General features: G+C 37.7%; 8 protein-coding genes and 1 long non-coding RNA gene across 36 annotated transcripts; 5 read left to right on the plus strand and 4 right to left on the minus strand.

Moving 5' to 3' along the window:
• The first annotated feature begins 227 nt into the window (after positions 1 to 227).
• ATP12A (ATPase H+/K+ transporting non-gastric alpha2 subunit) lies at positions 228 to 25,871 on the plus strand. The gene is made up of 23 exons (XM_041767435.1): positions 228 to 425; positions 849 to 1,004; positions 3,259 to 3,318; positions 6,256 to 6,459; positions 7,228 to 7,341; positions 8,304 to 8,438; positions 8,575 to 8,692; positions 8,931 to 9,199; positions 10,219 to 10,417; positions 10,576 to 10,685; positions 12,218 to 12,352; positions 15,479 to 15,671; positions 17,560 to 17,735; positions 18,397 to 18,533; positions 21,174 to 21,324; positions 22,177 to 22,345; positions 22,433 to 22,587; positions 23,866 to 23,989; positions 24,180 to 24,325; positions 24,803 to 24,936; positions 25,085 to 25,186; positions 25,606 to 25,697; positions 25,784 to 25,871. The coding sequence occupies exons 1-23, from the start codon at positions 228 to 230 to the stop codon at positions 25,810 to 25,812; spliced, it is 3,306 nt and encodes a 1,101-aa protein (XP_041623369.1). The 3' UTR covers positions 25,813 to 25,871.
• Positions 25,872 to 56,224: 30,353 nt separating this feature from the next.
• On the plus strand, positions 56,225 to 173,312 carry RNF17 (ring finger protein 17). Of its 2 annotated transcripts, none has more exons than XM_041767209.1 (35): positions 56,225 to 56,354; positions 59,095 to 59,189; positions 63,748 to 63,839; positions 72,371 to 72,482; positions 73,501 to 73,581; positions 75,295 to 75,395; positions 86,912 to 87,083; positions 88,435 to 88,511; positions 88,825 to 88,899; positions 93,649 to 93,956; positions 96,017 to 96,175; positions 98,296 to 98,485; positions 99,355 to 99,529; positions 101,918 to 102,108; positions 102,970 to 103,111; positions 111,892 to 112,045; positions 114,220 to 114,335; positions 115,285 to 115,405; positions 118,724 to 118,844; positions 126,626 to 126,853; positions 127,528 to 127,678; positions 127,834 to 127,952; positions 134,550 to 134,652; positions 135,785 to 135,900; positions 137,036 to 137,316; positions 139,214 to 139,377; positions 149,667 to 149,786; positions 150,697 to 150,777; positions 152,381 to 152,506; positions 153,991 to 154,047; positions 157,644 to 157,760; positions 164,209 to 164,377; positions 167,917 to 168,052; positions 170,275 to 170,464; positions 173,214 to 173,312. In XM_041767209.1, exons 1-35 carry the CDS (start codon positions 56,225 to 56,227, stop codon positions 173,310 to 173,312), a joined length of 4,869 nt encoding a protein of 1,622 aa, XP_041623143.1. The 2 variants fall into 2 exon arrangements, with proteins under 2 accessions (XP_041623143.1, XP_041623144.1); XM_041767210.1 differs by having other exon boundaries at positions 134,550 to 134,640.
• A 2,576-nt stretch (positions 173,313 to 175,888) lies between these two features.
• Positions 175,889 to 237,871, minus strand: CENPJ (centromere protein J). Of its 7 annotated transcripts, none has more exons than XM_041765440.1 (17): positions 237,768 to 237,871; positions 221,690 to 222,199; positions 221,023 to 221,146; positions 214,140 to 214,439; positions 211,971 to 212,082; positions 211,034 to 211,136; positions 209,274 to 210,906; positions 206,226 to 206,358; positions 201,956 to 202,121; positions 195,278 to 195,520; positions 191,323 to 191,407; positions 182,683 to 182,747; positions 181,903 to 182,022; positions 178,718 to 178,858; positions 178,554 to 178,638; positions 178,354 to 178,474; positions 175,889 to 176,139 (listed from the first exon to the last, which is right to left on the minus strand). In XM_041765440.1, the coding sequence occupies exons 2-17, from the start codon at positions 222,131 to 222,133 to the stop codon at positions 175,947 to 175,949; spliced, it is 4,068 nt and encodes a 1,355-aa protein (XP_041621374.1). In that variant the 5' UTR covers positions 222,134 to 222,199; positions 237,768 to 237,871; the 3' UTR covers positions 175,889 to 175,946. The 7 variants fall into 7 exon arrangements, 5 of the variants coding, with proteins under 5 accessions (XP_041621374.1, XP_041621371.1, XP_041621373.1 ...); XM_041765437.1 differs by lacking the exon at positions 237,768 to 237,871 and adding an exon at positions 227,452 to 227,557; XM_041765439.1 differs by lacking the exon at positions 237,768 to 237,871 and adding an exon at positions 227,209 to 227,325.
• Positions 237,872 to 238,023: 152 nt separating this feature from the next.
• PARP4 (poly(ADP-ribose) polymerase family member 4) lies at positions 238,024 to 344,295 on the plus strand. The gene is made up of 34 exons (XM_041765436.1): positions 238,024 to 238,263; positions 244,299 to 244,431; positions 246,634 to 246,835; positions 248,285 to 248,351; positions 249,694 to 249,766; positions 250,915 to 251,028; positions 251,501 to 251,647; positions 252,398 to 252,535; positions 253,623 to 253,796; positions 257,448 to 257,608; positions 263,709 to 263,846; positions 266,448 to 266,543; positions 270,069 to 270,252; positions 270,443 to 270,599; positions 271,856 to 271,980; positions 276,096 to 276,227; positions 277,094 to 277,180; positions 281,099 to 281,263; positions 282,149 to 282,195; positions 282,336 to 282,414; positions 286,070 to 286,207; positions 301,295 to 301,490; positions 302,479 to 302,546; positions 303,133 to 303,320; positions 306,055 to 306,154; positions 307,709 to 307,879; positions 308,150 to 308,230; positions 309,950 to 310,030; positions 311,077 to 311,172; positions 311,808 to 311,930; positions 322,288 to 323,295; positions 325,439 to 325,538; positions 339,757 to 339,889; positions 343,910 to 344,295. Exons 2-34 carry the CDS (start codon positions 244,300 to 244,302, stop codon positions 344,070 to 344,072), a joined length of 5,064 nt encoding a protein of 1,687 aa, XP_041621370.1. The 5' UTR covers positions 238,024 to 238,263; position 244,299; the 3' UTR covers positions 344,073 to 344,295.
• A 4,813-nt stretch (positions 344,296 to 349,108) lies between these two features.
• MPHOSPH8 (M-phase phosphoprotein 8) lies at positions 349,109 to 400,260 on the plus strand. 2 transcript variants are annotated; one of them, XM_041765667.1, is made up of 14 exons: positions 349,109 to 349,503; positions 365,731 to 365,886; positions 371,712 to 372,548; positions 373,779 to 373,878; positions 375,403 to 375,660; positions 382,787 to 382,912; positions 382,995 to 383,083; positions 385,990 to 386,130; positions 386,790 to 386,876; positions 390,516 to 390,670; positions 393,820 to 393,974; positions 397,555 to 397,682; positions 398,517 to 398,600; positions 399,098 to 400,260. In XM_041765667.1, exons 1-14 carry the CDS (start codon positions 349,279 to 349,281, stop codon positions 399,137 to 399,139), a joined length of 2,583 nt encoding a protein of 860 aa, XP_041621601.1. In that variant the 5' UTR covers positions 349,109 to 349,278; the 3' UTR covers positions 399,140 to 400,260. The 2 variants fall into 2 exon arrangements, with proteins under 2 accessions (XP_041621601.1, XP_041621602.1); XM_041765668.1 differs by lacking the exon at positions 375,403 to 375,660.
• Positions 400,261 to 401,105: 845 nt separating this feature from the next.
• Positions 401,106 to 411,713, minus strand: LOC121496880. Its single transcript, XR_005989365.1, has 4 exons — positions 408,441 to 411,713; positions 405,969 to 406,067; positions 405,138 to 405,300; positions 401,106 to 403,787 (listed from the first exon to the last, which is right to left on the minus strand). It is a non-coding gene; the product is annotated as an uncharacterized LOC121496880 (long non-coding RNA).
• A 19,642-nt stretch (positions 411,714 to 431,355) lies between these two features.
• On the minus strand, positions 431,356 to 500,962 carry PSPC1 (paraspeckle component 1). The gene is made up of 9 exons (XM_041765688.1): positions 500,422 to 500,962; positions 493,173 to 493,474; positions 475,566 to 475,661; positions 470,560 to 470,756; positions 463,613 to 463,697; positions 455,300 to 455,405; positions 437,692 to 437,749; positions 434,293 to 434,462; positions 431,356 to 432,226 (listed from the first exon to the last, which is right to left on the minus strand). Exons 1-9 carry the CDS (start codon positions 500,785 to 500,787, stop codon positions 432,041 to 432,043), a joined length of 1,566 nt encoding a protein of 521 aa, XP_041621622.1. The 5' UTR covers positions 500,788 to 500,962; the 3' UTR covers positions 431,356 to 432,040.
• A 2,598-nt stretch (positions 500,963 to 503,560) lies between these two features.
• On the minus strand, positions 503,561 to 564,949 carry ZMYM5 (zinc finger MYM-type containing 5). Of its 20 annotated transcripts, none has more exons than XM_041765677.1 (9): positions 564,518 to 564,687; positions 563,762 to 563,820; positions 555,172 to 555,670; positions 554,839 to 554,932; positions 539,701 to 539,986; positions 538,992 to 539,151; positions 537,617 to 537,829; positions 526,249 to 526,558; positions 503,561 to 503,786 (listed from the first exon to the last, which is right to left on the minus strand). In XM_041765677.1, the coding sequence occupies exons 3-9, from the start codon at positions 555,658 to 555,660 to the stop codon at positions 503,707 to 503,709; spliced, it is 1,632 nt and encodes a 543-aa protein (XP_041621611.1). In that variant the 5' UTR covers positions 555,661 to 555,670; positions 563,762 to 563,820; positions 564,518 to 564,687; the 3' UTR covers positions 503,561 to 503,706. The 20 variants fall into 20 exon arrangements, 17 of the variants coding, with proteins under 17 accessions (XP_041621611.1, XP_041621612.1, XP_041621608.1 ...); XM_041765678.1 differs by lacking the exon at positions 503,561 to 503,786 and adding an exon at positions 505,165 to 506,140; XM_041765674.1 differs by lacking the exon at positions 503,561 to 503,786 and having other exon boundaries at positions 522,157 to 526,558; positions 555,328 to 555,670.
• A 7,141-nt stretch (positions 564,950 to 572,090) lies between these two features.
• On the plus strand, positions 572,091 to 572,910 carry LOC121497320 (transcription factor BTF3). Its single transcript, XM_041766800.1, has one exon. The coding sequence runs from the start codon at positions 572,181 to 572,183 to the stop codon at positions 572,667 to 572,669; it is 489 nt and encodes a 162-aa protein (XP_041622734.1). The 5' UTR covers positions 572,091 to 572,180; the 3' UTR covers positions 572,670 to 572,910.
• The last annotated feature ends 3,806 nt before the right edge of the window (positions 572,911 to 576,716 follow it).

The raw sequence follows: 576,716 nt of genomic DNA on the forward strand, positions 1-576,716 counted from the left end.
AGGATCGGGGGCGGGGCGGGCGGCATTTAAGGCGGGTACCGCCTCCCGGGGCAGCGGCTGGCGCTCGGCCGCGGGAGGTGCGCCTGGGCTCGAGCCGCCGCCGCCGCCGCCGCCGGGACGCCCGCCCTGCCTGCCCGCCCTGCCCTGCCCTGCCCTGCCCTGCGCGCCCCCGGAGCCGCGGAGCCCCGGAGCCCCGGAGCCCGCCCGCCGCCGCCGGCAGCCTCGCCATGGGCAAGGTGCGTGCGGCCCTCCGCCTGCCGGGGACGTGCGGACGGGGGCGCCGGGGGCGCCGGGGGCAAGAGGAAGGCCTGGCGGTCTTTATTCTGCGCTCCCTCTGCCTCCTGCTTGGCTCCCGGCCCGCCCCGGGGCTGGCCGGGGTGAAGACCCAAATCCGGGGGTCCAAGGCCGGCTCCGATCCGGCGAGGGTTACCGGCTGCATGAGGATCGGTGAAGCCCGCTCTGCCGGAGACTGAGGCTCGCCGAGCGCAGGGGGGCACGCCCCATCCAAGAAGGGGCGCACAGCCGGCGTGCGCTGTGGGTAGCGAGGTCCCAGGGAGACCCGGGGGCTCCCGGAGCGGGGGCTTGTCTCCAGCTGGAGGAGGTCACTGCCCACCTTCCCTGGAGGAGAGGCCCGCAGGGCTGTGGTGAAGAAAGGAGAGGGCTTGGGTGCTGCTATTTGGAAATGGGGAGAACCTCTCCACAGTCCACAATCCCGAGCGGAGAGAACGCAAGCACCGAGGGGACTCCCTTCCCCCTAGGCCCTGACTCACAGACAGAAGCACTCCACACCTTTTCAGAAAACCCATCTTGGGCCAATATTGCTATTGCACCTCTGCTTTTCCTTTCAGAAAACATTGGAAATTTACTCTGTGGAGCTCAGTGGAACAAAAGACGTTGAGCAAACAGACAAGGAGGATGGCAAGGAGAGGTACAGAGGCCTGAAGAACTGCTTCCACTCCAAAAAGGATCACCATACGGAGAAGCTGAAGAAAGAACTGGATCTGGTCAGTTGATGTGGTCTTTTAGCCAAATGGATGCGCTGAGTACTGCCCTTTCCCCTGGAGAACTTGCCCCTATAACCTACCTCTTAACAAAAGTAAGATCAGTCTCAAGGATTTGAAAATCGCCGGAGATTTGTTTCCTTGTTTAAAATAAATGGTGTGATAATATCTGCCCAGGGGTCAGGCCTTCTGTGGGATTCCTGCATTCTGGTTGTAGGCACTCCCAGCTGGAACTCTAAGGAAAGAGCCTCTGATTCCAGTCTCCACAGGCACAGCCCAGACCTTTCTCCTTTCCTGGCTGCTTTGTGAAGATACCAGTAGCCAACTGCCAGTTTTTAGCTGATAAGGTAAAACTATTGGAGCTGGAACCATGCGGCAGGAAAACCAAAACCACTAAACCTTGCTAGGTGTGTGGCTATGTATGCCCTGTGAGAAAGAATCCTTTCACTAGTAAGAATACTGGGCTTGGATTCACAGGACCATAGGCTCAATTAAGTTCCGCTTCAGGGGTTGGTAACTAGGAGCAAACTACCAGCTTCAGTTCCTTGATGTAAGCTCCATTTTTTTTATGTAAAGTGGGAAATAAACAGTTTGCATGGGTGAGGGAGAAAAGTGAGGAAAGAGTAAGAATATTTTGTAATTTGTGCATTTTGTGATTTAAGTTATAATTTATAATTCATAATTTTGTAATTTATGGAAGCCTGATATTATTAAGGAAGAACTGTTAAGGAAGAACTTTGGAGTTATTAAAGCTGGTTACAGGTTACAGGTTCAGTTCTGCCTCAGAACTGAAATGTGACAGGTTATGTTTTAGGAATGTCAGGGGAAAACTTCTACACTGAGCTCAAAGTCTTACTAGATTGTCCCTGCAGTTCATTGCAGACTTTTGAAACTCTGTTATTGTTGGAGCAGATAGTAGTAATATGGATTCATGGGAGCTAAGAGAGCCAATTGTTAAATATCCAGGAATTTGGCAAGTTGATTGACATTGGGTTAGCAGATTGGAATTTGGCTATGGTGAGAAATCAGTAAATGCTACAGATCAGAGCTTTTCATTTATTTTCCCTGAAGAGCTTGTTAAACGTTTAGCAGCACAACACTGGGCATTTGCCCGTGTATGTTCTGAGAAACATCTAAGAACACAGCCCTGAAATTGGACAGACCTGAAATCCAGTTTTATTGACATTCATTTCCAATTTCGAAAAATAGGAATTAAAAGTGGTGCCTACTTGTTGGAGTTGTTAAGAGGGTTAAATGACATAAAGCAGGAGAAATAGCACCGGATAATAGATAGTCGTTCTTATTTCCTACGTATCTCTATCATTTAGGATTGAAGGCATATTTAGTCTTCCTTGAAATTGCCACTTATAACATGAACATATATCCATTCTATCATATGCCTATTTATTATGAGGAGACTCTCCCTTCTTTGAGCATTTTGTGAAGATGTATAATATAGACAAATAAATTTCATAGTGTTAGCCAGTGTTACCTTGCTTCTGTGCTGAGGGAGGAACATCTGTCATTCTTTCCCAACATTTGCACAAGAATCCTGTAATTTAATTTGTGACAGCAAACTGGGATGCCCTCTGGCACATTCGAACCTCGAGGAGAACTAAAGTGTCCCTGGCTGCAGAATGACCATGACTATGCCTGGCCACAGGGTGATACCTTGAGCTATTGTACCGCTGGCCAGCAGAGTGCGCCACAGGCCCCCACCACACCCACCAGCCTCTCCCCCATGCTCTCATCCCCAAAGATAGGGCTAACGGAGGAGGACCCTCTGCCTCTCAGTACAGGCCCCTTCAAGTCTGAGCCCCTGTTTGGTATTGCTCATCACCCTCAACTAACCCCCGAACTCAGATCTGAACTAAGTATCCAGATCACTAGTAGCTGGAGAGCAGACAGGTGTGCTAGAACTTGCCTGTGTTGGAGATCAGTTTGAGATGAAATGCATTGCTTTGTTTGTAAAAACTAAAGACAGCTAATATGTGGTAAATGGCAAATTAAGTCTGAACTCAAGGGATGGCCAGGAAATCCCCTGGCTGGTGAATCAGAAGAGCAAGCCTCTTCTGTAGCAAGGCTCTCTCTTCCCTCACTGCAATAACCACCTGGCACAGAAAGTTTTCTCTTTCCCTTACTCTCTGGCCCCCTCCTATCCTTAGTGCTACTCTCAGTTTTCATGGGTTGGTCAAAGCTTAGAGTTCAGTGTTTTGGAGTTATTAATGCACTCTCTTCTTCCTTTCATGGACTCTAGGATGACCACAAACTCAGCATTAAGGAACTGGAAAAGAAATATGGTACAAACATCATTACAGTAAGTCATCAGGGGCCTGGGGATTGGGAGGAGAAGCCCTGGGACTATACCAAGGGCTGTACAAAGCCATGTGCTTAGGGTGTATGGACAAGTAGATATCATCTTTAGGATGAAGCAACACTTTGAGAATGCCAGTCACCCACACACCCAGCATGTGAGAGATGGTTGTTAGTCTCAAGAGCTGGCGTGTGTGAACCAAGGCCCAGAGTCAAGCCCCTCTGCTGAGCTGGACACCTGGCTATAAACATTTCTTTTGATTGTAACTTCAGGAAAGCTGTGGTTTCCCCAGAAAGGCTCAGAAACTTCCTTATGGTCATGGTCAGAGGTTACTTTTAATCCCTGTGTCCAGGAAGTATAATGATCTTATCAAAGAATGGGGAAAACCAGTGTTAAAAAGTGAGTATCCAGAGTCACAGTCTAGAACCCTGCTTGTCCACCTCTTCCTCTGAGAAGGAACAATGACTCTGGGGCATACTGTTGTGTTCTCAGGCATCTAGCAAATTCCCCTACCACAGGAAGACTGCTTCCTTATGTGAATTTAAACTCAAATTAAATTTCACAAGTTTTGGTGTCTTGACATCAGGAGATTTGGATACATCTGTTCAACTCAGCAAAAAAGACATCCCATGTGCAACGCACAAGACTAGCAGTGAGGGCCAAAGAGGGACAGGTGATCCCTGGTCTTAAGGAGTAAGCAGTTCAGCAGGGGAGGCAGGTGTATAAGGGAGTATTATAACATCCAGTCTGTTCAACTTATATGGCAAAGAGAGGTTTAAATGGTGTGCTGAGTGAGTGATAGATTCTGACCAGAGGAACCAGAACAGGCTCTCTGGATGGTGCAGCATTTGAATCAGGACATAGAAGGAGGATTTGGACTTTACGTGAGCAGAGTGCCCAGGCGACAAGAGAGGACAGAGTACATTTGGAGAGCAGTATGGGATTTCTGGGAGCTAATGTGTGTGGAAAGGGCAGAGAAGGGGGAGAAAAGGAGATTGGGGAGAGGTAGTTTGGGTGAAACCATCAAGCGCTTCCATATCAGACTAAGGAATAAGGACTACATTAGTTATATACAATTTCTAAACAGGGGAGTGATTTTAAATAAGATTGGCTTTCAAAAGGTAAGATATACAGATATAAGTAGGTAGGTATATGCAGGTATTGGTAGGTAGAAGAGATAGATATAGGTAGGCAGGTAGGTAGGTGGATAGATTTTTTTTTTAACCTAAGGTAGAAGATGGAAGGGTCTAGAAGAATGAGACAATAACCTGGGAATATAAAATGAGGAACTAAAATAGGATAGCAGCAGTAAGATAGGAAGGGAAAGGGACAGATTCAAGAGACATTTCAGTGAAATAACTGATAGGACTTTGTTTCACTGGGTTTTGTTTTGTTTTGTTTTGTTTTTTAACAAATCCCTGATCCCAGTTACAAAGGCAGAGAAGCAAAAGGAGGAGGAGATTTGGTCAGGTGGTCAAGAGGGCCATGGCAGGGCATGGGACTGAGAGTTTAGAGAAAAAAGTGGAAAGGAGAAGATGATGAATTTTATTTTGACTATAAGTTAGTGACTTCAAATCCAGTTATTCAGCCAATATTTGAGCCTCTAACAGAACAAGCAGTACACCCTATAAAGGACACAAAAATCAACAAGGATAGAGTTCTTTTGTGTTAAAGATTTATTTTACTTATTTTAGACAGAGAGCACATGTGCATGAGTGGGGAGAGGGGCAGTGGGAGAGGATCTCAAACAGACTTTTCTGAGTGTGGAACCCAAGGCAGGGCTCGATCTCATGACGCTGAGATCATGACCTGAGTCAAGATCAAGAGTAAGATGCTTAACCAATGGAGCCACCCAGGTATCCCAAGGATATAAGCTGTCCTTTAAGTAGTTAACAATATGACAAGGAAGAAAAAGTAATGACAAGACTTTCTCCATAAAGGATAGTTTTGGAGGAAAAAAAACCCTTATGAATCACAATACAGGATTTCAAGGCAGGTGGAGGGGCCTCTGTACACCTGTGCAGGCATGCTTACAAGCGAGGGCTTCTAGCAAAAAATGACTGCTCGTGTGGGTCTCAGAGGTTGGTAGAATTTAAGACTCTGGAGATGAGTAAGAACTTAGAACTTGCAAAAAAAAAAAAAAAGAACTTAGAACTTGGGGTGGAAAAAAACAAAAAGAACTTGGGATGGATATAGAGAAAAGCAGAAAGACACAAAACTTAAGGATGAAAAATTAGCCCATACAATATGTAGAAGTTCTAGAATAGAGAATATTTTCTGGATAGTTACCACATTGCCCTTAACTGTAGCAATTAGCTTTTTTTTTTTTAAGATTTTATTTATTTATTCATGAGAAACACAGAGAGAGAGAGAGAGAGAGGCAGAGACATAGATAGAGGGAGAACCAGGCTTCCTTTGGGGACCCAATGTGGGACTTGATCCCAGGACCCTGGGATCATGACCTGAGTCAAAGGCAGGTGCTTAACCACTAAGCCACCCAGGTGACCCGGTGATTAGCTTTTATATTTCAAATTCTCCTTAGCCAAGTTACTCCTATATCTGGATAAATCTCCAAGAAATTAAAATGCCTTAGCAGAGTATAATATAGTGGCTCTGGAGCCAGGTTGCCTGGTACCATTTATTAGCTGGATGATTTAACCTCCCTGTGCCTCAAATTCCACATCTGTAAAATGAGGCTAATAATAGCACCTTCTTCAGAGGGTTATTTTGAAGAGTAAATAGCAAATTGATGGAGTACATTGCCTAGCTGATATTAAGCATTGATATTAAATATTCTTTTTAAAAAGGTGAGAGTTGAGGGAGGTGGGGCATCATCCACTTTTCCCAGGCCCTCCTACCCTCAACCTGCAGAAAAATGAATGTCCAATCTGAGGGAAGAGAAATGTCTAATTTCTATGTGTTTTTGTCTGGCTTTCTCAGGGTCTCTCCAGCACCCAAGCTGCTGAGCTCCTGGCTCAGAATGGGCCCAATGCCCTCACTCCTCCCAAGGAAACACCAGAGATCATCAAGTTCCTCAAGCAGATGGTGGGGGGCTTCTCTATCCTTCTGTGGATAGGAGCCATCCTGTGCTGGATTGCGTATGGGATCCAATACTCCATGAATAAGTCCTCATCCCTAGATGATGTAAGGGGGTCTTCTTCCAGGGTTTGCTAAACTAGTAATGGGAAATAACCATTAAGGCTGTTAGTGGGCAGAGTGGTGGGCTGTAATCAGGAGTCTACACTGACCAATCCCTGTGCAGGTTTGGGAAAATCAATAATTTTACCAGCTGTAAAATAGAAATTATAGCTGACTTTTGATGTCTCAGAGGCAGCATAAGCATGAATTTTAAAGAGAGAGAGAGACAAACTATAAGTTCCTAAGGGGAAAAAAGGATCTATATCCATGTGAAATATTTTGGGGTTCTCTCTTCTCGAAGCTACTTGTGTCCCTTTAACATGAGCATCTGTGACTACTGATAACTTAGTACCAAAACAAAAAAACTGAACTGACCAACATGATGCCAAGAAAAAGAAGCCAGATGCAAAAGGCCACATACTTTATGATTCTTTTGGTCTGAAATGTCCAGAACAGGCACACCCTAGAGACCAAAGGCAGGTCAGAGGTTGCCAGCACTGGTGGGAGTGGGGAATAATTGCCACTGGGCAGTAGTGGTCTTATTAGGATGATGGAAATGTTCTAAAACTGGATTGTGGTGATTGTTGCAAAATTATATGAATTCATAAAAAATAATTGACTTACATACTTTAAAATCGGTAAATTTTGTGGCCTGTAAATGACACCAGCATACCACTGCCATGTCTCTCCTTACCATGGAGAGCTCTAGCCCAAGGACCTGGCCCATTCCTCATGCCTAATGTTTTTCTGATTGATGCTCTCTTCCTTACCCAGGTATACTTGGGCTGTGTGCTTGCCTTGGTCGTTATTTTAACAGGAATCTTTGCTTACTACCAAGAGGCAAAAAGCACCAACATCATGTCCACCTTCAACAAGATGATCCCCCAGGTGAGTGGCAGCCATCCCTCTCTGGTCTCCATATCACTTCAAATGAAGAAGCATCAGATAAGGAGGAGAGTGGGGCCTCTGAGGCAGAAGGTCTGTGCTCCACCCCCCTATGCTATCTGAGAAGTCTTAGACCATCCTTTTGAAGCCCTATTTCTGCATAGAGTTTTGAGATGATCAGAGAAATAAGATACAGGAAAATGCTTAGTCGAGCAAAATAGGATAAACATCAGTCACTGCACAATATTTTCTATTACTGCTCTTGAGCTTTGGTGAACTATTCAAACAAAAGTAATTCAGGTGCTTCCAAGAGTGACCTGTAGAAGTTTGGGAATATTCCCTGGTAGCCAAGGAGGTCAACTTGCAATTTGTTATCTGTGACCATTTTTGCACCCATTTTGGAGCGTCTTGGCATGTTGCCTCAAATTACAGTGAGGGACGCCCACTGCTCTTGTCTTCCTGCCAGACCCCATGAAGGAGGCCTCTAGGGAGATCTTGCACCACTGTCAGCACAGTGCAAACACCATACTGCCCTGGCCCATAGAGCTGCCTGCTGGAGAGTGTTCTGGATGGAATCATCCATGCTAAGAAGTGGGAGATCAGCCTCCTACACCACGAAAGTTTTCCTGACCCGAGCAAGAGTATTAAACCCTTTGGCTCAGCCATCAGGGTTCTTCCTCAACATCCCATCCAAGATCACTCATGCTTAATTGTCTGTCTGTCATGCTCAGGACTGTCAATTTGCTGTATCGGCCCACAGAGTTTTCTGGTTTGAAGAATATCTCCAAGAGTTCTTCCTCAAAAAGGAGATAGTACTTAGTGTCTTCTGTCCCCAAGTAAAAGTTTTTTGTCACATTGTTGCCATTCTGACAGCTGTGGCTTCCATCCCTGAGATGTGGGGGTGTGTGGAGGAGGGTTGGGGTCATTCCAGGATCTGAGGCCACCGTCACTGTTTTCTTTTGCAGCAAGCTTTTGTCATTCGAGATTCGGAGAAGAAGACAATCCCTGCAGAGCAACTGGTGGTGGGGGACATAGTGGAGATTAAGGGGGGAGACCGGGTCCCTGCAGACATCAGGTTGTTGTCTGCTCAGGGGTGTAAGGTAAGCATCATCATGGGGTGCCCCAAAGAGCATGCTGATAACTAGCTGACGTTCTGTTGTCCTTTTAGATCTCAGTGTAACTGGGACAGGGAACAAGATGCCAGATCTGGAGCTTTTTTTTCAAAATTTCTTCTAGGTAGATAACTCATCTCTCACTGGAGAATCTGAGCCCCAGGCCCGCTCCTCTGAGTTTACCCATGATAGTCTCCTGGAAACAAAGAACATTGCCTTCTATTCTACAACCTGTCTTGAAGGTAAGTCCAGCTGGTTCTCAGGACCGTATGCCCCACCCATATCACTTCTGCCCCCCACAGGCTCTTGTCTCTTTACCATCTCTTGCTATAAAGATTTGCAAGGACAAAACGTGGAACTAAAGAGTCCAGAGAACTTTGTAATGTGTACTAATTGATCATGTAAACCAGCAAAGAGAGGACTGGAAGCAGATCCTCATAGCTGAGGATCCCCGGAATAAAATGTCTACTTTACCTGTAGGCACAGCAACTGGCATGGTCATCAACACAGGCGACCGCACCATCATTGGTCAGATCGCCTCACTGGCTTCAGGAGTTGGAAATGAGAAGACACCCATTGCCATTGAGATCGAGCACTTTGTCCATATTGTGGCAGGAGTGGCTGTCTCCATCGGCATCCTTTTCTTCATCATCGCAGTGTCCCTGAAGTATCAGGTTCTGGACGCCATCATCTTCCTCATTGGCATCATTGTGGCCAATGTGCCTGAGGGTCTCCTGGCCACTGTCACTGTGAGTCCATGATTCCAGGTGGCCTGTCCCTTGACCCTAGGAACATGTGGCATTCTGCTGTGCTGGGTAGCACTCACCCATACCCTTCAAATCTCCTCCATCTTCAAAGGGACAGTCCCTCACTGTCATGGGACACAATGGGATATCCTGAATAGATTGTTCCTTAGAGAGACAAAAGACATTGTGATATTGCTAACATTTTTAACTCTGTCCTAGAAAACTTTATATTTTCATTTTTAAGGGCTCCATCGGCAAATTGCATGTTATCTTTCTCATTAGGAGCTAGAAAAGACAAAAAAAAAAAAAAAGGAACTATATAAGACAGACCACCACTTACAGATTTTCAGGAAGCCTGACACCTTCTCTACATTTTCACATTCTTTTTTTTTTTTTTTTAAGATTTATTTATTTATTAATGAGAGAGAGAGGCAGAGATATAGGCAGAGAGAGAAGCAGGCTCCTCGCAGGGAGCCCGATGTGGGACTCGATCCCCAGATCCCGGGATCATGCCCTGAGCCAAAGGCAGACGCTCGACCGCTGAGCCACCCAGGGGTCCCAAATTCTCACATTCCTTAAAAAGAAAAAAGAATCCTTGGCCATTTATACAACGGAGGAACTTGGGCGCATTGTTTACCTCCTACATTTTTTTAAAGATTTTATTTATTTATTCACAAGAGACACACAGAGAGAGGCAGAGACATAGGGAGAGGGAGAAGCAGGCTCCATGCAGGAAGCCTGATACGGGGCTCAATCCTGGAACTCCAGGATCACGCCCTGAGCCAAAGGCAGACGCTCAACCACTGAGCCACCCACGCATCCCAGCCTCCTACATTTAATAAAAGGATTACGACATATGGATAGGGCTTTATGTGGTTTATCAGCCACTGGGTGAGCTTCACTGCATCTGTAACTATACCTTTGTCCTGAAACTAGTTTGGCTTCTGCTGCTTCTTTGTTATGGAGCCTGAGTTCAAAATGTTGATTTTTCTCAAAGCTTCGTCCTCTCCCTCTCTCTCTAGGTGACTCTGTCCCTGACAGCTAAACGGATGGCCAAGAAGAACTGCCTGGTGAAGAACCTGGAAGCGGTGGAGACCCTTGGCTCCACTTCTATCATCTGCTCAGACAAAACTGGGACTCTGACCCAGAATAGGATGACCGTGGCCCATCTGTGGTTTGACAACCAGATCTTCATAGCTGACACCAGTGAAGACCATTCAAGTAAGTCTTCTGGAACATTCAGTGTGGCCTGAAGCTGTGGACTCGAGCAGAGGGGGCCAAGGAGAACATGGCAGCTTTAGTCTGCAATCCCAGAGAATTGTTTGAATAGTATAGATATTAGGCCCAGCATCCACAGCATCCACTGTTCTGTTTTCCAGACCAAGTCTTTGATCAAAGCTCTGGGACCTGGGCCTCCTTATCAAAGATAATAACATTGTGTAACAGAGCTGAGTTCAAACCAGGACAAGAAAGTGTCCCCATCATGAAGGTAAAGCTTCAGTATCACTCGGTCTTAAATCACAGCCAGTTTGAAATTACTTTCTTTGTTCTGATTTGATGCTTGATTGAAATCTCTCCAACTGAGTAAAGTGTGTTCTAGTAAGAGCAAGTCTGACTCACAAGCCTTGCAGAAAATTTTCTTCACTCTGCCCAGCTTTGAGAAATCACAGAGATGTCTACAAGTCCTCAGAACATTGATTGAGGTCTATTGAAAATTTTGTCTCACTCCTGAAAATGAATGTACCTTTAAGTTACTTTCCTTTACAAGCTAAGGAGATATAATCAAAGTTTCTCTATTACATAAATGCCATTCACTGAAGTTTAAAATATAACTGGAAGGAAATAGAAGGATTGACCTTAGAATATATTCCTCTTGGCAGCAGATGCAGTTCTAAGGGGCCCTGGAATGTTAGAATATACAAAAACAAACTTTTCTTCCTTCTCTCCTTCCCTCCTCCCCTTCCTCTCTCCTCTCCTCCCCTCCTTCTCCCTCTGAGTCACTGAATCTATCTTCTCCTAGCTTTTCTATATGCCATCTGTTTCCTTCATTGACTTTTACTCTTTCTTATACTTTTTGTTTGGTTGGTTTTCTTTCTTTGTCTGACAGCTCATCAATTCTCTTCTTGGCCCATCACTTCTCTGTCCATATCGTTTAAATCCTTCTCTCTAGTCCTGATTTTTCACCCAAACTCCTTGGATCTCCAATTAGCTGTGTGTTCCCACTTGAAAGTTTCGCCAGCTTAGACTCTCAAATCATATTTGACACCTTCCACCTGTACGCAACCTGGCTCTAAATCACTATCTTGTCCCTTTTCTATTTTCCTATGACATAACCACTTTATGGTCATCCCAGCCAAAACTTTTGGGAGTAATCTTTAACTTTCTTCATTCCTAATATCTAGTGAATCACCGAGTCCTTTTATTCTTGCTTCAAATAACTATATAATTTTACTTTTCTGTTATTGCCAGTACCTTATATCTAACTAATTATACCAACCTCTTGATTGGCCTCTATGATTCTAGTCTTTCTTGCATACCAGTAATTTTCCTTAAATACTTTATTAGAGGAACTGCTTCACCTAACTTTGCTCAAAAACTTTCCATGCATCTGTTTTATGCTTCTCGAGTTTTAGACCTTACCTGACTTTCAGAGCATCCCCCAAGTCCACCCATATGTCCAGCACTTACAGTGGAACACTTCCACTTCATGCCTTCATTCATAGCATTCTAATTTCCAGAAGGCTTTCTTCTGTTCCTTTGTCTGTCTTATTCATCTTTTAAGACTAATTCATAGCTAGTGTTTTCATGCAACCCTCCAGGTCTCATAGAGCTCTATGTGTTTTGAATTTCCTTAATGCCAATAGGCAGCACCATTCAGTTTAACACCTCCACCATGGTTCAGTCAGTGGCTAATTGTGGTGTGGTTGCTTTTTGAGTTTAGGCTACATGCTGGCTCATTGAAAATAATTACAAAAGAACAGATTATATTGCTACAAATATTTGTTATCTCTTGATTCTCAGAGAATTGTGGTTGGAGATGCCTCAGAAACTGCTCTTCTGAAGTTCTCAGAGGTCATTCTGGGTGATGTGATGGAAATTAGAAAAAGAAACCACAAAGTAGCTGAAATTCCTTTTAACTCGACCAACAAATTTCAGGTGAGTTTTCCCTCACAACCAAATCTTTGTTATCAAAGAATGGCGTTTCTACCTCTAAGTGTTCTTTTAGTATGTATTTTGAATGATATTTGACTCCAAAAATACAGGAATACAGGGCCTGGGCATCTGGTATGCCCAGAACAAGTTTCCCTTGCTGGCCTCTTTCCTTTGCCAGAAGTAGGTAAAGAAAAACGAGAAGTGAAGACCTTGTCAGGGCCTGGCTATTCCTATAAATGATTGATTTATATTACACCCTCCAAACACACACACACACACACACACACACACACACACACATGCCACCTCCACCCCCACAGGTAACTTTTGCACAGGTGAGGGGCAAAAGCCACATCCCAAAGGATAAATGAAAAGTAAGAGAATGGGGAGAACTAACATTTACTGCTTCCTTAGTCTGTATCCAGCACTTTACATACATTCTCTTTTAATCCTCATGATAAGCCTGAGGTAGGACTAATTAATATCAATTTCTAGGTGAGGAAACAGGCCCTTAGGAAATGTTGATGTGACCAGAGTTATCCAAGCATCTAAGTGGCACAACCAATTTTCACATTATCTCTTCAACTCCCAAGGCCATGCTTTCTCTACCACAACACAGAAGCAGAACAGTTTAGCTTGGGCCTTGTGAGTAAACATTGCCCTTTGTGAAGACCAATGAATAGGTGACTGTTACCAGCCACATTGCTTTCTAGTTCTTCCCCATGTAGTTGACAGGGACCTCCTTTCTACCCATTGCTCAGAGGGAAAATGGCCATCATTGCCTAGCTGTCTTCCCTCATTCCAGGCTGGCCAACAGTCAAATAGCTCCATCCTCCTCTCATTTGTCCATGATGGGACAAATGAGAGCTTGTAGCCCAGTTTATTGCTGCAGGTAAGACTTCCCAAAGACTCCAAAGCTAAGAGCAGGATGTTGTGACTTGGTCTTTGCATAACAGGAAAGTATATAAATAAGGTAACCATGCTTGTGTAAAACTTTCCTGTGTTTACTGACACATTTTGTTTGGATGGCATTTAGGATTGGGAAATAACTGTGTTGCAAACATCTTTGTGGATAACAAGCCAATGAAGAATTATAGTTAGCCAAATAGACAACTAAAAAACGTATGAAGTCAAATATTAAAGCCAGTAAATCAGAAGTCTTATTCAAAACAGAAGTGAAAATAGATTGAGTAACGATCCTAAAATAACAACAGTAATGTTAGTTATTATATGCTAATTTCCACATGTAATCCATCACTCAATTCTCTCAACTCTACAAGGTAGGGAATGAGGAACTGACGTACAGAGCATTATCACACAGCTAGTAAGGGCCAGAGCCAGGATTCAAACAGACCCAGGGAGTCTGTGCTCTTAAGAGGTAGATTGAATGGTCTTCTAATCAAGACTAAGATTCAGAATCCTGCTAGGGTTCCATCTACTCTAGTAGAGACTTTCCTCATCATGTGAGAATGAGAAAAAAGCAGGTTCCATGAGGCCTCATGTACTAAATGTTGAGGGAGAAAGTAGGCTACCCAGATTTGGGACTAGATAGAAGGATCTGTGTGGGTTACTACAGAAGAGGTCAAAGAGCCTCTTTGGAGGCTGTCAGTGCCATTTTATATCTACATATGAGCAACATTCAAAAAAGAGTCTTAGAGGTCATGGCCTTGGAAGGTCCCTAGGGTATCATTCAACCAAAGGAAACAAAATAGAAAGAGGAATAGCAATTCCCCAAACTGAGACCGGCCCATAGAAATATTTCCAATAGTGTGTGATAAACTGGAAAATTAGGACAGTATTTTATAAAGTTTTATGTAAGGATGAATGTATTTAATTTAAAAGATTATCCTTTATATGCTACCAGATTAAGGCAGGGACTCTGGAACCTACTAGCCTAAATTCAAATCCCAGCTCAGCCACCTATTATGGCATAACCTTGCACATGCCAGTTAACCTCTCTGCACCTCAGTTTCCTTCCTTGTAAAAGGTGATAATAATAATACCCACAGCCTTAGGGTAGTTTTGAGAATTAAATGAGTCATATGTGAAGCACTTAAAAGAATATGCACTATAAAAATGTTTATTATTCTTACTTTTTAAGTGTTCAAATATTCTATCTTTGAGAAAATGATAGTGATAATAGATGGAAAGTTTTGGTTTGATTTTAGTTAGTTGGGGTTTTTTAATGTGCTTACATGGCCATAAAAAAAAAAAACAAGCTATGTTTGCCCTCTACTTTTTAATTTTTTATTGTGCTCCTCTCTGGTATCCAGAAGGCTGAGAACTACTGATTTAGAATCAATTGATAGACCTAAAATGGTAGTGTTGTTTCTGGTTTTTGTTTTTTTGTTCAGTAACTGAGTTACTAAAACTCAGTTTCTCTTTTAAACACTCCAGCTTCCCGAAATTCCTTTTGAAGGCTTAGAAGAGCACCTGGTATATGAAAATGGTTTCCATAAGACTCATCCATTTTATATGTTTTTTGTTTTGTTTTGTTTTGTTTTTTTCAGATTTTTTCTCATTACCTTATTAGGATGATTCTGGAAGTAGAATCAGTAGGTGAGAGGATATTGATGTTAAAATTGTGTTATTTACTTTGTAACTGTCCTGAAAGCCTGTGAGAGTATCCACTTCCTACCCTCTGTCTGCCTGAGCTCAAAATAGCCTGGGACTGAAAGGGTGCTATCCATGACAGGGAGGTGGAGAAAAGAAGTGAGATGAGGTGCCTCACAGTCCCCTGACCCCCACAGGCATCCTCAGGAGATTTGGTTCAATACACATGACTTCACAGGGTGACAACCATATCTGGCCTCCCCAAAAGCAATGAGTTTCTGTTTGAGAGATGAGATTTACTTACTTTGGATTCAAATTCAGAGTGCCTCTCTGAGCTGGACCGAGTCTAGATCTCTGCATATTACTTGACCTCAAAACAAAAAGGATAGAATACGCCTATAGTGAATTCTCCTCTTCATGTCAAGGATAAGTAGCCGCATGAGAGAAAGGATGTCTTTAAGCTTCTTGTAATATTGCTAATTAAGAGGTCTGTCTGGTTCAGGCCCCTGTAAGTAAGGATGGCGTCATTATCTGATGGCAGGGAGTACCTAACACGCTCAATTCCTTCCCTCTCAGCTCTCCATACACAAAACGGATGACCCCAACGACAAGCGCTTCCTCATGGTGATGAAAGGGGCCCCTGAGAGGATCTTAGAGAAGTGCAGCACCATCATGGTCAATGGCCAGGAGCAGCCTCTAGACAAGAGCACAGCCGAGGCCTTCCACACAGCATACATGGAGCTGGGAGGCCTAGGGGAGCGTGTGCTGGGTGAGCTCTTGGTTGCAGAACCCTTATCTGTTACCTTGGGTGTAAGGCTCTAGAGCCTTATGCCAGGTCAGGGCACAAGAGGAGACAGGCTTGTTATCTAGTGGAGTGGCTACGGCATCCATGTGAATCATAGGAAGAAGAATATCACAAACAAACATATGAGGATAAACTGGGCCTTGCACGATAATTCTTGAAGGGAGGTGAGGGAAAATATTGGCATAGAGGGAACAGCATAAGCCAAAGCACAGAGTTAGAAGTGGATGGGATGTGTGCACACATTATAAGTGGGGCAGTCTGTTGAGTTTTACAGGTAGATGAGATGGCATAGTCCCAGGAAATGGGCAGGAAAGAGATTGGAGGGCATGTATGATAAGGAGTGCCTTGTGTGGGTGAGGAACTGGGGTTCCAACCCATAGTCAGAGAGAGCCACTAAAGGCTTTGTGGTGAGTGGACCAGTCAGAATTACAGTGTTTTCTAAAAGATAATTCTTGGCAGCAGGAAGGAGAGGAGAGGCATGGGTCTCAGGAGGAGGTGGTTGCCCTCATTCAGGTAAAAGAGGGTGGGAATCTGATCCAAGGCACTAGGAATGTGAAGGAGGGGGTCAGACACAACAGACTTCGTGGAAGCAGAACTGGTAAGATTTAGCCACTAGTCAGAGGAGAAAAATAAGTTTAAAATAATATGGAAGTTTCTCACTTGCTTAGTAGGGACACTACTACCAGTAATAGAGACAGATGTTGTCAGAGGTGGAAGGAACCACAGAAATGCTGCCATGGTGGTAGGAGCCTAATTGTGGTAACTTTAGTGATCTCAGAGGGTATGTTCTGTCATGAAAACTCAATCCTGGGTTGACAAAATGGGACCTGTGAACTACAGAATATGAATTCTAGGTAACAGAAGTTCACAGTTGATGATAAGGCTCATTAAACATCATAAAGGTTCTTGCCAATAGAGATGGAATCTGTGGAATGTGTTTCTAAAGGATATTTCAGCTTGTAGGGCAAATGAAATAATTAAATGAGGTGATAATACTTTAAGCATGCCTTAAATAACCCACAGCACCAGCTCGTGTTTTCAATGCAGGATTGATACCCATCTGACAAGAATTGCTCTAGGAACCTGGTGTTTGACCTCTCAGACTCTGCCCTGTGCTTTACTGAAGTGTGTAAGGCAGTGGGACATGCTGATAATAAATTTGATATAAAAGCTGATGAAAAAGTCATGTGATCTTGGGAGTCCCACCAGACAGAGGAATCCCATCCACCTTAACCTGTTTGAAGCAGATCCCTTCTGAATTACAAAAAGTTCTCCATTGCAAATGGCCTTTCTCTCATACTTACCTTGATTAAGGACAGCTTCACACCATCCCCCTGGTACCCTGGATTCTTTCCCTAGTTTTTGCAGTAGCACATGCTGTTTTCTGTGCCTCAAATGGCCTTCCCATCCCCAACCCTCCCTCCCTTCTCCCTAGAAAATGTCTAACTCCTCTCTCAAGAGTCTACTCATACGTTACCTCCTTGCAGAAGTCTTTCTTGATTACCCAGGTGGCTCTACTCTGTGACACTCACTGTGCTTTTTTATGCTTTACTTCTTTATGTCTTTGTTGTCACACTAAACTGAGACATCTTCAGAAGCAAAGGCTATCCCTTCTTGGTCTCTATATCCCCAGAACATAACAGAGAATCCAGTGGACACACAGTAAATTACTTTTGGATGAAATATGTCCTTCCTAATTATAGCATGCATTATGGAATTGAAAGAATTAAACAATTCTGGAATACTCTCAAGTATTAGTAAAATAGTAAAGGAGTATGTGAAAATGTTTTTCCTTTTCTTTTGTTATTTCTTATCCTAACTTCACTGACTCTCAAATTCACATGCATTCCAGGTTTTTGTCATCTCTACCTGCCAGCAGATGAGTTTCCAGAAACTTACACATTTGATGTAGATGCCATAAACTTTCCCACATCTAACCTCTGTTTTGTGGGGCTCTTATCAATGATTGATCCCCCTCGGTCCACTGTACCTGATGCAGTCACCAAATGTCGGAGTGCGGGGATCAAGGTGGGAGTTATTTTCCTCTCTTAAGAAGTCCTCCATCTATGTTGTATCCTTCTCTAAAAATATCATAGGAGATAGTCAGTATTTAAGTCTCAGGTAAATATCATAATCCCCCACCCCCTTTTTATCTCTACTTTCACTATACTAACATTCTACTAACTGACCAATAAAGGCAAAATGTGTTTATGTGGAACAAACCACAATAGTAACTGCAGTGAAAATGCCATGAGTTGACTTTATCTTGCCCTAGATATGATAGATAATAAAAGGTTTTATTACTTAATCTCAAGGTTCAGCCTTCAAAATCCATTTGTCTTCATAATACCAAAGCCAAAATATTGATTCCAGTCCATGTTAATATGAAGACTGTTGAAGCAATATGAGGCTGTCTCAAGTATACATCCACTAGCCCTTTCACAGGGAAAGGGCCTCCTCTAATGTCAGAGGAAGAGATATAAGCAGCTCGGAAGTAAGGATAGATCCAATGAGGTACTTCTGTCTTTGATCTAAAGATCAAGAACTGCCCATAAGGGCAAACCACAATGATTCACCAATCACATTCTACCAGGTCACAATAGAGTAGGTGATACTGAACTATCCCTGCTCTGTCTGGCCAGCCGAGTTTCTCATTGTCCACATGTCTTTCTCATTGCTTGTGTTCTAGGTTATTATGGTTACAGGTGATCATCCAATCACAGCCAAAGCTATTGCCAAGAGTGTGGGTATCATTTCAGCCAACAGTGAGACAGTGGAAGACATTGCAAAACGCCTCCACATTGCTGTGGAGCAAGTTAACAAACGGTAAGCACAGAACCAATGTAGCAGAAACTAAAGTCTTACCCAAGTCCTTATCCTTGTTGGCCCTAAAGAGCTGTGCTGTTTGGAGCAAATCCCCTTTTTGCCAGGCACTCTCTCAGGGTAACGCTAAACTGTATTTGTACCATGAAAGTTACCCATGATGTATTCTGTATAGAAATTTAAAAACCCAATGGAGTAGATCTGAAAACTTCAGCACCAAATTTAGAGTGAGAAAAACTGAAACAAAATTTATATGAAATTACTTGCCATTGATCCAGTTGTATAATCAGAAATATTAAAAACCCTCTGTGTTTGGTGCACTTCCCTAGTGCACTCAAAATATTATTTATTCAGTTGCTTCATGATGTATAGCTATGTGAACATGCACTTCTCTTTTTTTATTTTGTAGTAAATAGAATGAAAGCTTCCTGAGGAGAGATTCAGTTTTTCCTTTTGTCTCCTGATTCTTGTAATCATGTCCACCCTTTAGTCCATTCATCCATTCATTCACTCATGTATTAATTCTTTCAACAATTAATTATTTTTTTTTGTTGTTTTAAAGAGTTTATGTATTTGAAAGAAAGAGAGAGAGCACAAGCAGGGGGAGCTGCAGAGGGAGAGAGAGAGAGAGAAACAGGGATCTTGACCTGAGCCGAAGGCAGATATTTAACTGACTGAGCCCCCTGCCCCCGTGCCCCTCAACAATTACTTGTTGGGTGCCAACAATATGCCAGGCACTGTCCTGGACACTGGAACTATAGTAGCAAACAGACCAGACACAATCCCTGCTCTTTGGGAGCTTTCCATCTAGGCAAAGGAAAAGAAAAAATAAAAACTAATTGTGATGTGATAAGTACAGTGAAATACAATGAAGGACACACAGAGAACAAGGGTTCAAGCAGTCAGAGGAGTCCAGAGTCACCTGGACTCTTGACAATATAAATGATAAAGACTCCAAAATCTCAGTGTAAAAATAAATGTCATTGGCATTATTATAATTTCTTGAATGCAGGGAAAAAAGGAGAGACCATTGAACCTCTTGTAGTTTACCCCAAGCATTTATGCCTTTTAGAATACGGAGCTGTCAGTCAATAAGTTATTAGCAGGACAGCAAATTACCAGTTAAGACAACCAAACAGAGTTATATGATAGCCTCTGAAAACAACAACATCTGAAGTCTAAGAGTATTCCAACACTCCTTTGTGTAAACAACACTCCTCAACAAAAACTTTTTGGAACTTTTAAAATTCGTTTTGTTTTTAAAAATAATAGGGTAATACATTTTTGTGCAACTCACTTAACTGAACAAGAGATGGCATAGATTCTTTTGTGAATATTTTCAGTTATCTACTTTATCAACTGTAGCTTCGTGATCATACAATAACTATACTTTTTGCCACTGTGGGGAGAAAGGACACACCCTTTTCTTCTCATCTTACTTTATAATTTTTTTACCAGAACACAGAGATACCTATAGTTTGAGTCAAGTGCTAGGATTCTGGTTTTTAGCACCAACAGGAAAACACATACCTAAAAAAGCTTAAGACAAACAAATGTAAAGAAAAAGTCAAAAACAAAAACAAAAAAAAAGAAAGAAAGAAAAAGTCATGCAGTGTTTTTTAAGTATAGTCTATAAGTTAAGATTTGAAAGCTGAGGGATCCCTGGGTGGCGCAGCAGTTTGGCGCCTGCCTTTGGCCCAGGGCGCGATCCTGGAGACCCGGGATCGAATCCCACGTCGGGCTCCCGGTGCATGGAGCCTGCTTCTCCCTCTGCCTATGTCTCTGCCTCTCTCTCTCTCTCACTGTGTGCCTATCATAAATAAATAAAATTAAAAAAAAAATTTAAAAAAAAGATTTGAAAGCTGAAATGTAGAGTGTTAGTCAGGGGAGGTAAGGTGAGATATGCCCATTCCTGGCAAAGGTGGAAGACCTATGAAGACCTGAGGGCAATGGAGGGCATGAAGGGCTGCCGGGGAGAACCAAAGAGGAGGTGAAGCCCAGCACCACCAGCTGCACCTGGCCTTGCAGACCAAGTTAGGAACTCTGGGGTCTGCTCCAAGTACAACGGAAAACCTCTGAAATGTTCTAGCAGGGAACGACACAATCAGATCTGCATTATCAGTACTTTCTAGAACCTTACTTTTATCAGCAGCAGACAGTAGTTCTCATCAAAGAGGACCTCAGTAATAAGTTGTTCTCCCTACACAGCATATTGTGCAATAGACACTATTAATCTGAAATAAGCAACATCAAAGACTTGTTTACCCATGTGTGTTGGCAGAAGCTGATTCTAAGACCCAAAACATGAACAGGAAGGTTTTTTTACCTTCCTTTTACTCCTTGAGTAAAATATTGCCCCAGGAATGTTTCCACCCATTCCTGCAAGCAAAAGGCTACTTGGCTTATTCCTATCATACAATATCAGGAAATGGCCTTACTGTTTAGCTTCAGTGTTCTGTGTCTTGAAATGGAGGCCAGTGTCCCCAGAACTCACAACCCCTATTATCCCACTAGAGTATTAGGTGTCAAGGACTGTGGGTGCCAGGTAAAGTCAAAGAGGCTTCAGCCCACTTCCTGCCCAGAACAGTGTTTTAGCCTAAGATCCAACATTTGGCCTCACTCAGTCCCTTCTGGCCCTTCTAGGGATGCTAAAGCTGCTGTGGTGACTGGCGCAGAGCTGAAGGACATGAGCCCAGAGCAGCTGGATGAGCTCCTAACCAACTACTCAGAGATTGTCTTTGCCCGGACATCCCCCCAGCAGAAGCTGATCATCGTAGAGGGGTGTCAAAGGCAGGTAGGTGGACAGCAGTGCCCAGAGAACCTTCCAGGTCTGTCACTATCCTATGGGGGAAATGCAGGGCTGAGATCTGGATCCCAGATCAGGGCTAAATCACTTTTTAAACCTCTCATGAGGGGCACCTGGATGGCTCAGTGGTTGAGCATCTGCCTTTGGCTCAGGACATGGTCCCAGGATCCTGGGATAAAGTCCTACATCAGACTCCCTGCAGGGAGTCTGCTTCTGCCTCTGCCTATATCTCTGCCTTTCTCTGTGTCTCTCATAAATAAATAAATAAAATCTTTAAAAAAAAAAACCACCTCAAGACAATTCTTTGCCTGTCTTCATCACCTTATGTTTTTACCCTCTCAGGGGGCTGACCCTTTACTCTCCTTTGAGAGAGCCCCTCCTGCATGCAGGGCTTTCTGACAGTGAAACTTTTGGTACTATGGTAGGTGTGGGTATAGAAAGATCTGAAAATGTAAGATACAGAAAAAAAATTGTAAAGTCATACAAGATATAAGAGATCCACTTTACTTTTTTTTCCTGGTTAGAAAGCCTCTTTCAACTAGCATCTTCTTTGTTTTGTTTTGTTTTGTTTTTTAATTTAAATTCAATTTGCCAACATATAGTCTGACACCCAGTGCTCCACTTTAGCCTGCTATACACAATGGTTTTAATGGAGCACATCTTTGGAGTTCATTGTACTTATTTCTGGGATTTCCCGGCTTTATCTTTTCCCCCAAACAGGCCCTCGTTTCAGTTCCAGTTTTCCCTACATCCTCCAGAGGGAAGGGAGACTGTGTTGATCTTGCACTACCTGTGACCCCTTGGACCTGCTGACTCCTAGTGTCTCATGTGTCCCCACAGAATGCAGTTGTCGCCGTGACAGGGGATGGAGTTAATGACTCTCCAGCCCTAAAGAAGGCAGATATTGGGATCGCCATGGGGATAGCAGGCTCTGATGCAGCCAAAAATGCAGCTGATATGGTCTTGCTGGATGACAACTTCGCATCCATAGTCACAGGGGTGGAGGAAGGTGAGTGAGGTCTCTAGGGGTCTAACCAAGACAGGGATCACCTGAGAGACCAAAAGCAAGTCCTATGGCAGCAACATTTTTGCCTAGGTCGTCTGATCTTCGACAACCTGAAGAAGACTATCGCTTACACCCTGACCAAGAACATTGCCGAGCTGTGCCCTTTTCTGATCTACATCATTGTTGGGCTTCCCCTGCCCATTGGCACCATTACTATCTTGTTCATCGACTTGGGCACAGACATAGTAAGTAGCTCTAAAGGGAACAGGACCTGATAACTGTCCCAGGTGATGTAAACTTCCAGGGCATTACCTTCAAGGGCAAGGAGTTAGACGAAATTAGTGCTCCTCAAACTTTGACATGATAGGCCCAGAAGTCCTGCATTTCTAACACACTTTTAAGTGATGCCAATTCTGCTGGTCCACCAGCCACACATCAAAGTAAAGGACTAGAGAGATCTGTCAAATGTTTGGAAGTTAAAACCACTTCACTTAGTGTAAGAGCTTTTCAAGACAAGAGTTCTTTGCCCTCCCCGCAAAATGTGCTGTTGGTCAGTTTCAGCTTCCGTGCCTCCCTCCCCTTTGAGAACATAGAACTATCCATGAATAGCCCCTGTAATGCTGGGGCCCAGTGGCCAATGTGATAACCTACAACTGCCCCCTTGTCAAGTAGAAGAATCTGTGACCTGAAAGCCCCTCACCAAAATGCAGTTAGAAGTAGCAGTTATTCAGACCTGATCAGGCCTCACACTGATGTACAATAATGTCACCTAAGCCCTCCCTCTTCTGGTATGTATCCATTTAGGAAACTATCCACATGGCAAAGGGGAAAAAGGCAACAGGGACGGAACTGAATTCACAATGAGAATGCTGCAAATGGCCGCCTCCTACTCTCTTGTTTTGTATAATACCCAGGCCACCAACACATTGCAGAGAGGCCAAAGATATTCTTATTTAGAGGGGAACTGCGGTCCTCGTGGTTTACAGTCAAATCATTTTCGGGCTCTTTCAAGTCACTTCTTTTTCTCCACAGCAGTGCTTCTTGCAGTGTGGTCCAGGCATCACCTGGGAACTTGTTACAAATGCAGATTCTCCGAGCCCAGCCCAGACCTTGGGAAAGACTGGAGGTGGGGGGTGGGGCCCAGCCATCTGTCCTTTAACAAGCCTTCCAGGCAGGAGGATCTGTGCAGGAACTGGTATGATCCAGTGGCATGCCTAAGAAAACATCTGCCCCAGAACGGAAAAGTGTTTTATAGCTAGCATCTTTAAAACTGCCAGCACATGGTGATAATAAAAAAGCAGATTGATTTTTAAAGCCAACTGTTTTTAAATTCTTTAGAAGCAATGCACCCTTATTGCATACACCCTAGATAGACCAGTTCCATAACCTGCCCCACCCCTCACCACAATCCACCAGCCTCACTGCCCAACCTGAGGCCTCCTGGCTATGCCACTGTCGTTATCACTCTGCTGATACAACACAGTGTTCCAGGGCTAAGTCTCATGGACTGTCTCCTCCTCTAGATCCCCTCCATTGCCTTGGCCTATGAGAAAGCTGAAAGTGACATTATGAACAGGAAGCCTCGCCACAAGAAAAAAGATAGACTGGTGAACGAGCAACTTGCCATATACTCTTACCTGCACATCGGTACGATGAGAGCATCTCTGACCTATCAGACAAGGGACCACCCCAAGAATTCATTCCAGTCCATCAGAAACTGTGTTTCTCCTCGTGGGGCAGGGCTGGAGATGGGAGGAGGGACTGAGAGGAGAGTGAGCACAGGGGCAATTCCAAAGTCCTGATAGAACCTCTGCCTTTATCTTTCTTGTTCTTTTAGGCCTCATACAAGCCGTGGGAGGTTTTGTTGTGTATTTCACTGTGTATGCACAAGAGGGGTTTAAACCCAGTATTCTCATTAACCTCCGGGTGGAATGGGAAGACAGCAACGTGAATGACTTGGAAGACAGCTATGGACAACAGTGGGTAAGAGAAGGAGACTCTGCCTTCAGCATCCCCCATTTCTGCCCTACTCTCACTGCTTTGCCCAGACTGATACAGAACTTTCATGCCCTGGACAGCCTTAATGAGAGAGGATGTGAAAGTTTTCTCAGTTAATAGGGCTGTGTGCCCCTTTGTTACGTAGGTTTGGCCTTTGCCAGGACTCAGTCTCTGCTTTCAAATTTGATGCCTTGAGCTCATTTTCTTACATTGGCTTTGCAGTTGTGTGGAAGAGTAACCAGTCCAACAACACCCACAGTAGGGCCAGATCAATTAAGTTAGCACCTTTCCTGCCTGACTCAACTGAGTAAAGAAAAAAAAAATTTCTTTTCAGACACTAGAAGGTGAACTTTTGTCAATCTTGGTGAGGTGGGGAGAGAGTAAAACTTTACAGAACTACATTGAAATCTTCCTGCAGTTTTCCCTTTGGGGTCTCATGGTCTCCTTTTTGTCTGTTGACAGACATGGTACCAGAGGAAATACTTAGAATGGACGGGCTATACGGCTTTCTTTGTTGGCATCATGGTCCAGCAAATAGCAGATCTAATCATCAGGAAAACCAGGAGGAACTCCATCTTCCAGCAGGGTCTCTTCAGGTACTGCTCACATCTAATCTCCTGGGTTGAATCCTGGGCCTTCCGCAGGAATGGTTGGGTATATAATACACAAGGCTTTGACTACACTGGGTGTGTGGTCCTGTGACTGTGTGAGTTCAGAATCTATTTGCTTTTATGTTTCTTGTAGAAATAAAGTCATCTGGGTGGGAATTGCCTCGCAGATCATCATTGCATTAATCCTGTCCTATGGACTTGGAAGTATCACAGCCCTGAATTTCACAATGCTCCGGTGAGTTCTCCTTCAACAATGAATAGGAAAGAGCCCTGTTGTGAGCTGTCACAGCTTAAATAAACATCAGGATTCCAGGGGGTCTTTTCCTCTCCAGACTTTCAAAAGAGGTAAAACCAAATCAGTTCTAGTTTAGTCAGATTTTGACCCGCTAGTTTTGTCAGAAAAGGGAATGGGTTTTCCAAACCTCACCGTCCCATCTCTATCTTCATCCACTAGGCGGCTTTAAAGGCAGATGTTGCTTCTACCAGTCCCAGTCCAGTTTAAATAGAAGCTTTCCAATTTTATGTGACCCAAGGGATGTACTTTTCTTTCCAATAGAGCAGAGAAAATGAACAAGAAGCCCTCTGCCCGTTGGCAGGGGGCTCGGCCCTTTCTTTGGATCCATTCAGACTTACCGTCCTCCCTTCTGCTTCCAGGCCTCAGTATTGGTTTGTGGCTGTGCCATATGCCATTCTGATTTGGGTGTATGATGAGGTGCGAAAACTTTTCATCAGACTCTACCCTGGAAGTAAGTAGTAATAGGACTTTTTGAGACTCTGTTTATCTACTTCAACAGACTCCTGATTTCTCATTGACTTTTTTCTACCTCTACAGGTTGGTGGGAAAAGAACATGTATTATTAAGACCACCTTACTTCCCAGGCCTCCCAGTTGCACATTGGGAATGTCTTTCATCTTCTGGCTGCATCTGAGAGACTGCTGCAGTAGAGACATATCAAAATGCAGAAAGAGAAAGCAGAGAATAGTATGAAAGATACTCACTGAGCTTTTGTACTTTCAAACAAATTCAATTGTTGATATATGATTTGCATCTCTCTATTCATCTCCTTGTTTAAAAATATGTGAATTTCACAGGAAGAATGACATATTTATATGTATATAAAGTTCACTCACATTAAAGAGTTTTGGGTAATCCAGCCACCTGCTCAGACCTCCCTGCTAGATAAGATTGCTCAAACCTCCTTTCCATACCCTATTAAAAGTCCAGTAACCTTCCTAGATTTCTGTGAATTCCCAGAGAGCTTATAATTTCATGGTCACCTTGCTTATACAAGGTGAATTCAATGGAAGGTTTGCAGGAGGTGGAAGTGATGGCAGGTTTACATCACAGCAACACGGATGACCTGTTCTGACTCTCAGACATCTTTCTTAATGGTCCTCCCCATTGGGAGGGTCCACCCAGTTCCACCCCTACCCATCCACCCCTCACCACCTTGTCAGTCCCTTGGTGCCCTCTCTCCTCCCAGCTAGACACCTCCCTCCCTCCCTCCACCCCTGCCACCAACTCCAAAACTGAGCCCCACGTCCATTTTGCACATCCCAGCTCCAAATGCTCTCCCAACCCAAAGGGGTTTTCATATACCAGGATTCAAGCTCAGTAGGGATGCACTGGGGTTTAAAAGAGTAATATTTATTAGTGTAAAATGGTTGCAAAGCACTCTTCACCAATTTTATGTCAGTTATGTTTCATGCTTTAACTTCGCTTTATTCACAGGTGACACATCCATGTTAATAGTCCCCAGGAGGCCTCATTTTTAAGTAAAAGATGTTTTATAAAACCTAGTCTGATTGTGGTATTTTAATCAGTTTTTCTAGAATGCAGAGCATAGGCCACAAAAAATGAGACATGATTTCAATTTTGTTGTTGTTGTTGCTTCTTGCAGCCATTTTCTGTGGAAGGTCTAAAAATATAGGATTTACCTTCTGGACACCCCTCTCCAACATCCCCACTATGTGTCCTAAGTCTGATGTGCCCACATTGTTAAGTCAGGATTTCTGGGGGAAGATACACCTCTCAGCAGCAGCACTGGGGAAAGCAGTCAACACAACAGTTGACTTGACAGAATCTGAAAGTTGCATTTGGTTTAACTTTTCCGTTCGTTCCCTGGCCTACTCCATCACCTCTCCTCCATTACACCTTTAGGCCAGGTCGGTCTGCTGCTGGTGGCTCTAGGCTGGCATCTCTGGGACAGGAAGAGGGGAACACAGAGCCACAGTTCTCTGCCATTTTCTCAGGGGTCACACTGAGAAGCATCAAAGAGGTCAGGGGCCACTACTGTAACTTTATGTGAATAGATGATAATGTACAATGTGTGTTGTAAGCGAAAATCGTATTGGTGTATCCTCAAGGTCTTTCATCTCTATTTTCAGCCACAATTATCACAGGGCTAATCTCACATCAGTAGTAGCAGTGAACTGGGAACCCCTTCCAGGCAGCGACATCATAGCCTTCTCATTCCAGTCCTGACAAAGCATCTAATGTGTTCTAAACTTCAACTAGGAATAATTTGTCCTCACCCTGTTTCCTGCCAGGCTGTCTGAGTGTTCCTGGCTGTGACGGTTGGCAGCTCTTGGTCCTGCCAGAGCCAGCCAGGGGAGGCTATGAATATACCGCAAAGCTCTGAGGGGCTGAAAAGAGTAACATTTGAAATGGAATTTTCTTTACAGAAGGAATCTTGTCTGTAGTAACTTTCATATTGTATATACCTACTCTTGCAAGAAATTGACACTCAAACATTTATAAAAATGAACACATAACTAATTTAAAGAATCTCAGAAATGAGACTCCATCCCAGGACCCTAGGATCATGACCTGATCTGAAGGCAGATGCTTAAGCCACTGAGTGCCCTGAGGCTTTATTTTTTTAAAATAATCTATGTTTTATTCTGATCATAAAACTGCAGCTGGTTTTAGAAAATTTGGAATATGCAAGAGTAAAAAGAAAATTTAAATCACCCTAAATTTCACTACCTAGTAATATAACTAAACAAACGAATAGCTATTTCCCTGGGGCTTTTCTAAACATTTATTTCTTTTTAGGCAAAATTGAAATAAAAAGTTTTCCATTCTGCCTTTTTACTTACCACTGAATATGTGATTAACGAATGCACAGTATTCCACATTGAAATCATTTTAACCATATCCCCATTGTCAGGTGGTTTGTTTATTTCTGACTATTCATCTTTTTATTTAAAAAAAAGCTACATTTTGTCATTAAACCTTACACTACATCTCTGATTATTTTATATTGACTCCTCAAAATGGGAAGGAAGGTTAAGAGCATTTTTAAGGCTCTTGATACACATTACCAACTTTATTTTCAGATAAGCTGTATCAATTTACATTCCTATCAGCAATAATAAAATAAATATTTATTTTGCCTGTCATAAAGATATGAAAGATCCAGCAACTAGAGATTTTTATTCATTCAACAAAGATGTACAGAGTGACTGCTGTGTAGTCTGAACACCCAGAGGGGGACGAGACAGAACCATGGATCTGATATTCTAATGAAGGGGCAGAAAAACAATGTAAATGGTAAAAAGGCCTTAAAAGACATAATGAGGCTTAGATAGTAAGCTAGAAGGTGGGCAGGTGCGGTGAGCCTACTTTAAGTGGAGTGGTCAGGAAAGTCCTTTTTGAAGAGATGAGTGAGAAGGAGCAGCCATTGTCACAAGCAGAGAGAAAAGAATTCTAGGAGAGGGGGCACAGTGAGGTGTGCAGGGACACAGAGGACACAGACAACAGGTTCATTGCACAGCTGGAGAAATAGGCAAGAATCTTATCAGATAGGGTCTCATAGTTCCTGTGAAAGAGGTTGAATTTCATTACAAATACAATGTCACATTATTGAAAATTATTTTTTTGAAAATTATTAATAAGGGCAGTGGCTCACTCTAGTTTACATGTTATAATCACTTTGGCTTCTGCATAGAGGACGAGGAGAGGAAGCCAGGCAAGAATGGATGCAAGGAGATGAGATAGGCAAGAAAAGCTATGGTTTAGACTAGGCAGGTGGCAACAGGTAGGAGGACAGTGTGTGAAGCACCTGGCTCTTGTGAATATGTGTACATACCTTCAACTAGAAAAATAGACTTCGGGATTCCTGGGTGGCGCAGCGGTTTGGCGCCTGCCTTTGGCCCAGGGCGCGATCCTGGAGACCCGGGATCGAATCCCACATCGGGCTCCCGGTGCATGGAGCCTGCTTCTTCCTCCGCCTGTGTCTCTGCCTCTCTCTCTCTCTCTCTCTGTGACTATCATAAATAAATAAAAATTTTTAAAAAATTAAAAAAAAATAGACTTCCACGGAAGAATTTTCTAAGGGAGGTTACTTGTAGATGATCCAAATCAGGCCACTAGAAAGGCCATCAACTCCCCTGATTGACTCTGTGATTATCAAGATGAGGGAAAGGAAAGATTTTGAGGCAAGGACCTTCCTCCCAGGAGACTTCTTAAATAGAACAAGATATACACCTAAATGCACATATGCTAGTTACTCCTGACTCTACATTTATAAAGAGTATATAAGGTTTCTACATTCCTTCATTCTGCCATCATCATTCTACTTGTGGAGTTTAATGTCTCTCAACAGGAAAGTAACAACAGCTGATATTTATTAAATACCTACTATGTTTGGGCACAGTGATAGCCTCCTAAAAGCATTATTTCATTAATGCTCACAACGACCAGACCAGTGAATAGTGTCAACCTCACATTACAAATAAAGGCACTGAGACTCAGGGTAACTTGCCCAGCACTGTGGATTTCTTCTGCTTTACTGAACAGCTCAATTTTAGGATCTGTGAAGTGATGTAGGAAGAATTTGTGCTTCCATAGCAAACAGCCTTCAGTGGTTATATAAGGTTACCAAGAACCAACAGTAATTCAAAATATTCCTTGTCTATAGGTATGTAAATGAACTCCATCCCATGAGGTACAGTCCTGCTTCCCCTGAAAAAGCCCGGTTTATTCCTTTTGCACAATCTTCTGACATTCCAGGTGTGATTTTTTTTTTGTCCTCTGAACCAATTCTAACAAGTTCCCGCATCTAAATAATGAGCCAATAAAATCTTTAACACTAAGATGGCAGAAGAGTAGGGTCCCCAAGTCACCTGTCCCCACCAACTTACCTGGATAACTTCCAAATCATCCCGAATACCTACGAATTCGACCTGAGATTTAAAGAGAAAACAGCCAGAACGCTACAGAGAGAAGGGTTTTTGCTTCTAGCAAGGTAGAAAGGTGGGGAAAAAATAAAATAAAAAAGAATCAAATGGGGGTGGGGCCCTGCGGGGAGCCAGGCTAAGGCTGGATGGCAAAAGCCTCTGGGACAGGAGAGCCCCGCCCCGGAGAAGCGGGAACTTTAAAAAATCCGCCCCAGATTCTTGGAGTTCCTGGGTTCCCCAGGGACACTAATAGAGAGAGCGCGCCCCGAGGAGAGTGCCCCAAACACCGCGGGCTGAGCACGGCAAAGGGCTGGAGCTCACAGCTCAGGCGGCTGCTCCGCGGAGGGGGCTGCGCCCTGCTGCCTTCGGGATCCCCGGCCTGGGAGCGCGATTCCAGAGCCCAGGGTGCCAGGGACACAGCCCAGGATCCTGCACTCCCCCCGGGACAGGCGGAGGCGGGGAGGGCACAGGACAGCGAGGACGCTCCTGCTGCCGGGCGCCCCCGAACTGTGCAGATGAACGCACCCCGCCCCGGGAGCCCAGGCCAGTGAGGACTGGGAGCTGCTACGGTAGTTACTGCGGGAGCTGATTCTAGGGCTGGAGCGCTGGCCACCGCCAGTGGTGTTGTTCCTCCTGCTGTCACCCTGTGCCTGGGAGGGTCGGGGTTGCCAGGGAACAGGGACCTCCTGGGATAAACAGCTCCCACTGAACCCGGCACCTAGCGGGGGGCAGGGCAGCTCCCCTAGGTGCACACACCTGGGAATCAGCACAGCAGGCCCCTCCCCCAGAAGACCAGGGGAAGAGAACATTCTTGACCAAGCAGCGCTGGAAAGCTCCAGGGAAAGTCGAGAGATTTAGGGTATATAAAATTAGAGGGTCCTCCTCCCTCTTCCCCCCCTTTTTCCAGTACAACTCGTTTTTACATCAGACTAAAAATTTCCAATATTTTTTCTCTTTTCCCACCTTAACTATGATATTTTACCAGTCCCTTTAGACTTACATATTTCTACAATTACATGTCTTAGATATATTTTCCACTTCTAGATTCCCTTCAACATACTCAGTTTAATTTTGGGAGATACACGAGATATATTTTTTTGTTTTGTGTCTTTGTTTTCTCTGCCTCATTTTGTTCTACAATGGTGTAAGTTAATACCTTCTAAAACATGACCAGCATGCACCCAGAACCAAGTGGTATACCCTGCTGGTTCATTCTGTGAGATTATATTCTCTCTTCCTTCCCATTCTTCCCCTCTCTTTTATCTTGTTTATGTTGTGGTGGTCAGTGTTGAGGCTCTCTACAAGTATTGCTGGTTTATATAAATTTGGGACTGAGCATCTTCTAACATACAGAAATTAATACACTCAGAATCAAGAGGATCACCCTCTAGGACCCCTCAGGTAGACTACATTCTCCCTTGGCTACAACTTCTTCACTACCACCATTTCCCAGTCCCCCCTCCCCTTTTTTCTTCTCTCTCTTTTTTTTTCTTTTCTCTTTTTTTCCTCTTTACTTTTGCTTTTTTATCTTCTTTTTGGGGGGATTCTTGGCCTTTTATTATTTACTACTTTGTTTTAAAATTTGTTTTTCACTAAATTAGTGGTCCTTTTGTTTTATTTTGTTCTGATCTTTGTTTTCATTTTCTGGTTTCTGACCTCATCAGAATAATCTCGGGTGAAATTTACTTAGCTCATGGTTGATATTCTTGACTCAGCCCACTCATACAGTCACTCTGCACTGAGCAAAATGACTAGAAGGAAGAAGTCGCCACAAAAGAAAGAATCAGAAACAGTACTCTCTGCCACAGAGTTACAGAATATGGATTACAATTCAATGTCAGAAAGCCAATTCAGAAGCACAATTATAAAGCTACTGGTGGCTCTGGAAAAAAGCACAAAAGATTCAAGAGACTTCATGACTACAGAATTTAGATCTAATCAGGCCTAATTAAAAATCAACTAAATGAAATGCAATCCAAACTGGAGGTCCTAACAATGAGGGTTAATGAGGTGGAAGAAAGAGTGAACGACATAGAAGACAAGTTGATGGGCAAGGAAGGAAGCTGAGGAAAAAAGAGAAAAACAATTAAAAGACCATGAGGAAAGGTTAAGGGAAATAAATGACAGCCTCAAAAGGAAAAATCTACATTTAATTGGGGTTCCAGAAAACACGGAGAGGGTAGAGGCCCAGAAAGCATATTTGAACAAATCATAGCTGAGAACTCCCTAATTTAGGGAGGGAAACAGGCATTCAGATCCAGGAGATAGAGAGGTCCCTCCCCCCAAAATCAATAAAAACCATTCGACACCTCAACATTTAATAATGAAACTTGCAAATTCCAAGATAAAGAGAAAATCCTTAAAGCAGCACTGAGACAGGAGATTCTTAACTTATATGGGGAGAAATATTAGATTAACAGCAGACCTGTCCACAGAGACCTGGCAGGCCAGAAAGGGCTGGCAGGATATATTCAGGGTACTAAATCAGAAGAACATGCAGACAAGAATACTTTATCCAGCAAGGCTCTCATTCAGAATAGAAGGAGAGATAAAGAGATTCCAAGATAGGCAGAAACTGAAAGAATGTGTGACCGCCAAACCATTTCTACAAGAAATATTAAGGGGAACCCTGTAAAAGAAATAGGAAGCCCAAAGAAATAACCCACAAAAATAGGGACTGAATAGGTATTATGATGACACTAAATTAATACCTTTCAATAGTAGCTCTGAACGTGAATGGGCTAAATGATCCCATCAAAAGACACAGGGTTTCAGACTGGATAAAAAAGCAAGACCCATCTATTTGCTGTCTACAAGAGACTCATTTTAGACCTAATGATGCCTCCAGCCTGAAAATGAAAAGTTGGAGAACAATTTACCATGCAAATGGTCCTCAAAAGAAAGCTAAGGTAGCAATCCTCGTAACAGATAAATTAAAATTTATCCCAAAGACTGTAGAAAGAGATGAAGAGGGACACTATATCATACTTCAATGATCTATCCAACAAGAAGACCTAACCATCATGAATATTTATGCCCCTAATGTGGGCGCTGCCTAGTATACCAATCAATTAATAACCAAAGTGAAGACATACTTAGAAAATAATACACTAATAGTAAGAGACTTCAACACAGCACTTTCTCCAAATGACAGATTTCCTACGCATAACATCACCAAAGAAACAAGGGTCTTAAATGATACACTAGACCAGATGGATTTCACATACAGAACTTTCCATCCAAATGCAATTGAATACACATTCTTCTCAAGTGCACGTGAAACTTTCTCCAGAATAGACCAGGTACTGGATCACAAATCAGGCCTCAACCAATACCAAAAGATTGGGATTGTCCCTGGCATATTTTTAGACCACAATGCTTTGAAACTAGAACTCAGTCACAAGAAGAGATTTGGAAGGATTTCAAACACATGGAGGCTAAGGACCATCCTGCTAAAAGATGAAAGGGTCAACCAGGAAATTAGGGAAGAATTAAAAAGATTCATGGAAACGAATGAGAATGAAGATACAACTGTTCAAAATCTTTGGGATACAGCAAAAGCAGTCCTGAGGGGGAAATACATCGCAATACAAGCATCCATCCAAAAACTGGAGAGATCTCAAATACAAAAGCTAACCTTGCACCTAAAGGAGCTGGAGAAAAAAACAGCAAATAGATCCTACACCGAGCAGAAGAAGAGAGTTAATAAAGATTCGAGCAGAACTCAATGAATTAGAGACCAGAGGAACTGTTGAACAGATTAACAAAACCAGGAGTTGGTTCTTTGAAAGAATTAATAAGATAGATAAACCATTAGCCAGCCTTATTAAAAATAAGAGAGAAAAGACTCAAATTAATAAAATCATGAATGAGAAAGGAGAGATCACCGCCAACACCAAGGAAATACAAATGATTTTAAAAACTTATTATGAGCAGCTATATGCCAATAAATTAGGTAATCTAGAAGACTTGGATGCATTTCTGGAAAACCACAAATTACCAAAACTGGAACAGGAAGAAATAGAAAACCTGAACAGGCCGATAACCAGGGAGGAAATTGAAGCAGTCATCAAAAACCTCTCAAGACACAAACGTCCAGGGCTAGATGGCTACCCAGAGGAATTCTATCAAATGTTTAAAGAAGAAACCATCCCTATTCTACTAAAGCTGTTCGGAAAGATAGAAAGAGATGGAATACTTCCAAACTCATTCTATGAGGCCAGCATCACCTTAATTCCAAAACCAGAAAAAGACCCCACCAAAAAGGAGAATTATAGACCAATATCGCTGATGAACACAGATGCAAATATTCTCAACAAGATACTAGCCAATAGGACCCAACAGTACATTAAGAAGATTATTCACCATGACCAAGTGGGATTTATCCCCGGGATGCAAGGCTGGTTCAACACTCATAAAGCAATCAATGTGATTGATCATATCAGCAAGAGAAAAATCAAGAACCATATGATCCTCTCAATAGATGCAGAGAAAACATTTGACAAAATACAGCATCCATTCCTGATCAAAACTCTTGAGTGTGTAGGGATAGAGGGAACATTCCTCGGCATCTTAAAAGCCATCTACGAAAAGCCCACAGAAAATATCATTCTCAATGGGGAAACACTGGGAGCCTTTCCCCTAAGATCAGGAACAAGACAAGGATGTCCACTCTCACCACTGCTATTCAAAGTAGTACTAGAAGTCCTAGCCTCAGCAATCAGGCAACAAAAAGAAATAAAAGGCATTCAAATTGGCAAAGAAGAAGTCAAACTCTCCCTCTTTGCAGATGACATGATACTGTACATAGAAAACCCAAAGGACTCCACCCCAAGATTGCTAGAACTCATACAGCAATTTGGCAGTGTGGCAGGATACAAAATCAATGCCCAGAAATCAGTGGCATTTGTATACACTAACAATGAGACTGAAGAAAGAGAAACTAAGGAGTCAATCCCATTCACAATTGCACCCCAAAGCATAAGATACCTAGGAATAAACCTAACCAAAGAGGTAAAGGATCTATACCCTAAAAACTACAGAACACTTCTGAAAGAAATTGAGGAAGACACAAAGAGATGGAAAAATATTCCATGCTCATGGATTGGCAGAATTAATATTGTGAAAATCTCCATGCTACCCAGGACAATTTACACGTTTACTGCAATCTCTATCAAAATGCCATGGACTTTTTTCAGAGAGTTGGAACAAACCATCTTAAGATTTGTGTGGAATCAGAAAAGACCCCCGAATAGCCAGGGGAATATTAAAAAAGAAAACCATAGCTGGGGGCATCACAATGCCAGATTCAGGTTGTACTACAAAGCTGTGGTCATCAAGACAGTGTGGTACTGGCACAAAAACAGACACATAGATCAATGGAACAGAATAGAGAATCCAGAAGTGGATCCTCAACTGTATGGTCAACAAATAATCAACAAAGCAGTAAAGACTATCCACTGGAAAAAAAAAGACAGTCTTTTCAATAAATGGTGCGGGGAAAATTGGACATCCACATGGCAGAAGAATGAAACTGGACCATTCTCTTACACCATACACAAAGATAAACTCAAAATGGATGAAAGATCTAAATGTGAGACAAGAATCCATCAAAATCCTAGAGGAGAAGAAAGGTAACACCCTGTTTGAACTTGGCCACAGCAACTTCTTGCAAGATATATCCATGAAGGCAAGAGAAACAAAAGCAAAAATGAATTATTGGGACTTCATCAAGATAAGAAGCTTTTGCACAGCAAAAGAAACAGTCAACAAAACTAAAAGACAACCTACAGAATGGGAGACGATATTTGCAAATGACCTATTAGATAAAGGGCTAGTATCCAAGATCTTTAAAGAACTTATTAAACTCAACACCCAAGAGACAAACAATCCAATCATGAAATGGGCAAAAGACAGGAACAGAAATTTCACAGAGGAAGACATAGACATGGCCAACAAGCACATGAGGAAATGCTCCGCATCACTGGCCATCAGGGAATTACAAATCAAAATCACAATGAGATACCGCCTCCCACCAGTGAGAATGGGGAAAATCAACAAGACCGGAAACAACAAATGTTGGAGAGGATGTGGAGAAAGGGGAACCCTTTTGCACTGTTGGTGGAATGTGAACTGGTACAGCCACTCTGAAAAACTGTGTGGAGGTTCCTCAAAGAGTTAAAAATAGACCTGCCCTATGACCCAGCAGTTGCACTGCTGGGGATTTACCCCAAAGATATGGATGCAGTGAACCGCTGGGACACCCGCACCCCAATGTTTATAGCAGCAATGTTCACAATAGCCAAAATGTGGAAGGGGCCTCGTTGTCCATTGAAAGATGAATGGATAAAGAAGATGTGGTCTAGGGCAGCCTGGGTGGCTCAGTGGTTTAGTGCCCCCTTCAGCCCAGGGTGTGATCCTGGAGACCTAGGATCAAGTCCCATGTCAGGCTCCCTGCATGGAGCCTGCTTCTCCCTCTGCCTCTCTCTCTGTTTCTCATGAATAAATAAATAAAATCTTAAAAAAAAAGATATGGTCTATATATACAACAGAATATTACTCAGCCATTAGAAATGACGAATACCCACCATTTGCTTCTACATGGATGGAACTGGAGGGTATTATGCTGAGTGAAGTAAGTCAATCAGAGAAGGACAATCATTATATGGTTTCACTCATACAGGGAATATAAAAAAAAGGTGAAAGGGATATAGGGGAAAGGAGAGAAAATAAGTGGGAAAAATCAGAGAGGGCAACAGAACATGAGAGACTCCTAACTCTGGGAAACGAACAAGGGGTGGTCGAAAGGGAGGTGGGCAGGGATTGGGGTGACTGGGTGACGGGCGCTGAGGGGGGCACTTGACGGGTTGAGCACTGGGTGTTATAGTATATGTCGGCAAATTGAACTCCAATAAAAAATATACAAAAACAAATAAATGCATATATAGAAAAAAGAAAAAATCTTTAACAGTTGTTCATTCTATAGCTGTAGGCAAGCCATGATTTTACCTTTTCTTTGAAAAATATCCTTTCACAGTGAAAAGAGTGGAAGAAAACCGCCATTTGCTCCTTCCAGGGGCTCTTAGCCTTGGTGCAGTTCAACAACTTCGGACTCCAGGTGTGCTAATCTCACCCAGCTAGCTACCCAAACAAGCTCCAGGACCTGTCTTCCACTTTTGTCTCATTGGTGCTGTTTTCTCCGCTTCAGACCAGATCTCTGGGCAGACTCCTTCCTCCCCTCTGACATACCAGAACCCAACTCAGGGAATTTTATCTTCTTGGTCCAGAGGCTCTAAGATAAAGTTTAATGGAAATTTAAGAGGAAAGCCTGATTCACCTTAAAGGGATCAAAGCTCCCCTCTACAAGGTTGTAAAGATAAATTGAGATAGTGTGGAGAAAAGCACATGGTAAGCCTGAAAGTACCGACATTAGGTTTTTTTTTTTCTTTCCTTTTTTGCATTTTATAGTTATAACATGGAATTTCTTCCTCTTGCTTTCATTTTTCAACAAAATCAAGCACCTGCTAGGTAGACAGCACCACGCTAAACCCTGGGAGGAAACTAGGATTGATCAGTGTGGTGCTAGCATCAGAGGAGCAAAGAATACAACAGGAAAGGCATGTCTGTAAACAACCAGTGGCTCAAGGGCAGGGTTTGAGGCAGGCAGCAGAGGCACATGGTGTCGGTGTCATAAGTATTCAGGAGACCACCCTCGGCAGGCTCACTGAGGCTTCAGGAGGTAGGATTTCAATGACAGAGGTGAGGGAGAGATCACAGGTGGGGAAAGGAAGGAGCAGGGCTGAGAGGTGGGTCCCAGTGGGTCCCAGTGGGGGGTCCTGGAAGCCAGCTCCCTATGAGGTAGATTTCAAGCTACCTGGGTGTAGTAACTAGAGGATAGAGAGACACATGTCTCCTGGCCCCTGTGAGCCTGAGTCTAGTATTTTGCCTGTTAGCACCTCTAGGGCCTGCAGTATCTGTGACCAAATCCCCACGAGACAGAAAAAAGATTGCCTACGAGAGTAAAACTCAAACGAACACATCCAGGGCCAAAGCAGAGATGATAGAATTACCTTAAGAAAACCCATGCTAAAGCCTGACAGTCAGAAAGCAGCTGTCCACAACAGAGACAAAGAAAAGGAACATTGAGGCCTGGTTGCTATGTGCTCTCATGCCTGTTGGGAGGAAGGGGCCTGGTTCCACTGAGCCAGGCAATGGCATCCCTGGCAAGTCTCGTCCTAACATGGGGACAGGCATGTCAGGCCCACATTGCGTCACAAAGCCACTTCTGCTTCCTCTAATTCCATGCTCACCTATCGACTTTCTGACTTCTGATGCAACCAGAGGAAGAAGGCCTGGCTGGGGAATATGGAGACCTCATGCCCCCAGCAGTTATTTCATAATGTAAGTTCATTAAATCAGCACCTGGTTTATGTACTTGAGCCTCTAGGACAACAGTCATGCTGGAATGAGACTCTGAAGCTGTCAACTCCCAGGTAAGATTAAGGGGGCATTTGCCCCTGACTGATCCCTGATCATTCCCTTTAATGTCTAGGGTGGGAAAGCAGAGACTGGTCCCAGAGGGGAGTAGAAGGTGAGTCAGGTAGGCAGACATTGGAGCCCTTGAGTGCCTACCTCTGGAGTCAGGACTTCATTCCATAGGCAATGAAGGATGAAGAAGGCCAAACTCTTAGGGATCATAAGGATTAAATAAGCCCACGTGTGTAAGTGCCTGGAAGAGTTCCAAGCACCTACTAGCAGATCAAAAGCTATTGGTTGACCCCATTAGAACTTCACAAGTCCTTATTGGCCTACAAGGCCCTATGCAATGTACCTTTACCTCTATACTGAGATCTGTTCACCTGTTGATCTGGCTCCTTCAGGATGCCAAGTGGTCGCCAAAGGCAGGCCCTTGAGCTAGCTGCTCCCTCTCCTGGAAATGCCTTCTCCTAAACACCCTAGACTTCTTTCCCCCCCATCCTTCCCAGATCTGCCTGATGACTATAAACACCCCACACAACCTTACCCAAACACTCCCTTCCCCTTTCCATGCTTCATCTTTCTCCATAGCAATTTTCAGCATCTGTCATGCTCCATGTTTCACATGCTGATCTGTTTGATTACTTATGTCCCATGGACAAGCCCTGGGATGTAAGCTCCTGGTCTCCTTGGTTCATTGCTAAGGCCTAGAAGAGTGCCTGGCAAATAGTACATGCTTAATAAATATTTGAGGAATTAATGAATGGAGGAGCTTGCAATCAACAAGGGAATGAGTCAAGAAAACAGGCTTAGAAACAGAGCATGAGAAGGCCTATATTCAGAAGATAGGAGAAAAGGGGAGGGATTCAGAAGGTAGGGAGAAAAGGAGATTGTTCACACTGGAACAGCATCCTGGGCTATGGCATCAGATAGAGCTAGAGTAGATGTTCCCTGCCATTTGTTACATTACATGGCATTCTTTGAGTCTTCATTTGTCATCTCTAGAATAGGGATAATGATAAGTGCCTCGTGGGGCAGCTGAGGGAATTACCTGTGAAACACAATACCTGTGAGGCCCTCAATATCTTTCAGTTGCTACTCCTCCTTTTTTCACTTTACAGTCACCAGATTTGATCTATTTTTTCATTAACACTCACATACATATATAATTTAAATAAATGGGGTCATATTATGCCTTGCATATTATACTTTTTATATGTAATCTTTTTTCTCATTTTAACCATTAAGCATAGCTGGCACACAATGTTACATAGTTTCAGGTGCAACTTAGTGATTTGACAAGCTTATTCATCATGCTATGTTCACTGTAAGTATAAGCTACCCTCTGTCCCATTACATGATTATTACATCATTGACTGTATTCTTTATACTCTGCTTTTTATTCCCGTGACTTATTCATTCCATAACTGGAGACCTGTATCTCCCTCTTTCCTTTACTCATTTTGCCCAATCTCCTTCCCCACCCATCCCTCTGGGAACCATCATTTTGTTCTTTGTATTTATAGTTCTGATTCTGCTTTTTTGTTTATTCATTTTTTAGACTCCATTTATGTGTGGACACATAGTATTTGTCTTTCTCAGTTTGACTTATTTCACTTAGCATAGTACCCTCCGGGTCCATCCATGTTGTCTCATATGGCAAGATCTCATCCTTTTTATGGCTATGTAATATACCGTTGTAAATTTATACCATTTTCCTTATCCATTTGTTTGTTGATAGACACTTAGGTTGCTTCCATGTCTTGGCTATTGTAAATAATGCCACAGTAAACATAGGGGTGCATTTACCTTTTTGAATTCGTGTTTTCATTTTCCCTGGGTATCTAGTAGTAGAATTAATGGATCATATGGTATTTCTATCTTTTCAGTATCTCCATACTATTTTCCACAGTGGCTACACCAATTCTCATTCCTACCAACAGTGCACAAGAGTTCCTTTTTTCCCCACATCCTCACCAGTACTTATTGTTTCATGTGTTTTTTATTCTAACCATTCTAACAGGCATGAAGTGATATCTCATTGTGGTTTTGATTTGCATTTCCCTGATAGTGATGTTGAGCATCCTTTCATGTGTCTGTTGGTCATCTATATGTCTTCTTTGGGAAAATGTCTATTCAGGCCCTCTGCCCTTTTTTAAACCAGATTGTTCAGGCGTTTTTGGATTGAATTGCATAGTTCTTTATATATTTTATATATTAACCCCTTATCAGATATATCATTTGCAAATATTTTATCCCATTCAGTAGGTTGTCTTTTTGTTTTGTTGATGGTTTCCTTTGCTGTGTGAAAGCTTTTAATTTTTATGGCATCCCAAAAGTTTATCTTTGCTTTCATTCCCCTTGCCTTAGTAGACATGTCTAAAAAAATGTTGCTTTGGCTGATGTCAGAGAAATTACTACTTGGGTTCTCTTCTAGGATTTTTATAGTTTCAGGTCTCACATTTAGGTCTTCCAACCATTTGAGTCTATTTTTGTGTATGTTGTGCAATCTTTTTTTCTTTTTTTCTTGCTTCTCCTTTACCTGCACTCCAGGTGACCTATATTATCAAAATGGTATGGAGTCTTTCTCACTTTTCTCCATGCTTATATAACCATAAAGAAATAAAAGTAGTAATAACATAGTATTAACTTGAAAGTACTCAGAATGGAGTAAAAGTAAACTTTACAAATATGTAGAAAGTAGCAAATATAGGTAATGCCCTAATTTCTGCATTCATTTGACTTCTTGGCCTTTGAGAAAATCTTCCTGTAGGCTATCCCAGGGGTAGCAATCTGCACATGCTTTCCTTTAAGAGAATAGAAGATTTCTCTAACTATTCATAGCCATAGACATGTCCTCTAGTCCTTTTTGGGGGGTGGGGAGAGAGGTAGTATTTTAATTCCAGTGTAATTAACGTACAGTGTTCTATTAGTGTCAGTTGTATGTCCTCTAGTTCTTTTACATTCCTCATGGAGCTTATTCTATTTTTAGACAAATAACAGGATCTCAATACTTACCAAATAGTGAACAAATCAGAAAAGAAACTGGCTGAGCCCAGGAGTGTGTTAATTGATTGATGAATAGCTAGTAGTCATTAATGGCCATTATAATTTGTAATTTGAGCAGAGAAATTATCTCTCTCCTCCTCATTCTCAAACTTTGTAAAAAGCAGTCTCCCCTAGAAGAATATAGACTTCAAAATTTTACTTCCAGGTATGACCCCCATTTTTCCCCTGCAAAGAAAGTATTTGTAATGTGTCCTTTCATTTATAATTTTATGAAAGTTTCCATTGAACATGTAAAGAAAGTGAAAAAAAATCTAAGGTGCCATAAATGTTTGGTATTTTTCTCACTCTGTTAAAATACACCTTTTCTCTAACATATTCCAATAAAAGAATGGGAGGCTGTCTTGGGTCAGTCTTCATAAAATACTTGTGAATTTTCATTATTTGAGTACACTCTGCTTATATTTTCACACTATTTCAGCCAGCTTCCTTTGTTAAAAGGCAGCTGTCTTGCATTTCATTATGCTTATACCTTCTGGAAATGGACACTTGCACGTTTTATCTTGTTTTACCAATGGATCTACAAAAGGATCCTTTGTTTAGGCTGGTTTGTTTGTTTTATATACTGTTTTATTTTTCAGCTTTCTGAAAAGAGGAAAATACTCAAAAATAAAATGACAGTGATTAAAAAAAAATCTCTCACTGCTTCTGCTTGCCCTATCCTAAGTTCCTTGAGGTCTGACTTTTTTCTCCACTGGAACAGCTCTCATCAGGTCTGGTGACCCCTTCTCAGTCCTCATTGTACTCAGTCCAGCATTTCATACCATATTCTAGAAATTCCTTTCTTTTTTATTTCCCTGGCTCTGTGTTCTTCCCTGAGCAGGTTGGAAAGGGGACATATGGATGTGATATCACCAAACAATTGTGACATAAAATTGGAAGTCAAAAAGCATTTAAAAAGGCAGTTTGTAATAGTGCTAATAGATATAGGCCCTGGAGTCAGCCTACTTGGGCATCATCAAACCCACCAACTAGAGAGCACCAGGAACATGCTTGCAGTCAAACAAGCAGGGTTAAGTTAACTTGCTGCTTCAAAAGAAAGAGCATACGAAGAAAATCATGGGGCTCTCAGTGAAGTAGAACTTGGAGGGTCTCATTTTAGGACCTGGTTCATCCTGGGAGAGTCTAAGGAGTGTCTGGGGGAGCAAAAGTCAGTTTTGATTGGATGCCTTCAAGAAGCAAGGGCAAATTGGTATTTAGGTATCTTGATAATTTTTATCTAGGAGAAGGGAGAATTAAAGGGGACTAAAGCCATCATGGATAAAGAAACTCATGTTAGCTGGAAGAGAGGGATATTTAGTTATTTGTAGTTGCAGAGCATCCTTGTCTCTTTCTAGGATCACACATGAACCAAGTAGTTTATTACCTTCCTGTTCCACCCTAGGCACAGAGTGGATGCATCTGAGTCTTGGTTAGAGTCTATGAAAATTGTTCATGTTCAGTTGGGAACATTGTGGCCTGGTTGTCAGTTGCCAGAGCTGTTTCCTTACCTACTCAGTTTGAATTGATTTAGCTTTCTCTCTCTGTACTTCAGTTTCCTCCTCTATAAAATGGTAATAATATTATCTCACCTAATATTATTTTTTTAAAGATCAGAAGAGTTAATACACATACAGTGATAAGTATTGTTCATCGCACATAGTAAGCACTGAATAATTCATAACTACTATTATCAATGTCATTCTCATGGTGATTATTATCACAACTTTCCACTAGCTTAGAGATGACTTTTCTGAAGGAAAATATTTCCAAGCTGGAATGATAACTCATGTGAGCATGCACATACACACACACGATGACCAGAGCAGGATTTTTCTGATTCAGCTCTCTCAAGAAGCTGCTAAAAAGGCAATGTTGGTTTAGATCTGTTAAATAAGAAAGTTATTCAACAACCTTGACAAGAGTTACATTACTCATAAAGTTCAACCCTGAAGCAAGGGGAAGAAGGCCAAGGAGTCATTTTGGGCCCTGAAATCCTCTAACCATCTTGGCAAAGTACCAGTCTCCCCAAATCAACATGATATGAATCTAATAAGAACAATAATAAGCACTGGTGCAAATTGCTGCAGACTGTTAGTCATCTAAATATATGCCAGGATCTTCTGTATTAGGAGGTAATCATATAATTTATCACTCAGACTGGGGCACTTATGAAAATAAAATGAAGTACTATTAATAATTGTGCTGAGATAAGAGGCATAAACTAGGATGTTCTCAACTAACTGTGATACATGGTCACCCTATGCATCAGGTGGTATGACCTGGCAGAAAAAGCACAGGTCTGGGGCCCAGGACTCTCCATCCAAACATATTCATGGACAACTCATTTAACCACTCTATACTGCAATTCCTTCAAATGTAAGAGAGCTATGATGATGATCCCTCTTCCCAGAAGGATGACTTGATGATACCTCATTAAGTGTGTGATAACACATTTTTAATGTTATTAAACATTTTATATAGGAATTCTAAGAATCTGGCCTCTTAATAAATTCCTGAAAAAATGACTTATTCTCAGAACCAGCAACCTTGCCATCCTTAGCAGTTGGGATCAAATAAGGACAGAATGTAGGGCTTTCTCAGGAGAAAGGCACCTCCTCTATCCACCAACTTTTCAAACAGCTCCCATGGGGGCCAGTCTAGAAAGCTGCTCCAATCTTCAGATACTAAACCAAATACTCAGACTATCCCCAGAATGGTTAGATTCTCAATATGTGTTCTGTTTTTATCACCTAAAAGTGACAGATTTGGGGCAACAGGGCAAATTTGTACTGTTTATTCCTTAAAAAAAAAAAAAAAAAAAAAAACAAGATTTATTTATGAGAGAGAGAGAACATGTACAAGCAGGGAGAAGAGCATAGGGAGAAAGAAAGGCAGATTCCAAGCTGAGTGTGAGCCTAATGTAAGGCTTCATCTCACAACCCTGAGATCAGGACCTGAGAAGAAATCAAGAGTAGGCTGCCCAACCAACTGAGCCACCAAGGTGCCCCTGTCTTGCCCTTTTAATTAATCTAAATTCTCCAGAAGGTAGCAGCTCTTCTACCTATATATTATTCATTTAGCTCTTTCATAAGTAATAATTGTCTATTTCACAGTGCATGATTAGAGAAAAGGTGTTGCAGCCACTCTGATTATTAAACAGAATGGACCCAACCCAAAATTTGCGATGTAAAAACTGTTGATTCTATACACACACCAAGAGGGTATGTAAGGGTTTATTACTCATGTAATGAGACTTCTGGTCCCAAGCAAGTCCAAAAATAGCTTTTGAGAGCAGAGAAAGGATAGCAGCTTGGGCTTGTACTGTGGTAGGGGTGGGGATAAGTCAAGGGTTCCAAAAGAGAGAACAGTCAAGCTTTCTTATTATTTTTTCAAAATCTGGGACAGAAAGAAAAGATATGAGTGAAGCTTAAAAGTTGTAAGCAAACATCAAAAGGAGTCTGACTCCTTACTACATTGTCTGAGTCAAGTCAGCTCAGTGGAACAAGGAAAACAAGCATAAAGAAACAACAGGGACACTTCTGATCAAGGACTCTTATCCAAGCAAACAAAGAACTCTTAAATTCAACAATAAGAAAATAATCCAATTAAAAAGTGGGCCAAAGATCTTAACAGACACCTCACCAAAGATACATGGATGGCAAATAAACACATGAAAAGTTGCTCCATGTAACACGTCATCAGGGAAACGCAAATTAAAATAATAAGAACCACTATATACCTATTAGAATGGCTAAATTCTAAAACACTGACACCAGTGAAGATGTGAGCAATCAGAACTCTCATTCGTTGCTGTACCATACTGGAAGACTGTTTGTCAGTTTTTCGAAAATTAAACATACCGTTACTATGTGATTCAGCAATTACGCTTTTTGGTATTTACCCAAAGGAGTTGAAGATTTATGTCCACACGAAAACCTGCACATAGCTGCTTGCAGCAGCTTTATTCATAATTGCCAAAACTTGGAAACAACCAAGATGTCCTTCAGTAGATGAATGGATAAACTGTGGTACCTCCAGACAATTGAATATATTATTCAGTGCTAATAAGAAATGAGCTATCAATCAATGAAAAGATAGAAATTTAAGTACATATTATTAAATGAAATAAGCCAATCTGAGATTACATATTGTATGATTCCAACCACCTAACATTCTGGAAAAGGCAAAACTATGGAGACAGTAAAATGATCTGTGGTTGCTATTGAATGAGGATGGGGAAGAGACAAATACGCAAAGCACAGAGGAATTTTATGGACAGTGAACATATTCTATGATATAATGATAGATGTATATCATTATACATTTGTCCAAACCGATTGAATATGTAACACCAAGAGTGAATCCTATGGTTAACTATGGATGATAATAATGTGTCAATGTAGGTTCAATCTTGGTTGAAAAGAAAAAATGTGCCATTTGATGAATGATGTTGATAATGAAGGAAGTTATGTGTAGGGGAGGAGGTGGTATATGGGGAACCTTTCTCTTTCTCTCAATTTTATTGTAAACTTAAGACTACTTTCAAAAAAGAAAAAAAAAGAAGCAGTATTGCAGACAACACAATTCTAGAAGCTCTATATGGTGCTGAAAACTGTGCTAGGCACTGACAACAGGATTTTCTTTAGTGTTTATTATTTGCCAGACACTGTTCTAAACACTTTTATATACCTTGTGAGGGAGATACTATTATTATCATCCCATTTTGTAGATGGGAAAACTGAGGCAGAGAGGGTAAGCATATTGCCCAGGTACACATAAGTAGCAGAGACAGGAATCAGACCCAACCAGTCTGGCTCCACAGTCTGTGCTCTTAACTACTGTGTGATACTCTCATAAATGAGGGATCAGTCAACACCTATGAAATACAAAGATATTTATTCCAATTTCTTCTACTTGAAGAGAACACACTTTCCAAGAATACTTTCCATAGTGACTTTTATATATTAACCTAAAAACCTCAAAAATATGTGAATAGGCTTATATAATTTTTACAATTCCATTCAGTTTTGTAGCATCAGTGGGAATTAAATGGGGGGTGGAGTATGTTTACTACTACATTTCTACTTTGTAGGAAGGAAAACCATGGCTCTAAGAAGTTAGGTCTGGACTACATACAAAGCACTGCAGCCAGACCTCTCCAGAACCTCTCATGCTTCACCTGGACCAACCTCTGAAAGGTAATTTCAGGTTCAATCAAAGAGCAGAGCTGGCAAAATTGTGAATGGATGGAGAGCTCATTTGCTATATCTTACTCGTGTAATGTGAATGCTAACACAGTCTGGCCAAGGGATTTTAGGAAGCAAAGTATAATGAGAAGGCTACTGTAGTTTCCAACACGCATTCATCTTTACAAATGCTTACATGCTTACAAATGCTGCCCTTGGCTACAGCCCCAGATTCTTTCCACTCAGTAACATCCCCAGGAACATGGGAGGTCAAGTGTTATTTAAGAACAGCATTAATATCTGACACTTGTTAACAGTCGACTGTTAACAAAGTCCTTTCTCACTTAATTCTCATCATAAACCTGAGAAATGATCTGGGTATTTTAGAGATGAGGGGAATGAATCTCAAATAGATTCCCTTGCCTAATGTTACACAGCCTTCTGGTATAAAATATTTTTCATTACCCCAGTGAATTCCTCATTCAAAATTCTTTTTTTTTAAGATTTTATTTATTCATTCATGAGAGAGGCAGAGACATAGGCAGAGAGAGGAGTAGGCTCCATGCAGGGAGCCCAATGTGGGACTCAATCCCAGGACTCAGGATCATGCCCTGAGCTAAAGGCAGACCTTCAACCGCTGAGCCACCCAGGTGTCCTCTCATTCAAAATTCTTGAAAGATGGAGAGACTAAAACAGAAACTTTGGGAGTCAATGAGAGCCCATCTTAATTCATGTGCCCTCTGGATCCCTCTGTGTGTCAGGCATTGTGGGAGCCGTCTGCATGCATTATTTCAGTGAACCCTGTAAGTAGCTCTGCAAGGTAGGGACTATTATCATGCTCATTTTCAGATGAGGAAAAAGAACTTGAAAAAGTAACATAACTTCCTCCAAGGTCACATGGGCAGTAAGTGTCCACAGAGCCCTTTGGCCAACCTAAGCCTTTCTACTATCCCTCTCTGCTTATGTGGTGTACAGACCCATATCCTTGGTAAATAATATCCTGGATAGGAGAATCTCCAGGCTATGAGGACAATAGCTCCTTATTCGGGAGCTAAAATCAACAACTGAAGCTCTTCTACCCATTGCTACCAACTCCTCCCCAAAACGTAAAAGAGAGAGAAAGCAGTTATATCATTTCTCTGATTAATAAAATTCAACGTTTTAGCATAGCCTACAATGCTGTGAATGATCTGCCTTTGCCCACCTCTCCGGCTTCCTTTTGTACCATCTTCCTCACCACTAATAGGAAGGGTGTCAACACACGTTTCAGGGGGTAATACGGGAGCCATCTTTAGGAAAATGCAGTCTGCCTCAAAAAAGGAAGACTAGGGGCACCTGGGTGGCTCAGTCGGTTAAGCATCTGCCTTTGGTTCAGGTCATGATCCCAGTGTCCTGGGATAGAGCCCCAGGTCAGGCTCCCTGCTCAGTGGGGTGTCTGCTTGTCCTTCTCTCTGAGTTTCCCCCCACCCCCGCTTGTGCACACTCTCTCAAATAAATAAAACCATTTTTAAAAAGCAAGACTAATTCATGTGAAACAATTAAAGACCAATAAAAAAGAGAGCAGAAACAGACATTTCTTCATCCAGATGGCCAATAGACACGTGAAAAAAGTGTTTAACATCACTCATCATCAGGGAAATTCAAATCAAAACTACAATGTGATTATCACCTCATACCTGTCAGAATGGCTAAAATCAACAACACAAGAAACAAGTGTTGGTGATGATGTGGAGAAAAAGCAACGCTCTTGCACTGTCCCTGGAAATGCAAACTGGTGCAGCCACTCTGCAAAACAGTATGGAAGTTCCTCAAAAGGTTAAAAATAGAACTACCCTATAATCCAGTAATTGCACTACTAGGTACTTACCCCCCAAAAAATAAAAACACTAATTCAAAGGGATACATGCACCCTGATGTTCATAGCAGCATTACTTACAATAGCCAAATTATGGAAGCAGCCCAACTGTTCATCGATTGATGAATGGATAAAGGTGTGGTATACATGTAAACAATGTAATATTACTCAGCCATAAAAAAGAATGAAATCTTGCCATTTGTAACAACATAGATGGAGCTAGAGAGTATAATGCTAAGCAAAATAAGTCAGTCAGAGATGGACAAATAACATATGATATCACTCATGTAGAATTTAAGAAACAAATGAGCAAAAGAAAAAAGAGAGAAAGGCAAGAGACAGACTCTTAACTATAGAAGACAAACTGTTGGTTACTAGAGAGGAGGTGGGGGGGGGTGCATTAAATAGGTTATAAGGATTAAGGAATACACGGGGGTTTTTTTCTTTTTTAAAAAAAATTTATTTATTCATGAGAGACACAGAGACAGAGGCAGAGACAGGCAGAGGGAGAAGCAAGTTCCTCACAGGGAGCCAGAATGCAAGACTCGATCCTAGGACCTGGGATCATGCCCTGAGCCAAAGGCAGACGCTCAACTACTGAACCATCCATGCGTTCCAAGGAGTACACTTATGATGAACACTGGGTGATGTATGGAAGTGTTGAATCATTATATTGTACACCTGTAACTAATATAATAACACTGTATGTTAACTATACTGGAATTAAAATAAAATAAAAGAGAGCATAATTGAGTGTTAAAATGGATGGTTCAGACAACTACAGAGATCTTGGTGTTGGTGGGAAACTGGATTCAGCCCTGGTGGGGAATGTTTGAAGGAAGTACTGAGGTTTTGAGAGCAACTTTATATAAAAATACAAGGATGAATTGACATTTAATATACTGTTTTCACTAAAATGAGATAGGGCAGTGAATATAGGAATGAGTACGTTGGTTTCTAAAAACTTTGGGATGCCTGGGTGGCTCAGCGGTTGGGCACCTGCCTTCAACTCAGGTCGTGATCCCAGGATCCAGGATCAACTCTCGCATCGGGCTCCCTGCATGGAGCCTGCTTCTCCCTCTGCCTATGTCTCTGCCTTTCTCTCTCAGTCTGTATGTCTCATGAATAAATAAATAAATCTTAAAAAACAAAACAAAAAAAGTTCCATCAATTCTGATGTGAATTTTATTTGCCCTTAAGATGAAAGGTGAGGGGTAAAAGATAAGATAAAAAGAGGACCCCTGAAAGGAAACAGGAGAATTAAATTTCCTGATGAGAAAAGGGTGATAAGTGTGACCATATTTTGACTCAGGCTACACTAACACAGCCTCCACTGCCATTCTTCCATAGTTTCCAAATATTCCTTTATCACAGTGAGCTTAAACGTCCCTTCATTTGTTTATCTGTCCTCTGAAGTAATAATTGAAACTGATGTCATGTGTTAGAATCATACCCAGTGTTGTGAATTGCATCAAAGACATATCTGACTCGAGTATGGAGAGGATGGATGGCATTTAGAACACAGAATGGCATCCATAAAATACCATAATGAGACAACATGAAACTAGAGAAGAGTCACTGCTTCTTGAGCTTTGTATGAAATATAAATATTTCATATTTTATTGTATTGTATATTTACATATTTCATATTGTAAAATTCTTTTTTTTTTTTTTTGTAAAATTCTTTTACAATATCTGAGAGGAGGGATAGAGAGCCTTCTATCCATGAGAAATGACCAGGTACAGGTTTGGAAGAGCAGAGGCTACAGACATGTGCCTATCTACCCCTCTGGCCAGGGCTCCTGAGGAAAGGCTCAAGGGGCAAGACTGTCTTAGAGCTAATAGTATAGTGTCCACAATCAGCAACTATTAGAGTCTGAAACACCAGGTCCTATTTTTCTATTTAAAGTCATCCGCAAATGCAGTTCCCTTAAAAAAAAAATGCAGTTCCCTTCATCTGCTTCACCACAGAGTAGACACAGATCTGAGCTTGGACTGACTGCCCCTTGGAGATTTTCTAATCGTAACAACATCCATCAATGCAAACAAAACCACTATAAACATGGGTGTTGCTTCTCCCTCAGTGTCTATAGCTTTATGTTTCCAAAAGAAAAGTACAGATGCATATAGCAGGAAATGTAGGTCTTGGAGTGGAAGGAACTAGGGAAATATACATAAATCACTAAGTCGTAAGTAGTGTCAGCTATGTAAGGCAATCTATCTCTTTGTGAGTTTCACTTTGACCTCCTATCAGAACTTCTAGGGCTTGCGCCTCTGCATTCCCCTAACCTCTCCAAGGGATTCTTAAGCACACTTAAGTCTGAGAATTACCAGATAACCTCTGCTGGCTAAATTTGGGCTAGTGGTGTCTAACCCAAACAAACTCAGTCAGAAAAGTAGCCACTTACCTTGACAAATGCAGATGGAGAATTCTCCCAATTAATGAGTAGAGTCCTGAACAGAGCATAGGAGGAAGGAAGAAACCAAATTGCAAATTCTGTTTGTTATGGGCTTAGTGCCATCTAGTGCATTTTGAGACTATGTCAAGCTGGTTATTGCTACGTTGGTGTGTTCTCCTATTGCCAGCTTGTGTTCTGACATGCCATGTGAGCATTTACTACTATATTTCTACTGAGCACATACTGTGTATGGGGCTCTGTGAATGTTGTATAATAAATTATTTTAATGAAAATCTGATATTTTCAGAGAGTCTAGAAGAAAAATGTTAAATCCAATGTTTTATTGAAACAAAAGTCGAATCAAAGTTAAAATATACTTGATAGTTTAAAAAATTATAAAAATAAATTTAAAAATAATAAAATGTAGAATATCTATCTCTGTATCTGTGTTCTGAGATGGCACTATACCAGTGGTGTATACATAGAGATAAACAGGTAATGAGTAAATCAAGGTTCATGATCCTATTCATCCAAATTACTGGGATCTCATGTTTTCTTTGCACCTCACTTTCTCCCATTCCTATGCGATTAACAACAACAACAAAGCTGAATTTTAAAATAGAAGAGAAGGTAATAAAGGTTATGGAAAATAATGAATAAAATAAAAATTTAGCTTGAGGAAAGATTTTTAAACAATACTCAAAAATTGCAAGTCTTAATGAAAATTCCATAGCAAAATAAAATGCTTTGGGACAATAAGAGATATCATAAACAAAGTAAAAACAAAACAACAACAACAAAAAGTCATAGCCTAGAAAAGGATATTTGCAATGGAATCTAGAATAAAGAATTGCTATAAATCAATTAAGAAACAACCCAAAGTGCAAAAAAAGAAAGTCCAAATGACAGATAAATATGAAAATTCATTAGTCATTAGAGAAATACAAATTAAGGCCACAAGAAGATAACTGGTACAGCCACTGAATTAGCAAAAAAATAAAACAGCTGCTAATCCAAGCATTTGCATAGGACATTCATACACTGATGGTGGGAGTGAATAGGTAGGCTAAGAGACAAAGAATTCTGTTTATCTTGTATACCTTTGGGTGGAGAAAATATCTCCCCAGGTTACCCAGAGTACATATGTGCTTTCAGGTAGGCATGGGATTAAAAATGTACTATCGAAGTAGTCTAGGAAGCCAAGACATTAAATTAAAGTGGTCCTAGATCATCATGACTTGGGGTACCCAAAGGAAGCAAAAATGAAATCTGAAGAAATGTATCCTAATACAGGCCTCACAAAATTCCCATAGATAAACACTTTCCAACATGAGCTTAAACATCCAAAATTACAAAACACGTGAGGAAACATATCACCATGAATAAGAATCAGTAAAAATTTTAAAACTGCATATTTATATCTTTCAAGAATATCAGAGAAACGAATTTTGGGGTTACATAACAGAATAATTGTGCTTAAAATATTCAAATAATAAAAGATGGAATAAAAACATGAGAAAGGAACATAATACTATCCAAAAAGATCAGGCAATTTTTGAAATAAAATATATATATATAATTGGATAAAACAGGTATTGAGAACTTAAAACTCAGCAGTCATGTAAAATAGCAGATTAGATCCAGTTGAAGAGAGAATTGATTAATGGGGATAGATATTTGAAGAGAGTTCCCAGAATGCAGCAGAGAGATAAGGAAATGGAAAATATGAAAAAAAAAGTTAAGAAAGGTATAGAATGAAAAGGCCTTATTTACTATCTAATACAAGTTCCAGAAAAAAAAATAAGGAAGATATAATACACAAAGAGATAAACAACCAAAAATTTTCCAGACCAGTAAGATAATACTCAGATTGAGGAATTACAATCAATCCCAAACAATAAATATATATCTACACTTTGATATTATAATAAATATATAGAATGCCAGGGGCACCCGACGAGCTCAGTCAGTTGAGCATCCAATGCTTCATTTTGACTCAGGACATGATCACAGAGTCATGGGACTGAGCCCCTTCTCAGGCTCCATGCTTGGCAGGTGTCTGTTTGAGATTCTTTCCCTCTGCACACCCCCTCCCAGATTGCATGCTCTCTCTCTCTTCCTCTAAAAGAAAGGAATATATCTTTTAAAAAACAAAAGTAAAAATATATAGAATGCCCCTAAAAAAACCAACTTACCCATAAAAAATCTTAATTGGATTTACAGAAAACTTCTCAATAACAATACAAGTCAGAAATCAGCATGTTATCTTCATAGTCTGAGAAAAAAAAACTGTCAATTTAGGATTTTATGTTACTAAATGATCATTCAAGAATGAAAATGAAATAAAAATACATTTTAAACCAAATAAAACCTGAAAGCATTTGCCACTAATATATGTCCTCTAAAGACATTTCTTCAGGGTGTCCTTAAAGAAGAAAAATCCTAGAAGGAAGTATGAGGAGGAATAATCAAGGAATTGCCCAATATGTGAATAAGTGGCCAAAATAACATAGTAAAACTAGATTATCCAGATTAAATTAGATTGTTTGTTAAATTAGTTGAAGGATACATGGACATTCATAATTTACTCTTTATTACTTTTTTGGGACTAAAATATTGTATAACAATTTTTTTAATAGTGAAAGGAAGAGAGTTCCAGGCAGAGGTCCTGAGAGTAGAAATAGTCTAATCTACTTATAGAACTGAAAAAGGCCTGTGTATCTGGGACATGATGAGAAGTGGTACAACATGAAGCTAGAGAGGTAAGCAAAAGCCAAATCACAAAGGCCTCAAAGGCTATGTTAAGGATTTGTCAGAGCCAACAGGAAGCCATTAAAGGAATCCAAACAAAGGATTTAGGGATCCCTGGGTGGCGCAGCGGTTTAGCGCCTGTCTTTGGCCCAGGGCGCGATCCTGGAGACCAGGGATCGAATCCCACGTCGGGCTCCCGGTGCATGGAGCCTGCTTCTCCCTCTGCCTGTGTCTCTGCCTCTCTCTCTCACTGTGTGCCTATCATAAATAAATAAAAAATTTAAAAAAAAAAAGGATTTAAACAACCTAAATTGTTAAAAAGATAATTCTGCCTGCTGTATTTGAGAGGTCATGGTAAGTATTAAGTAAGCATGTATCACTGTATTTTTCAGTGGTCCTGAATTATCCAAAATTTATTCAACTTCTGAGATTATCAAAGGCAAAATTCTCTCCAGCATATCTGGTAACATTCAGAGATGACTCCTCTGTACTGCATCACATTAGACTCATAGTGTGACCCACTAAGAACCCCTATGCAATGAGGTTATTATTCAAATTACAGTATTGTTAGTGGAAAAGAAGATTGTCACTACGTAGTAGAACAGTATTGAATGCAGGGAGAAATGTAAAGGTTTCAAGGAAGAGCAGCTGGTTTTGAGGATGATTCATGGAAGATAAAACTGTAAGTTAACAAAAAGGCAGGAGTGGGTATTCTAGACGAGACTATAAAACATTATTCACAAAACTGTGTAAGAATCAGCATGTTCCAGGGCAACTTGTGCCTCCATTGGTTGAACACCTCTTGATTTCCACTCAGGTCATGATCTCCAGGTTGTGGGATCCAGCCCAGTCACTGGCTCCAGGCTCAGTGGGGAGTCTACTTGAGATCCTCTCCATCTCCCTGTGCCCCTCCTTCAGGCTTGAGTGCACACACACTCTCTCCAATAAATAAATAAATCTTAAAAAAAAAAAAAAAAGAATCAGTATGTTCCATGGGAATTTTGGCTTGATCAGTACTTTAAATTCCATTATGGATTAGTAGTAGAAACCACTGGATGAATAGTATGGGGATAGATTAAGAAACTAATACTTTCTCCTGAGGGCAACAAAGCACAAACATTTCTGAGCAGTGATGAACTTTTGAACATAATATTTCTATTTTTCTAAATGTATACGGTAAAGAGGGGCTGTATGCAACCTTTCTCTCTTCTCCGCTTAAGGCAGCCTGTCATCTCCAGGTGCCTCCTCTACAATATATCTGCCACACTTGCTACCAGACAACTTCACCCGCAGTCTACTGCTTAAAGGGTACAATCCAAACTCCTTAATACAGCGTCCAAGAAATGTTTCACCCTAATATTGACCCCCAAATACCTCTCTGTAAAGTTCACTTTAAGGAAATTAAGAATCTGAGAGCGCGAGAGAGCCCAGCAGGGTTGGGGGCATGGAGAAGGGACCTCTAGGGTCATGACCTGACACAGAGGCAGACCCCTAGCCACTGAGCTACCCAGGTACCCCACTTTAAGGACATTAACGCTCTGACCAACTGGCCAACACATTACATTTTGAAGAGGCTACTGCATCTCCCACGTACTCTCCTTGGTTTATGCCATCCTTTCTCCCCAGAATGCCCGATTTTCTGTTTTACTCCTTAGTCCTGCCCAGGTTTTAAGGTCTAGGGAGGCTTTTTCTAGCATGGTAGGTCATACTGATATCTCTCAGACTGAAGAAATCTTGCCGTCTCCATCCCTCCTCTGCAGGAACAGAGACCTCTGCACCCCTCAAGCAGGAGCTGTCAGTGAGCACATTCTCAGCACCCCCACTGCTCCCAGCTGTGCCTTGTAGACCATCATGCTCAACAATGTCAAGGACAACCAGACCTTAGTCTGACATTATGAATAGGCTCTCAGCAACGGTAGGTACTGATGAGCTACCCTCCCCCCACCTCCCACCCGCCCGGAGGTCAGTTACTGAGCCCTCTCACACACCGCTCTAGGCTTCAGGCCCAGATACACCCACAAGACGGATTTACTTCAATATAAAGGATTGTTTGCTACCTGTAAACCCAACAACAGTGTAAACAATAATATGCGAAATCTTAATCTGTATGCAAAGGGCTGAGGTGGTGGGCTTTCGGAAAACGGTAAAGTAAAAAGTTTCCCCACCCCGCGGCGTCCTTTCTGAACCTGCGCAGTGCGAGGCAAACCGCAAATACCCAGCCCCGCCCCCGGAGGGCACGAGGGCAGCCTGCAGTGGAGGCGGGGCTCACCTCTGATTGGCTACTGGGAGCCGCCAGCCTCTGATGATTGGTGGCTGCCATGAAGGATGCCGGGACTGGCACGTGGTACTGGCCCTCGGAGCCTAAAGGGGCAGACATGGCCGCAGAAGGTTCCACGGCTTGGTTCACCCTGTCTTCCTATCGGCAGATGGGGAAGAAGAGTCGGCCCTGGGGTGCTGCTGAGATTCAGTGCACTCAGTGTGGAAGAAGGGTGTCCAGAGTTTCCGGTGAGGACGTTGAGGGTGAGCCCCTCGGGCCCTGCCCCGCTTTGGCCACCTGCCCTTCACCAGCTCCATCCCCGTCAGGCTGCTGGGTGTGGAGAGTGAGCGAGGCCTACCTAAGGACTGAGAGCCGAGGGAGCTGCAGTGTCCGGGGCTGTTCGGTTGTAGCAAGATTGGACGGGAACAACTATCTCATCTCTCAGGGCTACCCTCAGGGCAGCAGAGACACCCACTGCGGTCGGTTGAGTGGGCTTCGTGCCTCCCCAAAGCTCTCTCTGCTTTGCACCTGCTTCTCTCTTTTCATTGATTCTTTTAGGGGATGGTGTATGAGCTCTCTTGAGCACTATTTCGAAAGGTTCAGGGGTTTGTGAAAGAGTAGATTAAAAATGTAGCACATTGTCTTGTGATCCAGAAGTAATAGAATTTGATTTTCTTGTGTAGTTTTTGTTGTGAGAGTAACAAGCAGACGACTTTAAAATCTGGATTAAAAACAGATGTTTGGGATTGGGAGGGAGGCATTATTGCTCAGTTTGGCTTAAGACCTAATTTGAGAAACAATTCGTTCCTTCTGTGCGTCATGTGTTTTTCTTTGTAGTCAAGGGGGAAAATCCACTGAAGTCCTATTGATCTAATTTAGAATCTACTCAAGTGAAAGCACATTCAAGTTACTTTAATTTAAAATGCCTTAGAGTGCTGAGTCTCCGACCAAGAGTTGTTGAATTTCTAACTGCAGCTGCTGAAGTCCTATTACTACCCCTGCAACTGGTTAATGTTTATACTTTCGAAGTGAAAGTTGTTAATTTCCTCAGTCCCTCCAAGAGACATGAACCTTTGTAGAGAAAGTTAATTGGTTGTGTTTTAGGGTGGAGAGCCAAGTTTCTCCTATCTTTTTCTTAAATCACTGCTGTTATATAGAAAATCTCTATTGTTTGAATGAAGTAAGTTGTTTACAACAGAATTTTTTTTTTAGAACAGGATTTTTAAAAACCACTCTGATTTTTCCATATATTTGTATTACCATGTTCAGAAATACTCTAGATTGGTGCTAATGCATATAAAATTGTGAAAGTGCTTTGTAAGCTATTCACCACAAATTAGATTTGAACAGTATCAGAAATCTTATAAAGATAAAACAGCTAGATAATTTTTATTTCTTTGGTAATATCTCTGGAATTTAAGTAGAACTTTATTTTTTTTAAGATTTATTTATTTATTCATTCTTGATAGAGAGGCAGAGACACAGGCAGAGGGAGAAACAGGCTCCATGCAGGGATCCCGATGCGGGACTTGATCCGGGACTCCAGGATTGCGCCCTGGGCCAAAGGCAGGCGCCAAACTGCTGAGCCACCCAGGGATCCCCAAAGTAGAACTTTAAAATTTAGCTTGGTCATAAGCAAGTCAGATATTTCACTGGCTTGAAAACTAAAGCTTTTTGATCAAAATAATGTATTTCTTACAGATCAGCAAGAACACTAATTTTTTTGCCAATAAAAGATGACATTTAATAGTTTTCCTTTTTTCTTGCAAAGTGTTTTAAAGTGACAATTTTTTAAGTTACATACTTAAATATGTTCATTACAATAAACTTCAAATTCTACTTAGAGCATTAAAATCTTGATACTAGGTTTTCATTCAAGATTATGATATTTCTCCTCATAAATGCTAGGTTTGTGACAGTGATCTTTATATGGGTCATTGTGTATGTGTGACAGTAGTAGCGTCTGACTTTTCTCCTTGCCAGAGAAGGGTCTTGCCAGTGTCTCATATCTTCCCTTCTTACTGTCTTCACAGGATTGGAAATATAAATTAGTAGAGGCAATAGGATCAAGTAGAAAGAATTTGGGACTTGGAAAGAGAACTGAGGAGATCCTTGGGTGGCTCAGTGGTTTAATGCCTGCCTTCGGCCCAGGGTGTGATCCTGGAGTCCCGGGATAGAGTCTCACATCAGGCTCCCTGCCTGGAGCCTGCTTCTCCCTCTACTTATGCTTCTGCCTCTCTCTCTCTCTCTCTCTCTCATGAATAAATAAAACCTTTAAAAATAATTTAAAAAAATAAAATTTAAAAAGGAAAGGAAAGAAAAAAAAAAAAATAAAAAGGAAAGGAAAGAGAACTAGGCTGGAGTCTGGATTATACCATTTACTTACCCATATCACCAAAATGTTTATTCATTTCTAAGCTGAATATAACCTTCCCAAGCTTACTTAGCTGAGATATTTACAAACATCAAGTGAAGTATGTCAGAGCATTTTGTATGATTATAAGATATGGCAAATTCAAAGTTTTATAGGCACCAAATGCCAAGTTAATGCAAACAATATTACATAGTACTGCCTGGTTTTTGATATTTTTTTTTCCTTCTCACTTAACATAGTTTCTCCTGACTTTTGTTTAATAATTCCTACATTTCTTTGGGGTATTTTTAAAGATTTTATTTATTTATTTATTTATTTATTTGAGAGCACGAGCACGAGCAGGGGGAAAGGCAGAGGGAGAGAAAGAAAGGGAGAAGCAGACTCTGCACTGAGCAGGGAGCCTGATATGGGACTTGATTCCAGGCCTGTAGGAGCATGACCTGAGCTGAAGGCAGCTGATTAACCAGGCGCTCCTAATTCCTACATTTCTAATGAAACTTGACATCTTTTCCCATACTTGAGAGTCCTCTTAAACTTTCCTCTCTGATTAGTGCTTCACATTCAGTGCTAACAAAATGTTAAAAGTTTAATTCACAACAGAATTTCATCAATAGGTCACCACCATGAACTTCAGTGTGGACATGCTTTTTGTGAACTGTGCTTGTTAATAACTGAAGAATACAGCACAATTATATGCCCTGATTGTGAGGTAAGTTTTATCATCTTTCATCTTCAATACATTACAACCTAATGTTAAAGGTAAAAATGTTAGAAAACATACTTCTAGTTAGAACCTAAAAACTTTCATTTTTGTTGCTCTTAAAGCAAAAAAGCTTAACAAGAGATAAAGCTTTTCTGATTTATTGTGTAATTGCTCAGAATGATCAAGAAGAGTACTGAGTTGAAGTTCTATACTAATCAGCCTACATATTTTTTGACTCTTTAGAGACTTCTGTGGAAAATTGCCTCTTTTTTATTTTTAATGAAGTATATTCCTTTTAAATCCACACACTTCTTTACCACACCAATACCATGCAAAGAAATTTCGAACTCCCCTGACCCTCAATCTTTGTGTGTCATCAAATCTACATTTGTAGGGATGCCGTAGTTTAAAAAGAGAAGGAAAACAGTGGCCTAAAGTTAGCTTCAGAGGCACTAAAAAAATACAGTTGCTCTATAGACCCATAATAATGAGAACAGATCAAAGATTTAAAGTAAAATTTAATGAACATCCTTTGCATTTGCTACAAATACAAATGTAGTTCAATTTCTATAGCATGTCCCTGAAAAATTATCTTAATCTCTAAATTTTTAATATTCCACTTGAGATATCAGATGATGAGGATTTGTATGTATCCATTGTCTGCTGTGTCAGTGAGAAACAGTACAGGGGCAGAAGACCTGGAATGCCATCCTTGTTCTGTCACACTAAGCCTGAATTCTCTCATTTGTGAGAAGGAAACAATACCCGCTTTTCTTATAGGATTTGAGTCAAATTTGAATTATTTAGAAGTTCTTCTACAGGCTTCAGGACCATTAAAATGAGTATTATAATTGACCCATGATTATTTAGGTGTGGATTAATTGGTTTGTAGGTTAAACATGGTAAAAATACATATGCACACATATGAATTTGTTAAGGTTTTATTATAGCAGAAGCATTTATATATTAAAAGATGTCTGTTTTGGAATTACATACTTTACAAATAGTGTCCTTTATTATGGAAGATTCCCTTCTCTTGTATTTTTTTTTCTTTTTTTTGTTCCGTGGATTCCTCAGATGTGGCTTGACTACATAGTTAAAACAAAGGGGGGGGGGCCTAGTCTCCTGTGGTTGTAATGGAAGATCCCTGACCAATCAGGACTTGTGGTGGGTAGAGAATAAGGAAAGGGGAATAAGCAGGAAGGTAGAACTGTCTCTGTACCTATCCTGTTCTAATACCCCAAAAAACAGACAAATTTATTACAATAGTAACTTTTACCATTTTTGGCAAATGATTTCATGTTCAGTGGTCTTAAATCATCATACTTGTATTATTTTTGAAAACATCCATACAAATGCCTATGGTATGTATACAAATACTGGTTTTGATTTAGAGTTGTGATACATCTTTTGTATCATTTTGACTAGGTCTGACTCTTTGGGAGATCTGTGACTTGTCTTATCCTTCCCTCCTCTCTCCCTATTAGCCCAGGGAATTGACAAGGGACTCTAATTGGATACTTTAGATACACTAAAGCTGTTCACTATTTTTTTTAAAAGATTTATTTGAGAAAGAGAGAGATCGGGAGGGCACATGAGTGGGGATTGGGGGAGTGGGAGACTTAGGCTCCCCCATGAGCAGGGAGCCAATGTGGGGCTCAGTCCCAGGCCCCAGAGATCATGACCTGAACCAAAGGCAGACATTTAACTGACTGAGCTATCTAGGCACCTCTGCTGATCACTGTTTAAGGGAGTCCCTTCAAGAAACCTTACTAAAGTTGTTACCACTCTTTTATTTTTAAAATTTAGGATTTTTGCTGTTATGTAATATTTATTTGAAATAAGAGCAAATAGAATAGTCTAAATTACAATGAATTTATAGAATATTTCAGTAATGTAGTTTATTATTTTTATATTATGTGCTCCTTTCTAAAAAGATTTAATACCTATATTCACACTAGACTTATGTTTGTAATTATCTTTAATGTTGAGGACGTACATAATGTTGTTTATTTCAAATTTAAGCATAAATGATTCCATTCAGAATTAATGGATATACTTTGTTCTTCTCAGGTTGGGTGAATATGGATTTATCTGTCAGTCTTTATCTTTTGTAGTTGTAGGGTCTTTGAGAACATCTGTGCTTTTGATTGATATTGTTACTAAATAATAGCCATTCTGCATTTTGCATAGCAAAATGGCAGATTTTGTTCAGAGGATCATACTTAGATATTATTCCAGAAATACTGATACTGATTTTTTGGACCTGAGTCCAAAATATACCATGCGAAGAGGGAATCTAAACAATAGGTAATATATATTAAAATCCCATGTGGATTGAAAATGTTTTAAACATGTGAATTAAAATGTAAACTAGAGTATACTTGTATAATCTTGGATGAGGAAGCCTTACTAAACATATCTGTCTAAACTTGACCACATTTTTTCATTAGCAGTTAACAAAAACAAGCAGAAAAACCACCAGGAAAAACTTAGATGACAAGCTGTGAGGGTTGGGGAGAGAACCTTAATTTTGTATACAACATGTTAAGAATCTTTTAAGTCCATTGTATTTAATATTTTCTTAAATTTTTTGGAAGAGATGTTCTATATTAAATCTGTTGTTGGTAACATTAATCTCTTACTGTGAAATGCCAAAACAAAGGGGGATAAATGAATAGGCATATAGAAATTAAGGTTTTAGCCCCCAATTTTTGGGGGGCATTCTTAAAAATAGCATTTGGTCCAATGTGATTGGTTAAAAGTAACACTTTCCCCCTAATTAATAATGCATGACCATCTTTGGTATGTTATACTTAAAACCTTGACAGAATATCCTCTCCTTCACCAAAAAAGTATATTTAAATGGGAGGCTGTAACATTTAGTAGTCTGCTTTATTTTTCTTAGCAACATTAACGTTAACGTATTTTCCTGAGTCTTCTAGAGTTGCTTTTTTTAAAAGTTTCGTATGTGCAATTTTAAATTAGATCAGTTGATAGTACTACACAGAAGAAAAAAGATGCATTTTTAACTCAAAATTGAGTTCACATTAAATAACAAATAATTAATATGCCTAATGTATATTAGGTGAACTTAGCTGACTTTTAAACATTGGCTAGTATCCTACAATTACTTTTTCTTACAATTTAATGTCTACATAATAAACATTGTACATTAAAAAAATAAACATTGTACATAAGTGCTCTAATTCTTAACTGATCCCTTAACTAAAAACATTTGATGGTTTTCAAAATTTTTTGCTATATCTTTATATAATCCTCAAAACCACTCCGATGAAAAAAATTTTGTGAGCAAGTTCTGTTAATTTCTAACTCTAAAATGAAATCCATGTTTGAATTTGTCATATTTATTTTTATGTTTGGCAATTTGATGGGCAAGAAGTAGGAATCTCCTTGCTTGAAACTGCAATTCCCTGATTACTAGTGAAATTGAGCACTTTCACATGTTGTCTTATCAGCTTCCTTATCTTTAGTAGATCTCTTCAAATCCTTTGCGCATTTTCCTTTTGAATTGTCTTTTACCTAATTTGTAAGAATACTTCATGTGGTAGGGATATTCATACTTTGTCCTGTATATCTTAACTATTCTAGTCTTTCACTTTTAATTTTAGCCATTCAGAATATTTTTTTTAGTTATTTTCCCCCTTTCTTCATGTTTTCTAGGCTTTCTTTGATTAGGCAGACCTTCCCATCTCAGTTATGTATTATTTTCCATATTTGTATCATGTTAAAGATATATATATATATATTTAATCATATTGTAATCTATTTTCTATGATGTCAGGTGGGTGTGTAACTTTATTCTTTAGAATGATTAGTTGCCTTTCTCATACTGTATTGAATAACCCTTCCTCTGTTTTAGTTGAAATACCCTTTGTCTTCTGTATTAAGTTCCCATATATATGTGGCTCTATTCTACTCATTTATTGTCCCAGTACCCTAGTATTTTAACTATATTAGCTTCATTATCAGATGGGATAAATCTCTACTGAATGGTATGTTAAAATTTTTATAATTTTTCCATAGTATACTTTCATATGAACTGTAGAATTGCATTAAAATTTTTGTATTTTATATTAGATGTATTTTAGGATATTAAATCTTTGTCCCTAGGAACTTGATATGATTCTCCATTTATTCTCTTTTTGTTATGTGGTCCCAATAAATTATTTGGTTTTCTTTTCTTAGAACTTCTATTTTTCTTATTAAATTTATTCCTAAGTTTTGAACATAATTTAAGATGTCATTGTGAACATTTTTAAACATAACTTGAGATGTCATTGTGAAAATTTTATAGATTTTTAAAGTATTATTACAAGTATTTCCTTGAGAATGGTGGTAGAATGTTTTAATTAATGTTCTATTTAATAGTTGCCAAATTAGATTTCTTCAAAAATTAAAATAGGGTAAGAGCATCATACATGTACAGTTTTTCTTTGATTTAAAAAGAATTAACTTTATCTCTGAATGGCACATTAGTTGTTTGAATCCTGGGTAAACAATTCATTGAATGACTTTGTTTTTATTCTTATTTTGTCCTAAGGTTGCTACAACTATAAATATGAGACAAGGATACTACCCAACAGATGGATGTATTAAAGAAGATTCTTTTATGGAAAAACTGCAGCCAAAAAAGTATGTTCTGTGTGTACTTTATTTTAGTATTTGAAGCTCACTGTATTCTGAAAGGATAATTTTAGCACCATTGATAAGATGTTATTCAGAGATCAATGTTTCTAGCCCATTGTTTATAGAATGCTCTTTATTTTATAAATTTTAAGTGTAGTTTACATTATTTTCAGGTATACACCATAGTGATTCATCTTCTCTGTATGTTATGCTGTGCTCACCACAAGTGTAGCTACCATCTTTCACCATACACTATTACAATATTGTTGATTATATTCCCTAATCTGTACTTCTTATTCCAGTGACTTATTATTCTGGAAGCCTATATCTTCTATTATAGAGTGCTCTTTTATAATTTATCTGTTAATGAAATGGAGAATCCAGCTCCTAAAGAAGCATTAGTTTGTCCTTAATTTAAATGAGGGAAAATGCAAGATAAAGCTGAGAAGGTCATTCCAGCATAAGTTATTGGTGCTGGCTAAGAGTAAGGTGTAGCTTAAGAAAGGTATTGATTCTGGGATCCCTGGGTGGTGCAGCAGTTTGGCGCCTGCCTTTGGCCCAGGGCGCAATCCTGGAGACCCTGGAGACCCAGGATCAAATCCCACGTCGGGCTCCCAGTGCATGGAGCCTGCTTCTCCCTCTGCCTGTGTCTCTCTGCCTCTCTCTCTCTCTCTCTCTCTGTGTGACTATCATAAATAATAAATAAAAATTAAAAAAAAAAGGTATTGATTCTCAAGAGTATCATGAGCATGATGCAGTAGAGTACTTTGGAAAGAGGTGGTTTGTGAGGTGACTGGATTGATAAAAAGAAAAGTGATAATTTTGGGATTCTTTTATTCATTTTTCCTTTCTTTAATAGGACTTTGTATATGTATATATTAATAAAGCTCTTTTTGAATTAGTAATGCAGACTTTTTTTTTAAACTATCACAGCTAGAAACCAGCATCTGTGTTATATTTTATTGCACTTATTTATTTATATATGTCTCCTTCTGCTAGTCTGTAAGCAAGCCCCTGTAAGGGCATAGACCACATTTTACTGCTTTCTACATTTCTGGTGTTAGACACAATAAATATGTAATAAGCGCTTGTTAGATGAATTACTATGATGTTTTGACATTTGCTATGGTTTTTCTGAAATCGTGTTTCAGTCCTAGGTAAATTTAAATTTAGAGTTGGCTATGGGATGGATGGATAATAGTAAAAAAATATATAGTTTTACTTTGCAACTTTATAAGAGTTAAAGAAACTTTTGATTAATTCATTGAGGCCCTACTCAGAAGACAATTATATTTTTGTGTAGCCTTAACTTTTTAAAGCATATTTAATATAGTAATAAATTATGTGGGAGATATGGGAGACTTTCAAGGAACAATCTCATTTGAAACCTTTCAGTTTTGTTAATGGCTCTGAGCATCTGTAAATCACCCCATTTCCTCATATCTCCTTTAATTTGCGTGCTGCATGCAGACTATAATTTCCACAATATCTTCCATATCCATAATTTATCTTCCATTTCTCCTACCCCATTAATTTATTCCTTTTGACTACCTCCTTAGCACTTCCCTACTCCCTGCTCCATGCTTCTTCATTGCCTACCTAAATTCCAAAAAATTTTTAGATTAAAATTCAGTGGCTTTTCACATTACTGCTACAGCTTCTCTTTCCACACTTAAAATGGATGCTTAGAAACTGAAAGAATAGTTACAGTTCTCTTTAGGTAATAAGCCACTTAGCTAAAGTCTGGCAACTGGTTATTGACAGAACCAGTGGAACTCAGACTTAATTGAATGATAATCCCTATATTTGTATTACACCAGACATTTCCTCCATAAGCTCTGTATTAAATGATTAGAATAAATCTTTAGAAATCTCTTTGGCTCCATGTAAGTCAGTCAACAGATTTGAGTACCTACAGGAGTCCAGCAGATGACTTACTGGATAAGGTACAGTTTAAACAATGAGTGGTATGAATTGTGGCAGATGAAAGAAGGTTCACCCTCTCCAAAGGAGGTGGCTCCTTTTCAGCTCCAGCCAGTTATTGCTGTGTATTAAGACCAACCCAGTGTTGCCAATCTTATTCTTGTTTTTATTCCCCCAAGAGAATCTAGAGGTCTGCACTTGTATGTGCAATTTTCTGCTTATTTAAGCCTTACACAACTTAAACCTGATTGTGTTCTTGTCTAAATATATATAATATCTAGTGTGGTTATAAAGTGAGATTTCACTTTCATAAGTAGATGAATCCATCTGAAATACCCATTATTTTCCAAATTACTCGTTTTTAAAATTTTTTCCATGTCAAGTATACTTATGTTAGAAGCTCCTGTTCCCTAATTTCAATAGAGTTTGGTTTAAAATAGTTGTTTAGGAGGTGGGGCAAGATGGCAGAAGAGTAAGGTCCCCAAGTCACCTGTCCCCACCACCTTACCTAGATAACTTTCAAATCATCCTGAAAACCTATGAATTCAGTCTGAGATTTAAAGAGACAACAGCTGGAATGCTACAGTGAGAAAAGTTTGCACTTCTATCAAGTACAACTTGTTTTTGGTCACTCTGCACTGAGCAAAATGACTAGAAGGAAAAACCCACCACAAAAAAATCAGAAACAGTCTCTCTCCCACAGAGTTAGAAAATTTGGATTACAATTCAGTGTCAGAAAGCCAATTCAGAAGCACAATTATAAAGCTACTGGTGGCTCTAGAAAAAAGCATAAAGAATTCAAGAGACTTCATGACTGTAGAATTTAGATCTAATCAGGCTGAAATTAAAAATCAATTAAATGAGATGCAATCCAAACTGAAGGTCCTAACAAGGGTTAACGAGGTAGAAGAAAGAGTGAGTGACATAGAAGACAAGTTGATGGCAAGGAAGGAAACTGAGGAAAAAAAGAAAAAAGATCATGAGGATAGGTTAAGGGAAATAAATGACACCCTCAGAAGGAAAAATCTACGTCTAATTGGGGTTCCCGAGGGCGCCGAAAGAGACAGAGGTCCAGAAACTGTATTTGAACAAATAAAGCTGAGAACTTCCCTAACTTGGGAAGGGAAACAGACATTCAGACCCAGGAGATAGAAAGATACACCCCTAAATCAAAAACTGCTCAACACCTCGACATTTAATAGTGAAACTTGCAAATTCCAAAGATAAAGAGAAGATCCTTAAAGCAGCAAGAGACAAGAATTCTTCTTATGGGGAGAAGCATTAGAATAACAGCAGACCTCTCCACAGAGACCTGGCAGGCCAGAAAGGGCTGGCAAGATATATTCAGGGTCCTAAATGAGAAGAACATGCAGCCAAGAATACTTCATCCAGCAAGGCTCTCATTCAGAATAGAAGGAGAGTTAAAGAGCTTCCAAGATAGTCAGAAACTGAAAGAATATGTGATCACCAAACCAGCTCTACAAGAAATATTAAGGGGGACCCTGTAAAAGAAAGAGGAAGTCCAAGGAAACAATCCACAGAAACAGGGACTGAATAGGTATCATGATGACACTAAATTCATATCTTTCAATAGTAGCTCTGAACGTGAATGGGCTTAATGACCCCATCAAAAGGTGCAGGGTTTCAGACTGGATAAAAAAGCAAGACTCATCTATTTGCTGTTTACAAGAGACCCATTTTAGACATAAGGACACCTACAGCCTGAATATAAAAGGTTGGAGAACTATTTACCATTCAAATGGTCCTCAAAAGAAAGCAGGGATAGCCATCTTTATATCAGATAAATTAAAGTTTATCCCAAAGACTATATATGATAAGAGATGAAGAAGGACACTATATCATACTTAAAGGATCTATCCAACAAGAGGACCTAACAATCATGAATATTTATGCCCTGAATGTGGGAGCTGCCAACTATATCAATCAAATAATAACCAAAGTTAAGACATGCTTAGATAATAAAACACTTATACTTGGTGACTTGAATATAGAGCTTTCTACAATTGTCAGGTCTCCTAAGCACAACATCTCCAAGGAAACAAGAGCTTTAAATGATACACTGGACCAGATGGATTTCACAGATATTTATATGACTTTACATCCAAACACAACTGAATACACATTCTTCTTAAGTGCACATGGAACTTTCTCCAAATAGACCGCATACTGGGTCACAAATCAGGTCTTAACTGATACCAAAAGATTGGGATCATCCCCTGCATATTTTCAGACCATAATGCTTTGAAACTAGAACTAAATAACAAGAAGAAGTTTGGAAGGATTTCAAAAACATGGAGGTTAAGGACCATCCTGCTAAAAGATGAAAGGGTCAACCAGGAAATTAGGGAAGAATTAAAAAGATTCATAGAAATGAATGAGAATGAAGATACAACTGTTCAAAATCTTTGGGATACAGCAAAAGCAGTCCTGAGGGGGAAATACATCGCAATACAAGCATCCATCCAAAAACTGGAGAGATCTCAAATACAAAAGCTAACCTTGCACCTAAAGGAGCTGGAGAAAAAAACAGCAAATAGATCCTACACCGAGCAGAAGAAGAGAGTTAATAAAGATTCGAGCAGAACTCAATGAATTAGAGACCAGAGGAACTGTTGAACAGATTAACAAAACCAGGAGTTGGTTCTTTGAAAGAATTAATAAGATAGATAAACCATTAGCCAGCCTTATTAAAAATAAGAGAGAAAAGACTCAAATTAATAAAATCATGAATGAGAAAGGAGAGATCACCGCCAACACCAAGGAAATACAAATGATTTTAAAAACTTATTATGAGCAGCTATATGCCAATAAATTAGGTAATCTAGAAGACTTGGATGCATTTCTGGAAAACCACAAATTACCAAAACTGGAACAGGAAGAAATAGAAAACCTGAACAGGCCGATAACCAGGGAGGAAATTGAAGCAGTCATCAAAAACCTCTCAAGACACAAACGTCCAGGGCTAGATGGCTACCCAGAGGAATTCTATCAAATGTTTAAAGAAGAAACCATCCCTATTCTACTAAAGCTGTTCGGAAAGATAGAAAGAGATGGAATACTTCCAAACTCATTCTATGAGGCCAGCATCACCTTAATTCCAAAACCAGAAAAAGACCCCACCAAAAAGGAGAATTATAGACCAATATCGCTGATGAACACAGATGCAAATATTCTCAACAAGATACTAGCCAATAGGACCCAACAGTACATTAAGAAGATTATTCACCATGACCAAGTGGGATTTATCCCCGGGATGCAAGGCTGGTTCAACACTCATAAAGCAATCAATGTGATTGATCATATCAGCAAGAGAAAAACCAAGAACCATATGATCCTCTCAATAGATGCAGAGAAAACATTTGACAAAATACAGCATCCATTCCTGATCAAAACTCTTGAGTGTGTAGGGATAGAGGGAACATTCCTCGGCATCTTAAAAGCCATCTACGAAAAGCCCACAGAAAATATCATTCTCAATGGGGAAACACTGGGAGCCTTTCCCCTAAGATCAGGAACAAGACAAGGATGTCCACTCTCACCACTGCTATTCAAAGTAGTACTAGAAGTCCTAGCCTCAGCAATCAGGCAACAAAAAGAAATAAAAGGCATTCAAATTGGCAAAGAAGAAGTCAAACTCTCCCTCTTTGCAGATGACATGATACTGTACATAGAAAACCCAAAGGACTCCACCCCAAGATTGCTAGAACTCATACAGCAATTTGGCAGTGTGGCAGGATACAAAATCAATGCCCAGAAATCAGTGGCATTTGTATACACTAACAATGAGACTGAAGAAAGAGAAACTAAGGAGTCAATCCCATTCACAATTGCACCCCAAAGCATAAGATACCTAGGAATAAACCTAACCAAAGAGGTAAAGGATCTATACCCTAAAAACTACAGAACACTTCTGAAAGAAATTGAGGAAGACACAAAGAGATGGAAAAATATTCCATGCTCATGGATTGGCAGAATTAATATTGTGAAAATGTCCATGCTACCCAGGGCAATTTACACGTTTACTGCAATCTCTATCAAAATGCCATGGACTTTTTTCAGAGAGTTGGAACAAACCATCTTAAGATTTGTGTGGAATCAGAAAAGACCCCCGAATAGCCAGGGGAATATTAAAAAAGAAAACCATAGCTGGGGGCATCACAATGCCAGATTTCAGGTTGTACTACAAAGCTGTGGTCATCAAGACAGTGTGGTACTGGCACAAAAACAGACACATAGATCAATGGAACAGAATAGAGAATCCAGAAGTGGATCCTCAACTGTATGGTCAACAAATAATCAACAAAGCAGTAAAGACTATCCACTGGAAAAAAAAGACAGTCTTTTCAATAAATGGTGCGGGGAAAATTGGACATCCACATGGCAGAAGAATGAAACTGGACCATTCTCTTACACCATACACAAAGATAAACTCAAAATGGATGAAAGATCTAAATGTGAGACAAGAATCCATCAAAATCCTAGAGGAGAAGAAAGGTAACACCCTGTTTGAACTTGGCCACAGCAACTTCTTGCAAGATATATCCATGAAGGCAAGAGAAACAAAAGCAAAAATGAATTATTGGGACTTCATCAAGATAAGAAGCTTTTGCACAGCAAAAGAAACAGTCAACAAAACTAAAAGACAACCTACAGAATGGGAGACGATATTTGCAAATGACCTATTAGATAAAGGGCTAGTATCCGAGATCTTTAAAGAACTTATTAAACTCAACACCCAAGAGACAAACAATCCAATCATGAAATGGGCAAAAGACAGGAACAGAAATCTCACAGAGGAAGACATAGACATGGCCAACAAGCACATGAGGAAATGCTCCGCATCACTGGCCATCAGGGAATTACAAATCAAAATCACAATGAGATACCGCCTCCCACCAGTGAGAATGGGGAAAATCAACAAGACCGGAAACAACAAATGTTGGAGAGGATGTGGAGAAAGGGGAACCCTTTTGCACTGTTGGTGGAATGTGAACTGGTACAGCCACTCTGAAAAACTGTGTGGAGGTTCCTCAAAGTTAAAAATAGACCTGCCCTACGACCCAGCAGTTGCACTGCTGGGGATTTACCCCAAAGATATGGATGCAGTGAACCGCTGGGACACCTGCACCCCAATGTTTATAGCAGCAATGTCCACAATAGCCAAACTGTGGAAGGGGCCTTGGTGTCCATCGAAAGATGAATGGATAAAGAAGATGTGGTATGTGTATGCAATGGATTATTACTCAGCCATTAGAAACAACAAATACCCACTATCTGCTTCAACGTGGAGGGTCCGGGAGGGTATTATGCTGAGTGAAATAAGTCAGTCGGAAAAGGACAAACATTATATGATCTCATTCATTTGGGGAATTTAAAAATTAGTGAAAGGGAATGAAGGGAAAAGAGAAAAAAATGAGTGAAAATATTAGTGAGGGTGACAAAACATGAAAGACACCTAACTCTAGAAAATGAACAAGGGGTGGCGGCGGGGGAGTGGGCAGGGGTGTTGGGGTGACTGGGTGATGGACAATGAGGAAGGCTCTTGGCGGGATGAGCACTGGGTGTTATGCTCTATGTTGGCAAATTGAACTCCAATAAAAAAAATTTTAAATAGTTGTTTATGTGTCAAGGGATAAGTCTGTTTTAAAATAATATATTTTCTTCCTGATTTAATATTTGGAATAGGAATTGAATAATGGACTCCTAAGGGCTTATGCATTCACATGTTTTCAAGAACACGAATATTCATGTTCCAAAGGAATTGAACATTTAAAAATTTAACTTGTCAGTTTTCTTTTTCTCTATAAAGGTAACATTGGGACCTGAGTGGCTCAGTGGTTGAGTGTCTGCCTTTGGCTCAGGGCATGATCCGGGGTTCTGGGATTGAGTCGCACATCGGGCTTCCCATAGGGAGCCTACTTCTCCCCCTGCCTATGTCTCTGCCTCTCTCCATGTGTCTCTCATGAATAAATAAAACCTTTAAAAAACAAAAAGGTAGCATTCAAACATCATAGTTTCTTTTATAAACTCTTACAGGCTTATGATTAACTTATTCAGCAAACACTTATTAAGAGCTTACTGTCTGTTAGCCAATATGGGGATATAAAAATAGGCAAAAACTCTAGCAGGGGTAGGTAAGAAATAAAACTAATTTTTTTCTTTGCAAGTTAACTTACCTAGTAAGTTCATTACCTTTTTGTAAATTATCCAGGTCTTGGAGCACATTTTTTAAAATAGCTGGCATTTGTGTGTAAGTAATTGAGCTTAAAGACAGTTCGGTGACTGTCAACATCTCTACCAAAAAATATCGGGTAAGCAGAGGTAATGAGATTAAAGACAATTTATACTGTGGGATAAATTTTTATTTATTTTTAGGGATTTGCTAAGAAGCTGAATTCGTGGTAAAATAAATTTATATGGCAGCATATTTAGCCACAGTTTCCCTCTCGTTGCTTTCATAGATGACTGAGAACCCACTGTACATGTTACTATATGTCATCACAAGAATTATTTTTGATAGAGTAAAAATCAGAATAGAAGGTTAAAACTTATATTAATGTGGTATTTAAAATAATGTACTTGACACTTTTTAGGACAAAGAATTGCTCTCAGGACTTTAAAAAGACTTCTGATCAGCTAACTATTGGTTTAGAACATGCAACATCCACACACAGGACTATTTTGAACTCATCATCTATAATGGCGGTATGAAAAATGTTATTCATGAAGTAAGATGAAACCAAACATTTTTACTTGTGTCTTGTAGCTTAACTCTTCTCTCCTCTCCTCTCCTCTCCTCTCACGGTCCCTATAACTGTAGTTTTTTTTGTTTTTTTTTTGTTGTTGTTGTGTTTTTTTTTTTTTTTTTTTGAAGCATAAAGGTAAGAGGTAGACCTACACTCTTTATTTGAATCTCTTGTTTTCTAAATATGCGAATAATCCTCATTTCTTCCTAAGGCAGCCCATTTTCCCTTTGACCAACTGTGTTAGTGTTCTTAACATTTAATCATATGTAGCTTCTTCCCTTTAGGAAGGGAAACTTCCTTAGGAAGGGAAACTTAGGAAACTTCCCTGAACCTAGTTATTGAATCTAGATTATGTGAAACTTGTGTGAAGTACAAGTTTCTAAATTCTGAATGCAATTTTCCCATTTTAATCGCAGGCAAAAGGCCTAATGACGTTCACTGTGAGGATGATGATGTTATTGTTGGAAGATTGAATTTTACCTTTTACTATAACTTTAAATAATGTAGTATTTTAAGATTAGAAATAGAACAAATTCCAAAATGCTGTTATTAAAGAGACTTTTAGTGAGCTAAGGGGGAAGGGAGAAAGTGCTTAATCTTGCTTTTACTTCAAATTTAAATTTTAACATAGCCAAATTATAATCTTCTTTTAAAACTTAAATTTTACATGTATGTGCATTTACTCCCATGATAAATTTTTCAAGATAGTTTTAAGTTGGAAAATGGTTACACAGAACATTCTATTTTTTCTAAAAGACCTCTTAAAAAATCTGGAATACTATCTATAATCAAAACTCTAAAGTGTTAATGGTTTTTAATTTCTTGATAAATAGAACTAAGTGTCATTTTTGTTTTCTGACTTCTGTGGTGGTCTGTGTTACTTTTGTAGTCAATTGTAGCTTGATATTTTTGCAACTGATGTATGTAAGCATTTATTTTTATGTTTTATATTTGTATGTGGACTCTCTTCCCCTTAGGAAACTAAAACTGCAGAAGAAATTGATGAAGCGTTGAAGATAGCAGGCTATAATTTTGAACAATTAAGTGTTGCTGTAAAAGTAAGCATTTTAAATGACTCAATTCTATAGTAAATTAAGGCATGTTCTTTTTAAATGTGCATATTTAGATGTATATCACTGAAGTTAGAGCTTAGCACTAAGTTATTGAGCATGATAATCCAATGACAGAGAAACATACAAAAGAATGGAAAACTCCTATAGCCTGCTAGGATTGGTCTTGCAGCATTGTTTTGCTAGCAGCCTACTGAAATTGGAGCACTAGTAAAGAACCATGATTTTTTTCTTTCTGTGAGCTGAATTTTGTTTGGAAGTATTGCAGATCATCTTTCTAACGGTGCTCATTATTTGGCTGTATACCCTTACACAAAGAATCTTATTCTCTTTCTTCCTTTAGCTCATCTCCCAAAAGAGAGACTCATTTAGTGACAAAGAACAACCTCCTACGTACCCAGCAACAACAAATTTACAACAAAGGCAATCAAAAGATTATAGCTGACATAGGAGTTAAGACCCCAACATATGAATTTGGGAGGGGGGTGGACAAAATACAACCCATAACAGTCTGTTCTCTAACCCTTCCCCCACCCCCGCCAGATTCATGTCCTCTTTTTTTTATTGTGTTTATTTATTTATTTATTTTTTATTGGAGTTCAATTTGCCAACATATAGCATAACACCCAGTGCTCATCCCATCAAGTACCCCCCTCAGTGCCCTCCACCCAGTCACCCCTACCCCCTGCCCACCTCCCCTTCCATCACCCCTTGTTCGTTTCCAAGAGTTAGGAGTCTTTCATGTTCTGTCTCCCTTTCTGATATTTCCCACTCATTTTTCCCCCTCCCCTTTATTCCCTTTCACTATTTTTCATATTCCCCAAATGAATGAGACCATACAATGCCTGTCCTTCTCCGATTGACTTATTTCACTCAGCATAATACCCTCCAGTTCCATCCACGTTGAAGCAAATGGTGGGTATTTGTCATTTCTAATGGCTGAGTAGTATTCCATTGTATACATATGCCACATCTGCTTTATCCATTCATGTCCTTTTTATATGCAAAATACATTCACCCCATCCCAACCTAGTCTTAAATCTATTCCAGCATCAACTGTAAGTCCAAAAATCTCATCTAAGTATCTTCTGTATATCAGGGATGGCTGAGACTCAGGGTATGATCTATTTTGGGACAAAATTCCTCTCCAGCCCTGAACCTGTGAAACTAGATAATCTGTTTCTAAAATACATTGATTGGATAGGTATAGGATAGACATTCCTATTCTAAAAGGGAGAAGATGGAAGGAAAAAAGGGGTCACAGATCTCAAGCAACAATTCTTTGTCAAAAAATGCAAAGATGTGGAATAGTTAACATTTTAATTCAAGTATGTTTAATATTACATATTAAGGTTTTTTTTTTTCAATTAAGGAATCCAGCCAGAGAGAAATTCAGCTCTCCAGAATGACTCTTCTTATAATGATAAAAAGAGATAAGAAGTTTAGAAGACTTAGTGGACTTTCTAGGCCTTTTCGCCAGTTTATCAGTGCACAGTGCCAACAAAGATGTGATCTTGCTGACAAATACTGTGATTTAATGTTGAACCTTGTAACTTTATTCCATTTTTATCACCTAATCTCCTTTTGTATGGTTACTTTGAAAATTCCAAAAAGTACCTTTTACTTTTAAAATCATTTGGACAGTACAATTTCTATAAAATAAAAATACCAAATTAGATCTTTGTATTATGTTCTTTCCAGATGCTCGAACACATACACAACCAAACAAAAGAGGAAACGGTCAGTCTTATAGAGGTTCTGGAGAAACAATTTGATCAGCTTTTTACTTCTCTTGATTCCAGGTAATAAAAATACAGACTCAGTGAAACTGAAGTTTTTAACATAAACTTGTCACTTTGTTTCTTTGTGTAGATTGAGTACTAAGTAGCTTTTAAATAAGTTTGGAAAGTAATGGGTGATCCCCACAGACTGATGTCTACAACTTGAAATTGAAGAACAATTTGTACATTTTCAAAAAATTTTGGCTATTTGCCATCTGGTCCTATAGCTAACTGTTATTTAAGCTTCTTTCCTAAACAGCACAGAAAAATTATATTCAAAATCTGCATGTTGTAGAATTTTGCTTACTTGGGAAAATGCAAGTGCTTTTTCTTACACATCATTCCATCATTTTTTCATGTGTTTAATTTGCATCAAAGCAAATAATACTCTAATACTTTCTAACACTCATTTCTAAACAAATACCACATAATTGCATATATATCACCTTAAAAATTATTTGATATATTTGATCTTTAATAATTTTTTATTGTATTTTCAATTCAAGAAACATCATAAAAGTTTTGACATGACAAAAGCGATAAATTTAGTAGTGGTAACTTGTCCATTTGACTCTTAGTTCTTTTTCTTTTAATCCCATTAGGATTCTGCCAGTGAATTGGTTGATACTCTTTATCTTCCATATTGGTACCATCTCACATATGGTCTTTAATTATAGCACTTAAGTTAAAAGTTACATGCATGCATTTTAAACATTTTTTATAGCGGTAGAATATGCATAACAAAAATTACCCTTTTAATCATTTTTTAAGTGTCCAGTGTAGTGGCATATGATAATTTTATGTTTAACTTTTTGAGGGAACACCAAAGTTTTCTACTGTAGCTCTACATTTTACATTCTCACCAGTAGTGCATGCATATCAATTTATTCATATCCTTACCAACGTTTCCTGGAGTTTTTATATAATCCTGTCCTAATGGGTATGATAGAATCTTGTGATTTTGATTTGCGTTTTCTTTTATGTTGAGTATTTTTTCATGTGCTTATTTATTGCTTATTTACATATCCTCTTTGAAGAAAAGTTTTTTCAACTCCTTTCTTTGGATTGAATTATTTATTTTATTCTGGGATTGGAGTTCTTTATATATTAATGGATATTAATCCTTTATCAAATGTGTCATTTTCAGATATTTTCTCCCTTTCTGTGGGTTGCCTTTTCACACTTTTGATAGCATTCTTTGATCCATAAGTTATTGATAAAGCTCTGTTTATTTTTTCTTTTGTTGCCTGTGCTTTTGGTATCCTTGTCAAGCAATCATTACTGAATTTAATATTATGAAGCTTTCCCCCCCTATTTTTTCTTCTAAGAGTTTTACAGTTTTAGCACTTACACTTAGGTCTTTGATTAATTTTGAGTTAATTTTTGTATGTTATGAGAGAAGGGTCCAATTTCATTCTTTCCCATAGTGATGTCCAATTTTCTCAGTACCGTTTGATGAAAAGATGGTCTTTTCTCAATGGAAAGGTCTTGGTATGATTGTCCTTACTCAGTTAACCACCTAAGTGAAGGTTTATCTCTGGGATCTCTATTGTATTCTGTTGATCTATAGATCTGTTTCCTTAAAGTTTTAAACATATATGATCATGTCATCTGCAAAAATAGATAATATTACTTCTTTTCAATTTGGATGTCATTTATTTCTTTTTCTTTCCTAATTACTCTGGCTAGAACTTAGAATTGTATGTTAAATAGCAATGGCAAAAGCACACATCCTGATCTTGTCTCTGGTCTTAGTGAAGATCTAACAGCTTTTCCTCTACCTAGTGTACTGTTAGCTGTGGGTTTTTCACATGTGGCCTTTGTGTTGATATAGTTTCCCTAAATTCCTAGTACATTGAGTGTTTTTTATAATGAAAGGGTATTAAAATATGTCAGATCTTTTTTTCTGCGTTGATGGCATCATGTAGGGACTTTTACTTCTTTCTGCTGTGGTATATAACATTAATTGATTTTAATGTGATGAATCATCCTTGCATTCTAGGAATAAATCCCACTTTTGATCATTATGTATTATCCTTTTAATATGCTGCTGAATTTGATTTGCTAATCTTCTGTTGAGGATTTTGTATTGATACTCATAAGAGATACTTATTTGTAGTGTCTTCATATGGCTTTGGTAATGCTGGCTTCATAGAATGAGTTAGGAAGTGTTCCCAACCTTCAGTTTTTTAAAAAGATTTCAGGAAAGTCACCGTTAACTCTTCATTAAAGTTTTGGTAGAATTAATGAGTGAAGCCATCTGGTCTAGGGCTTTTCTTTTTTGGGAGGTTTTTGATTGCTGATTCAATCTCCTCATTATTGATCTGTTCAGATTTTCTATGTCTTCCTTACTCAGTCTTGGTAGGTAGTGTGTTTCTATGAATTTGTCCATTTCATCTAGGTTATCCAATTTCTTGGCATACAATTGTCCATAGTACTCTCTTCTAATCCTCTTCACTTCTGTAAAGTCGATCATCATGTGCCTACTTTCTTCCTGGTTTTAAGGAAGAAAGTCATTTCTTCTCTTTTTGTTAGTATAAATAATTCTTAGTTTTGATTAATTCAAAGAACTAACCTTTTAGAAGCCAACTATAAGAAAAAAATTGGAAAGGCTACAAATACATGGCGATTAAACAACATGCTATTAAACAACCAGGAAATCAAAGAGGAAATAAAACAATATATGGAAACAAATGAAAATTAATACACAGTGCTCTAAAACCTTTGGACTGTAGCAAAAGCAAGTCCTCAGAGGGAAGTATATAGTAATACAGGCCTACCTCAAGAAGTAAAAAAAATCTCGGGGTGCCCAGCTGGCTCAGTCATTGGAGCATGCAACTCTTGATCTTGAGGTTCTAAGTTCAAACCTCACATTGGGTATAGAGATTACATAAAAATAATATCTTTTTAAAAAACAAGAATTTAAGAACTGAGAAAAATCTCAAACTAACCTTTTTATTCTAAAAGTAATTTATTTAAAAGATTTATTATTTTATTTATTATGTACTGTTGGATCCTGTTAGCTAATACCTTGGTGAGAATTTTTGCATCCATGTTCATCAGGGATATTGATCTATGATTCTCCTTTTTGTTGGAGTCTTTGTCTGGTATTGGGATCAAGGTAATGCTGGCCTCATAGAATGATTTTGGAAAATTTCCTTCCATTTCTATTTTTTGATACAGTTTCATAAGAAAAAAAGTCTCATAAGAGACTAAAAATAGTATTCTTTAAATTTTTGGTAGAATTCTACGGGGAAGCCATTTGACCTTGGACTCTTGTAATTGGGAGATTTTTGATAACTGCTTCAATTTCTTTGCTGGTTATGGATCTGTTTAGGTTTTCTCTTTCTTCCTGTTTCAGTTTTGGTAGTTGAAGTGGTTCTAGGAATGTATTCATTTCTTCCAGATTGCCTAACTTGTTAGCATATAACTGCTCATAATACTCTTACAATTTTATTTCTGTGGTGTTCATTGAGATCTTTCCTCTTTCATTTGTGATTTTATTTATTTGAGTCCTTTCTCTTTTTGTTGAGTCTGGCTAGGGGTTTATTGATCTTAATTCTTTCAAAGAACCAGCTCCTAGGTGGTTTATCTGTTTTACTGTTTTTGTTTGTTTGTTTGTTTGTTTCTTTTTCATTGATTTCTGCTCTAATCTCTATTATTTCCCTTCTGCTGGATTTAGGCTTTATTTACTATTCCTTTTACAGCTTTTTTAGGTGTAATACTAGGTTGTGTATTTGAGACTTTTCTTGTTTCTTGAGAAAGGCCTGTATTGCAATAGACTTCCCTCTTAGGATCTCCTTTGCTGCATCCCAAAGGTTCTGAACTATCCATGTTTTCATTTGCATTTGCTTCCATGTATTTTTTAAATTCTTGATTAATTTCCTGCTTGACCCATTCATTCTTTAGTAAGATGCTCTTTAACCTCCATGTGTTTGTGGTCCTTCCAAATTTTTTCTTGTAGTTGAAATCAAGTTTTAAAGCATTATGGTCTTAAAATATGCATGATATAATCTAAGTCTTTCTGTACTGGTTAAGACCTGATTTATGACCCAGTAAATGATCTCTTATGGAGAATGTTCTGTGTATGCTTGAGAAGAATGTATATTGTGATGCTGTAGGATGAAATGCTCTGAATATACCTGTGAAGACCATCTAGTTCAGTGTGTCACTCAAAAGCCTTGTTTCCTTCTGGATCTTCTGCTTAGATGATCTGTTCGTTCCTATGAGTGGGGTGTTAAAGTCCCCTACTATTAGTGTATTATTGTCAATTAGTTTGTTTAATTTTGTTATTAATTGGTTTATATATTTGGCCGTTCCCAGGTTAGGAGCATAAATATTTACAATTATTAGATCTTCTTGTTGGATAAACCCTTTATTATGATATAGTGTCTTTCATCTCTTGTTACAGTCTTCTGTTTAAAATCTAGTTTGTGGGATCCCTGGGTGGCGCAGCGGTTTGGCGCCTGCCTTTGGCCCAGGGCGCGATCCTGGAGACCCGGGATCGAATCCCATATCAGGCTCCCGGTGCATGGAGCCTGCTTCTCCCTCCGCCTGTGTCTCTGCCTCTCTCTCTCTCTCTCTCTCTGTGACTATCATAAATAATAAAAAAAATAAAAATAAAAATAAAAATAAATAAAATCTAGTTTGTCTGACAAGGATGGCTATGCCAGCTTTCTTTTAATGTCCATTGGCATGATAAATGGTTCTCTACCCCCTCACTTTCAATCTAGAGGTGTCTTTGGGTCTAAAATGAGTCTCTTGTAAATGCCCCATATTGCTGGGTCTTGTTTTTTTAGTCCATTCTGATACCTTCTATCATTTGGTAGGAGCATTTAGTCCATTTACATTCCAAGTAATTACTGAAGGATGAATTTAGTGCCATTTGATCAGCAACCTGTAAAGTTGCTGTTCCTGTATATTGTCTCTGTTCCTTTTTGGTCTTTGTTACTTTTGGGCTCTCTCTTCACTCAAAGGATCACCTTTAATATTTCTTGCAGGGCTGGTTTAGTGTTCAGAAATTCCTTTTAATCTTTGTTTGTCTGGAACTTTTTATCTCTCCTCTATAGTCTGAGTGACAGCATTGCTGAATAAAGTATTTTTGGCTGCATATTTTCCCATTTATCATATTGAATATATCATGCCAGTCCTTTCTGGCCTGCTAGGTGTCTGTGAGCAGATCTGCTGATAGTCTTATGTGTCTACCATTATAGGTTAAGGATCTCTTGTCCCGAGCCGCTTTCAGGATTTTCTCTTTATCTGTGAAATTTGCAAGCTTCATTAATTCTGTGTTGAGGTGTTGACCTATTTTTATTGGTTTGAGGAGGGTCTGTGCCTCCTGGACTTGAATGCCTGTTTCCTTCCCTAGATTAGGGAAGTTCTCAGCTATAATTTGTTCAAATAAACCTCTTTTCCCTGTCCCTCTCTTCATCTTCTGGAACCCCCATTATCCAGCTATTTTATATTATGAAATTGCTGAGTTCAGTAAGTCACCATTCATAATCCAGTAGTTTTCTTTCTCTCTTCTTTTCAGCTTCTTTATTTTCCATAATTTTATACTCTGTATCATTGACTCTCTTCTGCCTCTTTTTTCCTTGTTTTTAGAGCTTCTGTTTGGGACTACGTCTTGGTAATACCATTTTAAATTTCAGCCTGATTTTTGTTCTTTTATTTCTATAATAAGGAACTCTCTAGTGTGTTCTATGCTTTTTTTCAAGGCTACTAGTATCTTTATAATCATTGTTTTAAGTCCTGGTTCAGATGTCTTACTTACATCCATATTGATTAAATCCCTGGAAGTGAATACTGCATCCTATTCTTTGTTTTGGGATGAATTTCTCCATGTCATCATTTTGTCCAGAGAAGAATAGAAGAAAGAAAAGATGACAATAAAAAAAAAAAAAAAAAACGGAACCAAACCAACAAACAAAAAAAACTAGATTCTGGATGTGTTTTGTTGGATCCTGCTTGTTAAATGAAAATAAGAAAATAAGAGAGAAAAACTATTTTTTAAACGTGTGTGTATGTATATATAATAAAATACAATGGAAATATATATATGCTATGGCATATATTTATAGCATATATATAACAATTTTTAAGTAGTAAGAGAAATTGAAAAAACAACTCAAAAAATAATAATGAAAAACTTAATAAAAAAAAATACCATGAATGCTATATACTTCCCCAGAGCTGAAGTTTTACAGCCCTCTATGATCAGTAAACTTAGTGCGAGCCAGTTGTTCCTGCTGGTATTCTGGAGGGACCTATGCACTGATTCTCAGGTGCCCTCACCCTGGTGGAAATGCTCCTCCCTTGCCAGGGGGCCTGGCTTAGTGTATGTAAGTGGCTCCGGATTCCCCTGAGTAATGCTGTTTCATTCCCTGAAGGCTTTCTGCACTGATGGGAGGGACAAAAATGGCAGCTCCCCAATCTCTAGCCCTGGAGCTGAACATTCATGCCCTTCACTCTTCAGTGAGCCGTCATTGAAAAGCACTCAGTTACTCTTGCCTCCCTGGTTTCCATCAGATCTCTGTGTTCACCCAGACTATGAGCATTTTTATCTCAGGCACTTGAGTTTCAAAACTCAAATTTTACAGACACCTGTGCCACAGACTCATGGTGTTCCTCCTGGTGAGGTAAAGGAGGGTTCCTGCCACGCTTCTGCCTTTTGCTGGACCCCTGCCGGGAAACTGGTTACAAGACTGTGCAGTAGTTTGCAGTTTATGGTAACACAGAACAGAAAGCCAGCACCTAGACTCACTGTTTTCTTTTTTTTTTATTTTATTTTTTTTATTTATTTATGATAGTCACAGAGAGAGAGAGAGAGAGCGAGGCAGAGACACAGGCAGAGGGAGAAGCAGGCTCCATGCACCGGGAGCCCGATGTGGGATTCGATCCCGGGTCTCCAGGATTGCGCCCTGGGCCGAAGGCAGGCGCCAAACTGCTGCGCCACCCAGGGATCCCTGACTCACTGTTTTCAACCAGCTTTCATGCTCCTATGCCTGCGAATTCTGTGCACTCAGACACCCCAGTTCTTTTTGTAACCCAGGGGATCCTGAGACAATGCTGTTCCACCTGGGATTCTGTCTCACCTGAGCACTTTTAAGCCAGCAATGTACATAGCAGACTTCTGAAAGTTACATTTTGTGCTCTGCTGCTTTTAATACTTTGCAGTAGCCTCCTTAAGCATGCTCCCTCCCCTCTGCCATATCCTCCAGTATAACACCCCATATTCAAGTCTCTGCACCTCTTACCTTCCAAAAAGTGGTTGCTTTTCTTTTTTCTCTTTGTAGAATTGCAGCATTTCTTTTCTCAGATCTCTGATTTCATGGGTATTCAGAAGGATTTGATAACTGTCTAGCTGTGTTTGAGAGAGTAGAGATACTTAGGGTCCCCTACTCCTCCACCGTCTTAAGTCCTCTCCCATGTCAATTTTTTAAATTTTTGCTTTTCATTTGTTTCAATATATTTTCCTAGTGATTTTTTTTTGTTTGACCCACCCATTTGTGTTTAGGAGTATGTTATTTAATTTCTACATATTTGTGAATTTTCCAGTTTCCTTCTGTTAATGTTTTCTAGTTTGTTTCCATTGTGATCAGAAAAGATATTTTATAAGCTTTCAGTTTTTTAAAATTTAGGTTTTAAAAGACGTGGTTTTTGACATATGATCTAAGCTGGTGAGTGCTCCTTATATGCTTGAGGAAAATGTGTATTCTCAGTTGTTGGGTGGATTTTTCTCTTTATATCTGTTAGGTACAATTGATCTGTAATGTTGTTTAGTCTGTTTTTTTATTGATATTCTATATGGCTTTTCTATCTGTTATTGGAAGTAGGAAGTAGGATATTGAAGTCTCCACCTACTATTGTAGTGCGTTTCTCCCTTTAATTGTATATTTTTGGTGTTCTCTCAATAGGTAAATTTTTTTTCTCTTGTAACAGTTTTTGACTTAGTGTATTTCATCTAATATTAGTATAGTTCTCTTTGGATTATGGTTGGCACAGGATGTATTTTTCCATCTTTTCACTTTCATTCTATATATATCTGTATATCTAATGTATCTTATAAACCCTAAATATATGTTGTCATTTTTTGAACTCTAGTCCTCGACTCTGTGCCTTTTGATTCTGAAGTTTAATCCATTTAGTTTTAAAGTAATTGTCAATAACGAAGGACTTTTGTCATATTGTTTTCACTATGTTATAGGACTTTTTTATCATTCAGTTCCTCTATTACTACCTTCTGTTCACTTTTTTGTAGTGACATCTTTTAACTCCCTTCTGATTTCTTTTTTTGCATATTCTGTAGTTTCTTTCTTTATGATTATCATGGGTGGATTTTTAGGGGGATTACATATATTAAGTTATACCAGTCTATTTTGAATTGATACCAACTTAACTGAATTGCATGTAAAAAGTCCTTTATATCTCCTCCTCTGTTTTGTTTTCACAATTACATCTTTATGTATCATGTACCCATTAACATAGTTTTTTTATTTATTTTTTTTTATGATAGTCACAGAGAGAGAGAGAGAGAGAGAGAGAGAGAGAGAGAGAGAGAGGCAGAAACATAGGCAGCGGGAGAAGCAGGCTCCATGCGCCGGGAGCCCGACGTGGGACTCGATCCCGGGTCTCCAGGATCACGCCCTGGGCCAAAGGCAGGCGCCAAACCGCTGCGCCACCCAGGGATCCCCCATTAACATAGATTTAAAGTCATTTTATGTATTTGTCTTCTAAATCCTGTAGAAAATAAAAAGTGGAATTATAAACCAAAATTACAATAATACTAGATTTTATATTTGCCCGTGTATTTACCTTTACCAAGTACAAGTTACTTTTTCTCCTTTCATTTAACCTGAAGGACTTTGTTTAGCATTTCTTAAAGGACAGATATATTGATTATGAACTCCCTCAGCTTTTCTTTAAGTTTTCCCTTATTGTTTGATGGACAGTTTTGGTAATTTTAAAAGTCTCAGTTGGCAGGTTTTTCCCTTTCAGCACTTTATTTTTTTTCCTACCCCCCCTTTCCCCCCCCCCAGCACTTTATATTTTAATTTCTTTAGAGAGAGAGTGATCAGGGAAGGGGAAGAGAGGGAGAGAGAGAGAGAGAAAGAGAGAGAAAAAGGGACAATCCTAAGCAGGCTCCACACCTAGTGCAGGGCCCAACATGGGGCTTGATCTCATGACCCTGAGCCAAAATCGAGAGTCAGACACTGAACTGACTGAGCCGTCCAAGCACCCATTAATATTTTAAGTATGTCATCCTGTTGCCTTCTGGCCCCCAAGGTTTCTGCTGAGAAATTAACTGATAATCTTACTAAGGATTCCTTGTGAGTGACAAATTGCATTTCTCATACTGCTTTCAAGATTCTCTATTTGTCTTCCAAGAGTTTGATTATATTATTTCTCTATGAGGGTCTCAAGTTCATTCTACTTAAATTTCTTTGAGTTCTTACACTTGTCAGTTTATGTATTTTATCTAATTTTGGAAGTTTTTAGCTATTGGGTCTTCAAATAATTTCTGTGTACCTTTCTTTCTCTCCTGTTTTAAGAACCTTCCATAATATATACGTTGTTTTTCTTGAGGGAACCCCTCAAGTATCTTAGGCTCTGTTCTATTCATTATTTTTTCTTTCTGTTCCTCAGTCTCTGTAATTTCAGTTGTCCTAGCTTCAGATTTACTAATTCTTTTTTATTCCTATTCAGATCTGCAGGTGAATCTCTCTAGCGAATTTTTCATTTTAGTTATCGTTCTTTTGAATACCAGAATTTGTTTCATTTTTATAATTTCTGTGTCTGTTGATATTCACATTTTGGTCCTTCATTGTTTTCCTAATTTCCTCTAGGTTCTTTTGCATGTTTTCCTTTAGTTCTTTGAGCATACTTTAAGCTGTTGTTTTAAAGTCTTTAAGGCCTATATCCCTGCTTCTTCAGGGATGGTTTCTGCTACTCTGTTTTTTTTTTTTTCCTTTGAATGGATCATGTTTTCCCATGTCTTTGAATGCCTTTGGTGTTTTGTTGAAAATTGGGCATTTGAAAACACAGCCACCTCTCAAGTCATTGCCAACTGGCTCTCTCCAGGAGCAGTCTTTCATTGAGTGAGCATGCTCTGGAGCCTTAGAATCAGCCTCAGGTGAAGACTTAAGGTGTTCTTGGATCTTTTCTGAACATGCATCTTCCCTGGGCTTGAGTATGGTTTTCTTGAGTATGTTTTTTTTTTTTAATTCTCTTACATACACAGCTACTTTTAAATTTATTCATTTCCGAAAGAGTCTCACCCAAGCTTTTGGAAGCCTTGGATATTCTACAATATGTCTTTATGATCTCTTACCCAGGGATCTATTGCTTTTAGTCTTCTACAACCTTCCCAAGTACCGCATGTTGCTTTTTGCTGCCAGAGCTCCAAGTTAGGTGAAACAGAGCAGTTCCTCAGACATCCCAGAGACAAGTGAGAACACTGCAGATAAAGTCTGCTATGCTCCCTCTGGTTTGACAGAAGGAATTAGACCAAGATTACAGCATGCTAAGGAGAGGGCTGGGCAAGAACAAAATACTATGGAATTTCCTACTGTTTTGAATGTGGCTTTTTCTTGATTTTGCATTTGCTTGGTTGTATGCCTTTGTTTATTGTCCAGAGTTTCTATAAGATTATTTTAACCAATTTTTGCTTTTTTTTTTTTTGACATCTCCACTGGGTAACAAGGGCTTAGAGTTACCTAGTTTTGCCATTCTGCTGACTTCAATCCGTAAGCATAAGTTTTTAGAAACCATACTAGAACTTAACAAAATAACCATTTTCTCACCTAAAGAATGCTTTCAGATTATTTACACAGTTACGAAAATGGTTTTTGGAATATCTCTTTGCCTTTAGAGCCTATGTCACATTCTTGTTACTCTTCAATATGGCAGGCAAACACTCCTATTTTTTTTTTTTTTGAGACAAGATTGGATTTTAAGGAAATAATAAAGTCATTTGTTTGATAATGAAATGAGTAAGTTACACACTGAAATTTTTGGTACAAATTTTTTTAGTTGCCATAATAAGGTAATTCCATCAGAGGCCCAGAGAAGATTTTGAGGAATGAGGTACAAGTAATGAAGGAGTTGCTAATTGCCTAAGTGATTACTTTAAAGATTATAGGTAATTGATACTTATGTTCTGGTTTGGTGAAATCTTATTTTAAAATCTCATGTTTATGTAATTTGTATCCGTTGATAGAATTTTAAAATGTTGAAGGCACATCTTTATGGGAAATGAATACAAATTGTCTTTGAAATGGCATAAGTGATTATAAGATAGGATTTCTCTTTTAGGTGGAATCGTCTAGGATCTGTCTGCTGTAATCTATGACAGCTTAATCTGTGACAAACTTATATCCTTGTGCTTTTTCTCTAGTTATCATTGACTTGAATGACTTTTTAAACCATGTTTATAAGCTAGTGAAATTACTCTTTTGATATCACTCAGTTGCTATAAACTCACTTTCATATGAGTATTTATGAAATTCTGTAAAATAATTTTGGGATCTTATATGAAGGAAAAAGAACCTGTGTGAAGAAGTAGTAAGAAATACAGATGATTATCTATCAAGTGTAATAATGGCTAAAAGCTACATTGAAGAGAAAAAAAATGATTTGGCTGCAGCTATGAAGATAGCAAGAGAGTTAAAATCAGCTCCTTCTTTAAGGACTTATTGTGACCTGAATCAGGTAATTTTGATCATAATGCGAATTATTTCTGAAGTCTGTTATTTTACATGGCTTTGGAATATGATGTTTTAAGACATAAAATTTTTTTAAGATTTATTTATTTATTCATCAGAGAGACACACACACAGAGAGAGAGAGGCAGAGACACAGGCAGAGGGAGAAGCAGGCCCCATGCAGGGAGCCCAATGTGGGACTCGACCCCAGGTCTCCAGGATCAGGCTCTGGGCCGAAGGTGGTGCTAAACGGTTGAGCCACGCAGGCTGCCCAAGATATAAGAATGTGTTTTCAGATTATCCTAATTTATCTTGGCCTCAATTTAGAGTTGTTTGAATTCTAAAACAAACATTAATAAATTTGTTTAGCCTTTTATTATTTACCAGTTAGGGAAATGGCACAGTAATAAGGTCTTTATAACAGATGATCTGAGAGCAAGTAGGATGACATTGAGTTGGAATTTGATGTTCCTAGGGCATTTGAATAAAACTAAATGGAATTCTCTTTTTATAAACAATTATATATGTCTCATTTAAGATTTAATGCAAGGTTTTTTTTTTTCTCTTCCCGCTTCTCCAAATGTGCAGGTCAAGAGATAGAGTGCTTCCCCTATGTTCTATCATCTAATCATGTGCCTAGGGAGCACATATGGGAAAAATAAAAACACGTTTCTGATGAGACCATTTGGCATGACAGTGTTAACCATCAATCTTTTTTGTTGATTTCTACCTTGCTCCCTTGGGTTATAGATCCTACTCTATTGTCTTTAAGTCTTCATGGCCTTTTTCCATAGATAATCAGGTGTTTGGGCTGAACTGAAGTATAAAATAGAAGCCATTGGTATATCTACTTCCAAAGTCTCCAAGTAAAGAGAGAAGATTTGGCCACCATCTTACTTGGTCAGACTTCTCTCCAACCATAGTTCTAAAAACAATTGTCATTTCCTGTGTATTACATATGAGACATTAGGAGGTGTAAGAAAGTAATAAGATTTGGTATTCACCCTAGTTAGGTTTACTAAGATGAAGCAAAAAGATGATGGAGGATAGCAATGCAGGTACAGAGTGAATCTGATCAGAATTTTCTCCTATTACATAAATATATCCCATTTATTAACTAGACAACAGTCTATTAATTTTGTTATCTATTAATTTTTATCTCTAAAAGATTTTAAATTTCTTTGGGGGGAAAATCATAACTTACTTGCATCCCTTCCTTTGGGTGCCTAAAATTAAACCTTAAACACATTAATTAGTGAGACACTTAAAGGCTGTAGTTTCCTTCTTAAATTTTATTTTGTTTCAACGTTTATTTTTTAAAAATTCCTATCTGAGTAATGCGTCTCTTTTGATTCTAGATTATCCGTACTTTGAAATTAACATTTGAGAGTGAATTGTTACAAGTTAACTCTCTAAAACTAAGGAACTCTCCCAGGTAAGTAAATTGTAATTCAGGAGAACCTAACAATTAAGTATAAAAGTGTATTAGAGGCTAGATTTATTAAATAATAAGCAATTATAAATTGAAAATTTATGTCACAAATGTGTCCCAAATTAGCAACCATGTAAAGTAAGAATAATTTATGATAAATTAGAAAAGTATGTTGTCAGCTGACTTTTAGAGAAAGTAATAAACTTCTATTAGAGCACTTAAAAATATTCTTTTAGAGTTTTTAATGTTAGCAACTTTTATTTAGAAAAAGTAATAAAGTGATATTAGAACATTGACTTATATGCTCGTGTTTTAGGTTGAATATGAATTGTAGTGAGATCATCTGTATGTTCAACAATATGGGAAAGATTGAATTTGAGCGCTTAACAAAGTAAGTATAAGTATGGCAGAATGGGTGGGGGGCACCCAGGTGCACAGTCAATTAAGCATCCAGCTCTTAGTTTTTACTCAGGTCCTGATCTCAGGGTTTTGGGATCAAGCCCCAAACAGAGCTCTGCATTCAGCTTGGAGTCTGCTTAAGACTCTGCCCTTCCTCCCTGCATGCACACTCTTGCTCTCTTAAATAAATAAATCTTAAAAAAGGCAACATGCCATTAATTTCTGACAAGGTCTGAGAGAAAAATTACCTAAGAGACAGGAAAATTGATGTGTAGTATAGTATGTATGATTCAAAAACTGAAATAACAAAAAGGGCAAAGTTTTCTTTCATTTAAGTTTGTGTAAAATATTTAAGAATGAGAATATCTAGAAAGAATCAGTATTAACAAATACATATGTGAAAGTTATCTTTGAGATTCATTCATTCAGCCAGTGTTGAACACTGATTTTGTGATCGGCACCAATAACCTTAACGTTGTGATGTGTGTCAGAGAAGTTGTGATTTGTAGAGGATGATACATGTAAACAGTAAGATGCATAATTGCTAGGATAATTTATGCAGAATTTAGTGGAGGTATAAAGGAAGGGATTAGACAGTTCTTTTGGGGGTAATAGGAGACTTGGAGAAAGGAGAATTTTATTTTATCTATGAAAAATGAGTAACAATTGGAAAGGAGGCCAAAAGGGAGGTAGGCATCATAGCAGAAAGAAAGGTATGGGAAGTGAGATAACATGCTACATTCAGTGAACTGCATTTATAATTCCACTTGGCAGAGGATGCATATAGGTTAATCCTAAAGATTTTGTGTGCTGTGCAGCAGCCTTTGAACATTTATTTTCTAGATCATGTTATCCAGTGTGGTAGCCAGTAACCACATGTACCCATTTAAATTTAAGCATCAATCAATTAAAACAAAATTAAAAGGAAAAATTGGAGGGGTGCCTGGCTCAATTAGTTGGTAGAGTGTGTGACTCTTGATCTCAGGGTCATGAGTTCAAGCCCCATGTTGGGCATAGAGATTACTTTTAAAAAAAGGAAAAAATCAGATTCTTTGGTTGCTCTAGCTACATTCCAAGTGCTCAGTAGCCACATGTGGTTAGTAGCTATCATATTAGTGCCCCACATTTTCACTATTGGACAGCACAGCTGTACACAGTAGAAACCACTAAATGACTTTCAACATGAAAATAATAATAATTAGGTTACATTTTAAAAAGATAACTCTGGTGACCTTTTAGAGGATTGTTTGGAAGAGTATGATGCTAGAGGCTGAAGGATCAGTTGGGCTTTTGTATCAATAGTCTTAGCAAATGATGAGAAACCAAACATAGGTAGTAGCACTAGAGAGTAACAGATACAACAAATGCTAAATAGGGAAAACTGATAAAGCTTATTAGTTGTTTGAGCATGATGAATGAGGAAAAGGAAAGTATCCTCAATGATTTGCAGGTCTGGCTTTGGTGATTAAGTTGATGGATTGTGTTATTATTCACTAAGATTGAGAATACAAGAAAAAATTTAGGAGTGGAGGAATAGTGGACCTGTTGGTTTATTGTTGTTTACCACGTATCTGGGGAAAAATGTACAGAGAGCAGTTAGCTGTATGTACTAAAGCTGAAGAAGAGGTCTTGAACTTGATTCTGGGCTTAGGAGTATACTGTCAGAATATAGATGCTTTAGAAACCCTCAAAAAGAAAGTAAATTCATTCACTTGTAGGTGGTATGTCTCTAGGGGAAATCATCCCTCAAGAAGCATCCACATTCATTTCCTTAGGTGACTAACTAACCTGAGTTTGGCCCAGTGTCTTAAAAGGTCAAGAATAGACATGAGCAGATGTACTCTTAGCCAGGTAAACTATAAGGCAAGTTTACAAAACTGCCAGAATTCCAGTTTAGTCAGAATGCCAGGCCATTAATAGACAAATGTAATTGCTGTATGGACTGGAATTCTTGTGTTGGCATTCTTTTCCAGTATCCAAACAGGCCTAAGAAGCCAAATTATAAGAAATTGCTTTGTTGGGCAGCCCTGGTGGCGTGGCGGTTTAGTGCCGCCTGCAGCCCAGGGTGTGATCCTGGAGACCTGGGATCGAGCCGTGTCGGGTTCCCTGCGTGGAGCCTGCTTCTCCCTCTGTCTGTCTCTCTCTCTGTCTCTATGAATAAATAAATAAATATTAAAAGAAAAAAAAGAAATTGCTTTGTTTGCAGTGTTGTTTGCAATACAGGGAATAAGATTAGTCAAATAGCTTAGTAGCATTAGGCCTAGATAGTACATTCCAAATATGTTTCTTACCTCCAGAGGACTAGAGTACCAGTCCTTTGGCTCAAGTCCTTTTCCCCTAAATATGGAGCCCTGTACCATATTCATCTTTGTGACTTGGCTTTTGTGCTTCCATGGATAATCATGAGCCTTCCCAATGAGTATATCCTTTTAGATATTTTGATAACTTGAATATGATTACTATCAAATATTTTTATTTTATTTTATTTTTTAATTTTTTTTCAAATATTTTTAATATCAAAAGCTATTCTCTTTTAGACTGCATTGATCTTGTCTTGATTTTAAGGTTAATTTATAGTAGTCTTAAGTTTTTTCCTAGTTTTAAGGGAATGTATCACTCCAATCTACTTCTACTTATTATATGTGGTACTTAAACAACAGATTTGCCCAGTAGGAGCAGGTATTGACATATGTCAAGGAGAGTACCCTGGAGAAATACTAAATTTTAAGATTGAGAAAGGGTAACCTGCAAAACAAAACTGAGAATGGAGTAGGCAAAGGTTGAAAAACAAACAGAAAAAAGTGGTGTTCTAGAAGTCAAAGGAGGAGTTTATGAGACTAGAGTCAGTTGATAGTGTTAAATGTCCCAAATCTTGGGCAGCCCGGGTCGCTCAGTGGTTTGGTGCCGCCTTCAGCCCAGGGCATGATCCTGGAGACCTGGGATTGAGTCCCATGTCAGGCTCCCTGCATGGAGCCTGCTTTTCCCTCTCTCTCTCTCTCTCTCTCTCTCTCTCTCTCTGGCTTTCTCATGAATAAATAAATGAAATCTTTTTTTAAAAAATGTCCCAAATCAAGTAAGAACTGTTATGAAAAGAAATGTTTAGTTTGCAAAGTTGGGTACATATATGTATCCTCAGAAAGTGTTTGGATTCAACGTGTATTTTACTTATATTCAAAGCATACCTTTTCTTGGAAGAGAGAGAATATGTATCATTGCTAAATATAATTGACTTTGTTGGCTATTTCTAAAACACTTCTTAAATGATCTATGATGGGGCAGCCCTGGTGGTACAGCGGTTTAGCACTGCCTGCAGCCCAGGGCGTGACCCTGGAGACCCGGGATCAAGTCCCACGTCGGGCTTCCTGCACGGAACTTGCTGTGTCTTTTCCGCCCCCTCTCTCTCTGTGTGTGTTTCTCTATGAATAAATAAATAAATAAATCTTAAAAAAAAAAAAAAAAGATCTGTGACGAAGCTAAATCCAAAATGGGTTAAAAAAGACAAGCTTTTTGAGATTCAGTCTCATATCTTTGGTAGAATTTCTGTACTTGTAGATTGATAGCCTAAATCTGTGTTGATATGTGAAGAAGGTAAAAAAATATGGAGAAAACTTCATAAATAATCAACTATGGGTTAGTGGCTACTGAATAATACCCAAAGGATTGACTAATGGTGATTTTTAGGTGAGGCAGAGATTTTAACGATTTGCTCAGGACTACCCTTCACTGTTTTCTATACTTTATTTTTAAGCCAGTGAATTAAAAAAAAATAAAATAATTTAAAGTGAGATAGCTGAGCCAAATCAAAGTGCTTTTGAAAATCTGTAGTCACTGTTCTTTAGGACTAGAAGACTGTGACATGATTGTATCTTTCTTCAGCTTCATTGATTATACCTCTTGTTGACCTTTTAGAACTCTTGGCTTGCTTAGGGCTGGGAATGGGCAACAGTTTCTTTCTGGGTAGTGGAAATGTTCTAAAATTAGATTGTAGTGATGGCTGCACAACTGTAAATTCAGTCAAAATTAATGAATTTTATGCTGTGTAAATTATACATCAATAAAGCTATTTAGGGTACCTGGGTGGTACAGTCAGTTGAGCGTCCGACTCTTGGTTTTGGCCGAGGTCATGATCTCAAGGCCCTGAGACTGAGTCTAGCATGGAGTCTGCTTGAGATTCTTTCTCTTTCTCTCTCTCTCTCTCTGCCCCTCCTGCTCATACTCTCTCAAAATCTTTAAAAACAATAAAGCTATTTGGGATGCCTGGGTAGCTAAGTGGTTGAGTGTCTGCCTTCGGCTCAGGGCATAGTTCTCAGTCCGGGGATCGAGTCCCACATCGGGCTCCCTGTGAGGAACCTGCTTCTCCCTCTACCTATGTCTCTGCCTCTCTCTCTCTCTCTCTCTCTCTCGAATAAATAAAATCTTTTAAAAAGTAATAAAGCTATTTTAAAAATACATCTGAGGCACCTATACAATAATTTTACCTCTTTATATGTGTCACAGTATTAACTATCATGTGGGAAGAAAATGGCTTGAAGGTAGATATTAAAAATTGATGAAACAACTTAAAGTAGCCATATGCCTGTCTGTTTTTTTTTTTTTCTTGCAAATTTTTGTTTAAATGTCAGTTAGTTAACCTGCAGTGTAATATTGGTTTCTGGTGTAGAATTTAGTGATTCATCACTTACGTACTATACCCAGTACTCATCACAAGTGCCCTCCTTAATCCCATCTATTTTTTAAACAGATGTGATCCCAAAAAAAATGAAGTGGGACAGAATGTTCAAAAGAAATATAATCATAAAAAGGAATTTTCTTGTCATGATACATACCCATTGCAAGAAAAGAAAAAGGTTGACATGTCTGTTCTAAGTAATGAAGCCTCAACACCTTCTTTGCAATGGGAAGCCAGTGATGTGCATTTAGAAGCAGAAGACTTCCAGCCACAGAAAGAGGTTGTTGCAGCACCATCCCCTAAAACCATTGCTGTTCTGCCTCAAATGGAATCTACCCCTGATGTGATAATTGAAGAAATTATTGAAGAAAACCTGGAAAGTGAGTGAAAATACAAAAGCAAGGAAACAATATGTCTGTAATTAGAAACTAAATTAGTCCCTGTACTTAACAGAAACCTACTGCTGTTATCTTATACCTCATTATGAGTTAACACCTATTGGTTCCTTGCCCCTACTTTCATATTTTCCAAAATTAGGATAATTTTATTTTGGGTGCAGTAATCTAACCTCTGAGATGTAAATTTAGTATTTAGTTTAATTGAGGTATTTGATTTTTTGGTGTTCCACACATAAGCCTTGTAGAAAAAAAAAAAGACAAAAATACAAATAAGAGAGATATTTGTAGAGCAATCTCATGGCTTTGTCCTTAAATTTAAGAACAGATTCTCCTAAATCTTCATTTTGAGATATGATCTGTTATAAAATGAGTTAACATGAATATAAGAGCATCTGTTTTGTAACATTTCAATGTATTCCTAGCAGTTGATTAACGAACAATGCCAGTATTCTCCCCATTAACTACTGCTGTGTAGTTAGTTAGTGTACTGCCAACCTTAAGACCATGTTCAAGTTCTGTTTTAGGATTCTTCCACCCACTTCCCAACCTGTTTCAATGGTTGATTCTCCAGAATGACCTTTTGAATGCAAAAAAAAGGACATGTTTTCAGTTGTTTCCATTGTATTATTATTGCTGATATTTCAGTGAGTTAAAAAAAGTCTGTCATATCTACTGATAAAAGGAGTCTTACCATTCCAGTGTTTTGTCAACTCAAGTACAGCTTTTTAAACAATAGTGTGCCATTGTCAACCTAATAAAACTAGTACATTTGCCTTTATTTCCTGTTTTGATGAAGCATGCTTCACACATTATCTTGTGGAAACACCTAGAGATCCAAAAAAGCCTTTTTCAGAAAAAATAGTCTTTCCCTTTTGGATCAAAAGCAGGTACTTTAACAACTCTGAACTTGATGTTGTGGAGTTTGCTGTATGTAAATAACTGTCATGTGTGAAGGCAGTGAGTAAAATGAACTTTACTGCTAACTAAAACTTCTTCCTTTTTAATGTTAAAAGTTTTAGCTGTTACTGGCAAAAATATTTCTGAAATCTGTAACACTTCTTTCAGCTGTCTCCCCACTTACACATATTTATCTCTTCATCCTCAATATGGGTATTTTTCTTTGTGATCTGTATTGGATAGTTAAAATGATCCATTTGTTCAGTTTTTATCATCTGTTTTTACTTGATTGTCTCCAGTTCCACTCCTCCTATTCTTTGTGTTTTAAACATTTTTACTAAATAAAACATCTACATCATTCAAAAATTACATATTAAAATACTGTGAATTCTTCCCTGACCTGTCCAATTTCAGTCTCTCCCTCCCTTCCACAGTTTCTTTATGCTTATACAAATATATACATCATTTTTCTGTTTCTGTACACAAAACATAGCATACCATATATATTGTTTTGTTCTTTTAATTACCTTTTAAACATTGCATTCTGGACATCTTTTCAGTAGCTACATTTGGCTTCATTACTGCTATATACAAAACATTTTTCTGTTTTATTTGACCCACACACACCAAAACACACACATCTTTCTCTAGGTGGTGCTCAATATATTGGCTTTGCCTAGACATTTTTTCACACTTCTCTAGCCAGGTAAGATTTATGTTTCCGAGTGTCTATGAGCTAATTATTGGTTCTTTGGATATAGTATAAGCAGGATTTTTGGGATATGCAAGAGACCTACTTATTATCAATAGAGCTCTGAGTTCCAAAATGTTCATAAATAAACTCTGATGTTTTGTTATAATATGATAAAGTTACAGCATATCTTGACTGCTACTCCATGTAACATACTGGGAAGTAAAATATTTGTAGTTCAATTTGCTAAAGAGTTTAATGTTGAAAGTGGGATCTATTTGTTTTATTGGTCTGGTTATTATTTTGAGTTTGGACTCTTGTGAGACTTAAGTATTCTAGAATTTTCAATGCCACAGGACACTTAGTATTCTTTTTCCAGGATTTTGTATTCAGTTTTCATGAATTCTTTCCTAACTTAAAATATTATTAATGTGGTTTAAATATTCTCATCTAGGTTCTCCAGAGCTAGTTTTTGTAAGCCATGTAATACATCCTTGCCACTTTTACATCCGGAAGTATTCACAAATTAAAGATGCAACAGTATTGGAAAAGAAGGTGAATCAGTTTTGCAATAAGAGTTTACACCTTGATCCTTCAGACATTTTGGAGCTAGGTAATGAAATATTACTCCAAGCTACAATATCAAGTTTATTTAAGTATTACAGTATTTGGCCAACCCACATAGACCTTTTATAATACAGATTTGTATTCCAAGCATAAAAGTTTTAAAATTATATAACATAATTTTATTTAGGTAATTTAGCTAAATATTGACTGCTGAGTGAGGTATATACAAAAACTCCCATAATGGAGTGAAAGGAGTTATTTTTAAATTACAAAATCCTTCACAGGTTATGTAGTTTGTTTCTTCATCTCCAGGGAAAATTGACCTGTAAGATGGTTCCTTGTAGAGTGACTACAGTCCCCTGCTATCCACATGTGAATACTGAAGATGTCATTAAGCACTTAGATGCAGGAGGACAGTGGCGTCTGTTTCCTAGGGCCACTCAGAAGGTAGTTGGTAAACTTAATTAGTCCACCCTAATTCTTAGGGTATGCCCAATTTGCCATAATTTAGGCTTTTATTGCAAATGCTTTCCTTATAACACATTGAATAAATTCAGTTATACTCTATAATAAGATAAAGCTATGATGTGTTTGATTTATTAATGGAGTGAGAAAACTGCTAGGTTTTTTTTAAAGATTTTATTTATTCATGAGAAAAAGAGAGAGGCAGAGACATAGGCAGAGGGAGAAGCAGACTTCCTGCAGGGAGTCCAATACAGGACTCAATTCTAAGACCTCAGGATCACTCCCTGAGCCCAAGGCAGACATTCAACCACTGAGCCATCCAGGTGTCCTGAGAAGTGTAGTAGTAAACTTTTATGGCTACAAATATTTCTCTTAAAATTTAATACATGCCCAAGAGAGTTCAGCCTAGATTCAGAAAATGTTATAAAAAGCCAAAAAGTCATCCTTTGTTAAATTAAGAATAATTATTATTTCAAGGTAAATGACTTAAATACTCATTTATATTTTGAAAAAAATGATAAGGGAAGAAATGTGATGTGATGCTTTAGGAGGATATCCTCTTGTTCCCTTTTCATACCTATGCTCTTCATTATAAAGAACAGCAAATGTTTTCCATAGGCCTTTCTCTTACCTATTGCAAAAAAGAATGGTTTAATAGCATGTAGTTTAAAGCTCAGAGTATTGCTTATGTGGTATATCAACATAAGAGAAAAGTTGATGACAATCTTTAGACCACATAAACATTTTCACAGAACTAAAAATTAAAAGGCTGCCCTAATGCACCTCTCTCAGCAATCCTGTTTTTATTAGCATATACAGAGGGGATTTATACAACATCCCTCTGTATATAATCAGTGGTCAGGTCTACCAATTTATTTCTGATAGGTAGCTTAGTTATTAAGCTACCTTAATGTCTCAGAGACATTAAGACAGCCTGGATTCTCTTCCTGCCTCTTTGCCTACCTGCATGATGGAAGCCCTATCTCCATAGTGTTGTTGTAGGGAGTAAGTAAATTCAAACATAAAATACTGAGAACATCACTGAGCTCATAGTAAGCATTCAATTCAGGCCTCTTTCTTCCTTGACCTTTTTTTTCCTGATTATTAATTTTTAACTCATCTAATATGTCCTCTGCTGCTAGGTCCTTGGTTCATCTTCATCTTCTCTGAATATTAATTCTCTGTATATTAATGTAATTTTGGCATGTCATATACTGCCTCTCATTATTTCTTTACTTTGATTCCTCTTTATCAAGAGAAAGTAATTGAAAGTAATTGTTTCTTCCTTTATGCTACTAAAGTATGTACAAATTTCAGCATGTATATATCTGTATGCATATATGTGTATATGAATGGGATAGAAAGTCTTTATTGTAAGTACAGTCATTTACTTGCCTCTCTTCCTTTCTTGAGCTTCCTTTATGGCAAGGTGGTCTCATTCATCTTTGTTATAGTTCATAAAATATAGGTCCTCAATAAGAGACTGCTAACTTTGTTTTTACCTCCCTGTTTACCTATATAACAGGAACTGCCACAATATCCTACCTTTATATTTTTCATACCACTTGATATGTACTGTGTCATCAGTAAATAGATGAATTAAAACTTCTTAGTGATGTAACTAATATACATGTTCATAGATTAGAGCTTATTAGATACTTTTCTCCATAAATACGGATAATGATTTGTCTTCCTCATTAGGTGCAAGAATATTTGTCAACAGTATTAAAAATGGAATGTGGTGCCGCGGAACTATCACTGAATTAATTCCGATAGAAAGTGAAAATATTAGAAAACTTTGTAGTTCAACCAGATTCTCAGTCCATGAAGTTGCACTAATACAGATATTCATGGTAGATTTTGGAAATTCTGAAGTCCTAATTGTTGCAGGGTATGATATTTTATTGTTATTACATTTTCCTGGCCTGTTTGGAAATATTTGTTATCAGAGGAGTGGGATACTAAAGAATAAAGGAAATTGGGAAGGGGTAGAAAGGAGTAATTTATCATTCTTCTAAGGTATATAGCTCTATTTTTTATTTTGCTCTAGTATTTATTTTACTAATTACTAAATTAGTAAAGTATTATCATTTATCAATATTACTACAGAGGAGCTTGGAAAAGTAGTGGGTCTTTGGAGGTTTTTTTGGAAAAGAAGCTTTTTGATATGCCCAAACTCAAGTACTTTTCTATGTTCCTTCAAAACTAGGAATGATGCACAAAAATATTCTTTTAAATAAAGTTTACAGTTAGCTGCAGTATGATTGAGTAGAATTTTAAATCAGATTTCTGTAATTTCATTAGTGCATATTAAAGTGGGATAATTTCTAACCCTAGGTACTCAAAAATATTTCTATCAGTCTTCTAGGAATATAAAACAAAAATCATAAATAATAAAAATAAAAATATTTCTGCAATAAGGACCAGGATTAACTATAGAATGGTCACTAACTAATGGGCATAGCTTTATAAATAGATTTCTGTTTGGGGCCATCATTATCCCCCTTAAGTGTAGACTTGAGTAGATACATAAAAGACAATTCAGATAAAGTCGATTGAGATTTAATTCTATAGATAAAATAGGGTCTGTGCTTATAAAATATGGATTAAATCTATGTAATAGGAAAGTATGAATTAGAATACAACTTTCTAGAAGATTTAGCTTAAGGAGAGTATCCTTAGAAATGCATACCTTTTATGGGGAAAGCAAGTTTGGGTTTCAAGTATTATTTTCAATAAATATTACTTGAATTCTTCTAGAGTTGGTGATCAGAACACCTATGCAAGATCAGAACACATTGCTGAGCAGCATATAGTACTAAATGACTTATGCTTAGTTCTAAGGAAGTCTGAACCATATATTGAAAGGCTGCTGAAAGACATCCACCCATTAGCACTGCCATGCTCATTGAAAGACATTGTTCCACAGAATTCAGTAAGTGAGACTTAAATTATTTCTTCTTTGGGGGCTAAATGTCCCGATTTTAGCTATGTATTGCCAGTCAGATTGCAAAGTGTAGGTTTAAGGCACCAATTGTTTTTGCATAATAAATAATCCATGCCAGTAAAAAAGGAAATTCAGTTTTCATAATTGGAAACATTCTTAATGAGAAATTGAGTCGAGTAAACATATGAATGAATGAATGATAGATGAAATATCGAAGTAAACCACTAAATTGAGTCACATGGAGAGAAAAATAAATTTTACAAAATGGTGTGGTGTGTGTGTTTCTATACATTTCTTCACTTTTTTTGTTTCACTTTGTTCATTAGTTGTAGCCCATATTGCATTCTGCTTTATATTATTTATGAATACTTAATCCCCAGTGAGACAAAAACTCTATAAGACGGGAATTGTATTTAAGAGTATATGTTAAATTATATTAGCTGTTATATTATGAAATCTGAATGCAGGAATCTGTGTCTTTGCCCATCATTGTATTCCCAGTGCTTAGCAGATTACCTCACACATAGTTGGCATTTAATAGATGTTTGAAAGAATGAGTAAATGAATAAAAAATGTAAAAGGAAGCATAAATATTAGCGCTGTTGTTTTCCTCAAAATGGTAAAATTGGCTTAATTTTTATCTTTTATACCTTTTTGCATTTTCTGAGTAAACTTTATAAAAGAGGTTTTATTTTTTGTTTTTAAGAAACTGTAGCTTTTGGGATGCCTGGGTGGCTCAATGGTTGAGTCTGCCTTCGGCTCAGGGCATGATCCCGGGATCCTGAGATGGAGCCCCACATTGGCCTCCTTCCAGGGAGCCTGCTTCTCCCGCTGCTTAAGTCTCTGCCTCTCTCTGTGTGTCTCTAATGAATAAATAAATGAAATCTTTTTTTAAAAAAACACCCAAACTTGTAGCTTTTAAAAAATTTGAATATAGTTGGGACACGCTATTAAATTAGTTTCAGGTATACAACATAGTGATTCACTAACTCTGCTGGATGTATCACAGTTCCAGATTTCAAAATATACTACAAAGCCAAAGTAACCAAAATGGTATGATACTGGCACAAAAATAGACTCCTAGATCAATGGAACAGGATAAAGAGCCCAGATAAACCCATGCTTATATGTTCAATTAATCTATGACACTGGAGTTTTGGTCTTTTTCCCTATTGTATATCCTTATCTTTAGTAAATGGTGCTGGGGAAACTGGACAGCTGCATGCAGAAGAATGTAACTGGACCACTTTCTTATACTATACACAAAAAAAGACAAATTTCTAAATGTGAGACCTGAAACTATAGAAGTCCTAGATAAAACATAGGTAGTAACCTCTTTGACATCAGCTTTGGCAATATTTTCTAGATATGTCTCTTCAAGCGAAGGAAACAAAAGCAAAAATAAGGTATGTGAGACTACACTAAAATAAAAAAAGTTTTGCATAATGAAGGATATCATCAACAAAACAAAAAGGCAACCTGCTGAATGGAAGAAGATAGTTACAAATGATATATCTGATGAGGGGTTCATATTCAAAATATATAAAGAACGTAACACCAGAAATATGTAGTTTTAACCCTTGAAATTTAGTTATAGGATCTTAAAGGTTCAAAGATCAATTAAAAGTTTTTTAATGGGTGAATATTTTTCTTTATTGTTTAAGTAGCATATGCCTCATATATTCCTAGTTAAAGGAAACTAAGTTAACTGATGAATATAAATATCTTGATTGCATTACATGGCTTCCATTATGCTTTCTAAATTACCTTTTTTTAATTTGAGAGAGAGAAAGCACAAGCAGCGTGGAAGGGCAGCGGGAGAGGGAGAAGCAGACTCCCACCTAGTAGGGAGCCCAATGTGGGACTCAATCCCAGGACCTTGGAATCATGATCTGAGCCAAAGGCAGACGTTTCACCAACTGAGCCACCCAGGTGCCCCAAAATTATCTTTTGAATGTGTGTCATTAAAATGGAAAAATAGTATGTTTTATTTTAGAATATTTGTAATCTTCATATTAATATTCAGAAGTGAAACTAAATTCTAAAATACAACAGCTTATGGACAACTTGAGACTGTTCATAAAATCAAAGATCTAAAGGTACCTGGCTGGCTCAGTTGATAAAGCATGTGACTCTTGTTCTTGGGGTCATGAGTTCAAACCCACATTGGGCATAGAATTCACTAAAATCCGTATATTGTAAATATATAAACACTGATCTTGGGTTTCTGGCCCTAGTTGTTTAGTATCTGTGGTTGAGTACCTTTCCTCAAGTTTGCAGACTGGTTGTATTTTGGATTTATAAAACAAAAGCTAAATCCAGAGCATTGTACCGTTAGTTATTACTAAATACATTGGAATTTTACTTTTTCCACAGGATGAAGGCTGGGGAGAAGAAGCTAAAGTAGAATTTTTGAAAATGGTAAATAACAAGGCTGTTTTAATGAAAGTTTTTAGAGAAGAAGATGGTGTGCTAATTGTAGATCTGCAGAAACCACCAACAAATAAAATAAGCAGTGATATGCCTGTATCTCTTAGAGATGCATTAGTTTTTATGGAGTTAGCAAGGTAGGTAACTTATTAAAACAAATACTTTTGAGATTATAGTTATAAACTGGAATAGCAAATTTTAACTTTAAAAATTATGTACTGACTCTAAAGTGAACGTAATCCAAGAGGTTAAAAATATTGCTATCAGAGTTTTCTAAGTACAGTTTGAAAACTGCATTCAGATAATTTAAGTAGAAAAATTAAGGTAGCTCAAAATAGAAACTATTTATAGATACTGAGTATTTTTTAGACTTTTGATAACTTCACAAACAGCTCCACTAGGGTTTTAAGAATTATTAGTTTAACAGTTCCTGATTTAAATTTTCTAACCTTTGGAGTAAGTTCATGATCACCACTCTATTTAATGTATGAATCTAGAATAGATGAAGTTTCTTCCTATACCCCCATCACTGATGAACAAAGTAAGCTGACTAACCATGGACATAGTGAAAGATACTTTTTGTCCTGAGTGATGAGATGACTCTGGAAGTGACTCCAGTAGGTCTCATTGTGGAAAAATAAAAGTAGTCATAGAGATGGAGGGGATCACAGAGATCCCTCAGGTGGTCTTACTGAGTGCCACCATAGTCTGTGGTTGTCAGTTCCTGAAAGAGAAAAGACTAAGTAGAAGATACAAGCCTGGCTTAGAAATGTCCTGAAACAAATTCAAAGGTCAATTATTGATTTTTGAGAGTTGACTTTTAACCCGGCTTGATAATTGGAGACAATACCAAGAAATGTATCAGAAAAGAAATTGAAAAGGGAATACTCTTGGTAGATAAATCAGTATATGTGTAAGTCCTTTCTTCAGACCAAGTTGCTGAAAAAGACTTTTTAAGAAAATGGGTTGCTTATGGTTTTGATTGTGCTTTTAATCAGGTTTAGGTCACAATCACCAAGAAGCCTCTCTGAAAAAAATATGACTCTACACTATCACCCACCTATTTTGCCTAACGAAATGACAGATGTTTCAGTTATGGTTTGTCATATAAATAGTCCTACTGATTTCTATCTTCAGTTGGTGAGTATTTAATATTCCTTTGAGACAAGTATTTTTTCAAATTTTAGTAGAAATGTATAATGGAAATGAGTACCCAGTGTGAATTTTAGAGCAAACCACTGTCAACCTTCTCTAAATTTAAGTTACTTAGCTGCAACTTTAAATGAGAAAATCACATGATTTATAGTAAATTGAAGGAACTCTTCATCATGCTAGTTAGTGAAATATGGAGGGAAAGGACAGTGAATGATGCTTAATAAATGTGTTTCTTGCTACCTTATGAAATCTGGGGAATAGGAAATCACATAGACCTGACATCAGAGTACTATGAGAAAACCTGTTTCTGACAGTGGACATCTGAGAATTTTTACTAGGTAATTTCCTGAATTTAAATACCAAAATAAATTCAGATCAAAGGCATTTCATACTAAATTTTGAATGTGGACTGATGGGTTTGTTTAGATAGCTACTAACAAAGAGTTCATCCTTACCAGTCTCTCTGTGTCCGTGTTTCATATGAGTTAACTCATTCTACGGGCCATAATGAATGAATAATCTGTTAATCTTCACAACAATCCTGTAAGAAAGATACTAGTATTTTCATTTATATATGGAGACTCTAACCAAAGGGATGAAGCAACTTGCCTGAGGTCACACAGATCAGAAGGGATGAGCCAGGATTGAACTGGGCAGTGTAACTGCATTCAGAGCCTGCCATCTCAAGCACTGCAGCACACGATAAGGGCTCCCCAGATGAGTTGTAGAAGTCTGCTTATTTGGTACTAAGCTAGGACTTACATATATTTCGTACACTGAATATTTTATATTGTCTTTTATTAAAATTGAAGTAAAACATAAATATACCATTTTAGCCATTAAATGTACAGTTCAGTGCCATTAAATGTCTTGTGCAACCATTACCATTATTCATTTCCAGACCTGTTTGATCATCCCAAACAGCTCTGTAATCATTAAACAGTAACTCTCCATTTTTCCTTCCCCCAGCTTCTGATAACCTGTACTACTATATTTTTTATGAATGTATTTATTCTAGGTACCTCTTAAGTGGAAACAATATTTTTCCTTTGTGTCTGCCTTATTTCACTTAGCATAGTGTTTACCAGTTGTAGCATGTATCAGAATTTCATTCTTTTTCATGACTAATATTTCATTGTATGTATATACTACATTTTGTTTATCTATTCATCTGTTGATGGACACTTGGATTGTTTCAACATTTTGGCTATTGTGAATAATGCTGCTATAAGCATGGAGGTACAAGTTCTGTTTGGGTCTCTGCTTTCAGTTCTTTTAAGTATATACCTAGCTCTGGAATTGCTGGATAATATTAAAGTTCTGTTTAACTTTTTGAAGAACTACCAAACTATTTTCCACAGTGCCACACTATTTTGTATTTCTATTAGCAATGCATAAAGGTTGCAGTATTTCTAACTATCACCAACACTCATTAAAAAAAAAAAAAGCCAGGCAGCCTGAGTGGCTTCAGCCAGGGAGTGATCCTGGAGACCGGGGATCAAGTCCCACATCGGGCTCCATGCATGGAGCCTCCTTCTCCCTCTGCCTGTGTCTCTGCCTCTCTTTTTCTCTCTGCATCTCTCATGAATAAATAAATAAAACATTTTTAAAAAAAATAAATAAAAAGCCATTTTAAGGGCATGAAGTTACATCTCATTATGGATTTAATTTGCATTTCCCATATGGCTAGTATTGTTGAATACATTTTTTCATGTGTGTATTTATTGGTCATTTATATATTTTCTCTGGAGAAATACCTATTTCAGTCCTTTGACCATTTTTGAAATCAGGATGTGTCAGCACTCCAACTTTGTCCTTTTTAAGATTGTTTTGTCAATTTGAGGTCCCTTGAGATTACATATGACTTTTAGAATGAGTTTTTCTATTCTGTCTGAACCATCTGAAAATTTGCTAGTGATACCATTGAATTGTAGATTGCTTTGGAAAATATTGTCAGTAATACTAGATCTTCCAGGCCATGAATGTGGAGTGCCTTTCCTCTTATTTTTGTCACCTTTCATTTCTTTTAGCAGTCTGGTATGGTGTATAAGTATACAAGTCTCTTCCTTCCTTGTTTAAGTTTATTCCTAAGTGTATTCTTTTTCTTAATGATATTATAGAAGGAATTATTACTTTCCTTTTTAGATTGTTCATTACTGCTTTATATAACTGGTTTTTCTCTCTGGATTTTAGGTCCTGTAACTTCACTAACAGGTTTTTTTGGTGAGCTCTTTACAGTTTTATATGTTATGAAATTATGTCAGCTGCAAAGAGATAATTTTATTTCTGACAATTGGAATGCCTTTTGTTTCTTGTTTAATGGCTCTGGTTAGAAATTCCAATTTCTTGTTGAATACAAATAAAAAAAGCAGACATCTTTTTCTTCTGAGGAGAAAAAGCATTTGTCTTTTACCATTGACTGTGGTATCTGGGTTTTTCCATATGGCCTTTATCATGTTGTCCTTCCATTGTGCTTAGGAAAGATACTTTGTATGTTTTCAGTCTTTTAAAACTTATTAAGGCTTGTTTTGTAGCCTAACATATTGTCTATCCTGAGAATGTTTCATGTATACTTGAAGAAAAATGTGCATTCTGCTCTTGGCTTGAATGTTCTGTATATGTCTGTTAGGTGTAGCTGGTTTGTACTGTTCAAGTAATTTGTTTTCTTCTTGACATTCTTTGTAGTTCCGTTTTTGAAAGTGGAGCATTGAAGTCTCCTTTTATTGAAGGTCTGTCTCCTTTCAATTCTGTCAATGTTTGCATCATATATTTTGGGGCTCTGATATAATTATTACATCTTATTGGTGAATTGACCCTTTTATCAATGTATAATGTCATTCTTTGTATCTTGTAATATTATCTGACTTAAAGTCTGTTTTCTCTGATAGTAGCATAGCCACCCCAGCTCTCTTTTAGCTACTGTTTGCATGGAATACATTTTCTAATTTTTAACTTTCAACCTATGTATGTTTTTGGATTTAAAGCAAGTATCTTATAGATAGAATATAGTTGGGCCATTTTTTAAAACCATTCTGCAAATCTTTGCCTTTTAGTTAGGTAGTTTAATCCATTTAAAATACCTATTAGTAGGAAAAACTCCCACCAGTTTACTATTTTCTGTATATATTATACCTTTTTTGTCTCTCATTTCCTCTATTATTTTCCTCTTTTGTGTTTAGTTGTTTTCTTGCAATTTCATTTTTTAATATTTTTGAAAAACATTCTCATAAAAAAACAGAATTTACCATATAACCATATTTAAGTGTACAGTTCAGTAGTGTTAACTATACTCTCACATTATTGTGAAACAGATCTCTAGAACTGTTTCATCTTGCAGAACTGAACTCTACACTTCCTAAACAATCACTGTCCATTTTCCCCCATCCCTAACCACTTAAAACCACAATTCTATGAATTTCATTATTTTGATGCTTCGTGTAAGTGGAATTATAGTGTTTGTCTTTTGGTAGCTGGCTTCACTTAATCTAATTCTCTTAAGTTTCATTCATACTGTTGTGTGAGATTTTCTTCTTTAAGGCTAATATTCTTTTTTTTTTTAAGGCTAATATTCCATTGTATGTATATATATCACATTTTATTAATCTATTAATCCATCAGTGGACATTGGGTTTGCTTCTACCTCTTGGCTCTTGTGAATAATGCTGCAGGGAACATGGGTGTGCAAATATTGTAGTTTCATGTTTTGATTACCTTATTTCCTTTAGTATATATCTGTATTCTTTTATCATTACCATGGGGATTACATATAATATCCTAAAGTAACAATTAATATAGGTTTATACCAACTTTAATTGCACAAAAACCTTACTCCTGTGCAGCTCCATTCCCCTTTTATATTATTGATGTCACAAATTAATCTTGTATGCTCAATAACACAAATTTATAATTTTATGCATTTATCTTTTAAGTTCTATAGAAATAAAGAAATAAAAATGGAGTTGCAAACCAAGATTAAAATAATACTGGCTTTCATATTTGTCCTTGTACTTAACCTGAACCACAGATCTTCATATCTTCATGTGACTCTGAGTTACACTCTAGCATCCGTTTATTTCTACCTAGAGGATTCCCTTTAATGGCAGCAAACTCCCTCACCTCTTGTTTCTCTGTGAATGGCTTAATTTCTCCCTCATTTTGTGAAGGGTAGTTTTGCTGGATATGTAATTCTCAGTTGATAGGGTTTTTTGCCCAGCACTTTAAATATATCTCCCTATTCTCATCTGTCCCCACAGGTTTCTTAGGAGAAATCAACCAGTAATCTTGTTGATGACCCCTAATACATAACAACTTGCTTCTCTTGATGCTTTCAAGATTCTATTGTGTATTAGCTTTGTAGGGCCATTGTAACAAAGTACCCTGAATTGGATAGCTTAAACAACAAAACTTTATGGTCTTACAGTGATGGACTCTGGAAGTCTAAAATCAAGATGTTGACAGGATTCATTCTTTCTGAGGTCTTAGAGGTAAGATCTATTCCATGTCTGTCCCCTAGATTTTGGTGGTATGCTGACAGTCTTTACCACTCATTGGCTTCTGCTTCCTCTTCCTAGTCTCATCCTCTTTCTTGACATGGCATTTTCTCTGTGCTTGTCCATCTCAATTTTTCAGTAAGGATACCAGTCGTATTGAATTAGTTCCCACCTAAGAATTTATTTTACTTTGATAACCTCTGTAAAACCCTATCTTCAAGTAAGGTTACATTATGAGGTACTGAGGGATTATAACTCCAAAATATTTATTTTGGGGGGTGAGGGCACAGTTCCCAAAGCAGTCTGCTTTCTACTCCATCAGAAATTCATGTACTTTCCACATGCAAAATACATTCATCCCATCCCAATCATTACAGCATCAATGGTAAGTCTAAAATCTTCTATATAAATTTCATCAACCAAAGTCTCAAATCTTAATATCTAATTCAAGTAGAGGTTAAGACAGGTATTGTTCAAGCTGGAGCAAAAATCTCCATGTCTGAATATGTGAGACCAGACAAATCTAAAACCTAGCAGGGAAAATTCTATTAGATTCTTAGGACTTGAGAATAACCTTCATGGGCTGGTTGCTCTACCCTCTAGTCACACTAGGGTGGTGGCCTTGCCACCTTAGCCCTGGGAGCAGCCTCACCTGTTAGAATTGAGAGGTTTTCCTCATGCTCTGGAACCCAGGAGGCATCCTGGAACAGAGAATGAGATAGATGTTCCTGCCTCTCAGACACCTGCCCACTGGGCTCCTGGTGACAGTGGCAGACATGCCAGCCTCTGAATCACCTTCAGAGTCATTATTTTTCTTGAAAGATAACACATGTTCAGGGACACCTGGGTGGCTCAGTGGTTGAGCATCTGCCTTTGGCTCAGGGTGTGATCCCAGGATCACACGGTGTGAGTGCTGCATCAAGCTCCTTGTAAGGAGCCTGCCTCTCCCTCTGCCTATCTCTCTGCCTCTCTGTGTCTTTCATGAATAAATAAATAAAATCTTAAAAAAAAAGATAACACATGTTCAGGGTTGAATAGCCCTGTCAGCTCACTTCCTGCCTGTAGAATCCCAACAGCCTTTCTTCCTTCTTCCCATCTCCGTCTGCATAAATTCAAGCAGGCAGTGTTTCTGCTGAGATGATTGATTAGATCTACATTTCACATGCCCATAATCTCTTTAGCAGTATCCAGCCACACCTTTGGTGTCCTCTCTAAGCACATAATGTCATTGTTTACAATATGGATAGAACTGAGAATATGCTAAATTCTTCAAGTTTTGGTTTCTTTATGTTTGACAATTCCTAATCTCTGTCTTCTCCTGTTTTATTATGAGCAAAGAGAAACCAATCTGCATTTAATGTTTGTGCTTAGAGATCTCCTCAGCTAAATATTAAAGTTCTATTTTCTGTCTCACAGAACACAATTCAGCTAAGTTCTCTACCACTTTATGTCAAGGATTGCCTTTCTTCCAGTTTCCAATAATATGTTCTTCATTTCTGTCTGAGATCTCACCAGAAGCACCTTTAACATTCCTATTTCTACCAAAATTCTTTCCAAGGCAATCTGGACTTCTTCATTCAAGCACTTCAGAAGTTCTCCTCCTCAATCCATTACCTAATTCCAAAGTCACACCCACATTTTAGGTATTTGTTACTGCAATACCCTACTTCTCAAAACCAAAACCTGTATTCATTTCCTAGGGCTGCAACAACAAAGTTACATAAATTAAGTGGATTAAAGAACATAAATTTATTGTATCATAGTTCTGGAGTCTCAAAGTATGAGATCAGGGTATCAGTAGGGTCGGTTCTTTCTTAGGGCTGTAAGTGATAATGTATTGCATTCCTTTCTCCTAGTTTCTGGTGATTAGCTGGAACTTTTGGTTGTCTCTGATTTCTACATCACCCTGATCGTTGCCATAATCTTCACAAGCCTTCTCCTGTATTTGTCTCTGTACTAAATTTTCCCCTTTTAATAACACCAATCATATTAGATTAAGGCCTACCATAATGACCTCATTTTAACTTGATTATCACTGTTAAGACTGTCTCTAAATAAAGTCACATTCTCATGTTATGACTTGAATATATCTTTCTTGGAGATATAAATAACCTTCTTAGATTTGTAGATTCATGTATGTCATCAAATTTGGGAAGTTTTCAGCCATTATATCCTCAAATAATCTTTCTACTTCTTTCTTTCTCCTTCTGAGACTCCCATAATGTGTATATTAATATGCCTTATGGTGCCCTTGGTCTCTCTTCAAGTCCCTTAGTTTCTGTTCCCTTCACTCTTTTTTTTTCTTTTCTCACCACTTAATGATTTCAGTTGTCCTATCTTCAAGTTCACTGATCCTTTCTTATGATTGTTCAAATATGCTGTTGAATCCCTCTGGTGTATTTTTCACTTTAGTTATTGTACTTTTCAACTCCAGAATTTGATTCCTTTTTATAATTTCTCTTTGTTGGCATTTTCATTTTGGTCCTTTATTGTTTTCCTGGTTTCCTTTAATTCTTTATCCATGTGTTCCTTTATTCTTTGAACATATTTAAGGCAGTTGTTTTAAAGTCTTTGTCGAGTAAGTCCTTTATCTGGGCTCCTTTGTGAGTGGTTTCTATTTTGTTCCTATGAATGAGCCATGTTTTTCTTTTTCTTTGTATTCTAATATTTTTGTTGAAAACTGGGCATTTGAAACTCTGAAAATCAGAGTCTCATTTCCTTTAGCTTGTGTTCAGAAAATGTTTCGGCAGATTTCATTGAATGTCAGGAGTCTGGGTGTTTGCTTGGTTGTTGTAAACCTTTGACTTTTCCATAGTTTGACAAAGTTTGTATGATGTCTCTCTCTGTCTCTCTGCCTCTCTGTCTCTCTTCCTTGTTTTTTGTTTTGTTTCTGTGGGAGAATGAGAACTTGGAACTTCCTAGTCTCCTATTTTGCTGATGTCATTTCTCTGTTGAATTTTTTACTACCCACTATGGATAACCTGTTAATGAAAGAATATGAATAATACTTACTTAGAAATAAAAGTTTAGAAAATGTAAAGTTTTTAAAGTAATATAAATGGAATAACAAGAAAACACAGATTCACAAAATTTCCACTTACATTATAATACTTAAGAGAAAAATTTCATTTTTTGCCATTTGAAGTGAATTTTAAAATATTTTTTTTAACCTTAAGAATTAGTATTTGGAGAGATAATAAGGCATTTCTTTGTGTTTTGGAATTTAGGGGGGGTACTATGTTTTAGGTATTATAGGAACTTTAAGAACTAAAGTAACCAAATAATGTTAAATATTATTTAATAAGAGAAATCTCTAGTTTACTCAATGCAGTTATTTCATAAACCTTACTGAAATTACTGATTTAAAGAATTATCAATTCACTTTAAAACCATAAGATGGAAGTTTGATGGGAAACTGGAAGTTCATATAATGTCAAAGTATTTGTATACATGAGTATATAATGTCAAAGTACATGAATTACGTGGTGGATCCAATGGTAAAAACATAACTGTACAGTAGAGGGATCATCACCCTAAGCTGTAGGTGAATCTTAGCATGTTAATATTGAGTCAATAATGTTATATCTTTTGATATATTGCAACTTGAGTACACTTAAGATGTATTCTGGCCACAAAAGGTTTGAATCCACCAAACCTATACACACAACTTCGAGGTTTGGGGAAATTTCAGGAGACAGACCCCACTTAATGGAGAAACAAGCTAATTGATAGCATGAGGGTATAACCTTGTAAATCCATAAGATGGAGCATTCTGCAGAAAAATAGCAGGCTCTTTTCAGCAAGACCTAAAAAGAGGACTACACTAGATTCTACATGATTTATTGAAATAACTAGTTTTACGTGTCTTGAATTTGATACTGGTTTGGGTCAGTTAGGGATATCTAAACGTGGTCTAGAAGTACTGATAGAAATAGAAAAGTGAAAATTGATGGAAAATACAAATAAACTGTAATCAAATTGCATGTCAGAGATCATCTCATTTTTGTTTTAAAAAATATGGAAAGTTTGTGTATAAGGGATCTGGGAGGATAGACACTTAAGATACCTGGAGAAACATGATTTCTAAAAATTTTTGTTATGTCCATATTTTCTAATTTTATATACTGCTTCTGTAATAAAATATTTCAAGTATAAATTATGTAATAATTTGTGTAATTCCAACATTTCATAATTTTATAGCCAGTGCTTATAATACATTCACATTTAAATTTTGCTTCTTTGAAACTACAGTGTTTTAATACCTTTATTTCTCAGATAGAGAGCCTGGATTTTTTATTTTTACTAAAGACAATTGAGGAATTCTATAAAAGTGAAGATGGAGAAAATCTGGAAATCCTCTGTCCAGTTCAAGGTCAAGCCTGTGTAGCTAAATTTGAAGATGGAGTTTGGTACCGAGCAAAAGTCATTGGTAGGAAATTACAGAGTTTCCACAGGGAAATGTTATGCTTAAAATTGACATAATTTGAGTTGGTACAAATTAAATCATGGAAGTGGTATTATTTGCTCAATTATCTATCTTTAAAAAGCTAGTGGTAATGTTTGGAGGTGAATCTCTCAGCCCTTAAATTTTGATTTGACTGGGACTTAACTGGTTTTTTTTGTTTTCTAATGTCTGCCTTATTTAAAAATTTAAATGGTAATAAACAACTTATACTCCATTCCTCAAAGGCAAATATTTTAGGGTTGCCTGGCTGACTCACTTGGAAAAGCATGCAACTCTTGATCTCAGGGTCATGAGTTTGAGCTTTATGTAGAGTGTAGAGATTATTTTTAAAAATACCTTAAATTCTTTCAGCTGTTACTTTTGATTTTTGTGTTATGTATTCTAAACATATAATACTTTGTTGATAGTTTTAGGTATTATCTATTCTTATTATGGTAGATAGCAGTTTTAGATTTCTTGTAGCTCTCTTGTGCTCTCCGAGCCCACCCCTATAATTGTATCACAATTTTTAGTTAACCCATATTTTATATAAATATTTTCACTAAGTCATAAAGAATACTTTATTTCTATTTCAACTTAATGCATCAAATTTTCACTTTGTTTCCTTTAAACTTATGGCTACATTTTCCTAATAGTTCAGAAACAGTTTTCCACATGTTAAGCTTTTCAGGTAATGTTAGTTTAATTTTTTCTCTAATGGTGAAAACATCCTTCTATCTCCCCAGTTAGACTACTAGTCTTCAAAGCTTATTACACTTTTGTTATTCAGAGAATTTATTTCACTTGGCAATATACTTCTTGGTTTTCCTGTATGGGATCTCTCATTTTATAAATCCCATGTTTACCTCTTCAGTTTACTCCTCCTTTTTTTTTTTTTTTTTTTTTTGAGGATTTCCTAATTGTTTCCTCAGAATAAATGGAGGTAAATTTTGAGATCTTTCATGTCTCCTGACTCTACTCTCATACATGATTGATAATTTGAATAAAAAATGTTCTTTAAATTTTATCTCCTGTCCATTTGTTTGTGTTGTCTAAAACTACATCTCCATTTGGAGACTTAAGGAATCTAATAGCATTGGTACAGTTGAGAATATCCTTCTAGTGAGAGGATTCCTGCAGAAGTATGGAGGGATTCTCTCACCTTCTTACACTTATGGTAACATGTGTCTTTTCAATTACTGTGGATGCAAATTACCATAGGGCCTAAGTAGTTTGAAGTTTCCTCTCCAGTACCAGTGTTGTTCCATATGCTTCCACTTCTACTAAGGAGCAGAGAATGCTTATACTTTTTCCATTTTTGAAATTATATATACTGTACTACCCTTTAAATTTGGAAATGATGGCAACCAATTTATAGAACTATACATAGGTGTGTTAAGAGAAGCTAAAGTCGACCATATATTTTGAGTATTTTCAAAAAGGTCAGTGTATGATAGGTTTTTATTCAAACTTGCATGTGTTTGAACTTTTTAGGGGCTTCATTGGTATCCTGTAAAATATAGATTGACATGGAGGTCTGTCTCTGCTTATTTCTTACACTATCTCCCCAAATATTTTTTTTAAATTTCAGTTAGGAAAAAAGAATTTCAGTTAGGTATCATTATATGAATGAATCTTTAGTTTGATTATTAAATCTTTTGCCTTAATCACCTGTGTTGACTAACAATAAACATTTACTAAATGCTTACTTTGATGCTTTGCTAATTATTTTAAATAGATGAATCCCAAAAAAAGTCTTATGAGGTTGGATTCTGTTGGTATATCCATTTTACAATGAAATAATGAGGCTTAGAAAAAGGAACTTGCTCAAAGTCATGTGGAATTTGACTGGATTCTAACCCAGTCAGTTTTAACATCTAATTTTTAACCTAGCATCTGATAGCTATGTTGTTATCCTGATTTTGATTGTCCTTTAGATATCTTAAAATTGTTAATTTCTTTTCACCAAGTCTGAAGACTATGCATTATGGTTGGTTTTTTTTACGTTCACATATTAGAAATATTTTTATATTTAAAAAGTATGTTTATGTATTAATCATAAAAGTATTCTAAGATAGTTGACTGTAGATTAACCTAAATTTTGCTAGATAATTCTGTTTTCTTTGCAAGTTTGATTTCTAATTTCATAATTTTTGAAGGATTGCCTGGACATCGTGAAGTTGAAGTTAAATATGTGGACTTTGGCAATACTGCAAAAATAACACTTAAAGAAATGCGTAAAATAAAGGATGAGTTTCTAAATCCCCCAGAGAAGGTAATCTACTTATTGTGAGTCATAGGTGCTGGTAACAATTTATCTTTTATTTGGAAACATCATTCTGACCTGCAGCTACCAGCTGCTATTGTATAGAAATCATTTTTATCATAGAAATGTTCTGTTAACTGACGTTTTTGTCCATAAATAATTTGATACATGGAATATAGAAAAGAGTTGCTGTCATTACTGTAATTTCCTATGTAGCAACTTTAAATTGTTTAAATGTATATCTTAGCAAATAAGAACTAATTATAAGTGTATATGTGTTTGTGTCTAAGTATTTACTGTCTACAGCTTTTAATATTATTTTAAAATATCTGTATAATGTAGTAGGAAGATGTATTTTATGAAAAAAACTCATCATAGAAGTATTTTTACTGCAATTACAGTTATGTGTAAGTATATATAACCTGTGCAAGAAAAAGAAAGATGTCTGGAAAAATAAATTATCCTTTTCTTGGAATCCTACTCCCCAGAGATAGGGAAGGTTAATGGGGCTTATTGTTAAACAATATTTTTCATTTTAAAAATGGGTAAAATATTGTAGGAAAAACTTGAAAATATAGATAAAAAGAATCATTCAGAACTATTGATTATTTTTGATAAATATAATTCTAAGATGCATCTTTATCATTTTTAACAATTATAGGATTAAGCAAATAGTCCTATAACCCACATTTTTCATTTAACAGCATATCATTAATATCTGTAATTCTTTCAGTAGATGCTTGTTATATCGGCGTCTAAATGTGCAGTAACTCATTCAACCAAATGTTCTATTGATTCCAATTATTGGTATTTATAAATTATTTTATAGATAGCTTTTGCGCATTTATTTTCTAAATATATATTCAATTCAAACAGTGTTTTGTATGCAAAATTTTAATCTAGAATAACTAGAAATTACATTTACTTTTTCTTAATGGTGCAATTTTATTTGACACAGGCAATCAAATGTAGGCTGGCCTATATTGAACCATGTATAAGGACAAAGCAGTGGCCCAAAAAAGCTAAGGAAAATTTTGAAGAAAAGACTCAAGATAAATTTATGACATGTTCAGTCGTTAGTAAGCTGTTTCCATTTTTATTTGTTGATATGTAATTGTATATGATTTTGAATAACATTATAATACAACATTTATCAGATCTAAGAACAAATTCAATGTGTCATCAGTAAGAGTAGTGAGAGAGAACATTTGTTGAGAATTAGGTATAGTGGATATAGAGGCAGGCTCTAGAGTCTAAAATCAGTACAGGGATCCCTGGGTGGCACAGCGGTTTGGCGCCTGCCTTTGGCCCAGGGCGTGATCCTGGAGACCCGGGATCGAATCCCATGTCGGGCTCCCAGTGCATGGAGCCTGCTTCTCCCTCTGCCTGTGTCTCTGCCTCTCTCTCTCTCTCTCTGTGTTACTATCATAAATAGTAAATAAAAAAAAAAGAAAAAAATTAAAAAAAAAATAAAATAAAATCAGTACAAAGCAAAAATTATCATTAAAGATCAAGTTATCCCAAGGGTGCCTGGCTGACTTAGTTGGTGGAGTGTATGACAGTTAATCTTGGGGATGTTGGTTCAAGCCCCATGTTGAAGGTAGAGATTACTTAAAATCTTAAAAAAAAAAAAAAAAAAAGGGCATCCCCAGTGGTGCAGCGGTTTAGCGCCACCTGCAGCCCAGGGCGTGATCCTGGAGACCTGGGATCGAGTCCCTCATTGGGCTCCCTGCATAGAGCCTGCTTCTCCCTCTGCCTGTGTCTCTGCCTCTCTCTCTCTCTCTCTGTCTCTATGAATAAATAAACAAAATAAAATAAAATAATAGTATAAAAAATCCAGTCATCCTGGACATGGCCTCTTGAAAGCCCTAAAGCCAGGAATTAACTTCTTGTATTTTAGTTTGCATTTTTGCAAGGGCACTATCCTGATTTTGATGTGATGGATGCTAAAGTTTAACGTGCAGGGAAGTGAGGGGAGGTGAGACATAACTGGTAAATAGTTTTCTTTTTTTTTTTTTTTTCATTTCATTTGACTTAAGTAAATTCAACTGTAGGCTCTCCATATTTTGAAAAAAATCACTTCTTTTTTGGAGTGGTCGGGTCCAGGATACAGGCTGACCACTAACTCACAATTTTGTAACCCAGCATGTTCTGAAAAGGAAGTGTTGAGTAGCAAAACCTGACCTGAATTGACATGAAGTACATATAGTCTTTATTTCCTATATAGCAAATATTCATATATTCCATTCCAGGATAGTAATGTATGCTTGTGGGCTGCTGCCTCAGAATCTGCTGGGGATATATTACAAAATATGTAATATATGTTTTATGTAGCTTTTCTTAATTTGAAGTTCTGAAACTTATCTGGCTGGAGGGGGTTTGGATGCAGGGGTGGGAGGAGGTGAGAGTCTTATTTATTTAGCTGTGTTGGTCTTAATAAGTACTAGTGCAGGACACACAAGATCATATTTACTTAGGGTTGATTTATAGGAATTTCCAGGGTAATTTTTACTATATCTGTTCGTTCACATTTATCATACTCTCATTAAGTGAATCCAACCACCAGAAGAGGAGACTGAGGCTTACCAATCAATTATATAATCTGGAACTGAGGGCAGCCCTGGTGGCACAGTGGTTTAGCGCTGCCTGCAGCCCAGGGTGTGATCCTGGAGACCCTGGATCGAGTCCCATGTCAGGCTCTCTGCCTCTCTCTCTCTCTCTCTCTCTGTGTCTCAATAAATAAATAAAATCTTTAAAATAATAATAATAATCTGGAACTGATGGCATATCGGTGATAATTTATCCACAACATTGTTGATATGAGAAATTGTTCTGAAGAAATAGTTTCTTTGGGGAGGAATGTGGTTATATATATTGCATCCTCAGTCAATAACATTTTTGTACCTGGCTTCCCTGATGTGAGCAGTAAGGACTAAGAAGCCCTTAATTTACTGCTCACATCAGAGAAGCCAGATATTTAATATAGAATAGTCCTCCCTCTTGTGGACTACCCATCAAGACCTGACTTTCTTTCTTGACTCCTTCTTTTTCTTATTCACTTAATTACTTGTTAGACATATAACATCCAACACCAGTCACAACATAGTTATTAGGCTAGATCATTCATTTGAGCAGGGCCTCCTGGCACTCCTTAAATCTAAAAGATCTCACCCCATTAATCTGCACAATGATGAGATTGAGAGTTTAAGACATTAATAGTAAAATGAACTACCATAGATGAGAAGGGGAGTCTTCCATTAATATGCATTGTTCCCTTATAAAGCAAGGGATATTTAAATCTTAATTAGCAGAGCAGGGAAGGTGGTATAGGTACAGAACATGGAAAGTTGGCCCTGTTGGAATAAATAAAGGACCTCATGTATGGGAAATATGAAGTCAAAGAACTAAAGGGAGCACAAGAGATGGAAAAGTAAGGAGATAAAAATTTATTGAGACTCAGCATTGCTTAGCTTTTTATTTTTAGATATGTCTGGCCCATTGAAAAGTAGGAATTATTTTTAGGATCTTGACAGAAGTTTACTAAAATGTATTTTTATGACTAGATAATAAATACAGGGTACTGGTAACAATTTATCTTTTATTTGGAAACATCATTCTGACCTGCAGCTACCAGCTGCTATTGTATAGAAGGTGGTGTAAGCATAAACTACAATGAAGTATATGTTTCCTAAAGAAATTCCTTAGTTGTTTATTCAGATACATATTAGGCAAGTTCTCTGTGCTATGTACCATAAGTAAGTAAACAGACATATGAGAGAGAAATTTTACCCATAGGTAGACTGTCAGTTTGGTTTAAGAAATAGATCTAAATAGTCTATTGAAGTAACCAACATATTTCCTAAAAGAAATTAAAAGTTAAATGGTTTGTCCTAAAAATACAGGGATGGGGGAAAAAAATCCAGGTTCCAATCTGTAGTTGAGGAATCTATATTGAGTTTTTGTTGTTTTAAACCTTATGCCATTCTTACAAAAGCTGTAAAGGTTTGCAAAAGCTGTAAACGTTTGCAGATAATCATTGACCTAAATTTCATTCTTATGTCCTCTGGAACTTGGTTGAATTGAATAAAATGGTTTAAAAATGCATCAGAACACCTCTCCAGTGAATATATGTCAATTTATATTTTTCTGAATTTAAAATCTTTAAATTGTTTTTTGACTTGTCATAGAACAGTACACAACCATCTAAAATGAAAATTTTGTCAATTTGCATATGCTACAGATAACATGGACACTTGTTTTATGTTTGCAAAATGCTACTTTTATCCCTAAAACTACACATCTGCAAAATGAAATTGTTTCTAGTTTTTTTAATTGCCTCATATAGTATGTTTTATGATGTATTTATTTTTCTCCAAACTCCTCTTAATATTTTACAGAAATTCTGGAAGATAATGTGCTCTTAGTTGAGCTTTTTGATTCTCTTGGTGCTCCAGGAATGACTCCTACTAGTGTAAATGACCAGCTTGTCAAAGAGGGCCTAGCATCTTATGAAGTAGGGTAAGTAAGCCTGTAAACCTTTGTTAGTTCATATATAACAGTTTATTTGCAAGAAGGGAAACTGGGATAGCATTCCCTTTAGGATATCTGCTTAGCTTTGGGAGTATTCCCCTGCTCTTGGGTTAGGAAAAATAATTGTAGTCATTAATCTAATGGAAAGTAGAATGCCTTTTCCCTCCCTCCTTAAGGGACCCCAAAACCAAGATTTGCTCCTAGGGATTGAAGGTACTTCTAAGAAAAGACGAATGGCATCTTATTTCTCGGTGGAACATCTGCTTTGGCAGCCCTTTGTGCTTTTTTGAGAAGGGAATTAGGTGGAGAAATGGCACAATAGGGTAGTTAGTGGTAGAATTAGCCCACATTCCCATTTGGAGAAATGTAAATTTTTCCTGGGTTCAAGTGAATACTTTGAATAAAAACAAGAGTTGAGTCATTGTGCCTAGTACTCAAAGACAGACTAGTGGTTGAAGCAACCCTGAAGCAAAACGGCAGAATGGTGGTGAGGATGGGTGGGAGGGTTTGGAGTTAAGACAAAACAGTTCTTTCACAATACAGACTTGTGCAGTAAGGGTGTCCCTGGAAGGACCTTCTGATGAATTCCCACATACCCCTCTCAAGAAAGCAAATATTTGATAGCACTCACACATAAGGTCTGTCAGGGTAAGCCAGAGAAGCAGAAACCTGTAGGTACATGCTGAGCATGTGGTCCTGCTGTCCCTCCCCGCCCTAACACTGGAGGAGCTGTAAGCTAGAGAGGGCCTGTCGTTTTCCCACTGTAGGCCCTAAGTAAGGGAAGAGAAAGAGATGAGAGGAAACATTTAAATATATTGGACTGAGGGATGCCTGGGTGGCTCCTTGGTGAAGTGTCTGACTCCTGATTTCAGCTCAGGTCATGATCTCAGTTGTGAGATTGAACCCCACATCAGACTTCATGCTCCATGCTAGGTATGGAGCCTGCTGAAGATTCTCTCTCCCTTTGCTCTCTGTATCTCTCTCCCTCTGCCCCCTGCCACCCTGCCTTCTCTTTCTCCCTCTCTTTACAAAAAAAAAAAAATATATGTATGCATATATATATATATTTGTATATATTTATATATAGATATATGTAGAGAGAAAGATATATATATATATATAGAGAGAGAGAGAGAGAGAGTTGGGGAGTTCTTTTTTTAGAAGTCAGGGTTATTGAGGTGAATACAATAAAATTCACCTTTTAACATATACAGTCATTTAACCATTAACACAGTCAAAATACAGAATATTTCTGTCACCACAAAAAGCTCCTTGGGCGTCTTTGTAGTTATTTTTCTTCCTCCACACCCAGATCTTGGCAATTATGATATAATTTGTATTTCTATAATTTTTACTTTTCCACCACTTCTTATAGATTCGTAATGTATTTTGCCTTTCGTGTATGGCGTGTTTCATTTAGCTTTAATGCTTTTGAGATGCATCCATGTTGCACGCATCAGTAGTTTTTATTGCTCACTACTGTCCTGTTGTCTGCGTATACCACAATATTATACATTCCCTACTGGTGAAATGTTTTACATTCCCAGTGTTAGACACTGGTGAAATCTTACACATCCCTAATTTGAGCTATTTCCAGTTGGAGAGATTTAATGAATAAAGGTGTTGTAAAGGACCTGCATACAAGTCCTTGTATGTAGACATATGTATGTATTTTCTCTTGAGTATATATATATATACCTAGGAGCGATTGCAGCTTGTAAGGTAAGTGGGTTATTTTTTCTATATTTAATTTAATGCCCCACCTACATTATCGCCTTCATAATTTTGGCACAAATCTGACACCATATAACTTTATCCATTTAATATTTTGATATGTATACCTAAAAGAAAAAGATTTTTTTAAATTACATTCATATTTTATTGTTTTTTTAAAAGATTTTATTTATTCATGAGAGAGAGGCAGAAACAGGTAGAGGGAGAAGCAGGCTTCATGCAGGGAGCCTGACGTGGGACTTGATCCCGGATCTCCAGGATCACGCCCTGGGCTGAAGGCGGCGCTAAACCGCTAAGCCACCTGGGCTGCCCAGAAAAAAATTTTTTTAAAAAAAGAATGTTTTTTTTAACTTTATAAGAAACTGCCACATGTTTTCTAAATTGGCTGTATCATTTTGGGTTTCCACCAGCAATTTTGAGAGTTCTGTTTGTTCTGTAGCCTTGCCAGCACTTGATTTAATCATTTTGTGTTTACATCGGCCCTTCTAAAAGAAATATAGTGGTTTTTCATAGTGGTTTGATTTTAATGACACTAAGGATCTTTTTCATATGCTTATTTGCCATCTATGTCTCTTCTTTGATGAGGTTTCTTTTCAAATGTTTTATGTTTTTGTAAAATCATGTTGCTTGTTCTTGAAATGTGAAAGTTCTTTAATACATATTCCAGATACAAATTCTTCATCAGATCTTTTTGCTTTGCAAATATTTTTTTCCAATCTGTGGCTTCTTAACAGTGTCTTTCAAAGAGAAGTTTCTGGCTTTGAAATCAACTTTGGCAATTTTTCCTTTCATAATTCAAGCACTTCGCACTGTAAGATCTCTTTACCCAACTCAAGGTCATAAAGATTTTCTCGTATGTATTCTTCCAAAGTTTTATAGTTTTAGATTTCATATGTAAGTCTGTCATCTTTTTATTTTGTTAAGTAAACTTTATTTTTTAGAACAGTTTTAGGTTCTCAACACTGAGCAGAAAGCACAGGGATTTCTCACTTCCTGGCACCCCCAATGGGCACAATCTCCCCACAGCCCCAAAATGGTACATTTATTAATATCAGTGAAACTATATTCACATATCATAATCCAAAATCCGTAATTTACTCACTGTATATTCTGTGGACTTTGACTAAATGTATGATGACATGATCCCCCATTATAACATCAGAGTATTTTCACTGACCTAAAAATCCCTTGTGTTTTGTCTTTTCATCCTTCCCTCCCCTCTAATTCCTGAGAACCACTGATTTTTTTTTTTACTGCCTCTATCATTTTGCCTTTTCCAGAACATCATATAATTGGAGTCATATAGTATATAGCCTCAGACTGGCTTATTATTTCACTTAGTAGTAGGCATTCAAATTTCCCCCTATCTTTTCATGGTTTTGATAACTCATTTCTTTCTAGCACTGCATAATAATCCATTGTCTGGATGTACCACAGTTTGTTTATCCATTCACCTACTAAAGGACATCTTGTTTGCTAACAGATTTTGGTAATTTTGAATACAGCTGCTATAAACATCCACGTGCAGGTTTTTATGTAGACAGAATCTTTGGATCAATACCAAGGAATGTGATTGCTGGGTTGTGTGGTACAGTGTATTTAGTTGTGTAAGAAACTGCCAAACTGTCTTCCAAAGCAGTTGTACCATTTTGCATTCACACAAGCAATGAGTGAGTATTCCTGTTGCCTCAAATCCTCACCAGCACTTGGTGGTGTAAGCATTTTAGATTTTGGTTATTCGATTATATGTGTAGTGATAGTATTTCATTTTTGTTTTAATTTGTGTTTCCATGATGACATATGATGTGGAGCATCTTTTTACATGCTTATTTGCTATCTTTATATCTTCTTTGGTGAGGTTCCTCTCAATGTTTTGGAGCCATTTTTTAAGTGAGTAACTTTCTTATTGAATTTTAAGTGTTCTTTGTATATTTTGGATAATAGTACTTTATGATGTATATCTTTTGCAGATATTTTCTCCAAGTATGTGGTTTTCTTCTCATCCTCTTGATAGTGTCTTTCAAAGAGTAGATATTTTTAATTTCAGTGAAATTCAACTTCTCAGCTCATTCTTTTATGAGTCATGGAATAAAGCTATTTTTAAACTTTAAATTTTTCCCCTTTGTTTTAGGCAGCTTTAGGGAATAAGGCATTTATTAGATGAATAATCCAAGAAAACATCATAGGATCAGAGGAAAACAGCAAGCACCCATCACCTCACTTTGATATGCCATTGTTATAGGGGAGCACTAAAGCTAAAGCAAAACTCTCTTCCACAGTAAGCAAAATAAATTTTGGAAAGAAGAGTTCTTTGTGACAGTGTAGCAGCTTTCCTGGAGGAGTAGCATTCTATAAAATACATCAGGAGCTCTCTAGCTTTTAAAATAAAATTTCCATGCCTTTTGCACCTCTCCATATATATTCATTCTCCTTACATGTAAATTCAAATATTGAGAATTTTCTAGTTACAAATTATACATTTAGTTACTAAATTGACTAAAGATAGTAGTAATAATATTCATTGACTTGAGAAGCTTCCCATTCCTCCAGTTTGTTTTAATTAAAATCATGAAATATTTTCTTACCTCTCATTTATCCAAACTGTTTTTTAAAAAAATCAAAGTCATACAGTTTTAACTAAGTTTTTTTCCAGTGCACATTAATTTAATAAGCCACCAGATTTGGGCATATAATCAATTATGGATGTTTAGCTTTTGTAACCAAAAAAGTATTAAATACATGTATATGTATTGTTTCTCTGGAAAGAGTCATAAAATTCAAATTTTTAAATTTTAGACCTTATATATAATACATTCTCAAAAATTAATATTTATCTTTTAAAAGCCTATTAATGTACCACTGTACACACAGACCAAAATGACTGTAAAAAAAGAAAAAAAGAAAAAAATAACATGTATTGGTGAGAATATAGAGAAGTTTGACCCTTGCACATTGTTGGGAATATAAATGGTGAAGCAAGTGTGGAAAACAGCTTGAAGATTCCTCAAAAACTTAAATATAGAATTACCACATTACCTAGAAATTCCATTCCTGGATATATATACCCAAAAGAATTGAAAACAGATATTCAAACAAACACATGTACATATATATTCATAGCAGCCAGAAGGTGGAACCACCCTGTATGTCTATCAGCAGTGAAATAAACAAATTGTGGTAGATAGCCATACAATGGAATATTATCCAGCCTTTAAAAAGGAATTAAATTTTGGGGTAGCTGGGTGGCTCAGTAAGTTAAGCATCCTATTCTTGATTTTGACTCAGCTCATGATCTCAGGATTGTGCAATTGAGCCCTGCATTGGACTCCATACTGAGTGTAGAACCTGTGTAAGATTCTTTCTCTCCTTGTCCTTTTGCCCCTCGCCCCTAAATGAATGAATGAATGAATTTTTAATTAATTAAATTTTGATATGTCATAATATTGATACACCTGGAAAATTTTATGCTAAGTGAAATAAGCCAAATACAAAAGGTGGCATACTGTATGATTCCCTTTATATGAAATATACAAAATAGTTAAATCCATGGAGACAGAACATAGAGTGGTGGTCAACAGGGGTAGAGGGGAGAGGATTATGGGTAGCAACTGCTTTAGGGAGATTTTGTTTTGGAGTGATAGAAATGCTTTGGAACTAGAGGTGTAATGGTTGTGCAACATTGTGAATGTACTAAATGCTACTAGATTGCTCACTTCAAAATACTTTTATGTGAATTTCATCTCACTTTTTAAAATGTTTTTAAGTCTATTAGCTATAGATTCCGTTCAAACTAGGGACACCTGGGTGGCTCAGCAGTTGAACGTCTGTCTGCCTTTGACACAGGGCATGTTCATGGGTCTAGGGATCGAGTCCTGCATCGGGCTTCCTGCATGGACCCTGCTTCTCTGCCTATGTCTCTGCCTCTCTGTGTGTCTCTCATGAATAAATAAATAAAATCTTAAAAAAAAAAAAAAGTTCAACTCAAGCTATGTGAAAATTCCAGCAGACCTTTTTTAGAAATTGACAAGATTTCAAATTTTGTATGTAAATGCAAAATGCATAAAATAAACAATTTTGAAAACAAAGTTGAAGGACTTCCACTTGCCAGTTTCAGAATTTAATATAAAGAAAGCTATGACTACCAAGAGAAGTGTGATACCAACATAGACATCTATAGATGAATGAATAGAATTGACTGTTGAGAAATAAATCCTTTATTTATAATTAATTGACTTTTTAAACAAAGGCACAAAGGCAATTCATTAGAAAAAAGATAAGTGTTTTCAACAAATGATGCTATGGCAATTGGATATCCAGCAGCAAAAACAGATGAACATAGCCCTTATCTCACACCATGCACAAAGTTCACTCAAAATGAATTATACTCTTAAGAGCTAAAACAAAACTTCTAGGAGGAAATCTTTAGGAATGTAAATTGGGTAAAGATTTCTTAGTTATGACACCAGAAGCACAATTCATCAAAATTCAAAGCTAGTGTACTTTGAAAGACAGTATTAAGGGAAAGACAGTGACAGAGTGAGAGAAAATATTTGCCAAACATGGCCCATAAAGGACTTAAGAACCTCCTACAACTTTAGAAGACAAATAATTCAACCCTCTAATAAATGGGCACAAGATATAAGCAGATATTTACCAAAGATGGTATATAATTGGCTATTAAGTACATGAAAAGATGCATAACAATTTTAATCATTAGGGAAATGCAAATTAAAACCACCATGAGATATCCTTTCTCACCCACTAGAGTAGCTATTACTTATAAGACAATTATAGATGTTGGTGAAGATGTGTAGTAACCCTCAGAACTGTCAGGGATGTAAAAGGTATATATAGGGATGTATAGCTTCTTTGGAAAATGGTTTACAAGTTTCTCAAAAAGCTATACATAAAATTACCACACAACCCACCAATTCCACTCCTCGTTACCTATCCAGGAAAAATGACAACATATGTTTATATACAAATGTATAAGCAAATGTTCATAGCAGCATCATTCAGAATAGCCAAATACTGGAAATTATGTAAATATCCAGGGAGTGGTGAATAGACAAAATACTATATATTCATACAATGGAATACTATTTGGCCATTAAAAGGAATAAACTACCGACGCATCTACATCATAGATAAACTTCAAATTTTAAGCTAGGTAAAAAGTCAGATACAAGAGATTGTATATTGTATGATTCCATCTATATGGTATGCCCAGAAAAGACAAGTTTATACACATAAAAAGTTTATTAGGGGATGCCTTGGCCTAGGGGTGAGAGATTTCACTGTAAATGGAAATGAAGGATCTTTCTGGAGAGGTGAGAATCTTGTAAAACTACATATAATTATGGTTACACCATTTGATAAAGTTAACTAAAAATCGTTGAACCATACAATTTAAATGGGTGAACTTTTTTTTTTGCGTGGAAAATATACCTCAGTGAAGTTTTTTTTTAAAAGCCTATTAGTGAGTTTTCTCTTTCTGTTATTTGGTTATATAAACAAGAGATGTTTATATGCCTACTTGTTGCATTGTAGCAAATGCTATACCTAGTGATGAATAAGGGTTGTTTGTGCCCTCAGGGAGCTGAGTATGTAGTAGGAAGGTCAGATGGTCAAGCTTACCATTTCCGTGTGATAAGGACTCTGCTAAGGGTAGTTACACTATTGCGGGATTTCTAGAAGGTTTACCACTGGAGATTTTACCTAAACTGAATTCTGTAGTACAACTGGGAGTAAAAGTCTATACACGAGTTCATCAGCAAACTTGGCATTTTAAACTGTTTTGAAAATAGAAGTTTGGTTTTTAGGGGTGTGTGTGTGTGTGTGTGTACTTTGGTAGTGTTTAACCCTTTTTTTATTTTTTTTGTTTAACCCTTTTTTAAAGAAAGAAGCTAAAACTATTAATATCAAAACTGGGAAACTGAATCATAGCTAAAATTTGTTCATCTCTAGATCTAAGTAAATACAAATATTTTGCAAACTACTCTTTTTTGCTAATGGGTTTGTTTTTTATTTTTTAGATACACCGTCAAAGATAATTCCAGAAAGCATATTGAAGTATGGGATCCTTCTCCAGAAGAAATTATTTCAAATGAAGTAAACAGCTTAGATCCTGTGTCTGTAAAATCTCTACCCAATGAGAATCTCCAATCACTTTATAATAAGGAACTGCCTGTACATATCTGTAATGTGATATCTCCTGAGAAGATTTATGTTCAGTGGTTATTAACAGAAAACTTACTTAATAGGTATGACATATAAGGAAACTATGTATTACCCATGGGCTCTTTTCTATATTTTGTTTCAAAGATCTAAAAATTATAAATGTAGAATTTTAAAAGTAAAATTATTTCAGCTAAACAGTCATTTAAAAACTAGTTAAAAGTATACATAGTATCTTTACTGGTTATTTTCACTATATTGGAATTAGTCGTTCGACAAATACTTATTGAGCACCTATTATTTGACAACCAGTACTCTAGGTCTTGGGGATATAGTGGTAAAAACATTTCAAGTCTTTGCTATCATGAAGCTTAAGTTCTAGTAGAGGGAGGGACAATGGACAAATAAAAAATATATATTACATATATACTGTAGATGATGACAAAGACAATAGAGAACAAGCAGTTGAGGAGGAAGTCAATTTGGATAATCAGGGAAGACCTCAAGAAGACAGTGACATTTGAAATAAATCCTGATGGAAGGGAGGGAATAAGCCATGAGGATATCTGGAGGAAGATCATCTCACATAGAGGGAAGAGCTAGTTAAAGACCTTGCGGTGGAAATATACTTGGGTATTCAAGCAAGAACAGGGTACCCAATTTGGCTGGAGTAGAATGGGTAAGGAGTGACAGTAGAAAATAACTTGGTCAGAGAATTATATAAGAAAAAATTTGAAAGTTAATTTTTTTCTTTATATAGTTTAGAAGAGAAGATGGTAGCTGCATATGAAAACTCAAAATGGGAACCTATTAAATGGGAAAATGATATGCACTGTGCTGTTAAGATCCCAGATAAAAATCAGTGGCGAAGAGGCCAGATCATCAGAATGGTTACAGACACATTGGTAGAGGTAAATGAAGAGTTAAAAATAGTAATCGTGAAGGTGAATGCATTCAGTGTTTTTATCCTGAAATTTTTTAAATTGAATTTTGATTCTGCTATTCAGTTTGCAAAATATATTTTGAATATTGTTTTTCCACAGACTCAACGTTCTTGCTTTCATAGGTCTTACTGTATGACGTGGGTGTTGAACTAGTCGTGAATATTACATGTTTACGAGAACTTCAAGAAAACTTAAGGACAATAGGAAGATTATCTTTGGAATGCGCTCTTGTTGATATAAGGTAGTTACTTGCTGAATAAATTTTCTCACTGTTGAATAATTATAAATCTTTTTCTTTTTGGATGGGTTCTTGTCAATTTTCATTTTACTAACATTCTGAAATTTCATAAATCTAATTAATTTTGAGGTCTTAAGAGAGATAAAAGTTCAGAAGCACATAAATTTTAGTGGTACTAAAAAATAGAGATAAGTCAGTATGATTGGTATTTAGGTAGAATTCAGTGTTAAAAAAAAAAACTTGAAGAACATAGGCAGATAGAAATAATATGTATTTCACAAGCATAGCATTGCATGGAAAGCTAAAAATGCATAAATTACCAAAAAAGTTAATTAGAGAGGATTCTGGGAAAGTGGCATGAAATAGTTTTTGAGGGATCCCTGGGTGGCACAGCGGTTTAGCGCCTGCCTTTGGCCCAGGGCATGATCCTGGAGTCCTGGGATTGAGTCCCACATTGGGCTCCCTGCATGTTTCTCTCTCTGCCTATGTCTCTGCCTCTCTGTGTGTGTGTTTTTCATGAAAAAATAAATTAAAATCTTTAAATAAAAATAAAATATTCGAAGAAAATGGCAAGGTATGGGTTTTATATCCCCTCACACTGACCTTCTGTATAAAGACTACAGACAGAGTAGGAACCACTCCTGAGAAAGCTGTAAAAGAACAAGCTTTAATTAATCAACAGTGAGAGGATTTGATGTAAGAACTGGTGGTGAGTGTTACATTATTTTACCTAAAGAACAAAGATAAAAAGATCATTGTAAGGAAGCAGTATGGTTTGGAAGGTAGATATGGCACAATTTTTAAAAATGTACCAAGAAAGGAAAGTATGAAAAGAGGAATAAGCCTGCCTTTTGCCTTATTGTTATTAGCTAGGAGTAAGTACTTCCAATAAGATACTGGGGAGAAGAGGCTGCTAACAATATTGATTTTAACATGGGAAATATGTTAATATTTTATATGAACAAATTAGTAAAGCTAGTGAGGAAAGTGAAATTATAGTCTCTCAGAGATACTTCTTCAAATGACCCTTTTTTTTTTTTTTTTTTTTAAATGGAGGGAGAGAGATGGTGGTTTCCAAATACCATTTCCCAATAAAAGAGATTAGAGCTCTTTGGGAAACTGATTCTAGATCTTGGACAGGAAATGTACAGTATGAACCTAGAATATCTTGTCATAGCAAAAAACAAGAACACTATAAAAAACTGAGGTTATAAGGGATCCCTGGGTGGTGCAGCGGTTTGGCGCCTGCCTTTGGCCCAGGGCGCGATCCTGGAGACCCGGGATCGAATCCCACGTCGGGCTCCCGGTGCATGGAGCCTGCTTCTCCCTCTGCCTGTGTCTCTGCCTCTCTATCTCTCTGTGACTATCATAAATAAATAAAAAAAAAAATTAAAAAAAAAAAGCTGAGGTTATGGGCAGCCCGGGTGGCTCAGCGGTTTAGTACTGCCTTCACCCCAGGGCCTGATCCTGGAGACCTGGGACCGAGTCCCGCATCGGGCTCCCTGCATGGATCCTGCTTCTCCCTCTGCCTGTGTCTCTGCCTCTCTTGCTCTCACTCTCTCTGTGTATCTCTCATGGATAAAATTAAAAATTAAAAAAAAAACAGGTTATGACAAAAAGACTCCATAGCCAATCTGAATAAACTTCCACTGACCAAATATGGGACAACTTTAGCATCAGTAGGATAATTGTAATAAAGCATTTGGTATATTTAAATCCCTAAATTCATAACGCAGTTTAAAAAATCTTATTGGTGGGATCCCTGGGTGGCGCAGCGGTTTGGCGCCTGCCTTTGGCCCAGGGCGTGATCCTGGAGACCCGGGATCGAGTCCCACACCAGGCTCCCGGTGCATGGAGCCTGCTTCTTCCTCCGCCTGTGTCTCTGCCTCTCTCTCTCTCTCTCTCTCTCTGTGACTATCATAAATTAAAAAAAAAAAATCTTATTGGTCACCTTCATAGGATTCTAGGGAACTGCCTCATTATTCTGAAACTGGTCAATAAGGAAAATGAAAATTTGTCTTTTCCTATATTATCTGTATCTCAGGATAATCAAATAGTTGATAAGGGGAAGTTGTTCTTTGTAAGTATTCCAGCTTACAAAGGAAGAATTAAATCATTATAATTTTACCGTTTTACAACCTTAATAAACTAATGAGTCTAGACAGTGATTGTCCATGGCTGCTAACACCACAAAAAGAGAATTGGGCATTATGTGCTTCCTGATAGAGGTACACAAACAAAGCCTATGAATAGTATTGCTGAAAAAGAAAAATAGAAACCTGAATCTGATCAATACTGCAGACCTACCTATGAATCTAAAGGAAATTCAAGGGTCGGAGGAACATATTAAACACCATGGAAATGCTATCAGTTAAACCCAGTCATGGAACCTGTAGAACGAATGACTCAGTTTCTTTATTTTTGTAATATTTTATTTATTTATTCATGAGAGAGAGAGAGAGGCAGAGACATATGCAGAAGGAGAAGCAGGCTCCCTGTAAGGACCCCAGTGTGGGACTCAATCCAGGGATTCTGGGATCACACCCTGAACCAAAGGCAGATGCTCAACTGCTGAGCCACCCAGGCATCCCATACTCAGTTTCTTTAACAAAAAATCATTAAGGGAAAGAATTCAAATTAATGGTTTGAAACATCTGAAAATGTGAACACCATTTAAATTATTGATATTAAGGAATTTTTTTAGGTAGATTAATGGTACCGTGGTTCTGTTTGTTTTAAAGGACTTATTGAAGTGTTATTGGTGTACAATATTAAATTCATTTCAGGTATGCCATATAGGTGATTCAATATTTATATACATTATAAAATCACCACAGTAAGTCTACTTACCATTTATTACCATACAAAGTTGTTACAACCTCTGTCTTATTTATTTTTATAACTGTAAAATTGTTCCTCTTAATCCCCTTCACCTATTTCATACATTTCCCCACATCTCTCACCTCTGGCAGCCACCAGTTTGTTCTGTGTATCTATGAGTCTGTATATATTTTTATTTTTTAGAGTCCATATATAAGTGGAATCATATGGGATTTGTCTTTCACTGTCTGACTTATTTCACTGAGCATAATACCCTCTAGGTCTGCCCATGTTGTTGCAGATTCTTTTTTATGGCTGGGTAATTTTCCATTGTACGTATACATCTCATTTTTATCCATCAGTCAGTATATCCCTAGGGTATTTCCACATTTTAACTATTATAAACAATGTTGCCATAAACATAGGGGCACATATATCTTTTTAAATTAGTGTTTTTGGATTCCTTGGGTAACTAATAGTGGAATTACTGTACCATATGGTAATTCTATTTTTAACTTGTTAAGGAACCTCTGTACTGTTGTCCACATTAGCTGTATCAGTTTGCATTCCTACCATCAGTGTGGAAGGTTTCCTTTTTCTCCACATCCTCACCAACACGTTATTTCTTGTGGGGTTTTTTTTTGTATGTTTTTTAGGCTTTTTTTTTAAGTTTTTGTTCAAATCCTAGTTAGTTAACATACAGTGTAATATTACTTTCAGGTGTACAGTATAGTGATTCAGCACCTGGTGCTCATCACAAGTGCTTGTATTTTTGTAGCCAGTCTGACAGGAGTGAGGTGATATCTCATTGTGATTTTGATTTTCATTTCTCTAATGATTAGTGATGTTGCCCATCTTTTCATGGCTGTTCACCATCTGGATGTTGTCTTTGAAAGTCTCCCTGCATGGAGCCTGCTTCTCCCTCTGCCTGTGTCTCTGCCTCTCTCTCTGTCTCTGTATCTCTCGTAAATAAATAAAAATAAAAATCTTCAAAGAAAAAAAAAAGAAATAGCTTGAGGGTATTTTCCTTTCCTTTCCTTAAATTTTTGGTAGAATTCACTTGTGAGGCCATCTGGTCCTGGACTTCTGTTCGTTGGGAATTGTTTTTTGTTTTTTGTTTTTTTTTAATTATTGCTTCACTTTCATTACTACCAATTGTCTATTCAAATTATCTCTTTCTGATTATGTCTTGGAAGATCTTGTGTTTATGAGAATTATGTGTTCTATCCATTTGTCTCATTTGTTGATGTATAACTGTTCATAATACATTCTTATGAGACTTAATATGGATATATATTATCCTTGGATTTCTGTTTGAAAAATATAGAAGTGGCAATTTCTTGCTTCTAGGGGACCTTTTTTCATTGGTAAATCCATGGAAATCTAATTCTTCATAACAAGAATTATAGAATTTTATAGACAGTATTAGGAGATACAAACTTCCCATTATAAAATAAAGTCATGAGCTGAAAGTTGTCAGCATATCATAACAATAATGTTATCATAATGTTGTATGGTGACAAACTTACCCTGGTGAGCACTGAGTAATGTATGGAATTCTTGAATCAATATATTGTACAATTGAAACTAGTATAACATTGTGTGTTAATTATACATTATTAAAAATAAAAGAATTAAAGAATCTTAGACTTAGAACTCAAAGATATTAGAGGCATCATGACAGTAATTTTTTGTATACCAGCCCTAATAAATGAGCATTCAAGGTCTGCTGAATTCACTGCTGTGGAGCATCTCTCTCAGTGGAGGTTGTTTCTTTTTCAGGCAGCTTCAGTCACCAGTATTTCCTTACATGGCATTAAAATTGGTCTCCCCCAAAAATACCTTGTTCTCATGACCCCTTTCCATTCTAATTGCTGGAGACCATTTATTTTATGTCCTTGAAGAGCTTATCCATAATCCACCTGTTTGCACAGATCATTTCTCTAATCTTACAGGTGCCTCTCCCACTGTCTGTGATTACCAGTAGTGACTGCGAGACCATATTTACAAGTTTGTACTATAAATTGAAAGAATTTCATGCCCTGGAATGGAAATCTCAGGCTGACATACTATATAAATCTTATCCTAGTTTTTATTTCTCCCTTGTTCAGTCAGAACAATTGAACAGAAGTGTATCGGTCCTTTAATTGTATCCAATAATGTAGAGAATGTGTTCCTGTCCACACCTTGGATTATATCTTTTAGACTCTAATGGAATACCATTATTTCAAGAATTTAATAATAGCTAACCTTAACCACTTCTGAACCCTGTATTAATTCCCTTACAGGCATTACTTTAGTCCTCACAATAAATCTTAAAGCAATAGATAAAGTATTATTTATAGATAAGGAAATTGAGTCTTCAAGAGGTTAAGTAATTATCCAGAGTAATACATCCATTAACTTTTGAGCTAGGATTATAAACAAGGTCTGAATTCAGAATCGGAGCTCTAATCACTATGTTTTATCACCCTTTTGAGAAATCTTTGTCTTATTTTAGGAAGATATACCTACCATATAATTTGCTATTTTTAGTGTACACTTTAGTGGTATTAAATGCATTCAGAATGTTTTGCAACATTTACCACTATCCATTTCCAGAACTTTTTCATCTTTCGCAACTAAAACATACAGTTTTATGAATACAAACCAAAAAATTTTTAAATGTTGTAAATACTTCCAGATGTTTAAAAATTGATGTTTGCAAAAGATATTCATAATCTAGTAAAATCTTAATGCTGACACTGATTTTTATCTGAATGCCATCATAATAAAAACCCATAACTAATTCTAGGAGTCATTGACAATTTGAGTTTCTTAACTCATAAGAACAGTATCTAGGTTTCTTGATAAATAGTATAGCATATACACTAACTCTTTCTTGGTCAAACTAAATGCACAGTTGATTTTATTAGTTTACTCATATAAACTATTTAACATGAAAAGATTGTCCAGATTAGTTACTCAGTGGGTCAGCTCCAGTGGAACTCCAGATCTAGAAACCATGTCTGGAGAGCCTTCAGAGCTTGCATTATGATACTTGTAATCTCTTGAGTAATATTAGTTCTTATTCTTTGGAGGTAAATGTGATGGTTAGAAGGTCAGGTCACTCAGTTTCAGTTCAAACTAAAATAGATGATGAAGTTGGATATTCTGATTTTCGTTGATCTGTCAGTATTTATTGAGCATTTTTACCATGAATATAGAAAGTAAATTTCCTATAAATTAGGCTTTTATTCATGGGTAGCAATTCATATTAGATTTAAATTCCAGAAAGAAACTTCCAAAAGTGTTTGGGCAGTGGAATCATCATTGCAAAGGAACTGTTCTTTTTAAATTTCCATTAAATAATTGTGAAGTGCCTACTGTGTGCCAGATACTATCCTAGCCATTAGGGATATGATAATAGACATAATACATAATACATTATCCCTGCTCTCTCAGAGTTTATAGTTTAGTCAGCATGCGTGAATGTTCATCATAGGTAAAAAATACTTAAAATGTACCTTTTTAAGTTTTCTCAAGTATAGTTCAGAACAGTTATACATAAGTTAGCATATGATATGGTCCAGAAGTAGAAGAAAGGAATAAACAAAAGGCTATGAAAACGGGGAAGAAAATTGTGAAAATAACACAAAGTCCTGTTAACACAAAGTTAAATTGATTTCTTACTATGTATGTAGTTTGTTTATATATATATATATATATATATATATATAGTGAATATATTCACTTTTATGCTTTTGTAATGCTGCTTGTTATTGTTTTTTTTTGTTTTAGACCAACTGGTGGGAGTGACAAGTGGACAGCTACAGCTTGTGACTGTCTTTCATTGTACCTGACTGGAGCTGTAGCAACTATAATCTTACAGGTGTGTAGTGAGGTAAACAGTTATAATAGATATATATAAGGAATAGTTCATTCATGTTTTCTATAATTTATTGAGAAAATAACAGCAAACTTTTTGGCAGCCCTTTTTTGTCAAGTTATAACACCTATTTGATAATAGATGTCCCATAATGATTATATGAATTAAAACATTTCTAAAGTATCATTCTTGAATTGATAATTTGCATGTTAAAAAACAATGTATGTATGCTATAATGCACTGTGGAAGCCTTTTGCTCTTTACAAATTGGGGAGTTAGGCTTCTGGTTATTAATTGTATATAATAAAATGTGTAGGAATATGGGTTTGAGAAAAGGGGATATATTTTTTCAGAACACTTAAAAATATTCCCTTTTATTCTAATTTGATACTTCTATTGCATTTAAAACTAGAATTTTCTTAAATGAGAAAATTTCTTAGAATTTCTTAATTTTTTTCCATGTTACTTTTTGTGTGTGTACATTCTCCATTTTCATAATTCCGTTTGAATATAGGTCTTGCAGTTCTTTATTTTCACACACATACACTACACACATGAGACACACCTGGGAAAATACATTTCAGTTTTGTAATTTACAAAAAGTTTAGGAAAATAGAGAAATTTGTAAGTGATGTTTCCCCAGCCTATTATGGGCTGAAAAAAAAAGTTTTTGGTCTGCCTCTCCCTACACACACCCACTTTTTTGGTAAATTTCACCTTGACAGTGAGATCTTCCTGACACATTTCACAAACCATCTGTCTGTCCGCCTTGACTCTGTCTCCTGTTATTTTCTCTGATAGGGTGAGATATCAAAATAACTTTACTTGGCTGGAGATTTATTTTTCTGGCTTGGATAAATGTGGAAGAAATGCCTATAAGAAGTATGTTGTTGGGCAGCCTGGGTGGCTCAGCAGTTTAGTGGCGCCTTCAGCCCAGAGTGTGATTCTGGAGTCCTAGGATCGAGTCCCACGTCAGGCTCCCTGCATGGAGCCTGCTTCTCCCTCTGCCTGTGTCTCTGCCTCTCTCTCTCTCTCCCTCCTCTCTGTCTCTCATTAATAAATAAAATTCTTTAAGAAAAAAAAAGTATGTTTATAACAAGGTTTCCTTTTAGTGTTTCATATTTACTCTGCTCTTAAATCACTGCAGGAAAACAATACAACATGGCCATTACCTGTGAAAATTTTCTGCAGAGATGAAAAAGGAGAGCGTGTTGATGTTTCTAAATATTTGATCAAAAAGGGTTTGGCTTTGAGAGAAAGGAGGTATAGACTTTTTTAACATTAGTTTGTAATGAAAGTGTCTTATTTGCCTATGTATGTCTTCATATCTGTGCTTTCAAACCTGAATTTCATCTTGTTTGCTCCTAATGATTTATAAACTAACCTTGAGGAACCAGTTCAGAAATAAATTTATTCAGGATTACTAATTACTTTATTCAGGCTCATTAGCTCTTGCATATTTAAAGCCCTACTGACATTTCTGCTTTTATATTTTCCCTTTTGCTTTGCCATTTACACTCTAAACCAAAGGAAAAGAAAATTACATAGTGGTGACCAGATCTGAGCCCTTTGACATCATTTGCTTAATGACAAATCTTTAAGCTTTATGTTGGAAATGTGGTAGACATATACCAAACTGTGTTTATGTGAAACAGAAATGGATAGACGAAAAGTAATTGAATACTACTTACATTTAAAGACCGTTCAGACTAAGTCTATGGTTTAAGGTGGTGCCACTGGTCAAAGGGGCAAAGGTTTAGGATTTTGTTATAGCCCTAGCTTCCTCTTCTTACTTCTTTCCTTCTAGTTGTAATGTATACTGGAATTGCAAACACATGTTCCAAGTAGCCACTTTGTACCATATATGGCCAGATTTCTTTTTTTATCTTGCATTATTATATCTTACCTTATTTGGACCAGGACCCCAGTCCTGATGGACTGGAAGGAGAATGAGAAATCAGAAATCAGAAATAAAATATGACATGAAGTAGTTAATGAGGCATGGTGGTATGCTGGCTTAACTGCCTAGGTATTGACATACAGCTAGGCTCTGTGTAGAGATGCCCTGTATGTGTCTTTTTTTAGGCTCACTGGCTTTAGGTTAAAGCAGTTACTTGATAAATGTTGAAGTGAAAAGTGCTAGGCAAGTTAAAACAGTTGACATTCGCCACTGTGATATTTTTTACTGCTTTTACAGCACTAAAACTACTAGCTATCTCAAGGCTGAGGACCACGTGGGAACAATCTTAGTTGAAGAATTATGCAGCTATTTCATAAAGGCTTATCATTTGAAAGAAAATAGAATAATTTAAAATAATTTTTATTATAACTTAAATTATACTCATTTTATGTAACAGATTTGCTCATGTGTAGATATATTATTTTTTGGATGTTACAGAATTAAAAAATTAAGTAACAGTCAGTCATCATCTGAGAAGTCTCTGGAAATCTCCCTGGAACAAGAAGATTCAGTGGTTACTAAGATTAACTTTGACCCTGACAAAAAAGCTGCTGATGTTATTAGTGAACACAAGGTGTCTGAATTTCAGCAGAAAATTCCAAAACCAAGAACTACTGGATGCTATAAACCACCAGCTATTCCTAACATGAAAGTATTTGAGGCAATTGTCAGCTGCATTGGTGATGATGGAACTATATTTGTAGTACCGAAATTGTCAGGTAATATCTTTTATGTTATGTAGGACTAATCAGTAAAAGTAGTAGCAGCTCCAGTTCTCTCTAGTAAGATATAGATTGAAATACCTAGGGCAAGATTTAACCTCATTTTCACAGGTTTGCTGTAAGGTTAAGTGAAATAACTCATGCATGGTGCTTTTCACATTTAGATCATTTATGGAAATGTTGGGAATAGACACGGGCCAAAATAAGCATGGGGGTGGTTCCCAGTTTGTGAGACCTGGCACTTGCACAGCTTTGGAGGCTTTCTAAGAAAAAAGATACAGAATATATTCATTTAGAATGAGGAAAGATACCATAGTAAATGAGTGGAGATTTGGGGCCTTTCGAGAATACTCAGATCCTTCCTGAGATCTCCTAAGTCACCAGTCTCCTTACTACAACCTGGGTGCATCCAGAACACTTGATAACTGATAGTATCTCTAGCACTCATGGGTCTTTAAGCAACTTTAACTCCATAGTAAGTCCACTTATGAGTAGGTGGCTGTGAATTTGTTGAAGTTTGTTGATCTCTTGAATACTATTTTTTAATTCAAAAATAAAATCTGTGCAATTCGCTATTCTAGATGTGAGCAGTGTTTGAGACCTCTAGTAGTAGTACTTAATCCAGAAACTTTGCTTGATCTTTATATATAGTCTTTGCTAAAACTGGCTGACTGTTATGCTGTCAAGTGGTGTGCTGGATGTTTTTACATTTAGTCCCCTGTATTGGAGGTATTGATAATGGAGGTAAGTTCTCTTATCCCGGGTTTGTAGAATAAACCGAAGCTTATGGAACTGAAGGAACAACCAGAATCAACAATGGTAGAACGGATGTGAGAGCTGACCCCACACCTGCCTTCAGTGATATCTGTTATAGGGATATGTATTCACTGTGGTAATGATGATCTCAGGCTCCTGAGGTCAAGCCCCATGTTGGGCTGTGCTCAGCAGGGAGCCTGCCACACCCCATCCTGCTCCCTCTGCTGCTCCCCCTGCTTGTGCACTCGTGCTCACTCGCTTGCTCTCTGTTGAATAAATAAAATCTTTAAAAAAATAAAATAAATGATCCAATTATCAGTAAGTAGCAACATTAGAATTTTAATTTTGGGGATCCCTGGGTGGCGCAGCAGTTTGGCGCCTGCCTTTGGCTCAGGGCGCGATCCTGGAGACCCGGGATCGAATCCCACATCGGGCTCCCGGTGCATGGAGCCTGCTTCTCCCTCTGCCTATGTCTCTGCCTCTCTCTCTCTCTCTCTCTATCATAAATAAATAAAAATTTAAAAAAAAAAAGAATTTTAATTTTGTATCCCAGCATTATGCTGTATCTGTCGAAGCATCAAGAAATACCTGGCTTGTGTTCTATTTTATTTAGATACGCTGGCAAAATGGCATTATCTTAAAGTGGTAGTTCTTTTATATTAGACTATCTGGTGTGTGTTCAGAGCTTTTAATGATGCTTTATTCCCAAATAATGCTTGCATTTGTAACCAGAGATCAGAATAATTGTTTACATGTTACCAGTTAATAGTATGTTTTGAAACATATAGAAACTACCCACTGAATTAGAATTTTTTTAAGATTTATTTATTTTACAAAGGAGAGAGTTCACACTTGAGTTGGTGGGGGAGGGGCAGAGGGAGAGAAAGAGAATCTCAAGGAGACTCCATGCTGAGCATAACCTCATGGCCCATGAGATCATGACTTGAGCCACAACCAAGAGTCAGATGCTTAACTTAGCCACCCAGGTGCCCTGACAGAATTAGATTTTTATTAAAGCTCTATTAATTCCTTATACTGTTGTATAGGTGGTGAAATTATTAAAGGTTATTGATGATTTCATATTGAAAATAGTAGTAAATTCTTCCTAAATGCTTTCTGTTTTTAATAATTTCTTCAGAATTCGAGCTAATAAAAATGATGAATGAAATTCAAAGTAATTTAAAATGCCTTGGTCTTTTGGAGCCTTATTTCTGGAAAAAGGGAGAAGCCTGTGCAGTAAGAGGATCAGATACTATGTGGTATCGAGGCAAGGTAATGGAAGTTGTTGGCGGCACTATTAAGGTGAGTCCAATACTCTTGTGACTAAGGCTAGATACTGTATTGTAAGTGGTCTTTAGAGACTAAATATATGAAAGTTTGATTAGAACATGTATTAATGAGATCAGTCTTGTAGGAAGCTTGGTCAGATACATTACACATTTATTTGTAATAATTTTTATTTTGGGGGCACCCTGGCTGGCTCAGTTTAAGTAGAGTGTGCATCTCTTAATCTTAGATTTGAGCCCTACATTGGGTATAGAGATTACTTAAAAATAAATAAATATATAATTTTGGGGGCACCTGGATGGCTCAGTTAGTTAAGTGTCTGGCTCAGGTCATGATCTCAGGGTCCTGAGATGAAGCCTCATGTCAGGCTCTATGTTCAGCAGGGAATCTGCTTCTCCTTCTCCTCCCTCACTCCCTGTACTCATGAACACATACACACACATGTGCTTTCTCTCTCTCAAATAAAATCTTTTTAAAAATGCAATGTTTAATAAGTAAATAAGATTTTTTTAACTTCAAGTATATTTGTTAACTTGAATAACCAAAAAACATTTCCAGGTAGGGATTTGAGCTCTGGTACTTTAATGGTACCACTTATCTGTATGCATAGTATTAAATAAAGCAACTTGTTTTCAATATATTTTATGTTTCCTTAGCAAATTTGGTTACAGCCCAGTTTACCCTTTCACAATAATGGTTAATTTACCTTTCCAGGGTCCTGAGATAATACTTGAGTTTCCTATAAGATCTTCAGAAAGAATTATGTATTTTGAAAAGCTGTATATAAAAGTATAGATGAAAATACCTCCATTTGCAGTGAATTAAATAATGAAATTGATAAAGTACTTCATAAGACATTCAGCACTTGAGACTTTTAGGAGAGGAGGAAAAATTTAAAAAAGTTTTCTGTTTCTACTTGCACAAGAATTTAATTACCTACTTGATGATGATACCTAACAATTACATAGCACTTTAAGTTTTTAAGCTTCTTTCACATGTGTGCATTCATAATTTATAATTTGTTTCCAACTATCATAGAAGTAGATTATTCCCATTTTACTGATAAGAAAATTAACATTTAGATCCAATGACATGCCCAAGGTCACTGTATCAGTGGGTGGTGATGCTGGAATTCATATCCGTGTATCTGATTCCTAAACCTCCTGTCTAAGTCATGTTCTTTTCCTGCTGGATTACAAACTTTAACTGATTTTGATAGAAGCCAAATGGTTTCAAATTTTCAATATATAAGCATATGGATACTTAAAGATTCATGGGTTACAAATGAGTCTGGTTTCACATACATTTGATTGTTCAGGTAACCAACCAATTTTAATATAAAAGTAAACTAAAATCCAATTTTTATCAAGTTATAATCCATGAACTTTACCTATATGGGATCCACTTAGATAAGATGGTTGATGAGCTTTATTTTTTCTCATACTAATATCTGTTTTAAAATTTTATTTAAAGTACTTTGATATTTTAATAAAAGTTTATCCTATGATCTGCATTAAGAAATACTACATTAGGGGCACCTGGCCATCTCAGCCAGTGAAGCATGCAACTCTTGATCTCAGTGTTGTGAGTCTGAGCCCCATGTTGGGTGTAGAGATTATTTAAAAGTAAAATCTTTAAAAAAAATAAAAGAAATATTACATTAAGTTGTACTCTAACTACCTGGGATGTACTCAGATACCTTTCATTCACTTCTGTTTCATTTCTTAAAATGTGGATTGTCAAGCCAACCCAATTAAACAGTGATATATGTTAAATTCATTACACTGGAGCAAAAGAAATAACTTACTGACATTCCTTATTACTAAATTTAGAAGTTGAATTATCATAAATAAAGCATTTCAAAAATGGGCTGTTGAGGACTCCTGGGTTCTGGTTGCATTTATAAGGAGCTTGGAAGTTGCCACATCATTCTAACAAGTAAAAAGCTGAATGAACTGAAAAATCAACAACTCTTATTGGATCCATAACAGAGAGAGTATACAGGGTAAGCCACTGCGCCAAAATTAGAGTCAGGCAAATATAGGGAATTACACCTTATAGGAGCAGAAACTCAAAACTGGAAGTGAAATTGATGTATTCAGTGTGGACCACTCTGTAAGTTAAAAACTTAAGTGTGACCCAGTCATAGGAAGGCTTCCTACAATTCTGTGGCATTTACCTTCAGGTATTCAGCCTGATTCTCACAATAAACATTCGAGAAAAATCCCCTCATATTTCTATCATCAAGATCTTTTGAAATATGCCAGAGCATTGTTTTTTTGTTTTTTTGTTTTTTGTTTTTTTGTAATTTGGCCTGCCCCTGGAAAACTAGTTTGCTAGCTAGAATATTATCAGCCTAACTGACCTAGGAGAAAGGAAAGTACCCAATTCCAGTTATCTCTGGCCTTTCACATGGAATAAAGGATATACCCAAATTCAGCTCACTTTATCCATCCTCTCCCATGCCTAAAAGAGAAGAACAAAAATGAGACACACTTATGAAATTTATAGACTAGAGTCATAGGCCCACTAAGGGACTAAGATCTATTTATAGGGCTACAGAACACCTCTCCTTCCTTTACACTTTACTACCACATTACTAAAAGCCTATTTATGGCAATTTTTTTTTTACACAGTCCATCATATCCAACTTCCAAGGAAAAAATTACAGTCAAAAGAGTATGGTATTAACATAAAAACAGACACATAGATCAGTGGAACAGAATAGAAAGTTCAGAAATAAACCCATGCATAAATGGTCAATTTATGACTAAGGAGCAAAGAATATACACTGGGGAAAGGACAGTCACTTCAATAAATGGTATTAGGAAAACCAGACGGTCACATGCAAAAGAATGAAATTAGATTATATCTTATACTGTACACAAAAATTAAAGTGGATCAAAGATTTGAATGTAAGACCTAAAATCATAAAACTCCTGGAAGAAAACACAAGCAATAACTCCTTGTAGCCAAAGCAAAAATAAACAACTGAGACTACATCAAATGAAAAAGAGTCTCCACACCAAAGAAACCATCAATAAAATGAAAGACAACTTACCAAATGGGAGAAAATATTTGCAAATCACATATCTGATATGGTGCTAATATTCAAAATATATAGAAACCCGTACAATACAATAGCAAAAAACAATCCAATTAAAAAATGGATAGGGGATCTGAATGGACATTTTTGCAAAGAAGACATACAGATGACCAGCACATGCATGAAAATGTGCTCAAAATCACTGATCTTTAGGGAAGTGCAAATCAAAACCATGATACCTCATATCTGTTAGAATGACTTATCAAAAAGTAAGCAATAAAAGTTAGAACATGGAGAAAAGGGAACCCTTGTGCACTGTTGTTGGCATGTGAATTGGTACAGCCACGATGGAAAACACTACGGAATTTCCTCAAAAAAATAAAATGGAACTATCATATCCAGAAATTCCACTTCTGGGTATTTAGCTGAAAGAAATGAAAACACTAACTGAAAAAGATATATGCAACCCCATGTTCATCGTAGCATTATTTTTAATAGCTATAATATAGAAGGAACCTAAGTGTCTATTGATGAATGAATAAGGAAAATGGAATATGCATACAATGGGAAATTATTCAGTCATTAAAAAATCTTGCCATTTGCAATAGCACAAATGGACCTATAGGGCATTATGCTAAGTGAAATAAGTCAGACAAATACGTATGATTTCATTTATTTGTGGAATATAAAAAAATACGATCAATAAAAAAGAATACAGGTAATAGATCAGTGGTTGCCAGAAGTGGAGGGTTGTGGGCATGCAAAATGAGTGAAAGGATCAACTAGGTCAAACTTCTAGCTATAAAATAAATCATGAGGATCTAATGAACAGCATGGTGACTATAGTTAATGATATATATTTGAAAGCTGCTAAGACTAAATCTTAGTTTTCCTCACACAAAAATAATTATGTATTGCAATGGATGTTAACTAGATTTATTGTGGTGATCATTTCACAGTATATACAAATATCAAGTCATGTTGCATACCTAAAACTAATGTCAATTAAATTTTTAAAAAGGAAAAAATCACAACTGGAAGAGACAGAGATACATCAGAACAAAACATGACAGGGATGATGGAATTATCGGAATGAGAATTTAAGATAACTATGATTAATATGCTAAGACTTCTCATAGATACAGAAGACCATGTGCAAGACAATGGGCAGTGTAAGCAAAGACATAAAAATGCTAAGAAAAAAAGTAGAGATCAAAAATAAAAAACGCATTTGATGGTATTAATTACTAGGAGACTGGACACAGATGACATGTATCAATAGAGACTTCTAAAATTGAAAAAAAGAACAAAGACTGAAAAAGCATAACCAAATACCCGAGGATTGTGAGACAACTACAAAAGGATATGGGATATTTATAGTGGGAATACCAGTAGGAGAAGAATGAAGGGATTGAAAGAAGTATTTTAAACAACTATGACTAAGAATTTCCCCCAAATTAATGTCAGACACAACCAGAGATCCAGGAGCTAAGAGCATACCAACCAGGATAAATGCAAAAACAAAAACAAATTAAAAAAACTACACCTGGGCATATCGTTTCAAACTAAAGAAAATGGGGAAACTACAGAAAAAAAAAATTCTGAAATAAGCCAGAGGGAAAAAGCACCTCACCTATAGAGGAACAAAGATAAGAATTACATTCAACTTCTCCTCAGACACCATACAAAGAAGAATGTAGATTGGAATATTTAAAATCTTGAGAAAAACACCCCATCCCACCAACCTAGAATACTGTGCCCTGTAAAAGTATCCTTCAAACTGAATGAGAAACACAAATTGAACTTGCGGCTAGTAGACCTGGCTTTCAAGAAATACTAAAAGAAATCTTTGGGGTGCCTTGGTGGTTCAGTCTATTAAATGCCTGCCTTCAACCTGCCCTACGACCCAGAAATTGCACTGTTGGGGATTTACCCCAAAGATACAGATGCAATGAAACGCCGGGACACCTGCACCCCGATGTTTATAGCAGCAATGTCCACAATAGCCAAACTGTGGAAGGAGCCTCGGTGTCCATCGAAAGATGAATGGATAAAGAAGCTGTGGTCTATGTAGACAATGGAATATTACTCAGCCACTAGAAAGGATGAATACCCACCATTTGCTTCAAAGTGGAGGGACCTGGAGGGTATTATGCTGAGTGAAATAAGTCAATCGGAGAAGGACAAACATATGTTCTCATTCATTTGGGGAATATAAATAATAGTGAAAGGGAATATAAGGGAAGGGAGAAGAAATGTGTGGGAAATATCAGAAAGGGAGACAGAACATAGACTCCTTACTCTGGGAAACGAACTAGGGGTGGTGGAAGGGGAGGAGGGCGGGGGGTGGGGGTGACTGGGTGACGGGCACTGAGGGGGGCACTTGAGGGGATGAACACTGGGTGTTATTCTGTATGTTGGCAAAGTGAACACCAATAAAAAATTTATTATCAAAAATTAAATAAATGCCTGCCTTCAGCTCAGATTATAATCCCAGGGTCCTGAGATCGAGCCCTGCATCAGGATCCCTGCTCAGTGGAGAGCCTGCTTCACCTTCTCCCTTTGCCCCTCCACCCTAATCGTGCTTGCTCTCTCTCACTCTATCTCAAATCTTAAGAAAAAAAAAAGTATTTAAAAAGAAGGAAGATAATAAAGTAGGTCTGAGTTTCTGAAGAAGGAATAATAAAGATAAAACTTATAGTGGGGCCCCTGGGTGGCTCAGTAGGTTAAGTGCCTGACTCTTGATTTTCAGTTCAGGTCATAATCTCAAGGTCATGAGATTGAGCCTCATGTCAGGCTCCACACTGAGTGTGCAACCTCCTTAAAGTTCTCTCTCCTCCCTCTGCCCCTCCCTGCATATGCTCTCTAAAAAGATAAATAAAACTTGTAGTTTTCTTATTCTTAATAGATGTAGCATAATAGCTCAAAGAAACAGCAACAGTGTATTCAACTACATATGAATATGCCATATACATAAACCATATGCACACTTAAGTATAAGTGAAATGAATGACCATGGTACAAGGAATGGAAGAGGAATTTGGGTTGTTTTCTTATTTTATGCCACAATACCTGTAAAGTGGTATGATGTTATGTGAAAGTAGACTTGGATTCAGTGTAAATGTTTAATAATAATAATTCAGTATTATAGTAAATGGCAACCACTAAAAAATGCTTTTTAAAAAGTATAATTGACACACTAGGAAACAAAAGCAATCATATAAGATGCTCAGTTTATAAGAGACAAAAAAATGAAAAAAATAACAAAAGCAACAAATAGAAAACAGTAGCAAATATATTGGATATTAATCCAGCCATATCAGTAATTGCTTTGAAGATCAGTGCTTTAAATGCACCAATTTACTATATGTTGTCTATAAAAAACTCACTTGAAATATATATAGATTAAAAATAAATGGATAGAGGAAAATATTTTATGTCAACACTAATCAAAAGAGTGCAGAGTAGCTATAATAATTTCAGAGTAGATTTCAAAGCAGGAAAGACATCAGGGATAAAGAAGGGCATTACTTAAAGGGGTCAGTTCTCTATGTGCCTCACAACAGAGTCAACCTACATCAGGCAAAAACTAATAGAATTACAAGAAGAAATAGATGTACCCACTATCATATTTGTGGGCTTCAACACCCCTCTATCAGAAATGGGAAAGTCTAGCAAGCAGAAAATCAGCAAGGACATAGTTGAACTCAAAACACCATCAATCAACTAGATAGAATTGGCATCCTTGGACTAATTCATCAAACAACAGCAGAATACGTATTCTCAAGCTCATATGGAACATTTACCAAGATATACCACATTCTGAGCCATAAAACACACCGTAAGTTTAAAAGGGTAGAAATCAAATGCTTTCAGTCCACAATGTAATCAAACTAGAAATCAGTAACAGATGGATAACCGGAAAATCCCAAAATACATAAGATATTTAATAACAAACTTCTAAATAACACATGAGTCAAGGAAGAAATCTCGAGAAATTTAAAGATATTTTGAACTAAAAAATGAAGACACAATTATCAAAACTTATGAGGGGCACCTGGGTGGCTCAGTCATTTAAGTGTCTGACTCTTGATTTCAGCTCAGGTCATGATCTCAGGGTCCTGAGGTCAAGCCCTGCATCAGGCTCTGCACTGAACATGGAGCCTGCTTAACATTCTGTCTCTGCCTTTCTCCCTTACACTCTCTCCTTTTTTCTCAAATAAAATGCCAAAACTTATTAGATGCAGTAAAAGCAGTGCTTAGAGGGAAATTAATAGCACTGAGTGCATAGATCAGAAAAGAACAAAGATTAAAATCAATTTTTCAGGGACACCTGAGTGGCTCAGTAGTTGAGCGTCTGCCTTTGGCTCAAGTCGTTATCCCAGGGTCCTGGGATTGAGTTCTGCATTGTGCTCCCCATAGGGAGCCTGCCTCTCCCTCTGCCTATGTCTCTGCCTCTCTGTGTTTGTCATGAATAAATAAAATCTTTAAAAAGATAAAATCAATTTTCCAAGTTTTCACCTTAGAAAACTACAAAAAGACATCCAAAGTAAGCTGAAAAAAATAAGAATTTGAGCAGAAATCAATGAAATTGAAAACAAAAGAAAATCTTTGAGATTAAAAGTGGTTTCACTTTCCAAAAAAAAAAAGTGGTTTCACTGAAAACATCAGTGCAGTCAATAAGCCTCCAGCCAGGCTAAGAAAAAAGAGGACGCAAATTACTAATATCAGAAATGAAAGAGGAGATACTAATAGATTCTAAGCACATCAAAAGATAATGAAGGAATACTATGAATAGCTTTGTGCTCACAAATTTGATAAGCTAGATGAACAAATTCCTTAAATGACACAATCTGCCAAAATTCACACAAGAAGAAGTAGGAAGACTGAATAGTCCTATATCTAATAAAGAAATTGAATTTCGAAGGTAATTGATAACCTTCCCCAAAAAACTCACCTGGCCCACATGGATTAATTGGTGAATTCTTCCAAATATTTAAGGATGATATTTTACCTCTCTACAGTCTCTTCAGGGAATAGAAACAGAGGAAAGACTTCCTGATTCATTCTGTGAGGCCAGCATTACCATAATACAAAAACCAGACAATGACATTAAAAGAAAAGAAAGCTGCAGACCAGTATTTCTCAGGAACATATGCAAAAATCCTCAACAAAATATTAGCAGATCAAATCCACAATGTATAAAAATAATTATGTATATATCATGACCAAATGGGAGTTATCCCAGGTATTTAAGGCTGAATCAACATTTGAATATCAGGTAATGTAACCTATCACATTAACAGGCTAAAAAAGAAAAATCACACCATCATATCAGTTAGATGCCAAAGAAGCATTTGAGAGGATCTACACTCTTTCATGCTAAAAACTCTGTAATAGGAATAGAGGGGAACTTTCTCCCCTGATAAAGGCTAACTACAAAAAACCTACAGCTGATATCATACTTAAAGAGAACCTCAAGACTTTCCCACTAGAATGAGGAGCAAGGCAAAGATGTTCCCTCTTAAAACTCCTTTTCAACATTATACTAGAAGTACTAGCTAATGCAATAAGATCAAAGAAAAGATAGACTGGGAAGGAAGAAATAACACTTTGTTCACAAATGACATGTTTATCTGTATAAAAAATGCAAAAGAATCGTCAAGAAAATTCCTGGAACTATAAGCAATTATAACAAAGTTGCAGGATATAGGGTTAACATACAAAAGTCAATCACTTTCCTGTAGACCAGCAATGAACAAGTAGAATTTGAAATTAAGAACACAATACCATTTACATTAGCAACCCCCAAAACAAAATACTTAGGTACAACTGTAACAGAGTATGTCGATCTATATGAGGAAATTGCAAAACTCTGTTGAATAAAATCAAAATAAGCAGAGGGTTATTCCATGTTCATGAATAGGAGGACTCAATATCAAAATGTCAGTTCTTCCCAACTTGATCTATATAGTCAATGCAGTCTCAACCAAAATTCCAGCAGGTTATTTTGTGGATATCAAAAAAATTGATTAAAGAGCTTATATGGAGAGGCAAAAGACCCAGAGGCACCAACAAAATATTAAAGAAGAAGAAAAAACACTGATGCTATCTGACCTCAAGACTTACTATAAGGTAAAAAAAAAAAAAAAAAAAAGACTTACTATAAGGTTATAGTTATTGAGACATTGTGGTATTAGCAAAATAATAAATGGATCAATGGAATAGAATAAAGAGCTTAGAAATAGACCCATGTAAATGTCAACTGATACTTGACGAAGGAGTAAAGGCAATACAACTAAGCAAGATTATTTTTGCAACAAATGCTGCTGGAACAAGGTGACATCCACATGCAAAAACTGGATCTAGACTTTTACACCCATTTATACCCTTCACAAAAATTAATTCAAAATAGATCACAGATCTAAATGTAAAACACAAAACTATAAAACTCCTAGAAAATAGCGGAGAAAATCTCAGTGATCTTGAGTATGGTAATGACTTCTTAGATACAGCACCAAAGGCATGACCCACAAAAGAAATAAGGAATAAGCTGGGGGTGCCTGGGTGGCTCAGTTAAGTGTCTGCCTTCAGCTCACGTCATGATCCAGGGTTCTGGGATTGATCCCCGCATAGAGTTCCCTGGTCAGCGGGGAGTCTGCTTCTCCTTTCTTTGCCTCTTCCCTGGCTTAATGCGTGCTTGCCCCGGCGCTCTCTCAGTCACTCTCAAGTAAAAAAAAAAAAAAAAAAAAAAAAAAAAATTGAAGAATAAGTTGGACTTCATTTAAATTAAAAGCTTCCCCTCTGTGAAAGCCAGTATGAAAAGAATGAGAAGACTTGAGAAGATAAGTCACACACTGGAAGAAAATATTTGCAAAAGACATATCTGATAAAGACTGTTTTCCAAAATGTACAAAGAAATCTTAAAATTCAACAAGAAAACCAATATATTTATTTATTAAATGTAAATCAGTGCTCCTAAAATACTTAGAAAAACTAAGTTGTCTTTAAAAATAATCAAGGAATTTGTAAATCTAATAAGACTGGTTTTTAAAAAAAACACTGGTTTGTGGATAAAGAAACTTGACAATTAAATTTAATACACTGGGATGAAGGAATAGGGTTTCTTTTTTCTAGAAATTTTTCAGATTCAGATATAGAAATTTTTCTAGGATGTCTTTGTTTTATACACCAAAGAGTCCCTTCTGGCCCCTAGTTTTTAATAGTAAATTTAAATTATAAATTTGTCCTATTTCAGGTACAATATTTAGATCATGGATTCACCGAGAAGATTCCACAGTGTCATCTTTACCCTATTTTACTATATCCTGATACACCCCAGTTTTGTATTCCATGTCAGCTCTGTAATACCAAACCTGTGAGTAAATTGCAGTTTGTGGGATGATTAATTTTAAATATTGTCCTTTTTATTAACAGTATTTTCTAAAAATTAGAATGTAAGATGAAATCCCTTTTAGTTGCAGCAAAAATAATAAAATACTTAGAAGTAAGTTGAATAAGACAGCTAAAAGGCCTTTATGAAGAGCACTACTGTGTTTCATAAAGGCCACAGATCAACTGAAGGACATAAAAAAATCATCTGAATAAGTGAAGAGACCTATTATCTTCATAGATGAGAAAGTGTAAGATTGTTAAAATTAGTAATTTCTTCACATAAAATCATAACCGATTTAAAGCTGGAAATTAGATAAAGGAATGGTATTTTATCTTTTGCTACATAACAAATTAAGCTAAAACTTAGTGGTATAAATTAACAAATTTTCTTTCCCTCATTCAGTTTCTGTGGGTCAGGGATTGGGAGCAGTTTAGCTGGGTGATTCTGGCTCAGGGTCCCTACTAATGCTGCAATGAATGTCATCTGAAGGATTCACTAAGATAGAGGAGGCCCCAATTCTTTGCTATGTGAACCTCTTAACATAAAAACACAATCACAGCTCCTTAATAAATATATACTATAGGCATTAGACAAGCAGCACATTGTCATATTGATGTTTTAAGAAAAAGTTTTGTGATGCTTTGTTTTTAATGTAGGTTTATATTTTTAAAACATAAAATGTTTCAAGAGAACTATGGGGGAAGCTCAGGTAAATTATTAGTTCCTTCAGATCATTTTTATCATATACTCATGATATTCTCTTAAAACTGCTTGTATATTTTATACTACTGTCTACTGTTATCTGTTTATGCCTACTTTTATATTTCTTCATTTGCCTTCTGTCATATTTTTTGAAAGTGTGAAAGAATCTGAGTTTATTAATCCCAAATAGGTTGGGAATGTCTGGCAACCAGATGCAGTAGAACTCCTTCAGGAACTGCTTTCAAAGAGAGAGGTGGAAATTCACATTATGGTAATTTATATTTAAAGCATATATTGTTGATTTAAATTATTTGCTATAAAGTGTTGTAGATAACATAATTTGAGGGATATTTTTATGACAAGCCATGTTCCTTGTGAATATACTTATTAACACAGAAAAGTCACTACTTTGGTTTCTAGGATTGTTTTAAATAAACCTAAATTTGAGCAAGTTCCTAAGAACTTCTGTAAGCACTAAAGTCAGTAGCTGATTCTTTATTAACAACTCACCAGGAAGCATTATCAAAGATTTGGAGATGTTTTTAAATACATGTAGTAGTTTTCAGGATATTACCATGTATGTAGCACTGTGTTGGGTGCAGGTAATCCCTGTCCTCAATTTACCTTGTTAGTGAAACAACTAGATACAAGTTATAAACCTAAAAATTTCACACTACAAAGTAACATGCCAAGAGCCAAGGCAGGGGCATGCCCAGAGTGTGGAGTGTTCAAGGACTGGCAGAGAAGCCACTGGGGCTGGAGCAGAAGGAGCAAGACAGAACAGTTGGAGATGGGAGAAGATTTGTGAAAGTTTCAGCTGTCAAGCGGACACAGGCAGCCACTTGAGGACTTGAGCAAAGGCGTGACATGACTTACCCTTATATTCCAGTATTTTCACTCTGCTATGCTGAGAAAAACTGGAGAATAGAAAAGATAGGAGCAAGGATATCTACTGGAAAGCAATTACAGTAACTCACTAGAGACAATAGGACTAAGGTAGTACCAAGTGTAGTCAAAGAGAAATGATCAGCGTGTCAGCTGTGTACATGTTCATTACCTAATAACTGTTAACGGGGACTTAAGAATTTTATTTTATTTTTTATTTTTTTAAAGATTTATTTATTTATTTATTTATTTATTTATTTATTTATTTATTTATTTATTTATTTATTTATTTATTTATTTATTTATGATAGAGAGAGAGAGGCAGAGACACAGGAGGAGGGAGAAGCAGGCTCCATGCCGGGAGCCCGATGCGGGATTCGATCCCGGGTCTCCAGGATCGCACCCTGGGCCAAAGGCAGGCGCTAAACCGCTGAGCCACCCAGATACCCCCGACTTAAGAATTTTAAAGCTAGGGATGTCTGGGTGGCTCAGAAGATGACCATCTGCCTTTGGCTTAGGGCATGATCATGGATCCGGGGATCGAGTCCCGCATCGGGGTCCCTGTGAGGAGCCCACTTCTCCCTCTGCCTGTGTCTCTGCCCCTCTCTCTGTCTCTCTCATAAATAAATAAATAAAATCTTTTAAAAAAATAATTTTAAAGCCATTACCATAACTCCTTCTAGACTGTCATTAATTTCTTTGGATTCTTGCCAATTCTGGATTTTTAACAAAACTTCATTTCTTTACCTCTGAATTTATCTTTTCAAACTTATCCTTCTGCTTAGTATAAGATGATGTAATTTTTTAGCAAATAACCAGAAAATTCCCTACCTTGTGGATATGTAGGTATACTTTACAGAAACCATGACAGTAGTATTACTGGTAAACTATGATCATCAGAAATCTAATTTCATATCTCCCTACTCTAAAATTTTAATCTTCAAACAGACTTTTTTATAGTAATAATCTTGTTTATTGAATTTAAATAGGAATTACCTGAAAACCCATGGGAGAAAGTATCTATTCATCTCTATTTTGATGGAATGTCACTTTCTTATTTTATGGCATACCATAAATATTGTACTTTTGAGCATTCTGAAGAAATACTGAAAGAAGTAAGTGAGCAATTTTTCTATAAAAATCTAAAGTGTAAAAAAAATCTAAACTGTAGAAAACAATCTGGATAAAACGTCATGCTTTGCCTTACACTTCAAGTCTTCAGTATGATTCTGGGTGTCTGATATGTTGAGTAAAGAGAATTGTAAATTATTTGTTGAGAAAGCAATATACTGTTTAATGCTTTGTAAATGTCCTGAGAAAGACTTTAATTGCACTAAGATTCAGTTAATGTTTATGTGTCTCCAAACCTAGTGGAAAGGCCATATGGTGTCGAATGTTGTTTAAATATAGAAATGTAAATTTAAAAATGTTAATAAGATTCACAGTCAGAAAAGGATTCTCTCAGCAGATAAAATGTTTTTTCCTTTTATTTGACATTGTAACATTTCCTCTATTTTGCCTTCCTACAGGAAACTCAGAGCTGGATTTTAAGCTTAGCTTCAATAAAAAGCCCTTTCCATTTTCCCAGTGCTTCTCTTTTTTAATATTTTAAAAAACATAATTAGCATGTTATAGATATGTTTTTCACATTGCAAGATGCCATAAATACTTAATGGAAATAGAGAATCATCATAAGCAATAGCATTAATGTTTTATAAAGCAAGATATTTTTATTTCTAGATTTACAGTTATTAGATTTTTAAATATTCATTTTCCCAACAGTACACAATCATTAATGTTCAGTTATATATAGAAAACTACTTTCTTCTCTCACATAGAAATAATATTTTGTAATAATATTTTGATAATATTTTGTACACATAATTCTCACTGCTAGTTTTTTATAAGCAGAGGGATATGTGTGTGGGGATGGGTGTGCATGTGTATGTATACCCATGTATTTGTATAAAAGATATACCATTTGTTAAACTGGTTTTATAAAGATTACTAAGTCCCTCGCTTCCAGCTGTACTCTTCAGTGTGAACCTTTAAAAGAAAAGGTAAGAACTCCTACTCTCTCTTAATAAATTGCAGTGGTCCTTAAATAGCTCAGGTTTGAACGGCTTGGGTCCACTTACGTGTGAATTTTTTTTACAGTACTGTGAAGGTATATTCTCTTCCTTATGATTTTTCTTAATAACATTTTCTTTTCTCCAGCTTACTTTAAGAATACAGTATATAATACATATAACTTACAAAATATGTGTTAACTGTTTTTGTTATTAGTAATTAAGTTTTTAGGAAGTCAAAAATTATATGTGGATTTTCACCTGTGCAGGAGTGTTGGTACACCTAACTCTCATGTTGTTCAAGGGTTAACTGTAATTACCATTGACATGTGTTTAACATAATTTTGAAGCTTCTTATTGCAGTATTAAGATTACTCTCAAAACATTAGATTTTCCCATAGTTAAAACAACCAAATGAATGCCAGCAAGGACATGCACTCAGTTTTTGTGGGGACGAAATATGAAAGTGCCTTAAAAAATACTATATAGTTGAAAATGGTTTATTTATTAACAATACTATATTATTTCAGAAACTAACAGAATACAATAAAAAGTACGAGGATGAACGATGGGAAATAAGATTTGAGGTAAGTTTCGTTCCAAATATTTTGGCATCTTTGGACACTTCCTCAATACAAAGGATCTAATATAAGATCAGGAAGTAAGCATTTTCTTTTATAATGGATTTATTGAGATATAATTTAAATACTATAAAATTTACCTTTTTAAAGTGTATAAATTCATTGGTTTTTAGTATATTCAGAGTTGTGCGATCATCACAGCTATTTAATTCCACAACACTTCATCATCCCAAATAGAAGCCCCATACCAACAGGAGTCACTTCCCATTTTTCCCTTTCCCAGTGTCCTGGAAACCACTAATTTTGGATTTCTGGATTTTCCTGTCTTTCTTGATTTTCCTATTTTGGACATTTATATAAAGAGAATCATATAATACATAGCCCTTTGTAACCAGCTTCTTTCACTGAATAACATTTTCAAGTTTCATTCATGTTATAGTCATGTATCCTTTTTATTGCTGAATAATATCCCATTGTATAGATGTACCACATTTTATCCATTCATCTGTTGGTGGACAGTTGGGTTTCTACCTTTATGCAATTGTGAATAAAGCTTTGAACATTTGCATACAAGTTTTTATAAAGACATCTGTTTTCCCCTCTCTTTTGGTACGGACCTAATTCTTACTAGTGGAATTGCTACGTCATATGGTGACTCTGTTTACCAGTTTGAGGAAATACAAGACTGTTTTCCAAAAGAGATGCACCATTTTACTTTTATACTAGGAATGTGCAAGGTTCTATTTTTCCCCATATCCTTATCAACACTTATTATCTGACTTTTTTTTCTGATATCCTTATCAACACTTGTTTTCTGACTTTTTTCCCAGCCATCCTAGGATAGGTATGAAGTGGTATCTCATTGTGGTTATGATTTGCTTTTCTCTTGTGACTGGTAATTACGAACATCTTTTCATGTGCTCTTTGGCCATTTATATATATAATATATATATAGAGAGAGAATATATATACATTTGTATATATATATATATATATATATATTTTTTTTTTTTTTAAGAAATCTCTGCTTAAATACTTTGCCCAGGATTTGACACCAAAAGCAAAGCCAGCAGAAACAAAATTTAACAAGTGGGACTACCTCAAACCAAGAAGCTTTTGCACAGCAGAGGAAACCATCAACAAAATAAAAAGACAGCCTACAGATGGGAGGAGATATTTGTAAATCATATATCTGATAAGGCATTAATATCCAAAACATATAAAGAAATTATACAACTCAATAGTAAAAAAAAATAAGCCATCTAATTAAAAAGTGGGCAGAGGAACTGAATAGACATTTTTTTCAAAGAAGACATACAAATAACAAAGAGGTACATGTAAAGGTGCTCAGCATCCTTAATTATCAGGAAAATGCAAATTAAAACCACAATGCGGTATCACTCTACACATGGTAGAATGGCCATCATCAAAAAGACAAGAGATAAGAAGTGCTGGCAAGAACATGGAGAAAAGAGAACCATCTGCGCCATTAGTGGGAATGTAAACTGGTACAACCATTGTGGAAGACAGTATGGAAGTTCCTTAAAAAATTAAAAATAGGATTATTATTCTAAATTTCACTTCTAGGTATATATCCAAAGGATACAAAATCACTATCTCAAAGAAACATCTGTACCTCTATGTCCATTGCAGCATTATTTTCAATAGACATGGAAACAACCTAAGTGTCCGTCAGTGGATGAATGGATAAAGATGTGGGGTGTGTGTGTATGTGTAATCACACATATATATCTTTACATGGTGAAATTGTGTTCTATTCACACATAAAAAGAAAATCTTGCCATTTGTGACAACATGGATGGACCTTGAAGGCATTTTGCAAAGTGAAATAAATCAAATACTGTATGATCTCACTAATATGTGGAATCTAAAAAACTGAACTCATACAGAGAAGAGATCGGTGTTTGCCAGGGAAGGGGAAAGGGGAATGGGTGAGGGCAATCAAAAGATACGGATTTCCAGTTATACATAAGTCCTGGGATGGAATGTACAACATGATTACTATACTTAACACTACTGTATATTTCAAAGTTGCTAAGAGAACAGATCTTAAATATTTTCATCAGAAAAAAAAGTTCTGTAACTATTATGATATGATTATTATTATATTTCTATTATATTATTATTATGTCTATATTTAATATATTAAACTTGTGATGATCATTTCACAGTATAAACATATACTAAATTATGCTGTATACCTTGCATTAATACAATGTTCTATGTCAATTATATCTCAATAAAACCAGAAAAAATAGAAAATAAAAATAGAAAAGAATGGAAAAAATCCTCTTCCCATTTTTAGTTGAGTTGATTTTGTTAAATTCTAAGAGTTCTTTATATACTCTGTATCCAAGTTCGTTATCAGATACATGATTTGCAGATATTTTCTCCCATTCTGTGAGTGGTCTTTTTACTTTCTTAATGGTGTCCTTTAAAGCGCCAAACTTTCTGGGTTGTTTTTTTTTTTTTTTTAGGGTTGTATTTATTTATTTGAAAGAGAGAAAGAGAGAGCATGAGTAGGGTAGAGGGAGAGGGAGAGGGAGAGGCAGACTCCCTGCTGAGCAGGGGCTCCATCTAGGACCCTGAGATATGACCTGAGCTGAAGGCAGATGCTTCACCGACTGAACCACCCAGATGCCCCTAAAAGCACCAATGTTTTAAATCTTTGGTTTTGATTTTTGTTTTTGTCATTTGTGCTTTTTGGTGCAGGAAGTGAGAGTTTTAATGAAAGCTTCAGTTACTTATAAGTAGAGTTTTATTCCTGTGATTATAAAAATAACAAATGTGTTATAAAGTGCTTTGTAACAAATCAGCAAAATTTAGCAGTTGTAGTCACTTTTTGCTGAATTTTATTAAGTGGTTCAGACAGGTTTTGTTCTATTTTGCAACCAGTTTGGAAATGCTAAATAGTAATAAAGTAATCTAATTTGAATGTGATTATTTTTGTCTTTTATGCTAATTACCATATTTAAGAATCTTTTAAAACTTAAACACCACCCACATTATTATAATATTTTTGCTTTGACAACTGCTGACTGCCAGAATCCTCTTGGGAATCACATAATTTTTTATTATTGTATTTTTGGGAGCTTAGAGGGAGCACACTTTTTTTTTTTTTGATGATTTTTAACTTAAATCTTCTTTGGTATTTCATATATTATTTTCATTTTTACTATAAAATATGTACTTATTCTAAAAATAAATGAAATACTAAATAAATATAAATAGAAAAAAGCCCCCCTTTCTGTACCTCAAATAACTCAGTCCCACTAAGCAGTGGCAATTACTATTAACTGTTCGTTAGCCATTCTTCTAGAGTTTTATGTGTATATGTAAATACGTATACATAAATAAATGACTGTTTTAACACAAATTTTTTTTAATTGGGGAAACAAAAGAATATTAAAGATCTTTACTCACATTTTGGACCTACTAAAACAAAACCATTTTGTGGTATTCATTTTCTAAGATAGCTTGCTTTCTGCTAATTGAAAATAAATTGGCAGTGTAATGAATTTTAATGTATTGGATTTCTGTAATAGTCATTCTGAAATTTGAATTTATTTGTGGTGCTTTAGGAATTACTTTTGTCTGAAACAGAGACTCCTATTTTACCACCATATTTGCCTTCATCTCTGCCTCCTCCAGAAGAACTCTACGCTGTTCAAGTTAAACATGTTGTCTCACCTAATGAAGTATGTAATCTAAATTATTAGTTGTTGGTTAAAAATATAACAGGAAATATTGATCTTAAACTTTAGGATTGACTCTTCACACTTCCATCTTCCATTTTTTTTTCAAATTTTATTTAAATTCTAATTAGTTGTCCGCCTCCGCCCCAGCCAGCCTGGGGCGGGTGGGGGCGCTAAAAAACAATAAATAAAAAATTTAAAAAAATTAAAAATATTCTAATTAGTTAACATACAGTGTAGTATTGGTTTTAGGAGTAGAATTTTAGTGATTCATCATAGAATTTTAGTGCTCATCATTTTAGTGCAAGTGCCCTCCTTAATGCCCATCACCCATTTAACACATCCACCACCCACCTCCCTTCATCAACCATCATTTTGTTCTCTATAGTTATGAGTCTATTATGGTTTACCTACCTCCTTCACTTATTTTTTTTTCCTCTTCCCTTATGTTCATCTGTTTGGTTTCTTAAATTCCACATGTGAGTGAAATCATATGGTATTTGTCTTTCTCTGACTGATTTATTTCACTTCACACACTCTGGCTCTATCCACGTCATTGCAAATGGCGATAGTTCACTCTTTTTGATGGCTAAGTAATATTCCATTGTATATATGTATCACATCTTCTTTATCCATTCATCAGTCAGTGGACATTTGGTCTCTCTTCATAGTTTGGCTATTGTTGATAATGCTGCTATAAACATCAAAGTGCATGTACCCCTTCAAGTCAGCATTTTTATATTCTTTGGGTAAATACCTAGTAGTGCAATTGCTAGATCACCTTTCTTAACATCTTTGCCAACATCTGTTATTTCCTATGCAGTTAATTTTAGCTGTTCTGACAGGTGTGAGGTAATATCTCATTGGGATTTTGATTTGTATTTCGCTGATGATGAGTCATGTTTAGCCTCTTTTTATGTGTCAGTTAGTCATCTGTATGTGTTCTTTGGAAAAATACCTATTCATGTCTCTGCCCATTTCTTACCTGGACTATTTGGTTTTTTGGGTGTTGAGTTTGATGAAGTTCTTTATGAATTTTGCATACTAAACCTTTTATTAGATGTCATTTGCAAATATATTCTCCCATTCTGTAGGTTGCCTTTTAGGTTTGTTGATCATTTTTTTCACTGTGCAGAGATTTTATCTTGATGAAGCCCCAGTAGTTCAGTTTTGCTTTTGTTCTCTTGCCTCCAGAGATGTATGTAATAAGGAGTTGCCACAGCCGAGGTCAGAGAGGTTGTTGCCTGTGTTCTCATCTAGGATTTTTATGGTTTCCTGTCTCACATTGAGGTGTTTCATCCATTTTGAATTTATTTTTGTGTGTTGTGTAAGAGAATGGTCCAGTTTCATTCTTCTGCATCTTGCTATCCAGTTTCCCCAACACCGTTTGTTGAAGAGATTGTTTTCATTCCATAGAACATTCTTTCCTGCTTTGTCAAAGATTAACTGACCATACAGTTGTGGATCCATTTCTGGATTTTCTGTTCTGTTCCATTGATCTATGTGTCTGTTTTTATGCCAGAACCATACTATCTTGATCACAGCTTTGTAATACAGCTTGAACTCCAGAATCATGATGCCCAAGGCTTTGCTTTTCTTTTTTACCCTTTTTTTTGTTTTAATATTTTTATATAAGAGAGAGAGACATAGAGTAGAGCAAGACATGAGTAGGGGGAGAGAGGCAGAAGGAGAGGGAGAAGTAGGCTCCCTGCTCAGGACCCTAGGAGCCAAAGGCAGACGCTTAACCAACTGAGCCACCCAGGTACCCTACGCTTTGCTTTTTCAGGATTGCTTTGGTTATTTGAGGTCTTTGGTCTTGGTTCCATTCAAATTTTAGGATTGTTTGTTCTAGCTTTGTGAAAAATGATGATAGGGATTACATTGAATGTGTAGATTGCTTTGGGTAGTATAGACATTTTAACAATGTTCTTTTAATACATGAGCATGGAATGTTTTTCCTTTTTTGTGTGTGTCATCTTCAATTACTTCATAAGTGTTCTATAGTTTTCAAAGTACAGATCTTTTACTTCTTTGGCTAGGTTTATTCCTCGGTATCTTATGGGTTTAGGTACAGTTGTAAATGGGATCAGTTCCTTGAGTTCTTTTTCTGCTCCTTCATTATTGGTGTATAGAAATGCAACAGATTTCTGTGCATTGATTTAATATACTAAAACTTTGCTGAAGGCATATAAGTTCTAACAATGTTTTGGTGTGTAGTCTTTTAGGTTTTCTACAAGGAGTATTATGTTGCCTGCAAATGGTGAAAGTTTCATTTCTTTGCCAATTTGGATGCCTTTTATTACTTTTTGTTGTTTGATTGCTGAGGCAAAAACTTCCAGTACTATGTTAAATAGCAGTGGTGAGAGTGGACATCTCCTTTTGTTCCTGACAGTGGAAGAAAAGCTCTCAGTTTTTCCCCATTGAGGATGATATTAGCTGTAGGTCTTTTGTATGTGGCCTTTATGATATTGAGGTATGTTGCACCTAACCTTACTTTGTTGAGGATTTTTAGCAAGAAAGGATCCTATATTTTGTCAAATGCTTTTTCTACATCTATTGAGAGGATCATATGATTCTTATTCTTTCTTTTATGTGGTGTATCATGTTGTTTCATTTGCATATATTGAACCATCCCTGTAGCCCAAGAATAAATCCCACTTAATTGTGGTGAATAGTTCTTTTAATAAACTGTTGGGTTCAGTTTGCTAGTATCTTGTTGGTAATTTTTCCTTCCATGTTCATCAGGGATATTGGGGTATGATTCTCCTGTTTAGTAGCATCTTTGCCTGGTTTTGGAATCAGGGTAATGCTGGCCTCATAGAGCTTTGGAAGTTTCCCTTCCATTTCTGTTTTTTGAAACACTTTTAAAAGAATAGGTATTAATTCTTCTTTAAATGTCTGGTAGAATTCTGCTGGGAATTCTGGTCCTGGACTTTGGTTTGTTAGGATGTTTTTTATTACTGATTTAATTTCTTTGCTAGTATGGGTCTGTTCAAATTTTCTATTTCTTCCTGTTTCAGTTTTGGTAGTTCATATGTTTCTGGGAATTTATTTCCTAGAAAGAGATTGCCCAGTTATTGGCATGTAATTTTTCATAATATTCTCTTATAATTTAAAAAAATATTGTATTTATTTATTCATGAGAGACACAGAGAGAGAGGCAGAGACATAGGCAGAGGGAGAAGTGGGCTCCTCACAGGGATCCTGATGCGGGACCCAATCCCCAGACCCGGGACCAGGCCCTGAGCCAAAGATAGACGCCCAACCACTGAGCAACCCAGGTGTCCCTATTATAATTATTTGTAGTTCTGTGCTGTTGGTTGTGATCTGTCCTCTTTCATTATTTTATTTATTTGGGTTCTTTCTCTTTTTTGATAAGTCTGGCTAGGGGTTTATATATTTTATTCTTTCAGAGAATCAGCTCTTACTTTTGTTGATCTGTTCTTTTGTTGTTTCAATATCATTTATTTCTGCTCTAATCTTAATTATTTCCCTTTTCTACTGGCTTGAGGCTTTATTTGCTGTTCCTTTTCTTGTTCCTTTAGGTGTATGGTTAGGTTTTCTATTGGAGACTTTTCTTGCTTCTTGAGGTAGGCTTGTGTTACAATATACTTCCTTTTTAGAACTGCCTTTGCTTCTCCCAGAGGTTTTGTATTGTCATGTTTTTATTTTCATTTGATTCCATCTAATTTTGTTTCTTAATTTCCTGGTTAGCCCATTTATTCTTTAGTAGAATGTTCTTTAATCTTCATGTATTTGTGATCTTTCCATATTTTTTCTGTAGTTTACTTTGTCATAGTGTTGTGGTCTGAAAATATGCATGGTATGATCCCAGTCTTTTTGTACTTGTTGAAGACTAATTTGTGACTCAGTATGTGATCTATTCTGGAGAATGTTCCAAGTGCACTTGAAAAAAAATGTGTACTCCGCTGTTTTAGGATGAAATGCTCTGAATATATCTGTTAAGTCCATGTGGTCCAGGGTGTCATTCAAAGCCATTGTTTCCTTCTTGATTTTCTGCTTAGATGATCTGTCCTTTGCAGTAAGTGGGGTGTTAAAGTCCCCTTCTATTAGTGTATTATTATCAATAAATTTCTTTATGTTTGTTTTTAATTGATTTATATATTTGTGTGCTCCCAAGTGGGGGCATAAATATTTATAATTGTTAGATCTTCTTGATGGATATACCCCTTAATTATGATATAGTGCCCTTCTTCATCTCCTGTTACAGTCTTTGGTTTAAAATCTAGTTTGTCTGATATAAGTATGGCTACTCTGGCTTTCCTTTGGCATGTTTTAACATGGTAGATGATTCTCCATTCACCATCTCACTTTAAATGTGTAGGTGTCTTTAGGTGTAAAATGAGTCTTTTATAGGCAGCATATAGATGGGTCTTGTTCTTTAATCCATTCTGATGCCCTGTCTTTGATTGGGGCATTTAGTCCATTTACATTCAGAGTGATTATTGATATGAATTTAGTGCCATTGTATTACCTGTAAAGTTGGTATTTCCGGTGATGATCTCTTTCCTTTCTGGTCTTTGTTGCTTTTGATCCTTTTTTCCCCCAAAGAATCCCCTTTAATATTCTTGTGGGACTGGTTTAGTCGTCCTGAATTCCTTTAGTTTTTGTTTGTCTGAGAAACTCTTATCTCTCCTTCCTTTCTGAATAACAGCATTGCTGAATAAAATATCTTGGCTGTATAGTTTTCCCATTCAGCATGTTGAATATACCCTGTCACTGTCTTGCCAAGTTTCTGTGGACAGATCTGCTGTGAACTTCATCCATCTTCCCTTATAGGTTAAGGACTTTTTTCCTTGCTGCTTTCAGGATTCTTTCCTCGTCTGTTTGTGAATTTGACTATTATATGTCTTGGTGATGGCTATTATTTGTTGAATTTATTGGGAGTTCTCTGTGCTTCTTGAATTTCATTGTCTGTTTCCTTCCCAGCTTAGGGAAATTTACAGCTATACTTTGCTCAAATACACCTTCTTCCCCCTTTTCCCTCTTCTTTTTCTGGGACTCTTGTGATATGAATGTTATTAAGCTTTAAGGAGTTGCCAGGTTCTTTAACTCTTTGTGATCCAATACCTTTCATTCCCTGTTCTTTTAGCTTCATTATTTTCCATAATTTTATCTTCTGTATCACTGATTCATTCCTCTGCTTCTTCTATCCTCTATGTCATGGTATCCAGTCAGTAATAGCATTTTAAATGTCAGCCTGACTAGTTTTTATTTCTTTTATCTCTGCAGTAAGGAATTCTCTCAAGCCCCACTAATATCCTTATAATTGTCATTTTAATTTCTGTTTCAAACAGCTTACTTATATCTATATTGATTAAATCCCTCGCCATCAGTTCTTCCTATTCTTTCTTTTGGAGTGAATTCCTCCATCTTGTCATTTTGTCTAGGTCACTGTTTTTTTGTGTGATGTTAGGAAAGCCTGTCAAATTCCTGCTTTTGAAAGTAATGGCTATATTAAGAAGTCCAAAAATTAGGGGGGATCCTATATGCATTATGCTGTTGTGTTTTGATGGCTCCTACCCTCTCATCAGTCCTCTGCAGTTTCTCCTTGCCTGCAGTGGTGGGTGTTTGGACCTTGTCCACTGTGGAAAATTTTAACTAGGTGTGTCTTGATCTGCTTGTAAAAAGAAGCTAGATTCCCCTCCCCCCCCAAAAAAAGAAGAAGCTAAATCCTATTTCCCCTAGAGCTGAAGGTTTTAGCATTCTATGATCAGTACACTTGGTGCATGTGAGGGGTTTATGCTGGTTTTCCAGGGGAGGAGCTTGCTGCACTGATTCTCAGGCTGACTTGCCCTAGTGGGTGCACCTACAGGGCACGGGGGGGGGGGGTTGGTGTAAGCAGCTCTGGTCTCCACTGTGGGGGTGCTGTGTCGCTCCCTGAGGTCACTCAATGCTGATGGGAGGTGAAGAGGGGGAATGATGTCACCCTGCTCTCTCATCCCTGTAGTGGGGAATTCAAGCTGCTTCTGGAAGCCCTCACAGAAGAGCAATCACCCCTCTTGTGCCCCCAGCTTATGTCAGTACTGGCTCAGGATTTCACACTAATAGGCTCAGTCAAGATGTTGAGGGTGGAGAGGGAGCTGTAGGACCCACTTCCAAAAAGTCTCTCATGGATGTTGCCCGGAGGCTCAGTTATTTGCCCTGGGGGCCTGCCCACTGGCCTGCTAAGAACATAGCTGCATGCTTCCCTGAGAGCGAACAGTTGTAGAAAGAGCACACCACCAAGGCAGAGGCCACATGTCTTTAATGATCTATCTCAGGAGCCATATGTCTTCACTTATGTTCTTTTGATTATAAAGATCAACTCTGGTATCATGTGGGATCATAGGGGCCATTATTAGAGGCTGCCATAATAACTTTGTCAATATAAATGAATACTAAAAATTACAGAATTTGAAAGTTTTTTCCTTCCCTTTCTCCCACTTAGGTGTATATTTGCCTTGATTCTGTAGAAAGTTGTAATCTGTTTAACCAGCATAGTGATACAGATGACAGCGGAGTCAGCTGGGAATCTGAGTCTGAGAGCCTTAATGAAGCACTGCGGAGGTTTAATAAGAATGTGGAGACATTTCCTCCTCTGACGGATTTTAGAACAGGTATACTAAATTTTCTGAGTAAAATGGGATTCTTAATAAACCGTTGATTTGCTTTAATGAGCTTTTGAGGTTTGGCTATTTCTAATGTTAATGCATATATTTTTTAATTTTTTAATTAAATTCAATTTAGCATATAGTGTATTATTAGTTTCAGAGGTAGAATTTAGTGATTCATCAGTTGTACATAACATCCAGTGCTCATTACATCGCATGCCCTCCTTAATGCCAATCACTCAGTTACCCCATCCCCCCACTTACCTACCCTCAGGGAACCCTCAGTATGTTCCCTAGAATTAAGAGTCTCTTATGGTTTGTCTCCCTCTGTTTTTGTCTTATTTTATTTCTCCTTCCCTTCCCTATGTTCATCTGTTTTGTTTCTTAAATTCCACATGAGTGAAATCATGATATTTTTATACACTTTATTTTTTTATTTTTTTAAAGATTTTATTTATTTATTCATGATAGTCACAGAGAGAGAGAGAGAGAGAGGCAGAGACACAGGCAGAAAGAGAAGCAGGCTCCATGCAGGGAGCCCGACGTGGGATTCAATCCCGGGTCTCCAGGATCGCGCCCTGGGCCAAAGGCAGGCGCCAAACCGCTGCACTACCCAGGGATCCCTATTTTTATACACTTTATATGCATGATCTCTCCAAATCCTAAAGACACTCTATAGATGATCTTTCTCATTTTCTAAATGAGTAAGAGAAGGGAAGTACCAGCCTTGGGTCACTTCCATTTTCCAAAACTCAGCTGCATTGGAAAATTGACTTCATAAAGGTGATTTTTCTAAGCTTGAGGTTTTGCCAAAGCTCAAATTATTAGAGTTGTCATTCATACCTAAATGGCAGTAATTTTAATTACAAACCACCTAAGTTGATAATTTTGAAGTACAGTAGGGGAGCCCAGGCTGTGTCCTGTCCTGTCAAGATAGGTCAAGTTGTGCCATCTCTTTTTTTCTAATCCATTCCTACCCATATTTAGAAAACATATGTGACTCTTCTATGAAGAAAATGTATCGTTACTGCTGTTGACAATTTCTGAAAACCAGGAGTGGTGTCCATACATTTTTACCAGTATGCGATATATAGAAATGTATTTATTCATAGCATTTTGTACAAATTGGAGGATATACTAAAGCAAAGGAAAACATCAGCCTAAAGTCTTACCTGATTTTACTCAATGATATTTTAATGGGTTGTGACTCATGTTTGGCTGATAAAGACCACTTGCTATTCCCTCTGCCTGGAATGTTCTTCACCCAAATTGTATAGCAGTTTAGATTGTTGCTCAACTGTCCCCCTATTGCAGGTGTTGCCTGTCCTCCCCATGTAAAGTAGCACTGCTTGTCACTCTCCCTTACCCGATTTTTCTCCATGCTTCTATTTCTTTTTTAAATAGCACTGTGAGGGCAGCCCAGGTGGCTCAGCGGTTTAGCACCACCTTCAGCCCAGGGTCTGATCCTGGAGACCTGGGATGGAGTCCCATGTTGGGCTCCCTGCGTGGGGCCTGCTTCTCCCTCTGCCTGTGTCTCTGCCTCTCTCTCTCTCTCTTCTCTCTGTGTATTCTCATGAATGAATGAATGATAAATAAATATAAAATAAAATAAAATAAAATAAAATAAAATAAAATAAAATAAAATAAATAAAATAATAAAATAAAATAAAATAAATAGCACTATGAGCAAGAACTCTTTGTACTGCTGTGTCACCAGTAGTTAGAAGGGCATCTTTCACAAGTTAGGTGCTCATGAACATTTGTTGAATGAGTAAAAGAATAAATTCATGATTTTTTCTTTTTATAAACTCAGATTTATAGTCTGGAAGAAACAGTTCCTTCCTCATTGTCTTCTTGTCTCAAGAGAAGTCACAGAAACATTCTGTGCATAATGTGATCATTCATGGAGTTATATATAGCTCCATTTTCTGTGGGTATTTTTTTATTCCTCAATAAAGGGTTTTTTATAAGTATGTACATGTACAAGTTGATTCATAGGCAAGTGCCTATTAAGTTGTTTTGTAGGTTAAAATAACATGACAACTAGGTTGGGTTGGGTTTTTGGTTTTTGGGTTTTTTTAGTTGTGTTTTGAGAGGAAACTTCAGCCATGTTTCTAAGGCTGGAAATGGTTGAGACTGTTAACAGTGATTCAGTCCATTGCTTACTATGCAGACAGCTCTATTAGAGGAGATTTTTTTACTGTTCTATTGATAATCTTTTCTATAAACACAAGAAATTGTTTAAAACTCTGTAATAAAAATCTTGTACATTAGAGACCTGTATTATTTAAATATCACTTTCCGGGATCCCTGGGTGGCGCAGTGGTTTGGCGCCTGCCTTTGGCCCAGGGCGCGATCCTGGAGACCCGGGATCGAATCCCACGTCGGGCTCCCGGTGCATGGAGCCTGCTTCTCTCTCTGCCTATGTCTCTGCCTCTCTCTCTCTCTCTGTGACTATCATAAATAAAATTTAAAAAAAAAGTTTAAAAATAAATAAATAAATAAATAAATATCACTTTCCCACAACTACACTTCTGTGGAGATTATGTAGAAAAGAAATGGATGACATACAAGGGATGGAAGTAGAGCAAGACAAGGGCCTAAAGTATGTTCCATTTGCTCTGAAATCTAAAAGTGTATGGAGAGAAGTACATACTATATTAATTTTTTCAGTTTTACTCAAGCCTAGCATTCGTTCATTTATCGAGCAATTGCTTGTACCAGGTACCATATGAGGAATACATACATATACGGTTCGGCACGTAAGAACTAGTGGACTAGTTGAGAGGGGACATGAAAACCATGTTCAATATGAAAATAACAGCTCATAGCAAAGGTAGATGCACAGTACCATAGGATCACAGAGAAACCAGTGACTAGAAGTAGTAAGGGCTTTTTAAAAGTCATGTTGGAGCTAATCTTTGAGAGATTTTTCAGAAAAAGTATATGGGGGAGCCATCTAGATAAGGGGAACAGCCACGGCCATGAGCTGAAGTAGAGGCTCAGGTAATTCTAGCTAGGTAACACTTGAGAATATGGGGTAGAAGCTGGTTGGGAGTAGATTGTGAAGAACCCTATAATTGCAGTTGATATTGCAGATGGTTATAATGCCATCGAAGAAACAAGGGCAATTGAATTTTTTAAATTTAATTTTGGTGTTTTTAGAATGGATTGGAGGGGACAAAATTGAAAGGAATAGCAGAAACCATTTTATCTTTTGCAGAAGATGATGGCTTAAAAGAAATTTCAGGAGTCTAACAAGTGGGGGCATTGGAAGGATAGTCTAAGCCATGAGCAGAAGAACTAGGAACTATGAGAATGGGAGAAGTGCTTTTCTTCAGAGCTTAATTCTTAGGAATTAGGAAAAACAAAGTGTATAAACTGTAAACAGAAAAAAAACAGAATCTAACATATGACAGACTGTTGAATGTTTAAACCTGAATGGTGGGTTTATGGTGATTACTTTTTCTTTGTACTTTTCTGAATTAAAAAAAAAACTGTTGTTTAGCAAGGCAATGTGATTGTTCTTTTTTCTGTCTTTCCAGAAATGCCTTGCCTTGCAGAATATGATGATGGCTTATGGTATAGAGCAAAGATTGTGTCTGTTAAAGAATTTAATCCTCTAGCTGTCCTGGTACAATTTGTTGATTATGGATCAACTGAAAAGCTGACAATAAACAGGTTGGTTTTTTTTTTTTTAAGTCAACTTAGTTGAATTAGAATTTAAGTTTTAAAAATAATAATTATTGGGAAAGTTTTGGTTTTCTTTTAAAGCGACTTATTAGGATTTTTTTAAAAATCTGTAAGTCTTTTTATTGTGGTTAAATAGAAAATTTACCTCGTTATTCATTTTTAAGTATACATTTGATTAATATTAAATATATTCTGGATGTTGTACAGCTGTTGCCACTGTCCATTTTCAGGACTTTTTCCTAATCCTAAACAAATTCTGTACCCATCGAACAATAACATTCCATTCCCTTTTCCTCACCTCCTGGTAACCTTTTTCTACTCTCTGTCTCTGAATTTGTCCTATTTTAAGTACCTTACATAATTACTCTCAGACAGTATTTGTCCTTTTACATCTGGTTTATTTTACTTAGGATAATGTTTTCCGGGTACACTCAATTGTAGCATGTATCAGAATTTCGTTATTTTTATGACTAAATAACACTCCTTTGTGTATGTGTATATATACACACAATGTTTTATGTATTCAAATGTTGATGGACACTTCAGTTGTTTCCATCCTTCAGCTGTTGTGAATGCTGCTGCTATGAACATTAATGTACAAGTAGCTGTTTGAACCCCTTTCAGTTGTTTGGTATGTACACCTAGAAATGGAATTGCTACATTAATGGTGCTTTTGTTTAACTTTTCGAAGAACTGCCAAACTTTTCTGGAGGGTCTGTACCATTTTACATTCCCACCAGCAATGCACAAGGATTCCAGTTTCTCCACATCCTTACCAACACTTGTCATTTTCCATTTTTTTGTTTGTAATATTTGTGGTTAAATACATGTATCATAAAATTTGCCATCTTAACCATTTTATTTTTTTTATTTTTTAAAATATTTTATTTATTTATGATAGAGAGAGAGGCAGAGACACAACTCAGGCAGAGGGAGAGACAGGCTCCATGCTGGGAGCCCAACGTGGGACTCGGTCCCGGGGCTCCAGGATCGCGCCCTGGGCCAAAGACAGGCACTAAACTGCTGAGCCACCCAGGGGTCCCCCCATTTTATTTTTTAAAAGACCTTATTTATTTATTAGAGACAGACAGAGAGAGAGAGAGAGAGAGAGAGAGAGAGAGAGGCAGAGGGAGAAGCAGGCTCCATGCAGGGAGCCTGACGTGGGACTTGATCCGGGTCTCCAGGATCACCCTTCACCCTGGGCCAAAGGTGGCACTAAACCACTAAGCCACCGGGGCTGCCCCATCTTAACCATTTTAAATGTACACTTAAGTAGTGTCAACTATACCCACATTGTTATGTAGCCAACCTCCAGAACTCTTTTCATTTTGCAAAACTGAAAACTCGGTACCCTTTAAACAACATCCCCCATTCATTTCCCCCTCTTCCAGCCCCTCGCAGCCACCATTCTTTCTTTGCCTATGAATTTAACTATTGTAGGTATCCCGCCCATGTAAGTGGAATCATACAGTATTTGTCCTTTTGTAACTGGCTTATTTTACTTAGCATAGTTTCCTTAAGGTTCACCATGTTGTAGCATGTGTCAAAATTTCCTTCCTTCTTAAGGCTGAATAATATTCCACCATATGTATATACTACCTTTTACTTATCCATTCATCCATGGATAAATGGATATTTGGATTGATTCCCTTTTGTGACTGCTTTCACTTCATTAGGGCTATATACTGGGAAGTGGAATTGCTAGGTCACATACTCACGCTATTATTAGTATTTGGAGAAACCAGCAAACTATTTGTTTCCATAGCAGCTGTACCATTGTGCACTGAGTGTCCAGGGGTTCCAGTCGCTCTCCACATTCTCACCACGCTTGCTGTTTTCTGGTGTTTTGATAGTAGCCACCCTAATGGATGTGAGGTTATATCTCACTATGGCTTTGCATTTGCATTTGATGATTAGTGATGTTGAACACCTTATCATGTGCTCGTTGGCCACTTATGTATTTTCCTTGGAGAAATGCCTACTTTTTTCTCATTCTGTAGGTTGCTTTTTCACTGATTATGTCCTTTGCCCAGCTTTTAATTTTGATGTAGTCCAATTTATTTTTTTTCTTCCATTGTTTGTGTTTTGGTATTACCTAAGATTCATCACCAAATCCAATGCCATAAACTTTTCCCATATATTACAGCTTTAGCTGTTAGAGAATTTTAATTGTGACATTCTGAACATCTTAAGAATTTCTTTTGTGACAGACTGCGTCAGATTCCACTTCACCTTATGCAGTATCCAGCCCGAGCCATAAAGGTTCTCTTGGCAGGATTTAAACCTCCCTTAAGAGATCCAGGAAAGACAAGAATACCATATTGTCCCAAATGGAGCATGGAAGCATTGTGGGCTATGATAGACTGTCTTCAAGGAAAACAACTGTATGCTTCTTCCATGGTAACTATCTCAATTAGCCAAAATCTTACTGAAGCTATTTCTAATGTCCCTATGTTCACTTTCTAAAGTGCTTTCTATCAATGCAAATCTAGATGTAAAAAAATGCTTTAAAGCATATAAAGCTGTAAATACTATAAGATTAATTTTAAGGCTTGTTAAAATTATGTTTTAGTTTATATTTAGCAAAATGTATTAGCCCTACAATAATATATCACTGATGTAATGAATAAGATGAAAATGACCAAGCTCTGAGTATCCTATAATCAACTCATAAATTGAGGGAAATGAAACATTTGTAAACCATTAATAATATGAAGTAGAATGAGGTATGTTCTACAAAAAAAAAGTATAGAAAAAAAAAGTATAGGTGCAAGGACTGATTATTTCCATCTAGAGAGATGAGGATATGATACGGTATTTGCCTCCTCAGCAGGCCAAATAATCAGTGAACAGGTAGGTCTGGGAAGTGACATTGAGCTGCATCCTAAAAATAGGAAACCGCAGAATGGGAATTCGGGTCAAAGCCACGGAATGAACTGAATTGTACTAATTTTGAGTTGTTTAATGCAGTAGAACCTGTATCAAAAGGTTTAAATAAACACAGCACTCACCTTCGACACATAGCACATGCAAATAAATATACAACGCACACTATACTTAAAGAATATAGTGTGCACAATATACAGCACACAAACACCCCTACATCACATTCTCACCACACATACAACATATACCAAACATATGCTACTTAAGAAGCCACACACAGCACACAGGTACCAAAAACCTTTTACACATACACTACACATATACCACAAACACAGTCAGAGAACGCATACCATACACACAGTACATTGAACACCCTAAACACACACAACAAAGAATTACATAAAATGTACAAGACACACAAACACCTCATGTAACACACACACACCATACACATCCCACTACAGAAATACCACATATTCACTATAGATCCCACACAAAACCAACATGACATAATTCAAAAATATACACCATACATACACCACTCATGACCCACATCACAAAGCACTCACACCCTGCACATAATAAACATACGACAACACATATAAAACATACAAAATACATTGCAACCAAAACACCCAAACACGATATACTCACCCATTCAACACATACCAGACATATAACACACACAGATCACTCAGCATTCAGACATCACACACACCTAACATCATTTGTACTACAGACTACACACACACAACACATATTCATCACATATATCACATCACCCAGTACTTACCCCACATATCACACACCACACACCAAACATACCATGCGCATATGCCACATGCAACCACAGTACACATACCACACACTCCAAATATACAACATACACTAACATATAGCACACACACCACACATATACCACAAAAACACCACACACATATAAAAATAGACAATTCACACTACAGAAATTTCATTCACCCACTACATATATACCACATAGGCACCACACGTAACCAACACCACAAAAACATGCAACACTGGAACACACATACCACTCACAACAGACACCAGCATACACCATACACTAAAGCAGATAGCATACACACAAATATACCACACACAAAACACATATGGAACGTAAACACACCAAACACACTGCACACATGAAACCAACACACCATTTATACCACATACCATATATATACCACACAAACACATCACACATACACCACGTAAGCATCATGCATACCATACACTACATACAACACTTACACTACACAAATACCACATATATTAAACATACATGTTTGACACCATATGCCTCACACACAACACATACAACTACACCATGCACCAGTCAAAACTACACTCACATTGCTCATATACCAGGCACAACACACATACCACACACACTCCATACATACAGCACAAACTACACATAACACAAAAACCACACGTGAAAATATACCACACACTACAGAAATACCATTCACACACATTTACACCACACTCACCTCACAAACCTACACCACAACATACACATCACACATACACCACTCAACACCACATATAACACACAAAAAGACAAAATGCACAACATATACAGAGTACACACACACCTGGAGTGCCTGGGTGGCTCAGTTGGTTAAGTGCTGCACTGTGATTTTGGCTCAGGTCATGGGATTGAGCCCTGCATGAGGCTCTGCACTCAGCACGGAGTCTGCTGAGATTCTCTCTCCCTTTCCTCCTACCCTCTGCTCACTCATGCACACTATTTCTCAAATACATAAATCATTGAAAAAAATACACACACACAGGGGCCCATGGGTGGCTCAGTTGGTTAAGCATCTGCCTTTGGCTCAGGTCATAATCCCAAGGTCCTAGAATCGAGTCCTGCATTGGGCTTCCTGCTCCCTCTCCTACCTTGTGCTCTATGAATAACATTCAAAATTTCATCAGTTTATGCATAAAAGTATAATGCCCTAGGGTTAGAATATAAATGAATTTTAACAGGGATGGTACTATTAAAGCACATTGGCTTAATCTAGAAAAACTTTGGGGAGGAGTTATATTTTAAATAAACTATAAGAATGGGAAGAATAGGATTTAATAGGAAACCATTACAAAGACCTTTTTAAAAGACAGATGATTAATAAGTTTGGAGAATGCCCTTTCCTTCTTATGTGATGTAGGCCAAATGTAGGAGGGAAAAAGCAGCAAAGATATTACTGTTATTTTCCTGACAACTATGTTTTAATTTTAGGCTCAGGCACCAGAACAAATAGTGACCTTATATGAAGATGAACAGTATCCAGTTCATATGTCACTTGTAGAAATGGGGCTGGCAGACCGAGATGAATGATGTAAGCATCATGACTTCTTGTTCCCCTTTATAATCAGCATAAGGCATGCTAATATAGTGGAGATTAAATATACATTAAATATTTATATTGCCTGTAAAAGCACCTCTTCAGACTCTCCTTGATTTCTCAAAGAATGACGACAAAGCTCAACAAGAATCTTTCTTCTAGACTCTTCTTTGTAGGCCCTTTTCACCTACTGAATACCAGGATCAAAGAGGATATGCATCTGTAAGAATGCTTGGAATGGTTATCATGACTGTTAATAGTGCCAGAGAGTGGTTGGGGATGGGTAGAAGAGCAGAAGGAAGTGGGCACATAAGACTGTGGTATGCACAGAACATATTGGACAATCCATGATCTAATCGCAAAGCTATCAAAGTACCTGGGTAACCAGCTGTTTATTCATCCACATAAATGTAACAAGTGATGATTCAGCAACTAGTTTGAACATGTAATTAAGCAAAGGTTTTAAATAACATGCATTTTGTTTTTCAGGTATACAGTGCAGAACATCTATACGGCAGCCCAGAAGAAAGTTTTCTGTTATATGTAGGCCATTTCAGGCTTATTTTTCTTGACTCGTTCTGCAGTAGTGCTGGCCTTTTTCCTTACATGTTAAACTGTCAGGAATTGTTTGAAAAAATAGTTAATAAATATCTGCTTTCAAATATTTTCTGGTTTTATTTTACAATAATTTCAAAATCAGATATTTTAGGCACATAAAAAATATAGTTCATTTTATAACGAATGTGAATTAAGTTTAAGAAGGACTCAGTACAGTTGGAGACTCCTGTAGGGTGCTTCCCTAGTCATTCTCCTCCTTGCAGAGGTGAACACTGCTGTGAATTTGATGTTTTTTATTCTGACATTTTACTACACATGAATGGAACCATAAGCAAGATATACTACTGCTGTGTATATTTTTTAATGAGTGTGCTATACTGTACCTTTCATTTTCTCACTACTTGTACTGTTCATCAATGTTGGTATGCAGAGCTCTATTTTACTCACTTTCACTCTTCTGTTTGTCTCTGCACATAATTCTGTTGCTAAATCTTTAGATTGTTACCAGTTTTTTCCCCAATTACAAATATTCTTCTGAAGCACCTTTTGTGTACATGGTATGGGTTTTCTAGTATATATACTTAGTACTGGAACTTACTAAATCATGAGGTATTTGCTTTCCAAAAAGTGGATTGACTCAATTTACTACCATCAGTAGTCTGAATTCCATCACAATGTGTGGTGTGGCCAGACCATTACTTGCCAGTATATGATAGTAGTATAAAAAAAGGTATCTCATTATTTCAATATGCATTCACTGGTTTAATAGTCACTTGTTTGCTTATTCATATCCTTTGTCCATTTTCCTATTGAGCTGTTGTAATTATCTTACTGATTTGGAGGAATATTAATCCTTTGTCAAGTGTATGTATCTTCTAATTTGTGGCTTATGTTTTCTCCTTTCATTGATTTCTCAACATTTTAAGTTTGTGCTGTATCCCATTTAAAAATCCTTCACTAGCCTGAAGTAATATGTATAACTCCTTATTTTGAGAAGTTTGCAACTTTTTTCAGATTCAGTTCTTAAATTATCTGGAATTTAAATTACATTTAGCTTTTTAAAAAAATGGAGTCATTGCTAATATTATTGTATATTGCACTGACTCTACCAACTTATAATTATTATTGATAAGTAGATGATGTGCCCTTCCTAGTTTTATGGGTTATAACGTCAAGGTATGTGTGCTTGATGAGTTAACACCAGCTGTAGTTACTTTTCCCACCCGCTTCTTTCTCAAGTCTCCATCAAAACCAGTTTATTTACCTTCACAGTAACTATTTTCTCCTCGCTTTTTTTTTTTTTAATCTGCACTCACAGAATGAATTCTTTGACCTGTTTTGGTGTTTGACCTACTTGTATTTATTCACTGTTTTAACTTCCCATTCTAGTAGTACTAATTAATTGAACACAGTATATTCTGACTGGAGACATTATCTTACTCCCTGAATAAACTTTCCATGCAAGTCCTTATTCTGTAACTGATGTGCTCATGGAAAATCTGTGCTATTTTATTTCTCGTATTTCTTGTTTTTTATAACCATCTTCAACCAGTAAAAGTGCATCGTTATTTTTGCAGGCCACAGTTTATAGGAATAATGCTTTCCTTAGTCATGCATTTAACTGTAGAAAGACTGGTGAATTAAAAATGAAAGCTGGGCAGCCCGGGTGGCTCAGTGGTTTAGCGCCGCCTTCCACCCAGGGCCTGATCCTGCAGTCCCGGGTTCGAGTCCCACGTCAGGCTCCCTGCATGAAGCCTGCTTCTCCCTCTGCCTGGGTCTCTGCCTCTCTCTCTCTGTCTCTCATGAATAAATAAAATCTTTAAAAAAATAAAATAAAAATAAAAATGAAAGCTGTTCTTGTACAGTTCAAACAATATAAAAAGCTATGGTGTTGTTTTATTTTATAATCCAAACATAGTTTTTTCCATGTATATATGGAATATATATATATGTATATACACACACACACACAGTATATATAAATTAAAACACAGAATCCACAAGAAATGTATACTTTTTAACAAGAAATCAAGTTAGTGTTATTTCATGATTAGTCACGCACAGGGTCATTACAATTTTGTATCCATTAGAACATTACCATCCTTGTCTTTAACCCTTATTCGACCAGATGTATATTTTGTTTCTTGATGACCATTTGTATATACGGTTTTAACAGTGCCATCTGGATATTCCCGTCTCTTGAACTGGGCTGTGTGTAGTTCTCTTTGGCCATTATTAAACTCTATGATTTTGTTGCCATCTCTGTAAATTTAAAATATAATTTAAAATACTAAATATGTAACAGGAAAATGATCTAAAAGTGGCCTTTTGATTCTGGCCATTCTCTCCTCTCCTAGAACCTCCACTGTTCTCCTTGCACAATACCTTCTTTGCAAATTCTTTCCACCCTGTTTCTGCCTCAGGTTGATTGTTCTGATCAGATTAGCACTTAAATGTGCCCATGAAAAGTTTTTAATAAGTTTATGTGTATTGTGGCTCTAAGAAAAATTGGGCATTGTATTAATATGGCTGAATTTCAGTTTTGACCTTTTACTCTTTTCACTAAAGTTATAAGCAGCCTAAGTGCTTGCTCCTTATCAGGTTGGAGAGGAGCGTTTATGTCCCTGGAAAGGGCCATAAATCAGACTTCACACCTGTTCTGAAGCAGTGGAACAAAGAAGCAGTTAATCCCAAAAGGACTACTTGATGTGCCTGCAGGACATTCAAACTGAACCCCTAAAGAGATCTGTAATATGCCCTTAGAAACACAAAGCTAGCCTATAGATGGTGAATCACCACTTCTCAACACAATGGTTTTTTTTCTATTTTGGTTATTTCTCAAACTTTATGTGAATGGAAGGCTTTGTGCCACATGTATTAGACTTACAAGCCATCTTGAGAACCACTGTTTATCAAGTGCAGCCAGGACCAGGGATGACAGGGTCACCCGAGACATTAGAAATGCAAATTGTTGGCCTAGGGCTCAGCAATTGAACAATCCGCCAAGTAGTTTTAATGCACAGTGAAGTTGAAGAACCACAATGAAGTTCAAAAATGCCAAAATTATCCTGAACGATCTAGTATCTGGGATTTGGTTGAGTGCAGATCAGATGCAAAAAAGATGGGCATGAATTAATACATGTTGAAGCTGGACAGATGGGTACATTGAATTTTTCATATTATTTTCTCTACCTCTTACCACAGAAAATTTCAAACGTAAGATTTAAAAAGGTAAAGTTTCTGAAATTGCTCAAAGTATAATGTACACATTAAGATTTTTCTCAAATTTTAGGAGAGATTGGTATTTATTTAGCGGAGCACCAGAGGAAGTTTCAAACCATGTTAAGGAAAAACACTACCATGACCATAAAAAGTTCCTACAGTATTTGCACGAAGTGTTTTTTCCATTTTATTTCTTTCTTTTTTTTTTTTTTTTGCTAACTTTTATCACAGAACTAAAGTTAGTTAAATGCATGCACACTGTAAGAGAGGAGAAAGTGAAAAACTAAAGACAGTGGATTTGACAAACCTTCACCGTGGTTTTAATTAAAATGGTGATTACAAGAAGCTCTGTACTGTGGACTGAAGAAGTCACTAAGAAGTCGCTAACTTTAAGAAATGTAACACACAGAAGGGCTAAAAAAGTTGCTATTTTAAGGAATTGAGTCAGGGAGGCCAGAGGAATAAAAGGCTTATCAAGCAGGGACAGGGAGATCCAGCAAATCAAAATCTAAGAAGAGATATAGTCTTATTCAAATAACTGCGGCCATTGTTTGGTTATTCTTAAAAACTGATAGGGCATGGGCACCTGGGTGGCTCAGTGGCTGAGCATCTACCTTTGGCTCAGGTCATGATCTTGGGGTCCCGGGATTGAGACCCAAAGCAGGCTCCCTGACTTATGTCTCCCTCTGCCTGTGTCAGCAGGCTCCCTGCTTCTCCCTCTGCCTAGGTCTCTGCCTTTCTCTCTCTGTCTCTCATGAATAAATAAATTAAATCTTTAAAAAACCTGATAGGGCAGTTTCCTTCTTTGCGTCTTATTCACCATTTTCACATTTCACCAAATTTTTGTTGTTTTAAAAGATTTTATTTATTCAAGATTGATAGAGCAGGAGCAGTGGGGAGGGGCAAAGGCAGAGGGAGAAGCAAAGAGCCTAAGGGGAGCTCCATCCCAGGACCCTGGGGTCATGACCTGAGCCAGAGGCACTTAACCGACTGAGCCACCCAGGCGCCTCACCAAATTTATTTCTATACAAATACTTGCCATCCTTTTGGGAAGTACTCTACAGACTATATATTAGAACCTGTATGTCTCTAGTTCTAAACTCCAAAATGCTGCTCTCAAAGTGCATATTTGTATTCAATACTGCTAACTCACTGAAATTCTGAATGACTTCTACAAATGTTACAAGATTTTAAAAAGTTACTTGGAAACAAGTTAAAAATTGGCAAATCTAGAAACAAATTTAACAGATATACCTTTGTACTCTTACAATTGTACCATCTGGAAAAATGCTTTCTTCTTGTCCATCAGGAAATAGGTTTTTGATAGTCTGGTCAGGAAATGTGATTTCTTTTCTCCCATCTGGGAAATGTTTTTCTGTTTACAAAAGGTCACTATTAGTATTTTATTTTTAAAGAAAAGAATGTATTTAGGACAGGGCAAAGCAAATTTTTACCTATTTGTCCACTTGAAAAATGTAAGATTTCAAGTCCTTCTGGATAAGTAGTATGAGTGGTCTGGGCAGATGCGTAGTAGTAGATCTGTAGAGACATAAAGTCAGTATATGTTTTCTCTAGAGATGTTTAAGCCATGGAGAAAAATACTCCTAGGGAAACTTACAACTCTCTCATCTGGCATGACCTGCTTCACATCACCATTAAAGAAAGTGACGGTGACAGTCTTCCCATCTGCACTCACTTCCTTTCGAGTTCCATTTGGAAACAATATAACATGGCACCCATTCTTATAAACCTTTTCTATCTACAGAAGAAGAGAAACAAGATTATCAATAGAAGAGATTTCATCCTGATACATGACAAAAGTATCTCTTCCAAATTACTTACTTTGAAATCTTTCATAATAAAAAGCAAAAACATTGTCTCCAAGTATCAACACACCATCATTCTTATGTCACCTATTCCCTATGCCGTACCCCTTATCCTCATGACTTACTCATCCATAACTGGAAATCTATATCCCCCATTCCCCTTGACCCATTTTGTCCATAACCCCACCGTCTCCCCTCTGGCAACCATCAGTTTGTTCTCTATTTATGGGTCTGATTCTGCATTTGGTGTATACATTTGATCTTTTAAATTCCACATGCATGAAATCATATGGTACTTATTCTGACTTATTTCCCTTAGCATACTCCCATCTAGGTACAATCATGTTCTAGCAAATGGCAAGTTCTCATCCTTTTTTTATGGCTGTGTAATGTTTCCATGTATGTGTGTGTCTGTGTGTGTATACACCACATCGTCCTTATCCATTTGTCTATATAGCAATGTACACTTAGGTTCCTTCCATATCTTGACTATTGTAAATAATGCTGCACTAAACATAGGGGCACATAGATCTTTTCAAATCAGTGTTTTTGTTTTCTTTGGGTAAATACCCAAATACCCAGTAGTGAAATTACTGAATTATGGTATTTCTATTTTAACTTTTTGAGGAACCCCCATACTGTTTCCAAGTGGCTGCATCCTACCAAGAGTGCACAAGGGTTCCTTTTCCCCCCACATCCTAACAATTGTTATTTCTTATCTTTTTTATTTTGCCATTCTGACAGGTATGATGTGATAGTTCATTGTGGCTTTGATTTGCATTTTCCTGATTAGTGATGTTGAGCAACTTTTCATGTATCTGTTGGTCACCTGTACATCTTTTTGGAAAAACATCTTTTCAGGTCCTCTGCCCTTTTCTAAATTGAATCATTAATTTATTGGTTGTTGAGTCATGTAAGTTCTTCATATATTTTGGATAGTAACACCTTAACAGATAAGTCATTTGCAAATATCTTCTCCCATTCAGTAACTTGCCTTTTTGTTTCATTGATGGGTTTCCTTTGCTGTGCCCAGAAGTTTTTTATTTTGGTGGTGTCCCAATAGTTCTGTTTCTATCTTAGAAGACCTATCTGGAAAAATGTTGGATAGCCAATGTCACAGAGGTTACTGCCTGTGCTTTCTTCTAGTATTTTTATAGTTTCAGGTGTCACTTTTAGGTCTTTAATCCATTTTGAGTGGATTGGAGAACTGTCTTTTTTCCCATTGTAAATTCTTGCCTCCTTAGTCATAGATTAATTAACCATAAAAGCATGGGTTTATTTCCGAGGTCTCTATTCTGTCCCATTGATCTATGTATCTCTTTTTGTGTCAGGACCACACTGTTTCATTACTATAGCTTTGTAACATAACTCGAAGTCTGGGATTATTTCTTTCTCATTGCTTTCAGTATTCAGGGTCTTCTGCGATTCCATACAAATTTTAGTAGTATTCTAGTTTTGTGAAAAATGCTGTTGGCATTGTGATATGGATTACACTGAATCTGTACATAGCTTTGGGTAGTATGGTCATTGTAACAATATTAATTCTTCCAATCCATGAGCATGTAGTATCTTTCCATTTGTTTGTGTCATCTTCAATTTTTTTTTTGCTGAGTTTTTTTTTTTTTTTAAAGCAAACTGTAGGTATCATTTCACATGTAAAACACTACAATTAAAGGATGGGTTATAACATAACCAAATCATGACTGCCCCTAACAAACTGTATAATTCCTTCATTATATTGTAATTTTTTATAGTTTACTTGAATCAGGATCAAAACAAGTCCACATACAACACTTGATGACATGTCTCTTAAATCTCAACCTTTAACAGTCCCGTCTCTGCCCCCTTTTTAATGACAATTACTTGTTGAAAGAACTCGGTCATTGAACATGTAAAATTTCCCACATCTTGAATTTTTTTTACTGCTTTCCCATCATGGCATCATTTAACATGTTCTCATGTACCCTATACTTCCTGGAAAAACCCTAGGAGTTACATCTAGAGGTGTGAATAAAGTCTGGTTGAATTATTCTGGCAAGAATATTTTCTACAAACTGCCCAGAGAGCTTCTTATGGCTACATATTCAGAAGTGCAATATATGACTGTCCTTGTGACCTCAAGACTGACTGGGTCACATCAGCTAGACCTGCCACGAAGCTGCATCAACCTCTCATCTAGGAGTTCAGGGCTTATTGATGACTGCTGCTTAGATCCCTTATTTCATTAGAGACTACCCAATGATGATTCTCAAATTTTCTCATTCCTTTTCCATTGATCAGCGGAATTCTCCTTAAAAAAAAAAACCTTTTCCCACCAACAATTTGTTACACTAAAGCAGAGTTTGTACAGGAAAAGTCTAACTACTTTCTTAGACTGCTGTTCTTTTGTCCTTCCCTCACTCCTCAAGACTAGCAGTAAACTTTGGCCTTATAATCTGATTAAAATGGATCAAATTAGTATATTTGGAAAAGCAAATTTTCTATAAACCTGAGGAAAAATGACCTCATCTCCACCCTGCTAACAAACCCTGTTTATGTCTCTTCTTTTTGCATTCATATTTCTAGCTGGAACACCCAGCCAGGCAGTATCCTACTCAAAACCCTTTCCTAAGCACAAAAATAAAACCGTGCAGCTGGAGATGGACAGAAAGGCTGCAGGGAGAGTTAAGGTCTTGAATGGAGGCTTTTAAGAATTATAAAGGATGACAAAGGCTTTGCAGCTGTGTTCAAAGAAGAAGAATATAAACAAAGGAAGGGTATTCCTTCCTCTGCTGGATCTCTAAACTAGAAATGGCAACTAAATGCACATGTGTGTCAAGCATTTTTAGAGGAGTCCAAAGGTTCAAACCAAGGTCACACTCCAAAGAACTATAGTTCTTAAGCCCCCTCAAACAGCCTTAAAGATCAATTAACTTAGGATTGAAGTTTTCTAACTCTATTTTAACCTATATTTATTTATTTTAAAAAAAATTTTAACCTTTCCATCCGGATGACTGATTTCTCCCTGAATTTCTTCTTTTTCTTCTTTTTTGTTGTCCTTTTTACACTCAGAATCTGGGAAGTCCACTGGTTCAGGGGGGTCTCTGGGTGAGGCAGTCTGTAAGGACAAGAGGCTCTCTTTCATCTGTCCTAAAGGACATGTAATCACATTTCAGGCGGCTAAAACCTACATTTATTTCCAAATGCCAGATTCTCCATATTCTACCATTACATGATTCGATGACTAGCATTTGGTGTTATATAAAAAACATTTCCGGGCAGCCCTGGTAGCTCAGCGGTTTAGCACCGCCTTCAGCCCAGGATTAAGTCCCATGTCGTGCTTCCTGCATGGAGCCTGCTTCTCCCTCTACCTGTGTCTCTGCCTCTATCTCTCTCTGTGTGTCTCTCGTGAATAAATAAATAAATAAAATCTTAAAAAAAAATATTTACAATGTTAAGTAAAAAACCTCCTTTATAAGGGGCACCTGGGTGGCTCAGTCAGTCAAGCATCTGACTTAGTTTCAACTGAGGTCGTGAGATCAAGCCCTGGGTCAGATTCCAGGCTCAGTGCAGAGTCTACTTGAGATTCAATCTCTCCCTCTGCCCCTCTCCTTACATGCACAAGCACTCTTGAATAAATGAATAGAATCTTAAAAAAAAAAGAAAAAGAAAAAGAAACCCTCCCTTAAAAATGGTTTAGAAACTTAAATCATTTAACTAAGCAATTTCAAGCCTGAGTAACCTGTGATTAAGTATATAAAAATATAAAGAGATTTACTTGTCCCTTATCCGAACTGCCTAAATCACGAGGAAGTGTAGGCTTGGATCTTCGAGATGAATTGCCTGTTAGAATATAATTGTCAAGAATTAAATTTCATGTTTAATTTTAAGTTTTAAATTTACTTAATATTATGGTCAAAATTTCCTTAGTTCATATCCTTTTATGAACTACTTTAAGTAAAGAATTCTTAATATTTTTCTTTACCAATTCACCGGAGTTTATTGTGTAAGTTCAAATATTTATTAGGCACTTAAATCTGTGTGACCAAGAAAGACAAGGAGAATATCTATTTTTTGAGGGTTTACAATCTGGAGGAAGAGAGACAGGTACTCAACTAACTTAACAGATGAACCCAAAGGTATTTTGGAAATAATCACAGGGACTTTAGTTAGAGGCTTAGGTGGAAAGTAGATATAATAGAGGCATCTAAGAATACAAACAATGGAGTTTTGCTTGACAAAATAACTGGTATTTAATTAAAATCTAGACCTAATTGCTGCGATCTAAACTTTTTAGATTATGACCAGCACACCAATCATATGCTGCATTAGTAATACACAGATAGATTATAAAAGAAGCACACACACACACACATACCAACAACAAATTAAGTGAATGTTAAAAAAATACACTGAAGTTCCAATATCTTTTTCCTATATGCCAATGGGGCATTTTATGAACACTCCTGAATTTGCAAGTTTTCAAGCATGTGCCACTGGATGCTACATGAAGAACACACTTGAGAAGAAGAATAAATGCAGAGTCCATTCAGGAGGCTGGCAAGCATCTGAGAAGGCTTGTGTGGCATCCAGTCATACAGAAATGTTTTAACTGCACTGTTATTAAATCACTGAGGTCTCAGCCAAATATCAGCAATTTCATATGATTCAACACACTTAATCGATTCAGAAAATATCAACATCAGGAGGATTAGTTTAGAAATCCCTGGGAGTGTGTTTTGGCTTCGGCAAATACATGGACAGAAGACAGGTTCTGGAGATGAATGGAGTGCTTGGTTTTGTTTTTTCATTTGTTTATTTAAAGATTTTATTTATTTATTCATGAGAGACACTGAGAGAGACAGACAGAGGCAGAGTGAGAAGCAGGCTCCATGCGGGGAGCCCAATATGGGACTCGATCCCAGGTCTCCAGGATCAAGTGCTGGGCTAAAGGCAGCACCAAACCACTAAGCCACCCAGGCTGCTCAGGAGTGCTCTATTTTGATGTAATAAATGAAGAACAATTGCCTCCACCTCAAATGTAAAAAACTAAGCTATTACCTTACTTTTAAATCTTATAACCACCCTCCGTAGAAAAGACTAATATCCCCATTTTACAGGTGAGGAAGCCAAGGCTGAGGAAATTACATGCCAAAGTTGTCAACTAATAAAGCAAAACCAGGATTCAATCCCGTCAAGCTTAATTCTCTCAAGTTGTTCATGAACAATAACTTGCAGCCTCTAAGCAGACATGGTGAGGTTCAGGAAATGTGAGCAGCATGGAGCTCAGACTCCTAAGTCTGTGTTTACCATTTTGAGCACTATATAAACATACCTTGTAAAATTCATATAACATTAAAGTTGGGAAACATTAAATTATTTAAGAAACAGTGCAGAAGGGCGCCTGGGTGGCTCAGTGGTTGAGCGTCTGGGCATGATCCCAAGGTCCTGGGATCGAGTCCTGCATCAGGCTCCCTGCAGGGAGTCTGCTTCTCCCTCTGCCTATGTGTCTGCTTCTGTCTGTCATGAATAAATAAAATTTTTTAAAAATAAAAGATAAAGAGTGCATGAATAGCTAGATATAGATAATATAGGAGGATATGTTTATGACTTCAAGATAGGGAAGACTTAAGAGGCACTACCCATAAAGGAAAAAACTAGAATTCACAACATTAAGTAAGAATTTGGGGAATCTGGGAGAACCATCAAGTATTACAGCAGCATAAGCCATTCCTTTTCTCCTCCCATTTTTAAACTAATTAGACATCCAAAACAGAATGAAAGTGTCTCAGCACCTTATACCAAGGGAATCCAGGAGGATTCTTGCCCATCTGAGCATCCAAAAATAAGACCTTAGTAAGGGATGTAGATTCAAGAGAGTCAGTGAATCTGCCTCCACAACTGGAAAAGACACCCAGAGATAACAAATCTTGGCAGATACCCACAGGTGAGAGAGAATATGCAGAAGTCTAGACTGCCTAAGGGGAGATTCCAGCAAGCCATTAGAACAGGATAGAGATGAGTTTGCACACAGAGAGGGAAGAACTTGCCAGAGCTGCTCCCCTCCCCAGGGAGACACTGCACAGCTAAGTTGTTTGGCAGTGGCAGTAACAACCTCTCCAAAGGAAGTGATAGAAAGTAAAAGCAATGAGCGACTGCCCAGCTAGCCTAGTTAAATGAGTTGCGGCTAAAGAAACCTCCATCTCCAGCAGCACACAGATTTGTGAGGAGGGACCCCCAGGACTTGGGGAAGGAAACAGAAAGGGAAGAAAACACACTAGAATATCCAAGAGCACTAAAGGTACATGATTCCTGCTTCAGCACTTCTACAGGATGTCCACCCACAAGTCTCTGGTAGTACCCCACTTAAGGATCTTTCTGCAAGCCCAAGGGCACCCTCAAAGCACAAGTGCTAAACCCACACCTCCCCCAACTCTGCTCCTTAGGTGTTCTCCCATCTACTTCCAAGACAGTGAGATCCAGTAGGCAGAGAGCATGCTCAGAAAACAGACCACAGTTGGTGGGCAGGGGAGAAACTACAAATTGGAGCTATTGTACCACTTTCTGGAATACAGAAGAAAGTAGTCAGCCTAGTGAACTATAAAGATCAAACAAGTCATAAAAACTAAGGAGGTACCTGCTAGTTTGAATGTGAAAGCAAAAATCCATAGCTACAAATATTATTTAAAAATCAAGGAAAAATGGCATCACAAAAATAATAATTCTCCAGCAACCAAACTCAAAGGCATGAAATACTGCAATCTAACTGATAAAGAATCCAAAATTGTTCTTATAAAGAAATCCAACAAGTTACAAGAAAACCCAAGACAATTCCATTAAATCAGGAATAAATTAATGAACAGGAGTTCTTTACAAGAGACTGAAATTATAAAAAAGAACCAAATTCTGGAGCTGAAGAATTCAATGAATGAGATAAAGAATGTAATACAGAGCATCTGGATCAAAGCAGATGACATGGAAGAAAAAAAAAGTGACTTGGAGAACAGGAATACAGAAATAATATGGTTAGAAGAGGAGCAGGAACTAAGATTTAAAGACTGAAGAAAGCCAACAAGAGCTATGAGATTCCATTAGAAAGGCAAATATTTGAAGAACGGGGGTTCCAGAAGAAGAGAGGGAAAAGGGAACAGAGAGTTTATTTAAAGAAATCATAAGCTGAGAACCTCCCAAACCTGCTGAAGGACTTGAACAAACAAGTCCATGAAACTAACAGGACACCCTGTTATCTCCATGTAAAAAGATCTTCTCCAAGACACATAATGAAACTGTCAAAAATTAATCAGAATGAATCTTGAAAGGGGCCTGGGCATCTCAGGTCATGATCCCAGGGTCCTGGGATTGGGCCCCAGGTCAGATTCCCTGCTCAGCAGGGAGCCTGCTTCTCCCAGTCCCTCTGCCCCTCCCCCTGCCTGTGCACATGCACTCTCTTCTCTCAAGTAAATAAAATCTTAAAAAAAAAGAATCTTAAAGGCAGCTAGAAGAAAAATAAGCTACAAAAAGAAAAAAACAAACAAAAAGCCAAAAAACACATGAGTCTATCAGTGGATTTCTCAGCAGAAACTCTAGAGGCCAGGAGACAGTGCAATGTCATATTCAAAGTGGTAAGACATAAAATTGCCAGCCAAGAATATGTTATCCAGTAAAGTTATCCTCATATATGAAGAAGAAATAAAGATTTTTTCAGATAAAAGCAGAGGGAGTTTAATCACTTGTCTTGCAAGAAATGCTGAAACAAAAAGATGCTAATCAGCAGCATGAAAACATACAAGAGCACACAATGCAATGGTAAAGATGAAAAATTTATAATCAAATACAGAAAACTCCAATTCTACAATAAGATATTGTATTACTACTTACCCATAGTATAAAGGTTAAAAGAAAAGAACATTAAAATAACTATCACTTAGTGGTAAAAAGCTGAAAGTTTTTCCTCTGAGATTAGAACAAGGCAAAGATGCCTACTCCTGCCACTTTTATTCAACATAAAATCAGAAGTCCTAGCCATAACCATTAGACAAGAAAAAGAAATAAAAGGCATCCAAATTGGGTAGGAAGAAGCAAAAGTGTCACTATTTGCAGATGACAGGATACTAAATATCAAAAACCCTAAAGACCCAACCAAAAAATCTATCAGAATAAATGAATTCAGTAAAGTCATAAAGAAATAAATTGAGGTGGCTCAGTTGGTTAAGTGCCCAACTGTTGATTTCAGCTCTGGTCATGATTTCAGGTGAGATCATGCCCTGCATTGGACTCTGCACGGAGCTTGGAGATTCTCTTCCTCTCCCTCTGCCCCTCACCACATCCCCCACTCATGCTGTCTTTCTCTCTCTCTAAAAAAACAAAACAAAAACCAGTTGAGTTTTTACACTAATAACAAGCTATCAGAAAGAGAAATTAAGAAAACAATCACATTTACAATTACAGCAACAAGAATGAAATATCTAGGAGTAGGTTTAACCAAGGAGGTGAAAGACCTATACCCTGAAAACTGTAAGACACTGATAAAAGAAACTAAAGATGACACAAATAAATGGAAAGATACACTGTGCTCATAGAAATAATTAAAATTTCCATACTACCTAAAGCAATCTACAGATTTAGTGCAATCCCCATCAAAACACCAATGACATTTTTCATACAACTAGAACAAAGAATCTTCAAACTTGTATGGAACCACCAAAGACCCCAAATAGCCAAAGCAATCCTGAGGAAAAAGAACAAAGCTGAAAGCATCACAATTCCTGATTTTAAACTATACTGTAAAACTACAGTAATTAAAACTATGGTAGTGGCATAAAACAGTACCAGCATAGACTCATGGAACAGAACAGAAAGCCCAGAATTCAACCTTCACATGTACAATCAATTAATATTCAACAATGGAACCAAGAACATTCAATGAGGAAGGATAGTCTCCTCAATAAATGTTATGAAAACTGAACACATGCAGAAAAATGACACTGGATCTCTATTTTAGACTACTCATAAAAATTAATTTGAAATGGACTAAAGACTTAAACATAAAGCATGATACCAGAAAACTTCTAGAGAAACAGAAGGAGTTTCTTGACACTGGTCTTGGCAATAGCTTCTTGATACCAAAAGCACAAGCAACAAAACCAAAAATAAAAATCAAAAGCTTCTGGTATAACAAAAGAATCAACAAAATGAAAAGGCAACCTATAGAGTAAGAAAACTTTTGTAGACCATTTGTCAGATTAATATCCAAAATACAGAAAGAACTCCTCTACCTCAGTGACAACAAAAATATGATTGAAAGATGAGCAAAGGAACTCGAGACATTTTTTCCAAATATATCCAAATGGCCAGCAGTACGTGTAAAGATGCTCAACATCGCTAATCATCTAGGAAATGCAAATCAAAACCACAAGATATCACTTCGCACCTGCCAGAAAGGCTATCATCAAGAAGACGAGAGATAACAAGTATTAGCAAGGAGGTGGAAAAAAGGAAATCCTCCTGTACTTTTGGCGGGTACGTTAAACTGCTTCATCCACTATGGAAAACAATAGGGAGGTTCCTCAAAAAATTGAAAATAGATCTGCCATATGATCCAGCAATGCCACTTCTGAGTACACACCCAAAGGAGATGAAAACCGGGGTATGGAAGCCTGTGTTCACTGCAGCATTACTCATAGTAGTCAAGATATGGAAACAACCAAAGTGTCCCTCCCTGTATGAATGGGATAAAGAAGATGTGATATACATACACAATGGAAGATTATTTTGCCATGAGAAAGGACATACAGTCATTTACAATAACATGGATGGACCCTGAGGACATTATGCTAAGTGAGGTAATCAGACAGAGAAAGACAAATACTGTATGATATCACTTATATTTGGAATCTAAAGAAGCCAAGCTTTAAAAAAGAGTGAAATGGTGGTTATGAGGGGGTGAAAGTCTGGGGAACAGGGGAGATGTTGTTTAAGGGTAGAAACTTGGAACAAGTAGTAAGTACATCCTAGAGAACTAATGTACAGTATAGTGAATACAGATAATATTGTATTATAATAAACAAATTTTCTAAGAAACTAGATCTTAAATCTCCAACCACTAAAAAGATACAATTATGTGATATAATAGAGGTGCTAGTCATCACTACATCACTACATCACTACATATGATTGCCATCACTACATTGGCAATCATAATATGTAAATACATCAAATCCACATATTATACACCTTAAATTTGCACAATGTTATACATCAAATATATTTTAATAAAAAAAGGTCAAGAGTTTTGTTCATCAAAAGATAAAAGAGTAAAAAGGCAGGCTACAGACTGTAAGAAGATATTTTCAATGTGTAACTCTTAAAAGATTATGAATGGGGGAAGGGGAAATGCTCCCACAAACCAATAATGAAAAAGACAAACAATGGCACAGAATGAGTAGAAGACCTGATGCATTTTTCTCAAAAGAGGGAATCTAAATAGCTAATAAATACCGGCAAAGGTATTCTCAACTCTATCAAAACTATAATAATAATGTTGCATCCCTACCAGACTGGCAAAAATTGAAGTCTGACAATGCCAAGTATCAACATGGTGTAGAACAATGCAAGCGCTTACACTAAGCAATGTAGTCATTGCTAGGTAGAAAGTAAAATCATTCTGGAAAATGTTTTGGCAAAATCTATGAGTGTTAAAGATATTCTTACTGATTACCCAGTAATTTCAGTACATGCCCTAGAAAAATGAATGTTTATACCAGAAATGTTTAAGAATATTCACAGGATCACTGTTTAACATCCCTAACTTAAAAAAAGATTTAACCATCAACAGAAGTCAAATGTACATATTCATAAACATTCAAACTGCCTTGCAGTGAAAACCAGAATTGCAAATCAACATGACTCTCAAAAACAATGTACAATAAAAGAAGACAATGGAATACATACAGTGTAATTGTTCAGAAAGTTAAAAGACAATGCATGTTTTTAGGGCTGCACCTATGAGAGTAGAAACTACAAACAGAAGCAATGTAATATGATCATGGAGGGGACAGCTCTGGGGTGCTGCTACTCTATTTATCCAGCTGGTAGTTATCTAAGTATTTCCTTTTTATTATCAAAATGCATATTTTTTTTTCTAAATTTAATTCATGAAAATAATTTCTAAAAATTCCAGGTAGATTAAAGACCCAGTTGTGAAAACAAAAGTTCGTAAGAGAAAATAGTACATTTGTGATCTCAGGATTAGAAAGATTTCTTAAAATCATGAAAATAGATTGATAAATTCAATATTAAAAGGAAAAACAGGTGCTCCTGGGTGGCTCAGTTGGGTAAGTCTTCAACTCTTTATCTCCCCTCAGGTCATCATCCCAGGATCTTGAAATGGAGCCCACATTGGGTTCCCTGCTCAGTGGGGAGTCTGCTTCCTCTCCCTCTGCTCCTCCCCAGCTTGTGCACACACACACACACACACTCTCTCTCTCTCTCTGTCTCTCTCTCCAAAATAAATAAATAAATCTTTTTTAAAAAGGGAAAAACATGCATATAAAAAAAAAAACCCACAAACCCAGATTGGAGAAGACATTGGCAGGGCTTGTAACTGAGAAAGGATTAGTATGCAGAATAACTTCAATAAGAACAAATCTCCCCTCCCGAAAAAGTTTTAAACAGGCAAAAGAAATGAACAGGCACTTCACAAAAGAGGAAACCCAAATGCCTATATACAAAAAGATGCTCACATCACCTTACCAGTAATCAGGGAAATACATATTAAAATTACACTAACTATAACCATTTCACATCCATCTGGCCACAATTTCAGTCTGACCAGGTCAAGAGTAAGCACAAAGAGTATATTCTGCTGATGGTAAAAAAAATGACAAAACCATTCTGCAGAACAAAGTGAAAACTTCCTACAGCACAAACCTGATATGATCGACCCAGCATCTTACTCTGGATATGTGTCTTAAAGAAACTCACATGACAGACATATTCTGCAGCGCTATTTATTCTACTGACAAACAAGAAAAACATGAAGTCCATCAACCTGAAAACTCAACTGTAGCAAATATACATAGAACCTGTACAACTATTAAAATCAATAAACTAAAAAAAATTTTTTAAATAAAATCAATAAACTAGAGTTTATATGCACTGATATGGGTATCAAAATATTGAGAGAAGAAAAAAACAAACTGTAGAGGGATACACAGAAACAACACTATATTGATTTATGTACACAGTGTAGCAAAAGAATGAAAAACAAGCAAAGGAATATTATCATGGTGTAAGTAAGTGGGGGAGCAGAATATGCAGGGGCTTCATGATATTTACAATGTCTTATTTCTTAAATTGGGTGTAAATTCTCTGTTCTTTAAATTCCTGAAATATTTTATAAAAAGATCATGCAACTTACCTTGTGTCAGCAAATGATTTTTCTTGTATTTTTCTACCTGAGTTCCTGAAGAAATCTGACTCTTCTGTAATCGAACTGATGAATTCTACAGTATGAGATAATTTTGAATATAAAATTAGTGTTAGGCTACATATTAGTACAATGAATGAAACTAACACTCAGCCTGCAGTAAGAATGGTTTAAGTTTGTTCATTTATGTTGTTTTCATTTAACACTACAGGTCAGAGGGAACAAGATATTATTTAGAACTGAATTACACACACACCCCACCTTTAAAAGAAACACAGCTGACCCTGAACAAACGTTGGTAAGGGGTACTGACAATCCCGCGTTTGAAAATCCATGTATAACTTTGACTCCCCCCAAATTTGACAACTAATAGCCTACTGGTGTCTGGAAGCCTTACCAACATGAACAGCAGATTAATATATATCTTGTATGTCATGTATTATGTACTGTATCCTTACATTAAAATAAGTTAAGCAAAGAAAATGTTATTAAAATCTTAGGGAAGGGAAAATATATTTACGGGGCTGTATTGTATTTATTTTAAAAAATCTGCATACAAATGAACCCACCTGGTTCAAAGGTCAACTGTATATTCATTCTTCAAGTGAGGGCATAATAGACAACACAGTGAAACACTCTTCTGTGACTGTTATCAGATTCGCCAGAGAAAAGGGCAGGAACTCAATACCACTAAACCCCTTTATCTCACCTCCTATGAACACCTAACCATCTTGCTCTCACTTTGAGCCCTAGCTCAGAAATCCCTAGCCCTGTGGCTCCTCACCACAGCCCCTTCTGGGGACAGAACTTTCTCACCCTCAGCACTCACACCCCTAGGTTTAGGGTAGGGTAAAGGTCTTCCTTGCTCCCCATCACCACTTCCAACAAATCACTCTTCTCCCTAACCACCCCTGCCCCCAACTCTGTGTCTCATATCCATGACTCACCTACCATGAATCCCCTTGCCAGGAGGTAACTCCAGTGTTACCTTCTGTTTCCTGACCTACTCTCGCCTACCTCAGCCATGCATGCAAACTCTAGAACTAGTCATTATCAATTTATCTGCAATTATCAATAACTGCAAAAATCTCAATTTCAAAGCCCTCAGAGCCAGAATGTGAGGGCATTCCACAAAGTAATGAGCCAGGTTTATTCAAAAAGCCAATGCTATTTAATAAAATGCTAAAGTAGTTAGGAGTAAGATGCCACGATTTCTGCAATTAGCCTCAAATGGTCCAGCAAAATACATATACACAAGTGGTCAAATATTAAGAGTGTTCGAATCTAGGTGACTATGCAGATGTTCATCATATTATTCTTTCAAATTTGTCTATTTGGGGATGCTGTTATAATAAAATGTTTGGGGAAGACAGGTGAATTCCACTTTTTTCTGACTGCCGTATCCTATCCTTCCAGCTCCTTCCTCTAACACCCTCACTCCACCAATGTGTACAGCCCACAAGCTCCTACAATTCACTGACCCATAGAGATTTTCTATGTCCCTCAAACCTCATAGCTTATGCCCTTCTCATGCAGCTTAAAGCATGGTTCCCTGAAGTTGCTCTGGCTGCATATACTGTTGACTTCCATGCCCTTCCATGCCCTCACTCACTCGGTAGTATTCACCTGGATGACCGTATCTCTTCTAAAATACAACTCTCCACCACGCTACAACCAAAAAGCTGAACAAGAAAATAATACAAACAATTCTCACTTGAAGTGTATGATCTCTAACCTACGTTAGCCTCCACAGCAGCCCAGGAATCAGACTGCACTTCCCCAGTCCCTCTGCTTTCCACATCTCTAAACCTCTATGTCATACTTTCTTTCCTCTCCTCAAACCTCCTACACTTCTCCCTCCTCACTCTGAGGATGACTGAGCTTCCTACTTCACTGACAATGTTAAGGCATCAGGAGGGAACCTCCTACCAGTGGGCACCACCCACTGAGCCCAGGGCCAACACATTAGATATTCTGCTACCAGGTATGTGCTGTCTGTCCTCCTTGCCAAGTCTTGCCCCTCCCTTCACCCCTAAATCCACCGCCATTCATGAACACTGCTTCAGCCATTCTCCCACCTGCTCCTGCATCAGTATCTTGCTCTTTATTGAATCAATCCTACCAAGACAAAACACTGTTAATTTTCCCATTAAAACACACACACACCCCTTTCCTTACAGCCACTACCCCATCTCTTTATATTTATTGCAAAATCTTTCCACCAGGCTGTTATACTGTCTAAAACTTCTCCTCATTCTCTTTTATCCAGTTAGACTTTTATTTTCAACACAGCCCTATTTGGTAAATCTAATGACTAATTTTCAGCCCTTATCTGATTTAGCAGCAGCCTCTGACACCACTGGTCACTCTCTCTTCCTAGAAGTCCTTTCTTTTCTTGACTCTCAGGATGCCACGCTGGCCTCCTCTACTCCATTTTCTCTGGTTATCTATTCTTCTCATCCCTCACCTTCTCATGGTCTGGCTCAGTGTATGGATCTCTTCACCACCCACATTTTCAGCACCGGTGATCTTTGCCAGCCCAAAGCTTTACCACACCTCCCAATGACCCCCAAACTTCGAGCTCCAATTTGACCTCCTGATAGGTGTGTAACTGCCCAGTTAACATCTCCACCTTTTCAAACTTCTCCAGTTAACTTCTTCACAGGTATTTCAAACTTACCCTGTCTAAATCTGAGTTCTAATATCCATGCCCCCAGAAATACATGCTCTCTTCTTGTGGTGCTTGTCAAATTTTATCCACTTCTCAGCCCTCCATGGCTGCTCTCCCAGTCTTGAGCCTCTGTTATCTCTGGTGTGAATTACTGCAACAGTCTCCTAACTGGTATTCCCAAGTATGTCTATACCCCTCCACTCCCAACCTGTGCAGTCTACAGTTGGCAGTTGACAAAGTAAACTTACTAAAACAAAAGATTAAGTCAACTCCAATCATAGTCCTCCAAGGGTTCCTGTTCTCAGAGGAAACACCCAAGGGCTCACAGGAATCAATGAAGGCCTAGTGAACTCTGCACCCACTTCCCTCCGTCACATCTCTGATCACATCCCCTACCATTCTCCCCACTTATTCTGCTCCAGTTCCACCAGCCTCAGACCATGCTCATACTCAGGCCCACGAAGCAGAGAGACTCCAGGCCTCGGGTTCCTCTGCTGGCTCTGCTCTCTCCCAGATTTGTACCCCTATTCGGGCCATTATTCAAACGCCACTTTCTAGGTAAGATTTTCTTTGGCCATCTTGTCTAAAATAGCAACACCCCTCACCCCAACAGTTATCATCCCCCTTCCTTGCTTTTTTCTCCTTGGTTCTTGTCACTATGTCACACACCATAATTTTATTATCTGTCTTATTTATAGACCTCCCACTGCTAGAATATAAATTTCAAGAGGGCAAGGAAGTTTATCTGTTTTGTTAATTGCTTTATCCCCGGTGCATGAAAGTGTCTGGCACATCAAAATCATAATTATAGATGAATGAAAGACCAATTACTCAATTCAAAAGGATCAATCATATGCATGTGACTCTGCAAGAAAAAAAAAACTTCACTTGGCCTGTTTTAACTAAGATTATCTGCCCATTGTGCTATAATTCTTTAAAAGAATTCTAAAAATGAATTTGAAAACTACATAACAATGCTCAAAAGAATTTTTCAATTATGGTAAAAAAAACACATAAAATTCACCATGTTAACCGCTGTTAAGTGTACTATTCAGTGGCATTAAGCACATCCTCACTGCTGTGCAGCCCTCATATCCATCCATCACTAGCACTAATTCCTCTTGCAAAACTGAAACTTTGTCCCCATTAAACCACAACTCCCCATTTCTCCCCCCGCCCAACCCTGGCAATCATCCTCTACTTTTTGGCTCTATAAATTTGAGCACTCAAATATTTAACATCTCCCTGCCTTAACGAAGCCAGCTCCAAACCTACCATGGACCCATCTTTTTTTGTGGCAGTCACACAGGGACCCGTCCTGATGCTGCTCTCAGTAGCTTCTGCTTTCTTCCAGGCATCTAGTCGGAATCTTTCCATCACTTTTATTTCTTCCCTGAGGTCTGTGTTCTCTCTGACCAACATTTCTATCTGGCTTCTAAGACGGCCATGTGTACTTGACCATTTTGCTTCCTTTCTTTTCAAATCTTCCTGTAAATCTGCTATCTGCTGTTTCAAAGCCTCTCGAAAAAAAAAATTACTAGGATTAAAACAATGCACTAGAAGAAAGAGACACAGCAACAAAACAGATGTGCTAGCATAGACAGCAGAAAAGGGAAGGCTTGGTCAATCACATTTCAAAAATATGAGGTTTTTCATGAAAGGGATTAAGGGTTCAGGTTAGAGCTTCACCTTATACCATTAACAAAACTGATTCCACTTAGGAGTTCATTGCAATAACACTGCCATGAGGTAATAAAGGTCTATACTAAACTATTAATTGAAATAGAAAAATGGAAGATTATCTGGTAAAGAAAAAATTAATAGGAATTCATGACTATTTTAAGGAAGCGTGAAGATAAAGGGATGAATAAAAGATTTGAAGTCAAAACCATCAGTCCTGAAAACAGTTTCTACTTGGAATTCATGAGAAGAAACAGTTTTTAAGAAAATGCTTTGTTTCAGATGTACGAAATGACATATGCGAAGAAACTCCTGGAAATGTCTAGAAGCAATTTACAATTATACAAACAAAAATCAAAATTAATGTCAGAACTAAGGAAAATTTAGTCACCTACATAGCTTATGTGGGTACAAGATATGGGGAGTGCCTGAGAGCTGAGGGAGACAGCGAGGGTGGAAACAAGACCTAACTGCCCATCACCTGAGAACTTACCTGATGCGAGCCTAAAGGTAGTGAGGAGCCCTAGGCAGCTCATTAATATGCATGTAGAACGATGTCTATCCATTCTCATGTAAGCCTCATGACTGCCAACAAAGCAACCACGTGACAGGAAGAGACTAGGGCTCAAAGGACCTCCCCCTTGGGGGATGGTCATATCACAGGGAGCATGGACTCTAGGTTTGGGTGAGATTAAGGCTCAAACCTCAGTTCTTTCTTAAAAGCTTTTGAAACAAGGTCATTGACCTCCCAAAACATAAGCCTCCCTATATGTATAAAAGTATGGAGTATAACCAATAAATGAGCAATTTCTAACTGGTAAGCATTGTTATCACATGGACAAAGAGACTTATTAATATTAAAATCATAACACAAAGTCTAAACAGGTTAAGAATCCAAAGGCAAATAAGCCAAACATAGAAAGACAAATACTGTATGGTATCACTTGTATGTGGAATCTTAGAGAAAAAAAAGAAAAAAGCCAATTTCATAGAAACAATAGAATGGTGGCTGCTAAGGGCTGGGGGAAAGGGAAATGGGGAGATGAAAGTCAAACAAAGAGTACAAGCCTTCAGTTACACGACGAATATGTTCTGAGGAGCAGCATACAATAGGGAGACTATAGTAATAATACGGTGATATGCACTGAGAGCAGATGTTGTTCCTGAGAGCATATTCTTAAGCATTCTCAGCACACATACCCACACAAAGAGTTAACTATGTAAGGTGAGGGGTGTGTTATTATCTTGATCTTGCTAATCATTCCACAAGGTATATGTATATAAAATCATCACACTGTACATTTAAATATATATGCTTATATTTTTCAATTATTCCTCAATAACGTTAAAAAATGATTAATATTTATAAAACATCTACCATCAGGTACTGTTCTGGGTCCTTGCAATACAAAGAACAAAACAAAGATTGCAGGGAGAGCTGTGTTGAAGGTGATAGGGCCTAGGGAAGAAAAGGCAGGTAGCCAGGAGAAAGCAGTGCTGCAGGGAAGGACAGGTATGCAGGGAAGGGAAGCTGCGCAGTACGCAATTTGTCAGGGCTCATGGAACAGAGACCTGAAGGAGGCTCACAATGAACCACATGGTTGTTCAGGGGAAGAACATTCCCAGAAGCACCAGCAAATACACCAGGGAGGAGTGGTCCTGGCACGGTCACAGAACAGCAAGCAGGCCAGTGAGCTGGGGCAGAATGAATGACACAGAGGAGGAGAAGACGGTGTGAAAAAGGTGAAAGAACACCAAATCATCTAAGAACTTGAGGCCATTGTAAGGATTGAAGCTCTTATTATAAGAAAAAAGTAGTCATTAAAGGGGCCATGGGCAGAGAGGGGACAAGACCCAGCACCTTTCCAGAAGAATCACTGGCTGTTACATGGAAAACAACCCATGGAAAAGACAGGGTGGGAGCAGAGGCTATCTGGACAGTCCTTTAACTCAGAGATGGCAACTCAAGACTGGATACATTTTCTGACAGAAGAGCATGCAGTATAAGAGAAAGAGAAGAGAACAATCCTTGTTTCTGGCCTGAGCACACGCAAGGTCAGGGATGCTGCCACCTGAGATGGAGAAGGCTAGGAAGGGAAATGCAGAAGTTCACCTGGAGACATGTGTAGCTAGTCAGACAGAGCAGACTAGCACATTGAGCAGGTCCAGGCCAGGATTTAAATTTGGGAGTCTTTAGCATATAAATCCTAACTGAAGGCATGAAACTAGAGGAGCTCATCAAGGGAAGACAGATGCTCCTTTCTGCTGGGAACCTCCACCGTTTGGTTAAAGAGGAGGAAAAAGTGAAAGAGGACGAGGTAAGGCACTAGCCAAATAAGGGGAAAACCCAGAGGTATCCTGGGAGTCAAATGAACAAAGGCTCTGATGAGGAGTCATGTGTGCTGACAGCCAAGTCACATGAGGACTGAGTGGCTACTGCGCAACCATCGGGAAGAAGCTGGTGACCACAACAAGAGCAGTTTTGGAGCAGTGGTGTGTACAGAAGTAGAAAGAGACACCACTTTCAAGGAGTTTTGCTACGAAGAAACAGGGTTGTGGCTGAGGGAGTATGGAGGCAAGAGAGATTTTAAAAAGTAACAGCCAGTGTGCACACTGACGGCAAGATTCAGTAGAGTGGAAAATGGATGCTGTTAGAGAAACAAGAAATGCTGGAGTAGGGCCATAGATGGTACCAGGAGACCTGGTATATAAGCAGAAGAGTCTCATAAGGAACGGAGGCAGAGCACACAGGCTCGGACACCAGGGCAGCATCACCGGTTGGATCAAGGGGACGTTCTCAGCTGTGTAGAGTAGGGTCTTTCTTCAGAGGGAAGTGAGGCCACACATGGGAAGTTTGAGAAGGCAGGGGAGTGAAATGGAATCGAAGAGTGGGAGAGAAGAGAGCATGGAAACAACACAGGCCCATTTGTGGTTTGTGCTTGTGACTTTTAAAATGGACCTGTTAAAAAATAAAATAAAATAAATAAAATAAATAAAATAAATAAAATAAAATAAAATAAAATAAAATAAAATAAAATAATAAAATAAAATAAAATAAAATAAAATAAAATAAAATAAAATAAAATAAAATAAAATAATAAAATAAAATAAAATAAAATAAAATAAAATAAAATAAAATAAAATAAATAAAAAATAAAATGGCTTTGTTCTCCATTAAATGTTTCTTCCCATTAAATGTTATGGGCACAAAGATAAAGTAGGCAAGAAATGCCAGGCCTATAGTCTTGCCAACAAAATATGACTTGAGAAAAGGGAGTAAAGAATGTATTTATAGAAATGATTAGAGCAACTGACTCTAGGATTTAGAAAATAAGAGGGTGAGGAAAATCAATGAATTGGAAAGTCCTAATGGGACTGAAAGATTAGAGTAATAGAGGGAATGGAAAATATTAATAATACTTGGTCACAATGAGCTAATTAAAAAATAGGATTTAAAATAACTAGAATATGTGTGACAATTTTTTCTTTGAATTCTACAAAACTTTTTGATTTGCATAAATACATAAATAAGTAAATAAAGTAACAGAGTTTTTAAGTTTTAATATCTGGGAGATAAGAGGTCTTCTAGTCCTAAAGCATGGGGATGGGAATCCTCAAAATCCATTTATCTGTATCCTCTTCTTTATCTATTTATCTGTCGATGGACATCTGGGGTCTTTCCATATTTTGGCTATTATGGACATTCCTGCCACAAGTACTGGGGTGCATGTACCCTTTCGAATCACTATGTTTGTATCCTTTGAATAAATACCCAGCAGTGCAATTGCTGGGTGATAGGGTAGCTTTCCTTTTAACTTCTTGAGGAACCTCCATACTGTTCTCCAGAGTGGCTGCATCAGCTTGCATTCCCACCAACAGTGTAAGAGGGTCCCCTTTCTCTGCATCCTCACCAACATCTGTTGTTTCCTGATGTGATAATTTTAGCCATTCTGACTGCTGTGAGGTGGCATCTCATTGTAGTTTTGATTTGTATTTCCCTGTTGCCAAGGAATGTGGACCATTCTTTCATGTGTCTGTTGACCATTTGTATAAAGACAAGCTTATTGATGCAGATTGCCACTACAAGACTAGTAAATCAGACCAATAACCAAAAAAGAAAAGTAACTGTTAGAGAAAAACAACATACAGATGTAGAGCTAGGAAAGAAAGAGTGAGCAAGTGCTCTAAGGGAAGAATATGAGATTTTGAAAGAGGAAGGAACATGATTATGAAGGGTCCTACATGGCATGCTAAGGAGTTTGCATTTTATCTAGGAAGAAAGTCAACTGAAGGATTTTAAGCAGAAGAACATCAGATTTCATGTGGAAAGATCACTTTGACAGCAAGGGGAGGACAGAGTGGGGAGGAAAGGAAGAAAGACAGAAACTGAGGCTGACTGACTACACAGAAGAGAAACACAGGTGGGACATGAGAGTTGAGAGGAAGAGAAAGAGTCAGGATAACAAAGATATGCAGAAGATAAAGTCAAAAGAAGTTATTGTTGATGGAATTCAAAGGTGGAAGAGTAGATCTCTTTTTATCCCAAGTGTGAATGTGTAAAAAGTCAGAAGGAAAGGCAGATTTAGTAGGAAGGGGATAAGGTAAGTCTGAAACATCCAAACAGAGCTAAGCAGCTCATTACATAGCACCTCATAGATCCTGGCCCCTCAAATATTTTCTGAATGAAGAAACAGATACATAGGTCAGTAAATGCAGAGATCTGACTGACCCTCAGTGTGTAAATGATCAATGAAAACTCACTGTATGAAAATTAGAAGTTACTTGATTAAGAAAGAAAAATCAGTGTGAACTTACGACTTCAAAGACATCCCCCCTTCCCCAGCAGTGACACTACGATAGGCACCAAGAGCAAGGACACCACTGTGGCTGACCGCCAGTCCTCAGATAACGTCCTAGTAGTAAGATAAGAAATATGGCTCCTAGGACAATGGCTGATTTCAGATCAGGGATAAGCTGAAGAAAAACAAAAAGCAAAAAACCGGATGGTCTGAAATAACCACTAGTGAGAGAAAGCAGGAATAATCTCAAACTTCTAAGGGCAATGGCAAAGCTGAAGAAGGACAAGGAAGCTGATGTACCTATAGGGCTCCCACAGGCCAAGCTGGGGCCACTTGATTATCAAAAAGGAAAATTTGTAATTAATTAGAATAACTTGAGTCTATGAAAAGCTGTAAATCAATAACGATGAATGTAAATCCCAGGAAGACAGAAACGTCTTCATCAATAATTCCACAGTGGTTGTCATAAAGGTTCTCAAATATATGGGTTGAAGGAATGAACACCCAAAAGAAAATAATATATGTTTTTTAAAAAATTTTATTTGACAGAGAGAGAGAGAGAGAGAATGAGAGAAAGAGAGAGAGAATGAGAAAGAGAGAGAGAATGAGAGAAAGAGAGAGAGAACAAGCAGGGGAAGCAGCAGGTAGAGGGAGAGGAAGAAGTAGGCTCCCCGCAGAGCAGGAAGCCCCATGAAGGGCTTGGTCCCAAGACCTTGGGAACATGACCTGAGCTGAAGGCAGACATTTCACCAACTGAGCCACCCAGGCGCCCCTGCAGTAATTATTTTTAACTACTACATTCCTCTGATTATGTCCATTCTAACTTTGAAATGAAAAGGACTGATTATTTGGCCTATCAGTTAGTAAGTTTTGGAATTAAACACCTAGTCAGTATAGGAGCCTTAGATTTGTATAAATGAATAGAAGTAACAGTATTTGGTATAAGGATGTCAAACTGATCAACACAACATGGTTGTGTGTTTTGGTTTCCAACTCTTAGCTTATTAATTCATCCATGGTACTACTGTAGTCTTTTTTGGGATGGGGGGGCAGACTTTGGTAACAAAAGAACTGATATATTTTACTCTCTCAAAGTCAGACTACAAAAAATGTTCTTCATGCAGTGTCTCAGATTCCTTATCGAGTCCATGGATGATTAACAAAATGATACCCAGGGGCACCTGGTAGCTCAGCTGGTTAAGCATCTGACTCTGGATTTCAGCTCAGGTTATATTCTCAGGGTCCTGAAATCAAGTTCTACTGCAGGCTCCACACTCAGCAGGGAGTCTCCTTAAGGAATCTCTTTCTCATTCACTGCCCCTCCCCCAGCTCTCTCTCTAATAAATAAATAAATCTTTTAAACAAATTTTTAAATTGACACCCAATTTCTCTTTGACACATCATATAACTGAGATTCTTACAAGACTGTCATCCTTACTAACTTACGTAAGTATAACATAAAGAACTGGCATACCTGTATTTCTTCACGTTCTTTTTTATCTGGAAAAGTTCTTGCAACTGTAGTATACTTTTCAAAAACTTTGCGTTCCTTTTGTAGCTTCCTCGTTTCCTCCTTTTTAAACTCTTCTATTCGAGCCAATTCTTTTGCTTTCTGTTGTTCAAAGTCTGTAATTTCTTTCCTAAAATGACCAAACCATGTTATTAAAGGGACGATCTTAATGGTGTAATCCACATGTGGTACAAAATGAAACACTAGTGACTGCCTGGGATGGAGGAGCTGCTGGTCTTGGTGAATCCAGCTTCAAGCCATAGTACTGAAGTAACTCAGTTAACTCCATGAAGCATTCCTCCAACAAATATTCACTGAGCACCTATTATGAATCATGCACTACCCTGGGTACTGGAGAAACCACAGAGAAAAAAATAAACATCCTTACTTCCATGGAGCTTCTCATTCTAATGGAAGAGACAAACAATAACAAGATAAATAAAATACATGGCACAGGGTAACCCCAGTGGCTCAGCGGTTTGGCGCCACCTTCAGCCGGGGGCATGATCCTGGAGACCCAGGATCAAATCCCACACTGGGCTCCCTGCATGGGGCCTGCTCCTCCCTCTGCCTGTGTCTCTCTCTCCCTCTCTCTCTCTCTCTCTGTGTGTGTGTGTGTCTCTCATGAATAATAAAATATTTTTTAAAAAATAAAAATAAAATACATGGCACATTCGAAGTGTTAATGAGAAAAATAATGTAAGGAATGAGGGTAGAAAATATCACGGAAATTAAAATTATGGATGGAGTCATCTTGCTGAGATACTATTTTAAGTAAAATCTGAACAAACTAAGAGAACAGCCTTAAGGATATCTGGACAAAACAGCTCCAGAGGAGGGAACACTACATGCAAAAGCCCTGAGGTAGGAATATGGCTGTTGTGGTCAAAGATCAGCCAGGAGGGCGGGGTGGCTAAAATCTGAGAGAAAATATAAGATAGAAAGGTAGAAAAAGTTATCAAAAAACAAATAAAACAGAGGGCCAAATGTTGATCAGAGGAACTATCATAACCCAGGTGCATGCTGATGCTCTTAAGAGCATAGGAAGAGTGACATCATCAAGATGGTAGAATAGTTCACCAGCCCATATCTCCTTACACAAACAACAACCTGACAGCCGCACACAGATTAAAGTACTTTCGTGGGATCTCTATCATCCACGAAGGCAGATGAGAAATCCTAGGCTCACCTGCCAAAGGACCCAGGAGGAACCACACCCATCTGTCCCTGGTAAGGGACCTCATGACCTCAATCATGACTATGAAATCTGAAACAGTCCTGTGCCCTGGTTCTAGCCCTGCTGTATTGTGGTCCTGGAGGCAGTCCTGCTCACCGAGGGACCAAGCAGAACACTAAGGGGCCTGGCAGAAGGATATTCAAAAACCTGGCAGGAGCCACACCCATTCTCACTCCCTGTGTCTACGCACTCAACAGTAGACCCAGAAGCAGCCCCAGCTAGCTTGACTAGCTCCAGCACTGCTGGACTATGGTCCTACAAGCAGTCCTGTCCAACTGGGGATCTTGTAGGAACCACATCCACCATGTCCCTGTTAAGAGACCTGCCAGTTATGGACTCCAGTATGGACTCAGTAGTAGCCACACTACAATCCTATTCAACTGTGATCCTAGAAGCAGACCATCGTCCAGGGATCCAGTTGGAGAAGCTCTGCCAAAACTGGTCTGTAAAGACAAAAAGAGTTTTTTGCCCTTTCAAATATAAAACTGTCAACACAAAACTACATAAGATTCACGCAAATGTGACACTACCAAAGGAAACTAATAAAGCTCCAACAACTAATCCCAAAGAAATGCAGATCTAAGAACTGCCTGATAAAGAAGTCAAAATAACGGTTTTAAAGCAGTTCAGCAAACAGCAAGAGAACACAGATAAAAAACTCAACAAAACTAGGAAAACAATGCATGAAAGAAAACAAGGAGTTCAACAAAGAGATAGAAATCATTAAAAAAAAAAAAAAACAACCCACAAACAATTACTTAAAACTAACTAAATAAAACCTAAAACGGAGGGGGCACCTGGCTGGACCATGTGACTCTTGATCTCAGGGTCATGAGTTTGAGCCCCATGTGGGGTGTAGAGATTACTCAAAACTAAATAAATAAAACTTTAAAATAAACTTTCTTCTGGAGCTGAAGAACACAGTGACTGAAGTGAAAAAATACAAGAGAGCTTCAACAACAATCAAGTAAAAGAATCTGTGAACTCAACAACGAGGAATTTGAGGTCAAAGGAGAAAAAAGAAAAAGAATGAAGAAAACCCATGGATCTATGGGACACTACAAAAGAACCAATGCAGTCACTAAGGAAGTCTCAGAAGGAAAAAACACACAAAATCAACAAACTCCTACTAGACCTAAGAAAGAGAAAAGACTCGAATAAAATTATAAATGCAAAGAGGATACATTATAATAGATGCCCCAGAAATAAAAAGGATCATAGTATGAACAATTATATCCCCAAAACTAGATAATCTAGAAGAAACAGATAAATTCCTAGAAATATACAACCTACCAAAATGAATCTAGACTAGAAAGCCTGAACAGGGGGCACATGGGTAGCTCAGTGGTTGAGTGTCTCCCTTTGGCTCAGGTCATGATCCTGGGGTCCTGGGATCAAGTTCCGCATTGGGCTTCCCAGAGAGAGCCTGCTTCTTCCTCTACCTGTGTCTCCCCATGTCTCTGCCTCTCTTTCTGCGTCTCTCATGAATAAATAAATAAATAAAATCTTTAAAAAAAAAAGAAAAAGAAAAAAAAAGAAAGAAAGCCTGAACAGATCAATAATAAGGAAACTGAATCAGTAATCAAAAATCTCCCAAGAGGGCAGCCTGGGTGCCTCAGCAGTTTAGTGTTGCCTTTGGCCCAGGGCGTAATCCTGGAGACATGGGATCGAGTCCCACGTCGGGCTCCGTGCATGGAGTCTGCTTCTCCCTCTGCCTGTGTCTCTGCCTCTCTCTCTGTGTCTCTCATGAATAAATAAATAAAATCTTAAAAAAAAAAAAATCTCCCAAGAAAGAAAAGTTCAGGACTGGATGGCTTCCAAACCAAAGCCAGACAATGACACCACAAGCAAACTACAGACCAACTCCTGATGAACACAAATGTATAAATCCTCAATAAATACTAGCAAACCAAATCCAACAGCACATTGAAAGGATTTACACCATGACCTAGTGGGATTCATCTTTGGAATACAAGGCTGGCTCAACATAACAAATCAATTAAGGTGATGTAAACTAGTGCAGCCACTGTGAAAAACAGTATGGCGGTTCCTCAAAAACTTAAGTATAGATGTGCCATATGAACCAGCAATTCCACCCCTGAGTATATATCCAAAATAACTAAAAGAAGATGCCTGAATACATATTTGCACACCAATGTTAATAGCATTATTCACAACAACCAAAAGGTAGAAACAACCCAAATGTCCAGCTGTAACCCAAGAAATGCCAAGGATTGACAGCAACCACTATAAGATAGGATAGAAAGCATGGCTCTGCTGATGCCTTGACTTCAGACTTCTAGCCTCCAGAACCATGACAATATTAACTCCTACTGTTTTAAGCCACCTAGTTTGTGTGTACAATTGATCCTTGAACAACATGGGTTTGAATTGCATGGATCCACTTATACACAAATTTTTACAGTACAGTACTGTAAATGTATTTTCTCTTCCTTACAACTTTCTTAACATTTTCTTTTCTTTATTGTAATACATGTATAACACATGTAACAAACCATGTGTTAATCAGCTGTTCTCAGTACAGTACAGTATTAGTATTATTCCAGGCAATAGTACAGTATTAGTATTATTAATTTTTAGGGAGTCAAAATATATGTGGATTTTTGGCTGTACAGGGGGATAGAGCCCTCAACCCCCACACTGTTCAAGAATCAACTGTACTTTGTTGCAGTAGCCCTAGAAAATTAATGCACCAGCAAAGGTAGCACTTGAATTCACAGCTTCAAAATGCTTTTCAAAATTCAATGTACAATGTCCTCATTAAGAGAATTCCCCTTTTAACATTTCTGACTACACTGGGTCATTTTAACTAAAAAATTTTTATGTGGTTGAGATTTAAAAAAAAAGATTTCACTTCCTTTTCCTTTACACCTTGTTGGATTGACAAAAATTACTTGAAATATTTTATATACATATATAATCTTAAAGAAACTGAATCATTATATTTTTTTCCCCAACTTATAGAAGCAAACTTACCTAAGGTTTTCCAAAGCACTTTCTCGTTCAATGCGAAGTTTAGCTAAAGATGTGTTCTCAGCTTTAAATTTTTCTATTTCTGTTTCCAATTCAATAATTTTTTCTCTCAATACTTGAGATCGAGCACTGTCACCTATAAAATAGACCACATTATATTGAATTTCACAAAAGGTCTTCAGCAGCAAAAACATTAGCTAGTTATTAACAGTAAGAGCCAAAAATATTGTAAACATCAGTACTATTAAAATGCATGAGAAACAATGTTTCTAATAACAACAACAAAAATTATTTTGGCCTAACTTTCCAGAAGAAACCAATCTAAGGGCATTATTTAACCTCAAGAGTATCAGTCTGACTATGAATTAACATCACACATAAAAAGAAATTCAAATACTTTAAAAAAAATGAATACATATATTTTTTGTCTTTTTGATAACAGCCAATATTGAAAACTTTATATGGTGATATATAGTAACTAGACTTATCATGGGATCATTTTGTAATGTATAAAAATATTGAATCATTATGATGTACACCTGAAACTAACAGGATGTTATATATCAATTATACTTCCATTTACATTATACTTTATACTTCCGCCTGGCTCAGTTGGTTAAACGACTGACTCTTGGTTTCAGTTCAGGTATGATCTCACGTTCGTGAGATGGAACTATGTGTTGGGCTCTGAGTTCAGCAGGGAGTCAGTCTGCTTCTTTCTCTTCCCCTCTTCCCCCCTTCCCTACCCCAGCTCCCATGCTCTTTCCCTTTCTTTCAATTATAAATAAATAGGAACGCTTGGGTGGCTCAGTCAGTTGAATGGCCAACTCTTGATTCCTCAGGTCATGATCTTGGGATCCTGGGATCAAGCCCCATGTCAGGCTCCCCACCCTGCAAGGAGTCTGCTAAAGGATTCTCCCTCTCTCTCTGCCCCTCTCCCCACTCACAAATGGTCTCTCCCTCTCCAAAAAAATAAATGTCTTTAAAAAGAACTTTTTTAAAAATGAATAAATATATACACATACATGAATAGCTTAAGAACATGAATAAGTAATTCACAAGACAGCTAAAGCACTAACCAACACCAAAATCAAAGTTTACCCCCAATAGTCACAAAAATACAAATTAAGACTTTTTCCATACCAAATTTCCTATTTAAAGAGTAAATAGCCAATACTTGTCCTTCCACTACACTTTTGAAAAACTTAGTTTTGCACAAAAATATGCCTTGTAGAGTTATTCCTAATAGTGAAAAATAACAAGTATCCAACATTAAGGAAATTACTGAATAAAATAATGTGTTCATATAATGTTCTGCATCCATTTTTAAAATACACAAAGTTTTAAAGACAACATATATTATACACTTGGTCAAAAAAGAAAGGTAAGTTTTTTTTTAAGATTCTATTTATTTATTTATTTGAGAGAGAGAATGAGCAGGAAGAGTGGCAGAGGGAGAAGCAGACTCCCCACTGAGCAGGGAGCCCAATGCAGGGATTAATCCCAGGACGCTGGGATCATGACCTCAGCCTAAGGCAAATACTTAACCAACTAAGCCATCCAGGTGCCCCAGATAAGGTAAGTTTTAACAAATACCTGTACCATATTAAAAATACATGGGAAAAATGACTAGAAGGAAATATCTCAAAATGATATCACATCAACTTTGGATAGTTGTAAACACTTTTTATTCTATAAGCTTCCAAACTTTCTGCAAAAAGAACTATTTTTAAAATCAGAGTATTATTTTAAGTTATAATTTGTATTTTAAAGCACTTATGCCTTCCTAGGCATTCAGAGTTTATAATATGATATAATGGAAAGGAGTTTTTCAACATGAGTTTTAAAAGCCCATCATCAGGGGCAGCCCAGGTGGCTCATCAGTTTAGCACCGCCTTCAGCTCAGGGCCTAATCCTAGACACCTGGGATCGAGTCCCATGTCGGGCTCCCTGTGTGGGGCCTGCTTCTCCCTCTGCCTGTGTCTCTGTCTCTCTCTCTCGCTCTCTCTCATGAATAAATAAATAAATTCTTTAAAAAAAAAATGCCCATCAGGGATGCCTGGGTGTCTCAGTGGTTGAGGGTCTGCCTTTGGCTCAGGTCATGATCTCAGGGTCTGAGTTTGAAACCTATGTTGGGTTCTACACGCAACAGGAAGTCTGCTTCTCCCTCTCCCTCTCCCTGCATCCCTCATCTCCCCTCCTCCCCATCCTCGTCATATGCTCTCTCAAATAAATGAAATGAATAAAATCTTTAAAAAAAAAGGTGAAGAATGGTATATAAAAAAACGTGTTTTCATTTGTATAGAAAGATTATATACCCATCCCCCCCGTATATGCTTTCATATGCACAGAATCTTTCTAGAATACACAAATGAAATGGGAATGTAAGTTCCTCTAGGAAAGGGAACTAGGAGTCCATGTCCAGGGAAGAAAGGACACTTCAATTTCACTGTGTTTCTTCTTGGTCCTATTTAGCAAGTCAGTGCATGAGGTAGCAAAAAAATTAAGTAAAAACATAGTCATTTTAAAAAGCGCATACACAAAAGTTCATGTTACACAAACCATAAATTGGGTACTCTCTGGTTATAAAAGTATTATCTCACTTTACAATAAATTAATTAATTCTAAAGCCTTAAGAGGGGCACCTGGGTGGCTCAGTAGTTGACCATCTGCCTTTGGCTCAGGTTGTGATCCCAGGGTCCTGGGATCGAGGCCCACATCAGGCTCCCTACAGGGAGCCTGCTTCTCCCTCTGCCTATGTCTGCCTCTCTCTGTGTCTCTCATGAATAATAAATAAGATCTTTAAAAATAAAATTGAATAAATAAATAAATCCTTGAGAATAAGGCATAGGCTTAAATTTGAAAAATCTGAAATCACAATGCATCCCAACCTTTTATTCTAGTGACTATTATTTAGATCTACAAAACAAATCACCTAATTACACTACTGAGCAATGAGAAAGATTAGGATTTTAAGCATTCTGACAGCAGACTGATAAGGTAAATGTGAAATTTATAACATACCAATACCTATTTTATAATGCTGCTTACCAGGTGGTTGGTCTTGACTTGGGTTTAACTTGGGTTCATTTCCTAAGTGTGAACCTGCTTTTGGTTTCAATTTCAAAGCAGGGAAGAATTTCATCATGAGATCCGATGTAGGAGGAGGGCTTGTGCTCCTACTGGGTTTGCTCAAGTCTTCTCCCTTTTTGACTGGTGCAACTTTCCTTTTTATTGTTTTGTCCAATACACATATTTCATCCTTAGGGTAGGCTGTTTGAGGAGTCCCATAAATGGCCTCATTCCCAAGAACAGCATCATGTTTAAATGAATTCTCTTCCAGGTCAGTCCAAGTTCTTTCATCGTCAAAGTCAATTTCACTTGTACTTATGGATGAAGGTCTTCTTGAGGACTCAGAAACTTTGTTTTTCAAGCTTTCTATAATGACAGACTCATCGCTACTATAATCTTTATCTGACAGATCTAAATCAACATCTCTCTTTTTATCATCTTCTTGAGTCCCAGCATCCCTAAAAGGCCCCTTACCATCACAGACTTGTGGACTATCTTCCCTGCTGCTGAAACCCCTCTCTTTATCCTCAGTTGATGGCTTTATGGTAATGTCAAGTTGCTCCTCGGAGTCTGTGCTACTGTCACTCTCCATGACACCTTCATCATTGCTCACATTCCACCGAGTCTGGTTTTCAGAAGTGCTCATTTGGAATGCTCTCCTACTGACTTCACAGGACTGTTCCCTATATCCTTCAGGTGAGAATGCTGAATCAGGTTGGTCAGGTGTGATTTCACATTCATCCTCATTTCCAGGTTCTGTACAGTCTGGGGCCTCACTGTGGTTACACTGAGTAACAGGATCCAGTGTCCCCATCTCCTGCTGTAGTACAGCTTTGACAGGGGTAGAAGACAGCTGGTGACCTTTGCAGATCTGCTGGTCCCTCTCTAAGATCTTCAGTACAAATGAGGAATTACTGGAAAACGATATTTCATCAGCAGCTTGTTCCAAAAACAAAAATTCATCTAACTCCAAATTTTCCTTTTCCTTTTCTCTTTCCCAATTCTCTAACTTTTTCTGAAGAGAAATATCAAGAGAAGATTCTGACTTTTTCAAGGTCTCATTTTTGGGGCTACTAGAAGACATGCAGCTGACCAGTCCTGCCGAAAGAGGAAGTTTGTCTTTACCTTGTGTCTTATTCCAGACTTTGCAACCAATATCACAAGGTTTTGCACACTCGGGTACATTTTCTCTATTATTAGACTCAATTTTTTTTTCTAGTTTGATCTGGTCTCTAAACTGCCCATCACATTTCTTCCCTCCTGGTATTTTCAATCCTGATGGAGGAAGACTTCTCCTGTTACTATTCTTAAGCACTTTTGGCTTCTGATTGAGTGTGACAAAACCACTCTTGGCTCTACCTTTATTGCTCTTTTTAATGGGAGGGTTCTCTGTACACAGTTCCTTATTTATAAGAGCAGTTTTCCGCTGGAATTGTTGTCTATCCATTTTAAACAGAGGTTGGTCCTCTGAAATGCTCTGATTAGTCACTAGTTTACTTTCTCTCCCTTTCTGAGACTTAGATTTAGCATTGGTAAATCTAGCTAAACCTTCTCCTCGTTTCAAGAATGGTTGTTTTGGTTTTGCTTTGATTAGGAATGACCCTTCTGCTTCCTAAAATAGAGAAAAATATTTGAATTAATTCTGTATATCCAAGTTATCTCAAAGTTATTAATAACACAAACTATAAACAAATCTCTAAAGCCTTAGCTAACTTAATCAGAATAGCGGAAATGCCTACCCTTAGCTGTTTTCGTTTCAGTTCTTGCTCTTCCAGTTGAATTTGTTCTTCTAAGTAGTCTTCAAATGTCTGTTTCCTTTCTCTGATAGCAGCTTTAATAGGTCTAATCATAAAAATAAAATTATTGAATATGCAAATAAAGATGTGGTGAATATCTGACAGTTAGTGTGCCTGACACAGACACCCTTAACTACACTACGAACTAACCTTTTTCAAAGTCACAGACCCCCCTCTAAGAATCCAATGAAAGCTATAATCCCACTCCATCTCCCAAAATACATAAACATACAACACTCTACACATGATTTAAAAAAAATCTTCTGAAGTCCATACAATGCCTGTAAACTAACTTTTGAAATAACATATTCATTGTATCACTTTAAAATAATTTTTAATAGTTCATCAAATATCCATCTTTAAGGAGCCTTGACAATCTAAATAGAGCAATAATCAGAAATCATTTGCCCATCCATAACATATATTAAAATATTTCAAATATCTAAGAAAATAATAAACCTCAGTATTATTTTATCTGTGTTATAAGATTTTTAAATTCTGTAACCAAACTTACCTAATTATAACTTATAGGTGACAACAAAAGTGAGATTCCATATTAATTTGTTTCTGTCTTTGCCAAAACGGGATTTGCTTAACTATTTGAGAGAAGACTGATTTTATCCAGATTTTTTCTCTTTGGTAAAAAACTGCTCAGTTCTTCCAATACAATGTCAAAGGTACTTGAACTAATGTATCTCCCCAACTGTTATCTGTTGCTAACAATGTGATAAGTCGTATCTTCAACATTATACTTAAAAGCATATTCAAACAAAAACAATAAAACCATGGGTCTTTCAAAAAAAAAGAAAATGTTCTATCTTAATAGCTGGCTATTACATTAAACTGTCACTTTTCTTATTCCTTCCAACATAGATGATACCTTTCTTCAATATTAGCCACTTCTGAAGAACCACCAATTTTGTTTACATTCTCATCATTCCCTTCCTGAATCGGTTCGGTCACTTTCTCCCAACATGGTAAAATATCTTCTCCTAGGATAAAAATTAGGAAAATTCAGTTCCAAAAGATAAAGAATAAAATCTTAAAACTTGAGAATTTTACAAGTTACTATGCTAAAAAAATATTTCTCAAAAGTAATGTTATACCAGGGTACATGGGTGGCTCAGTCAGGTGGACAGCCAACTCTTGATTTCAGCTCAGATCATGGTCTCAGGGTTGTAGGAGTGAGCCCCACAATGGGCTCCATGCTTAGCAGTGAGTTTACCTCTCTCCCACTCTCTCTGTCCTTCCCTCCACTCCTTCACCCATACTCTCTCTCTCTGAAATAAATCAATCTTAAAAAAAAAAAAAAGTAATATATGCCAAAGATTTTAGAACACTCAAGGATTTCTTTAATATGAGAAAAATAAACTATAAAACCCTAATTAAAACATGACACTCTCCAAAAGGTTAATGGTGTGAAAGTGTGGGCTTTTCTAAATTAAAAATGACTACAGAGCCCTAACAACAAAATGTAATAGATGAATTTGACTGGAACTTATTAAAAAAAACCTTTAAAAGATATTTTTGGAATAATAGGAATTCTAAAATGGATTTGAGTATTACAGAATAGTATTGGGGCTGTACAGAAGGATGTTCTAATTTTTTACTTGATGCATGCTGAAATATTTAAAATGATATAATGTCTGCATGTTACTTGCAATGAAATGACTGAGCAAATTACATACAAATGTAGACAGAGATACAGCGGTAGGTATAAATATATATACACAATACAAATATATATAGAAAGTAAATATGACAAAATATTAACTGTTGAATCAAGGTCTACTGCTAATCATTGCAGTGGACTTTTAAGTTTTCCGGATGATCATCATTTTCCAAAATAAAAGATTAAGAGAGTATACTGTTTAAAAATATTTTAAAGGCATCAGATCTTCCATTCTAAGGAACTATTCTAAATTAGAAATAAACTATTATGCACAAAGGTGCCCAATCCTAAGTATAAGTAGTAAGTGTAGACACCTTGTCATATGTATATTTTTTTATTACTCCAAAGAACATATTCATGAAAACACCATTAAAATTGAAAATTAAATTTAAATTCAAAATATGGAGAAACAACTCAGCCCTACTGCAGAGAATATTAAATACTGGTACATTATTTGACGACTAGCATAATGATGACAACCATTAATATTATGGTTAGGGGGCAGCCTGGGTGGCTCAGCGGTTTAGCGCTGCTTTCAGCCCAGGGCCTGATCCTGCATACCCAGGATCGAGTCCCACGTCAGGGTCCCGGCATGGAGCCTGCTTCTCCCTCTGCCTGTGTCTCTGCCTCTCTCAGTCTCTCATGAATAAATAAATAAAATCTTAAAAAAAAAAAATTATGGTTATGAAGACTACAGAACGTACCATAACCATTTTCCATTTTCCATGTTGAGAGGGCAAAGAACACAATTATATAATATTCCACAGTTACAAAATGTAAAAAAAAAAAAAAAAAAAAAAAAGTGGAGGGGGGAGTAGGGCATAGAAAAAGGAGTTAAAAAAAAAAAAAAAGACCAGAAGCAAATGCCCTGAGAGCTCCATGAGTTCAGATCATCAGACACTGCCAGTACTCTGGCAGGAACATGCTAGGTGCTGGGATTACAGAGATGCAGTGAGGACAAATGGAATGTCCGGGGTTGGAGGGGATTTCTTTTCTGAATAATTAACTGCCATCACGAACCTATTTCCTACATTTCACATCTTCTATCATGTCCTCCCACCACCATCACCATGCACATTTTAAATTAACCTCAAACTATTTCTAAGCTCTCAAATTAAAATGGCATACAAGGAACTCACTACCTTGAAGACCCTGCACTATCCTGTGAGGTATGAAGTCAGCATGAGTACTGCAATTGTTCTTAGAAAGTCACAAATTCTATGTCCAGCTCTATATCCAATCCAGGATCAGTGACTGTGCAACATGTAGGGGCTCAGAATTAAAGACACAGGGGACAAGAAAAAAATGCAGAAAGGACTTATCTTAGCACACCTTGATAACACTGCTAATTAGATACAGAAGAGAGAAATAACTCACCTCTAGAATGGTTATGGTTTTCTTCCTTCAGATCGTTTTTTTTCACAAGTGCTTCTTGATACTGTGCCTCACAAAACAAACTGAGAGAAGCACCACTTTTTGAAGTTAAGACAAAATCTGGATGAGTAGTTCTACAGAAGTTGTTTTGTTCATCAGCTAAAACACTGGAAGTGTGTATTTTTTCTTGGGTTTGATTCTGATGGATATATGATGATAAGAAGGGGATGTTTTTCTCTAGGGTGGTTGGACTTCCTGGAGATCTGTACTTCTGGCTCTGATCATCAGGCAGTAGGGTTAAACCTTGCAATTAAAAAAATTATTAAAACTATTAACTTTCTAGGATATTTTCTTTTCTGTTAGTGATGCCTACTCACCAGGTTTTCTCCAAAGTGAAAAAAGTGTTTTTCTTCTTTATTAGGAAACACTCTCCAACAAATTAATGACATTTTAAAAGTCTAAAAATGACTCTTGCATAATTTTAGTTAAGGGTATTTTTATACTACAATTCATGTGCAGACAGAGGATACCTGGCAGAGCTGCAGTACTGCAAATTCTGGAAGGCATCATTCATGTTCCATCTATAAGAAACACTGCTGGAATTGCCAACTCTGAAACCCCACGACAAACACAGAGAGCACCAATGCAGATGGCTACAAATGATCTGAATAGTTCCTAATGACAACTGCCCTGTGTCACAGCCTTGAAAAACAACTTTCCTCTAGATTACTGTTAACATTTTGGTATCTTCAGGTGTAGAATTATGGATGACTTTTCTGTTTTGTACATTTCTGTAGTTTCTAAATTTCCTGTATTACTTCTAGACTGTTTTTTTTTTTTTAGTCTCTGCTTTTGAAATAAACACAGAGATTCTTCTTCTATGTATCTCTAATTTCTTTTTTTTTAATATATCTCTAATTTCTAATTCTTGAACGGAAGATGGCAAATCTCCATCCTACCTGCTGTACCATCCCCTTGAAATCCTGCCACTATACCTCTCTTATCCTAGAATGTCTCAACAAATTTTAGAAGTGAGGGCAACCTGGCTGGCTCAGGCAGTAGAGCATGTGACTCTTGCTCTCAGGATTGGGAGTTCAACCCCACATTGATTGTAGATATTACTTAAAAATAAAACCTTTAGCAGCGCCTGGATGGCTCATACCCATCTGCCTCACCTCCAGCCCACAAATAAAACTGGAAATCAGGTAGGTCCTGATTATCAGGTTTGACCTCCTTTCCTTTACAATAATACTCTCCCTATCCAAATATTTTTGACTAATAGTCATCCCACTTCAGACTGAAGATGGCTTTGATAAAAGTGCAATAGCCCAAAGTAGCAGTTCTCAAACTGTATGGTCTGCAAACCCCTGAAGGTCTCTAAGATTCTTTCACAGCATCTACCAGGTCAAATCTATTTTCATAAAATATAAAGATAGTATTTGCCTTTTTCACTTTGCCAACACATGCACTGATAGGCAAGAACAAAATGGAAGTTCCTGGTGTCTTCACTCAAAAGCAGGACAGCAGCACCCAACTGTGCTAGCAGTCACTGTGTGAGTCACCACCAGGCACTTGCAGTTAAAAACAAAGAAAGAAAAGAAAAAACAGTTTTCCTTAAGAATGTCCTAGGTAAAGTTACAAAAATTATTAATTTTTTAATTGAATTTTAACTGTTGAGTACACATCTTTTGAACATTGTATTGGACAAAACAAAAAGTATACATAAATCACTTCTGCTACAAACCAAGACATGGCTGTGTCATTTTTTGAGTTCTAAGCTCAACTAACAACTTCTCTCAAAGATCATTTTTACTTGAAACTTGGTACTTGGCAGATAAATATTTCCACAAAAATGAAACAAGTGAGCTAGTTACTTCAAGGAAAATAACTGACAGTATTTGTTAAGAACGGTAAAATTTGAACTTTCAAGTACAAATGAGAACTCATTAAATATGTCTACCACTATGGGCTTAACAGCTTCATAATACTTCAGGCCTTTTATGATGAGATCTGTAGTGTACTAATGGATATACTTTTTTTGATATTACAGTATTTTAAAGACCCAAATAACTCAGTGAACCACTATTTTCCAAGTAACCAAAGCACAATTTTATCAGATCATGCATGATAAAAGAGTCATTCAAAATGCCAAGATAAAAAAAAAAAAAGCCAAGATATTCAATGTATTTTATGTAACAGAGTATAAAAAAGTGCGTTAGTATTGTTTCAGACTCTATACTGTGAATCACCACTAAAAAACGGCCACTTGTTAGATTTGGGTGTACCATCAAAGAAATAACCACAAGTACCTGAAAAGGCTATTACAGTACTCCTCTTTCCTTTTTCCAATTAAACACCCATGTGAAGCTGAATTTTTTTTCACATACTTCAAGCAAAACAATATAACTTAAGAGGTTGAACACAGAAGCAGATAGAAGCTGAGCTCTTTTAAGACCGAAGTTAAAAAGAGATTTTCAAAAATATAAAACTCTGCCATTCTTCTAATTTTTTAGAGAAGCCTTTTCATTAAAAAATGTTAACCAAAGAGGTAAAGGATCTATACCCTAAAAACTACAGAACACTTCTGAAAGAAACTGGGAACACAAAGAGATGGAAAAATATTCCATGCTCATGGACTGGAAGAATTGATATTGGGAAAATGTCAATGTTACCAGGTTAATTTACACATTTAATGCAATCCCTATCAAAATACCATGGACTTTCTTCAGAGAGTTGGAACAAATCATCTTAAAATTTGTGTGGAATTAGAAAAGACCCCGAATAGCCTGGGTAATATTAAAAAAGAAAACCAGAGCTGGGGGCATCAAATGCCAGATTTCAGGTTGTACTACAAAGCTGTGGTCATCAAGACAGTGTGGTACTGGCACAAAAACAGACACATAGATCAATGGAACAGAATAGAGAATCCAGAAGTGGACCCTCAGCTCTACGGTCAACTAATATTCAACAAAGCAGGAAAAACTATCTACTGGAAAAAAAAGACAGTCTTTTCAATAAATGGTGCTGGGAAAATTAGACATCCACATGGCAGAAGAATGAAACTAGACCATTCTCTTACACCATACACAAAGATAAACTCAAAATGGATGAAAGCTCTAAATGTGAGACAAGAATCCATCAAAATCCTAGAGGAGGACACAGGCAACACCCTTTTTGAACTTGGCCACAGCAACTTCTTGCAAGATACATCTATGAAGGCAAGGGAAACAAAAGCAAAAATGTATTGGGACTTCATCAAGATAAAAAGCTTCTGCAAAGCAAAATAGTTAACAAAACTAAAAGACAACCTACAGAATGGGAGACGATATTTGCAAATGACATATCAGTAAAGGGCTAGTATCCAAGATCTATAAAGAACTTATTAAATTCAACATCCAAGAAACACACAATCCAATCATGAAATGGGCAAAAGACAGGAACAGAAATTTCACAGAGGAAGACATAGACATGGCCAACAAGCACATGAGGAAATGCTCTACATCACTGGCCATCAGGGAAATACAAATCAAAACCACAATGAGATACCACCTCACACCAGTGAGAATGGGGAAAATTAACAAGGCAGGAAACAACAAATGTTGGAGAGGATGTGGAGAAAGGGGAACCCTCCTGCACTGTTGCTGGGAATGTGAACTGTTACAGCCACTCTGGAAAACTGTGTGGAGGTTTTTCAAAGAGTTAAAAATAGATCTGCCCTATGACCCAGCAATTGCACTGCTGGGGATTTACCCCAAAGATACAGATACAGTGAAACGCTGGAACACCTGCATGCACCCCAATGTTTATAGCAGCAATGTCCACAATAGCCAAACTGTGGAAGAAGCCTCAGTGTCCATCGAAAGATGAATGGATAAAGATGTGGTTTATGTATACAATGGAATATTACTCAGCCATTAGAAACGACAAATACCCACCATTGCTTCGACGTGGATGGAACTGGAGGGTATTATGCTGAGTGAAATAAGTCAATCGGAGAAGGACAAACATTATATGGTCTCATTCATTTGGGGAATATAAAAAATAGTGAAAGGGAATAAAGGGGAAAGGAGAAAAAATAAGTGGGAAATATCAGAAAGGGAGACAGAAGATGAAAGACTCCTAACTCTGGGAAACGAACATTATATGGTCTCATTCATTTGGGGAATATAAAAAATAGTGAAAGGGAATAAAGGGGAAAGGAGAAAAAATAAGTGGGAAATATCAGAAAGGGAGACAGAAGATGAAAGACTCCTAACTCTGGGAAACGAACTAGGGGTGGTGGAAGGGGAGGTGGGCGGGGGGTGGGGGTGACTGGGTGGCGGGCACTGAGGTGGACACTTGACAGGATGAGCACTGGGTGTTATTCTGTATGTTGACAAATTGAACACCAATAAAAAATTTATTAAAAAAATAAAATAAATAAAAAATAGTGAAGGGAATAAAGGGAAAGGAGAAAAAATTAGTGAAAATATCAGTGAGGGTGACAAAACATGAAAGACACCTAACTCTGGCAAACGAGCAAGGGGTAGTGGAAAGGGAGGTGGGCAGAGGGTTGGGGTGACTGGGTGATGGGCACTGAGGGGGGCACTTGGCGGGATGAGCACTGGGTGTTATGGTATATATTGGCAAATTGAATTCCAATAAAAAAAATTGAAGAAAAAAAAAAAAAGTTAGCTATGGCGGCCCAGGTGGCTCAGCAGTTTAGCGCCGCCTTCAGCCCAGGGCATGATCCTGGAGTCCAGGGATTGAGTCCCACATCGGGCTCCCTGCAGAGAGCCTGCTTCTCCCTCTGCCCCTCTCTCTCTCTGAATAAATAAATAAAATCATGAATAAATAAATAAAATCTTTAAAAATGTTAAGAATAAATAAATGAATAAATAAATAAAATCTTTAAAAAAATGTTCATGAATAAATAAATAAAATCTTAAAAATGTTATGAAAAACTCCTAACTCTGGGAAACGAGGTAGGGGTGGCGGAAAGGGTGGTGGGCAGGGGGTGGGGGTGACTGGGTGACAGGCACTGAGGTGGGCACTTGACGGGATGAGCACTGGGTGTTATTCTATATGTTGGTAAATTGAACACCAATAAAAAATAAATTTATAAGATTAAAAAAATAATAAAATACAATTAAAAATAAAAAAAAAATGTTAGCTATGGAGTGCCTGGGTGGCTCAGTAGTTGAGCATCTGCCTTTGGCTCAGGTAGTGATCCCAGGTTCCTGGGATAGAGTCCCGCAGTGCTCAGCAGGGAGTCTGCTTCTCCCTCTCCCTCTGTCTGCCACTCCCCCTGCTTGTGCTGTCTCTGCCAAATAAATAAAATCTTAAAAAAAAAAAATGTTAGTTATGATAACATGTAACTGGTTATTATTTTAAGTGAATTAGTTCTTAAATTTCTCTATTTTAATTTCTGATACAGTAAATATCAACAGCTATAACCCATATAACAAATGCTCTCTGGGGTCCTCAGTAATATAAGAGTATTAAGTGGTCCTGAGACCAAACTATGAAAACCATTGCCCTAAAAGCAATGTTCTATAACTGATTAGGGTTAGTTGTTATATTAAGAACATTGAAATCTGCTTTCTTATTGCTCTACCATAGTGCTATATCTATCACAGGTTGTTATTTAAATGATCCTGATTATCCTCTTTATGTATTACATAAAGGAACCCTGAACCATTCAACTAGTTCAAGACACACACTATGTTCTCTATATTTGCTTAGATAAACATCCTATTCTCTAAACCATTCTTCATTTGGTACATCTCTCATTACTACTACTACTACCAATCCCCAAATCCCATCCAGCTACACTTCACACACTCCTCTGCCAATGTCTTTTCTTCTCTGTATTCTCAATTCCCAGTGCAACCTCTGAACAGAACAGGCACTTTTCCTAAATCAGTAGTGTGTCTCTTAAAGGTTGCCCTGAGAAGCAAACACACTGCTCCAGATCTAAACTGTGGGACACAATCTATTAGTAATTTTATCATCAGAATCACAACTGGCATTTTTTTTAATGACCAAGAATAGGATAAAATAAATAGAAAATATCCTTGCTACAAGCCAGGCTCACCAATAAGGACTGATTTATGAAATTTCTTTGAAATTATGAGTTTAAATGTTTTTGTTATAATGTGGGATGGTCAAACAACTTTTAAAACCACTGTTCTAGATCACATTCAACAGGTTTATTTTCTCCTGATAATCCTGTCATTCTTTCTTGTAATTGATCTAGCATACAACAAATCAATTCTGTCATCTACCACCATAGAAAACATCTTTGGTGTGGTTCTTCTGCTCAGCAGAGTGGCTTCTATACATATATATATTTTTTTAATTTATTTATGATAGTCACAGAGAGAGAGAGAGAGAGAGAGAGGCAGAGACACAGGCAGAGGGAGAAGCAGGCTCCATGCACCGGGAGCCCGACGTGGGATTCGATCCCGGGTCTCCAGGATCGCACCCTGGGCCAAAGGCAGGCGCCAAACCGCTGCGCCACCCAGGGATCCCCTTCTATACATATTTAATTTTATGACCCCAAGGAGTTTTTTATTCTTCAGGCAAAGATTGTAAGCCAGGAACTCTGGGCCAAATTTGGCTGTAGATCTTTTATGCTGCTACGTCTTCTTAAAATTTTAATATAAATAAATATGAATGCCTTTAAGCAGGACACACATGCTCCAGAATGGCATAGTTCCCACTTATCTCAATTATACAACACGACCACTATTTCACAATTCTCTACAAGGCCCCTAAAAAAACTGGAATTTACAGTATATGATAGAGAAATGGTAGTAATAACCTGCCAAACAACTAAAGGTGAGAAATGTATGTAACTGTCCCCTGTTGTACTTAGTGAAGGCTCTAACTAAGCAAAAAATACCTGGGAGTGTGTGTTGCCCAGACACCATAGTAAGCAGCTTCTCTTGTTCTTCCATGAGTCTTTGTAGTTGCTCTAACTGCTGCCTCTTCAGCTGTTCCTGCTTCTTCTGTTGTACTTCTTTCAGCTTTTCAAACATAAAATTAATTTGATTAAACTCACTTTATATTTCTTTATGGATCTTTGCTCCTTATATTTATGTTAATCCCTCTACTCTTCCTTTTCATATCATCTCTGATAAAGAGTTTCAAAGAGAGATTACTAAGTAACTACATCTGCTACCAAAACTCCAAAATGCTATTTCTTATGAAGGAAACCGTATCGACTGTCCCAATTAAGAAACAGAAAAAAATCATTTGAATCCAAGGATTCTTAAAATAGGAAGGTATCCATACATTTATGATCAATTTTGTCCCCCTAATATTTGATCAACCATTTCTAATTTAGTTTTTACCAAATAAAACAGAAACTTAAAGACGTTGTGACCTCAAGTGTTATATCTTACATATCAAACCTGTGATAATGTTCACATTAGACAAAAGGCAACATTTAGTATTTTGAGGATTTTACAGTAAAGGGGAAGAAATAAGAGGCTCTGAACAGGTAACTTTTCATCATCAACAGAAACTTGAAATAACACAAATACATATTAGGCTGAATCTTGTTGTACCTGTTCAAGCTTTTTAAAAAGTGGGTCTTTATAGGCCACTTCTTTGCATTCACTCGAAAGATCTGAGATAAAGTCATTTTTGTTGTCTTCCCAGTGTCCAGGAGCATCTTGACATGCCACTATTTGTGGTCCTTCTTTAGTTAAAGGAAATACTGTATGTGTTTCAGGTTTATCTGACTGTAGTTTATAAGGGCTGTTAGACTCCAACTTCTGTTCTTCATGAAGTGAATCTTCTTCACTTATAAAGCTGAAGCTATTTGAAAAACGTGAAGCTTTAACAGGAAAGCTGGTAGAAATATTCACATTTGCTCGCTTTTCTTCATCTGCTTCCAAAATAGGAAATCCACGATTTAATATGACCCCAGCCCGAGAAGGATTGGTCATCCACTGGGTTAAGAAGCTCTGCCCACTGTTTAACTCGGAAGAGGTTGGCATCAGGAACATTTTAGTTCAATGACACTATTATATTTAAATAATGTAAAAGCTAGAAGAGCTATTAATTTCCAAAACCTGTAGAAAGAAGATTCCAACAAAAAGCAATGGTTAAAGCTATTCTATGAAAACTTGAACTAGCACAAAAATCTACTGAATATTTCAAATACAAAGACTGCAACCAGTTAGGCATTAAGCTATGTGGTTTCTTTTAAGTCTTAAAAACATCCAAATTGAGTGAATCAAAAACCCAAGTTCCCTTCTAATCATTTGATTACTGATGATTTTATATAAGTACTAAATCAGTTGACCTAACACTCTGGGAGTTAAAGTACCTTCTAAGTTGTTCGATTACCAAAAGCCACAATCACTATCAAATGTTACCCATATTAAACACTTCCATGCTTTGGGCCCTAGTCCAACATGGCTTCTTTGTCCAACTGGGGAACCCATGTTTTCTCTAGTTACAAAGGTCACCACCGTCCCCACGGCTTCACTGGCACGGTTTCTCACTTTGTCTTACTGCCTCATTCCCCTTCTAACCCGTTGCCCACCAAGCAGTCCCTCATCTGTATTCCCAGAGGTCTCTGACATCACTATTTTGGCATTCATCTCAGTATTAGTGGTACTTTGCTTTTGTGTTTATAATCTACCAAGCTGTCAGTTCTTTGAAGATACAGTCACCTGCATTTTCATCTATGCCTAGCACCATCCATTCCTGACAAACAGAAGAAATTTTATAAATGTTTGTTAATATTAAGTTATAATTAAATCAGAACTAAGGTTGTATTATTGAAAATAAATTCAGTATTTTAAAGTATTTGTGCTCATTCAATGTTCAACAGTAAAAATTACATTGGTTCATATCATAAGACAACTACTCTCTATGAATCACACCCTAAAATAACCAAATTCCTAGTGTAAGTCAGTCACTGTGCAATAAACTTAAATGGCCACCACACAGAAGATAAGCTCTTCCTCCTCTGTATGACTGATTTTACTCAATGAATATTCACTGAGTTCTTACTTTGTGCCAGGTATTATTTTAGTCACTAGGCATATAGCAGTTAGTAAGTCAGAATCTAGTGGAGAAAATACATGCATATAAAAGTAGATTATACAGTATGTTATACAGTAATAACTGTTAAGGAGTTAAAACTACGTGGGGGAAGGAGATTTGCAAGTCCAGATAAGGTAGACAGGGAGCCCTCCTTTAGGAGATAAACTTAAAGACCTGGTGGAGGAAGGACAAGGAGCAGCTATGAGAGGCAGAGTAGACCCAGCCTTCACATTGAAAACCTTCATTTGCAGGATGCCCCTACCTATTCTTACAGCCCCATTACCGCCAACTACCTTGAATTCTTCAGCATTTATCTCTTTATGTGTTTAAACTTATTTACATCAGTCACCATGAGAAGGACCTGGCTCCTAAGCCACCCTTTACCTTTACCTCTAATACTCTGATGTCCATGTACATGCCTATTCCATCTCCATCCCTAAAGTCCATCACTAGCAAAATCTCCTATTATCGTCAACCTCATCTCAACTTCCTGAGAACACTTCTTCCGACAGAGCCCATACTCTATACCATGGGCCTGGAAGTAGATATGTGTTTTCCTTATTGCCCTTTTTTGCTTCTAGATGATTCTCCTTCCCCCACCATAAACACCAACAAATTTTGAACCTCATATGATCTAACTATATCATCTACTAGTTCTCCTTTATCATCTACCAAAACTCCATAGGTCACCAGGGTCCTCCCCTTCATTCCTTAAAATTTTCTGGCTGAGCAAATGGAAGAACAATGTTGCCATTAACCGAAATGGAAAAAACTGGGGATGAAACAGGTTTGGGGGAATGAAAGATCAAGAGTTGAATTTCAGACATTTTAAGACATTCCAGTCACCACCATATAGGCAGCGGGACACACAAGAATGGGATTCATGGATGAAGCCAATGGTGTGCAGTATAAATATGAGTATCCTTAGGATACAGAAGATAGTTAAAGCCTTGACACTGGGTGAGGTCATTAAGTGACTAAGGGTAGACAAAAGAGACGATGCAGAAAGTACAGCGGTCCTTGAGGCTAAGTGAAAAAAATGTTTTAAGGAAGAAAGAGATGTGTTAAATGCTGTTAAGAGATGAAGGGTGAGGAGAACTGAGAACAGACTATGGAATTGAGCAAAGTAAAGGTCATGATAACTTCAATGAGAGCAGCCTGGGGGAAGAGGAAGGCTGCAAAAGCTTGAATGGAGGGAATACATATAGCAATGAGAAACTGAGGACAACTAACTCTTTCCAGGAGTTTTGTTATAAAGGGAAGGAAATAGGGATCCCTGGGTGCAGTGGTTTGGCGCCTGCCTTTGGCCCAGGGCATGATCCTGGAGACCCGGGATCAAATCCCACATCGGGCTCCCGGTGCATGGAGCCTGCTTCTCCCTCTGCCTGTGTCTCTGCCCCCCCGCCCCTCTCTCTCTGACTATCATAAATGAATAAAAAAATAAAATATAAAAAAAAATTTATAAAGGGAAGGAAATAAATATGACAGTAGCTGAACAGGGAAGCACGGTGAAGAAAGATTTTTTAAGACAAGAGAAATAAAAGCATGTCTGTAGGTTGAGAAGGATGGAGAAAGGAAAGAATTACTATAACCATGTCTTTAAGGGGAGAAATGAGAAAGAACCAAGACAGTGTCATTCGCCTGTAAATTGTTTTAAATACTTGAGCCTTTTTCTTGGTGGGGGGTGGGGAGGGTGCGAAGACAAGATGAAGAAAAAGCCTTACATTTCCATTTCTTCATTGGGTGGATTGGATGCTTACAGGGTTTTTCTTGTAACATTTATTAGTGCTGCTTACATCACTGAACAACAACAACAAAAATAATAATGGAGTAGCTGTTGCCCTTCTCCGGTTGTGTGTACAGTACGTGTGGAATAAAAAAAGGGAACTATTTTCACAAGCTGTTCTTTGTTTCATAATTGGATCCACCAAGCCCGTAGCTACCCCTGTTGCACTGAGCTTGCCAGTGGGACTGTCAGGAGCGTCCTGTGATACACTTTGTTGGTTGTTGTTGCAGAAGACTGAACTGTTTTTGGAATATTTAACAATTACATAAACAGAGTCAAGTGTTTTCCAATGTGATTGTCCGGTTTTTATGGCCTTGCTGTGTACTTTCCCTCTTTTTGACAGTAAACTTCTGCCTATGGCTTACAGTTTGACATTTAATTTATTAATTATTATTAATTTATTTAATTTATCTATTTATTTAACTAAGTTTGACATATTAATTTATTACAGTTTGAACTTCCTTCCCGCTGGGGGGAAGACTTCATGTTGTTTATTGCCAGTTTTTTGTTTACTTTTCAGGTTTGTACAAGGTTTAATAATAAAAACAAAGTTTTTTGGCTAAAAAAACAAAAACAAAAACAAACAAAAAAAAGTGTCATTTTATTAAAACTGGATTTAATGGAATTTTAAAACAAGAGACTGCTGATTCCCTTGTTGCTTTGCTGCGTATAATGGCATACATAACTGTGCTCCATTTTCTGAAGTAGAATCCTGAAATAGTGTCATAGGTACAGTTGTTAAAACTGTTCAATTCGTATATGCAAATACTATGAATCATCAGTTTGTAGAACTGCTCAGAGAAAAACATGACGAAAGGAATGCTCGCAAAACTATTCAATAAACAAAGACCAAAGTGACAGTGTGACTTTTCTCACTGATATCCCAGTCTGAGAACCACAGCTGTTCACTTATTTTTAAAAACCGCTACTACAAAAAACATGGATGAGTAATGTTGAGCCCAAGTCTCAACAAATTCATACTGTCTCCATTTAATATGAAGTTCAAGAATAGGCGAAATAAATTTATAAGAACAGAAGTCAGACTCATGGTTATCTAGCTTGCTGGGGTTAGCACTGACTGAGAAGAGGCTTCTGCCCTCAGGATTGATAGGGAGTGTTATTATCTTTACCTGCTGGTGATTACACCGTGGTATACACTTGGGTAGTACACTTAAGATCAGGGCAGTTTACTGAATATCTCTTTTTGCTGAATAATTTTTAAAAGTCTGTTCTCAGCAAATTAATTCTAATTATTTTTGAGTTGAAACCCTGTCTAAAAGGTAACAACTTTTCACCAAAATCAACCTAGTAATGTATGTTAAATTCAAAAGACTTCAGCAGGAAAATTTGAAATCCAGATTTAGGAAGGACACAAGCTACAAGGTTATCTTGTGACATCAAAAACTAGACAAGTTCCCTACTAGACTAAAAAGTGCAAGTATGGTTGTGTTGCAGCACTCAAGACATCTTCATCTTAAAACAAACCACTTAAAAACAAGCAGCTCTATTCCTTCAATTTCATGAATATGATTCTCAAAGTGTATTTACTGTCAGCATGAAGAATAAAAATACTGTTTCACTTTAACCTGCTACTTATTAATATTAAGGCCTTGCTAACGGGAACACATATATACAGTAAAATGCCTAGAAAGGATTAGTATGCGGACTCGGATTTTTTAGATACGAAGATGTGTGTGAAACAAAGTCACAGCCTCGCTACCCCCAGAGTGCTACGTAAATATTCTTAAAGCAGTCTGGAGGGATTAATGCTCTGCATCCTGGCAGGAAAAAGAGGACACGAGCAATTAATTCCAAGTCACCCTTCGACCGTTTAACTAGCTGGTTTAGGAGATGACTTATCAGTCTCCCAAAACGCAGGTCCTCGAAAACCGCGAATCCACAGTAAACCCTTAAAAGACTGCTCTTGTCTGATGGTCATCGGTGACCGCCGGGCCCGACGACGGAAAGCAACGCCCCTCCGCACTGTGTGCCCGAGCCGGCCGTGTTCCCAGCGTTCCTGAACAGCACACCTCAAGGGCGGCGAGAGCCCCTGAAAGGCAGGCTCCGCACAAACTGCGCCGAAATGGGCCGAACACCGACCTGGCGCTGGCCGCCGCCGCCCTCGTCCCGCCGGAGCCAGCCCTCCCACACACAGCCAGCACACTGGGACGCCATGCTGCAAACACACACCCCCGCGCCCCCCCCCCCCCCCCCCCCCGGCTCCTTCCATCCACAAATTACCGCTCCGCCGTCCCTCGGCCTCTCAGTCCACTCAAACCACAGTAAGAACCACCACTGCACTTATGAATGAGCCGCCACAATCGCCTCCTATGGCTGGAGTCCCGCCCCCAAGGCCGGCTCCGCCCCCGACCCGAGGGCTCCTGGGAAATGTAGTCTCCACCGGCCCCCTCTGCACTTGCGCGCGGGCCCTGGAGGACTCACGCAAACTACCATTCCCAGCTCGGTCGCCGCGGCGGACGTTACCTAAGGGATTCACGGCGAGGCGCCTTCCGCCTGGGCGGCGGGCTTGTGGTTGGAGTCTGCGGGCGGCTGGGCGGGCGGGAAAAACCGTTCCTGGAGCGAACTTCCGTGACGGCGCGGAGCTGTTCCCTGCGCGGCTCCCGCCCCGCCCTGAAGACCGAGGAGCGCGCCTCTGCGAGAAGGCGGTCTCCGTGTTCCTAGGAGAGCAGGGGACGCCGAGACTCAGGGCTGACAGTACGGACCGGCCCTGGCGGCTGTGGCGGGGTCGGACGGCCCCACGCACCTTCAGGCAGACGTAGCCCGGTGAGAATGCGCGCCCCCCTCCTCGTGTGGACGGTACGTGGTCGGGCTCTGCCTGTCCACTACCTGTTTGAACTCCTCGGACACTGCAAGGGCACAGTTCGGGGGCTGTGTCCTTAATCGCCCCACAGAGAAGTGGGGCTGGACGAGGCTCCGCGGCTTACAGATAACTGAAAAGCACTTTCACAGAAATGTGCCCCGCCCCCCCAAAAAATTGCTGTGCTAACTACTTCAAAAATACTTTACCTAAAGGTTTTGAATTTGCTTTTTTAAAAAATTTCCCTTATGAACAAGGAAACCAAAGCCCAAGACTTTCGAGATCACACAACTATTTAAGATGCTTTATGAGGATCCATATGCTCTTCTTCCTTTATATTGTCTTTTGGCTTGAAAAAGCATGCCCAAAAGTTTCATTGCTTCTCTTAAAACCTGTATCTTTTCGGATAGTCACCATATCCTCTATTTCATGCCCGTATTTTACTACTGTATTTTTATTCTAACGTGACATGTAGTACCATACTGGTTGTTGTTAATAAATGAGTCTCCTACCGCACTCAAGTCTTAACCGGTTGTTAAATCAAGGTACTAATATAGAAGTGTTCACCTGTAGCCCAGGTAATTCTCAAAACTGCTCACTAAATGTGAAGGGTCCTCAAAATCCATCACAAGGTAGAAGGGGTAGGAGGGAGGGACTTCCAACTTCTGTTACGCCAGACTATCAAAGATTCAGCCTCATCAGTTGCTCCTATCCTGCTACATCTTCAAGTACTGCTGTAGAGAAAATTAGGCTAAGAGTTCCCATCCCATGGATTTCAACCACAAATCATCCATTCTCATAAAATCCTTTATGCCATCACAGGAGGCAGGAGAGCACTATACTACAATGGTTAAGAGCCCCTGCTCTAGAGTCAGGCAATCCTGATGTCGAATCCTACCTTGGTGACTTACAAAACGCTTTGTAGTCTTTAGCACTCAACAAAATGGGGATGATAACAACAATACCCACCTCATAGAATCGCCAAGAAGATTAAAGATATATAAAAACAGCGTAACACCTGCCTTGTAAAAAATTAAGCAACAGGAGGTGTTTTCACTTTTCAAAAAAACACTTTAATGAGGTATGACTGACATGCAAAAAGCTATACATAGTTCATTTGACAACTTTTGGAGATAAGTATTCACCCATGAAACCATTACCACAATTTATACCATAAACCTATTCATCAAGGTGCTTTCATTTTTGTCATGACTTCAACTGTTGTTGAACTCATTTTGTCTATTAAAGCCCAGCCCTACAGGTCATGTCAAATGGTTTTGAAGACACAAAATAATGCTGTATTATTATCAAATTGTTTGGTAATAATATTATTTTAACATAGTTCATCTGGCTATAAAAGATGTTCAGAGAGTTAACAACTTTCCACTGTTGGGCTGGTGATAGTAGTGACTGCTCTGTTAAGAGAAGACAGAGTTGTAGGCCTGGTCAAAGAATGGTCCCCATGCTAGCATCACCCAGGCTAGAAAGGACGACACAGAGATTCAAGTATCCAGCCTCTAGGCAAAAGCAAGAAAACCTACAGCCCACTTTACCTATGGGGAAGAGAGGGAGCTCTTCACTAAGGCTCCAAACTCAGATTTCTAGAATTTTATCACAGTTAAGTAGTTTCTATCAACCATGTTGGATGCTGGAAGACAGCTTGTTTAAAATCTTGTTTTAGGGACGCGTGGGTGGCCTTCAGCCCAGGGCGTGATCCTGGAGACCCGGGATCGAGTCCCACGTCGGGGCTCCCTGAATGGAGCCTGCTTCTCCCTCTGCCTGTGTCTCTGCCTCTCTCTCTCTCTGTGTGTGTCTCTCATTAATAAATAAAAACTTTTTAAAAAATAAATCCTGTTTTAATAAAGATAAAACTATTGCTGGTGCATTGGACTTGCAGCAAAATATCATGGAAACCTGTAAGTCTAAATAACAAAGGGATTATCACATCCATTACATTCTAGAATGTCTGAGCAATAATGTCGAATACACAAAGAATTCTACCCTGAATCATTGCTATGATCACAGCAGAGCAATACTATACTTGTCACACCTCCTATAGTTACCATCTTCTTGAAAATAATAATTGAGATTTTTATGTAATTGCCTGATAGTTTTCAAAGCAATCTCTAGGTTTTTATTACATTTTTTTTTTAAAGATTTCTTTATCGGGCAGCCCCAGTGGTCAAGCGGTTTAGTACTGCCTTCAGCCTGGGGTGAGATCCGGGATAGAGTCCCACATCGGACTCCCTGCATGGAGCCTGCTTCTCCCTCTGCCTGTGTCTCTGCCGCTCACTCTCTCTCTCTCTCTCTCTCTCTCTCTCTCTCTGCCTCTCATGAATAAATAAAATCTAAGAAAAAAAAAAAAGATTTCTTTGTCAAGGCACTTGGGTAGCTCAGTAGCTCAGTTACTTGAGCCTCTGCCTTCAGGTCAGGTATGGTTTCAGGATCCTGGTATCAAGCCCTATGTTTAGCTCCCTGTACTGTGGGAACTCTGCTTCTCCCTCTCAACTCTGCCTCCCCCTGCCCCCATTCATTCTGTCTTTCAAATAAATAAGACGAAAAAAAACCAAACAAATAAATAAGACGCTTTTTTAAAAAAAGAGATTTACTTGAGAGAGAGCACAAGTAGGGAGAGGGGCAGTGGGAAAGGGAGTATGCTTAAGCCTACTCCCCACAGAGCACAGAGCCCAAAGCAGGGCTTGATCCCTGGACCCCAAGATCATGACCTGAAGCAAAATCAAGAGTCAGCTGCTTAACCAACCAAGCCACTCAGGCACCCCTGCTTTTATTACACATCTTTATTTTTTTTTAAGATATTTATTTATTTATTTATTTATTTATTTATTTATTTATTTATTTATTTATTCATGATAGAGAGAGAAGCAGAGACACAGGCAGAGGGAGAAGCAGGCTCCATGCAGGGAGCCTGATATGGGACTCGATCCTGGAACTCCAGGATCATGCCCCGGGCCAAAGGCAGGCGCTGAACCACTGAGCCACCCAGGGATCCCTATTACACATTTTTAAACCAGCCCATTTACTTTCCACAAATATGAAAATTACCAGTTTGCATATCCTAGTATCCATATCCAAAATAGTGAGTAGTTCCTATGTGTCAGGCACATTCTTTTTTGAATGTTTCATAGAATTTACCAGTGAAGCAAGCTGATTCTGGGCTTTTCTTCATTGGGTGGCTTTTGATTACTAACTCAATCAATATATTTATTCATATTTTCTATTTCTTCCTAAGCAAATAGTAGTAGTTTGTGTTTCTAGGAGTTTCTCCATTTCATCTAGGTTATCTAATTTGTTGATGTATGATTGTTCATAGATTATCTTATAAACCTTATTTCTAGAAGACCAGTAATAATGACCCCCGCTTACATTTCTGATTTTATCAATTTGAGCCTTTCCTCTTTTATCTTTGTCAGTCTATCTAAAATTTTGTCAGTTTTGTTGATCTTTTCAAAAACCAACTTTTGATTTCATTAATTCTACTTTTCAATTCACTATTTCATATACCTCTGCTCTAATCATTATTATTTCCTTATGCTGGCTTTGAGTTTAATTTATTCTTCTTTTTCTAGTCCTTTGGGGTGTAATTTGAGTTAATTTGGGATCTTCCTTCTTTTTTAATATAGACATTGACCAGTTATAAATTTCCTCTGAGCAGTTTCATTGCATCACCTAGGTTTTGGTATAATGTGTTTTTGTTTTAATTTATCTCAAAGTATTTTCTGATTATCCTTGTGATTTTTTTTCTTTGACCCACAGGTTAAGTGGGTTTTGTTTAATTTCCACATATTTGCTATTTTTCCAGTTTTTCTCTGTCACGGACTTCTAGCTTTATTCCCCTGAGGTCAGAGAAAGTACTTTGTATGATTTCAATTATTTAAATTTACTGAAAATTCGTGATATATGGTCTACCCTATAGTACTTTCATGTTCACTTAAAAGAATTAAGTGAACATGTGTTATGCAATTATTATATGTTCTATATTTGTCTTTTAGTTCTTATTGATTTATAGTATCTATTTCTTTATTAATATTATTTCTAGTTCTATCAAATATTGAAATTGGATATTGAAGTCTCCAGCTATTATTGTAGAACTAATCTTATTTCCTCCTTCAATTCTGTCAATGTTTGCTTCAGATTGATCCCTGGACCCCAAGTTCTGCTTGTTAGATGTGTATATATTTATAAATGTTCTTTAAAAAAAGATTTTTTTTTAAAGAGGGAGAAGGAGAGAGAGAATACTTCTTGCTGAGTGAGGAGGCCAATGCAGGGCTTGATCGCAGGACCTTGAGATCATGACCTGAGCCAAAATCAAGAATTATACACTTAACCAACTAGGCCACCTAGGTGCCCCTATTTATAAATGTTCTATCTTCTTGATGTATTGACTCTTATTAATAGATAATGTCCTTCTTTGTCTCTTGTAACAATTTTTGACTGAAAATTTACTTGTCTTAGTGTAGCTTTCCCTGCCATCTTTAGGTTACCATTTGCATGTTACTCATTTTTTTCTTTTTCAACCTATTTACGTCTTTGAATCTAAAATGAATTTCTTGCAGACAACATATAGATGGATCATGGGGTTTTTTTTTTCTTTTAATGCATTCTGCCAACCTTTTCGTTTATTTGGATACTTGAAGCAGTTACTGCTAATGATGAGCTTCTGCCATTTTGCTGTTATGTCTTCTTTTTTGGTTCCTCGGTTTCTCCATTATTGTTTTCTTTTGTGTTTAATTGATTTTTTTAATATACCATTTTGATTTCCTTCCCATTACCTTTTATGAATATTTTTATTTTTATTTTTTTGTGATTACCTTTAGGATTACAATTAGCATCTTAAGCTTAAGACAACCTGGGATCCCTGGGTGGCGCAGCGGTTTGGCGCCTGCCTTTGGCCCAGGGCGCGATCCTGGAGACCCGGGATCGAATCCCACGTCGGGCTCCCGGTGCATGGAGCCTGCTTCTCCCTCCGCCTGTGTCTCTGCCTCTCTCTCTCTCTCTCTCTGTGACTATCATAAATAAATAAAAATTAAAAAAAAAAAGCTTAAGACAACCTGGTTTGATTAAAACCAACTTGGAGGGCACCTGGGTGGCTCAGTGGTTAGCATCTGCCTTTGGCTCAGGTCATGATCCCAGGGTCCTGGGGCTGAGTCCTGCATCAGGCTCCCCACAGGGAGCCTGCTTTTCCCTCTGCCTGTGTTTCTGCCTCTCTCTCTCTCTGTCTCTCATGAATAAGTAAATAAAATCTTAAAGAAGAACCCAACTTAGATTCAAAAGTATACAGAAACTATGCTGCTATATATCTCCAGCCCTCCCTCTTTTCTATGTATTATTGTCACAAATTACATCTTTATACATTGTGAGGTCATTAACATAGCTTTATAATATTATATGTGTTGTCTATTTTATTTCATTTAGGAAAAAAGAGGAGTTACAAACCAAAAATATAATTCTATTGGCCTGTATATTTACCTATGTCGTTACCTTTACCAGTTGTTCTTTATTTGGCTTCACTTTACTGTCTACTGTTATTTCAAAGTAAAAGACTCCCTTTCGCATTTCCAGTAGAACAGACCGACTAGTAATGAACTCCTTCAGTTTTCATTTATCTAGAAATATCTTTACTTCTTCATTTTTTTTTGGACAATATTTTGATGGGTGTAGAAATCTCAGTTGACAGTTTTTTTTTTCTTTCAGCTCTTCAAATATGTTATCCTTCTGGCCTCCAGGGTTTTGTTTTGTTTTGTTTTTAAAGATTTATTTATTTATTTATGATAGACACAGAGAGAGAGAGAGAGGCACAGACACAGGAGGAGGGAGAAGCAGGCTCCATGCCGGGAGCCCGACACGGGACCCGATCCCGGGACTCCAGGATCGTGCCCTGGGCCAAAGGCAGGCGCTAAACCGCTGAGCCACCCAGGGATCCCAGGGTTTTGATTTAGGAACAAGTTAGGAGCAGAGGGGCTAGGCAGGGAAAGATGAGGGAAAGGCCCAGAGTTAGGCTCCTACCCATCCCAAGAAAACAGAGATAAGATCATAAAAACAACAACAAAAAATAAACCTGGCTTCCTAGCTCCACAATGTTAGGGATTATCCCCTTTTAATGGCTACTAAGTAATCACAGAAATCCCAGGTGTAAAGAAATGTTATGGATGAGATATTAATCTCAAAGAAGGGAACACCTTGTTTGGGCTCATATTTGCAAAAACATCTAGTTTGTTATTATGATAGTTTTAAGTCCACCATGTTTATTCTAAATATCCACCCTGATACTGACAAGAAATTTACCAAGTTCCCTGGTCAGTTTCCTTTAAAAGACAGACCATAAAAGCCCTTAGTGGCAACCTTGTTAGGACCTCTCTCCTTTTTGAGAGCTTTCTCTGTATCTCTGCTTTAACTTTTATCACTTTGCTCACTCTGCTGTCTGCGAGATTCATTGTTTGACCCCGTGAGACAAGAACCAAGCTCTCCAGTATCAGTTACTGCTGAGAAATTGGCTATTGATCTCCTTGATAATTGCTTGTATGGGACAAATTATTCCTGTCTCTTTTAGCAACTTCATTATAATGTGTCTTGGTGTGGCGCTCTTTTGAGTTTTCCTATTTGGAGCTTCATCGATGTGCTGCTTCCTAATCTTACCAAACTTGGGGAGCTTCTGACCATTATTTCCTCAAATCTCTGCCCCCTTATTCCTCTCATCTCTTCCTTATCTCCCCTTATACATATGTTGGTATTCTTGATGACATCCCACAACTCTCTGAGGCTCTGTTCATTTTTCTTCATTCTTTTTTCCTTCTGTTCCTCAGATTTGATCATCTCAATGGCCCTATCTCTAAGTGTTCTCATTCTTTCTTCTGCCTCCTCAAATCTTTCTGGGCTGAACACATCTAGTGAATTTTTTATTTCGGGTATTATACTTTTTAACTTCCAAAATTTCTATTTGTTTTTTAAAATCATTTTTGTCTCTTTATTGATATTTTCTGTTTGTTGAGACACTGTTATACTGGTTTCCTTTCATTCTTTGTCCATATTTCCCTTTAACTCTTTCAGCATATTTAAGATAGTCCATTTAATGCATTTGTATAATAAATCCTATGTTCATGCTTTCTCATGCGTAGTTTCCATTAATTTATTTTTTCCTTTGAATGGGCCTTTATTTTCATGTTCCATGGCATGCCTCATAACTTTGTTATGAGTATCATAACATTTTAAGTATCATAATGTGGCAACTCTGGAAGAAATGTGAATCTTTCTCCTCCCCATGATTTCCTGTTGCTTGTGATGGGTTGCTTGCTGTTGGCTAGTGACTTTTAAAAACTATTTTTGTAAAGATTGTATTCTTTATCACCTGTGATCAGCTAGTGGTTTGAGAGTTCATTCAATGCCTGAGTTAAAAAAGAAAGAAAGAAAAAGGAGGAAAGAAAGAAAGAAAAAGAAGAGAAAGAAAGAAAGAAAGAAAGAAAGAAAGAAAGAAAGAAAGAAAGAAAGAAAGAAAGAAGAGAAGAAAAGAGAAAAGAAAAAAGTTAAAAGGAGCTAGTGGTTTGAGAGTTTCTTCAATGCCTGAGTTAAAAAAGAAAGAAAAAGGAGGAAAGAAAGAAAGAAAGAAAGAAAGAAAGAAAGAAAGAAGAAAGGAGAAGAGAAGAGAAGAAAAGAGAAAAGTTAAAAGGGGCACCTAAGTGGCTCAGTTAAGCATCTGACTTTGACTCAGGTTGGAATCTCAGGGCCCAGGTGGAGCCTGCATCCAGCTCAGTGCTCAGCAGGGAGTCTGAGTCTCCCTTTCCATCTTTTTTCTGCCTTTCCTCCTGCTTGTGCATGTGCTCTCTCTTTCATTCTCTAAATAAAATATTTTTAAAAATTTAGAAAAATTAAAAAACATGCTTCCGATCTTTGCAGATTGGCTCTGTATTGGGTCATTCCTTCTATGATTAGGCAGACTATAACTGTCTCCAGTTCCTGCTTGTGTGAGCCTTGATAAAGTTTCAACTTTTAGTGTTTGTGGGCACTGCTCCTGGGCTCCCAAGGAGGCCACACTTTATTTTTCACCAAGGTGAGAATGACTTAGGCAAACTTCACAGCAGGGGCTCTAATTCTGCCCCAGCACACATTGTGCATCTGTTTTATTAGCAAATAATCTAAAAGAAATATTTCAAGTTAAAAAGTAAAAATCCCCCTAAGTTCTGTTCCCATACCACCAAAGCTTGCAAGCTTGCACATACCAAAAGCAAGGTAAAGTCTGTAGTCTTCTGGAATGTCTTTCCCCATTATGATTTATAATTCTTATTATAACAACAACAAAACAATAACAAAAAAATATATATATATATAGTTATATATATATATATGACCTTGTATTAAACATTCTTTCCCCAGAGCACTCTTCTTTGTGAAGATTGTGTATCTGGAGCAGCTGTCCTCACTTGGATTCAGATAAAACTCTTTCTTTTTTTTTTTTTAAGAAATTCTAAAAGATTTGTTCACTTTGCATTTGATGTGGGACCATCAAGTGCAACAGTAAAGAAAGAATTCTTGAGATGTCTTATGGTACAAAATGGTGTTTTTTATTTAAAGTCTGGGGACAGAACCCATGAGTAGAAAGAGGTTCATTTGATTGTAAGGAGTGATTGATTATAGCAGGTTTTCACTTTTGGAGGTGAAGGTAACTTTAGAGCTCCAGGAAATTAAATCTAGAGGTTCCTGGAGATCTATTATTAAGATTTTCTTGTAAATCATTAAGACAGAAATGATAGTGAAGTTTCATGTCCTGCAAGACTGTGATCTTCATCAGTTGACCATTTGTTTTTCTCCTCCCTTTGTTCTTAGGCAGTAACCAATGCCTGAGGAATGTTAAATATATCCCATTTTAAGGGTAGATTATGGGGTGTCACCTTCTGTTTTTCCCTCAGCTTGCCTTTTGCTCTCTCATCAGCTTCAACAGCCTGAAGATCAGCCAGAGGTATAATCTTATGGCATTCTCAAGTCTTTTCTGAGCAGAAGTCCTGGACATGTGTGCAGCTTTCTAGATGCCCCAGGATACACAGGAGCTTTTCAAAGCCCTTATTCCTCCAAAAAATCTCACTTCTGGCTTTTCTTCTGCTTTTCTTCCTAGGGCTGCAGCCTGTCTGTTCTTTGCCCCAACTGTGTTTTGGGTTTTGCTGCCCCAGGCAGGAGTTTGTTCATTTGCCTTTCAGTGTTTCTGAGGTTCACCACTAAGTAGATGTTTTTCTGCTTTGAGAGAGTTTGAGGGTAAACAAAGGTAAGCCCTTGTATCGGTCCTTCACTGAACTCCCACACAGGTAATTCCTTAAACCAGAACCAGATTATCCAAACTGGGAATGAGGGCTGGTAAAGGGAATGGAGCTAAAATAAGTGAAAACATGGGAACATCTGCCACCTTGTTGCAGCCTGGTTACACATTTGCTTGCTTGCTGTAAACCTCTCTGTCTTCTGAGTTGGATAAGGTGGTTTCTGACAGGTTTTGCCTGGTTTTTGAAAATGTTTTTGGTAAGGGATGGACCCTGGGGCTCCTGACTACTTTTTGCTGATATCACCTAAGCTGATCCTGACAGCGCCCTGTAAAGTCACGATGAAATAGGGGCTCCAGTAAAGTACCTTGTGCACAATCCCCTAAGTATAAACAGTAGAGTCAAAATTCAAAACCATACTGTCTCTACATTGTTTCTAAACTCATTTAATTTAGATTCACTCAATGAATCTCGGCCCACCAGTCTGGAATGGCAGATCAGTATTTATAACTACTTGAAAACACTGCCACAAGCTTCAGACACAGGAAGTCCTAAACTACACTCGTGTTATCTTGACCCTCTTGCTTCTCCAATCTCAAACTCTCCAGAAGTTTGCTTCTCTATTGCTCCCCGGATTTACTCTCATTTCTCAGTTAAATGCAGCACCATCCACGCCTTTTTCCCAAACTCCAACTTTGGAGTTAACCTCATTGGCCAAATCTTACCTGAAAGATGAAACTATAAAAATCCTGAACTTTCCGGGCGCCTGCGTGCCTCATGTCATGACCTCAGGGTCCCGGATTGAGCGTCCTCACCCCCGACCCCCGTGAACTCCAGGCTCAGCCGTCGGCTGAAGGGTTCTCGCCCTCTGCCCTCCCCCTTCGCCTAGAAGCACTCGGTCTAGAGGCCGGGACGCTGGGGCGCAGGGCGCTGGACTCTAGGCGCCGGGCGGGGCGGGGCGGGGGCGCGGCCTCGGCCTGGGGCGGCAGTCACGGCGGGCTTCCCGCAGCGCTCTCGCTGGCTGGGCTGACCGGGTCAGCGCCGGGAGCCCGGAGCCCGGAGCAGTCGGTACCCGGAAGCAGTGGGTGCCGGTGGCGGGGAGCCCCGAGCAGTCGGAGCCCGGAGCAGTCGGTACCCGGAAGCAGTCGGTGCCGGTGGCGGCGAGCCCGGAGCCCGGAGCAGTAGACGCGAGGACGGTCCGGAGCCGGGAGCCCCTGGCAGGTGAGGGGCGCCGCTGGGAGGACGAGCACTCTCGGCGCAGCGGGTCCGGGCAGGCGGTCGTGGGAGGGGAGGGGCGGCCGCGCGGACTCCCTACCGGAGCGGCGGGGTCAGCTCCGCGGTGCGGTCCTCGTCGTCACCGCGCTGGTGGCCGTGGGACCGCTGCCCGCGCCCGGGGCGTGGTGCTCGGGTGCAGGCCGCCGGCCCTGGGGACAGGACCTGGGCGGGGCCGCCGAAGAGAGCCGGTGCTTAACGCTGGTCCCCGGACGCGGCCTGGGCTCGGGGAGAAGGAGCAGATTGCAATAAAACTCTGTTCTTCGCTCCGGAAGACAGCCTGTTTGATTCAAGTTAGCTATTCCTGAAGTTTGGTTTGGAAAATGAAACTTTTCCAAGAAATAACAGTATTTTTGGTGAATAATCAGGGAACGTAATCGGAACTCGTAATTAGAAACACCACGATACAAACAGTTACTGTGCATGTTGAGGACCAATGTTGAAACCTTGCAGATCCGCTAAATGCTTCCTGCAGGGAATGCCCGGTGACTCAGCTGGAGGACTGAACTGCCTTAGAAAAAGGCGCTGCTGAAGGTTCAGCCTTTTGGTTCTGGATTGCAAATTAACAATAAACATAAAAAATATTTAAAGTGTAGTGTTAGGATAAAGAAGAAAGTCACTCTCCATTATGAGTATGTGTTGTGGATTTTTTTGTTACACTGGAGTTGATCATTTATTCAGTAAACATGTATTAGATTCTGTCTGTGTGCTTAGAGCTGTAACATTCAGTGGCAGTAGAAGCAGTACCAAAGTAGGTGGTCTTTGCTTTTTAGGGGTTTATAAGTCCCAAGAGGGAGGTGCAGTATTGATGCCATGCCTTTTGGGTCCAAATATGCAAATAATGGCAGAAATAGAAAGCTTTTCTATAATACTAGGCTTTAAGTGATGCATGAAAGAGTAAGCAAACATTTACTGAATGCCTGCTTGTACCAAAAGAGATCTAGATTCTAGAGATATATAGATAAGCAAGGCACAGCCCCCCACATAGGATTGACCCTCCTGGAGAAACAGGTAATGTTAAGAGTGGAGAACAGCCAGTGGTTACAGACAGGGGTGTGATGAAAGTTGCCAGGCTCTGGGACTGTTCGGAGGGCCAGAGCAGGGCCAAGAATCAGAGGGAAAAGGGTTCCAGGAGGACTTTCTGGATGGGGAGATCCTGAGGCTTTCAGAGAGGAGGAGATGCCAGTTGTGAAGAGAGGAAACTGCAAGGGAGTAAGGCCCTTGCTCCCAATTACAGCAGTCGTTTCTGGATAGAGGAGCTAGAATTTGTGAGGAGGAGCTCAGGGAGCTTCGCAGGAGCTGGGGATGTGTGTTCTTGTCTGGTGTTCATAACACAGCCTGATGGATGGAAGACTCTCAGAAATCTTGCATGTGCACAACAAGCTCTGGTGACAACATGAATGAACACTGACTGTTTAGGAAAAGCTTGGAAAGGAGGGAGAGATGGTGGCACATGTCTGTCAAGAAAGCTGCTAGCCAAGAGGGGCCACACATTCAAGAGAGACTCCATATACCATCTGTAGGAAGACGGAAGTCAAGGCCTGACTTCAGATTTCACAGATTTTGGGAGTGTTAGTTTCACTACCTCCTTTGTGGCCTCAGCTGCTAAGAATGGGCCTGATATTTGTTTAAAATGTTTGTTTATACTTCGGTTTCACAACGATGCCACTGAACTGTACACTTAAATGGTTAAAATGGTAATTTTATGTTAGGACATTTTACCACCTAATAAAGGAAAAAAAAATTTATACTATTTGATTCAGTAATTCCACTTCTGGCCATCTATATTCTAAGGAAACAGTGATAGAGATTTGGCCAAAAATATATGTAGAAAACATTTTCCTCAAAGTACATTTATCAGATTGAACAGTTCTCAGTAACCAAATATCTGATGACTTGGGGAAGAGTTAAATTACACATAGGCACTACGAATATTTTTAAAGAATATTTAGTGATATTGGGCAAATTCTCATTAAAAGTTAGACAAAAGAAACTGGCTATAAAATTCAATAATATTCACACGTAACTTATATTTCTATTAAAATAATTTATAAAATATATTGAAACAGGAAAGAATAATGTCAAAGATATTGAAAGAAATATCAAAATCAACAGTGGAGTTATTTCTCAATGGAAGGATCATAACTGCTTCTTAAAAACAACTTTATTAAGATATAATTTACATACCATTAAATTCACCCATTTTAGTTGTATGATTCAAGAGATTTTCATTGAACTTACCAAGTTGTACATCATCACCATAATCTAGTTTAAAACATTTCCAGTGTTGTAGGTGCTCTTTATTTTTCTTCATACTGGTTAACCTACTTTGGGGAAGAAGTTATTTTTAGAAAGACAAGGTCATGGTACTTTCCTAGGAAATTTAAGCAAAGCTGAAAAGTAATACAATTTAAGGTAAAACTGAAAAGCAATATAATATAACAAGAATAAAAATTATTTGAACTCTGACTCAGTATTGTTTAGGATGTCAGGGCTGTTTTATAAGACAATCATTGGAGGTGCAAAGATTTACATATGAGGGTATACACCATAGCTTTCCCCCCCTTTTTTTAAAAAAGATTTATTTATTTATTTGGGGAGGGGGAGCACAGAGGGAGAGAAACAATCTCCAGCAGGCTCCCCACTGAGCTAATCTTGGAGACCAAGGTGATAACCAAAGTCAAAATCAAGAGATGGACACTTAATCAATTGAGCCACCCAGATGCCCCCATAGCTTTGTTTTTGATACCAAAATTTAGAAGTAACTTAATTGCCCAACAATAGAAATAGTTCATTTATGATATGTATCTAAGATAACCTCTATTAAAGAATGTTTGATGATTTAATGCTAAAGACAAAATCCTGACATAAAATGCAAGATAGGTATTGTGAATACAGTATGATTTCAGGTTTGATAATAATATAGTTTATTATAGTACATACACATAGAAAAAAAGCCTGGAAAAAAGGCAAAAAAAGTTGTCAATGTGGCCTCTAGCTTTTGAGATTATTTTGCTATTATTATGCAGTTGTGAATCTTCCAAATTTTCTAAGATAAGCATGAATAATTTTCCTATTAGGAAACTTTTTTTTTAAAAAGACCAGGTTAGGGCAGCCCCGGTGGCCCAGCAGTTGAGCGCCGCCTTCAGCCCAGGGCCTGATCCTGGAGACCCGGGATCGAGTCCCACGTCGGGCTCCCTACATGGAGCCTGCTTCTCCCTCTGCCTGTGTCTCTGCCTCTCTCTCTCTCTCTCTCTGTGTGACTCTCATGAATAAATAAATTAAATCTAAAAAAATAAAAAATAAAGAGAAGAACAGGACAGATCTGGAAAGGTGGATCTGAGCATCATGTCCACTTCAGTCTTCCTTGCCCAACATAGGCAGGGTACATTGTGTAGAGACTGTCCTGAACATTGTTAAAGATTCTTCAGAGTTTTAGTGTTTCATTTGTTTTTAACTGTCAGAGATTAAAAACAAGATAAATTAATCTAAATAACATAGTGTGATAACTTTCATGGTATTCAACATCATATTTCCCATTTATAAACCCTGATAAGTATGAATCCATTTAAATGTAAAAGACAACACCTAGGAAATTAGTAAATATTAATATTAATGCCATGGAAAGGCAGAGTTAGATCAAGGGACTTCAGTTTAACCAGTCATCATAAGAAAAAAAAACCAGAAACCCCTAATTTGTTCATTTGCTGGACAGATTCTTCTAGGTCCTGGGTAGGATATACAAGTGTGAGGTGGGGACAGGGAATAGGGCCCCAGGGAGAAGGAACAGCATGTGTGAAGGCTGTGAGGACCCACCTTGAAGTTTTCGCCAACCTGGAGAAAAAGCCAGTGTGTCCAGGGCAAAGTGAGAGAGAAGTGCTCTCTCCACCTATGGAGAGAGGCCAGGCCTTGAACCATAGTAAGAAATTTGAATTTCATTTGAAATGTAATTAAAAAAAAAAAAAAGTTTACCCAAGCTACAGTGTAGAGGAGATTAGAGGCAGAGAGGAGCAGAAGTGGGGGAGGGAGTCTGGTCTCTGCTGATGGGGGCAGGGCCAGGGTGACAGAGGAGCTCAGGAAAGTAGATTGATTGCACCTATGCGCAGGGGTTGTGAGGAGATGCTGATGGCCAACCAGGGTAAGCAAGGGTAGCACCCAGTGGCTTGAGCAGCCAGCAGCACCCAGCAACCACTTGTCAAGAGGAGAACAGAGGGAGGCCTAGATTGGAGACTTGGCAAATCTGGGGTGCCTGAGGTATACACTTTGGAAAAGCAGTGGGCATTTTGTCCTAAGTTAGGAGTGGTCCTCACATAGAGGAGGCCTTCATTTAGGGTCACGAGGAATGGGCAGTGTTACTCTTGCAAGGAAACTGGAGCGGGGACCCCAGCCTGAGAGAAGCAGGCATTCCAGGGGCAGGTGGAACTGAAGGAGGAAGGCGGAAACCCTGGGGGCAGTTGGAAGGCTGGGCCCTGTAGGCACCTGCCAGCTGCCTGCCTTTCTGGCTCAGACCAGGAGCCGCTTTCCAGGACATATCAGCTGCTTTGGGGAAACCCGTCAGAGATTACTTCAGTTTTAAGAATTTGACAAATAGCTACTGTGAATTAAATCCAGTATCTCCCCATTTATTAGTTTATTGTTAAATGCCTTTACATTTCTTTTAATTCAAAATAGGCTTATTTTTCTTAGAAGCAATTATTTTCTATATGTGGGAAAGTATGACAGTAAAAGATATTAAATTAACATACAAATGTTTCTATTTAAACATAAATTGTATATTTTTATTACTAATTGATCAATTTTTTCTCCAGAATGGCTTAATAGAAACCCACATAACTCATGGATCTCTCTGATTTTATGGAATTATATATAAAAATTTGTGGGTTTTCTATCACATAATATATTTTTTAAGATTTATCTATTTATTCATGGGAGACACAGAGAGAGGCAGAGACCTAGGCAGAGGGAGAAGCAGGCTCCCTTTGGGGAGCCCGATGTGGGATTCAATCCCAGGACTCTGGGATCACAACCTGAGCCGAAGGCAGATGCTCAACTGCTGAGCCACCCAGGCGTCGCTCTATCACATAATATTAATTTTTAATTTAGAAATAAATGCTTCTATGTTCTTAAACCACATAACTGATCTGTAACTGAAATCTGTACATTTTCATTAAGATGTATAGTATGAGCCTGTACCAATATATTCTGGGGTGCCATAGTATCAGCCATAAAGCTAGAAATGATTCTAAAACCAACATACTTATTGTAAGTTTGACCATTGTTCAATTTTTGTAGTTAAAAATTATTGTAGTATGTCTTTTTAAAATAATGCCCAGCTTCCCACAGTTTGCATGTAGAACAATTCTAAATTTACTGTCAGTAATATTCATTGAAAAGAGAATCCTGTGTTTTATTTTTTTTCCATAGACTCACTAGAGCTTTATTATAATGTGGCCTACTTATTTATTATTTAAATTCAATTTCATTAACATCTACTGTATTATTAGTTTCTGGGATATAATTTAGTAATTCATCAGTTACATCTAATGCTTATATCATGTCCCCTCCTTAATGTCCATCACCCTGTTACCCCATCCCCCTACCTACCACCCCTCCAGCAACCCTCAGTTTGTTCCCTGGGGTTGAGTCTCTTACGATTGAGGTGCCTCAATCAGTTAAGCACCCAATTCTTTGTTATGATTCAGTTCATGATCTCGGGGTCCTGGGATTGAGCCCTGCACCATTCTCTGTGCTTATTTAATTTTTCCTTTCCTTCCCCTGTGTTCATCTGTTTTGTTTCTTAAATTCCTCATATAAATGAAATCATTTGGTATTTGTCTTTCTCTGACTGACTTATTACTCTTAGCATAATACCCTCTAGTTGCATCCACATTGTTGCAAATGGCAAGATTTCATTCTTTTTGATGGCTGAGTAATATTCCACTGATAATTCTTTAAAACTATGACTTGAAACTTTTTTTTTCCAGGATGACTGTGGGAATCTTTGCAAATTGTACCTTCTATTTGAAAGTCAAGCACTTACCTCGTCAACTGAAGAAAAAGCTACAAAATGACATTAAGGAGAATGGTGGAAGTTTTTCCTTTTTATTAAATCCTCAGGTATTTGCAAATTTCGTAAGAACTGTATGATAGATACTATACTAGGACAGAGTACCTGGCTGCGTGGGAAGAGCACGCGACTCTTGATCTAAGGGTCTTGATATCAAGCCCCACATTTGGCATAGAGCCTACTTAAAATAAATTTAAAAAAAAAAAAAAGAGGAGAACAAGTCATGGTTAGAAGAGTAAGCAGAAAAAAATTGGCAGCAGAAGAAAGTCACTGAAGGCAGATTAAATTGTGGTATTGCCAACAGGGAAATTGGGCTGGAGAAGGGCAGAGGAGGGAAGACCATACGTCCCACCTTTTCTCCATTCCCTTGAGCTATAGGGAAATCCCACATACCTTGTGAATCTGAGGTTATTAGAGTACAGCTAAAGAGCAAAACAAATAATTTCAGATCAGCCAAATCTGTTCTCAAAGGAGAAGAGTTATGGTGTATAGCATTTGTAAAAAGCAGTCTATCTAATCACTCATCAGTATGTCAAACTCTGAGTGTCACCTGTATGATATGACTCAGCAGACAAAGAAAAACATGCATCATAAACTCATCTTGTACTGCTTGTACAGTTTGTATTGCTTGTTTTTATTTAAAGGCTGAAGGAAGCTACTTTCCTCTCTTGAAAGGAATTGTAGGCCTGACAATTTAAATATGGATTTTGAGAGCTGGATGAAATCTTAAAAAATAAGTAAGGCTAACCTCCTCTTTTTTAACCACTTCATCATAAGAAGTAGAAATTAGGGGATCCCTGGGTGGCGCAGCGGTTTGGCGCCTGCCTTTGGCCCAGGGCGCGATCCTGGAGACCCGGGATCGAATCCCACATCGGGCTCCCGGTGCATGGAGCCTGCTTCTCCCTCTGCCTCTCTCTCTCTCTCTCTCTCTGTGTGACTGTCATAAAAAAAAAAAAAAAAAAAAAAAAAGACCGATGAATCACTGCCTTCTACCTCTGAAACCAATAATACATTATATGTTAATTAATTGAATTAAAATAAAATAGAAAAAAATTTAAAAAAAAAAGAAGTAGAAATTAAAGTCTGAAGTCATTAGATTCTAGGTCTGCCAATGCAGGGCTTGCCCTGTCTGCTGCTCTTCCTTCTGTTGGTGAACCGATGGGGTGGCTCAGCACTGCCTCTCCCTGAACCACAGGCCGGGATCTTGCTGACCGTGTATCTGGTTTGTTCTGTGAAGTATGTTCAACTCCAGCTAGATGCTGGGTGCTCCCTGACATTTAGTAGTTTGCCTGTGATTATCAGAAATGGAATGTCCCTGTTTACCTCCAGTTCAGGCAGAACTATATATTACATCCCCTATATGGCCGTCCTTACTTGTCCATCTCATCATTTCTGTGGATGGATAAATAATTCATGCCTGTTGTACCTTCTCAGTTTACCTTCTGGGTAAAGAATGCCAGCATGGTCTCTCATTTTCAGAAATTCCCACATACTGTGAGTTCAACCTTTTTGAAAGTTATGTTGCCATTGTATATAAACTTCTGAAATGTGCATACCAGGTATTATAACAAAGGAGACAGCTATATATGTATTATTGAGGAGTGAGCTGCAAGATGAATTGTTAAGTGGAAAGGCAGTTTCAGAACAGCATGTTTCATATACTGCCATTTGTGACTAAAAATAGGGCTATGTACTTATATGTTTATTGCCTATGCATAGAATAGCTCTACAGGAATACTCCAGAAACAAGTTACAACAGATGCCTCTGGGGAAATGAACTGAGAACAATGGTAGGAAATAGGTTAATTTATTATTATTATTGTCTTACTTTTTAGATATTCTACAATGTGCATATACTATTTATTCCAAAATAAATTAATAAAATTCAGCTTAACAAATTAAATAGTGATTACCTTTTGAATCTCTCACTCCACTCCTAGGAAAACAAACAAGTGTACAAATATGTGTGCATGAAGATGTTCAGTACAGTGTTGTTTAGAGGAGTGAAAATTTGGAAATAACCTCTAGGGTTGGCTAATCAATTATAGTACATCCATATCCATACTCTTTAAAAACTTGATTTTTTAAACCTTTATGTAACTAAAAATTATATCATTTATAAGAGTTTTAGAAATCTGAGAAATATTACTACAAATTATCTTCAAGACTCTTAAGAGTGAAAATTACAGATGTAAGTAATTTATTTAGATTTTTTTACAAGTACATAATGAATTGATTCTTTTTTTTCTAAGTGCACACATACAATCTTAGACAATGATGCTGTTCTGACCCAGTATCAACTGAAGTGTATCCAAAAGAACCAGATCCATATTATAAACCCAGATTTTATATGGGACTCTATCAAAGAAAAGAGACTCTTGGACATAATGAATTATGATCCTAATAAGGCAGTGGACATCATACCACCTCCTTGTCAAAAGGCATGCAGTTCTGGTAAGTATTTTATATCAAGCACGTAATATATTACAAGTTCAATAGTAAATGTTTCAATTTATCAAAGACAATATAGTCAAAGGGTTGTCCAGACATATGACAAAACTCCTTATCTCAGAAAACAGCCAAATAGTGAAGGACAAAGGCTACTTTAGCAATAGGAATAGATTTCTCAGTATCCAATCTAGTGTGACCAGATTCAAAAAGACTATACAAAAACACTGATAATCTCAGAAAACTTGATGTGTAAATTTTTATTTGGGAGGGAGAAGGAACTTTGTTAAAAAAATTATCACCACAACTTAATGACTGGAAATTTTCTGACTAGCGTTTTGCTAAAAAAGTTCTTTCCAATAGATATCTCTCCATAAGAATATCTCCTTTAAAAAAAAAATAAAATAAAATAAAATAAAAAAAAAAGAATATCTCCTTTATAAACCCAGATTTTTATTTTGCAATCTGGCCAAGAAGCAAGCCTTTGGACATAGGGAAATGCCCTCCTCATGAGACCTAATCAAAAGTCGAGCAGTTCTGGTAAATAATACTTTATAGTAAGCACATGATATAGGTTAGATATCACATTGTACATATAAATTGTATTATTTATAGGAGTTTGAGAAATCTAAATGTTTTACTGTGGTGCAGCATCATTAGACAAATGATTGTCCAAAAAGCTATCCTCAGACTTTCTTACTCACAGAAAATGGTAGCTAAGACAAAATAGGCAGGATAGTGAACTCCTTTTACAGTGTTGTAAAAACATTGAAAATGTTTTTCAACATCCATGATGATACAATCAGATTCAGAATTACTATAAATACATTGACATTCTTTGAAATCTTGACAGCATTATTAAAACTGGAAAGAAAAAAAAAAAAATAAAACTGGAAAGAAATCCTTGTGTAAAAGGAGTTATTCCTATATATCAGAATGCTATAGACAGTGTTAAGATTCCTTTATAAGAAAAATATGAAGCAAAAATTGCTTAGCTTCACAAAGGAACCTGTGAATTTCCCTCTTCTAATCTAGAACATCCTCACTTCCTTCTTTGTCACGTGGCACTGGTAAGCTCATTCGGACCCTGTAGCATACTAGAAATGTATTTCATAGCTATGCTCACCATGATCTTCAGAAGAAAAAAAGATACCATTTGGAATTGTATATCTATCAGTGAGTTTCAAATAAATAAAGATTACATTAGAATTCTCCTTACATGCCTATTAAAATAGAATTATACTATAGTCTTTTATTTTTGATCTACCTTCTTCTTGTCCCACTGTACCATCCTTAGATCACCAATTATTATAGCTAGTTTAAGGACATCTTAAAAAAAAAAGAATAGTATGGTAAATATGATGTGTATTCAAGGATCTTAACAATTCCAGGATTTATTGTCAATAATTTTAATAAATCTTTGAATAGTAAACAAGCATTTTCTTTTTATTCTAGAAGTGACCACAGATGATCCATCCCTGGACAACTCCATGGAGAAGGAAAACATTGTGGAATTCACAGAGTAATCTACTTCTGATCATTAAGACTCAGTTTGCAAAATGTTTTGTAAACCTCGAGCATGGTGTTGTTTTTTTTTTTTTTTTTAAGATTTTATTCATGTATGTATGTATGTATGTATGTGTGTATGTATTTATTTATTTGAGAGAGAGAGAGAGAGAGCGCGCAAGCAGGGTGAGGGGCAGAGGGAGAGGAAGAAGGAGAGTGGACTCCCCAGTAAGTGGGGAGCCTGATGTGGGGCTTGATCCCACGACTCTGAGATCATGACCTGAGCTGACACTCAAACACAGTTTTATTTTTTTAAAAAGATTTTATTTATGCATTAGAGACACAAAGAGAGAGTCAGAGACATAGGCAGAGGGACAGGCAGGCTCCCTATGGGGAGCCCAATGCAGGACTTGATCCCAGGACCCCGGGATCACACCCTGAACCAAAGGCAGATGCTCAACCACTGAGCCACTCAGGTGCTCCTAAACACAGTTTTAAAATGCTATTAGTACATCATGTTTTTTGTAGTATTTTCATCTATCTTGCTTCTCTAATTTTAGACTTTTATTTATTCAAGACTTTACTTTCACTCGCATAGTGATAATGATTTCCAGCTTAGTATTATATAAGACAGGACATAGTTGTTAGATTGATTTTTAAAAAGAAAAGGCACTGGAACTGAGATGTAGGCAGTCTGCTTACCCGGCTGCCTTACTGAGAAGACTTTTGAGTAAAGAAAGTTCCTTACTCTTTACCTAATATGTCAAAAAATGGAAAGAGTGACAGCCTTCTGCAAATGGAGGATGTGAGGCTACAGTTTTATATGGCTTCGTAAAGCATACCCAAAACTGTAGTGTGAATTAAGCATCACATTTACTTTATTTATTATTACTAGTGTTAAAAGAGAGAACAAATACCAAATATAAAAGTATGGATTATGAGAAATCTGACACCTTTATTTTAATGGGAGAGGTGGTTAACTGTAGTCCAGAGAGTCTCTGATGTGAGCCTGTCTGAGTGACAGGGCTCCTAAGAGTCAGAACCCAAGAGAGTGCAGGTCACCTGCCTCTGCTAGGATTGGCGCTCTCTCCAGTGCACTGACCCCCATTTCTGCTTCATGCCACCCCACCTTCCAATACAGACATTCAGTATTTGGCATCAGAGCTCTAGAGCCATACAGAGGACGAATCCAGCTCATTCCACAAGACTTTTTAACCATTTTCAGAATATCTAAGGAGCCATTAGGGACTTAAAATATATTTTGTATGGAATTAGGAGACATACAAAAAAAATTTGTGGAAGTTCTGTTTAATCTAAAAGTCCATTTTGATGTTAAAATTTTATTATACAAATTTCAGGTTTTATAAGAATGTTGAAATTCCTCATTTTCCACAAGACTTTGAAGTTGCAAAATATAACACCTTGGAAAAAGTAAGAGTCTGGTTTGTATTTGAAAAAAAAAAAACCTGAATGTCTCCTGAGTACTTTTCCTGTTTGATAATTTTCTCATTGTTTTGGAAAATTGTGTGTATCCTAAATAAGTATTTCTTAATATATGAGTTGATTTTTAATAATCAAGAAAATTTTATGTTTAATTTTTTAGTTGTTTTAATTAAAGTAATACATGCTCCTAATAAAAATATAAACAGTACAAAATATTAAGATGACTTTAAAAGTAAAGGATCTCCTCTCCTGTTTATTACTGGTTCATATATTTTTTGGAGTAGACTTGACACTAAGTATTTATATCATGTTGAATTTCCATTACTATTCATTAAAAAGAAAAGGAGAAAATTATTTCTCTAATATATAAGTGAAAGCCCTAGCATTTGAAATGATGCCCCATTTACATATTTTAGATATTTTAATAAAATGTAACTTGAGAATAAATTCCCTCTATGATGAAGAAAATATAAAAAGTGGTACAGTTTAAATGTATACAGATTTATCTATAGTAAAAGTAAGTACCAGTAGGAAATATACGGAAACATTAATAGGAATTATATATCTGTAGTATGATGTTAGGTAATTTTTGTTTTTCCTTTATACTTTCTTTTTTTAAAAAAAACATTTTTTTTAATTTATTTATTCAGAGAGAGAGAGAGACTGAGAGGCAGAGACACAGGCAGAGGGAGAAGCGGGCTCCATGCAGGGAGCCCGACGCGGACTCGATCCTGGGTCTCCAGGATCAGACCCCGGGCTGCAGGCGACGCTAAACCGCTGCGCCACTGGGGGTACCCCCTTTATACTTTCTGTATTTTCTAAATTATATCTCCAAATGAACTGGTATTAGTTTTTTTTTTTTTTTTAAGATTTTATTATTTGTCAGAGAGTGAGAGAGCACAAGCAGGGGAGGGGCAGAAGGAGAGGGAGAAGTAGGCTCCCTGCAGAGGGGATCCCAATGTGGGAGCTCAATCCCAGGACCCTGAGACCATGACCTGAGCTGAAGGCAGATGCTTAACCTACTGAGCCAGCCAAGTACCCCTTGTATTAGTTTTTATAATCAACATTTTTAAATGGTGTGTGTGTCGTTTGTTACTTAACGAATGCAGCTTCTGAAGGAATAGCCTATTTTTCAGATTGGGGCCAAGGGAGGTAAGGAGGTGGCCGTGGTAGAACTGCAGAGCTGCCAGGACCCTGAAGACCCTGCCTTTCTCATATCCACACACTTCCTCCTGCCCAATGGCCACAAGGTAATGATCTTTCTTTTTTTTTTTTTTTTAAAGAACCCTCTTGCACTGTTGGTGGGAAGACCTCATTTCTGAGGTTTTTGCTTTTCTTCCCTTCCCCTGATTAATTTTTTTCATTTCCAAAAAGTTTGAAAGCTAGACTTCAAAGCCAGACAAATATGTAAAGTAAGAGTGAGTATGCAGTCTCTGAACCTGTTTGAGTGACTTCAGTGAATCAAATGCATCTCTTCTGCCTGTTGTACTTGCTCAGGCTTTTCTCCTCTTACTTTCAGGTATTAGGCTGTTTAGTGAAGAATTGAAGATTTAAGTCATTCTTTGAAAAAACTAGTTACTAAACTCTTGCTGGCAGAGATCCAATGCTTTATTGACATTCTGTTTCCCCACGGTGTGTAAAGAGGTGATTAGTAAGGATCCACCGGTTAATAAGTTATTGTACCTCGCATCCTAACATTTTGCTCCACACTATAATTCACAGACTAGAAAGTTCTCTGTGCAGAAAACCTCTGCAGATGCAAGTGAATACTATGAAAATTACATTGAAGAGCTGAAGAAACAAGGATTTCTGTTAAGGGAACATTTTACACCTGAAGCAACCCAATTAGCATCCGAAAAACTTCAGGCAGTAAGATTTATTTTTATGGGCTATTTTCTGTGATTGATTGAATATCTTTAATAGAAATGTCTTCTTTTGACAAATAAAAACCTGACGGGAGAAAGTGGGAGTTAAGAACAAGAAAGGTGGGCAGCCCCGGTGGCACAGCGGTTTAGTGCCGCCTGCAGCCCAGGGCATGATCCTGGAGACCCTGGATCAAGTCCCACATCAGGCTCTCTCTGCATGGTGCCTGCTTCTCCCTCTGCCTGTGTCTCTGCCTCTCTCTCTCTGCGTCTCTATGAATAAATAAATAAAATATTTTAAAAAAAAGAACAAGAAAGGTAAACTCACAGAAAGGCAGGGAAGCATGGTGGGGAGTGAGTTCAAGGATGAGCCACAGACCTGTTTGTTTCAGCAACACACCGCCAAGGCTTTCAGATTTCCTTGTAACCTAGGTGCGGAATAGGCATCCTTAATCCTTAATGCCACTTAACCTTTGATGCCACTAGCAGGCCTAAAGCTTACAAAGCAAAGGAAGGGTCAAAAGGAAACATGAAGTGGGAATAAAAGGAAGAGGGGGAAATAGGGAGCGTGTAGGCAGGAAGCAGAGGCGCAGACAGATACCAATCCCTTGGCTGCCTGTGACTCTCTCTGTGACTGCAGTTAATTATTTCTTCTCTTGTCTCTGTTCCTCTTGGTTTTAAATCAACCCACTTAAGAGACTTTTTGTTCCTGGGGTTGTTTGTTTGTTTGTTTGTTTGTTTGTTTGTTTTTTTGCAGTTGCTTTTGGAGGAGGTAATAAATGCAAGCGCTCTGAGCAAAGAAGTGAGCGATTTGGTGGAGATGGTTTGGGCAGAAGCTCTGGGCTGCCTGGGGCGTCTGCTTCTCAAGCCTGTGAACAGGATTAGCCTCAATGATGTGAGTCACAATGTCCCTGCAGCAGCCCCCGCCTTGTGTCCAGCTGCTGTCTGGCTCAGCTGCTGACATGGTACCACATGTGTTGGGGCACCAGTCCAGCCTCTCCTGGGTGCATTCCTGATGGGCTTTTTCTTACCTTGGGAAAAGGGAACACTGAGAGCCCTGAGGGGAAAACAGGCTTCCAGGACAGCTAGATGTTCTTACATATGAAGCATCAGACCCAAGAGCAGCTCCCAGCGCAGTGTCTGGTGCTGGCTCCTTAGGGGGCCTGCCCCTTAGGTCCCCAGGTGTGCAACAGGCCTGAGGGACAAGGTTGCTCTTGGTCCTCATGATCAGATGCTCAGACCCAAGTCTGAGCCACTGCCTTACAATCTCCTAACATGTGACCATTTATGGGAAGGCTGGGATACTTCCAGCCCTGCAGAAAATACTCTTCTTCACTTTGTATGATCGAAAGAGCAAACGAAGGAAAATACTCCCAATGGTACAACTTGTGCAACTGCATTGTTATGGTAAAATAATACAGTGTTCTGTGGAACTAAACTAGTTTATTTCAGGGAGAAAAAGGTTTTCTGGGGCAAAGCCCAAACAGTACTTGTGTAAGTAGAAACATGTTCTGCTGGATTTTGTTCCCAGTTCAATTCTGACATTTTTCTGAATTTCTTGTGTGAACAGCAAGTCTCCTCTGGTTGCATTAGTATTCCGCTCTCTGCAGATATAGACGGAAATATAGATACCATTGTAGACATAGATACAGATGTACAATGTAGGTATAGATCTAGATATACAGTCACAGGTATTGAAGGCTCTGGTTTTTCCCTCTAGTTAAGCTGAGCCCAGTTTTGGAAGGCTTCTCGTGGTGTCATCATCACAACCAAGACACATCTCCTGAAAGTATGGCATCTGTCTTACGGCTGGTGTCAGTAGAAAACTAACTAATAGTTGTGACATATCTTAAAACGGTTTTAGATATTTTTATGCATATGTTCCTTCACTCTCTCCCTGATTGTCAAGATTTGATTTGATTTGATTTTTTTTAAAGATTTATTTATTTATTTAATAAGCGTATATTGTCCTCCATTTAAAGGTGAGCAAGGCAGAGGGAGTTCTACTTCTAGTAAAGACAGCATTGAAAAATGGAGAAACAGAAGAACAATTGCAAAAAATGATGACTGAGTTCTACAGATTAATACCTCACAAAGGCACAACAACTGAGGAAGTAGACCTGAGACTGTTAGCTAAGAAAGAGGACCTCTGCCAGGTAAATCTCTGAAATAAGAATTCAATTTATAATAAATTGTGGAAGGGTCTTTCCAAATGTGATTAATAAGGTAGCACTGAATCCCAAAGTTGGCTCAAAAATAAACGTTGAACCATTTTAGAATGCTTTGGGTCCTCATGGAAGTTATCTGAACCATGTTTCCAAACATGAATGTGTTGGAATAATAGTACAATGGCAGATATGTTTAGAATTGCTACGCTGTAAAATAATTTTCTACATCAGAATGATGCCCACAGGCCAGGTCTGAGGACCCAGAGGTCTCTGAGGTCGTGCAGGACCAGCAGAGAGAGTCCCTGGCTGCTCACAGGATAGAGATCAAATATAAGCCAGCATGAGGTGAAAGCAGAGTTTTTTGTAGGTATATAGAGACTGCAGGTACAGACTGTGTCTGGGAGACTCAGCAAGGAAAGGAAGGAGTCTTATCTTTGCTTAGGGTCTGGGGATTTTATTGAGCATCATGGTCTGGCATCTGTGTCCTCTCAGGTCCCCAGGAACTGGTAGGAACAAAGACAAGGGCCCAGGTGTTATTCCTCGGAGCCAGGGGGTCTTGTGGAGATGTCTAGCTCTGGTGGTCTGGACATTCATATGATAGCTTCATCAGGCCCTTCTCACCTGGCCCTTTCTTAGATGTTGTCTGTTCTTGAGAAATCATTAACTTCTTGTCCCCTCAAAGGAGAACACACACTGATTACATCACAGGCACATGTAAAGTGCAGGTCCTGGCAAGAATAGAAGCAGGAGAAGGAACAAAAGCAGATTTCTATGGAGTCCTTTAGATTCCCTATCTCAAGGAGATGAATTAGGATTCTTTTTACAAAAGAAACAGAAAGCTCTAATTGACTTGAACCATGAGGACACCTGTCACCCTGTATAACAAAAAGCCAGCTGTGGGTGGCTGCTCGTCCAGTCACTCAGAGGTAGAATTATCACAGCCTCTTTCCATCTCTGTGTTTTCTGTAAGCTGAGCTTCCCTTTCAGCCTGGCTCACCTTATGTGACCTTATAGCTGTGGTTGTTCATAGCATCCCAAATGGAGTATTTCTTTTCTTGTCTCTCAGAACAATCTCCCCCCATCCTGCAGACTCTTTGGTCAGTTCTTTGCTCAGAACTGAGTCATATGCACATTCTAAGCCGGTCACTGGCAAGGAGAGTGGAATTACTGACTCCTCAGAAATGAGCCCACTCCCTTGAACTGTAGGGGAAGGAGCAAGGCTCCGTTAGCAAAGAGGAAGGCAGCCACAGTGTCCCCCTCACCTTGGATGAGATCAAGTCACTCCCTGCTCTGAGCTGCCTCATCTGTGCATGAAGGAATTGGGACAAGACCATAAATCTATGACGTAGACTTCAGAAGAGTGTGTGGATATGAAACTTTATATGTTTACGGGAAATTCTAGCTTTCAACAGATTCCTGGAGTAGTCTGTAATCCAAAATAAGTGACAGATCAACAAATGAGATGAACCAGTAAATGAGATGATAAAGGAGACTTCCAAATTTAAAGTTTCATGATTTGCCTACCACCTTTAAGAACTTTAAGAACCTCAGTTTCTGGTTCTGCTACTGAAAAGGTATATATGGTGTCCATCCAAATGCTTTTTCTTTTTTTTTTTTTTTAAGATTATATTTATTTATTCATGAGAGACACAGAGAGAGGGAGAAGCAGGCTCCATGCAAGGAGCCCAAAGTGTGGGACTTGATCCCGGGACTCCAGGATCGCGCCCTGGGCCGAAGGCGGCGCTAAACTGCTGAGCCACCTAGGCTGCCCCATAGTATACCTTTTAAATATAATTTTGACTTTGAATAATGCACATGTGTTACCTATCAAAAATATAAAAGTTAGGGACGCCTGGGTGGCTGAGGACGTCAGGCTCCCTGCATGGAGCCTGCTTCTCCCTCTGCCTGTGTCTCTGCCTCTCTCTGTCTCTCTCTGTGTCTCTCATGAATAAGTGAATAAAATCTTAAAAAAAAAAAAAAGTATACTCTGAGCAATCTCTATTCTAACATGTCCCCTCCTCCCACTCCAACTCCCCAGCTCGAGAGAGAACCATTTTTATTAGTGTCTTCTCTTTGTATTTTCTTTATGCAAATAACTATAAATATGCACGTATATACTTATTCCTCCCTACTTCTTTTACATAAGAAGTTATGTACCATGTTTTCTGTTCTGCACCCATCATCCCCTCTTAACATATCCAGCATGTAAGAGAGCATCTTCATTCACCACCTTGTGTGGGCATCCCCTATTGCCAGACATTAGGATTGTTTCCAGACTTTTCTACTACACAAAATGCCAAAGTGAATATGCTTGTAATTTGTCATTTCATACCTGCACAAGAGTGTCTCTGAGATAGATCCCAGGAGTAGAAGCACTGGTTTATGGGATTGATGCATCTGTATTGTGATAGATTTCATCTTATTCCATCATAAAAGTTCTACTCGTTGCCCTCCCACTATCAGTGAATGAGAGTTTCTATTTCCTATAGTTTTACCAAAAGTGTATCTGTCAAACATTCAGATTTTTACGAATTTTATGGATGAGAAATGACTTCTCAGTTACAGGATTTATGTTTAGTTTATGTGTCTTTTTCTGTGAACTGTCTACTCATGTCCTTTGGCCCTTTTTCTTCTGGATCTTGCCATTTTTCTTCATGACTTTTAGGACCTCTTAATAAGTTAGGGAGCTTAGTCTGGGAAAGGAGTTGCAAATATTTTCTATAGTTTGTTTTGCTTTGTTTTACTTTGCTTATGGTGAATTTTGGGTGGTGGTTGAGTTTTTTACTTTTATGTAGAAAATTCATCAACCTTTTCTTTTATGGCTGGTGTGTTTGAATTATAAAGATGTGTGGCAGCAGAATGAATAGGGCTCCCCTGTCATGTCTCTTTCATCTCAAAGATGGTAAAACCAATACATCCCCATAATAAATGTAATTCAGATGAGCTGGGAGCTGTGTTCCATCCTCCAAGCCCCATGACCTGTGGAGTATACTAAATATAATTAGGTTCCTTCAGGGAAGACAACCATGTCTTATTCATTTTTCTATCTCTCAAACCTGATACAATGCCTGGCATACAGAACATGCTTAATGAGATTTTGGTAACAGAATTGGACTTGAATTTTGATGATCCGAGCTCCTACTTAGTCAGTCACCTCCTCTTTGCTGTGGAATCTTGAGCAATTAATTCAGCTTCTTAGAGTCTTACTTTCCCCATCTATACGATGAGGAAAATAACACCTGAGCTGTAGTGTGGATTAGAGAAATGCTATACCCCAAAACACTTTATCAACAATGATATGCTATCCTGATGGACACTATTATTCTTATTGTATATTATGCTGTCACTGAGGGCGCAATATATAAAGGTATTACCTTTAATATGTAACTCACATAAATATTGATCAAAAGCTTTGGGAGAGGGGCCACTGGCTGGCTCAGTCAGTGGAGCATGAAACTCTTGATCTCAGGGTCGTGAGTTCAAGCCCCACATTGGGTATAGAGATTACTTAAAAATAAAACCTTAAAAAAACTTTTGGGACAAAAACCTTATTTTTCCAATCTTTTTTGAGAAAGTGTAATGTGCTATAAATATTTTGAATGTAGTGATTCTGACATCTTTTATTATTTCCATCTACAGCTAATAAGAGACATGGTTAATGTCTGTGAAACTAATTTGTTCAAACCCAGTCCTCCATCTCTTGCCAAATACCGAGCTCTGAGATGCAAAATTGAGCATGTTGAGCAGAACACCGAAGAATTTTTGAGAGTTAGAAAAGAGGTTTTACAGAATAATCACAGGTATGCATAAAGGAAATGTCTTAGGATTTGTTATTATGTTATACTATTCAGATCCTGTTCAAGAGCTACTCTCCTTAATTACCTGTTTAATCCTCTAGTAACAAGGTAACTATGTTGTGATGACAAATTACTTTCTTCAGTGCTTATAATGGGGCTTGGAGGGCACCCGGGTAGCTCAGTTGGTTAAGTGTCTGATTCTTTATTTCAGCTCAGTTCTTGATCTCAGGGTCACGAGTTCAAGCCGTGCATTGGGCTCCTTGCTGGGCATAGAGCCTACATAAAATATGTGTGTGTAAATGTTCATAAGGACCAACTTTATTGAAAGTGGACACACAGAGAGAATGCAGCATAAAAAAGTGTTTCCAGGATCAAACCCTGGATGATGCTTTTACTATAAAGAAAAGAACCTGCCAGTAGAGTAGCTACTTATTTTTGCTGAGGGTTCTCTGCTTTTCTGCGTGCTCCACGATCTTCTCTTTCACGTAAAGACCCTTCCACTTGCGCACTGCGTTCATGTACTTCCCGGCCTGGTTCTCAGAATCAGCCTTTTCCCCAAAGTGCGAGTATTCCTTCTCAGTGTTCGGCACCCAGAAGGGGTCGCTGGGAATGATCTCCCAATGGCTGAACACCAGCTGCGGGCTGGCCACACCACTCATCCACTTCCTTATCCCATCCGCAAAGCCGAAGCTCTCAGCAACAGGCAGCACCACCTTGTTGATGAACATGTCTGTCCCTTCTTTCATTTCTTCTTGAAGCACTCGACCTTCTCTCTTTCCCTCTGGTAGAGGAAGAGGAAGCAGTGTCTGAACCAGAGCCTGAGGCCTGTGATGATGCAGAGTTAGCAGATGACAGTCTTGGAGAGGGGACCATTTGTACTGAGTCCAGCCAGCAGGAACCCATCAGCAAGCCAGGCTTCACACATCTGAGCAGCTCTCCTTGTTACTACTTTTACCAAGTGGAAGACGGGCAGCACATGTTCCTGCACCCTGTGAATGTGAGCTGCCTTGTGAGGGAATACGGCAGCCTGGAGCAGAGCCCAGAGAAGATCTTGGCGGTAGTGGTGGAGATCTCTGGCTACTCCATATCCGAGGATGTTCGACAGCACCATAGATACCTCTCTCATCTGCCACTTACCTGTGAGTTCAGCATCTGTGAACTAGATCTGCAGCCTCCTGTGGTCTCTAAGGAAACCCTAGAGATATTCTCAGATGACACTGAAAAGAGGAAGCGGCAGCGCCAGAGGAAGGCTTGAGAGAAATGCCGCAGGAACGCAGGATTGAGATGGAGGAGAACAAGAAACAGGGCAAGTACCCAGAAGTCCACATTCTCCTAGAGAATCTACAGCAGTTTCCTGCCTTCAATTCCTGTACCTGCACCTCTGATTCTGCTTTGGGGCCCACCAGCACTGAGGGCCATGGTGCCCTCTCCCTGTCTCAGCAGAAGTCCAGGTTCCCAAGCAGACTTTATGCTGACCTCTCTGTCACCCACTGCCAGTCAGGGCAGTATTTCATTCTGCGTTCTGAGTCTGGAAGAAGACTCTCCCTTCCCTTCCTTTGCTCAGATGCTGAGGGTTGGAAAAGCAAAAGCAGATGTGTGGCCCAAAACTGCTTCAAAAAAAAGATGAAGACAGCTTAGTTTCTCCTGCTCCTGTGGACAGTGATGGGGAGAGTGATAACTCAGACCATGTTCCTGTGCCCAGTTTCCAAAATTCCTTCAGCCAAGCTATTGAAGCAGCCTTCATGAAACTGGACACACCAGCTACTTCAGATCCCCTCTCTGAAGAGAAAGGAGGAAAGAAAAGGAAAAAACAGAAACAAAAGCTCCTGTTCAGCACGTCAATCGTCCACACCAAGTGCCACTACTGGTCCCGGCTACCTTCTCCATCTGGTTTTCTTGTTTCTGTGCTTTTGTTTTGCTGCTGTAATTTTTATTTGAGTTTATTTAGTATATGAGTTTGAACAGATTAGCCCTGGGGGGAGGGGGTTTCCACAGCGTGAGGGGGAACGAAGAAAATTTTAAATACAGTTTATTTTCCAGCTTCCCATCTTTACACCAAAGTAAAGTATTGACACTCACGAGAAAAAATATATATATAATATTACATATATTATATATATAATATAAATGTATATAATGTATAAATGTAGATAAATGTATATAATGGGGCTTGGGACAGTATTCTATGCTTGAAAACACTCCCTACTAGTCCACTCTAATTTCAAGTTTACCTAATTTTGCTGAGAATTAAATTTTAAAGTTTTAGATCATGGGCAGCCTGGGTGGCTCAGCGGTTTAACGCCACCTTCAGCCCAAGGCATGATCCTGGAAACCTGGGATCAAGTCCCGCGTCAGGCTCCCTGCATGGAGCCTGCTTCTTCCTCTGCCTGTCTCTGCCTCTCTCTCCTCTCTGTGTCACTCATGAATAAATAAAAAATAAAATCTTTAAAAAAAAATTTTTAGATCACATGGTATTTTTTGTTTTGAAGGAAGGAAAATCCATTTAAATTAAGATTTTAAGATGCAGAACCATGTGTGTAGCAGCTTCTAAAACAGCCCCCCCAAGGCATGGAAATAGTTGAAAGTCTGGAAAATACGTTAAGAGATATGACACTCCTAAATGTCAGTCACATCCATCTCCCCGTTGACCGAAAGAGTCCCTGTGTCTTGTGCTCATGTGTATTCTGCAAGCCAGGGCAGCAGCTGTAACAGCAGCCGTGTGTGGATCAGCTGCTCAGACAAGCCATCACTGGGCATTAGTTGGTTCCTCTGAGAGTGCGGACCCAGCTTCAAGTTTCAGAAACCAATTTGATGGGTTTATTCTCAGGGGTGGAACTGACTTCCATTGGTTTGGCCATTCATTCCACTAATGTAACCTCTCAGCACTCCCCTGCCTGAAGTCTTTCTTCTGGACTTTTTAGCATTTCAGCTATCATTAGGTATAAAGGGCCAGGTTAGCTTTAATTAGCCTCATACCCTGCTTAGAGCCAGAGGTGGTAAACTGCACCCTCTGCCCCCTATACCAATGCAGGGGCCAGTTGTTATATTTTTAGGGATTTTGTGAACTGTATACCATTAGTAACTTGAAAGTGGCTATGATGGCAAGATTAATACCATGAAAATCAACAAATGGTACAAATCAGAGTTGTGGGTAGGTTTTGCTATTTTTTTGAGAACTGGTGTTCCAGCACCTTGGTAGAACCAGACCCACCCACACCTCCCTTTATGGACTAATTCAGACCTATCTAAAATTGAGTTCTACTTTTCTGGTTAGTCATCCTCAAATGCCATTCTCAGCATCACTTTACACCCACAAAGATGGGTATATTTTTTTAAACAAACAAACAAACGGAAAATCGTAAGTGTTAAATGAAGATGTGGAGGGGATCCCTGGGTGGCGCAGCGGTTTGGCGCCTGCCTTTGGCCCAGGGCGCGATCCTGGAGACTCGGGATCGAATCCCACATCGGGCTCCCGGTGCGTGGAGCCTGCTTCTCCCTCCGCCTGTGTCTCTGCCTCTCTCTCTCTCTCTCTCTCTCTCTCTCTGTGACTATCATAAATAAATAAAAAATTTAAAAAAAATAAATGAAGATGTGGAGAAATTGGAACCCTCATACAATGCTTTTGGAAGTGTAATATGGTACAGCTGCTGTTTGACAGTTCCTCAACAAATTCAACACAGAATTCTTGTCTGCCCTAGCAATTCCACTCCTTGTTCTATACCCCAAAGAACTGAAAACAAGTACTCAAACTGATACTGGTACATGAATATTCACAGCAGCACTATGTACAGTAGCCAAATGGTACAAATAACCCAAATGTCCATCATAGTTGAATGGATTGACAAAATGAGGGGTGTGTGTGTATGTATGTATGTGTGTATATAATCTATATGTGTGTGTGTGTGTATAATATAGAAAGAGTATTAATCACCAAAAAAGGAATGAAGTACTGATACATGCTACAAAACACAAAATGGGTAACTCTTAAAAGCATTATGCTAAGTGAAGTAAGCCAGACACAAAAGACCACATATTGTATGATTTCTTTTATATGCAATATCTAGAATCGATAAATAGAACCCATGGATCTCCTGTACAAAGCTTTATAGGGATCCTGTCCCGGTAAGAGGATACCAGAAAGCAAGTTGCCTAGTTCCAGGAGAGAGAGGAAGGAGGACTGACTGCTAAATGGGCTTGGGGTATTCTTTTGGAGTACTAAAATGTTTAGATAGAAGTGGTGATTGCACGTTTTGAGTTTATTAAATACTACTGGCTGTACTCTTCAAAATAGTTAATTTTAAGTTATGTGAATTTTATGTCAATTGAAAAAATCCTTTCCTATAAATCTTTTTGCAGGTTTTACTTTTATATATAATCAAATTATTTTTATTTCTTTTGATTTGATTTTTGACCCTCCCCTAGGTATCTGCTAGGATCTAATACTAATTAAGAAACTAGTAACAGTGAAGGTGGAATCAGGAGGGGAGTAACTGACTTTCTCCAGGGAGTCAAAGAGAAGGAAGAGCCACTTCTTCAAGCACAGGGAGGAGAGTGCAGTTTAATAATCTAATGCCTCTTGAGCAGGCCTTGGAGATCTTACCTCACACCCAAGTGATGTTGACTGTTCATATGACAAAAGTGAATCTCTCCCTCTGGAGAGGTTCTGCTGCTGTGAAGAATTAGATTTTCTCCATTTCATTTCACTAATGATGATTGTTTCATATTAACTTTTTCTAGTAATAAAATTCATGTTCTTTGCTGAAAGTTTAGACAGTGTGTAAAAACATGATGAAAATTAAAGATCACCCAAATCTCACCACCAGAGATAACCCAGAAATAATATAATCACTGTTAACATGTTGGTGTAGAATATATCCCAAATTGAACTATTGATTCTTCTTCACACCTAGTAGTCTAGTAAGCCAACTCTCTGAAATAGAAGTCCTGACTTGTAATAACTGTTGGTTTCTGTGGTGTAAATACTCCCAGCTAATTTCAAGCTACCAGTGTGATGCCAAAGAAAGAGGAGTTGGGAAGGCATGCTGGATAGGCCCTCTCATCTCCTCTGCCCCACAGCTGTGTCCTTCCATAGACCCCAGTCTTTCCCCATGCCTCCCCATCCTGGTCACCCATCCAGAGGTATTGTCAACTCTCCTTCATCCCCACATCAGCACACCCTGTTAGTTCTGCCTCCAAAGTATCTGTGCCCCATTAGCTTCTTTCATACACACTACTGCCACCTTCACTGCAGACACTGCTGTTTCTCCTGCTTCCTGACCCGGCCAATTTATTTTCCCAAAACAACCAGCTAGGTCTTAAAATATATACTATATTATGCTATGTTACAATAAAATAAATGTCACTTTCAAAGATAGGCCTTTCTTGAGCATCCTCTCTTTGAACCTGGTTGGCTTGCGAGTAGAACTTAAAATCAGTTATTTGTTAATTTTTATTGTCTTTCTCTATTAGGATGTAAGCGCCATGAAGCCAGAGACCATGTTATCTCACTTCCAGGGCCTGGATAGATATCCACAGAATGGTTTTGGTTTTGGTTTTTTGATAGGAAAAAAGAGAACACAAGGACATGCCTGCGGGAGCAGAAGGTCGGGAGGGGCAGAGAGAGAACCCCAACCAGGTTCCATGCCTAGCATGGAGCCCGACCCAGGGCTTGATCTCATGACCCTGAGTCATGACCCCAGTGAAATCAAGAATCTGATGCTTAACAGCCTAAGCCAACCAAGCACCTCCAGAGTGTATTTGTTGAGTGAATGAATGCATGCATGAATGAACTCAATCTATATGTTATATATATTACATATATTATATATTTGACAAAATTTGAGATCATACTCTGCATAAAGTTTTGTGACCTATTTTTAAAATTAATTTTACTACAAATTTTACTTTATATCCTTGTATTTTTAAAGAGTGTGATTTTTTTTTTGATGGCTACATAATATTTCCAAGAAATGTTGTGTTCTGATTCCCTGAATCCATTCCATAATAATGGCCATTTGGGCTATTTTGAGTTTAATACTAATAATGATTTTTTATTTTGCTCTTGATTATGCAATCTCAAGGTTTTTCTTCTGCTTTTTTACAGCCAAGTTCCAGTGGACATCTTGCAGATATTTAGAGTTGGCAAAGTGAATGAAGCCACAGAGTTTTTGAGCCAGCTTGGCAATGTAAAGCCCTTACTACATGGATCTCCTGTACAAAGCTTTATAGGGATCCTGTCCCGGTAAGAGGATACCATCTTTATTTTCAGTCTCATGAAGATGAAATGTATTACTGTTTTTCTTTTCTTTTTTTCTATAGTACATGAGTCTCTTCAGTTAAAATCAGCTATTGCATTCCAGAGAAAATGGAACATTTTAATTGTTATAAGTATAATTTAAATTGTGTGCTTATTATTACATATATTTAAAAGCATAGTGCATAGGTATGACTTGCTTCTTGAAAACAGTATCATATGAAGAAAGAGGATTCTCTATTTCATGATGGCTCTTCTATATGTATCTAATCTAGAGAACATCCAATACTTACAGAGAAAGGTCTAGAAATTAGAGTACCCAGATGCTGTGAGGTATCTATTCAAAACATAACTCTAATTTTTTGTTTGCTTTGAGTAACCACTTAATATTAGAGCTGAACTGTAGACACAGGGAGCAGGGGAGGATATGATTACATCTGGATCCTTAATTAAATATGTAAGAAGAAAAAAATACCTAAAGAGAAACATGAATATACAAGATCTATCTGGAAAAAATTTTAAACTGCCAATGAAGGACCCAAAAAAGACTTGCACTAATCAGAAGGATGCCAGTTTTCCTTGAATTAGCCTATAAATTTAGAGCCATCACAATAACAATGCTAACAAGATATTTTTTAAGAAAGAAATAAAAAGCTGATTTCTACCACATATATTTTTTAAAATTTAACTTTACCAAAGTAATTCTGAAAAAGAAGATTAATGAAGGAGAATTAACCAGACACTGAAAATATTTATAAAGCTATGTTAATTAAAACAGTGAAGTGGGAGGGCAGCCTGGGTGGCTCAGAGGTTTAGCGCCACCTTTAGCCCAAGGGCATGATCATGGAGACCTGGGATCAGGTCCCACATCGGACTCCCTGTTTGGAGCCTGCTTCTCCCTCTGCCTGTGTCTCTGCCTCTCTCTGTCTCTCTCTGTGTCTCTCATGAATAAATAAATAAAATCTTAAAAAAAAAAAAGTGAAGTGGTACCTTTAACAGATGAATCACAGAATAAAGAATCCAAAAGTAAATGTAAACATAGAGGTGTTCAGTATATGATAAAAGTAGCTCTTATTTCTGTAGACGAAAGATCATTTCTTCAATACTATATATTTGGACAGATTTCTCCCTGGAAAAAATACAAAATTGGACCCTTACCTCATTCCTCACACTTAAATAAACTCTACATGGAACAGAGATTTAAAAATTTAAAATTAGGGATGCCTGGGTGGCTGGCTGGCTAAGTGTTTGACTCTTTGATTTCGGCTCAGGTCCTGATCTCAGGGTCCTGGGATGGGGTCCTGCCTTGGGCTCCATGCTTGGTGTGGATGGAGTCTGCTTGTCACTCTCCCTCTGCTCCTTCCCCCTCAAATAAATAAATAAATAAATAAATAAATAAATAAATAAAAACCTTTTTTAAAAATTAAAATTATAGGGACTAACTGAAAAATAGTTTTGTTGAGATGCCTGCATGGCTCAGCAGTTGAGCGTCTATCTGCCTTTTTAGCTCAGGACATGATCCTGGAGTCCCAGGATCAAGTCCCACCCTGGGCTCCCTGCATAGAGCCTGCTTCTCTCTCTGCCTATGTCTTTGCCTCTCTCTCTTTGTCTCTCATGAATAAATAAAATCTTTAAAAAAATAGTTTCCTTAATTAAAAAAAACTTTTTAAATAACTTTTAAGTAGAACTAAAACCAGAAGCCATTTTACAAAATTAATTATATTTCATACTGCAAAATTCAAACAGTAGATGTTTATGTAATGAAAACAGAAGTCTCCTTTACCCATCTTCCCAGAGATAACCATGGTTTAACTTTGATTGCAGAGAGCTCTTAGCAATGCTAGGAGGCCAGTAGGCACCTACATAAGTTCTTGGGTTTAACCATGTTTCTCCTGAATGCTGGGGGTCTTGACAGGTAGGAGGCAGCACCTTGAGGCAGGAAAAATGGAGCATCTCAGAGCTGGTCAAAACAGTGATGAGAAACTTTCCATAGCTTGATACACTTGAACAGCACCTGGAACTCCTGTAGGATTACTCTGAAATACATTTTTCTTTTCATTTCATGCTCTTTATTTACTTATTGTCTTTTAATTGGTGTATTTTTTCCAGCTTTATTAAGGTATGATTGACAAATGAGAATTGTATATATTTAGGTTGTACAAGGTGATTTTTAAAAGATGTATAACTTGATTTAATGTACATGTACATTTCTGAAATGATTCCCATAGTCAAGTTTATTAACACATCCATCGCTTGACATGGTTTTCTTTTTTTCCTTATGGTAAGAACACAAGCTTTACTCCTAGCAATGGGTTTATCTTATTTATCTTAACTGAAAATTTATACCCTTTAGCCAGCATCTCCCCATCTTCCCCAACCCCTAGAAACCACCATTCTGCAGTGTGGTTCTGAGTTGGACTTTTCTAGATTCTACATTATGTGAGGTCATGCAGTATCTGTCTTTCTGTGTCTGGCTTATCTCACCTAGCTTAATGTCCTTTAATAGCACCTGTCTCTGCTAGAATTATGAGGCCATAATAAAAGCTACCTTTCTTGTAGTAAATCATTGCAATGTCATTTTCTTTTTAGTGGATTACTTTTACCCAAAGTAGTTGAAGATCGTGGCACAAAAAGGACAGATATTGGAAATCTTGGGAGTGGAATATATTTCAGTGATTCACTCAGGTTAGTATATTATATATTTTATATATTACAACCTTAATCCTGTTACACCCATCACCAGGGACTTATAACCAAGTAGTTGGTATGTGGCTTGCTCCATCTTTCCTTTGTGAGGGATTTCTCACCTGAGAAATAGATCACTGAAAGCAACCAGTTTTCTCAGTATACTAAAGAAACATGTCTTTTGTAGTGGATATTTAGGAAAATTATATTTTAAATTATCTTAGTGATTTTACTATCCTGAGTGTCTTTACATTTTTTTACCCACTTACTCCTTACAACAACTGTCTCAGGTCAGTTCTATTATTACCCCATATCACAGAGAACACTGAGTGACACTGAGCTGTATTTCCTAAGGTCACACAGCATTTTGTCTTTCTCCAGGGCCAGCAATCTTTACTTCTACAGCACATGACCTCTTCTTGAAACAACTTACTATAAATAAACTCTGTATGCCTAGAATAATATCTCATCTTCAGTATCCTTGTTAATACTTAAATCTGTCTTCATCATAGCCACAATGTATTGAACACCTGCCCTGTGTGAGGCACTGGGCTGTGCTTCATGGACATTATCTGTAAACCTCACAAGTGGTATTGTGACATTTTATGAAAAAGAAACAGACTGATGGAGGTTAAGTAACTTGCATAAGGTCGCAGAGCTAATATAGAATGGAGCCTGGGTTCAGGCCCAGGACAAAGGACTGTTATCCAGGGTATTTAAAGAATTCCTACAAATCAGTAAGAAAAAGATAAAGAGTTCAATATTCATATGGACAAAAGACATGAGTAGGAACCTAATAGAAGAGAAAACATGTATGGACAGTGACATTTGAAAAGATTAGTGATCAACAACATGCAAATTAAACTATAATATACATTTTACACTTATCAGCAAAAACAAAAAGTTTAACATCTCTAGGTGTTAGTAAGTCTCTAGAACAGTCTAAATCCTTAGACCCTGTTGGCAAGAGTATAAACTCATAAAACCTCTTGAGAAAACTTTGGCATCATCTGCTATAGTTGAAGAGCATAGTTGATGGTATGACTTAGGAATCCTGTGGATTAGCTGGCCTATGAACCAGGCAGCAGTGATTCTCAATCATGGCTACACATTGGACTCACTTGGAGATTTTTTTTTCACTTAAAGTACTTTTTTTTTTTATTTTTACTCAAATTACAGTTAGTACAGTATAATATTACTTTCAGGTGTTCAGTACTTGCATCCATTGCCCGGCACTCATCACAAGTGCACTCCTTAATCTCCATCACCTATTTCACCCACCTCCTACTGATCTCCATCTGGGAGGAGCCTTTAAACACTGCTGGTGGGACGCCTGGGCGGCTCAAGTGTTGAACTTCTCCCTTTGGCTCAGGGCATGGTCTCGGAGTTCTGGGATTGAGTCCCACATCAGGCTTCCTGCATGGAGCCTGCTTCTCCCTCTCTCTCTCTCTCTCTCTCTCTCTCTCTCTCTCGAATAAATAAAATCTTTATAAAAAAAATAAAAAATAAAAATAAAATAAACACTGCTGGTGCTGACTTCTCCCCAGATAGTTAAATCAGGATCTCCAGGGCTGAGGGTTGGGTATCAATTGTTTTTTTATTTTATTTTATTTTATTTTATTTTTTTATTTATTTATGATAGTCACACACACAGAGAGAGAGAGAGGGAGAGAGGCAGAGACACAGGCAGAGAGAGAAGCAGGCTCCATGCACCGGGAGCCCGAAGTGGGACTCGATCCGGGGTCTCCAGGATCGCGCCCTGGGCCAAAGGCAGGCGCCAAACTGCTGCGCCACCCAGGGATCCCCTCAATTGTTTTTTTAAACTCCCTGAATGATTATAATGTGCAGCCTGGGTTGAGAATCACTACCTAGGTAAGCAGACATAGACCAGGACACATGTACAGGAGTGGCCAAGAAAACTATATTAACAGAACACTAGAAATCATGCAGATGTCCTTTGATAGGGGAATGGATCGAAAAATCTTGGTATACTCCTACATGGAGTCCTATGTGCAGTTTAAACAAGTATACTACAGCTACACATGTCTAACACATGACCCTTAGGAACATAACATGGAGCAAAAAAGGGCTATATGATTCTAGGTGTATGTAAATTTCAAAACAAGCAAAACTAAGCATATCATTGAGGGACAGTTATCAATGCTATAAAAGAAAGAAAAAAGATAGAAAGAAAAAATAATATACAGAAGAAACCAAGATAGCAATTAGATTACCTCTGGGTGGCAAAGAAGGTGATGCCACAGGGCAACATAGAAGTCTTGATGATCTTCTATTTCTTAAACTAGGCAGTAGCTATATGGTTGTTTGTCTTATCATCACTCTTGAAACTGAACATTTATAGTACTCATTCCTATTTAAAATATTTGAAAAATATTTCAAAGTAAAATTTTTTAAATGATAATTTTTTAAAAATAAATTGGCATTCTGAATTTAACCAAATTAAAGTCATTGGTGACTTTGGACGGAGTGGTTTCATTGGAGGAGCCAAACTGCAGTGGGCTGAGGGGTGATGGGCAAGCAAGCAAGTAGAGGCAGTCATTTAGAAAGGCAGGGGGTGGAGAGGAAAGAAGCCAGGACAAGGTCAAGGGTCACAGGTTTGGCTGTCACAGGGAAGGAAGTTTATAGGAAGAATGGGGGACATTGATTTTTTTTTAAAGGGGCAAGTCTTGGGGCACCTGGCTGGCTCAGTTAGGAGAGCATGTGGCTCTTGACCTCAGAATTTTAAGTTCAATCCCTGTGTTGGGTGTAGAGATTACTTAAAAATAAAATATTTTAAAAAAATAAATAAAAGAGGAAAGTCTTAGAGGGGATAGAACAAACACTTTTACATTTGGGTCTTGATATTTGGAAAAATAGAGGTCTGTCCCCAGAATGTTGCTCCCAAAGGTATCCTGGCCTATGCTCCTTAATTGCAAAAGTTGCATTTTTTAAGCTGCCAAGTCCTGAAGAAAGTCAAACAAAACCTCTCATTTAGATGTCATTTGAAATTTTTGTTTCTCCATTTGGATTCAGAAGGCTCTTTGAGAATACAGTCCATTTTTCCCTTTGACCAGTTCTTAGTCACATGGTATTTCATGTTCTCACTGAGCTTTAGTGCAGAAAAGTAATCTACTTTTTCTGAATTAAAAAAGTGAAGGGTTTTCCTTCTCTTCCATCACTTTGGTATGTTTACCATACCAAAATGTGTGTATTTTAGTAATTAATAAAGATTTGGGAAAACAGTGGAATCCATCTATCCTTGGAAGAAAGTAATTTCAGTACTGTTTACCACAACAGAAGTGCAACATATGTGTTTTTCACTTTGAAGTTTTAAACAAGTAAGTGAAAAATAAAGTTCTAAATTGAATCTTCAGAGACATTTCAATAACAGTAAAATTTGGAACATTCTACCAGCAAAGTTGTTTACACAGTATTTCACATGTAGAGATGGATAATAGATAATAAAATATTGTTGGCACATAACCATAAATTACAAACACATACTTCCTTCCTTTCCCAATACAGTACGAGTGTCAAGTACTCCCACTCAGGAGAGATTGATGGCAGTAGGCTCTTGGTTGTCTGTGATGTAGCCCTTGGGAAGTGCATGGACTTGAAAAAAAGAGACTTCTCCTTGACAGAAGCACCACCAGGTTATGACAGTGTCCATGGTGTGCAAACAACAGCCACTGTCACCACAGACTTCGAGGTATTCATTTCAAGAAACAAGCAGAGAGGCTCCCATTTTTATTGAGTATACTTAAGTTTAAATAATTATTACATATTTGTGACTCCCTAAATTCAATATTTTCTAAATTAGCAAACCTGTAATTCTGCTTTTATGAGAACATTTGCTGATAAGGGTTTTTCCCTCACCCGTTAATTTCTGCTGGTTGTAGGATGATGAATTTGTTGTATATAAAACTAATCAAATTAAAATGAAATATATTATTAAATTTTGTATACCTGGAGATGAAGTAAAGGACTTTCATCCTTGTAATACTACTGAATTAGAGGAATACAGACCTGAGTTTTCAAATTTTTCAAACGTTGAAGGTAAGACAATTTTCTTGAATGTTGTCTTATGTGATATTTAGAGAACTCAGCTGTTTTCCTTTTAGAGGAATTCATGTTCATATTCAGTAACTGTATCTATGACCTCATAGATAAATATTTCATTTCCTTTTTTATTTCATAAAAATTATCTCAGGATACTTGAGAGAGGTTAAGTGATCTCAGAGGTCACATATTACTTTGTTAACATGCCTGAGTTGAGCTCGTGCACCTCAGGACAGCCAGTGCTGAAAACCACTGAAGCAATCTAAGATGTTGAAGCACAAAAAGTGCAATGGGGGTTGGTGAAGTGGACAGAAGACACAGCTTTAGAATCAGGAAGCTCAGCTTCAAGTATCAACTTGCCACTTGCTAGGCTGTGCAGCATGCAACACACTGCATAAGCTTTGTGGGCCTCGGTTTCTCTGTGTTGCAAATGAGACCAATATCTGCACTAAGCAAAGGTATTCCCAAAATTATAATATGCAGCTTATATGCTAGTAGTAGAAATATATGAGAGGATGATATTTTCTCAGAAAATTGTAAGCCCAAACTATTATAATATTTATTAATAGCATTGTAAAAACACACTACATTTTTAACTGTGATCAAATTATTTTTTGTTGGAAATGCATGACTTCATGTATAAGAAAATGACTCCTGGTTTTCCTCTGGAAGCCATTAAATGAAACGTCTGGGAAGAGAATCAGAATATATCTGATTATATCTGTATTTTTGCTCCTTCTGGTATAGAAGGGGAACTTTTTTTTGCATATGCTATATTAGAAATTTGATTTAGTGGGCTTTGGTTTGAAAGTCTAAGGAGTCTCCTATTGGTTTGATAAGCTTTTGCGGCACAATAAATAATAGTGAGTGACCAATCAAAATTATAGGTCAAGGAATGGATATATCTAGATTCATGCATAAACTACACATATAAATTCTGGAGACTTCTGTGTACTTGTGTATGCTTAAATGTAGGTCTTTCAAGTAATTGCGTGACTCTAAATTTTCAAGATGAGTCCTCAGAGTCTCTAGATTAAAAACGCAGAGTGTCTGTTATGAAGGCTGCCCCCATTTGTCTCACGTAGGTTCACTTGCTTTACAGAATTGGCAATTAAAAATAATAAAATTCTACTTGTCCATTTTTCCTAAAATACAATGTATAAAGGGAAGGGGAAGGAATAACAATTAAGATAACAAAAACAGGCAGTGCAGGGATGGTTTTAAATGCTAACATTTTAATTTTTAATGTGTAGATTATCAGTTAGCAGACACCAAACCTTTCAGCAACATCAAGTCTGGCCTTCAGGATTTCTCTGGCAATTCAGTTCCTCTCGAGAATGTTCACATCAAGGGGAAAATAATAGACATCATAGCCCAGGTATGTTCTTTGTGGTTTTATGATACTTTAAACAGATAAATGATAATTTGATTATAGTTGCATGAATTAAACAAAATGTGTGTTTCCAGAATTTGTTTATTCATTGAGCACCTACTACATACCAGGGACTGTTCTAGGCTCTAGGCATACAGCAATGAACAACAACAACAACAAAAAAAAACTGCCCTGAAAGAGCATAGATTTTATTGAAGGAATAGGAAAAAAAAAAAAAAAAGATAAAATGCATCATATGTTAGATGGTGATAAGTGCTAAAGAAGAAAATGTAAGCAGGGAGGATAGGAGTTGCACAGGAGGGAAGGGTTTGAATTTGTAAATAGGATGTCCAAAAAAAGGCCTTACTGAGAAGGTGACGTCTAAGTACAGACATGTAGGAAATAGGGGACTAAATCATATGGACATCTAGAGATTGCTCATTCCAGGTGGAGAAAACAGCATGTGCAAAGGCCCTGTGGTGGGAGCAAGCCTGGAATCAAGAAGGCCAATGTGGCTAGAGCAGAGTGGAAGAGGGAAGCATGGCAGAGAACTGAGAGTCAGAGAGGTGGTGTGGGTGTCAACTCACATCAGGACACAGGACATACTGTCCTTCATTCTGAGCCTTTAGAAGATGTTTGGCGGAGAAGTGGTATGATATCACCTGTTTTAATAGTATCACACTAGGCACCATGTCAAGAACAGTCTAAAGAGGATTGGTCAGGAGACATCTGAGGTCAAGTTGTCTAGGTGGAATTTGTTTTCAGGAAGGTTGTTGTGAGGTGCTCTCAGGAACAATACCTGTAAGAGACTGAAGGAGTCAGAACCTGATAAAAGGAGACATTGAACCTTAACACATCTAACATATGATGCTTATGAGTCCTCACATGATCTCAGAGGAGCTCTGAAGCTGAGATGGCCTTCAGAGACATTCTGAATTGAGGCCAGGGCACCAGGCTTTGTGCTTGCAGAGGGACAAGTCACTGGATGTGGCTGCCCGTGGGGAGGGGTCATAACGTTGGGTGAGGCAGTCCACCTTTTTTGCTGGGGACAGTCTGGGGAGGAACTCAGCAGATGACACTCCCAGCAGGCTTGGTCCTGAAAAAGAACATCTGGGAGCATGTTACAGTACCAAGTGTAGATTACCATTGAAGTAATTCAGTCAAGGATGACAGTGACTTGAACCAGAATGTTAGTAGTAGGGGTGAGAAGAAATTATTGGGTCTGGCAAAGGATCGAAGGTAGAACCAGTAAGATTTGATGATGGATGTGAAACACAAGAGAAAGTCAGGAGTCAAGGATGACACCAAGGTTTTTGGCCTGAGCAACTAGAAGGATCAGTCACATTTGTACATACTGAAATGGGGAAGTGGTAGAAGGGATAAGTTGGAGGTGACTCTCAGGATACTATCTTTAGCCATATCATGGAAGATGCAAAAACCAAGAAGGCAGTAAGGCATTTGAGTCTAGAGTCCAGAGAAGAGTTAACTCCTGGTGGGAGTCATAAATGGGGGAGTCGCCAGCACTTAGATACTATTTAAAGTCGTGTGACCAGATTAGATCACCAAGAGAATCTTTCAGAGAGAGAAGACAAGGCCAACATGTAGTGGTCAGGTAGAGGAGGCTGAGTCAGTGAAGGAGACAGAGAGGGAACGGCCAGTGAGATCCAGACTGTCTACCTGGAGGTAGGCTCTGATCTCAGAGGTTAGGGTCTTAATCCCCCGGGACTGTTCTCCCTCCCTGCTACCACTTCAGAGGCCAGTTGCAGGTGTTTCTGGCTGGCCAACTATACATCAGAGGTTCCAAAGGCCCTTTAGATTGATTTGCTAGAGCAGCACACAGAACTCAAGGAAACATTTTACTTACAACATTAATAGATATTATAGGAGAATATAAACGAGGAACAGCTGGATGGAAGAAACGTGTAGAGCAAGGTATGTGCCAAAGCTTCCATGCCCTGTCCAGGCAGACCACTCTCCACATGTTCCCCAGCCTGGAAGCTCTCTGAAGCCTGTCTTTTGGGGTTAAAGCAGGCACGATTGATTATTAAATCATTTGTTATTGGCAGTTGAATTCAATCTCCATCCTCTCTCCCCTCCCCAAGGCCCAAGGGTGGGGCTGACAGTTCCAACCCTTTAATCCCCTTGGCAGCCAGTCCTTATCCTTAGGTACTTTTCAGAAGTCACCTCTTCGACATAAACTCAGATGTGGTTGAAAGGGGTCTGTTATGAACACCAAGATGCCTGTATTGTCCTTAACCCTCTGGAAATTTTGAGGGTTTGGGGAGCTCTGTGCCAGAAACCAGCCAGAAACAGGTACAAAGACAAATATATATAGATATAGATAGATATATCTATCTATATCTATATCTATATATCTTATTATAAATCACAAATCTATATCTATAGATATATATATCTATAGATATATATTTTATTATAAATCACAGTATCATAGCAGGGAATTGCTGGAGATGCTCTGTTCTGTAGTGGAGAGAGGATAAGCACTCATGTTCCAGTGCAGTGTGTGGCCTCGGCTAGAAGCTCACCACTAGTGCACCTGTGGTCACAGAACAGAAAGTAGAGTTCATGGGCATGCATGCAGGTCGGCTGCCAGTGCACCATGAAGACAGCTTCTAAGATTTGACCTCATTGGCTCCTACACACTAAGGACTGCACTGACCAGCTATAAAGACCTCTTAGGAACATAAGAACATCTGAGTCCTGTATCATGATAGGATCATCTCAGGCCAGGGCCAGCCCCCAATTCCAGGGTAGCTGGCTGGTAAGCCGGTGGCTCTACCACTCACAGTTTGCAGAACTGGGAGATTGGATCCCCTGAGGCACTGACCTGCTGATTTGATGAGAATCAAATTGTTTAAGTGTGTGCCCCTTAGAAATGTTTTTCTCTCATTGCACATACACTAGGGGCAACCTAGATAACTGTCAATCCAGTTATGGGCAGCATTTTGGAATAAGTTCGTTTCCTTTATTCTTTTATTTTTCATTTCAGTCTCTTCCCAGAAATTATTGATGGCAAATGGCTAAATATTTTTTTATTATTGCCACATGTTTAAAATGCTACTGTTTACTATTATGTCTAGGGTTTTTTTTTTTTTTTCAAATGTGTAAAGACTGGCCTTTCCTTAAACAAGGGACTGATAAACACAGTTCATTTAGTAAAATTAATCTGATAAGATGGAATATTACTCAGCAATTAGAAACGACAAATACCCACCATTTGCTTCAACGTGGATGGAACTAGAGGGTATTATGCTGAGTGAAATAAGTCAATCGGAGAAGGACAAACAGTGTATGTTCTCATTCATTTGGGGAATATAAATAATAGTGAAAGGGAATATAAAGGAAGGGAAAAGAAATGTTGGGAAATATCAGGAAGGGAGACAGAACATAAAGACTCCTAACCCTGGGAAACGAACTAGGGGTGGTGGAAGGGGAGGAGGGCGGGTGTTGGAGGGGAATGGGTGACGGGCACTGAGGTGGACACTTGACGGCATGAGCACTGGGTGTTTTTCTGTATGTTGGTAAATTGAACACCAATAAAAATTAATTTAAAAAAATTAATCTGATAAGAATAGAGACAGCAAGTAGGAGTGGAAGAGTTGATTCAGGAGTTGGCTAGACAGGAAAAGATGGGGATAGATGGAAAAAGCTATGGAGGGCTATGTACAAAGAGGTAAAGGAGGAAATGCCAAGACCTGAAAACAGACCAGATGTAGGAACTATTCTGGAAAAGTGTCTGGGCCGTGACACCAAGGACAGATCAAGACCCAAATGTAAAGAAGCTATCTTGTCATCTTAATGAAAGCTGCATTGCTTCTGTTAAGCCAGTGTTTATAATATTGTAATAATAGTGACTTTTATTCCAGCCAAGGGTGTGTGAAATACCTAAAGTTACGGCTGGTACATTTTATAATGTGACATGGACTCTACGTTGCAATCTTAGAATGCTCTAATCCCTGAAGCCAGGATTGGAATTCGAGAGACATGATAAAAATTCAAGGAATTTAAAGAAATATGCATAATATTTTTCATGAACAATTGTTCCTGCAAAAGTTGTCCCATATGATTTCATCAAGTATGTGGATTCTTTTCTTCTTCAGGTCATTGTTTTTCAGACATACACAAATCAAAGTCCTGTGCCCATTGAGGCAAGATATATTTTTCCTTTGGATGATAAGGCAGCTGTGTGTGGTTTTGAAGCATTCATCAATGGGAAGCACATAGTAGGAGAGGTAAGGGGAGAAAATGCAATGTGACCTCTCTTTGGGTTCAAGGTCAGTTTCCCATTTACCCAAATCTTCCTCACCTGAGTCTCCATAGCTATAAGATTGAATAGCAATCTTATCAAAAAACAGAAATATTCTTTGAAAAACCAAGCATTTATACAGTTGGCTTCCATTCAGACATCCCTGCCTGATGGATAACTGGTTTCTGTCCCTACCTGTCCAGTAATCATCAGCCAGTGCCTTATAAATTCTTTGCCTAGCACTTCAAAACAGAGCAACTTCAATGTCAAAAGTTTAAGAGAGGCACAATGAAAAATTGGTGAAGTTTTGCAGAAAACGGACCCTCTACACCCTGTTTGTAACAGTTACATTGATGTGACCGCTACTGTGGTAACTTTTTTTTTTTTTTTTTTTTGTGGTAACTTTTTAAGAAAAGTTGTACCAAAAGAAATAACAAGTGATATATTCTTTGTTTATTCTAGGGATTAACCCATAGTTGCAGTAATAACTCATATTTTGTTAAATTTAAGATAAACTTACTATTTTTGTTCAACATAAAGTCCCAAACTTTTTTTTCCCACTGTTGACTCTGAAATACTTTAGTCCCAACTAATTAAAGGGATTTCTCTTTAGTTGGCTTTTTCTGATTCAAATTCTTATTAGATAAGTACATTTTAATGATCACTTATATAAGTTTTCATTCACTTTCAACTCCCATTTTCTGGTTTTGCCTAGGTTTTAATAAAAATTGATGAATTTTCTCATCAGAATGTTAAAGTCTGAAATCACTATTCATATTATGACTGATATAAAAGTTCTCGCTTTGGCAGCACATATACTAAAATGACTGATATAAAAATAATCTTTTCCAGGTGAAAGAGAAGGAAGCAGCCCACCGTGAATACCGAGAAGCCATCAGTCAAGGCCATGGCGCTTACTTGATGGATCAGGATACGCCCGTAGGGCTTAATTTATCCATTAGTCTAGCATACTTACCAAGAGGGAGAAAGAGTTGGTGTATGACTTGAAACATGAAGTCCATGGTAGACACTGGGATACTTTATGCTATTTTAGGCCTAGAGTTTAACTTGCTGTTAGCAAGGGAAGGTCCAGCTGTTTAAAACCGTCTGACTTACCTAAACAAAGGAAATGGTATCGGTATTGCCAAACGAGTAAGAAGAGCTATTTCTCTCCTAGGGAACTGAGTTTCCCAGAAATGACAACAAAAAGAAAAATTAGGGATACATAATCTTCATCTTCTGATAAGAGTATAACATACAATTGACCCTTGAACAACACAGGTTTGAACCGCATAGATCCACTTGTAGGCAGATTTTTTCAATAAATGCAGTATAGCACTGCAAATGTATTTTGTCTTCCTTATGATTTTCTTTTCTCCCACTTACTTCATTGTAAGATTTTAGTATATAACACATAACATACAAATATACCACAAATATACCACATATTTGTGGTAACTGACTGTTGTTTATGTTATCAGTAAGGCTTCTGGTCAATAGTAGGCCATTAGTAATTAAATTTTTAGGAAGTCAAAAGTTATAAGTGGATTTTGGCTGCATTTCAAGGATCCACTGCATATACACTATTCCTAGAACTAAGCTTTCCTAGCAGTTTATCCAATTTTCACCAAGTCATATCCCAGGGAGACATTTTTACAGGGTCCTGAGATAGGTCCAGATTCTTTTCTTTCTGATTAATTGCTTGTATAGAGATAAAATATGGATAATATGAAAGAATAAACAGCTGTCATATCCATCAGATTTCTTTTCTTAAATATAAGATGCTTTAAATATGCCTTTGGCAAATATTAGATTGCATGAAGTTAGTTTCTAATCATTATCTCCAGTGTAGATATTTAGTTGTTTTTAAGGATGCATGTGCTTTTGAGAGGCCATGTGCTTCAGATATTACCCCTGAAGATGGCACATTGCCATAGCATTGTGAAAATTTAATGTTTGGGGAGGGGAGTTATTAAAGATTAATATAGAGTTAAAGGATAAATAATTGCTTTTGACATCTAGGATAACCATTTGCAGAATGGGAATAAGCAAGGAAGAGGTCATTATTAAACACTTAATAATGCTACCCCTGGCCAAAGTGTATATATATATAAAAGCCTGGGGTTCATTTGATATGCTGACACTTAACAGTGTGGGGTTATTGTCATAAATGGTTGACATGTTTCCTCTTTGATGCTAATATATTTCCCTAGGAAAATGATCCACAGGAAAACAGTCCTCACAACAGATGTTACCTCTGGATAAAGTCTGGTCAGAACCATTGCTAACCAGAGCCTTTAAGTCTCCCAGAATATATTTCACCATATGGTGACTATGATGTCCTCACCCTATAATGTATTATATTAATAATATAGTTATATAGTGTATTATATACATACTATATGTTATTATATATAGGTTATTATGTGTTTAATATATAAATATATATTATCTATTTGACTTCTAATAGTTGGCAACATTTTATATATGTATACCCACATATATATACATGTCATACATATACATATAAAATAATATTCCTCTATGCTTGGGAACATTATATATGTGTCTATAAAATATATCTTACTGTATTACATATCATGTTATCATTTATAATATATATGATGTGTATATGCTATGTGTATTATATATATGATATTCCCAATGATCAGAAGACTAGCAAAGTAGCTTTAGATATCCAACAGATGAGGCGAAAATGATTTGTCATTGAAATATTGTGTAGGGACACCTAAGATTTCAAACCTCATTATATCACAAAGGAGGACAAAGTTGGAAGAAGACTACTGGACTCAACTTTATATTGGTCCACCTTTAGGGTATACCTAAATTAATCTTATATTTAATATATTTTGAGGTAAGGTTTGAGGTAAGGTTAAAAAGAACAAGGTGGCATGGTTATTGAAATAAATCAGTAATTGAAAATATTTTTAAAAACCACACATGCTTATTAAGGAATAGATCTAAAGCTGATTCCATTTCCTTCTCCTCTAAACTTCATCCTTCTCCTATCTCCCTGGTCATAATAATGGTGTCACCATTTACCTGGTGGGCCAGGTGGAAACTCTGGGTGTCACCCTTCAATCCTCCCTTCCCAGTGTAATCATCTGTTCGAGTTTCCTACCAGGCTGTGCAGCCTGCCCATGTCACCACCTTTCCTCTGACCATTACTGTAGGGCCCACTGTCATCCCCTCAGCCAATTGCTACCGTACCAAAGACCCTCCCAGGCCTGGCCTCATTGCGCTAGTTCCTTCCTCCCTCTTGGCACTCCACAGAGTCTGAGCTACTACTTGTAGTCCCCAAAACAATACCTTTGTAGAGCCTCTGTTCTCCTGGTTGGAATGTTCTAACTCCATTTGTTTACTTGATTTTTTTCTTTAAGTAAGCTTTATGCCCAATGTGGAGTGTAAACTCATGAGATCAAGAGTAACATGCTCTACTGACTGAGCCAGATAGGCACCCCATTTGCTTGATTTAAGACAAAACTATATATAGTTTATCTATATATCACTACTTTTAATATACTATTTATACAGATAGAGGGCTAGTTTGTAATCTCAAAGCAGGAAAGTAAGAGAAAAGGGTAGATAAAGAGTTAATGGGAAAATGCAGAGGAAATTTCAATGCTGAGACTGGAGCTGGAGCAAGGGCCCAACCTCCTGAATGGAAGCTGCTGGGTGAGAACAAGTACCCTATGTGGCAGGTGCTCCCCATTACTCTGCACCGAGATGAAAGCTCTCTGGGAACCCCTAAGGGAATCCCCACAGTTCCTGTGTCTTATCTGCTGTCAGAGGAGCTTGTCACTCTTTGGCATTCAGTTCACTCGGTTGCCTTGCAGCTCAGCTTTCTGGCGGGTCAAGACAAGTTACAGTTTTGTAGATTATCTGGCTTGTAACAGAAGTGATGTCTTACATCTGTATCCTACACAGAAACAGAGCTGCAGCCCCACACTATTATGTGGCAGTCTCTCAAATGAGACCCAGGCTTTCATGTGCTTCTTTTAAGGACAAACAGTATGAACTGTTTAGTTATCATCTCTTCATTGTTCATGCCTTCACTGGAATTCATTTCTTCACTGGATATTCTTGCAAATGGATATCCTCAATGTCAAAAGTAATCATCTACTTCTGAAATCTTTATAAATCATTAGTAGTATATGTTCCTAAACATACTAAGTTTCATGGCAGTGCAACCATGTGGACTAGAAGATACCCTTGAGGTTTTAAGAGTTTCTCTGTGTGGGTGTCAGAAAAAACATACATCTAGCCTCTTTTTTTCTGCCCTAGCCAGTCATGAGCTTGTCTCTATCTGCAGTGATTATAATACCCCTTTAAAAGAAAGTGAAATACTTTTTCTAAAAAATAAAATGATGAATAAACTACAGGGTAAAAGAATGAAGTGAGGGCCAAGTTAGTGAAAACTGCTCTGGCTCTATGGCCGCTGATAGAATTGCTGCTAGATGCTGTGGAGGTCAGAGAGGCTACCAGCACTTCAAGAAGGGACCATATGGATGCTGTCTGCGCAGCAGAGGTCTGCATGCAGGGCCTTTGGTATGGAGGACAGAAGTGACCCTCCCCAGCCAGGGCAAGGTCCTGCTCCCAAAGGAACTCCTCTCCTTCTGCCCCTCTTGTAAATGTCACACCATCCCCACCCCTAGGGACCAGTTCCAGGATTCTCCTTTAGCACTGCCGGTGCCCATTTGTTTTGTAGGACCTATGCTCATTTTCTGGAGAAGAGTCTGGCAGATTATAATTTAAGTGGCTCATACAGGAGGGATTAGTTAGCATAGAATGGATACAATTTTGAATGGAAAGCTGAGCAATGTGTTTCTATTTCAGGATGTTTTTACTGTTAGTGTTGGAAATCTACCCCCTAAGGCTAAGGTCCTTATTAAAATTACCTACATCACAGAACTCAACATCCAAGGCAGCAAGGCTGTCTTCTTCATGCCTGCCACTGTGGCACCTTGGCAACAGGACAAAGTTTTGAATGAAAACATTCAGGTTTGTATGCTTAGAAAGTTTTAAAAAGGGTTTTTTTGGTGATTTATGAATATCTGAACTTAAAAATACCTAAAATAATCTAATCTTTCCACGGGCACCTGGTGGCTCAGTGGATTAAGCATCTGATTCTTGATTTCGGCTCAGATCATGATCTCAGGATTGTGAGATTGAGCCCTGAGATGGGGTCCATGCCCAGTATGGATCCTACTTAAGATTCTCTGTCTCTCTCTGCTCCTCCTCCTCTGGTTCTCTCTCTTTCTCCCTCTCTAAAAAAAAAGAAAAAAGAAAAATTTAATCTTTCTGGCATCAAGTCAATTTTACTGACATTTCTGCATATAGAAATTTACTGACATTTCTGCATTTCTGCATTATATTCTGTAATATTTGTAAAATGAAAAGAAAAAAGACACAGTTATGCTCAGTTGCTGTGATATTTTTATTCTGTTCAGTCACTTAAAATTTTTGTGTCTGTACTACATGTTCATTATGGAGAATTTAGATAACCATAAAGAATGCAAATAAGCCAAAGAGGAAAACTTAATCCTTAATTCCATTGCCAGAGATGATAGTCTGAAGCTACTGATTAACACTTTGTTTCTATTTTGTAGGTATTTATATAAATTATGTGTGTATATGCATATAGAGGTATGCATATAGAGGTATATAGACATATGTGTAGTTGAAAATCTCTATTAAATTGGTCATAAATTATTATTTAGAAACTACCGTCATTCCATGAGCAAATGTTCTGTGACTCACTACTTCAAAGGGAGACCATCTGTCTTGCCAATGTAGATTGTGGTCTTGGTAACATTACATTCAGCTTAGAGTTCTCACTGTGTATTAGTAGATATTTACTTATGTAAATATATTTTCTTTTAACAGGATACAGTAGAGAAGATTTCTATAAAGAAAATAGGAACAAAGCAAAGGTTAGTACCAAAAATATAAAACCTCTTCATTCAATGGACATTAGTTGTATGGTTTCAAATTTTACTTAAAACTATATAAAATGACAACAAGTAGTTATTTAATATTTAAGATAATAGACAATTTTTCTTCTTTTTGGTAGCTTCTCTTTGAGTATGTCCATTGAGATGCCATACATGATTGAATCCATTTCTAGTGATACACATCAACTGAGACAAAAGGTTAGTGAATCTTTGTTTCATTTTTTAAGTGCTTTTATTTTAGCGTCAGCTTTATTGTGTCAAGACAATAAGGGCATGTGGTTTAAAAAGTTAAATAAGAACACTAACAACAGGGACACCTGGATGGCTCATCAGTTGGGCGCCTGCCTTCGGCCCAGGTCAGTATCCTGGGATCTGGGATCGAGTCCCTCATGGGGCTCCCTGTGAGGAACCTGCTTCTCCCTCTGCCTATGTCTCTGTCTCTGTCTCTCTCTGTGTGTCTCTCATGAATAAATAAATAAATCTTTAAAAAAAAAAAAAAAGAATGCTAATAACAGGGGTACCTGACTGGTTCAGTCAGTGGAGCATGCCACTCTTGATCTCGGGGTTTTGGGTTCAAGCCCCACGTTGGGTATAGAGATTACTGAAAAAATAAAATTAAATATAAAATAATAAAATATATGTAACATATTTCATATAAAAAATAAAATCTTAAAAAAAAAAGGAAATAATGCTAACAACAGCTTCTCAGAAGAAGCAACAGCCTACTTATGCCCTGCCTCTTCCAGAACAGTCTCCAGAAACAGTGAACCACTTTAAATATCTTACCGCCTTTCTGGTGGCCTCCAAAGTTGTAAATGCTCATGTTTTTACTACTTGTAAAACAGTAAAAACATCCATCTGATTCAAAATTATTTTTTAACTTCCTATTATGGTCAATGAAAATTTAATTCTCTACTCTCTTCACTAGTCTCACTTACACATAGATTAAAACTCTTCAGAATATTATTTGTTGCAGTTGAAGGCTTCCAATAATTCGGATCATGTTTTTCCCTGGAGACCTTCCTCCCTTTTGTCTCTCCAGTCCAACCCAGCTTGGTCCCAGGGCCTTTCTTTATGATTCTCCTTTGTAGATATTTTCCTCTTTATGCTCTTTCTTGCTTTATTTCCTCCATTTGACAGAGAACAACCTCCATTAACTTCCTGAGTAAGAGTGTGTGGGCCTCAATATCTGGAGCTATCCTCATTCCGTGTGTGAATGTTGATCATCTGCCAAGGTGTCTAATCCGGGGTTGAAAATCATCTTCCTCCTAATATTGAACACATGATCTTCTAGCTTCCAGTGTTAGTTCTGAGAAAAATGTTATTCTAATCCCCTGTTCAATGTGTATAGTCTGTTTTGTTTTGTTTTGTTTTAAATTCTGCAAGAATTCCAGATCTTCTCTTTATTCCTGGTATTCTGAAATTAGTTAAGAATGTGATATGCATTCATTGGATAACTCATAGCCTTTAATTCTGGGAAAGTTTGTTAAAATATATATATAATATATATATTTTAAATTGTTCCTCTCTCCTTCACATTTTGTATTGCCTTTCAGTCATGTGTCCCCTGGAATGAGCTTCATGTTTTCTTTCTTTTTCTCTCCTGTTGACCATTGTATTGTTTCTTTGTTCTACTTTCTGGGTGATATTCTTGATTTCAAATTCCAACTGTTCCACTGAAATTTGTGTTTTAGTTCTGATTTTTAATTTGTAAGAGCTCTTTTCTGTTCTAGAAGTATTCCTTTTTTTGTAGCGTCTTTGTGTGTTTCATGGGTGCATTATCTTCTCTTTTCTTGTCTCTCTGAAAACATGATATATCTTTTTCTTCTCTTCCCTGTGTTGTATCTTTTCTCTTTGAGTTCCTTTTTTCTTCTCTGGCTTTTTCCTTTTTTTTCTTTCTTTCTTTCTTTCTTTTTTTTTTTTTTGTCTCTAGATTTTGTGTTAGACACTTTTCCTTAAAGGTCTGGGTGGCCTCTCCATGTTCATCTCTAACTAAGACATGAGAAAGCTAGTTAGATGCTCTGAGGTGAGTGGAGCGAGTGGACCAAAGGTCCTGCACTGGAGTCTCTGGCAGCTGGCTGGCTGTTTGATGGTGAGGCTCATGGTGGTGTTTTAACCCTTCTGTGGTTATTCAGAACACCTCTAGGTTATTCCTAAAGTATGATTGGGGAGAGTGACTGAGGGACCCACACTTCATTCCCTACTCTGCAGTCCTATATTTGTATAGTCTGCTATGCCTGTGATTCCCCGGTGTGGATGCTATTTGCTTGAATTTCTCTGAGAAATGAATCTTCAATTCCCTTAGTGAGAGAACAGGGTACTAGCTATTGGTGCTAGCTGCTTGGCTACTTAAGGCAGGGAAGGAGCCTGCACTAAAGCAACTTAGTGCATACTCTGCTTGCTAGTTACTGCCATTTCCTGCAGTAGGCTCCAAGGTTTGAGCCTTTCCTGGTTGCTGTAGTCCCCCACCAGACTCAGGTAGTAGTTTCCTCCACTCTGGCTAAGTCACTTACCATGCCCCTATCAACTTTCAATTTTTTCTTAAATTGTTGACCTCTCTCAACTGCTATTGTCTTTGTTCCTATTCTCCATATCTTTATGGGTTTATACCCTTTAATTGATTCCTTCTTATGGTAGAGAGTTTTAGGATTTTACTAGGAATGGAGATAAACACATACACTTAGTCCATCCTGAAAAAGAGACCCTCTGCGTCAGAAAGCTTCTGCTGTATAACAATCAATCTCAAAACTTGATGGTATAAAGTAATAACATTTGTTATTTTTCACAGTTCTGTGAATTGGCTGGGTGGTTCTAATGGTCTGCACTGGCTTGGCTGGGACAGGATGATCTAGAATGGTCTTATTAATATCTAGCAGTTGATCTGATGTCATTTGGGGAGATGACCATATCTCTCTTCATCTAGCAGGTTAGCTCAGGTTCATTCATAGAGTAATTGAAAAGTTCTCAGTAGCAACAGAGGAAGGCAAGCCCCTTTGGAATGTTTTCCAAGCCTCTTGCATCACATCTGCCAATATCCCATTGATGAAAGCAAGTCACATTGGCCAACTCTGAATTCAAGGGCAGAAAAATAGGTGCCATCTCCTGACAGGAAGAGATGCAAAGTCACATCATTGCAAAGGGGTGAGCACATAGGAAAGGAAAGACTTTATTTTACAATCTGTCAACATTGCCTTCATTTTAAAGCTTATCATTAACATCTTCAAAAGTTATTTTACAAATAAGGCATAATTATAAGATTTCTGCTGAATTTTCTCTTTTCACTATTCTAAGTTATGATTATCTAGTGTACTTACTGCTATATCCAGATAGTTCTGCCTGAATACATAGATCTATAATCTTTGGATCCAGGATTTGAGGCTGTGTGAAATTTCTAAATTTGACTATGTATATCAACCTTAGATTTTCAGGAGGGTAATTGATATGATAATGGGCATACTTCTAAAAATTTCACAATTTTGAGATTTATTACTACACTGTTGTTGTTTTTTTAATAAAGATTTTATTTATTAATTCATGAGAGACACAAGGAGAGAGGCAGAGACATAGACAGAGGGAGAAGCAGGCTCCTCCCAGGGAGCCCAGTGTGGGACTCCATCCCCGGACCGGGATCATGCCCTGAGCCAAAGGCAGATGCTCAACCGCTGAGCCACCTAGGCGTCCCTACACTGTTGATTCTTAATGCACTTATATAAATTTTTTTTTTTGCACTTATATAAATTTTTTTTTTTGCACTTATATAAATTATGCAAGGGTTTGGCACTTGAGAGGTAACTGCAAACTGATCATATGGTATTATTCCATTACTTACTTTGTTATCTTTGTTGTTTTGTAGAGGACAGACTGCAAAGCTGTAATTAGCACCGTGGAAGGTAGCTCCTTAGACAGTGATGGATTCACTCTTCATGTTGGTTTGTCTGACGCATATCTCCCAAGAATGTGGGTTGAAAAACATCCAGAAAAGGAAAGCGAGGTATGACCCTTTTTACTAAAAAATGAGAGACGCTATTGAAAAAATATTTCAGAATACATTATTAAAATTTGGAAATTGCTGATAGTCCTGAAAAACTAGAATTACAAAATGAGCTCTCATCACCTCAAGATTTCATAACTAAAAATACTTATGAAATCAGACACAACAAACTTCTGAGGTTTCAACCAAGTCCATCATGTGGCATGTTTCCCTATGACTGTAGTTTTTACCTTAATCCCCACCAAGAACAAAATATGCCTTCAGACATTACATTGGTTAGTCTGTATACTTTTATAGTTTTAAAATATTGATACTGTAAAAACAGATACAAAATTATTTATGGCTATAAGACAATTTGTGTGTCTGTGATGAAGAATCTCTTCTTATTAGAATAAAAATTGAGAGTTGGCCATCAGCAAGATGGCCAAACAAGATGTCCTTTACATGTATCCCCTCCTCAACAACAATTATTTGACATCTATCTATGGACAAAGTGCCATGTAGGAGCTTTGGGATCCAGTTAAGGAGATTTTGAAACCCTAGTGCCCCAAACCAAGTAGAACCATTTTGAGAAGGCAGGTTTACCCCCAGGCAGCTAACTTGCTGACCATGGTCCTGGCTGCATCTATGTCTCCAAATATCCTGAAAGTGCCTTCTAGTTGGCTCCAGCCTCCGGATGGTCCCAGTTTGCAAGCAGATCTGTGATTCTAGGGACCCAGCAGGAGGCACTTTCATCTACAACCTTGAAAATTCTGAAAGGGCCCAATTCTCAACTCTAGCTCTCTCTTAGCTGCAGTCCATGAGCAGACCACTGGCATAGAACCTGTTGGATTCTCAAGTCTGCACTCAGGAGATCCAGAAAGTGTCGCGCGCGCTGGGGGCGACAACTGTCCAGGGCTGAGGGTAAGGGAATGAGGAAAAGAAAGGAGACATAAACAGAGTGGGAGCAGGAGGGACATATGGCCGGATTCAGCCACAATGCCAACTTTATTTGTATTATTCACTCTTTTATAAAGCAGGGTTGTTTAACAAGCAGGATATTTTAAGCTTAGTTCTCCAGACATGTCCTTTCACAGTAGACAGCAACAGTATGCACCCTTGAATAGATAGCAATAGTATGCGTCCTTGAGCCACAAGCCTTCAACAACAGGGTGAGACAGGTGGGCTGCGGTTGGAAGAGTCAACAGAGAGCCCTTTTGCTCAATCCATTAACCCCTTCCTGGCACGCGGCCCCCAACAAGAAAGGTCCCTATATTCTGGCTCAGCCCCTCCAGGGATCAGTCAGCCTACCCAGAGACTTCATGGGAGACATTCATCTGTACCTTCAGAGGCAGGTCTACAGATCTCAATCATGTTCCGGGGCTTGGTTCCAACTTCCAAGGGACTTTGTGGAAGCTATACCCATCCACACACCTCGTGATAGGTCTACTGACTGAAGAAATGTTGACTGTGAAGTGGCTTCTTGTCCCAGGCTACCCTACTGCACAATATACTGAGGCAATCCCAGACACCCAAGGAGCAGACATGATCCACGCTTATCTGACCCCCTGGTAACAAGAATGTTAACTGCAGACCACACCATAGACTCACCAACAGCCTTGAAATTGACTCCAATCCTGAAAAACTGTGATTCCAGAGGTAATCCCATCAGCCAAGGAGCCAGCCAAACTAGTCTGTAAAAACAGAGGTATATGCTCCTTTAGATGCACAGATACCAATACAAAGTTTATGTGGATCATGAAGAATTGGGCAAACATGACACCACCAAAGGAAATAGAGCTCCTACAACTGACCCCAAAGAAATGGAGATCTATGGTTTTGCCTGACAACAAATTCAAAACAATCATCTTAAGGAAACTCAATATAATATAAGAGAACACAGATAAACAAGTAAACAAAATCAGGAAAACAACCCATGAACAAAATGAGAAGTTTAATAAGAAATAGAAACATAAAAAAGAACCAAACAAAGTCTGGAGCTGAAGAATACAACAGACTAAAAGATTCAAGACAGAGCTTCAACAACTGACTTGATCATGCAGAAGAAAGAATCAATGGATTCGAAGATAGATCATTTGAAATTAGAGGAAAAAAAGAAAATGCAACAGAGTTAAGAAAGCATACATGAATTATGGAGTACTGTCAAGCAAGAGAACGTTTGTATCACAGGCAGCCCAGGAAAGGAGAGAAAAGGGCAAAGAAATTATTTAAGGAAACAATAGCTAAAATCTTCCCAAATCTTGAGAGAGAGATGGACATCCAGGTGCAGGCAGCACAAAGAACCCCAAGCAAAATCAGCTGGAAGATTACTCCAAAACACATCATAATCAAAACATTAAAAATAAAGGACAAGGAGGGAATTTTTTTAAGGAGGGAATTTTGTTTTTTGTTTTTTTTTTAATTTTTATTTATGATAGTCACACAGAGAGAGAGAGGCAGAGACACAGGCAGAGGGAGAAGCAGGCTCCAAGCACCGGGAGACCGATGTGGGATTCGATCCCGGGTCTCCAGGATCGCGCCCTGGGCCAAAGGCAGGCGCCAAACCGCTGCGCCACCCAGGGATCCCTAAGGAGGGAATTTTGAAAGCAGCAAAAGAAGAATGGCTCATCACATACAAGGGAATTCCCCACCCCATAAGCAGATTTTTCTGCAGAAACCATGAGATCAAGAAGGAGTGGGATAATATACTCAAAGTGCTGAAAGGAAAAACTGCCAACCAAGAATACTACTCTTTTGGGTTCCTGGAACCAATTTCAAGGGGAAGAGGGAGGCTTCCCTACATACCATGTAAGTCCAGGTTGTTACCTGTACTTCTGACCAACTAGCTATAAATCAGAGATTCCCCCAATCCTTTCCTCAGTTTCGATTAACTTACTAGAGCAGCTCACAGAACTCAGAAACGTTTTACTTACTAGGTCATCAGTTTATTATAAAAGCATATAACTCAGGCACAGCCAGATGGAAGAGATGTAGAGGGCAAAGTCTGGGGAAAGGGTATGGAGCTTCTATTCCCTCTTCAGGCACGTGTCTCTTCCACATCTTCATGTGTTCACCAATGTGAATGCTCTCCAAAGCCCATGATTTGGGGTTTTTATGATGACTTCATTACACAGGCATGATTTATTAAAATCATGAGCCATTGGCAATTGATTCAGTCTCCAGCCCCTCTCCCTTTCCAAGAAGTCTGGGGGTAGGACTGAAAGTTCTAAGTCTATAATCACATGGTTGATTTTTCTGGCAACCAGCCCCCCTTCTTTGGTGGGGTCCAAACCTTGCCTTAGTGACAAAACAAAAGACACCTTTATTACCCTCATCACTTAGGAAATTGCAAGGGTTTTGGAAGATGTGAGCCAGAAACAGTGGACAAGGACCAAATATATATAGGAGTTGACCAAATATGTATTTCTTATAAATCACAATATAGCATAAATTCAGCAAAACTGTCCTTCAGATGTGAAGAAGAAATATATTCCCAAAAAAATTAAGGGAATTCATCACCACTGGTCTTGCCTTAAGGGAAATGGTAAAGGGAGTTCTTGAAATGAAAGAATGCTAAAGAACAACAAGCTTCTAGTGGCGAAATGAATAAGCCATGGGAATAAAAGGACAGCATGGAGAGTATAGTTAATGCTATTGAAGTTGCGTATGGTGACAGATAAGTAGCTATACTATGTGATGAATATAGCATAACATATAAAATGTCAAATTGGCATCCTGTATACAGGAAACTAATGTAACCTTATATGTCAAATGTATGTCAATAAAAAATAAAATGAAATATCCTGTCAGTAGATGCAGAAGTGATTGAAAAATTCAGCACCTTTTCATGATGAAAGCTCTGAACAAACTGAGTATGGAGAGAACATACCTCAACATAAGAAAGACTATATATGACAAGCCCACAGCTGACATCATACTCAGTGGTGAAAAATAGAGCTTTTTCTCTAAAACCAGAAATAAGAGTGCCTACTCTCACTATTCCTATTTAGTGTAGTACTGGAAGTCCTAACTAGAATAATTAGGCAAGAAAAAGCAATTGAAAGGATGCAAATGGAAAGGAAAAAGTAAAAGCATCTCAGTTTACAGATAACATGATGTCATATTAGAAAACCCTAAAGATTCTACCAAAAACCTGTTAGAATTAATAAGCAAATTCAGGAAAGTCGTAAACATACTATAAGAGAACTATAGGGATCCCTGGGTGGCGCAGCGGTTTGGCGCCTGCCTTTGGCCCAGGGCGCGATCCTGGAGACCCGGGATCGAATCCCACATCGGGCTCCCGGTGCATGGAGCCTGCTTCTCCCTCTGCCTGTGTCTCTGCCTCTCTCTCTCTCACTGTGTGCCTATCATAAATAAATTAAAAAAAAAGAAAAAAAAAGAGAAAAGTTTAAAAAAAAAAAAAAGAGAACTATAGGCCAATATCCCTCATTCACATAGATGCAAAAATTCTTTTTTTTTAATAAATTAATTTTTTATTGGTGTTCAATTTGCCAACATACAGAATAACACCCAGTGCTCATCCCGTCAAGTGCCCCCCTCAGTACCCACTCACCCCCACCTCCCGCCCTCCTCCCCTTCCACCACCCCTAGTTCGTTTCCCAGAGTTAGGAGTCTTTATGTTCTGTCTCCCTTTCTGATATTTCCCACACATTTTTTCTCCCTTCCCTTATATTCCCTTTCACTATTATTTATATTCCCCAAATGAATGAGAACCTACACTGTTTGTCCTTCTCCGATTGACTTACTTCACTCAGCATAATACCCTACAGTTCCATCCACGTTGAAGCAAATGGTGGGTATTTGTCGTTTCTAATGGCTGAGTAATATTCCATTGTATACATAAACCACATCTTCTTTATCCATTCATCTTTCGATGGACACCGAGGCTTCTTCCACAGTTTGGCTATTGTGGACATTGCTGCTAGGAACATCGGGGTGCAGGTGTCACGGCGTTTCATTGCATCTGAATCTTTGGGGTAAATCCCCAACAGTGCAATTGCTGGGTCGTAGGGCAGGTCTATTTTTAACTCTTTGAGGAACCTCCACACAGTTTTCCAGAGTGGCTGCACCAGTTCACATTCCCACCAACAGTGTAAGAGGGTTCCCTTTTCTCTGCATCCTCTCCAACATTTGTTGTTTCCTGCCTTGTTAATTTTCCCCATTCTCACTGGTGTGAGGTGGTATCTCATTGTGGTTTTGATTTATATTTCCCTGATGGCAAGTGATGCAGAGCATTTTCTCATGTGCATGTTGGCCATGTCTATGTCTTCCTCTGTGAGATTTCTTTTCATGTCTTTTGCCCATTTCATGATTGGATTGTTTGTTTCTTTGCTGTTGAGTTTAAGAAGTTCTTTATAGATCTTGGAAACTAGCCCTTTATCTGATACGTCATTTGCAAATATTCTCTCCCATACTGTAGGTTGTCTTTTAGTTTTGTTGACTGTATCCTTTGCTGTGCAAAAGCTTCTTAGCTTGATGAAGTCCCAACAGTTCATTTTTTCTTTTGTTTCTTTTGCCTTCGTGGATGTATCTTGCAAGAAGTTACTGTGGCCAAGTTCAAAAAGGGTGTTGCCTGTGTTCTCCTCTAGGATTTTTGATGGAATCTTGTCTCACATTTAGATCTTTCATCCATTTTGAGTTTATCTTTGTGTATGGTGCAAGAGAGTGGTCTAGTTTCATTCTTCTGCATGTGGATGTCCAATTTTCCCAGCACCATTTATTGAAGAGACTTGTTTTTCTTCCAATGGATAGTCTTTCCTCCTTTATCGCATATTAGTTGACCATAAAGTTCAGGGTCCACTTCTGGGTTCTCTACTCTGTTCCATTGATCTATGTGTCTGTTTTTGTGCCAGTACCACACTGTCTTGATGACCACAGCTTTGTTTTTTTTTTATTTATGATAGTCATACACAGAGTGGGGGGGCAGAGACACAGGCAGAGGAAGAAGCAGGCTCCATGCACCGGGAGCCTGACGTGGGATTCGATCTCGGGTCTCCAGGATCACGCCCTGGGCCAAAGGCAGGCGCCAAACCGCTGCACCACCCAGGGATCCCCATGACCACAGCTTTGTAGTACAACCTGAAATCTGGCATTGTGATGCCCCCAGCTATGGTTTTCTTTTTTAAAATTCCCCTGGCTATTCGGGGTCTTTTCTGATTCCACACAAATCTTAAAATAATTTGTTCTAACTCTGAAGAAAGTCCATGGTATTTTGATAGGGATTGCATTAAACGTGTAAATTGCCCTGGGTAACATTGACATTTTCACAATACTAATTCTGCCAATCCATGAGCATAGAATATTTTTCCATCTCTTGTGTCTTCCTCAATTTCTTTCAGAAGTGTTCTATAGTTTTTAGGGTATAGATTCTTTACCTCTTTGGTTAGGTTTATTCCTAGGTATCTTATGCTTTTGGGTGCAATTGTAAATGGGATTGACTCCTTAATTTCTCTTTCTTCAGTCTCATTGTTAGTGTATAGAAATGCCATTGATTTCTGGGCATTGATTTTGTATCCTGCCATGCTACCAAATTGCCGTATGAGTTCTAGCAATCTTGGGGTGGAGTCTTTTGGGTTTTCTATGTAGAGTATCATGTCATCAGCAAAGAGGGAGAGTTTGACTTCTCTGCCAATTTGAATGCCTTTAATGTCTTTTTGTTGTCTGATTGCTGAGGCGAGGACTTCCAGTACTATGTTGAATAGCAGTGGTGAGAGTGGACATCCCTGTCTTGTTCCTGATCTTAGGGGAAAGGCTCCCAGTGCTTCCCCATTGAGAATGATATTTTCTGTGGGCTTTTCGTAGATGGCTTTTAATGTCGAGGAAAGTTCCCTCTATCCCTACACTCTGAAGTGTTTTGATCAGGAATGGATGCTGTATTTTGTCAAATGCTTTCTCTGCATCTAATGAGAGGATCATATGGTTCTTGGTTTTTCTCTTGCTGATATGATGAATCACTGACTGTTCAACCAGCCTTGTGTCCCGGGGATAAATTCTACTTGGTCATGGTAAATAATTTTCTTAATGTACTGTTGGATCCTATTGGCTAGTATCTTGTTGAGAATTTTTGCATCCATGTTCATCAGGGATATTGGTCTGTAATTCTCCGTTTTGGTAGGGGTCTTTGTCTGGTTTTGGAATTAAGGTGATGCTGGCCTCATAGAACGAATTTGGAAATACTCCATCTCTTTCTATCTTTCCAAACAGCTTTAGTAGAATAGGTATGATTTCTTCTTTAAACGTTTGATAGAATTCCCCTGGGAAGCCATCTGGCCCTGGACTCTTGTGTCTTGGGAGGTTTTTGATGACTGCTTCAATTTCCTCCCTGGTTATTAGCCTGTTCAGGTTTTCTACTTCTTCCTGTTCCAGTTTTGGTAGTTTGTGGCTTTCCAGGAATGCGTCCGTTTCTTCTAGATTGCCTAATTTATTGGCGTATAGCTGTTCATAATATGTTTTTAAAATCGTTTGTATTTCCTTGGTGTTGGTAATGATCTCTCCTTTCTCATTCATGAGTTTATTAATTTGAGTCTTCTCTCTGTTCTTTTTAATAAGGTTGGCTAATGGTTTATCTATCTTATTAATTCTTTCAAAGAACCAACTCCTGGTTCTGTTGATCTGTTCCACAGTTCTTCTGGTCTTGATTTCGTTGAGTTCTGCTTGAATTTTAATTAACTCTCTTCTTCTGCTGGGTGTAGGATCTATCTGCTGTTTTTTCTCTAGCTCCTTTATGTGTAAGGTTAGCTTTTGTATTTGAGTTCTTTCCAGTTTTTGAATGGATGCTTGTATTGCGATGTATTTCCCCCTTAGGACTGCTTTTGCTGCATCCCAAAGATTTTGAATGGTTGAATCTTCATTCTCATTAGTTTCTATGAATCTTTTTAGTTCTTCCTTAATTTCCTGGTTGACCCTTTCATCTTTTAGCAGGATGGTCCTTAACCTCCACGTGTTTGAGGTCCTTCCAAACTTCTTGTTGTGATTTAGTTGTAATTTCAAGGCATTATGGTCTGAGAATATGCAGGGGACGATCCCAATCTTTTGGTATCGGTTCAGACCTAATTTGTGACCCAGTATGTGGTCTATTCTGGAGAAAGTTCCATGTGCACTTGAGAAGAATGTGTATTCAGTTGAGTTTGGATGTAAAGTTCTGTAGATATCTGTGAAATCCATCTGGTCCAGTGTATCATTTAATATGATTTCTTTGGAGATGTTGTGCCTAGAAGACCTATCGAGGGTAGAAAGTGCTAGATTGAAGTCACCAAGTATAAGTGTATTATTATCTAAGTATTTCTTCACCTTGGTTACTAATTGGTTTAAATATTTGGCAGCTCCCACATTCAGGGCATATATATTGAGGATTGTTAAGTCCTCTTGTTGGATAGATCCTTTAAGTATGAGATAGTATCCCTCTTCATCTCTCACTACAGTCTTCGGGGTAAATTTTAGTTTGTCTGATATAAGGATGGCTACCCCTGCTTTCTTTTGAGGACCATTTGAATGGTAAATGGTTCTCCAACCTTTTATTTTCAGGTTGTAGGTGTCCTTCTGTCTAAAATGAGTCTCTTGTAGACAGCAAATAGATGGGTCCTGCTTTTTTATCCAGTCTGAAACCCTGTGCCTTTTGATGGGGTCATTAAGCCCGTTCACGTTCAGAGTTACTATTGACAGATAGGAGTTTAGTGTCATCATGATATCTATTCAGTCCTTGTTTTTGTGGATTGTTCCATTGAACTTCTTCTCAAAGGGGAATTTTAAAAGTCCCCCTTAAAATTTCTTGCAGAGCTGGTTTGGAGGTCACATGTTCTTTCAGTTCCTGCCTGTCTTGGAAGCTCTTTATCTCTCCTTCCATTTTGAATGAGAGCCTTGCTGGATAAAGTATTCTTGGTTGCATGTTCTTCTCATTTAGGACCCTGAATATATCCTGCCAGCCCTTTCTGGCCTGCCAGGTCTCTGTGGAGAGGTCTGCTGTTACCCTAATATTCCTCCCCATAAAAGTCAGGGACTTTTTTTCTCTTGCTGCTTTAAGGATCTTCTCTATATCTTTGGAATTTGCAAGCTTCACTATTAAATGTTGAGGTGTTGAACGGTTTTTATTGATTTTAGGGGGGAATCTATTTCCTGGATCTGAATGCCTGTTTCCCTTCCCAGATTCGGAAAGTTTTCAGCTATGATTTGTTCAAATACATATTCTGGCCCTCTGTCCCTTTTGGCACCCTCGGGAACCCCAATTAAACGTAGGTTTTTCTTCCTCAGGCTGTCGTTTATTTCCCTTAATCTGTCTTCATGGTCTTTTAATTGTTTGTCTCGTTTTTCCTCAGTTTCCCTCTTTGCCATCAACTTGTCTTCTGTGTCACTCACTCGTTCTTTCACCTTATTAACTCTCATCGTTAGGACTTCTTGTTTGGATTGCATCTCATTCAATTGATTTTTAATTTCTGCCTGATTGGATTTAAATTCTGCAGCCATGATGTCTCTTGAGTCCTTTCTGCTTTTTCCTAGAGCCACCAGTAGCTGTATTATAGTGCTTCTGAATTGGCTTTCTGACATTGAATTGTAATCCAGATTTTGTAACTCTGTGGGAGAGAAGACTGTTTCTGATTCTTTCTTTTGAGGTGAGGTTTTCCTTCTAGTCATTTTGCTCAGGAAAAAGAAGGAAAGAAGGAAAGAAAAAGAGAAAAAGAAAGAAAGGGGAAAAAATGGTGGGGGAAGCAATCGGAAATCAAAAAGAAAAAAAAAAAAACACGGGGCAGTATCTTCTGATTCTGTATACTTTAAGTCCCTTGACTTCCCCTGGAACTTGTCCGTCTAGTTGGCCTTCTGGGGGAGGGGCCTGTTGTGCTGATTTTCAGGTGTTAGCACTTGGGGGAGCTGCTTTGCCCCCTGCCTGGTGCAGGGCTCAGTGGGGGTTGTTTACCCCGTGAGGCCCCAGGAGGAACAGCCACAGTGGAGGGGGGAAACTCTGGAAACCTGGATTCAGCCCCGCAGTAACTCCCGGGCTCTCCGTCTGCAGGGCCTGGAGGCTCCAGGGCAGGGCTGCTGATCTGCTCAGCTGGGGCAGGAGCGTCCTTGCTGTCCTGGGCCCTCCCGGCCTCTGCCTGTCCCCGGGGGAGGCCGGATCCTGGGCTGTGTCCCCGCGCCCTGTGCTCCGGGGCCTGCGCTGTTGGACTCGCGCTCCCGCCCCGCAGCCCCCTCCGCGGAGCCGCCGCCCGAGCCCCTCCGAGCTGCTCCAGGTCCCGCTGTGCGCGCTGCAGCCCTTAGGGAGCTCGGCGCATCTCCCAGGAGGCAGGTGTCTGTTAGTGTCCCCGGGAGCCCGAGGGCATCCCCGCCCTCCTGGGTCCTGCTCTAACTCCCTGCGGGCCCCTTTCCGCCCGGGAAGGTTGGTGCAGCTCCTGCTCCTCCGGGACGGGGCTCTCCTGTCCTGGGGACACTCGCCCCGGCCTCAGCCCGGCTCCTCGCGGGGCTCCTCCCCCTTGGAGGCCTTTTGTGTCTTTCTTTTTCCCCGTCTTCCTACCTTGATGGAATCACGAACTCTTCTCACTGTAGCGTTCCAGCTGGTCTCTCTTTAAATCTCAGGCCGAATTCGTAGATTTTCAGGATGATTTGAAGGTTATCTAGGTAATTTGGTGGGGACAGGTGATTTGGGGACCCTACTCTTCCGCCATCTTGTCCCTCCTCCAATGCTCAGATGCAAAAATTCTTGTTTTTTTTTTTTAGATGCAAAAATTCTTTAAAAAATATTAGCAAACTGAATTCAGCAGCACATCAAAAGGATCGTACACCAGATCCTTTTTATTGTTGATAAAAAATCAACATACAAAAATCAGTTATATTTATTTTATTTTATTTTATTTTATTTTATTTACCAGAGAGAGAGCGTGAGAGAGAGAGCATGAGCGGTGGGGGGTGGGGGGAAGAGTGGATAGCTAGTGGGAGAGGGAGAAGCAGACTCCCTGCTGACCAAGGAGCCTGATGCTGGACTTGATCCAAGGACCCCAGGATCATGACCTCAGCCCAAGGCAGATGCTTAACTGACTGAGCCACCCAGGCACCCTCAATTACATTTCTATACACTAAAAACAAACTGTCTGAAAAAGAAATAAAGAAAACAATCCCATTTACAGTATCTCCAAAAAAAATAAAATAAAATACTTAGGAATAAATTCAACCAAAAGAGGTAAAAGATAATATACGTTGAAAACTGCAAGACACTGATGAAAGAAATTGAAGAAGAAACAAAGGAATGGAAAGATGGTTTCATGATGGAACCACAAAAAACCCTGCATAGCCAAGGCAATCTTGAGAAAGAACAAAGCTGGAGGTGTCACACTTCCCGTTTTCTTTTTTTTTTTTTTTTAATATTTATTTATTCATGAGAGAGAGAGAGGCAGAGACATAGGCAGAGGGAGAAGCAGGCTCCTCACAGGGAGCCCAATGTGGGACTCAATCCTGGAACCCCAGAATCACACCCTGAGCCAAAGACAGATGTTCAACCACTGAGCCACCCAGGCATCCCACACTTCCTGTTTTCAAACTACACTACAAAACTCTAATAATCAACTCAATGTGGTGCTGTTATAAAAACAGACACACAGACATTTGGAACAGAATTGAGAGCTGAAAAGTAAACCCATGCATATACAGTCAACTAATATTTGACAAGGGAGCCAAGAATATTCAATGAGGAGAGGATGTCCTTTCAATAAATGGTGCTGGGAAAACTAGATATCTACATGCAAACAAATAAAATTAAGCTCCTTGCACCACTCATAAAAATTAACTCAAAATGAGTTAAAGATTTAGGTGTAAGATCTGAAACCATAAAACTCCTAGAAGAAAACAGAGGAAGAGTTCTTTGACATAGGCCTTGGCAGTGATTTTTTGGATATACCGAAAGCACAAGCCACAAAAGCCAAAATTAATAAATGGGAGTACATCAAACTTAAAAAGCCTCTGCACAACATAGGAAATCATCAACAAAATGGAGAAGCAATCTATGGAAGAAAATATTTGCAAGCCATATATCAGATAAGGGGTTAATATCCAAAATATATAAAGAACTTGTGTAATTCAGGGCACCTGGGTGGCTAGTTGGTTAAGCGTCTACCTTGGGCTCAGGTCATAATCCCAAGGTCCTGGGATCCAGCCCCACATAGGGCTTTCTGCTCAGTGAGGAGCCTGCCTCTCCTTCTGATCCTCCCCGCCCCACTCATTCTCTCTCTCTCTCTCTCTCAAGTAAATAAAATGTTAAAAAAAAAAAAAAAAGAATTCATGTAACTCAATAACAACAACAAATCTGATGAAAAACTGGGCAGAGGAACTAAATAGACTTTTTTCTAAAGAAAACATCCATGGCCAATAGGTACATGAAAAGATGCTCAACATCACTCACCATTAGGGAAATACAAATCACAATGAGGTATCACTTCACATCTGTTGGAATGGTTGTTGTAAAGAGACAAGAGATAACAAATATTGGTATGGATATGGAGAAAAGGGAACCCTTGTGCACTGTGGTAGGAATACAGATTGGTTAGCCACTATGCAATAAGAGTATGAAGGTTCCCAAAAAAATGAAAAACAGAACTACCATGTGAGTGATCCAACAAGTCCTACTTCTGAGTATGTATCCAAAACAGATGAAATTACTATCTCAAACAGATTTCTGCACCGACATATTCATTGCAGCACTATTCACAATAAGGAAGACATGAAAAAGCCTGAGTGTCCACTAATGGATACATGGCTGTAGACATATGATAGCCAGACAGATATTGGTCAGAGTACTAACTTCCATTCATAAGGCATAAGAAATTTCTGAGGATAAAAAAAAAAAAAAAAAGAAAAAGAAATTTCTGAGGATCTAACATATAGCAGGGTGACTATAGTTAACAATATTGTATTTGAAAGTTGCTAAGAGAGTAAATTTTAAATGTTCTCACTATAAAAACAAAACTTACATGAGGTGTTGATGTGCTATTAAACCATATTGTGGGGATCCCTGGGTGGTGCAGCAGTTTAACGCCTGCCTTTGGCCCAGGGCGTGATCCTGGAGACCCGGGATCGAATCCCACATCGGGCTCCCGGTGCATGGAGCCTCTGCCTGTGTCTCTGCCTCTCTCTCTCTCTCTGTGTGACTATCATAAATAAATTTTTTAAAAAAATTAAAAAAAAAAAAAAACCATATTGTGATTTAGTCGCACATCAAACCATATCACATTGTGACATTGTATGCCTTAAATTGATACAATGTTATATATCAATTATATCTGAAAGCTGGGGAAATTTTTTTAATTGAAATTTATATGATAGTTATATTTTAAGTATTGGTTGATTAATAAAAATAAGGTTGCATATTTTAGTCATCACAATAGCATGTTTATTTCTTTTAGAATAGTGTATGCATATGGGAAACAGAGACATATTACTTATTTATTCTTCAGACTGTGGATACCATATGAATTTTCAGATATTAATTCTGTATTAAATTTGGACCTCTCAGGGGTTTATGGCCTACACATTGGAAACTCCAGCTCTGACATTCTACTTTTTATGTGAACTCTTAAAGACCATCACATTGTTGAATAAATCTTATTCTTTTTGTTTTTATAATATTACCTGGCTAGAAAGTTGAATTAAAATTCAACTAAAAGTAGTTCTTTTCCAATAAAAATTATATATTTATGCCAAATTCAGAAAATCCTAGCTTTATTTGTATGTATATCCCTTACAGGGATGCCTGAAATATTAGTTGTATATAAATTAAATCATCATTAAAATGCCACAGATAAACATGGTATTCAAAAGAGCATGGTAAATTTACAGACCCCTTTAGTAACAGGAATAAAAACATTTTAGTTAATCTTTTCTATAAATGTGGATTTTTTGTTGGATATGCTTTAAATGAAATACACACACACATACATATAGTGATGTGTTAATGTCTCCACCTTTTTTGGGGCTTATAAGATTTTTGTTGCCAGCCATACACACTAGCATTAGAGTCTATCATTAAAGTCTAAGGTCTAGCGAGAAGCAGTGTGCCTGAGCCCAGAAAGGTTCATCAGCTTTTTCAGTGGGCCACTTTTTATTCTCTGTTACTCTGTCCCAATTACATGTCCATCATTTAGAAAGATTGTGTGGCTGGATTTTTGTATTGAAAATTTGTTGTCTCTGGGCACATAAAGTAGTACAGGCATACCTTATTTTATTGTGCTTTGCAGTATCATGCTTTACAGGAACTGTGTTTTTTACCAATTGAAAGTTTGTGACAACGCCTTGGCACCATTTTTCTAACAGCATTTGCTCACTTCATGTCTCTGTGTCACATTCTGGTAATTCTCTCAATATTTCAAACTTTTTTGTTGTTATCATATTTGAAATGCTACAGTCTTATGATAAACTTGCACAGATAAGGAGCTGCATTTCACGGATGAGCAAAGAGAGTCGTTTCTTGAGATGGAATCTAGTCCTGGTGAAGACGGTTGAAATGACAATAAAAGATTTAGAATATTACATAAGCTTACTTGACAAAGCAGCAGCAGGGTTTGAAAGGAGAGACTTCAATTTTGAAACAAATTCTACTGTGGGTGAAATGCTATCAAATAGCATCATACGCTACAAATGGTTCATGAAAGGAAGAGCCAATTGATGTGGCAAACTTCAGCTTTGTCTTATTTTAACAAACTGCCACAGCCACCCTAGCCTTCAGCAGCCACCACCATAGTCAGTCAGAAGCCATCAACATCAAGGCTGGACCCTCTACCAGCAAAAAAATTATGACTTACTGAAAGCTCAGATGATGGTTAGCATTTTTTAGCAATAGAATATTTTTAAATTAAGATATGTACTTGTTTTTAGATATAATGCTACTGCATATATAATAGACTAAAGTATAGTGTAAACATAACTTTTGTATGTTCTGAGAATCCAAAAAATTCACTTAACTCACTTTTTTGCAATACTTGCTTTACTATGGTGGTCTGGAACTGAACCAGTGATATCTCAGAGGTATGCCTGCCCTAATATAAACAAGCCAGACCAGTTTAAGTGATAATAAACATTAATCCAGCACCTTTTTTCTTTTTTTTTTTTTAGGCCTGCATGCTTGTTTTTCAACCAGATCTCAATGTCACACTCCCTGACCTAACCAAGAACAATGAAGTGATTATTTGTCTCGATTGCTCCAATTCCATGGAGGGTGCAACATTCTTACAAGCCAAGCAAATTGCTTTATATGCACTGTCCTTGACGGGTAAGAAGCAAAAGATAAACATTGTCAAGTTTGGCACAGGTGAGTGATCTTCGGCCCCAGTCCAAAGTGTGCTTCCTCCATAATATTAACATACTCATGAGTAGAGCTAATGGCTATTGGTGCCCTGACCTCATCTGTGGAGTAAGAGGTGGCATAACAAGGAATTCAGGAACCAGAATCCTGGAGCTAGATCCCTGGGTTCACGTTCCAGCACTGCAACTTACTAACCTAGGTGTTTCCTTGGGCAAATCCCTTGAACTTTCCTCATCTGTAATATAAGGGTAATAAGTTCCTACCTCATAGTGTTCTGATAACGACTGAGCTAATGCACGTAAATGATTCAAAACAGTGCCTATGACAGAGCAAGTGCTGTATAAATGTCACTAGTGTTACCACCAGCTGAACCAAATGCAAGACCCTTGTTTTGACATGTAAGAGGGTCCCAAGGATATGGACAGGACACTTGAAATCAGCACAGCAGTAGGAAATCTATAAGGTTTCAGGAAACATCAAATCAACCCTTTTAGAGGAAAGGTAATACCATCCTCCAGCTGGGGGCCCAGGGACATCTCAGACACCAGAAGAAGGTACTTTAGGAATGAGAGAAAGAACACCGAGTAGAGTGAGGGGACAGTTATGTCCTATTGATTCTTCTGTGCCATTCAGCAGAAGACCAAGCTCTTTTATGAAGGAGCTAGGGTCTGCTGCTGCAGGGAGCAAAGGTTAAATAAGGCTGGGGTACCCAGAGCCTGGAAGAATGGGTCCCTCCTGTGGCCAGGCTGCCTGTGCTATTGTGATGCCCCATGTCTTTTTTGCGTGAGCCATCTGCTACAGAACAGAGGTCTACACATGTATTTTCACTCAGAACATTTTGCACAATAAAGTGCATAGTTTCAATGCACTAGAGTTGATTATTTAAAGGAATACTGTGGTGAAATTTTTTATATGTTAAGCTATCAAACATTATTGCCAGTGGTCAATAAAGTGAATATTTAATGGCTATACCTCACACCAATTTATCACACAGGTTACACGGAATTATTTTCATATCCTAAGTATATCACAAGCAATAATATGCCCACTGAATTCATTATGGTGAGTAAAAGAACTTCCTTAATCTCTTAGATCTTTTCCTGTCAAGTTTTAGTAGTGTTGTCTGAACTTACTCCCCCCAAGACCATTATCACCACGCTCTTAGTCCTTCAGTTTTTATAAGTCAGTGGAGTTCATTTTTATTATTAATAAAAATGATATGAACTAATTAAAGAAAAATTAGAAATTAAGGGTAGAAAGAAAAAAAAATCACCCATAGTTGTATCACCTAGAGACAACCAGCATTAACTGTTGGAATGTTTTCTTCTGTTTCCTTTTTTCTTTTTCCTTTTTTAAAATGGAGCAAGCTGAGAATGACTAGTTACCACCTCAGTGCAGGCCAGTAAACCTAGGAAAACCAAAAAAAAAATAAAATAAGTGCCAACTGAAAATATATAATTACTATGTGATATGAAATAAACTAACAAGATATAAGCATAGTTGTTCCACAAATATATATTTTTTTAAAAATTATCTTTTCAGCAACAGTATCTCTAAACTTTCGTTGACACATGCTTCAATAAGTGATTACAGTTAATGGTGAATATACCCCAAAGGAGTGAATAACCTTTCACCTTATTTCCTCCAGTCTGCTACACCTACTATGGGAAATACAGACTTCTGGAAAACGCTCCGATATTTAAATTTACTGTACCCTTCTCAAGGCTTACGGAGCATTCTCCTGATATCTGATGGGCACCTCCAGAATGAGAGTCTGACATTGCAGCTTGTAAAAAGAAATGTCCAGCACACCAGGCTGTTCTCCTGTGGCATCGGGTAAGTGTAAGAGATCTGGTCACACAATGAACACTGTGGGTGAAAAAGGCAGCCTGTGGGTAGGTTCTCTTTGTTGGCCTACACAGGATTTTTAGAAATTTTGAAGTTGATAACAGTATATGGAAGCACTTTAGCACAGAGTTGCAGAACTCTGGGCCAGACTGCCTGGGTCTCAACACCTGAGCCAGCTGCTTGTTAGCCAGGATCCTTGGGCAAGTTGTTTAACCTCTTGTCTATAAAATGAAGGTGGTAATGAAAATGTCATAGGTTTTTTAGGGGTTTTTTTCCTTAAGATTTTATTTATTTATTCGAGAGAGACACACAGAGAGAGGTAGAGACATAGGAAGAAGGAGAAGCAGGCTCCCTGCAGGGAACCTGATGCAAAACTCGATCCCAGGACCCCAGGATCATGACCTGAGCCCAAGGCAGATGCTCAACCATTGAGCCACCCAGATGCCTTGAAAATGTCATAGGTTTAACAGGTTCGCTCTGAGGATTAAATGAGCTCATATATAAAAAAGGACTGTAGTCTTGGCCCTGCAGTGAGGTGAGGGAAATGTGCAAGGAAGACCCACATCCTGGCACCTCTCAGAAAAAAAAGTACTTAAGAACAGAGCTGGCACATGGCAAGCACCAAATCAATGTTAGATAATATTTTTTTTCATAAAAGTCCAAATTTCCAACCTACCCCAAGGAACCTGAAGATCTGGCAGTGCCAGGCACACCCCTTCCCCTGGCAGTTCTTGACCAGGGCTGAGGGCTGCTGCTCTGGGTTGGCCTCCACCCAGGCCCCTTGCTCCTTCACACATGGTGGCTGGGCACATTTGCATTTTCAAACCCCATGATGGATATACGATCTTTATCTCAGGAGGCTAGACCCCCATGATTGTTGGAATGAACCCCCTCCCCAGTCATAGTTAGCTTTTTTGGATTGATCTGAGGTGTAGGGTATAAAGAAAACACCAAACAGAAGGGTCCCAACTGGTGTTTGCACAGAGCATGGCTGAACCCTGGTCTCTCTGGACTCTCCCTCACATAGTCACCATCCTGGCCCGTGATAGCCAGGCCTCGTTATCCTGAGGTGGTACATGGAGCAGGACAGCCCCTCAACAAGGGGTAGGGATAGCAATGAGAGTGGTGGCTGTCGGTGCTCCCTGGAGCCGCTGTACTGTCCTGGGCTAGGGGTGCTCCTCAGGCCTCAGCTGGGGCCCTCCACACCCTGGCATACCCAGTGCAGACCTGCCTGCCCAGAGGGCTCCTTCGTTCTCTCTGCCCCTCCTCCTCAGTCACAGCTCCTAGTCCTCTTCTCTAATCTGAGGCCTAACAGAACACCACAGACCAACCAGGAAATTGATCCAGCCCACAGTGGACTCTCCCAGGAATTATTCCTAAATGGACTTTACCTGATTAACTTGCAGATACCAGGTGGCTGGCCCTAACGTGCTGCAGGGACATGTCCCCTTCTGTGCCTGAATCAGTGCCCTGTTCCATCTTCCTGGTCACAGCCATACCTCCCCACTCCCCTGACCATGTAGCAGAGGCTGTGCTAGGGTCATGGCTCAGACCTCAGTGGTGAAGATATTGGGCCCTGTTGATTCCTTCTTTGCCAAGAGCCTGTCATGAGACAGACACTCTTTGATGCTGGACTACAGTGCTGTATACAGGGAGATAGACAGCAAGCAGTCAATCGCCTATAAGGGGAGATGGATTTTCCCAGGTGCCAGGAAGGAAATAAGGGGAGGGGTGCTGGGGTGAGGGGGAGTTAGTGTGAATCTCCTTTGGGAGATGACTTTGTGCTTTGACACAACCCAGCCCGAGGGAGCTGGAATTTTTACTGATTTTCTGCTGGGTTTTTAGGATCTTTCTGTTTCTGCCTCATTTTATATATGCTCACATACTAGCAGTATGTGAGTTCTCCAGGAGTAGAGACTGTTCATCCTGCCTGTTGTAACAAACTGTCCTCTGAGATCCGTGCATCAAGTAGCTTCATTAGCTGATGAAACCGATAAAATACAAATAAACTCCAGCTTAGGGGGATTATCTAATTGGTGTTGTAATCACCACCAATTAATTTTGAAGCCTAAAGACAAGTCCAGTCCTTAATCAATAGGCTAAGAAATATTTCAGAAATAACTTTAAGCTCTTTTCCTGAAAAAGAATTGTTTCTTTACTATTTCAGGAGGAACCTCTCTAAGAAAGACTTTCTTTATAGTTATAGAATTATTATTGAGAGAAATTTTCAATAGGACATTGTTATTTAAATAGCTAAAAGGGACTTCTTTATCTCTTTTGCCATCTAGATGCACATCATATTTTAAGATACAGATTTTATTAACTCTGTCAGTTCTTGGCCTGTGGAATCAAATTTGGGTAACTGATACTCATTGAAAGTAGATTGTTATTTTTATCAGTATTCTGATCATTTTTGGGAGGTTTTCAGAATCCTCTACTCCTCCTTTGGTAAACCAGGAGTCAAGAATTTCTGCTCTTTTATTCTATTGCAAAAAAGAAATATGTTTTCTGATATATGAGAGTTTAAATTACCCAAACCTTCAGATGCTTCATACTGTCCGTCTTGAGTTTTATCTCTTCAACTTCAACTACAGAAAAGTAATTCTTCTGCATGTAATGTATCATCTGTTGAGTTTTGAGCTATGTCAACATTGTTAACTACATGAAATTCAAAAATTTTTCTCAAATTTCTTGAAAATTAAAACATGTAAAATGTGATCAGTTCTACAGCAAATCGTCATATGTTAAGGACTTTGTCCCAGTACGGTGCTGGAGTGTTTGAGTATTTTAACTCAAAATCCAAACATAGTTGGAAAAAACAGGTACGTTTCTCAAACATCTTATTTCTAGTTTTATGTTTACATGTGGAAATAGTATCTTCTATAAATCTAGCGATAGTAACTTCTGTTTTCATTAATGGAAAGGGGACCTAGGAAAAGGACAAAGGTACTGAAGGCATAGTTATTTAGTTACTGTCTGTCTCACACCTAGTAGGAACACATTCTCCTTAATTGAGTCATTGTCCTAGATAATAGTTTGATTTATTCTTTTTTTTAATTTATTTATTTAAGAGAGAGAGCAAGAGAGAGAGCACTAGTGACGGGAGGGAGAGAGGGAGAGGCAGACTCCCCGCTGACTCACTCCCCTGAGATCATGACCTGAGCTGAAGGCAGACACTTAACCAGCTGAGCCACCCAAGCATCCCTAATTTCTTCTTTATAAAGCGTCATGGAGGGATTTTTAGAAGCAAGTATACATAAAATTTACCATTTTAACTGTTCCTAAAAGGCATTCTGTGGCATTAAGGTATATTCACAATGTTGTGCAACCATCACCACCATCCATCTCTAGAATTTTTCATCATCCCAAACAGAAACTACTCATTAAACAACACAGCTACCCATTCCACTCTCCCCCAGCCTCTGGCAGCTACCATTCTACATTTTGTCTCTATGAATTGGACTACTTTAGATACTTCATGAAAGCAGAATCATAATGATATTTGTCCTTTTGTGCCTGGCTTATTTCATTTGGTATAATGTTTCCAAGGTCTATCCATGTTGCAGCATGTGTCAGAATTTTCTTCTTTTTTAAAGACTGAATGATATTTTATTGTGAACACATACCACATTCTGTTTATCCATTCATTTGTTGATAGACATTTGGGTTGTTTCTACCTTTTAGTGGTTGTGAATATGCTGCTCTGAGTATTGGCAAATAAGCATGTGTTCAGGTCTGACTCCAGTTATTTTAGGTATAAAACAGAAGTGGAGTTTCTGGGTCAAATGGTAATTCTGTTTTGTTTTTTAGAAGACAGAATGTCATACTGTTGTTCATAGTGGCTACATCATTTTACATTCCCATTGAGCAATGTACTAGAGTTCCATTTATTTTACATAATTGATAGCACTTGTTGTTTTCTGATTTTTGTTTTTGTTTCATAATAACCATCCTAGGGTGTGAAGTTATATCCCATAGGGGTTTTGATTTGCTTTTTCCTAATGACTAGTAATGTTGAACATCTTTTCATGTGTTCATTAGCCATTTGTATATCTTCTTTGGAGAAATATCTATTGAAGTCCTCTGTAGGATTAATTTTTATAACTGGAATCTACTCTCTGCCAAAGTTGTACATTAGTATTTAACTAATGGAATAATTTGGGGGATACTTTGCATATTTAAATTATGTGCTAATGCTATTAAAAATTATATTTAAAATCTTTTTGAAGAAGTACCTTGAGTAGGAAAGAGAAGAACAATAACAACAAAAAGCAAAGAGCTACAAATCCCAAAATATAGAATATAAAATTATTTTGTGTTAAGTAACTTTTCTGGATATAACACTGAAAGAGAAATAACTCATCTCTTATAAATAGATAGAAGACCAAATGACTAGGTTACATTCCCCAAGTTGCCACTCTGTCTCCGTCAAATGGCAGCTACTAAGTACAGATGCACCTGAGCCTCTGCAGGCCCCTGCCCATGTGCAGTCCTTGTTCCACAATGATCGACTCCTTGTCTATGGATTTGTTCCTCATTGTACACAGGTAAGGAAGCACACAGCTTGTTTACTATGGGAAGAGCAACATATGTTACCAACAATTTTCTTTCTCTTTTCTTTCTCTTTTCTTCCTTCTCCTCCTCCCAAATCATAATATGCTGGCAGATTTTCTCCTTCTGGAAACCTAATGGGTACTTGACTAGGGACATGGGGGAGCCTTTTAATTTCCTTTAAAGGGGGACAGAAAATCACTGTGAAACTAAGATACTGTGGAGTATAAAAGCTAAAAAGGGATTCTACCACTGTCCCATTTCAGGCAACTTTATGTGCATTAATTCAAGAAAAAGAATTTTCTACAATAGTATCAACTACTGAACTTCAGAAGACAACTGGAACTGTAAGATTCAAAATGTTAACTATGAACTCACTGTTTGAAAGTTGTAATGATTTTATATTTTCATATGTAATACTTCATGTACTTCCTTTGTTGTTTTTCTTATTGACACTTCAATACACAATAGGATATGGAGAATTGTTATCTGTACAAATGATGACACTTTCATTCAGTTTCTTTCTTTCTTTTTTTTTAAAGATTTTATTTATTTACTCATGAGACACAGAGAGAGAGAGAGGCAGACACACAGGCAGAGGGAGAAGCAGGCTCCATGCAGGGAGCCTGCCGTGGGACTCGAACACCGGTCTCCAGGATCACGCCCTGGGCGGAAGGTGGCGCTAAACCGCTGAGCCATCTGGGCTACCCTTTCATTCAGTTTCTGATGCAGCAATTCTTCTGGGGTTCTTGAGTCTAGGTATATCCATATGGGCATCAGTGGATATAAATAACTGCAATTAAATTTGGTATTTTATACACGCACATTTTTAGGGAGATTCTCGAAGTGGTTCATGATGCAATAAAAATGAAGTACCACGGATCCACTTATGTTATTTTGAAATATGAAGTATAACAGTACTGGACTAAGAGTAAACATATTGAGAATGTGTTTGTTTTTTTCTACTTAAGGGTTAAAAGCAAATAAATTATCCCCAAAAAGCTTGTAGTATTTGCATTAGAATCAGACCTGGAAAATCCCTAGCCTATCTAGTATATATGTAGCTTGCTACTCATGGGACTATTTGCAAGCCCAGACTATTTCCCAGACTTTGTGGACTTTTTGTTTCTTTAAATAAAATATGGCTTACTTTTGGGCCCTGAATCAGTTATAACTTATTATTTGCCAGCAATATATGTATAGAACTTGAAAGAATCTCCATATTATTTTAAAAGTTGAATCTAAGGGGTGATTAATAAGTAAGAATTTTAGCTGGAAAGAGGTCATTTTCTATAAAATTGCAGTTTTTATAGCTGTATGTCTAAAGAACTGTGGCTTTATTGATAACAAAATGGCAAAAGAGTTGGAATTATCGTCGGAAGCAAACATTGATGTTAAAATCAGTTGTGTTTCTTAGTCACTGGAGAGAAAGGGGAAGGTCCCTCAGTGGTACCTCCCAGTACATGTTTTGCTGCCCCTGCCCTTCAGAGTGGAGGTCACATTTGGTTAGGTATCACAGCACTACGCTGACTCTTCCTACAGTAGAAGAATAGTTTAAAATTTTTGAAATACATTGAACTTGCAAAATGCTTTTTTATAGCAAAGGCACAGAAAACAGATGAGTGGATGCCAGGGGCTAGAGGTGACAGCAAATTTTTGAAATACATTGAACTTGCAAAATGCTTTTTTATAGCAAAGGTCCAGAAAACAGATGAGTGGATGCCAGGGGCTAGAGGTGACAGCAAATTTTTGAAATACATTGAACTTGCAAAATGCTTTTTTATAGCAAAGGCACAGAAAACAGATGAGTGGATGCCAGGGGCTAGAGGTGACAGCAAGGGCTTCTTATGCCCTTCACTTCTGAAAGTGAAGGGATTGTTCTGTGTCTTTATTTCGATGGTGGTCACAGAACTGTATGTTGTTATAACTCATCAAACTGTACACTTAAAAGGGGTAAATTTTTTATTGTATGTATTATTATATCTCAATTTTAAAAGTGGTTTTCTAAGTAAGACTTTGATCAGAAGCCATTGGAATCTTTTTCCCCCTTTGCTGCTTTAACATAGATGATCCACAAACTGACAGCACGAGGTCTAATCCGAGATTATGAAGATGGCATTCTCCATGAAAATGAAACGAATCATGAGGTTTGCTCTTTTCATTGTTATTGGTTCTTCTTAAATGGATTTATCCATGGAAATGTAAAGTGAGGATAGCTGGATGGAGAAATATGTGGTAGGGGAGCATTCATCATTGTATCTGTATTTTCTGCTCCTGGGCTACAGGGTGCTCAGTAAGTGTTTGTTGAATGAATTAATGAAAGAACTGATGTCATTAGTTTCCTAAGAATTCTGTAATGATTATATTCATCAGAAAGAGGCCAGAGGAGAGCTCAGAGAACATTCAGTGAATATCTGGCATAAAAATCACCTCAGGTCTCATATACTGTAGTCATTGGTCATTCTCATCTTAGTGATGAAGCAGCCCAGGTGCAGGACATGTGGATGACCAGCTAAAGACACAATGAAGCCAAAGCCCACCCTGCTGCTTCTTCCTGACCCAATGAGGCTCCCAGGCTGGGGTCCCACTCAGCCAGTGGACCTGATGGATCTGTAGCCGTGAACTTAAATGAGTGTAGGAGCAGTAATCCCAGAAAAAAGGAACCAGAGTGCCTCACCTGGCTGTTAATACAGTCATGGAGGTGGTGGATGGTCTTTTTTTTTTCACTGTTCTCCTTTGCTGTCCTTGGATTAGCAGCCTTGTATTCTGTTTTACTTAAGGCCATGACCAGCCCTGCCACCAAATGGTCTTGAACAAGTCACTCCACTAGTCCATGCCTTGGGATTCCCCATCTTTAAATGGGAGACACAGACTGCCTGTAAAAGAATGCAGAAACTCACCACACTTGAGAGTGAGAATTCTTTGTAACCATAAAGAGCTATATAAACATGAATTATTTTTTTCTATGATTTAGCCAGTCACTTGATCCTATTTTGCAGGGAATGTTGAGTCAGCTACTCTAGACATTTAGACAGGCCATTGACTCAATTTCATTTGAAATACTAATTATAAAATGGTTTATTTTATAGAAAAACACATTTTTTATTATTTAATACTTATTTTATTGGTCATGCATAGCTAAACAGTGAAAAATAAAATAAGACATGGCTTCATTTGTTTGATTCTATTTTAGATGAAGAAGCAAATCTTAAAATCTCTGATTATTAAACTCAGTAAAGAAAATTCTCTCATAACACAATTTACAAGCTTCGTGGCAGTTGAGAAAAGGGTATGTATTGTTATTTTATGGTTATTTCATTCATATTTACATATTTAAAAAATTATTCTTGCACTGTCACAGATAATATCCATGTTCATGGCTTGTGAAGAGCAGGGAGGGAAAAGGCAAAAAGGACCATCAAACCAGGGCCTTGCATTCATGAAGGGCCTCAATGTTAGAGTTCATGATAATCTCTCTAAATGAGTCACATGTGTTATATTTTTATTGTTATAATTATTACTTAGGTATATGTGTACTTCTGAGATACACTATAATTTTGGCCTATAATTTTGTTACGTTTTGGCATTTCTCATCTTTTATTAATGCAAGACCCTCAAAAAATAGAAAGGGCTTGAGTTTCCCTCACCCTGAGAGACACCTTTTCTCTTTCATAAGTTTAAGAGGAAAGCCCACAGCAGAAGGCACTTAGCACAATACCCACACCCAGCTCAATAAAGAGGAAAACCACTCAACTGAGTATACTTGTCTTTTTAGCCTCTTTCTTTCTCTCTTGTGGCCCAGGACACACACTCTAATCTGAAACCCATACATATTTCAAACTAAGGATTTACTGGGCTTTAGAATAATAATTACTTAATTCGATAATGTCTGTTTTGTTTTTACCTAATTGTGACTCAATATAGGATGGTAAGGAGTCACCTTTTCCTGATATTCCAAATATTTTGGAACTTATTGCCAAAGAAGATATAGATTTTCTGCCATACATAGGCTGGCAGGAAGAGCAACTGGAAGACAGTGTGGCACAGGTAAATGTTAATTACCAAATAAATTAATATTGTGTTTTTATATCTGTATGATGGTCAAGGGGAACCCTTTGCTTAAAATAGCACCCTTAATGTTTGTATATGCAGAAACTGTTGTTTCCTTTATAATGGAAAATATTTGCACATTTATAAAAAAGCTGTTACATAACTGACAAAGTCACCACTCATATATATAGCTATATATATATATATATATATATATATATATATATATATATATATATATGAAGTACCAAAGGGGAAAAACTATGATTTGGCTTCATTCATAACAAATAAATTGTCATACAAGAAACCAAAGTCACTGATTCTAAGTAATTAATAGGTTTGTCATGAAAGTAGTGATAAAAGTCCCACCTGATAATCTAAATTTACCACTAATAATTCTTTTTTTTTTATAAAAGATTTTATTTATCCATTCACGAGAGAAACAGAGAGAGAGAGGCAGAAACACAGGCAGAGGGAGAAGCAGGCTCCACGCAGGGAGCTGCATGCAAGACTTGATCCTGGGTCTCCAAGATCATGCCCTGGGCTTAAGGTGGTGCCAAACCGCTGAGCCACCCAGTCTGCCCACCACTAATAATTCTTAAAGTTTATAGTACTTTATACTGTAGCTGTTGTAGCCAGAAGTAAAAATTTAGAAAGGTGACTCCCATAGAAACTGGAAGTAGTTTTCAGTACCAAAGGAACAAAACAGGGCTAATAAGACCCTTGGGTATCTAGGTTAGCAAAATAAAACTGCCAAAATTTAGGAATTTAGAATCTAAGGGAAAAATCTGAGAGGAATTTTGGGAAAACACAATATATGCAACATTCATTTTCTTTGATCCATTTTGAAGTTCTCGCTAGAGAGAAGAGAAGTTGTAACTGCCACAAAATAGACGGGCAGTATCCCAATTAGCAGACAAAGAGGTAGGCTGCCTTTGGTCCACCTCTCCCATTGTTGCAAACCCCTCCCCCTTTGGCTGAAGCAATTTCCAGGAGATTAAAAGAGCCTGCATCTTTATTCCCCCTGCTCATTTTTTGCTCTTCCCCTTTTTGGGAGTCAAACATTGAAGACAGGACATTAAAAAACAACTATATATATATGTAGTTGTTTTTTATATATAAACATAATAATTATTATATTATAAATTATATGTTAAAATTAACATAAATTTATGTTAACATAATAAATTTATGTTAACATAATACATAACATATATAAATTATATGTTAAAATTATATGTTAAAATTAACATATATAAATTATATGTTAAAAATTATGGGGATAATTTAAAAGTAACTGCCCATACCCAAGGAAAGGCTCAGAAAAGACTTAAGACATTAAGTTTACACTTTAGTCTGATTATCAGCCTACAACAACTAAAAAAGAAAAAAAAGAATAACAAAAATACAATAAACACTGGGGAAGAAGGAGAATCTCATATCCAGAATTACCACATTAATTAGATTCAAATATTCAGTGTTCAAGGGAAAAAAATTATGAGGCATACAAAGAAACAGGAAAGTATGGCCCAAACAAAAGAAAAAATAAAACAACAGGAACTGTCCCTGAAAAATACAAAATGACAAATATACTAGACAAAGACTTTAAAACAATGATCTTACAGGGATCCCTGGGTGGCGCAGTGGTTTGGCGCTTGCCTTTGGCCCAGGGCGCGATCCTGGAGACCCGGGATCGAATCCCACATCAGGCTCCCGGTGCATGGAGCCTGCTTCTCCCTCTGCCTATGTCTCTGCCTCTCTCTCTCTCTCTCTGTGACTATCATAAATAAGTAAAAATTAAAAAAAAAAAAAACAATGATCTTACAGATATTCAGAGAACTAAAAGAAGGTGTAGAAAAAGTAAAGAAAATGATGAATGGGCAAAATGAAACTATCAGTAGAGATAGAAGACCTAAAAATAAAGCAAAAAGAAATTTTGGAGCTAAAAAGTATAATACCTGAAATGAAAAATTCACTAGAGAGATTCAAAGGCAGATTTGAAGAGGCAGAAGAAAGAAGCAGTGAACTTGAAGATAGGACAGTGCAAGACTTAATAAAGTGTCAATATTGGCAGCCTATAGATTCCATGCAATCTCTATCAAAAGCTCAGCAATGTTACTGAAGAAGTAGAAAAATCCATCCTAGAATTCATTTAGAATTTCAAGGGACTCCAAATAGCCAAAATAATCTTGAAAAAAGAAAAACAAAAATGGAGGACTCACACTTACTTATTTCAAAACTTACCCGAATGGTACAGTAATCAAAGCAGTGTGATATTGGTATGAAGACAGACTTCTTTAGGCCAATGGAATACAATAGAGATCCTAGAAATAAACCATTGCGTATGTAGTCAAATGATTTTTGACACTGGTACCAAGACCATTCATTGAGGAAAGCACAAACACCACTGAAAAAACTGGAGATCTACATACAAAAGAATCATATTAGACTCTTAACCTAGTATCATATACTAGGTTATTAACTCAAAATGGATCTATGACCTGTATGTAAGGCCTAAAACAATAAAAACTCTTAGAAGAAACAGGACAAATCTTCACCCACTGGATTTAACAATAATCTGTCAGGACATGACACCAAAGTCAAAAGTAAAAAAAAGAAAAAAATAGAGCAATTGGATTTCATGAAAATTAAAAAATTTTTGCACATCAAAAGACACTCCCCACAGAATAAAAAGATAACCCACAGAATGGGATAAAATACTTAAAAGTGATATATCTGATAAAGGATCAATATCCAGAATATATAGAACTCCTAAAACTCAACAACAATAAAACAAACAACCCAATTCAAAAATAGGGCAGGGGCAGGTGAGTGGTTCAGTTGGTTGGGCATCTGACTCTTGGTTTCACCTCAGGTGGTGATCTCATGGGTCATGAGATCCAGCCTCCATATTCAGCAGGGAGTCTGCATGAATATTCCTTCCTTTTGCCCCTCCCTCTACTCTCCTCCCTCTCTCTCTCTCTCTCTCTCTCTCTCTCTCTCTTTTTCTCTCTCCCTCCCTCCCTCCCTCCTTCCCTCTCTCTCATAAGAATAAATACATCTTTAAATAATTTGTTAAATAGGGCAAAGGACTTGAATAGACATTTCTACAAAGAAGATATATGAATGGTCAGTAATCACATGAAAAGATGCTCAATAGCAAAACAGGCCTTCCTCAAGAAGCAAGAAAAGTCTCCAATACATAATCTCCTTACACCTAAAGGAGCTGGCAAAAGAATAGCAAAGCAAAGCCTAAATCCACAGGAGAAGAGAAGTAATAAAGGTTAAAGCAAAAATCAATGATACAGAAGAAAAAAAAAAAGAATATATCAATGAAAGTAGGAGCTGGTTCCTTGAAAGAATTAACAAAATTGATAAACCCCTAGCTAGACTTATCAAAAAGAAAAGAGAAAGGACCCAAATAAATAAAATAAATAAATAAAATCACCAATGAAAGAGGGGAGATCGTAACCAACGCCACAGAAATACAATTATAAGAGAATATTGTGGGATCCCTGGGTGGCGCAGTGGTTTGGCGCCTGCCTTTGGCCCAGGGCGCGATCCTGGAGACCCGGGATCAAATCCCACGTCAGGCTCCCGGTGCATGGAGCCTGCTTCTCCCTCTGCCTGTGTCTCTGCCTCTCTCTCTCTCTCTTTGCCTATGCGACTATCATAAATAAATAAAAATTTTAAAAAAAGAGAATATTGTGAGCAATTATATGCCAAAAATTGGCAATCTGGAAGAAATGAATAGATTCCTAGAAACATAAATTACCAAAACTGAAACAGGAAAAATTATAAAATCTTAACAGAACAAAAACCAGCAAAAAAATTGAATCAGTAATCAAAAATCTCCCAACAAACAAGGGTCCAGGGCCTGATGGCTTCCCAGGGGAATTCTACCAAACATTTAAAGAAGAAATAATACCTAGTCTTTTGAAACTGTTTCAAAACATGGAAGTGGAAGGAAAACCTCCTAACTCATTCTGTGAGGCCAGCATTACCTTGATCCCAAAACCAGACAAAGACCCCACTAAAAAGAAGGATTACGGACCAATATCCCTGATGAGCATAGATGCAGAAATTCTCAACAAGGTACTAGCTAATTGGATCCAACAGATTATTCACCAAGTAGGATTTATTCCTGGGCTGTAAGGATCCACAAATCAATATCCACAAATCAATGTGATACACCATATTAATAAAAGAAAGAATAAAGACCATATGGCCCTCTCAATAGATGCAGAAAAAGCATTTGACAAAATACAGCATCTTTTCTTGATAAAAAAAAAAAAACTCTGGGAAGTAGAGATAGAAGGAATATATCTCAACATCATAAAGACCATATATGAGAAGCCCCCAGTGAACGTCATTCTCAATGGGGAAGAAATGAGAGCCTTTCCCCTAAGGTCAGGAACATGACAGGGATGCCCATGACAGGGATGCCCACTCTCACCACTGTTCAACATAATTCCAGCCATCTAGCCTCAGCAATTAGACAACAAAAAGAAGAAAAAGCATCCCAATGGGGAAGGAGGAAATCAAACTCACTTTTTGCAAACAACATACTCTATGTAGAAAACCCAAAAGACTCTACAAAAAAATTGCTAGGAATTCAGCAATGTGGCAGGATATAAAATCAATGCACAGAAGTCAGCTGCATTTCTATGCACCAATAAGAAGCAGCAAAAAGAGAAATCAAGAAATCAATCCCATTTACAATTGCACCAAAACCATAAGATACCTAGAAATAAACCTATCCAAAGAGGTAGAGGATCTGTACTCTGAAAACTATAGAGACAGAAATTGAGGAAGACACAAAGAAACATTCCATGCCTATAGATTGGAAGAACAAATATTGTTAAAATGTCTATACTACCTAAAGCAATCTATACATTGAATTCAATCCTTATCAAATTACCACCAATGGGAGGTGGGTGGATGGGGTAACTAGGTAAGGGGCATTAAGGAGAGCACTTATGTAATGAACACCGGGTGTTGTATGAAACTGATGAATCACTAAATTACCTCTGAAACTGGTAGTACTGTATGTTAATTAAATTGAATTAAAAAAAAAATACCTACCACCAGCATTTTTCACAGAGCTGGAACAAACGTAAAATTTGTACAGAACCAAGTAAGACCCCAAATAGCCAAAGGAATGGTGAGAAAGAAAACCAAAGGTGGTGACATCACAGTGCCTGACTTCAAACTGCACTACAAAGCTGTAATCAAGACAGTGTGGTACTGACACAAAAACAGACACACAGATCAATGGAACAAAATGGAGAACCCAGAAATGGACCCTCAACCCTATGATCAACTAATCTTTGACAAAGCAGGAAAGAACTTCCAGTGGAAAAAAGACTGTTTCTTCAACAAATGGTGTTGGGAAAATTGGGCAGCCACATGCAGAAGAATGAACCTGGACCACTGTCTTACACTATACACAAAAATACACTCAAAATGGATGAAAGATCTAAATGTGAGACAAGAATCCATCAAAATCCTAGAGGAGAACACAGGCAACAACCCTTTTGAACTTGGCCACAGCAACTTCTTGGAAGACACATCTATGAAGGCAAGGGAAAAAAAAGCAAAAATGAACTATTGGGACTTAATCAAGATAAAAATCTTCTGCACAGCAAAAGAAACCATCAACAAAACTAAAAGATAACCGACGGAATGGGAGAAGATGTTTGCAAGTGTCTTATCAGATAAAGGGCTTGTATCCAAAATCTATAAAGAACTTATCAAACTCAACACCCAAAGAACAAAAAATCCAGTCAAGAAATGGATGGAAGACATGAACAGACATTTCTCCAAAAAAGACATACACATGGTCAACAGACACATGAAAATATCTTCCACATCATTCATCATGAGGGAAATACAAATCAAAACCACAATGAGATACCACCTCACACCTGTCGGAATGGCTAAAATTAACAAGTCAAGCAACTACAGATGTTGGTGAGGACGTGGAGAAAGGGGAACCTCTTACTGTGTTGGTGGGAATGCAAACTGGTGCAGCCACTCTGGAAGAGTATGAAGATTCCTCAAAAAGGTAAAAATAGAGGTACCCTACAACCTAGTAATTGCACTACTGGGTATTTACTCCAGCAATTCAAATATAGTGATCCAAAGGAGCACCTCACCCCACTGTTTATAGCAGCAATGTCCGCAAAGCCAAACTATAGGAAGAGCCCAGATGTCCATCAACATCTTTATGAATGGATAAAGAAGAGGTGGTGTATATATACAATGGACTACTACTCAGCCATCAAAAAAAAATCTTGTCATTTGTAATGACATGGATAGAACTAGAGGTTATTATGCTAAGTGAAATTAGTCAATCAGAGAAATACAATTATATCTCACTCACATGTGAAGTTTAAGAAACAAAATAGAGGAGCATAGGTAAAGGGAAGGAAAAATAAAACGACAAAAATCAGAGAGAGAGAGAGAGACAAACCATAAGAGACTCTGAATCACAGAAAACAGAGTTGCTGAAGGGAAGGAGGGTTGGGGAATGGGGTGACTGGGTGATAGACATTAAGGAGGGCATGGGATGTAATGAGCATTGGGTGTTCTATAAAACTGGTGAATCACTGAACTCTACTTTTGAAACTAATAATACACTATATGTTAATTGAATTTAAGTAAAAAAATAAAAGGGAAAAAATAAATGAACTTTTATCCTTAACTCAGACCATTTGCAAAGATTAGAATATAAGAATATAGACTTAAATGTAACAACTGATGCTAGAATATCTGGAAGAGAACATAGGAGAAAATGTTAATGAATTTGGGTTGGACAAAAGTTTCTTAAATTTAAAAAACTTTTAAAAATTGGTGAATTGGACTTCATTAATATCAAAAACTTTTGCTCTTCAGAAGACACCATTAAGCAAATGAAAGGGCCAACCAAAGACTGTGAGGAAATATTTGTAAAATACATCTGATAAAGACATCTGAAATATATAAAGCAAACTTACAATTCAATAAGAAAACCCAATAAGATAATGAGCATTTTGAATAGACACTTCACCAAAAAAGATACACAGTTGGCAAACAAGTATATGAAAAGATGTTCAACGTCATGAGTCACATAAGAATATGAAAACTGGAACCACAATGAGATACCTTTACATACCCAATTGAATGGCCTAAAAGGGGCTGACAGTACTAGATGTGGCAAAGATATGGAACAACTGTAACTCTCCTGCACCTGCTGGTTAGTATAAAATGGCACAACCAAGGTGGGGGGCTCAGTGAGTTAAGCATCTACCTTCAGCTCAGGTCATGACCTCTGGTTCCTGGGACCCAGCCCCGCATCGAGCTCCCTGCTTATCAGGGAGTCTGCTTCTCCCTCTCCCTCTCCTTCAGTGATCTCTCTCACTCTCACTCTCTCTCTCTCAAATAAATAAATGAAATCTTCTTTTAAAAATGGCAAAATCATTTTACAAACTCCGGACAGTTTCTTAAAAAATAAAACGTACACCTACCATTTGACCCAGCCAAATGAAATGAAAGTTTATGGTCAAAGATTTCTGCATAAGTACTCATTGAGGCTTTATTTATAGTAGCCAGAAGTTGGAAACAACCGTCAGGAAATGAATAAACAAATTGTGATATAGCCATATGATGGAATACTACTCAGCAATAAAAAGGAAGTAACTGTTGATGCATGCAACATGGATGAATGTCAGGATGGTTAATGCTAACTAAAAGAAGTCAAACAAAGAAGAATAGAAATTGTATGATTCCATTGATACAAAATACATGTAAACCATTCTAAAGTTACTGAAAGCAAGTAAATAGTAGTTGCCTGGGCATAGTGAGGAGAGGAATGAGGTAGATTACAAAAGGGCGCAGGAATACCTTGGAAGTGATGGATATGTTCATTCTCTTCATTGTGATAACGGCTTCATGATGTCTACTTAAGTCAGAATGCACCAAATGATACACTTTATTTTATTTTTTAAAAATAAACTCTACTCCCAATGTGGGCTCCAACTCAAGACCCTGAGATCAGGAGTCAGGTGCTGCACCAACTGAGCCAGCCAGGTGCTCCTCAGATTATGCACTTTAAATATGCTCTTTATTGTATATCAATGATCCCTTAGTAAATCCATTCTGAAAATTTCAATTAACTCTAACCAAATTGCCCTCTGTGTAAGTTATATCAATTCACACTCACATCAGTAGCATGCAAGAGGCTCTTACTGTCCCTCCTTAACCCAATGTATCATTCAAATGTTTGAGCTTTGCAAATTGGACAGGTGAGAAATGTGTTAGTGATATTTTAATTTTCATTTCTTTGTGAATGAAGATAAGCATGTTTTCATATTCTTAAGAGCCTTAGATATCTTCTTTTCTATGTGTTATCTACATGTCTTTTGCCTTTGTTATTAGTAATTTTTTTTATTTTGGGAAAACTACATATTAGGGAAATTAGCTGTTTGTAATTTGAGTTGCACAAATTTGTGTCCCACTTTGCCGTTTACATTTTGTTGTCATTCATCATCTTTTTGTCATGCAGATTTCTTAGTGCAGTCACATTTTTTGATCTTTGGGTTTCTTGTTTTTGTTTTATTGTTTTGGTTTTTATATCATGCTTAAAAACAGCTTTACTATTCAGAGATTATGCTTTCTCAAAGTGTCCTCTTACTTACTTTTTAAAATAGTTTTATTTTAAACTGTTTATGCTTTCTTATTTGTATTTAATTTTTCATCCAATTTGAATCTATCCTGGTATAAGATAGGAAGTATGGAACTAACTTTATTCTTTTCCAGATTAGCTACCCACTGTCCCCCAACACTGTTTATTGGATAACTATTTTTCCTCCCATTGACTTAAAATGTCATCTTTAGGGATCCCTGAATGGCTCAGCGGGTTTGGCACCTGCCTTTGGCAGGGGGCATGATCCTGGAGTCCCAGGATCGAGCCCCGTGTTGGGCTCCCTGCATGGAACCTGCTTCTCCCTCTGCTTGTGTCTCTGCCTCTCTCGCGCTCTCTCTGTATCTCAATGAATAAATAAATAAAAGCTTTTAAAAAAGTGTCATCTTTATCATCTACTAAATTCCTGTGTTTTAGGATCTATTGCTGGACCATCTGTTCTGTTCCATTGATGTCTCATTATTGTAATTTTATAAAATACCTTAATATCTGATAGGTCTAGTCCATCATTATTGTTCTATTTAGTTTGTTTCTGTAATTAAGAGAAATTTAACCAGAAAAGTATTGTTTTTAAATGTTATTTTCAAATATGTGTCTTGTTATATGTTCTGCAGCATAATTATTTAAATGTATACTGGAAATGACTGAATGGGGAAAGACTACACTTTAAAAAAAAATAGCTGATTTACCTTTGTAAAATTATAGGCTAATTATTTTTTTTAAGATTTTTTTTTAAGTCATCTCTACACCCAGTGTGGGGCTCAAATATACAACTGCAAGATCAAGAGCCAAGTGCTCTACCCACTGAGCCAATCAGGTGCTGCCAGGCTAATTATTTCCAAAATATTTCAAAGACTTGTAATTCATATAAAACTGGATTTTATTTACATGTATCTTTTTAAGAAAGACTTTTTATGTTCCAGGAATAGTAGTAGCATAGCATCCTCAATTCCCATTCGTTTTACATGTCATTTAAAGTCTGGTATAAAGATGCATTCATTTAGTTACTTTAAAGCTTTTGAAATTTTTTTTTCAGTTTTCCCATTTCCTTAATATTTCTGAACAGCAGAATAAAAGACTAGAATAATTTATTTCAAATTATCAGTTTATTTTAGGGCCAATTACACACTGTGATACTGCTAATTTTAAAATCTTGAACAAGACACTTCTATAGTGCTGAGTTTTCTTTTGTATAAAATGAGGGGTGTTGAAAATTTTAGCACACTAAGAATAAAGAGAAAGGAAGATGTATTTATTGTTGCTGTTTGGGATCCCTGGGTGGTGCAGCGGTTTAGCGCCTGCCTTTGGCCCAGGGCGCGATCCTGGAGACCCGGGATCGAATCCCACGTCGGGCTCCCGGTGCATGGAGCCTGCTTCTCCCTCTGCCTGTGTCTCTGCTTCTCTCTCTCTCACTGTGTGCCTATCATAAATAAATAAAATTTAAAAAAAAATTTATTGTTGCTGTTCTCTCCAAATCTCTATATAAGATTTGTATCTATATAAGTAGGGTATTGTATTTAAATTATCTTGAATATATCCTCTTTTCAGTGCTCTAGGATAAGCGATTATGATTACATGTCTGTCTACTCAGAAGTCAACTATAGGAAGTAAGTTTGATTGTTCATTTTATTTTGTTTTTTTCCTTACCTTATATTTTTCCCTCTTGGACAGCCTTTTTCAGCATTCTTTGAATGGAAAGAAAAACTGCCACAACCACATTTGACGAACAGAAAGTTTAAATTATCTCGGCTGGAATATTCTGAAGATTTGGACGTTTTGGAAGATTTTGGTTCCCAACTATCAGAAAAACCTTTAATAGTCAATTTTGAACGTGGAGATGTGGAAAAGCCATTGGATTTAAGTCGGATGGATTCATTTAAACCACCACTTTGTGAAGCTGCCCCTTTCCTAAAACCGGCTGGTTACAGCATTTCTGCTGCCCATAGTTCAGCCTGTTTGGAAGTTCAGCCCTTTGTTGGTTCTAGTTTCCTTCATCCTCCCCGCCTATGTCATAAAAAGGCTCATTTTGCTTGTCCTAAGAGTCTCAAACAGTTTGGTCCATCTAAGAATGACCAAGACCTTCAAATTGACTTTTTGGGTGACTTTACCCTTGAGTCACGTACCCCTTCCAGACCACCTTCCCCACGTTTTGGATCCTCTGCTTTTTCTTCTCTTTTAGGTGCCTCATTTAACTCCAGAGAGGTTATTCTACCTGAAACTTATCATAGCCATAAGACGGACAATTCTGGTAGCATTTCCCATGGGTTGGACTCTCCCCTGCAGCCAAATATTTTTTTGTCTCTTCCTAAAAGAGTTTCTTCTGCTAGTCCATCCAGAGGGTTTGACGTTCATTACCATTCTGATTCTCCTCTTTATTTTCAAAATTCTGTAGTTCCTTTGAGCACCAGTTACAAGCCACCAATAGATCTGTTTGCTAACACTGAATTGGAGTCTTCCACAGATCTTTCTGCCAGAATTTCATCACCTTCAAGTTATGAATGTTTTTTTGCAACAGAAAATAATGAAACACCAGAATTTCTGACAAGTAGTTGTTTTAAAAAAGCGGCAAAATTTGATATTAGAGGAAGTAACTTTACTGCAAGCTTTCAGTCACAAAAAGATGAACAAAGCTGGACGAATTTTGTGCCTTGGACTGAACTCTTCAGTCTACAAACTGAGGTATTAGTCTAATTTACCCTTAAGTGTATGGTTAATTAGCTTCATAGTTCAGAACAGAAATACTCAAAGTAGCTGGTCATTGAAATGTTTACCAGTGTATTAGTGAGGTAAGTGACTTGTGGAAGAATGTAAATCAACATACTGCTTCCTTCATTGATAAAATCTTGCTTTAAAAAAAAAAGTCAAAGGGATCCCTGGGTGGCGCAGCGGTTTGGCGCCGGCCTTTGGCCCAGGGCACGATCCTGGAGACCCCGGATCGAATCCCACATCAGGTTCCCGGTGCATGGAGCCTGCTTCTCCCTCTGCCTGTGTCTCTGCCTCTCTCTCTCTCTCTCTGTGACTATCATAAATAAATAAAAAAAAAATTTTTAAAAATGAATAAATTTAAAAAATAAATAAATAAAAAAGTCAAAAAAAGTAAAAAAAAAAAGTCATTGAACAATACAGTTGCTTGATGATGGCATTTATCTATCTACTTTTAATTGTTAGACCAAAATATCATGCAAGTGAATATTAATATTCCTTGGTTGAATATTAGCACCCCTGGGTGGGTCATGGGGTAACACCTTGATTTCCTAGATTCTAGAACAGATAGATGAATTACAATCATGTTAACATCTCATTGTGAAGTTCACATATGGTCTTGGGAATATGACTCAACATGTAAGATTGTGTTACAGTTTATCATTCCATTTGTGAAGCTAATAAACACCCAATAAATTTAGTTCCTGCACTGGTACTAAGACCCAGTCTCATGTATGTTATTATTTGTTTTGATATAAAGTGAAAAAAGCAACTTGATTTAGTGAGACTAAATTTGTGCCTCAGTCCTACTGCTTTGTGATTTAAGGCAAGTCAGATAACCTTCCTGAGTCTCAGGCTCTTTACCCATATACTGGGGATGATAATAATGGCTACCTCATAAAGTGGTTTTGAGGTTTAAACAAGATAATAACAGCTGCCCAGCTTTTATTTTTTACCTGAAAGAATGTACATGAAAGCAGTGTTGGAAGCAGTATAGCAGATATTGCTATCTGTGGGCTTTGGAACCAAACTGTTGGGGCTTAAATCATGCCTCTGCTACTTGTTAGCTGTGCAACTTTGAACAAGTTGCTTAAACTTCTCTGTGCCTCAGTATCCTCATCTGCAAAGTGGATATAATAAAAGATTTTCCACAAGAAGTGGCTAAAAGTTTTTTTAAAAAACAAAAACCTGGGGATCCCTGGGTGGCGCAGCGGTTTGGCGCCTGCCTTTGGCCCAGGGCGCGATCCTGGAGACCTGGGATCGAGTCCCACATCGGGCTCCCGGTGTATGGAGCCTGCTTCTCCCTCTGCCTGTGTCTCTGCTTCTCTCTCTCTCACTGTGTGCCTATCATAAATAAAAAAAAAAAAAAAAAAAAAAACCTGGCATCTAGAACTAGTTCAATACTAGTTAGCCTATATCAATGCTTTTATTTTTCAAATTATTGGTATAGAGTCTGTGCACCTGCCTATGACCTTACTCTCCTTTCTGCTCCCTTTATCAGTTGCCTTGAGACCTGGAGTCGATCTACTTCAAGTTCAAGATCCCCATGTTCAGGCTTACAACCACCTTATAATATGTAATAAACATCAGCCTTAGAAAGTTAGGTATGGTGGGAAGAGGACAGTGAGGATAAGTAAAGTATTTTTAAAGACCATATTTACCATAACAATTTTATTTATTTATTTTTTTTTTACAATTTTATATTTAGTAAAAAAAATGTCATTTTCATATTTCAGACATCATAAAGGCACATTTTTAATGTTGATCAAAAGGAATATGCTACTTAAAAGTTTGAGAAACATCAGTTCAAAGCATTCCTAGAAGAAAAAAACACATAACACCATTTATAAGTGCCACTTGATACATAATGTCCATAGTATTTTTTGAGACTCCCAACAATATTGTGTCACTAGTATATCAAGAACTAATAGAACTCATAGTTCTATAAAGAACATTGATTTTAAAAAATAATAAAAATAAAATTTTTGATAATAAAAATTTTAGAAATGTCTTAATAAACTGAAATGAGATCATTGGAAACATTATTTATTACATTAATATCTTATGTATGTAATTAAATTTCAATAATGTGGCTTAATTTTTTTTTTTTATTTCATAGGATGGCTTCTGGAAGCTTACACCAGAACTAGGATTTATATTAAATCTTAATGTAAATATTTTAAACAGCTTTCTTGAACAAAAAGGCATTCGATCTCTGGGTAAGTCACCATTTTTCTATTAATTAAATGGCATGTTCTTAACTGTTGTAAATTTTGTTGCAAACTAGTGTACCAATGTGCTAATTATGTAAGTTATGTGGAATTATATTTGTTAACCATCAAAGGAAACAGAGGACTAGATTCTAGTCATATCTTTATCACTAATTAGGATATTGCCTGTGAAAATTAATTAGCATAAGTAACAATAACTTCTATTTTAAAAATCCAAAATTTCAGTAACTTAACATAAAGATTATTTTCTTGGGACACCTGGGTGGCTCAGCGGTTGGGCATCTACCTTCAGCCCAGGGTATGATCCTGGAATCCCAGGATTGAGTCCCATGTCAGGCTCCCTGCATGGAGCCTGCTTCTCTCTCTGCCTGTATCTCTGCCTCTCTCTCTCTCTCTGTGTCTCTCATGAATAAATAAATAAAATCTTTAATAAATAGGGCAGCCCCGGTGGCTCAGCAGTTTGGCACTGCCTTCAGCCCAGGGCGTGATCCTAGAGACCCTGGATCGAGTCCCACGTCGGGCTCCCTGCGTGGAGCCTGCTTCTGTCTGTGTCTTAGCCTTTCTCTTTCTCTGTGTCTCTCATAAATAAATAAATAAAATCTTTAAAAATATATATTTAATGAATGAATAAATAAAAAAATAAATAAATAAATAAATAAAATAAAACAAAACCACTCTTTTAAGGCCTGGAATGCAATTTAATAAAAAAAAGAAAAAGAACAGGCAGAAGCTAGAGGGTACCAGATCCCTGAAAAGAGAAAGAAAATGAGATGAGCTCTACATTTATCCAGCTGTTCACCCAAAGATGATTCTCAGTTCACGAGACATATGAGAAGTTAGAACTGAAACAGAAAATCTAATAGGATAATGACATAAGGGTCACAATTCAAGGCTGCCTAAGTGCCTGGAAATTAAGGGTGAAAATCCTGGAAAGGAGTGAGCCACAGAGCAGGGAGCCCTGAAATATGCATTCAAATTCCCTCAGGTTGTTGATTCTCCCCTAACCCATACATAAACAGGATGTGACTTCAGGGAATCCAGAAAAAAAGCAACAGCTAGAAAGAAAAAGAGCAGAGCAAAGATTTCAGCTGCTGTCAGGTGTTGGGGAGACAGAGTTCAGTGTTTAAATTATAGCAAATTAGAATCTATAAACATCTCAAGTTTTCCACTAAAACCCAAAAGGGTCAAAAGGACCATAAACCATAATCAAAGACTATCCCACAGGATGAAACAGAAAAACAAAATAGGCCCACCCTAACAAAACCTAAAACAAAGTTTTTAAAGAATACTATCACCAGAAAAAAACTCAGCATTCTTTAGAATAAGATAATGTAATCCAGAGTCTCCACAGTTTTCAATATACAACCTGGAATGAAAATTTAATAACATACAAAGAAGCAGGAAAATATGACTTATAATCTAAGAGAAAATATCCTATAGTTGCTGACCTACAGATGCCCCAATTGTTGGAATTAGCAGACAAGGATTTAAAACTGCTATTATAAGTATAGTAAAAGATTTATCAGAAAAGAAGAACAGAATGAGTGAACAAATGGGAGAATCTCAGCAAATAGGTGGAAACTATAAGAATCAAATGAAAACCTAGAAGTGGAAAATATACTATCTTCAATGAAAAGGTATTGGATAGGCTTAGTAGCACAATGCACCAAAACAAACAAAACCAAAAAGATCATGTAACTTAAATTATAATAATATAAAGTGGTAATAAAAATTATCCAAACCAGGACTCCTGGGTGGCCCAGCAGTTGAGCGTCTGCCTTTGACTTGGTGTGATCCAGGTCTGGGATCGAGTCCTGCCATCAGGCTCCTGTGGAAAGCCTGCTTCTCCTTCTGCCTGGGTCTCTGCCTCTTTCTCTCTCTGTCTCTCATGAATAAATAAATAAGTAAGTAAGTAAGTAAGTAAGTAAATAAATAAATAAATATATAAATAAAATCTTTTTAAAAATTATCTGAACTGAAGCATAGAAAAAAAAACAATGAAAAAAGAAGAGAATCTAGGACATGTGGAATAATATCAAAAGATTTTATATTCATGTAATTGGGATCCCAGAAGGAATAGAAAAATGTTTGAATAAATAAAATTGAATTTTTTCTAAAATTGTTGAAAGACATAAACTTTTAGATCTGAGAAATTCAGTAGAACTTCAGGCAGGATAAATACAAACAGAACCACATTTAAGTAGACCAGAATCAAACTGCTGAAAACCACAGACAAATCTTAAAGAAAACAGTAAACAATGACATATTAGAGTCAAGAGAACATCTATAAGAATTTTAAATTACTTCACATCAGAGATAATGGAAGCTAGGGATGCCTGGGTGGCTCAGCGGTTGAGCGTCTGCCTTCAGCTCAGGACATGATCCCAGAGTCTAGGGATTGAGTTCTGCATCAGGCTCCCTGTGAGGAGCCTGCTTCTCCCTCTGCTTATGTCTCTGCCTCTCTCTGTGTCTCTTGTGAATGAATGAATGAATGAATGAATGAATGAATAAATAAAATATTTTTTTAAAAAAGAATGGAAGCTAAAAGATAATGGAATAATATCATTTTTTAAAAATATTTTATTTATTTATTCATGATGAATAAGGAGGCTCCATGTAGGAAGCCCAATGTGGAACTTGATCTTGGGATCCCGGGATCAAGCTCTGAGCCAAAGGCAGATGCTCAACTGCTGAGCCACTCAGGCGTCCCTGGAATAATATCTTTAAAGTGCTGAAAGAAAAAAAAAAAAACCCTATAAGCTAAGAACTCTATATCCAACAGAAAAGATCCTTTAAAAATAAAGGAAACTTTTTTCCATAATCATAAATACAGAGAACAAAGGGCAGTTGCCAGAGAGAACAGGATTAGAGGGGATGCACAAATAAGTGAAGAGTATTAAGAGGTACAAACTTCCAGTTATAAATAAATAGTCATGGAGATGAAAAGTACAGCATAAGGAATGTAGTCAATAATATTGTAATAACATTGTATGATGACAGAAGGTAATTACATTTGTATGGTTGTGAGCATAGTAAAATGTATAGAATTATTGAATCACTGTTGTGTACCTGAAAGTATTATAACATTGTACGTCAACCATACTACAGTTAAAAAAGAACACTAAGCACAAGGACCTAAAATATACCTATATAGATATATAGATTAAGTAACAAATTTTAAAAACCTTAAAAAATTTAAGGAAATTAACCAAAGACAAACAAAAGCTGATACAAGGTCAAAGGATATAAGGTCAAAATACAAAAATTAATTGTAATCCCATGTACTAGCCACAAATAGTTGGAAACTGCTATTTTAAAATACCATTATTTTTTAAGATTTTATTTATTTATTCATGAGAGACACAGAGAGAGAGAGAGGCAGAGACACAGGCAGAGGGAGAAGTAGGCCCCATGCAGGGAGCCCGATTTGGGACTCAATCCCAGGACTCCAGGCTTATGCCTTGGGCCGAAGGCAGGCACTAAACCTCTGAGCCACCCAGGGATCCTCTAAAATGCCATTTATAATGGTGTTAAAAATATCAAATGCCTAACAATAAATTTTTTAAAAGGTATGCAAGATTTCTAAAATAAAAACTACAAAACATTATTGAGAGAATTCTTAAAAGATTGAAATAAATGGGGAAAATTTTTAATGTAATGGGATTAGAAAACTCATAATCTGGGGATCCCTGGGTGGTGCAGCAGTTTAGCGCCTGCCTTTGGCCTAGGGCGCGATCCCGGAGACCCGGGATCGAGTCCCACGTCGGGCTCCCGGTGCATGGAGCCTGCTTCTCCCTCTGCCTGTGTCTCTGCCTCTCTCTCTCTCTCTCTCTCTCTCACTGTGTGCCTATCATGAATAAATAAAATAAAAATAAATTAAAAAAAAAAGAAAACTCATAATGTGAACATGTCAGTTCTCCCCAATTGATCTATGGATTCAAAGTTGTGAACAACCATGCCCACAAATTTGATAATCTAGATGAAATGTACTGATTCCTTGAAAGACATTATCTGCCAAAACTCACACAAGAAGAAATGGAAAATGTGAATAGACCTGTATCTATTAAAGAAATTGAATGAATAATTAATAACCTTTCAAAACAGAAAGTACCAGGCCCAGATGAGTACAATGGTGAATTCTACAAAACATTTAAGGAAGAAATTATACTAAGTCTCTGTAATGTCTTTCAGAGTATAGAAGCAGAGAGAATAATTTTTTTGAGAGAATAATTTCTAACTCATTCTATAAGGGCAACATTACCCTAATACCAAAACTAGACAAAGACATTACAAGAGAAGAAAACCATAAACCAATATCTCTCAGGAACATAAATGCAAAAATCCTCAACAAAATATTAGCAAGGTGAATCCGAAAAAGTATAAATATAACAATATACCATGACCAAGTAGGATTTATCACAGGTATACAAGGCTGATTCAACATTAGGAAATAAATTAATGTGATCCATTACATCAACAAAATAAAAATGAAAAACTACATGATATATCAATACATTGAGAAAAAGCACTTGAGAAGATCCAACACTCATTCATGCTAAAAACTCTCAGTAAACAATGAATAGAGGAGAACCTCTTCAACTTAGTAAAGACTATCTATTAAAAAAAAAAAAACAAAAAAACTATAGGGATGCCTGAGTGGCTCAGTGGTTGAGCCTCTGCCTTTGGCTCAGGGTGTGATCCCAGGGTCCCAGGATTGAGTCCCACATTGGGCTTCCTGCCTTGAGCCTCCTCCTTTTGCCTATGTCTCTGCCTCTCTTTCTCTGTGTCTTTCATGAATAAATAAATAAAATATTTTTAAAAAAACCCTATAGCTAATATGATACTTAATGGTGAGAAACTAGAAGCTTTTCCATCAAGATCAGGTACAAGGCAAAGGTTGCTCCTCTCTCCACTCCCTTTTAATATTGTATTGGAAGTCCTTGCTAATGCAATAAGGTCAGAAAAGGAAGTAAAAGATATACAGATCAGGAAGAAAGAAATTAAAATTTTCTTTGTTTAAAGATGATATGATTGTCTATATTTAAAATTTAAAAGAATAAACAATTCTTGAAACGTAACTGATATTAAAATAAAAACTTTAAAATAGTTTTAATCAGATTTGCAGATGATGTAAAAAAAAAACTCTTGAAACTAAACAGTTATACCAAGGTTGCAGGATTCAGGTTAATATGCAAAAGTCAGTTGTTTTCCTATAATCCAACAAAGAACAAATGGAATTTGAAATTAAAAACACAATATCATTTATATTAGCACTCTCAAAAGTTAAACAATTAATTATAAATGTAACAAAATATATATAAGAGCTATATGAAGAAAACTACAAATCTGATCAATGAAATCAGAGAAGAGCTAAATAAATGGATTGATATTCCAGGTTCATGGATAGGAAAACTCAATATTGTCAAGCTTGATCTACAGATTTAATGGAATACCAGTCAAAATCCCAGCAATGATTTTATGAATATGGACAAACTGATTCTAAAGTTTATGTGGAGAGGCAAAAGACCTAGAATAGCCAAAACAATTTTGAAGAAGAAAGTTGGAGGGGCACCTGGGTGGCTCCATCAGTTAAGCGTTTGCCTTCTGCTTAGGTCATGATCTCAGGGTCCTGGGATGAAGCCCCATGTCGGGGGGGGGGGGGGGGGGGCATGTTCAGCAGAGAGTCTACTTCTCCGTCTGCCCATCCCCCCTGCTCATGTTGCTATCTCTCTCTCTCTCAGGTAAACAAATAAAATCTTTAAAAAAATGAAAGTTGGAGAACTAATGCTATGCAACTTTAAGACTTACTGTAAAGCTACAGTAATCGAGACAGTGTGGTATTGATGACATTATAGACAAATTGATCAACAGAAGAGCAAGCTCAGAAAGAGATACACATTTGATACAAATTGACTAGCTGATTTTAAAATTTATATGAAAATGCAAAAGAACTTAGAATAGCCAACATAATCTTGCAGTAGAAGATGACAGTAGGAGTACACAAGTTACCTGAATTTTAAGACTATAATCCTATAGTATGGTATTGACACAAAAATAGATAAGTAGGCTAATGGAACACAATAGAAAGTTCAGATAGAGAGATGCCTGGGTGGCTTAGTGCTTGAGTGTCTGTCTTCGGCTCTGGGGTGATCCCAGGATCCGGGATCGAGTACCACAACAAGCTCCCTGCAAGGAGCCTGCTTCTCCCTCTGCCTGTGTCTGCCTCTCTGTGTGTGTGTGTGTATTTCATGAATAAATAAATAAATCTTTAAAAAAAAAGAAAGTTCAGATAGAGACTTGCATATTTAGTCAATGCAAGTCTTCTGCAAAGACACCAATGAAATTAATGATAAAGGAAAGACTGTTCAAAACTGATAGAAAAATTGGATTTTCAAATGGAAAAAAAAAAGCCTCAACCCTTACTTCATGCCATACTCAAAAATTAATTTGAGATGGAACATATACCTAAATGTAAAACTATAATACCTCTAGAGGATAGAGGAAAACTGGAAAATTTACAAATATGTGGAGATTAAACATGTTACTGAACAACCAATAGGTCAAAGAAATCAAAAGAGAAATTTAAAAATACCTTGAGCATCAAATCAGAAAGGAAGAAGTACAACCTGTCTCTATTGGCAAATGATATGATAGTATACATAGAAAACCCTAAAGACTACAAAAAAACTGTTAGAATTAATAAACAAATTCAGGAAAATTGCAGGATATAAAATCAGTGCACAAAATTAGTTGTGCACTAATAATGAACTATCAGAAAAAGAAATTAAGATAATAATCCTGGTTACAATTGTATCAGAAAGAATAAGATATCTAGGAACAAAATATAACCAAGGAGGTAAAAGACCTGTACATAAAACCTATAAGATATTAGAAATTGACACAAATAAATAGAAAAATATTTCATGCTCTTGGATGGGGAATATTGCTTAAATGTTCATACTACCCAAAGCAATCTACAGATTAGGTAATCCTTATCAAAATTCCAATGACATTCTTGACAGAAATAGAGCAAACAATCCTAAAATTTGTACAGAACCACAAATGCACACACACACAAAGCAAAAAATAAAATAAAATAAAAATTCCAAAAGAAGTCCATTTTTTTAAAAAAAAGATTACTAAAAATCACAAAGTTCTTGCATGACTGAGCAAAAAAGAGAGAAAGAAAGCATATAAACAATACTCAGAATAAAAGGGGGTACTTAATGAAAGGTGGTAGAGAGATTTAAAACATAACAAGAACTTATGAACAGCCTGATGCCAATAAGGCTTTAAACTTAGATGAATTTTTAGAAAAAAATAAATTTTTTACACCCAGCTAAAGAAAAAATAGAAAGGCTGAATCATTCTGTAATGATTAAAGAAATTAATTTAGGAATGCCTGGGTGCCTCCCTGCGAGGAGCCTGCTTCTCCCTCTGCCTATGTCTCTGCCTTCTCTGTGTCTCTCCTGAATAAATAAATAAAATCTAAAAAAAAAAATAGTTTAAAACCTTCCAACAAAAAAAACAACACTAGGTTGAAATGGTTTTATCATCTTCTACCAAATATTCAAAGAACAGATAATTTCAACCTAATACAAAATATTGAAGAGTTTAGGAAAAATCTGAGAATACCTATCAGCTTATTTTGCTAGCATAATTTAATAGCAAATATGACAAGGATTGCAATAGTAACCAAAAGAATAAAATACTTAGGAGTAAATTGAGCAAAAGATATGCAAGACTTGCACCATTAAAACTATAAGACATTAATGTGATATATACCTACAATGGATATTATTCAGCCTTAAAAAGGAAGGAATTCTAATCCATGCCACAACATGGGTAGGCCTCAAGAACATGATGCTAAATGAAACAAGCCAGTCACAAAAAGACAAATACTTTATGATTCTACTTTCATGAGATGCCAAGAACAGTCAATTTCATAGAGACAGAAAGTAGAATGGTGGTTGTCAGGGGCTGAGAGGAGTAGGGAATGGGAGAGTTAGTATTTAATAGGGACAGAGTTACAGTTTAACAAAATGAGAAGCATTCCAGAGATAAATGGTGGTGACAGTAGCAAAACAATGTGAATGTACTTAATAGCACTGAACTGTATACTTTAAAATGGTTAAAATGGTATGTTTTATGTTATGTGTATTTTACTACAATTCTTTAAAACAAATATAATACATTAAGTGGGTAGTTCATACTTGGGTGTTTGTTATATTATTTATACCCTACAAATATATTGTTGTCTGTTGTATCTACTGAATATTTAATTGAAAAAAAAAACTAAGTGTAGGGATGCCTGGCTGGCTCAGCTGTTGAGCATCTGCCTTTGGCTTGTGTTGTAGTCCCCACGGTCCCAGGATCAAGTCCTGCATTGGGTTTCTTGCATGGAGCCTGCTTCTCCCTCTGCCTGTATCTCTGCCTCTCTCTCCCTCTCTTTCTCTCTCTCTCTCTCTCTCTCTCTCTCTGTCTCTCTGAATAAATAAACAAAATCTTAAAAAAAAAAAAAAAGTGGGCAGCCCGGGTGGCTCAGCGGTTTAGTGCCACCTTTCGCCCAGTGTGTGATCCTGGAGGCCTGGGATCGAGTCCCGCATTGGGCTCCCTGTACGGAGCCTGCTTCTCCCTCTGCCTGTGTCTCTGCCTCTCTCTGCAGAGAGAGAGTCTCTGTGTCTCTCATGAATAAATAAAATCTTAAAAAAGTATGTGCATACTTGGGAATATTTGAAATTCATAAGAAACGTTGGGCTTTAGTGATGAATTAAATGTGGAAAGTTGAAGGAGAAGGACATTTTCTGGATTGAGCATGAGAAGGGAAAGCAACTGTAGACTGAATAATTGTGTTATGTTTTGGACTTTTAAAGTTGGAGATTCCTAGCAGACATTGGAAAGAAATACCTACTTGGTTCCATGATGCTAGAGCTCAGAAAGAGGGCAGAATTGAAAAAAACTTTGAGAGAACTATCATTATTTAAAGCTGTGGACCATGGGCATGTATGACATCACCTAAAGAAAGAGGATCGCTAGTACAGGGAAGAGGGCTTAAGGCCATCCTTGGGCATGCTAATATTTAGTGGTCAGACAGGACAGGAACGAGCAAAGACATTGAGACGAAATGGCCAGAGAAATAAGAGGAAAGCTAGAAAGTACGGCATCACAAGTGCCAACAGGTGAGCTCCCTTTTTTTTATTTTTTTATTTTTTTTATTTTATTTTTTTATTTTTTTTAATTAATTTTTATTGGTGTTCAATTTACCAACATACAGAAAAACACCCAGTGCTCATCCCGTCAAGTGTCCGCCTCAGTGCCCGTCACCCATTCCCCTCCAACACCCGCCCTCCTCCCCTTCCACCACCCCTAGTTCGTTTCCCAGGGTTAGGAGTCTTTATGTTCTGTCTCCCTTCCTGATATTTCCCAACATTTCTTTTCCCTTCCTTTATATTCCCTTTCACTATTATTTATATTCCCCAAATGAATGAGAACATACACTGTTTGTCCTTCTCCGATTGACTTATTTCACTCAGCATAATACCCTCTAGTTCCATCCACGTTGAAACAAATGGTGGGTATTTGTCGTTTCTAATTGCTGAGTAATATTCCATTGTATACATAAACCACATCTTCTTTATCCATTCATCTTTCGATGGACACCGAGGCTCCTTCCACAGTTTGGCTATTGTGGCCATTGCTGCTAGAAACATCGGGGTGCAGGTGTCCCGACGTTTCATTGCATCTGAATCTTTGGGGTAAATCCCCAACAGTGCAATTGCTGGGTCGTAGGGCAGGTCTATTTTTAACTCTTTGAGGAACCTCCACACAGTTTTCCAGAGTGGTTGCACCAGTTCACATTCCCACCAACAGTGTAAGAGGGTTCCCTTTTCAGGTGAGCTCCCTTTATGGCTATATCTTTCCCACGGGTTTTCTCTATACTTCTCTGTATATCTTCATAGTACCTATGTTATTTTTCTGTATGTGTTTTTCTCCCATTTTTCTTTTATGTGTAGTTGCCAAATGTCTGATTTTTTTCCTGATTTGTTTTTATATCTCCCTACCCAATTTTCTCTTTTATCTTTTTCTTCATTTTTCTTTTATCTTTCCTTCCCCTTCTCAATTTACTTTTTAAGTGACTCTGGTACATTGTTTAGGCATTTTATAATTTTATTATTTATGATGTTTCTAACAATTATGTGTTGCTTATTATTAATATCATTTAAAAATACTCTAAGATTTTATATGTAATACTAAAAAATAAGAACCCTCTAAATTAAATAGTCCCCAGATTTTCTTCTGTCTCTGTTGATTTTCTTTGTGGGATAATGGATTGGTTTTCTTGTTTTATTTTAAAAATTTATTCAATTATTTTTTCTCGCATTAAGAAAATGATGTCATTTTTTTTTTTTTGAGAGAGAGAGAGAGAGAGAGAGAGATATAGTGTACATAGGAGTGTGGGAGGTGGGAAGGGCAGAGGGAGAGGAGAGAGAATCTTAAGCAGGTTCCATGCCCAGCATGGAGCCCAACACAGGGCTACCTCATGATGCTGAGATCATGACCTGACCTGAAATCAAGAGTCAGATGCTTAACTGACTGAGCCACCCAAGTGCCCCTAAAATGATGTCATTTTTAAGTAGTTTTGGCTATCTCAATGATCTAAAATAAATGGTTTATGTGCAGATATATACATATTATGCACAAGGCTTTTTGTATTTGTAAAACAAAATTGTATATTATTATAAGACAAGATTTGGGGTTTTTTTTTCCAAAATCACTGTCTCCTAAAAAAGGAGGTGTATTTGAGTCTTCACAAATATTTTATGTTCTCTAAATTACTTTATTTTTATTTTTTAAGATTTTATTTATTTATTCATGATAGACACACAGAGAGAGAGAGAGAGAGAGGCAGAAGCAGGCTCCATGCAGGGAGCCTGACGGGAGACTCAATCCCAGGACTCCAGAATCACGCCCTGGGCCAAAGGCAGGTGCTAAACCACTGAGCCACCCAGGGATCCTCAGAAATTATTTTTAGTGAGAAAGTGTCAATTGAGTAGAGCACTCAGCTTGAAATAGCCTTAGTGTTTATTTATAATATTTAGAGAAATTATCTGACAGAACTCCTTAAATGAGAAATAAAAGAAATTTAACACAAGTTTATTAAGTATTTCTTGGAATATGAATTGAAACTGATAAGCACTGAATGTTGTTTAATGAGTCTATTGAAGATCACTTTCAAAAGCAACATACATGAAAGGATAAAGAAGATGCAATATATATAAATGCAATGGAATATTGTTCAGCCAAAAAAAAATGAAATCTTGCCATTTGCAATGACATAGGTGGAGCTAGAAAGATTAATGGTAAGTAAGCAAAGTAAGTCAGAGAAAGACAAATACCATATGATTTTACTCATAGGTAAAATTTATTTTTGTTTTAAAGATTTTAATTTTATTTATTCATGAGAGACACACAGAGAGAGGCAGAGACATAGGCAGAGGGAGAAGCTGGCTCCCTGTGGGAGCCCCATGTAGCACTTGATTCCCGGACCAGGATAACGCCCTGAGCCAAAGGCAGATGCTGAAGTATGGGAAACAAACTGATGATTACTAGAGGGGAGGTGGGTGGGAAATGGGGGAAATAAGTGATGGGGATTAAGGAGTACACCAAGGAGGAGCACCAGGTGTTATATGGAAGTGTTGAATTGCTATATTGTATGCTTGAAACTAATACAACATTGTATGTTAACTAATTGGAATTAAAATAAAAACTTTTTTTAAGTGTAGACAGAAGAAAGGACAAAATATGTATATGTAAGATATATACAAAAGAGGAAGAATACATGGGGAAACCCTGGATGGCTGGGGAATCCTTGGATGGCTGAGCAGTTTAGTGCCTGCCTTCGGCCCAGGGTGTGGTCCTGGAGTCCTCGAATCGAGTCCCACATCAGGCTCCCTTCATGGAGCCTGCTTCTATCTCTGCCTATGTCTCTGTGTCTCTCTCTCTGTGACTCTCATGAATAAATAAATAAAATCTTTTTTTAAAAAAAGAGGAAGAATACATTTAATTAATTAAGCAAGGGAGAACACATGACATCTAGAAACTAACTTTGGAAAACAGCGAGGCACTTCTTACAAAACAACAACAAAAGCAACATACATCATGGGAATGCAAATTGCAAGATCCAAATAGTATTTATGTTTGAAGAGCTAGGAACTGGAGGACATATACAAGATGGCTTCAACTTTCCAATATATTCTTTTTTCTAAAGAAAAGAGAGGCATTTCAATCAATTAATCAGTAAAGAATTTGAAGCAGATGTGGGAAAATGTTAAAAAGTGACCAGCTACGCAGTGATAGGAATATTCATCATATTCTCTTTCCTGTGTGCTTAAAATATTTCATAATAAAAAAATTAAGTGTCTATGCTGTACTGATGTTAACAGTGCTACATACCAAGCATCTAAGATTTAAATGAGGGATCCCTGGGTGGCTCAGCTGTTTGGCGCCTGCCTTTGGCCCAGGGCGCGATCCTGGAGTCCCGGGATCGAGTCAGGCTCCCGGCATGGAGCCTGCTTCTCCCTCTCCTGTGTCTCTGCCTCTCTCTCTCTCTATGATAATAAATAAATCTTTAAAAAAAATAAGATTTAAATGAAGATAATTTACCTGGGAAACTAGCAGACAACTCACTGTGACTCTAATGATGAAGATGGCAGGGGAAGAAAATAATTTTCCTTTCCCCTTCTGGTTTCTTGGCTGAGACACCAAGATTAACAAGAGAAAAACAAACCATTTTTATTATGTACACACATATATACCTGTACAAAGATGTGAGACTCAAAGGGCAGCCAGGCAACTGAGCTAAGGAAAGGAAGAGAGGTCCGGGGCTTCAAGCAAAGGAGGAGGGGCAGGAGAATTCATAGGAAGGTGAATGGAGGAAATGCTTGGTAAATGGACGTTGCCTTCCCATGCAGATACATTTCTCCAGTGAAAAAGTTATCTCTGGTAATATAGCTCTTTTCCTGATACAAGCCCTTTTTCTCATTTCTTTTAGGCAGTTAAGGGGGAGGTGAAAAGTTTTACCTCAGCTCAAAATAAAAGCATGTTCTAGGGTGGCTTATTCTGAATCCACTCAAGATAGATGTTAAAAGTTTGGTTTCATGAAATGTGAGATTAGAAAAATAGAAATACTTGAAATCTAATTTTTTTATAGGAAATGATTTCAAATACGTGACTTGCATTTAGGAAAATTAAAATGGTAAGCAAAAAAAAAAAAAAAGAAAGAAAGAAAATTAAAATGGGTTGTTAATTTCCAGCTCAATATACATAAACTTTCATTTTCAAGTTTGGTATTTTATAAAATAGTAAAATATCTTGGTTTGAATATATAACACTGGTTACCTGTAGATACTGTTTAAAAAATGAAAAGACAATTTAGTTGATCTAAAAAAAAATGTTTATTTTACACTATCTACTCTCAAGAGTCCAGAGAACTACAAAGTAAGGGGACAGGGCTGCAAGGTCTTCTAGAAAGAGACAAGCAGAAAACAAGGAAGAAGTACTTACCTTATGTTGACTGGTTGGGGTTTCATATCTGACCATATTTAGAAAGGTCAAAAACCAGGCAATAAGATAGCACCCAGAGTTGGTTTGGTTTGGGGGAATTGACTGACTGGATATATAGTGTTTCTAATCAAGGGGAGTTTTACAGGGACACAAAAGTTATCTAGGTTTTTGTTTTGCTGGATGTGGCACCCTGGGCAATAGCAGCTTCATTTTGGGTCTAGAAATTTATTTCAACAGCACAAATCACTAGACATAATTTGATAGGATGACCTACCCAGCCGTATCAATTGTTTATCTTGTATATTTAGGTTTATTCCTCTAAGCTATTTGTAGGAGGAGCCTAGAAACTGAATTTCTTTCACAAACTTCATGCATTTCTGTTTATTAAACATGGCAAAAGAGTGGAGCTGTAGATGTAATTGCTTCCTGACACCCCTCGGGATGCTGAGGCACTGGTTCCATTCATCCTCATTCTTTATTTAAATAACAGGCTAGTTAAGGATCTTGAAGAGAATTATAGAGTTTTAAGATCTGCTAATGTATTATGGTTTAATAGTATTATAATTCTTTAATAGAACTTTTATAAATGGGCACAGTTTGAGATACAGAGTTTCCAATAAATATAAGAGTTTTCCACTTTTAGGTATAAAAGGAAGAAAGCGTCTCCTGGACCTGATTGCCACATTTCTGGTGCTACAGTTTCTTCGCACCACGTTGGAACATAAGGGAATAGTCTTCAAATCATTGATGAAGTTGGATGATGCTTCCATTTCCAGGTGGCTTTAATTATAGTATTAAGCAACTTGCGTATATTTCTGACCATTTCTTAACTAAATTTTACAAGAAGCTACATGGAATTCTAAGAACAAAGAGAAATTATTCACAAGGAATATCTTGTCTGTACTCTTTGGTCATAGGCAGGGAACAATATTTTTGCCTCTTAGGTTCCATGAAAAACCAGGGCTCAGCATGTTTAAGTATAGCGTACACTGGAATTTGGATCTTTGGTTCCTGGTTTAGTATTCTTTTCAATATGTCATATTGATTCTATGTGCTTTTGGAAAATCCACAATATGATTATTGGGACCAGGCCCGTTGCCAGTAATTGCAGGGCTTGGCACAAGAATATAGATGGAAACCCACATACTGTATGTCTAAGTATTTAAAAGTTATACATCAAACTAGCTAACTGTTAAATAAAACACATTTTAAAGTCCTGCCTTGACACATATAACTTCTTTTGAAGACTAAGTCCAAATTTAGAAATCTGTGACCACTTAAAATTTTGTGCCATAACATGACAGTGTAGAGAGAACCGTTTCTGGGGCCTTTGCTCCTAATTCTTGGGGTGACCTCTGGCACCACAAGAGGCATTGAGGCACACAGGAAGCCTCCCTACTTACAAAAATTCCATCCATACCCCATGCAAATGGTCGCTCTTTATGTGTGTGCATATACACACAATATATGTATATATACATACATATATAATACATAATGTAATAATTAATTACATAATTATTATAATACATAATTATAATTATTATAATATTATATATTATATATTATTAATTATATATAATTATTAATTATTAATATTATATATTATTATAAATTATTATAATTATAATACATAATACATAATATATAATACATTATATACATATAATGTATATGTATATATACATACATATATAATTTGCTCATGATATTTTTAAAAAGAAGAGAAGTAGGAAAATAGCAAAACTAATAAAAAAAATCTATAGGGGGAGGATGTAGAGACAGGTTGGAAACTAGGTTTCTCCTCATATACATTGTTTTATATTTTTGACTTTGAAACCAGGTAAATATTTTGCACAATAAAGACAAGAAACCAGAGAGAAGAGATTGAATATATTAAATTATTCCAGGAACTCCTATCAGTAATGTCTAGAATGTGAGGAAATAAGTGGCAAAAGGAAAAAGAGGGGATGAGTGGAAGCTATAAATTAAAGGACATGTGGCCCCAAGGCAATGTTAGGCCTACTTTGGATTCTGATGACAAAACCCATTTTATTAAAGAGAGAGAGAGAGATTTAAACATTACCTGGAGGGATCCCTGGGTGGCGCAGCGGTTTGGCGCCTGCCTTTGGCCCAGGGCGCGATCCTGGAGACCCGGGATCGAATCCCACGTCGGGCTCCCGGTGCATGGAGCCTGCTTCTCCCTCTGCCTATGTCTCTGCTTCTCTCTCTCTCACTGTGTGCCTATCATAAAATAAATAAAAAAAAATTAAAAAAAAAAAATAAAATAAAAAAATAAACATTACCTGGATATTTTGTGATATTAAAGAATTATTTATATCTGTTTTAAGTCATGTTTAAGAAAAAGTTCTTATCGCTTAGAGATACCTATTTGCAGATGAAATTAAAATAAATAAGCAGATCTGTTTTTACCCTTTCAGAAAGACTGATTAAATTCTCAATTCCTAACAGCATCAAACACAAAACAGGTACTCAGAAAATAATAAATTGAGCATTTTGCTGTATGTAATTTATACTTCCAGTTTTAAGAAAAGCAACACTTTCTCATGAGCTTGCCAAACAACTCTTTGAGAAAGATGGAAATTTATTAAGTGAATATCAAGAAGAATACTTCAAAGAACTAGTAGACAGGACTGACAAGTTAATATTTGACTTAATAGGCACAACCAAAGAGGCACTTCTTCTATTTATGTCTTTTTCAACTGAGACAGAAGGGAAGAGAGGCTTAGGAGACAAGTTGGCCAAAATAAAGCCATTTTGGTTTTTAGGCTGACCCTTAACATAAAAGTCAACAAGTCTTAAAAAGAGTCATAAGATATAAATGATAGAAGACCGCAAGGCCCCACTCCCTCCAGCAGTAAAAGTCATAAAGGCTGGAGGTTGCTTTTGCGGGTAATTCCATGACTCTAAAACAATGGAAAACTAACTACCCAATGTAAATGTTAAATCCAGAGTTAAAGAGTAAGCCCTTCCTTATAGGATTGGCTAATTAAAAAAAAAACAAAAACAAAACAAAACCTTCTAAAACTCTTTGTTGGAAGCAGGAGGGGGGGTGGTCCTTTTCCTCCCCTGGGAAGAGAGACTACTACTTTATCTATGAAGTAGCTCCTTTCTTACTTGTATACTTAACAAATTTTTGTCCCTTTCTCTACATGGCTTGCTCTTGAATTCTCTCTCTCAAAAGGCCAAGAACCCTCTTGGCGAGGGGTGTAAGGCCCTCCATCTTGGCCTGTCTGGCATCACAACTATGATAGCCATTAGAACAAGTATTAATAACTTTGAACTTACTTTTGAATTGCAGTATTATAAAGTATTAAACCAAGATTTTCAAAAATAATGAAGTATATTCCATCACATTGCTTTTACCATATGACTGTTACTATGAGAGCAAAAAGTTTTGTTGGCGCTTTCATAATAGTAATATTTATTCCCTGTTGATTGCATATTTAATTTTAACTTTTCTTTTTGTTTTTATTTTTCTGCTTCATGATAACATATAACATTAATGCACACTAATAGCACATTGAAGGGGGTATATGAACAAAACCTTCATACTAGTATGGGATGGTCAGTCAAAAGCTTAGAGACCAGCTAAAGGAAGACCAATTGAATTAGTGAGAATATTTAAAATGAGTTTTGTTGCTTTCAGTAGTCCATAACTATAAGTAGACTAATGATTACTGGGAAACAGGCCTTTTAAGCACTTTGGACATGCTCACCATTTAGTATGTTTGTGTCATCATGATATTCATTAACATTTATTGATTGCCTGCTCTGTGCCAGGGGTTACTAAAGCCTGTGACATGCATGTATTTTGCTAATCCCCACGACAAACCCCTAGGATCTCATATTATTATTATAATTGAGGAAACTGAGACTTCTAGTCTTGAATGAAAGCTTCATCATAGCCAACATTGTGTGATTTCAGAGTCAGGGTTTGAACCCAGCTTTTAGACATCATACTATACTAATGGCCCTTCCTCAGTTTACAGGGAAAAAAATCAGGAAGATGGAGAGAATTTTCCAAATTTTTAGTTTCCCCCCAAAGAATTTTTTTCACTGTAGTATATGTTACCACTTGCTTGCTAATAAATTCTAGCAGATGACATGATTAATGAGGAAGTAGCTAACTAATAATGAAAAATCTCAGAATTTTTCTGAGTCCTGCATAGACTTTTGAATATTTGACAGTCTTGAATGTTTGACATCATTTTATGCACACAAACTTAAAGTTTTTATGTTATGCACAATTTGGTAGTACATGGTTTCTGATTTGTGTGACAGAATTAACTATATGAAAGTTTTATGGGTGAGTCTTAGGTATTTTGCTAACTGATCAAATTGAGAATTCCTGGTACAGTAAAAAGGAGAGAGAAATAGAAACCTGGTTTGTAAAATAGTATTGAGTTTCTGCTTGAAGAATGGATGGATTTAGATCAAGAAGAATGGAAAGGAGATGACAAAAAACAACAAAAAAAATCATATAAAATCTAGAGAAGGCTTGAGTTGTCCTGGAGGGACCAAGGAAGTCTATGAAGCATTTGGAAGCTGGAAAGTGATGAGCTTAATATATTTTAAAATGTGTTGGATAAGTTAAAATCACTGTGTCAGTCTGATAGAACTTTCCTAAAATGTCAGAGAGAATTGCTTTTTTAAAATATCTTAATTTTTGACAGAATTATTTTGTCTGATATAATGTGCTAGGTTTGGTACCACATTACATTTCCTAGGTAATTATATTCTGATGTTGTTGGAACCATTTATTTTTATTCTAGAACTATCCCCTGGGCTTTTGAAGAAATAAAGAAAGCAAGTGAATGGGTAAGAAGAACTGAAGGACAATATCCATCTATCTGCCAACGGCTTGAGTTGGGTCAAGATTGGGACTCTGCCACTAAACAGCTATTGGGGCACCACTTCTCTTTACAGACTTCTTAATTACAGTCAAGGCTGAATCAACTGAAGTTGTTTTTTAAACATTACTCATGCTTCCATGTACAAAATAATCAGATATCTATAGATACCTATAATGAAGTTTAATTATGATTTTATTCAGTATAGCACTCACTTTAAAATAAACAGAAACAGGGGTGCCTGGGTAGCTCAGTCAGTTAAGTGTCTGCCTTCAGCTCAGGTCATGATCCCAGGATTCTGGAATGGAGCCCCCACATCAGGCTTCCTGCTCAGCAGGGAATCTGCTTCTCCCTCTCCCTCTCCTGCCACCTCGTACTCTCTCTCCTCTTGCTCACTCTATCTCAAATATAAAATCTTTTTAAAAAGTAAAAAATAAAATAATTGATTATTTTAATGAACTAAGAAGTGATAATAAAATTAATATTACAACATTACAGATTTTTTGTGTTTAAAAGTTTTAAGGTGATAAAACTGGCTGGTCCTGGAGCCTCATTTCCTTCTCCTCTTTAAAGACTCTAGTAGAGAATGGCCCAGCTGGACTTAGTAAGCTAGACAGAAACAAGGTCTTGGCTGATGTCAGTGTTCCTGGCGTACAAGCCTGTTTCCTGGGTCCTGAGTCTCCAGACCTTTGCCCTTGTATGCATGCTCCCTGGTGTGGTTCCTAAACTATAGATCCCTTGATACATTTTTTGTCACTTAGAAAAGCTAGGTATCCTAAGTAATTCTTTCATGGATCTATCTAAAATCCTAAAGTCCTCTAGATTTCCTCCTATGTTATCTTGTAGAAGTTTTATAAATTTTGCATTTTATTTATTTTTTTTAAATTTTGCATTTTACATTTTGGTTTATGATCCATTTCATTTTTCATGAAAGCTGTAAGGTCACTTTCCACCTTCCTCCACACTACCACTTCCAGATTACCTCTATATTTATGTAAAAAAAAACCCTGGTTTCATTGAGATTCATTCTTTTGGCTGTCCTCCAATCTGTCCTCATTGCTGTCATTTGCCATGTGCCCAGTTCCTACCCTCATTCACATGGTTCAGGATTTCCCTTTCTACTGCCAGTCCTGCCTTCATCTTGAGTGACTTCCATTAACCTGCCGTGTGACCCTCCTAATTCCCTGGACTAGAACCACAGCTATAATTGAGGGTTGGCAGAATGCCTTGTGATGCACTCAGAGGATGGGAAGTTTGTGAGGAATTACTGTGAGGCCTTCTCCATCTGCCTGTCTCCCTGGGAGGTAGACTTAAGACTATTTCTCATCACCTCCCAGTTCTGAAGCGATGTAAAGCTCAGGAGACAGTTGGAGACTAAAAATCCTAGCTGCATTAAGAATTGACTCCTCAGCAATGAGGTGTCCCACGACACACATCAAAATTATCTAGCTCCTTTGGGGGTGTGGGACAAGGACCAAGGGGAGCTGGCATCTTTGACTACTCTTTCTCTTGCTGTTTATGTAAGTAATAAACCATCTAAATCTAAAATGGCTTGTTATGTCTTTACTGGCTAAATCAATCAGGTCTTGCCCTTGGCCTTGTCTGCTTGTTTGATATAATCACAGAAGGTAAATTCTTTTCTTGTTCTATCAGATTAGAGGATAAAAGATTGATAGTACCTAGTAGCAGAGTGTGTGAAGATAAATAGACTTCCTTATGTTATCACTGGAAACATATACTAGTAAATGTATTTGCAATTTCTCCAAATTTAAATCACTACCCTCCTTGATCTAAACATTTCACTAAAAAAAAAAAACAAAAAACAAAAACATTTCACTAATAGGAATTCCACTTCTAGAAATTCATCTTGCAAAAATATGGACACACACACATGCATATGTTATATATGCACATATATATATTTCAGTTGCAGAATAATATGGAATAGAGTTCATTTAAAAATTATATAAATGGGTGTTTATACATGTATGAGATAAAAGTCTGTCATGTCATATTCCAAACTGGTTACCTTTGAGGAATAGGAACTTTGTTTCTATCCTATATATTTGAATTGGTTAAAAATTTTTACAGTGAATATATATATATATATATATATATATATATATATACTTAAAATTTTTATTTCAAAAATACATAAAAGCCAAGAAAATAGTATAATGAACATAAATCCTGTCATTTAAGAGATTTTGCCAGATTTTTATAAATTGAGAACAGTCTTCTCTTCCCTCTTCTTTTGCTATTGACTTGTTAAAGAAACAAGGTCAGTTGTCCTATAGGATTGTCCCACATTCTGGATTTGTCTGTTTCCATTTTTTCTTTCCCCATATTTCTTGTAAACTGGAAATTTGATCTAAGGTCCTGAATAGATTAAGGATCAATATTTTTATCAACAGGAGCCATATAGTTTGGTTGTTCTTTTAGCAATGCTAACAATGATCAGTGGGTTTTCCAATGTGAAGCTGTGTTTCCCCTACAACCAACAAATAGTCCGTGAAGGGATTCTTTGGCAGCCAATTCCTCATCAGTCTTTCACCTAACAGTTTTGTTGCTGAAATTATTTTCATGAAACATTGTGATTCTCTATCTTTTCTTCTACGATTAACTGAAATTCTTCTGAAAGAATGAGCTTTCCCCATCAACTAATGTTGTTTGATTATAGTATTTTTAAAAACTTACTTCAAGGGACACCTGGGTGGCTCAGTTGGTTAAGCATCTGCCTTTGGCTCAGGTCATGATCCCAGAGTCCTGGGATGGAGCTCTGCGTCCAGTTCCCTGCTCCTTAGGGAGCCTCCTTCTGCCCCTCCCTTTGCCTTCTGCTTCCCCTGCTTGTGTACTGTCAAGTATAAAATATTTTTAAAAATTACTTTAAAAAGATATTTAATTATTAGAATTGTTGCGTATCTTCCTTTATAGGTTAAGAGTCTGTGAAGGGCAGAGGGACTGTTAAGAGACAACAGGCCCAAAATGGAATTATCTGTGCCAAGTCCCACATCAGCAAACCAAGGCTTGATGCACAACCTAACTGCAATTTCAGCCTCTTCTAGGAATAGAATCTTAACCAGTAGTCTGGAATTTCCTGGTAATACTAGTGAGGTAATCCTCCGGATAGACCTCATCCCTCCCCCAAAAGACAGTGAATTGGTCTGAAATAATCCTTTCTTTTGTTTATGATTTCCTTGCCCCACCCCTGTTCTGCTATGAAAAGCCTGTCCTGCATTGCTTTGGAGCTCCTTTCTATTTGCTGGATAGGATGCTACCCCAATTGTTGAATAAAGCCAATAAGATCTTCAGATTTAGTCAGCTGAATTTTAATACCATGTTCTATTGTTGTTTGTATTGTTAATGCTTGGTATAGTCATGTTACACAGGATGCATTTAGTGAGCTAAACAAATAAAGTAAACCCTACTTAAGATCTGATGAGCCTCTCCATGATGTGGGAAACAATGGCAAATGAAAAATTATTAAATTTCCTACTACTTACAGCCCCTTGACAAGTCCTTGAAACAGAGTGACCTTCCTCTAGAGACTCAGCTGCCTCGATGTTGATACATTGCTAAAGGCAAAAGGCAATCTTAGTCCAACTCTCCAAGATCTTGGGAATCTATCTTCCCCAAGCATATGGCCTGTTGATATTCATCTGAAGGTTCTCGTGACTAAGGTTTATTAGACATAATAAATGACCTTTCCCAACAATAGCCAGCCCCCTCAAATCCTGGAAACCTTGCTTCCAAAATTCCTTAGAGACTGAACTCTCTCCCTAACCCCCTCCCAACTTGAAAGTATACAACATGTCACTCCTCATGACCCCGGGACAGCTCTTCCTGCCTACAGGTCCCCTCTGGTGCTTTCATAAAACCACCTTTTTTTTTTTTTTTTTTTAAGATTTTATTTATTCATGAGAGACACAGAGAGAGGCAGGCAGAGACATAGGCAGAGGGAGAAACAGGCTCTTCAAGGGGGGCTCGATGTGGAACTGGATCCTCAGACCAGGATGACGCCCTCAACCGCTCAGCTATCCAGGTGTCCCAATAAAACCACTTCTTTGCACCAAAGACGTCTCAAGAATTTTTTCTTGGCCATTGGCTTAGAATCCTAACGTCTTTCCTACATCATCCAAATGGATCTGCTGGACCATAGATGATTCTTCAGTAAACTTCAGCGTTCATTTAAAAGAGTAAATCTTATAAATTAAGTCCACCATTCAAAGAAACAAACATGAAAAACTCCTTGGGGCACCTGGCTGTCTGTCCGAAGAGCTTGCCATTCTTCATCTCCAGGTCCTGAATTTCAGCCCCAAGTTGGGTATAGATAACTTAAATAAATGACACTTAGCAGATTAAAAAAATTAAAAGCTCGATACCACAATTTCATTTGAATCCAAAGTGAGAAAACTATTTTACCCTTAGGTGGGTTATCATAGCAACTCTGGGTGACTATCTTTGTCAATCATCCGTAAGGTGGACAAAATAATTTTATCACGTCCAGATATTTTCAATGGGGGGGGAAAATCCCTAGAACTTGAAAAACAATTAGTTTTGGCCTGATACTTAAAATGTTTTTCCTATCTGTAAACAATACTAGAATATAACAGCACTGAGTGATGTTTGTATCGTCCACACGCGTTTAACGAATCTCAATCACACCGCAGGTCCGGCCCGCTCCGGTCCCGGCAGAGGTGGGCTGCTGTTCTGGGGAACCTCGCAACTGTCCGTCCCCTCAGGGCGGCCGTCAGGTCCCAGCAGCGGTCGGTTCCCTCAGGCACAGCCGTCAGGCCCCAGCAGCAGTCGGTCCCCTCAGGCGCTTGAGCTCCTTCTCCAAGGCGAATAGCCGCCCTCCGCGGTGCCCCGGTCGCCCCTTCCCCGCCGGGTGAGCCCGCCTCTCTCCCTTTTCTCCGGCGCCCAGACAAGCCCCTCCCTCTCCGCCCATCCCAACCGGCCGTTCCTGCCCTTCCCCCCAGGAGCTCCAGAGCTGCCCTTCCCCGCGCCTCCCCAGCGCCGCAGCTGCCCAGCGCCTCACTCTCACGGCCTATTCGCCCCGCCCTTCCTCCCGGGCGCCCCTCGGCCCGCCCACTCACTTCCCGTAGACTCCGCGGGCTCCAGCGCGCCCGCCTCGACGTGATTGGTGGGTGTGTGTGTCGCTCCAGGGTCCGGAGGCCGCTATTGGCGGGTCTCCCTAGCAGCGTCACGTGGATTCGGGCCAAGCGCGGAGCGCGAAGAACCGCCAGGGTGTGTGTCGCAGCCGCTCTTCGTCGGCGGTTTGCTGGGCTCCGATGATGGCGGCGGCGACGGTCGCCGAGGGAGCGAGCGTGAGTGCGAGTCCTGTCTCAGGTGCCGCCGGCAATGTGGAGTCTCCTGAAGCTGAAGGAGAAGGTGTCGGAGCAGCGGGCGAAGAGAAGGACGCAGCCACAAGAGGCGCGGAGGCAGCCGGAGACAGCGAGGAGGACGGGGAGGATGTATTCGAGGTGGAAAAGATCCTGGACATGAAGACCGAGGGGGTAGGTGTGCGGCGGGGCGGCGGCGCTGGGCGTGCAGGGCGTGCGGTGAGGCGGGAGCGGAGGGGCTTCGGAGGGCGGCCGTGCGTACACGGGGAGCCCTCCGGGAGTTGTGCCCTCGACGTGGGCGGGAAGGAGCAGGACCGCTTGCTCCCCGGCCAGCGTGCGGGTGTTGGGGGCGGACTCCGGCTGTGGCCGCGGGCTCGTGCGGGTTTCGGTAGCGGGGCTCCTTCAGGAACTTTGGCCGGGTTGCGTGGCTGGGGGCGGGAAGCCTCGGAGGGCCGCCAGCTGCCGCAGGATCCGCGGCGGTGTCGGCCTGCCTCCTCGAGAGGGCGGCTGCTCTGCTCCGGGAGGAGACTGTGGGCCGCCTCCCATCCCCGTCCGGGCTGCTTGTCGTCCGTCCAGTGCTCTCCAAAGCTTGGTCCGTTTTCTGCCTTAAAATCCACGGGGATTCCCGTTCATCCCCGGAATCTCGCCCAAGAGGGTGGCGTTTAGAGGCCTTCCAAGTCTGACCGTTGTCTTCCCTCTCACTTTGTTTTTTTTTTTTTTTTTAAATGCTTTTTCCAGTTGTTCAAGTCAAGAGTGTTTTTATTTTATTTATTTTTTTTAAATTTTCATTTATTTATTTATGATAGTCACACAGAGAGACAGAGAGAGAGGCAGAGACACAGGCAGAGGGAGAAGCAGGCTCCATGCACCGGGAGCCCGACGTGGGATTCGATCCCGGGTCTCCAGGATCGCGCCCTGGGCCAAAGGCAGGCGCCAAACCGCTGCGCCACCCAGGGATCCCCCCTCTCACTTTGTTACGGGAGCGCAACCACGCTGTAGTCCTGACTCCTCAGTCATACTGACCCTAGACCCCCCCCCCCCCCCCCCCGGTTCTCCCGCCCCCCAGTCTCAGGTCTCTCTGAGGATCAGTTTCCCTGGGAATCCCTGCGGAGTGAGATCTTCAAGTTTGCCCTCCTAGCAGCGGGTCGGACCTCTGAGCTTTAAAGCATTATTATATACGTGTTTGTCTCTCTGCTACATGGTAGGCTCACTGGTTAAAGGAAATATGATTCTTACTAATTTTTGTATTACTGGTACTCAGAAGATTAAATGACTAAATGAGTCATGGACTGCAGGGTGGGATGAGGAGAGAGGGTGCACAAGTAGGGAGACAGTCTGTGTCAGTAGGTAAGTGTGAGGTGACCAAAGGGCCCGTATGGTGATAGGGTCTCTGTCTTCTTTTTATATTATCTATTATTTTCTGTTTGACTATTTAGCAAACTTTTTTTTCTTCACACGCCGTGTGCTAGATGCAGCATTAGGTACTGAGGATATGGAGATTAATTGTAGCATACACAGTTGCAGACGCTGAAAAATTTGTCGGGAATAAATTGTTGATATCCAATGTATTACTATTATTGCTAGTTGCAATACAGTAGATAGGAACTCTTTTTGGTGTAATTTTTCCAAATATATAACAAAAGTACCTTGAGATGAGAGTAGATCCAATCTTGGGCTGTTTTTTATCTCCTTTATCTGACACAGTGCTTGGCACATAGAAGATATTTAGAAAAATATTTGGTTAGGAAAGTAATATCTTTAAAGTTAAGGTGATTCGCCTGTAAGTATAATTTTTATATTTTTAAAAATTTATTTAATTCCACTATAGTTAATATTCCTGGTCCCAAACAATTGTAGGAAATGTACATATTCTAGTCAAAAGCAGATGAAACTAAGAAGCTTAAATGTTGAAGACAGTAAACGATGTAAAGTTAGGTGAAAAATCTAGTTCTCAGTGCATTGTATTTTTAGGTGCTCTTGAGAATGATGTATAAGATGAAAAGTATTAGCTCAGCAGAACAGGACTACACTGGTTACTTTTTAAGTACTGCTAAGGGAGCCAGCCAATTGAAAACCTTAAGGGTCCTGGTAGCTGTTTGTTTGGCTTCCTTAAGGTCTATGGTATTTCTGTTCATAAGCCATCAGACTGGTATTCTGTTACTAAAACTGTCATGATGATGAGTGATGGCTTGGAGGAATGGCATTAATGCTACATTTATATATTGGCCATGTTCTTTATTTCATTTTATTGCTAAATGTAATTTTTTGTGTGTTTTCAGAACAGTTAAATTAATCTGACAGATCTTGGGGTTTTGAAGCCAAAAGCTGGCACTTTTTAATATTTATGGGAATTTGACTTGATTTTTTTAAGTGTATGAATATTTTAATTATATAACTTAGTAAATTATCATAAAGCCAACACCTGTATAACCTCCACCTAAGTCAGGAAATATTAGACTGCTAGCCCTAGAAACCTCTTTTGAATCCCATTACCGTTCAGTATTCTCTTCCATCCCCCGAAATCACTGTCCTGAATTATTATATGGTAATACCTTTCTTGCTTTTGTGATTTTTCCACTTAAGGATACCTTCCTTGATACTTGAGTTTAGTTTTACCTGACTTTTTGAGGGGGCACTTGAGTGGTTCAATCAGTTAAGCATCCTACTAGTGATTCAGCTTGGGTCATAATGTCATGGTTTGTGATGTCATGGTTTGTGAGATCGAGACTCACATCAGGCTCCACACAGGGCATGGAGCCTGCTTAAGATTCTCTCTCTTCTTCTCCCTCTGCCCTTCCCCCCTCTTTTTTTTTTTTTTAATTATTCATGAGAGACACACAGAGAGAGGGAGAGACACAGGCAGAGGGAGAAGCAGGCTCCATGCAGGGAGCCCATTGTGGGACTCAATCCCCGGACTCCAGGATCATGCCCTGGAGACGCTCAACCGCTGAGCCACCCAGGCATCCCCTGCCCCCTTAAAAAAAAACAAAACAAAAAAAAAACAAAACAAAAAAAAGGTTTTTGTTTTTTTAGATAAGCTCCACATTCAGTGTGGGGCTTAGACTTAAAATCCCTGAGATCAAGAGTCTCATGTTCTATCAAAGGAGCTCTCCAGGCCCCCTCAAATTATATACCTCTGATCTTAATTTAGCTATAGCTCATAAATTATGTTTATACTGTGTTTTTATTCAGATAAAAATATTTTCCAATTTCCATAAATTATGTGCAAATATATTGCCTAATTTCCAAACACTTGAGAGTTATTAATAAATATTTCATGTCCTTTAAAAGAATTATTTTAACTGACATGTATTTATATATTGTTTAACACTGAGTATTTGTTTAACTAATTGGGTTATTTAAGACCTAATGTTGCCAACAAGCAAATCAGCTGTTACTTAGGAATTTGAAACTGGAAATATGGGAAACTAATTTGGGAATAATTTGCACACATTTGCACACATGAATAATAAGCACACATCTCAATTTCATATTCCAAATATTATTGATTATTATAACTGGCATTTTTTATGGTATGTTCTTGTCAATTTTAAGGCAACACTAAAGCCTGGAGTGGCTCAGTCAGTTAAGCATCTGCCTTCAAGTCCGGTCATGATCCCAGGGTCCTGGGAATGAGCTCCAAGTTGGGCTCCCTGCTCAACGGGGAGTCTGCTTCTCCTTGCCCCCACACTGTTCTCTATCTCTCGCTCTCTCTCAAATAATAAAATATTTTTAAAAATATTTTATTCTTTCTTTGGCTGAATAATATGCCGTTGCATATATATATATATATATACACACACATGTATATGTGTTTCATATCTTCTTTATCCGTTCATCAATCAGAGGATACAGACTGCTTCCATATCTTGCTATTATAAATAATGCTATGAACATCAGGATGCATACATCCTTTTGAATTAGTATTCTTGTATTCTTTGGGTAAACCCCCTGTAGTATGATTGCTAGATCATAAGGTAGTTCTGTTTTTAACCTGCCATTAGGCTTATGTATAGTCTCCTCTGCATATGGCAGTTTATATTAAGTTGATGGTCATTTAAGGTAAAACCCATTCTTTTCTCCTCCCCTGGTTTCTAGGTATATGTTAATATATTTTTTCCTTTTTCTAAAATTTAAATTCAATTTGCCAACTGTTAGTATATTTTATATTCTTTGTGTGTGCATGTGTATGTCGGTGTGGGTTCCCTGGCTGATTTTTTACAGAAATAGTCATTTTTATTCCTTTTGTATTTCATACCTATATACTGTGACTTTTGGTCTCCTTTCTACTTCAGGAGTCCCTTTTTAGATTTCTTGCAGTGGTCACAGGGGTCACAGACTCCTTTATTTATTTATATATTTTTTAAAAGATTTTATTGATTTATTCATGAGAGACAGAGAGAGGCAGAGACACAGACAGGAGAAGTAGGCTCCAAAAGGGAAGTGTGATATCCCGGGACTCTGGGACCACACCCTGAGCCAAAGGCAAAAGATTCAACTGCTGAGCCACCCAGGCATCCCTATTTTGTTTGTCTGGGAAACTCTGTCTCTCTTTCTATTCTGAATGATAGCCTTGCTGGATATTGTATTCTTGGCTGCAGATTTTTCCCATTCAGCACACTGAATATATCATGCAGATTTTTCCCATTCAGCACACTGAATATATCATGCCACTCTCTTCTGGCTTGCCAAGTTTCAGCCAAAAAATCTGTAATCTTATGGGCTTTCCCTTGTAACTTACTGATGACTTTTGTTTTGCTGTTTTTATGATTTTTTCTTTATCACTATATTTTGTAGATTTAATTACAACTTGTCTTGGTGTGCATCTGCTTTGTTGATTTTGTTTGGAGTTCTCGATGCCTCCTGGATCTGGATATCGGTTTCCTTCCTCAATTTAGGGAAGTTTTCAGATATTATTTCATTAAATAAAATTTTCTGGCCCCTTTTTTTCTCTCTTGTTTGGGACTCCTATAATATGAATGTTGATTGATGGAGTAACTAAGTTCCCTAAGTCTGTTCTTTTGTGTAATTGTTTCTTTTGTTCAGCTGATTACTCTCCATTACTCTGTCTTCTTGGTCACTAATTCATTTCTCTGCTCTTCCGTGCTGTATTCATTCCATCAAGTGTGTTTCTCATTTCTTTTATTGAGCCCTTTATCTCTGCTGTGTTATTCCTTATCTCTATGTTAAGGGTATCACTCATGTTTTCCACTCTTTTCTCAACTCTAGTGAGTATCCTTACAATCATTGCTTTAAATTCTCCATCAAGCATGTTACTTATATATGTTTTGCTTTAGATCTCTGGCTGTGGCCTTGTCCTGTTCTTTCATTTGGGATGAGTTTCTCTGTCTCATTTTGTCTGCCTCTCTGTTTCTGTTAAGAAAGTCAGCTGTGTCTTCTGCTCTTGAAAGTAGTGAGTTTATGAAGAGGAGGTCCTGGTATGCCCTGCCATACAGTGTTCTCTGTTCACAGAACCTGGCACTTAGAGTATCCTGTGTGTGTTGTTTACACGTTGCTGTTGTGTCTGTGTCACTGTTCCTCTCAATGTAGTCATTTGTACTGACTCTGCCTCTTGTGGGCTATGCTTGCTGTCTGTGGTGTTAGTGGGACCCAGGCAGGCCAGCTCTGAAGGGGCGTGTACTTCAGGGAACTTTGGAGCAGGGCAGGGTTGTGAGCAAAATTTCATTTGGGCCGCTAGTCCTGTGCTAGATCCCCTGAAGCATTGAGGCAGCTGGAGGCTGTGCCCTGGAGTGGCAGGGGGTGCAAGGTTGCGCATCTTGCATGAGGATGACTGGGTATGGCTGAGCCCAGCACATGATTGTGGGTGGGGGTGTTTGGGCGGGGTGCACATGGCACTAACAAAATCCCCTTGAACGCAAGGCTTAGCAGGCTTGGAGTGGGTGACTCCTGAGGAGAACTCATGGGCATGGCATACTGCTAGCGGGTCAGGTAGCAAGTGTCTGTGCAGCTCCCCTTCTTACAGGTGACTCTGTGTTTATGCTGGTGGGCTAGGGAGGAAAATGGCACATGCAAGCTCTTTTGTTTTCAGAGAGGTCCCCCCAATGTGGTCTGAAATCAGAATGAACAAATCTGCTTCCCATTTCCCCCTGGTATTCCATAAACTGCTGGGTTTGTTTGTTTTTTAAGATTTTATTTATTTATTCATGAGAGACACGGGCGGGGGGGGGGGGGGCGAGGACACAGGCAGAGGGAGAAGCAGGCTCCATGCAGGGAGCCTGACGTGGGACTGGATCCTGGGTCTCCAGGATCATGCCCTGGGCTGAAGGCAGCACTAAACCGCTGAGCCCCTGGGTTGCCCTAAACTGCTGTTTTTATGTTGCCTCTTCACACACTGTTGTCTCTTTAAGGGCAGCAACCCACCTATCACTTACCCTATCGCTCACTGGTGGCCAGTGCAGCGTTAGTCAGCTGACTTTTAAAGCTCTGGGCTCCAAGCCCCACTGGTTTTACAAGCTCACAGAATTCAGCTCCTTTGAGTTTGTTTGTTTGTTTGTTTGTTTGTTCCTCTGGTTTTTAAAGCCAAACGTTATGGGGTCTTCTCCATGTGAGATACCTGGTTCGAGGACCTGTTTCTCTGCCCTCTTCACACACATCCCTCCCTCCAGCTGATAGCCTCTCTCCACCTTTCTGACCTTCCAAACCTTTCAGATGCAGCCTTTTCTCTATATTTAATTGTGAAGTTTGTTCTGCCAGTCTTCAGATCACGCTCCAATTTATTGACTTGGATGTGGAGGATATCTAGTAGTAAATGTGGGCCAGGGTGGACTCAGGGTCCTCTTACTCCACCATCTTCCTAAGCTCCTACCAAAAAAGGAATTAAGAAAACAATTCCAAGGGCACCTGGGTGGCTCAGTCAGCTAAGTGCCAACTCTTGGTTTTAGCTTAGGTCATGATCTCTTGGGTCCTGGGATTGAGCTCCCTCCCCCTTTGACTTCAGGGCTCCGTGGGGAATCTGCTTGATTCTTTGCCTCTGCCCCTCCTCTAACACATACCTGTGTGCAATTCTGTTTATAACAGCATCTAAAAAAATAAAATACTTTTTTTTTTTTTTTTTAAGATTTTATTGAGAAAGCATGAGAGTAAGGGGGAGAAGCAGACTGCCACTGAGCAGGGAGCCGGACAGGGTTCTATCCCAGGATCCTGAGATCACGACCCCAGCTGAAGGTAGATGCTCAACTGACTGAGCCACCCAGGGACCCCTGAAAGAATAAAGTACTTAGGAATAAATTTAATCTACAGAATAAATGACTTGCAAACTTACTACAAAGCTGAGTGATTAAAACAGTATGGTACTGGTATATGGATAGACATAGAAAATCCAAAAATGAACCTATATTTCTATGGCCTATTGATTTTTCATAAGGGTATCAAGTGCAGTCAATAGGGAAGCAAATTGTGCTGAAATAGCTCGATTTCCACATGCAAAAAGGGGAGGTTGGACCTACCTCACGCCATATACAAAAATTAACTCAAAATGAATTTAAAGAGAAACCTAAATTTAAGAGGTAAAACTATATAAAATTATTAGAAGAAAACGTAGGGGTAAATCTTCAAGACCTTGGGTTTGACAATGCATTGGACGTAACTCCAAAAACACAAACAGGAAAAAATAGGTAAAAGGACTTCATCAAAATTAAAAATATTTTGTGCATCAAAAAAAGTATCAACATAGGGAAAAGGCAACCCATAGAACTGAAAAGAATATTTGCAAATCACCTCTGACAAGGGATTAATATCCACAGTATATAAACAACAGCTACAATTCAAAAATAAGACCAAAAAAGTAAAAACAAACAAGACTGTCTACTTAAAAATGGACAAAGGAACATTTTTCCAATGATACACAAATGACCAATAAGCACACGAAAAGATGCTCAACATCCTTAGGGAAATGCAAATCAAAACCATGAGATATACTACCTCACACCAGTTACTAGGTGGCTGTAATAAAAACATGGAAAACAAGTGTTTGTGAGAATGTGGAGAAATTAGATCATTCTTACACTGGTGGTGGGAATGTAAAATAGTATAGCTGCTGTGGAAAACAGTTTGGCTATTCTTCAAAAAATTAAACAGAATTACCTCATGGCCCAGTAATTCCACTCCTGGGTATACACCCAAAAGAACTGAAAGTAGGAACTCAAACAGGTATTTGTTTAACCATGTCCAGTAATGTATTGTTCACAATAGCCAATAACTGGAAACAACCTAACTGTCCATCAACAGATGAATGGTTAAACAAAATGTGGTGTAAGCATACAATGAAATACTATTCAATCTTAAAAAGGAGGGAACTTCTTATACATTCTGTAGCAGGGATAAACCCTGAAAACATTGGGGTAGGTGAAATAAGCCAGAAACAGAAAGACATTTATTGTATGATTTCATTTACATGAAGTACCTAGAATAAGTAAATTCATAAAGACAGAAAATAGAATGATGGATACCAGGGCTTCAGGGGAAGGGGACTTACTGTTTAATAGAGACCGCTTCAATTTGGAAAGATGAAAAAGTTCTAGAGATGGATAGTGGTGACAACTGTATCTGTGAATGTACTTAATACCATTTGTTTCTATGAATTTACCCTTAAAATGATTATAATGGCAAAATTTAAGATATATGTATACCAAAAACATATGTAAAACTACAATAAACAAGATTTTAAAATTATCTATAGTGTCTTTTGCCTATTTTCTCATTCATGTATAAGATTTTTTTTTTTAAAGATTGTATTTATTTGTTCATAAGAGACACAGAAAGAGGCAGAGACCTAGGCAGAGGGAGGAGAAACAGGCTCCATGCAGGGAGCCTGATGTTTGACTCCATCCCGGAGCTCCAAGATCACACCCTGAGCCGAAGGCAGACGCTTAACCGCTGAGCCACCAAGGTGTCCCAAGAATTTTTCTTTTTAATGTTTCATGACTATCAAATCTTTATCATATATATTCCAAATTTTTGCTTCTCCGGATTTCTGGTTTATCATTTCTGCTCAATACCCAATCTGACTGAGAAGAATATATGAAATAGTTTTCTACATGAACTGCAGAGCACCATTCTAGCTTACACTTAACACTTACCTGATTTTATTCATACAACCACCGAGGCAATAAGCTTTCCAAACCAAAGCCAAGTGCTACTCCCTCACCTTTTACTCTTCAACATGCTTACACTGCCTTTCCCACATGTAGGATGATGCCTACATCCTGCCATCAGCAGGATGTTGGATGGAAACTAAGAAGTAATGGGAAAAGAGTACACTTAGATTCTTAAGTTTTAAAGATAATCCTGAAAATCCTCATGATTTTAACATCATAACTAAGTCTAAGTTGATAGACTTTTATGGTTCAGTTAAATAACAGGGTGAAGTGACAGTGCTTATATCAACTAAGAGTATATGTACATTTTTTAAGCAAAATAGTATGCAAAAACAAAACCATTATATATAACTTAGTGCTTCTGTGAAGGTATAGTTAAAACTGAAGATAAAGGTGAGACAGCCTGGTTTAAGAGGCCTGTATGAGCGAAGGGGAAAGAAAAGAAATCTTAGTCAAAAAAAAAAAAAAAAAAAGAAATCTTAGTCAATAGTATGCAGAACTGCCTTTAAAAAGCATTTTTGCTTAGTCTTGGTAAAAATACAATAATGGTGTATTGAATAAAATGATCCTAATTTGTGGGCCACGTTTTTTAAGTAGGCTCCACTCTTAATGTAGGGCTTGAACTCATGATCCTCAGATTAAGAGTCGCATACTGTTCCGACTGAGCTAGCCAGGTACCTCTGGGCCACATTATTTTTATGTGTGCATAAAAACAGTAGTACAGGGGAGGCCTGGGTGGCTCAGCGGTTAAGCATCTGCCTTCAGCTCAGGGCATGATCCTGGAGTCCCGGGATCAAGTTCCACATCAGGCTCCCTGCATAGAGCTTGCTTCTCCCTCTGTCTCTCTCTGTGTCTGTCATGAATAAATAAAATAAAAAATAACAAACAGGAGTACATCTGTTACTTAGGATAGCTTTTTTTTTTTTAATTTAAAACCAATTAACAGGGGATCCCTGGGTGGCGCAGCGGTTTAGCGCCTGCCTTTGGCCCAGGGCGCGATCCTGGAGACCCGGGATCGAATCCCACGTTGGGCTCCTGGTGCATGGAGCCTCCTTCTCCCTCTGCCTGTGTCTCTGCCTCTCTCTCTCTCTCTCTCTCTCTCTCTGTGTGACTATCATAAATTTTAAAAATAATAATAATAAAAAATAAAAATAAAACCAATTAACAAAAAAATAACAAAAAAAAAAATAAAACCAATTAACATATATTGTATTATTAGTTTTAGAGGTAAAATTTAGTGATTCATCAGTTGCATATAACACCCAGTGTTCATTTACATCAGGTGTCCTCCTTAATGCCCATCACCCAGTTACTCCATCCCCCCACCCCTCAATGTAGCTTTTAAAAAGTCTTATTTACTTTAAAATGAGACAGGAAAATATATATATATATACACATATGTGTATATATATATATACACATATATATAAATAAAGATAAAAGACAACGGGGATATATATGAAGGTATATATGGGAGATTGTATATAATTCTTCTATCTTTTCTGACAATGAAAAACAGTAAAAACTAGTAAACATTTACTTCTACATTGAACACAGTTATAAATTTACTGCTAATTATCAATTAAATTCAGTCTAGTCAATGAGAATAAGGGCATTAACAACCATTCTCAAGTATTAAGTAGCACATCTCAATTCTAGCTCCAGATTTAATTTGTTGATAACTGTTCCTGGTCTTTATTTCAGCAGTTTTGTTTCATTTATTATAGAAACAAATATTAGAGGATCACTATGTCAGGACCTTTGAGTCTTAGATATACAACAGTGTACAAAACAAGTGAAATCTGTGAATTATATGTTCTTGTATAGAAGTCCTGTAGATACAAATATTGCCCAAGCTTTGCCTTGTATTAAATTTCATGATAGCCCTGAGATTTAAAAACTTATCTTCAAAATGCCAGAAACAGTCTATTTTCTTGGTAGCCAAGTTTTCTTTTAGCTTAATCAGTAAGCCAAACCAAAAGGTAGAAGATGGTCCTCCTAGCCTTCTGGATCGTATACAACTAGATAAGTAGTTAAAATTTTTTGTTGGAAAAAGTGGATTCAAGTTTATGGTGAACATGAAGTGTTTAAGAAAAAAGTCTCTAAGCATTTCAGTGGACCCCAAATGTGTTTTATAGAAGTAAAAATATCTGGTCTTTCAGTGTTGCTTGCTTGCTAATGTATGAACGTGTGTATGTGTTTTTAAGTAGGTTCCATGCCCAGCACAGAGCCCAAAGCAGGGCTTAAACTCACAACCCCAAGATCTAGACCTGAGTCGAGGTTAAGAGTCCAACGCTCCACTGACTAAACCACCCAGGCACCAGGCACCACAAAGCTGTCTTTTTTTTTTTTTTAAAGTAGGCTCCATGCTGTGCACTAGATTGTATTACTTGCATATCCCTTTGGCACTTTATACAGTGCACAGCGTTGGATAACTTCACGTATGCAGAAGCTAGTTAAGTGCCCTTGGGTTTTATTTTTAACTGAATTACTCTTAAGCTGTATAATTTTTACTAGTTACTTTATCTAGAAGCTTCAGTTTCCTCTTCTATAAAATGAGTAATAGTACTTCACAGGGTTGTTGTAAAGATTAAATGAGCTAATAAATGCCAAGATTTAGTCCATGGATGACAGATTGTAAAGCACTTGACACAAATGTAATTCTTCTTTTGATTTGTTTTCAACCATTTAAAAATGTAAAACCATTCTTAACTCATAGGACGACCAAACCAAAATAGGAGACAGGCCCTGCTACACTTTGCTGACGTCTGATATACAGAGATGAGCTCTTTTATCTGGTGGAAATAGAGCATCTTCTCTGGAAATGTGTTTTCTGGTAGTGTGTTTTAACAGTGTTTAGGTGGCTTTATTATTCGATCACACTGATATCTTTTTGGGAAATTTATTTTAGCAGTGTGACCAAAGATGTATGAGTATGTAATAGCTTTGCTTATGAAAACAAAACCAGAAACAAAACAACCTTTGGTTTCCAAAGGGACAGTTTTTGTTGTACTTTTTTTTTTTTTTTTTTATGATAGTCACAGAGAGAGAGAGAGGCAGAGACATAGGCAGAGGGAGAAGCAGGCTCCATGCACCGGGAGCCCGACGTGGGATTCGATCCCGGGTCTCCAAGATCGCGCCCTGGGCCAAAGGCAGGCGCCAAACCGCTGCGCCACCCAGGGATCCCTTTGTTGTACTTTTTATTGTATTTAGAACAATCAGTAAAAATCATGTTTTTGAAAAATAGTAAAACAAGAAGTGTTCTATATCTAAGTGAAAAAACAAAGTAAAATGATAGTATTATCCCAGTCTTTTGAATAATACACATAAAATACGTATTTATAGTTATATTTGTAAATGTAAAGAGTGAAGGAAAGATCAAATTTTATTAGTATCTGTGAGTGATTTTTTAAAATTTTAATTTATTTTTAAAGTTTTATTTAAAATGAGTTGACATAGTATATTATTAGTGTCTGAGATAGAATTTAGTGATTCATCAGTTGCCTATAACACCCAGGGTTCATTACATCACATGAACCCTCCTTAATGCCCATCACCCGGTCACCCCATCCCTCCCCCTCCTCCCCTTTAGCACCCTCAGTTTGTTTCCTGTAGTTAAGAGTGTCTCATGGCTTGTCTCCTTTGATTTTGTCTTATTGTCTTTCTCTCCCTTTCCCTATGTTCATCTTTTAAATTCTACATAGGACTGAAATCGTATAATTGCCTTTCTCTGACTTATTTTGCTTAGCATAATATCCTCTAGTTACATGCACGTCATTGCAAATGGTAAGATTTAATTGTTTTTGATGGCTGAATAATATTCCATTGTATATATGTACCACATCTTCTATATCCATTCATCTGTTGATAGACATCTGGGCTCTTTCTGCTCAATCTTGGCTATTGTGGACATTGCTGCTATAAACATTGGGGTGCAGTTGCCCCTTCGAATCACTGTTTTATCCTTCGGATAAATACCTAGTAATGCAATTGCTGGGTCATAGGTTAGCTCTTCTTTTTAACTTTGAAGAACCTTCATACTGTTTTCCCAGAGTGGCCGTACCATTTTGCATTCCCACCAACCATGTAAGAGGGTTCCTTCTTGCATCCTCACAAACATCTATTGATTACTAATTTGTTAATTTTAGCCATTCTAACTGGTGTGAGGTGGTATCTTATTGTAGTTTTGATTTGTATTTCCCTCATGATGAGTGATGTGGAACATTTTTTCATGTGTCTTGGCCATTTGTATGTCGTCTTTGGAGAAATGTTTACTCATGTCTTCTACCCATTTCTTAACTGGGTTGTTATTTGGGTGTTGATTTTGATAAGTTCTTTATAGATTTTGAATACTAGCCCCTTATCTGATAAGACAATTGCAAATATCTTCTCCCATTCTGCCAGTTGTCTTTTGGTTTTGTTGACTATTTCCTTTGCTGTCCAGAAGCTTCAGTAATCTCAAGTTTTGCTTTTGTTTCCCTTCCCTTTGGAGAGGTGTCTAGCAGGAAGTTGCTACAGCTGAGGTCACAGAGGTTGCTGCCTGTGTTTGCCTCTAGGATTTTGATGGATTCCTGTCTCACACTTAGGTCTTTCATCCATTTTGAGTTCATTTTTGTGTATGAGGTAAGAAAGTGGTCCAAATTCATTCTTCTGCATGTGGCTGTCCAGCTTTCCCAACACTATCTGTTGAAGAGACTGTCTTTTTCCCATTGGATATTCTTTCCCGCTTTGTCAAAGGTTAGTTGATCATAGAGTTGAGTCCTCATTTCTGGGTTCTCTATTCTTTTCCATTGATTTACATGTCTATTTTTGTGTCTGTACCATGCTGTCATGATGATCATAGCTTTGTAATACAGCTTGAAATTAGGCATTTTGATGCCCTCAGCTTTGGTTTTCTTTTTCAACGTTCCTCTGGCTGTTTGGGGTCTTTTCTGGTTCATACAAATTTTAGGATTATTTGTTCCAACTCTGTCCATGGTATTTTGATAGGGATTGCATTGAATATAAATTGCTCTGGGTAGCATAGACATTTTCACAAAATTTTTCTTCCAGTCATGAGCATGGAATGTTTTTCCACTTCTGTCTTCCTCAATTTCTTCCATAAGTGTTCTGTAGATTTCAGAGTATAGATCCTTTACCTCTTTGGTTAGGTTTATTCCTAAGTATCTTATCGTTTTGGGTGCAATTGTAAATGGAATTGATTACTTGATTTCTTTTTTTTTGTCTCATTGTTAGTGTATGCAGGTGACTTCTGTGCATTGATTTTATATCCTGCCATGTTGCTGAATTCCTGTATGAGTTCTAGCAATTTGGGGGTGGAATCTTTTGGGTTCTCAACATAGAATATCATGTAGTCTGAGAAGAGTGATAGTTTGACTTCTGTGCTGATTTAGATACTTTTTATTTCTTTCTGTTGTCTGATTGCTGTGCACTGTTTAAAAGCAGTGGTGAGTGTACATCCCTGTCCTGTTACCAACCTTAAGGGAAAATCTCAGTTTTTCCCCTTTGAGGATGATGCTCGCTTTTGTTTCTTCGTATATGGTTTTTATGATACTGAAATGTATTCCCTCTGTCATCTATGGGTGATTTTTGTTTATTCCTGCTTTTTTTGATTTTTAGATTACTCTTTGCTTATGTTATCAGGGAAAGACCTCGATCTTTAGTTTATGAAAAGTAGATCAGTAATACTGTTTGTTTATTTTAGTTTTTAAAAAATGAGATATAATTGACATATACCATTAGTTTCAGGTATACAGCATAATGATTCTATACTTTTATACATTGCAAAATCATCACAATAAGTCTAGTTAACATCCGTCACCTTACATAATTACATTTTTTGTGTGTGTGTGATGACAACTTTTAAGATCTGCTTTCTTAGCAACTTTTAAGTATGCAGTACACAGTATTATTAGCTTTAGTCACCATGCTGCATGTTATATCCCCATGACTTATTTTATGACTGGGGGGTGTACCTTTGACCCCCTTCATCCATTTCTTCTACTTCTGACTCCTGCCTCTGGCAACTTCCAGTCAGTTCTCTTTTTCTGTGAACTTGAGTTTTTGTTTTGTTTTGTTTTGTTTTGTTTTGTTCCATGTTTAATTGAGATCATGAAGTATTTGTTTTGCTCATTTTACTTACTATAATGTCTTTGAGTTTGCAACATGTTGTCATGGCAAGTTTCCATTCCTTTTTATGGCCAAATAATATTCTAGCGTGTAGAATTTTCTTCATTCATCTGTTAAGGATATTTGGGCTATTTCCACTTTTTTGGCTAATGAAATGATGATGCAGTGAATGTGGGGGTACATATGTCCCTTTGAGTTAGTGTTTTTGTTTTCTTCGGATAAATACCCAGAAGTGGAATTGCTGGATCATATGGTAGGTTTTTTTGTTTCTTGTTTTTTTTTTTTTTAATTTTTTGAGGAACCTTTATACTGTTTTTGCATAGTTACTATACCAGTTTACATTCTTACCAACTGTGCACATGGGTTTTCCTTTTTTCCTAATCCTTGCTAATACCTGTTATTTCCTGTCTTTTTGATACCAACAGGTATGAAGTAAGGTCTCATTGTGGTTTTGATTTGCATTTCCCTGATGATTAGTGATTTTGAGCATCTTTTCAGATATTTGTTAGCTATTTGTATATCTTCTCTGTTGGCCATCTGTATGTCTTCTTTGGAAAATGTCTATTCAGGGATGCCTGGGTGGCTCATACGTTTAGCACCTGCCTTCGGCCCAGGGCATGATCCTGGAGTCCCAGTAGCAAGTCCCACATTGGGCTCCCTGCATGGAGCCTGCTTCTCCCTCTGCCTATGTCTCTGCCTCTTTCTCTCTCTCTCTCTCTGTCTCATGAATAAATAATAAAATCTAAAAAAATTCTGTAGGAAAATGTCTACTCAGATCTGCCCATTTTTAAATCAGATTGGTTTTTTATTATTGAGTTGTATGAGTTATTTATATATTTTGAATATTAACCCTTTATCAGATACGTGATTTAGAAATATTTTCCAATACAGTAGGTTGCTTTTTCATTTTGTTGGTGGTTTCTTTTGTAGTATAGAAGCTTTTTAGTTTGATATAGTTCCATTTGTTTATTTTTACTTTTAGTGTGACACTTTTCTTAAATGCACTTGCTTCAGGAGGTGAACATACTTTATAATGATATTAATCTCCATTTCAGGTTCATTCATATATTTTCAGGATTGTATGTTTTTGGAAATTTAATCATTTAAATTATCAAGTTTAATGGCCTTTATTTGATTGTTTTTAATTCTGTAACAGGGTAAAATCCTTTATAAAGTTCGATGGAAAGGATACACATCAGATGATGATACCTGGGAGCCTGAGATTCATCTTGAGGACTGTAAAGAAGTTCTTCTTGAATTTAGGAAGAAAATTGTGGAGAACAAAGCTAAGCCAGTCAAGAAGGATATTCAGGTATCATGTTTTATTTCTTTTCTTTTCTTTTTTCTTTTTTTTTTTTTAGTATAATAAACTTCCTATAAATTTTACTGACATAAGGAATGTGCAGTAAAGAATTTACAAATAGGGGTGCCTGTGTGGCTCAGTCGGTTAAGCGTTTAATTTTGGTTCAAGTCATGATCCCAGGGTCCTGGGATTGAACCCCACATCAGCTCCCTGCTCAGTGAGGAGTCTGCTTCTGCTCCCTCTGCTGCTGTTCCCCTACTCGTGCTCTCTCTATCTCTCCCTCTCAAATAAATAAAGGCTTTATAAAAAAATTTTTTTGTTTTACGGAGGGGTTTCACCACAGTAGTGTCTGTAAATATCTGTAAATATTTGATTTGTCCCCCTCTCTATTTAAATGTAGGAATATTGCTTATTTAGGACTTAGTAAACATCACAGAAATTAGAAATGGTTTCTAACCTAACCCAAAAAGGAGCACCTGGATGGCACAGTCAGTTAAGCATTCAACTCTTGGTTTCAGCTCAGGCCATGATCTCAAGGTCAAGAGATCAAGCCTTGCATCAGGCTCCGCATACAGCAGGGAGTCTGCTTGAGATTCTCTCTTCCTCCCCCTCTGCCCCTCGTGCTTGTGCTTTCTCTTTCTTTCTCTCTAAAATAAATAAACATTTTTAAAAACTAGCTAAATAAAATAACCACTCAAAATGGTTGTTAATGCTATTAATCAGAAAATATGCATAATATAGAAATGGTATTTGTTCATTAAAATGCTTTTCATCATTTACATTTGATTCTCTTTTTATCTTTTTATTGACCATCAAATATTTTAAACTAAAAAAATGTTGAGATGCTATTTAACATACGTATGTGTGATATGGTCTAGCCCTTTGTTTTTAATGGACAGATAATCTACAGATAGGAAACCACTGGTCTGCCTTGAGCTTTAGTGGTTGATATTATATGACAGTAAACCTTTACTGCTCTGCTATGTGTTTTACTATGTATACCTTGTTAGTTTTTTTTCCTTTATTTGGGGATGGCATTTTTAATAAACAGTGTCTGATAAGGTCTAGACCCTTATTTATAAAGAATTTTATTAAGGAAAATTTGAACATACAAAATTGGAAAGAGCAGTGTCACTAGACTCATATTCATCATCAGTGGCAGTTTACAGTACTTGGCCATCCTTCCTTTTTCTATCCACTACTCCCCCTCTCCCACTTTATTCGCTATATTTTTTTTTTTTGTTTTGTGTGTGGGTTTTTTTGTTTTGTTTTTTTCTTAGAAAAGAGGGGATGGGGGGAGGACTAGATGGAGAGAGAGAATCCCAAGCAGGCTTCAAACTAAGTGTGGAGCCCAGTGCAGGGCTTGATCCCATGACCTGAGGCTTGATCATGACCTGAGCTAAAATCAAGAGTCGGACACTTATCAACTGAATCACCCAGGCACCCCTATTAGCTAGAATATTTTCAAGCCAATTCAGGATTTGATAAAAGTCTATATATTTATATATCATTAATAATCTTACTCTAAGCAGTTTCTTCCCCATGTTTATTTGATGAAAAAACCACATCATTTTCTGTATGCTAGGTTTGGCTGCATGCATGGTGGGTTTTAAAACGTTCCTCTAGCCCCCATATTCCTATAAACAGATAGCTAAATATGGAAGCATGATTATATTAACATTTAGGTGTTTTTTGTTTTTTGTGGGGTTTTTTGGCAAGGATAGTTGTAAAAGTTGTTTACCTCCTGCACATCAGAAAGCACATATTTAGTTCACTTCTTTACCGTGGGGTTAATAAGATCATTGAAATTTGGTATTTTCAGTCTGATCCTTCATTAGGAAACTCACAGCTTTTCATGTGTGGGTTTTAGGAGCCATTAATCATTGCCTAGAACCATTCTCTCAATAAAGGGTGGGAAATAGTGATTTTTTTTTAAATCTGTCATTCATCCCTCTGTGTTTATTAGCAGGAGTTCTGGAGACACAGGTTAATAAATAACCTAATATAAGTAATATTTGAGGCTGAGATTCTTGTTCCTCAGTAACCTCTCATCCCATGATTTTAAAATACTTTGATGCTTCTTACCTCAGTTTCCTATGATGGTTGTAAATACTGATTTTTTTCTTTTTTTTTTTTTCTTCTTTTTTTCTAATTCTCTTATTGTATATTTTTCATTTGTGTTTCATAAAGAATAGCTCCTCCCTGGAAATTTTTTTAGTATCAGTACACACAGAATCTTCATGTCAGTCATCAATTACTATTGTTACTCATGTTGGTGATGCTAAAATGGTTCTAAATTTGGCCAGTAGGAGCCAAGGCAGGTCTTGTGTCCTTTTGATATTTCCCTTTCTGTTTTGAGCATATCATTGCTTCTGATAAAGTGTTGCAATTTTCATGCTCCATCCCTGTTATCTATTATTTCTCCAAGGAATCCTGATTCTTTATAGAGGAGGATAGGATTAAAAACCAAGATGTACTTATTGCTACTAGAGTATGACTATTTCTAGGCCCTTTAAGTAGACAGAGATAAAGGAAAAAATATGTGAGTTTGTTTAAATCATAAATTCATATTGGTATCTGTGGTTTCAGTCCATGACCTCAGGGTCTTCCGCCCATTCTACCTGGCTGTAGTCTGTTTCCCTTTTCCTGCTGGAGAACTCCGGTTCCCACCAACATGGTATATAGTCATTTACTCAGTCCTACAAAAATGAGAAATTAGTTTCAGATTTGCTATACCTTGGGTGCCTGGGTGGCTCAGCAGTTGAGCATCTGCCTTTGGCTCAGGGCATGATCCAGCAGTTCTGAGATCGGGTCCCACATCAGGCTCCCTGCCTGGAGTCTGCTTCTCCCTCTGCCTGTGTTTCTGCCTCTCTCTCTCTCTCTCTCTCTCTCTCTGCGTGTGTGTGTGTGTGTGTGTGTGTGTGTGTGTGTCTCATGATAAATAAATAAAATCTTTAATAAAAAAAAATTTGCTCTACATACTACTGTAAAACTCCAAATTTATTTGCAATTCTTTTTATCCATATGTAAATATATTCACTGAGGATGTTTATTGTTCAAAAGCTCTTTAGGTTGATTTTTTTTCTTTTCAGTGGTTATGTTATCAATTTGATAAACAGGTTCATTTGGTTGTTAATTAGTATCATTCTTCTTGCTGCCTTCCCTCTCTACATATCTGATTTGAAGTACTGTCCCTTTACTCTCAGTTTAGAACTACAAGGCAATCCGCAAGAACACTGTGTTAATATCTTTTTACCATTCCTTCCCCATTATTTTGATAGGTGCTTTATTATCAAGAGTCTTTAGTGACTGTTACATACTATACTCTTATAGCCATCATTCAGTCTTAATTCTAGGAGCAAATATCCATTTAATTTCTATTTATCATTATTTTGATATCTGTCCAGTCATTATTGGTTACCTGAAGCTCATTCTTTAGTACAGTGGTTCTCAAGAGGACTTCAATCCAGAAGCATCAGTTATCATTATCTGGGAAGGTGTTAGTAATGTAGTCTTTGGGCTGCACATTGTTGGATAGGGACCAGCTGCCTGTGTTTATGGAGTTTTTGGTTGGGTTTTTGTTTTTAAGATTTTATTTATTTATTTTAGAGAGAGAGCAAGCAGGGGGAGGGAGAGGGAAAAGTAGCCTCTGTGCTGAGCACAGAGCCCAAGACGGCTCAATCCCATAACCCTGGGATCACGACCTGAGGCAAAATCAAGAATCTGGTACTTAGACACTTAACTGAGCCATCCAGGTGCCCATGTCTGTGTTTTGATAAGCCCTTCTGCATTCTGATGCCTGCTAATGTTTTAGAACCACCTCTGCAATAGAAGGGCTCATGAGAACAGTATTCTCAGAGTTCTTGTATTTCATAATAATTGTTGGCATCTTTATATCTGAAAGCCAGTTTGACTAGATATAAATGCCTTGGCTCAAATTTTCTTTTGTTGAATATCTTAACATGTTATTCCATTATCATCTGGCATAAAATAACTATTCTCTAAAGATGAATGTGAATTTTTCTCTTCTAAGTGATTTAGTTTTTTGTCTGATGCCTCAAAATTTTTATTTTCTCTACTTTTTTTTTTAGATGTTATTTATTTATTCATGAGATATACAGAGAGAGGCAGAGACATAGGGAAAGGGAGAAGCAGGTTCCCTGTGGGGGACCTGATATAGGACTCGACCCCAGGACCCCGAGATCACACTCTGAGCTGAAGACAGATGCTCAACCACTGAGCCACCCAGGCATCCCCTCTCTACTGTTTTGCAGACGTGTCTTTCTGGTGTGCTTTTATTGTTTTTAGAGTACTCTGTTTCTTAGTCTGTTTTTCTTATAACAGCATAGTAAAATATTTTGCCCTAATAATTTTCTGCTGCTTATATTGATATGAAATTACTTTTTTCTGAAATTTTGGAAGGCAAAAGAAGAGAACAGGATATTTTTTTTTTAGCTTAAAGGCTCCTCACCCCCATATCAGAATCTTCTCTTTTCTTCGTTTCTATTTTTCTTGTTCTACTTTACTTGGAATCTAATCTCAGCAGTTTCTCCTCATTTTGGGGCTTAGTCTTGGAAATCCTAGAAGAGACCAGTTACTTTTGAGATTTACAGGACCTAGACCAAGCCAGCCCTTAACACTGTCCACAGACACCTGCAGGTACCCTTGCACGTGTGCAGCTTCTGCCACTTCCTTCCACTCTTCTCAGATTGATCTGTCAGTTTTCATAGTGATTTCTCCCATTTACTTTCTCCTGTGTAGGTATTCATAATAGTCTTAGAGCTGTTGGTGGTTTGTCCCCATACTTATATTTTGGGGTTCACTGGGATGCTTTGCTATTTAGTTTTATTGTAGATGTTGTCTGTGGAGATTTTGTTTCCCTATCCTAGTAGCTTTGTCTATTTATGTAGGTATGTATGTCCGCTCTACACCCAACATGGGGTTTAAACCTAGGACCTTGAGATCAAGAGTCACATGCTCCTACCAATTGAGCCAACCAGGCACCCCATAGCTCTATCTTTTTGTGGAGTGATTTGAAGAGATTCAAAAAGATATGCCAGTTCTACCATGCTCTTACTATCTTGTTAACTTCAGTAGTGTTCATTTCTTTAGACCGTATAAGGAAAACATTTTTTAAATGTACCTATCTTTTCCTTCCCTTTCCAGCCTCTCGTAATTTAGAAGAAAAGAATTTGGGGAAATGGGAACTGAAAATACTTTGCATAGTGTTTTTGTGTCTATTATAAATATTTTTAAGGTGTGGTTTGAGTTGGTTTCTATTTTTATTTTGTTTTTAGAATTGGAAAATATATTTCCAGGAGGTTTTTCAGGTTATAACACAAATCAGATCAATTGTGGAAATAAGATTTGTGTGTAGTCTTGCTAATTCTGTATGTAACTGTGAAATATAACAGCGTCTTTAAGGATATGTTGGATCCCCTCTTTTAAAACCTTGCGTTTGGATCAGTAACTACTTTTTTAACAACCAAGACAATCTGTACAAATTACTTTCTTGGTGTTTAAAATCATGTAAGACACACCATACATAAGGCTGTTACTGTTTATTTCTGCTTTAGTTTAGAACCTTCAGCAACACTAAACATTTTTTGTCACTGTGTTTATTTGCTTTTTCAAAATGACACTATCATCAACAAGACCTATTTGTTAAATCAGAGACATAAATAATATATAATTCAGTTTAGATAAATAATTTTAAGAAGTTGAGAAACTGCTTGAAAAAAAAAAACATTTCTACCAGATTTCATTAGTATTACTTTTCAAAACCTTTAAATTGCTACATTAATGAGTACTTAAGTCTTTTTTATATTTTATAGAGACTGTCCTTAAATAATGACATATTTGAGGCAAATTCTGATAGTGATCAGCAAAGTGAGACAAAAGAAGATACTTCTCCAAAGAAGAAAAAGAAAAAATTGAGGCATAGAGAAGAAAAAAGCCCAGATGATATGAAAAAGAAAAAAGCAAAGACTGGGAAACTAAAAGATAAATCCAAGCCAGACCTGGAGAGCTCTTCTGAAAGTTTAGTTTTTGACTTAAGGACAAAGAAAAGAATTTCAGAAGCCAAAGAAGAATTAAAGGAATCAAAAAAGCCCAAAAAAGAGGATATTAAAGAATTAAAGAAAGTTAAGAAGGGTGAAGTAAGAGATTTAAAGACTAAACTAAGGGAAGATTCCAAAGAAAACAGAAAAACAAAAAAAGAGAAAGGTGTTGAATCTCAGCTGGAATCTGAATCAAGTGTACTTAATGACTCCCCTTTTCAAGAAGATGACAATGAAGAGATACATTCTGACAGCAGAGAAGAGAAACAGAAGATTAAAAGTGTAAAAGATAAAGCAGGACAAAACGCAGTTCAGGATGTTTTTGATAAAGAGCCAGACGGCTTTGTGAGTGCTGATGAGGATGTGGATGTCAAAGCAAAGAGAAAAAGAAAGAAACTGAGAAAGACCGAGGAACTTAAAGAGAGCAAAACACTAGAAAACAGGAATCTTTTCCTAGAGAAGAAAGCTATATATAAGAAACAAAGGAATCAGGACAAAAGCAAAAGCACCACAGAGTTAGATAAGCTACTGCCTGCACCTGCCCAAACACAGAAGAGTTCAAGAGCAGGTGTGGAAGAGAGAGGCCTCAGGTCCACCGACTCAGCTGGGGAGGTGAGTACTCTGGGGAGTAGGTGAAGGACAGTCAGAATCATACAGAATGCAGAAATGTTCGGATCAAGCTGGCACTCTTGAATGGTCAAGAAATTTCACAAAAACACAGAGGAAATAGTAAAACAAACTATTAGAATAGTTTTTCTGTGGTTAGGGGGTTGCTTAATGTGTGACTAAAATACACAATTGAAGATCCTCCAGCATTTGGACCCCTCAAGCTTCTCTCCTAGTCCTAAAACTTAGTTTGTTTGTTTGTTTTTGAATTACAACTAGAAAATTGAGGGCTAATTTGTAAAGAAAACCATTTTGGGGGGGAGGGGTACTCAGATGCCATGCCACATTGTGTAGTAACACTGAAAATAAGCTTCATCAGCTTAGTGTTTCCTTACTTAATATTTTTCCCTTCTGTCTTAATATACTGTTTTTTATTTTAATAATGTACACTGCTATAAGCCTTTTAAATTAAAAAAAAATGTTTAATAGGATTTTATCCCACTATTATAAAAAAATTTTATATGGTTTTTCAAAATGTAAATATTTTCCACATTATGTAAGTATTCATATTTTTTTCATCCATTACTGTTTGTGGATTTTTCTTAAGGAAATTATTAAAAGGGGGAAAAAGCTAGGTATACAAAGATATTTATGGCAGTGTAGCCTCACTAACACTAACAGTCTGACTAATTGTCTAGCCAGGAAAATTATTAAGAAAATGTTGTATTGACTTTGGGACTGTTATCTCTCCATTAAAATATTAATTATGAGATCAATGTAGCAAAAATAGAAAAGGTTTTAAAATGTGATGGTAAAGAAAATTGTATGTATGAACCCAGTCATGTAAAAATATCTATGCAATATAAATAAAGGAAAATACATTTTAAACAACAGAATTTTCTATGTAAATTTACAAATCAAAGGGAAGAATATAGAGAAAAAAGTTTGGCTAGTAGGACTATAGGAGAATTTTTTTTGGAATTTTCTTTATTTTTAATAATGAAAAAATAGAGTGAGGTGTTGGGTTTTGAATTTGATATTTTATAAATCATCACGGTTGAGGGAGATCCTGATTGAGGAATCTGTTGATGTGAAAAAAGCTTTAATAATCAGTTATGTGCCATCATATCTGAAACGCAGCCACTGATGCCAAGAACCTGCATTTTCCAGTTTTCAGATGTATAGTATCAGTTCCTTCTCTATTCTTGTTTTGGGTCTTACATATGTCTCTTTCAGGAGAAAGAGATTAAAAAAAATGAACCCAAAGAGAAAAACCAGAAAAGGCATGATTTGGACAAGGAAGAAAAAGGCCGTAAAGAGCCAAAGGGATTAAAGAGTGAGTGTGCATATTAACATTGTACCATTTACTGTTGCTAATTTTTTTTTTTTACAAAGAATTTAATTTACTGTAAAGACCATCTCTCTTTTCTAACCTGCAGTGTCATAGACATAGAAAATTTCATTCACTGGAGAATTCAGAATTTTATTTTTGTTTAAAACGTTACTTTAGTTTATTGTATAACAATTCATATTGTTTCTGTAATTTTTTTTTCTCTTTTGTTCACTTTGTTTTTTCTTCTTTTGATGGAGTACACCAGAATTACAGAGACCCTAAATTAGTTGTGGTAGAAAAGTAAATGTCTCTGTTTATAGTAGTTGCTAAATGAGAGAAACTACCGTTAATACATGTAACATACTTAGCTCTGAGTCATTTGTATAAATATAATATTGAATATACATTTTGGATGATAAAGATACAATATACTGAGAATCCATGACATGTCAGTATTAGAGTCAGGTACTTTATAAAACATTCACCATTACAGTACTTGGAACAAACACATATATGTTCTTGTGAAGCAGTAATTCTAAGAGATAGATAGTTTTGCCAGGTTTTTCTCCCAAAAGCTGTATAGAGCTGAGGGTAATACTCGAAGTAGATTTTGGTTCTAAGCCTGAACTGGGACTTAGTGGTAAGTAGGAGGATATTAGAAGCTGAGAAGGAACACTTGCTTTGATGGATTATGCATAAAGTAATTATAATTTAAAGGCTATCTAGTCAAAGTACTAAGGTTTTAAACATGTATGACTCTTCAAAGAGTAGAGATTCAAAATATAGTAAAATTGGAGCTGGTTAATTTTTACTTCCTCCTAGTATCTTGTCTATTTCAGATACACTTTTACTTTGAATAAATAGTCTTAAACTACTGTTCATTCCATTTATAATGTTACTCACTGGGAGTCGAATTTTCAGCATCCCTGCTAATAAACCTGTCTGCTGTGTAGAGTTATAGTGAGGCTTTTCGTAATTTTCTTCTGTTCTGCCCTTTTTGGAGGTTATTATGTCACATCTAGTGTTGTGCCAGTCTTCTTTCCACTTTGATCTTTGGTTAAAAGCGAAGTGGGTGTTCATAGACATCAGGTGTAATTTTACCAGATGTATGGTCAGTATACTGGCACCGTTCTGTTTCCCCCATTCACTACCAGGAGTCATTTTTTTGCAAGGTGAACTTCAGGATACATTGTAGGCAGCTGTTTTAGCAGAACAGTGGTGGCACGACTAGGATTATTTTGAGGCTCACCATCTTCAGTAGGCCTTAGTCAAAACTGGGAGTAGTTCTGAACACCTAATTAAGAGTCATTCACTTTGCATCCCCTTCCTAAATATTGAATAGCCAATTAAAAAGCCAGTTGAAATAACTTCATGTTTTGGAATAGTAAATCTGATCATGCTTTATAACCAAGGCAAATATTAGCAAAAATTTCAGAAATAACTTTCTTTAACAACCAGATTTTCTTTTGATTAATCACAGCAGAAATTTGTGACTTGTATTTATTCTCAGTTTTATTTTTTTACCAGCACTTAAGGAAATCAGAAATGCATTTGATTTATTTAAATTAACTCCAGAAGAAAAAAATGATTTTCCTGAGAATAATCGGAAAAGAGAAGAAATACCACTAGATTGTAAAATCACAGAAGATCACAAAACCAAGGAAAACAAGCAGTTACTTAAAGAAAGGAGAAATACAAGAGATGAAACTGATACTTGGGCATATATAGCTGCAGAAGGTGACCAAGAGATTCTAGACAGTATGTGTCAAGCAGATGAGAATTCTGGTATGTTTGTAGTAATTTTCCAGTATTCTTTCAGGGTTAAATGCACCATATTATCTCAATTTCCTTACTCTCCTCCCCCAGTATAATTTTGATGAAAAAAAAAATGAAGTAGATTTTATCAAATCTCCTGAAATTTTAAATACATTTTTATATTGAAGACTTAAGTCATTCTGTGATTTCTAAATTAACTAAACAAATATTTTCTGAGTTCCTGTACTGTGCATTTAAAAATTATAAAAAATTCTCATTTTCTAGATTACCTACTCTTGCCAAGCAGTCTGTATATTTTACTAGATTTCTTTCAGAAAATTATCAAATATAGCCTTATTCATATTCTGCCATTTTAACTTTGCAGTAACACTTGCTAAATAAAATTTTATTATAATAAATGCTATCCTGGGATGTTCAAATTGGCTGCCAAGGAGGGGAGAATCATGTATAGAATTTAGAGTACAGGGATCCCTGGGTGGCGCAGCGGTTTAGCGCCTGCCTTTGGCCCAGGGCATGATCCTGGAGACCCGGGATTGAATCCCACATCGGGCTCCCGGTGCATGGAGCCTGCTTCTCCCTCTGCCTGTGTCTCTGCCTCTCTTTCTCTGTGACTATCATACATAAATAAATTAAAAAATATATATAGAGAGTACAGTAGCTTGGGGGAAGAGTAATAAAAAGAGTATGTGTATATAAAACTAGGACAGAATAAACAAAAGAGGTTAACCTTATAAAACTGTTATTTGTGAATCTTGAGAATCAATTGAAGAGAATTTTTTAAATATTTCAGAATATATGACAGGCTAGTCTGAGTGGCTCTCATACTGCAGAACAACTAGATTCTGCATATTGTATAAAACAACCTTTTTGAGCTTGCAGGAAATTGGGATACTTTCTAGGAGAAGTAGACAAGGGGGAGGAAAGATGTTTCCTAGAGGGCAAATGCAAGATAGCAGTACTGCTCTTGGGATATTAAATGGGTATTGGTTCGCAAACTCAGAATTTCCCTGGGTGAGATCTGAAACCAGCCCCAGTATGGGGAGTACAGGAAGTGCCGAAAGAAAAAGGCTGACCATTCCAGATTGATAGGTGGCAGGTTTATTTTTTTTTAAGTTAAAAAAATTTTTTTTTAAATTTTATTTATTTATTCATGAGAGTCACAGAGAGAGAGAGGCAGAGACACAGGCAGAGGGAGAAGCAGGCTCCATGCAGGGAGCCTGATGTGGGACTCGATCCCGGGTCTCCAGGATCACACCCTGGGCCAAAGGCAGGCGCTAAACCGCTGAGCCACCCAGGGATCGCAAGGGAACTTATATACAGAGCTTGTCTTGCTTGGCCACAAGCTGAGATTGATCTGTGCACATGCACACAAATACATACTCCTCCCCCAAGTCTTAAAACTTTTTATAGAGGCCTTAACTGGGTTCAGTCACATATTTAGTCCAGATGGTCTCAGCAATGCCTTACACTCTCAGGGCTATGTCCTTGAAATAGCCCCTAGTATGGGAATGGTGGGTAGAATGTACTCTAAGGAGACACCTCTGATTGCTCAGGTCCATCCTGTGGGTCAACGAAAAGTCACATCCTCTCCATGATCTCCAGTAGTAGAGAGTGCATCAGTAAAGCCAGAGGTTGGTTCATTGAAAAGACTAGTTAGACAAGCTTCTAGCAACATTGATTAAGGAGAAAAAAGGACACTTACACAAATAGTATTTCTAGTGAAAAAAGAAAGAGACACAGTTACAAATTGTGTCCAGATTAAAAAAGACAATTCTATGAGCAATTCTTTACCAAAAATTGGAAAAGAGAATGAAATGGGAAAATTACTAGAAAAATATAATTTAACAAAACTGACTCAAGAAGAAATACAAAAATTGAGTAGTTTTACAATTTTTAAAGAATGTGAAATAGTAATTTAAAATAGCCTTAAAAATTTAACACCAGTCACAGATAGTTTGGTATGCAAGAGCTTACCAAACTTATAAAAAGGTCTTCCTAAAAATGAAGAATGCTAACTTGTTCTGTGGGCCCATTATTATTTCAGAACCATAATGAGACAGAAACTTTGTAAGAAAGGAAAATGACAGGCCAAGCTTACACATGAACTCAGATGTAAATATACCAAAAAAATTAGTAAATTGAATCTAGCTGTATATAAAAACATAACCTCTTATGATCAAGTTAGGTATTCCCTAGGAAATCACTGAGTAAAGGAGAAATTGATTTAATAACATTCTTGATTTTTAAAAACAAAACCTAGCAAACTATGAATAAAAGGAAGCTTTCTCAGATTAATAAAAAGCATCAAACCTTTGGCAAACATCTGTCACCACTATTACTCAACATTATTCAGAGGTCTACCCAGTACAGTAAGGCAGTGAAAAACAAAAGATACAAGCATTGGGAAGGAAACTTCTCCACACACCCGTTTCCCCCCTTCCAGATAAGCTGTTCATTATAAGATGTTATCATATATGAAAACTCCACAGATTTTTAGAAATGTTAAATGTTTAGCAAGGTGACTGGCTATAAGACCAATATATAAAAGTTAACTACAGTTCTCTATTTCTTCTTTCTTTCTTTTTTCAAGATTCATTTATTTATTTGAGAGAGGGCAAGCACACAGAGGGAGAGGGAGAAGTCGGCTCCTGCTAAGCAGGGAGCCAGACATGGGGCTCAATCCCAGGACCCTGGGATCACAACCTGAGCCGAAGACAGACACTCAACTGACTTAGCCACCCAGACACCCTTCTATGTATTTTTATACACATTTCTGCATATGTAATGTAATCTTAAAAAGTTAATTATCTTCAGTCAAAAAAAAAAAAACATAAGCATTGGTGAGGATATGGAGAAAAAAGAACCCTTGTGAACTGTTGGAGGAATGTAAATTGGTACAGCCTCTGTCGAAAATAGTACGGAGGTTCCTCAAAAAATTAAAAACAGATACCATATGACTCAGTAATTCCACTACTGGGTATATCCAAAGAAAAGGAAAACACTAATTCAAAAGATAAATGTATACCCCTATGTTTACTGCAATATTATTCATAATAGCTAGGATATAGAAACAACCCCAGTGTCCCATTAGTGGATGAATGGGTAAAGAAGCTGGGGGGCTACCCCACGCACACAGAGATATTACTTGGTCATAAAAAAAAGAATGAGATTTGCATAGACCTAGGGTATGCAAATATAAGACCTTAGGGTATTATACTAAGTGAAGCAAGTCTGAGAAAGAAATACCTCCCCATATGATATCACTTCTGTGTGGAATCTAAAAAACAAGAAATAAAAAGCAGAAACAGATCCATAAACACAGAGAACAAACTGATGGTTGCCAGAGGGGAAGGGATAAGAGGAAAGGCAAAATGGGTGAAAGGGAGTGGGAGACACAGGCTTTAAGTTATGGAATGAATAAGTCACCAGGATAAAAGGTACAGCATAGGGAATATAGTCAATGATATTTTAAGAGTTGTGTGGTGACAGATGGTAGCTCCACCTTGTGGTGAACATAGCATAAGGTATAGAGTTGTTGAGTCACCATGTTGTACACCTAAAACTAATGTAACATTGTGTGTCAGCTACATTTCAATTTTAAAAAGTAGAAGGATGAGAAAATTAACGTTCAATAACACATTTAAAAGATTGCTAAGAGGGATCCCTGGGTGGCGCAGCGGTTTAGCGCCTGCCTTTGGCCCAGGGCGCGATCCTGGAGACCCGGGATCAGATCCCACGTCGGGCTCCCAGTGCATGGAGCCTGTTTCTCCCTCTGCCTATGTCTTTGCCTCTCTCTCTCTCTCTCTCTCTCTCTCTGTGTGTGTGACTATAATAAATAAATTAATTTTAAAAAAAAAGATTGCTAAGAATATTGTATATGAAGATCTATAAGACCTGTATGGTGAAAAGTATAAAAACTTTTTGAAAGTTACTAAATTTATGCCATTTTATTAATAAACATAATATTAAAAATTTGCCATTTTCTTCGAGTTGGTCTGTGATCTCACTGTGGTTCCAGTCAAACTTCCCAACATAATTTTTCATGAATTTATTGATCCTGTTTCTAGAATTTACATGGAAGACTAACCAAAAGCCAAAACCAGTTATCCCAGTAGTAATCAAAACCTGTATAAAACTATAGAACTAGATACAGTATTTACTTGGCACAAGAAGGTTAGATTAATTGAGTAAAGTCCTCAGAGTAGAACCCTTGCAGATGTGGAAACTGGATACATGGTAAGTGGCAACACAGATCTGTGGGGAAAAATAACCTCTTAATTGATGATGTGAGGATAATCGGTTATACGTGTGGAAGAAACCATACGTAAAAACCAAATACTGATGGGATTAAGGCCTTAAATATAAAGAGGACAGTTAGGTATTAGGTATTTGGAGAATAAAGGATCTTATCTTTAAGACCTTGGCGGTAGGGAAGGTTTTCTGAAACAAGACAAAAAAAGTACCATAAAAGAAAAGACTGATAAAGTTGACTACAAAACAAGTTCCATTTATCAAAGTTCCCATTAAAGAATGGTGAAAAACAAAGGATTGGTACTCAAAATATATAAAGAATTTCTTCAGTATGAAACTATATTAAAAAAAAAAAGAAAGAAACTATATTAGTTACAGTCTTCCAGAGAAACAATAAATAGGAGATAAATATATATTTATATATATATATCTAGAGAGATTTGTTACGAGAAATTGGCATGTGTGATTATGAAGGTTTAGAATTGTCGCACAACCTGCCATTTGCAGGGTAGAACCAGGAAAGCTGGTAGTGTAATTTCAGTCTGAGTCCAAGGCCTGAGAACTACAGAGCTGATGCTATAACCCCTGGAGTCCAGAGGTCCAAGAACCAGGAGTCCTGAAGTCTTAAGGAAGAACATGGAGGTCCCAGCTCAAGAAGAGCGAAATGTCTCCTGCAAAGCAGAGGATTGGATGATGGCTGCCTACACTGTGAGGAGGGCAGATCTTTAAGTCGTTCTAATGATTCAAATGCTGATCTCCCAGAAAGGCCCTTAGAGACACACCCAGAAATAATGTTTTACCAGATATCTGGGGTTCTCTTAACCCTGTCAAATTGATACATAAAATTCACATCGTAGATGCCAATTTTATAAAGCTAAGAAATAAATAGAACTGTAGATTTTTAAGGATATATGTATTTATGGCAAAACCGTTTTTAAAAAGAACACAGATGAATGACAGATTCAAACTCCTGATCCATGCCATCGTTGTGGTAGAGGGTGGCAGGGGGTGGGATGTTTAGGCCCAAGAGTGGTTCTGTGCACAAGTGAGTGCTATGTTCACAGATGTTCACCTCTTAACACATTCTTTACTGTTACTGAAAGTAAACTTTATTAAAGGTAGTAAAATAAAGAGAAAAGGCTAAAATTACTTAATGCTTAATCAAGATTCAATACTTGGTAGGGATGAATGTAGGATTTTGAACCAGTTGGTTATGAGACCAAAATCCAAGCTACAGCCATAACCTTTTCTTGTTACTTAGGTTGTATGTTATTACTTCTAACAGTTCTGTAAATTAGGTGGTGGTATCTCAATTGTACAACCCTCATCTGTCCTGCTTCCCAGATCTTTCTGTGGGGCTGTGGGGCTGCATAGGAGAGAGAGGAAGTCCAGTTGTGGGTTCAGATACGTGTCCGTGAGATGGCCCTCGGCTTACTCGTGTGTCTGAGCAAATCACAGAACCTCTTTGTCTTGTTCTCCTTACCTGTAACGTGTATCCCCGTATTGCTTATCATGTATGGATTAAATATGCTTATTTATGTAAATAACAGTTTCTACTGTTAGCCACTTTTATTATTACTGCTACTGTTACTCAGAAAGTGAGGTGTAGCGAGTTTACATGACTTACTGAAAGCCACACAGCTTACATATGGCGCTGTGATACAGAAAATACAGTATACTCAGCTCCCAAGACTGCTCTTTCTACAATGGAATGCTCTTGGAAGTAGCAAAGAGAAGTATTGGTTTGAGCTAAAGGCTTTGGAAGAATTTCCTTCATTTCTTTGCATGTCTTTTACAAACTTCATTTTTATGGCAAGGTTCACTGCCTAACATTTGTATGGTTTGAGAAATTGGTTTTAGGTGAAAATACTTGGACTCTTACCATAAAATATTTATGCTTTTTACTTTTTCAAATAGCACAGTTGAGGGGTGTCTGGGTGGGTGGCTCAGTTAGTTGGGCGTTGCCTCGATTTCAGCTCAGGTCATAATCCTCAGGGTCATGGATGCACTGAGTGTGGAGCTTGCTTAAGATTCTTCCTTCCCTCTCCCTCTGCCCCTCTCCCCTGCCTCAAATAAATACATAAATAAAATCTTTAAAAATAGTAGTTTTTAAAAATTACTCTCCAATGAATTATGCTCAAATCTTACTTGTTGCACTGCCAATAGTGGTGAACATGTCTTTTCTTAATGTTAGGAAAGCCACTGCATCAGACAGATGAGAGAGGAGTCTAGCACTTGTTTTGTGGGTAGAACAGAGCACAGAGGGCTTCCAGGAGGAGAAGCTGGAGCTGGGTCTGAAAGATCAGTGACACTTATTTACATACAGGTCTGGTTTACACATTTAGAATGGCTTTACGTACGTAAATGAATGGAGGCAATGTATATCCCAGAAAAATGGCCAAAAATAGAAATGTTAAGAGATTCCTCTTACTGAGTCCCTGTGATTTCTCTCTTCCTTTGGGCTACTTATTCTTATATTTAAAATTCCTGGTTCATTACTTTATATTTAATAGATTACCTACTTATCTTATACCTTTGAAGCACCATGACATCTAAACATGGATAGTTTATGGAAAGGAACTATCTGTACGGCAGGTAGCACACATTTTAAAGACTTATATATGGTGATTTGCCAAAAGAAAACTCAAAAGAATCAAATAAATTAAGGACCCTGTAAAAAAATAAATAAAATAAAATAAAATAAAAAAATAAACGGATAGTTTGTATTATTTGACCAAGAAAAGCAGAAATTTAATTAAAGACTCAATTACATAATATATTGTTAAAAGTGTAGATGAAGCTTTGCTTAATTAAGACACCACAAACTTAAAACAGCATTGTTACGGGAAAAAATATGTATTAATAAGGCCCTTCTGTGTTCCAGATGGCAGACAACAGATTTTGAGTTTGGGCATGGACTTGCAGTTGGAATGGATGAAACTAGAAGATTTTCAAAAGCATCTTGATGGAGAAGATGAGAACTTTACTACAGCAGATGCAATTCCAAGTAGTGAGTACTTTGGGAATTTTGGAGGTCCTTTTCCTAAATCTAAATATGTAAAGTGCAATTTATCTTAATTCTTTCATTGTAGATTTATTGAGGGATGCAGTGAAAAACGGGGATTATATTGCTGTGAAGGTTGCACTTAATTCAAATGAGGACTATAACCTGGACCAAGAGGTAATGTTTTAGTAAAGTCTCATGAAATAAAGACGGAAAGTAGCTCTTTTAACATAATTCTGTTTCCTTTTTCATTTTTTAAATTATAAAAGTAATGTTCATTTTATAAACTGAAAACACAGTAGTAATGTATAATGTAGAAAATTATAGGTCTTGTAATTCTAGCCCCAAGAATGACCATTTGGTTTGGCTGTGGCCTGTCTGGTTTTGTCTTGTTGGACCTCTGTTGCTCTGAGGGCCATAAAATGACTCCTTGTATCCGTGTTACTGTTGATGGTATGTTGGTAGTCACCTATTCACAACAGCTGTACATCATTCTACTGTTGCTGCAGGGTTTTCATTTTGATTTATAGGGGACAGTTTTGTTTTTTAAGATTTTATTTATTTATGATAGACATAGAGAGAGAGAGAGAGAGAGAAACAGAGAGAGAAAGAGACACAGGTAGAGGGAGAAGCAGGCTCCATGCCGGGAGCCCGATGTGGGACTCGATCCCGGGACTCCAGGATTGCGCCCGGGCCAAAGGCAGGCACTAAACCGCTGAGCCACCCAGGGATCCCCTGGTTTTTGTTTTAATGAAAACATATAACTCTTTCTTTCTAGTTTTTAGATTTTGCTTTGAAATAGTCACATCTGCCGATCCTTTCCTTTATGGCTTTTGGGTGTCTTGCTTACAAAAGATTTTTATATTTTCTTCTTCAGTTTTCTTAGTTATTAAGTGGTAGATTTTTTTAGGCTTAATCCTTAGGGGTTACAATTCAAAAGAATTTTTGGAATTTTAAGTAAAATTGCATGAAATCTATAGATTAATTTGGTTGAGAATTGACATTTTTACGTTTGAGTCCTCCAAATAAGAACTCTACATTTATTCAGCTCTTCACTTATTCCTAAAGCAAAGTCTTAAAATTTTGTTTTTTGCTTTGTGTGATTCTTGCACTTTTATTCTAGTTGCATTCCTACATATTTGATAATTCTTAAAGTATCTTAGTATGATCATTAGGATCTCCCCCCCCCCCCCCCATTTTGTCTTCTAATTGGTTTTTATATATATTTGGTGAACCTATTGATTTGTGTGTGTATATGCATGCATGCGTGGTGTCTGCTTCCAGACACCATTTCACTTTGTGAAATTCTCTTACTGTAATAATTTTTAAGTCGCTTGCCTGGGACTTGCCTGAGCAGAGAATATCATCTGCCAAAAAGTAGCCGTTTTGTTTCCTTTTTTTCCCAGTAATATTTCTTTTTCTGGTCTTGTGAACTTGGTGACATTTTGAAGAATAGTGATGATGGAAGTGATTCTGTTCTATCTCTGATCTGAGAGGGGATTCTGTTTTCTGTCTGATCTGAGTGGGGACTTCCCCTTAAGCTCTGTTTGAAGATTCTTTTTCTTTTGTACCGTTGTTGGCTTCTTGTGGACAGTAGCCTTTCTCTTTCTAGACTTCCTTTCTTTGCTTACCTACTTTAGTTTTTATCAGGGATGAATGTTTGGTTTTATCAGATGGCTTTTTTCCCCTACTTTTTTTTTTCCCCCTACTTTAATACTAATGTAGCTCAGTATTAGTAAAGTTTAGAAAAAAAGGTTTTTTCCCTTTAACATGGCTTTTAGGGGTTTGTTTTTTTTTTAAGATTTTATTTATTGGAGAGGGAGAGGGAGAAAGAGCACAAGCAGAGGGGAGGGGGAGAGGTAAGAAGCAGACTCCCCATTGAGCAGGGAGCCCAATTTGGGGCTTAATCCCAGGACTCTGGGATCATGACCTGAGGCGAAGGCAGACGCTTCACGGAGTAAGCCACCCCAGTGCCCCTTACATGTTTTATAATAAGATACTTTACAAATGAGAGTACAATGTCTTACTTCACTTGACTTTTCTTATATTAGTGTTCCTTCAGATTGAGCATACAGGTGAATTCTGCTAAACTTCAGATTATAGCCAAATCAACAACACTATTAGAACCTGTTTTTAGGGGGACCTGCGTGGCTCAGCAGCTGAGCTTCTGCCTTGGGCTCAGGTCATGATCCCAGGGTCCTGGGATCAAGTCCCACATTGGCTCCCCACAGGGAGCCTGCTTCTCCCTCTGCCTGTGTCTCTGCCTCTCTCTGTGTTTCTCTCATGAATAAATAAATAAAATCTTAAAAAGAACTTGGTTTTAGCAGATGGTATTTAATAAATGGTTTGGTATTCCTAAGGATTTCTTTCAGTTAATGATTGGAAATATGTTAGCTATTGATTACCTTTTTATTTTTTTGTCAACTTTATGTAATTTTTTTTCTTTTTTCTTTTTTTTTTAACTTTATGTAATTTTATCTTTTTAAAGTACTTCAATTTCTCTGTCTTGTCACAGCCTCTTAGAAACCAGTCATATTCGTGTCCTGTTTCCTGCTTCTGAATTTTCTTCTTTATCTTTTGAGCAGACTATCACTTCCAAATAGTTACATTTGTATAGGTCACCCATTGTGATGACACCATTCAGTTAGCCTTTCATTAATAGAGTGGAATTAGGTCATGTCTAGTGGTCATTTCTAGCCTTAGCACTTTGGACCAACTGAGTATCACAGATGTGTTAGTTTCACATGTTTAACTTACAACACAAGGAGACTCTTGGGCCTGAAATGTGATAAATAAATATCTTTGCCATTTTTATAGCATCAAGATGAATACTATTCATCGTATGTCATGCAGAGTGCTGAAACACATGGAAGTTGTAAAATTTTATGGTGTTTATGAAAGAAATTATATAGTATTAGTTTCTGATTGTTTTTTAGAAGGATATTTTCATGAAAACCTTAAGTAGCTGCTTAAATCAGTGCATTTAAGTGATTCCACATTGAAACATCATAGATGAAAAGACTTAATTTAAAATTTTTTCTGATAGACATTGACATGTTTTTTCCTCAACAAAACCAATGAAGGATTCGAGCGGGATGACCCTGGTGATGCTTGCTGCAGCAGGAGGGCAAGATGACCTGCTGAGGCTCCTCATCAGGAAAGGGGCTAAGGTGAATGGCCGACAGAAGAACGGGACCACTGCCCTCATTCATGCGGCTGAGAAGGTTGGGAACTCAGAAGGCATCAGTTACTTAGTCTTTGGGAATTCCAGCTTGTGGACCAGAACAGAGTCTGTTTCTGTGGTGAAATATAACCCTCATATAGTCACTTAGGACTTATGAATAAATTTTTTTTTAATCAACAGTAGTACTTTATAATTGAATTTTCAAAATGTGATTTAACTAGTGGGAAGTGATTTATATTGAAAACCTGAGGGTACTGATTGGCTTATTAGTCTGTAGAGCTTGAGACTGTTGATCTCAGAGTTGTGAATTCATGCCCCAAGCTGGGCATAGAGATTACTTTAAAAAGGGGGAAGGGCCTCTGATTAATGTACTAATGCTGGTTTCAGTCTTAGATCTTTTAAAAATCTTTTCCAATTGAAATTAAGTGTTCCTTTTGATTAAGAATTTAATTAAAATGTTCCCACATTATTTTTTTAAAGGATTGATATACAGAGCTTCTTATGTTGAAACCAGTAGTTAAACTTCAATCGAAGTTGCTATCAAATTGTGTATGACTGTGCATTCATACATGCTCACCTGCCTGCATGCAAATCCAAGTATTTTCCCTGGTGGCTAAAAATTTCAAGAGTCAAAAACTATTTTCTAAAGAATTTTGGGAATTAAGTTTCCTTTTTTTTTTTTTTTTTTTTTTTTAATAGAACTTTTTAACTACAGTGGCTATTCTTTTGGAAGCCGGAGCTTTTGTAAATGTCCAGCAGAGCAATGGTGAGACTGCTCTAATGAAGGTAAATACTTCACTTTGGTCTTGACAGATGTTCCTGTTGATGCCTCTGATTGCCAGACACTCTGTAGGGTCTGGGAATATGATGGGGAACAGGACACAGATGTGTAGAAAAAACAAGTCAGCAAAATTAGAAGATGGTATGAGCAACAGTGTGATAGGAATAAGCTGAGAGAGCCGTGGGGTTACCTAAAAGTGATACCAGGCTCAGCAGTGTGGATTCAAGGTGGGACAAGGTGGGATAGATGCTGGCTCAGTTGGTAGAACATATGACTCTTGTTCTTGGGGGTCGTAAATTCAGGCCCCATGTTGAGTATAGAGATTTCATTTAGAAGGGCGGGGAGGGTAAGACAGGGGATGTGATGTATCTGAGCTGCATGCTGTGTGGATATATGAACTATGTGACCAGGAACTGGACTAGGCTATGCACAGTTAGGGAGTGGAAAAGAACACCATGTGCTTTCATTATTACTTTACATGGGTGGATTCATCCTTAGCCTCAATTCTTCCTGTGTGTTTGGAGTTATGGTTTGCGGAACGTTTTGAGTGGAAAGTTGTTAAAGCTTCCCCCACCCCACCCCCCAGGACTCTCCCTTTAATTCCTTTCCCTGTTTGGCACTTTTGTATTAGCCTCTACTTGGGCTCAGCCCAGTCTGGCATGTTTCTATTCTGGTTCTTGGACTAAGATGCTGTTAAGACATGGCAGGTCCTGACATCAAGCCATGCTTTATTTAGTTCCCCAAAAAGGCTCTGCCTTATTGCCCCCTTCCTAGATGCAGTTTTGTGCAAGGAAGTTGGCCGAAGTAGGTGTTAGTACTACCTATTTTCAGCAGTCTTTCGTGAGTCTGGAAGAGTGCACAGATACAGGCCCTAGTTAGCCCTGGGCCTGGTCCTGAGCGTGGTCTTGAATTTCTGTTATTCTCAAGGCCAGGATCACCTGGCCCTTCAACCTTCTTCCACACTCGGGATGTGAACCTTGCTCACTGCTTCTATTGCCGTTTCATTTTTGGTTTATAGAAATGCTTATTTTGTTCAGGAGCCCTACCTTTGAATTTTAATTTTCCTTTGTGTGCTTCTCTTGCTGTATACTTAGAGCAGAGGTGGCACCTCAAACATGAAATAAGACATTGTCTTGTCTTACTGAGAAATCAACATGTACATTCTAAAGAGCAAATGCTTAAGTAGTCTGGCGCATAAAGGTGTGCACATGGGGCAGTGAGCATGGACATGGTCTGCATCCGGGCTGAGGAATTAGGACAACTTGATCCTGAGAGCAGTTGGGAGCCACTAAAAGGTTTAAGTTGGAAAAGGACATAATCAGACCAAAGGTGGTAGTTTCTCATTCCCCTAGTTCAGTAGGGAGATTGAATTAATTAAAAAGATGAACGGTTTGCAGACTTACAGGGTTGTTTTTAAAATCAAGTGAAAATATAATCTGTTCCTATATAGTGACCGTGGAGAGAGAGAAGTGGATGATAGACCAGTATTTTAAGAAGGTAGAATTTGCAGGACTTGGTAATTGAAGGTGGTATTTGGTAATCCTGTTTCTTAATTTAGGGAATTCAGGCAGTATATACAATGGGAGTGGGGTTACATTTGAGCTGGAAACGCTCAGATGTTTCACATATGGATCTTTAGCTTAGGAGAGAGGGGTAGGCTATAGATTCAGATTCGAGTTCATCTGTGTAGACAGCACAATTACAGACCCAGGCTGAGAGTGGGATTACCACTGAGAGTTAAAGGCCAGAGATGGAAGGCAGCCACATAGGAAAGACCAGAGAAGGTGAAGGAAGATCAGATCAGCAGAGTGCAGTATCCTGGGCGTTTCAAGGAGGAGCTGACCTGTAGCATCTGTTGAGGCAGAGATGCCAAAGAAAAATAAGCTGAGAAGTGCTTTTGGGAGGTAGCACTGGAGAGGGTGTTGGCATCTTTGTTTGTTGGGTTTGAGGGGTGTGGTTGCAGGGAGTGAGGAAGTGGATGCTGGATTTTGTAGGCACTTAGGACTTGAGCTGAGGAGGAGGAAGGCAGTGTCCAGAGGGGAAGGGGTCGAGGGACAATTTGTTGCTTCTTCCCAGAGAAGATCTCAAAGGATATTTAACTACTGTCTAAATAAGACTGCTGATAACTGTATGTAAATTTTGTTTTTGTTTTTTGTTTACTTTGATCTGGTTTTTGTTTGTGTTGGGATTTTTTTGGTACTTGTTTCTTCAGCTTTAAGGATTTAGTGTATTACATTGGTTTTTAGAATTAGAAGAAATAAACATGGGAGGAGATTTTCAGAAATTTTTGAAACAATTTTAAAAACCTATCATCTCAGAAATAATAAATAAAATTGGTCGTTACCAGAGTGTGAGGGTGTGGAGAAACCACATTCTCACCTGTTGATGTTGGGCATATAATTGGTTCCAACAGGGCTTCTCAACCTTCCCCTTCCTGACATTGTGAGCCAGATCATTTGTAGGATGTGCAACAGCATCCCTAACCTCTGCACCAGATGCCATTAGTACCCACCCTCGGTTGTTAACAACCCGAAATGTCTCCATACATTGCCTGAATTCCCCTGGGGGCAAAACCACCCCAGTGAGAACCACCAGGTTACATACATCTTTGGAAAGGCATTTGTCAGATATACCTGAGATGCATGCCCTTTGACCTAGCAGTTGCACAACTTAAAAATCTACTCTGTAGAAATACAGTCTGGAGTAGTAGCACACCTGATAGCCTTGTTCTTACAGGAAAGCTAACTGGCTTGCCCTCATCCTTTACGGTGTGTTACATGGTATCAGCCTCGGTGTTGTAAGGCAGAAGTACTGTTACCCACTTTGGACAAATGGAAACAGTGAAACTCAGAATTACACTGAAAAAGATACACATGTGAAACATCTTCTGAGCCTTTCCAGCTCAATGTAACCCCACTCCCATTGTATATACAGCCTGAATTCCCAAAATTAAGAAACAGGATTACCAAACATCTTCAGTTACCAAATTCTGTGAATTCTACCTTCTTAAAATACCGGTCAGTCTATCCACTTCTCTCTCCACTGTCACTACATAGGTACAGACTATGTTTTCACTTGATTTTAAGTGAAATAAGTTAATTAATTACTTGAAGCCCCACAGGGAGTAAGTAACAGGAAAGAACCTGGAGGTGGTAGGTCTTTTTACTCTAGAAATGGTCTTTGTGCCCAGCTCCATCTTAAATTTGCTGAATTCAAATTTGTATATATGCTTAATTAGTCTCCTTTAAAGCAGCTTCTAGGGAAGTTTTGAAATTATTTTGTGATGCTCAGAGACTTGGTCTGAAGAGTGGAGCGCACTCTAGAGCTTAGAAAGGCCTGGTGTTTGTTCTGTCTTGGGACAGAGTATCTTTTTCAGAGTTGCCCAATTCTCCACGATTCAGGGGTTTTCGAAATTGAATGTAGCACAGATTTCAGTACTGTTCACTGACTAAAAGGAGTGTAACACTTTTCGGTTATGTATCAGATTGTAATCCTTGGTGAGACCTAATGCCAGGTTTTCTTCCCCTCTCCAGTGTTCTTGCCCTTCTCTTCACAAAGAACTGCTGGGCTCACAGGAGGAGAAAGGGAAAACACTGATTGCTGTCTAACTTATCTTACAGTTAACTCCTTTTTTTCCATTGTAGGCCTGTAAAAGAGGAAATTCTGATATCGTACGACTCGTGATTGAATGTGGAGCTGACTGCAATATTTTGTCAAAGCACCAAAATAGTGCACTGCATTTTGCAAAGCAGTGTAACAATGTGTTGGTGTACGACTTGCTGAAGAATCATTTAGAGACGTAAGTGTGAGCGAATGTGCCATGGTTAGGTCACAAGATGTGTTTGGACATGTCGTAATTAGAATGGCCTGTGTAAATTGCTCAGAAGAAGATTGTTAAATGGAAGTCCTAATAGGTTTCTGTTCTCAAAAGATCATAAATTTAATAAGTGGCATATGAATTATTTTTCTGACAGTTATTAAATCTCAAACTTTAAAAAAGTTAACACTGTTCTAACTGGGAGTATCTCCTTAAAATCCTAATTATTCTCGTAATTGGGCTTATGCTTTCTTAAAACTAATCTGTAGTTTGTTTTTTTTTAATAGACTTATTTTTTAGAGCAGTTACGGGTTCGCAGTGAAGTTGAGCTAAAAGTACAGAGAGTTTCTGTGTATACTCTGCTTCCATACATGCACGACCTCCCCTACTAACATGTATCACTGGAGTGGTGTGTTTACTAAAACCAGTGAACCTACATTGACAGTTGCCATTCAAAGTCCATGTTTTATATATTGGTTCACCTTGGGGGTGTGCATTTTGGGGTTTTGACAAATGTTATAAGGACATGTACCCACAAAAAAAAAAAAAGGACATGTACCCACCATTACTGTCATACAGAGTAGCACTGCCCTAAAAATCCTCTGTGCTCTGCCAGTGCAGGCCTTCCTGCCCCCCTACTCTGGCAGCCGCTCATCTGTTTATTATCTCTACTGTTTTGCTTTTCCAGAAGGTCATACAGTTGGAATCATAGTACTTGCCCTTTTCAGATTGGCTTCTTTCAGTTAGTAATATGCATTAAATATTCCTCCATGTCTCTCTTTTTTTTTTTTTTTTGATTTTTGTTTGCTCTAATTCCAGTTAACATAGTGTTATATTTCAGGTGTACAATATACTGATTCAGCAACTCTGTACATTACTCAGTGCTCATCACTCTTAATCCCCTTCACTGATCCCCCCAAGACACCTCCTCTCAGATAACCATCAGTTTGTTCTCCATAGTTGAGAGTCTGCTTTTTGGTTTGTCTCTTTATTTTTCCTTTGTTCATTTGCTTTGTTTTTTAAATTCGATGTATGAGTGAAACTATATGTATTTGTCTTTCTTTGGTTTACTTCACTTAGCATTACACTCTCTTGCTCCATCTATATTGTTGCAAATGATAAGATTTCATTCTTCTTTATGGCTGAATAATATACATACCACCTCTTGTTTATCTATTCGTCACCTGTCCATGCACACTTGGCTGCTTCCATAATTTGACTAAATGCTGTATAAATGTAGTGGTCCTCCATGTCTTCATGGCTTGATAGCTTGTCTTTTTTAAGATTTTTTTATTTGTTTATTCACAAGAGACACAGAGAGGCAGAGACACAGGCAGAAGGAGCAGGCTCACTGCAGGGAGCCCAATGTGGGACTCGATCCCAGGACCCCAGGATCATCTAAAGGATGATCCGAAGGCAGATGCTTAACCTCTGAGCCACCCAGGTGTCCTGATAGCTTGTCTTTTTTTTTTTTTTTTTTAAGATTTTGTTTATTCATAGAGACACAGAGAGAGAGAGAGGCAGACACAGGCAGAGGGAGAAGCAGCACGCCCCCAACAGGAAGCCTGACGTGGGACTCTATCCCGGGTCTCCAGGATCACACCCCAGGGTACAGGTGGCGCAAACCACCGTGCCACCGGGGCTGCCCAATAGCTTGCCTTTTAACTCTGAATAGTATTCCATTGTCTGGATGTACCACGGTTTATCCATTCAAGTTCATTCTTTTTCAAGTGAATTCTAAACCATTTTATTTTAATTGAAAGTTCATGTAAGTAATTTAGTACTTTTTTCACTTAAGAATTACTCAGCCATCAAAAAGAATGATATCTTGCCATTTGCAACATGGTTGGAACTAGAGGGTATTACGTTAAGTGAAATAAGAGAAAGACAAATCTATGATTTCACTCGTGGAATTTGAGAAACAAAGCATGAACATAGGGGAAGGGAGGGAAAAATAAGATGAAAATTAAGAAGGAGGCTAACCATAAGAGACACAACTGAGGGCTGCTGGAGGGGATGTGGGTCGAGGATGGGGTAACTGGATGATGGGCAATTAGGAGGGCACATGATGTGATAAGTACTGGGTGTTGGATACAACTGATGAATCACTAAATGCTGCCTCTGAAACTAATAAGTTATTTTGGCAACACATAACAGAAACTTGACAAACAGTAGCTAACACAAGGTGTTTATTTTTCAAAATAACAGGGATCCAGGGGTAGGCAGTTTTGGGCAGGAAAAGCCATTCTTTGCCTCTCTTCCTCCTCCAACACACTTAAGGGTGTGACTTGGGTCTTCATGCCTGTATAATGGTCACTCCCAATTCCAGGATTTATATTCTAAACAGAGAAAGTAAAGTAAATTTCAGATGGGAGACAAAAAACAAAAGGTCGTGTACATGGTGAATTATACAGTGGAATTCCACTCCTAAAACTGGAATATCATGGCCAAACCAAATAAGTTGGTTACCTTCCAGCAAGATTATTTTAAAATATTTTGTGAATTAGCCCTGATCATTTTATTTAACTACTTTCTAATCTAAGTACTATAATAAGACATATGTTTGAATGTGGCAATTCCCAAATTTGCTGTTTAATGGAATTTTCACTTTCGTTACACAAGTTACTGAGTGCTGTGTGCCAGGAAGTATTCAGAAGGCTGGGGAGATGGAGACAGCAACGAGTGGAAAAGACTTGCCCACTTAGAGCCTAAATTTCCCTGGACAATATAGACAGTAAAACAGTTATATAGTGTATCAGATACTAAGTGCTACAGAAAAATAGAGTGGGGAGACAGGGTGAGTAGGAAGTTATATTTCTTTTTTTTAAAGGTTGATTTGGGGGACGCTTGGGTGGCTCAGTGGTTGAGCATCTGCCTTGGGCTCAGGTGGTGATTGTGGGGTCCTGGGATCTAGTCCCACATCAGGCTTCCCACAGGGAGCCTGCTTCTCCCTCTGCCTATGTTTTTGCCTCTCTCTGTGTGTGTCTCATGAATAAGTAAATAATTAAATCTTTTTTTAAAAAAAGGTTGATTTGGGAAGGACTTACCAGTATTCAACAGTCTGATAATACTGTGGCTGACGATTATTTTCTACATTAATATTAACAACTCTTACTATACTTTTTGATTAGACTTTCAAGAGTAGCAGAAGAAACAATAAGGGATTACTTTGAAGCACGTCTTGCTCTGTTAGAACCAATTTTCCCAATAGCATGTCATCGTCTCTGTGAGGGGCCAGATTTTTCTACGGATTTCAATTATAAACCCCCACAGAACATACCAGAAGGTAAGCCTATGTTTTCTCTGATTGAAAAGTGACACTAAATATCAAATGATTTTTTTTAAAGATGTTTATTTATTTATTTGACAGAGAGATTGAGCACAAGCAGAGGGAACGGCAGGCAAAGGGAGAGGGAGAAGCAGGCTCCCCTTGGAGCAGGGATCCTGTTGTGGGACTCAGTTGCAGAACCTCGGGATCATGACCTGAGCTGAAGCCAGATGCCCAACCAACCGAGGAGCCCCTCAACTGATTTTTAAAAAGAATTCCATTATATATCACAATTATGTAAAATACTGAATAGCAGAGCTACTCTGGCAGAAAAAGAGACCCAGCTAATACCTACCATCCCAGGTGACTTTAAGGGATCCACAGAGCACTGTTTAAAAAGCATAGGGGAGAGCACCTGGATGGCTCAGTCAGTGAAGCATCCCCTCAGATCATGATCCCAGAGTCCTGGGATAGAGCCCTGTTCAACAGGGAGCCTGCTTCTCCCTCTTTCTCTCCCTGCCCCTACCCCCCTGCTTATGCTCGTTCTGACAAAGTCTTTTAAAAAATAAAAAGCAGGGCAGCCCAAGTGGCTCAGCAGTTTAGCGCCACCTTCAGCCCAGGTTCCTGATCCTAGAGACCAGGGATCGAGTCCTGTGTTGGGCTCCCTGCGTGGAGCCTGCTTCTCCCTCTGCCTTTCTCTCTCTCTGTCTCTCATGAATAAATAAATAAAATCTAAAAATAAAAATAAATAAAAAATAAAAGCATAGGGGTGCCTGGTGGCTTAGTTGGTTAGGTGTCTGACTTAATTTTGGCTCAGGTCATGATCTCGGGGTTATGAGATTGGGCTCCACATTCAGAGGGGGGTCTGCTTGAGATTCTTTCTCCCCCCCAGCCCCTCCAAAATAAATCAATCTTTGATTTTTTTTTTTTAAGATTTTATTTATTCATGAGAGACACAGAGAGAGGCAGAGACATAGGCAGAAGGAGAAGAAGCAGGCTCCATGTGGGGAGCACGACATGGGACTCAATCCTGGGTCTCCAGGATCATGCTCTGGGCTGAAGGCAGTGTTAAACCGCTAACCCACCCTGGCTGCCCAATCTTTTAAATTTTTTAAAAATAAAAAGCATGGAAGTTGAGGCTGTTCTTTCTGCCCATGAGTGCTATTCCCCATGCTTTAATGAAACCTTTTTTGCACCAGAGGGGAAGAAGAAAAGTATGAAAGTTGGATATTTATAACTCTACTTTTTATTAAAATTGAGTTATATGAAATTTACGCTAGCTTTAAGATTATAAGCCCAGAATTGGTGTTTTTCCTGAATTTCACTAAAAGTGTCTTGGCCCATAGGAAAGTTGAGTAGCAGGAGATGGGAACTTTGGTTCTGCTTCCTAGCCTCTTATTAACAGCTGCTTTGCAGGCAAGACCACGAATGGTGTGGCCTTTCTCTAGGACATGGATCCAGGGTGTTTACGTGGAGGGAATACTGTTTCTGCCTTTATGGAAGTATGCAGCTGGGTTCTGGCTTTTATGTTAAAAAAACAAAAACATTTTTAAAAATGTGTCCATTAATGAAAATTTAATTAAAGACAGTCATTTAAAAAAAATAAAATAAAATAGTCATTTATAACACCAGTGTTTAGTGAACTTGACATTGAAGAATCATTTGTGGTTTCAGCTGTCCAACTGGATCATTTGCACTGCTGGGGAGTGAGTCTTGTTTTGGGGGGAAACAAACTAAAAAAAATGGAGGGAGGGGGTGGGGGTAGAACTTAGGGCAAAAATCTCCAAGTTTCATCTGGTAAGAAACTGCAGATTTCTCAGAATTTCCCTAAGGAAAACCTATGACCAGAGAATCTTTGAAGTAAACTACATAAATCTCCCCCCCCCCCCCCAAAAGATTCCAAAAGACGCAGTTGCAGCAGGTGTTCTTCTCAGGGCTGGAGCTTTCATTCCACTTCATACTCTGGCCTCTGCACCTCTGTTGTCCCTTCGCTGGGGCAGAGCTGAGCTGGGCCAGGCTCCTGGGCTCCTGCACCTGGACTGCCTGAGGGTTACTGAATGTTTTTTGTGCACATGCAGTGTCTGTGGCCACCAGAAGTCTTCTCTGTTTATCTAAAATGTTACCAAAGAATCATCTGCAGGTAGAAGATCCTGCAAGGTTTTCCTCTGCCTGCTCTGGGAGCTGTTAGAAATGCAAACCCTCAGGCCTCTCCCACACCTGACTCTCAGTTGTCACCTTGGTGAGATGTCAGGTGATTTATGAGCACACTCAAGTTCGAGCAGCACTGACCTTGGTTCCTCTAGAATCTGATTGTGATTAACACCTCATTTGGCTAGAGAAAAATGTTGTTACTGGTACCATGAAACAACTATTAGCAAACTAGGGTCCCTCCTGTCCTTTTCTCTCTGTGAACTTGAAGCGTTTGTCAGAGTAGAGCTAACAAACACCCCTTCCTTAGATCTCAGTCTGGTTAAACAGTACCCGAATGCAGAACTGCTAGTCCCCATTTGGGTCTTTCTGAAGTTCCCACCACTCTCCTCTATGCAGATAGTAATACTCAACCTCCTCTCAGATCAAATGGGGAAAGACAAAGGAGGAGCTTTCTCTATGTTGTCTATGTAGACCTTTTCTTTTGAAGCTCAGCACTCTGGGGGTGGGAGGAGGGGGTATTGCATTTTAAAGCTAGAGAGCAAAATCAGTATGACAGACTTCAAATAGCTTGAAAGGAGAGAGGTAAAGAGAGCCAGGGGCACAGAACAAATAAAGCAAATGGCTCCTTGGGGTATTTTTGATGAAGTCTCTTCATAAAAGGAGTGGTTTTTTCATCTGGATCAGTGGTGTTTTGTTTTTTTTTTTTTTTCATCTTAAAGGCTTATCAGAAAGGTCAGAATTCATAGATTTTGTTATATTAAAAGTATGGTGTTCAGAAAAATGAGTCATGCAGAATATTTTGGATAGTTACTGGAAGCTTCAAGTCTCATGCTTCCCCCCCCCAAACAAGTTTTATTATTAACCCGAAAACTTGGAAAAGGCAAAATACTATGTGGAAGAAAATGGACAGTCATTCAAACTCACACCCAAAGACAACTGTCATAGAAATTTACCTCCATAGACATTTACACATTTAGCAGCAATTTTTTATTTTAAAGATTGTATTTACTGCAGAGAGCACAAGCAGGAGGGGCAGAGAGAGAATCTCAAGATCACCACCCAGTGAGTGTGGAGCCCGATGTGTACGGCTCAATTCCCAGACCCTGAGATGATGACCTGAGCCGAAACCAACTGTGCTACCCAGGTGCCCTAGCAGCAACTTTTAAATACTTTTTTTAGACCAAAATTAATGTAGAAAAGCATATTTTTAAATATTTGTTCCATGAGCTGTCAGTAGGGATTACTTGAACAAAAAATAAAAGGGGTCTGCAGTTGAATGCCAGGTAACACTAAATTGGAGGACTCCCGATTGCTCGGTATGCATGGGCATGGTACTCGGGGATACTCCGGGGACTTCTTCCAACACATACAGGTGCACCTTCTGCAGAGTTGAAAGGCGGCCCTGTTAGGCCTGGTATTAAAATGTTTTTACATCTCCCTTATTCAGGCTCTGGCATCCTGCTATTTATTTTCCATGCCAACTTTTTGGGTAAAGAAGTTATTGCTCGGCTCTGTGGACCATGTAGTGTACAAGCTGTAGTTTTAAATGATAAATTTCAACTTCCAGTTTTTCTGGTAAGATTTTTGTAGTTCGTTATTGAAAAGTACATTCTTCTAATCTAATCCAGAAGCACAGATGACTTTTGTGTTTCAATAAAATACGCTAACTGTAATTAAACCAGTTGGAAATGAGGCTGTAACCCATAACTATAAAGTAAAATTATCTTAGGTTTTGTCATTAAAAGCCTGGACTTTTAAGGGTTTATATATATGCCTTAACTTACATTTACCATAATGTCTTTTGAGCGTTCTGGATACAAACTCTTAAGGTACAAGGAACATACTGTCTGATTTTAAATAGTTCACCTTTTCACACCGTTATAATTACATTCACTTAAAGGGAATTTAGGAAATTTTTAAAGTACACCCATTCTCTGCTTCAAATATGTAGAAAATTGGTGTTTTTATGCTTAGTGTTAGTGCTTATAGCTTTAGGGAAACATTTTACTGTAATTTTGATGTATAATAACTATTAGTAGCTATGTAAATTTTAACAAAAAAATGGTCTTGAAGAATCTTTGTGTACGTTTCCTTCTCTAAGAATTCTTTCCTTGGGCTGAATTAATAAGCCCTTAATGTTTATGAAGATTTAAACATGATGGCTGGATACATGCTAATCCTAAAGATTTATCTGGATGCTGTTTTTGCAGATAAATCTTAGAAGCTTTTTTTGCCATCTGTATCATTTTGAAAAATCAAAGGAAAAGTTACCACAGCAAATTGCTTTATATAAAGTATAAAATTTGTGTTCTTTTATGTAATTGGAATCTGCGGTGTTTTTGTTTAGAGCGATGCCCTTCAGATGTAGAAGTTTGTCTGAGAAAACACTCTTTGTGGTCTCTCTCCTAGGATAGTCATTTTGTTTACTCGTTCAGCCCTGCTGCAGGCCTCAATAAACTCTTCATAAGGTTGACGGAAGCGCCTTCTGCTAAGGTGAAAATCCTTTCCTCACGTTCAGTGCAGCTATTCCTATTGCTTCACCACCAGAAAAAAATTCCAAGAATGCCGTGTATGCTGTGTTCCTGGTGTGCCTGTCCTGGAAAACACATGATCTCTGGGATAGCTGTGCACCAGAATCTACAGGTGTTAGACATAGACTGTGTGTCATCTCCAGGACTAAGCAGTCAGAGCTGTATTCTCGGGTTTATTTTTTAATGTATGACATATTACGTATTTCTCTAGACTGTTTACTAAACATTTCTTTGTAAAATGAAGCTGGACCAAAAATCTATGTAACAGATAGTACAGTTATATAACAACCTAAAAATCAAATCATCATCACTTAAAATCCAACATCCTGAATTGATGACCAATTTGAGAACTTTGCCAAACAAGACTGGCAAATCTTGGTCATGCATTTTCCTTCTTCTTAGAAAGGGGAACTTGGTAAGGGATCTGTTCTGAAACTTAGGTCTCTCTTCTTTCAACAGGTTAAGCTGCTAATAGGTGCATATAGAGTACAGCTGCAGTGACTAACAGAGTTGGGATGGAGTTCTTTCTGGACCCGTTTTGGGACTCTGGCACAGCGAACACCTCCAGATTTGATGTTTCAACTGTAAACTTCTTGCATTTTCAGGACTGTTATCTGTTACAGGCTCTAAGATGGGACGTGGTGATTCTAATATATTATAAAATAGAGATGTAAGTATTTGTGCCATTGTTCTGAAATTTCAATGTTGTCTGCAGACTGCATACTTAAGTGTTTCCACAATGTGGAATGGTACATAGGATTATTTAAGAAAATTAAAAATCTTTTTTCTAACTTGAAATTTTCTATTAGCCCTGGTGAATTTCTGCGTTAAAAACAGTTGAGTAGGATCCCTGGGTGGCGCAGCGGTTCGGCGCCTGCCTTTGGCCCAGGGCGCGATCCTGGAGACCCGGGATCGAATCCCACATCGGGCTCCCGGTGCCTGGAGCCTGCTTCTCCCTCTGCCTGTGTCTCTGCCTCTCTCTCTCTCTCTCTGTGACTATCATAAAAAAAAAAAAAAAAAAAAAACAGTTGAGTATATGTGATACTCAAGTTACTCAAGCACTAAATAACGTGTGAATTTGCTGCCCTTGAAGGATGATTTTCTAACTTGGTAGGCAGATTCGAGGGACCGTTTGTAATATGCAGTTCCCAAAGATGCTGAATTGGGAGGTGACAATGTTGTGTGTTTGCAGTTATCTTGTTCTTATAAATCAGAATCTAAGATACAGCAAAAAATATAAACTGGGACACTGGGGCCTAAAAGAAGATACTAGTTGTGAACTTTTATCCTTGTGAATCCATCAAGTAATTTTCAAAAGCCTGTGCCCTCATTACAAACACTGGAAATTAAAAAGGCCATCCAAGGTTATTTGCCACATAGTGCATTGTGTTAAGTTACCTGTTTCTAGAGATTTCCTACAGGTCTCTCATAGTCTTTTAAGAAATATATGGCAAACTAGTAAGTCCAACTCACTCTGGACTATCGAGGTTAGAATTTTAATGAAAAAAATTTCAGAATGTCACACAGACCACAAACATTCATTGTATACACATTTCAGAGAGACATTTTTACTTATTGCCTTTTCGTACACTGTTCTTAATAAAACCCCAAATGTTGATCTATTTTCTTTGTATCAAGTGTCAGGACTTCAAGGGGATACTAATGTGTAAAAGTTTTTAAATAATGGCTGGGACTGGAATTTTTTCAGCTATATTGAACCATGTACTGTATCTGATTTCATAGCTTTTTAGAAAAAAAGTTAGCAGCAGTGGATACGTCAGGAACGGTCAGGGAAATGGTATTTTCATCTAATACATATAGAAGAAATGGGATTTTTTTTTTTTTTAAGGATTCTATTTATTCATGAGACACATGGAGAGAAGCAGAGACATAAAGAAGCAGGCCCCATGCAGGGAGCCCAATGTGGGACTCGATCCTGGGACTCCAGGATCATGCCCTGGACTGAAGGCAGACGCTCAACTGCTGAGCCACACAGGCGTCCCAAGAAATGGATTTTCATGTTTATTTTTTTAAAGATTTTATTTACTCATGAGAGACAGAGAGAGGCGCAGAGACAACAGGCAGAGGGAGAAGCAGGCTCCATGCAGGGAGCCTGACATGGGACTCATCCCCAGTCTCCAGGACAGGCCGTGGGCTGAAGACAGTGCTTTACTGCTGAGCCACCCGGGCTGCCCAAGAAATGGATTTTTAAAGAAAATTTCTATTATCTCAAAATCATGCTTAAGATAGTATCAGCTTTAATAAGCACATATTAAAAGGTAACGTAAAAAAAAAAAAAGTAACTTACTGTTTATCCAAGAGGCAAGGCCAGGGACGCCAGGATGGCTCAGCAGTTGAGCGTCTTAGGCATGATCCCAGTCCCAGGATTGAGACCCACATTGGGCTCCCTTCATGGAGCCTGCTTCTCCCTCTGCCTGTGTCTCTGCCTCTCTCTCTGTCTCTCATGAATAAATACAAAAAAATATTTTAAAGTGGAAAAAAAAAAAAAAGGCAAGGCCAGGCTAGAAAACAAGTAGAAAATCTGATGAGTAATTCTTTTAGAAGTTTAGGCTTCTAAACTTAAGAAACTTAAGATAAACTTTCTTCTTTTCATAGTATGAAAGCTAGGAAGTCAGCAAGGATTAAAAAAAAAAAACTTGGGGAATCCTAGGTGGCTCAGTGGTTGAGCATCTGCCTTCAAAGCCCAGGACATGATCTCAGAGTTCTGGAATCAAGTCCCACATCAGGCTCCCTGTGCAAAGCCTGCTTCTCCCTCTGCCTGTATCTCTGCCTCTCTCTCATGAATAAATCATAAAAAAAAGAAAAAAAAAAAAATCTTGTACCAGATGAAACTTAATTATGGGAAATTGGGCAAGTTATTTTGACAGAAGAGCAGGGTCATGGAAGGAGGACAAAAGTGCAAGATTACTTGGGCGTAACACAACCCTTGAGTTGTCCGTCTCAGCTTCTACCAGTTTTATGCCAGATGTGGAAGTAAATTATGTAAAACAGTAGTGTCTACTGGGAATTGAAAGCAGAGCCAAACAATTTAATACCTTTTGCTCTATAGTTTGCACACTTGTCCACTCTTAAAGTTCTTGTTTCTTAAGTAGAAGACGACTTGAATTGTATAGAGACTTGCACTTGAGTGGTTTCTTGCTGGTTCTCTGATGAGGCAGCTCATTCTACCAGATGCTGACAATGCTGCTACTTTGACATTCAAATAAAGTGTGTACAAAGTGTGAGCCAGATTTCTGTAGAAGACAAAGCAATTCTCAAGGAGCACCTTACCAAATGGTTTACAGATTCGCCTGCTACTTCATTTCAAAACCAAAGCAGTCTTCTTCGAAAGTATACACGATACAGAGCTTTATATCTAAGCCATGGGCAATCTGATTGAGCAGACCATCACAAATGGGATATATCATTCTTTGGCCAGACTCACTGAAAAGCAAATAGTACACATTTTTACTTCCATTTTATCTTAAATTCTCAGGGGCACCTGGGTAGCTCAGTCAGTTAAGTATCTGCCGTCAGCTCCGGTTAGGATCTCAGGGTCCTGGGATAGAGCCCTGCATCAGGCCCCTCTGCTCAGCAGGACTCTGCTCCTTCTCCCTCTCCCACCCACTCATGCTTTCTCTAATACATTTTTAAAAATCACCTCTCAGCCATTATTCCAGTCAATATGGTACTGAGGACAACATAACTGAGTCAATAATTTAACTTCTATATCTTCAGATCTAGCTCACTCCTGAGTATGCCTATAATAGAAAGCACATACTTTTTTACCCATAATAGTTTCAAAGAGCAGCGTCTAGTACCCAATACTACCAAAATGTTGAACACTTATAAGGGAGTTCAGTTTGACTCTGAGAACAGGTCATTTTCATACACTGTCTTCCCAAGCCATTCTCACCTTATTCAGTAAAATGTCAGGACGCTGCAATTTGAAGCTTAAGTGCTTTAGAACTGTGTTAACACTGCTAGCTCTCAAGAATTTATTAGTGCTGGAAGAAGACTTAGCATCCAAAATGTTAACAGTGAAAGGACCTGATAGCATTTATCAAGCAAGTTTAGTGTCTCTAAAGCAAGGAGGATAGGTAAATGGAAGAAAGAGAAAGAAAGAAAAAGGAAGGAAAGGAAGGAAGGAAGGAAGGGAGATGAGCAAAGACCAGGGAAAAGAAGGCTATGTACACCAGAATTACCAAAAAGGATTTATGAAGTACCTTAAAAGAATTTGGAAAATTTTAATATTTTATGCAGTTACTGTTTTATATCCTAATACTGTTTCATAAAGCCCTAAAATTGTTTTAAAATTTTAAAGCTTTATTGGTCCAAGTGTTGGCTAAATAAATGAGAACCACTGATAGAACACACACTGCTTTCCTCTGTCCTGTGCTGACTTGAGATAGTTCTCCTTTCAGACCAAATCTGGGATTCTAAGCCTTGTATCTCCAAGTACAGAAGAGCATAACTAACTAGTAAGCTAGAAAAGTGTAATTACAATGAGGAGTCACAACTAAGGACCAAATTAAAATCAGGAAATAGTCCTTTGCCCTCATCCAAAGCTCCCAAGAAGCCCAGTCAGCTGTAATCTAACCCACTTCTATAATACTGGGCATCAGTTTAACTTGGAAGGAATTTTCCATTACTCTAAAACTCTGCCTTGCTCATATCCACCATTCTTTGCTTTTTTTGGGCTAAAATATATATGGCTGTAGTAAAACAGGATTCTTCTCACAACATTGCCAAATTTCATGACTAGCTCCTTATCTTGGGACCAACCCAAAGTTATAGGCCACATGGGTGGTAAAAAAAAGAAATCCCTCCAATGCTTCTCACAGGAAGTTGAAAGGGGAGTTTACTGGCTATTATGTATTTGTGGGTTACTACCGTACTACTCTCCATGGCAAAGACCACACCAAGGGGTAAGTATATATCTTAACAAAAAACTGAATGATAATGGAAGTTTGCACTATTCCAGATAGTATTTTAACCAAAGAAAACTCCATGAGGCATAATGTCAAATGTTAGGATACTCATATATCCATAGTTGTTTATATGGAGTAATAAATTCACAAATGAAATAAGGTTTGTTTTCTGGCTTGTTTCTCCTCTGTCTTTATAAGCATTTCTCCCACAAAATGACCTGAAAAAAAAAAAGATAAATTCTTTGTTAGCAAACAGAAATTAGTGTCTATTGTATATATTCTATTGGAAACAGAAGTTTGTTACAAAGAAAATAATTTGCTAGGCTACAGTCACTAGTAACAGACCTAAAACACATTCAAGAATTGAATTAATACACTGGACCTGTATTTCTTCAGTAATCTATCTCTCTGAAACTAGTATCTTGTTGTGAGCTCATCTTGAGATTAAGTGCTGGAAGAGTTAAATATGTTAATGCTTAAAAAAACAGTGGCTCTGAAAATGCAGTCCCCACACCAGAGCAACACCAGGCTGTTGGAATTCTCGGGCTCTGTAAATCTCAAACGGTGGGTCTGTGTTCGAAATGAGCCCCAGGGGGTTCTGCTACTTCTTGAAAACATGAGAAACACTTTAAAAAGATAACCTGAAGATACTGAATTTTTAATAAGACTTCTGCATTTTATTAACTTCTATAAACGGTAAAAGTTAGTATCTTCCTGAAATGAACCACTTTCTTTTCACTAATATATCTGTGATGAAAAGCAGTTATTTTAAATACTATTCACCTCTTCCGAAATCAACTTCAAATTCCTAAAGTTCCAATGACAAATCCACCTGACAAGCTAATAGCCACATAATGCCACAGCTTTGATCTGTGGCGCAGTTAGCCTATGCACATTAAGTTTTTTCCACTTACATACTTTGCGATTATTTCTTCATATTCTAAGTAAAGAACACAAATTAAGCAATTTGAAAATTTAATGCCAACAAAAGGTCTACAGAACATACAATACAAGCATTCTCTAATTTCAAAAGGCAATTCTAATTTTTTAATAAGTAATTCTCTAGATTGGTGGCTCTCTGATGAAAACCGTTTACCTGGATGGCTTTTCTTTTTTCTTTTTTTTTTTTAAAGTAGACTCCACACCCAGCATGGAACCCAATGGAGGGCTCCGACTCACAACCATGAGCTCAAGACCTGAGCTGAGATTGAGTTGGACACTCAACCAACTGAACCATCCACCAGGCACCACCCGACTTACTTTTTAAACCAATCTCTACACCCAAGATGGGGCTTGAACTCCTGACCCAGAGATCAAGAGTCAAGTGATCTGACTGGGCCAGCCAAGCACTCCTACCTGGAGGTCTTTTAAGAAATAAGACACTGCATTGCTGGATCCCACCCTCAAATTCCTGTTTAGTAGCTAGACCTGAGAATGTGTATTCTTAAGCTCCTAGAGGGTCTAGGGACCAGCTTTGAGAATTCCTATTCAAAGTTAATATTCTAGAGTTGGATAACAGAATGCAAAACAGAACTCTCACATTTTTGTGCTGCATGGGCATCAGATACCTTAAAAGGGTGGAACTGCTCAAAGTTTCCAAGTATGTCAGCGTGCACTCAAATCCCCTGGGATCTTGTTAAAATGGGCAAATTCATTTGGTGAGCTGTGTGTTGAGATTGCACTCTCAAGAAGCTGGTGAGGCTGAAGCTCCTGGTCCCTGGGACTACTTTTCTAGTAGCAAGAACAGAAGAGATTGTATATCATGACCAGATAATGTGATTAGGAAGGACATATCCTTAAAATAATACTTTCTGGATCTATTAGGATGGCAGTATACTGTCACTGGAATTGTGTCATAAAGGTCACAATGTAAATATTTCAAAAAATTTTATATCTAACAAAATACTAGGAAAATCATTACCTATTTACAAAAGGGTTGAAATCAGCAAGGAAGATACAGAGCTAGTATCATCCCTAGTATGGGTCTGAGTTTATGATTTTAAATCATTTTTAAGATTACACAGTTTCCAAGAAACTTAAGGCTAAAATTCTAGACTTGGGATCACTAAAAACCCAGAGGAAGGTTTTTTCTTAAAGACGTGTTTAATATGTGATTTCTACTCTCAGTTCATTTTTCCCTGAAGATAAATACTAACCATGAGGAAAGACAGGGCAGTTTGGAGCTAAACATCGCCTCCAACTTAGAGAAAAGGGCAGTGATCCTGGTGAGGCAGAGCAGAGGTCTTGGCCGCCGTCATAAACTATTCATTAACACTCCACTAATTCAAAACATGGGACAACACAGACTCACGAGGTCAAGAGTCAGGATCGGGCGGGGGGGAGGGGTATGGCTAAGGAAAGAGAAGCAAGGAACACTGTCTTAATAGACACTGACTGACCTGAAAGGGAATACTGACACCAGCATTTCCTATCTCTGAACTTGATTCATGCCAGAAGCCGAAATTCAGGAAGCTTCATCCATGTTTTCTTTCACCTTCCTAGGAATACAATAAAATCAAATTTAGCCAGTTTCAGTAATTAATAAAGTGATAGAAGTGTTAAATCTATATAAAGTTCTTAACAGTCCTCAGTTTTCATTCAGTGAAGATTTTCCTTTGAATTCATAATTCTTGGAGATGAGCGGACTATTCAATTTTTATGTTCTGGCATTAAATACTACTACATCCTAAACCTTGAGTCTCCAGGTCTGCTAATAATTTTAAAATATTAACAGCCTATTTTGCTAAATCCTTCCTTTTCATTTCCATAGATAGGCCCTCTTGTCTGCACTGGTGATGCCTCAGCATACCAGTGCTTGATATCTTGTAATCCAAAATTCTACAGAGGATCCTGATTTCTATTCTAGAGTACTTTATTCTACTTGTACCAGGACAGGCAAATATGTCTGCTGTGCTCAATCAGAAAAAAGATTCTTAACTACCCTAGTAATCCCTTGGACCAATGTTCTCCAAAGACTATTAATCCCAGATTTTCCACTGGAATACAGTTTTGGGTGTATTATCCTTAAAGAATGCTTTTTAAAACCTATCTAAAAGGTTAGTACAATGATAACACAATTAGAGATTAGAAATAAATATACAAGTTTGCGCTCAATTTTTTAAACTGTTAGGGTACATGACCCCCAAATTCTGGAAATATCGACCCTAAATTAGCACTGTTTTCAAAACTCATTTGGGTCTCAAATTTGCCTGGACATTGGATGGAGTATGAACCTATTTATAGCAAATTTGCATGTAAAAGAATATGAACATGAAATTCTGCATGTAATTTAAGGGGACTCCAAATGATCCAACAGTACCCATGGTCTCAGTTATAAAACCTTAAAACGTTTTTTCAAACAAGACATACTACAAATCAAAAATTGTCTTTTATATATTTCCACCTACAAGTATTCTACTACAAAGGATTCTTGTGAGGTTATCCATTAGCAAAGTCACTGAAGATTCTTAGGTTAGTTTGGTATATATCTGTACTTCTGTATTGCTTTGGTAAAGTGAAGGCAGATAAGAAGAGCCAGAAGCCAAACTGTACAACTGGATTATTAATTCTTATATTATTAATTCTTAATGATACAAGAAATACTAAAAATACTATCTTCTGGGGATCCCTGGGTGGCTCAGCGGTTTAGCACCTGCCTTTGGCCCAGGGCATGATCCTGGAGTCCCGGGATCGAGACCCACGTTGGATTCCGGCATGGAGCCTGCTTCTCCCTCCTCCTGTGTCTCTGCCTCTCTCTCTCTCTCTCTCTTTCATAAATAAATAAATAAGTTTAAAAAAAAAAATACTATCTTCTCAACTTTTCAAAAATGTGAACCTGCAGTTTACAAAGCATTCATTACCTATATTATCTAGAAACGCCATCTCTAGAACTATTCAAGTTTAGTTGCCAATATTTTGTCTTTAAAAGGGTGGCTTAATATCTGAATTCAATACTCAAAATCACTACCATTCTGTTTAAAGTGGTCTTATAAAGAAATGACCAGGTTTATTGTACACTGGGCTGTAATGACCATTAAGAAAAGCATTATAGTGAGCTATGGCACATGTATGGCCATTCCATGATACTCCCAGTTTGGATCTGAAGTCCATAAAGTCCTAGAAAGTTAATACACAAAGACAGCTGATAACACACATTTCCTGATGCTCAGCATCATAACACCTGTCTCAGAGATACTGTCAAATATGGGGGGGGAGGGGTGGCAGCCAATAAGTACATTAAAAGAAAAGGTCTCCCTTAACTGAAATCTTAAAGCATAACTGTAACAAGACTACATGATACCACTTTGGATGAAATTGGTCCATTTTTTATTTTAAGAGAAAACTGCATCAAAACTACACAAGTTTATACGGATTTTACCCTCCCTGCCAGAACTATGCACTGTTGAGAGTGAAAAGACGGCTCCTCTAAACTAACACCCTAATACTTTTCATATAGTCAGAAATGTAAACACCCATTAATACCACATATGCTTTTCTGAGGACTTTTCTTAAAGAATAAAATATTAAAGATATGGAAAGCCCATTCTTAACAATTATGTAACAATGCACCTAACATTCTCCCCTCTTGGAGTGAGAGAAGATATCCTTTTCCAGTGACTACACAAGTCTACCATCATCCTTACCTTACATATAATTTGTATTATGTAATACATAAATTATAATAGAAGTACATTCTAAGAAAGAAATGTATAAAATATAGATTATACTTCAGCAAGCATGAGGGGTGAGCAATACTCTCAGTATTGCTTAGTAATGGTTCATATTGAAAAACACCTTGCCAAAAATAATGTAAAAGGTAGTGTTTCCTCTAAAGTACATTCCCATGGTATCAAACCCTAAAGGAGCCACACCTTTATTGACACGCTCTGCAGTGGGGTTTCCCTTCCAAGGAGCGTATGTTCTGAAGTCTGAGGTATGGAAGTGGGAGGATATCCATGTTATCAAACATTACCATCAGAGCGTGCTTATATACAAGAGCGCTCACAACTCAATCTGATCCTTTGCTTTCACAACGAAGACACAGACCACAATACTGGCTGCTAAAGCAATAAATAAACCAAATGGTATCATTATAGGCAATTCACAACAATGAAAATATGTAACATAATCCTTAGTGAAGTAATTTTATTTCAATGTTAACAGGTTTTCTTTAAGCAACACAGAATTTATCTTCAGGTGCCTCTGTGGCTCAGTCCGTTAGGCGTCCAAGTCTTGATTTTGGCTCAGGTCATGATCTCAGGGTCCTGGGATGAAGCCCTGCATCGGGCTCCTCACTCAAGTAGGGAGTCTCCCTGAGCATCCTCTCTCTCCCTCTGCCGCTCCCCTGGCTTACTCAAGCACACAGTCTCTCATTCTCTCTCTCAAATCCTTAAAATAGTAATGATAATAAATCTCCGAAGAGTATAGGGAAATACTGTGTGATTAATGAATAACATACCCAAAAATATTAGGCCAAAAATTCAAAAGCCATCATCTCCCAAAGAAACTTGAGTAAATACCCATGAAAGAAGCAAATCTCTACAACAATGGACAATACGTCTACAAGTTCATCTTTTTGATGTAATACAATTTCAAGTGATGAACAAATGGAACAATACAGTCCATTAACTGAACAGTTAGTTGAGAAAAAGATATAGAAAGTTTCTCAACATTTAAATTTTCACGGACTCTTTTGGCCTGAAAATTGGCAATAAGGGGCTCCTAGGTGGCTCAGTCGGTCGGGTATCTGACTCTTGGTTCAAGCTCAGGTCATGATCTCAGGGTCGTGGGATCCACCCCACATTGGGCTCTCTGCTGTGTGGAGCCTGCTTGTCCCTCTCCCCCTTCCATTAGTTCTCTCACAAATAAATAAAATCTTTTTTTTGTCAGTAAAATATAGCAAACTGAGGGCTTTTTGTTTTTTAGTCAACCCGTGTATCTTCTACCTACATTAGCCTGCCAGACATCATAATAAAACTTAAATTATATAATAACACCTATTATCCAACTGATATTTTACAAAAAGCAAAAGTCCATAATATGAACATTCAATTCTGCATTCCCTTATCATCTGGCTTTCCAGAATTCTAATCAAGATACCCAATTTTTAAAATTTTTAATATTTTTTCCCAATTTTTAAAAAATCATAGGTTATATATAGGTCAATGAGTTTTACAATAGACAAGTGATGAAACCACACAGCCTTATGATAGTCATTCCCCCCTTACCCCCAGGTACACTTTCTGCAGTTTCAGTTACCTATAGTTAAAGGTGGTGTGGAAGCAGATGACCCTCTTCTGAAAAGTCAGAAGGCTGATTGATAATAACCTAATGCTACTTCACCATGCCTACACTGTTCATCACACTTCAGCTCATCACGTAGGCATGCCACATCATCACACAAAGATAATAGTACATTAAACATTTTGAGACACCATACTCAATATAATTTTTATTACTGTATAGTTAAAATTGTTCCATCATTCGTAATTGCTGTTAATCTCTTGTGCCTAATTTGTAAATTAAACTTTATTAAGGTTACATAATACAGGAAGAAACATAGTTATTTATAAGATTTGGTACTATCCACAGCTCAGGCATCCCCTGGGGGTCTTCAAAAAGTGTTACCCTCTCAGCTAAGTGGCGGGAGGGACTACTGTATAAACAGCAATGAGGGTATGAAAGGCAAAATGCATCACATAATAAGGTATCTGAATGGGCAAAAAGTGTATGAGAAGTTACTAGGGAAATGTGTATTAAAAACCACAATGATGCGCAAGGATGCAGAACACAAGAGAAATCACATACACTGCTCATGTAAAAGTAGGAGAGACACTGTGGAAAACTGTTGGCAGTTTCTAAGAAACTTACACATCCCCTATACTCAGCAATTCCACTCCCAGATATTTTCCCCAAGAAAAATGAGATGTGTGAGGTGTGTGAAGGATGTGTACAAGATTGTGCATAGGAGCTTTATTAATAACAACCTCAAACTGGGATCTATCCCAAGAATCAATAGGAGACTGGATAAAAAAATGTGGCATATCCATGTACTGGTACACTATGCAGCAATGAGAAAGAAACAACTGCTGATATATGCAACACAGAATAAATCTCTAAAACACTATATTGAATGAAAGAAGCCAGAAGCAAAGAGTATATATTCTATTATTCCATTTACATGAACTTCAGAAACAGGCAAAACTAATCTATGATGATCAAAATAAAACAGAGGTTGCCTCTGACGCAGGATATACTAACTTGAAAGGGGCCCAGAAGTTTATGAAAAAAGTGGCTGCCAAACCAAACTCACAGATTTAAGTGACAGGCTATTCCAAATCTTTAAAAAGCAGCATTTTAAGGTCTATATTTTTCAAAGATTATTTAAGTAATCTCTACACTCAACATGGGGCCCAAACTCACAAACCTGAGATCAAGAGTGACATGTTCCACAGATGGAGCCAGCCAGGAGCCCCAGGATTTTAAGTTTTTTAAATTAAAGAATGAGAAAGAGATTATTTTAAAGTTCATATAACAACTCAAAATTAAGAAAGAAGTATCTATAAAAAGGTTGTGTTTGAGTAAATAGGAATTATCATTTATAAATACATAAAGATTTTATAAATCTTTATTTTTTCAGCTTTATTGAGGACAACTAGGTTTTTCAGGAAAATAATTTGATACACACACACACCCACACAAACACCATCTTTTTCTCCAAAGGCCGTAACATTTACTGCCATTATCAAAGAAATGTCAAATTCAGCAAAGACTCAAATGAAATCTCATAAAGTACAAATTGATGACTTTTATCATACAGAATTCATGACGTCTAAGAAAAGTTGTAACTAACTCACAGTTTCAAGATCTCAGACCTGTATGTATTTTAATTAAAAAAAAAGAGAGGGAGAGAGAAAAGAAAAGGAAATAAAAGGCAGCATTATCTTCTTGTGATCACCTAAGATTTCTCAAGCACTCCTTCCCCAAAAGCCAAAGATAATGTATCTGATCACTGCATAATCAGAGTTAAGGTTTTTATGTTTTTTCTTTTAAAGTAATCTCTAGGGGATCCCTGGGTGGCGCAGCGGTTTGGCGCCTGCCTTTGGCCCAGGGCGCGATCCTGGAGACCCAGGATCGAATCCCACGTCAGGCTCCCGGTGCATGGAGCCTGCTTCTCCCTCTGCCTGTGTCTCTGCCTCTCTCTCTCTCTCTCTCTGTGTGACTATCATAAATAAATAAAAATTTAAAAAAAATAAATAAAGTAATCTCTAAGCACAACATGGGACCCGAACTCATGACCCTGACATCAAGAGTCTGAAGTACCCCAAAGTTAAGTTTTAAAACAAGTTGCAGTACAATAACAATAAATTGCACTTTCAGTTCAAGATAATAGATGGTTATTATGAACTTACCTGTATGGCTTCCACTATTTAAAAGTTCAGTATTTCAAGAAAATTATTGCCACATCAAAGAATCCATTATTTAATGTATCGACCAGTTCATATATAATGAAAAAGCACTGGAAATGAATTAGCAAATAATATTCAAGTTTATTTTTCACCATATACTTAAAACCATACAAAATAACATGTTACTTACTTTGAACATAAAATCATCTTAAGAGGAAAAACATTTCTTGCAGATTCCATCCCCTGTTCATACACAGTAAATATCAAGTGGTTACACTGGGGAGAAATTACTCAAACATTATGTAAGTATAATCTGCACTATTATGTGTTATCTATTTAAATTGATTTAAATATAGGGTAGAAAACAGGTACTAAACTAAGTCAGTGATGAAAATACTATGTCCCGGACATGTATGCCAGGATGGCTGGATGCCAACCCATGTTCTAAAAAAGGGTTTTGAAAAGTCTAAAAACAGACAAGTTCAAAAATTTTTGTCACATTTTAAAAATGTGCAAAATTTCCTGTTTGATTACCACCAGCTATAAGAAATTAGGCTGCAGAAACAGAACAGAAAACACAAAAACAAGGCATAAAAGTCATTAAATCTCAATTCTCAACTTTTTATGCCTCCACATCATTTGTAAATACAACATACTCTTATCAGCAAAAGCTCCAGATACCTGTGCTGTCTCATCAGAGCCCAAGAGGACTTCACACCTCTCCTTGGCAAGGAATTACAGGGTCTGAATGGTGTGTGAATCTCAGAACTCCCTGCAATTCCCATCAGTCCCATTTTAAACCATATTTGCTACTCATGTTATTTGCCATTTTCAGTCACCATCAGGGTTTGTTAAACATTCCCAGTAATTCTTCATTCATTATATTCAATTTTGAGACAAAACTGTGAGGTATAAAATCTCATTTGGGTTCTGCTAATAACATTCAGTATGATCTTGGAAAAACAACCTGTTCACTAATTCGACAAACCGCAGTAAGCACCTATAGGAGAGTCCTGATGCCTTAGGGAATTCACAATAGTATCCCTCAATATCTTGGAGGGCCCAAGATTTGCCTATTAGATAAGAATTATTTAATTCTAACAGAAACTTTAACTGAACATGTTCATAGACTAATAATCACCACTATGGTAGAACACAAACTAGGTAGGTTTTTAAAAAGACTCCCCAGTAAAAAGTATGGACCAAAAGGCACAAAATATGGCAGTACATTCCTATTAAGGAATAAAAAACAAAACTGATATAAATCTGGAGTTTTGGCCATTCTAAATTCTGTGATTTTTTTTAAAGATTTTATTTATTTATTCATGAAACAGAGAAAGAGAGAGAGGGAGAGAGAGGGAGAAGCAGGCTCCATGCAGGGAGCCTGACATGAGACTCGATCCTGGGTCTCCAGGATCAGGCCAAAGGTGGCACGCTAAACCGCTGAGCCACCCGGGCTGCCCAATTCTTTTTGATACTTATACCCAAATGACTAAAAAACAAACTTCAAACGGTAACAAGAGGTTTAAAATCAGACAAGTTTCATATTTACCAAGGGTCATTTATTTCCTTCCTTCATTTCAGTGGGTTCTATAGGCAACCTGTCTTTGTAATGTGGAGGGCACACTGTTCCCCAAGCTTTCAACAACCTCATATGTAGACCTACTTTATGACCATTAATGCTACATCCATTTATTCTCTCTTCCCTCTTTTGTTCTTTCTACTCTTCCGCATCTCTTTATATTATAATCTTTGTAGACCAAGCACCATTACCTTTCACCTCCCCTTACTGGTCTAATTGGCTCGCCTTTTTATTCTAGCTCTCCTGGAGTCAAATCTCCATGAGTAGCTAAAACGCTTTTCTAATACATAAACTATATCATGTCACTACCTGGCCCAAGCCTTTATGATGATTTCTCACCAAGAAAAAAGTCTCAACTATTTACTGTGGCACACACTACTCTACATCTTGCGTTCTCAATGGGGTAGTATTGCCCCCAGAGGGAGATAGTGGAGCAGGGAAGGGCAAAAATCTCCAACATATAAAAGCATAGATATAACAGATATATTTATATAAACAGTTGAGTTAAAATTTCATGAAGGGGGGGTTCAAAAAATTTCATGGGGGACCTGAGAGGAATCAATGAAGGGAAAAAAGGGGGTTAAGAAACACCCTTGCTTTGTTCACTGAATTCCAGCAACATTTTCCTACTACCCTGTGCTATAAATAACGCCCTCAGCTTGAATTAGGGTCACAAACTTCAACACCTCCAATGTTTCAAGTCCCCTCCTGATCATTCAGATTACCAATCAGCTCTAATGTCTCCTCAAAGAAGTTCCTCTGACTATCCTAGCTACAACGGACTTGTCCCTTTCCCCAGCCCGGCTGTATCTTGTGTTTGTGAAACAAAACGTTTATTCTCCAGTAATACATTGGAGAGAAAATACTCCACGAGTATGATGAATATTGAAGGATGTAGGTGGAAGAAATGACCTCTGAACAAGGAGACTTTAGTTCTGCTAACAGCAAACTGCTCATTTAAGTCCCTGGGCAAACAATGTATACATCATTGTTAAAAGCTACTATCTGAAGATATAATTTTTAATGAAAAAAAATAATTTCATTTTGCTCTGAGTGTTCAAACTTACATAATAATTCACTGAATAGGGAAGCCTGGGTAGCTCAGTGGTTGAACATCTGCCTTTGGCTCAGGTTGTGATCTCAGGGTCCTGGGATTGAGTCCCACATTGGGCTCCCCGCATGGAGCCTGTTTCTCCCTCTACCTATGTCTCTGCCTCTCTGCCGCTCATTAATAAATAAAATCTTAAAAGAATAATAATTCACTGAATAAAAACCACAATTCTTTGGGAATATATACAATTGTCCTTTAGTTATTTTATTAATTCTAAGTAGAACTAACCTCAAATATAGCTTAGAGCCTCCAACCTCTGGCTTGTAAATGAAGTATCTACCTCCCTCCAGTATTTCCATATAAGATTTGAAATTCAAAGTGATATTATAATATGAACACCAAAAATGGAAATCCTTCTAGAAAATTTTGTTTCTTCCTACTCTTGATATTTAAGAAACAAAATTCAAGTTAGCTATTTGGGCACAGCAATGTTAATGCCCATTCCCATCACTGGAGAACTGTGGAAATTTTTTAAATGAAAGATTTCTGATGAGTGTAATACCCTCCTTCTCTACCACAAAAAACTAAGCTAACCATTATTAAATTGAGTGTAATGCCTCTCATAAGGTAAACTGTTAATGTTCACCACGTCATTTTAAAAATCTAACGTACTGGGACACCTGGGTGGCTCAGTCAGTAAAGCATCTGACTCTTGGTTTTGGCTCAGGTCATGATCTCAGGGTCATGAGATTGAATCCCACACCAGGCTCCACATGCTCAGCAGAGTATCTGCTGGAGATTATTTTTTTCCTCTGCCCCTACTTGCCCCCCATCACACTCTCTCGCTTCCTTCTATAATAAACTTTTTAAAAATCTAGCATATTGATAACCCTCTCGAAGACAATAGAGTTTAATTAAACAGGCATCTACTTAAGGTAATCTGATATTTAAAGCACAAACCTTAGGTCTCTAATTCCTAGAATTATTAGCTAACTTTAGACATCAAAGCTCTCCCAAATTCAATTACATAATTTCTATTTCAAAACTTCTAAACACCTGCAACAATCCCATCAGTTTTTATTAACTCCTGATCTTGACTGACTTTATGTATTTGGTTGGGGACTGCAAGGAATAAAGTTAAATTCTTACTGTTCAGAGTTAGGATAGGGAACACCTTAAAAAAAAAAAGTTAAAAAATATACTAACCGTAACCAAGCAATTTAACTGGTAGAAATTTTATCCTATATACACATTTATACACATGCTTTATAACACATGCATGTAACAGGTGGGGGAGGGGAAGAACATCAACTAATCACTGGCCAAAAAAGATCTGTAACATACCTAACAATGACTAAAACAACAGGTGTAAAAACAACGGATCTCTCTCACATATCCATTTGTAACAAACTCCAAAACGGAGAATCTGAGGAAATACATAAATGGCAAAAATGTGTACCGTGTCTTTACATATGTATTAAGAATGAATACAAATATGCCTGTAGTGCATAGAAATTTCTAGGATACACAAGCAATTAGTAACAATGATTATACCTGGACAGAGAAGCTGGGCAACTGGTAGACATGGCATGGAGAAATTTACTTTCACTACATACCATATTTCCACATTTGTATATCAGATATCTATTATTATTCAAATAATTCAAAAAATATATTGACTAGTTTATGTATCAGCAGTATTTGAAGGTTGGTTGATTTTTATTAGGTGTTAACATGCTAAGGATTATTTCCAGATCTCAAACAAGTATTTGTTCTGAATGGTCCTTTGTATCTCCCATGCCTAAGCAAAAACATTCTCATCCTTCCCAATTAGTTTATCTTCTATACATTTCTCTTCTCCAAACTCTCTGTAACACTTAATTTTGGACAACAGATTTCATGTGTAGTATGTGAAGTCACCCAAATATAACCAGCACCGCCACTGAGGTGAACACACATTTTTAAAAATGGGTAATGGAGTATGTGATAATCTACTCCATGTGATGCTCCAGAACAATCACAACAAAATGCATTTTTATTGATAACAAAGATTCCAAGACTTACTTTATGTGTTAATGTTTCCTTTCTTCTGCCTGCCTCACACGTCATGCAAATATAAGTTTCAAATTATTCAAAAGTGCTGCTCCTACGGGTGTTTACCATCCTCTTGTTTTCCTTTACGCCTTTTCTTCATCCCTGTATCATAATCATTGTGCTATATTCCATTCCTCTGCCACCAGAATTTGGAATTACTCAACAACAGGAGCACTTTGTATCTACCCTGCCTGCACTGGATGCCTTAAGTCTTAAGCAAAGGTAGACCACATTGAGAGTCTTAGTCTTAAATGTACCAAATACTTAATGAATAGAGCAGATGGTCCATGTCAACAGTACCTACTGTAGAATTAGTTATTCATGATCTATGACCACCTCTATTTTATACTAACCTATGCTCTTTCCAAATGTAACAATGATGTAATTCCGTACAATTCATAGGCCCCAACCATTTTTTAAAACACTTTATAAACCATATACATGTTAGCATATATCCAAGTATGACAGAACAAAGATTATATTAGCATTTTAATACCTAGTTATTTTTAACGAGGTGACAAAATTCTAGAAAACTCACTGTAGTACTAGCACCCATGCTATTGTGTATGCATATGTTCAAGTACTATCCAAAAGAAAATAATTATTAAAGAACAAACAAAAATAGTTGCTGCCAAATTCTCCAGTGTTCATTTAATGATGATCCAGCAAAGAGAACATACAATCCAGAAGAGCACTAAGGCTCTATTGGATAGTTTTGATGCAGCTGTTCTAGAGTGCAACAGCTCAGATTGGAGCAGGAAAAAAGTAAGCCTCCACGGGAATCCTGGGATGAGGAGGGACATAAAAAGTAGGATGATGAGCATGGGAAATAAATGAAATGTTAAAGACACTGAATGTCAGGGAAAAAATTTATGAAGAATTTATACAAATTAGTTCAAATAGCAATTATGGTCTTAAAAACCAATTCTCTTTCCACACTAGTGAGTGTGGAAATGTAACTAAAGTTCAAGTAAATATTAAAATACTTAGGGGTAAAAAAAAGAAATACTTAGGGGTGCCTGGGTGGCTTAGTAGGTTAAGAATCCCAACTGTTGATCTCAGCTCAGGTCTTGATCTCAGGGTCCTGAGTTCAAGTTCCACATTCACTGCGCTTTAAAATAAACACACTCTTGTATTTCACATAGTACATATTTGCTATATAAAAAAAATATTAGAACTTTGGCTAACCTGACTCAATTTATTTGTCCTCTTTGTAGATGTTAGATGACATGTACCACTGTAACATGTTGATTACTAACTAAATTTGTGCCATAATGTAAACTGGAAAATTTTTAAGTCATTCCCCAGTATTTAGACATTTATCTCCCTTTTCATCAGCTCTGAAGGATGGGAAAAAAATGGCAAAACAGGAAGTTTTCTTTAGATTCCACAGACTCAGTGGCATTCCCTTTTTCCTAATTTAATTTCCATTTACTATAAAATATATGAAAGAAAAATCAAAATGCAGGAACTCAGTAATGTCAACAATACAAGTACGAAAAATGTTCATTTATCGTCTTAGAAATATTTCAAAATATTATTGTAAAGGTAATTCAGAAAACCAAATAGTGGCTCTTTTATAAGTGATTTTAAAAGTCCCTATAATCCATCAAAATGAACAGTAATGAATGTTAACTCAAAGACCATGATAAAGGAATGGAAGGGAATCGGTAGCCTTTAAGAAATCCTTTAGGGTACTGGAATAATTACTCCATCTTAAATAGGAGCTGTTAATAAAAGACCAAAAGTTTCTTCAAACTTTGTATTACATGCCTTTTCTCTCCCAATGTTTTTATTTTTATTTTTTAAAGGTTTTATGTATTTGAGAGAGACAGCACACAACTGAAGGGGAGTGGTAGCGGGGGAGAGAAGCAGGCACCCCACTAAGCAGGAAGCCTGATGCGGGACTGGATGCCATGACTCTGGGATCATAACCTGAGCAGAAGGCAGATGCTTTATTGACTGAGACACACAGGTGCTCCTCTCCCAATATTTGAGCAAGTTTTTTCAACTCTTGATACACTACCCAAGTTATGTATAAAAGAGGACTAAGTACGTGTTCCCTTCATAACATCCAAGCTTTATTGAATGAATTCTCCTGGAAATCTTAACTCTTTACTAGAGAATTACCATGATCAGAACTTCAGCATCTCTACAAGTGTTATCTGAGGACCACATATAAAAATGTGTATGGACAATCACATCAACAATGAGCTGCACTTTCATAGGGTACCCTACTGAACAGTTGCTCTTTGCAGTGGACCTGTCCTACTTTTGCCGCTTCTAATCTTCTCGATTTATACCAACGTTAAAAAAGGGTAGGAGAGAAGGGTGCCTGCATGGCTCAGTCTTAAGTGTCTGCCTTCGGCTCAGGTCATGATCCCACGGTCCTGGACTTGAGCCCTGCATCTAGCTCCCCGCTTAGGCAAGAGTCTGCTTCTCCCTCTGCCCCTCCCACACTCACACTTTCTCTTGCATGTGCTCTCAAATAAAATCTTAAAAAAGAAAAAAGGCAAGAGAAAAACAAACATGTAAACTCTTAAAACCAGGAGCTTTCATTTTACACTCAATTAGAAAAACAAATGTTCTTTTTCTGGAAATATAATAGGATTTGGACACATCAGGAGGGTTTTTTTAAGATGGGGAGGGGTAGGAGAGGGAGAGAATCTTAAAGGAGGTTTCATGCACAATGCAGAGCCTGACACAGGGCTTGATCTCACAACCCTGAGATCAAAATCAAGAGTCAGCCACTTAACTGAGCAACCCAGGCACTCTGGACATCTCAGGAAGGCTGAAATGTCCAGTTCCTCTGGTCTCCTGAATGCTTACAGTTCCACCAACACCAAAACACCACTGTATTTCATACACCCAATGCACAAAACACTTTTTTGAGTTTTTGTTTTTGTTTTTTTTAAACTGGGACGCCTGGATGGCTCAGCGGTTTAGCGCCTTTGGCCCAGGGAGTAATCCTGGAGTCTCAGGATCGAGTCCCACATCCGGCTCCCTGCATGGAGCCTGCTTCTCCCTCTATGTCTCTGCCTCTCTCCCCACTCTGTGTCTCTCATGAAGTAATAAATAAAATCTTAAAAAATAAATAAAAATTAAAAAATTTAAGAATCCGTACTGTTAAAAATGTCTTCCTGCCACCAACCTCATCCATTCTCCAGCCTCTAGGTCATCCATTTGAAATTTCTCCCTTCACGTTTCCTCTCTCCCTCCCTCCCTAGCTCTTAGTACTTTCTTTAGATATATTTCTATATAGGTATATGTAAGGGTACACATTCTCCTAAATTCTATTTAAAAACTGAGCTATTAACTCACATTCTCCACTGGCTCTTCTTGCTCTTACCTTCAATACAACGACAATGACAGAACTAAGAATTTATCATTTCTTCCCATGATTTCTCTTGCTACCCAATGGACTTCAAGCTCAAAGAAGGTTAAGGACCAACTGTATTTTCTTTACTATTATATGTACAATGTTGCTGAGACAAAAATGCTCAATAACAATTTAGGGAATGCATATGCAAACTGGGATTCTCATCCACACACTTCAATTGGTACTGACACTACATTTAAATCTATGCCATTACTCTTCTGATGGTCTTCTGGATTTTCCCTCAGACTGGTTGAAGAAATACTGAGTGTCAAATGTTATGCTACAATATTGGAAACACTGATAAGAGATGAATAAAATGTAGGCACAATGAGCAAATAAGTAAATATCATATACTGAAAGTGACAGGAATGAAAATTTTATTGGTTTTCTTTCGAAACCTATAAAAATATCTGGGGAGACAGAGGAACGACTTTAGAGTTTAGTGAACAAGGGGTGGAAAGTAGATGAGGTTGGAAAGGTAGAGGTGCCTGGCTGGCTCAGTTGGTAGAGTGTACAACTCTTGATCTTGAGGTTGTGGATTTGAACCCCATGCTGGGTAGAGATTACTCCAAAAAGATCTTTAAAAAAAACCCATGCTTTGGAGTAGAGATTACTCCAAAAAGATCTTTAAAAAAAAAGCTCCAGGGCCTACAATACAGTTGGATATATGAAATATATGAAAATATATTTTATATGAAATATATAAATATATTTTCGGGGGGGAAGACAGTGCAACTGGGACCTCAATCTCAATCCCATGACCCTGAGATCACCATCTGAACCAAATTCAAGAGTCAGTCGCTCAACTGAGCCACCCATGTGCCCCTATAGTTGGGTTTTAATTTAAATGCAAAACTACTGCATCTAAAAAGCAGACATAGAGTCATCTAATTCACACTCTAAAAGGGTACACTAGATACTATGTGGAAAATAAATTACAAGAACCAAAGTAAAAGCAAGACAAGTTAGGAGGGTATTACAGACACCTTCAGTTACAAACGACTGTGCCTTGAGATGACGTATTTTACCAGCAGAGTTTTAGAATTCCAATAATCCACCAGTTACTCAAACCAAAATGGTTTTAAAAATCCAATACCTTCCTCTACCTCAAGCAACTAAATATCCCAACCCAATCCTGACACTTACCTTCTGTGTTTCAGTTAATGTTACTCAGCACCATCACCCCATCATTCAAACTAGAAAACCAGAACACTTTTCATCTTCCCCTCTTCCACCAAACTAGTCTATTAAGTTCGCTCTACTTCTGAATCATTGTCTGGAATCTGAACAATCATCACAGACACTAAAGATCTTTTCAAATATCATGTGGAGGGTGGAGAGTGTGGGAGAGAACCAATGATCTATGTTCTCTGCTTTCTGATCCACTTAATTCTTGTCCTGATACCCAGGACCTAAAAGGTAAAAATCAAAATTCAATTTAGATAGATCAGTTTCATCTGAACACTTTTTCCCTTTTCTACTCTCACCTCCTATACTAGACAGCTCCTTATTAACTGTTCACTTATTAGTCCTTCTGACTACACCATTCCATCATCCCACAACCCACCCCTTCCTTATCGTCTACCTCCAAAAACCCTACAGCTGGCAAGTACTTACTCACCTTAATGACCTGCTCAAAAGTTATCTTAGTGAATTCTTCCCAGTCTTCCCAAGGTAAGTGGATACTTGCTTCAAGGTTTTCAGAACATTTCCTATTCCTTTCCTTCCTATCAACTGGCCTTACACTTTGCTTGCATAAAATCATTAAATTCTAAATCCCAAGAGCACAAGGACCATATTTTCTTCATTTTATATTCTCATGTAAACACCATGTGTTGCCCTAAACTGGTGTCAATCATTTGCTAAAAAAACATTTATAATCAGGATGTACTATCAAATGAGGATAAACCACAAATGGTAAGATCCTTATTCTCCTAGAGCTGACATCGTGGAGAGAATGAAATAAACATGAACACAAAAACTTCAAAGATTTTGAGAGAAATCTTGTATGACAATTTTTGGACTTAACTTTTATGGAGTATCAAGTAGATAATAAACAAAAAAAGGGGGGAACAAAAGTGAAAGGAATAAATGTAAACTTAATGTGCACACTTTATTTCCTAAAACTGTTATTCAAATTTCTTTCTTGCACTCCTTTACAAACACTAAGCAATTATACTACCAGGAAATCAATCTCACTAACACCCAATGGTGAATACATAAACTCTATCTAGAGTTCAACTCAAATTATTAATTTTTTAAAAAGATAAAAATAACTGAATTGGATAATTACACCATGTAATGAGATTCTGGGATTACATTCACATAAGGAAAAGAAAAATTTAACAAAGTTACTATTATAAACCAGCACTATCTGGAAGAAAAATAAGGCAATGTAAGAAATTTTAAATTTCTAAGTACATTAAAGAGAAAAAAAGCAAGAGATGAAATTAGCTAAATAATATATTTTATTTAACCCAATATATCCAAAATATATTTCAACAATCATATTAAACACTGAGATAGTTTACATTCATTTCTTCATACCAAGTCTGCAATTCTGTACTTTACACATCTAAGTCAGTGGTAAATTCTCTCCAATATTTATGTGTATTTAGATTTTATTATATTTAAGATGCAAAAGGAAATTTGCATACCCAAGTTGTTCCAAATATGCTAAACACACTGTATTGCTATATCCAACTTAATTACAATAAAATTAAAAGTCTTAATCTCACTAGTCCCATTCCAAAGAGTCAACAGTTCACACATGGCCACCACACTGAACAGCACAGCTCCAACAGACTTATGACTTCCACTTCATCTATTACATGTTGTCTTTTATCAGCGCAGACTAAATTAAATAATGTTGTCCCTCTGTCTCCTGAGATAAGCATTTTCCAGTCCTCTTATCTAAAACAGAAGCTGTCATTTTTTTCTACCCTTTTTACCTCATCAATTATTTCGACTCTTATTTGTTCTTCTAGGTCTGGAACACTAGTGCCATAGGAACGGAGGGTTGTTCTACTCTGTGCACAGCTAATCTGCAGTGCCCAAACTGCAAGAAACGGTCAATATAGCAACTGTAGAAAACCAGCATTGAACACTTTAAGTTCTAAATTACTTAACATGTACAACATACTTATGTGATCTATAAAAGAGACTAGAAATTGCTTGTGACAGTAGCTTGGTTCAAGTAGCTGCAAAATAATTCAAATTTTAAGATCTATAATTTCAATTAACCTAGAGATTGCTCTCATCCACTAAGAGATCTCAAAGATCATAATATGAACCTAACTACATCTTAGTTTACCTCAGCTCTAACATTGTAGCATGAATACCGGGACATAAAATCTACTCCCCTATAAATATGAACATACTATCTAGGCAAGGCAGAAATTAACAATCTGAACACTTGTTTTTTTTATATACTTCCTATCCCTAAAATTTGGAGCATGCCATTTTCCAAAACCTTCTGATCTCCTCTAATATTTTAAAAGATTTACTGGCTCCAGATAAAAGTCAATGTACCATAATATAAAGAAACAAAAAAATAAGGTTTTTTTAATTTTCCCAATTAATCATCATGCATAATTCTAAATAGTAGCAACAGATCAAATAAAAATCTATAAAGTTTTTATGCCTGCCTAGTAGGATGACAGCAGCTGTTAAATATGGGGTCAGGTGTGCAGGGATTATATAAAAGTCCTCTTTATATGTGGTTGTGCTTTCCATGTTTGTTACCCATAATCTGGAAGCAGACGACACTCCTGACAGATGGTCAGAAGGTCAGTAGTAGTTTACTGCTATATCACAATGCCTTTAACACTCACCTCACTCCATCTCATTACATAGGCATTTTATCACCTCACACCATCACAGGCAATGCGTACAGTACAATATTCTGAGACAGAGGCCAAGTTCACATAATTTTTATTACAGTATACAGTTATAATTATTGTATTTTTCATTAGTCATTATTGTTAATATATTAATACTACTGTGCCTAATTTATAAATTAAACTTTATCGCAGACATGCATGGAAATGGGGGGAAAAGTATATATATGGTTTGGTACTATCTGCACCTTTAGACATCTATGGGGGGTGGGTGTCTTAGAATTTTCCTCTTCAGATAAGGGGACACTACTATATAGGGAAACCATAATCTGAGCCAGAAAACTTCAGTAATGTATAGTTCAAGAGCTTCCTTTTTCAAATTTTATCTTTTTTCTGAATTTGTGTACCTAAAAAAATAAAGTTAAGCACTGATTTTTGTATAACTATAATTCACTTGTAGTGTCCAAGTACTACCACAGAAGTTAATCATTTCTTCAAGAAAATTAGTAATAAATTACTGAACAGGAAAAATGTGTAATAAATCTATTCACGTAATTTTAAATAGATGAAACGACGTTTTACTCTCATTAGATTGCACAAAAATTCCTCAGTTGGAAAAGAGTTAATAAGCCACCTTGGGGAAGAAATCTAGTAGTCTCTTAAGTCCTGGGTTTCCACAGAGTAAGGAATCTGACTTAAGAAAAAATGAGGGAGGGGTAGGTTGGTGCAAAGTTAAAAGATAAAAGGGTAGATGAATTGACTTCCTTGTTGACAGATATGTAACCTCTCAGAGTCAAACCCATTTCTAGTCCACAAAATACACAGAATGCTTGGTCAGTGTGATTTCCTGGCAAAACTAGCATAAACTACATTATGCTAGTGCAATCTTTGGGAAGCAAGAGAAGACAGGCACTTAGGTGATATCTAAATTACTATTATAAACAAGTCTGCCTGGGTGGTTTAGTCCAGTAAGCATCTAACTTCAGCTCAGATCATGATTCCTAGGGTCCTAAATTTGAGCCCTGCACCAGGCTCCCTGCTCAACAGGGAATCTGCTTCTCCCTTTGTCTCTCTGTGCACACTCTCTCCCCCCCCTCTCTCTCAAATAAAATCTTAGGGGGAAAAAAAAAAGTCTACCTCCTTTCCTATACACAGATACTCTTAGAAGACATACACCACAATGTTCTAGAAACTACCTAAGATATTCAGAAGGCTACAAACCAGGTGATGGTTTCTTTGCACCAACAATCAAAAACTTTTGAAAAGAACCATAATCAATATACTACGTCCTCTCATTATGGCCCAATTTAATTGTTTTAATGTACTGCATAATTCTGAATAGACTTTGAATCATATATATGTGTGTTAATCTTTGTAAAGTCTCACAAGCCAGGCTCTAACTTTTTACCATAAAATTACTCAACAATTTCCATTTATTGAACTCCTTGACGGCATTACTTTCTAAAATAACTAATGCAAATGGAAGTTTAAAACCAAAAGGAAACTACAATTTAATAAATATACTCATGGTCTTTAGAATATGCATTTATCAAATCTTTATCTTCAACCTAGAATAGCTAAAGACCAGTTCACAAAAGAGAAAGGTTGAGCCATCATTTTAATCCACCAAAATGGTGTCACTGTATTCATATTTATCAATATAGTAAGCAAAGACTAAGTTTTCTCAAACCTTCACCTGTCAGACATATGCATCTTCAAGATCTTTTTAAGATTTTTTTTTTTTCTTAAATATCCACAACACCCAACGTGGGGCTCAAACTCACAATCCCAAGGTCCAGCAAGAGTCCTACAGCCAGCCAGGTGTCCCAAGCATCTTCAAATATACTGATACTAAAACATTATCACACTGTTTCATTTCTCATGCTGGTGTAAAGTAGTTGCAAATCAGTTAAGTGAAAAAGTTTTATAAAATTTTCAAATTGTACTTTTCTATATTCACTTGAAATAACTAGGCTTGTGACACAAAAATGAAATCCTAGTTCAAATGAAGGTAATAATTACATATTATGCAAAAGATTTAGTACTCAATAGCCATGAGAGTGCCTACTTAAAAATAATGGACTTTTTGCAGTAGTTATCAACTGGCAGTAGCTGGAAGTTTTTGAATGGTTTCAATAATTGGCCAGGGATCCTAAGCAGCATACAATGTACCAGGACAATCACCTCTGCCACCACCAAAAATCAACCAACCAAAATGTCACTGTGATTCTTTTAATATTTTAGAACAGAAATTCTCAAAGAGGAGTCCCCAAGCCCAATGTCAGATCATCAGGGAACTTTTTAGAAATGTACATTACTCAGCCACACCTGAGACCGGCTGAAATCAGAAGTTGTGGGATGGGGCCCAGAGATATTTTAATGAGCCCTCCAGGAGCCTCAAGGCACACTGAAGTTTGAGAACCATCAATCTGAATGGACGTTCATGGCTGCTGGTGTTTAATCTTGAGCAGGGATATTGTTGTTCCACTACTGTATCTCTGCCTTAGGAAAGGGCACAAGAGCAAACAATAGGACCCCTCAATACATTCTGGTACAAGGGATATAGTACAATTCTGAATAACATGGCTCAGAATACATGAAATTCTGTATGACTGAGAAAGTATCATTTTGCAAACAATTACTCCGATTTTTATTGTTCACTTTGCTAAACTGCTAGTTTCTACTGTTTAAAATATTCTACTCCCCCCCCCCAAAAATATTCTACCCAGTCCATGAACATGCAAATATTCTAAGCAATTCTAAAAAATTAGCATTAAAGACTAAGTAACCACTGAGCAAGTTACTACTGCCTCCAACACTTTAAAAGGTGAGAAATTAAAATAGAATTACTATGTGTGAGATCGCTTACTTTTTTCATTACATAAAAACACTAGGCAACATTTGTAAATCTAAGCAATGTGTTACATTTGATACAGATTTAATGTTATCTAATCTGAAAATAGCCTGAAGAAAAATTAACTATAATTATTCCGACAAAGCATACAACAATTTGCCGAAAATAAATTGTTCACATAAGCATACAAAAATAAAAATATAAATAACTCATAGGCCAAAATTGGCAAAGTTAATAGTGATAAGATTATATATGATTAAATCCCAAAACATACCTAAACTCTCATTCACAGTCACAAAAGTCTGGCAGGTTGACATTTTGCATAAATAAGATGGAACAAGGACGAATAGGTCTTAAAATATCCAGTCACAGATATAAATATAAAACATATTATTGTAGCTACTCCTTTAAGTTTTGACACTACCTCATATCCATGTATTTCCTAACTTAAATATCTGAAATGTTCATTTCAGAGCTAGAAACAAATTTTAGATACAAATACCAATTCCAAAGTCTTCAACAATACCAAGAACACATTTCTATAGATCATTAAGAAACTCTAGGTCCATTACATTACAACTCAAGTAAAGTCAACATATTACTATTGAAGTAATGCCGGAACCTTGTTTTTAATTGATAAAAACCACTTATTGACAATATTTTTTAAAAAATAAGTTGAAAATTTAAAAATAATGTATTCCTACTAAGTACACTAATTAATTCTTCACTAATTAGTCTTAACTTTGAGGTGGAAATGCCTTACATGAAATTTGGGTGATTATCTTTTATAAATAGAACTGAAATTTTATGTACATGTAGAAGCAGAATACCACCTTTTAAAATCCATTTCATTAACTCGGAAAGAAACAGTAATTCTAACAAGATTTTTATATAAATAGTCAACAAAATCTAGTAACTGTTGCAGAGGGGGGAGGAGTTGGTAAGTGATTCAAACAATAAGACAATATACTTGAAAAATAATTCTTTAAAATGTGTACTACAAACTCTGACTAGATTAAGAAATGCAGTATATTCCATCTAGAAAATATAAGCTTCTTTTATTGAAAAGGAAAACTAAATGAAAAAACGAAGAGGAACCCCTGGAGGTATTTATAATCTAAATTATGGTTATATGGAAAAAGACAAGAAGTACAGTAATATTCCCAAGGTAACGCATTCTGGTTTGTCTTATAAAGATTCAAACTTCAATTATTGTTTTTCAGTAATCAAGAAAACAAAATTTCAAGATGCTTTTTCTGTACTTAGAAGACAGTGGTTTTGACCAAAAAAAGCTAATATATAATACATAGATTGTAATCAGATACTATTAAAACAATTTAATATCAGATACTATAAAAATAATTAAATTCTTCACTATTTCTCCAGAGTGAGATTCTATAAATTACTTGTCCACATTCAACTGGGAAGCTATGCGTGGTTCCACTTTTCACAACAGTGAAAAACAATTATGTAAAATGAGCGCACTAAAATTGCTTCCTGGTTTTTAAAAAATTTAGCTCTGAAGGGTACAGGAAAAGAAATAATACTCTTGTCCAGTACGAAATTACTCTCAATTTATTTAATCATTTGTTTAGGATGAAACAAACCCATCAATTTCAGTGATGGACTTGCTCCTTACTTTGAAGTAGTTCCCACCTCTTCCCCCACCCCTGACCCAAAATAAGTCCATGTCTACAAATATCTATGTAGGAAGTAAGCACAGGAAAATATTTAAAAGTATTTAATTTAGGAGTTAGATATGTGGGTGTTCACTAACTTACTTTTGAAAATGTTAAGTCTGATTTTTCAAATCATTACCACCCTCTTATTATTTCAGGAACATATTTTAACATGTTATTGGATATTATAATGTAACAACACACAAAAAAACATTCAAATACCCAGTACTCCCCAGGAAATTTCCTCTATTTTTGCAAAATAATATATCCCTTTTATTTCTGAGAGTCCCATTTGACACTAAATTTCAAACCTTTCTTAAAAGAGCTTAAACATAATTTCATCACATTCATAAGACTTTTTTTCAATCACACACTTATTTCAATCACACATATATCTTTTCCTCATTCAGAATCTAGGCTGTAATTATCAACAAAACCCCAAACATTAATTAATGACCATTAATCATTCAGAAATACTTTGCAATTACTATAAACCTTACATATAAACACCAAGTTACTGAAATATTCAACAAGTATGTTTTTTAATAAAACGTAAAGATGTAATTTCAATTAATACTTGAGAAACAAGATCCAATATATTTCATTAATGTCCTTTATAATTTCTATTTCTAGTAAATGGCAATTCTGGTGAAAACGCTTATTTTTTCCCTAATATTCCTGATACTGTTGGGTTAAAAATAAATATTTCATCTCTTTCACTGAAAGCTCAGTATTTTAAATAGAAAAATCCAAAAATTCAAGGAATAATAAATTGGGCTTTATGACAAATGGGTGAACCAAAAGTTCTTTAAAAATTAGATCTGTTGGGATCCCTGGGTGGCGCAGCGGTTTGGCGCCTGCCTTTGGCCCAGGGCGCGATCCTGGAGACCCGGGATCAAATCCCACGTCGGGCTCCCGGTGCATGGAGCCTGCTTCTCCCTCTGCCTGTGCCTCTGCCTCTCTCTCTCTATCTCTCTGTGACTATCATAAATAAATAAAAATTAAAAAAAAAATTAAAAAAAAAATTAGATCTGTTAAGAAGAAAACCTAAATTATTTGTCTTCAAAACAAACAAAAATGGGGAAATTTTGACAAAATATTTAGGAAAATGGGTGTTCCTTTATTTTATGTACATTAATTACATATAAATAGCATATGAATCTAAATCCTACAGACTTTAAACTCAGTGTTTCAAATCATGATACAAAAGGAAACATAATATTGTGGTGTTAGAAGTCTAAGATTGTTTCATATTACCTTTTTATGAAAGAATTATGGTAGCATGTGACAAATCCACACTTATTTAGAAAAGCTAATACTAGTATTTATTTTTGTATCTACTGCTTTTAAGCAATAACATTCAAATATCTTCCCCAATATGTATGCTAATTCACAAGAAAAAAAATTGACTGAACCAGCCACAAAGTTGTTCATACAAAAACACTAAAACCTGAATAACTGGGAGTTCACAGATGCTCCACTTGACTGTCACTCAGAAGCTGATTGTTCCCAGGGTAAACTTGATAAGTACTGGAACAAAGATTTTCTTGATGCAGGGAAAAAGCTGTGTAGAACTCTGTTCCTGGAGCCAGAGTTGAGCCGGACACTAGAATGTTCAGGAGATTAGGACATCTCTGTGCACTGGCTTTCAAATGTTCTTGAATCAATGTTACAGAATTTCACAGCCTTGGCCAAAGACAGCTTGGTATTAACATCAAAGGATCAAGTTTTTCCCACTTTAAATTCAGCTTTCAAGCAAAATACAGTGCTAGAAATTACCTAGGATTATACGAATAAAACTATAGATGATGGGAAAGGTATATATATTTAGGTACAACAGGTATCATTCAAATCATTTAAATATCAATGTAAAACTCCCTACACTGTAATTAATCAGTTAATTAAAACAAATTCCACTCCATGCCAACTCATACGCATGGAAAATGTGATGAGAACAGTATTTTTTACTGTTATTTTACAATCTCCAAATCATGTTTCCGAAGATTTGCCAAAAATAAAGCCTGTGAATACTGAAAATTTTAGAAAATAATTCCATCCATCCTGTTTCTAAAAAAGATAATGTGATATAATACACAAGACAAATGTTACAAAAGAACGCACCTCAATTTTGCTTTACAACTGCTTTTATGCAAGATTTTAAATTAACCAAATTTAAATTCCAAATTATGCCTTCCAGCATAAACATACACCATGCAAAACTTAATTTTTACATACTGTTCATTTTAAAACAGAATATTTCATGGAAATGCTAAAAGCATGATACAGTAATACACTGAAATGTTATGTGAGAAATAACCATATTATGATCAATGGCTGATGCATTAGATTTGTAGTTTAAGGTGGATATGTAATTCCTTAAATGTAATTTTAAATTAAATATAGCTAACACACAAAATTTTAAATATAGCAAGGACTTTCAGAATAACAATTATAATATGATAAAATCTGTTTCTCCCTAGTACTGAAAATCAAAATTCAAAATACATAGACTGTAGAGGGATCTATTCTGATTCCAATGACCTTAGCCATTCTCAAGTTAATTCCCTGTTTTTGTTTCTTTAAATCACCACTTAAACTGTATTCCTTGGAAATACAACTAGCCTATCAGACAAGTTTACTGGAGAGACTTACCAAACTATATGAAGATATTTACAACAACTCAGAATTAATCCATCTATAGTACTTCCATAAACAACATTCTCAGGAAATGCCTAATTTCTTCTAAAGCACACCAAATCCTCACTTAACATCCAACCTAACTGTATTGTTTGATTTTAAAAGAAAATTTAAAGGGTACGATCCAGATACACCAAATAATGGTAAAAAAGATTAAAAATAGACATTATTTTATAAGCAAAAGAGATTTGCCTCCAAACAGGTTTTTTTTTTTTCCAAGATTCAAAAGGTTTATTTGAAAAACTCAGCACAGGACAAAGATATCCTTAATATTCCTTCTTAGAATATTTGAATATTCAGAATCTATATGAAATGTAGACAGCAACTCTGATTTCACAGAAAGAACATCAATGGTTTATTACAAATGTAAACCCGTTCCCACACCCCTCCCCAATGCACTATTCTATCTACCCCTATTGACATTAGCTTTCACTAAGCTTCTATCTTTTCAGTGCTACTAAAAAGCAGAAAATCATTTTCATTTTTAAATGGCTGGGATTAATTAAAGCAACCGAAGTATTACTGTTACAGCAAAGTTTAGTGAAACTATGAGAGAACACTACTAGTAACATTTGTAAATTATCCAAAATGATTTCTTTATTGAGATTAACTACATAGACTTCACAGTTCTATGGCATACTTATATTTAGTTAAAGTCACAAACACATTTTAACATTCACAATGATGAGCATCATCATTACCAATCTACAAAGCTTATGTATGAATAAAGAAAAATACAAAAACCTCAAGTTTTACAAAAGAAAAACTTTAAAGTCTACATACATTAACAATAAAACCATTTCTTCCAGGAAACAAGTAAAAGTATAAAGGCATACCAGAGACGTTTTTTTTCTTTTCTCTCTAAGTAAGCCAGGAATGAAAGAATGTTTAATATCTACGACGCTTATTAGGGCCTTCAAAGTTGCCCCCTTGGCTTCCTCTACCAAAACCACCAGGACCACCACTAACAGGACCTACACCACTCATTGGTGCTTGAGGGGTTTCAGAACCTGTTCTACTCCCCATAGGTGATCCCATCTGAGATGATGGTCCTTGCGGAAATCTATCATTGTGCTAATGCCACATAATAAATATGAAGTCCATTTGGAACACGCCAAATGTAAGTGACAAGAAAAATTGGCAAAATCCCAAGTGGTGGTGTCATGAAGTTCAGCAGAAAGTCCAGCAGAATCAGGATCACACATAGAAGGAAGAAAGGAGCAATTTAATTAGTTACTACGTTTAAAAAAAAAAAAAAAAAAAGCATCTGAAGAGTTACAATTGCTAATGCTATGCCCCAATTTCATGAAAAAAAGAACTGATTTTAAGAAGTAATAAGCTACTGCCATTTAAACCTAATCAGTATTACAATACTGTTCTGATCTTTTTCTAAAGTTTATACTGCATATAAACTGTGATGTGTAATAAAAAAAATTTTTTTTGAAAATCAAAGAGTAAAACTGGGGAGCAGCATCACATTGAAAAAATAAACATTTAAAAAATTTCAACAGTAATGCTTTTAACGAAAAAGTACTAGTACAAATACGGAAAGAGTTATAATTTCAATATTAAAACTTTTGAGGCGGTTTTCCAGAAAGACTATTAATGGGAAAATAGACATAATTTTTTAAAATTCACAATTTATGAACATGTACTACTAATAGCACAATTAAGTAAATACCTGACTCCTATGCTTTGGAAAATTTTACAATAACCACCTATGTTAATCTCAAAGATTGAACAGAACTCTCCACATGCAGTAGTAAAATATCACTGTGAAAAAGATAGGGGGTGATATTTAAATAAAGATTACAACTTCAGGGGGATGGGTGGGGAAAATGGGCCAGTTAATATTAACTTTTAAGTTACTATGAATGATTATATGCTATATAGAAAAACTTAACCAAAGTAGTCAAAGTTTTTACTTAGCTTTCAGACATTTTTCTATAAACTAAAGCCTCCAGAGAAGGAAACAAATACACTAATTATATCATGCGCCATCTGATCATAGTAGATATTATGGCACTGCCTTTTTATCTCCATACACAAACACTCATTAAAAAAAAAACTGTTAGCATGTCTAATTTTTCCAAATTTTTAGAAGATTGCATTTAAAGTAAATAAATTTTAAAATGATGAAACATTGTCTCCATCAATTCTAAGACACACATTCACTTTTAACATCTCTGAAATCAGTATGTATTGACAAGTACTCAGTGGAATGTCTGAATTTAATTGGCAGTGCTTTATATGCTATGCAGTGCTATACCAGCATGGCGCCTTAACGTTTGTTGTGATAGTTCCAAAACTATGTTGCCTTTTCAAAATATACACTCAACCAATTTTCCTTTTCTAAATGTTATTTAGAACAATCATTAAAAAAAAAAAAAACCAAATGAGAAAATGTGTTGCCAATACAATAGCCTCTTTAAACAGTGACAGACTTTAAGGAAAATGAGAAAAGTTATCAGTCTTGCTACTAGTATTCAAGTAAAAATAAGAACTACTGAAAAATTTTGCTTTTATAATTATTTAACCCACACAAAGATATCTTCACACTCTCAAACCAAGATATAAACTGTGTACTTTAAAATTTTGTAACAATTATAATTAATAATTCTGTAAGACTTCAAAATGTAAATTTAAAGTACACTTTAAAACTTTAATGTACCTTATTTTGTAGTTAAAATAATATCCTTGAAATTAATTTTAAGTGTTATTTTTATTAAAAATGCTTACTGAAAACTATGTTTTCAGACATATTGGGAGTTTCATTCCCAACCAAAGGTAAAGAGTCCACAAGGAAAAGAATATAATCTTAAAATACTTGACACCTTTACAGTGAATACTGGTAAGAAATGGATACAAACTAAAAGCAATATAAAAATAACTGTAATTAACATGTATCTGCCATATACTTGAGTACAAAAGCATGCCATGAATGATAATCCTAACTCCTGTGATACTTAAAAATTGCTTCTCCTAAGTCAACATATAAACTTCACAAAATTACTTTTTCTTCAATGGATATTATCTTTACCACCAAAATGATGCCAAATTATGTAAAGTGTGAAGTTACCTTTGGGGCAGAAAAGTATATATTACTGAATATAATCAAAATAATGTTTATGATACATTACCACTGCTCCATTATCTGGCATCATTGGAGTTCCCATATTTGCAGCTCCTTCTGGTCCCATGGCAGGACCAGGACCCATTGGTGGGCCAGGTATAGTTCCTCTGTTGTTCATATTCATACCCATCATTGGAGGAGGACCTTGGTTACCAGCAGGTGCTGGGCTAAATGCATCTACGCAAAACAATCTATACTTAGAGCTGTCCTATCTTAGTTTAGTAAACATTAAAAATTTAACAATACTTATGCAAACTATATAGCAAGACGATTATCAAATCACTTTCCTTGAGAATGGGACACTCAATTATCTATTCTATGATATGTACCTCTAGATTACCTACACTATAGGATATTCATCTCAAAATCAAAGGTACATAAAACAAATGAGACAACTACCAATTATTTTAGGATATTTGAGACTGTCAAAACTTGTAAGTTTTTTTAAAAATGATTATTACTTGCTATAGCCTGCTTTTTAACCAACTACTCCCATACAGTGGTAACTATACCAGCTTCAATTAACAGGAAAGGATTAGCACTTAGGAAACTATAAATATATATAAAAAGTTCATTAAAACTAAACTCTTGACTTTAATATAAGTTACTGAACATAACCCCAGAAGTATAGGAGGTACTATTTTTTAACTTTATGTAGAAAGAGGCAATATAAGCAAAAAAACTGAAAAGGCTTGTCATGATGAAGCTTATTTTTTAAAAGCAAATAGATAAAATACTAATAAAGCTATCTGAATTTTTTGACATGCTAATAAAATTCTGGAAATGGAGACAATCAGATATACTTCATATTTTTCCATCAAAAAGATATCCACCTGGCCTCATGTTAATTGCACTAGTATTTGAGCTGAAATACTATATTAATAATGGATTCAACCACAACATTTTTCGGTTTTCTTTGAATTTATTTTTAAAATATTCATACGTTTTTGCATAAAAATCTGTAACAAAGCCTAGCTCTAACTTAAGAATTTTCTTCTAGTATTTCATTCTATAGGTCAACTTTATGACTCAGAATTCAATTTCTCAAAAACACATAATAACAGAAAATGACAATCTAGAACCCTACACAGTATCTAATGCAGCTGAACTCTACATATGACTAAGCCCAGGAAGCAGGTGAGAGTTGAGAAAGTCTCACCCCCCTAGTTGACCAGTCCCTAGCAGTAAGACTACCACTCTTTCTCAAGAACCTAGCCACATCATGGGAAGAAATTATTTCCTTAATCCCAAAATGTTCTTGCTGAAAATTTTAACATTTTAACTATCCAAGAATATTTCTATTCCCTTAGCATAACTATAAATAAAAATCTTTACTAGAATTCCACGACATGTCCCACATGGAAATGAGGAAGAATGAAGACACTATCTATAAGTAATCTTAACTTTCCCTAAAAAGAACAGATCAAGGATTAAGTTTTTCTTCTTTTTAACAATTGTTACATTTAACTTATAAGATTCAAATATACCTATATAACTATGGGAATAATAAAATAAAAAATAAACATTTCCAACTATCAGTAATTAGAGTCTTATTTCTAGTAATAAAGCTTTCTATCACATAATTATAATTAAAATAAACTTAAATATCTAAGAAATGTAAATTATCTGGTCCCCTGAAAAGTAGTTTTAAAATCTATGTTTTGCTTGGTAGATACACTGGTGATACATCAGAAAAATCTACTGCCACAGTCTATCAGTGTAACTTGACAGGACATGACAATTTACTGACTGAACAGCAATATTCACCTACATGAATAATGATTCATAACTCCAATAAACCATTACATTAACAAAGTAAGACTGAACAAAATGTATATAGGAGAAGATTAAATGGACTGGACTGAAGGGGAGTTGAGGAAGTTGTCAATTGTAATATGGTTCTCTGGTGAAGTAAAATGCCACAAGAAATTTTAATTCTCTTAAATTCCTAACTAATAAGGTATTTAAAGGTATACTCTCCATTTGTTTCTGATAAAGTTGCTAACCAAAACAGAATGTTTTCAAGGTCTCTGCAACATCAGAAACACTTCATTTGTTTCTGATGTTTATGACAATCTAATAATTACAATGGCATTTCAAAGTACCTACAATCCATAACCTCACACTTACAACCCTTAAAACCACTTGGATTATATCATACACCATTCTACAATTTACTTTGGAAAGACATAAAATTGAACTACTTGTACATGACTACATATTCAACTGTGCCTCTAGAAGTTATGTATTTCTTAGAACTGTGGCTATAAATCTTATATATTTTTTGTTCGCTAATTAATTCATCTATCCATTGTAACTAACTTGACAACTAAGATCTTTATAGGTAAGGATCATGTATCATGCTTCCATTATATACCAGAGATGCTCAGTAACTTCTTACTGATAGTGAGAAAAATGACCAAATAAACAGCAATAACAATTTTAGATGATCTGATTGGAAAGAAGGGGAAAAAAAAAAAAGCATGAGAAATGGGGGGGTTGATCGCAGAAAATGTTCATTCCACATACTAGATGCTTTAAGATTTTTTTATTCCATACACTATATATCCTAAGTACAATCCATATTTATGCATATTAGAATGCCCCAGTAATGTAATCTTTCCAACACTATGTACATTTTGAGTTATGTGAAGATTTTAATTTTGTGACAGCCTCTGTGGGACATATGAAATGAATGTATAAAAAATACTTGAAAAGTTTACCTAATTTTTAAGTGTGTAACATTTCAAATTTACTGTTTCCCTCAACAGTAGAGAAGCTAAAGTAAGCACTTTCTTAAAACCTTTACATCAACTCTAAAGATATGCATTAGCCTAAATGTAGAAGATATCTCATTTCCTTGACATGTCAAAGATGCCTCCAAACAGTGCGCTTCAGTGCACAATATGGTAGGTTAGGGCAAAATAAGCTAAACATTCAGTATAATGAATAAAAGTAATTCCACTTACACAGTTACCTTACCAATAGAAATTTTAAAACTACTCTCAAGAACTTTAAAACCACTGCAAACTCAGAAACTACCAAATTTCTAAGGTAAATAGCCAATCTGAAAGCATGAAATTTGATTTTTTGAAAATGCAACAACATAGCTGCATCACACCATGCAATGACTAAGTTTCAAGTTATATCAAAACCTGGTTACAGGTTTCTTTCATTAAATCTATTAAAACATGATATACCTTTTAGCCTTCAATGAAACAAAATTCTTCCTAGTCATATTACTTTTAATACACTTGTATTTTTTTCAACTTAATAAATATAAGAGATTTCACCATTACAAATGTTGGTTCCAAATTTTTGTTACTGATATGTATATACCACAAACAGCATGTACAATTCCCCAAAGAATTACAAGTTACAGAAGGCTTTTGCTTCAAATCCCTACCTCCCATGTTTATTGCTCCACGGGGACCCATATCACCCATTCTCATTTCCTGTTCTCTCTGTAAGTAAGCATAGTTGTCACAGTCAACCTATCGATCTTATGACTTTACATTTCCCATCTAAAATCAAAAAGAAAAGAATAAATTGGGACATCACTTTCCATTAAAAGAAATTAAAATTTTCCGACATCACTTACTTAATACGAACACTGAAAAGAAACTTCAGTCTCCCAGGTCTGATATGTATCACAGTGCTTAGAGCACTCCGTTTATACTACTAGATTATTAATGTGTCAGATTACACAAAATCTACTGCAGAATGTTTTTAATGCTTTTATTTCAATAGATCAAGGACACATGCCTAGATTACCCCCCCAAAAAAGAAAAATCTAGTATTAATAACCACGAGGACCAATTATATTTTCCTCCCATGACACTAAGTCTTTAAACAAAAATGACAATTACCCTTTTTATATTCAAATGTATTCAAACATCCAACACAAACACCTGTGGGGCACTAAGCTAAAAACAAAGTGATAGACAATTCTCCTTAATACACCTTTCCATTTTTATTCCAATAGTTGAGCACTGTTGCACCCAAGACCTAAAGATATGCCATGAAAGTCTCCACAACACACAATTATTAAAAATTCAACGTAACACTGCTTCATTTATTTGAACAAGGGTTTTACTTGGAAATCTAAATAGAAGTGTTATTACACAGTCAGCAAGTTCTGAAACAAAACGCTCTTGAGGTTAACTGTGATATAAAAGGTCATGCAAATAACAAACATAAATTTCCGTAAAATTCAACTACTTCTAAAAACTCATTTTTTACAGTTATATAAAATTAACTTCAATGAAATCTCTAGGTGAAATTATTCAACATACTGTAATTCAAATTTGTACTCTTATTTAATGATCTTTTCCATTATCAGACCAGTGTGTTAAATGCAGCAATAATAAAACACACGGAGGCAAAAGTAGCAATGTCGAAATCTTAAAGCAAAATTTTCCCCTTAAAACAATTTTATTAAAATGTGCTTAAAATTCCACTTAGCAATACAAAATACTAGTGAAAATCACCTATAAAAGCTAGAAATAAAGGAAAGAAAAGCCTATGGTAGATAAATGCCACTAAGCAGTTATGAACTGCCCGTACCTAACATAATGGACAAGTCTTAAAATGTAACCTTTAATGAAGCTATGGTTAAAGAAACGTCACTTACATCATAACATCATGAAAAAATGTTTGTCACATTATTTAGAAAAATGTAAATACCAAATTTTTCTCAAAGCTATTTTTTTTAACTTTCCTAAAACTAAATTTGTCTCTTCTAATAAAATGTTTGGCTAGTGATGAGTACTACTGACTAGCAGAATAGCTAGACTATTTATTTCACAGAACGCATTTCTGATGAAGTCATTTGGAAAATACTATGTTATGATCACACTTAGCACTATCATCAATAAATCAAGCCAAGTTGTCATTTCCTCATCACCCAAAACCAGATAAAATGTAGACTGCTTTGGCATATCCAAAATCTTCCAGGTATTATTTATAGCAGATACTTGTTATTCCATTTCAACACCACAAATACATGGATTTTTTGATCATGACATCTTTTGGGAACAAGGGTTTAATTTTAATTTTTACTTTTGTATTTGCCTTAACCATGAAAGATGAGGAATGCAGTATCTAACCACTAACAGGGTAATTATGATAGTCTTACTGTCTGAGACTTCAATTTTCAAATCCTCCTTATATATTCTGACATCCTAACTGGATGCCTTATGATTCACTGGTGGGACCAATGAGAGAGACAACTTTTGTATTATGTACTTATAATTTCACCGTACTGTATCTATCACTTTCCAAAATCACGTTTAGCTTTATTATTCACAAAGTTCAGTACTTTTTAAAAAAATCATACCTGAATTATTCTATTATTCCATTTTGTTCATTAAGAAATTTCTGAAGAGATTAATATACCAAAGACATTTATGAATTTTTAAAAGCTTTTATTTACTTATTAAGTAATCTCTAACACCCAACATGGGGCTCTAACTCATGACACCAAGATCAAGAGTCATATGCTCTAAGGACTGAGCCAGCCAGGCACCCCAAGATTCTTGTTTTTTTAAGTCAACTTTTCAACAGTGGCCGTATCATTCTTTTTCTGATGCTCTACTAGAACCTGTTTCCAGGGGCTTGGTCAGTCAGAAGAGCATGTGATTCTTGATCTCAGGTTGTGGGTTCAAACCCCACAATGTATATAGAGATTACTTAAAAATAAAAAATCTTAAAAAAAAACCCTGGTTTTCCAGTTCCAAATACCTTTCTTTAAATGAGATAATCAGAATATCTAACAATAATCCATGCTAATACAGCTATCACTATGCTAAAATACCTATGGATAAAATACATTTTTCACTAAATATACACTCAATTTATTTAGTACTGTTGATGTTTCCTTAAAGAAAATTACTGAGTACTATTTTGTACAGCTTCACACATGAAGAAAAAGACATGGCTTTATTAGATATATCATTTTTTGACTACTTTAGAAGGAGCAAAAGAAGTTTTCAACTCCCCAGTCATGTCCTAAGATTACCGTTATTTTCTAAAAATATACTGCTACATACTTCTAGTAAAATGCAAGGATCAGAGATTACATTTAAGGGTAGTGTTAGCAATGAAAATTAAGACTACTTCTCACTGTAACTTGATTTATCAAATATCAGTAAGGACAAACACTTGGAAGTTCACCATTAACTGTGTACCTACCCAAAAAGCAATACACAAGACCCTCACTTCTATGAATTCTAATATTTGAAACTACAACTGGTATATAATATACATGTTATTTTTGGAATATAAATTTTAATGCTTTATTACCTTACCAAAAATTAGAGTTGTGGTTTGACATGAAACAACTTCTACATATATAAAATCTCAAATGACTACACTGTGATAAGATAATAAAGCTATGATTAAAATTTGGTTTAATTAATTAACTCTTCATAGCAACCCTATAAAGTAGGTCTACTGTTACCCTATTTTAGAGATCATAAAACTGAGGTACAGCACTGTTAAATAACTTACTCAAGGTTGAAATGGCCTATAAAATTCTGCCAAAAGTTCATAAAGTTGCTACCTTCACAAAGCACCCTAATTTTTTCAAGGATTCCAACAAAGCTTAACAAAAGGCAATGTTTTAAATTATTCTTACTATATTCACAAGAAGCTGTACCTTTCCATTAAAAGAATTATAAATATGTATTCCTGAGCTCGTCGCTGAAGTATCCTGGAACTTAGAGCTGACCAAAAAACCAAGCAAAGTATGACTGATTTCCAAAAACACATATCAAAGCAGCATCCCCTTAAAACAACAGATCTCAGAGTGTGCTTGATGGAGTAGTCTTCAAGACCCTTCCAAGAAATACACAAATTTAAAACTGTCTCACGTCTTACTAAACATTAGGACACAATTATAAAACTATGACCTAATTGGGCTTTTCAGACTATCAACATTTGTAGAGATGGTACACAAGAAAATGGAGCAAAAATCTAGGTATTTTAGCACAATTCAAAACTAGTAACTAGCCTTTTTTTACTTTTACTAGTAACTATCATCATATTCTTCACATAACAACCGCAGTTTTGGTTTTCTGGGTGTTTTTTTTTTAAGAAGATAAAAGAGAGGGGAACTCTGGGTAGCTCAGTCATTTAGCGCGTGCCATTGGCTCAGGGCCTGATCCTGGAGTCCCAGGATTGAGTCCCACATTGGGCTCCCAGCATTGAGCCTGCTTCTCCCTCTGCCTGTGTCTCTGCCTCTCTCTGTCTCTCATGACTAAATAAATAAAATCTTAAAAAAAAAAAAAAAAGAGGAGGAGGAGGAGGAAGAAGAAGAAAGAAGGAGGAAGGGAGGGAGGGAGGGAGGGAGGGAAAGAAAGAAAAGAAAGAGAAGAGAGAAGAGAAGAGAAGAGAAGAGAAGAGAAGAGAGAGAAGAGAAGAGAAGAGAAGAGAAGAGAAGAGAAGAGAAGAGAACGAAACGAAACGAAACGAAACGAAACGAAACGAAACGAAACGAAACGAAACGAAACGAAACGAAACGAAACGAAACGAAACGAAACGAAACGAAACAGCAGGCAGGACAGTAGAGAGGTTGTCTGCCCAAACTACTGCAGTTTTAACATTTCAACTGGAATATGTAGATGACTACGTAGAGGAAGCAGTTATTTGTATTGAATCGCTACATGTCTTTTTAACAATCTATGCAACAAAACAAGATATTCACATAAAGCACTTCTGCTGCATTCTGAATACGGTGGTTCTTCAAGAAAAACCATCCTTATGAACCGGCTGCACACTGGAACAAGATGGCATCTTACAAACTATGATTATTGACTGGCTTGTGTACAAGTATCCCTTGTTTTTCAAAAAAGTGTGCAGTATGCCACTTAGCTTTTATGAAATACCTACATTTGTAGTACTTTTTGCTAACCAAAAAACATCCAAAGCGGATTTTGCAAAAAAGCAAAAAATGAATATAAGGTTGTGTGGTTTCAAGCAAGCAATTTTAGAGGCACCACAAACCTAGAGCAGCCAGAGTACTACCACCATGCTCTTCCCTGGGAACTATACTTGGCAACTCAGCATCAAGCTGCCAGAACTTTGAATTACATGTAAACATCTGTGCTTTAAATCTGGACTTATTCTGTGCATCAGTTAGCAAGACGTGTCCAAAGGTATCTTTTGGGTCTGGAAACTCCCAAAATATTTTTCACCCAAATATTAATGGTAATTGCTTTTTCATTGTATATGACATTCTGGCTTACAAAAGGTATCACAGGAACATTCTACTTTGGGATAGCATTGGGAGACACTTTCTGACAAGATTAGTGGTTGATACTAAGAAAGATGATTTGTTTTTAATTTTATGTAATAGGGATCCCTGGGTGGCGCAGCGGTTTGGCGCCTGCCTTTGGCCCAGGGCGCGATCCTGGAGACCCGGGATCGAATCCCACGTCGGGCTCCCAGCGCATGGAGCCTGCTTCTCCCTCTGCCTGTGTCTCTGCCTCTCTCTCTTTCTCTCTGTATGACTATCATAAATAAATAAAATTAAAAAAAAAATTAAAATAAATAAATAAATAAATAAATAAATAATAAATAAATAAATAAAATTTAAAAAAAATTTTATGTAATAATAAAGTGCATTAAAATTTGAAAGATGTGCATAACTCAATGGAGCAGTATTTTTCTAATGTTTGGTATATGACATCATAAAATCACACATGGGTAAAAAATCCATTTGAAGTTAAAAGGCAGCTCAATGAATTGTAATGCAATGAAAATCACTGCTTGTCCAAGTTTTACCGCAGTATTAAACAAAAACATCCACAATTATCTAAAAAGGTTAAAATATACTCCTCTCCATTTACCAATTACTTATCTAAGTGAAGCCAGATTTTCTTCATGCACTTAAACCAAAAAAGCATTCTGCAAAGAGATGGAATGCAAAAGCAAAAATGAGAAGCCAGCCATTTTCTATAAAGCCAAACATTAAACTAATTTACAAAACAATAAAACACTACCACTCTTACCACTAAAGTAGAACATAAAAGAGACCTGCAAAAATGTAAAATAAGGCCACTCTTCCCACTACAACTCATCTTCTTTCAAGTTTCTCTTTTATTTTCTAATATGGTAAACAATGACATAACCTAAACAAAAGCTCTTAAGGGTCTTCAAAAATTTTGACTAGTGTAAAAAAATTTCAAAACCAAAAAGTTTAGGAATCACTTTTTTTGTTCTAGTCAGTATTCGTTCATGAAAATATAAGTAGAAAATTTGCACTAATGTAAAGGAACTAAATCAGTGCAGAACCTGATGTTATTTTATGTAGAATAGGATCTTTTCCCTTTAATCCTTCATACTCAAGATATCAACCTATAAATTTAAAGATACTAAAGTTTCTTTTTTTTTAAAGATAACCAAATTTAAAGGATTAACACGGTACAAAGATAAGGCTAAAATAAGGTATAATACGAATGCCTGAGATTTAGAAAACAGTGAACTACATAAGGATTTAAAATTATCAACTCAAACATTTTGTAATCAATAATAAAGATATATTCATCAAACACTAGTTAATCTAAATCCTTGTCTGAATGAATGCAGTCTTAATAACCACGATCATTATTCTTTACTTTGTAAAGATCTTTCACATCATTTCTGAAGAAGCCTCTAAGGGATTGTCAAGGGATCACCATGTTATCATTTAGGTTCAATGTCTTACTAAAAAAAATGCTAAAATTCCTGATGTAAAAATACTGACACAGAACATTTAAATCTACTAAAGAAAATAAAATTCTAGAGAAATGTCTTTAGTTCTGGGAAGTGACAAGATTCAACCATTTTATCATTAAATATTCCTAAAATAAATTATCTATAGTACTAGGAATTTTACATAAAAGAATAGTAAGATTATTAGATAGCTAGTCAAACTTTCAAGAAATTAAACTATCAGCAGCTGAAATACTAACAACATATCTAGAAGTAAAAAATGGCCAAAAAATCAATTACATGAAATATTAAGAAAACAGGTATAAAAATTTTTTTTTTAATAAATTAGGCCTCCCTGACAAGAAATTATTCACTCACTTAAAAAGTGTTACAATACGGAAGGATACGTATCAACTAAGTAATCTTCTCCTAATAAAAATGAAGTAATTTTAAACTAAAAAGGGAAAGAAGACATTTTCCCACTGATATAAATAATAGCATGCAAACTTTCAAATATAATGAACAGAGAATGCCTGGAAGACTTAATGTTTTTACTTCAAATAATTAAAAACAATAATTTCCAAAACATACTACTCACTACTAGACTGTGGGCGTGGGGGGAGGTTGTAAGGAGGGGGGTGTTTTAAGCAACCTAAGATAGTATTTCAATAAATACAATCTATGATGGTTTTTTTACCCTCAATTTGAATACATGCATTCCATGACACCTGCACCCATGAATACTGAGAAAATGCTACTGGTTTTATGACTGTCAAAATGAAATTTTACACCATGTATCATTAGGGAATTGCAAATTAACACAACAATGAGATACCACAACACACCAATTAGAATGGCCAAAATCCTAAACAGTTATAACAAACAGTGCTGACAAGGATGTAGAGAAATAAAAATTCTCACTTATTACTGATAGAAATTATAAATGAAATAATCACTCTGGAAGACAATTTTAACAGTTTCTTAACAAAACTAAAGATACTCCTTTACATTCATACAACCCAGCAACTATACTCCTTGGCATTTACACAAAGGAGTTGAACTTAGGACCACACAAAAACCTGCACATGGATGTTTATAGCAGCTTTATTCATATTTGCCAAAACTTGGAAACAACCAAGATGTCCTCCAGTATGTGAATGGATAAACAAATTGTGGTACATCCAGACAATGAAACATTACTTAGCACTAAAAATAAACAAGCTATCAAGCCATGAAAAGACACAGGGTAACTTTAAAATGCTTATTGCCAAAAAGTCAATATGAAAGGCTACATGTTATAGGATTCCAACTACATGACATTCTGGAAAAGGGAAAACTATAAAGACAGTTAAGAGCACCAGTGGTTGCTCAGGATTAGGAAGGAGAGAGGGATGAACAGGCAGAGGACAGAGGATTTTTAGGGCAGTGAAACTATCTATATAAGGATGGTACATGTCATTATACATTTGTCAAAGTCCATGGAATATCCAATACCAAGAGTGAACCCTAACATAAACTATTGTCTTTGGGTGATAAGGATGTGTCATATAGTGAAGGAGTCTGGATGGTGGAGGAAGGAGGTATATGGGAAATCTCTCTCCAGCTCAATTTTGCTATGACTCTAAAACTACTCTAAAAAATAGTTTATTAAAATTTTTTAATGTTTCTTTTTGAATAATCAATTATATATACAAATTTATACTACAAATTTTAGTAATGAAATAATAAAAATTTGTTCTACTTGTTAAATTTCAATTCAGAATAGAAGAAACAACAAATATACCTTAGCTCACTGTATTCATGAACCTCAAGACATACCTCTCAATCTAGATTCACTCAATATATTTTTAAAGCCTGTTTTGGGTACCTTTAAAAGATTATTCTGGTGTCACTATCAAATTCCCAAATTGCTGCTTCTTAATAAATAAGGTGGTTTTCTAACTGAAGATTAATTAAATATAAGTATTTATAATTACCATGTATTCAAGAGACAAATTCATATTCAGCTGAGAGTACTTTTAATCATACACCCAAGGGACATTTTCAAAATTATCATTATCATCACCATTTTTCAATTGTCATGGAAAAATCCTGAAGAGATGCTTTTAAAAACTGAAAATGATTAGGAATATTTAGTCTACAGATTTAGTTATTTTATCCTAAACTCTTAAATCTGTCATGATGGTATCAACGACAGCACAAATACAGGTTTTTAATAGTTATCTATCAAAGCTCATATTATTACTGGTAATTGGTTTGCATTTCTTCACCCATAACCTCTTAACCAGTACATTTCCCTATCAAAGTCAAAACAACTTTCATGACTTGCCAGACCATGGTGTGAAAGATGGAACAAAAGGACAAATATAACCCGTACAAGAAGCAATTCCAAACTGGCCCCATCAACAGAAGAAAGCAGTGGAAAAAGCAAACAAAACACACGTTACCATGTTTAAAGAATTAAGTACGTACTTAATGGGGAATCTTTTTGTAAACAAACCTTAGTAGTATGCCAGAAGCTTTGAAGTTTTAACAAATTATATATTTTTTAAGTAGATAATTCAAAGCAGCAAGTACAATTATAGTAATTTTAAAACTATTTAAGTGGTAACTAAATAAAATTCAAATATTTAAAATACACAATTATATGAGAAACTACTATAATATGAGTATCAGTTGTTTAAAAGCAGAATTTGAAAAAGCAGTAATAGGCCAAATGAAGAAGTTACCTTGTGAGTAACACAGTAAATTTACAACCAGAAAACAGGATTTGAAAAGTGGTGTACAATATACTACAGGATATCCTAAGACAAAGTATAGGCAAACTTACCCATATACTTTCAATTACTTGAAATTTTAAACAGAAATAAATGCATTTCATCAGAACATGCTCACAAACCCAAGTTCCTACCCCCTATCACTAATAGTTAGATAAGAACTACACAGAGATATTAACATTTACATTTACGTAGTCTGATTTGGTATATATAATACTCTGACATTTCAGGGGATACTACAGAACTTCATTTCCTCAATACAAAATACAGAAGATATTAGATGGAAACTTCTAAAAGAATTTTTTTTTTAATATGATCACCTTGTAGAACAATTCTTGTTTAATGGGGGCTCTAAATATTACATTAAGAAGTCATAAAACAAAATTAACAAGTTATATTTTTATGTCTTCCTAGAATCTTTTCAATTCAAATTTAATACATAAAGTCTTTATTATTTATATCACACATATCTGACATCTCAAAAAGTGTTTAATTACTTAACTTGAACACATCTATTTGCCAATCTTGACTTCCCTCTTCTCCAACCCCTCAAAAAAGGTAAACATTAGCTAAAAGATCTTACCATTCTCAATAAAGTAACATTAGAAAAACTTACCATTTCAAATGAAAAGACATGATGTATACCTACAACACAGTGGAATAATAAACCAATCATATCAGTTAAAAAAAAATGCAAAGTAAGTTCCAAAACAGTGCTGAGGCTACTCAATACACTCTTGACACTATCAAGCAGAGAATCTTTCTATAAACTCTCAAAGCTTTTTAGCTGTATCTCTGTATATTTTACATAGGTACTCTGTACTTACAATTCTCTAAAATTCTCAAAGACATGACCCTGAGCTTGAATTCACTTCTGTATCCTCTATGGTACTCAGTACTCTGTTCTGAAACAGTAAAACAGTAACCAAATTTTCTTACTAAACAGAAACCTCTAAATCTTCCCGTAAGCCTAACACTCTGATGGGATATTCAAGTGGGATCCAAATATTGAAAAGTTAGGCGTGCTGAAAACCAAACATAAAAAATTGTTATTTGACTATTTTTAAAAACTTACTCTTTATTATGATTCCATTACGAAGTCTACAAAAATGTATCAATGGTCGATCTTAATACTACCTATGTTTCAAAACTACAGATACTTAACATAAGGCATTAGTATTCAATAAACAGCAAGGTATGGAGACCCATAAAGAACACTGAAAATCACATGACTGAGCGGCACTGATATTTGAAAAATAGGACACCACACAACTATTTAATTCTCTCAATCTGTGTCATATAACTACAATATGACAAATAGAAGACTCTCCAAACTCAAGAAATTCAGAGAGCTCAATTAGCTGATGACAAAATCAGAAAATAGGATGCAATGTGGTAAATACAAAAAAGAATCATACTGAAAATGATACAGCTGTGGTTGAGTAGTCAGAGAAGGTTATGAATACACTGAGTAAACACAGACATTCTCCAGGAGGAGAAAAGAGATACAGAAATTTTTCTGGATTATAAGCCTCTCTGAAACCCTAATGGAAGGAAAATAAAAAAAGATACTAGTCATCTAATGGAACGTAGAAATAACTAAGTACAATAAAGTGTCCTCTGGAAAGTGCGTGTAGAGTTTAAGGGAGACTCAGTAAGCATTTGGAAGACTTAAATATGAATGAAAAAACTTATAATTGTAACATGTGATTAGGACAACCATACATCCTGGTTTGTGTGAGACAGTCTGTTTTCTGACTGCTGTAAAAAAAAAAAAAAAAGTAACTTTAAATAGGACCCATATTCAGTTCTCCCAGTTTGAAAGAAAATTGTTAGGTTCCCCCTACATATGATTAGATATTACTAAAACTCCTTAAAAAATCCTTTAAGAAATAACCAAAGATTTACACAGCTGGTTGAAATTAATCCATTTCTTCAACTCAAATACACCCCTAGTTGTCAAAATCCTGAAGATCACTTCCAAAGTATATGTAAACATTACAGACATAAACATCTATTGATTTTTGTTTTCATTTGACTACAAAAGTCTTAGTTCCAATTATGCTCAATCCCAAATATACAGAAAAATGGCTCTTGTGAGCAATAATATTAAATTATTTTAAGTAAATAAATAAATGAAAACAATAAAAATCTGGTCCTAACTGAAGCATTATATGGGAAATCACTATAACATAACTACTGTAATCAATTTTGATCTTTATCATTCACATCCAAACCACTGGAACTGGGCTGCCATTATGAACAGCAGTAGGTACTATGCTGTCCAACAAGTCACACCTAAATCTGACACCAAACCCTACAGCAAATAATTCTTCAGTTATTTCCACAGAATAAAGATGCTATAAAAATCCCTTGTGAAATGGCCTTTGTTTGAATGCTTCAGGTGTCTAGACTTCCAAAAAATATTCTTCTTCTGCCATACAACCAAATCGCTGGTTAGAGCAAAATAATTTATAGAAAGAGGAGTAATGGCCAGGTAGAAACTACAAAATGGCAACTTCTAATCTCAAAAATTTAAAAGTCAAAATATATTTGTATCTGCTCATCAGTAATTAATGATTAAGGTCACTTCTCTCTGTCACACTTATTAATGAAATTTTATTACTGGCTAGAATTTTTGTACATGGCACATACATCAGGGAAAGTTGGTTATAATTAAATCAGAGAAGAGAAACAATGCCCACTCCAGAAGCAGAAAAGAAGGCTGACATAAAGAACAGGCTGATTAAACAGACTAAATTTGGCAATACTGATCAAGAGAGGGTAACATGTTAAAGAACAATGCTTTATCTCTCTACTAAGAAAATATATAGAAACTCTAAGATAATCAGCTATGGGACAGTGATATTTTATTAGTTCTTCCAATAAGTTTTGCTCTGATATATGACCATGACTATCAATAAGCCTTCAGGGCACTAATGAGGATTCTTCAGAGAACTTGATTCTAGGAGGTAAGGTGCTCTGTTCATAGAGCCTTCTAAAAATAAAAACACTGGAAAAAAGCATATTAATTAATAAATTTGCAATTTAATTCACAAACTCTTTGAGTTTGGTTAACATAAATCACTTTTTATAATTACTCCCAACTCTCAGACTGGATCTAGACCAGGGGTCAGCAAACTTTTTTGGTAAAAGGCCAGATAGTACATTCTTCAGGCTTTGCAGGCCAGAGTGCCTTGATTATTATAGTCTCATACAGTTGTGTCATGACTAGTCAATATACCACTTTCAGACAAAGCAGCCATAATCAAAACATAAACCCAACTATGTTCCAATAAAACCGTTCTAAAAACAGGCAGTGTTCACACTTGGCCTAGCTTACCCTAGTCTGTCAACCTCCAGTCTAGATGAAATACTTTAAAAAAAAAAAAAGTTAATGCATTATTTGAAACAATACCTCCTCCACATATAGGCTGAAAGCTCATATAAAAGTTGCCACACCAAAATCCCACAGAGCACTATTCACATAGAATGTTGTACTATTTTTGTTGTTAAGTAATGAAACCTATTTCCCAGGTTGATTGACTCGGAGTCCTCCCTTCAAACGCCCCAGGTTCCATAAAAAACTCAACTATTACTATTCTTATTTCAATATTTCAACTATGTCTCATTTCAACATATGGCTAATGGTCTTCTATTTTTTCTAATGAAAATAAGCAGAATGAAAAGCTTCGTAAAAATGCAGATTCCATGGCTACAACTCAGACCTATTGTATCAAAAATATTTGGTAAATTAAACTACTGGCATTTTTCTTTTTAAGTTCCAAGGATGTGCTGCAAAGACTGAAAACTACTAAATTTAGCCAAAAAACGTGATCAGTGGAGAATGCATCAGATTCTACCAGAAATCACAAAATAAATCAACTTGTAGGTTGGAGACCTCAGGAAAAAACCCACATTTTTAAAAAGCTCCCTGAGTGTTTCTCTTGCACTATTTCAAAAACACTACCATGGAAGAAGCATTATATCCTTAGCCTCTGGCTACATCTCCTTAATGCTTTGGCCTCCTTATATAATATACTGGGTTAACTACAATGGAACTGCTCTGATAAAGAAACAAAAATGAATCAAATTATTGCCTTAGCATATAATATACATTTATTTTGAGGTTTATTATGCACATGTGTTTAAATATCCAGGGCTATTCCCACCTACTCAAACAAAAGTAAAAATTCTTCAGTATCAATTCACGTATATATTTTGAAACAGATCTGAAAGGCTATTCTTTTACTCATTAAAAACCAAACATTAATGTTTACCACACCAAAAACTTACCAAAAACGTACTTCTAAAAAAGAAACAAAAAACAAACAAACAAACAAAAAAAACTCCTGAAGTTTTAAAACAAAATAGCATCCTATATAAGCACTGCCCCAATTTACCTAAATAAAGTATTTTATATCTACTTGATACAACTACTAAAGTTAGAATGACATTTAGATACTTTTATATTAGCATTTTCCAAAGAAAGCAAAGTTTACTCTAAGAAACTGCATTTTGGGATCCCTGGGTGGCGCAGTGGTTTGGCGCCTGCCTTTGGCCCAGGGCGCAATTCTGGAGACCCGGGATCGAATCCCACATCGGGCTCCCAGTGCATGGAGCCTGCTTCTCCCTCTGCCTGTGTCTCTGCCTCTCTCTCTTTCTCTCTCTGTGACTATCATAAATAAAAAAAATAATAAAATAAAATAAAAAAATAAGAAACTGCATTTTAATAATATTCTAATTAAAATCTCCACATCACTCCAATGCAAATTGAATCCACAAATAAAGACTGGTACATTGCAATACTTAAATATTTAAACTACTTAAGTCTATGTAAGTGGAGCAACCTAATATAAAAACAATCACAAGACAATCGTTAAGAGACAATGTCTTAAAAAAAAAAAAAAAAAAGAGACAATGTCTTAAATTTTTACGCTAACATTGTAACTTCTTGTGATGTGTCCAAAAGCTGTGAAATTGTGGTAAGTAGAAAATTCCAATCTAGTAAGTACTATCAAGAAAATGGTTCAAATATACTACACTATGGTAAAAGCAAAGATAAACCTAAATGTACTTCAGACATAGCGAAAAATATATACATTGTTATGGTAATAAAATATACACTATGCTATAAGAGTGCAAATTAACATGTTTTATTTGTAATTACCAGAGCTTAACTTCTTCTAAGAAATAAGTTCTAAAATAAAAATGACAACTTCTAGTTGAAGTGCTAACATATCCTTGAAACCCTTAAAAATATGTTCATGTCATTATATTATAAAGCTGAAAGCTAACAAAGAAAAACATAACCAAATAGGAAGTGTGCTTTCCTTCATATTTTATTACATTCAAAAAAATTATTTTTCAGGACACAAAATATGGAATTCAGTTTTTATTTTATACTTCAAAGCCCATACTATTATTTGTTGGAATACTTCTAATAGGGATATTAGAGAGAAATGAGAGATGGAATCTTGAACCAAGTAAATCTGCTTTTACTCTTACTACTTGGGCAAGCTGAACACTTACCATTTGATTCCTCCCTTTAAACTGAACAGTGAAAAAGGAGAAAGCACATAAGAGAGCCTAATTTCAAAGCTTTTAAAAACAAAAACAAACATTAAATTTAACAATTTTTTCCAAAGACAGATTTCAAAGTAACTGAAGAATAAATGATAAAACAATTACTTCAATGTTTCTATTAACACAAAATGGTCGAGACCTATAGAGAGCTTTTGCTAGTATTTCTTTAGTGCTTGATTAACTTATATTAACAAATATTACGAAGCCAGGAACCAAATAAAACTGATACCAAAATGATGAAAAGCTTTCATCTATCCATTCATTTCTAACCTGAAAAACTCTAAAAATGTGACAAAGACTATATTTCCCCTAAATATTTGATTCCATTGTTATGTACTATTTTAAACATGGTTCCACTTCAGAAAATTAAGAATATAGTAACTTTGTGACCTAACAAGAGTATTATTTAAAAACATAAAAAACAAACCAGCACCAACTCTCCAACCCAGGGTTCAGCAAACTTTTTCTGTACAGGGTCAAAGAGTAAGTATCTTAGGTTTAATGAGTCACAAATATTCTCTAATAATCTTTCTTCTCCATTAACTCTTTAAAATATAAACACAATACTTAGCTCTGCTGTAGAGTGGTATGAAACCGGACAGTGGGTCCCAGGCTACAGTTTGCTGACTTCTGCTCTAGCCAAATTAATCTTATGATGCTTCAAATACGCAAAATATACTTTTAACTACTTGAAAACAAAGATATCTTAATATTAAAATATATCATCTACATTTTCTAAGAGCATAATCTGGTGAATAAATTATATATTTTTGAAATGCTTCAATAAACCCCCCGTGAATATTTTAAATATGTAATTCATTTATTCTCAAAGTTCATCAGCTACCTGTAAAATTTTACTCACCAGTGAAATTAATTTTAAACATGTTTTTAAATTAAGAATTTGTAGTATTTCAATTTTAAATTGTAGCAATATTTCCAAATAATTTAATAATAATTAATAATTTTCTGAATAGAGAAGTAAAATCTGTCCTTCGTTAATTATACCTATATTAAATGCCACTGAACATATGCAAATAACACTGGAATGCAGTTAAAAAACCTGAAATAATTTCAAATAGTCTGCAAGCAAGTTCATGATATAGCCAACTTAAATGTAACAATGCATTTTACTTAACCATTTCCTTCTATTCCCCTAAACAATTTATGCATATGACATTATTAAAAATAGTTACATATGTGCTCCATGAATGTGAAGTTTATGCCAGAAAATTATTAAGAAAGCTAATTCCACCAATTCTGACTACAGGAAAGCACTTAGGAAAAGAAATGTTCAGGTACATAAAAAGGACAAGAAAGAATTTCCTAATCCTAAATGGAACAAAATAATTTCCCTAAGAAATGTATCATATGTGGTTTATACCCTGATTATGATTGAAAATTAAAACTCTCAGTCACTAGTTTTCAAACTACCGGCCAAAATAATTTTAATTTCACATACTTTCATAACATTGTAAGATTTCCTCACATTGATAAATCCAACAGATTCGTGTTCAACCAAATCACCTAAGACCACATTTAAAATATGACATAAGCAAACACTATGTATGCAGGTAGGAAAAAGAATTGCAAAATAATGCTAGAAATTACTCAACGTAATTTACTCAGAAGAAATTACTAAGAAGAAAATTTACAATGTGTGAAAACACAACGAATTTGGTAAAGGATTTTAAAAATCAATTAAACATTTAATAGAACTTATAAATAAGGAACTTTCCTAATTGATTTAAATGCCACATAATTTTTAGTCAAAGGATATTTACTGATGCAATCTAAGATAAAAATATCTTATTATACAAGTTAGGATGTATTTTACTATGTGTATTCTTTTTTAAAGAAAAAAGTTTAAAATTTTTCAAGGGAAACAGGTCAGAAAGAGTCACGGACTTAAATTAATACTTTTAGCCTCAGAAACTTATTAAAGAATCATGGCTTTTGAATAGCTAGAGAAAAAAACACTAGTAAATATTTTTAAGAATAAGGACTATTAAAATGGCATTCAACTAAGGTGAATAAAGAAACTTGTTAAATATCACTGCAAGGATAAGTTCAACAAAATCTAGGATGTGAGAAACAGGAGTCTGTTTCTTAAAAAAAATAAGGAAAAAATATAAAAGGTAAAGAGAAAACCTACAGACTAAAAACACTGGATTTATCAGCCAATCTGAAGAAACCAATTGTAAAAAACGTTTATAAAACCCTGCCAAATGTGGGATTTTATGCTGGTTAATATTAAAGTAGTAACAATTTTTAAGATATGACAAAAATATTTTTAGAGAGTCTTTATCTTTTAGGGATACATACTGAAATACATATTAATGAAATTATATAAAGTCAGGGATTTAATAAAAACTAATTCAGGAAAGTGGGTACACTTAAAGATGAAAAGATCAGCTGTGTGTTGATAACTGTCATGGTTGGGTGATGAGCACAAGCTGGTCTACATTTGTATATTTCCACATTTGTAAAATCTTCCAATATAAAGAATTTTATTTATTTCATTTTTTCAAAGTTTATTTACTTAAGTCATCTCCACACACAATGTGGGGCTCAGTGCTCAGTACCCCAAGATTAAGAGCTGCATAATCTTCTAACTGAGATAACCAGGCACTCCTAAAGATTTTTGATATAAATAAATGTTGAAAATCAATGAAGTAGAGATGACAGATTTATCAAGAGTTGTAATTCAGAAGCATATATTAAAAAAAGGTAAAGTAAAATGGAGAAAAATTTAACATCTTTTCAGAAAACATTAACAGTATCTTCAGAAACTACTTTTAAGTTATTACCTGTAAGAGGTTAAGAAAATTATTAGTTTAACATAAACATGACAAATTCAGAAAGATTAAAAAATATATAAACCAACATCCAAAGAATTCTAAATATGCATTGTCCACCTGACAATATGAAATAATTTTAGTTAACTATTATTTTACTTACATTTTCCATATAGTTTGGCTTAAAGCCCTCTTGTTGTCGCCTCAGTTCCTCCTGTTCTCTGTGTCGGATCATTTCTTCCTCACGGCGTCGATGCTCTTCCTCATGTCTGAAAAATTTTTAAATAAAAATGTCAGTATGGTTGACATGTAAGCCAAAATCAGGAATTTTATTTGAGGTAAAACAGGTATATCATTTATACTCGTTACTTTTATGCAAAATCTATGAATAATGACTTACTAGATTTTCTTTCCTTCTAAGCCTTTTAGTAAATCAAATTACCCAAAGAAATAAAGTAACTAGGATAAATCAAACAATAGAGTAACTTGTAACTAGGATTTTTATATACTTTTAGAGTCAAATCAGGAGTCCAAAAGCTTAAAATATGTACTCCATTACTGTATAAAGAGAAAAGCTTGGGATCTATTACTGGCATAGCAGGGTCCTTAAAGGCACCCAGAACTAATCCTGATACAAGCCACTACAAAGAACACTGTCTAGTCAAAAAAATCCATTGTGTCGAAGGAATCCTTAACAAACCCTCTCTCCCCCATTTTATCAACCCACTGAAGAAACCATGGAACAGATGTAAGCCTACCATCTGTTTTAGTAAACTAAGTTCTATAAAACAATCATTTACTTAATGTCTACAGCTAGCTTTGGGCCAAGGCAGTACTGAGTAGTTGAGACAAAGACCATATGACCTGCAAAGTCTAAAATATTTGCTATCTAGCCCTTTCCCAGAAAAAGTATGCCAACCTCACCCCTAGAGGTATATGGGAGAAAAAAATATTGAACTATATGTGTGCAGAATTGCAAATAAGTGAGGAACTGCTTATGATTAAGAGAGAAAACCTACAAAATATCAAATAGATTCACTAATTATATTGGCATTTATGTAAATGCAAATTCCAGTATATATGCCCTCTACCCAAAAACAAAAAAATAATTTAAATAGTGAAGACTATGTAATACTGATGCCCTCTCATTAAGTCTCATTTTCTAGGTTGCTCTTTTAAGTACCTTACTACACTACATGTATAACTTAAATTTCAAGATACTCTGTTGTTTCTTGTATAATGCTTCCCCTAAACACAAGGCTATGAAAAAATGGTGATATTTCCCATAGACAGAAAATCCAGCTGTTAGAGGAGTTTGGGTCAGACCACAAAGAAGTAACAATGTTCCTAAGGGACTTTAGGAAAAATCTAGACTATTTTGAGACTTTTGTCTAAGTTCTCAATATACATTTTCTATTCACATAAAATGAATAATCAAGAAAAGTAGTTAATTCACTTCTTGGATATTAACACACTCATAAAAAATTTAAAAGATTTTATACATTTATTGAGAGACACACAAAGAGAGGCAGAGACACAGGCAGAGGGAGAAGCAGACTCCCTGTGGGGAGCGCGATTTGGGACTCAATCCTGGGATTCCAGGATCACGCCCTGAGCCAGAGGCAGATGCTGAGCCACCCAGGCATCCATGTAATAGAACTTTAAATGGGCAAGTCCATTTCCAATAAACTAGAAAGAAATATCTACAAAAACGTGCAAGGATATATGTACAAATAGATATACACTGTGCATTAAGGACGAAAGTTTGAAGACACCATCAATTATAAATAGGAAACAAGTATGGCTCATTGATGTCAAGGAATACAAAACAACTATTATGAAGTTCCAACTATTACAGGAACACAAAACACATTTGCATTTACTGACACATACAAATAAAGTACAGCTATCAGGAAAACACAAGTAAAAGAACAGCATTCCTACGTTGATTTTAAAAATCATTTGTATGAGCATTTGTATGAGAGTAGGTCAGAAAAAGCTTATGTCATACTGGGAATAATCTGGGAACATACCATTAACTTTTTTACTTTATACACTTATCACTGGGTTTTGTTTTATACATGTATTGCTATAACATTTTAAAACAAAAACCAAATATTTTAAATAAAATTTGTAATGTACTTTTCCTAATGTTAAAGGACCGTTTTTTCTGATATAATGTGAGAATACATTTACAAATCAGAGGAGTAAAAAGGTAAATCACTTTAAGCAGTTATTTTTGCTTTCTACTACTTTTTCTATAAATTCAAGAATTTCTACTTTGTTTTGAATTAAGTTCTGATAGCACACTGACAATTCCAAAATCTGAACTTACAGACAATATTCAGAAATATTCCCTATTATGTAGGTGTGCTTTTAATTTTTTCTACTCCACAAATTTTTGGCCAAAAAAACCCAGAAGTGACAACTGATTCTTCTGAGTGCATCATGTCAAGCAGTTCCTGGTACCAATGTCCTATTACAGGTGATATGAACCTTAACATTTGGTAATGATAGTGTCTATTACTTCATCACTTTAAATTTACTAATATTTGGTAATAATAGTGTCTGTTACTTCTCCACTTTAAATTTACTATTTTTTCATTTTTCACAATACAAATGAGTGTGCAAATTGTGCTTCTAAAGTTTGGGCAAAAACTTGAAACACTTGTCAGTAAATCTTGTAACAATTATTGCTATAGTGTTTGTCCAACTGGTGATTTTCTCTCTCTCATTCCTTCCATATTGACTAACTGGAATTCTACTATAAGGAAGAGCTGTCCATTCTCTTCCATTTATTTGTTCATTTGATTATTTACTTCTCTCGGTATGGACTAATGGATATGTACTTTATTCTACAGTTTGAAAACTAACACCATAATCTTTTATTTTGTTGTTGAAACTGTTCCAACTTTGGCCATTTAGGAGCATTTTCAGTTTGCCTCTTGTGTACTTTCAACATGCCCCATCGTACTACTTCATTTTATTTAGCTTTGCTTTAGTGTGCACTTCAGATATACAGTGATTCTAGTTTTTTTATTTTTGTTTTTTGTTTTACAAACTGAGGTTCTGGGGCAACTCTGCATCAAGCAAGTCTATAGGCCCCATTTATCCAAAAGCATTTGCTCACTTTGTGTCTCTGTGTCACATTTCGGCAGGTAATTATCACAATATGTTATTATGTGACTTGTAATAGTGATATGTGATCTTTGATGCTGCTTACTACTGTAACCGTTTTGAGACACCAAAAAACACACCCAAACGTTATCAATAAATACCGTGTGTTCTAAATGCTCCATTAAACAAGCCATTCCCCCCATCTCTCTCCCTCTCCTCTGTCTCCTTTTCCTTAGGTCTCCCTACTCTGAAACACAATACTGAAATTAGGCTGATGCCTAATCCTAGAATGGTTTGAGTGTGTTCAAGTAAAACAAGAATTGCATGTCTCTCCTTTTAAATCAAAACCTAGAAATGGAAAAAAAAAAAAAACAACCCTAGAAATGATTAAACTTAGGAAGGTATGTCAAAAACCGAAAACAGGCCAAAAGGTAGGCCTCTTACACCAGTTAGCAAAGTTGCAAATGCAAAGGAAAAGTTCATCAAGAAAATCAGTAAAATGGTACTTTCAGTAAACATATGAATGATAATACAAAACAGCCTTGTTGCTGAAATGCAGGACTTTTAAGTAGTCTGCATAGAAGACCAAACCAGACACAACATTCCCTTAAGCCAAGACCTAATGCTATTCAATTCTATTGAAAAGGGAAGAAAGAGGAAAAGAAGCTTGAAGCTGGCAGAGATCCAGCTTTATCAAGTTACCCAAAAGACCTAGCTTAGCTAATTAATGAAGATGGCTACACCAAACAATAGATTTTCATTGTAGATTAAACCACCTTAGACATTCAGAGCCACAGAGAAGTCAATGCTTGGAATCAAAGGACAGACTGACCACCTTCTTAGGGGCTAATCCAGCTGGTGACCGAAGATGAAGCCAATGCTCACTGACCATTCTGAAAATCCTAGGGCCCTTAAGAATTATGCTCAAACCACTCAGCCTGTGCACTATACATTGGACAACAATGCCTGGATGCCGGCACATCTACTGACAACGTGGGTTTACTGAATTAATGTTAAACCCACTGCTGAGATCTACTGCTCAGAGAAAAAAAGATTCCTTTTCAAACTACTGCTGCTCACTGACAATGCACCTCGTCACCCAAGAGGTCTAATGGCCAGACACAAGATTAATGTTGTTTTCATGCCTGCTGACACAACATCCATTCTGCAGCCCACAGATCAAAGCAATTTCAACTTTCCAGTCTTACTATTTATATTTAATACATACATTTCATAAGGCTATATAGCTGCCTTAGACAGTGATTCCTCTGATGGATCTGGACAAGATAAAATGAAAAACTTCTAGAAAGCATTCACCATTCTAGATGCCATTAAAAACATTTGTGCTTCGTGGGAAAAGCCTAACTATCAACAGAACAGGAGTCTGGAAGAAGCTGATTCCAATCCAACCCTCATGGATGCCTTTCAGTTGAGGGGCTCAAGACATCAGTGGACGAAATAACTGCAGATGTGGTGGAAACAGCAAGTGAACTACAATCAGAAGTGAGGCTTGAAGATGGGACTGCATTGCTGCAATCTCATGATAAAACTAACGGATGAGGAGCTGCTTCTATGGATCTGCAAAGGAAGTGGTTTCTTGAGATGCAATCCACCCCTGGTGAAGATGCTGTGGAGATTGTTGAAATGCCAACAAAGAACTTAGCAGATTACATAAATATAATTGATAACACACATCAATAGGGTTTGAGAGGACTGACTCCCAACTGTGAAAGAAGTTCTACTGTGGATGAAATGGTATCAAACCACACCACATGCTATAGAAAAATCCTTCAGGAAAAGACTCTTCATGTGGCAAACTTCAGTATCATCTTATTTTAAGAAACTGCCATAACCACCTCAACTTGATCAGTATTTAATTAAGACATGCACATTTTTTTTTTTTTTTATGATAGTCACAGAGAAAGAGAGAGAGAGAGAGAGGCAGAGACACAGACGGAGGGAGAAGCAGGCTCCATGCACTGGGAGCCTGATGTGGGATTCGATCCCGGGTCTCCAGGATCGCGCCCTGGGCCAAAGGCAGGCGCCAAACGGCTGCGCCACCCAGGGATCCCGACATGCACATTTTTTAAACGTAATGCTATTTTATACTTAACTAAGTAGAATGCAGTAACTAACTTCATTAATTAGCTTATACTTACCTAAACTATAGCTTATTATAAACTCTAAGTGTAAATATATAAATATGTAAATATATCTTATAGGTGCAAATATAACATATATACTGGGAAAACAAAAAATTCATTTGACACACTTTATTGTGATATTCACTTTACAGCACTGGTCTGGATCTGAATCTGCAAGCATCTCCAAGGTTTGTCTATGAAAGAGTGCTTGAGAGGATTCCTATTTTGAAAGAAGTTCTAGTGAGTAAAACGCTATCAAACAGCATCACATAGGTAAATACGGAGAAAGTCTGTATTTGTGAAGAGAATCAAAAAATGCCACAGCCTTCCCAAACTTCAGCATCCACCACCCTGATCAGTCAGCAGCCATCAACATCAGGGAAAGAACTTCTACCAGCAAAAAAGATTTCAACTCCCTGAAAGCTCAAATGATGGTTAGCACTTTTTATCAATGAAAGTGTTTCTTCGGGGATCCCTGGGTGACTCAGCGGTTGAGCACCTGCCTTCAGCCCAGGGCATGATCCTGGAGTCCCGGTACAGAGTCTCGCATCAGGCTCCTACACGGAGCCTGCTTCTCCCTCTGCCTGTGTCTCTGCTCCCCCCCCATGTATCTCATGGATAAATAAAATCTTAAAAGAAAAAAAAAAAAACAGTGTTTCTTCATTAAGGTGAACTTATGTATTTTTTAGACATAATGCTATTACACACTTGTTATACTATAGTATAGTATAAACATAACTTCTATATGCACTGGGAAACCAAAAAATTCATTGATGTACCCTATTGCCATATATGCTTTATTCTAGTGGTCTGGTTCCAAACCTGCAGTATATCAGAGGTACATCTGTTCTTATTCCCTGGCACAACACTCCAGGCTCATTTTGGACTTTTTACTTCAATAAATAACCACTTCTCCACAAAGCCTCAGTGCCTTTTAGTAGAGAATGGTGTTTTAAACAGGAATATGGGTCCTCTGTGTGTGCTGTTATTGAAGCATCACTTCACTGCTTATAGGCAGACAGGGGTTATGAAATCTATGTATGCATGTGAATCCACACATATATACACATCTTTATTTCTCTAAATTAAATACCACCGAGTTCTATTGATATCCCTGATCCCAATTCAAATGTCACTGAATTCATTTTAGTCTTAAGTTTTCTTTTTCTTCTTTCTCCAACAATGAGAAAACATTTCATTATCTACATTTACTAATTAGTTCAACTCAAAAAAGTATACAGATTTTTTTCATTTAAGACGTGAACAAAGTGAGAAAAAAGTATATATAAAAATTAGCTTCAGAACTGCTAACTCAAATCCCTGAAACACATTAAACTAACTAGATTACAAAATTTATATATTGTTTTTCTTGTCATTTGCCTATAGTGTCCAGTCAAGACAGTGTTTTCCAAAGTTATTTAGGTTCCTGATTTTCTTCCTCATCCCCTTCTAGGGTGATAATGTTATTCACCTTCAATGCAATTATGTTCATTTGTTTGTTTTTTAAAGACTTTAAGTAATCTCTACCCCCAATCTGGGGCTCGAACTAACAAGCCCAAGACTGAGTTGCATGCTCTACTGACTGAGCTAAGCCAGGTGCTCGCATTTGTTTGGGTTTTTTGAAATGCCTTCTTATGGTTTCTCCCATATTGTTTGGTTAGATCTTTTATTTTTTCGGCAAATGAAAGGAAGGGTACTATTGCTAAAATTAGTCAAGTATAAGGGAAAGATGGGAGTCAGTTTTATGTTTGAGGGAGAAGATTTCCTTTTTTGTAGAAGTATGATAAACCTTAACATACTTACATAAAAAGGAAAGAAACCACAAGGAAGAAATTGGGAAAAGGTCTCCATATGATCATATGGGAAGTTTTAAACAAGAGTGGTTCTCAAACTTTATGATGCATACGAATCTCCTAGAGCACTAAGTACAGGTGTCTGGGCTCCACTCTACTGTTTCTGATTCACCAGTTTAGGGAAGTGGAGGTTTGTAATTAGAATGCTGATGCTGTCTGTCCAAATATCTTAATTTGAGAATAAGTAAGAGTAAAATCAGAGGAGCTCCAAGACAGAAACATATATACATTGATATAATCAGGTACAAAATTAGAAAAACTACATTAAAATATATTGAATAGGGGATCCCTGGGTGGCTCAGCGGTTTAGCACCTGCCTTTGGCCCAGGGCACGATCCTGAAGTCCTGGGATCGATGGAGCCTGCTTCTCCTTCCTCCTGTGTCTCCGCCTCTCTATCATAAATAAATAAATCTTTAAATATATATATATATATGTATATATATGTATATGTATATACATATATGTATATATATGTAAATATATATATATATATATATATATATATATATATATAATACTACCTATTATTTCCAGACCATAAAGACACTTGACATTCATTCAAGGCTTTTAGTCTTTTTAATTTCCCACTTTAAAAAACAAAACTTTGGGGCACCTCGGTGGCACAGTTGAGCATCTAACTCTTGGCTTCAGTTCAGATCATGACCTCAGGGTCCTGAGATTCAGACCCATGGCAGGCTCCACATTCAGTGGGCAGTCTGCTTTAAATTCCTTCTCTCCCTCTCCCACTGGCCCTCCACCTCAAGCTTGCTCCTTTCTCTCTCTCTCTAAAATAAATAAAAGCTGTTAATTTTTGTTTACACATCTTAGATCAACCACTCCCCCAAATTTCTTTATTTAACCTAGAAGATTTTAAGTTGACCATCACAGTCATCTATTTTATACTGAATTTTAAATCTCCATATCTCAATTTATCATGTATTCTACTTCCACAAAACTTTTTTAAGTGAATTATCAGACGCACAAAGATGTATAAAAGCATTCACAATAGTGTTATACACATGGAAAAACTGAAACTAAGAATAGTTCATATATGTCCAGCACCAGAAAAATGATCCAGTAAATCACAGTGCATTCTTACAACCAATTACATGCAATACCTAAGCCCCTATATAAGTTCACAGTGAATGCAAAGTGTCCATAACCAGATAAAAAAAATCATAAGAATAGCAAAGATTTATGCTAATTTGTAAAGCAATTCCCAAAGTCAAATAGACAATTTTGTTATTTTTTCTGTATTTTCCAACTTGTACAACTTATTTACAATAGGCAGTAGGGAATTTTATTAATATCACAATGAAAACTACATATATTCACATATATATTACCATGATGTCCTTTACCTCAACTGTATCTGCTTCCGTTTTTGTAACTCTTGGTTTCTGAGTTCTTCCAAGCGTCTGAGTTCTTCTTGACGCCTCATGAGATCTATAAAAATAGATTACACATTAATACTTTTGCCTTCCCTTTCTGTATTTTTAAATCAATAACTATATAATTGATTGCTGGCAACATTATTATTAACTTATACTCATGCACTTAACTTCTCTTTTTGTCTATTGTATCATTTTGTAATGAAAGATTATAAGCAGTGTGATTAATCAAATTAGTATCTTTACTGGACCTGTTTCTTCCTATGTATGAAAAGAATAATAAAATTCATCCTTATGTTAAGAAATTAAGATGGTAGTAACTATTTTAACATAAGACCTGGAACATACTAAAAACAGAATGGTAGCTATATTTTCATATACATTCTTTCAAATGAATTACTATGATTTTTTTCAGCCATGAATGTAAAACCCAAAAAGATGCACTGGGAGACAGGAGCAGAGGTCACATAAGAACCCGAACAAACAGTAAAAGTAGTAAGACAGGATACTGTTTAACATCCAAATAATATCCCTCCCGATACAATTAGCATTAAGATTCCTCCCACACAAAGTCAATTTCTTCACCAACCCTTGCCATATCATCCAGAACAGGGGTTCCAGAGTAGTAGAAGATTAACTGTCAGGTAATTACTTAAGCTGGAGAAAACTAGTAGACAGCAAAAATATTTAATCTACTCATATTCCTAATAGGAAATGTTTCGATAAGCCAAAATGTAGAGAGTGTACTATGATCATTAATTACCCAAGAAAGTCTATTCAGTATATCCTATAACAATTTTATCATGGTTTTGTAAGGTAATTGCTCTTACCATATATAACAATGTAAAAATATGCATTACATTTTCTTCCACAAAAAAAGGGTAAGAAAAAAAATAAACATTTGTTTTCTATCAACTAGATTTTCTCCTTTTAAGCTGTACCATTTGAGAAAACTACTTTAACCTCTCAGAATTTCCACATCTGTAATGCTGGTTTAATAATTAGCTCAAAGACTCCAACAATAAAGTTATCAGATAAGCACATTATCCAATTTAAGTAGGAACACTATCAACTTAAAGCAAAACCAGCATTTACATTTACTAAATTATTTCTTTTAAGTTGCTCATATCCAAAATTCCTGAAATTTCAACATAGCTTACATTTTGTACACTGCCATAGTAATATCCTCCTGGGGGAATGTGTGTGTATACACACACACACACACACACACACACACATATATGAAGTTTTTTCATCCTTTGATGCAGGGACAGTAAATCAGTCAAAAACTTTTCTTAAAAAAAAAATCCAAACCATCCATCCATACACATAAAGACATCCGGTGCAGCACTACTTACTAAGAAACCAAAAGAAGTTTGAAAATGCTTTCCTAATTTGTTGACAAAGAACCTAAAATTATATCTGTAATTTCGATATCGATATATCATAACTACATGGGAATATAAGGGAATAAGAGGGAATACAGACAAATTTGGAAGTTTGCACTGGGGATGCAGGAGTGGCTCAGTGTTTAAGCATCTGCCTTTGGCTCAGGGCATGATCCCGGTCCCATGATCAAGTCCTGCCTCAGGCTCCCTGAGGGGAGCCTGCTTCTCTCTGTCTCTGCCTGTGTCTCTCATGAATAATTAAAAATCTTTGAAAAAATAAGTAAAAAGTTTGCTCTGCACTGTGTTTTCTCAATTTAATATTCTTCAAGTCAGGAAAACTGAATGTATATTCTCTAACAGTGTATTTTCCAGAAATAGAAGCACTGAATCTACAGATTGAAAGGGCATATTTAGTCCCAAAGAAAAGCAGAAACACTATACTGGTATAACAAGATGTATCTTAAATACAAGAATGAACAGATGGAAAGATGTAATAAAGTACAGTAAAATGTTAGTAACAGAATATAAGTAGTGAACACCTTAAAATTCCTTCAACATTATTTTCAAAATTTCTCTAAACAAGAGCTGCCTGGGTGGCTCAGTCAGTTAAGCATCTGACTCCTGATCTCAGTTCAAGTCTTGATCTTAGGGTTGTAAGATTAGGCTCTGTGTTGGGCTCCATTGTGGGTGTGGGGCCTACTTAAAAAGAAAAAAAGAAGAAAAAACTTCTCTTAACAAAATATTGGGGAGAAAAAACACATCCTGGGTAAGTTACTGGACTTTGCTTAAGAATCAAGTTCAAGTCATTTCTGAGACAAGAAAAATTCAGGCTTACCTCAGACTTCCCCACACAAACATTCAATGCTAGAAGACAATGAAACATGCTATCAAGTACTTAAGGAAAGGAGAAAAGGATCTATGAGTTTCAAGCACCAGTTTAAAATATAGGGATCAAGATAATATTTTAGAAGATGCAACAATTCAAGGAATGTTTTTTCTGTGAACGCTTCCTTAAATCATCATGAGAGGATAAACAATAAATGATGCTACTTAAAATTGGGTTAAAATTTAAGCACATGAAGATCATCATTAAAGAACATTAAGCTGAAATGAAAACATGGTATCAGAGAGATATGTGCACTTCCATGTTCACTCCACCATTATCCACAACAGTGAACATTTGGAAACAACCTAAGTGTTCATCAACAAATGAATGGATAAAGATGTGGTATCTGTGTATGTATGTATCTATACACCACACAATGTGGTATACACAAACATATATACACTCAACTCATATACACAGACACACAATAGATTATTCAGCCACAATAAAATGAAACTCTACATTTCCAAGAACACGGATGGACTCTGAGGCATTAAAGCTCAGTAAAATATGCCAAAGAAAGACAAATACTGCATAACTTAAACGTGAAATCTTAAAAAAAAAAAAAAAAAAAATCACACTAATAGAAACAAAGGAGTAGAAAAGTGTTGTCAGGGGCAGGGAAGTGGAGTAAAAAGAAAAAGGTTGGTAAAGAGAAAAAGCTTTCACCTATAATAAAGCCTGAGGATTTAATGTATAATGTAGTGACTATAGTTGGTGACACTGTATTGTGTAATTAAGAACTAAGAGAGGAAAAAAAAAAAAAAAAAGAACTAAGAGAGTAAAATTTGAATGTTCTAAAACACCAGAGAAAATTAGCTTTTATACTAAAAAAATAATTAAGTTAATGTCATTAATCTAGACAAATCAGATGCAAAATAAAGTTGAGAGGAAAAGAGAACAAAGGAGGAATAAATTATGCCTATTTCCTTGTTTTTTCCTTCAGTAATCAGGATCAAAAGATATTTAAAACCAATTTACTTCCACTACTTCATTTATCAGTACAAAGGCATATATATAAACAATGATGATATAAATGGAAAATTCCAGTGGTGAAAAGAGAAGACAGTAATAACAATATACCTAGCAGAGTTAATTTCATCTACTCAAAGTTTATAACTAAAGGAACAAAGATAATACAAACATAACCATGTAGAAAATTCAGGAATTGTCTCCTACGCTAATGACCAAAAACAAAGGAAGAAGGAAAAAACAGTATAATGGGATTTGGATCTAGAAAGGATTAAATAAACATTAGTAAAGTACCAAAGTACAATTATTAAAACATATTGGTGTATCAAAAAGAATTAAAATTTACAAAATGTTGCTAAGGTATATACATAAATATTCATTGAAGCATTGCTTTTACTAACAAACTGGGAAGAGAACTAGGTAGGTATCAGTCAACAGAAGAAGAGCTAAAGTAATTATTATATCCATTTAACAAAATATCATGCAACCATTTAAAAAATGAGGCAGTTCTGTAAGTATCTACTGTAGAAAGTAAAATAGCAAGGTAGAAAAAAGATAAATAGGAAATTTCTTGGTTATAAATACACATACATACTTAATGACATATTCGAGTTTACTTTTCATTAAGGGATATACAAAAGAAACTTAAAATACGGGGATCCCTGTGTGGCTCAGTGGTTTGGTGCCTGCCTTTGGCTCAGGGCGTGATCCTGGAGTCCCAGGATCAAGTCCCGCATCCAGCTCCCTGCATGAAGCCTGCTTCTCCCTCTGCCTGTGTCTCTCTGATTCTCTCTCTCTCCGTCTCTCATGAATAAATAAATAAAATCTTAAAAAAAGAAAGAAAGAAACTTAAAATACAGAAGAGACTGTGATTCCTACAAGAAAGCAGAAGGTAGAAGATAGGAGTACACTTTCTCTGTACTATTTGAGTTTTCTATTTCCATAGGTCATCTGAAGAGTCCTGTTTCTGTTTCTGCACAGCCACAGAACAAAGATTACCTAAAGTCCCTCCTGGCATCTGAATAAACCCTTAAATATGGTGTATGAACTATAAAATTGTAGAACAAAAGAAAGAAAATTGTGAATAAAAAAAAATTTTTGAACACTGAAAAAAATTGATCACCTGTAGTCTTTTGCTGAAATAAATACAAGATGTACTTTAGCACAAGTAAACCCAGAAGGAGGACACACTAAGTGATGTGCTTTTCTATTACAAACCGAAATATTGTCAACAAGGGTTATAAATAAACACACAAAAAGCAATGAAAAGATAAAAACTCAGGAGACATAACTTTACAAAATTATTCTGCTTCAAAAGTCAAGTTTTAGGGATGAGACAAATCTTCTAAGAGCTCAGAAGAGCTTTATGAGACCTGAAGAAATATTGCTCTTTGTCATCACTATATCCTCAAATACCTCAGTGTCTTCTACCAACTGACCTTAAAAAATACGTTAAGTAATGACTGTTACAATACTGTCTGTCATCATCAACAAGTATCTTGTAGTACAAATTTAAATATGTAGTACATATTTAATCATGTTATGTCCTAACCATGGCATGACTGTAGACAGTGGCAAAGTGCCCAGAAGGCTATAAGCAGAAAACAATGCATATATTGGACAGAAGTATGAGAGTAATCATGAAGCCTACGAAACGAAATCTTAAAAAATTTCCCAGTCGACTCTGATGTGTTAACAAATTTTAGAACCACAAAACCACCAGACTAGATAAAGATCTCTCTTCCATCTCTAAGCAATGATTCTGTAACCTTATCTTTTTATAAAGCACTTTAAAATTTTCTGCTAGATAAGAGACTTCGTTTATTTTGAAACATATTATGTAATATAAATGAGCTCAATTTTCTTAGAAGAGTGAACTTGCAGAACTGGTAAGTTTAGCGTCCAAATGAAACCAGAAATGTCTGACTAGTTTCTTTAGTTGTTGCACTGGATTTTGTTTAGCTTATTTAGTTTCAGGACAGTTATTTAATGACTTGATCATAAATGTTCAATAAATGTTTACTGAACAGAAAAACCAAATAAACAATCCTGGGCTTTTAGGAATTAAGAATCTATCAAAAGGATTTAAAAATGAACGATGATCATATTTTCACCTTTTAAAGAAATACTGGCTCTCGTATGAAGAACAGATTGGAAGAACCAAGATTAAATGACAGTCCAATAAGAAGACTACCGCAGAAACCTAGGTAAGCATCCCGGTGCCTTGATCTCTGGGGGTAGCAAAGACAATGTAGGTAAATGTTTACTGAAATGTTAAAAAAATAAAATAAAATAAAAAACAGCAAAATAGAGAGTAATCAAATGCTTATTTTAAGAAATACAAACTATTATGGATAGTTGAAAAAATGAGTGGCAGGAATAACCAGAAGAAATTATTTAGAGAATTACAGAACACAAAAGAAGCAAAGAGATAATAAAGGCATAAAAAGAAACACAAGAGGATAAGAGGAAAAGCGAGCTTCTACATATATTTAAGTAGCTTATCATGTTAGGTGTCTGACCAATGAATAGAAGAATAAACGATCACCCATTAGGACTGCTCTGAAAAGTTCAGTTAGTTGTATCTCAAATGTTTAAAATATTCTTGCCAACTACAAATTCAATCCTCCTGAATCCCCATATCCGTCAGCATACATGAAATCTTTTTCATTCCTGCCAAAGAATATCCATCTGTAATCTTTGGACAGACAGTATAATCTTATACAACCAGCATTTGTCTTAATTCTTCTTTCCATCAATCAAAATCTTTTAAGTTTTTAATTCCAGTGCAATATTAGTGTCAGGTATACACCAAAACAAAATTTTGATTATGTGACTTTATCCCAAATCTACATACCAAAAATTACCCACTGTGCTTCTCTTTTTGCCAGCAAATCATCTATTTTTACAAGCAAAATTTAAAAACCCTTTAATAACCTCTAAACTATACAACTTATATAGGTAAACTGTTTTTTCTTTTTAAATGCAGGGCTTGAATTCATAACCCTAAGATTAAGACCTGAGTTGAGATCAAGAGTCAGATGCTTAACCAACTGAGCCACCCAGGGACCCAAAAACTTATTTTAATAAGGGATTCTGAGATTGTTGGTTTATTAAAGGAAGTTCTTAGAAAAGGGAGATTTTTTTTCTAATAAAGTGAGAGTCCCAACTATCTCTAAACTCCTAACTGGCAACTTAAATAGTTAATAGGTAACACTGGGAAATATAAACTTAGCTTTAAGAAAAAAAAAATTAGGGATGCCTGGGTGGCTCAGCGACTGAGCATCTGCCTTTGGCTCAGGGCATGATCCTGGGTCCGGGGATGGAGTCCCACATCGGGCACCCTGCAAGGAGCCTGCTTCTCCCTCTGCCTATGTCTCTGCTTCTCTCTTGTGTCTCTCATGAATTAAAAAATAAAAAAATTTTAAAAAAATTAAAAACAGAGGAAAAAACCATACCGTATCTATTTGAAAGCCCATTTTGGAGACACCTGGGTGGCTCAGTCAGTTAAGCGGCTGACTTTGGCTCATGGTCATGATCCCAGGGTTCTGGGATAGAGCCTTGTGAGAGGTTCTCTGCTCAGTGGGGAGTCTGCCTCTTCCCCCTACTCATGTTCTCTCTCTCTCAAATAAATAAAATAAAATAAAATCTTAAAAAAATTTTTTTTTTACCTTGCCTCATTAGCATTAATTGGTGTTCGTGCCTGGCTGCTTCCATTTCTGCTTCCAGTTTCTCTTTGGCTTCTCTGATGTTTCTATCAACCTGCTCACGCTGCTGCTTTTCCATTTCATCAAGAGCCTTCCATCGGGATGCATATTCAAATTCAAATGTCCCAGGCTGAGCAAAACGTGGCGGCTGTTCTCTTTCCCTAAGTTCACATTTGAAAACACAGAAATATATGTTTAAAAGGCAAAACAATAAATAAGAATTACAAGAACAACCATTTACTAAGCAGTTGCAATGCTCATTGCACTGTGTCAGGCAAGTACTCTACATGTTTACCTCACGGCAATATCGTAATGCATGTTTTAATAGCCCTGAGTTAAGAGACAGCCCGAGGATGCCCACCCAACAAGTAAGAACAGAACCAAGACTCCAATGTAAGCAATCTGATTATTACAAGGTGCACTCCCCTAATTATCACCTTCAATGAGGCCTTTCTGATTTTCACTCAATTTTATGTAAGGCAATCTACAACACATGAATCAAATACGCCCTAAATTAACCATCTAGAATCAAATTTTTCTTCTAAAAGGAGTAACTTTTGGGCAGCCTCGGTGGCTCAGGGGTTTAGCACCGCCTTTGGCCCAGGGTGTGGTCTTGAAGACCTGGGATCAAGTCCCAGGTCGGACTCCCTACAGGGAGCCTGCTTCTCCCTCTGCCTGTGTCTCTGCCTCCCTCTATGAGTGTCTCTCATGAATAAATAAATAAAAATAAAAATAAATAATAAAAATAAAAGTAGTAACTTTCAGGGATAGTACTAAAAGCAGATAGCACATTGAGTATTACGTGCTAAGCAAATTGGCTATGCCAAAAAACAAAGGCCTCACTTACAAATATATCTATTAATTGCTGTAACTCAAGTACCTAGCACAATATCTAGCAAACTATATACATTTAACATTTATTTCTTGAATGATCAGCAAACAACCAAAAAATTTTTTTAAAAGATAATGACCTATGGATGTACTTGAAATTCAAAGAATTTTTTCAATTATTCTTGCCTATCACAACTTCTATTTAAAAATACCGGTAAATGGGGATCCCTGGGTGGCTCAGCGGTTTAGTGCCTGCCTTCGGCCCAGGGCATGATCCTGGAGTCCCAGGATCAAGTCTCGCATCGGACTCCCTGCATGGAGCCTGCTTCTCTGTCTGCCTGTGTCTCTGCCTCTCTATCTCACATGAATAAATAAATAAAATCTTAAAAATAAAATAAAATACTGGTAAAAATAGAATCCCTATCCCACCAATGTAAGTATAGATGCCTTGCAATCCTAAATTTTAACTTTTATTTTAGGGTGGAGAGGGAAAGATGGGTAGGTGAGACAAATGTGGGAGAGCCAGGGAGAGGTTGTCACAGAAGAAAAGATGTAGTAACAAGGAAGAGCTTCAAAGATATTCAGAGGTATATAAGGAAAATCAAAGTTAATCATGATCTGGAATTCTATACCTAAAAAATAGATTTGGACTTTTTCTTTTTAAAACATTGACTGGAGGGGGTTCCCTGGGTGGCTCAGCAGTTTGGCACCTGCCTTCAGCCCAGGGTGTGATCCTGGAGTCTCGGGATCAAGTCCCATGTTGGGCTCCCTGCATGGAGCCTGCTTCTCCCTCTGCCTGTGTCTCTGCCTCTCTGTGTCTCTCATGAATAAATAAATAAAAAATTAAAAAAAAAAAAAAAAAAAAACATTGACTAGAAAAGGGAAAGGAATGAGGGGAATCAACCACCTACTAATTTTTCTGGCAGAATATTTCTTAGTAATTCCTCAATCAGACTTGGGACTATAATCATAAATATTTTTAAAATCTTCCGTTTTCTCAAAGGGAAACACTAAAAACAATATGGATTTAAGGAGTTAGAATAAATTTGAATCATGGCTCTTATGCTTTGTGAACATTCTCTTCTGAACATAACCCTTTAGTAGCAAACTAGAAATATAACCAGATCTAATAAAGTTTTCTGGGTAATTAAATCAGTATATAAACAAACACTCTTATATGCATATAAATTCCACTTTCTTTAACACCCTTAAAACTCTATTCTCTAATTCTTAAATCCAAAAGTATGCTGTAGTTCAAATGTGTAATGGTAAACTATAACCACAAAAAATGTCAAGTGTCTAGGAAGTCATAGTAAGTCTTTGAAAAATAGCATTGTATGAGAAATTAAAATGGTTCTGAATTACAACTGATGATATCACCAACCCTCTTCCTTTAATATTTTTCATCGTCTATATACTAGAGTATTCCGGGACTCACTCCTTTGACATAGTTCTCTATCACATGTGGTAACTGTAGCCCAGAGAACTCATCTAAATTCCAGATGTGAATCCAACTACTTACTTGACCTCTTGGATGTTGAAAACTGTCTCAAACGTAACATGCCCAAACAAAGTTCCTGAACTTCCTCCCCCAAAACTGCTCCTCCTACAGGATTCTCCAGACTGATCATTAGCAATTTCCAAATTTCCAGTTACTCTGGCCTACCACCATGTAATCATGCTTTCAACTCTCTCCCATATCCATCAACAAAATCCAAAGTCTATTTTCAAACTATATCCTGAATCTGACCACTTCTCATCATCAACACTGCAATCTCCACTTCAACAGGCTCCAAACTTACTATCTTCTCCAATTCTACTCTTGGTTCTTTTTTTTTTTTTTTTTTTTTCTACTCTTGGTTCTTTATAAATCTATTCTTAAAACAGCCAAAAAAAGCTATTGTTAAATTTAGGATTAAATCACTACTCTGGGGCAGCCTGGGTGGGCTCAGCGGTTTAATGCTGCCTTCAGCCCAGGGCGTGATCCTGGAAACCCGAGATCGAGTCCCGCATCAGGCTCCCTGCATGGAGCCTGTGTCTCTAACCTCTCTCTGTCTCTCTCATGAATAAATAAATAAAATCTTTAAAAAATAAAAATAAATAAATCACTACTCTGCTCCTTCCTTTCTCATAAAATACAAAAACCAAGATATCAGCTTAATAACCAGCAAGGCACAACAATCTGCTCTCCTCCCAACATCCCTTATCTACTTCATCCCTACTGTTTCCTCTCCTTACTCACCATGCTCCAGCTAAACTGGCCTCTCTACTGTTCCTAGAACTTGCCAGAGTCTTCTCTCAAGGCCTTTATAGTTACTGTTTCCTCTGCTGAGATCACTATTTTCTCTACTCCATCCTAATTCTGATCCTATACAGTTAGCTTCCTCCCCACTCCTTCAAGCTATAATTAAATCTCACCTTCTCAGTAGGGCTTCTCCAACCACCTGTACAAAGAACCACACTTCTCTGTTCCAAAGCTTTCATTTTCCTGTATCTTTCTGCTATATTTATTTTACTAATTTTATTGTTTTTTTTTAAAGATTTATTTATTTATGATAGACATAGAGAGAGAGAGAGAGGCGCAGAGACACAGGCAGAGGGAGAAGCAGGCTCCATGCCAAGGAGCCCGACATGGGACTCAATCCCGGGACTCCAGGATCGCGCCCTGAGCCAAAGGCAGGCGCTAAACCGCTGAGCCACCCAGGGATTCCCTTAATTTTATTGTTTAACCTCCTTACCACCCCTACATAGCACGAATTTCTGGCCTATTTTGTTCACTAATTCATCTCCTACACCAGGCATAGAACAAGCACTCATATTTCTCATTTAAATTAACTACACAGAAAAAACATTCAACTGCACTAAAATCAAAGAATGCTAATTAAAATAACATGCATAAAATACCATTTTGGACATCGCCATCTTTTTGTCACGATAAACAAAAATACCTTTATACATACACCAAGGAGTTTAAATTTTATAATATTTCTGAAAAACAATTTGTCAGTATTTTTTTTTTTTAATTTTTATTTATTTATGATAGCCACACAGAGAGAGAGGCAGAGACATAGGCAGAGGGAGAAGCAGGCTCCATGCACCGGGAGCCTGATGTGGGATTCGATCCCGGGTCTCCAGGATCGCGCCCTGGGCCAAAGACAAGTGCCAAACCGCTGCGCCACCCAGGGATCCCTTTTTAAATTTTTTTTTTAATTCAATTTGTCAGTATTAATCAATTTTATATATGCATACATTTTGATCTAAGCCTTTACACCTTTTATTAGTTGGTTTTTTTAAATAATAATTTTCACAATTTAGTAGATGTTTTAATTTTTGGTTTCTTATTTCTTGTGTACTTCCACCACCAGAAATATAAGCACCAGGAAGGCAAAAACAGTTCCAAGTTTCACTGAGAGCACCTGGAACACTGCCTAACACAAAAGCACTCCAGTATCTGTTGAATTCATGCATGTAAATATATTAGTTTTATTTATTATAATGAACAAGTACCTGATTAAAAACAACACAATATATTCATGCAGCCAATTCACGTAAAAACATTTCCAGTATAGTGAGCAAAAAGCAACTGGTAAAAGAATAATATACATTTTGAAAATAGACTATTTTTCAGGGCACCTGGATGGCTTGGCAAGTTAAGCGTCTGCCTTTGCCCAAGGTCATGCCATGATCCTAGGGTCCTGGGATTGAGCCCCACTCTGGGCTCCCTGCTCATCAGGGAGTCTACTTCTCCTCCACTCGCTCCCCCTGGTTCATGCTCTCTCTCGCTCACTCTCTTTCAAATAAATAAATAAAATCTTTTTTTAAAAAAAGGCTACTTTTCTTTTCTACCACTAAGAAGAGTACTTCCTGTCCTTACCCTAAATAACTAGGATCTCCCCTGCTTTACCCCTGCCAAGTCTCCTTTTAACTTATAGTACACCTAAAACATACTAAAATATTTTCATGATATCTAGATTATACTGTTTCTAACATAATTACTGGTAGTCTCCATCCACCTACCTCCCACTGCCCAAGTTAATGTTCTACCCATATACAAAAGAATAGCATTTGATGTAGACCAACCAGGATAATATGTATCCTTGATAGCACATATCTAAAATATCTTTATTAATAAATCTTACTTATGATATTGCTGAGTTTTCTGCATTAGCTTCTCTGGCAAGCCATCTTCATCATCAAACTGCTCCATAGGCTCCACAATGACTGGACGAGGTGTCCTGGGTTGATAAAAGCGTAAGAGTTAATACAGTATCTGCAGCTAACATCACACTAGAAATTCTTTATAATAATTCCAAGATATATATGTGGGAAATTTCTCTCTTGAAAAAAATGTCTTAGAAGTTACTATATATATATACTCTTAAAATCAGTCAACACCAGATACAAATGAACATCAATGTCAATCAAAGATGCTTTTTAGAGCATCCTCCATTCAAGATGGCAGAGGAGCAAATCAACAACTCTGAATCTGCATAACCACTCTAGTTAACTTTTACAAATTATGAAGGAAAAGAATTAGTACCTACTTCACGTTTTATATATGTGGAATCATCATCCCGATATCCCACCACCTCAAATTCCCACCTCCCAAATTTCCTGTGCCTAAGCAGTCTTGTTAAGAAAAGCCTTTCTAAAACCTAATATGGTATCTGAAACACATCAGCCACGTAGCCAAGCAAAAGGAGAGGAACTAGAAGACACAAACATGTTCAAAGTGGAGGTTGAGCAGGGGAAATTAAGAGTGGGTGATGAAAGATTATGACTTGCAAATCTTCCTTCTTTACTACTTTCCTAAGTAAAACAAAAGGATGGGAAAGCTGAGGAAGACAAAATAGGGAAATGAAATAAATATCAGATAATATGATGATACTAAAATTTCCTATTATTCACTAACTTTGCTTATAGGGCTTTTATAGCCAAGCACATGATTTTAAAGCTACACCACCAAAAGTAGTCGTGTGTGTTTTTTAACCATACATTTTCTTGTAGCTTAGACTGGACTCATTTCCAAAATGATGCAATAGTATTTTTACCATTTTTCCAAATAAGCAAATATCATGACTGGTGTGTTTTCAGTGATGAATGCACTGGATTCACTTTTGTGAAAGTGCATTTTGTGCCCTGTCCAAGGAATGGATCAGGGATGATCAGCTGGATGAGAAAGAAGCACCCTAAGAATTTACAGATCTTGGGATGCCTGGGTGGCTCAGCGGCTGAGCGGCTGCCTTTGGCTCAGGGCATGATCCTGGGGTCTCTGGATCAAGTCCCACATCGGGCTCCCTGAATGGAGCCTGCTTCTCCCTCTGCCTGTGTCTCTGCCTCTCTCTCTGTGTGTCTCTCATGAATGAATAAATAAAATCTAAAAATAAAAATAAAAAATAAAAGAATTTACAGATTTTGTCAAACTGTTTGTGATAAACATCATCACAGTCATAGCTATGAATGTTGTCATTGCTATCATAGCAGTCACCTTCATGTCATCTGTAATAATACTCCTGAAAGGCCTGGCTGCCTAATCTAGTGGAGAAGAGGCTTTGGTTCTTTCTTCTCCTGCATGCCAACTGTCACACTCAGAAGATAGCACATTCATTTGGCAAGATCAAACTAGCATCTGTACATGAAGATTCATTATCCAGCTTTCTTATGATCAGTGCCTTCTACCAGAGCACCTCCTATCATAGTTGTGTTAACTATGTTTACTTTTTCGAATTATGTAAGCCTAACCAAAAATAAAAGATCTGTGCCTAAGTTAAAAATTTTTTTCCTTGTTATCAGTCTCTCACCATTCAAATCATAGTAAATCTACTGCAGCAGGGATCCCTGGGTGGCGCAGCGGTTTGGCACCTGCCTTCGGCCCAGGGTGTGATCCTGGAGACCCGGGATCGAGTCCCACGTCAGGCTCCCGGTGCATGGAGCCTGCTTCTCCCTCTGACTGTGTCTCTGCCCCCTCCCTCCCTCTCTCTCTCTCTCTCTCTGTGTGACTATCATAAATAAATAAAAATTAAAAAAAAAAATCTACTGCAGCAATAACGCAAGAGCTAAGAAGTGAAGGGACTTTCTGGATTCTAAAAGCTTCCCTGTACAAATATATGAAGATGGATTCTAAAAGCTTCCCTGTACAAATAAATGAAGATCTTGAGATCAACAGAAACTTTAAATCTTAAACTATTATTAAATATGATTACTAGGGCATCTGGGTGGCTCAGTTGGTTAAGCACCTGACTCCTGATTTCAGCTAAGGTCAGGATCTCAGGGTCACGGAATCAAGGACCATGATGGGCTCCACATTCAGCATGGAGTCTGCTGTTCCTCTCTACTCCTCCCCCCTACTCGTCCAACCTCTCTTGCTCTCATAAATAACTTTTTAAAAAAAGAGAAAATCATGAAAAATGATTATTAAAAATTATTCCTAAAAGGCACCTGGCTGGCTCAGTGGGTGGAGAAGGCGACTTTTGATCTCAGGATTGTGATTTTGAGCCCCTTCTAGGTACAAAGATTACTTAAAAATAAAATCTTTATTTAAAAAAAAAAAATTATTCTTGGGCACCGGGGTGGCTCAGTGGTTGAGCTTCTGCCTTTGGCTCACGTTGTGATCCCAGGGTCCTGAGATTGAATCCTGCATCAAGCTCCCCGCAGGGACCTGCTTCTCCCTCTGCCTGTGTCTGCCTTTCTGTCTCTCATGAATAAATAAAATCATAAAAAAAAGAAAAAAAAAAAAAGATTCTTGGACCAGTAAAGACATCTTAGAGAAAAAGAAATAGAAGATGTGGAATACCTTGGGGTGATAAACACAATGGAATTATAGAAACCTCTGATGAACTGAGTAGAAACTCAAAAGAGCCTTAGAGGATTCAATTTCAAGGGTGATAACTCCCATCCAACATCTAAATACAGAAGTGTGATAAAGAATGAGTAAATAGGGGCAGCTTGGTTGGCTCAGTGGTTTAGGGCTGCCTTTAGCCCAGGGCGTGATCCTGGAGACCCGGGATCGAGTCCCACGTCGGGACCCCTGCATGGAGCCTGCTTCTCCCTCTGCCTGTGTCTCTCATGAATAAATAAAATCTTTAAAAAAAGAAAAAGAATGAGTAAATATAGCCTCAAAGATCATATGCACCTCAATGAAGTATAAGAAAGCAGCTGAGAGTTCCTAAGCCCATGGGAGGATGGGGTACTTTTAAGAGAACCCAAAGAGGCCCAAGAACAAGTGGAGGAAGATGCACTATATTGATCACTTACCCAATTGAAAGCCATTGCAGGATATAGAGAATAATACAGACCGGGTAAGAACTACACCTGAGCAGAGGCCAACAAAGACAGAAACTCGCACCTCCCCTCTTCAATAACAAAAGGCCACGACCATCCAAGAGAAAAATCAGAAACGGAGACTCATAAAGGAAAACATACTAAGCAGATCATTCATACTCAGAACATGACAGAATTACTTAGGACAAGATTAATTTTATAAAGTCAAGGAAATACTGAACAAAATTAGAGAATATAAGGACATCTCTACTCTCAAATAATGCTGAGTCTGTAATTATAAGTTTTCAACATATGAATATGTAAGCATCAGACATACTTATACACAGGGGTGAATACAGCCTTGAGACAAAACTTAACCGATACAAACAAATGTTATAAATTTATACCTTGCTCCTGGAATACCATTTCTTTTTTTTTTTTTTTTTTTAATTTTTATTTATTTATGATAGTCACGGAGAGAGAGAGAGAGGCAGAGACACAGGCAGAGGGAGAAGCAGGCTCCATGCACCGGGAGCCTGATGTGGGATTCGATCCCGGGTCTCCAGGATCGCGCCCTGGGCCAAAGGCAGGCGCCAAACCGCTGCGCCACCCAGGGATCCCTGGAATACCATTTCTAAAGAGATACATGAATAAGTAAGCAAAGATCAATGATAACCACATTCATCACATTCCATAAAACAAAAGACCATATATAATGTTCAAGAGTAGTCTTCAAGGGACTCTCTTTTTGTTTCTTGGGTTATATGCTAAAAGGTGAACATTTATGGTTTCACTGTATGCACCACCCCCTGTAAAAATTCCCCTTATCTATTATCACACACACATCTTGTTGTTTAGTTCACTTTGATTTTTTTGGTGTTAAAAAAAAAGTTTTTTTAAAAGACTTATTTGTCTGAGAAAGAGAGCGCAAGCATGTGAGAGTGGGGAAACAGGCAAAGGGAGGAGAGAGAGAGAGGATCTCACCCAGGCTCCCCACTGAATTTGAAGCTGGAGCCCAATGCGTTGGGGCAGGGAGGACGGACCTCAACTGCATGACCCATGAGATCGTGACCTGAACTATAATCAAGATTTGGACACTTAAGCAACTTAGCTACCCAGGTAAGTTGTTTAAGTTGTTAAAACCCAACTTAAATTCTCTTTATAGGTACAATCATTTAATTTACTCCTTTTATAAATTTAAAATATTTCATAGAAAAAAAAAGACTAGGGATCCCTGGGTGGCGCAGCGGTTTGGTGCCTGCCTTTGGCCCAGGGCACGATCCTGGAGACCCGGGATCGAATCCCACATCAGGCTCCCGGTGCATGGAGCCTGCTTCTCCCTCCGCCTGTGTCTCTGCCCCTCTCTCTCTCTGTGACTATAATAAATAAATAAATAAATAAATAAATAAATAAATGACTAAAAGGAAGCAAATCAAAGTGGTCAACCATTAATGTTAAATCTGAAGTTGTTATCTGTAGAGCTTTTCTTCTCCTCACTTTGGCCCCAAATTAATCAATCATTAGTTTGGTTGTAATATTGATACTTATCCATAGTAAGTTTTATTAAGTCAGTCAAATCCTATCATTTGGAAAGGACTTCTGATCATGTTTCATAAACATCTCAGATTTTCCTTTCTGGTAGATATACATAATTTTACACAGAATGAATCACCTAGCCATGCTTTCTTCAGACATCCTGTATCACTCAATACAAAATGGCACCATTTCAGATGTATGCATGCACAATAATTTTTTTTTTTAAGATTTTATTTATTTATGAGACACACAGAGAGAAAGGGGCAGAGACAGACAATCAGGCTCCTCACAGGGAGCCTGATGTGAGACTCAAACCCTGGACCCGGGATCATGCCTTGAGCCAAAGGCAGACACAGTCACTGAGCCACCCAGGTGTCCCAGCACGCACCGTAATTTTTTAACCATTCTTACTGGTGGACATTTAAGGTTTCCATGTTTTTTAAATGGTACATAATGATTAACTTATTTGTGACTGACCTTTCCTCACTTATTCAAATATCTCTTTAGAAGCACAATGTGAGAAAAAGGTATTACACAATAGTAAAAACATGATGCCTTAAAAGATGATGCAACATTTCATGTATGCAATTAGAAAATGAAGAATTATATAATGATGACAATTTGTTACACCAGTAAATAATCCTTGTAGACATATATATCGCTTTGCAGGGTTTTTTCAATTTTAGTCTTTAATAGAGAACTTAAGAATAATGATAAAATAATTCCTAGGATATCGAAATAAGATATTTTATGATAGGGGAAAAATAAAATCACTAGGACCTAATATTATCTTAGATTATAAAATGACCCAATGGACCTATATGGCAAATTTTAAGAAAAAAAAATTTAATAATCTTTTTGTTGTTTTGAGACCTCTAAGAAATAATAAAATATCAATCTTTACAAATAATTATGACTGCTTAGAAAAGAAAGTATAAAACTAAAACCGGACCCAGGGTAGCCCTGGTGGCGCAGCGGTTTAGCACCTCCTGCAGCCCAGGGCGTGATCCTGGAGACCCTGGATCGAGTCCCACGTCAGGCTCTCTGCGTGGAGCCTGCTTCTCCCTCTGCCTGTGTCTCTGCCTCTCTCTCTCTCCCTCTCTCTGCATCTCTATGAATAAATAAAATCTTTAAAAAAATAAATAAAAAAGATAATAAAACCGGACCCAATTGACACTGACAGTATAGGTGCGGGGCAATTTATACTTGCACCATCAGCAGGTATGCCCAGATAACTCCTGTGTTTCCAAGTTACATAAGCAAAAGCAATATCACAATTTTTTAATTAAAGAAGCATTTCTTCTGAATCTAAAAAACTCCATTTAATGGAAAGATGTGATGAAGCAAATAAAATGATGGAAATGAAGTGTATAAAATAGGAAAGATATAAAAAGAATTATTAATGGAACAATCACTTGTGTGCCAAAAAAGAATTAACACAATATGCCTGAAACAGCTATCCCACAACCCTAACAGAGAATTATATTACTCCAGAATTCACCTCATGTGCATTTCTTCCTTACTGATTTTGTGCTGTATTCTTTTGCTGTAGTAAATCTTAGTTGTACACATTTTTTACTTCCACCAGTCTTTTATTTCTGATCAGTTTATAAACACAAATTTGGATCACAGCTTATACCTAGACTTGTGTCCCTTTTCTTACTTGCGCCATAGATGTATAGAAAATATGCACATTTATATGCTAAATTTATTTACAAGTTTTTGAGCAGTTGTTAGCATAGATGCATAGCCATATACTCCGCCATAAAAAGATGGGGAGTTGGCAATTTGTTTAGTTTAGTACTTTTATTGATATAATTCACGTATCATAAAAATCACCATTTTAAAGTGCAGAGTTCAGTGGGTTTTTAGTATGTAAACCATCACCATGATCTAATGCCAGAACATTTTCAAGACCCCAAAAAGAAACCCCAAATTCATTACTATCAATTCCTAATTTCCCTGAACCTCTGGCAACTATTAGACCGCTGTCTCTGTGGTATATACTGCCATCAAAAAATTCTTTTCAGGGCACCTGGCTGGCTTACTCATTAGAGCATGTGACTCTTGATCTCAGGGTCATAAGTGTAAAGCCCTATTGAGATTACTTAAAAAATAATAAATCTTTTTCATGAATACTGCATTTCCTAGTGTCATGAAGGATTCTTCACAAAGTACATACTATATATATGTATGTACTATAAATATGATCCACTATAATATCGACTATAAATATGATCTACTTAATTATTTATTAAGAATTCAGATTTGGTCACTATTTTGTTATTAGAAATAAAGTAATAAACCAGATACAAAATGATATACCAAACCTTTGAATCAAAATACTTAAAATATACCTCTAACAGTAAAAGAATCTTAAAACTAACTAAATCCGGGATCCCTGGGTGGCGCAGCGTTTTGGCGCCTGCCTTTGGCTCAGGGCGCGATCCTGGAGACCCGGGATCGAATCCCACATCAGGCTCCCGGTGCATGGAGCCTGCTTCTCCCTCTGCCTGTGTCTCTGCCTCTCTCTCTCTCTCTCTCTGTGACTATCATAAATAAATAAAAATTTTAAAAAAAAAAAAAAAAAACCTAACTAAACCCCCCCCCCCCCTGCCCCGAAACAGTAACCAATTTCCATCAGCACCAGGAGTTATAAAATACTCATGTAACTTCACTTTCACTCACTGGGTATTTTTAAATCTTTGCCAATTCATTAAAAAAAAAAAAGTTTGTCTTTGATTACCAATAAAAAATTTATTTAAATATCTAGCTGTCGACTCTAAAAGTCATTATCAAAGCCACAAATATGACTCTCATGAGTCAAAAGAAAGCAGAGAATTGTAAACTTAAAGACTCTAAAGAGAAGCAGTATAGGAAGCAAACCATTCTTTTTCTCTCAAAAAGAACAAAAATAAAAGCAACAAATAATTAGCAAATAAAGTAATGCTACATACAGCAAAATTTTGAGCCACATTAATGGATGTAAGTTACACATCATTTAACACAGGTCAAGAGATTTCCTTCAAAGTTATTCTACAATTTATCTTACCTTCAACAATCTTTGATCTTCTAATAAAGTCTGCGTTATCAAAGTTCAATTGGGTTTTGTTTTTTTGTTTTTTTAAAGATTTTATTTATTCATGAGACACAGAGAGAAAGCCAGAGACATAGGCGGAGGGAGAAGCAGGCTCCCTGCAGGGAGCCCAATGTGGGACTCAATCCTGGCATCCCAGGATCATGCCCTGAGCCTAAGGCTGACACTCAACCACTGAGCCACCCAAGTGTCCCACCCAGTTCAACTGGTTTAAGAAGGAATCATTTAAGAGTTACTTGGCTGGATCAGTTGGAGGGACATGTAAATCTTGGTCTTGTGGTTTTGAGTTCAAGCCTCCCATTTGGTACAGAGATTACGTAAACAAATAAAACTTAAATAAAAGAAAGAAAGAAAGAAATATTTATTTAATCTTTTTCCATGGATATTCCAGAATACATTTGCCACATAAAATTCTACACACCGGGGGGGGGATAGCTGACTCAGTGGAGCATCCAACTCTTGGTCTCAGGGTTCTGAGTTCAAGCCCCACACTACGTATACAGATTATTTTAAAAATTTAAGGGACACCTGGGTGGCTCAGCGGTTGGGCGCCTGCCTTTGGCTCAGGTCGTGATCCCCGGATCCGGGATCAAGTCCCGCATCGGGCTCCCTGCAAGGAGCCTGCTTCTCCCTCTGCCTATGCCTCTGCCTCTCCTCTCAATCTGTGTCTCTCATGAATAAATAAATAAATCTTTAAAAAAAAAAATTTAACTTAAAAAAAAAAATCTATGCCCAGGAACAAAGCAACCAAACATTTATGGGCCATAATGTTTGTCACAAGGTTATTACAGCAAAAAAGGGAAACAACCTAAATGATGAATAATACAATGTCTACTGTTCAATAAAGGAATAATTAAGTCTGGCAGAGCTATAATGAAACATCGTGCATTTTTTAATATCAAAAGAACTCACAATGTAACAGTCAGGAAAACTTTATAAAAAGAAAAGGATGCTTAGTAATAAGGAGAAATTTTTGTATTTATCATAAATAAATAAATCCCAAGTAGGTTAGTGATTTAAGAGTCTAAATCACTCTAAGAGTCTAAAATAAATTGTCTCAGAATTTTCAGTCCTACAAAGCTAAGAGTTTAACAGCATAAACCCTCAGAGGCCTAAGAGGAAACAAAAAAAATCCAAACTGAAGCAATTCTGAAAAATACTTGTCCTGGACTCTTAAAAAATGTCAGTGTCACAACACTGACATTTTTGTCATTGGGGAAACTTCCAGATAAAAGGAAATTACAGCCATAACAACTAAAATCCATGTGTGACCTTTGATTGAATAATAGATTACAGAGATATAAAGACACTGCTACAAAACAGAAGAAATTTCAATATAAACTGTATATTATGTAACATTACAGGCATATCTCACTTTATTGTGCTTTGTGCTTCACTGGGTTTCACAGATACTGTGTTGTTTTTTGTTTGTTTGTTTGTTTATTTGTTTTTAACAAACAAGGGTTTTAGCAACTCTGCATCAAACAAATCTATTGGCATCATTTTTTTCAATAGCATTTGCTCACTTTGCGTCTCTGTGTCACTATCTTAGCAATTGTCAGAGTATCTCAAACTTTTTCATTATCATTATGTTATGGTGATCTGTTATCGGTGATCTTCGGTGTCACTACTATAATTTTTTGGAAGTGACACAAACCACATCCATATAAGACTGCAAACACATTCAGTAAACGTGATGTGTGTTCTGACTGCTCCACTGAGCAGTCCCCGCCCCTTGGGTGTCTCCCTAATCTGAGACCCAACAATATTGAAATTAGGCCAATAAAGAACCCTTCAATGGCCTCTACGTGTTAAAGTCAAAGGTAAATTTATACCTTTTGCTGTAAATCAAAAGCTAGAAATGATTAAACTTAGTGAGGAAAGTATGCCAAAAGCTGAGACAGGCTGAAAAGTTGTGAATGCAACGGAAAAGTCCTTGAAAGTGCTGCTCTAGTGGTTACACAAATAAGAAAACAAAACATTACAGGGGCACCTGGGTGACTCAGTCAATTAAGCGCCCATCCTAAACCCAGGTCATAAACCCCTGGTCCTGGATTAAGCCTAGGTCAGGCTTTCTGCCCAGCAAGGTACCTGCTTCTCCCTCTACTCTCTGCTCATAATCTCTCTCACACACTCTCTCAAATAAATAAAATCTTAAAAAAAAAAAAAATACTGATTACTGTGATATAAAGGATGTTTCAATGATGTCAGTAGAAGTTCAAACCAGCCACAACAATCCCTTAAGGCAAAACGTAATCTAGAGCAAACCGTTAACTCTCTTCAATTCTATACACAGAGCTAAGGAAGCTGCAAAAAAAAAAATTGAAATGAGCCAAGATTGTGTCATCAGGTATAGGGAAAGGAGGCACCTCTAAAACATAAAAGTATAAGGTGAAGCAGCAAGTGCTAACGCAGAAGCTTTATCAAGTTACCCAAAAGACCTAGCTTAGCTAATTAATGAAGATGGCTACACCAAACAATAGATTTTCATTGTAGATTAAACCACCTTAGACATTCAAAGCCACAGAGAACTCAATGCCTGGAATCAAAGGACAGACTGACCAACCACCTTGTTAGGGGCTAATCCAGCTGGTGACCGAAGATGAAGCCAATGCTCACTGACCATTCTGAAAATCCTAGGGCCCTTAAGAATTATGCTCAAACCACTCAGCCTGTGCACTATACATTGGACAACAATGCCTGGATGCCGGCACATCTACTGACAACGTGGGTTTACTGAATTAATGTTAAACCCACTGCTGAGATCTACTGCTCAGAGAAAAAAAGATTCCTTTTCAAACTACTGCTGCTCACTGACAATGCACCTCGTCACCCAAGAGGTCTAATGGCCAGACACAAGATTAATGTTGTTTTCATGCCTGCTGACACAACATCCATTCTGCAGCCCACAGATCAAAGCAATTTCAACTTTCCAGTCTTACTATTTATATTTAATACATACATTTCATAAGGCTATATAGCTGCCTTAGACAGTGATTCCTCTGATGGATCTGGACAAGATAAAATGAAAAACTTCTAGAAAGCATTCACCATTCTAGATGCCATTAAAAACATTTGTGCTTCGTGGGAAAAGCCTAACTATCAACAGAACAGGAGTCTGGAAGAAGCTGATTCCAATCCAACCCTCAAGGATGCCTTTCAATTGAGGGGCTCAAGACATCAGTGGACGAAATAACTGCAGATGTGGTGGAAACAGCAAGTGAACTACAATCAGAAGTGAGGCTTGAAGATGGGACTGCATTGCTGCAATCTCATGATAAAACTAACGGATGAGGAGTTGCTTCTATGGATCTGCAAAGGAAGTGGTTTCTTGAGATGCAATCCACCCCTGGTGAAGATGCTGTGGAGATTGTTGAAATGCCAACAAAGAACTTAGCAGATTACATAAATACAATTGATAACACATCAATAGGGTTTGAGAGGACTGACTCCCAACTGTGAAAGAAGTTCTACTGTGGATGAAATGGTATCAAACCGCACCACATGCTATAGAAAAATCCTTCAGGAAAGAAAGACAAAGACACTTCATGTGGCAAACTTCAATATCATCTTTTAAGAAACTGCCACAACCACCCCAACCTTCAGCAACCACCAAACTGATCAGTAAAGTATTTAATTAAGATATATACATTTTTGGGGATGCCTGGGTGGCTCCGCAGTTGAATGTCTGCCTTTGGCTCAGGTTGTGATCCTGGGATCCAGGATCAAATCCCACATCAGACTCCCTATAGGGAGCCTGCATCTGCCTCTGTCTCTGACTCTGCCTCTCTTTCTGAGTCTCTCACGAATAAATAAAATCTTAAAAAAAAAAGATACACACATTTTTTAAAACGTAATACTATCTCACACTTAATAAACTATAGTATAGTGTAAATATAACTTGTTACTGGAAAACCGAAGAATTTATTTGATACACCTTATCATGATTTTCACTTTACAGCACTGGTCTGGACATGAATCTGCAAGTATCTCCAAGGTACGTCTATATTGAATAAATATTAAATTTCTTCAGTGTGACAATTATATTGTAGCTTTTAAAAGAATACTCTAGCAGATGCATATCATTAATGTATTCGGGGACAAAGTATGGTATCTGCAGCTGACTCTTAAATTAGCCAAAAAAAACCACCAAAAACTGTATGTATATAGTGGGAAAAAAATGTGGTAAATGCTAACAATTAGTGAATGTAGATACCATATATATCAACATTAAAGGATTGCTTGAGGGATCCCTGGGTGGCGCAGCGGTTTAGCACCTGGCTTTGGCCCAGGGCACGATCCTGGAGACCTGGGATCGAATCCCACGTCGGGCTCCCAGTGCATGGAGCCTGCTTCTCCCTCTGCCTATGTCTCTGCCTCTCTCTCTCTCTCTCTGTGTGTGACTATAATAAAATAAAATAAAAAATTAAATTAAATTAAATTTTAAAAAAGGATTGCTTGGTGGGGAAAATTTCTTTTTCCTAAAAAGAACTGAAACATACAGGACACCCGGTGGCTCAGCTGGTTGAGTGTCTAACTTCAGCTTGGGTCTGGATCTCAGGGTCCTGGGATTGGGCTCTACATCAGACTTGCACTCAGTGAGGAGTCTGCTTGTCCCTTTCTTTTTTTTTTTTTTTTAATTTTTTTTATTTATTTATGATAGTCACAGAGAGAGCGAGAGAGAGAGGCAGAGACATAGGCAGACGGAGAAGCAGGCTCCATGCACCGGGAGCCCGACGTGGGATTCGATCCCGGGTCTCCAGGATCGTGCCCTGGGCCAAAGGCAGGCGCTAAACCACTGCGCCACCCAGGGATCCCTGCTTGTCCCTTTCAACCTCCCCCTCCCCTGTCTCTCAAATAAATCTTTTAAAAAGGAAAGAGATAGAAGAGATTTTTATTACAAAAGAAGTCTACACTTAGAAACTAAATCTCGATGATACCACTCCTATAAGTTACTTGTATTATCCTCAATAACTGAAATTCAATCAGTCTGTCAATAAATATTTGATTACCCAATATGTACCAAGTCCATACTTGGGGCTAGGGGATCAGGGTAAACAAAACAATTCTGAAGTGTTCTAAAAGACCAAAATAAACAAAAAAGGAGTAAACAAATAATCATTTTAAGAGCTAAAAAGGAAAAACGCAGTACTGTCAGAAAGAATTAACAGAAGGAGCCCACTTTCGAAAAGGCATTGAGGAAATTCCTTTCCAGGAAGTTACATTTCACCTAATACTAATTATTCAAACAAACAGGGAAAAGAGCATCCTGAGTTTCATTAGGAGGTTTAAATAATAACAAATTCCTAAGCAAGTATAGTCTACAAAAAATTCCACCTGTAGCACAATATAAAAAGCAAGAGATGCAGCACCAGACTAAAATCCACCACTTATTATTTGTGCAATCTTACACAAATTACTTAACATCTCTAAGCCAGTTTTCTCATCTGAAAAATGTGGTAGTAGCCAGTATTGTTGTAAAAATCCAACATGCTTATGATTATGGTCATGATAATGAAATGACAGATAATACAATGTTCAACACCTTGCCCATTCCCTCAAAACTGTTTTTAAGTTATTCCAAAAGCTACCAGTAAGAAATGGTTAAATATTTCCCAAAGCCTAGCTGTAACTTTAAAAATTTACCAAGTAATCAAAGCCTGCAGTGGAAAAAAGACTACTCACATGCCTTGCCTATTGCTTTAGTTCCCTCCTTCCTTCACTAAATAATTATTAGCTTACTTTGTGGTCAGGAATTACCAGAATGTAAGTGCTAGGAGAGTATAATGCTAAGCAAAATAAGTCAGAGAAAGACAAATACCATATGCTTTCACTCATATGTGGAATTTAAGAAACAAAACAAAGGAAAAAAAGAAACCAAAAACAGATTCTAACTACAGAGAACAAAACAGATGGTTACCAAAGGAGAGGTGGAGGTGGGGAGCAGAAATGGGTGAAATAGGTGAAGGGGATTACAAGTACACTTATCTTAATGAATACCAATATACAAAATTGTTTAATGACTATACTGCACACATGAAACTAATATAACACTGCATGTTAACTATACTGAAATTAAAATTTAATTTAAAAAAAGAATACAGGTGCTAGGATTATAGTGCTGAACAAGACAAAGTCTCTACCCTCAAGGAACTTACATCCTACTGCAGAGAAAGACATACAAATTAAAACAGTAAATGCTATGACAAAAAATAAACTGGGAGAGTAGAGTATCAGTGATGCTGCAGAGGCAATGACTATATGAAGATAAAACTACTTCTCAAAGAAGTTAACATCTTAGCAAAAGATGAATAAAATACAACAAGGCCTGTGATGTGGACTGCAAGCATTCTCTTAATAGAGAACAAAACCAAGAAATCTGAGGGAACAAATTGGCAGTGCCGTAAAACAGATGTAACGTGAATTACAGCTTTAGCTTAACAGTCCAAAGCAAAACTGAAAAATGCTTTAGAATCACTAAACTAAGCTGTGGGGCCAATAGGTGTTCTATATTGTCTTTGTATCCAGTTCCCCAAACTCTAAAATAATTAAATATTTAAAATGATCCCAACCAATAAAACAGTAAGTGGGCACACTTTATCACTAACAGAGATAAAAGGAATCAATACAATAATGAACTAAGGAATTTTCACACAAATCCAGCGGAAAGACTAAAGATACGAACATCAAGAACTTCGGGACGCCTGAGTGGCTCAGCGGTTGAGCATCTGCCTTCAGCTCAGGGTGTGATCCCGCAGTCCCCGGGATGGAGTCCCACACTGAACTCTACATGAAGCCTGTTTCTCCTTCTGCCTCTGTCTCTGCCTGCCTCTCTTTCTGTGCCTCTCATGAATAAATAACATCTTTAAAAAAAATAAAAAATAAAAAAAACTTTGTCATGGGCAAAATGAAAGGCATGTTAATATGACAAATCTATAATTATTATAATTACTTATAAATATTTTTAAGTAAATGGACAGACACACCACATTCATGGACTGGAAGAAATTATGAGGATGTCAATATTTCCCAGAATGACCTGTATACTCAACGCAATTTCAATCAAAAGCCCAGCAGAATTTTTTTTTAAATTGACAAGCTGATTTCAAAATCAGTAAAGATAATCTGAAACTAATGTAACATTGTACATTAACTATACTCAAATTGGGGAATAAAGTAAGGAAGGATATACAAAACAGTACCTAAAACAATTTTGAAAAAAGAAAAGTTAGGTGACACTACTTAATTACAAACTTTAGCATGAAATAATTTAAAAAGTACAGTATTGGTGTGGCTGGCACCACCTACTAACTCAGTCAGTAGAGCATGCAATCTTGATCTCAGGGTTGTAATTTAAGCCCAACATTGGGGTGCAGAGTTTACTTAAAAATAAAATCTTTGGGCAGCCCCGGTGGCGCAGCGGTTTGGCGCCGCCTGCAGCCCAGGGCGTGATCCTGGAGACCCTGGATCGAGTCCCACATCAGGCTCTCTGTGTGATGCGTGCTTCTCCCTCTGCCTGTGTCTTTGCCTCTCTATCTCTCTGTGTCTTTCATGAATGAATAAATAAAATCTTTTAAAAAAAAAAATAAATAAATAAAATAAAATAAAATAGTAAAATAAAATAAATAAAATAATAAAATAAAATAAAATAAAATAAAATAAAATAAAATAAAATAAAATAAAATAAAATAAAATAAAATAATAAATAAAATAAAATAAAATCTTTAAGAGGTGCCGGGGTGAGCTCAGTCAGTTAAGTGCCTGCCTTCAGCTCAGGTCATGATCCACCCCTGGGATGGAGACCAGAGCCCACATCAGGCTCCCTGCTTCACCCTTTCTCCTCCACCCCTCCCCCTGGCTCATGCTTGCACAAGTGCTCTTGTACTCTCTAATAAATAAAATCTAAAAAAAATAAAATAAAATATTTTTTAAAAGTATTGGTGTAATAGACATGCTGATAAATGAAACAAAAGAATGCAGATTTTCCCCTCAGGTTTTTGATAAAGGTAAAAGAGGAGAAATTTTAATAATCTTTTTAATTACTGGTGCTGAAACAAATAGATAGCTGTATGGAAAAAAATGAACTGTTACCTCACATCATACTCAAAATGGATCACAGTGTAAATAAAGCTGTAAAATGTCTCAAGAGCACAAGAAAAGCCTTGCTACCTTAGGACAGGCAAATACTTCATACAAGGATTCAAAAAGCACAAATCATAGAAGAAAAAAATTCATAATTTATACTTCACTTCTGCTTTCTGAAGAACACTATTAAGAAAATTAAAAAGCAAGCAGCAGACTGGGAAAATCATCATAAAATAGATATGTACTCAGATGTTTTAAGTCAGTAAGGCAAACCACTCAATTAAAAACTAGGCAAAAAATTTTAAAAGACATTTCAAAAAAGATATAAAAACAGCCAAATAGCACATGAAAAGATGCTAATCACTAGTAGTCATGAAAATAAAATTTAAATTCACCATGAGGGATGCCTGGGTGACTCAGCGGTTGAGTGGTCTGCCTTTGGCTGAGGGCGCGATCCCGGAGTCCCGGGATCAAGTCCCACACATCGGGCTTTCTGCATGGAGCCTCCTTCTCCCTCTGCCTATGTCTCTGCCTCTCTTTCTCTGTGTCTTATGAATAAGTAAAATCTTAAAAAGAAAAAATTCACCATGAGACACTCCTATACCCACTAGAATATTCAAAAAAACAAAAATATCAAGTGTCGGTGAAGGTATGGAGTAACTAAACCAGACTCTCCCGCTCGCTGCTAGTAGGAATGTAAAATGGTACAACCATTTTGGAAAACAATTTTGCAGTTTCTTATAAAGTTGAAAATTTGGCCATTTACCCAAGCCACATGAAGACAGAGTGTTCACAAGCTTATACACAAATGTTCTGGTAGCTTTATTCACAATAACCAATAGCTGGAAGCAACTTGAACAGTCACCCACCCTTAGGGCACTGGGCAAACTATGATTATGATGGAATAAAACCCAACCATAAAAAGAAACAAAATACACAATGGTATGGATGAAATCTCAAACATTATGCTAAGCAAAAGAAACCAAACACAAAAGAATGAAACATACCATTTCATTTACGTAAAATAAAAAAAAAACAAAACTAATTTATAGGAGTACAGAAAGATCAATAGCTGTCTAGGACAGGGTTAAGGGATGGAGTATAACTGCAAAAGAGTATAAAAGACCTTGTCTGGATGATGAAAATGTTATCTATTTGATTGTGATTATAGGTTACATAAGTACATTCACTGAATTTTACATTTAAAATTGGGTGCATTTTAATTATGAAAATTATGCATCTAAAAAGTTGATTAAAATGTCATTCATCCATTATTTAAATATAAAATTTTTCTTTGCATATAATAGACATTCAATCAGCTGAATGAAAATCTTAAGACAGGGATCCCTGGGTGGCGCAGCGGTTCACGCCTGCCTTTGGCCCAGGGCGCGATCCTGGAGACCCAGGATCGAATCCCACGTCGGGCTCCCGGTACATGGAGCCTGCTTCTCCCTCTGCCTGTGTCTCTGCCTCTCTCTCTCTCTCTCTCTCTGTGACTATCATAAATAAATAAAAATTTTAAAAAAAAAAAAAAAAAGAAAATCTTAAGACAAAACATTTAAGATCCAAATATGAATCAATACATTAAGTCAGAAGTAGGACTCCCAACTTCTGGAGATACACAAAAATTCCTTATTTATATCCAGTGAATATTTAACACCTACTTACCATATGCCAAGACAGTATGATCTGTACAAGAAAGAAGTTCAGAACAGAGAGAAGGCCATTTGTAACTGCACAGAAGGATGATGAGATGTTTAAAACTTACGTTGTTAGCAAGAACGCCCCATCACCACATCTTTCCAGAGCCTTTCGTGCAGGAGGTTTCGCTGCAAATTCTACAAAACCTTTTCCTGTAGCTCTACCACGGTCATCCACAACCACAACGGCTTTCTCTACAGGGCCAAACTGGGAAAATGCTTGCTCCAGAAGCTCATTGGAAACAACCGGCGAAAGGTTCTTGACAGTTAGTGCTGCTCCATGTGTAGCAAAACGAATTCGGAGAGGTCTGCTCTTCAAAATGGTGCCATCCAGTTCTGCTTTTGCAATTTCAGCCAGTGTCCTGGATTCCTTTTTAGGAGGAAAAATCACTTTTTAAAGACAATAGTAACACAAATAATTTTTAAAAGTGGTTTCTAGTGAGAAGAGCTGGGTAGCTTTTGGAATTGGCTGATAGGGTCACTTTGTCTTTGTGTCAATGCATACACATGCATTGTATTAATCATTCAAAAATAAGTATGTTTAAATATTTTAAGTAAGAAGTCCCAAACCCAGTGTCCTAAGTCATTACTAAAAGATTATGTACTCCTAAATTACCAGCTGTTAAATATTTGAAGTATTTTTTTTTAAATCTCCTACACACATTAAAAGAAAACCATAATTACTTTTTGAGACCAAGTACCAGTTACTGGAAGCTATTATTGAAAACAGAATTTCCCATACACTCCATGTTTTTGATATTTATATTTTAATAAAACATCCCACCTCTCCAATGCCAGAAAAATCCCCTTTCCTTTTTATTTCTTTTTTATATTACCTGTGAAAATCATCAAATGTTAACCACTTCTCCTGAGATACTTTCAAGGGCTACACATTTCTCCATTATATTTAGAGAAGCAAACACGTACATTCATGGGCTATAAAAGTTATATATTATAGTCAGAATTATAGTCAGAATCAACTGCACATGCATTTGTAAACTCGAAAATACATTCATTGCTGAAACCTCAAGGGAACTTCCTTCTTGAAGAATTCAAAGTTCATATAGAATATGGGCATCTAAGCATAATCAACAAACTGTTAAGTTTAATATAAGTATGTTCTTTTTCTTTGTGTTCTAAGAACTCCTCAGAGAGAACTGAGATTTTATGTTTGGTAAGAGAATATACTATCTTATGAAAAAAGTCTTGACCTCACAATAGATCCTTATTCAATCCCTAAAATACTCATGACAGCTTTAAATTATTGTATGTATGCAAGAATCTTTCTACAGAACTACTTTTACAAAGATAAATGAATGTTTTTACAGATTTTCAAAATGGCTACCTTTAAAAACTACTCTTGGGGCGCCTGACTGGCTGTCAGTAGAGCATGTGGCTACTGATCTCAGGGTTATCTCAGGTTATCTCAGGTTCAAGCCCCATCTTGGACGTAGAGCTTACTTAAAAATAAAATCTAAAATAAATTAAATTAAATTAAAATAAAATGAAATAAAATAAAATAAAATAAAAAATATAAAATATAAAATAAAATATAAAATAAAATAAAATAAAAAAAATAAAACAAAATAAAATAAAATAAAATAAAACAAAATAAAACAAAACAAAACAAAACAAAACAAAACAAAACAAAAGAAAACAAAACAAAATAAAATAAAATAAAATCTTCAGGTGCCTGGGTGGCTCAGTTGGTTAGGCACCTGGTCATGATCTTGGAAGTCCCTGGATCAAACCCCAAATTGGGCTCCCTGCTCAGCAGGGAGTCTGCTTCTCCCTCTGACCCTCCCCACTCATGCTCTCTCTGTCTCACTCTCTCAAATAAATAAAATCCTTAAAAAAAAATAAAATAAAATCTCAAAAATAAAGTACTTTAAAAATTTTAATTACTCTTATTTAAATAATACCAGAAAACCTTTAATAAATATCTAACAAGGGATAGGTACTTTGTATCTAACAAGTCACATAATCCAACAACTCTAAGAGGCAGATTTTAGGAATAGAGTCTTGAATTAAAATGCTGTTGGGGGGGCAGCCCCAGTGGCTGGAGCGGTTTAGCAAGGCCTGCAGCCCAGGGTGTGATCCTGGAGACCCGGGATCGAGTCCTACATCAGGCTCCTTGCATGGAGCCTGCTTCTCCCTCTGACTGTGTCTCTGCCTCTCTTTCTCCCTCCCTCTATGTTTCTCATGAATAAATAAATAAATAAATCTTTAAAAAACAAAATAAGATAAAATAAAATGCTGTTGGGTATAACTGGGAATGGGAAGGGGCATGAGGAAATTTCACGGGGTGATGATAATATTCTATATCTTGATAGGAGTTTGAACTAAATGTCATTTATCTAAAATCACCAACACTTAAAATCTGCGCATTTCACTGTATGTAGAATTCAAATACCTCAAAAATTAATACTGGACTCTAGTTAATGATAAGCATGCTAGAGTGTTTAAAAAGTCCAGAACTGATGGCAGAGAGAGATGAATAAGTGAAAAAAACACATATAACAAAACTTATAGAATCTAGATGGTGGATCTATGGATGTTCATTATATATACCTGAAATTTTTCATAATAAAATGTTTAGGAGTAGAAAGATAAAGAGAACCCAGTGAGGACTTTCTAAAACTTAAGAGTAGTGGGGTGCCTGGCTGGTTCAGTTGGTAGAGCATGTGACTCTTGATCTTGGGGTTGTGAATTTGAGTCCCACACTGGGAGGAGAGATTACTTAAAAATAAAAAATAAATGTATATGTATATGTACACATACACAGGCATTAGCTTCCATTATCCTCATCAACAATCTTATAAAATGAGATTATAAAGAGTTATTATTATAAATAATAATTATATTATAAATAATAACTCATAAAAAATAATAACCCTTATAGTTATTATTCTCACTCCACATCTGGGGAAATAGGCCTAGATAGGTTGAAGTAACCTGCCTCTGATCTATACTGAATTTATAATCTCTACCTATACTCCATAAATCCCTCCTCCCAGGTAATGTTCCTGTATCACTCTACACAAAATGTAAAACCATAGGCTTTTACTTAAAAGAAAGAAACTAAGGGACTACCCCAAAAGAGAGACCACTTGAATTAGGATCTCCAAGGGCTCTTTCCAAAGCACCTGATCTTTTCTCATTGTTCGCTAGTGGTTAAAATTCACCCCTGCAAGAATGCTAAATTAATTAGTAAAAGGAAAATCAATGATGTAAAATGGAAATAGCCTTCAAGTCAATCAACAGAAGTTGACTGGGTAACTAGCAGTCCATTCATACTGTGAAATACAATACGGTCATTAAAACTCAATCTAATGATATGAGAAGAGGTCAAAGAGATATTAAATAAAAACCTCAAATCACAATAGAATGTGTATAATACAATTTGATATGGAAAAATCACAAAGTTTAACACTAACCTGATTACATTTAATGTGTTATGGGACTACCTTTCACTAGAATTAAAACTGTAGTAAGAACTTCCCTGAACTAAAAAAAAAAAAAAAAAGAACTTCCCTGAACTTAAAGAGTACTTGAAATTACATGCTGGACAGGCCCACTAATAATATTCTACAACACCATCTCTAATATTTGACACTCTGTAAGAAGCACACAGTACTTCATAATTAAAACCAAAAACATAAGGGAAGAGGGTTTAGTCCCCAGTGACTAAATTAATGTAAATTAGGTTGATTTTTAACTCTTTAATTATAACAGTGGTTCTCAAACCTTAGCAAGCATAAGAATAACATGGAGGGCTAATTAAAACCCAAGACCGTGGGATCCCTGGGTGGTGCAGCAGTTTGGCGCCTGCCTTTAGCCCAGGGCGCGATCCTGGAGACCTGGGATCGAATCCCCTGTCGGGCTCCCAGTGCATAGAGCCTGCTTCTCCCTCTGCCTGTGTCTCTGCCTCTCTCTGTGTGTGTGTGTGTGTGTGTGTGTGACTATCATAAATAAATAAAAATTTAAAAAAAAAAAAAAAACAAGACCGTTGGGTCCCAACCCTACAATTTCTGATTCAACAGATTTAATCTAGAGTAGGGTCTTAGAATTTGCATTTCTAACAAATTCTCAGCAATTTTTGAGATGGTATTGGGTCAGCATTGCTAGCATGAATGGTAGGAAAAATAAGTGGCCTGCTTACACTAAGGAGACATCTGAATCTGATGGAAAAGAACCACACTTTTGTGAATTATCACTCCAGAAGTCTGGTTTACTAAAGCTAAAAGAGGAAAAGAAAAAAGGAGAAACAGAGTTCAGGTCAAACTATTATCAGTTTTAACTATATTAAGCTAGCTTTAAAACACACCACTAGGACTCCGGCTGGCTCAGTCTGAGAAGCCTTCCACTCTTGATCTCAGGGTAGTCAGTTCAGGGCCCTTAGTGGGTGTTGAGGTTACTTAATTAAAAAAAAAAAAAAATACACTACAACTTCTCAGTTAATTTAACCAATTTAATGACAGTAACCAGACAAAACCTAAAAAGAAGCTTTTGGGTCTAAGATTCCACAAAATGTATCCAAAATAATGTACTGTGGGTTCACAATACAGATTAGGACCTTATGAGGAAACGCCACTTAAATTCTTTTTCCTCACCGTTACATACAGCGATGACAACCCTATACCATCTCCAAAATGTTGTCTCACTTCATCAATTAACTGGAAAACTACAACCACCAGTGTAATAAAATTTAATTGTAAAGATTAATTCCTGAAAAGGCAAAAAGTACTTCTAAAAATATAAATCAAACAAAATTACACCATTATTTTAGGGCCACTTCACCATTACTTACATTCATATCAAGTATACACTATATGATTTTCCTAAGTAGAAAAAGATATGTATTAGTTCAGAAATATTTAAAGCTTGGGTACCTGTTAATCATAGAGCTCAGCTTAAACAGGAAAGTTATCTATAAGGTCAAATCCTGTAAGCTAATTCGAATTTCCCATTGACATATTTTTAACATTACTACACAAGAAATATAGCATGATAGGCTTGGAGGAGCATATCCCAAAGCAACAGACAAGAGTAGTCCAGTTCTTCTCACCTCCCCGTTTCATAATCCCATAGACTTTAAATTAAAAAAACTAAAAACAATGAGCTGCACTGTTAAACATAGTAGCCACTAGCCACATCTAGATTAATTTAAATTTAAAATTTAAATTTAAAAATAAATAAAACTTAAAGGTTAAATCCTCAGGCAAAATTGCTACATTTCAAGTGCTCAGTAGTCATATAAGGGCTGGGCTAGTAGCTACTACATTGGACAGAACATATGCATAGCATTTCCAGCCCTGCGGAAAGTTCTACTGGACAGGGCTAATAAACTAATGGGAAAAAAGGGATTATTAATAGCTTTAAAGATAGAAGGAAAAAGACTTTCCATGTCAAAATATTCACTATTGCCTTATCTTTTAAGTATTAGGCTTCCAAAATGAAGTCCTACCATTCTTCCTCCAACCTGTCAACCTTAGAACAGACCAACATGGTGACAGAGGCTAAAGACTATGAAAATGTTAGAGAACATCTTTTTGGAAAAATTTACTAAAAATTCTCTGAAATACTTCATTGTAGAAACCTAACTTCAAGATAGCGCTGGAATTATATTAAAAATAATTTTACCAAATGACAAACGGTTTCTATAATGTCCAAAAGATATTTATAAATTTATAATTTTATGTTCAAAACACACTGATTACTTCAATTTTAAGGAAACGTCTAGGTTTTATTAATACTCTACGAAGATTTACTCTTCTCTTGAAGCCATTTAGACTTTAAATGTTCAAATGTTCTCCCTAAAAAATACAATGTCATTAAATTACAATCAATTCTGTCTACATATTAAAATTTTGCCCCGGTCATTCATAAAGAGAACCCAATTACGAATGCTAACCTCAAAAAAAAAAAAAAAAAGAATGCACGAATGCTAAACTCCTGTAAGAAAGCTTCCACAAATGCTATGCACGTAAAACTTGAGGGCCAGGGGATCCCTGGGTGGCGCAGTGGTTTGGCGCCTGCCTTTGGCCCAGGGCGCGATCCTGGAGACCCTGGATCGAATCCCACGTCAGGCTCCCGGTGCATGGAGCCTGCTTCTCCCTCTGCCTGTGTCTCTGCCTCTCTCTCTCTCTCTCTGTGACTATCATCAATAAATAAAAAAAGAAAAAAATATTTAAAAAAAAAACTTGAGGGCCAAATTAGAAATAGAAAGGCAACACACACACAAAAAAGCACTTGTGTAAAAATATTTTGTTGGAAAAAAAATACAGCATTTAAGTAACGAATTACGATAAAGCTGTATGTAACGGACACTGATGGAATTCCCCACAAAGCACATAAGAAAACGGAATAAAGTGTATGTTGTATCGTTTAAGAGTAAACCCTCACTGTTTCAATTTTTTTTTTAATTTAAGAGGGGCACAATCTTTCCATGTTATTGGAAAACAAAATTTTAAGACAGACTAAAAAAAAAGTAAAACGTCCGCGTAAAATATAAAATAGTATAGCATTCATTCCCCCGTCCAAATGTGGAAATAACCGGAACGTTGGATCACGAGAGCACCTTCCGTTAGATACCTAAGAATTCCATACCGTTCCAATACTGCAGTTTAAGAACTAGGCTGCGCTGAGATGGTAAACATGGTTTATTGTCAAACGCATGCAAGTCTGGTTGAAACCAAGATGATCTGGAAAATTTTTAAGAAGCGAGTCCGCTGGTTGGTCCTCCATGCCCAATGAAATTTCCGGTAAAACCGAAGTTTCCGTTCCAAATTCCGATCGAATTCATTTCCTTTACAACACAATTCTGCCTGGAAGCAGTCTCCCCGCAGAACGCTGCAGCCCCACCCCTGACCCGTCAGAGGCAGACGACTAGAACCCCCAGACCGGGTTACCCGCGCCTAGGGCCGAGCCGTGCGAGCGAGGCCAGGCGCGCGGAGCGGCGGGAAACTGAGTCCGCTCACCGCAAACACCAGGCTACTCGCCGCTCTGGGGGAAGACGGCCAGAGCGGCGGGAAGGAGAGAGCGGGAGGCGCCGCCGTGCCCCAGCCCAGGCCGCAGCCGTGACCAAGGACTGCTCCGAGGCGGCTGAAAACGGCAGACGGCAGCCCGCGGAACCCCGTCGGCGCACAGCCTCCCCTGCGCCCTTACGGTCCCTCCCCTCGCCTCCGGCGCCCCCACCGAGCACGGCCTCCCCGCTCCCGGGCCCCTGGGGTCCCTCCCCTCGCCCGCGGCGCCCCCACCGCGCACCGCCCTCCCCTCCCCTGGGGGCCCGCGCCCGCGGCCAGGCCCCACGCTCACCAGGCGGATGAAGCCGAAGCCGCGGTCCCGGTTGATGAAAACCTCGCTGGGCTCGCCGTAGCGCTCGAACAGCCTCTTGAAATCCTCCTCCGTGATGTCTGTGGGCAGGTTCCCCACGAACAGGCGGCAGCGCTGCGTGTACGTCTTTTCGCCCGGCTTGAGGAAGCTCTTGATGTCGATGGTGAACCCCATCTCCTCGTCAGGGTGGTCCTCCGGGGGCCCGGGGGCGGGCGGCGCCGGCTCCCCCGCCAGCGCCAGCGCCATGGCGGCCGCCGGCTCGCTCTCGCCCGCCGCGGACTCCAGAGCTCGGAGGCGGGCCGGGTTTTTCTCAATGCGCACTTGCTTCAGGTTTCCTCTTAACATCATCTTGGGGGTTCACCTCGGGTAGCAGATACAACTCTAGAGCTACAGCCGTGCCTCTGTATATACCTACAGACGAGAGCCACGGACGGACGAAGTCCGAGACTACGGCTGGTTCGCCCAGCGGCCGCCCTTACGATCGCGCGGGCGGCTGCGGGAGCTGCACGTTCAAAATGGCGCTGCCGCCAGCCGCAGTTCCAGGAGGAGACGCCGACTGCAGGCCCCGCCCCTCCGCAAAGGCCGGCGCCGGGGCCAAAGCGCCTGCGCACTGTTGGCGCCAACGGCATGCAATGCCCGGTAGGGCGGGCGCAGGAGCACCGCCGTACGCGGGCCGCCGAGCCAAGGCCTGTCTTAGGCTCCTGTGAAATACGGTTGCCCGTCGTCCTCAATTAGCTGTTCAATTAGCTCCTCAGTTAGACTGTTGAATTGCACTTGGAAGAAAAATTGTATGTTTGCAGCGGGTATGAAAATACAATGATTTGGGGAATATCCATATTCTTTTTAAATATCCAGCTCAATTTTCAGTGACTATGGAAAAATTGAGAACTTGCAGATTCTATGCATCACACTGAATAAAAAGACATTTCCCAGTAATTGAAACACGTATAAACATTTATTTCTGCCCGGTTCAACAGCAAGGTTTTTAGTATATTTACTGATAAGACTATTCTATTCTAGGGACTCCTGGTTGAGGGTCTGCCTTTGACACACGGCATGATCCTGTGGGATCCGATCCCACAGAGGGCTCCCTGCTGGAGCCTGCTTCTCCCTCTGCCTCTCTCCCTGTGTTTCTCATGAATAAATATTTTTTAAAAAAGATTATCCCATTGTATACAGTAATTGTGCTGCTGATTATTCATCTCAGAGAAGGATCCATGAAATTGCTTATGAAATTCTTAACTCCTATGGACCATACTCTATAACAATGATCAACAAATATTTTCTGTAAAGGGCCAGATTACAAATATTTTTAAGATTTGTGAGCCATACAGCATCTGACGAACTACCCAGTTCTGCTCAGTATCTCTCCTGAGATATGGGCAGGCACTCTTCAACCAGTGTAAAAAAAAAATTAAGTCTCTGAGAAACATTTCAGTAGTTTCTCACAACCCTAAACATATGCTGACTTAATTATCCAAGTGAAATGAATACTTGTGTTCACCCAAAAAACTATATGCAAATGTTTACAGGCTTTATTTATAATCAACAAAAACTGGAAAAAATCCAAATAGGTAAACAGTGGTACATTCCACATCTCTCTGAAACCTCTTTTGACACAATGCGTGATGGCTTCTACTTTGTCAAATCTTTTTTTTTTTTTAAAGGATCTTATTTATTTATTCACAAGAGACACAGAGAGAGAGGCAGAGAAGCAGGCTCCCCGCAGAGGGACAAGCAGGCTCCCCGCAGGGAGCCCAACGTAGGACCTGATCCCAGGGCTCCAGGATCACACCCTGGGCCAAAGGCAGACGCTCAACCACTGAGCCACCCAGGCATCCCTACCTGTCAAATCTTAAACTTTTCAGCAGCTTTTGACACTAGATTCATGCCTGAGTGTCACCATGTATCATTTGGGAATAATACCAGAGTTATTGAGCACAGTAAATGAATTACAGCATAATCTTTGGAAAATATTCTGATACCCTGAGTGTTATCATTATTACTGCTCACTTTTCTCCTACCTTCTAGAAACACCATTCTGTCTTCTGTACTATCATATTCTCCTGGAGCTTTTACACCTCCTTGGCCATTCCTCAGTCATTATATCTTCCTTAAGAATCTTCAGGATGTTGGCAAGCCACAGCTCTAAGTCCTCTCTTCCTCAGCTACATTCATTCCCTGGGTTAGATCATCCACATCAAGGTGCCTCAAAAGCATTAGAGGAGATTATCTAAGCCTCAACACTATTTGCATTTTGGACCAAATAACTATTTGTTGTGAGAGGATGTTTAGCAGCATGACCGGCTTCTACTTAACTAGATGTCAGTAGCACCCCACTCCCGGTCGTGACAAAGCAAAACCTGCCAAGCATTATTCTAATTGCATTTCACTTATTAATTCATTGATCTTCAAAACAATCTCTTAAGGGAGATATTGTTGTTACTTTTAGACTTTATTTTTTAGTGCAGTTTTGGATTCACAGCAAAATTAAGAGGAAGCTACAGAGATTTCCCATATACTCCCTGCTCCAACATATGTGGTCTTCCCCATTATCAACCCACAAGAATGATACATCTGTTTCACATATATTTTTACATCATACTATATTTACACATCATGATCACACAGAGTCCAATCAGGTTTAATCAGAGCTGTATATTCTATGGTCTGGAAAAATTTATGATGACGCGTATCCACCATTACAGTATTATACAGAGTGCTTTCTTTTTTTAAAGATTTTATCTATTTATTTGAGAGACAAACTATGAGTGGAGGGAGGGACAGAGGGAGACGAAGAGAGACAGACTCCCTGCTGAGTGTTCAACCCAGGACCCTGAGATCATAACCTAAGCAGATTAACTGACTGAGCCACCCAGGCGCCCTTAGACACTTTGACTGCCCTACAACTCCTTTGTGCTCCACCTATTCATCCCTCTCCCCATCCAACCTCTGGCAATCACTGATCTTATTGTTGTCTTCATAGTTTTGCCTTTTCTAGAATGTCATATAGTTGGAATAATAAAGTAGGTAGCCTTTTTAGACTGCCTTTTTCACTTAGTAATATGCATTTAAGATTCCTTTATGTCTTTTCATGGCTCAGTAGTTCATTTCTTTATAATATTGAATTACATTCCATTGTCTGGATGTACTACAATTAATTCATCCTTTCACTTACTGAAAGATATCTTGGTAGTTTCCAAGTTTGGCAATTATGAATGAAGCTGCTGGAGACACCTGGGTGACTCAGCGGTTAAGTGCCTGCCTTCAGCACAGGGCATGATCCTGGAGACCCTGAATCAAGTCCCACATCGGGCTCCCTGCATGGAGACTGCTTCTCTCTATGCCTTAAAAAAAAAAAAAAAGAATGAAGCTGCTTTAAACATCTTGCTTCTTGAAAGAAACATTTTTGTCTTTTTATTCTCATTACACTGTCTTCTGCAGAGCACAGGTTTTGGGGTTTTTTTAAAGACTTTATTTATTCATGAGAGACAGAGAGAGAGGCAGAGGGAGAAGCAGACTCCATACGGGGAGCCCGACGTAGGACTCAATCCTGGGTCTCCAGGATCACACCCTGGGCCGAAGGCGGCACTAAACTGCTGAGCCACCAGGGCTGCCCAGAGCACAGGTTTTAAGTTTTAATGAAGTTCGGCTTATCAATTCTTTTTTTTTTTTTTTTAGCTTATCAATTCTTTCATAAATCATGTCTTTGGTGTTATTTAAAAAGTCAACACCAGGGCAGCCCTGGTGGCACAGTGGTTTGGCGCTGCCTGCAGCCCGGGGTGTGATCCTGGAGACCTGGGATCGAGTCCCACGTCCGGCTCCCGTATGGAGCCTGCTTCTCCCTCTGCCTGTGTCTCTGTCTCTCATGAATAAATAAATAAAAAATATTTAAATAAAATAAAAATAAAAAGTCAACACCAAATCAAAAGTCATTTACATTTTCTTCAATTATTCTCCTAGATTTTTAAAGCTCTGTGTTTTACACTTAGGTCTGTGATCCATTTTGAGCTAAATTCTGGGAAGGGTATGAGGTTTGTGTACAGATTTTCACTCTCTCTTTTTTTAATATGTGAATGTCCAGTTGTTCTAGCACCATTTGTTGAAAAGACAATCTTTATTCCATTGCATTGCCTTTGTTCTTTGCCAAAGATTAGTTGATCTATATTTATGATGGTCTGCTTCTGGACTATTTCATTGATCTATTTGTCTGTTCTTTCTCCAATACAGTATTGTCTTGATTTGTGTTTTTTTTTTAAAGATTTTATTTATTCATGAGAGACACAGAGAAAGGGCAGAGACATAGGCAGAGGGAGAAGCAGACTCCATGCAGGAACCCCGATGTGGGACTCCATCCCAGGACTCCGGGATCACACCCTGAGCCAAAGGCAGATGCTCAATCACTGACCCACCCAGACGTCCTGATTTGTGTAACTTTATAGCAAGTCTTAAAGTTGGGTAGCAATAGTCCTCCAGCTTTCTTTTCCTTCAACATTGTGCTGGCTATTCTGGGTCTTCTTCTTCTCCAAATAAACTTAAGAAGCAGTTTGTCTATATCAAAAATAAATTTTGCTGGGATTTTGATTAGGGTTGCATTAAATTTATACAAATTGGAAAGAACTGACATCTTGATAATATTGTCTTACTATCCATGAACATGAAATATCTCTCCATATATATGGTTTTTTGATTTCATTTATCAGAAATTTGTAGTTTTCCTCATATAGATCTTATAACTTGTTGTATTTATACTTAAATATTTCATGGTTTTGGATGTTAGTGTAAATGGTATTGTACTTTTAATTTTAAATTCCACTTGGTCATTCTGGTATATAAAAAAGTAGTTGAGTTTTGAAAATTAACCTGGTATCTTACAACCTTGCTATAATTTTGTCAACTTTGTTTTTTGTCAGTTCTTTCAGATTTTCTACATACACAATCATGTCATCTGCAAACCAAGACAGTTTTATTTCTTCTTTCCCAATCTCCAAACCTTGCATTTCTAGACTTCTAGAACATTGAATGACAGTGAAGAGAGAGGATATCTTTGCCTTATTCCTAATCTTACAAGAAAGCTATGAGTTTCTCTTTTTTAATATTTTATTTATTTATTCATGAGAGACAGAGAGAGAGAGACAGGTAGGCAGAGGGAGAAGCAGGCTCCATGCAGGGAGCCCAATGCGGGACTCGATCCCGGGTCTCCAGGATCACGCCCTTGGCTGAAGGCAGCGCTAAACCACTGAGCCACCAGGGCTGCCCAAGCTATGAGTTTCTTACCATAAAGCTGTAGGTTTCATGTAGATATTCTTTATCAAGTTGAGGAGGTAACCATTAATTCCTAGTTTACTACAAGTTTTTATGATAAAAGAAAGTTAGACTTTGTAATTTTTTCTGCATCTATTGATAAGATCATGTGATTTTTCTTTAACCTTTTGATGTGATGAATTATATTGATTTTTGAATGTTGAACCAGCTTTGCATACCTGAGATAAACTCACCTGGTTGTGGTGTACCAATCACTTTACACATTGTTGGATTAAATTTGATATTTTGTTGAGGATGTTTGCCTCTATGTTCCTATGGACTTACTGGTTTGTAGTGGTTTTTTTCTCTTGCAATGTCTTTGTCTAGTTTGGGACTTAAGGTAATGCAGGACTCATAGAATGAGTCAGGGAGAATTCCTTCCTTCTGCTTCTATTCTCTGAAAGAGATTATAGAAAATTGGTATAACTTCTTTCTTAAATATCTGGTAGAATTCAACAGTGAAACCCAACTGCTTTCTGTTTTGGAAGATTATTAACTGTTGATTCAATTTTTTAAAAGATACAGGCCTATAAAAAAAAATAAAAAATAAAAAAATAAATAAATAAAAAAATAAATAAATAAAAAAAATAAAAATAAAAAAATAAAAAAATAAAAAAGATACAGGCCTAGTCAGATTTTCTATTAGTGTTTGTGATTTTTGACACATGGTTTCTTTCCAGGAATTAGTTCATTTCATCAGGCTATCAAATACGTGGGCATAGAATGGTTCAGAGTATATCTTCATTATCTTTTCAATATCCATGGGCTCTGTAATGATGCCCCCTCTTTCATTTCTGATATTAGTAATTTGTGTCCTTTCTCTTTTTTCTTTTAGTTTGGCTAGAGGCTTATTGATTTTTTTTTTTGAGGCTTATTGATTTGATTGATCTTTTTAGTGAACTAAGTTTTGATTTTATTGATTTTCCCTACTATCTTCTTTTCAGTTTATTTGATTTCTACTCTAATTCTTATTATTTCTTTTCTTCTGCTAATTTTGGATTTGCCTTTGTCTTTCTAGTTTTCTAACATGGAAACTTAGATGATTGATACTAGATTTTTAAAATTTATGCATTCAACACTATAAATGTTTCTCTAAGCACTGTTTTGCTGCATCCCAGAAATTTTGGGAAGTTGCATTTTAATTTTCCCATAGTTAAAAATATTTTTAAATTTCTCTTGAGATTCCTTCTTTTACCCAAGTGTTATTTAGAAGTATGCTATTTAATCTCCATATACTTTAGGAATTCCCAATTATCTTCCCATTATCGATTTCTAGGTTAATTCTACTGTGATCTGAGAGGAGACATACAATTTTTATTCTTTTAAATTTGTTAAGGTATATTTCATGACCAACAATGTGATCAATCTGGGTGAATGGTCCGTGTGATCTTTCTTTTAGAAAGGGGAAGGAGCAGGAGGAGAGGAAGAAAGAGAACCCCAAGCAGGCTCCATCCCCAGCACAGAACCTGATGCATGGCTTGATTTCACATCCCTGATAACATGACCTGAGCTGCAATCATGAGTCAGACACTTAACTGACTGAGCCACCCAGCTGCCCCATGGTCCACGTGATCTTGAGAAGAATGTGTATTCTGCAATTGTTGGATGAAATAGTCTATTGATGTCAATTATACCCAGTTGAATGATGGTATTGTTAAGTTCAACTCTATCCTTACTGAGTTTCTGCCTGCTAGATCCATCCATTTCTGATAAAAGTGTTGAAGTTCCCAACTGTAATTGTGGATTCATCTACCTCTCAGTGCAGTACTATCCATTATGTATTTTGATGCTCTATTGTGAGGCATATTGAAAGTTAAGGATTGGTATGTATTCTTGGGGGAAATGTCCCCTTTATAATTATGGGATGTTAAGAAAAATGGGAGATGGCAGAGTAGTAAGATCCTGAGCTCACCTCTTCCCATGGACACACCAAGGCTGTAACTACATATAGAGAAATTCTCTCAGAGAATGTCCTGAAGACTAGAAGAACAGCTCTTCCACAGCTGACGACATAAAGAAAAAGCCATAGCATTGGAGGGGCAAACACGCTGTCTAATCAGGAGCCAAATTCCTGGCATGGCAACTTATAAACAGGATGTCACTGGCATAGAGATATCACTGAGGAGTGAGAGTTCAAGCTTCATATTGGGCAATCTCTGCCCTGGGGGATCTAAACCAGGTAGATGAGCTTCCATCATGACTGGCTGTGAAAATGAGTGGGGCTTAACTCCAGGAGAGCCAGAGGGCTAGAGGAAACCAAGACTCTACTCTTAAAGATCTTGCACATAATCTCACTCCCTCCAAGATCCAACACAGAGGCAGCAGTGTGAAAAGGGCCTGGGCCAAAAGTGAAGACTTACTGACTAATCTTAAGGCATGTGCCAGAGGGGCAGGGATCTGCAGAATTTTCTCTGGGAACAGGACGACTGATGGGTGCCATTTTTCTTGCCCTCTTTTAGCCTAGCTAACCTCATGCTGATGTACACCAGTTCTGATTGTCTACATCTAACATGCTAGCACTGCTCACCCCTTGAAAAGCAGTTTTTGCTCTGCTGCAACCAGTAGACAGCCTCAACAGGGAACATCACCCCTCCAAAGCAATTCCTGCTCTCACAGAAGGAAAGCCAACCTGGCCCAACAGCACACCCACACTAGTCATAGCCTAGCATCAGAGTCAGCCCTGCCAACCAATACATCTGCAGCAGTCATGGCCCAATCACAAGAGTAGGGCACAGGTAACCCATACAGGGGACACCACTGGACTGGCTGGTTCTGGTAATCAGGGGGAAACTGTACCTTCTATGTAAGACCACTACTTTCAAAACCAGGGGATGTAGCTGACCTACCTAATATATAGAAACAAACACAGAGACTCAGACAAAGTGAGGAGACAGAGGAATATGTTCCAAACAAAATAACAAGACAAAAAACCTCAGAAAAAAGAGGTAACCTAGACAAAAAGAGGTAAGCAATCTACCTGATAAAGAGTTCAAAGTAATGGTCATAAAGCTGTTCACTGAACTTGGGAGAAAAGTAGATGAACTCAGCGAGAATTTTAACAAAGAGATAGAAAATATTCAAAAGCACTAATCAGAACTGGTTCTTTGAAAAGCTAAAATTGATAAATCTTTAACTAAACTCACCAAGAGAAAAATATAAAGGACCCAAGTAACTATAATTAGACACGAAAGAGGAGGAGGCAGAACCAACATGATGGAAATAAAAGGGATTATAGGCAACTACTACAAAAAATTATTTGGAACAAATTGGACAATTTAGAAAAATAGACAAATTTCTACAAATATACAATCTTCTAAGACTAAATCAGGAAGAAATACAAAATCTGAACAGACTGATTACTAGTGGTGAAATTGAATCAGTAATCGAAAAGCTCCCAACAAACAAAAGTCCAGGATCAAACTGTTTCATTGGTGAATTCTATCAAACATTTGAAGAAGAGTTAATGCTTATCCTTCTCAAACTATTCCAAAAAATTAAAGAGGAAGAAATGCTTCCAAATTCATTCTACAAGACCAGCATTACTATCATACCAAACCAGACAAAGACACTACAAAAAAGAAAATTACAGGCCAATATCTCTGATGGACAAAATGCAAAATCCTCAACAATACATACTAGGATATTAGCAAACAAAATTCAACAATACATGGGAAGGATCATTCCCATGATCAAGTGAAATATATTCCAGGGATGCAAGGATGGGTCAATATTGGAAAATCAGTCAATGTTATTCACTACATAAACAAAATGAAGTATAAAAAAATCATATGATCATCTTAGTAGATGCAAAAAGAGCATTTGACAAAATTCAACATGTATTTATGATAAAAATTCTCAACAAAGTTGAGTATAGAGGGAACATATCTCTACATAATAGAGGACATTTATGAGGGGTGTCTGGGTGGCTCAGTTGGTTAAGAGACTGCCTTTGATTCAGGTCATGATCTCAGGGTCCTGAGATTGAGCCCCATATCAGGCTCTTTGCTTAGTGGGGAGTCTGCTTGTTCCTCTGCCACGCCCTTTACTCATGCTCTGTCTCTCAGATAAATAAATAAAATCTTTAAAAAAATTGAGGCCATATATGATAAACCAAAGCTGACATCATACCCAATAGAGAAAAGGTGAAAGCATGTCCTCCAAGATCAGGAATAAAACAAGGATGCTGACACTCATCCCTATTATTGCAGATATCCATGAAAGATCTAGACAAAGCACCACACAAGAAGAAAAAAAAGATATTCAAATTGGTGAAGAAGTAAAACTGCCAATATCTGAAGATGACATACTATAAGCAAAAAATCCTAAATATTTAAGGGTGCCTGGGTGGCTCAGTCCTTAAAGCCTCTGCTTCTTGATTTCAGCTCAGATCAGGATCTCAGGGTCCCACATCGGGCTCCCTGCATGGAGCCTGCTTCTCCCTCTGCTTGTGCCTCTGCCTCAATCTCTCTCTCTCTGTGTGTGTGTCTCTCATGAATAAATAAATAAAATCTTAAAAAAAGAGGAAATAAAGAATCTTAAATATTTTTTAAATATGAAAATTAATAAATGAATTCAGTAAATTCGCAGGATACAAAATTAATATATAGAAATCCATTAGTTTTGTTTCTTTAAGATTTTATTTATATATGAGAGAGAGAGAGAGAGCATGAGTGGGGTGAGGGGAAGAGAGAGAGAAAGAGAGAAAGAAGCAGTATCCCCACTGAGCAGGGAGTCCAAGGTAGGGCTCGATGTGGGACTTGATCCCAGGACCCCGGAATCATGACCTGAACTGACCTGAAACATGACCTGAAAGCAGATGTGTAACCAACTAAGCTTCCCAGGCGCCCCTCTATTGTGTTTCTATACATTAATAATGAACTAGCAGAAAGAAAAATTAAGGAAACAATCCCACTTAATATTGCTTAAAAAGAACAAAATACCTGGGAATAAATTTAACCATGTGGGTAAAAGATCTATACTTCGAAAGCTCTAAGACATTAATGAAATAAATTGAAGATGACAGAAATAAATGGAGGGGGATACCATGCTCACAGATTGGAAGAATTAAAATTGTTATTATGTCCATACTACTCCAAGCAATCTACAAATCCTATGTAATCTGTATTAAAATACCAATGGTATTATTCACAAAACTAGAATAAATAATCCTAAAAGTTGTATGGAACCAAAAAAAGACTTCAAATAGCCAAAGCAATCTTTTTTTAAAAAAAGATTATTTATTGAGGGCAGCCCAGGTAGCTCAATGGTTTAGCACTGCCTTCAGCCCAGGGCGTGATCCTGGAGACCCAGGATCGAGTCCCACATCGGGTTCCCTGCATGGAACCTGCTTCTCCCTCTGCCTGTGTCTCTGCCTCTCTCTACTCTCTCTCTCTCTCTGTCTCTCATGAATAAATAAATAAAATCTTGAAAAAAAAAAGATTATTTATCGGATGCCTGGGTGGCTCAGCAGTTGAGTGTCTGCCTTCAGCCCAGGGCATGATCCTGGAATCCCAGGATCGAGTCCCATGTCGGGCTCCCTGCATGGAGCCTGCCTCTCCCTCTGCCTGTGTCTCTGCCTTTCTCTCTCTGTGTCTCTCATGAATAAATACATAAAATCTTAAAAAAAAAAAAAAGACTTTATTTATTTACTTATTTATAAGATACCCACAGAGAGAGGCAGAGATATAGGCAGAGGGAGAAGCAGGCTCCCCATGGGGAGCCTGATGTGAGACTCAATCCTAGGACCCTGGGACCACAATCCAAGCCAAAGGCAGACACCCAACCACTGAGCCACCCAGGCATCCCAACAATCTCTTTTAATTGGTGCATTTAGATCAATGATGTTCAAAGTGATTACTGGTATAGTTGGGCTACTATATCTACCACATTTGTTACGCTTTACATTTGTTGCCCTTACTCTTAATTCTTATTTTTGTATATCAATCTTTTTCTGCCTTTGGGGGATTAATTGAGGGTATTACAATTCTATTTTCTCTCCTTTTTATTTTTATTTATTTATTTATTTATTTATTTATTTATTTATTTATTTATGATAGGCACACAGTGAGAGAGAGAGAGAGAGAGGCAGAGACATAGGCAGAGGGAGAAGCAGGCTCCATGCACCGGGAGCCTGATGTGGGATTCGATCCCGAGTCTCCAGGATCGCGCCCTGGGCCAAAGGCAGACGCCAAACCGCTGCGCCACCCAGGGATCCCTTTTCTCTCCTTTTTATCATATAAGTTGTATTTCTCTACTTTTTTAAGTGGTTGCTCTAGAGCTTGCAGCATACATTTACAGCTAATCCATGACCACATTCAAATAACACTGCACTTCACAAGTAGTGTGAATGACTTCTAATAATAAAACAATCCTGATTCTTACTTCCCATCACATTTATCATTGCTGTCATTCATTTAATTTATACGTTAACATATATTTTTATGTGTAATTGCATATATCATTACTATTATTTTGAACAAATCTATTTAGAGGGGAGAGGTGGGGAGAGGGAGAAAATCTCAAGCAGACTCCCCGCTGAGCACAGAGCCCTATGTGGGGCCCAATCTCATAACCTTAAGATCATGACGTGAAATGAAATTAAGAGTCGGATGCTTAACCAACTAGCCACCCTAGCACCCCTCTTTTTTTGAGAGAGAGAGGGGGAGTGGCAGAGGGGGTAGAAGGGCAGAGGGAGATGGAGAGAATCTTAAGCAGGCTCCACACCCAGCGCAGAGCCCAATGCAGGGCTCGACCTCGTGACCCTGAGATCATGATCTGAGCTGAAATCAAAAAGCAGAAGCTTAAAGGACTGAGCCACCCAGGTGTCCCAAAGTGCCACTCTTTTAATGTTTTCTTTAAAAAAAAAAAAACTTGCTCATGAGACACACACACACACACACACACACACACACACGCGGGGGTGGGGACAGAAACACAGGCAGAGGGAGAAGCAGGCTCCCCGCAAGGAGCCCAATGCAGGACTCGATTCCAGATCCCAGTATCATGCCCTGAGCCAAAGGCACTCAACTGCTGAGTCGCCCAGGCGTCCTGACAGTAATGGATTCTAATCAATAGAATTAAATAAGAATCTGTGAATCCATACAGATATAAATCAAATAATTGCAGCCCTGGGGACTCAGAAAAAGCCTCTCAGAGAAAGTGAGATTGAACCACTTGTCTGGCTTTGCTTCGCCCAGCGGCTTTGGACAACACAAAGGAACTGGCCACCACATCCCTTGGCCTTTTAACAGCCCCCTCTACCCTGTGCCTCTGAGGTGCCTCAAGTGGTAACCCACAGCTCAGGGACCCATTTCCACAGTCCATGACACAACCAGAGGCTGTGACTAAGTTGTTCAGGTCCCCGAACACCTAGCCTTCTCTATGATCCTTAGGGAATGATGCTCTCAGGTCCAGAGACAGCAGACAACACTGTCCCACTCCCGGCCTGGGCAAATGGCGCTAATGAGGTAGTGGCTCCGAACCTAGAGAAGGTAAAGATAGGCTGGGCAGGAAGGACCAAGTGACTTGATTGGTACCAACCAGCTGCAATTTGCCTTAACGGGGCTCCACAAATCAACATTGTAGCCAGAATCTAGGAAGGGCCAAGCTGAAGTGACGGGCCTCTGGGGTCAGCAGCCCAGTGTGGAGGGTGTCCAGTGCTAGGGTTTCCAGTGGAAGGGTGTGCCTTGGCATTCTCCAGCACTTGTCAGCCCATAACACCTGCCCTGTTCCAGGACTCCTTTCAGAGGCCTGAAATCTCAGAAGCTCCTCTGCTGAAGTCTCTACATGCCCACAATATTAACAACATTTCCTTACATGGGGTTCCCTGAGGGCCTGATCAGACCAATGCATCAAAAATTCCAAGGCATTCTATACAGGGAATACAAATCTAGGATACCAGTGAAGCTGGTGACTTACTGGATAAACAAAACTTCACCCATAAAAGGAAGACGATTCAGGACCTACCAGTTTTTAAGGGTTCAATGGAGCTATTTAGGGAAGAACACAAAGAGATCACATTGGATTATGTGATCAGTACAAGGAAAAGCACAAGTACAGTACAGTACAAGGAAAGCAATATGAATCTGCAGAGAGTTATGATCACAATTCAAACCAGCCTTAATAATAGAAGAATCACTCCTGCTTAGAATCCTAGAGCTCTATCTTTGGCACTACCTCTTTATCATGCCTTTTGCCTGTTCAGAAATGGCCTGTATGAAGATGGATCTCAGCCTGTTGTAACAAAGATTGGGTGCTCTGGGCCTCCCCAATGCCTTTTAATGTTGTCAATGATCTCCTTGTGAATTACAAAAAAAAAAAAAAAAAGTAGATTTCTAGATCTAGATAGATATATACCTATATCTAAATATATATATCTAGAACAATATGTCTATAAATATCTATATATATTTTATATTATTTATAGACATAAATATACATATATACACACACCATTTCCTCAAACTTAACAATTAACACAAAGCAGCGTTATGCACTCAAATAAGTAAGCAAGTAAAAATAAGGGAGGAGAGGAAACAGAAGTAAGTTAGAGGCATAACTTATACAAAACTTGGAGTCATGACAAGATCTGTCCCACAGGAAAACAGGAAGAAGTTTAGAAATGCAAGGCTGTGAAGGATGTGATAGGAAGTAATCAAAGATGAATCTCATAGTGGCTGGTAGAGCCCAGCAATAAATGTCCTTCTGTACTAAGCTCAAGATCTGTTGTGTCCTCTCAAAATTCATATATTGAAGTCCTAACCCTCAGTACCTCAGAATGTGACTATATTTGGAGATGAGGTTTTAAAGAGGTAATTAAGTTTAAATGAAGTCATTAGGGTGAATCCTAATATGATATGAAGGTGAGGTTAGGACCCAGATACACAGAAAAAAGACTGTGAAGACAAAGGAAGAAGACAGTCGCGTGCAAGACACGGAGATAGACCTCAAGAGAAAACAACACTAAAAAAAAAAAAGAGAAAACAACACTGCTGACAGCTTGATCTTGCACTTCTACCCTCCACCACTGTGAGGAAATAGGTGCTCTTTAAGGCACCTAGACTGTGGTACTTTGTTATAGCAGCCCTAGCAGATTAATACAGGAGCTAATAGAAGTATTAAGGCAGAAGACTGGACAAGCTTGCCTTTGTTTTTTAGGAGTAGAGTGAAGGACGGGCAATAGTGGAGAGACACAGATACCAGGGAGATATATCTTGTATAGGAAATTATGGCAGAAGGGTAAGAAAAACATGATTAGCCTTGGACCAAAGGAATAGTGGGAATGTAGAAGAAAGGCTTATTTCAAGAAAAAATGGAGGAAAAATCTGTAGGATTTGATCTCTTGTTGTCTTGGCAGGGGGAAGGTAGAAGAAGAGACATGCACTATAGAAAGAGCCAAGAAATTGAGAAAAGCACCAGAATGTCACCTGTGTATATGGACTATTTTAATTAGGACTAAGATTAGAACAGGGGCACCTGGGTGGCTCAGTTGGTTATGCATCTGCCTTTGGCTCAGGTCATGATCCCAGAGTCCTTGGATTGAGTCCCACCTCAGCCTCTGCTCAGTGGGGAGCCTGCTTCTCCCTCTCCTCCCTGCTTGTTCTCTCTCTGGCTATCTCTGTCAAAAAAAAAAAAAAAACAAAGGAAAGAAAAGAAAAGGAAAAGAAAGGAAAAAGGAAAGGGGAAAGGAAAAAGGAAAAAGGAAAGGAAAGGAAACAAAAGAAATAAAATTAGAGCAGAGGCAGCTGAGGTATATTACCTCAAGGATAAACCAGAAGATAGGTGAAGTGAGTCAACCCTATTAGCTTTAGGACTTTGAGTCAGGATTCTGAAAATGTTTGGTTCAGAGCATTGGCATATTGGAACTAAAAAGACAATCCCAGCATCAAAAATTATAAAATACAGGGCACCTGGGCAGCTATATTGATTAAGCATCTGCCTTTGGCTTAGGTCATGATCCCAGAGTCCTGGGATCAAGTCCTCCTTCAGGCTCCTTGCTTCTCCCTATTCCTTTGCCTGTTACTCCCCCTGCTTGTGCTCTTTGTCAAGTGGATAAACAAAATCTTTTTTTTTTTTTAAGATTTTATTTATTTATTCATGAGAAACACGGGGAGTGGGGGGGCAGAGACACAAGCAGAGGGAGAAGCAGGCTCCATGCAGAGAGCCCAATGTGGGACTTGATCCTGGTACTCCAGGTTCACTCCCTGAGCCAAAGGCAGATGCTCAACTGCTGAGCCACCCAGGCATCCCAACAAAGTCTTTTTAAAAAATTATGAAATACATAGTTGTAAACTTAATTGATGAGATAAAAGACTGCTACGTTGAAAACTACAAAACACAGGATCTTCTTTGAAACAACTAAACTGGTTGGTTTGGTCACAAATTAGGAAAAAATATATTCCACTTCATATTTAGAAACTAAAATGAAATAGAAATAGGTTGTTACTTGTTATACACATGTAATTAAAAATCCATCTCCTGCGGTGCCTGGGTGGCTCAGTCTGTTAAGTGTCTGCCTTTGGCTCAGATCATGATCTTGGGGTCCTGGGATTGAACCGTGTCAGGCTCCTTGCTCAGTGAGGAGTCTGTTTCCCCCTCTCCTGCCCCTCCCGCCTGCTCATGTGCTTGCTTTCTCTCGCTCTCTCCCTCCTTCCCTCTCTCTCTCTCAAAATATCCATCTCCTAAATTAAATTTAAGGCCTATAGAGAGTGGAAGGTAATAACACACAGTATATACATTAGGTATGCATAAAATATAGCTACGGAACTTGTAGAACACAAAAATTCAGCAGTGGCAGGTAGGATTTTATTGTCATAAGCAGCAGCAAAAACAGAAAAGAGGAAGCATACATATGCCAAATTTGGTTGCAAGGAATCAGTTCCCCTGGCCCAGTGTTTCTCAAAGTGTGATGTGGTGACAGCCTGCACCAGAATCCCCTACAGTACAGTAAGAGTACAGAATAATCCAGGGCCATACATCAGACAGTTGCAGTTTAAACAAGCTCCCAAAGTCTTTCTTAGGCTCCTTGAAGTTTAAGAACAATTCTCCAAATCTCTGAAAACAGTAATTGTTTTTCTGAGAAAACTGTTGGAAATATTGGTCTATACTAGCAGCTAATTAAGGATAGCCCACAAGAAACTTAAGTGAATGTTCTGAGATTATAGAGTCTAAGAAAGCCATTTTTTTCACTTTAATATTTTGAGCTTTGAGGAAGGTATATCAAATATATAACCTTATTTATTGTTTAGTAAAGAAAAGATGTTTCTTAGGTACCTGGGTGGCTCAGTGGTTGAGCGTCTGCCTTTGACTCAGGTCATGATGCTGGGGTCCTGGGATCGGGTCCTGCATCAGGCTCCCCATGGGGAGTCTGCTTCTCCCTTTGCCTATGTCTTTGCCTCTCTCTGTCTCTCATTAATAAATACATTAATTAAATCTTTAAAAAAGAAAAGATGTTTCTTGGAATGAAAGAGTTCTTCCTACCAAAAAAAATAAAAGGTCGATATAACATTCATTCTTTGTTCTATTATTCTTTTCATAAATAAACTCAATTCTCTATAGGTATGTTTTGTTTTGTTGTTGTTTCTGAAACAAAATGGGAATAATGAACACATGTAGATACCGTGCTTAATTTTTGTGTTTCCATTTTCTTGGCCCTCTGAATATGCATTATGTTTCACAGACTCTTATATGTCCTCCTGCTCTTTATTGAGTCTGCTTATCACCCTTTCCAAGGAACCTTGACCATTCTCTGCATCAGATGGCACAGCGTTTGTCTGTAAACTTTCCATATGCCTCCCTAGGCTAATTGTTTTCTTTTTTTTTTTAATTTTTTTATGATAGTCACACACACAGAGAGAGAGAGAGAGAGAGAGAGAGGCAGAGACATAGGCAGAGAGAGAAGCAGGCTCCATGCACCGGGAGCCCGACGTGGGATTCGATCCCGGGTCTCCAGGATCGTGCCCTGGGCCAAAGGCAGGCGCCAAACCGCTGTGCCACCCAGGGATCCCTAGGCTAATTGTTTTCATAGTAATTGTAGCTTCTTGTATCAGCATGGTGATTCCAGGGTTCTCCAGATGAGGAGCACATACCAATCTTTCATTAACTGACTAAATTTGTGAGTGTGATGTAATTTTTTAAAATTTATTTATGATAGAGAGAGAGAGAGAGAGAGAGAGAGAGGCAGAGACATAGGCAGACGGAGAAGCAGGCTCCATGCACCGGGAGCCCGACGTGGGATTCGATCCCCGGTCTCCAGGATCGCGCCCTGGGCCAAAGGCAGGCGTTAAACCACTGCGTCACCCAGGGATCCCATGTGTGATGTAAGTGAAACAAAATTCTCTCTCTTTTTTTTTTAACCACCGGATCCACAACAGAATGTTTTCTGAGGTCTATCAAAGAACTACTAGTTTCCCAATTCTAAGGGTTCAACACTTTTGCAAGTGTGTGCAACCCCTACTCAGTCATGAGGAATCAGTGGACATGAAGCCTGCTGACAAATCAATACTGTACTTCAACACATCTACTCCCATTATTCAAGTTGTTTCCCATAGCAGCTATCCCTTGGGTGTCTCCATGGGTAGGAATCATGTGCTCTAAGTTCTAGATCTTTATCATTAGTCATGGACATCGGGTTGATGGGCCACTGACTGTGATCTCCATTTCTTTTTTTATTCTTAAATAGGTCCCTCGTTTAGGGACACCTGGCTGGGTCCCAGGTTAGATGTAGAACTTAATTAAAAATAAGATAAGGGGTGCCTGGGTGGCTCAGTTAGTTAAACGTCTGCCTTCAGCTCAGGTCATGATCCCAGAGTCCTGGGATCAAACTCCACATCTAGCTCCCTGTTCAGTGGGGAGACTGCTTCTCCCTCTCCCTGCCTGCCACTCCGCCTGCTTGTACTCTCATATGCACATGCACATGTTTTCTCTGTGTCAAATAAATAAAATCTTTAAAATAAATAAAATAAATAAGGGGCACCTGGGTGGCTCAGTCTTGTTAAGCGTCTAACTCTAGATTCCAGCTCAGGCTGTGGTCTAGTGATCATGGGATCCAGCCCTGCATCAGGATCTGTGGAATCTGCCTGTCCCTTTCCATCTGCTCCTCCCTCAGTGTGATCTTTCTTCTCTTAAAATCTTAAAGTCTTCCATTTCACTTTTTCTTTTAAGGCACTATTTTAAGGCACTATATGTTGTGTTTATTCATTCTTCTATTCCCTCTTGGTCTTTATTTTTGACATTTTTGTTTCTAATTTTTTCTTGACACCTGTGCCTTCATTTTTGAATTTTTCTAAGGCCAATCAAATTATGAACCATTTTATTTTTTTCTTTTTTGAATCTTGAAGTAGTATGTTGTAGTCTTGATGTTTTCTGAGCATATCTTTCTTTTTTTTTTTTTTAAGATTTTATTTATTTATTCATAGACACACAGAGAGAAAGGCAGAGACACAGGCAGAGGGAGAAGCAGGCTGCATGCCGGGAGCCTGACGTGGGACTCGATCCTGGGTCTCCAGGATCACACCCTGGGCTGCAGGCGGCGCCAAACCACTGCACCACCAGGGCTGCCCTGAGCATATCTTTCTAGTGTATTTTTATTATCCTTTGGATTTCTTATTCTTTTTTTCTTATAACTTGGTTGGGGTTTGGCCTTGATATTTGTTGCTTTTTTTGTAGGTTTAATTTAGTTGCCCTGAATTATCAGGAAGTGTATTTCAAGGTAGCTTTTGTACTTCAAAGAGCTCTTTCATCTGTTGTCTTTGTGTGTAGTGTTTAAAAGCGATGTCAACCTGCTTTCTGAGGATTACCTGACTCTGTTCCCATTTTACATGTGTATCAGGACCTCTTTGCTTGTTCCTAATCTGCTTAAATTTTTATTTCCTTGTGTGGGGCCTTGTCCTTGAAGGGACCCCTGTTTAGTTTTAGGAATTTGTAGGGTCTTCCTACAGACTCCTTACACTCATCAGTTACTGAAATAGGAAAACACCTTCCAGTTTCAGTTCTTGGATTGGCCTGCTGTACCTTTCAGTGAATACTTGTTGGCTCTCTTGGGGTTGGTTCTTCTATTCTCAAGGGGTATATTCTTCTATACCCCTTGCTTTGCTTTTCCTCATTTAAAAGGTTGAAACCAATTTGTCAGAACACTCATTTATTGTAGTAAAAATGTTTTTTTAATGGGTTTTCGGTTTTGCTATTTGCTTTTTTACTGGTGATTAGGAATAATCCAAAAATTACGCTGCCAGTGCTGCTCTTTGTTTTCAATTCTGAAGGAAGGCCAATTTGCTGGCCTGTTTTTAATTTTTATGCTTACTACATTTTGAGTCCTAAGAAATGTGTATTCTGAGGTCATGAAAATATTTTCCTGTGTTTTCTTACAGAAGTTTTGTTGTTTTTCTTTTCATATTTAAGTCTGCGATTAATGTTGAATACATTTTTGTGCATGGTGTGGATAGAGGAGTTTACTTTTTCATATGGCTGTCCAAATCATCTAGCACCATTTATTGACAAAACTATCAATCATCCTCTCTTCACTAAACTGCAGTAATACCTTTCCTGTAAAGGTAAACCAGGTGTTTATGTATGTGTAGTTTGGTTTCTGGGCTCTCTATTCCACTCTACTTAATGGATCTATTTGTTATCCTTGCCACAAAATCAAACTTAACTAGTTTTACAATATATATTGATAGGGCAGGGTAGGTAGATCCTCCACAAATTTGTCTCAAGAATGTGTTGGCTAACTTTTTTTGAGATTTTAAGTAATTGCCACACTCCATGTGGAGCGTGAATTTACAACCCCAAGATCAAGAGTCACATGCTTTACCATCCAAGCCAGCCAGGCACCCCTGTTTGGCTATTATTCTAAGACTTTATATTTCCTATAAATATTAGACTCAGTTTGTTTCCACCAAACACAAGAAGAAACAGATTTTGACTAGGATTGTGACGAATCTACATCAGTATTGGGAGAACTGACATATTTTATGTTAATATCAAGTCTTCCAATCTAGAAAAAGTTATTCTTGTTTTCTTCAATGTTTTATAGGCTACTGTAGAGTTTATGCGTCTGTTTTACTATATTATTTCCATGTACTTGATTTTTTGATGCTATTGTAAACAGCACTTAACTTCATTTTCTAATTGTTTATTGTTAATATATAGAACTACAATTAACTTTGAAATTTAAAAAAATTTTTTTCAACTAAGCTTTACACCCAACATGGGGCTTGAACTCACAACGCTGAAATCAAGAGTCACATGCTCCACTGATTCAGCTAGCCAGGCACCCCAGAAATACAATTTTAAAAATATATTGGCATTACAATTAACTTGTTAAATTCTCTTAATAATTTTAATAGTTTGCCATAGATGCTTTTAGTTTTTCTCCAGAGACAGGAATGTCAAATGCAAATTAATTTTATTCTTCCTTGCCAATCTTTACCTGCCTTATTAAACTGACTAGAACTTCCAAACAACATTGAGTAGAAGCAGTAACTGTAATTTTTGTCTTGTACTAAAACTCAGAGAAGAGTGTTATCTCACTATTAAGATAATTGTAGGTTTTTTTTTGAGGTTCCCCCTTTCCTAATGTTTTCCTCTATTCTTAGTTTGAGTTTTTATTATGAATGGTTATTGAGTTTTATCAAAAGCTTTTTTTTCCTATCAAGATGGCTTCTACTGCTTTTGTGTGGTAAATTGTATCAACCAACTTCAAGTGTTAGACTATCCTTTTGGGCAGCCCGGGTGGCTCAGCGGTTTAGCGCTGCCTTCAGCCCGCGGCATGATCCTGGAGATCTGGGATCGAGTCCTATGTCGGGCTCCCTGCATGGAGCCTGCTTCTCCATCTGCCTGTCTCTATTTCTCTGTCTCTCTCACAAATAAATAAAGAAAATATTTAAAAAATAAAAAAAATAAACTAGCCTTTTATTTCTGAAATAACCCTACTTAGTTATGATGTATCATTCCTTTTATTACTGGGGTCCATTTCTAATATTTTGGTTAGTATTTTAGTATGAAAGAGATGGCCTGTAATTTTTTTTTCTTGTATTAGTCTTGTTAGGTTTTGTTGTCAAGGTATTTCTGGCCTTGTAAAACAAGTTGGGAAATACCCTTTTCTTTCTATTCTCTGGGATCATATATTTTTAAGATTAGTATTATTTCTTCCTTAAAGATTTCACCAGAGAAAGAATCTGAGCCTAGCTTTTTTTGTGGAAAGGCTTGTAATTGGGGATCCCTGGGTGGTGCAGCGGTTTGGCGCCTGCCTTTGACCCAGGGAGCGATCCTGGAGACCCAGGATCAAATCCCACGTCGGGCTCCCGGTGCATGGAGCCTGCTTCTCCCTCTGCCTATGTCTCTGCCTCTCTCTCTCTCTCTGTGTGTGTGACTATCATAAAAAAAAAAAAAAAAAGGCTTGTAATTTCAGTCAATTTCTTTAATAGAGACAGGGCTATTGAGATGTTCTTCTTGGGAAAGGTTTCTTTTTTTTTTTATTTAAGTGGCTTCACTGGGTGTGATGTACAGTTTTAATTCATGACCCTGAGATCAAGACCCAAACCTAGCTTGAGTTGGACACTCAACAGACTGAGCTACCCTGGTGCTCCTCCTGGGACAGATTTAAGAAGTTGTGTTTTTCAAAGGATGTGCATACTCCATCAAGTCTGTCAAATTCTTTGATGTAAGTTATTCATAACCTTTTTTTAATGTCCATAGGATCTCTGTTTTTTAAAGTAATCTTCAGATCCAAAATGGGGCTCAAATCACCACCCTGAGATCAAGAGTCACATGCCCTACCGACTGAGCCAGCCAGGAATACCTTCAGTGGTTCTTGATACTGATTATTTTTGTTCTTTAAAATCAGTTTTACTGGGGGATTATTAATTTGTAAGCAAATGACTTATGAAAGTCTTTTTTAAGTCAGCTTTTTAAAACAGGGGAGTTGAACTCACAATCCTGAGATCAAAATTTGCATGCTCTATGGAGCCAGCAAAGCACCCCATGAAAGTCTTTTTAACATCTAAATGTGTGTTAGTCCAATTTCTCAGGCTTTAAGTTTTCCTTGCTTTATATATCTGTAGAAGCAAACTGGATTAACTGCTCTTCATTCTAGATCTGACTTCATAATCATGTACTCTCCACATTTAAAATCACTGTTGCCTTAAAAAAAAAAATCACAAGCTTCTGAAAACCATGTCCTCAGTATTACACCATTATTTTCCTAAACTAACATTATCAAAAACAAAGATTTAGGTAATTGCCTTAGATTTTTCTTTTAGCTATAGCTAAATTCTCAAAATCTTTTATCTTTCTAAAGATTTTATTTATTCGTGAAAGACAGCGAGCACTGAGCCCATGAACAGAGGAGGGGCAGAAGGAGAGGGAGAAGCAGGCTCTCCACTGAGCAGGGAGCCTGACTCGGGACTTGATCCCAGGATCCTGGGATCATGATCTGAGTGGAAGGCACATACCTAACCAACGACTGAGCCACCCAGGCACCCCTGACTCCCAAATTCGTAATCTCATCCTAACACAGTCACACTTTATAATTCAAAATTTGGGCAGGCCAGGTGGCTCAGTGGTTTAGCGCTGCCTTCAGCCCAGGGCCTAATCCTGGAGACCTGGGATTGAGTCTCATGTCAGGCTCCCGCATGGAGTCTGCTTCTCCCTCTGCCTGTGTCTCTGCCTCTTTCTCTCTCTCTCTCGCTCTTTGTGAATAATAAAAAAAAAAATTAGCACTATTCTACTACAATTTTGTACTTCATGTTGTTTTTGTCTACAACCTCTCCTTCCCTATTATCTGCCATTCATGATTACAGCTACTTACTTATGTGCCAAGGAACTGGGAGTTTTAAACTGAAAGCAATGGGGAACTTCAAAGCTTTGAAACATAAGTGTGACATGACCTAAAATGATAAAGCATTACTCTTTCTACAGAACTTGATTGAGCTCTTTACTTCACTTATTCACTTTTGCATCCCATGTAAGCAAATTGTATCTTGTACATATAAAAAATTTATGAATTTTATTCATCCTATGTGAAATGAGAAAACCAATAAATTGCCATTTCTTAAGACTGTTATTCTGAATTGTCCTGAATATTTTTTTTATATTGAATCAGTGGTAGAGGTTTCCTAATGCCTTTTCTCAATGAAACTAAAAAGATGAAAACAAACCATAGGTACAGTCCAGATCAATAACAAATCCTTTAACTAAGGAAGGAGATGATAAGCAAAACTTGACATGTTTTCTTCCTTCCTTCTATAGTAAGAACAGTTTTACAATTAAAAAGAAAATTTGATAATGGGAAAAAAATTATTCCCCTGCATAGAGATATTTAGTTTTATAACGTTCTGGGTTTGTTTTTTTCCCTCGACATTTCATTATGAAAAATTTCACATACTAAAAAGTAGAATGAGATTTACAATAAACACGGATAAACCTAGCATCTACATCTTTTGAATTTTTCACATTTAATTCATAGCTACATGAAAAGCTTATGGTGCCTTATAGGTGTGCAGTATGTTGAAGATACAAAAGAATTTAAAAGAGAAGATTTAATTTTGTTATATCAATGGATAAATTTGATATTTTTAGCAAATTATCCTTAAGTAGCCACTGGCTGATTTCATTACTTTATTCAAGATACCACTGATACAAGCGCTATCTAATGTAATGTCATTCAATTAACTGTTACATTTAATGAGATAATGGGCACATTGATCATTTGGAAAGGAACTTCAAAGCCTGTGTTACACTCTCTAGAGCATCCTCTCAGGCCTCCAAGAGTAAACTGGATTTTTGGAAACATCCCAAAGCTTCATTCAGATCCAACTCTTAAAGATTCTAAGAGTCCAGTTGTCAAAAAACCAAAATGGTTATAATCAATGAGAATGGTTTTCTTAGGTATTCTAAAAATAATTTTATGCACTGGCATCACTGACATAATATAAAAGTACTCCTAGTGTCACCCCACCAAAAAGAACGCAACCTCTTCTGCTCTAGTTGTTGCTCATATGCCATTTTGTTTCACAGCTTTGAGACAAAACCCAAGTATATGTTAAGAATTTAATATATGATTATGTTGGTATTTGAAATCAGATACAAAGGGAGGATTACTACATAAAAAGTGATGAGAATACCAATCATTTAAAAATGAGAGATCCTTGATTTTCTTTTATTTCTCAAATTTCAAGCATGCAGTCTCCTTTACAGGAAAAAGAAATTGCCACAATACCTAAAGGTTGACTTAATATATTTTTAATATTTCTTATATTTGTATTAACATAAAAATAGGTATACACTCTTTATTTTTATAGTTCTCACACAAGAGCTAAAACATTTATAAATTAAGATCAATAAAATGCAAATCACTTTAATATAAAAAATAATGCTATTTCACTCAAATAATAAAACAATGTTTTATCTAAAAGAAATAAATCACAGGTATTTGGTTTAATAGCAAAAAGCTGCAGTTTCAGATTCCATTCTACTCTCAAACTGTTTCTGAATGTTTTTACTTTAATAATGACATGAATATTCACATAGTATCTTATTCAAACTAGTATTGATAAAGACTTTTGCTCCCTCTTTCAAAGTAATCAGAACAGAAAGTTAACCAAACATGTCAACTGTTAGCCCTCAAAAGCCAATTTTAAAAGGTGTGGAAAAAATAATAATTGCCTTTATTGGGACGCCTCAGTGGCTCAGCAGATGAGTGTCTGCCTTCGGCCCTGGTTGTGATCCTGGAATCCTGGGATCACAGTCCCTGCATGGAGCCTGCTTCTCCCTCTGCCTATGTCTCTGCCTCTCTCTCTGTGTGGCTCATGAGTAAATAAATAAAATCTTTAAAAGCAATAAACAAAAAAACCCCAATTGCCTTATTGAAATCTGCATTACTACTGAATCCAATTAACTTTAGAATTTGGAACAGAAACATTCTTTACGATTTACTATTATACTTATTGCTTAACAAACTGTTCAAAGTTATAGGAGCCTCACAACACAAATGGTACTGACCATTAGGGTATAGATATTGTTTTAATAAATATAAGATCCTGTTATGTCTAGAACCACATGTATATTACATGTACAATAGCAGCACACCATCATTTTTCTCATTCTCATGTAATCCATGTTCTGCAGCTTCCATAGTATTATTTTTTCTCAAATCAGATTTTAATTTTGAATACTTAACACTATTATTGATATGCATTTCACTTTCCTCATGTTTACTAAGAATATGTGATAAATGCTGCCAATCTTTGCACCCATTCTCATTCTTCAGTTGATTTTTTCCTTCCCCAAAGAGTTTGCAATACAAACAAAACACAGAATCTTTTGAAGTCGAATAAAGTAACCAAGATCTAGTGGTTTTATCACCATTTGGAAGAATTCGTGTGTAGTAAGTTTCTGAAAACTTCCTCCCTGTATTGTCTTTTGGAAAGTTAAAATTTCTTACTTGAGGTGGATCATTTTCAACAAGAATGTCTCGTTGTTTAGTATTCAAAATTCGGGGCCATTTACCTGGGTCTGTAGAAAGTACAACTGATATAATGGAGTCTTCTGATTTTTTCTCTTCCAGTTGCTCTTGAAATTTATCAGCTATGGTTAACACAGAAGAAGGTAAAGTTACATCCTGTTTGATCAGTAAGGTATCTGTACATTCTGCCAAAACCTGTAGCTCTGAAGTTTTTTCTTTTTGTTCTGGTAGTCCCTCTTTTTTTTCTAAAAGAGTATTCAATGGTCCATATAATTTTCTTTCATTTTCTTCTCTAACAGCATTCCTTTTTCTGTTTTCTGATGCTGACGAATTTTTTGATTTTGTTTCCATCATCTGGGGAGAAAGACGTTACAATTTTTATCTTAGAACTGTTACAAAGAAGGGCAACTAGGTGGCTCATCAGTTAAGCGCCTGCCTTTGGCTAAGGTCATGATCCCAGCATCCTAGGATCAAGCCCCAAGTCCGGCTCCCTGCTCCTTAGGGAGCTTGCTTCTCCCTCTCCCTCTGCCCTATCCTTTCACCACTTGTGCTCTCACTCTCTCTCTGAAATAAATAAATAAAATCTAAATTAAAAAAAAATTGTTAAAAGGATCAATGTATATACAAATGCCCAATAAACATGTGAAAAGCTGATCATCTGTCAACAAAGAAATACAAATCTGGGATGCCTGGATGGCTCAGTGAACATCTGCCTTTGGCTCAGGTCCTGATCCCCGTGTCCTGGGATCAAGTCCCATGTCAGTCTCCTTGCAGGCAGCCCATTTCTCCTTCTGCCTATGTCTCTACGTCTCTGTCTCTCTCATGAATAAATAAATAGAATCTTAAAAAAAAAAATCAAAACTACCACATGCCACTTCACACCCACTATTATGGCTATATAATGACTAGTGTTGGCAAAGATGTGGAAAAATTGAAACTTTCCTAAGGTGCTAATGCAGATCTAGAATGATACAGGTGGGGCAGCCTTGGTGGCTCAGCGGTTTAGCGCCGCCTTCAGCCTAGGGTGTGATCCTGGAGACCCAGGATTGAATCCCACGTCAGGCTCCCTGCGTGAAGCCTGCTTCTCCCTCTGCCTGTGTCTCTGCCTCTCTCTCTGTCTCTGTGTCTCTCATGAATAAATAAATAAAATCTTTTAAAAAAAAAATAGAATGATACAGGTGCCTTGGAAAACAGCCTGGCAATACCATACGAACCACCAATATCAGAATGAAAATATATGTCTATACAGATCTGTAAAAAGTGTTCACAGCAACGTATTCATAATATAATAGTCAAAATGTAAAAATAACCCAAATGTCCATTACTCATGGATAAATACAAAATGTGGGGGAAAAATGTGGGTGTTATCCATACAACAGAATATTATTTGGCAATAATAACGAGTGAAGTTATATGCTACAATATGGATAAGCCTTGAAAACAGTATGATGTGTAAAAACCAAGTATCACAAATGATTCCATTTAATTGAGACATAGAACCGATTTTAGAGTCAACAAAATAAAATTTAAAAAAATTCAGAATAACAAACATATAGTACACAATCTGAATGGCATCCTATTGGCTGTGTATACAGCACAATTCCAAAGCTGCATTTGATAATGTTTAAAAAACTAAGAACTTTTGGACCCCTGGGTGGCCACAATTAAGTGTCCAACTCTTGATTTTGGCTCAGGTTGTGATCTTAAGGTTGTGAGATCACATTGGGCTTCGTACTCAGTGCAGAGTCTGCTTGAGATTCTCTCTCTCTTGGTCCCTCCCCCTACTTGCTCTTTTTTTCTCTAAACTAAGTAAATCTTTAAAAATAAAATAAAACAGAACAAAACCCCAAACCCCACTCCCAAAAACCCCAACTAAAAGCTTCGTTTTGATTTAACCCTAAAAGCAACATTGGCAGCACTGAATTAAAAAAGCAGGAGCAACATAATCAAATTCGTATTTAGAAACATTGCTCTGATTGTATTATAGATTTCTAACTGTAAGTAAGAAGACCAAGGGTACAGAAACACTCAGGAGCTGTAGTAGTTTAGTTCTGGCAAGACATGTAGCTCTGGCTACATCTAAGATTGTAGGAGTTGAGATAGGATATAGTTGACCTATCTGAATTATTGGTAACTGAATGGCTCTGGATGCTAAGGTAAGGAAGAAGGAGTAAAGACTGACCCTAAGTTTCTGTCTAGGCATCTACCTGAATGGTAGGATCACTTAATTGATATAGGAAGCAGAATGAAAGCAAATTTGGAGTTTCAGTTTTAAAGAAGTATCTGACGTATTTGTGGAAAATTCAAATGGAGATTACAAATGGATTAGTCTGAAATTTTAAAAATTAGTATCTATACACAAAAGAAAAATTCAAAAACACCAAAAAAAAAAAAAAAGGAAAAAGAAAATATATCTATAGATATATTCTGGAAGTTTATAAAAATCTGTTAATTAAAACTTTGAGATTGGATGAAACCGTATTGAAAGAGTATATAAAAAAGCCAACAGAAGGCCAACGACTATAGTTAGTGATTTGTGTTTTATTTTATTTTTTTTGTGTGTGTGTTTTATTTTTTTAACAATGCTATTTTTTTTTTTTTTTTTTTTTTAGAGAGAGAGAGGGAGAGAATGAGAGAGAACATGAGCAGGGAGGCTGATATGGGGCTTGATCCCAAGACCCTGGGACCATGACCTGAGCCAAAGGCAGACGCTTAACTGACTGAGCCACCCAGGCATCTCCAGTTAGTGTTATTTTTCTATATAACCAAACCCAAGCATTGGTCTTGTTTCTCCTTCCTGAAGTTTCCCAGTAATGAATAGGTATTCAACTTGTTATAGTCATAATTTTCAATGGATGGGCCATGTCCCAAGTGTATGACCTTGGACAAGTTACCTGACCACTGAAGCTTCAATTTCCTTGGCAATAAAATGAGACTGTTTACATGATTAAATGCAAAAATACATGTAAAATTGTATCTGCCACCATAGTAAACTCATGTTAGCTATTATTGGCATAAACTTTAAGAAAGAGACCTGTGATTATTTGACAATCACCTAATACAGTCTAATAGCAAAGAACTAATAAGAAGACAAAGGTGGCTAATCCAAAGGGTCATGGGTATAGTCTAGGTTCCAAGATTAAACTGGTTGTATCTTTCCCTGTGTCTTCAGGCACTCTTTCCAGGAACATTCATCTGAGATTCTCTGAAAATGAAGTTCAAAAATACTCTAATATACTACTACATCTCTCACAACCAACATTTTTACTGATGACCTGGGTGAAAACTGAAGCTAAAAGGCAGTTGAGATTGCCACCACCAATTAACTAAAGGCCCTTAAAAAACAGGAGGAGGGGATCCCTGGGTGGCTTAGCGGTTTAGAGCCTGCCTTCAGCCCAGGGTGCAATCCTGGAGTCCCGGGATCGAGTCCCACGTCGGGCTCCCTGAATGGAGCCTGCTTCTCCCTCTGCCTGTGTCTCTGCCTCTATGTCTATCATGAATTAAAAAAAAAAAAAAAATCTTAAAAAAAAAACAGGAGGAAAAAAAATACTAGAAAGAAAGTATCAAGAAGAAGAACACTATATTTATTAACAGAAACTCATTTCATTCTCAGAAGTGTCCCAGTTAGATGGTTAAATCAATCCACATGTAAGGCTACTTATTCTGAAGATTACTAAATTGAATCAGATATAGATCCTGGGCTCAAGGAACCTATAGCTTCTTAAGGGAGATAAGGCACACAGATAATTAAATATTCATGTCAGATGCAATTGAGCAAAATGAGGTTTTACATACGAGGTCAAATTGAGCTATGTGACTCTGGATAAGACACTTTTTCTGAACTTCAACATCTTTAACATATTGTAAGGGTTTTATTTAATCAAAATTGAACATATATTTAGTATAAGGCAACTAGTTATACCTGGTTAATTAAAACAGAGTGCTACCTTACCACTTTTTCCCATTTTTCCTTTCCCAGAAGTTAATCACTTTCAACATCATTAGCTGATTCATTTGGTATTTATGTCCAAATATCAAAGTAAGAAGTTTGTATCACTATTTACTGGTTTTACTCCCAATTTTAGGTATCACAACAAATTGGCTTTTCAATGAGGAAGATGGAAATTTAGTTTTCCTCCATTGTACCGTATTTACCATGCACACCAATCAGCCACCTAGTTATCCTCGGTTGTAGATTTCTCAACTTTGGCGTTACTGATATCTTGGGCCAGATAATTTGTTATGAGGGACAGTCCTGTGTATTGCAGGATGTTTAGCAGCATCCTTGGCCCCTAACCAGTAGATGCCAATAGCACTACCCCAACTATGATAATGAAAAATGTTTGGATGTTGTTGCCAAATGTTCATAGGGAAGAAAATGACCTCTGGTTAGGTCATTGGGTAAAACCAAGATTCAATCATTGCATTTTACAATTGTATATGCTATTCTTAGATAAACTACTATACTAATTCAAGAAAATCTGGGTAAACAGTTGCTGCTGATTTTGAGTATGTGTATTTTCTCGTTTTTACTTCCTTTTGGTGTTCACTTGGAGTAAAAAGTAGGTACTCTATGTACAAGGTTCATGCTCTTCAGATGATACACATTACATTCGTCTAAAGTTCATGAGCTTACTGTCTTTTACTTAGCAAAAACTCATGGTCTAAGGAAATACAAATAAGTCATCCACTAAAAAAAAAAAAAAAAGACTTATAAAAAATATTGGTTTATTACCAAATCAGAAGTTCATTGTTGTTTTTGCCATATACAATTTTGAAAAGATAACAAACCTATGCTAAGTCTTTTTTTCCCCTAATTTTAAACTGCTCATCATTCTCTTCTATAAGCCACATCCAACAGTTATGGGCCAACAAGCACATGAAAAAATGTTCCACATCACTTGTCATCAGAGAAATACAAATCAAAACCACAATAAGATACCACTTTACACCACCAGTCAGAATGGCTAAAATTAACAAGACAGGCAACAGATGTTGGCGGAGAATGTGGAAAAAGGGGAACCTCTTACACTGTTGGTAGAAATGCAAGCTGGTGCAGCCACTCTGGAGAATAGTATGGAGGTTCCTCAAGAATTTTAAAAGTAGAGCTACCCTATGACCCAGCAATTGCACTACTGGGTATTTACCCTAAAGATACAGATGCTGTGAAATGAAGGGGCACCTGTACCCCAATGTTCATAGCAGCCATGTCCACAATAGCCAAACTGTGGAAGGAGTCATGATGTCCTTCAACAGGTGAATGGATAAAGATGATGTGGTTTATATACACAATGGAATATTACTCAGCCATCAGAAAGGATGAATACCTACCATTTACATCAACATGGATGGAACTACAGGATATCACACTGAGTGAAGTAAGTCAATCAGAGATGGACAATCATCTTACGGTTTCACCAATATGTGGGATATAAGAAATAGTGAAAGAGACTGTAAGAGGAGGGGAAACTGAGTGGGAAAAATTAAAGAGGGAGACCAATCATGAGAGACTCCTAACTCTGGGACAAAACAAAGGTTGCAGGACGGGGAGGAGGACAAGGGGATGGCATAGCTACGTGACAGGCATTAAGAAGAGCACATTATGAAATGAGCACTGGATGTTACACTATATGTTGGAAATTTATTTTATGTCAAAAAAATACTAAAATATAAAACAGTGGAAGAATAAAAACAAATGAGATATGGTATATATAAAGAAAATAATAAAAATAACATAAATAAGCCTTTCTTTTAAAACCTTAAAAGGTGAAGTACCTAGGTGGCTCAGTTGGTTAAATGTCTGCCTTCTGCTCAGGTCATGATCCCAGGGTCCTGGGATCAAGCCCTGCCCAGGACTCTCTGTTCAGTAGGGAGTGTGTTCTCCCTTTCCCTCTGCCCCCACCCTGTGCACACATATTCTCTCTTTCATGTCTGTCTCAAAGAAATAAAACTTTAAAAAAATTAAAGACTTAAAAGTTAATTATAGGCACCTATTGTCTCTTCTGTTTTTTTCTTTTTATAAGATTTTTAAATTTATTTATTCATGAGACACACAGATAGAGAGGCAGAGACATCAGAGACATTGGCAGAGGGAGAAGTAGGCTCCGTGCAGGCACTCTGATGCGGGACTTGATCCCAGGACCCCGGGATCACGCCTTGAGCCAATGGCAGATGCTCAATTGCTGAGCCACCCAGGCATCCCTCTTCTACTGTTTAAAAAGCCTTGCACACCTCAGGGTTACTTCTCCCTGACACTAACCAGTTAAATCCTTATCCAGTGAAATAGGTTTTACATTCCTGGTTTTACATTTATGATCCATATTGAATAAATTTTTGTGTATGGGGAAGAAATGGGGTCAAGGTGCATTTATCTCCATATAACCAAAACTCATCCTAGCATTGCTTTTTAAAAAGATCTTACCTTTCCCATCAGAATGATTTTGGTACCAAGTGACGGAAGATAGTGGAGTAGGAGGGTCTTAGGCTCACCTTATCCCACAGACACAAGAGAACAGCTATATCTACACTAACTTAAATGACCTATAAAGACTGGCAGAATAGACCTTCCATGGCTAAACACTGAGAGAAGTCCACATCGAAAAGAGATGCACTTGGGAACCAAACACCCAGTATAACTAACCACAATCAGGAGGGACATAGCAAGCATGGAGAAGAGAGGCTCAGATCCCACACAGGGCACCCTAGGCACTGGGGATCTGTCCTGGGAAGATGAGTTGCTGTAACATGTGGCTTGGAAAAATCAGCAGAGCTCAACTTGAGAAGTTTTTTTTTTTTTTTTTTTTTTTAGAAGATGTATTTATTCATAAGAGACACACAGAGAGAGGCAGAGACATGGGCAGAGAGAGAAGCAGGTTCTATGCATGGAGCCCGATGTGGGACTCAATCCTGGAATCCCAGGATCACACCCTAAGCCAAAGGCAGATGCTCAACCACTGAGCCACCCAGGTGCCCCAGGTTTAGAAGCTTTTTTTTTTTTTTTTTTAAGATTTTATTTATTTATGAGAGAGAGAGAGAGAGAGGCAGAGACATAGGCAGAGGGAGAAGCAGGCTCCATGCAGGAAGCCTGATGTGGGACTGGATGCCGGGAGACATGGCAGCGCTAAACCACTGAGGCACCCAGGCTACCCAGAAGCTTTAAAAATCAGTAGCACTTAGTTGAAGCACTATAGGATTAGGCCCCTTTCCTTGCACCCCTCCCTTTCCTCCTAGTCAGCTGAGAAAGGGGAGGGGACTTTAGTAGTCTTTGTGATAGGGCTTACCAGCTCTGTTCCCTCCTCCCCACTGCACCTTCTTGGGGTATTTGGGGCCACCAGGTAAGGGTATGGTCCCATACCCTGATCCTGACCCCCTATATTCCTGCCATGTTATGTCTGGCTCATCTCTACCTGAATAAAGTAATGCCTCTGCCTTAAAAAAAAAAAAAAAAAAAAAATTAGTGGGGCTCAATTCTGAGAGCTATAAAAATCAGTAGGCTTAACTCTGGGATAGCTGGAAAGTGACAGGAAATTGAGTCTTCACCCTTAAAGGGCCAGCATGCTACATAACATGACCTGAGAGACAGAAGAAAAGTAGCAGTTTAAAAACCATCTGAAGTACACATGAAAATTTACTGACTTGTCTTATTAGAAGGTGTGCCAGAGGGGCAGGGATTTGCAGATTACTCTAAGAAAAGTGCTGGTGGGTACCATTCCTTCTCATCCTAGCCTAGATAACTGGTCACTTGCAAGAGTCACCACAAACACTCTCCATCTACCTTGCTAGCACTGTGTGCTTGCCCCATCCAACCAGGCAGCCTCAGCTGGAACTGGCACCACTCTAAAACGATTGCTACCTGGAAAAAGGGGGGTAAATAAGCCCATACACCATGCCTGCAGTTCTTGTGCTGGGAACCTGACCTGGCTGCTTGCTGAAGGTGCAAAACCTGCTCTTTGATGTACCTATAGCTGTGACAGAAAAGCTAACAGCAGACCGCTAGGCTGACAGCCACCCTGCCCACCAGAGACCATGACAGCAGCCTACAGCAGTCATGACATCACGACAGGTTCTTCAACAGCACTGGGAGCAAACCCTGTGCAGCGCACCCACAGGAAACAGAGTGATTATAGGTGGCTGGGCTGAAGGCAGCCATGGCTCAGTCACAACAGGAGGGAACACACAACCCACATCCAGAGCACCTGGTTCTGGTAACCAGAAAGATCATGTGAAGGACTCTTCTACATAAGGCCACTGTTTTCAAGATCAGGAGATGTAGTTGACCTTCCTAATACATAGAAACAAATACAGAAAATTAGACAAGACAGAGAAATATAACCCAAATGAAAGAACAGGACAGAATTACAATAAAAAAGCTAAATGAAATGGAGATAAGCAATATGCCTGATGAAAAATTTAAAGTGATGGTCATAAAGATACTCAGTAGACTTGAGAAAAGAGTGGATGAATTCATAAGATCTTCAACAAAGAAAGAAAATACAAAAATGAACCAATCGGAGCTGAAGAATTCAGTAAATGAAATAGAGAGTATCAACAGCAGATTAAAGGAAGGAGAAGAACAGATCAGGAATCTGGAAGTGTAATGGCAATCATTCAAGATAAACAGCAAAAAGAAAAAAGAATAAAAAATGAGAATAGATTAAGGAAATTGCAACATCATTAAGCATAACATTTATAGTACAAGGATTAAAGAAAGAAACTAATTTCAAGAAACAACAGCTGAAAACATCCCTAATCTGGCGAGCAAACACGTCTAGGAAGCAGAGAGAGAGTCCTTAACAAGATAAACCCAAGAAGGTCCACACCAAGACACATAATAACCAAATGGCAAAAAGTAATGATAAATACAGAACTTTTATAGCAGCAAAACAGTTACAAACAAGGGAAGCCCCAAAGGCAATCAGCTGATTTTTCAGCAGAAATTCTGCAGGTCAAAAGAAAGTGGCATGATACATTCAAAGATCCATGATACATTCAAAGCTGAAAGAAGAAATCTATAACCATGCCCAGCAAGATTATCACTCAGAATAGGAAAAATAGTTTCCCAAACAAAAGTTAAACAAAAATCATCACTAAGCCAGCCTTACAAGAAGTGTTAAATGGAATTTTCTCTTATTTTAAAGATTTGAGAGAGAGAGCGAGCACCTCTGGGGGGTTGAGGGTGGCAGGGGAGAAGACAGGGAGAGAATGAGAGAGGGGAAGCAGACTCCTGGTCGAGCACAGAGCCCAACATTGGGTTCAATCCCAGGACCCTGAGATCATGACCTGAGTTGAAGGCAGATGCTTAACCGACTGAGCCACCCAGGCACCCTATAAGAAATGTGAAAGGGAATTCTTTAACTGAAAAGGCTATCAATCGAAAAAACTTTTTTTTTAAGATTTTATTTATTTATTCATGAGAGACAAAGAGAGACAGAGGCAGAGACAAAGGCAGAGGGAGAAAGGTCTCCATGCAGGGAGCCCGATGTGGGACTTGATCCCAGGACTCCAGAATCATGCCCTGGGCCAAAGGCAAGCACTAAACCGCTGAGCCACCCAGGTGTCCCTCGAAGAAAATTATGAAAAGAAGAAATTTCACAGGTAAAAGCAAATACATAGTAAAGGTAGTGGATTAATCACTTATGAAGCCAGTATGGAGGTTAAAACAAAAAAAGTAGTAAAATCTATTAAATCTACAAAAATTAGTCTAGGAATAGACAATAAAAGGATGCAATTAAAATGACATCATATACATAAAATGTGGAAAGTGTACTAAAGATGTAGGGTCTTCAGAATATGTTCAAAATAAAGCGACCATCAACTTAACAGAGACTATTATACACATAAGATGCTATATATGAACCCAATGGTAACCACAAATCAAAAACCTGTCATACACAAAATCAAAGAGAAAGGAATCCAAGCATAACATTAAAGAAATCCATCAAACCGCAAGAGAGGGACATAACAATTGTAAATATCTATGCACAAAATACAGAAATATCTAAATACATAGAGCAAACATTAACAGATATAAAGGAAAAATTGGTAGTAATAGAGGGGACATTAACACCTCACTTGCATCAATGGATAAATCATCTAGACTGCATTGTCTACAAGAAAACTGTGGCTTTGAATGACATATTAGTTAGACCAGATGGACTAAACAGATATATATAGAATATTCCATCCCAAACCAGCAAAATTCACATTCTTTTCAAGTGCACATGGGAACACGACAGATCACGTGTTAGGCCACAATAAATTCAATAAATTTAAGACTGAAATCATATCAAGTATCTCTGATAACAACAGTATGAAACTACAAATTATAAGAAAAAAAATGGGAAAAAAACAAACACACAGAAGCTAAAAAACAGGCTAACTAAACAATGAATGGGTCAATGAAGAAATGAGAGAAAATAAAAAATACATAGAGACAAATGAAAATGAAATAGTCCAAAATCTTTGGGACTCAGCAAAAAGCCGTTCTAAGAGGGAAGTTTATAGTACTTGAAAAAGCAAAACAAATCTCAAATCTAACCATATACCTAAAAGAGTTAGCAAAAAGTCCAAAGCTAGTAGAAAGAAGAAAATAACAGAGTAAAAATAAATTTAAATAGATTTTAAAAAATAGAAAAGACCATTTGAAAAGATAAAACAGAATAACTGATAAAGCATTAGCCACTCATCAGGAAAAAAAGAATACTCAAAATCAGAAATGTAGAAGAAATAATGACATTTCAGAAACACAAGAGATTATATTAAAGAGTATTATGAAAAATTATATGCCAAAACCTGGACAACCTAGAAGGAACGGGTAAATTCCTAGAAACATATAATCTTACTGGAAGAAATAGAAAAAAAAATTTTTTTTAAACCCAGGAGCACAAGTGTGTTTTTTTTTTTTAAGTTTATTTATTTATTCATGAAAGACAGAGAGAGAGGGAGACAGAGACATAGGCAGAGGGAGAAGCAGGCTCCATGAAGGGAGCCTGATGTGGGACTCAATCCTGGATCCCGGGATCAGGCCGAGCCAAAGGCAGATGCTCAACCGCTGAGCCACAACAGGCGTCCCAGAAATAGAAAACTTGAATAAATGAATTACTAGTAATTAAATTGAATCAGTAATCAAAAAATTCTCAACAATCTAAAGTCAGGACTGGCTTCACAGGTGAATTCTACCAAATATTTAAGAAAAGTTAATACCTATTCTTCTCAAACTACTCTAAAAAATTGAATAGGAAGGAAAACTGGCTTAGAATAATCAACTGATTTCAATACTCACTTGAGATGGGACAGCTCAATGACAGCTTGACAAAAAAGATTCTAAGATAAATCTCATTAATGTAAGCTGACAGGAAGAAGCCACTATATACTTGATCATTTAAAATGCATTGAAAAGTTGAAAAGAATTACCTGTTTATATTCATGAACACAACCTTGGCAGCAAAATCTTGTCTGCTGACCTTCAACGATCAGAACATTGTTTCCAGCACTTTTACTGGGCAAGTACTCTCCACATTGTTCACAGCAATTCATTATTAAACCATTGGCCAGCCTGTACTTATTGAAGCACTGGTTACTGCACAGTTTATGTATTACATTATTAACGCTGACTTCATGGCGAATCTAAAAGAAAAGCCAGAATTTATTACATAAAGGAGTCAGATTAGCAGTTAACAATAAGATACCTGTTTCTTAAAAAATAAAACAAATCAACTTCTAGTAATTTCTCAATGGAAGAAATATTCAGGGAAAAGACTAAAAAGCACATTGTTATTCTTTCATTTTTATCACCGATTCCTTTGTAAAAACATCTTTTGATTTTATAAAAGAGAAAAAAGATTCATAGAAAAAGCTATAAAAACAGTATTTACTTCCCCAGAGACACTTAACAACTAGAAGAAATGAACTGTTTTATAAGACTTTGATATGGGGATGCCTGGGTGGCTCAGTGGTTGAGCATATGCCTTTGGCTTGGGGCCTGATCCCGGGATTCCAGGACTGGGTCCCACATCAGGCTTCCTACATGGAGCCTGCTTCTTCCTCTACATGTGTCTCTGCCTCTCTCTGTCTCTCATGAATAAATAAATAAAATCTTAAAAAAAAAAAAAGACTTTGATATCTGCTTAAAAGAAATAGATTGGGAATTTCTGGATTATAAACATCATTGCCCTAGAAAATTCATGAGAGGGACTAAAAGAATCAATACTACCGTACTCAGGATGGTGTCTCTATATACATAATTAAGGTAGTTCTTGCTTTCCTCAGTTCTGTGGTAATGGAGATTAAATTGTGTCAATTTGCAAGGCTCTGGGAAACACCAAATTCAGTTACCAAAGACTGTGTTAAGTGAAGACTGTGTGTATGAATGTTTTGTCTTTCAGCAACTGGAAAGGTGGTAATACCACCTAAGAAATGTGAAGTTAATAACATACTTACACTCCACTTGTTCTACATATTCTTGTACCAGGATTGGTTGTATTCTTCATGTCCTGAACCTACACTTTTATTTAGAGTGGCTAATAAGAACAAAATTCACCACAGAACTATTGTTTTGTTTAGGAGTATATCCAATTCCATGGAAATTGCCATGTACTTTCCATAACATGCAAATGGGAAATTTATTCCTAAGAGGGTTAGTTCTATCATATCCTTATTCTTCTCTTTAACTTTATCGTGTAGATCCAGGACAGGTGTATTATGTAGATGGCAGAGCATATAATAACACTTCAGCTAAAATTATCCCTGTTCATCTAGATAATAACTGAAATAAGATAAAAATTCACACCTCTGTTAGTTTACTACAGATTATGCATCTTGATTTATTAACTTTTTTTCTAAGATTCTGGTTGTCTTCATAGGGAGACAAAGACGTACTACTACAAAATTCTTGGGAGGATTCTCTTGACTCAACTTGAACAGCAGAAGCCTTTTTTGTAGGTACATCTCTGAAACAAGGGACACACACAAGAATGTTGCATTTTAATAAAAGTCAAATATATGAACAATAAACAGTATTTTTCACTTTTTCTAATTTAATCCTAGGAATCAACTATAATTTTTGGATCTAACAAAACCCACTTTTTGGTTTCACTGTCAAGAGTTCCTTCCTTACTAATATGGCAAGAGATGATTTGGAGGTAAAAACATTTTGTAGCATAAGGCCCCTGTCACAGGTTATTATGACTTTTTGAAGCATTCAAAAATGTGGCAGCAATTTTATAGAACTAAGGTAAAAGTTGTGGAGGGATGAAGCAAGCGGCAGGGAGAGGATTAATTAATTCCTATACCTGCATTCCATTTTCCTGCAAAGAATAAGGACAGTACAAATGAACCCACAGCTGATACGCCCATAGAAAAACTCAAGCTCAAAAACCTTCAAGATACCTCTGCAATAATTGTATCCATTAATTTATGCAGCTCTCCAATTACATTCAACACACATCTATACTGCTAGTATTCAACTACATGAAGTCATGTTAAAAAGTACAGCTTACTTTTTACTTATTATGTTGCGTTTCTTTGAAGTGCGCTTATGAGAGAAGGAAGAAAGGCAGGTGGTAGAACAAAAGAGGTGAACTGATCCTTTTCGTTGATAAGCTGTCTGTCCTTTCTGTAAAGGCTTTTTGCAATGTGCACAAGTAATTTTAGCTGGTTTTGTAAGTTGCTGTTGGACTGAAGACTGGAAAATCTGTTTAGGAAGGGAGGCCACTGGTGATAAAAAATCTACACCTGGCTGTTTCTGATTACGGGGAAATGATGCTGACTGGGAGATCCAAGAATCTTAAAAATAAAACACACAGAAGAAAAGTCATGGAATAATTCAAAATTCACATCCAAGAAATATTTTAAATTTTCATTTTGCTTAACTTTAAGAGGATGAGGCAGCCCTGTAATCAAGTGGTTAAGACCAGGCAGCCCTGTTGCACAATCCCAGAGGAATTCTCCACTTTGTATTCTTTTTTTCTTTTTTGGAGAATCTTAAGCAGGCTCTAGGCCCACTGTGGAGCCTGACATGCAGGCTCAATCTCACAACCCTGAGATTATAACCTGAGCTGAAATCAAGACTTGGATGCTTAACTGACTAAGCCACCCAGGTGCCCCTCCACTTTGCATTCAGTGAACGACACTACTGTGCCAAAAATATAAATAGTGGCCCTTGAATCAGGCAATGTGGTAATCATCATCACTTAAGTCAGAGACCCCAGGTTCAAAACTGCATCTTCTATGCTTACTTTAAGATCATGCAAAATATATTAAATTGTGTTTTGTTGGTTTTCTCAGCTACAAACTGGTAACGATACCTAACTCATTAGAATGTTACAAAGACTAAATGAGATAATGCACATAGTAAAGCACTATGTTTGGTACATAGGGCACTTGCAAAAAAATATGAACCACTTTTTCTTCTTGAAGAGGAAAGTATTAAAACATAAAATAAAGCAGCTATGCAAATCAGAGATAACTATATCAGAACTCTGGGATCATGATCTGAGCTAAAGGCAGACACTTAATGAACTGAGCCACCCAGGTACTCCCTGCTCCAAATACTTTTTAAGGCAACTCATTCTACAATTCCTTCCCAGTCTTCTAAATATTATTCCATAATCATTAATATAGGTGATGGGTTACTCTGGAAAGACTCAGCATTCCTAACTTTACATAGGGACTCCTCCATCATATATTATTGTTAGCTTCAAAATGGTAAAATATGATGTATAGGTAAAACAATGTTTCTCAAACTTTAACATGCAAGAGATCACATGGGAATCTTGTTTAAACAGAGAATCTATTGGTGCCTGGCTGGCTCAAGTGGTAGAGCATGTGACTCTTGATCTCTGGCTTTTGAATTCAAGCCCCAGGATGGTTACAGAGAATACTTAAAAATAAAATCATATATATTTTTTCATTCATTCAAAATCAATAGGTCTAGGGGCACCTGGGTGGCTCAGTGGTTGAGCGTCTGCCTTCAGCTCAGGGCGTGATCCCCGGGTTCTGGGATTGAGTCCCACATCTGGGATTGAGTCCCACATCTGGGATTGAGTCCCACATCGGGCTCCCTGCATAGAGCCTGCTTCTCTCTCTGCCTGTGTCTCTGCCTCTCTCCCTGTCTCTCATGAATAAATAAATAAATAAATTCTTTAAAAAACAAAAACAAACAACAACAACAACAAAATCAATAGGTCTAGATAGGGGCCTGAGGTTCTATACCTCTAACTCTTACATGATAGTAAAGCCTTGAAGCCCCAGAGTACTGAATTATTCTATCATTGTCTTCAAAAACAACTCTTTTGTCGAGGCACTTGGGTGGTTCAGTTAACTGAGCATTCAACTCTTGATTTCGGCTCAGGTCATCTCATGGGTGGTAGGATCCAGGTCCATGTCAGCGGGGTTATCTTCTTGAAGGTTCTCTCCCTCTGCCCCTCCCCCATCCAGGCAAACTCTAAAATACATACATAAATCTTTTAGAAAATTGCTTTTGTCATTAGCAAGACTATGACATTAGCAAGACTATGTCTATGGCCTGTCACAATCCCAAAGGCCTCTCACAGTACTAATATTAACAACTATATTTTCATTTCTAAATTCCCATCTACTGCTTTTAATTTTGTGTGATTTCAAGATATCTTTATCTTACAAGCTAAAATAAAACAGAACAAATAATAAAAGCAATTCTTCCATTCCACAGGATGACATGCTGGCAAATGTGGAATATATTACAATAAAGTCTTTTATCACCCGGTACTCAAAAGTTTCATTACTACTAAATTTTCCTACTTTTGAACCATTCCAAGGAAAACAAAAATTATGTATTCAATTGAACAAACATAGGTTGTATTCTGGGATCAAATGCCACTGCATATCATCTAGATACCAAATTAGATTTAATAAATAACAGAAACAAAAGATAGCAACAATTACAAGATTTGTCATTACCATTAATATGGGAGAAATATAAATCCTGAACAAAAAATACTGGGCTTTTACATTTTGTACTTACCCATAAAGGTGGCATATTTATATATAATTATGGAATGTGAGACATCAACTATATGCTTAGGACAGTAATTAGATTCTAAAATTTCTTTCTTTTTAAAGACTGAATTTATTTATTAGACAGACAGAGAGAATGAGCAGGGGGTAAGCAGAGGGAGAAACAGACCCCCAGCTAAGCAGGGAGCCCAACCCAAGGCTCAACCCCAGGACCTTGGGATCTTGACCTGAGCCAAAGGCAGTCGCTTAACCAACTGAGCCACCCAGGTGCCTCAACAAGAGTCGAGAAAAGAAAAGAAAATTTCTTTTTTTTAAAACAGATTTTTTAAGTAATCTCTATACCCAACATATGGCTCAAACTCAGACCGTGAGATAAAGAGTCACATATGCTCCCCAACTAAGGCAGCCAGGTGCCTCAAGATTCTGAAATTTTTCACTCTAGCTTTGGTACATACATAAATAAAACAAATGTTTCCTTTGTTAACAGCACAACTGTTTAACTTCTCCAAATTTCAAAACTTTTTTTTTTTTCAAAACTTATTTTATCAAACTTTTATTTCATTTTATTTTTAGTAATTGTGTCTTTAGGTTAATTTTTTATTTTAAAGAAACCTAGCTTTATTTTTTATTTAAAGATTTTATTTATTTATTCACAGAGAAAGAGGCAGACACAGGCAGAGAGAGAAGTAGGCTCCATGCAGGGAGCCCGAAGTGGGACTCAATCCTGGGACTCCAGGATCATGCCATGGGCCAAGGGCAGGCACTCAATCCCTGAGCCATCCACATGTCCCTAAACTTAACCTTTTAATCAAATTCTTCCATGTCCTATCCCAAGAATGTTTTAAGAGAAGGTACCTAGTAGATTATATAGTTCAAATCCTTGATTATTTGCAAAGAAAATTAACACCTAGAGGGATCCCTGGGTGGCGCAGCGGTTTGGCGCCTGCCTTTGGCCCAGGGCATGATCCTGGAGACCCGGGATCGAATCCCACATCGGGCTCCCGATGCATGGAGCCTGCTTCTCCCTCTGCCTGTGTCTCTGCCCCTCTCTCTCTCTCTGTGACTATCATAAGTAAATAAAAATTAAAAAATAAATAAATAAATAAATAAATAAAAACACCTAGAAGTTACATGATTAAATACTAGGTACACTACTGACTTTTAGGTGTTCTTTTTTTTTTTTTTACTTTAAGGTGTTCTTCATTTGTTCTTGCAACTGAACTCTTCTACCTAAAAAATATTTTAGTATTTCTTTACTGTTGGTCTGCTAGTGAAAACTTCCTTTGGTGTCTCAGTGGGGGTATGTTTTTGGTTGTTAAAGAATAACATGTATACATAAAATTAATAAATCTTAAGTATGGAGCTCAATTAAATTTTTAAAAAGTTTTTTTCTTTGCTTTGTTTTGCTTTTTTCAGAGTGGGAGAGACCTCAAGACAGATGGTGAGAGAGGGAGAGACTCTTGCGCAGGCTCCATGCCCAGTGCAGAGCTTGACCAGGGCTCGATCTCACAATACTGAGATCATGACCTGAGCCGATATCAACATATATACTTGCATGACTACCACCCACATAAACAAAAAGTCCAATATCTCAGAAGCCTTGTCTTTTCTCACTTGATATTTCTTTCGTTTCCATAAGCCATTCCTATTCTGACTTCAAAGATTAGTTTTCTTGGGCTCCTGGGTGGCTCAGTCAGTTAACTATGTCTGTCTTCAGCTCAGGTCATGATCCCAGGAGCCTAAGATCCAGTCCTGCATTGGGCTCCCTGCTCAATGGGGAGTCTACTTCTCCTTTACCCCTCCCCACTGCTTGTGATCTCTAATAAATAAAATCTTTAAAAAAATTAGTTTCAAAAAAAAAATTAGTTTCCTTTTATTTTGAAATTCACATACATAAATTCATACAGTACATACATACTCTTCTGTGGCTGATCCCCTAACTCAACATCTTGTCTATAAGGGGCACTCAGTAGTATGCCATTGTGTAGCGAGAACTATTTATCCAACTGTTGATGGACATATGGATTGTTACAATTTTTTTTTTTAAGGAACAGTCTTACTTTAATCAAGTTCCAGCAAGAGGGCACACTGATTTGGAAAGTATTTGTCTCAGCAGAAAACACAAGGGTGTGTGTAAAAGAATGTTTCTAGAAAATACCAAAGGCACCAAACCTTAACTTTGCCTTCCATTTCCCCTCGATGCCACTGCATACCCTGGGTGGGGAGGCTACTTCGTCCAGCTGACTTTGGGAATGTCATAGTGCTCGCTAAGGGTGTCCACGTGTCTCTTGAAGTCCTCCACTCTCTGCTTGTGGTTTTGGATGTTTTCTTTAGGATCCTTTCCACTTGCCACTTCTCCTGCATCTTCTCGTAGGCCGCCGGGCTGGGGTTTGCTTGTCCAGGCCACGCTGCTTCCCCTCGTTCTTTTTGCTTGTTCCCATTGCTTCTGGGAGTTTCGCCTTCTTTGTCCTTCTTTTTCTTCTTCTGCTTGGTCACACCAAACACTGCAAAGCCTTTTACTTTCAGGGGTCCCTTCTGACGCTGCTTGTAGGCCGCCATGATGCCGCTTGCTTTTCTCCATTTTTTTTTTTTTAAGATTTTATTTATTTATTCATGAGAGGCAGAGAGAGAGAAAGAGGCAGAGACACAGGCAGAGGGAGAAGTAGAATCCATGCAGGGAACCCGATGCAGGACTCAATTCCAGGACATCAGGATCACACCCTGGGCTGAAGGCGGCGCTAAACCACTGAGCCATCTGTGCTGCCCGGATTGTTACAAATTTTGACTATGATTTCTATGCATGTCTTTTAGTGGTTTCTTAAGGTATTCGTTCTGCATGGGGTTTGTAAGTGTTCTTGAATTTGTAGGTTAGTATTTTTTGTCCATTTTAGAAAATTCTCAGGTGTACCTCTTCTGTCTCACTTCTTTCCTCCTCTTTCTGGGACATTAAATACATGTCCTTTTCATCAAGTGTCATAGATATCTTTCTGGTTTTCCACCCGTGTGACTGATTTTCTCATATATCTTACAGTTCACCTACACTTTTCAGCTATGCTCAATCTGCAGTTAAACTGTATAGTTCCTTAATATCTGCATCTGATAATCCTATTGACTGTTTTCTTCTTGATTTGCTGTCATATGGCCTTGTCTCACGTTCCTGATTGCTGTTTACATGAAAAACTAAAACAAAATTTGAGGCTCTGGATTATGTTAGTTAGCATCCCAAGCCAGAGGTTGGAAGAGTTGTGTTTTTGTTGGTTTTTGTTTTTGTTTTTACCAGTATCCTTCCTTTCTGGGCCCCTGTGAATTCGTTGAAAGTTCTTACAGCCTTTCTCTGCATTTTTTTCATAGAACTGAACACACACCCATAAGAGAAAACCAGCCTCAAGTAACAGATTACTTTTCTGAGGTTCCGTCTCTTAATCTTAGGACCTTTATTTTCCCACTACATTTATACTTCTGTGATGCTTTCAATGCATATTTTATATATTTTGCCCCTCCTCCCCAATTACTCTCTGCAAGAGGCATTGGAATTACCTAGTCTTTTATTATCAGAAAAAAAAGTCTTAGAATCATAATAGCCAGAAATGTTTATAATGCAGTAAAAAAAAAACAAAAAAACAGATGCAAGAGCAATTTCTACATATAGCTTTTTTCTGTGATGAATTTTTTGCTGTTTATATAAAAGATACATGATGAGTAGAAAGAACTTCTGCTGAAAGTCAACACTAAAAGTTAATAAAAGGATTAAATGACTCAAAGGCCCATTCTAATCGGTATCATCCTATTTTTTCAAGATGAAATGCAAAGTTTTATGTGTATTTTATACAGACCCATAATTCTAGATGATGAAATTTGAACCTATAAGCCCTAGATTTATTTGTAACTCAACTCCAGAAATCTTCATCTTGTTCTTTTTTTTCTTTTTTCTGTTTTGGAAATCCTTCTATATATAGAAATAGAAAGCACAGAAAAACTAATGTAAGACACTGACTCTAAGTAACAAAAATGACAATAATAATATAATTAGTCACACCTTCTAGAAGTCTAGTAGAATTTAGTTAGTTTTACTAATACTAACAGCAAGCAAAAGCAAAACCTAGGGCAAATACTATATGAGAAAAATTGGGGCACCTGGGTAGCTCAGTGGGAGCATCTGCCTTTGGCTCAGGACATCATCCCACGGTCCTGGGATCAAATCCTACACCAAGCTTCCTGTAGGAAAACTTGTTTGTCCCTCTGCCTAGGTCTTTACCTCTCTGCGTCTCTCTCATGAATTAATAAATAAAATCTTTAAAAAGTAAATAAAATTAGACAACTTTCATTATGCTACATTCAAGTTAAAGACAGAAAAACAGCAATGACAAAAAGATTGTCCTTTTGACACTTGACTGAACATTTAAGAAAGCATCAAACATATCTTGAGCATCACTTTTCACCTAATTTGGTAAATAATCTTTTTTTAAAAAAGATTTTATTTATTCATAGAAATGCAGAGAGAGAGAGAGAGAGAGAGAGAGAGAGGCAGAGACACAGGCAGAGGGAGAAGCAGGCTCCATGCAGAGAGCCCGACATGGGGACTCGATCCAGGGTCTCCAGATCATGCCCTGGGCTGCAGGCAGCGCCAAACCGCTGCGCCACTGGGGCTGCCCAATCTTTTTGAAGTTCCACACTAAGTGTTATTATTTAAAGGATATAGTTTGGGACACCTGGGTGGCTCAGCAGTTGAGTGCCTGCCTTCGGCTCAGGACGAGATCCTGGAGTCCTGGGATCAAGTCCCACATCGGGCTCGCTGCATGGAGCCTGCTTCTCCCTCTGCCTGTCTCTCTCTCTCTCTGTAGGTCTCCCTTGAATAAATAAATAAAATCTTAAAAAGGGGGGGGGGGATATAGTTCTGTAACTTTTGTTCCCCAAAATAGAATTTTAGAGAATTCAGTAATGTTATAAATTCATGCATACTTCATAAATAACAGAAATTTGTGAGATGCCTGGGTGGCTCAGCAGTTGAGCATCTGCCTTTTGCTCAGGGCGTGATCCCAGAGTTCTAAGATCTAGTTAGTCCCACATCAGGCTCCCTGCATGGAGTCTGCTTCTCCCTCTGCCAATGTCTCTGCCCCTCTCTCTCTCGATCATGAATAAATAAATAAAAAACTTAAAAAAAAAATTTGTTGCCATGTATCAAACTAAAATAGTTTAATTTTTTGTTCAGATTTTATTTATTCAGGAGAGACACACAGTGTCTTTTCTTTATAATGTTTTAAAATCGCTGATCTTTCACATTATGAGAAAACATAGAAATATAAAATACACTTATGAATTAATGAGATAAAAAAGTTGACAAAGCAAGAATAATTGAAACTACTTCCAAATAACATTTGCAAATCTCAGTTATGTCCACAACTTGAATGGAACAATAGTATAGAATCTAACCACAGTATGCATTCTTATAGGATCAATCCATGCTCTGCTTTTATTTTTTTTTTATTTTTAAAGATTTATTTATTTATTTATTTATCCATGAGAGAATAAACTTACTTTCTTTACCACGTAAATGTTTCCATATTGTAAGTTCAGAAGTAGGAGTATTATTTATTTGGTTAAATAACCATTTTTTGGTCGGGGCAATTTTGTATTAACCATCAAAAGTTTTAAAATTATGTTGACACTTGGAGTGCCTGCTTGGCTCAGTCGTTGGGTGTCCCACTCTTGGTTTTGGCTCAGGTCATGATCTTGGGGTCATGGGACCAAGTCCCAAGTTAGGCTCCACCCTCAGCACAGAGTCTGCTTGGGATTCTCTCCCTTTCCTTCTCATTCTCTCCATGCTTGCATGTGTACACAAGACTTCTAAAATAAATACATAAAATCTTTAAAAAAAAATCTTGACACTTTGACTTAGCAATTCCACCTACCAAAACTTTTCTCAAGAAAATAAGTGAAGTGTGCCACCTTAGAGATATTCATGAAAACCTCTTTTCAATTGTAAAGACCAGAAACAACTTCAAATAACAATTAAATGCTTAAATAAACATAAAAAAGATAATTATATTTGACAAGAGCTAATAATGATGAAATGTCAATAGTTTCCCTCCCCCCACCCCAGGTCAAGAACAAGGCAAGACTTTATAATACTCTTGCCATTTCTATTCAACAACTTATCAGAGAAAGAAATAAAAGGGGATCTGTGAGGCCAAACTATTTCCGTGACAATACCAAGATTATTTGCATTTTTCACTGTGTTGGCATTTACAGTAATGGTATAAAAGCAGTGGTAAGTAAAACTGCCGGCAGTGGAATGGAATTATATTTTTTCACTATCATACAGAAAAGAAAAAGTGTCACCTCCATTTATGGTTGTTATACCACCACCAATTAGACAATATAATTCTGACACTACCCTGGAATTAGCATCAGACTCCACAGGTTTTTTTGCTTTGTTTTTAAGATTTTATTTATTTATTCATGAGACACGGTGGGAGAGAGGGAGTGAAAGAAAGAGAGAGAGAGGGGCAGAGACATAGGCAGAGGGAGAAGCAGGCTCCATGCAGGGAGCCTGATGTGGGAATTGATCCTGGGACTCTAGGATCACGTCCTGGGCCGAAGGCAGGAGCTAAACCCCTGAGCCACCCAGGGATCCCGACTCCACAGGTTTAAAAGGCATAATCCCCAGCAAGACTGACAGGAACTTCAGATGCCACCCATACTTCTGGCCAACTAGCTATAAATCCGGAGATTCCTAAAACCGCCTCAGATTTAAGAATTTGCTAGAATGACACAGAATTTAGGAGAGCTCTATATTTAGAATCACAGTGTTAATATAAAAGATTCAAATCAGGACCAACCAAATGAAAGGACAAAGAAGGGTAAGGTATAGAAGGCTCCAAATGCAGAGTTGCAGGTAGTGTTACCTACCTGGCATGTTGAGGAGTTCAACAACTAGGAGACTGCATTGAGCTTCGCTATCTAGTTTTTATTGGCAATTCATTGCATGTGACTGAACTCAACCTACAGCCTCCCTCTTCTCTCTTGAGATGGAGCTAGCTAAAACCTCCAACACTCTAAATTACATGGTTGGTCTTTCTGGGGACCCTCCCTCAGACTCAGTCATCTCATCTAGATCTTAACCCAAATTCAAGTGTGATCCAAAGGGCTCATAAATAAAAAACACTATCCCAAATACTTGGAAGTTCCAAGGATTTAGTCTTTCTCCTAAGAACTAAAGATAAAGGCCAGTGGAATTATTTATTATAAAATAGATGTCCATGATGAAACAGTAATAATTAGCATTAATTTTACTAAATTTAAGCTTTTTTTTTTTTAAGATTTTATTTATATATTCATGAGAGACACAGAGAGAGGCAGAGACATAGGCAGAGAGAGAAGCAGGCTCCAAGCAGGAAGCCCGATGTGGGAATTGATCCCAGAACTCCGGGATCACGCCCTGAGCCAAAGGCAGGCGCTCAAAATTTAGGCCTTTGGGCATCCCTAAATTTAAACATTTAATTGCATCCTAATATTATGTGTGAACAGAAACATGCATAAACAGAGAAGTGTACATAAACCACTTCTGTTTTATACCAAAATACGATAGCTGTCTGAAAGAAAAGTGCTTGTAAAATAGTTACATTGCAAGCTGAACTATATTTCTTTATGAAATACCATTTTTACTTGAAAGAATAACTGAAAACTATTTATTGACATTTTCTTGAAAATAAATCAAGGAAAATTCACTTCAAGAAAAATGACAGTATTTGTTGCTGAGAATATTAGCAGTTTGAAAACTGTATCCACTACTGTCAGCTTGACAGCTTTCTAAAGCGTCAACATTTAAAATAAATGAATTCTCAACATCTAGAAGTTCAGTGAATCACTATTTTCCAAATATATATATATATGTATTTTTAAAATTTTATTTATTTATGAGAGAGGGAGAGTGCAAGCACACATGAGCAAGGGGGAGGGGCAGAGGGAGAAGCATAGTCCCCACTAAACAGGGAACTTGTCATGGGGCTCAATCCCAGGATCCTGAGATCATTAACTGAGCCAAAGGCAGACACTTAAGCAACTGAGTTACCCAAATACATACACACACACACACACACACACACACACACACACACACACATATATATATAACTGGGCTGGTGAGACTGGGGACCTCAAAATGGCCGACCCGAGGACAGCAACTTCCCAATAAGACCGCCATACCCCCATCTTCCTGCCAACACCCCCTTGCCACCCTACTCTAACTTAGCTTACAAAGACCTGTAACCCTTGCCCTAACTGGAATGCCACCCTACCTCTTTATAACCACCACCCCCCCACCCCCCGCCCCACCCTGCGGTTTGCCTGGGCACGACTTCCCTGACTCAAGAGAGGCTCCAGTCAGGGAACCTCGCCCAGGAGTGCCCCCCATCACTCCCCATTAAAGCACTCTCGAACCTAGCGCCTGGCTCTGCTGTCTTTAATTTTCTCTGCCGATCATTAAAAGAAAACCTAACATATATATTTTTTAAATATTTTATTTATTTATTCATGAGAGACACAGAGAGAGAGTCTCTGTACAGTACTCGATCCCGGGTCTTTAATTTTCTCTGCCGATCATTAAAAGAAAACCTAACATATATATATATATTTTTTTAATATTGTATTTATTTATTCATGAGAGACACAGAGAGAGAGTCTCTGTACAGTACTCGATCCCGGGTCTCCAGGATCACACCCTGGGCTGCAGGCGGCGCTAAACAGCTGTACCACCAGGGCTGCCCTATATATATTTTTTAATTGACCAAAGCACAATGCTACCAAATCATACAAAGGTAAAAGATCCATTCACATATCAATAATCTTGATGTAAAAAAAAAAAAAAATCTTGATGTAACAGAGTAGGAAAATTTCATTATATGGTTTCAGATTCTACACTGTTAAGGAACTTTAAGGAAACTGCCATGTGTCAAGTTTTGGTGCTGCGTCAAAATATTCTACAACTATCCGTATTTAGTTAAAATAGTGCTCTCTTCTACAACCAAATATGTGTGTGAGGCCAGATTTTATTTTATACTTAAAACATGATTTCAACAGATTCAATATAGAAATAGATGTGAGAAATTACCATATACCTTGCTATTACATTAGACTTTAAAAGAGATTTGCAGAAATATGGAGATCCCTGGGTGGCTCAGTGGTTTAGCGCCTGCCTTTGGCCCAGGGCATGATCCAGGAGTCTCAGGATCAAGTCCTACATCCGACTCCCTGCATGGAGCCTGCTTCTCCCTCTGCCCGTATCTCTGCCTCTCTCTCTATCATGAATAAATAAAATCTTAAAAAAAAGAGAGAGAAAAAAAAAAAAAAAGAGAGAGATTTGCAGAAATGTAAAACAAAGCTACTGTTCACTTAATATTGAAAATAGTTTTCATTAAAAATGGTATTGTCATACTTCTAAAAACTTCTTAGGCTTGAGTTTCTAACATGGTAATTGATATAAATTTTGAAAACCTTGGGGTCCCCAATTATTTTTAAGAGTGAAACTGAGCCTAAAATGCTTGAGAACTATTCTACAGAAATAATAAACAATGTAAACAAAGAATTTAGTGTAGGGGATCCCTGGGTGGCTCAGCGGTTTAGCGCCTGCCTTTGGCTCAGGGTGTGACCCCTGGGTCCCGGGATCGAGTCCTGCGTCAGGCTCCCTGCATGGAGCCTGCTTCTCCCTCTGCCTGTGTCTCTCTCTATATATATATGTCTCTCATTAATAAATAAATAAAATCTTAAAAAAAAAAAAAAAACCCAAAGAATTTAGTGTAGAGTTTCAACAGTAAAAACAGGAGATCATAGAGGCACCTGAGTGGCTCAGTTGGATAAGTGTCTGCCTTTTGCTCACGTCATGATCTCAGGGTTCTGGGATCAAGGCCCACATAAGGCACTCTGCTAAGAAGGAAGTCTGTGGCTCCCTCTCCCTTTGCCCCTCCCCCTCATTCGTGTGCACACATGCTGTCTCTTTCAAATTAATAACTAAAATCTTTTTCTTTTTTAAGATTTTATTTATCCATTCATGAGAAATACAGAGAGAGAGAGAGGCAGAGACCAGGCAGAGGGAGAAGCAGGCTCCATGCAGGGAGCCCGATACAGGATTCGATCCCAGGACTCCAGGATCACACCCTGGGCCAAAGGCAGGCACTAAACCGCTGAGCCACCCAGGGATCCTCTATGATCTCTAACTAAAATCTTAAAAAAGAAAAAAAGAAAAAAAAAAAAAAAAAAGGAAACCACACAAATGCTAAAAAAAATTAAAAAGGTAGAGGAGGAACAGGTACCTCAGACAATAAATTATTTTTTATAGACATGGAAACTTCTATTTTTTTTTTAAGATTTATTTATCGGAGGGATGCCTGGGTGGCTCAGTGGTTGAGCATCTGCCTTTGGCTAAGGACATGATCCTGGAGTCCCTGGGTCAAGTCCCACATTGTGTTCCCTGCATGGAGCCTGCTTCTCCCTCTGTCTATGTCTCTGCCTCTCTCTCTCTGTGTCCTCATGAATAAATAAATAAAATCTTTAAAAAAGGGATCCCTGGGTGGCGCAGCGGTTTAGCGCCTGCCTTTGGCCCAGGGCGCAATCCTGGAGACTCGGGATCGAATCCCACATCGGGCTCCCAGTGCATGGAGCCTGCTTCTCCCTCTGCCTGTGTGTCTGCCTCTCTTTCTCTCTCTCTCTCTCTCTCTCTCTGTGTGTGACTATCATAAATAAATAAAAATTTTTTTAAAAATCTTAAAAAAAATATTTATCTGAGAGAGAGACAGAAAGAGAACATGAGTGGGAGGGGCAGAGGGAGACATAATTCCAAGTGGACTCCAGGCTGATTGCAGACCCTGAGGTGGAGCTTGATCTAAGGACCCTGAGAGCACGAACTGAGCAGAAACCAAGAGTCCAATGCTTTTTTTTTTTTTTAATTTATGATAGTCATACAGAGAGAAAGAGAGAGGCAGAGACACAGGCAGAGGGAGAAGCAGGCTCCATGCGCCGGGAGCCTGATGTGGGATTCGATCCCGGGTCTCCAGGATCGCACCCTGGGCCAAAGGCAGGCGCCAAACTGCTGCGCCACCCAGGGATCCCTTTTTTTTTTTTTTTTTTATTCAAGAGTCCAATGCTTAATCAACTGTGTCACCCAGGTGTCCCACAGAAACTTCTATTTCTAAAATGACATATTAAAATTTAGATTAAGTAAACCAACAGAACACAAAGCTATATATAATAAGCTCGAAATTATATTTTTTAAAACCACAGAGGCAGGGATCCCTGGGTGGCTCAGCAGTTGAGTGTCTGCCTTAGGCTCAGGGAATGATCCCAGTCTAGGGATCGAGTACACATCGGGCTCCCTGCGAAAAGCCTGCTCCTCCCTCTGTCTGTGTCTCTGCCTCTCTATGTCTCTCATGAATAAATAAAATCTTAAAAAAAAACACCTACAGAGGCAAAAATTGAAAAATCAAACTTTTAACAGTAGTCCCCGATAATTAATAAGATAAGCTCAGAAGTATTTTATTTCTAATCAGGATTTCTTACAAATATTCTGTAATACTCATGTAGTGTAGTGTTCTCATACCCAGAAAGAAAGATTAATTTTTAAAAATAAAAAAAAAATCCTGGCATTCCATAAAACAGTAAATGAAGTTCTTAGCTTTATTACTTTCAGTCCTTTCCCAATATCTTAAGTTGGTCAATAGTTTAAAAAGCACTAAAATGGCCAAAAAAAGCAATACCAAAACAAATTTTAAAAACTCAGACCCCCACACTAAATCATGACAAAGCTACCAAAAAGATATGCTAAGTTTCAAACAGCAGAACAAGACTGTCCATGTAAATTTGAAAAATATACGGCTCTGACTTAAAGGCAAGAGTTTTCCAACTTTTAAAATAAAGCAACTAATAAAATGCTGACTTAAAAATCAGAAACAATCCAAAAGTAAACACCTCAAATGAGAAAACTGAGATTTCAAGTTATGTAATTACAAATTAAGTAAAATTCAATTATTACATTACTTCTTTATTGTCCATATTTTTATTCCATGATTTTTACATTAAAATAAAGATACTAGGGATCCCTGGGTGGCGCAGCGGTTTGGCGCCTGCCTTTGGCCCGGGGCGCAATCCTGGAGACCCAGGATCGAATCCCACATCAGGCTCCCGGTGCATGGAGCCTGCTTCTCCCTCTGCCTGTGTCTCTGCCTCTCTCTCTCTCTCTCTCTCTATGTGACTATTATAAATAAATAAATAAAAAATTAAAAAAAAAATAAAGATACTAGGGGATCCCTGGGTGGCTCAGCGATCTGGCACCTGCCTTTGGCCCAGGGCGCGATCCTGGAGTCCCGGGATTGAGTCCCACGTCAGGTTCCCGGCATGGAGCCTGCTTCTCCCTCCTCCTGTGTCTCTGCCTCTCTCTCTCTCTCTCATGAATAAATAAATAAAAATCTTAAAAAAAAAAAAAAAACAACTTCAGATGTATATCACAAAGGGTAAAATAGCTTTAATTTCTGGAAAATCAGGGACCAAGTAGGCTGCAGGTAAAATATTCTATCTTAATATGAAGTCAAGAAAACTAAAGCATTTCATATATACAGAAGTATAGAAGGTAAAGAAAATCACTTACTGCTTACCAGGACTATGATGAGTTGCGTATCCTCCATTCTGAAATTCATCTCCTGCCATATTCATTCTACCAGGATTAAAAGGTCCTACTCCAGTCTTGGTCTGTGAAGTCAAAGATGGGGCGTATGTTTGTATATTAACACCAAAATTACTTGACTGAAGTCCTTTAGCGACATCTCCCAAGTTGGTATTTTATAGTGATGTTACATGTGTAATCATTAAGTTCATATCTCACCCAGCATTCACAGAGCTTATACCTGTTTCTAAGGTTGTAACATTAGTATTAGGAATTTCAGAGTCGCTTCTGTAGTGATAACATTATTACCCAATCCTGCATTTACCTTACTTCTTGAAAGACTGGAAGTGGAGAAATCCAAATCTTTGGTTCTATTTTTAGTTCCAGGAAGTCCCCATTCAATTAAATTGGAAGAATTTTTCTTTTCCCCTCCATTTGTTTCTATGTCCTCTTCATCATCGATAACAATTGTCTCACTTACATTTCCCTTCTGAAAAGCCAAATCTCTTGAGGAAGGAAGAATTATGGAATAATTTCCTTGCAGCCTTTCATTTCTTGATGAAGCAAATATAAAATTTCTTTGATCAGCTATTGCTGGAGTAGAAGTTGAAGGAGGTTGTATAGATTCAATAAATACAACATCATCATCATCATCTTCTTTCATCAATGAGTTTCTAGATCTGTTAACTACAAGACTACTTGGGTCACCAAATGAATTTCCTGTATCCGTGAGACTAGCTGCCATGGCTTTATGCTCTAATAAAAGAGGAGTCTGCTCAGTCAAGTCTAATCCTCTCAATGAACATTTATCCATGCCAAAGAACCTGTAGGAGACAGAAAATAGTAAAAAAAAAAAAAAAAGTCTAGTATACTATGGCTAATGAGTTTTATTACTATGAAATAGCACAAATGAAATTTTAAATTCTTTTTCATGATTTATCTTTTATTTTATTTTTAAGATTTTATCTATTTATTCTGAGAGGCACAGAGAGAGAGGCAGAGACACAGGCAGAGGGAAAAGTAGGCTCCATGCAGGGAGCCCGAAATGGGACTCGATCCCGGGTCTCCAGGATCACACCCTGGGCCAAAGGCGGCGCTAAACTGCTTGGACACCAGGGCTGCCCTTATTTATCTTTTAGCGAAAAAATTGTTATTTTGTTTTTCCTCTCCATTAATCATTTAACGCTCAGCTCAGAATTTAATGGAAATTAATCATCCAATTTGTGGTGGTCCTTAAAAAATTTACTCAATTTAACCTACTCATCTTTTACAATGAAAAAACCCAAGTCTTCCTTTGAAATAGGAAATATTAACAAAATAATTCTATCAAACACCAATAACCCTGAGCCCAAATATAATTACGTTATACTTTTATCTGCTAAAATAACTATATCATCTAATCCTTATTTCCCTTGTGTCCTTTTTCACTAATTTTCAAATTCTCTGCTTCTGACATAACTGTGATTAAATCTTTCTGACATTCTTATTCTTGTTCAGGAATTGCCAGACATTATGCAATGGGTGTTTTATGTAAAATTCTGAAAACAGACCCATTATTTAAGTATAATTTAATCCATTTTACAAATGAAGAAAGAGAAGCCAACTAAATTGTTGTGAGACCCAATAGGATTTAAATTCCAGACTCAAAGACTAGGCCTCAAATTCTTAGCATTCAGTTATATTCAACAAAACAGTTTTGTGAACCTACTGTGCACTAGGGTATGACAAGGAAAGGATCCAGTACAGAGACCCAATTGAAGAATCTGGAAAAGTCAATTAATTGATGAAGCAAGGCTCTTAAAAGTAGAGGAGAGAAGATGAGGGTATGTGCACAGGTGGTAATGAAAGTGATCATGAGTAAAAAGATATCACATCTCAAAGACCAAAGGGGAAAAGGTACATAAAAATGTAATGTATAGGGCAGCCCCGGTGGCACAGTGGTTTAGCGCCGCCTGCAGCCCAGGGCGTGACCCTGGAGACCCTGGATTGAGTCCCACGTTGGGCTCCCTGCATGGAGCCTGCTTCTCCCTCTGCCTGTGTCTCTGCCTCTCTCTCTCTCTCTCTCTGTGTGTCTTTATGAATAAATAAATAAAATCTTAAAAAAAAAAGTAACGTATAGAAGTATGTAGAAATGACAGATGAAAAGCTGAGGTAAATTTACATATGCTAGCCTCAACTTTTTTAGAACCTCAAGAGTGAAGAAGATGGGAATTATATGGGTGTTGAATTATTAAGAAAACTCACTTCATATGGCAGTCATCATTCCATTTTAAACAACTCATACTGGGCAGCCCAGGTGGCTCAGTGGTTTAGCACCGCCTTCAACCCAGGGCGTGATCCTGGAGACCCGGATCGAGTCCCACATCAGGATCCCTGCATGGAGCCTGCTTTCTCCCTCTGCCTGTGTTTCTGCCTCAATCTCTGTTTCATAAATAAATACATACATACATATAAACCAACTCATACTGAAATATGCTACATAACATTTTCATTCTAAAATTTTCGCAACTAATTTTAATTGAGAAGTTCTATAATAGATAAGACTTATTCCTAATAGGTATTATGTCATTCGATATTAACTCAGTTAATGCATATAAAAATGAAGTATAAACTATTCTTTTTCCCATTTTACTCATTAGGAAACTAAGACTCCATAGATATGTAATCTCCATACCCTGCCCAAGCATCCATTGCTGGAAAGGTTAGAGTCAGGATTCAAATCAAAGAAATCTGACTCTAGGGCAACCCAGCTGGCTCAGTGCTTTGGCGCCGCCTTCAGCCCAGGGCGTGATCCTGGAGACCCAGGACTGAGTCCCATGTCAGGCTACCTGCATGGAGTCTGCTTCTCCCTCTGCCTGTGTCTCTGCCTCTTTATCTCTATGTGCCTCTCATGAATAAATAAATAAAATGTTAAAAAAAAAAAAAAAAGAGAGAAATCTGACTCTAGAATTGATACCATAGCCACCGTATTATTTGCAGTTAATGTATAAAACAATTAAAAAAAAAACAATTTTTAGAAAATACTTCTCTTTTATTAAGATGAATTTATTAAAACAAAATCAACATCCAATGTCCATTTCTTTCTCCTTTTTTTTTTTTAAGATTTTATTGAGCCCTGGGCCGAAGGCAGGTGCTAAACGGCTAAGCCACACCGGTGTCCCCCAATGTCCATTTCAAAGAAAAAAAAATAACAGATCTAAGGGACCACTTTAAAAGAACTATAAAAAACACAAAAATTGAGCCCATGGTTACTACATGTCCAGTGTGGTTGACTTTCAAAGGAAAGAAGCAATAATTTACCCTAAACTGAGTTATGAAATATGAGAGCTGTTATATATGATCTTAGTCCTTTTTTATTTTTTTAAGATTTTTATTTATTTATTCATGAGAGACACACACAGAGAGAGAGAGAGAGAGAGAGAGAGAGAGAGGCAGAGACACAGGCAGAGGGAGAAGCAGGCTCCATGCAGCAAGCCCAACGTGGGACTCAATCCTGGGTCCCCAGAATCACACCGTGGGCTGAAGGCGGCACTAAACCTCTGGGCCACCAGGGCTGCCCTTTTAGTCCTTTCTATATTTGAATAAACCTATAAGAGAAAAGAACACTTTCTGGAAAAGAACCATAGGTGACTCCACAGTATCTTCTTGTAGCTGCTAGGATATATTTTAACCTTCTCAAAGAAAATAACAGAAAGAGCATTCTTGATGCTCCATTCATTGCAATCATCTCTGAAAAAAATATTAAGTATTCACCTATTTTTGAGTCATAGATTACAAAAAAGTCCAAACCACTACGAAAAGCCATTGTGCATATAATTTAACCAAACACTTAAATTTCAGGAAAAGATTATAGAAAAGTTCTGAGTACTTCCATATAATCCAAAAACAGAGAACAAGTTATGGTTTAGTGAATTAGTTGTGTGACACTAAGCAAATTACTCCACTTCATTTTTAGTTTTCTAAACTATAAACTATAAATGGGGATAACATGATTCTAAGGTTTTTTACTGAGATAACTAGACATGCAAGACTCTAATCTGTTTGGACCATATTAAAGCAAAAAATGTTAAATCTCTCTCCTATGAGAAGGTATTCAGGCAGATACTTTGCCTATATCCTAGGATTTCAACAAGTATCTAATTAATCTTAAGCATATAGCTAATCTTTGTTATTCTATTTATCTACAAATTATAACCAAATCTTAATTGGTTTCATTTGGATACAATGAAAATTAATGTAACCTCAAGTAACATACAATCAAAAGAAAACCTGCACAGAGAAATTTGATAAGAAATTATACTACCATTCAAAAAGTTAGCCTGAAACCCAAGGAAGACTCTTAAATGCAAACTATCTCTTTATAATTGGCAATAATCTTGCAAAATTATAAGGGTATCTAATAAGGAGTAAAGATAAGAGCTATCATTAAACAAAGACATAAGTAAGAGTGTTTTGGGGACAACGGGGTGGCAGTGGGGTCAGTGGGTTAAGCATCGGACTTCAACTTGGGTCATGATCTTGGGGTCCTGGGACTGGGCTCCTGATCCGGCTCCATGCTTAGTCTGCTTGTCCCTCTCCCTCTGCCCCCACCAGTCATGCTGTCTCTCTCTCAAACAAATAAAATCTTTAAAATAATTAAATAAATAAAAAGACAGTGTTCTCCTCTTTTGTATTTACTTTTAGTAACATCTGAGCTGTTTTTATTTCTGAAGGTTGATGTACTGACCTTTTTAAAACCCATAGCAAGGCAGCCCCAGTGGCTGAAGGCACCGGCCTTCAGCCCAGGGTGTGATCCTGGAGTCCCAGGATTGAGTCCCATGTCAGACTCCCTGCATGGAGCCTGCTTCTCCCTCTGCCTGTATTTCTGCCTCTCTCTCTCTCTCTCTGTCTCTCATGAATAAGTAAAATCTTAAAAAAAAAAAAAAAAAAACCATAGCAAAACAGGGGTGCTTGGGTGGCTCAGTCAATTAAGGGAACTTGCCATTTTAACCATTTTTAAGTGTATATTCAGTGTCAGTTTTTAAAATGTGCCTTTTTTATTAAAAAAGATTTTATATATTTAAGAGAGAGAGTGTACAGGAACAGGGGGAGGGGCAGAAGGAGAGGGAGAAGCAGACTTCCCACTGAGGAGACAGCCCAAGGCAGTCCTCAATCCCAAGACCTGAGATCATGACCTGAGCCAAAGGACCAACTAAGCCACCCAGGAACTCATACAATAAGCTTTTTAAAAGTTGCAAAAGTTTCTGGCTAAATTCTTTACTTATTAGTTGAGTAATTCAGTAGCCATTCAATATTCAATTACATTTACATACAATTACAAATAATTTACATAGTAAAAAGAATGTTAGGTTTTATAAAAAAAGATTTATTTATTTGAAAGACAGAGAGAGGGATACCTGGGTGGCTCAGCGTTCTGCCTTGAGCTCAGGACATGGTCCTGGAGTTCCGATTCGAGTCCCACATCCCGGCTCCCAGCATGGACCCTGCTTCTCCCTCTGCCTGTATCTGTTTCTCTCATGAATGAATAAATAAAATCTTTAAAAACAAGAGAGAGAGAGATAGAGAACACATGTGATGAAGGCAGAGAGGAACCTCAAGCCGACTCCTGGCAGAGTGCTGAGCTCGAGTAGGGAGTGGGGTGAGTGGGGTTCACTCCATCCTGAGATCACCACCTGAGCCCAAAACAAGAGTCAGATGCTCAACCAAATGAGCTACCCAGGTATCAGAAGGATCTGTTGTTAAAAAGTAGGTAAAATAGAACTGTTGAAATATTAATATGACAAGATTAGCACATGATGAGATAGGTAAACTAACTTGCATTATGAATCTTCAAAAATTTAAATCACCAGGAAAGTATCTAAAAATATTTAATTATTGAGGTACCTGGCCAACTCAGTTGCTAGAACATGTGATTCTTGATCTTTGGGTTGTAAGTTTGAGTCCCATGTTGGACACCGAGATTACTTAAAAATAAATTTTTTTTTTTAATTTTTAAAAAAGATTTTGTTTATTTATTTATTCATGAGAGACACACAGAGAGGCAGAGACACAGGCAGAGAGAGGAAAAGCAGGCTCCATGCAGGGAGCCCGATGCGGGACTCGATCCCGGGACTCCAGGATCACACTCTGGGCCAAAGGCAGACGCTAAACCACTGAGCTACCCAGGCGTCCCAAAAATAAAATCTTAAAAAAAAAGAATCACCATAAGAAAAAAAAATAGTGTTTCAAAGTTCATTTTTCTGGCCACCTGTAACTGTAAGGTCTATGAAAGATAATCAGGATATAGATTACAAAAACCACTGTTAAACACCAATTAGCCCTAAAACATATTCTTGTAGCATCTCTGTGGACTTACACTGTTACAGATAAGTCTTTCTTACTAAAAATATTTATGTATTTACATAAAAATTACCTCAACTTGAAAGCTAACTTCATGTTTAGTGAGTATCTGCTACAAACATTCCCGTTTAAAATCAGAAATAAAATAAATAAATAAATAAAATAAAATCAGAAATAAAATAAAGATGTACCACAATTCTGGAGATATAATGAATATAATGAGATAGAAAAAAGATAAACTAAATGAACAACTACCACAAATAGCAAGAGAATTACTGAAGTGCCCAAGTACAAAATTACTACCTAGAAAAAAATAGGTTGGTAATAATTAAGTTGATACTGATTATACACAACTAACTTCACTTCCTTCTAAAATCGCCATAAAAACAGTGGTAAAGTTCCCACTCCCAAGGAAAGGAAGAACCAGAAAGGAAGCAACAGGGTACCTGGGTGGCTCAGTTAGTTAAGCATCTGCCTTTGGCTCAGGTCATGAACTCAGGATTCTGGGATCCAGCCCTGTGTGGCTCCCTCTGCCTGCTGCTCCCCTTTCTTTGTGTGTATGTGCACATACTCTATCAAATAAATAAAATCTTAAAAAAAAAAAAAAAAAAAAGAAAACAAAGCAACAAAATTTTGTAAGCTGAAAAGTAAAAGGATGAGTAGTTAACTACCTCAGCTGATCTGACACAAACTCTATTTTCTTTTCTTTTTTATTTTTTTTAATATTTTATTTATTTATTCATGAGAGACACTGAGAGAGGAGCAGAGACATAGGCAGAGAGAGAAGCAGGCTCCATGCAGGGAGCCTGATGTGGGACTTGATCCTGGGACTCCAGGACCACGCCCTCAGCTGAAGGCAGACTCTCAACTGCTGAGCCACCCAGGCGTTCCTGAGACAAACTCTAAAATAGTGATGGAAAAAGCTGAGAAGAAACATCCTGATTTATGCTACAGAATCTTCAAAAGGTTCAGAAACAAGTAGCTCCAGATATCCTTGGAATAAGGGATAGGAAGCTAAAATGAGGTTGTGGGATCCCAGATCCATTCTTTCCCACCAGGTTGAGGATGACAGGTTTTTTTCCTCATCCTGGCACAAGTTCTAGACTTCTATTCTTTGGATAGAGTATAAGATTTTTGTCTGAGGTTCACCAAACATGGGTGAATGGTTCACTATCATGCATATGAAATGCCTACTCCCACTTGATTCCCATACACCTGGCATCCAGACCTCTATCTTTCAGGCATGCTACCCTTCCCTGGAAGGCTTGTTTTACAGAAACCGTCTTCTCTGTGGAATTAGGAACCAGCAAAAAAGGAAGACCTAAAGATAATGACTCAAGATATTCTCCATCAAAGGGTTAAAAGAATCATCCACAGTGAAGCTCACAAATTGAAAGCCCACATATTTTTCTAATTTGCTTTCTACTTCTGAATTTTTAATCATGAGTAGACCAATCAAAAATTATTAAATATCTGAGGAAAACTTCTAAGAATAGTCAAAAGAAAAAAGAGTGATAAATAATGCAGCAAAAACAAAAAAATAATGAAAAACCACAAAATTATCAATACTCTAGATGAGTAATGACTAAAAAGTTAATAAAAAATGTCTAGATCAAAAGTTGCACACTCTCCTGACTGAGCCTGCAAGGCTACACATAGCAATCTATATGCTAACAGCACAGTGTCCTAGGTCTAACAAGCTAAAAACGTGTAACGTGAAGAATAAAGGAGTTAAGTACAAAGCCAAGTTTGGTAAGGAGGACAAGGCCAAAGGGAAGGCAGGTAATACTACAATGCGAGTTATTCTGCTCACAAGTTTCTTTTCAATGACCAATTATAAATTGTTGGATCAGCTTTAAAGGACACACTAAGTAGGATGTAAGACTGTACCACATCCCAAGTAATGGATGTAGAATCAGTGACTTTTTTTCCAAATCACTATCTTCAGACTCCTAATAAAAGTATTATTCAGGCAAGAATTGGTGCTAAAAAACCATTAATTGAATAGCTAACAGAGAACTGAGCCCTTTATTGTACCAAAATGAAACATCACGTAATTATTTTCTGGTACAAGGAAAAGACATATTAACTTCATGGAAAGATCAGGCTGTGCGTTGGTACCAATTCAGTGGTCAATCGTAAAACCACAGCACTGAGACAACTACATCATATATCTCCTGAAGTGATGCTGTAGGGAAGACTAGCAGGGTACTTAAATCTTCTTCAAATATTAGAGGATAGCAAAAATACTCTGTCACCTCTAAAACAATATAAGATTCATTATGTTTTCCTTTAATCCAACAGCGAAGAAAAAAATACTTTTATCCACCGGGAAGGAAAAAATAAAATTAAATGCGAAGCATTAAAAATGAAACCAACTTTAAAGTACAACTTTGGAACTCTAGAAACTCCAGTGACGTAAGTACCAGCACGCATTCCCACTGCTTTCCCAGGAGTTTCCCCAGCCTGTCTCCAAGGAGAGGGTCCACCTAAGCAATCAGCTCTTTGCCTTCATGATAACAAAGTCACCTAACTGTGGCACTAAGTGTATTAAAGAAAAGGGTGCAATTACTCACAAAGGTTATGTTTTCTTCTTTACTTTCTCCCGAAGTTTCCCCAGACGGGCCAGAAGGTCCTAGAACCAAAGGAGAGGCGAAATTTAGTTACGCCCAATTAGGACGCAACACCAAGCAAGTCCTTCACCACCAGGAGGAGGAAGCAGCGGCGAAAAGTGCAGGAGTTTCCGCGCTCTTCCACCCTCCCCCACCCGTGCTGGGAAGAAACCAAAGAAAATCCAAAAATCCGCACGGCCCTCAAAAACTAGACAGCGCTCAACGTCGTTTTGCAAAGCACACGGTGGGAGGAGGGCGGACGGCACTCCCTCCGGACTCTGTCCCCTGGCCTCGCGCGTCACCGGCAGCACCTCAGGGTGAGGGGCCGCCACCGCACCGCCGAGCTGAAATCCCGTTGCTCGGAGCACTTGCAATGACTCGGAGACTGCCCGACTCCCGCTCGCCATTAAAACTAGCCCAAATTAGACATAAAGAGAAGACGAGAAATGCCGGGGGAGGGAAAAGCGACGGAGGGGACCCGGCGGGGGAAGAGGCAGCACCCTCGCCCCGAAAAACTTGGGGACCTCGGGCTACCGCGGAGACGGTGCGAGCGCAGCCCCGAGAGCGGGAGAACCAACTGAGGCGCCCCTCCCCCCACCGCCCCACCACCACCCCCCCCCCCGCAAGAAAGAAAGGAAAAATACCCCGCGACCTCCCGCCGCCCCGGCCCGGGCCGCCCCCCGGCCCCCGAGCGACCCCCGCCTCTGGCGTCCGCCTCACCCAGCCCTCCCGGCCTCTCCCTCACTCTCGCAGCCCTTCGGGCCGCACGCGAAGACGCCTGTGACATGAGCGGAGCCCGGAGCAGCCCCCGAGGCCCCGACGCGGCAGCGGCGACGGCGGCCGCGCCGCGGGGTATTAATCCCGGGTCGGTGGGAGGCTCCGGAGGCTGCCCTCACCCATCTCCGCCTCCCCAGCCGCCTCCGCCTCCGCCTCCTCCTCCCGAGGCTGCGCTGCTCCCAGCCACCCCCACTATCGGCGGACCCGGACTGGAAAGACAGCGGGGATAAGCCTCACCCGGTTCTGGCTGCGGCTCCGCGGAACGAACCTCCCCTCCCCCGGCCCACCCCCCTTCGGCAACACGCACAACTCCGCTCGGTCCAGTCCCGGGTTTAGCGCTGGTGAGGAGGAGGAGGCGGAGGAGGCGGTGGCGCGGCCGAGCCCGGGGAGGCTCCGCCCTCCGCGCCCTCATTGGCCGGCGGGGAGGGCGGGCCGGGGCGCCTCGGGCACGCCCATTGGCCGCCTCTGCTGTCCTTCAGCACCCCCCTCGGGGGGGTGGTCCGAAGGGCTGTCCGTCAGGCGCGGGCCACGCCCCCCGGCGTTGCCGTTCCACTCCCCCCTCCGCCGGCGCTCGGCCCTCGGCCGCGTCCCCTCCCCTCCTTACCCCCGCCTCCCTCCCCGCCCCCACCCCCGGGTCCGTCAGGGTCAGGCAGCCCGAGTTACGCTGCCCGCTGCCCGCTGCCCCAGCCGCCGGCTCGCTCCCTGGGGGTCCGGGGTGCCCTCCAGGGCCCGGGACGGCCCGAGACACCGGGGCCGTGGCCGCCTACCCTGACTCGGGCCTGGGCGCCCGGGCCCCTGGAGCCGCTCCCAGCGACCCTGCCTGAGGAGAGACGCGGCCTCGATGTCCTCGGCGCCCTCCCTGTCCAGTGCGTGACGCCCCCCGGGAGGGCCGCGCCCGGGCAGGGGCCGCAGCGAGGCACGGCGGGAGGTCGGGGCAGCGCGCGCAGGGGGTTCCCGCGTGCGCTGAGGGGGTGGGAGCACCTCCACCGTCGCCTCAGCCCGTGGGGAATTGTCCCCCCACCTCCCGTCATGGCTGTAGGAGGAGACGACGTCCTCCATTTTGTCGGGACTGCTGTGGGAACTTGGGACCAATTCAAAACCAAAGCCCGTGGGGCTGGGAAACTTGGCCCCGCGAAGCCCCAACTGGGCTCCGCCATTCGGCCGAGGGCACAGCCCCTGATTCCAGCGTGTGCGCCCGAGGGGCCCCTGGGGCGGGCGCCACAGGGCACACACCCAGACGCCGCTCCCCGCCTGCATCCACCAAGATGGAGGAAGCTGCGGGCTCCCCGGGAGCGGGGCTCCCGCCTGTCGGAGGGGCCGCGGCCTCCCCTCGGCGTGTCCTCCCGCGCTGCCGTCGTCCTCCTCCGCAGCCTCGTTCGGTGGCCCTCCCCAGCCTCTACCCAGCCTCCCCACGGCCTCCACCGTCTCCTGGTCCTCAACCGTGGATGGAGACTCCACTCCGCGGTCGGCCCTATCGCTTCGCCCCGCCGGGGCTGCCCGGGTGCGGGGAGTCGAGCGGAGGTGCGGAGCGTCGCGCCGGGGCCCGAGGCGGGCGTGCCCGGGGCGCCACAGCCACCGTGGGGCTCCTCTTTGTTCACCGTCTACACCTACGTCTTCGGCGCACGTCATGGTGCTGTACGATCTCCAAGATCCCAGCCAAGAGGGCAGGGAGGCCTCTTCCGTCTCACCCTGGCGGTGGCTGGCGGGACTGCAGCCGCTGGCGGGGGACAAATGGGGGACGAGGTAGACTTGTCACTCGCCGGGTTATCTCGCGCCGCTGCCTGTTAAAAAATACACGTGCGATGGTACCGTGGAAAGTGCAACGCGGTGGTGACGAACCTGAGGTTTTTAATGAACTAGTCAACTTCTCGTAAAAACTGATGTCACACAGTTGTAGATGACACGGAGGGTCATCTAGTAGAGATTCATTTCAACTACAAATCCATGACCATCCTTCAACCTGACTTGCTATTTTGTAATTAAATGATTTAGGATGTTGTAAGGTCCAAATAAAAATGTGACACTGGTAAATAACAAAACAATGTTGATTATGGATCTTTTGATAAAGACTTACTCCATATGGAAAAGCAAATAGAAATTGTGACTAAGTATGCTTCCTACAGCCAGATGGCTGTCTTTTAATCTTTATCATCAGTAATAAGTTACTTAAATTCTCTCAGTCTTACTAGCTGCTATATTGGACAGCGTGGATACAAAATATTTCTGTCATTATGGAAAGTTCTGAAGGAAATTACTGCATTCATCTTAAATATTATTTGAGGAGTGGGGAAAATGACTGAAAAACCAGTCAGCCATCTTAAGCTTTTCAATCATCTTTCTTTCCTGATGTTATTGCCTAAAATACACTTTTGTTTTGTTGGCTGTGGTTTAAAATAAGCATGAATTCCCTCAGTCTCTTTTCTCACCCATACCTCACCCCCACAAATCTTTTTTGTTTGTTTGTTTGTTTGTTTGTTTTAAGATTTTATTTATTCATGAGAGACACAGAAAGGCAGAGACATAGGCAGGGGGAAAAGCAGGCTTCCTACAGGTAGCCATGCTGGACTCATCCCTGAACTCAGGGATCATGCCCTGAGCCAAAAGTCAGAAGCTTAAACTCTGAACCACCCTGGCATCCCTACATTAAGGACTTTTATTTATTTATTTATTTATTTTTTATTTATTTATTTTTTTTATGATAGTCACAGAGAGAGAGAGGCAGAGACACAGGCTGAGGAAGAAGCAGGCTCCATGCACCGGGAGCCTGATGTGGGATTCGATCCCGGGTCTCCAGGATCGCGCCCTGGGCCAAAGGCAGGCGCCAAACCGTTGCGCCACCCAGGGATCCCCATTAAGGACTTTTATAAAGAATTTTTTTCTTGATATACCACTGACATAGTTGGGAATTAATAATATGAATTAATAATAATAAAAGCTAAAATTTATCAAGTATTTATTGTGTTCAAAGTGCAATTCTAACTAGTATGTGTGGTAACTCATTAAATCCTACCAAAATGGTCTTAAAATATTTTTATTAATCCATATTTTATTATTGCCCACATTTATTTATTTATTTTTTTTTATTGCCCACATTTAAAAGATGTTGAAACCGAGAGTTACAAGTAACTTGCCTATGATCATACAGTTAGCTGGTGATAAAGATAAACCACAGGCAATTTGGCACTAGAGAATGTACCTTTAGTCACAATGTTTGCCTTTCTGTGAACATTAAGTCAAATCAAAAGTTCGGTAATTAGGGGCACCTGGATGGCTCCGTCAATTAAGCCTCCAACTCATGATTTTGGCTCAGATCATGATCTCAGGGTTCCAGGTCAAGACCCACAAAGGGCCCTTCACTGGGCATAAAGCCTGCTTAAGATTCTCTCTCTCCCTCTCCCTGTACCCCTTTCTGCTCTCCCCTAAAAAAATTAAATAAATAAAACAAAAATTTTAAAGATCAATATTGGGATACCTGGGTGGCTCAGCGGTTGGGGGCCTGCCTTCGGCTCAGCTCTGATCAAGTCCCGCATTGGGCTCCCTGTGAGGAGCCTGCTTCTCCCTCTGCCTATGTCTCTGCCTCTCTCTCTCTTTCTCTGTGTCTCTCATGAAAAATAAATAAAATCTTAAAAAAAAAAAAACCCAGTTATTACACACAGAAAAACTCCAAGTGGTCTGTACGATAACAATTAAGATTATATAAATTCTGTTTGTTCTTTACAATGACTGTGTTATCATTTATTTATTTGTTTTTAAATATTTTATTTTTTTGACAGCACAAGCAGGGGAAGCAGCAGACAAAGGGAGTGGGAGAAGCTCATCAGGGAGACTGACATCGGGCTTAACCCCAGGACCCTGGAATCAGGACCTGAGCAGAAGGCAGACTCTCAACCAACTGAGATTCTCAGGCGCCCCTCATCATTTATTTATAATCTGCTGTTTAAATGAGGTAATATGTGTCCCAAGAGTTATAGACCTGAACTGCACATGAAGCAAGCTCTAATGATTTAGAATTATTATAAACTTGCTCTCAAAATAGAGATGTATAAGTAAGTTTATGTGTATTGCAGAGTGATAGTTGTATTGGGAGTTTTCTGAATTAACCTCTGTGTAAAATAGTGTTAAATGATATGCAGGAACACCTGGGTGGCCTAGTGGTTGAGCGACTATCTTAGGCTCAGGGCATGATCTCGGAGTTCCCGGATTGAGTCCCACTTCAAGAAGCGAGGAGCCTGCTTCTCCCTTTGCTTATGACTGTGCCTCTTCTCTGTATCTCTCATGAATAAGTAAAGTCTTTAAAAAAATAAAATAAATGATATGCAATACAACATGTTAATTTGGAGTTTACAAGTTTATTAATACTCAACAGTACCTGAAATAATTATTCTATACCTAGACCAACAAAAGATAATTGTAAGAAGTATTTTACCACTGACATTATTTAAAATTGCTTGAACATAGTGATAATAAAAAGCAGACTAATTCTTAGATTTTATCATTGTCTTTAAATTCCTTATTGAGGGGGATCCCTGAGTGGCGCAGCGGTTTTGCGCCTGCCTTTGGCACAGGGCGCAATCCTGGAGACCCGGGATCGAATCCCACGTCAGGCTCCCGGTGCATGGAGCCTGCTTCTCCCTCTGCCTGTGTCTCTGCCACTCTCTCTCTCTCTCTCTCTCTCTCTGTGACTATCATAAATAAATTTTAAAAAAAATAAAAATAAAAAAATAAATAAATTCCTTATTGATACTCCAACTCCCAATTAATGACTTCCATTGCTGCCTACCTGATCCATAGCATGATGTAGAATATATATTTGTATCTACATTTTGCATATACGTATATACATACTTGTATGTATTTTTATATTTACATACATATATTGTATGTATATACATGTATGCAAAATAATGGGCATATTTTAACCAGCCAAGTAAGAAGGTACAACTGTCATATACATACACGTACCTAATATGTACCATTTATAGTAGATTAAAGGTTACCCTCCTAAAAATATGTTCATCCAGAACCTGTAAAAGTAATCTCATTCACAAAAAAAGGTCTTTGCACATCTACTTAAGGATCTTGATATGAGTTCATCTTGAATGAAAGTGTACCCTAAATACAGTGACAACTGCCCAAATAACAAATGAAAATTCACAAAGGAAAAGTGCATGTGAAGACAGAAGCAGAGACTAACTAGGGTTATGCTGCCACAATCTAGGGATTCCTGGAGGAACCAGAAGCTTGAAAGGCAAGAAATCTAGAGTTTTGAAGGAAGCATGGTCCTGCTGACAACTTGATTTCAGAATTCTGATTTCTAGAACTCTGAAAGATTAAAATTATATTGTTTTAAGCCATCAAGTTTGAGGTAATTTGTTACAATATCTCTAAGAAACAAATATATAGCTACAATATAGCTAAAAAGCAAAACAAGGAAATGGAGTAAGAATTAGAAAATTCAATGACACGTTTTGCTTAAACAGTTTAACATACCTACTCTCAGGAAGTGATAGATCAAGGAGATTAAAAAATAAGATGAGATAAAAAAGATATGAACAAATATGTGTATATATATACACATACATATAATTAATAATTATGCAATTAGCAAGTAGAAAATAGACATTATTTTTATTTTTTATTTTATTTTTTTTTTAAGATTTTATTTATTTATTCTTGAGAGATAGAAGGAGAGACAGAGCCAAAGACACAGGCAGAGACAGAGCCAGAGACACAGGCAGAGGGAGAAGCAGGCTCCATGCACCGGGAGCCCGATGTGGGATTCGATCCAGGGTCTCCAGGATCGAGCCCTGGGCCAAAGGCAGGCGCCAAACCACTGCGCCACCCAGGGATCCCCTAGACATTCTTTTTATATTAAAAATATCTACAATAGGTTAGATTTGTCCCTAAAGTAACCTTAATGAATTCTAAAAATCAATATCATATAGACCATGTTCTCTAACCATTATTTAATAATAATCAGGATCAATAACAAATATGTGTATTTATATATATATATATGGAGAATTATGCAATTAGCAAGTAGAAAATAGACAACCTTTTTACTTTTTTATTTTTTTATTATTTTTTTAATATTTTATTTATTTATTTATTAGAGAGAGAAAGAGAGAAAGGCAGAGGCACAGGCAGAGGGAGAAGCAGGCTCCATGCAGGAAGCCTGACATGGGACTCCATCCCAGGTACCCAGGATCATGACCTGGGCTGAAGGTGGCGCTAAACTGCTGAGCCACCGGGGCTGCCCAGACATCCTTCTTATATTAAAAATATTTACAATAGATCAGATTTGTCCCTAAAGTAACCGTAATGAATTCTAAAAATCAATATTACATAGACCATGTTCTCCAACCATTAACTAATAATAATCAGGATCAATAACAAAACTAATAAGTCCTAGAAGCTTCAAAACTAAGCAACTATTACTAAATAACTTTTGGGGTAAAATGAAATTATAAAGAAAATGAAGAAATACTTAAGAATGAAATGGTAATAAGGGACACCTGGGTGGCTCAGTTGGTTGAGCAACCAACTCTTGATTTCAGCTCAGGTCATGTTCTTGGGGTTTTGAGATCAACCATTGCATGGGACTGTGCACTCAGCAGGAAGTCCGCTTGGGATGAGATTCTTTCCCTCTCCCTCTGCCTCTCCCTTTACCTATCCCCATGCTTGAGTGCTCTCTTTCTCTCAGATGAATATTCATTTGAGAAAGAGAGAGCGGAAGAGCATGAGCAAGGGAAGGGGCAAATGGAGAGGAAGAAGCAGACTCCATGCTAAGCATGGAGCCTGATGCAGGGCCCAATCCCAGGACCCTGGGATCATGACCAGAGCAGAAGGTAGAAGCTTAATTACCTGAGCCATTTGAAAAATATATTTAATAAATAAATAAATAAATAAATAAATAAATAAATAAATAATAAAATGGTGATAAGAATACAAAATGTCAAAATATGTGAGAAAGACCCAAAGCAAAAATAGTGTGAGGTTCTAAATTAAAATGTATTTATCAGGAATATTTTCCTCTTCAAAATCTTCCCATCTTCACATACTACCATGTTGCAAAGCTACTTCCACATTTTTAAGAATTTATAACATTGGGATCCCTGGGTGGCGCAGCGGTTTGGCGCCTGCCTTTGGCCAGGGCGCGATCCTGGAGACCCGGGATCAAATCCCACGTCGGGCTCCCGGTGCATGGAGCCTGCTTCTCCCTCTGCCTGTGTCTCTGCCTCTCTCTCTCTCTCTCTCTCTCTCTCTCTCTCTCTCTGTGACTATCATAAATAAATTTTTAAAAAATTAAAAAAAATTTATAACATTGTCACCCCCTTCCAGGTGCCAAAATCTTGATTCATACTCATTTTTAATCTGGTTTGGTGATTTATTAACTTATCCTTAATTAATACCTTCCTTTTCATTTTTTTCCATTTGTTCTGTTAATCTTTTCAACTTACTAACTTAAACATTCCACTGAATACTCTTATTAGAAATCTAGACTATAGCGTCCCCGTGTGTGTGCGCCTAACCTCAGCTGGTCCGCCTGAGACCCCCCGAGCGCCAACCCTAGTGCCCCGCGCGGTCCCATTTGCGCTCCAACAAGATGAAAGAAACTATCATGAACCAGGAGAAACTCGCCAAATTGCAAGCACAAGTGCGCATTGGTGGGAAAGGAACTGCTCGCCGAAAGAAGAAGGTGGTTCATAGAACAGCTACAGCAGATGATAAAAAACTTCAGTTCTCCTTAAAGAAGTTAGGGGTAAACAATATCTCTGGTATTGAAGAAGTGAATATGTTCACAAACCAAGGAACAGTGATCCATTTTAACAACCCTAAAGTTCAGGCATCGCTGGCAGCGAACACTTTCACCATTACAGGCCATGCTGAGACAAAGCAGCTGACAGAAATGCTACCCAGTATCTTAAACCAGCTTGGTGCAGACAGTCTGACTAGTTTAAGAAGACTGGCTGAAGCTCTGCCCAAACAATCCGTGGATGGAAAAGCACCACTTGCTACCGGAGAGGATGATGATGATGAAGTTCCAGATCTTGTGGAGAATTTTGATGAAGCTTCCAAGAATGAAGCAAACTGAATTGAGTCAACTTCTGAAGAAGATAAAACTTGAAGAAGTTACTGGGAGCTGCTATTTTATATTATGACTGCTTTTTAAAATTTTGTTCATGGATCTGATAAAATCTAGATCTCTAATATTTTTAAGCCCAAGCCCCTTGGACACTGCAGCTCTTTTCAGTTTTTGCTTATACACAATTCATTCTTTGCAGCTAATTAAGCTGAAGAAGCCTGGGAATAAAGTTTGAAACAAGGTTAATAAAGTTAAAAAAAAAAAAAAAAGAAATCTAGACTATAAGGACACTATTAGTAAGGGATAAGAAAGAAGGTAGAAACATGTTATTGGAGAGGCTGTAGGAAAAAAGTTATTTTTATATATTTCTACTGGCACAGTAAACCAACACAACATCAGAGAATTGGCAATATGGGTACAATCCCATAAAATTTACATTTTAAACAGAAATTGACTTCTAAGTATCTATCTCAAAGGTATACTAGCAAAATACTAAAAATATTAAAACAAGATTGTGACTATTTTACTTATACCAAAAAAAAAAAAAAAAGGAAATAACCAAGTATCAATCAATCGATAGGGCACAGTTTTTTTTTTAAGATTTTATTTTTTTATTAATGAGAGACACAGAGAGAGAGAGGCAGAGACACAGGCAGAGGGAAAAGTAGGCTCCATGCAGGGAGCCCAATGTGGGACTCGATCCTGGGTCTCCAGGATCATGCCCTGGGCCATAGGCAACGCTAAACCGCTGAGCCTCCCTGGCTGCCTGAGTACAGTTTTTTTAAATTATGGTACATTCAGGCACACTCTCCCCACCTCTTCATTTTTCACTTTTTGCCCTTTTGGAAGCTAGACATTAATGAGTAGGATATCAAAAAACAACTGCTTATATGAAAAAATTAGAGAGTGACCATGTAAGCCAAGAGGAAGGCTCATAAAAAATATGAAAAGACCTAAAGTGAACACCTCAGGTTGATCCTTGGCACACAGGCAGACTACAAAAGTCAAAAAACAGTAACAATAACAAAACCCAGTACACCCTGGCAAAGGGGGAGAATCTAATTTCCAGTTACCATATGGTTAGATTGAATGTCCAACATACACCAAAAAAATCACAAAACCCCAAAAGAAAGAGGAAAGCAGAGACCACTCAAAGGAAAAAAATAAGTCAATTGACAAAATGGCAGCTATAGGAGAGAAAACTTTAAAACAATCATTTTAAGTACGGAATCTTGTCTCACATTTATATCTTTCATCCATTTTATCTTTGTGTATGGTGTAAGAGAATGGTCCAGTTTCATTCTTCTGCATGTAGATGTCCAATTTTCCCAGCACCATTTATTGAAGAGACTGTCTTTTTTCCAGTGGATAGTCTTTTCTCCTTTGTTGAATATTAGTTGACCATAAAGTTGAGGGTCCACTTCTGGATTCTCTATTCTGTTCCATTGATCTATGTGTCTGTTTTTGTGCCAGTACCACACTGTCTTGATGACCACAGCTTTGTAGTACAACCTGAAATCTGGCATTGTGATGCCCCCAGCTATGGTTTTCTTTTTTAATATTCCCCTGGCTATTGGGGGTCTTTTCTGATTCCACACAAATCTTAAAATAATTTGTTCTAACTCTGAAGAAAGTCCATGGTATTTTGATAGGGATTGCGTTAAATGTGTAAGTTGCCCTGGGTAGCATTGACATTTTCAGAATATTAATTCTTTCAATCCATGAGCATGGAATATTTTTCCATCTCTTTGTGTCTTCCTCAATTTCTTTCAGAAGGTCTGTAGTTTTTAGGGTATAGATCCTTTACCTCTTTGGTTAGGTTTATTCCTAGGTATCTTATGTTTGGGTGCAATTGTCAATGGGATTGACTCCTTAATTTCTCTTTCTTCAGTCTCATTGTTAGTGTATAAAAATGCCACTGACTTCTGGGCATTGATTTTGTATCCTGCCACACTGCCAAATTGCTGTAAGTATGATAAAAGAAGTAAAGGAAGATGTAAATAGTAAACAAAATAATGTGTGAACAACAATGTAACTATCAATAAAGAGATATACAATCTAAAAAGAAAGCCAAACAGATTCTGGAGCTAAAAAGTACAATATGGAATTGTAAATTTTGCTAGAGGAATTCAAAGGCAGATTTGAGCAGGCTGGAGATAGAATCAGTAAACTTGAAGATAGGACAATGGAATAATGGATGCTGAGAAACAGAAGAAAGATTAAAGAAAAGCAAATAGAGCCTAAAGGACCTATAAAACACCATCAAATACTGACATATGCTTTGTGAGAATCCCGGAAGGAAAAGAAAGAGAGGGACAGAGAAAGTATTTGAAGAAACACTGGCTGAAAGCTTCACCAATTTGATGAAAACATGAATATAAAAAAGATCAATGAACCCCAAGTAAAAAGAACTCAAAGAAATCTAAACTGGGATACATTATAATTAAACTTTTAAAAGACAAACACAAAACAAGAATTCTGAAAGCAGTAGTTAAGAAGCATATCATCACATATAGGGAATCCTTGAAGTAAGCCAATACGGTCAAAGTGCAAAAACAAAAAAACTGTCAGCCACAAATCCTGTATCAGGGAAAACATTTATCCAAAAGTGAGAAAGAAAGAAATCAAGAAAGTCCCAGATAAACATAAGTTGAGAGTTAATGACCACTAGACTTGCCAAGCAAGAAATGCTCAAGAGAGTCCTTCACTGTGAAATAAGCAGACATTAGGCTATAACTCAAAGCTATATAGAGAAAGATCTCAAAAAAGGTAAATACAAGGATGATTTAAAGGCTAGTGTTATTGTATACAAACCATTGTTTTGTTTTCTACCTGATTTAGAAGACTACTTAGTACATTTCAGAAAAAATAAACAATTATTAGTGCAAATGCTGGTATTACTGGAGCTTTGGTTTGCAATTTTTAAAAATATTTTATTTATTTATTCATGAGAGACACGGAGAGTCAGAGACAGGCAGAGGGAGAAGCAGACTCCCCAGGGGGAACCTGATGGGACTTAACCCCAGGGCCTCAGAATCGTGACCTGAGCCAAAGGAAGATGCTCAACCACTGAGCCACCCAGGAGTCCCGGTTTGCAAATTTAAATGTTATTTTCTAAATCATTTAAAAGACTATGGAAAGACTTTCTATGCTCATAGATTGGAAGAACAATACCGTTTAAATGTTTGTACTGGAGATCCCTGGGTGGCTCAGTAGTTTAGTGCCTGCCTTCCGCCCAGGGCGTGGTCCTGGAGTCCAGGGATCCAGTCCCACATCGGGCTCCCTACGTGGAGCCTGCTTCTCCCTCTGCCTGTGTCTCTGCCTCTCTCTCTGTGCATCTCTCATGAATGAATAAATAAGATCTTAAAATAAAATAAATGTCTGCACTATCCAAAGCAGTCTACACATTTAATGCAATCCCTATCAAAATACCAACAGCATTTTTCACAGAGCTAGAACAATCTTTTTTTTGTTTTGTTTTAAAGATTTTATATATTTATTCATGAGAGAGACACACACACAGGGAGCCTGACATGGGACTCAATCCTGGATCTCCAGAATGAGGCTCCGGGCTGAAGGTGCCACTAAATTGCTGAGTCACCCAGGCTGCCCAAGCTAGAACAATCTTAAAATTTGTTTGGAACCACAAAAGAACCTGAATAGCCAAAGGAATCTTGAAAAGGAAAAGCAAAGCTGGAGGCATCATAGTTCTGAACATAAAGTTACATACATCACTACTAAAGCTGTAGTAATCAAAACAGTATGGTACTGAAACAAAAATAGACCCATAGATCAACAAAACAGAATAGAAAAACCAGAAATAAACTCACAATTATATGGTCAATTAATCTTCAACAACAGGAAAGAATATTCAATGGGAAAAAGACTGTCTTCAACAAACATACTGGGAAAACTCAACAGCAATATGCAAAAGAATGAAACTGGACCACTTTCTTACACCATACACCAACATACATTCAAAATGGATTAAAGACCTGATTGTGAGACCTGGAACCATAAAAATCCTAAAGGAGAACACAGGCAGTAATCTCTTTG

The sequence above is a fragment of the Vulpes lagopus genome, chromosome 8 (assembly GCF_018345385.1).
Source record: "Vulpes lagopus strain Blue_001 chromosome 8, ASM1834538v1, whole genome shotgun sequence".
Lineage (NCBI taxonomy): Eukaryota > Metazoa > Chordata > Mammalia > Carnivora > Canidae > Vulpes > Vulpes lagopus.

Excerpts from the sequence above, each read along its gene's own strand:
- ATP12A (XM_041767435.1), top strand. The coding sequence starts at position 228 with ATGGGCAAGGTGCGTGCGGCCCTCCGCCTGCCGGGGACGTGCGGACGG. Across the intron at positions 3,319-6,255 it reads ATGGTACAAACATCATTACA|GGTCTCTCCAGCACCCAAGC; the intron begins GTAAGTCATCAG and ends TGGCTTTCTCAG. Across the intron at positions 7,342-8,303 it reads TCAACAAGATGATCCCCCAG|CAAGCTTTTGTCATTCGAGA; the intron begins GTGAGTGGCAGC and ends TTTCTTTTGCAG.
- RNF17 (XM_041767209.1), top strand. The coding sequence starts at position 56,225 with ATGGCCGCAGAAGGTTCCACGGCTTGGTTCACCCTGTCTTCCTATCGG. Across the intron at positions 59,190-63,747 it reads TTATATGCCCTGATTGTGAG|GTTGCTACAACTATAAATAT; the intron begins GTAAGTTTTATC and ends TTTTGTCCTAAG. Across the intron at positions 87,084-88,434 it reads CTTATTGTGACCTGAATCAG|ATTATCCGTACTTTGAAATT; the intron begins GTAATTTTGATC and ends TTTTGATTCTAG.
- CENPJ (XM_041765440.1), bottom strand. The coding sequence starts at position 222,133 with ATGTTCCTGATGCCAACCTCTTCCGAGTTAAACAGTGGGCAGAGCTTC. Across the intron at positions 210,907-211,033 it reads TGAAACGAAAACAGCTAAGG|GAAGCAGAAGGGTCATTCCT; the intron begins GTAGGCATTTCC and ends TCTCTATTTTAG. Across the intron at positions 195,521-201,955 it reads AAGAACGTGAAGAAATACAG|GCTTTGAAACAGCAGATAGC; the intron begins GTATGCCAGTTC and ends TTTTTTCGAGAG.
- PARP4 (XM_041765436.1), top strand. The coding sequence starts at position 244,300 with ATGACTGTGGGAATCTTTGCAAATTGTACCTTCTATTTGAAAGTCAAG. Across the intron at positions 281,264-282,148 it reads TTTTGAATGAAAACATTCAG|GATACAGTAGAGAAGATTTC; the intron begins GTTTGTATGCTT and ends TTCTTTTAACAG. Across the intron at positions 311,173-311,807 it reads TCGTGGCAGTTGAGAAAAGG|GATGGTAAGGAGTCACCTTT; the intron begins GTATGTATTGTT and ends GACTCAATATAG.
- MPHOSPH8 (XM_041765667.1), top strand. The coding sequence starts at position 349,279 with ATGATGGCGGCGGCGACGGTCGCCGAGGGAGCGAGCGTGAGTGCGAGT. Across the intron at positions 349,504-365,730 it reads TGGACATGAAGACCGAGGGG|GGTAAAATCCTTTATAAAGT; the intron begins GTAGGTGTGCGG and ends ATTCTGTAACAG. Across the intron at positions 393,975-397,554 it reads CCCACAGAACATACCAGAAG|GCTCTGGCATCCTGCTATTT; the intron begins GTAAGCCTATGT and ends TCCCTTATTCAG.
- PSPC1 (XM_041765688.1), bottom strand. The coding sequence starts at position 500,787 with ATGATGTTAAGAGGAAACCTGAAGCAAGTGCGCATTGAGAAAAACCCG. Across the intron at positions 455,406-463,612 it reads CGGAAGCAGATACAGTTGAG|ACATGAGGAAGAGCATCGAC; the intron begins GTAAAGGACATC and ends AAAATTTTTCAG. Across the intron at positions 434,463-437,691 it reads TGGAGCAATAAACATGGGAG|ATGCATTTAGCCCAGCACCT; the intron begins GTAGGGATTTGA and ends TGTTTTGCGTAG.
- ZMYM5 (XM_041765673.1), bottom strand. The coding sequence starts at position 555,660 with ATGGATAAATGTTCATTGAGAGGATTAGACTTGACTGAGCAGACTCCT. Across the intron at positions 554,933-555,171 it reads CCAGTCTTTCAAGAAGTAAG|ACCAAGACTGGAGTAGGACC; the intron begins GTAAATGCAGGA and ends TTGACTTCACAG. Across the intron at positions 539,152-539,700 it reads CGCAACATAATAAGTAAAAA|AGATGTACCTACAAAAAAGG; the intron begins GTAAGCTGTACT and ends CCCTTGTTTCAG.
- LOC121497320 (XM_041766800.1), top strand. The coding sequence starts at position 572,181 with ATGAAAGAAACTATCATGAACCAGGAGAAACTCGCCAAATTGCAAGCA.